The following is a 468,476-nucleotide window of genomic DNA, read 5'->3' as shown; positions in this document are numbered from 1 at the left end:
CCTAACCCTCCCCAATAGATCCTGGCTCTAGTTCCTCGCTTTGGTGTGTCTGGGACTGTTGGACCCTGTTACCAGCCCCTGGCTCTGCCCTCCATGCTCAGACCCTGTGGGACCCCACCTTGCTGGTGAGGACGCTGCCTGTGCTGGGGTCATCCTCAGCTCCTGGCTCGTCCCCTCTCGCTCCTCCCTGTGGCCTGGACCTGGCAGTGAGACACCTCTGCCATTGTCTTCTCCAAGCCCTGACTTCTCTCCAGGGTGATGTGTGAGGGGCATGGTTATTCCTGTGAAGCAGAGACCCTGCAGTCTCCATCCTCTCTGGTTTGAGACTTGGATTGTGACTTATGAAATGTCTGTCCCTGCTCAGTGTGGTGGTTTTTCTATGAAATGTTGCGTAAGCGCACTTGTGCTTAGGGCAGCCTCTGGTCAAGCCAACGTACCACCACTTTAATAATGCTGGCTTAGCGGAACGCAGGATGTCCTCTTCACTGCTTTGGCTCTCTGGTTGCACAGCTGCAGTTCTGCTGTGTGGCTGTGGTTCTCCCATGCTTTGCGCTTGCTTAATCTCCGCTTCTATGAGGATTGTGTCCCTGTTCGCATTGCTGCAAGGGCTGCTCCTGTAGCTGAAGTCCCCCTTGGGTAAACAAAGAGATTGTCAGGACTCTCCAGGGTCATACCTCATCATTGACCATCTCTGGTGATGAAGGAAGCCTCATTTCTGAAGCATGCTTGAATTCTGCCAGGTGAGCTACAAGGCCACAAAGCAAACAATTAAAAAAAAATAATAGAAAGAAGTGAGGAGCCTTCCAAGGAGGGATGTGATGTCAGCTTGACGACTCAGACCATAGTTGGCACAAATACTTTTTTATTACAATATCTAGGGACCTTAATGTATCTTTCTCATCACGTTCTTTGAACTGAATTTAGTTTTCTGATTACTGGGTTTTCTCCTAATCAAAAACTAAGGAACAAGTTAATTCATAACTTGTTCTACTGCCTCCTTGGAGTTATCAGGACTAATTCTGTTCAGAATTAAATCACTAAAAATGGCTGAAATTGCTTCCATGTCCTATTCTTTTTCTGTTATCACAGCTTTGCTTTAAAAGCTGAGCTGAAGCAGCGTTCCACTGCTGTGTTTAACTCCAGGAGCTCAAAAAAGGTAAGGGTTGAAAAAAGGAGGGTGAAGTCCTCACCAAGCATCATTTCCCCTGATTGCTACCTGACACAGAAGCCTCTCCAGCGCAGAATCTCCCTTGGGAGCAGCAGCTCCTCCTGACACCCCACATCCGTCCTTCACTTAACCTCGAGGCAGCTAATCAACCTCACTGGAGAAAAATGGGGAAATGTCTCCTTTTCAGTGCATTTGAGAAAACGGGCATCACATACTTTTTTTCTCTTCCTTAGCGAAGCAGCCACTTCCAGTTTCTGGTCCAGGTGCATCCACCCCTGCCTCTCCGCTTGGGCATCGTGGTGAGGGTTCCTTGCTCGGCTGTGGTGAGTTTCTGCTCCGTCCCCTGCACTAGTGGGTAAGCTTGCCCAGTGACTCAGTGCAGATAATCCTCTGGGAATGGGCTCCTGGACACATCCTTCCTGCAGCCTCTGCGTCTCATGACGCTGGGCAGGACTTACCCTACAGGATGCGGCTTGGATCACCAGTTTCCAGTACTTGCTGGTCCCCAGTGTCCAGCTGTAGGAAGCAGGCTTTGGAAAAGACTCTCGTTTTCCTCTTTTTAAAGTGTCTTTCCAGGCTGTAGGACCTGGCACGGTCATACCTGGAGTCGCAGGGTGAGTACTGACTCTGGGAAGAAACAAGAGCATCGCCTTTGGTTTGTGATTGTATCATGAGTCAACCAGAGCTTCAAAACGGAGCTGGGGAGACCCTTGAGTGAGCATCCAGGGAAATGTGGAGGGCTTTACACTCAGAAAGCTGAGATTTTAATAGAAGAAAAACTAGAATGTTTCATATTGTAAATGGAGAAGACTCAAAGTGACTGGCTGGAACAGAAGATAATAGGGAAAAGCTTATTTCTAACCCTCCCGCCACCTCCTTGGGGACAGGTTTCAGGCACTTGGTGATCCTCAGCCATGTCTCTCCTGCCTTGGCAGCCCAGCTGCTTTTGCAGTGCAGAGCCTGTGCTTTCCTGAGCAGCATGATGACCATGTGGCTGTGTTTTCCAGCACAGCTGGATGTGCTCAGTTATCTGCTGAGACCCTGTTTCCAAGAGTGGGGCTTGTTCTGCCCAGCTCTGGGCACCAGCCACACTGGCACCATGGCTGGCAAAGCTGTCCCCCAAGTTTCCGTCCTCCTCCTCCTCCTCTTGTAGAATCAAGAATCAATTTTTTTTTATGTAAACAAGCAAATTCTCCAGAGCCCATTCAAATGAAAAGGGAACTTGGGCCAGCAGTGGGGCTTTCCAGCACTCATCAGTTAACAACTGCACATCAGCCTTTTCCTTCCCAAAAAGTAAAGTAAAAGAATAAACATCAAAGGGTCTCCAGGGTGTGATAGTGATGGTTTGAAAACCTGAGAAAGGGAAAGCAGAACATCCCAGGCCAGATCTTCTGCCAGATAGGCAAGCACAGCTCAGCAGAAGCAGGTCTCCACTAGTATTTTTACTTCTCAAGGTCTTCTCCATCCAGAGCTGTCTCTTCTCTCTTCCCTGACCCTGGTTGCTGGGTGCCCTTGTACTTGTTCAGCCACCAGCACTATGTGCTGCCCTGGCTGCCCACCCAAAGCATGCCCCATAGCTGAGGAGTGGTTGCGTGAAGCCCCAGGCCACAGGGAGACGTGCCATGGACTTGCAGCAAGACCATGCCTACCCATCCCCAAAATCCTCCTGCGTTGATAACGGTCCAGCCCTTGGATGGTGGCTTTGCCCCAGGTGTGGTTAGGGCAGGCTGTGCGCTCCCTTGGTCCATGGCTGCAGGGGCACCTGCCTTCCCCCAGCTTGAGGATATCTGCCATGGGTATGACAGCATCATGCCACCTGCACTTGGTGGCCCTGCTCCTGTGCACACTACAGGCAAGACAAAAATGCATCAGGAGCAGCAATATGGCCCATGTCCCCAGCTCGGCGTTGCCAGTTTGGCTGCAGCTCGAAGAGTGTCACGGTCTCCAAAAGGCTGCCTGCTGGGATGGTCTCTATGGGATGGGAGGCTACTCTGGTCCCAGCAACCATGGCCCAGGTTTGGGGAGAGGCTCTTGGAGAGGCACGCGAGTCTGCAAGAAGGGAGCCTGGGGCAGAGCAGAGGTGGGAAGGTGGACAAGAAAGGAAGGGAGCACCCACAAAGCTGTGGGGGAAAGGAAAGGTGCTAAGATGCCTTCGGGGATCAGCAGGAGGGCACGAGGAGTTTATGACAGCCCAGGGAGACACTGAGTCACTGGGTTGAACACTCGTGGGAAGGAACGGCACTTTGGGACCTGTTTAGAAATGCTTTATTTTTAGTCCTCTGGTGGCTATGCATTATGGGTGGCCTCATGCCAGCTCCTCCTGGGCCAAGTCATGCTTTTGAGATGTAGGGACTCCATCTCTCCACAGGAGCTGAGCCAAAGCACAGCAGCTGCAGGGGTCTGAGTATGTATTTTAATCATTTCTACTAGGTTGGGAAGAGCCTTGGCATACCATGCCTGGGCTCCTTGAGCCTTCAGCAGCAGGAGATGTGTCTCCTCCTGCAGCTGGGGTTGAGGAGACCTGGGCATGACCAGAGCAGTTCTCAACACTGGGTGGTTTTCTCCCAAGTTTTTTAAAAGGCACCCAGGGATGACACAGTCCCAGGCATAATGTCCTGCTCCAAAGGGGCAGAGAGTGGCTGGGGGATGCACTGTGAAGAAGGGCTTGAGGTGGCCCCTTGGGTAGCTCACAGTGGATGAGGGGGGACCATGGTGCCCCAGGCATCTGCATGGGACCCTGCTGCTCCATGCATCCACCTACAGCCTGGAAAAAAAGAGGGAATGGGGAAATAAGCTTCTGAGCAGGGGCTGTGCATGACTGGCAAGGACCTGCAGAAGGGTCTGGTGGTCTGAGTGGCCGGGTGAGGAAGGGGGAGTCAAGCACAGTGGGGAGAAGCTGTCCCCAGGTTAACTCTGCAGGTCTCTTCAGGGTCTGGAAGGCTTCAAGGCAAGGATGATGTTGGAAAAACACCCAAGAACTTTGAACACCAACTTTTCCTTCCACTTCCCTCAGACTGATTCAGCCTCCTGCCCTGCCCTGAAGCCAAGGGGCTAAGCCAGCCTCATCTGCAAAGGGAGGGCTCGGCTGCACCCCCCTTCTCCTTTCACCCCACACTTCCTGGCTATAAACAGGGACTTTTGGTGGAAAACTTGTGTTCCTCTCCATAGGAACAGCATCAAACGTGATGCAATTTCTGGCAGTATTTGACATCTTGCAGCTTTCGAGCAGCGGAAGGCTGGTGGCAGCAGCAGTCGCCATGTTTCTGCTTTAATGCTCCCCAGGGAGTTCACAAGCCGTCCAACTGTCCTCAGCATGTTTAAATTGGCTCTGGGGCTGAAAAGCGACTTTGCATGGAAAGCCGGACTTTGCGTTTCCTATGGCCATGAATCCCCTCTCTGTGGGTTTGGGAGCCCTCCAGTTTATGCCTCCATGGAGGAGGATTTCACTTCCCTTGTGGACCCTATGGCTTTCCCACAGACCCGTCTCGGTGAACGCAGAAGTTGCTGAGATCTGTTCAGTCTTTCTAGGTATCATCTCGGTCAGTAACCCTGAAGATCCCACATGACATGGAAATCCCCTTGGCCAAAGAAAACATACAGGGCTTTCACTTGAATTTGGTTGAAATTCTTTGGAAAAGGGTAATGTGGGGAAGGGGTGGAGAGGATAAATTGCAGCACCTCCTTGCCTGAGCTTACAGTTGAGCTCCTCCAGAGGCAGAGCAGCATCCTGCGAGGAAGAGCCCTCACGCAGCCACCATGCTTGGTGCAAGGACAGTCCTGGTGCTCGTGATGCTACTCACCCTCTCCCCACGCTGTGATGCAGGTAAGGCATCTCACGGGCCACTGCTGTGGGTTGGGGCTCGGGGTCATCCTGTTGGGGAGGTCAGGCAAGAAACCCTGGTGTGGAGCAGGGACGGTGCTGGTGGCAGAAGGAGCAACCCCCTGGTCGGGGCAGGGCTGCATGTCCCAGGGTGCGGGGAAAGGATCGAGACCATTGCCAGGGCCAGGTGGCTTTGGCAAGGCCAGCTGCAGGGCTGTTGGTGCTGGACGATAAGCTGGAGCATCCTTCTGCCCCAGGAGGGAAGGAGGGCACCTGGGGCTCCTCATGGCAGCATCTGCAGAACTTTGGGGATGTTGTATGCATCAGCCTTGTCACAGGGGAAGGTCTTAAAAACTGCTTTTCCATCTCTCTTTGTCTTCTCCAGCCCCTTACACACCGTCTGAGTGCTGCTTCAATTACATAAAGTCCCCTCTCCGGCTGGCTAACCTGAAGGGTTTCTACACAACTCCCAAGGAGTGTTTTTCCCCAGCAATTGTGTAAGTCCTGGTAATTTCCCCACCACTGTGCTGTCTCCTGGCCCACCATGGGTTCAGTTCATCCATCCCATCTGGGGACAGGACTGGGCCAGGTCTGTATGGCCTCCATGAGTGGCTGTCTTCCAGCGTGAAGAGGGGAGGACATGACTGGTCACTTCTACAGGACAGAGTTAAGGACACAAGTCCGCTGCAGCTCCTGAAGGCTCTGCCCACACTCTAGAGGCATTGGGCTGCAGGATGAGCTGCTTGTAGGACAGCAAGTACCCAGGAGCAGTGTGCAGGGCCAAAGGGAGGGGAGAAGGAGTGCAGGGAAGGGAGGATGGTGTGGACCCGAGAGCTGTCATTTCTCACCAAGCTTCGCCTTTCATCTCGGCAGGTTTGAGACCAAGAACGGGACCAAGGTCTGCACAAACCCAGAGATGACTTGGGTGGAGAAAGCGGTTGAGAGGCTTCAGAAAAGGAAAAGACTTCATGCCCCGTGATGTAGAGTGGGTACCCTGGTTCAGGCTACCCAACATCCTGGAAGGAAGGTTTATAGTCATCCTCCTGGAAAGGCCTGTGGAGCTCCCTGATGCTGAGGGATGGCACTGACTCCCCAGAGCCCTGCACCGCATCGACCAGCTGGGCACCAGATCCTGGGCTGCTGCCAGCCCTGCCAGCACCTGCCCGCTGAGCACAGCCACAAAATAAAGGTTTACTTCATGTGGTATTGGAAAGTGGTGTCCTTTCTTCTCCCAGCCCCAGCAACCGTGCTGCTGCTGTCTGGTTGAGGCATGGAGCCAGCCAAGGGGCTGGGATAGGATGGGGGCTCTTCCCACTGCCTCCCGAAACCTCATGGGTCTTGCTGGGGCAGACAGGGAGGGGGATGGGAGGGTGCTGCATGGGTGCCCTGGGCATTTGGGTACTCACTTCAAGGGGGGCCAAAAGGGGCTGAAGAATCCTCTGAGGGCTTTTAGGTTGTATTGGCTTTGTGTGGCAAGGTTTTGGTAGCAGGGGGGGTTACAGGGGTGTCTTCTGTAAGAAGCTGCTGGAAGCTTCCCCTGTGTTCGAGAGAGCCCATACCAGCCGGCTCTAAGATGGACCTGCCGCCAGCCAAGGCCGAGCCAATCAGTGATAGTGGTAACGCCTCTGTGATAACATTTTTAAGAAGGAAAAAAGTTGGGACGGAGGTATTCGGCAGCCGGAGAGAGGAGTGAGAACATGTAAGAGAAACAACCCTGCGGACACCAAGGTCAGTGAAGAAGGAGGGGGAGGAGATGCTCCAGGTGCCAGAGCAGAGATTCCCCTGCGGCCCGTGGTAAAGACCATGGTGAGGCAGGCTGTCCCCCTGCAGTCCATGGAGGTCCACGGCAGAGCAGATATCCACCTGCAGCCCGTGGAGGACCCCACGCCGGAGCAGGTGGGTTCCCGAAGGAGGATGTGACCCCGTGGGAACCCCGCGCTGGAGCAGGCTCCTGGCAGGACCTGCGGATCTGTGGAGAGAGGAGCCCACGGAGCAGGTTTTCTGGCAGGACTTGTGACCCCATGGGGGACCCACGCTGGAGCAGTCTGTGCCTGAAGGACTGCACACCGTGGAAAGGACCCATGCTGGAGCAGTTTGTGAAGAACTGCAGCCCGTGGGAAGGACCCACGTTGGAGAAGTTCGTGGAGGACTGTCTCCCATGGGTGGGACCCCACGCTGGAGCAGGGGAAGAGTGTGATGAGTCCTCCCCCTGAGGAGGATGAAGCGGCAGAAAATAACGTGTGATGAACTGACCGTAAACCCCATCCCCGTCCCCCTGTGCCGCTGGGGGGTTGGTAGAGAATCCGGGAGTGAAGTTGTGCCCGGGAAGAAGGGAGGGGTGGAGGGAAGGTGTTCTGAGATTTGGTTTTATTTCTCATTACCCTACTCTGGTTGATTTGTAATAAATTGAGTTAATTTTCCCCAAGCTGAGTCTGTTTTGCCTGTGATGGTAATTGGTGAGTGATCTTTCCTGTCCTTATCTCGACCCACAAGCTCTTTGTTATATTTTCTCTCCCCTGTCCAACTGAGGAGGAGGGGGAGTGATAGAATGGCTTTGGTGGGCACCTGGTGTCCAGCCAGGGTTAACCCATCACATAGGTGCAAAACTGCCATTGGTTTTGGGCTTAGAGCTTTCAGCTTGTCCCTTGCCTTGTCCCGTGTATGCCATGTGTGAGCACAGCCCAGCTGCCACATGTTCCCCAGGACTTTAGTGTATCTGAGCTGTGCTGCAGAGGAAGGATTTCTCTGCAGAGCTCCCTGGGCAGGTAGAACAGGGAGGGGATCCTGAAGCAGACAAGGGATTCACGCACCTACAGCTGTGGAAATCCCCCCCCTGCGCCAGGGGCCACAGGGAGCTCACCAGCGATCCCTGCCAGGGTTTTGCAATGGCGATGAGAACTGGAAGAGCAAAAGTGAGAAAACTTGTGGGTTGAGATAAAGACAGTTTTATAGGTAGCAAAAGCTACACGCACAAGCAAAGCAAAATAAGGGATTCATTCACTCCTTCCCACCAGCGGGCAGGTGTTCATCCATCACCAGCAGAGCAGGACTCCATCACGCATAACAGTGATTTGGGAAGACAAATGCTGTACCTCTGAATGTCTCCCCACTTCCTCCTTCCTTCACTGAGATAGTTTAATAAGGGGAAATAGAAAAAAACCAACCAACCAAAAAAAAGAAAACCACCAAAAAAAAACCCCCCCACCAAGTGATGCAAAAGCCATCATTCACCACTAGCTGGATGATGGACAGCCAGTCCATGAGCAACAGCCACCCTGGCAACACCTCTGCCTATGCTCCCAGCTCTTGGGGAACAACATTTTGGCTGCAGCACCTCCAGGGATGCTTTCACAGCAGAGGCAAAACCCATCCAGTGCTGGGGGATGACCCTGACATCCAGAACCAGAGGTCTCATGGGCACGAAGAAGCAGGTGGAGATCAGGAGGTGCTTTGGTCTGAGGAAGCCTTCTAAACTGTTGCTTTTCCTCTTCAGGAGCCTTCAGACCATGGAGACACCCTGTTTGCTTGGTCTTGGTGCCCTCTCCTGACAGCTGTGGCGTGGATGCAGCCCAGACCCCAGGGCTCCAGCTGGATGGGGAGGTCCAGCTCAGCGCCATGCAGGGGGTGACTGCAGCGTGCGTGAGAGCCCAGAGCCGAGCAAGGCGAAGCATTCCATCACCTGGAGGAGCCAGCGCCAGGGCTGAGCGGGGCCTCACCTGCATCCTGGTCCTTCATTCGCCTTCCCCAGCGTCGGCTCCTGGCAGAGACCGGCTGGCACAGAAGCAGCATCACTGTGGCCTCGGCCCGAGCTGAGCCCATTGAGAGACCTTGTGCCTTGGCTCACAGTGTACATGGGTCCCACCAACCCCTGCCCCATGGTGCATGTGGGTCCCGCCAAGCCCTGCCCCATGGTGCACATGGGTGCTGCCAGCCCCCTGGCCAGGGGCCATCCTGCTGAACAGGAGCAGGTCCCAGCAGGGTCCTGCCTGCCAAGCTCCCCGGGAAGGGCTGGCCCGGAGCATCCCTCCTACCCATTGGCATGGGCTGGCGGTGCAGCGCCAAGCAGTGCGGGGCTGCCCAGGCCACTGGGAGCTGGAGGAAGCTGGGGCCGAGGAAGAGGGGGCAGCTGGTGTCCCTGAGCAGGGGGAGCCAGCTGTGGGGCACCAGCCCCATGGCATCCAGCATGGTAGGGCAGGGGCCAAGGACTTGGGCCATCCTTTGGAGCTGCAGTCTCCAACCAGCACAGTCCTCTGTGGCTGCTGTTGCCTGGGGACGGGGACAGGACCAGGGCTGTGACGCAACTGCCAGGGCTGTGATGCCATCATGTGCATCAGAAACCCCTGGCAGAGGGTCCTGCACAGCTGTCAGGAAAGGGCAAGCTGAAGCACCTCCTGGTGCACCCCAGAGATCTCCACCTGCCTCTTGGTACCCATGAGACCTCTGGTTCCCAGACCTACAGGGAACAGACTCGCCCCACAGACACTCTACCTCTGATCTCCTCCAAACAGGGTCCGTGGGACCAGAGAATGGCCATGGCATGGATGCTTGGGACCTCAGGGCAGCCTTTATACTTGTATATTAAAGAATTGGTTTTCTTCTGCTCTAATTTCTTTTTCTTTCCATGCATTTGCATTGCCATCAACTTTATCTCTTGCTGAGCAATTGCTGCTGCTTAGACACATAACCTTAGCACAACCAATTATTAATTGAACAGGCATATAGGTTACTATTATAGCCATTAGTCCTCTACATATAGATTTGAACAACGTTTTAAGTACCTTTCCAAACCATCCGCCAATGTCTGCTGTCCAACCCCACCCGTCAAAAGGGTTTGTTTGTTTGTTTTTTCATTTTATGAAAAAAACTTTAGGTGGCTTTGGATTGTCATCACATCTGTTTCTATTCTTTTGTCTTGGTCTACACAGAAACAGCCACTGGTGTTTATGAGAGCACAAACCCCTCCTTTGGCTTCTAATAGATCATCTAATGCTAATTGGTTTTGTACCACCATTTGAGATCTAGATTTCACCTCTATTTGTAAGGTCTTTTTGGTATCTACCAGAGCATTTGTAATGTGACTTCCCTTGACACACTTGCTATCATCGCCTTTTCCAATTCTATTATTCCTAGCCATGGCAGAAGGCTCTGGTGAACTTATGAAATTTGGTTATTGCTATAGTTTCATCTTTGCCTTTCCGGCTGTGGCTGATGGTGATGAAGACTTACTCCAGAGAGGGTTTTGGTGGCATCATTGTCAGAGAGCAGCATCCCCAGTGTGCGAGTGCCTTGTGTTCTTCCATTTTCTTTGGCATTTATTATATGCAGAGGGTTCACATATTCTGTTAAACTATTATGATTACCCACTCAAAAAAACCCCATTGTATGAGTCAGAAAATATTTCCCATCTCTACATTAATTTTTTTTGTCTGTGCCTACCCATTTTAATTTCTAAAGTAGGGCTTTCCCTCAGTCAGATAGTTTGTATTCAGTTATAAATTATAGTGAGGTTGCAGTTGGTCTGGACATCAATAAAATCATGTGCGCAGCCCGTCCCTCCTCTTCTCTCTACACAGATGCTGCTTGTCTTTGCATTTGCCTAACCAGGCAAATCTGGGGAAGGCCCTGGAGCTCCATACCTGGAGAAGAGGCTGTGCTGCCAGTGGGGATGGCCCAGGAGGCTGCCGGGAGCACCCCAGGCATGGCAGTTTTGAAGGGGCTGGAGAAGACTAAAGCCAAGCCCAAAGGTCCTCTGCTGGGGCAGGGACACAGAGGAAAGCCTGGTCCTCCAGAGACCCTCTTGGGTCCTCTCCGGGCCTTCAAATACTTCAAATACATGCACTGATTTGCTTTATGAAGAGCAGATAGTGGAGGCATCTACTAACACTTCTGATGGGACTGGGAACAGGATTAATTAGCTAAGGGAAAGGAGGAGCGACTGTGTGCCTCAGACAAGCCTGAAAAGGGAGCTCAGAGTTTGGCACGGCAGGAGACGTCAGCTGGAAAAAGCCATTAGCTCAGTTCTCCCTTAATTACAGCCTTTCGCTTTTAACCAATGTCTAGGAGGTGGTGTGACCCTGGTGGCTTGTTGGGCTCAAGGGTCTGTACATTGGGGACATGGCAGGAGTTGCAAAAGGGAAGCTGGGAGAGCTGGGGGGATGCAGAGACTGTAGAAAGGGGCTCAGGGGCTGCATATCGGGTATTTTCTTCTTGCAGAGCCCTTTCCTGGGGAAAGAGGCATTAGAAACCAGCAGTGCCATGCCCAGCTCTCCACATAGCCACCCTGCCGCTGTGCCAGGCCACCAGACATGATGGCTGGCAGACCACAGCTTCCAAACCAGATTCATCAGCACATTTGGTTTGTTTCCTTCTCCTTTCTTCTTCCAGAGAAGTGGCGCAAACATGAGATAATCTTCAAGGAAGTCCATTTCCACCTTTTGTCTTCTCTGAGAAGCCCCCCCCCCCCCTTGCCTCATCCCCAAGCCACAGCCAGATCCCCTCCGTGCTCCCACTCACCATCATCCCACTTGGCTTCCCACTGGGTCATCACCCCCTCCTCGCACGCAGACTGCAGCTGCATCTTGCCTTCCTGAGGAGCAGATCTCTGCATGGAAGCTGGGCTGATGTCCACCAGTACTCCATGGTGCTGCCAGTGGGGTCTGTGCCACACGCCCCCCCCCCCCCCCCCGCCCTTGGGGTCCTCTCTGGGGTCTGGGATGGCTCTCTCGGGGTTGTGGTAGGGTTTGTCCCATCTTCCTGCAGAAATGACCTGGCTGTGCACTGATGACCACAAAGCTCCATCCCTCTGACCCTCATTTCGATGCCGTCAGAGGTGTGGGAGGCAGAGGCAATGCCTGGGCTCAGACTTGGGCTCAGACCCAGACTTTCCTCAGCCACCCTGCTGCCATTGCCCCATTTCTTCCCCTTCTATAAAGTCTCCTGAACCCACTAAAAACATCTCTGCTCTGGGGTCCCTCCTAGTTTGGTCCAGTGTGGCTTTTTCTGCCTGACGTCCCATCCCATCCCATCCCGAGTGCTTCACTGCCTAAGCCAATGCTTTTGCTATGGCCAGGGGGGGTTGGGGAGGCTGGTTTGGAGGGGACTCATTAGTCACTTGCCTTTGATGACTCAGCAAACCCGTCAATGACCTGCTCCTGCTCAGAGATTTTGTTTGGGTTGTCTGTCCTGTTAGAAATAAGCAGGCAAACATTAGACTTGATGTCTTGCCTTCACAGAAAGTTGCTTCTAATCTGGTTTCGTGGGTAAATTTCAGTTCCCCCAAAGCCTCCTGGAAGCCCCTTGCAGCCTTATGGCTTTTCCACAGAAAGCAGAAGTGGCTGCCCCGCTCCTCAACCTCTTCCACCCACTGCTGAATGTGCCCCCAAAATAAACGACAGAAATCCCATTTTCCCTGGGAAGAGACTTCTGAGAACACGTCTGAAATTTTTGGAAAAGTGGTTAAAGTGGATGACATGCAGAGGATAAATTACGGTGCAGTGAGAGCCAAAGCCACAGACACCGGGCAGGGTGGCACGAAGCAGGACAGAAGAAGAGCCCTCATGCAGCCACCATGCTCGCTGCAAGGACAGTCCTGCTGCTCGTGCTGCTCCTCACCTTCTCCCTGCACCGTGCTGCAGGTAAGGCACCTCATGGGTCACTGCTGCAGGTCAGGGCTCGGGGTCCCCACTGGGGATGTCCCGTTGGGGTTGTTGGGCAAGAAACCCCAGCAGGAAGCAGGGACAGTGCTGCTGGCAGGAGGAGCAACCCCCTGGTCGAGGCAGGGCGGCACATCCCGGGGTGCGGGGAAGGACGGAGAGGGTGCTGGGTGGCCTCAGCAAAGCCAGCCCTGGGGAGATGCTCCAGGAGCTTGGAGGAGATGCTGGCAGCCATTCCCCAGGTCTCAGCTGGATGAGCAAGTGCTTGGAGGGGGGGAGCATGTGCAGCTGTTTGGAGCCTCCCAAAACACCTTGCAAGTTGTGCTCCTGCCTTGAAAACCCCCAAAACCTCGTCCCCAGACCGAACACCCCAACCTCACTGTGCACTTTGGCAGCTGCAGCAATGTGGGCTGTGGGGTGCCAGGTCCCACGCCATTCCCCTCCCCACTGCTGACCACATTTCCCAGTCCTGTGCTTGCTGCCATGAAGGGAAATGAATCCCTGCCATGGGATGCTGTGGGAGCTGCTGAGAAGCTCCACCGCCTCCATCCTGTGTTCGACATCCTGCGGTGTCATTGTCTGGCGATGCAATTAGTTGCAAAATGCTGCCAAGGGTGTTCACAACGTCTCTCCCTTCCCTTCACAGCCTACAACACGCCCACCGAATGCTGCTTCAAGCATGCGCAGAAACCCATCCGACACATACAGAATTTCTATGAGACGCCCAGCGACTGTTCCTTGCCTGCAGTTGTGTGAGTACCCCTGGGGTTTGCCTCCCACCTCCAGCATGGCATCACGGTTGGGTCCCAGCTGGGAGCACGTGCCTGGCAGGGGGAGCTATGGTAGGAAAGTAGCTCCATGGGGTGGGCAGAGGGGAAAAAAAATTAGGTTTTGGTGCTTTCTGCTAATGCCAGTGGTCTGGGAAGACTCAGGCATGCACCGTCAGCCTGAGGAGGGCATGGGCTGCTGGAGATGGCTCCAAGCCTTCATCCAGGATGAGCCTGCACAGAGGGAGGGGAGAAGTCATGCGTGGGAAGGGAATGGCTTGTGGTTCATGTTTTCACCCTCTTTCCTCACTTTCTCACTGCAGGATTGTAGCTGCCAGCGGTGCCAAGGTCTGTGCTGACCCCAAGAAGCCCTGGGTGAAGAGAGCCATGAAAAAGCTTCGAAGGAAAAAATGAAATTCTCCTTCTGCCATCCACCAGCTGACCTGCCTGTCCAGTCCTCCCATCTCTGGAGGGAGCAGACGGCGCTCAGGGCACATCTCCAAAGGGTCCCAAGGCGGTGGGCACTGTCACTGCAGGTGGAGCCAGCCCGTACCCCGGCAGGACCAGGTGTCACAGCAGCATGGACCGACCAGCCAGCCACCAAGTCCCTCCCGTTGTCACTGCCCTACCGGTATGTGCCCAGTGGAGCAAATATTTATAATAAAGACTCATTGCCACAAGTTGCTCTTTGAATTTTTCCTGATTCTTCAGCCCAAGGAGCAGATCCTACAAGCCCAGGGCATTGTGCAACCAAAAAACTCCTTTGCCACGGGCAGTGTTTCTCCAGGCTTGGAGCAAACTATGCCTGGTTATGGCATGCTTCACTGGGAATGTGATAGTGGGGCCAGATCCTGACCCACAGGTCAAGGACCCATAGGGGAGGTTACCCTTGCCCATAGTTAAGGCTATATGTCCTTACAGCATGCTCTCAGCCCCACGGGCTTTGCAGGTGCTCCAAAATGAGGTGGTTGGGAGTGGAGGGTTCAGGGAGAAGATACTGATCTGCCAAGCCCTTAATGCCTTGTCAGCTTCCAAATACACTGGTGGTCACTGCAAAATAAGTAAGGGAGATGAAAAACAATGTCCGCATTGCAAGGAGGGGGAGGACACAACCCCTTCAGCTGGGCAGGAGAAGAGATGTCCTGGCTGCTGACCTTCTGCAGGGCCGGGGAGGGCTGGGAGCAGCACGGGACCCTCCTGTTAACACCAGGCTGCTGGTCCATCATTTTGTGTGAGAGGTGCAAAGCCAGGAAAACCTCAGGAAGGTGAAGCCAAGAGTTGCGGTTAAGTGCCATGGACTGATCCTCAGCATAAAGCTTCATCAGTGTTTCATGCCCATGATTAGAAACCAGGGCTGGGCTGTATTTTCTAGGATATTGAGTGGAGGCAGGGGACAGGAAAAAACATCCCAAATGACATTTTTGCCCACAAATCATTAAGCACCATGGGATGAAGCAGTGGTGGAAAGGAAAGCTGAAGCAGAATCAGATTTTGGGAGACACAACTCATGGATTGTGCTTGGCTGTTTATAGACACAAAGCTTCAGGGTTACACCTTCACAGCACATAACACTGAGGGCTACAATGGCCACGTTGTCTTCTGAAAGAAAAAATGGGTGTGCAAGTAGCCATGCAAGGTGGTAAGCTTGTGTATAGACACCCCCAGTCTGTATTTCATAAACTCTTTAAACACTTCACTTATGAAACTGAGCAGCCTTCCCCAATCACTTGAATCTGAGGGTTACAAAGATTATTTCCCCCATTATTTTTTTTTTAAACACCACTGAAAATCACAATTATGTAGGCCCAAACCCAGATTATTACAGGTGGACAACACAATGTTCAAGGGGAAAAAGCAATTCTTGCCATAGCACACAGCTAATCTGGAAATTTTTGACCTGCAGAAAGAGTGGTGGTGAACAAGATGTGAAAGGTGTTACAAGATGCCATTGCCAACAAGAGGTGAGGAAGGCCAGCAGATCATCTAGGAATATTATGGGGATGACACATCGCACCCTCTGTGACAAAGGTGGTGATGGAAAGGTGGGAGAAACACCATCTGCCCATATTACAGAGCAGGCCCTGATGAAAAAAAAATCATTATTACAATTTTACTAGACTCTATCCCTTTGTTAACAAAGTAAAACGATACTCCACTGGGCACACCGACGTTATTCCTGAGGATTTCATTCCCTGTTGCCCAAAACAGCCTGTCAGGGTGGTAGAGTTGCAGTGACGTTCAGGACTCATCCAGACCCCAAGGACCTCCTGCTCGGGAACCACTCACGTGAACTGACGAGTGAGATGCTGCCGGGTGGGAATGTGACCGATTGCGTGGCATCAGGATCCAAGATGCAGGAGGTGGTCCACAACAAAAGGGCACCAATTAATAATTTCCAGGGTCTGCCCTAGGGGTTTGGCCATAAGCAGGTGCTGGACACGCTCCTTGTCCACTATTTCTGGCAGAGCTTAGCAACTGTGGGAGAAGCAATTCTGTAGAAAGTTTTGAAGAACAGCCATCACGTGCTTTCTGTTATGCCAAGAAAATCTTACAGCAGAAATATATATAGGTGTCAGCAGCTGCTGCATCATGAACTGCCCCATAAATACCCATTATAGAAGCTGCGTAGGGCCTACCTGAAAGTCTTAGTGATAATTGCTTGTTTCTCTCCAATAATTGTACGTGAGGAAGCAATACCCAAGCCAAGAGCCTGCCCTGACCCATGTAATGACAGGGACATGCTCCTGCTGGTGTCTGCTTGCCCCTGGGCGGGAAATACCCATAGTGGAGCCCGCTCACTCTTGTTGGGCAGACCCCAGCTCCTTCCACCGAGTGCTCGGTCCCAGGGCTGATGCCTCCCGAGCTGTGGGGCATCACTGCACTCACCGCCCCACCGTCCTGCCCGACGACTGCCCGCGGGCAGGCAGCCCTGCTCCGGCAGGGCCGGACCCCATCCTGTGTCAGAGGGGACACAAGGTGCCGCTGGCGCCAGCTCCGCCACTCGCCTTCCCCAGCGAGCAGAGACTGACAAAGCACACAGCTCCATGCTAGCTCTTGCACATGGATTTGTATTTTAATAAAAATAATTCTGTCAATATACAGCAGAACGTCGATTTCTTTACCATATTTCCAGTATATTTTCATAGGCTTTTTCTCAGTTAAAATCCCCCCCTCCCCTTTTTGAAGTTTTCATGCGAAGCGTCAGATAACTTAATTCACAAATACTAAGCTTAGACTGAACCAATGTGCACAATTTGTGTAATGTCCATCATTTGTGTAATGTCCATTTAGCCAATGTTGTACCAAAGAGGAGGAAACCCCCCCTCCAAAGGCGATGAGAAGTCTGGAGCGGCAGAGGGAGATCTGCTCTGTCGCAGCCCAGTGGTGGCCATTCCTCCAGGGCTGGTTGGAAACCTGCAAAGACCTCGCAGCCCATGCTCCAGCTGAGCGTTTCATACCTGAGTTTTGAGCAACCAGCAGAAGAGAGTTAACTGCATGGTGGGCAGGTCCTGGGGCTTGCACCACCAAACAGGTTGCGTGCAAGAGCTTCAGGTGCCGGCAGCCTCCTCCTGCCTTCCCTGGCTGGAGAGCCGTGAAGAGCATGCACAGGTAGGACCGAGAGAGACAATCCCAATCAAATGCCTGTGCAGAGTCCTTGGTCTGGAAGAGTCACCATACTTGTATTTTTAAAATTTTCTTTAAAATCCTGATTATCCCCAGAGTCGCTGCTGCTTCTCCTTTCTCCAACTTTGAGCCTGTGAGAAGCCCAGCCTGCAAAAAATCCCCTGTGCTCCCTCCCGGAGGAAGGATGCAGCTAAAGCCCTCCCGAGCAAAGGGGTCAGAGCACGTGCCTGGACCCAAGTGGAGTGACCAGAGAAAAGGTGTCTGCCTGGCCAGAGAAAGTTCAACAAGGAGCAGAGGCCTGCATGGCCTCCAGGAATGTTTCTGTGGCAATGTGAGTGAAAATCCCACATGGGACTCGGCTTCCTGTGAGCAGGAGAGAGTTAAGCCTCCCTCTTGGAAATAAAACAGCTGGCAGGACGTGTGCTCCTCCAGCCCGGATGAACCCTCGGCTTGCTGGGCACTGCAGGCTCAGAGCTCTGGTGTGGGGCGCAGGGAAAGGGACAGACATGCCACGTTCACTCATCCATCACCTGCCACCTCTTGTTGCAGGGAAGGATGGTGGAGAGGAGCTAGGCCTCCAGGCTCTCAACAGCTCCCCTTTCCTCCCCAAATTTGCTGTAGCTCCCCCAACACTCACCCCACCAACACTTCCTCCAGCTCTCTGACCTACGCAGCAGACGGGACATGGCTCACAGCCAGTTTTTGGCTCTGGGAGAGCTGCTGGACTGCAGTTCCCTCCATTGGTCATTCTTCTGGGGCAGAAGGGTGCCAGCAGCACATAGCACATGTGCTGTGTTTTCTGCCCCCCCCCCCCCACTTTTGCAGAAACACTTTGGGACAGAGATGTACAGCTCCAGTCCCAACACCAGCTCTCTACAAGTAACCTCCAGATACACCACTCAGGCTGCTCTAACATGGGCAAGGTTTGAAGGAAGTTGCTCCTTCTGCAAAGATGACTCCCATGTGGACCTGGATCACCTTTTCAAGGAACGTGTTCCTTCTCTCATGCTGTGACCAGCTCCATGGGGCCCCACTGCGCCCAGGACCTCTCCGCCTGCCACCCTGTGGGGCAGGTGAAGTCTGCACACTGCTTCTTCACAGAAAGAACATCCCCATACTGTGTTGTGCACCATGCAGCTTCGTGGCATTTACATGCTGCTATATAGCCTGGCTACCATGGTTCACCTTCTCAATCAACCCCATGACGCCAGAAGGAACTCTGAAACTTGCATCTAAGCAACACATGCTATGTGAGTATTAAGAAAGACAGGTACCAAAGCACAGCAGCATCACAGCAATCCAACAAGGTTTGCTTTGCTGGAGAAGGAGATGGTTCACCATCCCTGATGCCTAAGGAGGAAAATGTTAAATTCAATCCCCAGAGCTAGTTACACCAGCTCTGGTTGTTCCAGTTGTTCAAGGGAGCCTCAAGAACAAAGCTATTTAAAGAATGGTAAAGATGCCTTAATAAGACTATGAGAAAAATAAGGACACAGCTTGAGGACAGGTTGAGATGTCACTGTAAAAAAACAGACAGAATAAGGAAGCAGATGGGAAAATTCTAGGTGTATGCAACCATGAGGTACTATACTGAAGGGGCCCATTCTCCACGGCAGCCACAGCTGCATCTCCTGGTGTCCACATCAGGTCGGCAGCAGCTCAGTGAGTACCACCAGGATGTTGGAAATAAAAACAGGCTATAGCACTGATAACCACACAGATTCCACGTGTCCCAAAGCAATGAGCTAGTTCTGGTACACATCGGGGGCTGGAGGGGAGGGAGAGCAGCCACTGGACAACCTCCCCGCAACAGCTGGATGCCACGTACCCGGTGCTTCACTTTGGAGGTCCCTCTCTATTCTGCTAGCCACACGCAAAGGCTCAATTTCTAACCAGACTCCAAAAGAACGGCAGAAGTGCTACAGCCAGCCCAGCTGCAGGCTGATGGGATCCTGTACGGTGACAAAAAGGGATCGTCGCATGCCCCCTTTAGGCCAGCGCAGCAGAAGCAAGCCCAGGAAAAGCAGCTGGAGTTGCCATGTCTAGGCTTGACAAACATGTTGTTGGCCGAGCCACAGAGCTGACCCTGGTCTCAAAGCAGCTCCTGCAGCACCAACCACTGCAGATACCACTTCTGGTAGTCACACAGGTGGGAGAATACCGGGATTGTGGGAGGCAAAGGAGCAAAAAGGGAGACCTGGTAGCAGTAAGAAGTTTTCCCAAAACAAGCTGGCCCTGAGAGCACTTTTAAGGATGCACGGGAAATAGACTGTTGCCCTCCCTGCTCACAGGAGAGATGACTGAGAGCTCACTCAACCCTGTACATCTTGTATCAGCTTTTGTTAAACACCTGCTAGGATAGGATCACAGAGGAATCAAGAAGAATTAAGAGGAATCATCTCCAACAAGATGGTTCCAAGAGGAACAATAGGAACCAAAAGGAACAAGATTTGGCTCCCCGGGTACAGGAGAGATGTCCACAAACTGGAATGCACTCAGCAGCGGCCACTAAGATGGTCAGAGGCTGGAGTACAAGGTGTATGAGGTGGATACACCTCCCAGAAACACTTATCCCAGCAACTCCAATGCCTGCGACTCTCAAATTGATCCTTCATCTTGTCTCACTCTGAAGTTCTCCCATGTTACTGTTGATGTGACTGCTCTCACTCACTGCTTGTGGGGACAGCAGAAACCCTTGACCGTGGGGAGAAAAGCCTGGTGATGTAATTCAGCTCCATGAAGCTCTCCCCACAGAACCCCTGAAGGACGCTTTAACCAAGGCTCCAGGTCTGGAGTTCCCAAAATGTTGTTTTCAAACGGCCACTTAACAGGCAGGGCATTAGGCTCAAAACCAAAGCCCATGATGTGCAGGGCTGCAGTTCACCACCCTTGAAAACAGGTTTTCACCAGGTCCCTGGGAAATGTTATCCTTCTGAGAGGCCCTTGCTGCAATGCTGAGTTTGAGGAAGGCAGGTGGAGTGGTTGGTATCCAGAGTACATAGCTGGAGTATGCTTGCCACTCTGTAGATTACAACTCTTTGGTGGTGACTCTGGACTGATCAGTGGAGAGCTGAGACCCTCTGAGTGTGCAGACATGGCAGAGCTGGAAGAGGTTTAGTTGTTACAGCTGCAGCATTTCACGTGTCTGGGGAAGGATGCCACAGCTAGAAAGCCTCTCTTGGGGCTGCATGGTGAGAAATGTTGCCTGTGAGCAGTGTCTGGCTGTGGTTTGGAAAACCTTCTTCTAGGATCTAAAGTCAGCCCAGCAGAGAGCAACCTACGTGTCAATCTCATGTGATGGAAGCCGTATATCCAATGCCATCAGCATTGTAACACAGGGACATAGCTGAGACCTTGTCACCCTCACCAAGAAATGGGAAGCCAGCAGTTTCTACTACAGGCTACACAATCATTTACACGGCTTTACTGAAGGACTCTTGGGAGAAGTGACACTGTGAGGGACTGCCCAGATGAAGCAGAGTCTCAGCTGGGGTGTTCTTAGTTCATCTGTTTCTGAGCAAAGCATGAGGCACTTAGAATAACAAATCCCAAATCACTTTTATAAAAGTAATTTTTAAACTGCACGTAGCCTCTGGTGGTGTACAACCACACTCAAAGTTAAAGACCTCAATTCAGTTTAGTTCTGTTCACTTTTTAAAAAGACTGCAACAATTCAAACCAAGTCTCAGCTGACATGAACCATCAAGGAGCAGCCAAGGACACTCAAACACCAAGAGGCTTTGAAAAATTACCCGGGAAAACCAAGTCAGAAATCTCATCTAGCAATCCGTGGTAGGTTGAAGCCTACACCTATGCCCCACCACACACCGCAAACACACTCACCTTCCCCACACTGAGTCATGGCCATGTTAGTCAGGACTGAGCACAACAAGCAGAAACCCCTAGTGAAACCGCAAGAACACTTGAAACAAAAAAACCCCCAAGTAACAGGTATGGGACAGATACGTCACAGCAGAAAAGCCTTTGCACTCCTCAAAAAACAGAATCAGGACACCAGGTACAAGAGCTGGCAAGAAGCTGGAAGCAGCGATGGGTGTCAGTTACAGCTGTGAGGCCAGTTAGGAACTGGAACAAGTGCAAAGAGAAAAACAACTCAAGCTAGTACTATTGGTTTGAGTGCAAGAAGTGGACAGCATCACTGCTGTCTAGTCTACTGGGATCTACTGCCACTATGTGATGCACATCGTCAGTGTCAGAGAGTGACTCACAATTAATCATCAAGAGTGTGGCCTCTCAGCACTAACAACGTACAGAACAGCAAGATGATTTCTACCACAGGTCTCTCTCCATGAGAAGCCAGAGAGACCATCCCATCACACATTTCTTGGCACCAGAATAACCAGGTATCTAGGAGCACTGCATGGGCTTTTTTATAGTGAAAGGGAAACCAAAACAAAAAAAATGCTCTAGGATAGTCAGCACAGCTTTGCTGAGACTCCAAGTTGGGCATTAATATGACACATGACAAAGAGACTTGGCTTAAAAGAACCACAAAGAGAACGAACAAAAAAAACCTCAGAGATAAAGATGGTGTTGCTACAAAGATGAGAGAGAGGTCCAACTGCAGTCAGACAGCAGCAAGCTAAATGGTGACCAACAGCAGAGAAAGTTGCCAAATGTGAAAGGCAAAGCCAGGTACTAGGGTATTTCCAACCTAAGCACCCACAATCAGCCCATCAGTGTGCCATAAGCCTGGGTCTAAGAAACAGAGAGCCTGCAGAAGAATCTCTCACCAGGCCAAGTTCACATGCTGCCTCAGGTTCAGCAACAGCACTGGGGCACGATGGGTTAGGCTGGGCAGCCTGGCAGGTCCGGCATCAAGAGGCTTCAGAAAGCAAGCCTGCCCACCGAGTTAAAGCGTCTCTGGAATTGCAGCGAGGTAAGGACTGCAGCCTGAGGTAATATCCATTGCTAGGACAACAAGCAGAGTTCCCTCTGCTTTTTTCAACTATACGAGTTGATCTAATAAAAATATCTCCTCCATCTCTAAACCTCGTGTTGCCTGTTTTCTTAGGCCACCATGGCTCTAGGACTGCCTCTACACATTGTGTACCTTCACCAAAAGGTAGCGATAGGTGTTCCCAACCACCTCCAACACCATCTGTGCCTTCACTGCCACAGTCGTCTTCTGCAGTCCGGGGGACACATGCCCCCCTACTCTGCCCTGATTTCAGACATCATGTTCCAGCTGCAAATCAAGCCTGCAAATGCAGAAAATCCTTAAGGCTCTGGGCTACTGCACAGAGGTCACACAACACCTTCCTTTCTTCAGTGGCACACAAGCTCTCTTGCTCCTCGAAGCCCTGGCACAGGCTAACCTCCATTTTAAGGGCAAACTTCAATACAATCTGTTCTTCTTTCATTGACCCTTCCAAAAAAAAAAATTATTCATGAACAGCAGTAAAATACATGTTGGGTCTGAGCTCCCCTGGGCCCTCCTCAGAGCTACTGACCTAAAATTCATTTGGTGCAGAATTACAATTCCTCCCATGCAGCCAGACTGAACCTGAAGTCTCCTAATGGTACACCAGAGGATGCAAAGCATGTGGTCCTGCTACACAGCCTCACCAGTTAAGAGTACACACTCAGAAACACTTACAGGCAGATGGTTTGAATGCCAAAAGCTTAGCAGCACTTGAGTCCCTGGGCCTGATACACATTGTAGCAGGGACACATTAGTCCATCTTACTTGGAGGTTACTCACCCACAGATCCTTGCTGGTCACTTTTGGGCCTGAAACTAAAATAATTTTCTTAGTAATCCTTAAAGAAACATTGCTGCACCCTTCTGACTGGCTCAGACCTTACAAAGCTAGTACTGACCTTAACCTGCAACTTGATCTTGGCATGTGCCACCTGCAGGGGTGAGCACAGTTCACACTAGTGTTCTCAAGACACTTCCAAAATTTAGAAGTGCTCATTTAGATCAGTGTTACCTGGAGGGGGTCAGTAAATATTACTATTTTTGAGTCTTAGTGACAGAGCCCTCTTATATGGAGAAAAAGGGGCATTTGTGATTTAACACAAAAACTGACAGCCCAACCGGGCAGCACCCACGGATATTTCTTGCAGGCTAACATCACCTGCTTCTACCAATACAGTGGTAGATGACTTCATATTTGTCAGTCCTGTCCCTCTAGCTCCTGTGAGAGCTGGATTTACCTATTTCTCAGGGCTGCTAGATGCTTCTACAGTGCAGCCACTAACATAGGCAATGTCAAGTCTTCTTCTCTTCGCACTCACAAAGACAAGCATTTGAGAGCCTTGTACTCTGAAGAGAGGCATGCACCATGAAGGACCAAGCTCCTCTAACTCCCATCATTAGTGCGTGACAGGACCTACCTCACCAGGTCTCCTGCAGGGTTGTATGATGTGCATGGCTGGGACCGAGTCTGTGGGCAATAAATACATCAATGACTTTGTGGAGGTGGAAGAGACCTTTTTAATAAACAGGATTCAAATAAAATAAAAAAAAAATCCCTCTGAACTGCCACTGCAAGAAGAGTTCAGATAACTAGCACAGAAGATGATGCTGTATGTGCATGATGGAGGGAGAAGGGAAGAAAAGAACAAGCTGTCACCAACTTGATGAGCTTCCTCAGTAAATCAGCATAAACCAGCTCAGCAAAACTCTCCAGATAAAATATTGGTGGATCCATGAGAAACAACTCAAATCAAAATAAAGAGAAATCCCTACATCGGAAGGCGCTACATTAGAATAACCAGCGAAATACTGAGTGCCGCTGGAGCTGCAGCAATGGCAGGGAGACAGGTAAGATCTGCCAGTCGTTCCTGGGGTCAGGAATAGCCACACAGTGAGGGACTCACTCAATCCTTTCACAGGCGCTGTGTGTGTGTGTGCTAGAGGGGGTGTTGGTGGCAAGAAGGTCAGGCTATCGAATGAGGTGGTGGTGTAGAGTGGCAGCAACAGAGGGTGAAGGGCAGCACTCAACGATGTCAACTCCATCTTGCTCTGGTGGCTAGTGCAAATAGTCGTCTACTCTGGCAAAGGAGCAGGAGCCCAAGCCCACGCGAGCCATGAGCCGCAAACACTCCGAGGCCTGGCCCAGGGCAAGCATCAGCGGGGGCTGCTTTGGCAGGTTCTGAGATTCTGTGGGGGCAAAAAAAGAAATGTTTAGAAGAGGCGTCCTGGCTGCGTGCCAGCTCACCTGCACTCGGGTCCCTCTCAGTCCCACCTGGGCACCAAGCCCAGCATCCCTGACAGAAGGCGCTGGCTCTGGAAGGAAGCTACTCCTGAGTACTGCTGGCTCTGCATCGCTGCTCTTCCGCACACCTCACCACCCACGACACATCCCACGTGGGGCCACAGCTCAACAGGGCCTTTGAGAAAGTGCTGCTGTGGTGGCCAGAGCAAGAAAAAGGCAGTGGAGCTCCTGCTGCCTCAGTGTCTGCCAGAAAACCCTCAAAGAATGAGAAATCAAAGCATGGAAGAATAAGGAAAGGCAGGAGAAATTGGCACCAAGTGAAGGGTAACCTCTCCATCTCTCCCACTTGTGCAAGTCTACACAGTAGTCCAAGCCCTAGACAAACTCGCTCACTGGTCACTTCTCCTTTTCAACTTCATGTTTGCTATGTATGCAAGAGGGAATCCTCAGCTGAGCTAGACGAGGTGTCTTGCGACCTGTGTGATGAAGCATGTCCAGACACCGACTTTTGCATCTCCCTGGTAACATCCCTCAGCAACTCGTCGATGCTCCTCACACACTGGACAAACAATAGCTAGAACTGAGCCACCCGGTTGGACACCTGCCCATGCTGACTGTCAAGGGAAGGGACTCTCCTTCCCAAACCATATAATTTCTGTTCCTTTACTCAGACAGAACAGGAGCCTTCACAGGTTTGTCCATCAAGCTGTTCCTTCCCCAGAAGATAATCTCTAAATCTCCTTCTGGCACACTCAACGTGAGCTGCACAGAGCCACTAGGAAATACATCTGGGCACAGTGAGCTAGACTGTGCACACGAGTCAAGCATGAGTTTCCCAGACAAAGCAGCTGTCCAGCGGACAGTGTTTGGCCGGCTGTGGATGGACTGAGCTAACCCAGGAGTGTCCTGTGAAGTTACCTGAGCATGGTCTGGTGACAGGATCAAGGACCCTGCCTAGAATGAATCAATCCCTTTCTTGCAGACTGCTGGCAGGCCATAACCTCATTATCACTATACCCATTTCTCCACCATGGGATTTTCTGTAGCTGAAGATGCCAGGAGGGTCAGCAATGACATGGCAACTCATTGACTGCAAGCACAAGACTTCCATCAGGGAAAGCTACTGCATATACTACACCAGGTTCAAGACAGAAGGGTAAACGACAACAAGCTGTTGGGCCAAGGAACGTGCTTGTCTAAGGAAAATGGAAGAGCAGGCATAAACATTCAGCTCTGAGGAAACAGAGGAGGGCAAGAGACTGCTCATACCTGGATCCAACCGTGATCCATCCTGCTGACACAAATAGCAAAGCTCATCAGAAAAAGGGGAGCTGTCTTGCTAGCTGAAGAAAAACAACCTATAACCAGATCTCTGCACAGAGCAGGGTCCTCTCAGCACAGTTAAGACCAGAAGGGAAAGAGCAACAGGGCTGGACCATTCGCACAGCCCTGATTCTAACAGTGGACCGCAGGCAGCCAGGCTCTCTGGGCTCTAGCAGGCATAGCACATGATGGGAACGTGCAGAGGCAATGCTCGAAGGGAAGAAAACCCCTGCCTGCATTTAACTCTGCATGTTCAGCATGAGCTCAAAGGTAACTGGAATTACAGCTCCCCTCTGTTTTAAAGCCAACATCATGGAAACCTGCTTCACTTACGAGCTGCTGCATCAGAGGAACCGCATTCCGTACCAGAAAGTAGGATGATGTCAGGACAAAACTCTGCCAACCCAAACAGCATGGAAAAGAGCCCTGGTAATGCCAGCAAAATGATTCAGGTGGGTTCAGAGCAAGAAGGAAGAGGGGCAGGAAATATATCAAAGAGATCTTGGCTTCTTCAGTAAGCAAGGGAGGAAAATCCTAAGGAGCATCCTTGGAAGCAGCGTTGAGGAAGACTCAAGGAAGGGAGCCAAAAGAAGATTAGATCAGGAGGATCCGTTCTCTGCAGGCTTCCCTCCCACTTCCCTTCCTGCATCACTGCCCTGTCAATCCCCAGCAACAGAAAGAGAGGAAAAAGCTAAACACAAGTTATTTCTGAACTTTTCCTAACACTCACAGGCTTGCCTGCCACAGGACAGGCCTTGAGCGCAGGAATGTCCAGTGGGTAGCACTCACGTAGGAACCAGGCCTTACCCAATATAGCACTATTAAGAGCAGCACACACAGGTTCCCTCTGGATCGGGTCCAGCTGTTGACCAACGGGGCAGTTCCAAGGGTCTGAGTAAGCTAACAAGCTAAATGCATCCTGTGTGAGAGAACAGAAAGGCACAGTAAGGTCATGCATGGCTACAAACACACAGGAAAACCGCCAAGTCCATCAGCTGGGGCACCTCCTGCCATCGCCAAGGTGACAGGTGCCTACCTCCTGAAAAGAAATGGCCCTTTTCTTCTTGGCAGCAAGGGACCACACTGGGCCATCAAGACAGTGGATTAAAGAGGGTGCCCCCTCCACCTGACAGGGGAGCCAGCACAGGAAGGCAGGTAGAGTGTCACCTGGAGAGAAGAAGAGCGAAGGCAGGCAGGAGCTGTATGTCTTCTCTCCTGTGCCAAGAACTGGGTCTAGATGCTCTACATTCACTGAGTTTCGACCTCTGATCCCCATGCAGTCCCCCTCTTCCTCACCAGGTGCAGAAGTGGGGGCCACCCAGAGCTCTGCAAGAGAACCCACAACCCCAGTCCTGGCCCAAAGAACTGCTGTGATGCAGCACAAGGTCCAGGCTTACCTGAAGCATCTTTTTGTGCACTGTGTTCTTCCCATATTCTCTGCAAAGCTGCTCGCTCAGCATCTGCAGCTCCCGTCCAAATTGGATCATTCGCTCTGTGGCAGCATGGTTCCCTCCACAGAGCTGCCTCTGAGGGCAGCTGTCTTCTAGAGGAAAGGCAGTGAAGAAGTAACAATTGTCTCTCATTCCTCACCACTGCCCACTCTGTGTCATGCTACCCATAAACTCCTTCCCCTTCTGGAGCAGGTAGCTGCTCCCTGCTCTAAGTTTAGCCCAGTGGAAGCTTTTTCTGATCCCTGCACTACAACAGCCAGTAGTGTTTTTTTCATAACACCTGTTAGGTACAGGGAAAACTTGAGCTCAGTTTGTTTAATGCCTACCTAGGACTACCTACAAATCAAGTATTCTGATAAAATCATGGGAGCTTGCAACTCCAGCTGTGTTACCCTTTCATGTGTATGTTACAGTGTACACAACATGGAAACCCCTGGTCTAACACACCCTGGACTGAGAAAACTTTCAGTCAGAGATGCCAACACCACCAACTTCCCAATATTAGGTGGCCACAACACTCATTATAACTCAGTTTCAGAGGTAGTGTAGCTAATTCATCCTCACCCTCCGGGCTAAATCACCCACAAACAAGACAGTTGTAGCTGACCACACTGTGCTGAGGACACTTTGTGGCTGGGCACCAGCCAGCCTTTCACAGCTCGGTTCAGTTCCTCAGCTGGAAGAAGTGCCAGGACTGCTCTGAGCTGGAATTCATGACCAGTGCTGAACAAACCTTTGACTCCTATTGCTTTCTCTGCTCCACAACATCAGCAGCACTGCTGCAAGACTATGAAAAGCCAGAGCTGGTTTTAATTCCAGGACAGATTCATTTTCCCCGTGAAATGGGCATCTTGAGAACTTCATTCACTGGGGTGGGGAAAGAAACCCAAAGTACATGTTTTTTCCCCACAATCCAATCACAATTTTAACTCTCCTACCAGCTCCTTCTATTTCCCTTTACCCCTCCTGCCTCTGAGGCCCTACCCATGCTGGATTCATCTGTCTGCAGGATCTCTTCATGTTTGTAGGTGCCATTCATTATCCTGGTGGATGAATTTTCCAGGACTCCGTTGGGGTAATGCTCAGCTTCCATTTCCATCTCGCTGTCACTGAGGTGAAAGGAGGAAAGAAAGGCCAGATGTCTAAATTAGAAAGGGAAGAAATTAAGATGTCACATGCCAAATGATGCCCAGCAATGGCCAGTAAACCAGGAAAGGTGCCAGCTGCACCACAGGGAGCCAGATGGTCTAATTCAGTGGAGTAAAAAACGTTGCAGGCTTCTGAAGGCAACTTATGAAACAGGTTTCTGTTCTGAAAGTGCCTGTCATAATTACAGGTGCAGAATGCTTATCATTTTCCCTTCAGGAAGCGAAGGCAGCGAACAGCAGCCAGACAACATAGTAGCATACTAAACAGGAGGGAAATCTTGGCTGCGGTAAGCCATCAACCCTTGCAAAAAGTGCAATACAGAACACAAGGGCTCTAGGCTTAAATGTTCAAGACAGCAGTATAAATGAGATTGCTGAGTAAGTGCTGATTAACTGAAATGATGAGAAAATCTTGCTGGGACTTGGGCTTTACATTTAAAAAAAGAATCATAAATCCAGCACTATCAAATGATTCTGGTAAATTGAGTCTGAACAAGTGTTTTTCACTCAGTTACGTGCTGTATGGCTCTCAAAAGGTCATGATAGGGACTACAAACTGTCCTGCAAACTGTGCTCAGCACAGTACTCAAGAAGATGAGTGCCAGTAGCAATTAGCAAGAGATTCTACAAATCACAAGGATATCCTCTGCTCCAGCAAGGCCTCAGACAGCCCTGCAACATCAACCTGGAAAGCAAGCCCAAACGAGGCTCAGTTCTCACCACAGCTCAATACGCTCCACACTCCAGTAAATGCAGAAGTAACTATACCACTCTCCTGGACCACCTATGGCTTCTTGGAGAAGGGAGGCTTTCTAAAAGTCTGACCTGCTGTCACAAGCATGAAACAAATTCTGAAACAAGCATGAACAAATACTGCTGATTCAGAGGCTCATTTGGAAGAAACTGGGCAACAGGTGGAGGTAGCCCAAGAAAATCACTCAAGAGGGCAACGCACCAACCCCGTAATCACTTGAGCTGCTGCCTCACCCACTAAAGGGCAGGCAAGCTGCTTAGCAGGAGTAATCGACTGGCTGAGGCAGCAGTAACAAAAACAGGCTCAATGGGAGAGCTTCTATGCAAACTATCATGTTGGGCTCTGATGACATCAGTTTAATGGGACAGCTTGGTGTTTGAAACAAGAGCATCATCATAATTCCTTATGAGATGAGCCTCCAAGCCTGAGCCAGAGCAGGGGAACTGGAACAGGCTTGTGACTGTGAGGAATAGTAAGGACCTTGTAGATACATAGAGTTACGTTGTTGTTCAAAAGAGCAGGACAGATGCCCTTCTGGCTCCTCAGAAAGCAGACTGAGCCCTCTCCCACCATCTCAACCTCCTCAGGCAAAAAAAAAAAAGGAAAAAATACCTGGTTTCTTGGTTACTCGTACTACTGTGCTGCTGAGATTTGGTAGAATCTGTAGAATTGGACTCAGAGTAGTTCACAGATGAGGGGGAGGAGGAGGAGGAAGATGAAGATGATGAACTCAGTGTTGGATATTTACTGTGACTCTGTTTGCTTTTTGTGGACATGACTCCATTGCTACAGGTTGGACTATCTGCTCCTGAAAGTCAAGAAGAAAGGGAAAATGAGACCAGACTAACAATATCACTCTACTGTGAAGTCAACAATTTAGCAAGAGAGCAGGCCCCAAAGTAAGAAAGCAAAATAAGACTGCAGATCTTAAATTATGATTCATTGTTCTTAAATTCAATGGGGTTTAGAGAAAACACAACTGTATATGGAAGGAACCCCACTACTCATCAGCAACCTCTGAGCTTAAGGAAGTTCTAAAAATGGGCTGTAAATAAGAGATTGGCAGAAACAGCTCACACAAGTACAGAAATTATTGTTGAAATACAAAGCATGGGTGGTTTGTAAAGAAGTTTACAAACTCTCTCCTCACAAACCCAAATACTTCTCATAAACCCTCTATCCAGGAAAACTGTGAAAGCACAGGTGAAAACTGGGCCACAAGGAGAACTCTTTGCAAGCAGAACTTCCCAGGCTTTCCACAACCTATCTTACATTAGGGATATACTTGATTCACACAACACTCAGCAAATAACAACAATCCTCTTAAAAATCACAAGCTAACCTTCCTCATTCAGAAGAACAAACATCACTGAAAGGAGAGTCAGGCTTGAAATCTCATCCGCTCCCCCACAAAAGGTGCCCATCAAGCTGTGGAACTCACTGACACAGGGCACAAACCTTTGGTCATTACCACAAGTTTTATATGGATTCAAAAATGACTGGCTAAACTTACAGAGCCTATTTAAAACCAAGACAACTGCAAATCATTAGGGGCTCAAATAATATTTTGGAAAAACCTCACTGTGGGCTTGCCTTCTTCATATATTCTTCCCTAGCCAAACAATACTGACCACAGGATCTCGGCTAGATGATGTGACCTGGCATGGCTGTTCCTCCAGATGTGATGGTGATATATCCAAATTCATCAGCTGATCCCACAATTATATTTATAGCTACAGAATTCACTTATCTTTTTATCACAACAATACAAAGATTCAAACAACGGGCCGTTTTGTGCATTTTAATGACAAAGACGCAGTAGACTGTGCACAACAGTTCTGCTTAATCTTTGAAACATGCACTGATGAAATTATCACTATTTTGAAAGCACAAGGTCTGACCGAGACAACTGTGGAAGGTGATGTCCCATGTATGAAGATAAATACATATGAATGCTGCATTGCGTTGCAGGGGCTTTTTTTATGTAGGCACCTCCTGGTTGAAAACAGGTATTATTACCAAGAGCTTTTATGGATTAATGGGATCATTCTGACTATCTAGTCAAAGAAACATATCCAGGGTTTCTGGCAACACAATATAGGAAAACAAAGATATTGGCTTGAGAAGGAGAGTGACAGCTTGGAAGCATTCAAGCAATTGTCTTCCTTTCCCTTAAATGTTTGCTTGTCCACAGTTTGTCACATGCAGCAGCACGAATACCAAAACAAAATACACTCGGATGGCTGTGAGCAGCTCAAGGCTCAGTGAAGCAGCTCAGACTGTTTTCAGGGGCTCTGCAGGTCATATTCCCAGGCCCACTCCATCTTCAAAGCTGTAGTCAATAATTACCTAGGGAAGATATCTTGGGTGTCCTGCTTTATCTTGTTCTTTCCGCGTCAAATCCTAAAGTTTAATTTCCCAAACTGCAAAGAGTTGATGCTCCAGAGATGGGTTTTGCAGGTACAGAACTGCCCACTTTTTACATGTTTAGAGCTTGCAAGGTAAAGTCCATGGGGGAGGGAGAAGCTGTCATGCAAGGCATTCCCGTAACCTTTCGCTCTGTTGGCCAGAACAGTGCATCCTCTGCTTGGTTCTTACCAGAAAGCAATTCTTATGCAGACTCCAAGGTACAGGAAACAGGCTTTGTTTTCCAGACCTCCTCTTACAGCTCGATCAGTGAAACACTGAGTCGCTAGTGGCTGCACTAGAAGGCCACCTTCAAAAGCTTCTTTATTCTGAAAAAAACCTGCTCTGCAGACAATTGTCTGTGGAAAATAACTAACGCAAAGCCAATTCTGTAACAGTATAGAGACACCCATGATAACAGCATGTCCTCTCAGCTGAGTGTCAGAAAGGAAAGGAGCATTTCATAGAATAATGCACAGAAAGTAGCAGGTAGTGTAATACACGACCATGTCCACTTTTGACATTTGCTCTTCTCACTAGGAGACACAGAAAACCCACTTACCGGTACTATGAACGTGTGAGTTGCTTGATCCATGTCTAGGACTTAAGCTGGGGGACCCGGGGTAACTGTCCTGGGATCTGGGGCTGCGGGCGCTGAAACAACGTACTTCACTGTCTGTCCCATTCACCATCTCCACAAACTGCCGACACCTGATTTCATAGGAGGGAAGAAGGAGAAAAGGGTGTGTGACAGCCAGGATGCTCTGCATTGAGATTTCCTTAGTTACTGAGAGGAGAAGTCCTAGCAACTGCATAGGAGTTATATTTCTTGGCTTTCAAAAAGACATTTCAGACTCCGGGTACTTTTGTATTGTGAAAGCTCTGATAATCCTATGGGAAGAAAGAGTTCAGAAACTGCAACTTTGATGCTAATGAATGTTGAGACAGTCCCAAAAAGCAAGTTTATTTCCATTGTGCTAAGAAGAAACCGTTCCTTTACAGCATGCTTTCATCTCCACCACATATGCAGGTACTCTAAAATTCAATTGTGGGTTTTTTTTTTCAGGGAGAAGATACTAAATCTGCCAAACATCATAGTTCCCCCACTACTCCATCAACCTAGAAATACTGGTGGCCAATGGGAAATAGAGAAGGAATGATAAAAAATGCAATACCCACAGGGACAGTGAGGACAGCTCCTCATTTAGCTTTACTGGGAATTGTCCTTATATGTCTCAGGAGGCTGGGGAGAGCCACTCTGTATGGCTGGGAGAACTGGGACACATAAGCACTTCTTTCCTTTATTCCCTACCCCAGACAGCCTTTTCCGTACATCTGCCCTTCTAGGAACCCTCACAGTGACTGCCACATCTCCAGTGTTGCAAGATCTCCACAAGACAAGTAAAGGCCATCTGTGAAGGAGTTTCTGGCAGTCAGCAGAGCTAAAATTTCACCCACCTGTGCCTGACCTCATGAGGCAAAGCCATACTGGGTCTGAGCAGCAACAAAAGAACTATGTCTACATTGCTGCAAGCACTGTGGAAGAACTGAACCTGTGTCCTCTCCCACCTGCTCCCAAAGGGATCTCAAACAGTTTGAATTCAGACCAAGGTGTGCAGCCAGACTGGATGGCTGGACAGCCTCTTTCTTCTCTCCTTCACCTACACGTTTCAGCATTAGGGAGTATAAAGCTATTCATACTTACTTTAACATGAAGAGCAGGTTGGGGTTATGTTCTAGGAGGCCAGGATAGAGCTGCTGGGTGGCTTCTATAGCCTCTCCCACTCTGCCTGCTAATACTAGCTTCTGTATTCCTGAAAGCAAAAGGAGACCTATTGACACACAGGACTGGCCAACAAGAACAGGCAGAAGAGTTGTCTCACATATGCCACACAGCTCCCCACTAGGGAGGCTAGGGACAACTGGGGACCACAGTTTCTTTATTATGGATTAGGGTGAGGAAAAGCCTATGAAAATGAGGGAGAATCTGTTAGTAGCTCAGAAACACCAAGAGTGAAAGGATCTGAAGGATGAAGCAGGTGCGCTTGGGTGGGGTGCTCTTGACTTTAGTCCTTTAGTCACAGAGCTATGCAGCAATAGAAAAGAAAGCAGGACACAACTGGTTGGGAGCAAGGAGGCTGCTGGGGAAATGACAATTTCAGAGGGGAATCCCCTAGGTCACCCCCACATTACATCCTCTGGCTGGTTCACACTTGGAGGTGTATGTATGGCTGAGCATCAGATAAGCAGAGTATTCTTAGAGGGTCTGTGGGCTTAAACCACAGCACAGTACTGTTTCCCCAATATCTCTACCTCTAAGTAGAAGTAATTATACCAACAAAACTGGGTTCATGCAAGTCCCACCTCAATGTATTCCCAGAGAAGTAACCTGAGCTTGGCCTGCAATGAGGATGTGGCACCTGTAAGCTAGCTCCAAGAATCAACTACTGACTAAGCCAGAAACAGCTCAACAAGTTGTACACTTGTAGGAGGTGCAAAGATACAAGGCAGAAGTCATCTACCATCCTGGGTGTTCATGTCCCACCTATGTTCCTTCAGTGAGTCAAGAAGACACAAGTGCAAGACTTAACTTGAGATTCCATCCCTGAACTCTCAAGAGAAGCTGCTGATCTACAGAGGTTCACATTTTATTTTCTTTCTAAGTGTACTTAAAACTAAGAACTAAATGTACTTAAAACTAAAATGCATTGCACTTCCCTCTCTGTTTTTCCAGGACTCCTTACAAACAACAGAGAGAAGGTTTTAGATTGCCTCTGAGGTGCATTGCAAGCAGAGGCTCTAGTAACAACAGGCTGTGACTTTCGTAAGTCATGAGCAGTTGAAAGCCCAGCCTGGTGATCCTCATTAGCAATCCCCAGTAACAATCTGCAATGACTTGTCTTGGCTCCCACTTTCAGTGTCTGTTTGCTTGTTATCGTAGCTGAAAGCTAAAAACAAAGACATGGCTCTCACACCAATGTGTGTTGCACAGTCTCCTTCATTTCACTGTTTCTTCTACTTACTTGCATGTCCGTTTTCATGTCTCGCTGCTTTTGACAGCTCTCTTCTTTGCCTTGTTTGACAACTCTCACAGACGTCATTGCCTTTTATATTTTCCCCTCTTTTTGTTTTCCCATCTGTGTTTTCCTCACACCTTTTACTTAAGCTGCAACTTCAGAGCTCTATATTCCTTCCCTCCATCTGCCTTGTCACCTGTCCTCTGACAAATGAGACTGCACTGTCTCGCGAGCCTCCCGTAAAGTTTTACCAATTAAACCCACACCATCAAGAACACTGGCTGGGGTCAGGGTTGCATAATGCATGACCTGGAAAGCACAAAGCCCATCAGCGCTAACAGGCAGCAACTACAAGTTATTTTGGGTACTAAGCAGAGTCCCCAAATGAACCTGAATGCTGGCTAAGCGTATGTAATGTATGGAGAGTGAGCTACAAAGGGGCACGATGCTCCTGATATGTAACAGTCACATGAGAAACGGTTCACAAAGGGAAGGGAAATGTACAGAGCGGGTTGTAGCCTGTATTCAACAGCCAGGAGAATGCAGAAAACACACCAGTGTTCTGTGACTCTGCAGTCTGAGCCTGTGAATAGAAAAGCTAAAAAAAAAAGTACAGCAGGAGAAAGCTGCAAGCCTTATTTTGCAGGAACCAAAAGCACTTACAGCCTTACCAACTGAGAGATAAGCCACTTCGGAGGAAACAGCAGTAACCAAAACAGACACAGAATACAAATTCTTCACCTACTGTGAGCTAAACATGTTGGCTATGAATTTGCAAAACCCTTAGTATGCAAAAAATTTACCTAAAGACAAAATTTGCCAACGAACTGGAAGACTCATTAACTCTGGGAGCTGTAGTCAAAATAGATTGATGTGTCTGGGTCCTTATGACCAGGCTAATGAAACTGCCCCTGCTGCAACAGACTGCATCGAAGAACCCAAATCCAAAGGGATCCTGATACGCAGTGACCTCAGTTCAGCTAAAGTCCAAGGTAACCATTTTGTTCTCCACCAATTTGGCACTACCTCCAAGAAAGCACCTTCTGCCCTAGGTATCACGTTTAGCCTGATGTGTGAAACTGCTGGTCTCAAAGCTGAGAGTCACCTCATCTCTTCCAGGATTCAGCTATTCATTTTCAACAAGACTGAGGAAAATTAACCAAGCTGATCAGAAAACTTAGCATATTCAACACTGCCAGGCATGCAGGTCATTTCTCAGAGCAGCCAGGCAAAGGAAAGAATAAGGCAGTTCTTCAGCCAAAGATGGCAGAGTGTGGATGACACACAGTGGTGATGGGAAAAGTGCTCCCAGCGGTGGTCCCCAAGTTCTACTGACCCACAGGCAGCAACACTAAGTCAGCAGTGTGCTGTGGACAGCTTTGTACTGTTGTGGAATAACTTTTCTACTTCCACAGCACTTCAATCCTCTGCAGAGTCCTGAAGGTAACACGTGGCCAGCATGCTACACTTTGGGAATGACTACTCAAGAGACTTACTTTGTCTATTCTTTATTGAGGTCTGTTCTTCCTGGATTGTGGTGTCTGTGACTCTGGCAAAGGCAGTTGCTGTTGAACAGTACCCATGATGAACCAAATACGACGAAACCATACTAGAAAACAAGAAAATACAAACAGATGAAAAGACATTGGTAAAAACAGGGTAATCACACTGGAGGAAAAAAATCCAACACAACAGAAGTTGCAATTTCAGTGACCAAACACAGCTTGCTTAAGACATAACTAGGGTCCTACTTCTGGGTGCAGACAGTGTAAATTTACAAGATGGGCACCTGGTCCTCAGGAAACAGGACAGCAGCTCTAAATTTACCTTACAGGGTGGGGGGGTGAGGGGGTAATAATTAAAACTCCCAAGGCATACATGGTATTTATTTATTTAATGACTGCTGTCCAAGGGTCACTTGTAAGAGCTCAGTACTGTGTTACTACCAGTGACATCCTATATAGACATAAAATCTGAACCTCAGAGAGGTTCATGGCTTTAAAGCAGATCTCACAAAAAAGGTTCCGGTCCTGAATTTTTTCCATTGCTTATTTTGCCAGCAATTGTATCTTTGGTAGTTGAATGTCCTTATGAATTCTACACATTCACAGATACTTTTATCTCCTGATTTACAAAGAGTAGACTGTCAGCATTGATTTTACAAACATTAACACATTTTAAAGCTGTATTTTCAAAAAACGTTAGGGAGGGAGGTAGTACCACTGTCAGAAAACAAACACAACAAAACCATCTTTCTGAACAGACCATTTCTAAAGCACTTGTGCCTTCGCAGGATATGGTGGGTAAATGTTAATGCTCACTGGATTTTAACAAAAACTAAAAGCCAGCACAGGATTTCAAAGCTTCTAGTGATGAATTTCAAAATAGGCTTCTCATGATGTAGCTGGCACTGATCCGATCAAGTCACAGCTCAAAACACACGCTCAACTTGGCTATTTTCAGTACAAGAAAGAAGTATTTTATGAGTCAGCAATAATTTTCATTGTAAGCAGGTGCGTAATTTTTAAAACCTGTTTTAAAACCACGTGCTTCTGACCACTGTTGGTACAAGACATGCCCTTTGCCCTTGACATGGTACAGACAGGCATAATGAAGTGTATCCCTCTCACTGTCAAGCATAGCAGCCAGGTCACCCTTGCCCAGCCAGGCTGGAACACTGAACAGAGCAATCCAGGCTGGCAGGAAGGGAGGGGAAAACCCAACTCTTGCTTCAGTGTAATTCAGTAGCCAGAGTCAGAGGCTGCAAAGATTTAAATGCTCTACAAAGCTGCACAAAAACTGAGTTCCTCCCTATGCCACTTCTGCCCGTGGCATCACAGGAAGCGTCCCTGCATGGGTACACAGCACTATTACACGCTGATCACTATGCCAGGCTAATTTTCAGCAATGACTTATTAGTTCTGTGTCTCAGCTACTTACTACAGCAGTGCTGCACACTCTCAAACATTCAGCAACATGTTTGCATCCAGGGGTACGTCTCCTGAAGTTCTGGGGGAACATCGTTGCACTCCACTGTGATCTGTGTGACGTGTTCATGCAGACAACAAAAACTTTTCAGAATCCCAGGTTCTCCAAAGGAAAAGCTTTTACCGCTTGGGAGCCACGGTTGAAACTTGTTGAGAGCAGAGGTGCTCAAATCACAGGAGCAGCTATCTCTGTGCTTCATCTAGGGGTGCTTCTCTCACCTAGAGTGGTCATGGTGGTGGTAGAGAGGCTTGTACTGTCTGTGGCTCTTCTTCTTCAAAACAGAACTCGACTGCATGCTTCTCTGTACAAATTACATAAAATTCTCCTCCTTCTGCATGGTACCACTTCTCAAACGAACACGCCAAGTCCTCCTGCTTTATCAGAAATAGGGACCTACACCGTTCCTCCTCCCATAATCAACCACACCAGCTGATCTCAAGTCTCAGATGACTCCTACTCAGATCCTTCATGGCAAGAGCTAAAAAGATTAGAGATCCTATAAGACTGTAACAACACACAAAGAAGAACAGTTTCAAGCACTTGAAAACCTTGTCAGATCAGCCTTTCTGGTGACAGCATATCCAGGAGTGCAATGTGGATGAAAAATTCTGCCAGGGTAATTCTTCCTCTGCAATCCAGGGAGGCATTCCCTACAGCAAACCTTCTCCAGTGACAGCCTCTCTAGGACTGCGCTTCTCAGGATCTGTCAGGGAGGAGAGTCTTTGAAGGGAAGGAAATGCTTAGCTGCATGGTTAGAGATCAAATAAGATACTACGAATCCTAACAAAGCCACAGGACAAGAAAACATTGGCCCAAGAGCTTGGAGCTCCAGTCTGAAACAGCTGGACTACTAACATGAGGTACAAGCCCTGATTTAAACCTGCCTACACAGAGGAGGTAGATGGGAAACATGATGCTGATTCTTAAAAAGAAGTCCAAAGGAGATATGAGGAACTCCAGAAAGGTGACACTGACACCACCACTGTGCACATCAGAAGAAACAATTCTGGAGAACACAAGGAACAAACGTAGGGATAAACTGGTCCAACTGGAGAAGAATCAACAGCTTTTGTAAAGGGAAGTCATGGCTCTCTCATTTGGTGACATTTTTGGAGAGAGTCTGGAAGCAGGCAGAAAAGAGATAACCGTTGCAGTCCACTTGGTTGTCCAAAGATATTTCAGAGTCTTTCAGCAAAGCCTCTCAAAGAAACTGTGTTACCATGTGATAAAAGGAAAGGTCCAACATGGTTAAATATTCAGTTAAATAATGGGATGGCAAAAAATGGTCGGTTTTACCAGGGAGAGGAAAAAACACTCTAGTGCTGCAGGAACCTGTGCTATTAACATATTGATAAAACCAAGCTTGACAGACCAGTGCTCTCACCCAATGCAGGTGCTTTTATGTTCAAAGATGCAGGGCACACACTTTTTTCTGAACAAGTTGGCTTTTGAGCACTAGGAGCTAAGTATTTCCATTTAAATATCAGTGAACCTCTTTGTTCTCTTTGGCTGCTAAGAAAGCTTTCCAAAAGCAGATCCTGTCTTTCCACAGCCTGACAAGATGCATTGCAGAGAGTGAAATGACCCCATAAATTCAACAATCCAGTACATCAGAATGAAAACTAACGTTAAAGTCAATGCCAGTTGTTACATCTCCTCCATGTTGGGTCAGACCAAACACCCAGTTAGCCCAGTACTTCTACCTGCCAACTGGCAAAAGCAAATACCTAGAAAAAAATAAAGGATCAAGGCACACATGAAATGATACTTTTCCCCATAACCCTTCCAGCTTCCAATGATCAGTCAGATACTTCCTGTCCTAGAGGTGGTATCTGTCTACATCATAGCTCCAATAGATTTTTCTTTCTAATAATGTCTCCAGCCAGTTTTTGAATTCATGCTGTTTTCATGGTATCTTATGGCAGAGTGTGTGAAAAAAACCCCTCCTTTATTTTTTCTAAATGTGCCATCTTCTGGTTAACTTCACTTAGAATTGTAGAATCATAGAATTGTTTAGGTTGGAAAAGACCTGTAAGATCATCGAGCCCAACCACTAACCTAGCACTGCCAAGGCCACCACTAAACCATGTCCCTAAGTGCCACATCTACACATCTTCTAAATACCTCCAGGGATGGCGACTCCACCACTTCCCTGGGCAGCCTGTTCCAGTGCTTGACAACCCTTTTGGTGAAGAAATTTTTCCTAATATCCAATCTAAACCTCCTCGGCACAACTTGAGGCTATTTCCTCTTGTCCTATCACTTGTTAATTGGGAGAAGACACCGACCCCCACCTCGCTACAACCTCCTTTCAGGTAGTTGTAGAGAGCGATAAGGTCTCCCCTCAGCCTCCTTTTCTCCAGGCTAAACAATCCCAGTTCCCTCAGCCACTCCTCATAAGACTTGTGCTCCAGGCCCCTCACCAACTTGGTTGCCCTTCTCTGGACGCGCTCCAGCACCTCAATGTCTTTCCTGTAGTGAGGGGCCCAAAACTGAACACAGTATTTGAGGGGCAGCCTCACCAGTGCCAAGTACAGGGGGACAATCCCTGTCCTAGTCCTGCTGGCCACACTATTTCTGATACAAGCCAGGATGCCATTGGCCTTCTTGGCTACATGGACACACTGCCAGCTCATATTCAGCCGGCTGTCAGCCGACAGCCCCAGGTCCTTTTTCTCTGGGCAGCTTTCCAGCCACTCTTCCCCAAGCCCGCAGCGTTTCATGGGGTTGTTGTGATCCAAGTGCAGGACCCGGCACTTGGCCTTGTTGAACATCATACAATTGGCCTCGGCCCATCGATCCAGCCTGTCCAGATCCCTCTGTAGACCCTTCCTACCCTTGAGCAGATCAACCCTCCCTCCCAACTTGGTGTCATCTGCAAACTTACTGAGGGTGCACTCGATCCCCTCGTCCAGACTATTGATAAAGATATTACACAGAACTGTCCCCAATACTGAGCCCTGGGGAACACCACTTGTGACTGGCTGCCAACTGGATTTAACTCCATTCACCACCACTCTTTGGGCTTGGCCATCCAGACAGTTTTTTACCCAATGAAGAGTACACCCATCCGAGCCATGAGCAGCCAGTTTCTCCAGGAGAATGCTGTGGGAAACGGTGTGAAAGGCTTTACTGAAGTCTAGGTAGACAACATCCACAGCCTCTCCCTCATCCACTAAGCAGGTCACCTTGTCATAGAAGGTCCTCGATGCCCTTTAATTCTTGCAGTACAATTGTAGTACAATTCAAGATTTTTTTTCACACTTCTGCCTTACCCCTCAAAACCATATTCTTCAGTGCTGTGGGTCTGTGTATTTGTTCCCTGCTTTATACCCACCCCATACCTTTGCACATCCTGCCTTTTTTTTTTCCAATGCTTTTCTCACTTCTACTACATACTTTTGGAAAGAAAGAACTGAAACTTCACATGGTATTCACATTAAGGGTGCATCACATATTCACGCAGTGACAGAATTATTTCTGTCCTCTGTTTTTCGCCTAACAAATCCTAGCTTTTTTTTTTTTTCCTGCTTGCTACCAAAAAAATGAGCTGACATTTCTGTGCAATGATTCACCATAACCCAAAGATCTCATTCCTTCCTGGAAGATCCCTTCTTCCCAGCCATTTCTGAACACCCTCAACACTACAGGCACTACCAGCACACATTCAAGTCTCTCTACAGTCTCCTCCTCCCAACGTGACAATCCCTTACCCACTCATTCCCTCTCTTGTCTCCCTTTTAAACAACTCATAATGCACATTGGATGTGCCCTCAGCCTCTGGCTGCATAGTCCCCCCTTAGTTTGCAGCAAGGGAACTTCTCAAAAGCCTTCTGGACTTCCAAGTCAAAGACAGCAGCCCAAGAACCATATCCGCCTGTCTGCTGGCTCCTCTTTGCAAAACCCACGTCCTATTTCTCCATGTGCCCAATGTATCTACCCTTCAGTAGTGCTTCTATGGATTTGTCCAAGCCAGACATTAAGGTTCTCTCCACCCATCGCTGCCTGACTCTCTTCTGAAACCCTTCATGAAACATGGCACCATACACACCATCCTCTCTTTCTCTTGACCCAAGGCAGTTCAGACAGAAACTTTGTTCCACAGCCACAAGCTCACCTGTTTTCTCCTTGAGTCCCATTCGGACTCTGTGTAAATATCTGATCCCAGAGACTTTCTCCACTTCCCCTCACCTATTTCTTCCACTGCTCCTTTGACAGACACTTCAATCCCAGACACAGCCTCTGCCAAGTCCCTCACAAAGATGCATCCCAGCATGGCAATTTACCTGATTTCTGGACACACAGGCAAAGAATTCAATTGGATATGGTCTTGTCTTCCCCAAGGTCTCTTTTTATACTGCTATCCTCTACAGGCCCTACAAACTCCCTGGCAGGCCCCCTTGTCCTTATTTTCTTGAAAAAAGATATTACTATTATTTTCAATAGCTTCTGCTAGTTGCTTTTCAAAGGCTTTGCTGGTTGCCCTGAATTATCTGCGAATAAGTAAATACAAGACTAGTAGAAAACAAGAACCATCACATGGATGTGATCATCGCTGCATCAAAGTCATCTGGATGATAGTGACCAGTGTCAGGTATTTAGGGAAAGAATGTAATAAAAAGGCAAAACACAGAGCTATCTGTCACCAGAGATATAAGCAATCAGAGATAGAAACAACAGCCACAGACTCGAGGGTTTAAAATATAACTATGGAATTGGCCTCCATGAATTACTGTGAATATTTAAATGTGTAGCTTTTAAAATCCACTTGTACTTAAACCACCACAACTTCTTGCAGCAGCAAGTCCCACAGTTTCATACACTTAGTGAAAAAAAAAATGTTTTGTTTTTAAGCCAGAAGGTGCTTTTTCTCTAATTCTTGTGTTTTGAGAAACAGTGAATAATCACTTTCTAGTCATGCTCTTCATTGTGTAAACAACTGACAGACAACTACAGTCCACCTCCCTCAATTACCTGTTTCCAAGCGGTAGAGCCTTAGTCAACTCTGTCTTTCTTCAGGCAGAAGATACTCCTGACCTCTGACAACCCTTGTCAATTGTTCTCATCAAGTTCCACTTAATCCTTTTTGCAATGGGAAATGCATTCAATATTCATAAAGTGCCATAATCGTGTTTTCAGTTAGGTTGGGTTTGGAAGCCTTTGGTTTACGCTATTTTTTGCTCTTTCACTTCTGAATTCAGCTGACTTACATACTGGCTTTTCTCCTATGTTAGAGTTTTTATGGTGTCCTCTCCACTCCCCTTCCCCCAGTGCATCACCTCAAAGTGTATGTTCTTCCATTCCTACAAGCTTTCATGCAGTCTTTGGCTGAAAACTTCTCCCATATCTTTTACATTTGAAACAGCAGCAATCTACACAGGAAAGACTATTAAACAACAAAACAGAGGGTAAAACAATTTGAGCAAAATGCACTGACCGGCAATTTTTGCCATAAGAAAGCATAAATTAGCATTAAAAAGGTATTTAAAGCCTAACAGAACGGAAGAAGCTGAACACCAGAACAGTGACTTACTTCTGCAGCATGGCTTGCCACTCGCCTAGTCTGTCTCCTATGGGAAACCGCTTAATGGTGCTCTGAATCTTCGCTCGCCACTCCCTCATGTAGTCCTCAATGTCGAACACAAATGGCTGCTGCCCAAAGTTGGCATCGACTATCTCTCCTGGAGTCTGGAGACCCACTGTAGGGTAGAGATTGGACTGGGAAGGAAGAAAAAGAAACCTGTATTAAACCCAGTTTTCTCTTTCTGGTTCCAGTTACATGGTTTGGTAAGAAAAAAGAGCTGCTCTTTAAATTGAAAAATGTAATGGAATAGGAAGGGGCAACAGTCCTTTTAGGTACATCTCAAGGAACCCCATGACTTATTGTGCAGTTATTAAAAGTTTTTGCATAAAACCGTAACAATGGGTTCAATCCCTCAGCAGTCTGTGATCGATGCCATGACTGCTGTCTATGGTGTGTCCACTTTCTGCCTTAGTTTTCTGCAATTTCTACCAAAGTTCAAGAGCCAACAAATAACAGTAATAAAAAAATGAAAGGGGCATCATCTCAATCAACAGATCTATGTGTTCTCCACTGTTTCAACTGAACTCTCTTATTCCTTGGAAGCTGCTGTATGAATATTTTACATCTCTGATGAAAATGGAACGGATGGTGGTGGAGCTCTGAAGTTAGGTTGTTGATTATCCCATGACAGTAAGCCATCCACACAAGAAATTCCACTACTGATAGACTAATTTCATTTTAAGAACAAGTATATAGATCCAAATGGAAGCTTTGACCCTCCACCAGAACATGGGGAAAAGAAAAAGGTTACCACCATGAAAATACCTCTAAAACTCAGCCAATAAATTCAGCTTCGAAAGATGATCTAATTGAAAATTGGTGGTCAAAGTCTATCTAGAAGTTCTCTGAATTCAGGCTATTTTAAGAATAAGCTTATGGATATGAATTGAATCCTTGAGCCCACTCAAATGTGGGGAAAAGAGAAATGGCATCAGAAAAGGTACAGGGGTGCCAAGTCCTCATCACTCTGGATCATATTTTTTAAGAGCATGTTCCATTCACTGTCATGTTACTTTTCTGCAGCACAAATTACTATTCTGTTTGCAACACAAACTTTACTAATCCTTTGCTTCAGAGCATCTGCTGATAGCCTGCAGGGTTTAGGAAGAAATCTCTCTCATGCCACTCATGAACTGTTTGGTGTTAGCTTTTTCACTTTGTTCTAACACACTGGAGACTGACAGAGACAGAAATCAGACACTGGACAAGGCACACGGATGCATATAGTGAAACTGAAGTCTTGAAGGTGCCTGGTTGCGGTGCCTTGCTCATGGCTGAACCCATGTCAGATGTTAGAAAGCTAGGATGATTCTCTCCTCCTCTATAGCAAGGAGCATGGGCTCTCCTACAATTATCTGGAAAATCTATTCAACTAATTCTTCACTCTTGCAGAGACCTGAGACATTGGCAATGTCATTGATCTCCCCTTGAGACCTAATGTACTTGTGTATTTTACTTTTTACTAAAAGTACTAAGACTGTTACGAGGCAGAACTCAGCAGAATCCTAATCACGTTGGCAAAAATGGAGCCAGCATGTCGTGGGAAGCGATTACTTCTCTCTGCCTTCACTGGCATGGCTACATCTGCAGTACTGTACTTGGTTCTCCGCCTCCACATCCACATCCCCAGGACAAGAAAGACATTCATAAATGGGGTCCATCAGAGTTCTGCTAAGATGGTCAGAGGGCTGGAGTGCATGGCATACAAGCAGAGGCTGAGAGAATTAGCTTGGAGAAGAGAAGGCAAAAGGGAAAATCTAACTGTGAGTCTTCCACTCCCAAAAGGGAGGTGATAAAAAGATGGAGACAGATTTTTCTCAAGGGTGTTCAGTGAAAGGACAACAGGCACAAGCTGCAGCCAGGGAAATTTTCATGGGACATAAGGAAGAAATTCTTCCTTGTGAAGATGATTAAGGACTAGAACAGGATCACAGAGAGACTGCAGCATCTCTGTCCTCAGAGATTTTCAAAACTCAACTGGATAAGGTCCTGACCAACCTGCTCTACCTTTGAAATTATCAAATCTCAAAAAAACAAAGGAAAAAAATGAATCTATAGAATACAGGCTGGAAGCTGAAATCAGAAATCAGGATGACTGCATCATTGCTGACTCAGCACACTTTCTCCTTTCCTATTCTCACACCAAGGAAGTCACTGGGTTAGAGAGGTGTGCAAAGAAAATACAGCATGATACAGGAAGAGCTACCAGAAGAAAACACCATATTTAAAGTCAGTCTCTCCTTTCTTTCAAACCTAGCTGACAAGGAAATACCTCTAAGGAGGGATCAGATCTTTTCCACAGTTTATACTTTAGAATTTTTTATTAACTTAGCTTTTTTTTTTGGTTTTATGAACCCAAGGACTTCCAAAGCCAGGAATCAGACACCCAAAATACTTGAAAGTTAGAAGTAAAAAACCCCAAGTTACAACATATCACATATTTTTCAGCCACTTCTGGGTATGTTCATCTCTGAGGGGAAGCTGCCTACCCCCAACTTCTCTCAAATCATCTCTGAGTTAAAATTCCATTTTTCACACGTGGGATGTGCCCTCTCTGTTTAGCAACTGTTAGGAACTACATGTATCTCCACCACCCTGCCAGATGCAGGGAGACATCATCTCAGAGCCCACTGACCAGGCAGATGCTTCTCCTGCCAAGTTCTTCAGGCACACCTTTCCCGTGACAATTGAACCACCTCTTGCCTCTGATGTTGGTGGCCAGTTGCTCACAACCCCCTAGCTCATCTTGACTTGTTTTTTAACCCCCTTGTGCCTTTGCACCCCTGCAATCCCACCCTGGGCTTTTCCACATTCTGCTTTTTTACATTTCCTATTGTTTCAGCAAACCGCCAGGCAGGATAAACCTGATATGGGCTTGTGTAAATAAGAGAGTTAGGCCTAAGATTGACTTGAATTGGTAAAAAAGGGGGAACCTCCCTCTGTGGGATAGTCACTTCTATTTGCAAGCAGTTATTTTTATATTAACTTCAGCCTGTGCTAAGCCAAAATGCAATTTTTTCCCTCACTGTATTTTCGTACAAATGCAAACACACTTTAGAAGGAACTGAAACAAGCTAAAGCAAATGTGCTTCACCATGTGTGAGACTTACCACAACAAAATGTGGTTTCCAACTGAAAATATCCATTTGAACTTCCTAATATTGTGCAAATTATTGTCTTCATCATTTGCTTCTGAAAGGGGAATTTTGCAATAAGCACTTCAAGGAAACAATTTCTAGACTGGTAACGTTTTGAAGGGTCAAATTAATTCACTGTCTAATCTCACTGACCTGCCAATCCTAAAAGTTATTTAAGCTTGAAAGGTGTAAAAGTAATGGGGCTTACTGGCCAAGCTTCTCACTGATGTGTGCTACCAGTCAGCTTCAACATCACATGGGCTGTAATGCAAGAAAAAGCTTTCAACCTGCAGCCTCTCCCTGGGGGATTTCAGTAATGAGGTATGGAACAAAGCCAGAGCCAAAAAATGCATGTCAAGCTGTTCAAACCAGAGAACCTCAAGGGTCACTCAGGTAAGACTGCTGTTTCCATTCCCGTTTGCACAGTTAAATTTTTAGACTGCAGCTTTAGCAGGTGAAGAACACAGATTACATTCTATGTCTTTCATATGATGGATGTTTTCTCTTCTTTACCTTATAATGAATGGACATAGTGTTCAAGCCTGGATCACAATGCTGTAATAAATGAAAAATACCACTTGCAAGTTATATCAACTTAAAATTCCCTACTACCTCAAGACTTCTACAATCTTTGATGATAGTCATTATATTTAAACCAAAAGTCTATCTTGGGTTTGGCATCCCCTTCTTCAGGAAAGGGCAGTAACCTCAAATGTTTGGAAGAACAACCAAGAAGCCATGGACCGAGGGAGCAAAGAGGGCCAGAAACGGACATGGAATACATAAGTGTCTGCAAGGGTGAGGGAAGAAGGCAGTAATTAAGGGAAGGATATTGGAAAAGGAGGATGGGAGTGATGGAAGTTGGGTGCAGGCATCCTCAGGATGAAGCTGCAACAGAGCAGCTGAGCCATTTAGCACATGGAGAGAAAGGTCCAAAATCCACATGGAGGCAGAAGTCTCCTGTCGTTGCTCACACCCACAGTTAGGGGGTGAAATGACCCAGGCAAGCTTCTCTCGCCCTCTTTTTAAAGAGAAATTATCTCATGGAGGATAATTCTCAATAGTAGGAGGCCTATAGGGCATCCACTGTTCTCCTTCCTGGTCCAGAGAAATAGTGTTATGGATTAGTTGCTGCTGTAAAAGCCAGAAGGAGATTTCCACAGAAAACAGCTCAGCAAACTGGCTGGTAAAAGGCACAGAGATACCATTTAACTATTGGAGACTCTGTCACAAAGCATTTGAATACCTGATCGCAAAAACCCACCTGACCAGGTCTTCTTCCAGTTTAACACTAAAATGACATCTCCTCTGCACAGGACACACAAACAAGCATGAGATCCTGCAAGGATGATCTGGTGAGATCAAGGAACAACAGGATGGGGGGATGCCCTGGGCTCAGAAGGGCTTTGAATTCAATCTCAACTGCACTGCAAGACCTCACTGCTGCACGAGCCCTTCTGTCTCGTCTGCTTCCCCAACCGTTCATCCCCTATTTGTAACAGAGACTGAACACCAGGGTGAACAGCCTACAAGTTCACATTAAATGTATATACACCAGCATATTGTGCACTCCTGGATCAAAAGGATGCAAGTTAAGCTAAGCAGGACAGGTGACTTCAGCCTGCCAAATCTGTGCTGCGAAGCCCTATGGCAACACTTTAGCTGTAAATGACAAAACAACGGTATGTGTGTTGGATAGCTATTCCTGATTGATAAGAGCCTAAATAGTAATCATCTATCTAACCCAACATGAAGACTACTCTAATGTCAGAAAGAGAAGCAGTCTAGCCAAATGAGAAGACAAAGCGGTGAAAAAATTAGAAGGAATATGGTAAAACTGTGACTCCTAATGTAATCTATATCCAGAGGGAAAATAAAGAGCACCTAAAACTAAGGGGTATATCATAGAAGCGTCTTGCTGCTATGGATGCAAGGTTGTCACAAAACCTCACTCCAGAAGGTTAATATTCATGGACAGGTAAAATATTCTTTTACTTTCATAAACTGTACTTGGACCAAGTGAATAAATTACTGAAACAACCCACATAAAGAGGGTGTCTGGTTTAGAATACACTGCAATGTTACCAAGTTCAAAGAGCCTAGGAACCCAAAAAAAAGCTGTGTTGACAGCTAATGTGAAAAGGCAAATTAAATAACTGGAACATCCTCCAGACAGACACTGGCTGGGATATGGGAGAGATCTGTAAAGCCATAAATCCCATTCGGAAGCAGACCAATCTCAAATTGGGAAGGTGAACAGGGAGTGCTGGTCATTATTTCTCACAACACAAAAATTACAGGAATGAAATAATTTTTTTTGGCAGGAGGTGCAAAACAAAGAAAAGGAAGCCTTCTTCCACACAACGTGGAAGTCAGTCAAGAAAACGGATCACTTTGAAGGCCCAAACAAGCTATGGAAAATAAGAAATTCCTCAGAGGAAATTAATTTGGGGTTATTAAGAACAAAGACAGGAGTGCAACCTCAGGGACAAGAAGCTCTATGTATGAGAGAAATGGATGCAGTGGATGTATTGGTGTACACCTGACCTGGTTTCATCTTCTTTTCCTAAACAACTGCTCCTTGTCCAGGAACACTTGGGTCTGAAAAAGAGCAACCACTTTTTTGTTCATGACCCACGGTGAAAGTCATGCTTTTGCAAGACCCAGCTAGATGTTATTGCCTGGTGTAACTCAGCTGGTGTCACTGCACTCAAGAGTAACTCAGTATCAGGGCTGGTGAATCAGAAGAGTAACTATAAACCCCAAATGGATGCCAAATACATTCCTCCAGTAATTCCATGAGCTGGTTACTTATCATGGGCGGAGGCTTGTCAAAAACCCGTGCAATGAGGACACACACTACAGCCAGCTAAGCCTGACCTTCATTCTCAGAAATACCCTTCCCTAACCACACTGTGGTAAAGGAACAACTTCACCATGGCTGCAAAACTTGAACGTGAGAGGAAGAAGCTGAGAATAATACTAACATTAGGCATTTTGGGGCTCTCTGATGATGGGACATGAGAGGCTGCTCAATGACTTTGCACATATACTCCCCACAGTCAAAGCTGCATTTGGAAGACAGTGACCTGTAATGAAGTTTGAATCCTTGCTTTAATTCCAGGAGAAGGAGCAACAAATTCTTAGAGGTGATGAGGGATGAGAAGGGGCATGTGAGTAGCCCACGAACCCAGCCACAGGATTACGAAGTTTCAGAAAAAGGAGCTTTCACACCATTCAGTAATGTGCATTACCATTTTTTTTTAACAGGGCATCAAACAGGAAAAAAAAAAAATCACACCCCACACTCTTCCCCCTCCCTTCTGTTTGCACCCTTAGTTAAAATACTGAAAATAGGTGTACTTACAGGGAGGTCTGTAAAGGCTATACCTGTGGGGGGAAAAATATTAGAATTAAAAAGACAAAGGATTTTTTTTCCCTGCTTGACTACATCCTTAACATGCTACAAAACGTTACTGCATTTCAATAAATCCCAGGTCTGACCCTGCATTTCACCACCTGTCGTATTCAGAAGTATCCTCCCTCCCCTGTCCCCTCCTCTGCAGTGTTTTGCATCTGGAGAAAGGTTCAGGGAAAAGCCTAAATGTTTCAGACATCTCTCCCAAAAAATTGATTTTCTAAAAAGCAGCTCCTCTTTTCTTTGCTTCTCCCTCTGTTACTATGGAGTTAGTTTTCAAGACTCACTTTGGCTTTAGAAACAGAGTTTTACTATAATGTTGCTTCAGATTAGGCTATAACTAGTTCTTCTTACCAGCCAGAGAGACAGGAATGAACATTCAACACTTTGCATTACAGATGGGGAACAGCCTTGCAACCGGACCAAGCTGCAGCCAGGAGCACCTGTGAAATACTGTGCAAAGAACAGCTTCATCCTCAACTATGCTGCTACAGTTCCAAATACAAGAGATGGAAAAAAAGTGTATGGTTTCCCTTTTTATTTACATTTGGCATGCCAGAAAAGAGATATTTAAGCAGAGGCAGCCACTGCCTAGGATGACTAACAGAGTTGTGGCCAGACACAATGCTCAGCTACCGAGTCAGGCTACCCCCAGGCACAGCTCTGCAATGCTCTGCATCTGATTTAGATGCAAGCTACCACTCAGAAGGAGGGTGCCTCTCCTCCCTTGCCCGTGGTGTGTGTGCCTCCATCTGCCATGGGTGAGATCCAGCAGCAAGGCAGGAGCATGGTGAGATGGATTGGCCAGCTACAGCAGCTCTAACCCATGGGTGTTGGGTCACCCTCACCAACAGCAGAGGGGAAACTGCTGCCATGCCCTGTTCACCTTATCAGGCTGAGCTTAATTCGTGTTTTAAGCTAACATTTCAGGAGTCAATCTGGAAGCTGCGGTCTTGCCCCATGCGTGCTCCCAGCAATGCTTTCTGTCCCCAGCCAGAGGAAGGCTGGTACCCACACCAGTATGTCCAGTTCTTCCACACATCCCACCTCTCAGCCACACAAGCAGTCCCTTCTGGGTGGCAGTGAAACAGCTGCACAGAAGCAAGAGCACATCGTTCTCTGTTTTTAATGTTAGGACTATTTTAATCAAAAGCTGCAATGTAATGTTACCAGATCAGCCTGAAATGGTAATTTGAATCAATTTTAGGAGTCAACATAGGAAACAAATAATTACTATTTGAAACAGCACAGATACAAAATCAAATGCTTGGAAAAAATCCTGAATATTTTACTAAATAAATAGCCAGTAAGGTTTAATGAACAGCCTGGCAGATAGTCAATAGGTTTAATTAGCATCATGGCAGTTTGCTCCTTGTCTGTTGAGTACCCTTTCTACAACCCAACCAAAAATTGTGTACACAAGCAATGTTGAATACCTGGCTGAGAAAAATGTTCAGTAAGCATTTCTCTCACCCCAGCACTTTGCCCAAATATTGTTCCTCACTCAAACCTGTTTTCACTTTGCACTTGTTTTGCTCAGCTGGATAAAAGCTTGTTTCTACACTTACACCGCAGAGAGGCCAACCTCCTTCAGTCTGCAGCCCGGTGGAGTCCTCCTCTGCCACCCAGGATCACTCAGAGCCAAAGGTGGCCCGGCTTTCCCATGACAACTCATGTAGCCGTACGTCTGGGAGCTACATCGAGCACATGGACAAGCATACAATTTTTGAGTGGACTATAAGGTGGGTGGAAAATTGGCTGGCCTGTCAGGACCGAAGGGTTGTGATCAGCAGCTCAAAGTCCAAGTGTTGTTGCTCAGGGATTGACAGTAGGGCCAATACAGTTTAATGTCTTTACTAATGACCTGGACAATGGGACGGCGTGCACTCTCAGCAGGCTCACAGATGTCACCAAAAGGAGAGTGGACAAAACACTGAAGGGCATACTGCTATTCAGAAGGACCTCAACAGGCTGGAGAAATGATCCAGCACAAACCTCACAAAGCTGAACAAAAGCAACTGAAGAGCCCTTCCACCAGGTTGTAATATTCCCAGAAAACAGGACAGGCTGGGGCTGAGTGGAGAGAAAGCAGATCTACAGAAAAGGATGCAGGGGGTCCTGCTGGGCAACAAGTAGAGCAGGAGTCAGCAGTGAAGCAGGTCAACCACATCCTGGCCTGTATTAGTAAGAGTGTAGCTTGAGCTGTATTAGCAAGCTGGGCTGTATTCCTAAGACTGTAGGTCAAAGGAAGGGATTGCTCCCTTCTCTTCGACACTTTTGAGTCTAAACTTGGAGTATGATGTTCACTTTTGGGCTCTCCAATACAAGACAGACAGCAAAACTGGAGTGAGTCCAGCAGAGGCCAACAAGATGAAGAGAGGCTACAGGAAATCGGGTTGCTCAGTCTTACTCAGGGGTTGTTCAGACACTTATTGCTGCCTACAGCTGCCTAATGGGAGGGGGTACTGAAAAGACAGAGCCACACTTTTCCTAGAGATGCATGGTGACTGGAGACATGAGGCAAGAGACAAGTTGCAACATGGGAAATTCTGATTAGATATTAGGGGGAGAAAATTCAGTATGAATGTGGTCAAACACTGAATCAGGGGACCAGAAAAGCTCCCTGGGGGATCTTCATTCTTGGAGACAGTAAAAACTTGATGAGTTTCTGAGTAATGTGATCTAGTTGGTCCTGCTTTCAGCAGGGCATTGGATGCATGACCTCCAGAGATCCCTTCCAATGAAAATAACTCTACGATTCTATAAATAAACTTATTACATTGCCTTTAAATTAAAGCATTTGTATGTTTTGCACCCTCTGTTATGTTACTAAGACCAGTGAAATGCTTTATGCATACAGAACTAGGTCTGTTGCACAAAATATGTCTGCTTAGAGACTTCATTCTGAATTGGTACTGCTACACACCTGCATTCAACAAAGTCAACAAAAGAAAGCAAAAGAATCACAGCTCTAACTAGGCAGCTGAATTTCAAAGAGCACTCTTTCTCTGCAGCACCTCCAAAGCCTGGATCCAATTTAAAATAACAAACTTCATAAATTTAAAGACATAAGAACTGGACAGCTCAAGAGGTCAGGAAGCAAGAGCGAGTGTGTGAAGAGCCTCTCCTGTAAGTCCACGATGTTAACCTGATCATCAAGGCAGTGATGGAAGGAGATTAAATGAAGGCTCGGCGCTGGGGAACAGTGTAATCGACACCTTCACCTGCCATCTTATCAAAGGACTTTCACCTTTCCATGGCTAACACACACTTATACGCATCCCCATGCATACAACATGCTTGTGGACCTTCTAGCCCAACTCTACCCTCCACCCAGCAACAATCATCGTCTGCCACACAGCTGGCCATTTTCTTCACAATACATTTCAGAATTCAATTTGCACAAGACAACATACATTTGGGTGATCAGCCACAACACTCCATTTCCTATATGGCAGGATACTCCTCCAGCATCTGTTTAAGTAATCATAATTCAGAGAATGCATAAGCAGTGCTGATGGACTGCAATAAGCAACAACACACTCAGCAAGATGGGCATCTTAAAAAGTAGACTAGGAAATGTCAGCCCATGAAATACTTGAATACTTTTACAATTTGCTGCTGAGGAGAAGCACTATTAAACCCACATAGCTCTACATGCTCCTGGAAACAGTTATCATCCAATCAAGCCACTTGGGTAAAACTGTTCTTACAGAGAAACCAGGCTGAGCCAAGTTTGATATTTTCCATTCATTTTAAATCTGGTTCATCTTTAAAGCCTTGTTTTAAACCTCTCAATGCTCTTGCTCTCTGCAAACTTGGTTTGAGAACAAACCTGTTAAACCTGGGCAAAGCTGGGACGGACATCTGTGGATCTCTCTGACAAGCAGATTTCTTCATGATCTCTAATGTTCCTGTTAATCTCTAAACTAGTTGAGAATGGGTATATTAATTTACAGGTTAACTTGGTCTTTCCAAGTGCCTGCACTAGAACTCAGACTACGGAAGTTTTCTATGCCAAGACTTCAGAGGGTTGCATGCTCTTTTTATAGCCTTCCTGCTCCATTTACCTTGGTCTGCTGTCAAAGTCTGAGATCTGAAACACTCCTACATTAGTCCCTGAGCAAACTCATCCACTTAATCCCAGAGACCTATAGCAGTCACATTCCCTCATCATGTCCTGTGTCCAAGACTCTCTGCATAATGACTGGAGCCCCAACATCTCTCACATTTCTCCCTCTTTCTCTCCTAATTCACTCTCACCACACTTCTAGCCGCATCTCATCATGTTTTTTATCGCCAGGACTCTGCTCAGAACTTGTCAAAAGCACTTCATCAGCAGCCAGAAGACATTCAAGACATTTTCCAGAACAGAGAATTAAGGCTACATACGATGTCAAACAGTTTTCATGTGACGTCTCAAGACTTAACTCCAACCAGAACATCCAGAATTTGTGATGGCCAAGAAAACAGTTCTTACACAGTGCTCCTGATGGATCTGATGAAATGGAAAAGTATGGAGACAATGGAAGATCACAGTTAAGCAACAGGAGAAACTTCAGGGAAAACAAAAGGGGGTGTCTAATTAATGGATGAAAAGGAGAGGATGAAATGGTGAAGAGAGAATATCATCTTTAGGGAAAGACAAAGCTACAGTAATTCCATTAAAAGCAAGATGAATTCAAATGCCCAGACACAGGGCCCTGAAACCCTGCTGTTAAGCTCGCTGGTGTCACAAAGCGGCTGATTAGTCTCATAATTATTTTTTTTATATGTGCAGCAGGATTACTTAATGACCTGATTTCCTAAGAGGAGAGATATACAGCTTCAGTGGCTTTGTGTCAGGGAACATCAAGAAAAAGCACATTCATCCTCTTCCTGGTAAATCTCGGGTTTACACAACACAGAAATGAGATTCTCGGGTTAGTATTAAGAATCATGAAATGTTCAAGATCTTCACAGAGATGCTTCCACTAAGGCAGAAAGTGTTCTGACTTTCAAATAAATCATTGCTCCTGCCTCCACCTGTTCTTGGTTCCTCTGCTGAGACCTGCCTCACTCCCTCTCTCACATCTACCTCTTCAGTGCTCATGAGAAGCTGCGTAACAGCCAGATGACTGGGATTTGTGGTCTTATGGGGCTCAGACACGCTCTCCTCAACATTCAACGGGAAGCACTTCTCTTGAATGCTGTGTTTCTTTATCAACAGCACGAACAGACACTACTGGCCCTTAACAAGAGTCTTCCCAGCTGAGGTTTTAATTCTGCTTTTGTAAAAAGACAGTAAAATGTTCCAGCAGATTTGGGGGGGGTCAGCCCAGCAATGACAGATGGTCTGTGACTCCATAGTACTTCCATCACTGTCTCTTCTAACCACATCATCTCTCCTCTCTGAGTACAACCATTATGCCACTACAGCTAAAAGAGGAGCTGGTACATGAATGAGCCAATTGTGAATGCTCAGGAGAGTCTCCTACCTATAATTTTCTCATACATCTCATGTCTTGTATCATACATCTGAAGAGCCCAAGAGGAGGATATCCAGGAGAAAGCAATGCTTATAATCTACTTTGTTCTCTAAGCATGGTATAATTTAATTCCCTTCCTTTCCTGTTTCTTCCCACTGGCATTGTTCACTGCTGGGGTAGGCTGCTCCCCAAGGGATCATTCAGTGTCAGATTAGAAAGCACAAGCTTTCCACCCAAAAAAACCATCTTTGAAGGAAAAGGAGCACTAAAAATCAAGAAAGGAAGACCAGGCGACTTATTGCTGTAAAGACCTCCAAATGTCCCAAACAAAACAAATCTCTGAGCAGGACACAAGGCAAAGAATCAGAGGATGGTAATGATGAATGCAATACAGAAGTTACTGAACTGTGCTCTTTGTTTGGCTTCATCTGTCCAGACACTCAGGCACAACACAGCCCTGGGAACAGAACAGAGGACAGAGCAAGGGACAACTTTTCAACTGACACCCCTTCTACTCTGCAGACTCCTGGTCACTAAAAAGAAATTAAATTTCAAATGAACAAATTTGTATTCATTAAATAGAAGACCTGGCCTCTTCCTGACCGTTACGCTTTTCTTGTGACAAAAAGCAACAGCACCATCAGGCTAAAAAACAGTAAAGCTGGAAAACCACCCACTCAAACAAAGGAAAACAGCCAGAGGAGCACAGCACAAACCACTATACTACTTCTGTGTAAATACACACTCAAAATCAAGGACAGCAACTAAAAAGAGAGATTTTGTGAAATCTTTTTAACTATTTCAGCACCTTAGTTGCTACTGTATGGTGAACTTGTCTTATTCCTAAGCAACAGCTCTTGCTCTACACCATCAGCTGTTGGTTTCACACCTCTGCTTGTCTTCCCAGTACTGGACTAACAAGGGCAATGTCCACAAATCTGAGCTAAATTTCAAATAACCCAGCTATTAGAAATCTGGGCAATTAACTAATACTTATGGACTACAAATGACTGCTAGTGTCTCCACTAGTGACTGATCTCACTAGGTGGTAAGCAGCAAGACTTCACTAGGAGTCCCCCAGTATCACACATGGTCTGGCTGATAAATAGTTATAATTTCAAAAAAGAAGCCATATAAGACACTCAACTCTGAGCACCTCTCCACTGGGCTTCTGATCGAGGCTCCATTTATAAAACTAGAATGTTAAAAACAAGTCTCAAAGGATGCTCAAAGAATTTTTTTTTTTCCATTCAGGGCTGAAGACCTCTTGACGCGTTGCAAAGCATCAGGACTAGTTGCTGAATGCACAGTCACAGACTCAATCTAGAAAGTTTCTCAGAAGGCACGTGCCTCATTTCTCAGCAACCATCCCTTCACAAATCAACAAACAGTGGGTATGAAATTAGAGGAAAACTGAAATTTCCAAAAGAAGTTGTCTGCATGAGCACCAGGCCTTTCTGCATCTGCCGCGCAGGAAGGAGCTTTCTTGAGATTTGAGGGGAAAAGCCCGCATCTCAGATCCATATCTCTGCTATAGCTGTAGCACAGCTTGCTACTTTCACAGAATCAAACTGGCTGAGGTTGGAGGCACCTCTGGAGGTCATCTAGTCCAACCCCTCTACTCAAGCATGGCCACCCAGAGCTGGTTGCCCAGAACTGTGTCCAGGTGACTTCTGAATACCTCCATGGATGGAGACTCCACAACCTCTCTGGGCAACCTGCGCCAGTGCTCAGGCAACCTCACAGTGAAAAAGCGTTTCCTCATGTTCAGAGGGAACCTCTTGTGTTCCAGTTTGTGCCTATTGCCTCTGGTCCTGGCACTGGGCACCACTGAGAAGAGTCTAGCTCCATCCTCTTTGCAGCCTCCCTTCAGGTATTTATATACATGGATGAGATCCCCCCTGAGCCTTCTCTTCTCCAGGCTGAACAGTACCAGCTCTCTCAGCCTTCTCTCCTAGGAGAGATGCTCCAGTGCCTTAACCATCCTAACGACCCTTCTCTGGACTCTCTCCAGTATGTCCATCTCTTTCTTGTACAGGAGAGCCCAGTACTTTTCCCCAAGAGCTCATCAGAAATTATGCACTCTCCAGACATACACTGCACTCCAATCCCACTCCTTCCTTCAGCCCAGCCAGTAACTCAAAACAACTTTTGTTCAGATAAATGTTTTGAGTGGGGTATTTTTCTACCAGCTTCTTCATCTTGAATTCAACAAAGACGAATTAACACAGCAATGTCAGGAGAAGCAAAGGAAAGGAGTGCCTGTCCCTACAAAACCAAATGAATTCCAGCGCAAAAAGTGAGATGAACTTATCAAAATTTACTGCAAGTCTTATGTGACAAAAAAACCCCAAAACAATAAGAATTTATCTTGGGTGGAGAATATGTCATCCAAGGGAAAGACATTTTAGGTGACAATGGCCACAACTTTCTATTTTAGACAAATCAGATACGATGAATGCCAGGAAAACATCTGTGAGAGATTCATTTGGGCAAAATTTTGAAGCCTTTAACTTTAGAGGAACTACTGAAACAACTGTGGAATGAACCAAATTACAGGTCAGTGCTTAAGTAAGACTTCTTATGCTGAATTAATGTCTAGCTTTGGGAATGCTTGGACCAACGTGTTCAGGCTTACAGATAGACAAGACCCTTTAAGAAGTGAAAAGGCACTGATATAGTGGCTTTGTAGTCAGTTGAATAATACACTAGCTAAACTTCCCACTTCTTTATTTCCCTGCTGCCCAGCCATTTAGCCATCTTGTCCTCCCTCAGGCTGTGCAGTAGCAGAAGAAAGGAGCAAAAGCTGGGGGTGCAATCCTAACCTACTTAAAACAAATGGAACAGCATAGAAACCATTTTATGTGCCGGAAGTATTTATGTCTTGGAGCCAGTTTACATCTCCTGACTGCTGCTTAGTGCCCTTTTTCTCTCCCATTTCTTAAATCTTACCCACAAATGTGGGACACGAGTTACAACACATGCAAAGTATTAAACTGCAGCAGTGAGAGCAGGGCAGGAGCATCCCTCTCCTGAGAACACCTTGCTTCACTTACCTAAACTGTGGCCATTTTTTGTGTAAAAGCACGTATTGTTGATAAGGTTAACACAGCAGCCGATCACATCTCCAGTGGTGAATGTAGGCCCATAGGGCTGTCCTGTCCCTGAAGAACAGAAGGAGTGCCCGTCATCACCGTGGTACCCATAAGAATGTTTATCCCATCCTGCAAAAGACAAAACAGAAGAACAGGTCAGCAATGAAGCCAGTTTAGCAGAACGACATGGCAACTACAGCTCTCAGGACACAATTTTCTGGTAGGAAATTCAAAATTTTGATTCCCACTCCTGATTCATCCCAATATTAATTCTCACACACCAGTAACTGAAAAGAAATTAATGGTTATCAATCATAACACATCATTTGGGTTTCAACCTCATTTGTCACTTATGAGAAATGAAAAGAACAGATTGCCAAAAGTCATTCTGACAAATATTTTTTTTGTTTTAAAAAAAAAAATTAAAACCCTGTTTCTGTTTTATCTTGCCTGCGGTGAAACAAGCTCCTCTTTGTAAAACATTTGTGTTTCGCGCTAACACAATCTTCCAGCAAAACCATTTAATAAAATAATTCTCGTCCAATTGCAGCTTTGTCCATAAGTGCTGCTCACAGGCATAACTGAATGGCTTGAGGCAATTTTTGCACTCTCACATTTACATTTCCCTTCTAACAGTTTATAAGGATTTCTGTGCTCCCCTTGGGCAACAACATTTCCCATTCTGTGGACAGTTTAAAACACAACCCTTAAACGTCAATGGGCAATTTTCAAAGTGGTCAATTCTAACATTAGTATCTTTTATTTCTTCTGTCAGTAACACTGTGCCTAGGGTTAAAGCTGGGCTCAGGGACTGCACCCTGCCCACTTGCTCTTTTCTACATCTCACAGTAATTCCATCATTCTGAGTTCCTGATTTTTTTCTGTTCTATCCCAACTCTGTTGTAAATTCTTTTGTAAATTTCTTACATGTAGGAATGCCAGATATAACTGCAAACTACCGCAAAGAAGAGAGATTAATGCATCCTTTAAAAGCTAAAATGTTCTTCAGGCAGCACACTGGTCTTCTCTTTTCAGGACTCTCATCTCCCTCTTGCAGAGGACAGGACAGTGCTCCCATGGTTGTGGCCACAGAGTGATTCAGCGAATGCCACCTGAATCTGCTAACCCATGCTGGCCAACTTCATTTGCTACTACTGCTCAAGATGGCTTATCCTTTCTTCTCTTAAGAGACCAGCTACAACAGGTAGGGAGACATGAGGAACAGTCCTCTTACTGAAGAGTTTAAAGAAAGCATGACACACTCTGTCTTATTATAAGACTTCCAGAAGAACCAGGATTTTCTCCAGCTCTTTAGAGTGTTCCTATGAATTACACAATCAAAACCACATCTCACAGAGAGATGTACTTCTGTCAAAAAGCCTGAGATAGACACAACAACCCCCTGTGTTTTAAGCAGATATGGTTGGATCCTTAGACAGACCATGCCCACTGAAGCAGAAGCAAAAGAAGGTGCTTTGACCATCTACTGACCTTATACAACCTAAGGGTAGTGCAGAATCTGTTAAATGTGGAGCAATGATTTTGGCAAAAGGACTGCAGAAGAAATGCAAAGACCTTGAGAGGAGAAGGGTTAAAAAGTAGAAAGCACACATCCTGCAATAAGGCAAAAAATGACTGCAAACCACAGAGAGGAGCCCCATGAAGGTGGGCTGGAGCACTTCTGCAAGCCATGATTCTACAAAAACAACAACAACAACATCATGAGGGCACTAGAAATTTAATCCTGTAAAATGGTGCCCAGCTACATGTACTCAGGTATCTTATCATCAATGGACCCACATGCTCAGGGTTTCTCAGAAAAGCATGAAACATTTGGTGCATGCCCAAGGCCCTCCGTTTATTGCACCACACCACATGAATGCCAAGGGGAAAGTCAGGGAATGGAGCAAGACTGAAACATGCCACGGTCCAAGATTTTGGACCTCAGGGCAAAGTTTGGGAGTGAAAGGTGTGAAGGACTTCTAGCAAATCCTAGTCTAGAAATGGTGAATAATTTCCTCTGTTAAGTCCCACACATCCACAGGAACAGACTGAGATGTCCCAAGAGTCAGCTCCATCTTCCCTCGGACCAGCTCCAAACAAGCTGTTGACAGTAGCACCAGTCCTGTTTAATATCTCCATGAAAGAAAGAGACAACAGCACAGACAGCACCCTCAGCAAGCTCAAAAATGATGCCAAATCAGGTTGCCAAAAACAAAGGAGGGAGTGATAGGGGCTCTAGAGTCTGTTGTCAAACTTCCACTGCTAAGACTCCATCCAGTAAAAATATTGAAATACTGGGTTTTTAACACTGTGGCTCCTTTCCACTATCCCTTTTATTTTCTCTGCTGCTGGCCTGTGAAAGGCTGCCGTCGCTGACCTATTATTTTAGTCTCCCCCAAACCAGACCTGTTACATGTGTGTCGGTTCAGAACTTCTCTAATGAAGCTGTTGGTAACTTCAGATGCTAACTCTCATCAATTTATCTCTTAAGCTACTTAATAATACAATCAAAATACAAACTTCTAGCTCTTCTGCATACAAAAATTCCTGGCATTACAAAGCATTTAGTAAGAATTTGTTATCAGTTATGCCTAAGTATTCAGATGCTTACATGTCATGCACCAGGTAAGGCTACCATGAGAAATGCAACAGCATGCCCAAACATGAGGACAACTTCACAAAATACTTGTGCCGATGCAGACACTACAGGTTCTGTAGTGTAAGAAAAAAAATGTTTTGTTACCTACAGATCACGACTGATCATACTGGAAAAAACTTCCTCCTGCTCCTGTAAGACATTTTGCTTCACAATATCAGTACTTGCTGTACCACCAAAGGTGGTTATGAACGCATTGATGAGATGAACTCCAATAAGAAGTGACTGAATAAAGGCTTTGAGGGCAGTGTCAAATTTCATATGTATTGCAACAGTACCTGCAAAAAAGCTTGATCTGAATCTTATTCTCCACAGACAACCACTATTATCACCAGTTAAGGAAATCTCGCTCACCCAGCACTTTGCTAATGATATACAGAGTTAACATTTTCAACTCAAATGTTGTGTAGTGCTGAATCTGGTCCTGAGACAACACTAAGTGTTTTAAATCTAGACTGTCAGCCTTATCAAATCACCAGGGTCATCTTAAAAAAAACAAGCCAGATTTGTATTGAGAGAACTTACTGTACTCACCATAAACATAAGCTGAGTGGCGTTAATTATATGCCTAACCTCTAGTTATTTATTAATCAAATAATGTATCGGTATTTCTAAAATTCTGCCCAGAATAAACATGAGGGCAACGGCATACAGGTCATTCCAGCACTGGCCAAATTCAGCCAGTCTTCTGAAATTTCCTAATAATCTGAATTAAAAATAACAGCCAGCATTTCTAATACTTCTAGGTCAAAGTTATCTGGGCCTATTGATTTAAATAGTGTATCCCTATTGAAAGTGTTTGGCATTATCTTGGATTACCAGCAGAGTGGGGAGTAACTCATCACATGTATTTTGCAAATACATTCTCCAACTTCCCTCCAAATACAAAAACACTTGCTGAAAACTTGGGACTTTTCTGCATCATTAACAATTTACTATCGCCACCTAGTAATAGGTCTATGATATTACAACCTTTTCTTTGACTCCCACAACACTATTCACACCTCCAGTTACTCAATAGCTTCTTCCTTTACAAAATCTAGCACTGCTTTAATAAGGGCTGAATCAGACTTCCCATATGCCTTCCCCACACTTACACCTGCAAATTTGCTGGACATTTTAACCTGTGGACCACTTGTACTCAAGTACTTCCAGAAGCCACTATTGTGACCCAGAAGGCAGAGATGAGATTTTATCTGCATGTTCTTAAAAAGGCTGGCCATACAGGATACTGGGGTCAACCCACATAAAGATCCTCTTTTAGAAGTGAGACAGCATAAGCATAGGCCATGCATGTATCATGCTCTTACTGAACAGCATTACCACTTTCCAACCACCCACAGCATAGAGACATACTGAGCCAGATGGAGATTCTGTTCACTCAGTACTCCTCAAAGGACTTTCTTTCCATTAAACTGTCCAATCCTCCTTTAAGCACATGTAAACATTCATACCACCCACTCTATCCTGCAACAAGGAGTTTCACAGTATAACTGCAAGCTGCATGAAAATATGTCTCCTAAACATAATCATCCCTTTTCCAGACTGATGACTCCTGGCTTATTTAGCTATTCCCTGCATTTCTGACCATCATCATCTGAACCTTTTCTGGATTTATAGTGTTGCTTTTGAGAATGGAGATGAAGGTGCAGCATGGAGAAGGGAAGCAGGCTGTAGCTGTTCTCTGTACTGTTCCCTAGCCCTCTGCCAGTTAATCCTAGCATTTTCCCCTTTATTATCCTTTTTACCACTGAACTGATGTTTCCATGAAGCTATTGTAATCACTCCAAAACACATCATCACTCTTGTGACAATGCTCTCTCTGCACGGATCCTCATCTGCCATCTCACCGCCAGTGCCTTCAGCCTCACTTCGCTCCCACAGCTCCTCTCCAGCACCTTTCACCTTACCACCCTCAGTGGCTCACAATCCTCAACAGCTAGAGCAGTCCATCCTGGGCTGGTGAGGCGGAGGCAGCTGCTTCTAAGAAAACCCTGGGAGCACCCATGCATGAACAGTTTCTGACCAGTAACTCATTCCAACAAGGCTGTGGGGTTTAAATAACATCCCATTTCTGGTGATAGCTGATGTCTAGAGCAATGGACACTTCACACATAAGTACAGTTGACCAAGTCTAAAAATTCTCAAATACAAGTGCAGATTCCTTACAAAACTTCAGAAATCTGGACAACAAGATTGGAGAATGTGCTTTTCTTTTCCTCAGAAAAAGCAGATCATGGACCTCTGAAGGACCATACTCTTACTGACTGAAATCTAGTCAGCTAGAGTGGCTGGAGGGTCCAGTTAGCACAGTTCTCTCATTCCTTCCTTTTCCTTCTCCATCCTCTCTTCAAAGGCACAAAGTCATTTTAAAGAGGGGAGACAGGCAGAGAACAGAAAGGATTTGGCCACCTGTCCCATGGCAGTGGTCAAAGCAGAACCTAAAAACCCTGCCTAAGGCTCCCGTTTTCACTACAGCTCATTTTGAAGACAAGTGCACTTTGAACATGCAAATATACAGGCAGAACCACTCTGCAGGTAGGACCTCAGCAGCTAGTCAACAAAAAGAGGTTACAATGACGTACCTTTAAATTGAACACTTCAACCACCAAACCCAAAATATATGTATAGTATTTATTAACAGCCAGACAGATGCAGAATAGCTCAGACTGTGCAATCAATAAGAGAATGGGAAGAAAGAAAACCAGAAACCATGACTAGGGCTTGGGAGGACATTTTTTATATGTTCAGCACCAAACTGAAGTTCTGTTTGGCCTGCTAACAAGAAAAAGCAGATACGTTGATCTTCTCGGCAGACTGTCCTGATCCCAACACACAGTGAAAAAAAATGAACAGCAAGTTCCATTGCCAATGCTTGATGAACAGGCCTAATTATGCAATGCCAGACCACGTGGCAGAAAAGACTTGAGTTACTTCAGGACACAGTTACAGGATCAAATCATAAATGTTCGCTCTGAAGAGAGCATTGGAGATAGATGAAGTGTGCTACTAGTACCCCTAATTATCCTACATCCATGCCTGTTCAATCCCACCTTGCGCATTCAATGTCAGCCCTGCTTTACTCTTGACTTTTTAGGCAGATCCTGTGGTGGGCCTATATTCTGTTTTTGAGATCAGGCTCTGCCTCACAAAGCAGCAGCAGCTGGGAAGTGGTACTATGGGGCTGGGACATCATTTACCTCTTAGCACTGTGGAAATAACACATCATTTTAGCTTTCCATTTAAAGAGTGTCAGCAATGTGCACAGAACCTCTTCTGGTAGGCACTGGATAAAACTGGCATCACACATGTGGGAACACTAGGACCTGGATACACTGCTCAACTTTGAAAGCACGTAACATCAGGCCATATACAACAGAGGCAATGCAGCACAGGATGCCCTGATGGAAATTACCAAGAGCAAGAGGTCTTTGCTGGCCTGCTGCTCCTTCCGCAGAGTATGGAGAAGAAAGCAAACTGATGACATCCCCCCACGCATCAAGTTTCAAACATGCCAGACCTGCCAGTGGACACAGGATTACGGGGAAGGCAACATTCACCGGGATCTGTACTGAGTTCTCCTCTGATAGCATGCCAGAGGACAGACATGCAAGGCCCAGTGATCATGGAAAAGATGGTTGATTCAGTAAGTTACAGCCTGTCACCTCGGACTCTTCTACTCTGCCACTTGCTGGGCTTAAAATGATGGCAGACAGATGGACTTTATGATTGACACATGGACCATTCCCTGCCCATGCACATTCGAGGGGAGAAATATGTTCCACTGAGCTCAGCCCATACATTCAAGGTAATCGGTACGTGGTGAAAAAGCTGCTGCAAAGGGCAGGGCCTTGCTCACAACAAATTCAGTGATAACCTGAGCTGCAACCAGGTATTGGTGAAGTATGCATTTGGCCATATGAAGAAGAGATGGAATTTCCTCAGAAAGAATCTGAAGATTTGTAAATAGGGTTTGTGGCTGTTGTATCCTGTGTAATGTGAGAGCTTGGAGGCTTATACTTCAGGACAGACCCCAGTGACTGCTCAACAGTCTTTGCAGTGTCTGCATCTTTCCAAATTTTATCTGTACCTACTTTCTCTCTTTTGTACTTTGAAACACTTCTCATTTTTCTCCCCTCCCTGTTCTTTTCCAGTATTTTGCCTGTGGCATTCCTCTTCCCACTCCTCTGGCCAGGAATTCTAGCTTCCCACAGCTGCCCATGCCAGGGCAAGTAGTGTGCCAACTCTAGCTGCAGACGGACAAGAACTTGTGTCAACACATTGAAATAAACCAAACAAAATAATTTTAATAAGATTTATTGAATCCAAAGTCCAGCAGAAACAGATGTACAAACTTTGCCTGTACAGTGCTTGGGGGCTGGGATGTTGAGGGTGGAGCCAGCTACAGAGCCCAGAGTCGATGCTGGACCAGACCACGTTCTGGCTGGAGACAGGACCATTTCCCAAGTACTGCACCGTGCGGGCTGCTGTTGCCCAGCCAGCTATGGGTCTTTGGCAGCAGCAGAGCATGATGTCAGTGGAGGGGAAGGTACATTAGACAGAGGCTGAACAGACGAATATGGTGCAGGGAGAAGTAGGATGTTGCTGTTCAGAGTTGCTTCTACAATGTCCTGGGCAGAGCAGTCCCAGGAAGGGACTGGTGTCTGAGGGGACAGGACAAAAATAAATATGGGAAAGAAGCTGTTATCACAGCAGAAGCAGAACCACCTTCTTTTGACTGCTCTACCATCTTCCAGTGGACTTGGCTCTCCCAGTGGATGTGTCTTTGGTGTACGTTAGCCCAGAGCAGTGAAAGCATGCCTTTGCCCTAGCAAAGGGAAGGCTGAGCAAGCACCTGTGCTCCTACAGCCTTAGAAGCTAAATGCCTGGTCAAGAAAAGCCTGTTGCCCCAAGAAGCATCTGCCCCAAGCTGCAGCATCTCAGCTGTAGTTCAGTTTTATCGCATTTATGCCAAACCATATGAAGTTGCACCAACATCAGATGCTTGGGCGAGAGCAAGGAGGTAACTTTGTTCTTCTTCATTCAACCATGCTCCAGAATCAAATCAACTATTACTGTTGCAACACATCCTTCTATTTCTATAACCAGCCTACAAAAATAGCTGCTGCTCAGTGGCCACAGCAACTTATGCTATAGATTTCGGGTGGTGGAAATAGGGGAGGTACAGTCCACGCATGGAACAACTTTCTAGGTACAGTCACAACACCAGCTGCAGGACAGGAATAGGACCGGGGAACAGTGCGCTTAGCATATTACAGCATCTTCCTGGCAGAACTTCAAGGGCCTGGACATCTGCCTAGAACGTGTCAAGGGGGGAAAAAAAAAAAAAAAAAAGTCCCTAAAACCCACTTACCTAGGGACACCAGGAAATTAAGAAGCCCTACCTAGTAATACCCCAACTTCTTTCTCATAAGAGCTTCTACTTCTTCTGCAAGGTGGCAAAATGACTTTGAATGCAGTAGAAGCCCAAACACTGCACTACAGGACCAATGCGTATACAGAAAATAAAACCATTTCACCCCATGGAGGACAAACTTCCTAAAGTAGGGCTTGGACGTACTCAGCTCCCATAGTCTTAGTAGTATCACGCTGAGTCACGTACAAGGTAATGGTGCAGTGCACCACATCACTGCATGCATCCCAATGAGGGACTGCTTACAGTGGCCTCCCTCTCACCCCAGTTCCCAGCAGATCAAGCGGATTCATCCAAGGCCGGTTTGGCCCCCTAAAGAGCAACATCAGATGATGCTAATCAAAAAGTGCAGGACTCTTGGCAGGCCTGGCTGTAGGTTTGGCTCAGAGGCTATTCCATGTTTTTGAATAAAGTACTTGCAACTGTAAAAGAGACAAAGCTCAGATCAAATCTCATGGCAGAAGGACTTAAATGTGGCAAGCATCCAAAGGAGAGGGAAAAAAAGAAAAAAAAAGGAATCACAGGCATCTCTCATATTAACAGAGAGCAGGAACAAAAGGTCACAGTGACCCCAAGATCAAAAAGACTCCAAGAAAGACAGCTAAAAAGGCCTGTGAGAGTTTGGGAGATCCAGCAGAACGTGGGTGCTAACAAGCATTGCCTGATCCACCACAGAGACTATAAGCAGAAAGTAACACTGTAAAATTTCCTTTTAACAATATTGATCTGGCATGGCAATTTTTAGACCAGATCAGCAACTCCTACCATTTGACAGCTACTGCATGTTAACCAGCCTTCAAAACAACATCAAACCACAGCCTGCACTTAATTATATAAAAGTGACACTACCCATTGACTCATAAAGAGAAAAAACAAAACCAGAAGGCTCTGGATGGCTGCAACACAGGCAATACCTTGTCAACAGGAATGGTCTGTTCCACCTGCCCCAGAGATTTTTAATGAATCCATTTCACTGTTACTTAGCATGCACCTCACCACAGAATACAGTAATCAAGATAAAAATTCTACTTCCTTGAATGAATAAAGATGGCAAGCCCTCCTAACTTACAAGCTTGATGGGTCATCTTCTGCCAGAGTCAGAACATGATCTGGTCTTCCCTATACCAGAGAGGTCAAGATGTGCTACAAGCCATTTATAGCCCTGTAAAGAGCACAACATGGTTAAAGCACAACTACAAAACAGGTTGGTTCTATCTACAAAGGCAAGGCTCAAAAAGCTCTCTAGCATGATCAGGTCACCACTGTACTATTATACCTATTATATTCCTTGACACACTACACTGGAGGGGGTGGGGAGAAGAGCGGAGGTGCAAAACAATGTAGGACTGGGATGAAAAAAAAGTCCAATGAGGAGTTTTGCCATTTATCTATTAAGCGGCAGGGGCAAAGAACAAGTTGGATACAAAAGCTTATCACATAGACAGGCTTCTAATCTCAACATACTAAATAATTCACATGTTCATTCACAGGCCAACTTTTCAACTTTTGGCTGATGGACAAGAACATCTTTATAAAATATTAAGACACCTTGAGAAAAATCTTTCAAGGTAATGGGCAAGAATCATTTTACAGAGACACTGAGGCAGGGCAGTTAAATGACTCAGCCGAAAGCAATGTTAGAGCTCACTACAGAATGCAAGGGGCTAGCATCTAGCAACTATTAAAAACAATCCCTAAAATGGTATTTAATGAGGTAAGAAAATTATGAACAAAAAAATATTTATACAAACACAAGACCTTATGGAGAGAGAAGTCTTCCAGAAGAAGCGCATCTCATGATGTTAAGGGGTTGCAAAAAGGCCTTCTAGATTCTAAACTGAGGCTCCTTAAATACTTTCCACATTAATTAAGGTAAAGCAACAGGGTTTTCTGAAGAGGATCATATTTATCCATCAGTAAAAATAGCTGCTATCTATCAGTTTGAGTTGTAGGGAAATTTAGCTTTGTGTTGATATTACCTTTTATCTGAAAGGCTCAAATAATAGGTACAGCCACTCTAAAGAAATTTTTTTTAACCTGAAAAACAAGGAGTGCTGATTACAACTCTTGTTGACAGTTAGACTGCTGTCTCTAAATCGCTAGTCAACTCTTAACTGTCACTATGATTACCTGGATTGTCCACAATCTGTGTACAGCTGGAGATGCAACCTGTGGTATTGGTGAAGGCCAAATCACAAACCCCACTATGCAATGCCATCTCCACTCCGCTTTGGAAGCTCTGTTTTCACATGGCACAAAACCAACACAACCTGTTGGATGACAGAAAGCTCCATGCAAAGGCAGGCTCCAGCATACCTGTATCATACATTTCTGGGAACATGTTGCATGAGAAAAGAGTGCAGGACCTCTACAAGGAGCCAATCCACCTCCAGAAGAGTTATGGCACAGAAATCAGGGCATGGAAAAGCACAGGACAGCCATACCCTCTGAGTAAGAATAACTTACTCACCCACACTGATGCCTGAGCACTTAATAGCCAAATGGAAAGGCTTTCTTTGATTAATCTTACAAGGTCAGGGTTACTGCCCTGAAATACTGATTCATGATTTTGTTCAGCTTGAATGATGTGGCTAAGCACTTTCCCAAATATTCCAGGGTGAAGCATAGTTACTGAAAGCTCAGTTTTCAATCTGCCTCCTCCATTCAAACGTCAAGTCTGTGTGCCCAAAAGCTAGTCTAATTGAAAAGACCAAAAGAAAAAGAAAAAGAAAGAACGAAAGAAAATAAAAACAATGCCTCCCTAAAAACCTGACCAAATGGCTGACAGCAGTTTTCTGGCTGCAGACAGGGCAATCAATGCAATCAATACAAGCAAACACATGAACTGAAGTGGGTCTGAAGGGGAAAAAGGCAGTAACTTTTACTTTATACAATCCTAATGTTCACATAAATAGCCATAAATAAAACATGAGATTAAATTTAACCTAAATTCAGAAGGTTATTCACTCCAATTCTGTGGTTCGGGAGCTGGTTTTGTTACTCTTCAGCTCTGAACACACCTGATAGAGAGTGTCAGGTCTGACCTCATTTGAGGACTCGATCATCACCACTCTGTTGTCACTCTTCAGCGCGTGTCATGCAGTGTACTTAAGATATCTAACTCCTCCATGCCATGCCAACTTGCCCAGTATCAGCTCTTAGCAGAAGGCTCATGTTTTAAAACATGCCGCACCTAAACGAGTTGTATCCAGCTATGTGCAAGATAACCTAATTAGGGGAGGCACACCTAATGAGCAGAGCACAGAAGTGCATGGGGACGGAGGCTTTGGCTGCTGTGAGGGTAAAGAAAGAAATTGCATGTGCTTCCAGGTACAAATACAACTGCCAGTTCAGCATTTCTCATTTTGCTGATTATTGACAGCTTATAAAAGCTGTGCGAGTCCATCCACTATAAACTACAGATCCTACACACCACACTTCAGCACGACGACTCCAAAAAACAAGACCAGTTGGGAAGAAGGAGGAAATGGTACATAAACTAACATACAAATTTGTGCATTTCTTGCAATTCCTGCTGAGTGTGTTTGTAGTGAAAGTTGGTTAAGGATCTGCCCAACAGGACAGCTCAAGCTTCTTAAGCTGGACTCCTCCATGCCCCTACAATTTCCCTTCTGCAGGTGTTGTGGACATCATGCTTTTTTTCTAGTGCTGATTATGGGTAAACAAGACATGAGCTGACCACTTTTGCAAGGGTCCATAAAAGCTTTTTCCCTAGACAAGGCCAGCCGCATGCAAGACACCACGCCCAGACAAAGGAGTGACATGGAAGATAAACACTACTATGCTCCTCAAAACCAAAAATCTTGCAAACTACTGATTTCAAGAGAATATACACATTTTAAAAGAATGGCTGATCTGAATTCAGGTTATTCAAATGCCCTAACAACACAATCTGATCTAAAATATCCATTCACGTAACTCAACGCGTATAACAAAACCATCACAGCCATCCTTGTACACAAATCCAGTCCACAACCTTCCCCTCCCGTACCACAATGCACCCACACACAGTACACCCAGTTAATTCTTTTAATCGTATACCAGCAAGTTTTAACTTTGGATGTCTCCAAATTAGATCTTGCAAATCCAAACTTTGTCAGAAAGCCCACTATTGATATGTGAAAAATTGAAGAATGTGGAAGAATGAACTTCCAGTTCTTCTAGGAGCTGAAGATGGGATATGAATGAATTCATAACAAACGCATCAAATCCGTTTCAATATTCAAGCTGGAATTTTCATACAAGTTCAGGTGACCTCAGCATGCAAACTAGGATCTTAGAAAACTGACTGGAAAGTGAGAAAGCTTACGCAGGATGAGAAGATGACTGAGCAATTAACTGGAGCTTGGCAGACCTTGATTGGTAGCGGACAGGTCAATCACAAAACACAAGATTCACAAAGATATGTAGAACTTTTTTTTTTTTTTTTAATAAAGATCATACAATTTTGAGAAAGAACAACCTTTTTAAAGGGTGTTACTGATCTGCAGAGAGTGGAAGCAGGAAGAGAAAACAAGATGAAGGTGAGTTAAGTAATGCCAGAGGAACTCAGAGATCATGATTCTTCAACAGAGATGCAGCAAGGCACCCATGGTACATTTAAAATTTGGTCAGGTACCATATACACATAGAATTGAGAGTGAAGATGAAAAAAGCAGCAATATAAATAAACCAGGTATGCCCAGAATAAACAGAAAATGAGCATTTCTCAGATTAGTTTCCTATGATGAAATTTTACATACACTGAACACAGGAAATTGGTTCCATATGGGATAAATTCTTACACTAAAAATATGTGAAAGCTTAAGTTCAAAGGAAATCCTTTTGTTTTGTTATAAGAAGCCCAAATTTCTTATCCATTTCTTCAGTATGACCTTCATTTGGACTTTAATTAAAAAGAAAAATCAAAAGCTACTTTGAAAATAGCACATGGTGCAGCACAGCAAGAGCAGATTCAAGAATGAAACAACCAGTTTCAACCAGTCTCAGGGCAATTTCTCCAGTATGAGATTTTTTAATTTTTTTTTTTAAATAGGGATGGGTACCTTGTATTACTTAGCCTTGTCCTGTGGACTGAATAGTTATTAGTGGCCAGAGTGCACTAACTGTGATCCTGGAGCGCACCTTTCAGTTTAGTTTAGAAGAAACAAGGGTAGCACAACTGAAGATGTAAATAAAAGTACACCAAGTGGTGACAACCAGGAGATTCACTTAAAAAAAATACACCCCACTTCCAAAAATAAGACACTCATGTACACAAATCCAAAAGGCTGTGACTTACAAAGGCCAGAAATCTTAAATCTATCGTATCTTTTTCTTGGCAGTGTATGTTTATTACCCATCACTGTTCTAAGCTCCACAATAATCTTCACCCATCCAGAGGAGCTCTCAAGTGGTGAGGAATTCCTCTAAAAATCCATTCTGCACAAATGGATCACTAACTCCAGAGCTGAACCAACACACAGACCCACTCTGCTCTCATTTCTTCCATTACGCAGCACTAAAACCTGCAATTTCTAAACATACTGATAACCTCTTAGGGTGTTGAAGACAGATACAAATTACATTTTCAGGTCAAAACCTAGTTAAGTTGGCAACAACAAGGCTACCCAAGTGAAGGTTTTGGAGCAGTTCTCAGGCTGCTTTATCCCCTCAGCTCCTATTGAACCTCAGAGTTTTGGCATTGCTAACTGCTCCCAAGTAACCTGCATTTAAGCAACAGGACACTTTCCTAGATGCTCCAGCGTGTCTTACTCAAAATACATCTAGGGTTTGCTCAGCCTGGGGAGGCAGAGACAGCAGTGGTAGGATTGCAGCCCTCCTCCTACAGCCACCGCAGGTCAGAGGCTCTCTCTGCTTCAATCTTTCACGTCCCTTTGTATTTTGGAGTTATTAACAGCATCCCCCTCAATTTATTGTGAATGACCTTCTGGTGGCCTCTACTTCAGACTACCACTGGACTCCTCTACAATACATTTTCTTTGCAAGAAGTCACTGTCCTTTGATTTCAGGTAACTTCCACCACTACCACCAAGAGGGTTCTGTAGATGCTCTCATCCCATCGTACTCTAGGGCGTTAATAACCATGGCACACACATCACAGCCTCTTTAAGGTATTACCAGCAACAAACCAGACACAGCTAGAAGGCATTTGGCCCAGAAACTTCCCAAGATAAGATTCTCCTCCATCACCCACGTTTGAGTTTTCCCTCATGACACCATTCCATAGCCTGGGCATTGCTACTACTAGCACACAGCACTTCTAATAATAGCTAATAGCCCTTCTGAGCTCAGTAGCTTCACAAACCTTCAGTCCCTTGATCATTTGGACTATAAGGTATCAGATGGGTAACAGCAAAACAAGCATATGCTTTCATTGACATTTGTTTTCAATGCTTCCCTATGTGACTGAATGAAACAAAGCTCAGTGCAAAAAAAAATCCAATGGAGTTCAAATATCATCTGACTAATCACCAAAATAAAAGGTATCCAGCCATCACCTTCAAACAACTTGAAAAAAGGCAGAGACAGATAAAAAATTAGAGAGATACAGCCAGCGAAGCTAGCTTCAGCCCAGTATGCCCTAGCAAGATGCTCCTTCATAAAAAAGTCTCCATGATCAGCTGGATAACTGTTAATTGGAAGGAACGCTCAGTCTTTAATTAAGGTTTTCAGCATGTATCTTAGGTGTGAGTAATATTTGTTTGTATCAAAAATAATCTCAGACCACTGTTACCCACATGTTTCTGTAGAATAAAGTTTCACAGAGGAGTTGTTTCAACCTGCACTACCTGTCTGATGAACTGGGCAACAAAACAGATCCAAGTTAATAACAACCCCAAAATCAAGCAGTGCCCCCCGCCCATTATTATTAACCCAATTACATGACCCAGTTCACGTGCAGCCCCACAAACTGGTTTGCTAGGATAAATGAGAGGGTACCAGAATTGTAAGCAAGTTCGTGGATAGGAACTGGCACAGCCAGCTGAAGGACTGCATGTGTAACTAAGTCCTGGAGGTGTTTCCATAAGTGGTTTTGGGGAATGCACATTTATTTATTCAAAAAAAAAAATCAGTATCAACCCTGTATTTTCCTTAACGTGACATACAAAAATTAATCACCATACTCTATAATTTATGCAGGTACTAAATAAGTGATGTCTTTATGTCCTTACGGGTACTACAGTTATCTATATGCAGATCACACACCAAAATGAAGAATTAGGTCCTATTCAATCTGGGTTATACTTACTGCACAAACAAAATAAAATAAAATTCCTGACAAGTTAAATCTCCTCCTGGCTAGCAAGGGGAAAGGTTTAAATATGGAGTGGCAAGCAGAGTTGGGTTATATGCTAATTCTTCACTGAGTAACTCCAGCAGGACACAGTATAGATGGTATTGCCATTACCAATCTAGCAGAATTAGCATTAACAGATCCAAATTTCCATAAAAAGTATTAAATGTTGAACCAAGTATACATTTTGGTACCACTTTGATTAAATTACTTAAGTAACCACTTTTATCCCAAAACTCTTATCAAACAGTACTCAAAGGTTTCCATGGTGTTCACTCCTGAAGAGGACCCAACAAAGTGCAAGTACAAAATACAAGGAAAACAGGCAAGAAAAAGAGGACTATAAGCAATGATCATGTAAAAGCAAGTACTCAGACCCCTTCTAAGAAATCACAAGTCTTCCTTCAGCCATTCTTGAATAATTTGAGTGGTTTAACTAGAAACCTCAATGGTCTCAAGTTCTCCATGAAGAGCCACAGCAACACTAAGAACAAAACAGGGGTCAAGGGGGAGGCAAATTGAATGTCTCCATGCTTCTTTACGGCATTAAGCCTTCCTTATGGATAATAACAGAGGGAAGGAACAGAATTCAGGTTTCTCCATGGTGCTCCAAGGTTCCCTACACACTCCACACGCATTGACCATGAGTAGCTTTACTTCAACCTGACGTGCACTGAGCACAACAGGTAGCCTGCCCATAGCCTGATGTCTGCTCACTCAGCCTTGACACATGGAGTCTACACTGTCAGCAGCTTGGACTGCCACTGCTTTCTCGTCCTTTTTTCTACCCATCTACCTTCCTAAAACGTCCACAAGTTGCAATAAGGATAGACTACATAATTAAAATTACATCTAAACTAAAAGCAAAACTTTTATTTGCTCTATTTCCTCAACACAGCAAATAGAGTAGAAGAAAAGTTACTTCTGAGGTATTTACTAAAGAGACAAGGAAGTGTGAGTACCATTATATAAGACTTCACTAAGACAATGTATGGAAATCCCATGTGCCATTTTGGTCAACTATTTTTAAGGACAGTTCTGGAAGAGCTCTGCAGCAGGACATATACCATAAGGTATTTTAAGACAGAGCTTGATCAGCTGCATAAATAGTTAAACAAACTGAACAGAAATTACTTCTAAAGATAGAAAATCAAGCTGGGTGTCCAAAATGCTGATTTAGCCAGGAGGATTTGAAAGCAGACTGAATCACTATTTGTTTGCTACATACTTTTCATATATTTAATCCCATACTTCAGGGCTTTTGCTGGTTGCTCTAGAAGCCAAGGGGAAAGGCCCTTCTTCTCCCAGTTAACCATCTAGCTTCTTCCTTTCCCCTCCGCTCATCTTTCTGCTTAAGCCTTAGAAATTGTGAAAGCTTGGCAAGGATTTTCCTTTGCCGTTGTTTGCAGCATGGGATAAGAGCCACTTCCTGGACTTGCTCTGAATTTTAATGTTTTCTTTTACTATAGGGAGCAAGACACTGGTGCTTGTGATGCATCCAGTGCATCCACAAATCAAGAAAACTTAAGAACAGGGTGAAGAGCCAGGGACGTTTGGTTTAGAAAGAAGACCACAAAGCAGTAATAGAGGTCTTCATGTATACAGCTACAAAGAGGAAAGAAATTCACTATTCTCCACCTCCACATGATCCAAGAGTAATGGCCTTGGACTACATGGGATATTCAGCTTAGTCATCAGGAAATGTTTCCAACATAAGGATGCTGTTGGAAGAAGTTGCCAGAAAGATAATGAAAGACTGGTTTAGGCACACACCTGTCAGGCAGGACTGATGCATAATTGAATTAGCTTCAGATCAGATGATTTGGTGAGGTCTCATCTTCTATAATTATTGTATTTACCACTTGGACTAAGTCCTTTAGCACAGGTCCTTCATTTGTCATTGGAGTCAAAGAAAAGTAACAACCCAAAGCACACTCTGATACATGGAAATGAAGTTCTTTAAACACATTTAAAGTAGAAAGATCCCCTGGCAATCACAGAAACAAAAAACAAAAACAAAACAAAACTGGCTAGAAGAAACATCTGGAGGTCTCTAGGCAAACTTCCCACTCATAGCAGGGTTAACTTAAGAGTTAGATCAGGCTGCCTACAGCCTCGTCCAATTGAGGTTTGAAAATCTCCGAGGATAGAGCCTCTGCAGTAACCCATCCCCAGCTCTGATGAGGAGTAACACTTAATTTCCCATGAGAATTTTATTTGTTGCGACTAGTGCCCATTGCCTCTCTTCCTTGTACTGTGCACCTCTGAGAAGAGTCTGGGTCCATGTTCTCTGCAAGGTCCTTTAGACAGTGAAAGGCTGCTGACTAGATCCCTTCTCTGCCTCTTCTCCAGGCTGAACAAGCCCAGTTCCTTTAGTTTCTCACTGGTTCCTACAATACAACATCTATCCAGCCTCCCTTCTCCGGTCCCTCTTTGAAGGGAGCACACTTGCCTGAAAAACCCTTGTGAGCATCCCTAGGGGAGAAACCAGTATCTTCTTCCTCTCAAAGGAAGGAACAGGAAGACAGATTCCTCAGTAGCCTTGCTCCTCTGCTTGCACCTCCTCTGATAACATGCAAGATAAGCTAAGAAGAAAAAGTCCTATCTATAAATGTCAACAGAAACCTATCAGCAACAGGAGAATGCAAAGGAAAAGGGAGGGATCTCCTAACAAAATGGAAAGCCCGTTCATCATGTTGGTGGCTTATGGAGAAGGACGGATGGCGTTCACAGAGGAGGGGAGCATGGGTAAGTCTTAACTCCCAGTGCTCATTTTATCTACATGTCTACAGAAACAGATCACTCACAAGGACCCTTTGCTGAACAAAGACACAGGACAGTTGGACAAACTGTTCCTGGTTTTGCTGACCTGGCTTAAGGCATTACAGTCCCAGAGGCCAAATCCCAATATGGAGCAGGTTTCTGTACACCAAATTCTGCTGGTTTATCTGGCTGCACTCTAATTCAAGTCTATAAAACATTCTTGAATTTGAAAGCTTGTTCTTTTAATAAGGAGTTTGAAGCAGGTAGATAGTGAATAAGTCAAGCAGTATCTTTTCATTTGAAAAGTAAGGTGAAAAAATAATTGAAGTTTCATAAAACAAAACAATGGTGAATGAAAGCTGGCAGTCCCTTTAACATGTGCAATGCCACATAGCAGGGCAAGTCAGTTATTAACCAGAGGGTGTTTAAAGTCTCTAAAAGCGATTGGTCAGATCCTATCTATGCTGTTTCAGAAACTGAAGCAGGGTATGCCTAAGGTTATGGTTTCACAACATTTTAGGCTGAATTAAGACCTTACTGCTACCATAGAGAATCATCCCTCCTTCCCTCTCTGCCTGGCTTTATGTTCCTGCTGGGTTACCCTCAAAGAGCTAGAACAAATGAAACATTATCTCTCAACAGCATGAAGGACTTGAACCAGTGCAGAACACCACGTGCAGGGGAGAATCATCTCCAGTGTGCACATCTCATCCATATGAAAGACAGGAACACCTATCTTCTCCATTTTATGGAGGTTAGGTGAAAACTGTAGCAAACCACAAAGGCATTTTCAGCTGGGCTTAGAAAAACTTACTGGATTGAGGGCTAAATGATAACAATAAAAAAAAAAAAAAAAAAAAAAAAGGACGTTTCAGATGTTACATTCAGGATGCAAAGGTAAGTGCATTGCTCCATGAATTCTGAAGGAACCAGCCTGCCACAATCCCAACACAGGAGAAAAGCAGGCAGGTTCCTACCAGGCCTGAAAGCTGGCCTGGCCTGGCAAAGGAGGTGACAAGTGCCAGAGCCAGGGGCTTGCACAAGGGAAGAAGAGGGACTGTGCAGCTGTAGGTGGGGGGCGGGGTGGAAGGGTTGGGTTTCTCTTCTTTGATGACAGTGAGTTAGATCAGTTCAGCTGTAACATGTAATTTCATACTCAGATACCAAAAAGCTGAGCGCACGTGAAAAAAAAGTTGTATGCGGGGAAAATAGCAAGCAGACATTTCAATAAAAGCCACTAGTTTAAAGCAGAATGTTTATTAGTAAGTGTTCTAAATGTCTTTTCAAAATCTAAAAAATAATAATAAAATCATCAAGATATGTCAGGGCCACAAAAGTTGGCACTTCAATAAAAATCCCACAATAATTTCAGACCTGCTTATTGAATTTCAAAGCACAGCCCACAGAAACCTTGAGTCGAACAGGGACAGGGCACTCTCCTTTTAAAAGCAGTCTCTGTTTGCAACACAGAGAGGGGTAGTTTAAGGAAACGCTCAGGTTGCTCCAACCACACTTCCAACCTTCAGAGAAAGCTCAGCACTACCCCCACCCCCACCGAGCTGGGCTGAAGCCAAAATAAATTTGGCATAAAGCACAAATGCCCTGACTTGGAACTGGATATGGCCAGTGTTTGTTCTCGGGGGGGGGGGGGGGAGTTTGAGACAGAACCCAGCAGCAAGATTGTTCTTCGAATTAGGACTGACAGGGTGCCAAGGATCCCCACTGAAAGTAGGAACAAGAAACGGACCAACTGGCTCCCATACCAGGCTTTGGGCTCCCAAACCACTATTTGTAGTGGGTCACATACTGCCCTGCCAGCACGCCGAGCAAAAATTGATCTGTTAAAGCAGAAGTGACTTAGAAAGGGTCTAAGGAGACAAACGTGGCAGGGTTTCAGGTCACAAAAAGTTAAAATTACACTTTGATGTGAAGCCAAGTCAAGACTCCAAAGTCTATCACTCTGTGCTGTGAAGGACCTGATAACAGTTAAGCCTGACACATGTTTCTCACTTCAGTTACCTGAGCAATATACTATAAAAAATAAATCAGACTCATTCTCCAAAAGCCAGGAAGATAATTATCAAGCTGTAATACAGAGCCATGCAGTTCATTTTATACAGATGATGGGAGATTGACCTAACTATGCCCACAGAACCACTCTTGGCAGCATAATCTACATGTGATCAAACAAACAACAGGTTCATAGGATCAAATTTGTACAATTCATTGCTAAATAAACACTATGTGTAGTCTCAAGTTCACTTCATGTTTTATTTCACTCAGAGAAAAGAATTCCACATTTGCCACATACACTTTAGAAATAATAGTAGTATACAGGCACTTTGATTCAAACTGGCCACAAAACACTGCCTATGTAGCTCTTGGGCTTTAAAGACATCCATCAGAAGTGATTTGGCTAATTTTTAGTCTCTAAAAGGGGAAAAAAAAAAAAAGAAAAGAAATTATGTTGGCTGTTCAATTTCAGGACAGCACACCTAATATGTACCTATTCAGTACATACCATCTCAGGTTAGTATTCAACCATGAGGTTTCTTATATATATATATGTGTGTGTGTGGTTTTTATATATATATGTGTGTGTGTGTGTGTCCTGGTTTCAGCTGGGATAGAGTTAATTTTCTTCCTAGTAGCTGGTACAGTGTTATGTTTTGGATTTAGTATGAGAAGAACGTTGATAACACACTGATGTTTTCAATTGTTGCTAAGTAGTGTTTATACTCAGTCAAGGATCTTTCAGCTTCTCATGCCCAGCCAGCAAGAAGCCTGGAAGGGCACAAGAGGTTGGGAGGGGACACAGCCAGGGCAGCTGACCCAAACTGGCCAAAGGGATATTCCATACCATATGATATCGTGCCCAGTATATAAACTGGGGGGAGTGGGGCTGGGGGGACTTGGGAACTAACTGGGCACCTGTCGGTGGGTGGTGAGCAATTGCGTTGTGCATCACTTGTTTCGTATATTCCAATCCTTTTATTATTGTCATTTTATTATTATCATTATTATTTTGTTCCTTTCTGTTCTGTTAAACTGTTCTTACCTCAACCCACAAGTTTTACTATTTTTTCCTCAACTCTCTCCCCCATCCCACTGGGTGAGGGGGAAGTGAGCAAGCGGCTGCGTGGTGCTTAGTTGCTGGCTGGGGTTAAACCATGACACTGTGTTATAATGCCAGGAGAATCCTAGGTTAAGCATAATCCAACCAGCAGTCTACAGGCCAAGTCTACAAGACAATCCCACCCATCTTTCCATTGCACAAGCCAGAGAACCGTTTCTTGAACAGAACATGCTCCCTTAATAGCCAAACAACTCCTCTTCCAAGCAGCCAAGCACTTCAACCCTAGGAAGAGATGATGGGACTAGACTCATGCTTCATCTTGCACATGCACACAACCCACTTGGGTCAGGAGGATTGAGGGGAGAGGGACTGCAGAGAGAGGAGTCATCTGAAAACTGAGACTTCCATACCTGTTGACACCAGATCATCTTGATCTGGACATTCCCTACTGTTTTGCAACCAAGTATCACTTGAGAAAACTGGCAATGTCCTGCCTTCCTCCTTCCCTGGCCTAGTTCTGAGTGGATAAAGACCTGTGACCTTAATTCTCCCTCCAATGTGTATATGCTGTAGTTGTCATAACAATTATTAACAAATCTAGTTTGCAGTAAGATGCGAATTCTTTAAAACATGGGTGTCACTGAAACCATTATCCCCAAAACAGAGTTATCATAGAAGTGTAGAATAACTAAGGAGGGAAGGGACCTGCAGAAGTCACGTAGTCCAATCCCAGCTCAAGGGAGGTCTAATTAGATCAGGTTGGTCAATGCCATGTCCAGCTGAGTCCTAAATATCTCCAAAGTTAGAGGTTCCACAAGATCTCTGGGCAGGTCTGAAATTACCAGAGAAAAACATGCAAAAAAGGTTGTGCCCCAGTCAAACCACCAGGTCTTAGGACTTGCCTCTGACAGTGGCCAAAAGAAGACTCTCAAGGTCGATCAAATGTTATCAAAGCAGTACCTGGAAAAGGAAAGTCTGCCTGCAACTGTTAACCATGGTTGTGATTTATGAACGGCCCACACGCTGCACTGACATTTGTCACTAAACAACGCTTGTTTCACTGGTGAAATTTTAATTGAACTGATTAACTAGTGCAATTAGCCTACAATTCAAAATTTCTTCTTTATCAATGTAAAAGGTCCCAAACACTCAGTCGTGTATGCCAAGATCTCCATGCTTCTCTTCAGTAACAAGACAAGGCAGCCATTGCAAAACTCAGCAATTAAAAGAATGGCCACCAGAAAGTTGGCTATTTTCTGAAATCATCCAAGGACCCTGGCTGTCTTAAGTCTCCTTTTTGTCTTCTTGCTAAGACTCCATCTGCAGTCTTAGCAGAATTTCAGAAACATAGCTATAGAAATACACATTTCAGAAATTTATAACAGAGCTAGAGAATCACATATTTTGCCAACAGAGTAGGCAGGGATTTTGCTCCAATGCTGCAACATTTTCAATTGGAGGTTATAAGGAAAAAAACCCAGCATGTTCCACTCTCTGAATATGCAAGCTGCCAGTGAAGATGAAAGCGAAATCCCCACTGAGAAGTGAATTCACAAGGGTCTTAGTGCAAACCCTATGGAAGCTCTTCATTTTGTTAGGACATTCATAAAACATTCTCCTTTGGAGATATCAAGATGCGTAATAAGGGTTGAACACACATTTCAGCTTTAAAACAACTCCATCAGAAGAAAATCACACCCAAGACCAAAAAAAGCCCCCACCACTGGGAACCAGCTGTCATTCATTCTGGCACTTGAAGAACATTTACTTTCTACCAAACGCAGACAACTTCTAGTTTCATACCCAGCTGAAAGAATTCCTGCTACAGAAGTCACTACGTTGATCCAAATCTAGAAATTATAATTTTACCGAATAAACTGGATATTGTTAAAGAAATATTACCAATTATTTATTTTTAAAAAGAAGCTACTTAACCAACTTAGAGGCTATCCTAAAAACAAACATTTCAAACAAAGGAAGCAATAATATTAACTGGAAATACCACTCTATCACATTTTTCTAGTTTTTCAGTGGGAAGAGGGAAAGAAGAGAGGAGATACAATATGACAGGCCAATTTTCCTGTCATTTTCAGCTTCTTTCATGTAAATTTGTCAAGTGGGATATACAGATTAAATGTCAAATTATTTTGCTACTTATTTTTCAGATGCAAAAAGCTTGCATGTCTGAAAGCTCATCATCTTACCCATTACTCATTAGTTTAATATTAATTTCTATTATCTGCTAAAATCATCATGGCTACATTAACAGTACTAGTCACTCAGTTTAGGATAACACTCAATAGTTTGAAACTTCCAGACATAAGACACTTATAGTCATGACATTTTATTAATAGAAACACACATTCACTAATTCATACATATAAAAATTAAAATCTTTATTTCAAATGCACATTTAACATGGACTGTAAGCCAAAACAAACCTTAACAGTGACTTACCAGGAAGCCTGTTCATGTTGACCCCTTGAGCAGAAAGTCCTATTCCCATGTACCTTCAAAAAAAAAAGCAGCAAAATATCAGTCAAGCACAGAATGGCCAAGCCACAAGATTTCCTGCAGCACAAATACAGTAGCAAAAAAACCCCAATCCACAAATCATTTAAGGTAAGAATATTGAAATTGCTAAAGATTTTCCATTACTTTTTTAGTCTTTTCTTGAATCCAAGATAAAACGTCAGTCTGCTTTAGTGACTGACAGCTTTCCGATATACAACTACAGCTACTCTTTAGCTCTTAATTGGTAGGAAAAAGGACTGGAAAACAAGCAACAATTAAATTTCTGGGGTTTTGTTGGTGGGGTTTTTTTCATATATCAGAAAAAAACACTTATTTATATAGGTGATTAACAAGAGAGTAAAAAATACGTAAGGGCAGATATAGTATGTGACAACAAATGTCTATCTAGCCTAACGTAGACAGAGCAAACAGCTGTACCTTCTAACAACACTCTTTCATTGTCCAACATGTATTTTACACAGTTTCCTAAGCAAAAGGTGGTCTTTCTGTATTTCACACCCCAGTAGATTCCCCCCATTAATCTGATTGCTTTCTGAACCTTTGTAAGCTCTTTGAAAAGGCAACATCCTGCAGCTCCACTATTCAATTACTAGCCAAGCTAGTTTTGCTTGGTACTTGCATTTTTAGAATTGGAAGAGAGAGGAATATCGTTTCTCTTAACTTTCTCAAGGATTTTAAAGTCCTCATTCATACCCCACTCCCCAATGGTCTCTTCTCAAGGCTAGCTACTTGCAGTCTACTCAGCTGTTCCTCTTACGGAAGCTCATCTATACCTCTTAATATTGTCACTATGCTTCCAGTTCTGTATCTTTTGAGAAGCAGGGGAAAACCAGAACCACAAGCATCATTGACAACACAAACACATGGTGATTATTACAGACAACAGTGTAATGATGTTCTCCATTTTGGTTTCTATTCCTCCCCCACCTGGTCTCTATTATTCCATTTATTTTTTGAGTGCAGATGAGAACTAAGCTAATTTTTCCATGGAACCAGGACACAAAGAACTTGTCCCTGCACTGTAAGAGGCAGCTCAGAGACCGTTTTTTGTGTCAGGTTTGGATTGTTTATTCTCCCCTCATGAGAACCATTTTACATCTATCCAGCCTGAACTGCATCTTTCATTTTATCATCCATAGTCAGCCCTTGATTTTACAGCCAGTTGATTTTACAACTCTAGTTAGCTTCATATCATCAGCAAAAAATATCGTCTTACTATTAATCTCACTTCCAGGTCATTTATTAAGATAGTGAACATCAGAGGTGTTGTACACACCCCCACAGAAATCCACTGGTGAACATCCTCAGTTGCAGGGAGGAGAGGGGGCATGACACGCACACATGGGCCATTCATTCCTCTGCCCTTCTTCCTACCTGTTAGCTAATCATCTAACTGATCATTCAACCACACAAGCTCGTTCACTTTATCCCACGTTTCCTTTACATTTCTCAAGAATTTTTGAGACTCGACCTTGCCAAATGGCTTCTGCAAGTCCAGGCAGACTGATCTTCATCTACTTCTGCGTTCAACAGGACTGTAACGCATAGCCAGCCTTCCCAAAGGCTCTTCTTCCTCACTGCAATATTTATGCACGTACCTATTTTGTTTGTTCTATTTCTGTTTATTTGCATGGTCTGTAATTCTCTTAATAGCCTCTGGAACCACAGAAACAGCTGCCCTGCTCAGTTGGTTTTTAACAAGCTTCCATATTTTCAGGTTACTGCGCTTTGAAATTAACAGTTACTGTTGGGCTTTTGTTCATGTAAAAATGTATAAATCCAAACAGGCTACAGCCAGTGTCCTCCTATTCTTTCACATTCTCAGTTTCTTCCTATGGCTTCCTCGACCACCTGCTCCATAGAACATTAACCGTGTCTAAAAATATTATTTCAGAATTTGACCCCAAAGTTACATTTCTTCAAGCTATGTGGGTTAAGTCTCCTGCAACAACTGTTCCCTGCCCCGACTTCTCCATCTCAATCATTGTCACCACACCCATCCAATAGGATGGAAATGGTAATAACTGATTTTTTTTCTTGTTTACACAGAAATTTTAATCCTTAGAGATCTGTAAGTTTATCAGATCTTAGTCTATGACCGCTTTAATGAACAGCACTGCATCTTCACAAACATGGCCAACTTTGTCTTTCTTGTACGCTTCACATCTGGGTAGCATGACCCTCCAGATTTTAAACACCTGAAACCCAGTTTTACAATGCTTTAAATTAAGCCAATCCCTTCTTTAAAAAACAAGCTCTATTTCAGAAGTGCCCCAGCTTCTGGAGGATCCAGAGCCCTTCCTCAGCAACATACCAGAACTGTTCCTACTCGCTTCTCTTTCTGGTACTGGGCAAAGTACAGTACTGTGCAAAAGTGGGGAAAAGCATTTTAGAGGCTGCTACAGCAGAGGTCCTGGGTTTTCAGCTTCCTATGTAATAGTTAAAAAGTTTTACATACAGAACCTTTTCTGTTCTTCCCTGTGCCTTCAGCATTACAGGGACCACAACTCTATCAATTCATGCTCAGCAACTGGTACAATATTCAGATGCCTTGGAAGAGCTGTGTACTTTGTGTCTAACAGACAAGTCATAATGCCATTCTCCCTGGCGTCACAAACCCAGTTATCTATATACCTGATCACTGAATTGCTAACCATTACATGGTCCACCTTCTCCTTTTAGCTGGCCCCTGGCCTCTTAGGGTTATCTTCAAAGGAAAATGATACGTGATCATGATACGGAGAACCTATTGCTGGACTTGTTATTTCCCTTCATCCAGCTCAGTGTTTTCCTGCCACAAGACTAGGGCCCTTCAAGTTCAAAGTTTCTTGGGGTGAACGCTGATAAATAGGGCTATGCCAATGGAATGGCGACCTACAACCAACAAAGGTCAGCCCAGGTCCCTCAGCTCTCACCAGGTATAAATTATGTAACTACAAAAGCACCAGGAAAGTGTTAGCATTTGATAACAGAAATAGTAAAAAAATCGCTGAACTTAGAAAAATACCCAAAAGAGGCTTTGGCAGTGGCCAGTTCAGGAGCAGGAGATTTGAACCTCCTGATGGCATTTAGGGCAAACAAGTTTACCTCAGAAGCTCTCCAGTCACAGAGGACAGACTCCAGGACATTTGGCTGGATTTCCTATTTCTCATTTAGAAGGATAAAGACAGATTTGTGAGGGTTTCCAAAATACCTAGGATGTACATTATTACATAGCAAATCTGATATTCTCTGCAGAAATGCCAAAAGCTTGCAGCCTGTCTACAAAAAGAAGAGCTCAAGGCTCTCTCTTTGTTGAGACAGGACAGTGGACAGTCCAGTACAATACAGCTTGGACACAACTCATGCAGAAATGCAAAGAAACACCTATTTTGCACTGCTCCAAGTCCCAGGACACAGATGAAATGACTACATCCTGCAGATAGTAGACCTAAGCTTTGAGATCTGACTGGCCCTACCCTGGAAATAATCCTCCTCACCTTGCTTGGTCATGATGGAAGGAGCTCCTCCAGCACAAACAGGGATTGTTTCACCTGCACTCAGCGAACTGTCAGCCAAAGGTCAGCTAGCATCTGCCTGGGCATGTACTCCCTTCCAATGAGGGATTAGAGGCTGCCAAGACACAGCCTAACAAAAGATATCCCAAAGGTTTCTGCTGCCACATGCCGCAGAATAGCCAGGCAAGATATAACGGAAGAGTGGCATGGGGAGGATTCATACAAAATTAAGACCTGCATAATCTGCAGTATGTCCTGAAGTATAAAGCTCAATGCTAAAGACCAGCATTGCCTCAAAAGATGCATGAACTGGGCAGAGACAAGGCAAGACTTTTGGGCATTCATTCCAAAACGTAAACTTGCAAAGGACTATAAGGATGACAGAACCTATTCTCTAGACTATCTACTCCTCAGTAACTCAGTATAAACAGAAAAAAAACCCTGTTTCATCTGAGGAGGGATACCATAACTGCTAGTATGTTCATTGCACAGAGTCCAGAGGGGAAGATTTTGTTTCATCTTTGGCCTCGGAACTCCTCTGAAATGCACCTGAGCAGAGATGCTAAGGACAGCATCGTGGCCATTATCAGCTAACACAACAGCAGCCAGTCACTATTCTGATCTTAGATATCAATGAAAGTGTTCAGCATTTTATGAACAGAGATAATTGCTGGTCTCCACTTCCCTATTATGATAGAAAACACGGCCTGTGAAACACCCCTACGCAAGGACCCTCCAGCATCAACAACTGCCCTGAAAAGGACAAGGAAAGACTTTGGAGCACCATAAGCAAATTACCACTGCTGGAACACAGAGAGGTTTTGATAAGGTCCTTCACCAGAAGATCTTAAAGTTATCTTGGTATAAAAAGAAGAAAGTTACCTCACATAGTAGTAACCGGTTTAAATGATGAAAGACCAAGGGTAAGAGAAATGCTTGCAGGAACACAAACATGACATAAAGACATCATATTACAGGCTCAGGACAAATACCTGTGACTTGAAGAGGAGATTTGGGAAAGCCAAGAAACAGAAGGGGGGAAAGAAAGAGTGGGGGGGAAGACCACCATGATTAAACAATACAATAAAAGGAGAACTATTCCCACCACCCACATCCTATAAGTGCAGCCAGCAGGTCAAGGGAAGGGATTTGCTCCTCTGTTTGGCACCTGTGAGTATCATGTTCGGGTTTGGGATCTCCAGTAGAATGAAGAGTAACAAACTGGAGTGAGTGCAGCAAAAGACAGTTAGGGGGCTCAAATCACATGGTGTATGAGGAGACACTGAGGGAAATGTGTTTGTTCAGTCTTAAGAACAAAAGTCTAAGCAGGGATCTCACTGCTGTCTACAGCTACCTAATGGGAGAGTACAGGGAAGGTGGAGTCAGACTTCAGACACACACACACACCCCAAAATCATAAGAAACAACAGACAACTTTGTAACAAAGAAGATTCCGATTAGATATTACTGAAAATATTTTAACCATGAGGGTGATCAAACACTGGAAGAGGGGCCCAGAGATGCTACTCCATCTCCACTCTTCGAGATAGTCAAACACTTGACTGCACATTGTCCTGAGGAACCTGATCTAACTTTGAAGTTGGCCCTGCTTTAAGCTGAACTGGGTGACCTACAGAGACCCTTTCCAACCTGAATTATTCAACAATATCTTGACTTCAGGACAGTTTTGCTGACAGGCAGCAAACTCTCGGCTAGCAGTGCATACAGCAGGATATCGACCAAGTTGAGAAAAGACAGAACTTCCTGAGGCACACACATACACCACAAGCTAAGTCCTGATCTGATCATACCAGCTGAACCCAGCTTTCTTCCTAGACCTCAAGGAGAATAGATCATCCAGGAAAGACTGGTTCCTGATCTACAGACCAACCCTGAACTCACAAACAAAACATGCCCTGATGACTGCTACCTGGCACACCGCCATGAGCCCTTTAGCTCTTTGGCTGAAGGGCTCCTGAACCTAGTGTCCACTTGAAGAAAAACAACAAGGAAGGTTCTGCTCCGATGTAGAGATCTCAAGGACAGAAGAGACTTTAAGAGAAAGCACTATGTGATCTCATTCCTTTGGATCCCTCAAAAAAAAAAAAAAAAAAAAAAGCCACACACACACACATCTCTCTTCCTCTGTAATCAAGACTTTTAAACATCACACTCCACAGTTAATGGCTCAGCTATTTCATTCTTTCCTGTGTTTTATGGATAAATAACACTGTTGTTGTATTAACTCTTCAATAGGAGCCAGATAATCATTTAAAAACAAAGACTGGCATCTGTTTTATTGACAAATGACATTGTTGTATTAACTCTTTGACTCGAGCCAGATAATCCTTTAAAAGCCAAGAATGGCATTTGGGAGCTTCTAAACATTCCTACTTTTTCAGAGCCCTTCATAAAAAGTTCTCCTGAATCATCTCCTGGTTTTACAGGCTCTCTAACTTGCTTCCCATCCCTGATGTTTTGGGAGGGAAAAATACTCCTTTAACATTTCAGACCTTGAGACAGACGTCCCTCAAGTCATTTTGGTCAACCTTATTGGTTTTTTTAAACTTAGAAGTTTGTTCTTTCAATTTTTCTCATCTAACAAAATTTCAACTTTTGGAGGGTGTATCTCTATCCTCTCTCACCCTCGCATGTAATTATGCCAACTGTCAGGTCATTTTGAGTCTCTCCAATAGTTCACACACTTGTACTCTGATCCTCCAATACAATGTCTCCTTAAACAGTCTCCATACCATCTGAAAGCAAGTTACTTTTCTGATTGCACCTTTTCATTAACTCTTCTTAAACAAGCTTCTTCAATTTATATAGGTTTGTTTTCTGGCTTTTTTGTTGTTGGATGGTGGGGTTTTTTTGATGAACACTGAAGTGGTAGGGTTTGGGGGCCTTTTTATAGTGCTTCTCAAAGGACACTAAACAGGAGTACTTACGATAAGTGCTGCAGAGCAACTTATAAAAATGCATTTTTTGTAAACATGTTCTGCACTGCTCAGAGCATGAGTCAGAAGTTATATCCTTTCTCATGAGTTCCCTGACTAGCCTCTCCGAAGCAGTCATTTACAGCATCTAAAAATTTACTCTCACAGTCATGTGACAAACACATCTATAAAGAATAATCTGAATTTTAAGGATATGTTTACAGCCTTCCAGGCACAATATAGAAGATTTCTCCCTATAGCTGCAGGGACCGCTCTAGCTCTTCCTTGCTGCCTTCTTAGCGCATTGGCTGATAAGGTAGCATGCTCGTTAGCATTTCAATTTTCTTATTCCTACTGAGTCTGGAACCCCCTGCTGCTACAGAGGTTTCCTTGCTACATGGTGGGGTTTGCTGCTTTGATTTTTTTTTCCAACTACATCTGTGAACAGTTGTGGACACAGCTAGAACTACATTCCAGGTCTATATTGCTGCAGAGAGCAGTGAAAAGTGCCACCTCTGCCAATTGTTCAAGCCTCAGGGGAGCTGTGATTCAAGGTTCCAGATTGTTTGAACACACAATAAAGGCACCATCTAAGCCTTGTGCAATAATACCAGAGTGCTTGGTCCTGACAGACCCAAAAACACTTAGCAAAAATCTGTAGAGGAGCAGACCACTCAATTACTCTGGCAGAAACAATCCCCACCACCTTCACCTGTTCACATTAGCAAGCCCAAGACCTGCTGGATTTGCTGGCAGCAGTTGTTCAATGAGCAGGACATGCCTCTTGGCATAGAGAATGTTTCTTATGCCCTGATCTATTTGGCTGAGCTGAAGGTGAAACAGCATAAAACTGTGGCCACTTTGTGTCCTCTAGCGCAGCCTTGTCATGTGGTGGTGTCAAGCCTCCTTAGTTTCAGTATCACACAGCACAGCTCCACTGGCACAGGGCCATTGGCCAACTCCGTCCCTCCTTACTGCCTGAGGGTGCTTGCCTGTTTCTGTGCTTCTGCTGCTGCTGTTGACATTAGCACACCTGGAATTTAACAGAGAGAGCAGACACCACTTCTGCACACCACCTTGGTGCACAGCTTCATCAGAATCACAGCTGCAGCATTTTGATGGCTTCCCATCTGTCCCCATCCCTTGTTAGGTCATTGCACTGTATTGTGACAATACTGAGCAAACTGTTGGAAATTACAAGAAATAACATAATTGTTGAACTCGGATAAAATAGGTCATCTCCCACTTCAGCTTATCCTGCTTAACTTTATTATTTTCTATGCAGATTCATCCTCCCTCTTTTGTGTACTGCAGCAAATCCCATGCACATAATCAAGGGCAAAAAAGAAAAAATCATACAATAGTATCTTTCCATTTTCAGACAACACAGCTTTAAATTAGGGCTAGAAGCTTGTATTTTTATAAAAAGCAAGTACTACAAATCCAGAAATTTTAAATTTAAGATTACACTTTAAACTAGATACACATGACCATAGAAATGTGTCGCTGGAGGGGAAAAAAAAAAGAAAAAAAAAGAAAAAAAACATGACCACAAGCCTGCCCAGTTCACAAAATTTTGCTCTTCAACTTATGCTCCCATTTAAAGCTTAAGACAAACTTTAAAAATAAGACCGTAATGACTGTAGAACTGTACACAGAATCTGCAGACAACCTAAAATAAAATAAGGCGCTCTCACCATGCTGGGTTTCAACTCCACAGCCTACAGCTTATATCCAGAACTTCAAATTGTCACATACTTGATTGCTGGTTATTGTTTTAGAAGATGCTAGCTACTTTGCTTTTCCCCCCATCTACTGCCGATTAACATATCAGAAGCGATGGATGAAATGAGCTTTGAGACCTACAAAGCCTTAGATTAAAAATCACTCTATTCTCTTGAAAATTGAGGAAAAAAAAAAATTCACCTTCAACTCCACCATCACCAAAACCATCAGCTGCTTTCTGAACTTCTTGGTGCAGAACAGCTTCTCACTTCCTCGATTCTAAATGCTCCAAACCAGTTTTGTGTATACAACAAACTCAAAACTAGTTAAACAGTACTTATGGGCATCATCAAGCACAGCCTACTGCTTGTTTTTTTTAAATGAACAAATTATAACATTCAGTATCATTCAACATAAATCTCTATAGAGTCTGCCTGCCTGTATCATCCCTAGTTTTGGACTTTTTAGGTGTGGGCAGACTCCATATGGGGTATCCATTAACTGGGGTCCCTTTTTGAGGGATTCAAAGAGCCTCTTACAAGAGAATGCACAGAAATGTTAGCACCCACTTTAAAACCGGGGGGGGGGGGGGGGGGGAATCTTTTTTTAGGGTTTTGGGTAATGATACATTTAAATCCATTATCCACCATACATAAGATACATACTTTAACTAAAGCCAAGCAAAAGTGACCTCCTAAAACCATCTTCTCAGCAGTGAACATTGAATACTTGGAACTGCCCCCCACACCCAATCAGAAGCTTCAAAAATGCTGCATCAGTAGATCAATTCCAAATAGAGCAGACAGACAAAAATAAACGCAGACACATGCTAGTGATTCAATCAGAAGAACAGTCTTGTTTCCACTTACCAGCAGCCTCGGCAGTTACCATAGCACCAAATTCTTCCAGACTTCTACTGCACCTCAGCCCTGCCCTGTCAATACTGGGTGCTTTTTAAAATTTGAATAGACTGAATCAGCCACACTTACCATCAGCCACAACATCAGCTCTGCCTCTTTTATCCGTGCACTGGCTGTCCTTGGCCATAGCAGATGAATGAAGGACCTTGGTAGCAAGTCCTCATGCCAAAAGATGCTGGCTCCACACATGCCTCTGCACAGCACACAGCCAGCAGGATTGCCAATATTTTTCCCCTCTAGATCTCACAGCACCATGACCGTGGTAAGATTAAGTTCAAAGAGACAAAGCTTTTTGGTTCCCTCCCCCACTTCCCAAGTACTTCAGCAGTAAACATCAGCATATATGCTACTCCAGCACAGTGATGTTGAAATACGACAGCATTCACTTCTGGCTCCTAAGAGAACTTGTGTGGTGGATTCTGCAGTGCAGATATTTTCAATGTTGCAATTTAAATTTGTATATTTAAAAATATATATTTTACTTTTTTGCTTCTGCCAATAAAAGACTTTCCCTGGAACAGAAATGGAAAGAGCCAAAATGCTAACTGTACTTCTAAATTAAAACCTAACTTTTAAAGATACAAAAGATCTCAGAAGCACTGACTCTAGCCAGGAGGCATTATATATTGTCACTGGGCAGAAGTTACCCAAAAAGCTACAAGAAAAGTTATTTCACAGGAGTGACAATATTTGACTAACCTAAATTCAAACAAAGGGATCTCTTCAAGTGTCTGTTCTAAGTGTTACACAGTCATACCAGTAGAGGAGTACACTGATAGCTGCATTTGGTTTGTCCCCAGAAGGGGAATCCACCCATGTGACAAGCAATTCTTCAACTCAAAAGACATTTCTTCAGAACAAACACGATACCTAGAGAGCCTGCCAAAAAGCCAATGTAAGAAAAGTGTTTTGGTAGTCTGAAGCTACTTTGTATGAGCAACCCACAAAAATCCTCATGAACCCAGCAGAAAAGAACAGACCTGCCCTTTGACAGCAAGTAGCTAATGCTGAAATTGCAGCACTTGCATCTATTTGGCTTTTGAGTGCAAGAATGAAGAACTCATTGGGTAGAACAGAGGAGAACACAGCAACAGAACTCATGTATACCCATACTTTATATTCGTCAGTTTTAAGAATCTCAGGAGCAAAGAACATCTCCCTTTGAATGCCTGGAAAGCAACCAGCACTTGGGAGGCATTGCTATATGCGAAATAAATAAGGGTGGGGCAGAAGGAGGGAGAAAGCAATTAGTCCAGGGTCATAACTGGACCAGGGCAGTATACTTTAAACAAAGGAGGCATTTCTTTACCCAAAAAGCTACAAGACCTTCTCCAAGAAACTCAGAAAGACTACTCTTCTCAAATGCTAGTTCTGAAAATTAGCAGAGCAGATTTATTAAGGCTCTGCCATGAAAAGAAAGATATTATGCCTTCCCTTTATTTATTTCTTAACCTGGTGAAAGGTACCAAGTCAGGATGGTGAAACGATCCATGCCACTCCTCTTCCAAGTGCCTGTGAAGTTTACCTAGAAGGCTAACAAAATTCATGCCATCTGAAAGCTGGGGAAACGAAGGAGGAAAAATACATTGGTTTAGCACTGGTTGGCTATCTAATGACGACAAGCCTAGAACTCTTCTTTACTGTGCTGGTAACACCCTGACACAGTAGTCTCTCCTTAGAGCATGCTTTACTATATATGCCGAGGTACACTGAGGCTCAAACTTAAAGAGTTAAAAACAGAGATGTTAAATAATTTGTTTTGTAGGCCATGACTTCCAGTAAAGCAGTCATTCCCTGCTCAGTTAGTGAACTAACAATATCACTAACACATGGTAGAAATTCCTGGGATTGGCATTTTATTACGTGGCTCAGCCAAGACCAAGCGACCCAGCTGAGCCACGAGTTAAACAAGGGATGTTCCCCTCTTCCAGAGGCGAGTTCGTGACTCAAAGTCTTACTGCATCCTGCAATTTTTTCTAATAACTGCACCTATCTGGTAGGAAACCTGTCCTCCCAGCTATAATGCACCCCACTCTTTCAACACACACAGTTAAGTCTAAAATAATCAAGCTAAATTATTAACTTAGAGTTTAATAACATTCCCCATCACACTGGTGGCATTTCAGGGACTTTCATAGTCTCTTGTACAAAGCTCTGAATTATCATTCTTGTTGTCTGAGGTGGGCCCTGACTTCATGCCAGCTTTAAAGAGTGGTGAGAAATGATAACCCATATCAATTTACCACCTAAAACCTCATTGTTGCAGTTAAGGTGGGGGAAGGAGCGTGTTATTTTAAGGCAGTGAAAAAGCAAGTGACATCAGTTTAAAAAAATTACCTATGGTACATAAAATACTGGATTCCAACTGTCTCTGACTCCTCAGTCTAACAATAAGTATTTTGGGACTACTTCATAATGGAATAGAATGAATCTCCGAAGTGGAAGTGGTGCTAGTTTTATTCGTGGATGTTGACCTGTTCTGTAACAGTGCTTCAGAAATAGCACTGACGGGCTCCAGAAAGAATCCCAATTCTCCAAGCAGAGGTCAGTAAAGACAAATAATGCAAGGCTGAAAAGAAGTACATAAAGACAAGAAAATAAAATTCTTAAGAGCTCATTAAAAACAACTACAAGTATCCTGAGGCATGGAGGATTCCACTGCACATCAGCCTTTAGAAAGGCAGAGAAGCTCTAAAAGCCAAAGAGGGTGGAAGAGAAGGTGAGTGAGCAGAACAAAATTAAGAGGCAGCAATCTGGTAACATAGCACATCTTCTCAGTCTGTTTATGAGTAAATACTGACAAAACTACAGGAATAATAAAAAACTATTTTTGCTAGACCACGGTATCAGATTCCCAGCTCCCTTCCAATTTTAGGATCACGTTCAACTGGTAACTGTCAGCTGTAGGACAGGTCAAATCTGTCCCTTTTCTCTGTTACCTTCAGGAAGGGAAAGACTGATGATGTAGATTAGCAATATATGTAGGAATACTGAAAGGCAGAAAATACAGATCAGAGATAAGACTTGACTTGAGCACCATTTAAGAAAGAAAAGGCATGACACAAGCCTCACCAGGCTAAAATCACTGCTAGGATCTGGCCAGAATAACCAACTTCTCCATCTGCCACCCCAAGCACCATCACATCCAACAGGACCCCAAACCCTGCAATATACTGTGGTTGAAACCAACTGTGTCTGAAGCTAAGGTGTCCCACCAACTTAGTTTTCCAACTTTAGATTTTTCACTCTTGACAGCTGACTTGTTCTCTAAGTCAGCTGGTATTCAACAAAATTCACATAAACCATGTCAGTGGCAAATAGTGCATTCAGTCTGGGAACAGCACGAAGCATTACTGATACCAATTCTCTGATTATTTATTCTGGTTACACCCAATTGAGGAAGTAGAATTTTTGTTCACTTTGTCCTGCTGATTAACAAACCTCACTTCCAAATGCACCATTCAGAGCTGCTGAAAATTTTAATCCAATATATTAGGGAAGTTAAACAGTTTCCACAACTGAATGGACTTGAGATTGTTTGACTGCCAGTCTAAGCAACAGGCCTCTTCTCCTGGCATGAACAAAGCTTAGAAAACAGTAAAGAAAGATACCAGAGGTACCGCAAATATCTAACAGAAAGGCGTCCAAAAGATGGCAAGTCATATAAAGACTACAAGTTTCACGCTGAAGACTAATCTTGCATTTCAGTCCATCATAACAGACAGTCAGCTTCAAACAGCAGCTTGAGTTCCTGTTTTCTCCACTAAAAAACAGGGTGAGCAGTATAAATGCAATACCCAAATCAGAAGAAAACACTCTGCTGCCAGGTAGCTGGTTCTCTTAAGAGGTATTCTCCCATCCTTATAGGCTAATTTGCTCTCTTTTAGGCTTCAATCAGGAAATGGATGGTACCAATTCTTATGAAAGGAGGATTTACCTGCTAATAGAAGTTTTCATGAAATTACAGTAAGAACTGTAATATTTACATAAGATTTTTTTTTTTAATTATGTGGAAAACATATTACAGAAAAAGTAACACATAGGAAGTTTTGGTAGATGTATTTATGAAATAAGAATACTTTCTCTTTAAAACAGTGACAGATAGTCAGATGTAGGGTGAGCACCGGGAGAGCAACACACACTGAATTCACAGATCTTTACATGCTGACATCTCCACAACAAGGAACAAAGGCTAGATGTGGAGAGCATCAATACAACGAACTTGTAAACAAGAAGAAAGATTGTATCTCTAGGATTGAAACTGTAGTGTGGAAACAGGAGATCCAGTCTTACACCACAGGTACAATGTAAAACCCATTCCTAGAAAAACAGTTAAGAAAACGAATCTGGTAGTGCAGTCAATGTAATACAGTTAACACAATTCAGCTTTACAGGGCCAGCGGCAGAGCTGAAGAAAGAGTTAGGCTTCACAGCAGATGATAAATTCTTCAGCAGTTCATCATCTCAGAGCTTCGTAAACAAAGGAAAAAAAAGTTTCGCCTCTATAAAAGTTATGCAGCTTGTAGAATTTAATTATTAAACAGAGAATTGCTTAGATCTATAAGCCTAGAACATTTAAATAAGTTCCCATTATTCTATGATTTGATTTATTAACTGTAAACATATTCTGAAGAACGGAAGCATAATAATGTTTTACACATATTCTAAAGATGTTCAGTTGATTTTGCTAGAGTTTACTTTTGCCATATTCCTGCTTTTTCTATAAGAGATATTCAGAAATAGCAGGGGGAGGAGGGAGAAGAAAGAAAAAAAAAAAAACAACAAAACCTTTTCCTGAAATTATTCTTCTTTACTGTGCAAAAATCTCACAACTCTAACTGGACGAAAGAAAAGAAAAATTAACAGAAAGAAAGAAAGAAAGAAAGAAAGAAAGAAAGAAAGAAAGAAAGAAAGAAAGAAAGAAAGAAGCTATCACAGCCTGAAATCTAGCAGATCTCAGATTTCAGACATACCTAAATGCACACAAGTAAAAAAAAAGAAAAAAAAAAAAAATCACACATCACCATCACTACTTCCATTTTGTTTCCTAATTTCACAAATTATTTTAATAAGAAATTTATATTCTACCAGTACAATGGATGGGCCCGTGATATTGCTATAAAGCACTGAGTTTCACTTTCCATTTCATTGATTTTAAAAAAAAAAGGAATTAAAAAAAGTTATCAGCTGCAAATCAGATATTCCAATCTCATAATGTGCTTTACACTGAAAAAGCTATTCTCAATACTACTCCCTTTTGCAAGAGTTTAGCAGAATGACAACAAAAAAATAACAACTCATATCAGATGTCATCAATAGACATGAAACCTCCACAGAAAATGAGAGTGTCTCTACACTTCAGAGCACCAAAGCTCAGTCAGTCAGTAGCTGAGCAAGCAAGACTTGCTCGGGCAAGACTGTTTGCAAACAGAAACAAGGTGAGAACTGTTTACTGAATCTACTTGGGGGGATTTATTTATGTGTTGGTTTGTTTAAATGAATGTCTGCGGAGCAGCATAAATTCAAGCAAGCAGACATACCTGCAAACAGAAGAACAACCCCCTCTCTGTGCTGGTTTTGGATTCTTGGAAACCAGGATGGAAAAAATAAAAAGGGGGAGGAAATCAATTATTTACAGGCTTATCAGATACAAATCAGGGATCACACAGCATGCACTGACACTAGAAATCATCAGTTCCCACAGAATATCCCTACAGCCACATCCAGACACACATGACATTATAAAGTGTCTGCAGTATAACCAGCCAATGGATGCACACAGACAACCATGCCATTAAAGCCACCGACGTCAGAGCGCTTCATGGACAGGTTTTCTATCAGCATCTGGAAACCATTAAAGCACACGAGTGAAAGGCTTTTCAAAGAGCAATCACACTCACCATATGCTGAAGAGAAATGGAAAGTTGGCAAGGAGAAACATAAGCAAGGAAGAGAGGGGCACATTACTTGTTACTAATGTAAAGACTGCTAAACAACCAATACATCTGACCATTACTTTTCTTTTTCAGTCAGAGAGAAACTAAGCTATTTTTAAGTCTGGGATATGATGCACTTGTGTATAAAAGCTAAAGATTTTAAATAAACTATGGTATGAACTAAGCTAGATTAGCTCTTCGGCCACTCTGCTCAAAGTACTCTTTCCTCCCTCTCTCAGAAAAATGCCTGCAACCTAAGCGAGTGATGACCAACATCTCTGGACAACAGGCTTCACATCTCAAAGCAACTGTGAAACAGTGCTGGAAGAAGGATACCAACACACACATGTCTTCCCACCGTCCCTCTTCTGCCCTTTGGGCCTCTTCTTCCCCACTTAATGCACAGAAAGCACTGTATCAAGGACTGATCGAGCAAAAAGACAGTTAACATGATCCAACTCATTACACAGTCAGTAGTGCCGGCACAAACGAAAGGGTTTAAAAAAAAATAAAAATCATGGCAAGAAGAAAAGCTAGACTGGCTCTTTTGGCAGCCTTCCTGACACGACTCAAAGTCCTTGTGAAACCGCCCCGCGCCCCTGGCACAGAGGGCTGTGCCACTTGGCACCTCCTCTGCCCACAGACCACGCTTGCTCTGTTTGCACAGAGCACACAGAGCCACCGTGGACAGGCTGCAGGCACTGCCACCACCGGAGAGGTCAGACTTGCTGCAGAATGCCAGCATGCCAAAGTATCCATCAGTAAGCCACTATCCAAAACCAAATAGAATCACAGAATCATTACGGTTGGAAAAGACCTTCAAGATCATCAAGTCCAACCATTAACCATGCCCCCTAAACCATGCCCTGGAGTACCTTGTCCACTCGCTTTTTTAGTACCTCCAGGGATGGTGACTCAACCACTTCCCTGGGCAGCCTGTTCCAATGTTTGACAACCCTCTCAGTAAAAAAATTTTTCCTAATATCTAACCTAAATCTCCCTTGCCTCAACTTGAGGCCATTTCCTCTTGTCCTATCTCCAGACACCTGACAGAAGAGACCAACACCCACCTCACTACAACCCCCTTTCAGGTACTTGTAGAGTGCGATAAGGTCTCCCCTCAGCCTCCTCTTTTCTAGACTGAACAACCCCAGATCCCTCAGCCGCTCCTCATAAGACTTGTGCTCAAGGCCCCTCACCAACTTGGTTGCCCTTCTCTGGACACGCTCAAGCAGCTCAATGTCTTTCCTGTAGTGAGGAGCCCAAAACTGAACACAGTACTCGAGGTGCAGCCTCACCAGTGCCGAGTACAGGGGAACAACCACCTCCCTGCTCCTGCTGGCCACACTATTTCTGATACAGGCTAGGATGCGATTGGTGGCCAAGAAGGCCACCTGGGCACACTGCTGGCTCATATTCAGCCGGCTGTCAACCAGCACGCCCAGGTCTTTCTCTGCCGGGCAGCTTTCTAGCCACTCTTCCCCAAGCCTGTAGTGCTGCATGGGGTTGCCATGACCGAAGTGCAGGACCTGGCACTTGGCCATGTTAAACTTCATACAATTGGCCTCAGCCCATCGATCCAGCCTGTCCAGATCTCTTTGTAGAGCCTCCCTACCCTCAAGCAGATCGACCCTGCCTCCCAACTTGGTGTCATCTGCAAACTTGCTGAGGGTGCACTCAATCCCCTCATCCAAATCATCAATAAAGATATTAAACAGAAATAATTACCAGAAAAGACAGCTGTCAACAGCAAACTGCCATTGCAAAGGCAGTCCATAGGCTGCTGGACTATCTTTCCCAGGAGCAGCTCAGAAATGGAGAAGATGCTGCAGGACAGGTGACTTTTGCTGGAATCAGGAACCCATGCACAATCAGGGTCAGCCTCCAGGACGTCCTCCCCAGTAACACTCCATCACAACCCAGCGCGTGGCTGGGGGAGGTAAAACAGGTCAAGAAACCGAAATGGTGGTCAGGAACAAGCACTGCCACCCATGAGACAACTCACCTTCCCCCAGCATAAAGTGGACAACAAAGATGGATTGTCCTCCTGAGTCACAACAGCCTGTAAGTTGTGGGTTGACTGCCCTACCCTGATGAGTCTTACACTGTTCCTGTTTACCAAGCAGAGATCATGTAATGGGGAAACAGAAGCTGTGAGATGTGCTGACATATCAACAGTGAACAGAAACATTTATTTGAGAGAGAGAAAGAGAGAGAGGATAAGAGTCCAGTGCTTCAAATATAGTTAAGGTTGAACTGTTATAAACACCACTGTGATAAAAGCATGAGTTATTTGTGGCAGCTCAGGAACAGAAGAGTCACATACATTTCTGCCAGTCTGCTCATCTGAGGAATGCTGGAAGCAAGCCACCCACAGAACCACGAAGAGGTCTGGACTGGAAGGGACCTTGGGACCCTCCTTCTTCATCCTCCTGCCCAAAGCATAAGTAACTCTGAAAGTTTTATCAGGTAGTCTGGGGCCTTGCCTGGGCAAATTTGAAGATGGAGATGTCACAGCCTCTCCAGGCATCCTGTTCTGGTGCTTAACCATTCTCACAAGCAAAATTCTTTCCAGCTGGCATTTCCCTTGCCACAACTTGTGACCCATTGCCTCTTGTCCTTTTTTTCCGGTTGACAACACTCAGGAGACACGCACACTATATGGCTCAGGAATTAAGTACACAGCAAGCCTTAAGACAAAACCATTCAATAACACTTGGAATAGAACTAAATGAGGGTTGCTGCAATCCTACCCTTCCCTCTCCCAGCTCAGTCCATCCCTTTATTGACTTGCCTTCAATCCACATCAGGGAGCAGAACCCTGAAAAGTAGTCCTCAATTTAAAAAAAAAAAAAAAAAAAAAAAAAAAGAAAAGAAAGAGAGCAGCAATTTCTGACAGTGATGTCAATAGATTAAATCATCATAATTATTTTGATGTGGCCAGCTTTCAACCAGTCATCTCCTTGAACCAGTTCACCATAGGACCAGGTAACAGACTGTCAACGTGAGGGAAGGCACAGAAACATACGGCAAATGGAAGGGCAGAATCCCACAGTCCTGACTTGTATCATCTTAAAGTGTTGTGGAACCACTCCCTGCGTGTTCAGCACAGACAAGGAGGTGAGAAGAGGGCTGGAACTAGAGACTGTAAACTAAATCCTCCTCTACTCTCTGAGGATAAGAGCCATCTCCCCAAACAAAGAGTAGCACAAACAATAGATCAATCTACTGACAGATCTGATTTGTTATGTGTTACCTAACCTCCTTGTCAAGACAATTTTTTCAACAGTAGCCTGGCAGCCTCTGCCTCCCCAGAAAAAGAAACAATCAAAACAAAACAAACACAAAAAAACCCAACCACACAAAAAACAAACCCAGTAAATAAACATGACCTCTTATCAATACAGACTAAAATCACCATTCAGCTAAAAGTAAGTCTCAATCACCTTTCTTTAACTCAAAGGACTGTGGTTATATCTCAGTGCATGAGCAGTGGGAGACCCAAAGCTAAGAAAAGCTGATAAAAGTTTCTTAAGTGCACCAAATGGACTTTTTGCATGCTGTACTTGCTTTGAAATATCCGCCAGTAAACTAAGCTATATTTTACTGATGCCAAGGCAGAAAAGTCTAGTGATGGTAAAAGAAGAGTTTTCATAAATCACTTCATCTGCTTAACAAAAGCACCTTTATGGAGCAGGTGCATTAAAGGGCAGGGGAGAAAGACAACGCAAAAGAGGAAGTTTTTCTGCCAGCTACTGGTGCAGTGCCGTGGCAGTCTAAAGCAACTTGTGTCTGTACTGCTGCAGTCCCTCCCTCTTCCCTTGCGCTGGCACTGGAGTTTGCAAAACTGAGCAGAGAGATAATCTGCCTGAAAAATGGGGGGAGGTGAGGGTGCATTGTTTTTACTGCTAGGATACAATGTGGTGGGTAAAAACAAAGGAGAGAACCACAGCATACCAGATTTAAATCACCTTAGCCCCATGAAAGTAACAGAAGGGAGAAGTTAAAAAGGTGGTACTGATACCTCAGTTGACTCTATAGCTCAGGTTTCTCTACCACAGTGACACCACCAAATCCAGAACTGGCACTGCGTGATGCCAATTCAAGAACTCTCTCATAACAGCATATCATAGACAGGCAACATCTCTTGTCAGGCTGCAAAAAGTCATCATGTGAGCTTCAGGATTCTCACAGCTCCAGTAAAAGCCACTGGGAACTTCTATCCCATTTCTTACCTGCAACCTTAGTTTCTGTTGTTTATTAGCAACTGTCAGCATCTAACCAGAGCATAGAGCGCTAGACTAACAATTATTAGCACAGAAAGATGATAGCTTTGAGCTATGGAACAAAAATCAATCAGAACTCCTCAAAGCACACTTCCTGAAATTCATTCCACCAAAGTATTTTTTGAGTAAACCTTGTTTCGAAATCCAATCAGTCACATTTTAAACCTAAATGTGAAAAGCCATTACAAACTCCAGCAAGACAGACACAGTGAATAACATCACGCAGTCCTTACCTCACTACTCCGTACAGCATAAATAAAATAACAAGCTACAGAGCAGAGACTTTACACCTGAAGTATCCATTCTGGAAACGAGCTTAGAAAGATACCTCTTCCTCTCCCCTTGCTAAAGGGCTTCCAGCTGAGTTCCTAGAGACATGCTTTACCACTTATGCCACTTGAAAACTTCCTTCCATTCCCTCCAATCCCTTCTTTAGATTTCTGAACTTGTATTCCTTTAAACTGAAGCCACCATGGTGTAGTAAACCCTGGAGAGCTTCCTAAGAAGAGATGTCTCTGTCACAGTTCACTATTATAACGTACCAAGCCTCCAATGGGCAGACTTCAAACTATTAAAGATGAGACGCACAAGCCTACCTTCTTAAGTGACAGACAGCCAGCAGCTACAATATAAATTCACAATTACAAATCCCCAGCACTACAGTGTGCAAGATAAAAATTGGAGTGCTCTCTACCAGCAAAAGACAAACAAGGCACAGCAATGGCTGAGACATCAGACCAGCTCTCAAAAGCTCACCACTGCCCTGACTTCAGATCATAGCTATCAACATCTCATGTGCATATTGCTATAGCGTTAATACACATGGTTCTGTATCTTTCAAAGTACTCCTGGACATTAATTGTAATTACAGAATACAGTAAAAACAACAATGGACTATTAATATAGAAAACTCTGATCTTGGGAAACAAGTAGCAAATTCCATTATCTCCCTGTAAGATTGGTCCAGAATGCAGTAAGGATTAAGTGCTGTTCAGTGACCTTTCGTAATGTGATTTCTTTGGAAAATTGTCTTGAAGTTCACTGTAAATTATTTCAATTTTAGCAGTTACATAAACTAATCAAAGCAGGGTTTCAAAACAGACAAGCAGTTAATCGCCAAGTCAGTGAAGTGAAAGAATAAAGATGGTCTTTTCCCTGCATTTGTAAAGTGTTCAGCCCAGTATCCACCTCTGCACAGATAACCTAATAATTATTAAAGGCCTAAATGCAGCACAATTCAAGATGCTTTGCAAGCCTCTTTACAAATAGGCCATGTCTCAATTCAACGACAGCAAAAAATTTCAACGGTAAGAAGTTATGACTTTAAATTGGTTTTCAGTAGGAATGTTTGCTGCCCTTCCCTAAGACCCCTAAACCAGTCAGAGTTCAAATGTCTTCTCCTGTGTGGCTTTCACTTCTGGATAGTTATATCTGCAACATTCATCCTTTAGCAATGAAAAACACCAAATACATACACACACAGCAGGCCGATACCTTTATAATGATTAAAAATTAAACCTACACTAGCAGTAAAAACCCAGACCTTGTTAGAAATGCCCCTTTATTGCTTCCCCATGTTTCCCAACATCCTGAATACTGCTTAAAAGGAACTCCACATACATCCTGGTTCAGTTACATCTTGGATCAAAATACTGCCCAATACAGTGACCGTAAGACTGGATGAGAGCCAAAATCCACTGCCAGTTCAGTTCACTGAGGTACCGCCTAGTAAGGGATGGCTGCTTCTAATGCTACCGAAAGGATTTGCTGCTTTTGCAGTTCTTCCACTTGCTACTGTTCAAAGTAGTACAGACCGATAGGGCAAACGCAGTCTCAACAACAGCCTACGATATTAAATATTACCACAAACATGATTTGGTGGGGAAAAACATTCTCATATTTAGCATTCTGGTTCCAGCACAGTCTCCCAAGCTTCCACAGTTGTTATCTGACATGATACTCTGTGGTGCAATCTATCCTGAGATAATGACTTGAGTCCAAATTCAGGTCCTAGACTAGAGATGACAGAATTAGCGCAGATTCCAGTCTATATTCACAATCTCATTTCCCTCTCTTTGAACATCTTTTCCTTGATCATGCATACGGGGTTTCTAAGAAACAGTCTCCGAAGTTCTCCTTCCAGTGTTCAAGTACTGCTATGACTACTCTTCACCATGCAAACAGCTCTCTAACAGTCCAAAATTAAGTTCAAGGTCCCTCCCTTCTACTTCACTCCACTTCTGAGGCATCATAATTTCAGAAATCTGAGCGACCAGACCCAACTAGCATGAGGAAAAACTATTTTAATGAAAACTGCACCGGAGACCCAAAGTTTCCTAAATTTTTAAAGCTGCCCACACCAAACAGCACAGAAAGCAGCTATGTAAGTGCCTCTGCTTCCAGTGCATTCTACCACATTTACATCTCTTAACCAAGAGAATATAACCTCCCCATGATGTACCTGCCTGTTACACCCAGCAGCCATGGGACCTCTAAACCTTCCAGAAAGGAGGTCAGAGTACAGCAGAACTGCTAAATACGCATCACCAACCACTGAACTGGAATAAGACACTTACCCATCTCTACCTTTACTGACGATCTTCACTTCAAAGTAATAAATGCCACAGGCTGCAGGTATAGGGTGCGTAGCCCTGACCGAGGCAGCATCTTTGTGATTTTTACCGTGACCTAGGAAAAAACAGAAACGTAAATACTGATGGGATTTGAACTGTCCCACGCTTTGATCTAAAACGCCGCTGTCTGAACACAGCAGGGATCCGTTTCTACATATATCCAACAATTTAAAGCACACTTTTCAGAGAACTAGAATACACAATCCTGCACTGCCACCATGAACAATCCCTACACTAAGAGCACTGTAGCTTCTCCTTTGTTTTCACTGTGAAGCTGCTGAGAAGGACTCACTATCCCCCTCCCCACATACATAATTTGAACACCAATGTACACAAACAGAAGACAAAAATGATTACACAAGAGGGGAATGACATCAATGTTTACTAACCAGGCAAGAAAAGGAATAATCAGCTCTCCGCTGGGTGGGTAGGGAGAACAGCCTCCAATAACGAGCAAGAAAAACATCAGTGCGATTCCCCAAGTCCTACAAGTCTGCGAGCATCTAGTTTGTGTAAACTCAAGGAGCCAAAGCCCCAGTTATGCAGCGTGCCAACGCCATCCGACCCCTCGGCCGGGTTTTAAGCGGGATGACAGAATAGACGATCCGGCTACACAGACGCGCTGAGGCCCGGCCCGGTGACACCGCAAAGCGTTATATAAAAGGCAGCCACGCCGCCGGGGAAAGAGCCCCCGGCTCCAGACCACCGCCGCTTCCCGAGCCCAGGAAAACCCCGCGCCGGGCTGGAGGCCGGCCACGGCACCCGGGACGAGCAGCCCGCCCCGCCGCTCCCCGCGCTGCTCCCCGGCCGAGGCCCCCCTTCCCCCGGGGCTGCCACAGCGGAGGCCCGGGCTGCCGGCCCAGTCCGCCGCCCGGCTGGCCCCGCGGAGCGGCCGGGCCAAGGGCCGTCCCGCTCCAGGCCGAGGCCGAAGCCGAACCCGGCGCCGCCGCCGCCCCAGCCCGGCACCTTTGTAGTGGACGCGCAGGTTGCCCTGCGAGAGGCCGATGTAGTTGTACTTGTCCTTGGGGCTCCAGGACCGCGGCAGCGGCGTCTCCTCCTGGTTGACGGCGGGGTACAGGCGGCGGAGGCGCTGGCTCAGCTCCTGCTCCTCGGGCGGGCACGGCAGCGCCGCGTCCCCCCCGTGCAGGCTCCCCGCGCCCGCATCCGCCATCTTGGATTCGCTTTGTGTCAGCGGGCGGGGAGCGAGGCCCGGCTCCGGCCGCCAGCCAATGGGGTGCGAGCGTAGCCACAATGGGGCCGCGCGGCCCGACGGGAAGCGGAGTCTGCGCCGCTCCCGCCCGCCCGCCTCTCGCCCTCGCTGGGACTGCAGATCCCGAAAGGCTCCGCGCTCGAAGCCCCGCCCCTCCCCTCCGCGCGCTGCACGCCGGGAAACGTGTCCCCCCCTCTGCCCGGCTCCGGTGAGCGCTGCCGGCCGTGGGACTCCCGTTCCCAGCGCGCTCCGCGGCAGCGCGGCACCCAGGGTCCGCCTCGCGCCTGCCGGCGTCCGCCGGCCGCCTCCGCTCAGGGGCCGGTTTCAGCCGCCCCGCCGAGGGCGGCGGTCAGCGCCGTTCCGGCGGCCTCGCCCCGGGCCCGGCCGCTCCGCAGAGCCCGCCTCCCGCCGGGGCGGGGCTGGGCCGGGGCGGGGCTGCCGCGGCTGGGGAGCGGCACCAGCGCGTCAGGCACTGCAGGGGCAGCTATGGCGGCACGCGATGAGGTCCGGGGGGGGCGTCTCCATGCCGACGGGTGTAAACATCGCGGGCGGTGCGGGCCATGGCGGCGCGCCGCGCTCCGCCGGGCGGGTAAGGGCCGGGCCGGAGGGAGGGAGGGAGGGAGGTACCGGCGTGCGGACCCGGCAGGGAGAGCCGAGCAGAGCCCAGCCCTTCCCTTCCCGCGGGGCTGCGGTGCCTCCCCAGCCCTGCCACACGTACCGGCTGGGAGGCCGCGGGCGCTGTCACCCCGCCCCGCCCGCCGAGAGCCGGCGTCAGCAGAGCGAGGGCGGCGGGACACGGCTCAGCACACCAGCCTGTCTGGAAGTGTAAATAAACAGCGGGGAAGGCTTTCAAGAACTGCTCGTGGGGCTTCAGGACGCAGCGTTTCGGTTGCAAGGGCCACACACTCACGGCAGAGCGAGGAATTCATTGAGTGACTCCTGTAGCATTTACTTTGCCATTGTTACTGTTTATAGTTAGCTATAGTTAGTTTATCGTTTGGAAAGCAGTGCTTCTCCTTACTAGTTGTTTTCTATACCATTCCTTTATCAAAGCATCCGCCTCTACCATCGATACCTTGTTCTAGTTAGTCTGAGTTAGTCTGAATAGTTCAGAATAGTTATAAAAGCAGAGATGTCTCCGTTCTTTTCCTTTCCTGGAAGGAGACGGTGTCTTCTAGCACATGGGTCTTTGTTCTGCTGGCCGTCCTTTCCTCGCCTTCTGAGAGCACAGGGCTGCTCCCAGAGGGAGGGTGAGATGGCTGCCAAAGGTGACTGCAGCCCAAGCAAGGCCCTCCCCAACAGCCCTTACCTCTAGTCCTAGACGAGGACAAGTGATGAATTGGGTCCCAAGTGAGCAGCTCAGAGACAGGACTGGAGACAAGGCTACAGCATAGGTCCAAGGCACATCCAGGAGGGTTGAAGACAGTTACAACTACAGAGTAGCTCAGGCAGGGGGTGAAGGCCCAGGCCTGAGCTTAAATGGAGCTCCTGGACCAACTGGCAAGAGGGTGCATGGGTGAGGGTCTTGGCTGAGGCTGGTCTGGGTAATTAAGGCCTGGCGGAGGCACTGACGTCTGCCTGGGCTGCCTCAAAAGGAAAATTCTGGACTGTTCGTGGCCAAGCCTGCTTTTCTCTGTATGTCTTGAGCCTCCCTCTGGCACAATGAAGGCCTAATTTATACCCACAGATAGGTTTTTGTCTTCAGATCTCAGAGTTGTATGATGCAGGTAGTCTCAAAGCATGCTATCACTGCCTTTTTTGCTTGAGAGCTCCCATATGCACAGCAATGTCTACATCCATTCAAGAAAATTTACATATAGGAAAAGCAACTTTGATTATATTGAAGTTGCATGTTTTACACTCATAGGAAGTACCTTTCATCAAACAAGCAAGTTTTCCTTGCTTCAATTTTGCTAGCTTTTGCAATGCTGAAAAAGCCATCAGTTCCAAATCCAGGCCGTCTGTACCACAGTCCTAGTAACAATCATTTTTGCTCATGGGAAAAGTCACAGGTGCTTCTTTTTTTCACTTAATGTGGTCACCATGGAACAGACACCTTTCAGTTTCCAGATGTGGGATCTTGTAGTTGGAGACCCTGCTTTTGTCAGGTAAGTGAAAAGCTGTCATGACTGGTAGCATACTGACTGCCTAGCTGACTAATGTGGCTGTAAAGATTGCCATTATCTTAAGATCCTACCCTGCAAGAAAAAAAAGAGACATATACTCCTGAGTGGTAAGTGCACTCAGCTTTTATGAAAGCAAAAGGAAACAGAGAGTTCTCAGTACTTTGAGTATCAAAGTACTGGTTGCAAGTTTAGCTGCGGATAAGAAGATGCATTTCTGCATAGCTAGGAACCTTATTTTGTTTAAATGCATGAAAAGTGCCCTTCAGATGCTAAACCATGAGTTACTATATGTTTAATGGTCTGTTATATATTGGAGACTTTCAAAACACTCTGCAATTCTGACCATAGGCCACTTCATCCCACTCCTTGGTCCTGGAGTGTCCCTGGCCAGCAGAGTTTGATCTTCTCGGGCATGGCTCCCAGTTGCTGCCGCTTTTCCATACCTCCCTGTAGCCAGGCACACAGCACAAACTTCCACGGCTTCCTCATGCCGGTGGAACTGTGCCATGAAGGCACGTTGTGCCAGCTACGATCTTCTCATAAGAATGAAGTGTCTTCCGTGTGTCTACGATCACTAAGGAAAATTAAAAGATGACACTGGGTTAGTTTTCTGCTGAGGTGATTCCTTAAAGCAGCTTATAAAGAGGTCTGATGAGCCGTGGCAGCAGCACAAGGTAAACAGCTGGAAGATATGGCTAGGAGGAGGAGATGGTATGGCATTTCAAGAGCAGTAAGCTGCTAGATCAACTCATGGTATCTCAAGGAATCTTACCCAAAGGTATGGTTTCTTGGGCAAGCTGACCCACCTGCTTGCAGTTTCCAGCTCCAGCCTCACTGCCAGCTGCAGAATCACTCCCCCCACTGAGGGGTGAACTTGCATGTTATGTTTTTAGTCAGCCTAAACTGGGTAACTGCAGGTTTTCCCTGGATTGGCAAACTAAAACAGCTCAGAGAGTTGTCCAGCATACAGTAGAACTAATGCTACCTAGGCATCAGGAGCCTGTTGTGGTGGGGGAGAAACAGGACCTCCCCTTTCAGCAGTGCTGAGCTGTTGCCACATTTCATAGAGCTGCAGCCGTTTTATACGCTAGGGTGGGAGATCCAACAGCCCACCAGATACGATCTCCCACCCCAGCGCTGTGCTGGCCCTTGGTGGACTCCTCCGAGAGCTAGTCCAGCTCACCCTATGCACACCTCTCCTGGAAAGCGGATGGTTAGAGACTTCGATCTGCTTAAGGTATAACAGCTACCTGCCACCCGAGTGTGAAACCATGCTGGCAGTTGAAGGCAATGCTCAGATATCAAGCAGAGTCCGTGGTTATGTTGTGCCACTGCAGCGCCTGCAAATTCACTGTGATCTCTGGATTGCTTTATCATATCACGGCCACCCTAATTTTCCCTAAAAAACACATGCAACTCTATGTTTACTTCCTGAAAGGCCTTTCACCTATACATGCCAGCTTCTCATCTAGGAAAGAGAGTTCCTGGTTCTATTTGTTCCATGGTTTTCTGGTTCTACTGGCTGTCACGCCATCTGTGCCGTGGCACTACTGGCTTTGCAGGCACTTTTGGGACCCCAAATCCCAGTTCTTGACCCATGGGTAACAGGTTTTCTAGTGCTGTTTCGAATCTCTCCTCTTCAGAAGACAATTCATTCAGGCTCAGCCAGCTGCAGGGTTCAGCCTGGTTGCTCTCATTGGGACAGTGAGGAAAATATCAAATGTTGTGCCAGTTATCAAATCTCTCCATCAGTCCCTCCCTGTACGTTATCCTATTGGATGTTTCATGCATCAGGCACAAAATTAGCTGCTTACCTTAGGTACACATGGGTCAGACTCTCAATCTCCACTGCACATTTAATTAATTCTGTATATTTTGATAAGTTACTTTCTTGCCATTGCACAGGACTGCTCCTGAATCTTCCTCTGAGATTCCAGGTTGCCAAACACGTATCAACAGTCTGAAATACATCCTGTCCAAGAAACAGAAGACTCCGGTGAGTTGAATTCCAGGGCAACATCCAAACTTTAGCTAACTTGGTCAACTTTGAATCTTGCTGGAAGCCCATGGGCCATCCCAAACTATTAGGAAGTCAAGCAAGTTCTAATCATTTTAATCTTTCTTTAATATATAGATAGAGAAAATCTATATGTTGCTGCTAACTCTTGAGTTTCAGATTCAGGTGTCATCTTTGTGAATTAATTACTGCATTTTTAAGGGTGGAAGAAAGAGGAGAGGAATATAAATGTTGTTCTTGGCTGCAACTTTATGAGTGGACATACATGCCAAATACTGAAGCCAGAATTTGACCAGTGTAGTTTAAAAAAAAACAAAAAGAAACCACATGCTTTTTAATCGTAGGCTAAGAGCATCCTGCAGGAACATCTGCTCCCTAGTATGTATCAGTCTTAAAAATAAACTAGCATGGGAAAAATCTAAATTATGAGAAAATAAATTTCAGGAACATGTATACCAACAAACTAATGGGAGGTTAAGGTCTATAAACTCATATGTTATTTATTTTTGGAGGTTTTTTTCATTAGCATTTTGGTTGTATTTCAGGAATGTGCCACTTCTGACAAGCTGTATGCACTACATTAGCACAAGAACTTAAAGTATTATTTTGTCCCTAGAGCTGGGACATTCTGTAAGCACTTTCCTCATTGTACAAAAGATTTTCAGCTCTCAGTAAATTGAATCTTACTGTTTCTCCAATGTAATCTTCCTGCTTCTTCCACTGAAATTAGGACATTTAAACTTCTGAGGCTTTACATTTAGCTGTTTCAAGGCTTGGTGAGTCTGAAGTTTGGGTGTTGAAAGTCAAACTCTGCTGTTTGCCCATGATTAACTTTTTGTAAATTTTACAGAGTAGGGAGGGATTTGTATTGGACAATCACATACTAATTATTTGGTTGTAATAATGAAGATAAAGTAGAGCAATCCAGCATAGCTGGCTTTTTTTCCCCCAAAGAAACACCAAGAAAGTTCCAAGATAGAGATGAACAGACTCTTAACAAGATTTTGCTTTCAGAAGAGCTTGCAGCTTCTGAAGGAAAATTAATTCATCGCATTCTTTTTACTGTTCCTCAGACCTTACCTTCACTACATTCTACGCTGATGCAAATTCAGCTGTTTTGTGTAGGGTCACCAGCCTGCATTTAAAACTCATAACCTATATGAGTTACCCTAGCTCAGTGTGCCTTTACTGTGAGGGACACACCCCAGTACAAAACTCCCTAGTGGAAACAAGACCTAAATGAAACCTGTTATTTTGGGTTTCATCTGGATTAATGCAAAATTCTGATTGTTTGTATGATGCTTTATTTTCCAGTGGTCCTAGTATAGACCAAGAAACCATTTTTCACCCAAAGATGTGAACACTTTCCCACAATCATGTAATCTAGGCAGCATGAACAGTAGCTACCAGGAGATTGTTCAAAGGTGTTTAACAAATGGTACTAGTCTGGGAAGATGATTTCTTCAAAGAACAAAAAAAAGTTTACCTGGTTTTTAAGTGTGGTCAGTCCTGGCTGAGAAGAATTTCAGGGTATGGCCCTTGTCTTTCATAGGCAGTTGTATCAGTTCTGGATTTTGGCTCTTTGTTGTGAGTTTGCAGTGCTCAGATACAGCAAAGGGATTCTCTCCTTTCAATCTTTTCAGCTTTCTGCTAGAGGCCATTGGTCCACATGGCCTGCATTTGCATCCGGACAGACAGTCTTAAAGAATCACAAACCCTGCTGCGCCCCAGAGGAGAGACAGTCTAGGTAAGCTCGGCCTGTACTACTGGCTAAGTCACCAGGATTGCTGGAAGCGGTTTTTGAAAACTAAGACTTTACAGAGCAGAACCTCTTCCAGTGTTAGTGAGAACAATGATGTTGGGTTACCCCACAGCAGTTCAGCATAACAGAGAAGACATTGTTGGTTCTGACTAGTAGCTCTATAGGAGATGTTAAGTATTTACATAATAGTGAGTCATGCTTAGTATAAACATCATCCTAAAATGCTATCATTTAATGATTCATTGACTGCCATTATATAGGATCCTGCCAGGGCTCCGAGTGCACCAACAGGCTCTGCAAGCTCTTCTCCAGTCCTAGGCACTTGGGTGCCTGGGCTCAAGACCGGTTTTGATACGGCACAGCTGGACAGCATGGGACCAGGTGCTGTGAAGAGAGCTGTGTGAGAAAGAGATGTGAGAAGCCTTCACTCAGGCTCACTCACCTTTGGTTCTTGCTGGAGCTATGGTGTAGCCCTGTGTGTTGTACCTCGCTGACCCTAGCCTGCTGACTTAACATTGGACCTTCCTCATCACTGCAGACTTGCCTGACATCACTGAACTATGGATGACCCTGGCTGCCATCAAGGGACCCGCTCTGCTATTCTTGTTCAAGTTCTGTGGTTTCCTGGCTGTCACCCTGTGGGGTCCCAGCTCCCCTTGAGCACAGGCACCCAAACCCCCAGGTGTGGGGGAAGAGGTTGCAGAGCCTGTTGGTGCACTCAGGGCTCTGGCAGACTGCAGGACGCAGTTGTGGATGATATAACAAAGGTAGTTGGGCTTTTAGTTCTAGCTGGTTTTAATATGAAATGTGCATGATAACATCCAGCAAAGGGACACTTAGCCTAGAACCTCCTGAAACATAGTATATTATCGGTTCTCTTTTCAAACAGCTGTTTTCCTTGATCCATTTTGAATAACGTAATTAGTATTTATTCTCTTCTGATACAGAAAACCCACTCACCTGGCTTTTTATACTAAAAGCCATTATGAAGTTCTTAAACTGAGGAGTGGTAATAGCATGGTGTCTTGAATAGCCTCCTGCTCCATCAGGGAATTTTAAATTGTCCATTGTATGCTATACAATTTTCCCTTACCTGAGAGAATATATATGTACGACATTAAAAAAAAAAAAAAAAAAGTCCTGCTGTGAAGCAATGGGCAGTAGGAAGAAAACCAAGTTCCTTGAGCTGATTTATTATGAGTTCATTCTTATGTATATGACACACCTAAGTCCATGCGTCCATTCTTTTCCTGTGTCTCTGCAGCAATAAACAGGCCCTTCTCACTGTTCCAAAGCCACGGTACTTGGAACAACTAGAGTCCTACTTAAGGAAAGAGCTGCAGTCTCTTGATCTGACTAAAAAGAACTCCCAGGAACTGAAGTTACAGGTCTGATACAAGGGTCTCTTGACTTGCAACTAAATGCTGAGATGGATTACTTAAATTTGCCATCCAAAGGAAAAAGTAGATGAGAAGAGTAGGCACCTATGGTGGTATTGGGTAAGTGGGTTTGCAGCTCATGTTAGAGAACTTGCGCAGAAAGCAGTTCATTTATATGTTGGGTTGTTGTTTGCATGTTGGGTTTATATGTTGTTGGGTTGTTCACATCTTCTTGTGTACTCCGTGTCTCCTATAACTGTTCCCATTTTCAAATCAAAGCCCAAGTCTTCAAAAAGACATGGTAATCTAAAATGGATGTGAAACAGAATTTAGTCACTAAACTCCTGAACATTCCTATGTAAACCCATAAAGCAGCAAGTATGTAGGTTCCCAAATTTTCACTGCAAAACCTCTCATTTCTCAAGTTAGGTTTCTGCATGTGACAAGGAGGGGCTTCCTCATCTAGCTCTTGTCTGAGCCAGGTCAGGATCCCCCAAATTTGCAGTTTCTAATGGGTCTGATCCTGGGGGCTTTGTTGTGAGTGTTTGAGGACACACCTCATGGAGACATTGAGAACCACCACTTTAATTCAAAACACAGATAGAGTGAGAGTGGGTACTCCTATTTTTGTAATATCCTGCAATTAGAGCATTTATGCAGACTGTGGGAAGTTTGGATTCAATTTTCTCTGCACAAATTAATGCAAATTCTCATTCCCAAGGGAATCCTGTAGTGATGGGGAAAGTGGTAGATGGAAGAGACTCGAGGGAAACAAAGAGTGTCTAATGGCAAGAGAAAACAGAGGTTTCATAAATGTGTTTCTGCTTTGAAAATATTTTTACTATCTTACCTAACATGTTTAATTGTATTTAATAGTGAGGTACTCTCAGTGAGAACATTCCTTATTGCTACTGAAGTCTTCCCATGGCCCAGATACACCATGGGAGTTTGACTGTCCTCTCTGAACAAGTTTTATTCTGCTGAGAAGGCCATCTGCAGAGAGACTCTCTCTGCTCTGCCAAGAGTGCCATTTAACTTAGCAAAATAGGCAACAAAAGCAGCAATACGATCTTGTTACATATCTTTAACATCCGTATTGTTACATCCTTGAGTTCTAGGCAGCTCCATCTGAACAGTATCATATTTTGGAGCTGTGCCCTGACAGACTTGATCAAAGCTTCTCTTTGGCTGCTAAAATCTTTGTTTGCTCTCCATCATGCTGTGGTGCCTATCAACAGGGGAGAGAACTCCACCTTCATATGATGTATTTGGGATGGTGAACCAAAGATGGAGAGACAAAATAAAATGTGGTAGCAGTATTTTTATACTTATTCTCACTGTCATTAGATGCCATTTGTGTTGGACAAAACAGCTATCTCTGAATTCTGAAAAATGTGTCACTGAATGTTTTCTCAAGCTCTTTTTCTTCTTACAGCCCTACAGAGAGATTTTTGAATTCTTCATAGACAACTTCAAGACCTACAAGCCCTTGCTGTCAGCTATAAAGAATGAATATGAAGTTACTTTGGGGAAGCTTTTGGACTTTGACCTGTGGGGAGAAAACACTAATGGAGACATGTTCTTACAGAGCTTAGTTGTGTTAGATACATACACAGGATGAACAGCCTAAATAGATGTCAACTGGTAAAACCATCTTTCTGGTCCGTTAGGTCTATTTCCTTCATACATAAGAAGAAGTTGCTGGAGGGTTTTTTCGTATAATATTTTAGATTTTTAGATTTAGATTTAAGATTGTTAGATTTTTTAAATCTTATCACATACACAGTTCAGGCAACAGCAGAGTCTCAAGGTTTTTCTGGGACAATCACATTTATAGTGGAGAGTATCGTACTAATATATCTGGATGCACTTGCTCTGGTAACTTGAAGCTTAAATTACTCCTGAAGCAAGGCAGGGCAGAGAACTGAACTGACTGTTCCCTGGCCATTCTTAGTGTGCTTTAAACCTTGCTTGGCATTCAGATGCCACAGTGATACCAGTACTTTCTAAACAATCACAGTGGGCTAGAAATAGACTGTAACCAGGAGCTCATTTCATGCTGGGCACTGAGCAGCTATCAAAAGTCAACAGTTTTTTACCAGGACAGTGTCTTAAAGGATGTATGTTGTCTATCCCAGTACCTGTTACATCTAATCATAATCCCTCATTATAGACAAAAATCTTTCTTTGCACAGTATCTTTCAACCAGGTGAATAAGTAAATTTTAATCACATATAAAAACATTTTTTTTTAAATCACGTTCTTTCTAGAACTCTTTAGTAGACATTTCTTTGCTTCAGCTCCCAGAGAGATTACTGGTGTCCATGCTGTAGCTGATATTGTACTGCTTTCTGAAGCTTTTTTTTTAAGCATTTATTTACTGACCTCTCCATATTGCTTGGATGTGATATTTCCCTTTTTTTCTTTGAAGTCTCTGGAGACTTCAGAGCAAAACGTATCTTTTATGATAGCCTTATTTTTGAAAATCAGCTGAATGCCAGTGAACCAATATGCCATGGTAGCAAGCATACTTGAAGCTCTAAGAATAAAGCAAATGATTATTTTTTTTTAAATTGGGATTGGGATCCTCCCACCTTTCTGTATATTGAGGACTCATTGTCCTAATTACAGATTTTACCTTGCTAATGAGGCCTGCATGACATCCATCCCCTTTTAGCTAAGGGTATTGGATAGGGTTATCAGAAAGTGATTGCCAGGCCTCTTTCTCCCTGCCTAGCACAGACAACAGCTTACCTGCCTGGCCAAGGAAGCAGTGATCTAATCTAACCCAACAACTCATGGCCACAGAAACAAGACGGTCCCACATCCCAAGTCCTGATGGTGCACTCCCACTGCTTAGAACAAACCAGCTCTGCCACTCACTGGACATATCCATGACCTCCGTCAGCTCACCCAGCAGGAAAAACGAAGACCAAGAGCTGCAAAGTTTCCTATGGGTTTAGAGAGTTGAATTGCTCAAGAAAGTGTCTGTGCTAAGCAACAGACAAAAGCAAGTGTCTGAGAGCAGAGAGAGTACAAAAGAAAGTGAAAAGGAAGGAAATTTACTGATTTGTAGAACTGCACTCCTAAATATTTATCTTTATTCTTAAATTATGTCTGTCCTTAACAAAACCAACTTCTTTAAAATTTGTGAGAGGTGGCCATTCTGAGGGCTCCTAACATCAGAATTTTATATTCTGTTTATAGTCCCTCACTACAGTGCTTGGAGTCTTAAGGTGTGGCTTTGGAGCTTATAAATGGGACAGTTTGCTGTCGTGGTTTAACCCCAGCCAGCAACTAAACACCACGCAGCCGCTCACTCACTCCCCCCCACCCAGTGGGATGGGGGAGAAAATCGGGAAAAGAAGCAAAACCCGTGGGTTGAGATAAGAACGGTTTAATAGAACAGAAAAGAAGAAACTAATAATGATAATGATAACACTCATAAAATGACAACAGCAATAATGAAAGGATTGGAATGTACAAATGATACGCAGTGCAATTGCTCACCACCTGCCGACCGACACCCAGCCAGTCCCTGAGCGGCGAATCCCTGCCCCCCACTTCCCCGTTCCTATACTGGATGGGACGTCACATGGTATGGAATACACCGTTGGCCAGTTTGGGTCAGGTGCCCTGGCTGTGTCCTGTGCCAACTTCTTGTGCCCCTCCAGCTTTCTCACTGGCTGGGCATGAGAAGCTGAAAAATCCTTGACATTAGTCTAAACACTACTGAGCAACAACTGAAAACATCAGTGTTATCAACATTCTTCGCTCTGAACTCAAAACATAGCACTGTACCAGCTACTAGGAAGACAGTTAACTCTATCCCAGCTGAAACCAGGACATTTGCTTAGAGAGATCTCATCACTCCACCTAACACGCATGCTCTATCTGTAGCATTTCAGCTCCCTTTGAAACTGAAACTAAACCTCCTTTACACCACAGCATTGTATTTCTCAGCCAGCTGGCTCTTATCTTTGTATTTAGCAGCTTTTCTTACTCTTTTTTTCTGCCTTAGTCATACATCCTGTACTAGCTTAGCCTATATGAACATTTAAGGCGCTCACCACTGCACCCACTGCTGGTTCTCCCCTTAAATCTGCTAGCATTACAACATATTCCCAGTTCAGTCAGAATAATCTGGTTTAAAACAACAACAACAACAACAAATATATTATTAAATGTTTTCCTAAAACTGTTCTGCTTACACTATATATTTCGCTGCATCGTTTTGGCAGCACCATGTTTGAAGTAGCTAGCACATGCCTAGCTGAGCACGCGGACCAGAGAAGGCAGCTGCCTCTGATGGGTACAGGGGCATGCAGCCCGTACTGGCTGCTTGCAACTATTTGTCTTCTGCCAGAACTGGACATACAACTGTAGCTGTAGCTCCTTCAGGTGTTAAGGTTGTGCTGAGCCAGCACTGAGGTGTCATGGCATTGTTTCTGGAGTAAATCCATATGAATGTGAAGGTACTAAGCAGAATTTGGAAAATATCATCATGGAGGAGAGAGCCATCAAATCCCTACAGTTGTTAGCTTGGTCCAAGATAAAGGTTGTGTTGCTGGGAGCTCCTCTAAGACAAAGCTGAATGACAGGGTAGGTCTTCATGGTGATGTTATCCACAGCTGAATCCATTTCTTGATTAAAATAATACTCAGGTTGCTATGTCCACAGGGCCTTCACATTCACTCCTTTGTGACGCTGAGACTTCTGGGTCCATCCAGCGATTCTGTATGTGCAATGATCTGCACCACAGCCTGAATTCTTTCCAAGTGGGAAAATGTCTGTCCTTTCTTGGCATGGGGAGAGTTATGAGAGGTCATCAGAGAGCTGATGTTCTCAGATGGCGCTGGCCAGTGTCCACACTACAAAATAATCACTTTGGCAGCCAACGAGTTGTGCTCTAACTTCTGACATACTAGGCAGCTACAATTAAAAATACTGTTGCGCTTAATTTAAAGGGGTTTGCTTGTGGTCAGGAGTCAGTTGCAAAACACTCAAACTACGCCTCGAAGCAGGTTTGCTGAAGTTTTAACGTGGTCTTCTTAGCTCACACTGAACAACCAAACAGCACAGTGGCAGAATCCCTGTGCTAATGCTCTAATTTTTGCCATCTCTTGTCCTGATACAAAGACCATAGTGAAAGAGTTTTGCAAACCCTTTGGTACAGTTACAGCGTGGGAAGGAAATTCACACCCAAGTATAATGAGAAAAGTAGTTCCTGTTCTTAGAATTATGTATGCATTTTAACTTTTAAAATGCAAAATCTGTTGCATAGTATTTGTACATAAATACTAATACCAGGTTTTATTGAGGAGGAAAAAAACCTCCAAGTCAGATTATTCATCATCCATCAGCATTTCTATCCTTCTGTTCAGGAGAGGGAGTGAACAGTTTTGATTGCTGAATAATGCAGTTATTCACAAACAAAATGAAGCTTGCTCACAGCCTCATTTGAATCACACCATATCCTGTCTTTGATCACTTTATTCTCCTGGTGGAATTCCATCTAGTCATAAAAACAAGCCTCCACACCAAGGAGGTGGCATCAGATGAAATTCTACCCTGTAACTGTAACTAGGATGTGGGAGCCAAGTCAAGTACTGTCACTAGGTTCCTCAGGTAAATCTCTTTAAGAAAAATTTTCAAGTCAAAGGGGAAATAGCTGAAAGTGAAAAGCACACTTTACAGCAGAGAAAGCCAAGAAGAGCACAAGTTCTTTACTAGATGTAGTGAAGAGAAAAGCAAAAGAAGAGAGGTCAAGGCATACCTAAAAAGAGGGGAGAGTGGGTAGACAACAAATTTGTATGCAAAAGGTTGCATGAGACCATGCATTTGAAGACGAGAAAGCAGATCAAAGTTCATGAAGAATGTGCCTTCACAAAAGAGGGTATATTGCTAATTTCCAGCTGTCTTTAGCCCCATATGCTGCCTGTGCTTAAATGGTGACACCTTCCTACCTAGTGAAATATGACAAAGCCATCAGTGCTCATTCTATCTTATCAAAACCTTAAGTACTCAAGAAAACAAAATAAAATCCTGTTCATCCTTTGTTTTCCAAACCAGGATAAATAGCATGAGCTGAAATCAGAAATCCTTATGAAGTTCATACGCACAGCTGCATAAACAATGGGATATAATCCCAAAAGATACTACTCCCAGTCCTTAGGCACTCACCAGGCCAAGCAGTAAAAGCTCCATGTTCAGTCCCCTTTCCCACCAGCACTGTTTTGGCGTTGAATATCCAACAGCTCAGGTGAGTAAAATTCAGGCTTTGTTGCTCATTGTGAGACTCCACCTCTGCTTTCTTTAGCTCATCAGAAGAAGACAATTCGTGCCCTAGAGCCCCTGAAGGCTATGGTCACAACTGTCTCCGAGGAGTGCACCCGGCAGATACTGGCACTGCAGGAAAAGGAGAAAGATGAAATAAATATGTTAAAGCAAGAGAAACAACGTTTGTTAAAGTTCATTGACAACATGAAGGAAGAAAAGAATTCTCTTCAGACTCAGGTAGATTATAGAATGATGAGTCCGACATTTCCCAACTGCAGTTGGATGCATTTTATACATCTGATCTCTTACCTCCCAGCCTCTCATCCTTTGGTGCAAGTAGAAGTTCTGGAGCAGGCACTGAACGTCTGGTACAGTAGTGATGCTGGATCTTGGCCAACTCCAGAGAATATCCTGTTCCCTTGGGACAGGCTGTGCTGCCACTGTCAGAAGTCTTCACTTGTATCTCTTGTCCCATCTGGCTCTTCCAGTGTTGCATTTGAAAGGGGGAGGAAATATCTTCTGGTACTAATGTTTTAAGTTCTTATGTAAAAGTACATGCATTCTTTTACAACACTGTACCCTTAGTATCTTTAAATATGTATCATTCATCTTAAATGGTGTAACTCAGATCATAAAATCTATATAATTCACTCTCTAGAAGGCTAAAACTCAGATGGAGTACCCTTTTGCACACTACTTCCAAGTTTGAACCCATTGTATTTCTATATGGCCCATCCCCTTCTACAGCATTATCACTTGCCCACTCTCCTGCTCCAGTTTTTCCCCACTTTGCTTCCCTTATCCCACTCTCTGCTCCCCTTATCCCACTCTCTGCTCCTTAGTTTCTGCTCTAGACCCACCAAACCCGTCCAAGAGTTCCCACTGATGCCATGCTCCTGATCAATTCAAGCCTCTGTTTCCTGCAGGTGGAGCATCTGCAGACGAGCGTGGCTGAGGAGTATGCTCGCTATCTCAATGAGTACAGTGCCCACAAACTGCTTCTAGCAAAACTGAATGATAGGCATAATGAACGGCTGGACATGACATGTCACCAAGTCCAAGGTAGAGCGAGCAGATCTCTGTAAGAACCTGTCCTGCATAGACGCCCAAATGCACACCCATGGGTGCAGCATTGCAGTAAAAATTCAGAGTATCTCTGAAATATCTTCAGATATGCTTTGATTCTTAAAAGAAGTTAGACAAATTCATGGCCAAAAAGTCCATAAACAGGTAGGAAAGGGAATAGGCAGGGATGTACCTACTAGTCTGATCTGATTCCATAAGTCATTGCTTGTATTCTTGTACGCTCTTGCTTAGCACAACAGGTAATTTGAAGGCAGGAGCTGACCAATGCAAAGGTTCCTTATGTTTCTGACTCCAGTGCCAACTGGCAGCTGGCAGCGTTTTGCCTGTTCACAAGGATGGACAAAACTGCTGAAATTCAGGTGTCGCAAATACCTGGCACAGAGGTTACTCATGGTGGTAGGGACTTTTTCAGTACATGATCTCTGTTGATCCACAGCTGGGTTACGGGCACCCACAGTGCTACTGCTTCTCACTTGCTGGCTGTAGCCATTGCATCTGCATAAGCCTCCCCTCATCTGTGATCCTTTCTGTTAATTGAAACCAAGCCTGAGCCTTTGAATATGTATGCGTGCACGGGAGAGGAGGCAAGACAAGGGGTGGGAGTGTGAACACTGCAATATACTCCTGGATGTGCAGTTCTTTACAGTCTATGCCCATTCAGCTTTTGCTGACACTTTGTAGGGTTATGCGGTCTAAGCACTCAATAGACAATTTGGAAAACTACAACTACAATTTTGCTGTCACGAGCTTTCATCAATGGCTGTTGTTTAAAGACATCAAGGGTGAAGATGTGGTGAAGTTAACTTTGGCATTAAAGGTAGCTTGGCAGGACCTCACAAAAGCCCAGGTGAAGCTGAACACCATGATAGCAGACTATGAAGATGTTGTGCCCAGGAAAGATTTTGAATCACTGGAGAAAAAATACTCTGATTTACTTCAGGAGGTGAGCATAAGCTCCTAATTTTCAAGCTATACCACATAAATACAAACATAACATGATGCTTCAGTATTCGGGTTGGGATAGGGACTCAGTAAACCTAGAGCTCACATAAGGGCATTTCTTTGTTCTTTGTACATGAAATACATGAAAAGCCACTGTCTTCTAATCCCCAAAGCTCCCTATCTATTGGAATCACAGACTGCCTGAACAGTATACCACCACAAACCCTTAACATCAGGTTTAACTGAGTTAACACCATAAAAGCAATAATGGCCCACAGACCACAGCTTGGGAACTACTGTCTGAAGTCATCATATATATAAATAAATGAACTAGGTTCACCTCACATACATTGCACAGTTTTGTCCAAACCACAGCTGAGACTACTGGTGGCCTACAAATGCTTATCCATCTAGCTGGGTTTTTGCCTTTTCCAGTAGTATTAAATGGCTTCTTTAGCCTACTGGAACTCCAAGGTCATCAACCCAGCTATGGGGCTGATCAAGGCATTTTCCAGCTGTGAAAGAACTGGACTAGGTTCCTCATGTTGCATCCGTTTGCTGCCTTTTCAGAATAAATGTTTGACTGCTTAGCTTGCACTGGAGATGCGCAGGAGCAATGCCATGTCACATGCAGGACAGCAAAGGGACAACACAGACCAGTGGCTACGATGGGGTCTGCCTCCAACCCCGCAGTGGCACAGGGGCAGTGACTTGATCTCTAGGAGGAGGATGAAAAAGAGAACGCGTTGAATCCCACCACATAGTGCACAGCTGTCAAGAGGGATGGATGAAAACCTCCATTAAGGCAAAAAAGCACTACCTGTCTTTGTGCTTCAGAAAAGCAATCCTGGGCTGTTTGAGCTACATTTGGGCCATTGGCAGCTCTGTTAGCAGCTCCATTGGCAGCTCCATTCCAGCCCTGACCATCAGCACAGCTTGATCCACTGTTCATGTCCCTATATCATGGCATAATAAATACAGACGTGGCCCTCAAAACCCAGACTAGAGCTCTGAATCACAATGTACCTTTGTACCAGTAGAACAAAGATAAATTATATAAAAAAGAAACACTTTCTAAATAAAGTATAGTGGATCTGAAGGGAATGCATGTAAAAATTTCTAGAACAGAAGCCTATGTTTCTCCTGCTCTCTCCTAGCAGATTAAGATCTATTTTTAAACACAAACACAGGTATAAAAGGGTCATTGACATGTTTTGTCAGAAGTTTTTGTAAATGGTAACAATAAAATTTAATAAATTATTTATTTTTCTTCTGATCTAGAAGCAATTAACCAGGGACACCTCTCCAGTAAGCCTATGGACTACACTGCTCACCTGAGCTGTCTGACAACAACAGAAAATTTCTGTTACTCTGGTTATTTTGTTACAATCCTCCTTTCTATATCCTTTAGATGAAGACTCTGCAGAAGGATTTTGATCAGCTCCATAAGGAATATGAAACACTGCTGGAAATCCACAGAGAGACTGCAGAAGAGCAAGACAACTTCTGCACTGAACTCTAGCGAGTTCAGCACAACTACACGCCCCAGCCAAACTGGCCAAAGTGTTCAGGTGCCAAATGTATTCAGTAGTGGTTTGCTTAAGGCAGCTCATCTTTAAACACTTTGCTATGGTGCATTTCTTACCTGCAATGCCCTGTTTTCTCCTAGGCTTTTAGGAGTGGCCTGAGAGGAGCTTGCAGGGTATATTCCATTTTGCCTTAGACGTCTTAGGAGACAAACTAGACGTCTAGAGATCTGTATCGATTGTAAGGCTCCTAGTGGGAATCACACAAAACCAGTATGTTTGGGCACATTCTCCTCTTCTAGGAGCTCAGCATCTTTTTGCTTTTGCAGAGGTGATTCCTGGCGGAACTGACCGGTGGGGCTGTCTGGCTGAGGGGAAGAGCAGCAGTCAGCTAGTGGATGTGCTTCTGGAAGAAATAGGAACAGGAGCGCTAAAAGAGATAAATGTCTTCCCTGGATGGGTATGTGCAAGCTTTCTTCTCTGCTTGTTTCTACTGAGATTAACTGGTAATAAATATCCATTAGGAAGGTGGGAGAATTGGTTTTGTGGCTGGTGCCTTCAATATTCACCTTCCCATTAGTGTAACCACCAAAAAGTTTAAAGCTAAGAAAATTCAGGTGCAATAGAAAAACTGAGAGTAAGCATGCTGAAGTAGCTACACTTTACAAAGATGCCACATGAATCATCAGACATGTAGGTGTTACTAGTGGGCTAGAGCCCCTTACTAATGCTGCACTATAGGGCTGAGACAAATTAACAGTTTCCTGCTGCTGAAAAGCGTTGTCCTTCTCCCCCTGTCCCTACCCCCTGCTACTGGCTGCAACAACAGGGAAGTATCCAGCACAGTAGTGCTTTTTTCCCCAGATTAGTTCTCTGCTGATGAGATGAACTCACACAAAGCACTAGAACGACTAAGAGTAAGTAGCAAGACTACATAGTAGGGAATGACTCCTTTTTGTGCCATCAGGAAGTTAATTCAACTCACACTGCCCCATTGCACAGCACCCCAGCACGTGGGAGAATCAGGAAATGATACAGGGACAAGGAAATGTTACAAGGATTCTTCACATCATACCAAGCATAACTGCATCCAAAGGTTTTCTCAGGGACAAAGTAACATTTCTTTGGTCCTTCAACATCTTTGCCTCAGCCTTTCCAGAAGTTTGAACTGTCTGCCCTGCCATTCCTGGAAGCCATTTCCAAGGAAGATCTTTCCTCTTCTATTCTTGCTGGGCAGAACCTCTCAACACAGTCCCGTTTTGTCTAAGGACAGGTTTGTCAGCTCACTGCTGCTGAGAGAAGGTCCCACACCCTCCGCTGCAGCTATAGTTCCAGCTGAAAGCCCCAAGGTGACCACAGAGTTTCTAGTACAACACAAAGGGCTTTAACATCGCTCTGCTGTAATAACTTATTGACTGCAAATATATTACACTAGTCATCAGGTACGCTCACAGCTGCCTGGACACAGCAGGGAGGGCATCAGCGAACATCACTCATGAACTAAGTTTTAAGTAGTGTAACTGTAGGGAACAGGCAATGTGGCTAACATGGGCCCCAACTTAAGCAGGTCCATGCTGGAGCAGTTGAGGCACACTGCAGAGGTGCTGACAGATGTGTTTTACAGTACTGGGAATGAGACTTGCACAAATGACTCATTAAAATGGCTTTAGATGCTGACAACATGGCTTTGGTGCTGCATCACTGCCAGTGAGGCGAAGGCCTTACCTAGATCTGTTTCTTTTCCATTACCTAGGGCAAAGGTGACAAAGTTCCTGTGTACCTGAGGCATGAAGGTGAAGTCAAGAACAAAAAGCTGACTAAGAAGGATGTGGTGAACATTCTAAAGGATGTCTGGAAGGAGAAAATTGCACTAGAACAGCAGGTTTGTCCCATTTTCCTTCTCCACAAACAGCTTTTGCTATGACAGTCAGTCCAGTTTGGGAAGCCAGGGTCTCACCCATGTCCTGCCTAGTGCTTCATCTGTATCGAGCTGCATAAAACATTGTAAGAACAAACCGCCTCAGCTGGCAGTAACCCTGTGCCTGGCAGGGCTCCCCAGAGATCTGACTCATGAATTAGGACAGTGTCATGTGGATAACTGGGGTAGCTCCATCCCAGGCCTAAGAGGCTTCTTCTGCAGCTCCTGCTCCCAGGACGCTGCGAATTCAGAGACATTCAGGAAACCAGAAGTCAGCACTGGTTGCTTTGATGTCCAGGGCCGTAAACTGCAGTGGTCCAGCAGCTGTTGCAAGAGCAGCTGAGCTGTCAGTGAAAACTCCTCCACAAGGCAGGGTGCCCAAGGGAGGAACCACTGCAGTCACCCTGAGCTAAATCAGCCACACTCATGAGTCCGAGACCTCAGCTACATTGACTGCTGCTATTCTGGGGTGTGATGGTCTCTGTAGACCACCATGCCATCATGAGTACGCAACGTCTGTTCTTAGGTGGTGGAAACCTTGGCAACATCTGTGCGGCCAAAACATGGCCAGGGTTTTTTGCTGGGGTTGATTTTAACCCATGCCAGTCCATTATTAAGCTCCATAGTGTTTGTGCCCATGCAAGACAGGAACAAGTGGCACTGCAGGAAAAATGAGGAGCAGGGGCAAAAAATATAATACACGTTAATTAATTTATCAATATAAAAGTAGTTTGGATTTGTTACACAAAACCCAAAGAATTTCCCCTTCTTTGTGGGCAAAGAAGGGTGGTTTCGGAGTGACAACTGGAGGCCAAAGGGGTGAGGTATAAGTCCTTTGCCGAGGCAGATATGGGTTTCCTGCCTGGGGCAATACAAGACTCAAAAAGAGAATAAAAGTGGCTGTTTAATTCTTCCCATGATAGGGACAAGTATGACACCATCTCCCCAGATACTGGACAAGCCCTGTTACTGTGCCTCAGTCATATGAGAACAACCTTGGGAGAGACAGAGTCACTTTGCAGGTTTCTTCTTTTGAGCTAGAAGCCTAGAAACATCTTTGAGACTGGCCCTAAACAGCTTACTGTTTTCTATGCCAGCTGCCTTTTACTTTCAGCTTGGTTTCCTGGGGAAATAGGGTCGCTGCAATCACTGCCTGGCTCTACTTTTCTCCAATAACTGCTTCCATTTCTCAACCTGTGAGCCAAACTCATCTAAATCTGACAGATTGCCTCACAGGTAGCAAGTCTGAACTTACCCACATTTAGAGAACAAACCTGGGAGAAACATTTTGAATGACCTAATAACGGGGAAGACTCCAGCCAGCCCTACCACTGTGTTAGCACCGTGTGAGATGCCCAAAAGACAGACATCTAGATGTACACAAACACCTAGAATCAAATGGGCAGATTTGATTTAGTTCTGCTGCTTATGGGAGATACTCACTTGTTATCCCTCAGACAGGGAAGCGATCCAGTCTTCCCGAGTTCTTTCTCAGCTACCTCCAGAAGAAGTACGGAGATGCCGCTGCCATGGAATGGTCTTACACCCTCTACGAGAACATGCGACTCTGTCGATCAAACCACGTCCTGAGCTCATTCTACAACATACTCACCGGGAAGGTAGGCAACCTGCAACCCAATACCACCCTCTGCCCAGACATCCCTGTGTGACAGGCCGCAGGCAAGGGAAGCGTTCCTCTGCAAAGCAGCTTCATCTCCCATTCCTCGCCCTGGGAAGCTGCACCTTCTCAGGAGAATAAAAGTAAACACTGACACGCACTAAAGAAGGGAATCCTGTCCATGCAAGACATGGCAGCCTCTTACTGCTCCCAGCAGAGCTTCTAGAAGAACCCATTTCTTTCAAACACATTAGTCACATTGTATCTGTTCTCTCTGATAAGAGGCTTCTGTTTGCAAGACTTACAGGCCTTTTTGTCTCAGTAGGTCTTTCCTGAAACAGCTCATGGTCTGTCCCTGTGCAGTGTTTGTGAAGATCAGGACACAATCTCTGAACTGCAGGACCATGCAGGCCCTGGCAGCTTTGCTCCCCGCTCCCCAGCACTGTGTCAGAGCTGGAGAGCTCTAGCTACATAGCCACGTCTTTCCATCTCCCACAACAAAAACGCATATAACTCCCCACCCCCCCCCCCCAAGTCCTCTTATACTTGCCCTACTTATGTCTTGCTTGGAAGTGGAAAAGTGGCTGGGACTAAGTGCCACCATCTGGGCAGGGAGGCGGCCGCCATTTGGGGGGATCCAGGGTGTGCGTCTGCAACTGAGGGTTTAACAGTTTAAGGAAGTTGTTCAACAAGAAGCCACTGTGTTGCTTGCTTAATTATTTGTAAATTGCTAAAAGCTGCTCAGGTAAAAGTTGCTTTAGAAGCAAGCACAATCCTTTTGCAGTTTTGCTTCCCTCTTGAAGATAGTCCAAGGGACAGATGGGATGGTTACTGACCTGTGAACCTTCCCTGTTTCACAGGTGGGTGAACAACAGTACCACAGCCAGAATCAGCTGATTTCCAACCTGCAAAAGGAGCTGGCTGCCTGTGACAGCTCAAACAGCGGATCCCTGACCAGCGAGCAGTTCAGGCAAGAGGCCGACTGTTGCCCACTGAGCTCTGCCCATGTCTGGCTCACATGAGATGTTGTGATATGCTGAGTCTGTCTGCTTTGCTTATCTGCCAGTGCAGCCAGGGGAGGAGGTTTTTCTCTCTTTTAAATTCCTATGCGGACAGCTCTAGCAAGTATATGCTCATTAACATCTACATTAGGTTTAGAATAATGTGAATACTGCAAGTTTTGAGTAGTGCAACTGAAGAGGCCTGAGAGCAGACATGGGGTGCTTCACACACGCAGTGGGACAGGCTGGCAGACCCTGCACCCTGCCATGCTCCCTGAGGGGACACGGGACCCTACACAGTGCTCCCACAAGCTCCTATGATAGGTCACAAAGCACTTCTGTGAATTTTGCTACAGGTGCAAGGTTTGTTAATCTTCTCCCAGTTCATCAATCAGCTGTGCCTTCTTAACTGAAACCCTAAATACAGCATTGCTTTGGGCCATGGCAGAGAAGAGAAGCAGCAGCCATGTCCAGCACTTAGCTGGGAACATGGCTCTGGTACAGACATGCTAACCAATTTGGTCTGGGCTACCAGCTAACCCATGCTCATGGTTGCATTCAGCGTTTCCCACATGGCTCAGCATCCAACATTCACCTGAGTCCTAAGCTCTGCTGAAAGCTTTGCCCTTGTTTTGGTGTCTGAAGGTGCACATGCTTCTCAAAAAATGAAAGCAATGAATTTTTGAAGATCTGGCCCATGGAATATGTGCACACACTGGTAGCCTAAAAAGACAGCCAGCCATGCTGGCAGTCGTTAAGTGCTTGTACTGTAACAGCATACACACTTCTGCCCCTATTGCCTGTCTCCATACAGCATGGCTCTGAGGGAAGCTTTTCCCCTGAAAAGGAAAGAGTCAATCCAAGAACTAGTTGATGCAGGCAGGTACAAGCTGGACAGCACTGAAGACCTCATTGACTACATTTCCTTATTCAAAGAAGTAAGCTGATGTTACTTAAGTTTTCCTTTTGATTCAGATTAAGACTAATTTGGGGATTAAGTTAGTTTTATCAGACTAACAAAGTTGCAGTGCCTGCCACAAGCTCTAACACCTGAAGGCCATCTGCAGACAATGGCAATGCAAGCTTGTGCCTTTTCTGTGATAGGAGTTTTTCCATATTCTTGCTCTTTATTTCCACTTTTCACATGGAAATTCCATTTCTAGGAGAGCTGAGTTATTTTAATACATATCAGAGGGCAGCTCCTATCCAGACTGGAACACATATTCAGTGCTAACACGCCTGTAATTTCTTTCAGGATGAGGAAGGGAACGCTGAACCTTTCGTCACAAAGCTGAGGAGCCAGTATGTCAGGGAGAAGCAGGAATATCTGAAACAGCTGAAGAGCAAGCTGGGAGATGTAATGTAAGTCTGGACGGAAGGGGCTGATGGGGACAGTAGATCAGGACAGCGCGTGCAGAGGGAACCCGCTGTGGACACAGGAGTGTGTGGCCAGCGCAGTGTCCCCCTGCACTACAGAGGGCCCCTGCTGTGAATATTGCAGTAAATAGCAAAACCTGGCTGAGCCCTGCTCTGCAAAACACTGAACATTGTCAGTTCCTGACACAAAGGACTTGGATACGGCAGACAGTGAGTAGAGAAGATTGGTTGTACCAATAATCCCCTTCAGTACCTGAAGTCTCATGTCTCAACATTCCTCAGCTCTCCAAATATAGCAGTAAAATTCTGTTCATCCTCAGAGATTGGTTCTGAGGAGTGGGAAGAGCAAACAGGACTGACAGCTGCAGATTTAAAGGTGCAAACCTGAGAAATAATTCCACCTCAAAACAAGAGGCGGTCACTGCATAGAGAAAAAGCCTAGTGCTATGCACCGAGCACTGAGGAGAACACCGAAGGTGGGTATATGCCCATGAAGTTAAGTACTGTCCAACGTGGGCACTGAATTAGCAAAGGAAAATGTAGTTCTGTAACAAAGGATATCACAGTGCACAACAGAGTGAATTTAAGGTCTTCCCAGGTTATCACAAGTCTAACATTTCCTCACTTCTGTTCAGTTTGAAATTTAGTACTTATCAGCCTTTATTACATGTATATTTAAAAAACAAAGGGATACTAGTAGAGGCAGAGATAACAATATCAAAAGACATCTCTGCTCTGTATTTCAAGCAACATGGATTCTCACTGTGGCACAAATAAGTAAATATTCTTTTCACATACTACAGCATAGCAGTGACTGAGTTGTTTTTGAACAGAGAGGTGAAGGCAGATGACCTGAAGGGCGCCTTCTGCACAGTCGATCCTGATATTGATGATCAGATGCTAGATACCTACATTGGCCTGGCTTACCAGGTCCGAAGAGAACAGTCAGGCCAGGAAGTTGTGCCCGTGGAAACCGCACTTGAGAGACTGCTTGCTGGAGATGTGAGACGAGTTGGGCCCTCACCCAGGGAGGGAAGCACAGCAGACTTTGAAGGAGAGTAAGCAGACTTCCACTATTAAGAATAAATGAACTGTTTGATCTGCAGGTTTTGATACAAGCTGGCAGTCAGAGTTACTGCACTAAATACTTCCTCCCATGCATACAGAGATACACCTAGTAACTAACAGCTGAGAGGATAGGCTAGCTTGAACTATCAGAAGCACTTTCAACTTAAGCAGCAAAGCACTCCAATACAATTTTGCAACCTCCACAGAATCATTTCAGCTCAGCGAGACTTGCAGTGGGAGGTTGCCTGATCCCCAAACAGAGGCTTCACACACCCACAGCACTGGGGCCACCGCAGGGTGTTGGGCTCTCTGCGTGGTAACAAAACAACTACACTCCAGCAGCCATTGCTAGAACCTGAGAAGCCATCATCAAACTCCAGGCTGTGACATGGCTGCTTTAGCCCTTGGGCCTTACGGTTCTTTGGCTCAAAGGCAAGGTTTCAAAGACACATTTGCAAAATAAAGTGCCATCAGCACAGTGAGTGTGCACATGAGAGGCAAGTTCAGCCTACGCCAGGTTAGCTATCGTGTCTGTCCCCAAGACTTTTATCTTGGTGTAGCTGCTGTTGTCCGCTATGAAGTCACTTCAAAAGAAATTCAAGTGCTGCCCCACGAGTAGGTTTAACCAAACTCTGAGCTGGAGAAGTAATCCAAGCACAGAAACACTGAAATCTGTTCCTTACTTCAAAGAAGACACCACATGCATTTTGGTAACTGCCTTGCCAACCACTGGCATCAATTAATCTTTCCTATTCATTGGTGTGCTCTCTATCCAGCATATAGCTCTCTCCAGGGAGGGGAATAAGGGTTCTTGAAACAAAAACCCCATAGGAAAACAGCTCTGTTATGGTTGTGCCTCAATTGCCGAGTAAGCGGAGCAAACCCGAGAAGCAAAACCCGTTCTTCTCACAACATAGTTTGAAAAGTAGAAAGGAGAAAGCTGAAATCAGAAATCGTCTTCCTAAAAAAACCCACAATTTTTGCGAGCATTTGCAAAAACTGACTGCATTTGTAAACTGGAAAGGCATCACAGCCTGCGCGACAGAGGAAGTACCACCCAGAGGTAGGAGGCCCCTGGGATTTCTGCTTTGAATACTGAATTTGGTGCCGGGCACTTCCAACACAAATCACAAAATACCAGGAAAGGAACTGTATTTTAGTGAACAGGGAGACACATCATCTAGCTAGAAACCAAATGTCCTAACTGCAGGTATCTCTAGGAGTATTCTGACAGGAACTATGGCAAAATTCAGTATATCTAAAGAGGACAGGGAACTTAAACACCAAGAAAGTGTTTAGTAGATGAACATCAAATTTGCAAAGCTTTTCAAAAAAGCCCCTAATGGTGATGTAAGAGAAAGCAGTGGGCTACAGAAAGCAGGAATCGTTCATTTTGCTTCACTGCAAGGACTTCAGATCCCTATGAGTTAATGGCTGTTTACAGGGCGAGGTGTCTCATTCTTTCGCCCTTCCAGTTACATTGTTAGGACTTGAACAAGGTGTCCCTAAAAGTCTTGAATTTAGTTAACCCTGACTTTATTGCAACTAGATGGTGAACATGTCTCAACAGAAGAGAAAGACCAGATGGGGAGTCTTACCTCTCCCTCTCACAAAATTCCCAACCGTCAAAGCCCCATCATCTCCTGCCTTCAGCTGGAAGCTGTTCAGGTCAGGAACCTGGCAGCTGAGGAAGCTGGTTGCAGATGTGTGTCCTCCCAGCATGGCTGCAGGAGGAGGCAATACAATGGAAGGAAAGAAGAACCAGCAGCTTCTTCCTGGGAAATTCTCTCCATTCTCTCCTTAGGAAAAGAGGGTTCTCACGGTGGTTTAGCAACAGAGAGAAAAGGAGTTAGAAACTTCATTACTACTTCAGATCAAAATTTTCAAACTCTGGCATGCAAAGCCTCAAGGACACACTTGAACAGTCCCATAATGACAGAAAATATATTTTTAAAAGTACAAGTTTTGCATTATGTTTGTTCAAACAACAAAGCTGCTTCCTTTTGAATATTGCAAAAAAATCCCCTTTGTTGTATTAATGGAATTACTTTTAAAAAAAAAACACAAACCACAACTTGAAAAATGACTGACCTTTGTATTGGTATTGCCTGCCAAAGAGATTTTAACTAAATTGGTCATCATTTCCTTCAGTTTTGTGCAAAACCTGTTTAACTTGCAAGCGTTGCTGCCAAGAGCTAGGTTGGATTTCCAGGAGTCCTTATTAACTGCACCATTTGGCTGTAGTTTTAGGAAACTCTGCTGTGCGCACAGCTTAATCCAGAGACAAGGATTCATACTTGGCAGTGGGATTTAGGACAGGCTTAGGATGGGGAGAAACTAGAGGGTGGCAGGCATCCTGTGTGACCACCAAGCTGGCTGCACCGGTGCAATTAGAGCCTGCACAGACCGCCCCGCCCCGGGAGCATCGGAAGAGCCAGCAGTGAGATGATATTTGTGCTGAGCTTTGACTTACCCCAACTGGACGTGCTGACCATACTCAGCCTCTCTCTATCCTGTTTGAGACTGCAAAGCAGCAGCCTTGAGCCATCCCGTCTTCACAGACATCTGGAAATTTAATTAATCAATTTAAAGGCTCAAGGTTTTCAAGTTCAAGACAGAGATGCTAAGAATTAGGGGGGAAAAATAAAATTATTAATTTTTCTTAGAAATTAAATAAGCATCATGTCTTACCTTGGGAATTACAGACTAGCTATATAAAAGGAAACTGCACTAGACTAGTGTGTCAGACTGACCCCCTGGAAAGACACTGAAGAGCACACTGATGAAAAACATGCAAAGTTTGATATCCATATCCATCCCTCCAAAACTGGTGTGACAGGTGTCATTCTTTCCCAGCTTCTGAGTTGTTTTACAAAATCACGGTCCTTTGCACCTGAAGTCCTTTGCTGTGGCTGACCTCATTCTTGGTGTGCTTTAGGTTCACTGTAAGCAGTAAAATCATCTACAAGAATTTTGCTTTTATCATCTCCCTACTTGAGGAACACAAGGGAGAGCAATGCAGACCAGCTCTGTGCAGCAACCGCCTGTACGAAACCGCACGTGGAAAGCCAAGTGGCACCGTGCACCATGGCTCACACCAGGAGCAGAACAGTAGAAACTGCATGGGTGTGTTGAACATGCAGAGGATTTATTTGCACTTTTACTTACAGTGTCACTGCTTGGATCTTGCAGCTTTGGATCGTGACGTGGGATGCCAGCACACAACAGTAGCAGGCTGACCTCTGCAGAGCAAACTGCAGTTCATGGAGCTGGACCCTGCTTCATAGAGCAGCTTCTGGCATGGCCTGCCTCCTTGGTGACACTGCCAGCCAGGAGCGGTGACTTTCCAGATACATTTCTGTGTGTAGACAGGGGACAGCACTGGGGCTGGCAGAAAACAGCTGAGGAAGCGCAGCCTTCAGCTGTGGGGTTACACCACCTGCAATGGGGGGGGGGGGGGTTTAGCCATAGCTGGCTGCCAGTCACCCACCCAGCTGCTCTCACTCGCCCTCCTCAACAAGATAGCAGGAAGAAATTAGACGGCAAAAGCTCATGGATTGAGATAAAGACAGGGAGATCATCCACCAATTACTGTCACAGTCAAAACAGACTTGACTTGGGGAGGATTAATTTAATTTATTGCTAATTAGAGAAGGATAGTGAGAAACAAAGATAAAACTAAAAAAAATCTTCCCGCCACGCCGCCTTCTTCCTAGGCTCAACTAGCTCCTTACTGCCAAGCAGTGCAGAGGGGATGCGGAACTGGGGGTTTCAGTCAGTCCATAACACTGTGTCTCTGGTCCCTCCAATGGGATACACTCCTTCAAGAACTGCTCCAGCATAGGTCCCCCACAGGTCCCTGCCAGCAAACCTGCTCCTGCATGGGCTCCTCTCCATGGTCTGCAGCTTCCTGCAAGGCATGTCCACCTACCGTGGCATGGGGTCCTCCCCAGGCTGCAGGTGGATATCTGCTCCACCGTGGTCCTCCATGGGCTGCAGGGGGACAGCCTGGCTCACCATGGTCTTCTCCACAGGCTGCAGGGGAGTCTTGGCTCCAGCACCTCCTTCTTCACCGACCTCAGTGTCTGCAGGGTTATTTCTCTCACACTTTTCTCCTTACTCCTCCCACCCACAGCTGCTGCGCAGCGTTTTTACCCTTTCTCAAACATATTATCACTGAGATGCCACCAGCATTGCTGATGGGCTGAGCTTTGGCCAGCGGTGGGTCCACCATTTTGGAGCTGGCTGGAACAGGCTCTGTCCAACACAGGGGCCAAAGGCCACTCCTGCAGCCTTCCCCCCACTACCAAAACCTTGCCACGTAAACCCAGTACACACAATTAACTCCACCTGAATCAATCTCTCCCAGTCTACCTACCATGTGTGCACCAGAAAATTTCATGTCTGAAATGGTCTTAAAATTATCGCTTGCTAATTCCCCGTGAGATTTGGTTATATATAAAGTAAGTATAAAGTCTATTTTCCCATTTCAATTTACATCAGTAACCAGCTGTGGTCACAGATGGACAACGATCTACTCTTGACACAGTAGACTAGGTTTGCAAAGGGGAACAAACCCCAAGTTTGAAAGCCCCTGCTTTAGAAGAATACACAGCTGTAACAAGGATCTGCTGCTTTTTGGAAGGCAGTGCACAACTTTTCTCCTTTGAGCAAACAACTAGTTAGTATGACGAGCATCAACCCAGCTCAATGTCTATTAGGAACATTTTGAACACCACAATGCAGTAGCCTTTCAGCTCACTGGAATAAAGTAGCATTTGCATCACGCAGAATACATATTTTATTTATCAGAGCTGTACAAGTATTCAAAGGTAATGTAAAAAAATTCAGGTTCGTCAAATGACTTGTAACAATAGTTGGTGAGATCCAGCAGGCTGGCCTGATAGCCACAGCACAGCCTGCATCAGTTCAAGAGAATGTCAACTATTTATTGCCCCACTAGTTCCTTGTGGGAAACCCTCACACGGAGCAGTTCCACAGAACAGCATCCAGCCAGCCTCTGCAAGCAGGCCGTCTTCCCACCCACAGGGGCCATTGCTGCCAGAGGGGCACATTCATTTGCAGGGGAACACTTTATTTCCACTCACAGCAACCGGAATCAGGAGCTTCCTGTACTCCAGAGGGAGGTAACGCTCTATCAGCACATGCAACGGCATCTTGTCTGTCACCAGCCCTTGTCTTTGTTCAAAAAGAGGAGAGCAGAGAAGAAACAGAGTTGTACTTTACCCAAGTATAAGCTCATTGCTTTTTAAACTCACAGTCCACCTGCCATAGGATAAATTTTACCATTTAAAGACATACACAGAATGATGTAACAGAAGCAAATAGCTCGTTACCCAGGAGTTTTTTACATTCCCAATTCAGACGTGGTTGGCATTTTCCAACTGTGTAGGGCATGTAGTTTTCTAGTACACCATTTAGCTGATTAGCCTGAAAAATCAGCATCTCCTAGTCTTGTAGAAAGGAAAAAAACCAGCATTTATTTATGCTTTCCTTGTGAAAGGAACAGAAATACTGTTCTTATTCATGAACCAGCAACAACTCCTGATCCCTTTATGAGGCAGTGGAAAGGCATAAAGACATCTAGAAAAAGGTAAAACAACAAGAGTACGGAATCCTCAAATCTGGCCAACTAAACTGTCACACCTCTCAGCCTCTTCATACTGATTTTAGCACAAACCTGTCAGGCAGGAAAATGAAAATCTCTGGACCAGGACAACAACAGATTATTTTTTTAAGCAACAGCACCAGCTCCATCTACAGAGGCCCATGCAAAGCCTTTAATCAGACATGCCCTGCAAAATCCCTCAGATGACTTCAGCATCACATCTGAAACTCTTCCAGTGGAGATGAGGAATAACAACTTGGCATAGTGATAATGACTTTAAATGAGGAGCAATGGATTTGTTTCAGGCCCCACAGAGTTTTACAGAGGGCTCCCAAGCCAAGAACAAACCCCTTGTGTTTTGGTCACAGGACAAAATAAATTCAGGCATGAGATGGGGGAGCTGAAGGACCCCACAGGAAAGAGCAGCAGTGGAGAGGCTCCAAGAACAGTTCATCCAGGCTGCTGGCCAGCCTGACCCTCTTCGGGGTATCCAACTGGCAGCATGAAGGGGAACACAGTTGTTAGGAGAGGCCAGCCCTGGCCTGCCAGGCTGGAGACTCATTTTCCTGCTCTTGAGAGGAATTGTCAGTTTGAATCCAAAGTATCAGCTTTTGCAGGAGCAGGAACTACCTGAAAGAAGGTTGTGGCAAGGTGGGGGTCAGTCTCTCCTCCCAAGTAAGAAGTGATAGGGTGAGAGAATATGGCCTCAAGTTGTGCCGGGGAGGTTTAGATTGGTTATTAGAAAAAATTTCTTCACCAAAAGGGTTATCAACCTTTGGAACAGGCTGCCCAGGGAAGTGGTTGAGTCACCATCCCTGGAGGTATTTAAAAGACGTGTAGATGTGGTGCTTAGGGACACAGTTTAGTGGTGGACTCGATGATCTTACAGATCTTTTCCAACCTAAATGGTTCTATGATTCTATGATTTTGTTTGGAAGAGTAAGTCATCAAAACAGAGAGCAGGGCAGGTGAAAATGCTCACACTATTTCAGTTGCAAGCACTTCTAGTAAAGAGATCACTCAGGGACACAAACAGTGCAGCCCATCCTCGCACTTACTGTTACTCTGCTTTTTCTACTGACACCATTTCCCAGCCATAACCGCTTCACCCTTGCACACATCCCCCTCCTCTTGCTGCTCGTTCCTCAGATGACTCCTTGCACCCCCAACCCCTCACTGCTTGCTTTTGGCCCTCCACCACCATCATCATGGAGTATAAAAACCCACATCCACGAATGCCCACCTGGGACAGAAGACCAAGTGGCATCATGCAGAGTAAATCACAAGATACCACACTTCCTGTGGAAATACTTACTGCTAGTGCACGCCCTGGCAACGACAGTCTTACCAGGCTATCAAAGCACTACCGAACACTACTACAGGTTAGTAATAACTCTCCCTTTACCTTCTCATGAGGACTTCCAGGTCAGCCATCTCCACTGTCTTCCTCCCTGCATGGTTGGTGTAAGCTTCCAGATCGCTGCTTAGCTGCTTGAAGTATCTCTCACAGCTAAAGGAGGATTGAGGAGGGAAATAAAATCAGGCTGTGGAGTGTGTGAACTTCTGTAGGGCAAGCTGCACTAGAACTGCTTGCCGTGTTGGTCACAGCCTACCAGAGAAAACTGCAGGAGAAGAAACACTCTGCAGCCACCCGGCTCATGGAGAGTGCTAATGATATTAGTGTGCTGTTAGCTAGAGAAGATTGTGAATGGTGCAATTTGCACTGGCTGGGACAAAACCCAGAAGCTCCTGCAAGGCAGCGTTGGTCATGGATACCCTCACAGCAGCCAAAAGCACCTAGCACATTTCTGTCCTTGTTTTAACCAGACCTCCAGTGACTCTCCCCACAGCTGAATAGGGAGGGCTGTCAGCTTCCCAGCAGCACTCCTGACAGGTTTGTTATTTCAGGAGAGAAAAGAAAGGGGGGAAAAAAAAAAAAAAAAAAAAAAGACTAGAAAGAGTGGGAGGAGGAGGAACAGTTTGCTGTCACTTACCATTTTTCAACAATTTTGTATGCATCTCTGGCCACTGGCATTTTCACGTAATGGCTAAATATCTTCTTTATCAAACTACTTGCTACTTCAGGCTTACTCGTTTTCCTCCGTGTTGCTCCCGAGCTCTTTGGAATTGGCTTGGCCTGCAGCGGCTGCAGGGGAGACCTTTGGGGAAATTGAAAATTCGCGCATCAAATGAACAAACATAGGGGAGAGGCAGAGAACACAGGCTGAGTTTGGGCAAACCTTATGCTGAATTCAAAGGGGTACAAACTACCTCGAGCTCTTAATTCTTTCTCCCTCCCAATTCTTCAAAACCCTCATGCGCATGAAGTACAGTTTGCAAACAGTTCACATAGCATTGTAACCTTGGGAGAAGCAATCCAGACTCAAGTTTCCCCAAGATAAACATGCTAGTATAACAGATAGTCAGCAAACTATAGTTCCCTCCAATACATAAATGCAGTTTTCACTGTATCCCTGTAGTATTCACTCTCCAGGAGCGCACAAAGTTTGATGCATCCACAGGTCACCTCTGTATCCGCAGACAGGAGTCCAGTCTGCAGGGTATACTTTTACACTATTACAAACATTTTGTTTAGTGGGGTTTTTTGTAGGTTTTGGGGTTTTTTTGTTTGGTTGGTTTTTTTGGTGGGTTGGTTTTTGTTTTGTTTTTTTCTTAAACATGACTAAGTCCCAAAGGAAATTACGACTGTTTTCCGTTCTAAAAAGGAAAAATTGTAACATGAAAAAGGGAAGGGAAATCTCTAGATTCACTCAGTAGACAAGTGGAAAACAACAAAAAACCCCCCTGAAATCTCAGACTAACACATGCAAAACCCACAGAGGGAGTGCATGTATCATTTGATTCGCTCACCAGCCCACCTGCATGTTTTTCTGTCAGAACCTCAGAGGCAGGTGGAAGAGATCAGCCCCAGAGATGAAGTATGGGTAGCAGTGAGACAAAAACCAGTCATTATTTAAGTCATCTTGGTTACTGTTTCTGTGCGTCAGCTTAACCATTTGTGAATGATTATATATGAACGTTTGGTTCACAGGATCAGGGCAAAATTCAAGTTTAGTGACTGCATTAGACATCGGTGTTTCTAAATGAAAAGTACTATGGCTCTAATCTGGTATAGTTGATCACAGTAGAATTGTACCAGTATAAAGAGATTATTTTATAGCAGAATGTCTTAACCGTGGCTCTCACATGGTTATTGCTCCACTACGTAACCTAGAGTATTCCTCGGGCTTTTAACCTGAGCATCGCTATCTCAGGAAACAAGCAGGCCCACTCAGGGTCAGACTGCATTATGTAAAGTGCGAAAAAACCATGCATTTTCTGTGCAACAACTTCCTGTAATCGAGGCTCTGAACCTGTAATTATGATCAGCTGTTATCTCAGCACAGCTTGAAAGCAAATCTGCGTTCATTCAGTTCCACTTCAGCAGAGTATCAGACTCCTTTTTCTATTTTATAAATATATTTTACTATTCATGATTAGAGCGATCATCCAGCACCTTCTGTAAGCATCACTCACCTTTGTTCACAGCAGGAAAGGGCACAAGAACTTGGTTTGATTGTTTATTGCTTCAATAAACAAAAATCTAGAGTCATGGGCTAGAAAATTCCTCCTGTTCCCTAGGACCCACTGTTACTGGTTCTGATGAAGCATATGGCTTCACCAAATTTCTAGTTAAGAGGGTGACAAATGTTAATTTATTTGGAGTAATGCAGAGGACAGGTTCACTTTCTGCCTCTAGGCAAGCTTTATTTTACACTCAGCATGTGGCAACTGCATACAGCTTTAGGCTTCTAAAGTCAATACAAATACATCATTTTATGCAATCAATGTAACATAATCTGCAATTCCCCCTCTTCTGCAAGGGCCTCTGCATCCCATACTGAAGTCTATGGCTCCAGGGTAGCTTATCAGTTGAAAAACTCCTAGGAAAAGGTTTTGGCCTTCAGCACAAGAAAATATTACAAGAACATTCATTGGAAAGACTTGAGGCATTGGACCTGTTCTGGGAGAGTGCTGACATTCACTTGATAGAACTCTATTCAATTACTAAAGCAGTGAATGAACTAGAGACTTCAGGACTCCTCCCTCCCTGCTACAGCTGATAAAACACAAAACAATTGACAAAGCTGGGCTCGGCGCTCTCCCCCTGGCACTAACACCCCCCAGACACAGTTCTACCAGGCCACTGCTGAAGGTGGCTTATACTTACTTGGGAGAAGCAGGTTTTACAGGACGTGGAGTTGACAGCAGTGGCTTGTAGGCTGCAGCACGGACAAACGTGGGTGTCTTCATGGAAACCTCTAGGGGAAAAAAAAGTACTTGAGGAACTGAACTCTATTTTCAGAGCTCCCGCAGCAAGCAGTGCTGCAGCAGCAGACAGAAGCCCAGCCAGCTTTCCACACATCTGGTCCAGTGCCACACTGCCTGCGCTCAGGCTGTGGCTCCATGGCACCCTGAACCAGCACGACTGCTGGCTGCTGCAGTTCCACCCCCCCCACCTCCTGCCACACAGGCTGGCGGCTTCCCTCCCACCCAGGTCCAGCCCATCAGCCCCTGTGCTGGACCAGCACACTGGGCAGGGCGTAGGAACACACATCAGGGCCATGCTGCAGGAGCTGATGGCTGGGTCGACTTAAGCTGCCAAGAAGCTGCAGCCCCTTTTCCCAGAGAGAACTTCAAAGTCTGCAAGCTACCTCACTGCCACCCTGCTAAATCAGTGGGAAATTGTCCTGAACACAGGGACGAGCAGAGCAACAAAATCACATTACAAGGGTCAGTTTGTAGGCATCTCCCATATTTACAGGTTTTCATAAATTCCCTCCAACTAAGGCTCAGGTTATAGTCAGTACCTCACCTCTTCTTTGCTGTGAACCACCCATATCAGTTTCCTCCAAGTCTAATCTGCATCCTCTCACTTCACTCTTAAACTTCTTTACTTCTTAACAAGTGAGAGCAGGAAAGAAAACAATGTTAACAGAAATGAAATACTGAGTAGCTTCCTGTCTAGAAGAGGAGCGAGTGGTCTTGGAGGTCTTGCCTGACAGTTTCCCTTGAAAGCTGAGTGCAGCCCAAGAATCCAGCATATCTGGCAATGTTGTCAACTTCACAACACTCCCTAAAAGCTAGGACACGTGCCCTGTTATAGAAGACAAGCCCAGCTACTAGAGGGCTGAGGGCTCAGGTACTACTGAGAGTAGTACAACTCAGAGGGTCAGGAGTATCTCAGAGAAAGCAGGACCAGGTAAACTACCATCGTTCCTTGCATTAGCTTCTTCTGAAGAAATATTTCTGTGTGCTGGAGGGACAGGGAGCAGGTTGCAGGAGAAGAGACTAGTTATGCTGAGGTTTCCGAGGTCAGTTTTATGACAAGTGTGCATAATTTCTCATCTTTTCTTCCTCTCCTTGTCCAATGAGACCTGTAAGATGCCACTCTTACTGTTCCACCCTATCAGCAGAGATCTCTTCATCAAGATCTCTCCATCTCTTCATACAGCTGTGTTAAAGATAAGCATGTTGACACACAATTGTAGATGTGCTAAGAACACCTACAGCTTCTCTTGTGGCAAAAGTGTACCACTTCAACTGTCGTCTTCGTGCCTTCCACGCTGCACAAATACATACAGGCATTGATACTCTCATTAGAGCTGTATTTCCCCACAATGCCTCAAATCCTGGCAATGAGATTCTTTTAGTTCAGTTTTTTATTTCAGGGTGTATTGTACTTTTAAAGACTTTAAGACCAGTGCCAAAAGACACCACTAAAACACACTCTGGGCATTCTCAAATGTGGCCTTGATCAAAGAGAACTCAGTCTGATGTGTATGTTCTTCCAAAGGGCACAAGCACTCTTGAGGCAACAGAGCAGACTGATGCAGTGTCTGAAGAACTGTTCAGAAACAGACACTTCCTCTCAGCTTTCTGGAAAGCCAGCCTACTCTTTTGGTTAACTGGAAAGGAAATCTGTAACTACATGTACAAAATATGGGGTTCTAAATCAGGTTTCAAGCCTGGAGTCACATAAATGGCTGTGGAAACAGCAGTTCAGTGCTAAAACATTAAAAAGTCAGCATGAAGTTAGGAGTCAGGAAGGAAGGAAGAATGAAATGGAGGATATCCCTATGTCACTATATAAAACCACTCTGCACTCAGTTTTGTCTATTTGTGCACTTCCATTACCTTCACCTCAAAAAGTACCAGAAGATCTAGGTCCCTGAAGCACCTGACAAGCCAGTAACAATCTGGCCCTAGGAATAGCAGCCAACAGCTTCCCCTGGACTATCCAATGGACTAAACAGTTAATCACATTATTAACCTACGTTGTTCCTCAATCTATCGAGAGGTAACAGGAAAAAATTTCTCCAACTGCCTTCTGCTATTGCTGCAACAGTACCTTCACCTTTTCTTACCTTCACTCTCAGGGTCTTCAGTTTCATTCACAGTAGGCTCTTCTTCCGGACCATCCAATTCTACCGTGATAACCTGGTCTTCTAGTTCATCTGCTTGTTCAACAGCTTCCTTTAATGGCTCCATCCCAGATTTTTCAGAGGAGGAAAAAGCATGAGAATGCCTGCCCAGACTTCCAGCTCTGACACCTTTGGCAATCTCATGTTCTAGATTTCCAAAGCAGGAAAAATACATCATTGAAACAAGTATCATAGCCAAAATTTCAAAGCACTCATAAGAATGAAACCCAGCTTTCCATTCCTAATGATGTTGCCACCTATTATATTCCTATCTTCAAGGATTAGGGTGTCAATACACTAAGTTAGATAAGCTAAAGCACTGATGAATCCTCAACTTTTCCCTCTGCTTCCTCTAGGTCTGCAGAGGTCAAACAGAAAAAATAGCACCTGGTACTGTGGAGAAGCCCATGAGATTTGAGTGAAATTTTTATCTGAGCTCCTTTTAAATGAACTTCCTTTAATAACAACTTTTATCTCAAAAGAAGTCTAACCAAAGCCTTAGCGCAGCATGTTGAACACAGAAGACCCAGCAATTCAGGAAAAGTAACTTAGAACATCCTGATTTGCCAACACACTCAGAAGGTCTCCAAGTTTTATCAATCTTTGCCTGATTCTAGAACTCCCACTAGTAAATTTTAACTAAGCTTTCCACAATTATATATTTCTAAGCAGTATTGCCAATATAATTTTGTTTTCCATTTGAACAGAATGCAGTCTTTCAGCTTAAAATGCCAAAATTAGTTTGATATTTTCCCAGCATTTAGCCCAGATTCCAGAATGCAAAGAGAGTTAACAAGTCTCTCGCCCAGCACTGATGCCAATAATGCAGCTTGAGAGGCCTCTGGCATTAGAGATAGTTGTCAATATTAGAGGTTGTCCTCACCAGCTTCGGGAGAGCCTTGGTGTTCAACACTGCCTTCTGCTATTCCCTCTTCTTCCGAAGGGGCCATTTCTGTTTCAACTCTGGCATCCTCTATGGTAGTTATCTGCGATTCTGCTTTTTTGGTCAGTTTCTTCTCCAAATGTTCAGAATATCCAGCACTTGCACGATGCTCTGCAGCTAAAATAGGAAATTCTATCAACAATTTTACCTACAAAAAAACCCCAATCAACCACCAGCATACAGTTTAACAACCACTAAAATTTACTCATAAGTAAACTCAGCAATAGCCATAAGCTATAAATAAGGGAAGCAGATGCAGCTCCCATCCAAAAGTTTACAGCTAAGAAATGCACAACTTTTCCTGTGTTTGCTCTACAGCCACCTAATTAGGGTGCACATCAGATCCTGATGAAGGAATTTTACCTATCAGTAAGCAGAGCTCCTCAAGATCTGCCATCTCTACGTCTGTTCTCACTTTTGGTGATTGTGTGAAAGAAAAATTTCTTTTCCTTTAAGTCTAACAACACATGGAGTTTGTGCTCAGCTTCTCCTCCCCATTTTCTCAGTTTTTCTGAAGAAACAATTTTGCAAGAGATACATTGCATTATAAAGAGGAGAGCACCTAGCAGTGGTTTTAACCATCCCGGACAAGCCTCTAGCAGGCAGGATGAGGAGAAATAAATGGACACATGATTTGCATGCCTTTAAAAACTTCAGCTACTTAAGTAGCTACTGAAGTACCAAAGAGTACTTAAGTACTCCTTTTCCCTATATACTACACTTATAGTCCACATGCCTGTTACCCCATGGCTCAATTCCAGTAGAAACCCACACAGGTAATTATTTGGAGAAATCTTACTGGGAACTCTCATAGTATCATCACTTGCTGAAGGGTTTCGAAATCTTGGCTGAGCGCAGAACCAGAAGCTGTAAAAGTGGATTTTCACCATCCTCTCCAGTGACTGGGAGTTTTCACACTCAAAAGTACAAGTGTCAAGGCCTTGGGAGCCCTAAGCCCCAGTGAAGGGGACAAGGAAATTTGGCCAAAGGTGGTGCAAAAATCAGTAATACCAATCCCACTAACCAGAACATTGGATTCCCTACACCAATGCAGGGCAAAATCTTGCCTAGAGTTAAGTGAAATATTAACTAGCTTTGTGGGGAGAAGACAAAAGCTCAGCTCTACACTAAGACTGCATAAGGCAGACAGGCACCAGTGAGTCTCCCCCACTATTGGATCCCTGCTGGGATACAGTACTTTAACAGTGGAGTATCAGATGCTATTGACACATTCAAGTCTTAATTTTTACTGAATTCTTCACCTCTTGCTAGTAGCAATACCTCCTGTAGTTTGGTATAACCTGCTAGCTGTTAGTGCAAGTTGCTCCTCTCTAGTTGCTGCACTGACAGATCAGGGAGCTGTTTGTTTCAATTTGTTTGCTGAATCATCCCCTCCATGCTGCTCAAGGCCTTCCTTTTTAAACTCCTTACATTTCACTCCCATTGTCTTTTCTCCAGGCCGAGCAGTCCTTATCTTCAGTCATTCAATGCACAGAAACGGTTCCATATATTTGATTATCGTTAACAGTAAACCTGGTTTTCTCTGCACCTTCTCTAGTTCTATTAAATCTATTTAGAGACGGAGAGGTTAGAACTGCACGCAGTATTCAAAAAGTGAGCATGACAATCATTTCCATAGTGACACAGTGACATTTTGTCATCTCTTCCTTTCATAATAACTTTTATGTGTTATTTGCTTTTCTGACCATCCCCCAAGCTTTGAGCTGTTATTCACAGAACTGTAACAATTCTGAGCTGACTTTCATCAGTCTCAAGAGAAACATCCCATTTAAATTTCACACTCCACAGGCGCGCCCAAGTAAAACTGTAACAGGACAAAAGAATCACGGAAGATTACAGGATGCCAACCTTACACAACTGTAAATTTAGAGGTGCAGAATATCTGCTACCTTAATGAACTACTCTAAAAGAACTGTTTAAAACAAAAGGCTATATTATCATGATAAAAAGGCAACATAACTAATTTTGGTGATACGTCTGGTATGTGCAAGCAATTACTTATGGGCACTGCAAGTATTCAGTTTAAAATTCTAGTAACAAAACTGTTGGTGCTATAGACTGTGCAGTTTCCATACCGCCAAAAGGTAATTCATATGAAACTTCAGACGTAATTAAGCCTAGGGAAAGCTCAACCTGCATGGCAATGGTATTCTCTCATTTCCAGACACTGTCAAAGGAACAATGGGAAAGACTTTAAAAGGATCCTAAACTGGAGTCTGAAAAATGAAATTCAAGAAAACACAGGAATTTGTGTCCACACATACCCAAAGCTTTATGTAATGACTGGATAACACCTGCCACCCCCAGCATCGGCACAGAGTTTTTATTTTTACTGTCTTATTCTAAGGCAAAAGGATTTCAGAGATAACTGAGAATGTGCTTGTGAAAGCAGGCAACTTGCATGACTTGCTCTCTTCCAGGAACAAGGAGGTATGAAAGCCCAACCTACTAGTGACAATCTTTATTACTTAAGGGAGGGCAACCTTCAAGCCCTTGTCTTAAAGAGAAAAAGATGCTGGTTGGTACTGGAGAAAGATAACGGCCAACATGGCTTAAATAAATGTAGTAAAGCATTAAAAGAGTGATTAGCCAGATATATTCCTTGCCAAGAGGGAGCTATTCATCTTTCCTATGGGAAGATGAGCAGTACTATGGACGTACCAAAAAATATGAACCTTTATTCCATTTGCAGTCACCGTGAACAAAGCAAATACTGACAAGAAAGCACATGAGCAAGTCACAGCTTACTTTTAGAAAGCTTGTCTGGAAATGCTCACAGTATCTCCTATAAGACTTGAATTAAATTATCTCTAGCATCTACGGCAAAATAAAGTCTTATTTTACTCTGCAAGTCGCCTGAAAAACTCTTGGTTTTAATCAAAGTACTCCATTCCCTTGCAACACTGCAAGCACTTCTTACCCTCTCTGAAAATCTCTTCCTGTTCCACTTTGTTCACGGTATCAGCCATCTGCTTTTTCTGTATCACATACATCTGGGTCTTCAACTACATGGGACACAACTTCTCTCAAAGACATGCTGAAATATCTCTTAGGCTTTAGATTGACTGGGGATCCCAAACATTTACTTGGACTTCTGGATGGCAAAGAGGAGCTCCATCTATTAACAGCTAGAAATTGAGAGCATTAACGTGCTCCCATTATCTTTATAAATTTCCTTTTAGCTTTCCTGGTAAGTAAAATACCAACCAAGCAGAGAGAGGAATACACACAAGAAAATGCTCTTCCTTTACTTGAAACAGTTTGGGAAGTTCACATTGTATCTTAGGAACCAGTTGGAAAAGTCCTTTCAATTATTTTTCGGTTCACACTGAGGAGCAACATTGACATCAGCTACCTTTGGCAAAAGAGCAGAACTACATAACCATTAACTTTTGACATCAATGCCTTACAAACTCCAGCATCTCTAAGATATGCTCTCACTTCCCCCCCCCTTCCTCTCATTTGATCCAGTCCTCTATTCCATGTCCTCCACACTTTTCTCCACGTTATCTATCCATTTGTCCTAACAGTGCCTACCATTGGACTCTTCAGAGCAACTAACCTTTTTCTGTTGATCTCTTCCCTTGTCCTTTCAAAACAACTTTTCCCAGCAAGCTTGCCACAGACAACCCTTCAGAAGCAGAGTATGGTGCAAGAGCCCACCCCGCGTTAATTAATTTCTAAACTTTCCAGGGCAAGAACTCTTCCTGGCCTGAGCAGTACTGAATACAACAATCATTCTTTAAATACTGTCTCTGTGGCCTTTTTGACAATGGATCTTAAAAACAACTAAATGAAAAAAAACAATAGCTGTCTGTACTTCATGAAAAGCATAGGGTGTTTTGATTGAAGAACTGCACAAAGCCATTTACTGCAGCAGATCCTGTCCTGGCTAGCTGCCTCAGGGTCACTAAGCAGAAAATTTTAGGGTTACAACTGTGCCTTGGGGCCTCGTCAACACAGTATGAGGAAAATGTGCTCCCATTTACACAGCCAGGACAAAGTATTTACAGGGAAATTGCAGAAGAGAGATACTGGACACCAGGGAAAAACTGGCAAGTTCATAGGATTGGCAAAGCATTGGTACAGAGCGACCAGGGAGGTGACTACCTCTGTCCAAGGGATTTTTAAGGCCCTGGAGACAGCAAAGCGTTTGGCTGTGACATATAAATGACCTTACCAGGGTAAAGATCTAGACTAGTAACCTCCTGACACTCCTCCTAACTCTGTCTACCGCTCCTACACATTATCTCCTTAGCTCCCCATATTTGTGACCAATTTACAGTGTCCACTTCTGGGCTCCCCAGTACAAGAGAGAGATGGACATACTGGAGACAGTCCAGCAAATGGCCACCAGGACAGTTAAGGGACTGCAGCATCCCTCCTAGGAGGAAAGGCTGAAAGAGCTGGGACTGTTCAGCCTGGAGAAGAGAAGGCTCAAGGGGATCTCATCAATATACGCAAGTATCTGAAGGGAGTGTGTAAAGCAGATGGAGCCAGCCTCTTTCTAGTGGTGCCCACTGCCAGGACAGGAGGCTCTGCCTGAACACCAGGAAACACTTTTTCACTGTGAGGGTGACTCAGCACTGGAACAGGTTGCTCTCTATCCTTGGAAAAACGTAAAAACCGCCTGGACATGGTCCTGGGCAACCTGCTCTAGGTGGCCCTGCTTGAGCAGGGGGGCTGGAGAAGATGGCCTCCAGAGGTCCCTTCCTACTTCAGCCATTCTGTGATTTCAGGTAATACCTGCTAAGCCCCAAGTCCTAACCCAAGAGTACTCACTGCCAACCACCACCTCTTCCAAAACAGAAAGCTGTTCCATTGGGTTACTCTGCTGGGAATGATCTTGCTTATCTTCTTGCTGGTTTGCAGGTGTTTTTGGAGATACATGAGTCATTCTGTCAACATGCTCATGATCAAGGATTAAGTCCGCAGAGGATCTTTGGGTCCCTCCCTCATTTGTGCCCACACTGGATACCAGGCCCACCAGCCTTGCTTCCTCTTGAGCTGCATCAGAAATCTTGCTTGTCTGTGCTGAAGTTTTTGAATCTGATAGCTGTGGTTCAAGAGCAGAAAGCTTATTGTGGCTCTGTTCATCAAACTGAGGCTGAACAAAGAGCTCTGTGTTACTCAGCATGATTTCCGCATCGCTTGCCAGCATGGCTGTTGGAATCCCAGATGCTGTTTCTGAGTCCACAAGATAGTTCTGTGCTGTTTAGAAAGTTTTAAAACAAGTTTTATGTGAAAAACTGTTCAAGGTCATAGGGACACCCATTTATTACCAGGACTCGCATAATTCAAAATTTAAGTCATTCAACCAAATTTTATTTATCCTCCACAGATCAAACACTGAAACTGCATCACCATGCTTCGGTGTCCCTAACTTTCTCTACCAAACCATCTCCAGTACCCACAGTTATGAACACGATCCCAAACGATTCCTGTGGTATAAATCACCAAACTGGGTGGAGCACATATTTAAGTGCATAGAATCAAAGCAACTACAGATGCAGAGTCTCATTCTAATCTTGCCTCCCAAATTGCACTGGATTTCTGTGAACGTGCTGGTAGCCTTTAAATTGTAAAATACAGACCACACTTCAGTAACTGCTTCTAAAAGCCACCTTATATAAGGCCCTCCCTCCCAAAACAGAAGTAACAACGCAAAAGAAACCTTTTCTTTTCAGCATGTTCTGTTCCACTCCGCCTTCAAAAGCTTCCATGTCAATAGCTTTGCGATTTTTTGGCCTCCGGAGCAAGCCTCTCTTTTCAACAGTGTCTGGTGGGATCAAGGAACCAAGAGACAGGCGAAGAGATCTGTAAAAAGAGAAGGGAAGAAACAATTTTCCGAAGTTACACACTCCCCTTTTACCCTCAGATTACAGACATGGTGCCACTAGCCATGAGACATTTCACGAATCCCTTAGCTAGGAGGAATTTCCCCCAAAAAACCCTTGAAGATTACATGCCAGTCTACTTTAAACAAATAGTTTAATTTTATGGTATCACCTAACATCGGGATATGTATCAGAGAGATCAGGAAACAGACTGTTTTACAGCCTCCTACCTCACAAGGGCTGCAACAATGTATCTGACAGAAGGTTCTGGCATTTTAAAAATTTTAAATAAAAAAAAAAAGGGGGAAAACAAATGTTTGAGTGTAAAGATGTCCTCTAGATGACAGCAGGATGGTAGGAGGACTTCAAGTCTAAGAAGCTGCTCAGTATCAGTATTCACAGCAAAGTACAGCTACCAACACACTGTAACTTTTTTGAGATGGGAACTAAGATAGCAACATGCAAAGCATGGGAAAAGATGTATCTCACTGCACATATTTTGCATCCTAAAGAGACTGGCCATGCTCAGCTACCTCCTGTCCCTCTCTCTAGGCAGCACAATCAAAAACGTTCAGAGGATTCAAAGATAGGAAGTACAGAATGCAGCCCTATGAATCACCTTGCATGGGACCACAGGCAAGGGCTGCAGCGAGAAGGGTGAAATAAATTGCTAACCATGGCTAGGATCATTAGCAAAGTACAGGGGCAACACAGGAAAATGAGTTCTTTGACTTGCTAAAAAGCTTTTAAAGTCCAGGAGAGCTGGACTATAGACTGCATAGATGCAACTGATGCGATGAGTCAATTAACAGGCAGTCATAATATTCTAAGGTATATTGTGTACTGATTTATTGTTGGAAACATGAGAATGAAAGGAAAAAAGGAATGATCCTAATAAGTAAAAAGAGGAACAATAGTAGCAATACAAGCTAGACCAACCTGGGCATACAGTGCGGAGCCACAATTTCTGAAAATCACAAGGTATGTACTAGAACACCTTCAAATTCTGTCACCAGAGTGGGGAGATGATTGTGTTAGTACTAACATAGGTCTTTATCATGAATCCAGGTATCTATACTGTTCATCACAACTACAGAGGTGATGAATCAAGGCAGCTATAGTTAGGAGAGCCAGAAGTTAAGACATTTTAATTTAAACTCACCGAGCCAAAGCAGTGCTGTCCAACGTTGACTGAGCTAGAAAAAGTTGGTGACACATTAGTTAAGAAATTGCGCTAGCTGAGAAATTACTGCCTACACAACAGGCTACAGGAACACCCCAATGGATCTTCCTCTTTCTAGAGCCAGTTATGCTACAATCCTCAAAAGTTACATTTTGGTGAGAACAGAATTAGATGACAGGTTCATTTTACAATTTCTTGTCTGCGTTTCAGAACTGCATATTAGAATTCTAATAAGCAATTTCTGAAAGGGTAATAAAACAATTATTTCAAAGAAAATTTAACATGGCACACGCCCTCATACTCATTATTAATCTTACCACATTAATAGCAAGATACTAGGCTAGTGCCTCAGTCACAACCCTTCAGCAACCTAAACTAAACATTAAAGCATCTGGAAGCTTTAGAAGTACAGATAACTACTCCACAGATTGTTGGTGAAAGTATAACTCAAACCTGTTCTACTCGCAAAGCCCCCAAAATCCAAAAGCAGATCTGGAGAGCAGTGACATAATCATGCCCATACTAGAAAATACTAGAGCATGCCCCCTCTGCTTTTACAGAGCTGCCCACGTCTTATCAGAACATGTTCAGACCAGGCATCAGGCTAAAGAAAGACAAGTCGATTTTTTTGACCACAGGGTGGTCAAAACAGGTTTTGAGTCAGGGTGGGATTCAGCTCCAGATTAAAATATCCAAACACAGGTGTCTGTTCCCATTATAGTCAAGCACAATTAATCAAATGCAGGTGTCTACTTTAGGGTAAGCTCAATACCCTCCATACTCCACTGACTAGATCTCCCCTAAACTTTAGGAGGATTTCAGTTACCTAGTGTGTATGCAGACACAGAGTGTCTGTAATTCAGAGCTGAGGTACTGTTGTCTGTAATTCAGAGCTGAATCTCACCCTTGAATTCTACTCCAGTTGCTACTGCCAATAGGATACGTAAACCAAGGTGAAGTGTTTTATCTGCCTCTGTTAAACTGCAAATAAAATGGAAGTTATATTTACCAAATTTACAAATTTATGTTTAAAGGGAAGACTTACTCCAATATAAAACATTATTTCTTTTATAAAACTATAAGACCCTTTTTTCTCAAACAAGAACTTTATAACCTACTTGATGTAATTGCAACGAAAAACATGCAGCTTGTTGTATTTTCAAGTTTCTGGAATTGAGGGGAAGACAGGGATTGCTTCCTTCAGAGGCACTTCAAAACTCAAAGAGCACCAAGTTGGAAAATAGTCAAGTTATATACAGTCAGGGCAGAGCCCATAACTTGGCTCTAAAAAGCTTATTGTAAATTTGATAGGAGGGGCTTTTACCTTCTCCCCTATCCCCTTTGTGCAAGATACTGCAATCTTGCTTCCAAACGTACAACTGCCCAGCTGAGAAGTCACTAAGAACAAAACTGCAGCAGATGATGATCAGCTGACAGCAAACACAGTGCTGAACAACGTAATTTTCAACTGCGGCCTTACCTTGGTTCTGGGGAAGTCGTTTATCTGCTGCTCTCTCAAATTCAGAAATGCTGAGTTTCTTTCTCTTCTTAGTCATACGGAATGTGGCGATAGATGTCTCCTCAGGAACAAGGTCTGGCAGTTGCATTTCCACCCTATCAATACAAACCAAGCCTTTAACAAAGGATAACATTATCACTTGGCTACCCTAGAAAGGTCCCTGTAACATCACTGAAAAACAAATTAAAATTATTTGTCCTTGCTGCAGCAGGAGTAAGGAACTAATGGGCGATTAGCTCAGCAAATGAGGGAACATGTCATTCCCTCCTACTAAATCAAAGTAAACTTCACAAAGAGAATCAAAACTTGAGTATATATTCAAAACGACAGGGCTGAGAAAGGTCAGACTAGAGTAAAAACTTGGACTTCCAACAAGCTCCATAGCTCTCTCCTAACAGCACACAGGAGCAATTAGGTTTGTCAACCATTACAGCATAAATGAAAAAGCCATCATCATGAAACAACATTAGGTATCACAAAGCTCACTGGTGCGTGGAATTGACACATAACGTCCCAGTCAAGCACTGGATCAGGATCAGAAAGTATGTTTCTGAGTTGTTTTCCCCCTGTACTGGGAAGTTCCAAGAATCCCCTCTCATGAAGGTCACATTCAGGCAGTGAGTTGCTGTCAGCACTCCACACCATGTCCTGCAGTACTAGAGCAGAGCATCCCTCCTGCAGCCAAGGGCCCACATTCAGCAGATGTATCCTTCTGTATCCTTTGCTGCAACAAACATGGCTTCAATATAGCAAGAAAGGTAAGGTGATCATGTTTACAGGTCTTTTCCCCCTACAAAATACATTCTCTACCACCCAGAAATGTAGCTAAGTTTCGTTTCTTATTATGAGCCTAACATAAGCCTAAGCATTAGAATTAACCGACTTGTAACAGGGAAAAAAAGATTTCTCATTTTTTTGCATCTATCCTGGAATGTGCTATTACAACTAGGGAAAGCAGTGCCTTCCCAAATTCAGGAAAGTTCACGTCAACTAAAGGAAGGTTGTGAGGAAGGATTTAAAACAAAAAGTCTATACCTGTTTCAGTTCAAGAACTAACTAACATGGAACATAAAACCCTGCAAATGTCCAATCACCTTGTCTTTTTGCTTAAGAAAGGCTGATGAGAAGCACATTCAAAGACGTTCAAGAGCTACAACAAGCAAAATCAAGAAGGAACTAAAATAATATTGCTCATCTTTCTTGAATTTAAAAAAAACAACAAGTGGTTACACTTACAGAAAACTCAGATGTTTCCTCCTCTATTAAAAAATCGGAAAGATGGAAGTTTGCTTAATATTTTACATGACCTGTTTAAGGTTGCTTATGGTCAATGCAAAAAGTTTAGCTATAAAGACAAAAATAATCACATTATTTAGAACAGTCTATTTTGCAGTAAGCAAAAACATGCACAAGCATTGTGACAAAACTGGCTAAAGCAAATTAAGACCTACCACCACTACTGGTTTTCTTCTATTTCATAACAAAGTGGAAGTAAATGATTCACACTTCAGCCTCTCCAATTCAGTCAGGCCTATTAACTTAAAATATTAATGGAAGCTAAACATATATAAAAGTGGCTGAGCCTCAGGCAAACCTCACCTCCAAACCACTCTACAGGAAGGAAGTTACCCGTAGCAGCCCAAAACGAGGGCAACCAAGGAGCAGTAACACCGTAAAAAGCTACAGCAGCCTGCATTCTGAATACAAGACACAGCAGTAACTCATTACGCCCCAGCATCGTCAGCACACAGCCTGTAGCCTTGGGGAGATCCAAGAACTTCTATTTTAGTGTCTGTCAGACAACTACGAAAAGTAGGCTTCCATCACGAGCCTTATTGTAACCAGCACTTCCACTGCAAAAAGATACTAAAAATCTGCATTTAAGCAGCAGGACTAAGCACAAACATGCAGCATTTACTATTCAGTCCCTCAGTCCCAGTGACTCCTATGCGACTTTTGAAGCTGGAGAGGTATTTCTGAAAATCCAACCTGACAGAATGCAATTATGATCACTGAAACAGAAGTAAGAGAAATCCTACTCCCCAATGCCATCACAGGAACTGCAGCTATACCTGGTAGTGTAAAAACTAAAAGTAAAAATTAAAATATCACTCACATGCTGGACACCCTCTTAGATGGGAGTTCTGGTGGAGCTGCTTCTGTTTCTTCATGTTTAGATATCTGAGGTGCTAGAGGTGAAACTTGTGGTTCTGCCAAAAAACCCAAAACATTTCCTTTCCAACATTCAATCCAGCAAGAATGCCAAAATGCAGCAGAGCATCGAATCTATACTACATTCTGTAAATGACATATATTAGCGGTTTAAAATAAAGACCTGGTGAAAAATATTTGGGTTCTACTCCTGGGAAGGCTGCCATGGACAGCGACAAAGCCAACAGTGACAAATGGCAGCATGGGGGTTCCACGTACTGCAGCAGAGCTGAGCTGAAGTCTGCAACAGCGCATGCCTCTATAATTAACACACAATGCTACAGCTAAAGGCAGCACAAAGATGACACGCTTGCTCACCAGCATAAGAACACCGAGTGAAGAGAATATGATATCATCAATCCAAGACCTGGTCTTTGAGACAGAGTTGTATCACATGACCTTGTTCAGCTGTCACAGCAGTGATTCCTCTTTTACATAAATCAGTCAATACAATGGTCTGGATTTCTGTTCCGCATAACAGGGTAAGAATAATAGACTACAAAAGAACACCTCCTGTTCTCAACTCCACCAAAGCACTGTCCTTCTGTTCTCCGTTTTTCTGAAAAAAGATACTTACGGGTCTGGATGATTCTCTTGAGCATAATCCGTGGTGTGTCATTGTCAAGATCAGGGAACATAGTCGGTCTCTGCTTCACCAAGGTGCTTCTGCCAGAATTTGTCCCTGAATCGGATACAGTCTACAGAGAGAAATCAGAGCCATGCAATTCAAAAACCGTATTTTCATCATTAAAGATGAACCTTAGCATCAAAAGCATTCATCATCTGTCTTCTAATAAAAAGCTAAGCTAGCCAACGTGAAACATTTTCCAAATTCCCAAAAAGAAATCATGCGCATTTGCTTTTCAACAACGGTGGCGCTTCATTTTTGAGCGGAAGACAATTCGCAATGCCAGATCAAGGCAGGTTTCAATGCACAGCTCTCATCGTGGGCAACAGCCTGAGGAACTTGAAAGCACGGCCCGCAGCCCTTCGTCCCTCACAGCCCTCACCTAAAACAACCCAAAAAGGGGAAACAGAAGAAAAACATAGAGGTGGAAAGCTGTGCCGGCCCCGGCTATTCGGTGAGCACGAAATTCATAAGTTTCGGCCCATTTTTCCCCTTTAAAGGCGGGCAAAGGAGCGTGCTTTGCCCCCCGGTCCCTGGTCCAAGGGCCTCGCTTCTCCCTCACACCGAGCAGGTACGGGCGGGCAGCGCCCGGCGACCCCCGCGGGACGGCTGGTCCCGACAGCGACGCGATCTTCCCCTTCCCCCCCCCCCCGCACGCCCCGCGGCGGGGCCGGCCGGACCCCATTCCGCCACCTTCACAGCGGCCCGCGTTGGGTAGAGGCCGCTATGCCTGGCCCCGCGGCGGACCCGCGGCCAGCTGTCGGCCATGACGGAGTAACGGCCCCGCCGCCTTCCCGCCCAGCCGCCTCTCGCGAGACCGCCGCGCGGCGCCCCACGGGAGCGGGGGCGGAGCCTGCCGGGGGCGGAGCCTGCCGAGAGCGAGGCGCGGAGGGTGGTGGCCGCAGTCGGCGGGGGCGGGGGCGCAGCGCAGTGTGGGGCGGGTAGTTCCGGCGCGGCGCCGCTGCCGCGGTGCATTGTGGTCCGCGTAGTTCCGGTGCGGCCGCGACGGGCGGCGTTGGCGGGTGGCGAGAGGCCGCCGTTGGCCTTGTGGGATCTGTAGTTCGGCGGGACTCCCCCGCGCCCGCTCTCCCCGCCGCCGGGGCCGCCCAGGGGTACCCCCCCCCCCTCCCCGGGAGGTCGCCCCGCCATGCCGGGCTTCACCTGCTGCGTGCCGGGCTGCTACAACAACTCGCACCGCGACAAGGCGCTGCACTTCTACACCTTCCCCAAGGACGAGGAGCTGCGGCGCCTCTGGCTGAAGAACGTCTCCCGGGCGGGCGTCAGCGGCTGCTTCAGCACCTTCCAGCCCACCACGGGCCACCGCGTCTGCAGCGAGCACTTCCAGGGCGGTCGCAAGTCCTACCTGGTGCGGGTCCCTACCATCTTCCCGCTCCGCGGCGTCAACGAGCGCAAGGCGCAGCGGGCCGCCCGCCGCCCCCGCCCCGCCGCCGCCGCCGCCTCCTCCTCCGCCGCCGCCTCCGCCGCCGCGCAGGGCCCCGGTGCCGCCGCCGCCGAGGCCCCGGCAGGGGGCGCGGCCGAGGACGTGAAGCCCATCGACCTGACGGTGCAGGTGGAGCTCGGGGCCGGGGCGCCCGCTGGGCCCGGCCCCGGCAGGCTACCGGCGGCGGCAGGGGAGGAGGGCCCGGTGGAGGGCGGCCCCCCGGACCACTCGTACTCGCTGTCGTCGGGCACCACGTCGGAGGAGCTGCTGAGGAAGCTGAACGAGCAGCGCGACATCATTGCGCTGCTGGAGGTGAAGATGAAGGAGATGAAGGGCAGCATCCGCCGCCTGCGCCTGGCCGAGGCCCAGCTCCGTGAGGAGATCCGCGAGAAGGACCGGCTGCTCCACGCCGCCAGCGCCGGGACCCGCAAGCGTCACGGCCTCTGAGGCCGGGGCCCGGCCTGGGGCGGGGGGGTGTCCGGCCCGGGGCGGGGGGGTGTCCGGCCCGGCCCGGCCCGGCCCGGGGCTCTCCACCCTGGTGCCTCCGCCACCCTCGGTGAGGTTCCCGGACAGAGCGGAGACAGGACAGGCTGCAGCCCCACAGCCCCTCCTCGGCTCTCGCTGCCCAGTCCCTCCCGCCCCCGCCAAAGCAGCCCCCAGCCCCGGGCAAGCCCACGCCATCAGATTCCCCTGCCTAGACGGGGCGGCCGCTCTCAACCCACTGCCGAGCCCCGTTATCGATCCAGCGTTACCCCAGAGCTAGCACTGCGGGCGCCTGCTGGCGTCCCGTCTATGCCAGGCCCATCGGCACCCTCCCTATGCCGGCAGCGGCGGAAAGCACTTCTTGCAGTGTAGATGGGACCCGTGTCACCACGAAGTGGACGTAGGGTATCAGTTTTCAGCAAATAAACTCGCCGTGTGTTAAGTGAGGTAGCAGCAACACTACCCCCTGGAGAAGGCGTGCCTGAAAGTGTGGGTGGCACTGTACCCTTCATAAGAACGAACAACGATGTCGCGTGTGGCCTTGCTTAGCAGAGGCACAAGGAAAGCTTTAGAAACCCTCTCAGGGTGATGTGTTTCTTCAGTAAATTACTGATGCCATAAAAGACTGCTGTTTCTAGCGTGAAAGAATCCCCAGATTAAAGAGTGCTCTTGTACTATGTAGTTTCTGCTTTCTCTGCAGTACATATGTACTTGTTACAGATGTCTTGATGCTCTCAACACTAGTAAGGATTACAATCTGGTACAAAGAACCCGGTGGCATTTGACGGCTGTAGTTTATCTCATTGGCTTAAGAACTCCCTCTAATGAAACGGAGCCTTTGTAACACATCGGCATTTAAATCCTTGGCTTTCGTTCAGAGAACTGGGATGAGACAGAAGCGAAGTGAGTTTATCTATCTGCAGTGGTTGCAAACCCTTGCTGTCTAATCCTAAACTAGTTGGCATGACTAATAATCTGTACATTAGGCAAGACCTTACTGAAACGTGCTCGCGTGTTCTAAACCGAGATTTAAGAGTATTGTAACAAAACTATGTGGAATGATTGTGTAGTTTCTGTTTCTAGCCAGCATTAGTCCCCTCGCTTTCAGCAACAGGAAACCAAATCAACGTTGGCTAGAAGGAGGGTGGAGTGAGGGTAGCAAGGCTCGAATGTGTACTTCTAGGTTAGCCGGTGGAATAGATACCTCAGCGCTGAGGAGGATGAGGAGGGTATCTGGTGCACCTGCATAGCTCTATGGCGATGCGTACTTAGGGGGTACGGCTTCGATAGCGATGGATGTTGGAAACAAAAGGCAGTTCACCACAGTGTGCCCATAATTACATCTGAGGGAGGAATGCCCACGTATTTCCTGGGTCTGTGAGATCTTCCTCCTGTAATCAGAGTGCGTTACACTCAGTAGATCGGGATGTCAGTTTTACTAAGTTTTATAGAAGTATTTTCTAAATGTAAAAAGTATCTTTAGTTTGAAAACATTGTAATCTTTGTAACACTGGCTAACTTAGCTTTACAACTGTCGGTTTCAATACTCTGTATGACCAAACAAAGGGGCACAGTGGGATTTGGTAGCTGGAGGTTTATCTATTGATCATGTAGCCCGTTCAGCTAAAGGCATTGGTTGTCACAGCCTGCTATGTGATGCATGGGTCATTTTTCTAATAATGTGTGTACTGAGTTGGATGGTCGACCATAAGGATACTACAGGTCTATTCATGTACTAAGTATTTCCCATTATTTCATTTTAATTTATTTTCTCCAATCTGATATGTAGCTCTTAACTTCAGCTCCGTGGTATGCTGATTTTCCTGCGAGTCAAGTAAGCAGCGATTTTTTTAGTTGGTTGGTTTGGTTTTGTTTTTTTTCTTTTTTTTTTTTGTAGGGAAAGCAGACACCTGCTACACCATCTGATTTAACATATGTAATTGGTCCAGCAGATCTATATGCTCCCATCAAGACAATAGGCAGCACAATGTCTCTCCTTACAAACAAGACCGGTTGTGCGTCCTAGCTTCTTGAGAACGTGCGTGTCCTAACAGTCGTGGTATTTTTTCTACCGTTGGAATGCACTTCAGGATGTTCAGCCATTTGGCCTGCTGGACTGGTTAACTGCTGGACTCTTTGACTTCTCCAGGTTACACTGAGGTGCTAACATGCTTAATTTTAATAAAGTATATTTTGTTTTGTTATGTTTCCTGTTTCCATGCCGTGTATATATATATTTCTGAAAGGTTGGTGGCTGTAGTGCGTCTTCTCTTTTGCAACATTTTTTTATTCTTAGGAACTCCATGGCTGCAACAGCATGAATATCTTGACACTTGTGTAGGGTGAGGAAGAGGAGTTTGAGGTCTGTTCAGTCTATTACATGCCTGCCTACACAGAGGTTAGAGCTGTTTTGATGAGTAAACGGCTGTTAGGACAGGGGTGCTCTTTAAATAGCCAGGAGCGATTTGAGCAGGGAGAGTCAGACTTCCCACACAGGGCTTCTGCTGGAGGGACAGCACAGGTCTCCTGTGTTATGCATGGTGGAGGAAGGAGAAAGCATGGCCTCCTGTGAACCAGCCTAGTGCAGGGAAAGAGCTAGCCTATAGTATCTTTGAATTTGTAATCCCACTTCCCAAAGTTCCTAATTTCAGATTGTTTTAGAGCTATTAGTCTCAAACAACTGTAAGCGGCAAAAAACTCCAGCTGTGCCTCAAACATCACATTTTTGGGTTGAACTGGGAATGTTAAATGAAGCTGCATGACAAAAGCGAATGCTTTTCCTCATGCACGCTTTCCCCCGTTTGCTGCTAAATTAAGGTAAGTGAGCAATGGTACTGGCAGTGAATTAAGAGGCTAATTCCGTAGGGAGGTACCTTAATATGTTAACAAATAAATTGTGTTATTGCTCAATGCAAATGCTTTTTTCTTCCATTTCAACTCCTCACCTTTCTGCATGCTGTATTCTAACCTAGCCTGTACCCTTGCTGTATTTTTCTTATACCAGCATTGACTCTCTGTGGTTGCCACATTCCTGTGTATATTATCAAACATTATCCTTAGAAGGGGACTTGAACAATGTTTATTTAAAATGGCTTTTATTGTTCTAAGGGAAAATCTTAATTTCATCTTCATAACAATCACCCCTAGAGATTAAGGGTAACTCCCTTTCTGGGTTCTGTACCCATTTTTAAGTTTTTCTGTAGTAATATGATAGTCTTTAACCCAGAGGGTTAATGATTTGATGATAGTGTTCTTGCTCAGCATCCTCAAGCTGCAGAGCTTGAGCACTAAACTAGTCATGTATTCCCTGAGTAGCCTATATCCAGCGTTGTGGTACAAGTTCACCTACCAGTTCAGCCTTCCAGTTACACAAGAAATCTAGAAATTTAAGTCCATCTATGGCACATTTGGCCATGTAATCCTAAAATCCTGGCAACGTGGATGAGGGTAACACAGCCTGCCTGTAACAGGGAGAGCTGCTAGTCAGGCCATCAGCTGGCTGATGGGGTTTTTGGTATCTGTAGAGTTTCTGGTTGGTCCTTCCCCGGTTTCCCAAACTAGCTGGAAAATCACACCGTGACTGGTTGAAGCTCAGGCTAGACTGAGTGAAAACAGCATTCTAACATATGTAGCCTTTACCTAATGGTTCTATGCATCTGTACAAGCCACACAATTCACACCTCTGGATTAAATGAAAAAGGTGTTCTTCTGAAGGTGGCATGCCTAATCACTTGGCTCTACCCGAAGTGTTTGCATTTCCAAGGACTAAGGTTTTTCAATGTTAATGAAGTAAAATCAGCCTTTGTGAGAAGGGAGTTTAAAAAGAGCTTTGGCAGGAGCCCCTGTGAGTGCAAGGTGGTGACCTGTAGCCTGAGCTCTATGTTGAGTTCTTCATGATCAGATAAAGATGGGAAGGGACACAGGGGCTCCGATGTGACAAGGAAAGTTAACAAGCAGAACTAAACAGGAGAGAGACAGAGAAGCTTCTCTCCAATGCAAAGCCCTCTCTCCTGTAGATGAAACCCTAACCGATTTTTCTGCACATGCACAAGGCTTGCTCAGTTCACTGTTATTTTAGAGATCAGTATTGCTCCCATTAAATTATTGGGCAGATGACTGTTTTCATGACCTCTAACAGAGCAGCTTTCACAGGGTGGGTTCTTCCACAAGGAATATTCTCCAGTGTTCTGCCCAAACTCTTTATCTGAAGTGCTCTTCCATCGTTGGAAGCCGTTATGTTGGAAGTCAGTGTGTTCCCATGCCAACTCCCACCTGTTTCCTTGTCTCGTGTCCTGCCTCCAGCTTCAGAAACTGCCTCCTGACAGGGCAGAAGTTACTATGCCAGTGAGTGTCATTATGCAGCGGCTAGAGACTCCTCTGGGAACTGGTGTGCTAGAAAGCACAGACCGATATAGGCTGGATGGTGGATATCTCTGATACAGTCTCAGACTTCCCTGCTCTCTATACAGACAGCAGAAATGCTGAAATTCTGGGCTAGATCAGGGATAAATTGAGAGATGGTGCCAACAACCCCAACCTTCTGCTCCTTGCCCTTCTCTTCCTTCTCTGCATCTCACCACATGCCCTCTTTTTACTCTCATGATGAGGGGTGTTGAGGCCCATTCTTGGGCCTGGCTTCCCTTGCTATTCTCTGTCAGAGCCCAGGTAGTCTGACAGGCTGCTCGTATCATTCCCAGATCCAGAAAGCCGCAGCAGCCTCCCAGGACCAATGGCAAGGAGGAAGCATCCAAAGCTTTCACTTTCCTCCTGAGCAGAACACAGGAGCACTCCCAGGGTCCCAGCATCGCAAACTGGCTGGGTGAGAAGCAGCCAAGGAAAATTTGCTCACCTCTGGTCAGGATGGATGCTACCAAGCCAAGTGTGCACTTTTGTCATGCGCTTCATAGCACAGTCCCGTCTTCAATGCCTTGATTATTCTATGGTCTTAAGATTGCACTTTTTCTAGGGTAAAAATGGCCTCTCCTGTCCACCTGCACATAATGCCCAGCAAAGCAGGCCTTTGATGCTGCCTAGGCTGATACCCTTCTTAACCTCTGCTAAGAAATAAAGAATCAGCATCATTCAGCTTCTGCCCAGTCAGTTGTCACTTCAAAGGGTTGATTGCTTCCCTGCAGAAATATTACAGTTCAGACAGGCATGCTGGGACAGCCCCAGAGACTAGACTGGCAACTGCAAGGCACTGGCCACACCTGTGCTGGTCCCACAACTCATGTGGGAATCACTTACGCAGGCAAAGAACAAAAATGGTGTGCTCTTGTGGGTGGTGAGGTTACCATCTGCTGACAGACCTTCACTTCTCTCTGGGTATGTCCTTTCTGATGGAATATGATTTAGGAATGGCTCTCACACAAGCAAAACATCCCTAAAAACCAGCTACGTCCTTCTCAGGATGCTCCATTCAGCCCTCACCATCTCATTTCTACTTTTCCCCCCAACTCACGTAGCAATTCTCCCTCACAAAATCTAAAAACTACACTGCACAGAGCAGAAAGGGGCTACTATAGCTGGGTAGTCACATCCTGAAAGATACTTATCCCACTATAGTGGCTACTACGGGAACAGCAGAAGGAAAACCAACAGCATTTTATCCTAAAGCCTGCAAGTTCCAGGCTTGGATCCTATGTTTGGAACCAACTCCACAACACATCAGCTAGAACAAGGGACCCCAGGTGGGCCATATCATGCAAATCCTTCTCCTTTGTCTTTCCATACAAAGAGCAAAGGAGAAGTAGCTTTTTCTGTATATTCACAGCTTTGCATTGGTGTGTAAACAACCCAGTTCCTAGATCTTCCCAGATAAATCTGATGGGTCAGGGTTGCTGTGCACAAACTGTTTAACCATGTAAGAGTGTCACAGGCTTCACGATTTAAAAGATAGGTTTTGTTCATGACACAAATCCTTAACTTGAGTCCACAAAGAACTGTGGTCAGGATGGTGCCAGTTGTTCCACTGACATCTTTCCCCTGGGGGGAGAGACATCAGTAGGGACCTCAAGGCGCAGAGCACATAAACATATCTCAGGCTGCCAGCTGGACATCTGAGAACGTCATGATAAAGGCAACGAAAAAGCTGGTCATTTTCTCCCAGGCATGAACCAGCACCCAGTCAGAAAACAAGGAGGGGGGGGGAATAATCACCTATTTATTGTTCAGTTACTCTTCACCTGGACTCAGTGGAGTATCGGCTGTCTGCAGTCTCCATTTCCAGGCCACGCAGGGTAAGAAGCCACGAGACAGTGACCGACACAGTGTTGGCACTCAGGTTTGCCCTTTTCAAATAGAAGCAGCCTGTTGGAAGATATTGTTAGTGCAACATTAGGGTCTAGGAAAGAGGCTCAATGTCACCCACCTCTGTCTCCTTTCCTAGTACTGCCTTCAGCAGCAAGCCCAGATGAACACTTTCTGGACTCACCTCTTCCCAGGGTTGTGCAATGCCATGTCTCTCTAAGAAGCAGACAGGTAATGCTCAGGTTTGCCAGCAAAGACCTGGAACCTTCAGAGCTGGGCCAAAATGCCATACTTGCTACGGGACAATCGCTGAGCTGTCTTTCAGGCTCAGTTCTATGATCTAAACTAGCCAGTAACAAAGGCTTCTGAACTTTTTAAGCCCTCCCTGCTGCTGCTTGAGTGAACGTGGTGCGGCCCTCCAGCAAGACCAAATCCATGCTTTTTAGACGACTTATCTGTTTGCAAGTATTTATTTGAAGGGGTTTTTCTACCACCCCACACCTTCAGTGCTAACTTCTTTCGCTGCAAGCAAGCCGAGCAATTCCTTTTTTTTTTTTTTAAGAAGATTTTTCATTGTATAGCTCTTGTTAAGGGAGTTAAAAATGAATTCCAGGATCTGCAGTTCTGGCTGCGGCTCATTGCCCACTTCCTTGCTCGGGGTCCATCCCCCTCTGAGGGTGGAAACCCTTCTCGCCCCCCTCTTTGGGGTGAAAATCCTGTCACCGTTACAACCCAGGGACAACTGTAGCGAGAGCCCAGGCCCGGAGCGGCCTGAGGGTCCCCTCACCCACCAGTTCCATTTCACAGGGCCGCGACCGCTCTCCTGCCGCCGGCCCGCGGGGGTGACAGGGCCCGGCGGAGCCTCCCCGTCAGACGACGCCTCCCGCCCGGGGACGGCTTGGGTAGCGCTAGGACAGGCGGGGACACTGGGGTTGTTAGGGAGGGGCCGCGGGGCCCTGACTGGGAACACCGAGCGGCGGCCTCGGGGCGAGAGAGCCGCGCTGAGGCGGGAGAGGGTGCTCGGCTTCCCCTCCCCCGCCACTCCACGCTCCGCCACTATCCCACAGTGCTCCGGGGCACCGCCTGCGGGGTCGGTGATGCGCGGTCCTCTTCCCTTCATTCAAATGAGCCACCGCGGACAGCGGCGCGGTGCACGTCGGGAGTTGTAGTCCTCCACGACCCTCCCAGTGCGCGCTCCAGCGGCCAGCGGGACTCGCTGTCCCGGCGTGCCGCGGGGCGGGGCCGGCGGGGCGAGGCGGGGTGGGGCGGGGCGGGGAGCGCGAGCGACAGAGGCTGAGGGGGTTCGCGCCGCGTACGGTGCCGTCGCCGCCATAGTGGGAGCTGCGGGGTGAGTGCGGGGGGGCGGGGCGGTGGCGGCGGGTCCCCGGCGGGGCGGCGGGAGCGGGCCCGGGCCCGGGTCGCCTGCGGGCCGGCCTATGGCGCCGCCCCCACCCCCCCCACCCCCGCTCCCGCGTTCGCCGGCTGCGGCCCCGTGGTCCGGCCCCGGCCCTGCCGCGGGGCGCTGCCGGCAGCCGCGGGCCGGGCCGGGCCGGGCCGGGCTGGGCGGGAGCCGGCGGCCGGAGCCGCCCTGACCTTCCCCGTCTTTGAGGCGCCGGCAGCGCGGTCCCCGAGGGGCGGCGGCCGGGGCCCGGCGCCCGCGGTTACCGGCTGAGGGAGCCGAGCCGCCGCTGCTGCCGGCGGCTCTGCCCGGGGCTGGGGGGGGGTGGGGGGTGGAGGCCGGGCGCGGCTCGGCGGGGCCCCGCGTGTGGGCGGAGGGGGAATGGAAGGCCCCCGGCCCAGCTCCTCCGGGCGGCTGGGGGGAGCGAGGGGCCTCGGCCGGGGTGAGCCCGGGCCACAGGCTTAGGGAGCAGATCCCTTGGCCGGTAGGTAGTCGGGAGGTGAAGGCAGCTGCTCCTCAGCCTCGCCGGAGCACCGGCGTAGCCAGCCTGCGGCAGCAGCCGGCTCTTCCCGGGAGTGCTGTCCCTGCTGACTGCTCCCGGGTGCTCAAGGCTTTGCCGCCGTCACGGTCTGAGGCACCGGGACTTCTCGGCACCGAGCCCGGCGCCCCGCCGTGCCTCTGCCTTGCTTTGCAATGGTTTGGTATCGCAGGCAGGAGAGGTAGAGGGGGTGAACTCTTGGAGCCGCAAGGAGATGGTTTGTGCAGCGTGAAAGGTGCCCTGAGTATGCTTTCTGCCTCGAGTGATTTTGATGTTCTTACTGTATTACTGCCTTGCCAGAAGGTTGTGCGAGGGCTGAAGTTAATCTGACCTGGTTGAATCACTTTGTCACATAGAGCTTCCTTGGAGTAAAACTAGCAAAAGTGCATGTGCTCGGCAGTCTGCTGTAGCCGTCTAGTTTTTTCCTTTGAGTTGCCGGTTTCCAGTGTAATTCTACAAGGAATGATTTTTTTCCATCCGCCTCCATAGCTGTTGTCACATTTAGCTTTAAAACCAATCAAAACCTGCACAAATTTACAGTAGCAAGGAGCGTATGTTGCATTTTGTTAATATGAGATGGCTCTCTGAAGATATTAAGTCCCAAAGATGCTGTTCTTGCAATTTAAATTTAACTACCTGTCTAAGGCAGGCTGTAATAATACTTTAACTGTTCGTTCTCATTTGAGGTCCATCATTTCCAGTGTAAATGTGTCTTTTAGAGTTGGATTTGTGGCATACGCATTGTATTGCAGTCGAACTGGAACAAAGCCCAGGTAAATGCTTGAATAGGAATCGGTTGCAGAACTGTTGCTTGTAAGTTAAATCTGATTCCTTAATCAGCCGCCTTCTCAAGTTGATACTCTTTTGATTTCTCTTTTTCTGGGGGAAATTGTCTTCAAGCAGTGCTTTCTGTGTTTGTGTGTAGTGACTTTTAAGTTTTCTTTTAGCGGCAACAAAAAAAAAAGGCATTTCACAGATCTCCACATAGAAGTAGAGAAATTACTGTATTTAGTATCATTATCAGTGAAACACATAATCTGATTTAAAGTGCAGTGATATTTTGGCTCACTTTTGGACTATTTAACTATTTTCCCATTGGGGTCCTAATTATTATTTCATGTTCTTCTCTAAAAGATTGCAAGTTATTTGGTAGATGATTTGAAATATATTTGCTTTAACATCTGTATTTGTTCAGTTCTTTAGAAAAATGCAAATGGTAACAACTTTCTGCAGTTCTCTGCTGGGATTTCTTTTGTCTCTGTTACTAATAATAGGGTTGTCTAGTTAGTGATGGCATGGAGTATGTTTTGTGTAAGGATTGCAATATATACAAATAGCTGGTAACATTGTAAGTATGATTTCTTTCAGTTGTTTTAAAACTAGTAGATATTGTGGCTTCACAGACAGTTTTGATATTCATATTTGCATATGACCAATTTGTGTGCTTACATACCATGTTTCTGGAAGAAGGACTATTGTGTGTTGCAAGTGGGGAAAAAAGGAAGTAGCAGGAGGGAAAATGTGCGGTTTTGGAAGTGTAAGATAGGTAGATACTGTAGGAAAAGTTTCAGTGGTTTTGTTTTTTCCAGGTGTATCTTGGATATGTGGAGCTTAACCAAAGACTTAATACCAATTGTGTGGAGGTGAGGTATAACAAGCCTTGCTTACACACATGAAAAGCTTGCAGATTGTGGAGCATGTCGGAGAAAATTTTCCATATTTTGAATGCCGCCAGTTAATAATAGAGGAATGCTGTGGCTAAACCTAAAATTATGGGGTAATATATTGCAAAATAGCAATGTTATCTTGGCCCTCTTGCATTTAGCACTGCACCAAGGTACCTAGAGTTACGTTTTTAGGGGTGACTACCTTTGTGCTAATTCAGGGCTGTTACTTACACAACTGGCCACTTTGACAAACATGCTACAGTGATTGTTTTCGAATGTGCCAAACTTCAGTTGTGAACCACAGGAAAACTTGCAATGGTCAAATTGCAGTTGTTGGTAGAAGTTCTATTTAGAATAAAAATTAATACTGAATATTATTTTGCTACTGAGTTTGTGAATGAACCTGGTTAAGTTTTAAGTAATGATTTGATAGAGAAGAACAGATTATAACTGAAGTATGGTGTCTTTGCTTCCGTAACTTAAAAATCAGCTCCTAATTTTCTCTTAACCTGAAACAGTTGTCGTGATAGTCAGAGACAGATGGGTAGAAATATCTTATATTCTGCTGTTTCTTGGAGATTAAATGTTACTATAAGGTAAAGAAAAATGGGTTGCAGTAGTTCTCCCCTCCAGTTCCCCAGTGCCTCCTCTGTTACTTTAAAACTGAGCTGTCTTGGGTTCATCCTGGGGAAAAGAAATGTGACTTCAGCCTTGTAAACTTGAATTCAGTTTTTGGCTTGCATAAAGAATACTGTGGAAAAAATGGCAGATGTGTAGCATTGTGGCTATTGCTTAACAACAAAACATTATGTCTTCCTCTCCAATTATATGTACTATAATATATGTCTGTATATTTGAAAGTCATCTTGACTGACACTTTGTGACTCTGTTGGGTTGGCAGGTTGCAGATAGGATAAGCATCAAGCTGTAGGCACAGTGAAAGCTTTTCCAGAGTCCTCCCCATATGTTTTGTTTATTAGTGGCCTTGTACTTGCTGACATCTGTAACCAAAAAAATATACTTCAGGTTGGCATAATCCCTGCATTAATTTGAAATTAATTTCATTCATGAATGAAAAGACTGAGAAGGGGAAAGTCAATTTATTTTCCATATTTTTCAGAAAGAAACAGTCTGTACCTTGTCACTCTTCCCCTTTCTCCCTTTCCATCCTTCCACTGTTCACATACCTAGACTTAATTATTTTTAGATCTGAAAGCGTATTTAGAATAATGTAATTTCTGGCACAGCACAGCCCATAGCAATTACTAGGTGAAGGTCTCTGTTGAAATCAATAATTTCTGATTGGCCTGGAGCAGTAATTTTCAGATTGTTAACCTCCATGGATCAGTCAGCTACTGTGGAGATACCTGAGAGAAGCACTTCTTTCTTTCGGTCTTTGAATGCATAAATTTGCTCCTCAACTGGAAATTTAATAGGTTTTCAAATGGAGAAAGATGGACCACTAAATTGGAATTTATCAGAAGGAGGTACAGTGTGTTTAAGATAAATGACTGATGATGTATGATCCCCAAGTAAGTTCTAGTATTTCATCGTCCCTGTGTTCATGTGCGTTCTGCCTGGCCTGGGCTTGTTTAGCCTAGAGAAGAGAAGGCTTGAGTGGGGCTTAATTGTAGCCTCCGATATCTGTCAGGCCATTATCAGGAAAATGGAGCCAGGCTTTTTCACAGGGGTACTTGGTGGGAGGACAGGAGACAAGGAGCATAAACTGGAACAGAAGGGATTCTGGTTGGATGCGGGAGACCTGCCCTCTGCGTGAGGATGGTCAAGCATTGGAACGGTTTGCTCACAGAGGTTATGTAGCCTCCATTATCAGAGCTTTTTGGGGTCGAAGTGGATAAAGGCGTGGGCAACCTGGTCTGATCTCCTAGATGACCCTGCTTTGAGCTGGAGGGAGGTCCCTTACAACCTGAATTATTCTGTGATAATTTGCATATTTTCTTCTGTTGAGAGTGTATGCCTTTGCTAAAGGAAGATGATGACCTGTTATCAAGTGATTCTTGTAGTTGAATAGATCTGTTTGAGAGAAGATTAACTGGTCTGGCGATGCTGGTTCCATTGTATTCCTAGAAAGCGTGCACAGGAGACGCTCCTATCTTCGTAAGTTTTAGTGGCAATAGAAAAGAGATTAAAGGAAAAACAGTCTAAAAATGGTTTGCTGCTTTACTTTGTGGGTTTTTTTACTGCAGTCTAAAGTGCTCACTCTTTAATCTGAGCTATCAAAAATACATGCATGGTAGAAATTGCATGAATAACAGGAACTGAAACAACTGAGAGCTCTTTCGTTGTCCTTATTTACTCTTGTTAATCAGTAGTGAAGGGTGCAGCAACTGTTGGTCTAAATCATGTTTGCCATGGATTCACATGTACCCCTGGACCAATAGCACCAATTTAAAAGGAGCATTGGTGCTCTCTTGTTACACTGATTTTTCAAGCCTTCCAGAAAACAAGCTTGAATGCGATCTTAACAGAGTTTAACTTTGGTGCTGTGGTGTGTGGGGCCAGCTCTAATATCCAGAGAGCATGGTTTATTTATGGTCTGATTACTTTCGGAATAAGCGTAGTCGTAACTTGATAATAGATGGCATTCTTTTTCTCCACCAGCATGTTAGAATGTATTGGTTGGAGGTTTTTCCTCTTAAATTCTGTGTTTTCTTTCTTGATGTTCTGCAGAAAGTCTTTACTGAGTTTATTTGCCTGTGATGGTTGTTCATTGATTCTTTGAATACAGCTTGCTTTTTAAATGTGGCAATCCCTGGGAGACCACCTTCTTTAGCAATTTATGTTATACTTTACTATTGCTCATACTAGTTTTTATTGACATTTTCAGAAAACGTAGGATTCTTATAGAAGTGCAGGTCTGCCATGCATGAATTCAAAAAGATTTAATTTTTTAAATTGATAGCAGTAAACTTACATATGTCTATGTCTGATAATGCAGTAAACATAACTGCTAGTTGAAACAATTATTTGGTCTTTCTCCATACTGCAGAGATGTGACACCACCTCACCTGTTCCAAATGTCACTGGTGCTTATTTGTCTGTCAGCAGGTGACTCTGCTTCTGCCAAGTAAAAAGGTGGCTTTTCCTCAAGTTACAACTCTGAGTAGCTCTGGTGATGCCACTTGAGCAGAAGGATGGACTTTGTGCTGCAACATGCTGACAGAGAATTGTCTCCAGGTTGTTTCGTGGTTTCTTCTTTGTCGAAGGAAGCAATAGGAAGAGGTTTCACCCAGACCTTCTGCAGAAATGGGTCTCTTAAGGACTGTGTTCCCCTTGGGAGTTATAGGCAGTCTTGGTGTGTTTGTGCTGATCCTCATGCCCAGAGTTAAGGCAGAGAAGGAAGAGGGATGAGTGTAGATAGGAACACCTAAGCAGTGACAGGCAATGGGAAAGATTCTGTGTTTCTGGATTTTGTGGACAGAAAACCTGTTGCCTGAGGCCAGTGTAAGCCTAGTCTAATTCAGGGTTGCTCGTGGCCAATGTGAAGGCTCTGTTCCCTTCCAGTTCTCCTCTGTCTCGTAGCTTGATGCATCTTCCTTTTTGGTGCTACTGCTCCCTGGGTCATGCAGCTTCATGTGATACTGGTGCCATGCGCCATGTGCCAAAGCAGATGAGGGGGGAGCTTAATTCAGGCAGCTGTCTCCCTCCTGGGCTAGCGTGGCTGGTGGCACAGGACACAACAAGCTGGAGGAACCTGTGGGGAACGGGGGAGAGAGGCTTTGGGGTGTAGTGTACCCTTGGATGATTTTGCAAGGTTGAGGAGCAACAGAAGCACTGGGCAGTATAGACTGTGCAGGCTAGGCTGCTGGGATTGTGGGGCCCTGTGGAAGTCCTGCTGATGTTGGGAGTCTGTGACTGCATGTAGGAAAGCCTGGTGATGTGGGGAACTGGGAAGTTCTGCATGGTTTGGGGTATGAACTCCCTTTCCTGTGCTGTGGGATGTTGAACACGGGAGCTTTGCTGTGCATTCAGGGACACTGTGTACCCCAAGGTGTTGTGCAGCAGTGGCAGTGCCAGGCCAAGGGATGAACATGGGATGAAGATACTGGGGATACCATGGTACCTTGTAGGATGAGGTTTGTAGGAAGTGTGGTGAGACGTGTAGAGGGCCGGAGTTTACACTTCAGGATGTGTCGGTGTGCGGCCTGGCAAAGGCATTGGAAAATTTGATTTAGATGTCACTGGAAAAGTCCCATGTGGAGCCATGATCCCAGTTCTGCAGTGTCAGCATATACCTGTTGAAGAGAGAGTTGCTGGCAGCTGCAGCTTTTGTGCACTGTATTGGGTTTCAGCTTGAGCACTGGCTGCTGGGTGGTATTTGAGGTGGGGATAAATTCTCTAATATGAGCAGATTCCAAGAAATTGAGTGAGTAATGTGAGTAAAAGTATTATACTCTGTGTTGGTAGCTCAGCTTTGTTGCTGTGCTTCTGCAAAGAAGCTGTTAATCAAATGGACTGTGATGTTTTTAAGTGCATGTGATGAGGTAGGTTTGGTTTGAAGTGACAAAGGAAAGAAAATTAATTAGCTAAAGGAAACTATCTCCTTTTCCACGGGGAATTAAGGTGGAATATCCAGTATTACACTTACACGGTGGTAATTTTCAGCAGGTTCCTTTAAAAGGACAGGTGTGCCACATCTTACGTGCTTTCTAGCTTATTGAAACTTCTTTTATCTGGCTTAATATTAACTGAATATTCTTGCCTCTGTAACCCCAACTTTGAGTGAACCATGGATAGATTTGGCTGGATGGCTCTGAGGTACATCTGTGTTGTCCTAGTGTTTGACGACATCAGAACATGTGCATTGTTCTTAGCTTTGGAATAGATCTTAAAAGCCTTTTATATTACATTTACCTCGTTAAAACAGCCTGATAAATGTATCAATACAATCTTATATGGGTTATATCTCATTGAATGGGACTGGGCTTCATGACACAGAAGATCATTCCTATCTTGTTCTTTCTTTAGGTACATCTCTAAGCTTCTTACATCTGTGATGACAAGCAGAAAACATAAGACAGCATGGAGGAAAAGGTGCCAAATCAGAAAAGGAAAATAAAAAACCTTTCCAGGGAGGGTGAGAGTGTTCAGCAAAACCATATATGAATGGCACAGGAAAAAGAGCAAGGTTGTGACAAAAAAAAAAAAATCAAGGATCATTAATTTCAGCAGCTTTTTTTTTTATTTTTTAGTTTGATTCTCACTTCGGGCAAAATCAACATTGTAACTGGTCAAATTTATACTGATTTTTTTAAATTATTATTTAATGGTTTTTTACCTGCCAAAATACAAATTCTTTTTTTTTAGAAGGAAATAGTAAGCTAGCATACTAATTTTTAGTTTTAGAAACCATAATACTGCTTTCTGTGTTTAAAATAAGAATTCCTTAATTTCTTGCAGTCTCAAAGGCTTTCTCACGGTGTCAGGATTGACCAGAAGGCATCTGGTGCTTGAGTGAGGCTGTTGTGCCTTGAGGAGCTGAAAGCCTCTGGGTCTGAACAAGGTGCAGTGCTAGCATACAGCTTGATCTTGGATAGGTATGATGGTACAGTGAGCTGCTAAGGGTAAATACACATTGTGTGTGTGGGGGGGGAAGATTTCATTTAGCAGTAGCTAACATACTTTAGCTTCAGGAGAATAAGCTGGTGGGTTTTTGCTGTTCACTGCTACATCTCAATGTTAGATGTGTGGCTGTTTAACATTGATACTGTCAACTAGATTTGCACTTGAATGTTTAGGAAGGATATCTGATAGTGATGTGAGTTCATGGGTTGGGGTTGAAGCTATGACAATCCATAAAAAGTGAATGGAAGTGATTTTCACTTGGACTGATTGTTAGCTCCACCACAGCTATACCAAACCACACACCTCTAGGTACCTGCAGGTCTGGAATGGAAACAGCAGACTTCAAAACTAAATACTGGTACTTCTGGGTTTCCAAACAAGACATGAGAGTCCTCCTGAACAGCAGGGTGGGCAGCCCTCAGTAAAGTTTCCAGGGAGTTGGTGTGATGGTTTTAGGGTGGTTTTCCTTCAACATAAAATCATTTAATACAGTCTGAAGTTGTTTGATTTCTACATCTGCTCCAGGTTAGGCTGGTATGTGGCAATTGTGGATGTGCAATCAATACAACTTTTGTGAAGAAGTAGGTTTAAGTTGTTCGAGGTGTGCATGTGTTTTGTTTTTTTAAACCTGTTGTACTTGGATGGGTTTTTGTTTTGTGATCTGTTTTCCCAGAGGAGTGACCACACTGGGTAAAACTCCTTCAGACTTGGTCCTGTATTGCAAGTATTAGTAGAGCACACATGATGGTGACCGATGCCAGATTTTAGATCTTTTTGGAGCAGTTCAAATATTAGTTATGTGGCAACAAGTCTTTGAATTGTTAGTCTGTGTTAGTGTGCAGGGTTACTGAGTTTGATGTTGACCGTATTGCCTAGGTGGTTGATATTGAAATAAGGATGTTTAAAAACGGGATAGATATGTTTCTATCTTAAGTTCATTTTTTACCTCATCCTTGACTAAAATAAATTTCTAATGTGCACTTAAGAACTAGCATGCAGCCAGCATCAGTTGGGTGTCAAAAACCGTGGAGTCTGTGGCATACTTTTGTGGCACGTTGTCACAACCAAAGCTCCTCCTACTGAACCTCTCCTCTTTTCATAGGCTACAAAATGTCCTTTTCTCAGCAGGGAGAACCACCTTGCCAGCTCTTCATGCTGCCACATTCTCTGCGCCAGGGATGCCAAAAATTTTTTCCCTCAAGTAGTTTTGGTGTCTAAGCTTAGCAGTTGTTCTTGGTTTGTATTTTACTTTGGTAGTTTAATTTACTGCCCTGAAAACTTGTATGCTACTTCCTGTTATGCCATTGATCTAATAAAAGATATTTGCTGTTCTGTAAGTCTGGCCATATTTGTGTAACCTTAAAACTTCGGGCCTAGGGTTTGAACCTATTTCAATTCCTATTTGTATGCGTAAAGCTCAAACAGCCAAAAGCCTAAAATATGAAAAGAGCTTTCTTGTCATACTGCGCACAGAAAGCTAGGCCTAGTAATACTTGCTGTGGAGATCTTAGGAGTATGTTTCTTGCTTCTCTTAGAAATTTGTCAAACCTTAAACAGGTGTGTGAGTAATTGACCTCTAAAGGAAGCCAAAATAACTGTCACATCCTGTGTCCTAAAACAGAATTTCGCGCCTTTCCAGACTCGCAGTGCAATACAGACCTGTAGCTCAAGGGTTCTTGATCAGAGATTGCAAAGAGGGACTAGTGGCTGTCAGATCTTGACGTTTAGCAAGTATAATTTAGTTTGCTTGAAGTAAACTCAGATCTTAAAATGCAGCATAGTGGGTTTTGAGTGCAGCATTGTTGTGTTTTGACTTTTAGCATAATTCTTCAGTCTTTCAGAGAGAGATCAAGATAAAGAAAAAATGAATGTGCTTTCTTGAAAAGCTTAATGGCATGGTAAAGTGATCATCTGTACTGATAGTGCATGATAGTTTCTAGACTGGGCCTGAGCTGCTGCACATGCTGTATGTTTAATCCCTCTACAATAGAGGGACTCATGTTCAGAAGTGTGTGATGCTTCTGAGCTTCCAGTACCTTCACTGGGAACTGCAGATTCTCACCACTCTAAAAAATCATGGTTTGTATCCTGAAATTACTACAAGTTCCAAGATAAATGTCGAGTATACGTCAGCCTTAGTGACAGGGTAGAAGAGGAAAGTAAGCTTGCGTTAAGCAGAGAACTAGTGAATTAACTCCTGTTGTGTAGCATTGAAAGGACGCTCTTCCTTAAAATGCCCTGTGGGAGGTGACATACCTGAGGAGCTGAATAGATAAATCAGTTGGGGGAAGCCACTTGCAGACAATCCATATTAACATGTCATTTGTTTACAGTAAATGAGATCAAGTCGAAATAGCAAGTGCTTGCCAACTTTTTCAGATGGTATAATTTTTGAAATATGTGAATATAAGGTGGTAACACTTACTCATTTTTGCTCTCGTTCTCCACTTTTGTACGCGAGTTGTGACCTCACACTGAAATAGCTCTAGAAATCACCAAATGCTATAATAAGAAATTAAACCACTTGGTATCCAAGATTTTTATTTCACAAAAGTCTAGGATACAGAGGTGAGATTTGTCCTACTTCTTCCAAAGAAAAATTTTGGCCAGCTGAGAGGATCTGTGTTTACTGGTGCTTAATACACAAACCAAGTGCTATGCTTATTTATGTGATTGTTCTTTGATTTTGGGGGGGGGGGTTTGTTTGTTTTACAGCTTTAGGTGAGGATTCAGAATGGGAGACAAGCCTATCTGGGAGCAGATTGGGTCCAGCTTCGTACAGCATTACTACCAGCTTTTTGATGCAGACAGGACTCAGTTAGGAGCAATATATGTAAGTATCTACAAAAAGGGGGCCGGGGTTCTCTCCCATTATCTGTCTAGGTTTCTCTATTTTGATGTGTGGGAATACACAGAGTGGGACAGTGGGTTTTATCCCGACTCCAGAATGTCAGTCAGTGCAATCACACTTACTCAACTTTTATTTATTGCATTTCTTCTACATTTCACTTCTATTTTGAGCTTTGTTTGCCTTATCTATAGGCAGACTCATAAAAGCCCCGGTTGACTGTAGACAGTAGCTTGTAGTGGAGAAGGCTGATGATAATCCTGTGATGAAATTCTCCGTAAAAACAAATACGCTAGCCTTAGTTTGCCATTAATGTACAGGCGTGGACTTGCTTGGATCTCTCCTGAAGTGGGATGTCATTAAGTCCTACTCTGTGTTTAGCAGTTCTTGCAGGTGTTTCTTGGATCTCACACTGTATTAATCCTTAGAACACTAAAATAGATTTAAAATTTTGAATCCAGTTTAAATATTTAGACTTTGTTAAAGAAATGTAAATTCAGTTTAAATTTCTTCAAAAATTATGTTTTTATTTTTGCTCCTTATTTGGGGCAAAATAGATTTGGTTTCTAAAATTAAAGACTGTAACTAACAAACTCAAGGAACTCAACTTTGAGTTTTGGGGGAAGACTCCTCCAGAACATGCAAAGTGCTCTGCCTGTGGAGTTGATTACTGGTGGTGAGGAATCCTGCTGGGTGGCTGAGGCGTTTCAGCAAGACACTCAAGTCTTACAAGCTGTCTAGCAGCATATCCTGTTTTTCATCTGCTGGGTGAGTTGTATGAAGCTTCATCAAGCTCTTGAGGATTGAAACTGTTGCATGAACACCATCTGACACCCCACACCCCTCCTTATACCTCAGCAGTATCCTCCAGCACTGGTAGCATTTACTCTTTGAATTGTTGTGTATTTGCTATCTGCTAGGTTTTTGCCTTATTTTGGCAAAGAAGCTGTGTACAGAGAGCCTATAAAGCAAGAAAAACAAGTAGCCTGTGTTCAGTCCACAGCTCTAAATAGGAAGGCTCTTAGCAGTTTCTGTCATGTAATTACCAAAACACATTCAGTCCTCAGAAGACTGATAAGTACAGGCTAATTTAAATTCCTGGAACCATGGCCTTCCACACAATCAACTCCTGGGATTTTTTCCACCCTTAGGGTCTTTCTGCCTTTCATCATTCAATGGAGATACCTATGCAAATGCAGTCAGGAGAAGTGTTAGGCAGGTCACCGATGTGTATTGTTTTGTGGAGTTCCTAAACTATGGAGGAAGGGACCCTGTTTTTTGTGGCTAAAATGCACCAAGGTCACAACTTGTCTAAATTAGAGGAGGTTCTGCAGAAATGCGCTTTTACTGATGAGCTTTTTGCCTTCCGAGACCCCATGGGAGCAAACAAATTTTACAGCATGCGGGAACGCAGCAGGGAGCTCTTGGATTTGTTTTGCATTCCTGTATGGCTACTTCCACCACAAGGTTCAGTTTCCTCCTTTAGTGCTGTAATCCGAGTCAATTGAGCTTTTGTCACCTATTCCAGGTAGGGATCTGGGCCAGTCACTTTTGCTATGAATTGCTTGAGTTACATGAGTTGGAGCACTAAGTCAAAGACTTGTTTTACGGTTGTCCTCCTGCGGTTGTTTTGCAGGAAAATGCTGTAGCTACTTCTTTACTCTGCTTTGGGTGTGTGACTACTTATAATGAAATATTTTCTTATTTTTATGCCGTTTTCTCATCTGTAGGGCTTTTGAGATAGAGAAGGGGTTGCTTTTTGTTCTTGAAGCAGTTGCTCCCAGATTGTTGTTACAGCAAATGGCTATGGAGGTAACCTATAGCAGAGAGTCAGGCGGACACTAATCGGGTACAATGGGAAGTTGTGGTGTGTTTCAGGAAGAGCATATTTCCTCACCAACTTAATTTATGTCCTGTGCTGCTCTTTGAAACATCAGGATGGTCCTGCACCACTGTGCTCACCTGCTGATTGCTGAAGTGGATTTGGTAAGGAAGGTTCTGGGTCCCCTCTGCTTTTGTGGCTTTCGGTATTTGAAGGCTGTAATTTGATTGGCTGACAGGATAGCCTCATTCCCTGGTACCATCACCTGGCTTCTCAAATTATCAGTGTTAGGGGCTGCTGTCATGTATGATGCAAGTGGTGTTGGCCAGATGACTTGCTATGTGACTTTAGATTACACAATCTAAGTCTATTTCATCCTAAAAGGATGTCTGAACTCAGGAGACTGTATTCAGAGGCTTTTCATACTGCTTTCAGTTGCATCTGTGACCCTGCAATGCTTTGTGCTGTTGGCCCTGGTCCCCTTCTTTGTTCTTTTGGCTCTTGCTGCACTATAGTTCCTTCTGATGATATATGGAGGACCAGAAGCTTTTTTAGAGTGGCTGTGACCGTTGTACAGTCACAGGTTCAGCACAGCATGCATGGCTGAAAGAAGTGGCTTTTTGATGTGGTGTGGGTCAAAAACAGCCTGGAAAATCTACCAGAGAGCATACAAATGGAGTTCTTTGGAATCTGCCATTTTCTGCTGAGACATTCAGAGCTTCAGTGAGAGTTGAAGACTGGATGGGAAAGAGCTGGGAATCATGTTCCTGGAAGTATTTAAACTCAAAAAGGTGGAAGGAATAGCCATCTGTGATAGGATGCACAAGAACTTGAGCTATTAGGTATAGGGCAAGGGTACTATTTGGAGGTGGCAGCAGGCAGAATTTGAGCTTGGTGGGAACCAACTTAAATAAATTTGCCAAGGTTTAAAACTGGATTTGAAAAGGCAGAGCTATGTCAACAATAGGATATTGTGACTGGTTTAAACAGAGTATCCTAAGTTGAATAGACAGTTTCTTGCTTGTTGCTGTTGCACCTGACACAGCATGGTAAGAATGTCCTCCCTTGTATACTGGAAGTACTTGTAGGCTGAAGGGCCTCAATCATTTCATGCCACACAGGGCAGTCTGTTAGAAAACCTTTAGAGGCACATTCTGTTTTTCTGGGTGTGAGTAGGATATGCAAATCAGTACCTGAGAGGAAAAAAAAACTGGTGGTGCAACTCATTTTGTCAGATTTCTTCATATACTTTTGTCTCTCTCCATGCTTGACTTTGAGTCCCTAGGATTTTTTTTTTTGTATCCTTTAGATTCACTTGTGAAAGCAATCTTTGATCCAAAGGCAGGAACTTTTTTTGCTGGTAGAATCATGATAATGAAATTTAGTCTAATTTCTAGTTGATTATTCCCAACTTTTTCAGTTGCTCTTTGTTTTGTGTTTTTTTTCCATCTCCCTTTAAGGTAGTTTCTAAATAGCTGGATTCTGAGGATATATACCAAGTAAACAAAGTCTCTTACCAGGGTTGCTTAAGGGTTACCTAAGCAGGTTGATGATTTTTTTTTCTTTTCCCCTCAGATTGATGCCTCATGCCTTACGTGGGAAGGACAGCAGTTCCAGGGCAAAGCAGCTATTGTTGAAAAACTATCTGTAAGTCTGTAATACTTACTGAATGTTTTGGGAAACAGTTCTGAAGACTATAAATCAGTTGCTTCTGAAAATTTGAGTTAGACTTCAGTAGTTTAAAACTCTTGGACATGGGACTTGTGCTTCCAACTTTTCGTCATCAGAAAAATGTTACTTGGGATTTAATTCTATGTAGTGGAGTGTGCCATTAGTGGCTCTAATGGTGGAATGTTAATTGACTCTGTTAGTTTGCAAGGTTATTTTGTGACTGCAATTGCGTTTGACATTATTGATTTATTTTTTTTAAAGTATAGTTCATAAGCTGATCCCATGATGTAGAGGAGTGAAAGGTGTATTTTTGTTCTTTTAAAGCAAGCCAAGGAAGTAGCAATAGCAAACCAGTTACTTGGATCTGCCTGTCACAGAGGCTAAACATGTTATTGCAAGGAACAATTTGTTTTCTGGTACATAAACTGCAAATAAGTTCTACAGTGGAGAACCTGACTTATCCTCAATGCAACATTTGTTAGCTGTTCAGATATCAGCGGTTATGGTTCAGGACTTTGAAACCAGTGTTTCCTCTTCAGCAGTGAGAGGAAAGCATTTCTTACCACATAGAGACTGAAACTCCGTGTTCATTTAGTTAAACTTGGAAAAGTTTTATCTTTTTCTTAGTAAATCCATGCTTCTGTTATAAAACTGGGTGTACTTACAAGCTGTCATCAGACTAGAAAGTTTGTTTCATTTGCAAGATATGTGGAAGGTGTGCTTTAGGTCCTTGGGCATTCTGCTCAGAGCATGGTATATCAGGCAGATAGACCATTTTTATTACACATCGAGGAGAAAAATCTTTGTAACTTGGATGCTTGTCTTGTTGCACAGCTACTGTTCCTGTGTTTTGGAATCACTGCTTTCATCCAGGACATCTTTAATTGTGAAGGCTGAGGTTTGCCCTTGGATCTGTGTTTTAGGTGCCTGCGTTGCCTTCGAGAAGGCCAAATGCCTCAGAAATAGCACAGCTTGCAACTGCTCGCTTCTAGATGAGGAGATACTCAAGCTCCAGAGTTGCTTGTTTGTGTACTCAGTGTTCTTTAGACTTCTGGGCTAGCAGCCATTTAGATACCCAACCAGCTAAGCATTTGCTTGGCCACAGTGTCTCAGACTGCTGCCTTGGATCTGGCCCAGTGCAGATCGGCCCCTTTCCCACCAGAGCATTACTCATCTTTACCTTCCCTGTCTGTGGTGCAAGTTGGACTTTCTGGATTCATGTGTCTGCTGCACAGTCTTGCTTGGTGAGTGAAGGCATGCTATATTGCCTCAGGGGTAACTCCTTCTGACTTGTATCCATCCATCTGCTTAAAGTAAGGAAGAAATGCAGTAAAATTATTCCATGCCCTTCCACTGCCATGGCTTATTACGGGGTTGTATCAACTTACTGTGACTCTAATGTCTTTCAGCATACCTCTGTCAGCACTGAGCTACTTGGGCTCTGTTTGCTGTTTCAACTTAATGTGCTCACCTACTCTGTGCTTCTGGAGCTTCTTAGTCAGTTGAGCAGATCACTGAAAGTTTGACACTGAAATTCTTTTGCACTTCTATAGTCTTGTGTTCTTCAATGCCTGGCTAATTAATCAATGTAAGCACCAAGAGGGAGGATTTTCTTTTACAGCGAGTTCTCTGGTGTGTTGCAGCAACACTATGGCACCTTTTCAACCTATTCTGTCAGATGATGCTAATACAGTAGGGTAAGGTTGTAAAGACATTGCTTTGCCAGCACTGGTGCGCCTGTACCTTGTTACAGAGTGGGACTTGACACTTGTTCCTTCTGTCTTGATTGGTGCTGGACTTAGGAGTTGTTTCAGATAGAGTGCCTGCCCTAATCAAGGGGGCAGTGTGATTTACCTTGAGCATTTGAGATAATCCTGTAGTTCTACAAATCTCCTGGATCAAGGAGGAGGCTGGGACAGGTGGTGTTGTTGCCAGAAGTGAGTTTAAGCTACTCAACTATATTCTTACAGAATTTCACTCACCTGACTTCAGGGAGGATTCCACGGTTTTGGTAGTGAAAGTCCAGAGAAGTTTTAGTGTCAGAGGACACTAAAAGCCTTGGTTGTTGTGCGACTTCTCAATTGTTAGTCACTTTTATTGTGCTCTTCATAGCAAGAAATGCTTCTCTCCAGTACAGATGGATGTCCATAAGCAACCATCCTTTTGAGGTAGCTTCTGTCCATCTTAAAAATCAGTGATCGTTCCTATCGGCTGACCCTAATCTTTCCAGAGGGATTTCCCCCACTGCATCACATGAGTAGCTCATTTGGCTGGCCAACCATTGTGGTCCTTTTCTCTGACGGGGACAAGCAGGTGCTTGAAACAGGCACTGTCTTACCCAGCCTTGTCTTTGGTTCCTTCTCACCATTTTGCAGAGCTCTTGACTCTGAAGCCTTTCCTTCCTCCCTGTCTTCTTTCCCCAGTCTCACCTCTCATTGGTATCTTGTCACTCTGAAAACTGAGTTCTGGATACAACCACACTCATTTCCCTTTGTCCCTCTGCCTTTTCAAGAGACTCTTCTTGCAGGACTTGTTCAACAAGAAGTTGTTGTGCTGAGGTGGGACCAGGCTTCATAGTACTCTTCTGTCAAAGGAAGGGTGTGTAATGTCCCAGCCTATGCTTGTGCAGGCTGTGCAGGCACTTCACACATTCAAGTTTGGGATGGTGACCCTGAAGAATACTCTGCTGGTAGTTCAGAAGAGACTGCTCTGGATTTTTTTTTTTTTTGTTACTACACGTCTATTCCATATTACAAACCAGTTGGCTCACTTCGCAGTTCATAGTAGGTTGGGATTGTTCTCCCAGCCAAGAGGAAACACTGCAAGCTTTATTAGAGAGTGTTCTTGAATAGCATCCCTCTGATTAGAGGGCTGTTCCATACACTTCCTTTGCTTCCCCAAGTCCTGATCCTTCCACAGTTTCTGTGTTCTCTATTATTTAAGGATTTAGCTTCCTGGTATTCTTCCTAGAGCCTTATGCTTGTGGAGCCAAGACTGTACTTCACATCCTTGACAGTAGGACTCTGGTCTCCTGTTCTTGTACTTAGGCCTTCCAGGAAGTTGTTCAGGCTCCTTCCACTAGAGTGAAATGCAGAACTTGTCAAATTACATGTTTGGGTCTGCCTCAACCTCTTAACAAACCAGGGAAATGAAGCAAAGGCATCAAAGTACAACCTGAGGTTTAAATGACCACATGCTGCTGTCCGTGCTGTGCGTGGACTCTGGCTATCAGCCATGTGGTCACTCAGAGCTCCATCCGTGCTGAACCGCCACTTCTAAAGCATCTAGCATTAATGCAGCTTTTGATAGAACAGTGCCAAAATTGTATTTCTGTGACAGGACTCTGAGATCCCCTAGATATTTGATGTTTACCACTTGGAGTCATCCATGGTTGGAATGTGAATGTGGTTTAAGTTGAAAGAGAAATTACTCCCCAATGTCTGGTGTTTCTCAAAATGTGTTCCTTGCACACTTAACTCCAGACATACTTGCATCTGCTACATGTGCATGGAAAGCTTTTTTCTTTTCAATATGTGTGCTTTTGATCTCTACCTCCTTCCTCCTCCTTTTCCCCTGCTCCGGCCTGGTACATGGCAAAGATGGTGCCTGTTGCTGTGTTGTTCCCCTCAGGTGCTGTTACCAAGGAAGGAAAAAAGAGGAAATGTGGGTATGTGGATTTCGAGTCCTGAACACTGGTTCTTGGTCAACCACCTTTCCTTTGTATTCATAGCCCCTATAACAAAGAAGCAAATTTGGAGTTGTCTGGTAAACAATCTTTTAACACTGTTAGGAGCAGAGAAGCTTTGTGCCTTCATCATATGAACTTGCAGCTTGTAGATGAACTGAAGCTCTTCAGGCAGTGTCGTTAGACTAGGAAAAGGTACTGCTTAATGTATATGGTGACATATTTAATGTCTCGGTGCTTGAGAAACAACTGCTATGATCAACCCAGCCCGAGTAGTGTCATTGCAAAAACTCTCCGTGCAGTACTACCAAAATAGTCTGATGCCTCATAATGTTGGATTTGCTCAATCTTCGTTTTCCAAGTTAAATGCAATGACTGTACATTTCCTTATTTTGCTTTCTTTCCATTGCAGAGCCTCCCTTTCCAAAAAATACAACACAGCATCACAGCACAAGACCACCAACCTACACCTGACAGCTGTATACTCAGTATGGTAGTGGGACAGCTTAAGGTAAACTCTTTCCATTACAGGTTAACAAATGCTTATGTCTTAGATTTTTGCAGGATTCTAAATCACCCAATATCTGAAAACATTAAAATGCTCTCTTGGGTGGGGAAGGAACGCTGGTAAGCTTGCATTGGGATGTCATCCTTCTACTGTTCAAGACTGTCAAGAAACTGCTCATCCCTTCAGATATTTAGCAGTAGGTAAAATACCTTTAATTTGACAATCGTATGTTCCTGCCAAGCAAAGTACCATGGTTTTTACTGTGTGTACAAATATGATATGGGCTCTAGAAGCATCAATACTTCCTTTCCTATGTTGCACTTAAAAGCATCGTTACAGCGTTCTTGGGCAACATAAGCACATCTAGTTTAATGTGCTTTTTGATGTCATGTATGCATTGAGCTATGATTTAGCAGGCTTTTTTGTTAGCGACAACCCTTCAGTAAGACCATGTTTTTTCTTTGCTGTCACAGGACACAAGAATACAGTCCTGGTGTTAATGCAGTCCAGTACCTCTGTAGTCAAAACTGGTTCAGCAATGGGAGTATTGCCTCTGAGCTCAAACACTGTTGAAACAGCTCATTCTTATGAAGAAGTCAGATTATTTTTCAGCTGTACTATGATTACATTGCTGTTTAAGTTATACTACTGAACTGTGTAAACTTACCTAGTCTCCTGTTCCTTTGAGGAAATGTTGCATCTAAATATACTAGGGCCACAGACTTGTAAATTAATGAGACTACTTATTAATGAAAGAAGTTGTCCTGGAATCTGCAGAAAATATCCTGTATTTAAAGTCAGCTGTAGGCAGAACTTGCTCACAGTGGGCAGTGTTTCTTTAAAAAGTGTGAAATTACATAGCAACAGTTAGTTTTGTCAGGGATTGGTCCAACTATACAGTCAACTCAGGACTCTAAAGCCATCCAGTCTTTAGAGTTACTTGAACCCAGTTTCCTTTACAAAAGCTGTTTAGGTTTCCTTTTCCTGTTAACTCTCAATGGCACCTCTGGTATCAAAACATTCAAACTTCCACTGACTGTACTGTTAACTAAGCAAACATAGGACTGAATGTTTGAATCTGCTTGCTTAGCTATTCTCCTTAATTGTTTTGGGCTGAGCAGTTAAGAGCAGTTCCCAGTGTATTGCATCCATTTCTAAGTCTAACATAGATGGCTTTGGCTCTCATCAAAGTTGCTCCTGCTTCCTAGCTGCAAGTTGGTTTCCAGCTTTCTTGTTGCTCAATCCCACCTGCACACACTCTGTTGAGGAAAGAGGAAAGACAGCCACATGTGGCCATGGAAAGCACTGAATTGCAGGACAGGTATGAAGTCAGACATGCTGATCTCATCTGTCTTACTCTTGGGCGTGCACAGAACTCAATGATGTCACCGGGACTTCTTGACTCAATGTCTTGGGCCAGTCACATCGGCACCTAGTTTTGCACAGTCATGTTTTTAAGGTTATTGCACAATCGTTAAGTGGATCACAGCTTGCAACAGTGATTGTGTTGAATCCTGTGGCAAGATAAAAAGTTCTTAAAGATTCTGTAAACCTTTTGGGTTTTCTCCTTCTTTAGTATGGTCATTAGGATTGTAGATGCATTCTGGGAGCTTTCTATAAATACTGTGGCTTGGAGTAGTATTTCTTACTGTGCTGTTTTTATGCTCTGAATATTCAGCAAGCTGGAATTACTCAGAGTAATTCAGGGATCACATGCTAGTGCATCTAGGTACTTGGAACTAGCATATTGGATTAAAGTATGCCTGTTGGCATGATAAAATCCAACTTGTTTCTGAATTTTTAGTAGGAGAGACAACATTTTTCCACTCTTCACGTGTATGCATCTCCAATCTTAGCTTTAAAAATCACATTTTAATGCCTGGGAATGCTGCTCCTCACTGAGAAAGTGTCCAGAAAGTCAAAGTCGGCTTGGAACTTGACTTCTTGCTTCTGCCTGGTGTGATACTTACACAGGTGGACAAATGAAATAATCAGTAACAGTCTGTAGCATGACACATACAGTAACCATTTCTGCCAGTACATGAACCTGGTTGACGTATGTAGAGAATACTTCTTGTGCTAATACATACATGTTGACAGCCATTTTAATGCATCTCAATGCTGTTCTTGGTACAGTACAGTAACTGAGAACAACTGGGTTCAGTTAGTGCATTTTAACAAGTGGCTCATCTATAGCTCCAATTGAATGGGGTACACTTTAACACGCAAACATGGAGTTGCATACTTAGCTTTATTTAAAGGTTGCCTTAATGGTGTGGCTGTTCAGCTCGTATCTGTTGGTCTTGAGGAAAACTGTAGAGAAATTTGCAAAAGGAAGGGCACTTTCGAGACCATCAGTAGCAGGGTTTGAAGGGAAAAGCCATCCTTTTTATGGGACTGTGAGCCAAATTCTTCAAAGCCCAGTGCAATTAATGCATATGCTTTTGAATCCTCTGCAGTTTTTCAAAACTTGTGTTGTTTTATGTAATGAAGGAGCATGCATAATGCTTTCAATAGAGTAATCCAAGAAAATAATACTAAAATACCTGTAACGTGCCCTTTCTAAGAAGTCATTCTTGCAATGATATTTAAATGGATTTCCTGAGGCCTTAGTTGCTTGAATTGCTGGTCTCAAAAGTTCAGTGGAAACTCATTTTAAGTGAGCTGGGCACATCTTGTATTTCTAACTTAATTATATTTTGATATTGTTTGATTTTAGGGGAAAAAAACAAACCAAAGCAGAAAAACCTTCTATTCTCCCTGCATATACTGAGGGGTGAACTGTTACCAAATTGTCACAAAGCCTCAGCTCTCTTCTTAACTGTATAAGAGTAGTTCTGAAGAAGTAATGGGGCCAAGGACTATTACTGTCAAACTCTGTATTTCCTTTACCAGAGTATTATGCCTTCAGTGAACCTGCAGGTTTGGGTTGTTTTAAGCCTTTGGCCTGTCCTGCTGGAGGGGGATTTAACTGGGGTCAGTTGAAATCATTACTGCCCTGTGACAAGGTCAGGATGTGTATCTGCCTCTGTGCTGCTCCAGTCTACAGCCTGGCATGCTAGTACTGATATGGTAAATAAATAAAAAAAGCAACATCTTTTTGCAGCAGAATAATCACCTGCACTGAGGGGACCAGACACAACAGCTTCTTGGAGAAGATGTTAGAGAGTAATAGAGCATCTAAGTAGGGTGAATGTCACTAGTGAGGATCTAACTTGCTGGCAGAAGCAGTACAGTAATCGCTTTCATTGAAAAGCATATTTACAAGTAAACGTATGAAAGATCCTCTTTAATGGATGTTGGGATAGGTAGTAATGTTTTTTGGTTTTGTTTTTTAATCCTTTTGCAGAGGTATAATAAATATACCTCCAGTTATTCTAATTCTGTTATCAGTTTTTATTGCTATTCACTGTCTGGGTACATGCTTGCTTGCTTCATCTAGGAAGAGTAAGCATCAGTTTAAGCCTTTAGAACTGAGTTTCATTTGGTGTGACGCTACTTTGTCAATGTTCATCCAGAATGTCACCCAGTATTTTCAGTGCACTTCACCTAGTAACGTATTTCTCCTGTCATGCTTAGGCAGATGATGACCAGGTTCTAGGCTTCCACCAAACCTTTTTGTTGAAAAGTTTTCAAGGTGCCTGGGTGTGCACCAACGAAGTCTTCAGGCTAGCCCTCCACAACGTTTAACCCTCTACCTTACCTCTCTTCCATGCAGTCCTCGCTGTCCTGGTTGAGTAAGGAGTGCTTTCTTCTCGCTCTTCTGTCAGTTGAGCTCTGCGGAGAAGCATGGCTGTGGCTTGTGTGTTCTCAGAGCAATGTGGCAGATCTGTGGCTCTCCTGGAGAGTGTGAATTTTGAAGTGATTGTTGCAGAATTAATTGTGAATAACTAATAATTGTTATGCAGTGTTGCCTAGTCTTAAAAGGGAAAGGAAATTTGCAATTAAAATCACTGGATGTTTTTGTAATGCATGCTGAACACTTAAAGCATAGCTTAAAGCCTGTTAAATGAGGCTTAACATCTGAAAGAACCTGCTATCTTAAGTAATTAGCCTTTCCTTTGAGATAAGGATAGCTGCAAGCCTGCAGTTCAATTAACAGTTGCTGGGGGGGGCTGATGAAAGAGCAAAACCGTCTCTCACCAGACAAGATGAGAAGAGTCATGTTTTCCTACTAAGTTTTGCAGCTAAACTTCGATTACAGAGTAGTGTTGCATCTAATACTCTGACATGACCCATGGTTCTGTGAGCTGAGGAGTTTCTACAGTTATGAGCCTTGCGGTCAGAAGGGATGTAGAAAAACTGGAAAGGTCAAAAAACTGCCAAGTTTGCCAGTGTTTGAGCTTATTGAGCTGGGAGAGGAGGTGGATGAGGGCAATCTGCCTGAAGTGGAGGTGGAAAGTAGTTGACTACTTCCAACAACCTGAAAGCAAACTCTTCTTGGTGGTGCTAGACAGTGTTCACAAGGGACAGTGGTTGCAAACCATAACTTGGGAGGTTCAGATTGGACACAAGGGAAAGTTTGGTTGGTTTTGGGGGGTTGTTTGTGTTGTTCCCCCCCGCTGCCCCCCCAAGAAGGTTGAAGCCCTGGGAAATGTTGCCTGGACACATTGTGAAACCTCCATTCTTGGAGTCCTGGAAGACCATAAAGCTGTGGCTGATGCAATGCTGCTGGTAGTCCTGCTATGAGCATGAGGCTGGACTGGAAACCAGAGGATCCTTCCAATCTGATTCTGTGACTTTTTAAATTTTTATTTTAATTCAGGGATGTCATGAAACAATTTGAACTGCATAAAGGAAAGCTTTGCACAAAAAATAAAGCCCCTGTGTTTCAAGCCTGGGCTCACATCTGGAATGCAAATTTTGAGTTGGACATAGGTAAATTGGGAGTGGAAAGAGTAAAGATTTTCAGTGAGGTTACCTGAGCTGTGATGAAGATCCAAATTAAAATGGGATAGCATTAGTCTATGCCTTCTAGAGCGTCTCAAGTCACTCAACTGTGGGGTTTTGCTATATATTAATAGGACATATTCAGAATTTCGTGAATGGTCTATAAATTATTTCATTTGCCTTAAATATAGTCTAGGATTTTCCTTGGTTTTAAGGTATACTGTTCCTCTATGCTGTGAAGACATAACATGAAAGGAATAAAGAAAGCAATAATGTGTGACTTCATTGTGGGAATTTGCCATATGTACAACAGCAAGTGTTTGGGGAAGAATCCCCTTTTATTTTTTTTTCATGTGTCCAGTCCTGAATTGCATAAGAAAGGAGGAAATTCTCTTCAAGCCAAAGGATTAAGAGCTGCAGTGCAGCTAGGCTTATCAGAAATTGAGGAAACCTACAGTAAAACTAGTCTGGTGGTGATTCCTTTTTTTACCAGAGTTATGTTTTTAAAGTGTACTCATGTCAGTAATGACATGCTCAAATTTGGTGTGAAAACTACTTATGCAACTTGCAATAGATGCCTCAGTGACCTAAGAAGAGGAGACCATAGGGCAACTGAGAGTATACTAAACGCTTATTACTGGTTGTGATTAGAAGTGATTCATGCTGAAATGAGTCTGCCTGGCTGGTTTAAACTGAGCCAATAGAAAGGAGCTGACACAAATATGAATTCATTCCAACTTAGTCAAAAGGGATAACATTAATAAGATGCTTTACAAAGTCGTGTGTCAAACTTTAATGTACAGCTCTCTGATGCTACTCCATTTTCTTAAAGATTCGTTCATGCCCAGGAACCTGCCAACTATCAAGCAGTAGTAGACTATACTAGGATGTAAGTGTTATGTTTGATACCTAGGAAAAGCTAGAAGAGGCATAAACCCATGGGTTTCAGCTCACAGGCCACCTCTTCAGGGTGGATATGCAAGCATCTTTTCTGGACAGATCTAATAATGATAATGCTTCCCCTGAAATAATTGGCATGACCGCTGTCATATGTGCTAATGAACTAGATGGGTGGCTGGTCTAATCAGCATAATTCCTTGTGTTCACATTGTGCCGATTGTTAAGGAGCCTCTGCCTAATGCAAAAGAAGGTGTATATCAATGTGACAAAAAAGCTGCCCGGTTCATCAGCCTGTTGAACAGTGACTTTATCGGCACTTGCCTTGCTTGAGGATTTTTCTTTCATTCATTTGTCCACTGAACACTTGGACGTGCTCATAATTCTGGACTTGTTGCCTTCTTAATTTCTGGCTGTAGTAGTTTCCTCATTCACTTTGTCCTTCATGGTTTTATAGTAATTTATCTCACCTGTTCTCCCCACCCTGATCACACTTTTGCAAGCTAGAGAGTCATACTCAATTTACTTTCTTGAGTAGGAAACTGCCCTGTAGCTGGATCATCTTTCTTGTCCTTCTCTGGCCTTTCCTTGCTGTATCATTTTAATTTCTTTAAATAAGAAATGCATGCAGGATTTGATGTGTGGGTGCTCTCTGTGCATTTATGCAGTTGCTTACTTACAGGTTTTGGTTCTGTGTTCCTTTCCCAATAACTGCTAACACTGTGCTTGCCTTGACATCTTTTGAGCTCTCAGCTGGTTTTAAAAAAATAAATAAAAAATTGTCCATCATGATTTCAGTATCACTTTCCTGAGAGGCCCTAGCTAATCTAGGGCCCTTTTTGCTTTTCCTCTGTGGATTAGCATATACTTACTGAAACTGCACTTCGTCTATACCATTTCATTTAGTAGACAGTTGTCACTGTGAAATCCTTGTAGTGGTTTTAGATTTGAATGCTGCTTTTACATGCACTCGATCCTACCAGTGCTCTGGCAGACTTGCTGTTTTCTGATAAAACTGATGTCCTTAGCAAGTTGCTCCTTCAAGCTGACTTGTTTCACAGTCAACTTACCACTTATGTGAATGTTACTTTTTTTAAGTAAAGATTTTTTTTTTTGTTATTTTGTAGTCTGCTTTGCTCTTCATCTTTTCATTTGCTGTTCTTGGTGGACAGCAGCAGAACATTGCGAATAAACATTCAGCACTTGGACAGTCTGTTTCATGTGCTACTCTGGCTGCTGCTTTTCAGTGTGGTTTTTCTTTTTACGTATTTCCCCCCATTTCAGAAGCTGAATAATCATGTGCTGAAAGAATAGAGCTTAAAATCCTGCAAAAATGCTGAATTGAATACACTGTGGTCAGTAATCAGAAGACTGTTTTGTAGCTTGGTCCTGTGTGCTGCTCAGATTAAATCCTGTTGTGTGATTTTTTTTTTTTTTTTTTTTCAGCTGATTTGGGAATCATTTATGTTACTTTGAGGCTTTAATTCCTGCATGATGTCTCTGAGGAGACTGGTAAACATTAGGTGGGAGAACTAGTCTCCCTCTAATACTATTTTCTACTTTTGTAGTAATACAGTAAATACAGCGCAGGCACTATACTAGTGCACCTAGATGAATTGTCAAAGGCAGGAGTTGAGACACTACTGCAAAGATTCCCTGTGCTGAGAACATCTCATTGCAGCTATAGCGAACATTTTGCTCCCTTTGAGCTGTTCCTAGACAGTGGAAACGGGAAGTACTATGTTGCTGGCCAGCTGTACCTGCTTTGGGAAAGCTTTCAAAAGCCTAGATCATTACCTAGATCATTCAGGCAATATTGTGATACCAACTTCTACAGAAACTCCCTTCTGTCATCAATCCAAAGTACAGCAGCTAAAACCTAATTTTGAAACACCTTGTTTTATGCTTCATTCCTGAGCAAGGCCCAAAGAAAATATGTGATTCAACACTGAGGCAGGCATGCTCTTATCAGTGTTGTGAAGCTGCTGGAATGAGATGTCTGCAAGTCTTCCAGAAAATGCCAGCTTCAGATGCTGTTGCAGGATTTCTGTGTCATTGGGCCCTAGGTGTTTGCAAAGCACCTTGGAACCGGACTTCTGGTTGTATTAGTGTCTCTTGAGGTACTATGCTGCATGTGACATCACTGTTAACGTTAGCTTTTTTAGTTAACGTTGTCTTATCATGAGGTTTGGGAATACATTTCTCAAGAAAGAGCTTTTTGAACTTTTTTCCTCTCTTCCTACAGGCTGATGAAGATCCTATCATGGGATTCCACCAGATATTTCTATTAAAGAACATCAATGATGCCTGGGTTTGCACCAATGACATGTTCAGGCTAGCATTGCACAACTTTGGCTGAGCTGGCAACCCCGAGGCACCTGTGCTTTTTTTTTTTTTTTTCCCCTCCTCTCCTCTTACTGGTATTATTCACACTCACGGAACATTCCAAATATCATACACAAACCTGCAGCACTGCAGAGCGTGAGCAAGCAAGACCTGTGACCTGCCCTTCTGCTGAGTTTACATTGTCACTAGACGAGTTTCTTGTGCATGATGTTTGGAAGTTAGACTTAGCTGCATTTGACAAGAGAAATTTGTGTTGTACCAGCATGCCTCGGAAAGAATTTATAATGCAAAAGGTTGTTGTTTATGTACTGACAAGATGCTCTATAACCCAAAGAAATGAAAGAACAGCAGCCTGTACAGCCCAGATATTGATTTGTTCAGATGTTTCAATGCTACATTACACAATAAAACCATGAGATTTTCTTAACAGTTTAAATTGTTTTAATGGGTTGGATATGGAGTATATGATAGTGCTTGCTTTGGATATCTCATGTTTGCCTGGTGGGGAAATGCTTACAAACCTAAACTTCAAACTGAAGAGCACTTGATAGTTTTACCAATGAAGGCAGTTCAGGTACACCCTTGGCCATGCAACTTCTTTTTCCCTCCCTCTCAGTAGTTTTTGTAACAGAGACTTGTAGTTCAGATTTTAACATCGACAGGTTAGTTCTCAGCTGTTGTGTTTTACCAAGGCAAATGCCTCAAATAATACACAAGGATGACAACAATCACGGTAGCCTGTGGTTAATCTTTGTAATGTCTATTAAGTTAACCTTCAGAGCTAAACAGGATGGCTGTATTGTCTTCATAGGCAGACACACAGGACGTCAGTCTGGCACTGCCCTACTGGAGTGTGTGTCCAGCTCTAAACCCCTGGCCAGATTGGTGCTCTGTGCTGTCTTTCTAGTATCCCTTCATTATAATTTGAGTAGTATTGTGTTTGCTGTGCAGTTTTTTACAACATGTTTGGCTGTCATGTGTCTTCCACCCTGGAGGTGGTGGTATTCCAGCAGTGAAGGGATTTAGTAAATTAATCTTTCCAGCATATGAGATGGCACAGGAGCAGAATCACATTCGCTTTACCTTCAGACATCACTAAGCTATTAGGCCCCAGTTTTCAGGGGATTAGCATGCCTTGCTGAGCTTGCTTTTAAAAAGTATGTGAACTTGGCATTTGCCTTTTTGAGACTTGTCAAGAAAGCCTGGGATGGGGTGTGCTCAGGCTGGGTCATTTCTCAAATCTGGCTGCTTTGGCCTCTGAATTGGAACAGAGCTTTTTTGGAAGCTGGTGTTAGGGCCCTCCTGTTCACTATTGCAGCGTTCTCATATATTCCCTGTTTCAAATGCAGGACTGTTCTCCTGTCGCTGCTGCTGTGCTATGAAAGTCATGTTCAAGATTAATCACTTGAAGAGATTAGCTCTTTCAGTAGAAAGAGGCATTTTGTATGGTCACTGCTCAGCAAGGGTCCTTATGTTGTAGCTCCAGATCTAAATGAAGCCTGGCAGGGGAGGGAGGATCTAAGAATAGGTCTGGCTTATGAACCTTGCTCTGCAGAAGGAACTGGTCTGCGAGGTCAGTGAGCCAGGAGAGAGCTTGGTTTAAAGTCAGGTTCAAGGAACGATCCATGTGGTAGGTGTCAGTTTAAAAACTATATAAAATTAGATTATTTTAGACTATTAGAAGTTCAAAGCAGTTTTGCCCTGAAATTGGTCATGTAGATTTTTCGGGGGCTCTTTTTCCTGCCTTTCTCCACACAGTCATTCACTCCTGGCTCCTTACTGGGAAGAGACCAACACCAGTGTTTTGGTGTTGGTAAATCAAAATCAGTATTGCTTAGTGTTTGTGACACCTGCAGGTCACTTTTGAGGCCCAATACGTTTGCTGTCTCTTAACTCTCGTTTCTCGTACCTGTGTTTAGCGCAAGTATTAGGCTGAACCCCAACAGCCTCCTCCCGAGTCAGGAGGCCTGTGTGGAGAGATGGCCAAAGCTGCCTGTGGGATTACTTCTACCCCCTAAACAACCTGCCTCAACCCTTTATGAGCGAGACTTTAGGTATCCCCTCATGCTATTGCACGTAGCAGGAAATCACACTGGCCCTAACACCCGCGGCACCGACGACGTGCTCCGACGGGGCCTGAGCTGCTGTAGGCCTTTGAGGCGGGCGGCAACCAGCTCCCCCTCAGCGCCCGGCGGCCAGCCCGGCTGCCCCGGCGGGGCCAGCGGAGACCCGGCCCCGCGGGCAGGAGGAAGGGGGGAGGCGGGGGATTGCTCCCGCTGAGGGAGGGGGCCGGAGCCGCTGGCTGGTTCTGCCGCCCGCCCCCCTACCCCGGGGCCGGGCTGGCTCCGCCCCCCGCCGCGCCCGGAACCCTCCGTCCCGGCGACGGTTTCCGCCCGGCGCACCAGGGCCCGGACCGGAGGCGGAAGCGTGGGCGGCGGGCCGGGCCGGGCCGGGGCAGCGCGGTGGCGGTTGTGCGGGCGGCGGTGGGAAGCGGGCCGGGCCCCATGGCCTCCTCCTCCAGCATTGACATTGAGGACGCGACCCAGCACCTGCGGGACATCCTCAAGCTGGACCGGCCGGGAGGTGAGGGGCCGGGACCGAGGGGGCGCGGGAGGCCGCCGCCGGCGGGCCTGGCCGGGGTGGGGCCGTCGCCCAGGGCCGGCGGCCGCGCTGCCCTGGCCGGGGCCGGGGCTGCGGGACTCTCCTCAGCCGGCGTGCCGGTGCTCCGCCGTCCGTTAGGTGGCCCCGTCTGCCCTCGGGGCGCCGGCGGCATCGCTCTCCGCCGACTCCGTCCCGCCCAGGGCGAGAGGGGTTCCCGCTCGCCCCTGCCTCTCTCCCCGAGGAGCCCGGGAGCCAGCGGGGAGGCGTGTACCAGCTGGGTAAGGAGAAGAGCCAGCGACCCAGCTTGAGCACCCTCGCTTATGGGAGAGGATTCTGGTAGCTGGGCAGAGCGGGAGCGGTTCAGACCCAAAGCTCGCTGCTGCTGCGGGTCTCTGGGCTCTTGGTGTCTGAGAGGTGTTGCTGCTGAGAACTGAACAGCACTGACCTCCTCCACCCAAGTCTCCCTCCTTTATCAAGAATCCTTTGAGTTTTTCCCAGGTGTCTCACTGGGTTCCGTGGAAAGGGCTATCAGGCCTCTCTGCGATCAGTGCCGTTTTCGCGCTTTCCACAAACTTTTTGCTCTCCTTCTTGTCTGAATGTGAAATGGGATCACAAATATCTCTCTTAAAGCAGTTGTGAGTCTTCTGCCTTTGCTTTGAGCCTTTATACTTCTGTGCTCAGAGTTCAGTGGAATCCCTTCTGCCTGTAAAAATATCAGTGGCGAACAGCAGCAGGCTTAGGAGTCAGCTGTGCAAAACATCTTCCCACTCCCACTGTAGCCTAGCATCTCTCTCAACCACCCTCATAGCTTTTTGAACCTACTGCAGTGTTTCAGTCAAACCTGGTGAGGTAAAGGTCTGAAAGAGGCAGAGACTGTGAATGTTTTGCAAAAAAACCTTAGCTTCTGGGAATTTATGCCCGTGTTATGCTCCTCTTGAGGGAAAGGCAGGAATAACCTAGCTTTTAAGTGTCCTGAGAGTGCAGAATGTGCACGGCCACGTGTGCTGCCTTTTGCTTGGCCAAAAGGATGAGAGGTTGAATGCAGGATTGTTGTGGGAGGGGTGTAGAGGCACATGGGGTGATGGAGCAAACCTACAGGAAGCCAACTTTGTTAGTTTTACTACCGATAGAGAAACTTCTCATTACATGAAGTAGTTTCTCTTGTTTCTGGAGCACTTCGGTGCTCCCAGATTATAAATCTTAGAAGAAAATACATTTTTCCTTCACAGTGCAGCACTCTCTACTTGAAAGACTGAAAGGAGAACTCAGTGTGGGGATGGGGAACACTTGTTTCACAAGCAATTTCTGAACTGAAAGGATGTGTCATGGTTGGGAAACGGTTGGAGTTGTTTCTATTCTCTCAAGGTGACTTGACTTTCCCGCTGAAGCAGCTTCTCTTGCTGGTTGAAGCAAAGGAGTTATTTACTGAGTATGGCTTATTTCTTTTCATTTTTCTTCTTTCCTGTTCATTCTCTTTATACCTTCTCTGTCAACTCTAGTGCACAAGAAGGAGTTGAGAGGAAAAAGAGCAAATGGACAGTAAGTCAAGCAGTAAGGAACCTGTGGTTCTCAGCAGAAATCACTGCCTCGGTAATAGCAAATAGACTTGAAAGAACTGGACATAGTAAAGTGAAGAGCAAGAGTACATGTTTGTTAAGTGAAAGCCTCTGAAAGTCCTCTTAGGATGTCAGAGGAAAGGGAAACTGGGGGATCCTTCAAGGCTTTTGAAAGGGAACAGAAGCAGCCTCATGAATTGCATGTGTAGGACTAGTGTTGTCTGGCATAAAGCTGCTGTGGTCAAGGCCCTCTCTAGTTGTAGTTTCTTTTATACCCTGGGTTTCACTTAAAGATTTTAATACCCAGGAGAGACTAGTGTAGCTGCTTTCCAAGGTTATTGCCACGAAGAAAGTTTTTCAGTACTAGGTGCGCTTAGCTGTGAGCAGCATTATGTTATTCTGGGTGCTGTCCAGGCAGGTGACAAGAAACATTCCCCACTCTTTAGAGTTTACAACTGTCACAATACTTTATTAGCTCTGCTGGGTTTGGTGATTGTGAAAACGCGATCCACCACTGAAGTCTCTCTTGACACAGTTTTCTCCCAGTTTTGGCAGACTTCATCCATTGCTTCAGTAGCCCTTGCCATTTTTTGATGCCGTGCACTCAGCACAGGGGAGCTGCATATCAAACCATGGACCCCCCAGGTGGGGCATGTAGACAGGCCATCAATGCCAGCGTGCTATGGAGGAGAGTCCCAGCTGGGGTGGTGGGCAGGATCCTTTAGTCCGTGCTGAAATCACTGCTGATAACCAGCTGTTACGTGGGCTCACCCTACCCGCGTGGCGTTGATCAGGGAAGTCGCTGTTTAGTACAGAGTCCCAGATGCAGGGGTGGGGAGGTGGGAGCAGGAAGACTTCAGTATTACAGCTCTGATTGCTCCTGCTTTCCTGCTCTTTGAAAAGGTAATGAATACAACTGCAGTTCTTTCCCATTGAAGGCCTAGATCTACTAGTCTAGGTTAACGTTTTGGTTTTGTTCATGTACCTACTAAACACTGAGCCTCTTCCCTTCTTTTATGCCTTCAGGACTGTGTGCAGGCAGCACCTGTGCTTGTCTGGCTCCCATTAAGACAGAGTGATGGCCTAAGCCTGTTTCTGAACTTCGGTGTACTGCTGTTGTGCCTGTCAGCCTCTGGGGAGTGTTTCCTCCTTCCCTTTCCCGTGGAGCAAATGTCACTGTGCTGCTGTCCATAAAAGAGCAGAGATACTTACGTGAGGCATTCCTGTTGCTGCAAATAGAGCAAAGAACGTATTTTCTTTCTCTGGCAGCCTCAATGCTTTTTCTGTAGTGAATATCTTCCTGCTTTTGATCGCAAAGGATAAATTGCAGTTGATGCAAGTAGCTGCAACTGGCCGAGCACCCACTATATGCTGTAGGAATAAGGGCTGCATCTTAATCTTGCACCAGCAAGCACAGCACAAATGGGTTAGGTGGTTACAGGATTGTATTCCCTGGCCTGCAATTTCCTTGTGCTGTGTGAGTGCCGCTGCTGTTTTCTTCATGCAGTGCAGGTAAACTGAGGTGAGTGCCCAAATGGTCTCTGCATTGGGATACCCTGTTGCTGCACAGGGTTTTTGTGTCTATAGCATAGTTGCTGATTTAATTACTCTGTTCATAAACAGGCAAGTTTTAAATAGTCTTCTGGCAAATGAATAATATTTGCATTTATTTCTGTAGGCAGAAGCACTCATCCTGATATGTTAGCCTATTTGGTAACTGAAAGCTTGCCTTACTTTCAGAGGACATGCCTCTCACCCACAGTTATGTTTAGGTTTGTTACGTGTGCCAGTAACAGTGGAGCTTCTGGTCCTGTGAGCAGCCATTTTGCAAGAGCTCAGCAGCAGTTGTTACCTGGCAACAGTATACGAAATTTCAGTTTTCAAAACCAGTGAAAATTTCAAGTGAGGATTTTGCTGAGACAGGAGGCTTTGACTTTGGTGTACTGATGTGTAAGTGCAGATGGAGTGGGCTTGCTCTCCAGTGGGGGTCGTCAACTATTTACCTTGCTAGTGAAATAGAAGACTCTCCTTCACCCCCTGTTACATCTGTCCCCTTCTAAAAGCCTTCAGAAGGCATGGAAGCCACCAGGCAACTTGTGTGAGGCCAAATATATGAAGTCTGGGCAAATGCACTCTTCAAAGCACATCTGAAGCTCTGAACAATTGGTTGCTTTATGCAAAACTTGGGTGCTGGAAACTTCTGTTTGATTAGTCGACCAAGGGAAAAGTATGGGAATCCCGTAGGCACAGCTGCACAGTTTCATAGCTCAGTTACTCAAACACCTGGACTTTGAGGTCAGGTCTCAGTTAGAAGCTGTTTTTGGAAAGTAACAAATGTATTACTTCCACCCAACCCCAAATGTTGCAGCTAACCACTGTATTGGTAGACTTCAGAGATCTCTCTGCAGGCATGAGGGTTGGAAATGACCCTTCAAGAACCCTTTGGTCTGGCACTTGATTCAGTAAATCTGAGTTACCAGCTTAGTCTTTCTGATCCAGGACTATTTGCTCCTTGAACCTGGTAAGTTCCTTGTACCTGTTCTTTGGTGTTTTTTCTGGTCTGCTGGGATTGCTTGTTTAAGAAAAGAGCTATGGCTTCACTCGTTTGTGTGGAGATAAATTTCTTACACAGGAGGTCTCTTACACATCCTTTTTGGAAAAGAAAACTTTTCCTAACCAATTCATCATATTCTACCTGATAGACCAGTAGAACTTGACAGAAAACTTCTGGAGGTAGTGTATTTTACATATTGCTATTTCTTTTAAATGGATATTGCGCACAGTTGGTCATGCTTTTCCCTAGGTTCAGTGAATGAGAACCAGAGACCAGCAAATTCATATAACGGAGACCTGAATGGACTCCTGGTGCCTGATCCCATCGTGGCCGGAGATGGACCTTCTTTGGCTAAGCCAGTGCATCGCAACATTTCTTTGGGAGCCCTGCAGGAGAAGCAAGTCATGTAAGTTTTGTCAAAAAAAGGCTGAGAGTAAATAGAAAACTGTTAAAAATTAGTTCTGCTGAGCCTGAACAAGCATGCTGGGAATCTGACAATGAGTTTTACATTGAGTTCAGGTGACAGTTGTGAGTCCATGCTGTTGGTCAGAGGTTTTGTAGCTTTTGTGAGGCTGATGCATGGAGCCTGCCATCCTTGCTGCTCAGGAACTGAAGAATATTAGAGCTGTTTAGAGAGAAGGGGAACAGGACTGGGCGTGTGATGGACATTGCAAGTCAGGATGGAGGTAAATTAGCAGGGCTCTGGGTGAAACTTAGTGTTCTCATGTAGACATCCATCTGGACTCCTTCAGGGACCCAGGTTACGTGAGGGGTAACTTATACCAGTTTGCAGTATGGTAGACCTTGCACTTGTCAAAGTATTTGTCTCCACAGAACTTAAAACAGGACAAATGATCCTGAGCTAGATTTCTACCTAACTCCTTGCTGAGTTGTACGTGTACATCGGAGTGTTTTGGACAGTACATGTGCTTTTACTGCTTATATGCAAGAGAACGCATGCATATAGAATACTTTGGATTTGTCACGGGAGTAATAATGTAAATCCACAACTACAAATTCACATCAGTCTATTTAGCGTAATGCTTGGCTTCATGTGCTGACTCTTAACATTAGAGCTTGTGTAAATAGCTTTTGTTAGGGTTCTCTGGTCATAGTTTTGAGAGAGGATGCTGTGAGAACCGTGAGCAGCATGCACTGTTGTTGATGAGGTTCAGGTGGTTGGCTTTGGTCTCTTTGCACTTTCCAATGTTGGACAGTAGTCAAGGCTACTTTAACCAAATGTAGGTCTGTGCTCAAGTCAAATAGACTGGAGGTTCTTAAGCTGAACAAACCAGCTGTTTGGTGCTGTCAAACCTGTAACACGTGAGGAAGGGAGACTTAACTGAAAGTAGTTTCTGCTTTCAGTGGTTCAGCTCAAACCTCATAGATGCTCAGATACTCCTTCTGCAGTGCTGTTAAAATTATGAATAGCAAATATCTGACCTCTGTTCTTTTCCCGTGAATCCTGTCTGATTTTTTTTTTCCCCTTTGTTTTTCTTAAAAGCTGCCTTTCTGGTGATGACAGCTCCACTTGCGTGGTGATATCGGCAAAAGATGTGGAGATAGTGGCCAGCAGCGATTCCAGCATCACCAGTAAGGCCAGAGGTAGTAACAAGGTAAGGAGCAAGAGAAAGCATAGTTCTGTCTCTCTTTTTTTTTTTTTTTTTTTTAGTCACATCAGCTCATGCTTGACTATTTTAAACAGAAATTATGATCTCCTTTCCTGTGTTATAGGAGCTTTTAATTAGATAGAAGTTTGTCAAAAAGCTTAACAAGGGGGAGGAAAATTGGAGCGATATCTTGTAGCTGATTGTTACTGTTATTGCAGAGTCTGGCCAAGTTATCCTCCAATTTTTGGGAATGAGTCCATGATCTAAGTTGTAGGTTCCTGGGAAAGTGGCCTTCCTTCACAAACAAGCTTTTTCTGCTGAATGTTTCTTCACTGGAAGGTCTTCCACTATGGAGGGAGAGTAGCTCTTGATAGTTCACTAGCCTCAGTCCTGCTGAGGGCTCTACCCAGCAGATCAGAGCTGCAGAAGAACCAAGATGCTGAGATTCGAACTAGTGCTGTAGCAGAGTACTAAGACATGCTCAGAGCAAATGCTAGTAATAGGACAGAGAACTCTGGTCTTGATCCTCTCGGCCCTTTTCCGTATTATATAACTTTGTTTCTTAATGTGCAGTGAATTAAGGGACTGCAGAGATAGTAAATGAATACTGTGCCATGTTATCATTGTTTTTCATAGATAATACTGAAGATAAAAATGAAAGGGAGGATCACTGCCATAATTTCCGTATTCTTTGCTCACAGAGGTAATGCTTATCAAATAAGACCAGGACTCACTTTCTTGGAAAGCAGTATTAAAACTAAAAAGCAAGTGCCCATGCAGCAAATGTGTTTTCTATATTTCAAAGAAGTTTCCAAGAACTGGGAAAACAGACACAGTGCTAATAAAGAGATAAAGGCTGCTTTGCTGCAGTTGCAGGGTCAAGTGTTGTTCTGCAGCATGACAGATTCAGTGAGTTGCATTCCTTCTTGCAATGCAAGGAAATATTCCTCAACCTCCAGAACTCTGAATGTTCAGGGCTCTGCTACTTGGCATTCAATGTGCAATTCTTCTTAACAACTGCTACTTCTAAAAGTTTCCTATCAAGCATTACAGATCTCCCTAGAGGAAATTGTATATTTGGCAGGTTTGTTCCAGGAAGAAGTTAATTCCAGACATTTCTCATGTTTTGTTTTTTCTCCTGAGCAGGTGAAAATACAGCCTGTTGCTAGGTATGACTGGGAGCAGAAATACTATTATGGCAATCTGATAGCTGTTTCAAACTCTTACCTGGCTTATGCCATTAGAGGTGAGATACCTTCTTGTCTTGCATGTGATTTGTATTCTTTTGCTCTATGTATCTCTAAAAGAGGCAAAGTTTGCATCAGAAGAAGCTAACTGGCAATAATTGAAACACATCTTGTAATACCCGCATCAGGCTGGTGTTGTAGTGGGAATGTAGGTGAAGCTGGAGCTATGGGGGGGAGAAGAGTTGGTTGTGTAGGAGAGTTTCCACTGAGAAAGAAAGCTTTTCTGAAGTTAGAAATAAAAGAAAGAGAAGGACTCAGTGAGGATGGAGGAAAAGTTGAAGGACTGCATTGGTTTCACTGGACAGTAAGCTGATGTTCAGATTAGTCTTCTAATTAAATATTTCTACAGCAGACAAGCTTCTGCGTAGCTAAGCACAGAAACAGCCCTGTGGTAATTTCAGCAGATAAATGTTTGTGATGGATTTGCTTGCATAAATTTAGAGTTGTGTTTAAGGCTTGATTTAGAGGAGCCAAAGAGCAATGCAGATGCAGTGTATTTTGCAGTAGGAAGGAAGAGAAAAGCAGAACAGTGCAGGGAAAGATTGTTTCACAACATATATGAAACAAATGAACACTTGATCATCTGCAGTGTCTCTTTCTGCTCTCATACAAGCATGCAGTGTCTGGGGCTCCATCAGCTCTTCCCTTTCTTCTTAGTTCTAGCACCTGTCAGTTTGTCTGGCCTTTTATGAAATCTACTACTCTGCTTCTGTGTGTTTTCCTAGCTGAGGTTCTTTTAGGGCAGCTTTAGGGTGTTTCACCCTTTTTTAAAATATTAAAGCTTGGGTGAGTAACACTATGGAAAGCTGAGTGGTCTGCTAGGGCTGGCTTGGGCATTAAGAAGTGGAAGCAAGATGGTCTCCATAAGACTGCCTGCATTATGTTTGTCTGAAGTGGGGAAGCTGGAAACTTTGCTTGGTATGTGCATGCTCTAAAGCATGTCCTTTTCAGTCATACAATCCAAAAAGCAGTGCTTTTTGCCAGGTGAGTGTTTATGCTTTTTACATTCCCCTTATAGAACATACATTTGAGCTACCTGCCTCTCAGTGAAATTGCAATTAAAATTAATTCACTATCACTGGAGGTCATTGTTGGAAGTTTGGTAGCTTTATCATGAGCTCAGGATAAAGATTTAGGCCTTGCATTTAATGAAGGCATCTTCATGAGAATAATCCTGGGAATTACGAGAAGTCAGCTTCTGTTGCCTTCTTTTTAAGTAGAACAACTTAGAATTTGCGGTATTCAAAAACAAGATACAGGGAATTAAGCTTGCCCCAGGCAAAGTCCTTCTTGATGCTGCCGTTCCAATCTTCTGTGCCAAAGCTGAAAAGTGCAGTGAATATTTGTGCATGTACCCTGGGTCTTGCAAGGGCTTGTTAACATGGTTATCTATTGATATGAGTTTTCAGTGTGCTGCCAGTGACAGCTGATGGCAGGATGGGTGCTGGAAATGACAAGCCGATGACTGGAAACAAAGGCAGTCCTGTGGAAAAACTGCACAGATAAATGGTGACTTCTCCCTCTGTCTTTCCTGCAGCTGCTAGTAATGGCTCCGCTATGGTGCGAGTGTTGAGCGTCAGTACTGCTGAGCGGACCTTGCTGAAGGGATTCACAGGCGGTGTGGCAGACCTGGCTTTTGCTCATCTCAACTCCAACCAGCTGGCATGCCTAGATGAGGCTGGCAACCTTTTTGTCTGGCGCCTGGCCATGGATAAAGAAAAAATCCAGTATCTTGTCAAAATATGCCTCGTATCAGTCTTTGTGTAGTGGTTAGATGTGAATGCAACCTCAAAATTGCAACTTATTTTGTAGCCTTTCCAGGACAGCAGCTTGCAGGGGGAAGGTCGATAGTTCTACCCCTTCCAGAGTATCAAATCAGTCAACCTGTGCCTGTATTCAGCACAATCATTACTTTAAATTGCATGTAACTTTAAATTCTAGGAGTGACGCCTCAGTGCTCCTTCTGGTTCAGGCAAAAGTAGTCAGTGAGAAGTGTCAGTCTGTACTAGCTGGCCTTACACATGGACAGTGTCACCTTGACCATGTGACGGAGTTTTCTACTCATGGTTGTCTAGTTCTAGCTTTTTCCTCTGTTACTTTTCTGGGAAGGAGGATGTAATACATCCCTCCCGCTCGCTATCTTCCTTCCAAACCTGTCATCCTTCTTTTGGTAGTCCTGAAATTTAATTCCAATGTTTGACTCATTGCCCTAAATATTTTCCTTTTAGTTGCTAGGAGTGACTGCTTAGTGCTTTTGGGAAGCACGTTAGTCTGTGGGATATGTCTTCTTAGGTTGTGGCATCTTCATTTTAATTGTATACCATCATTTCAAAGCAACTGGAGCAAAGGTGGTTGTAGTTCTTTAAGATCTGATTTGTAGGGGTGGACTAGAGCACTCAGCCTGGGGCAATGTGGTAGCTTTTTTGTCCTTCCGTGGTAGCGTTGCAATGCTAGCTGAAATCATTTAATCTGTCCATCAGCAGTCACATGGATTGCACATTCAGATGTGGCTGTGTGCCCCTCTTGTGCTTATCCTGTCCCTGTCTGCAGCCTGCAAGAGAAAATTCTGAGAATCTATTAACTTTTGTAAGCTTAATCTCTTCTGCTAGTGAAGAAACACTAGCTTGTGTGCTTTCTTAGCAGAATCCTTTTACCTGATTTCTTTTTGAATCACAGTGATTCAGAAAATCTTGAGGTTTAATAGTATTTAACAGAGGACCAAGCCTGAATAGGTTATTGCTAAGCATTAGTAACACAGCCAGAATGTTACATTTCTTAACCATGGTGATCAGAGAGGAGATCTTGGTTAACATCAAGAGACCTGACAATACCCCGTTGAACACCTCTCGAAGAATCATCTGGTGCCCTTTCATCCCAGATGATAATGAGGAGAGTGGTGAAGAGGGAAGTCAAACGTTGGCATTGTTACATGAGGACAGGGTAAGGAAACCCTACTTTTGAAACATTGTCCCTTGTTATCATTAGAGGGGGAGAATCTAATGAAGGAAAGAGCTGATATGGTTAGAGTTGTAAAGGCTCCTGTCTAGTCTATGTTGGGGATCCTCCTGTAATATGAGATGTGGGATTCCTCTCTTCTGAGGAGAGGCCATACTGATCCTTCTCTGGGCCTCAGGAGGATGGAAAGTGGTAACTTCTGCTCGCCGTCAAATAGCAAGGATCACTAGAAATAGTGTGGAGGGCCAGAGGCATCACTTGTCTGTTCACGCTGAGCCAGTACCTAGGGGAGGGGGCTTGGTGAGCAGCAACTACAACTGCCAAGAGCAGTTCCGCATACTTTTGTACGGCTGGGTGCCAGAAAAGCATCTAATGGCCATATTGGGTGGAAATGGGAAGCTTTATGTCACATGCTGGCCATTGGGCTGGCATGTCAGGATATACAATAAGGATATAAGAAATTCTCTACTGCATCAGACCAGTAGTTGTAGATATAAACCTGTGTGCCTACATGTTTGTTTTCCAGGCAGAGGTGTGGGATTTGGACATTATCCGAACGAACCACAGCTCCTGGCCAGTGGAAGTGCCTAGCATCAAAGAAGGCTTCATAGTAGTGAAAGGCCACAGCACGGTATAAACCTATTTTGTTTTCTTTACTGCCATCGCATAGGTGATTGCTACAGATCGCGTAGGTTTTCTTTGGGTTATAGTGTCTCAGGAGCTGCAGTTCTTAGGACAGTGGGCTGTAAAAAAGAAAAACAGTTTTTTACTCGTCCATATTATCACCCACAAGCTGCTGGCTACGTACACACACTGTGGGTAAATAATCTTTGCTTAAAGAGCCAAGGTGAATGTGGAGTCATTTGCTTTGAAAATGGCTCTTGAAAAAACTCACCTGTATTTCCAAGGGCCTGTTCGACAACCTGGGCTGTACTTCTGTCAGAAATTACTCTGACCTCCTGTACTATCAGACTGTTAGTCAAATTCCCGTTTGAAGAGAGTACTCTTTCTTCCTGTGAAATAAAAAAGCTATAAAATGACTTCTGTGTCTCTTTTTCCCCCCCCTATGTAGTACCTGAGTGAGGGAGCACTTTCTCCAGATGGAACTGTGTTGGCCACAGCAAGCCATGATGGTTTTGTCAAATTCTGGCAGATCTATATTGAGGGGCAAGACGAGCCAAGGTAACTGGAGAATTAGAAAATGAAGGATCTTGGAACAGAGACCAGCATTTTCTCTGTGAGAATTTCCTTGTTACAGAATTACCTGTGATGGTCAGGACGTTACAAAGAAATAGAGTGTATGTTTGTAAAGTAATTTGTTGCTGAAGAGTTATATCACTGAATATCACATATGCTCAAGATTTGGTAACCTTAGGAAAAAAAGCAGAGAGCTGTGTCTGGAAGCAGAAGTTCTGTGCTTTGCGCAGGCTGTAGTCAAACTTTTGCACTGTCCCTGTAAATGCAGAAAGCTTCTCTGAGCTGTTCCTGGGTGTCACAATCTATGGCTGCATGGGCTGTGATCTCCTTATTTTATATAAGTCTGTAAACAGCTACAAGCTGATAACACTTGGTGGCTGCTGGCTTAATGCTGTCTTTGGACAAGGGGTAATATGTTCAGCACCCACCTTATATATTCCTTATTTACTACTCACTGCACACTTAGTCTTTTCTGATTCTTTCCTAGGTGTCTTCATGAGTGGAAACCCCATGATGGTAGGCCTCTTTCCTGCCTGCTCTTCTGTGACAACCATAAAAAACAAGACCCAGAGTAAGTCCCTAATCCTGTACTTAGAGTATCAAAGTTTAGTAGTGTCTTCTAACTCTACCTTTGGAGGGTTCCTTGTAACTGCATTGTACTTGTAAAAATTTAGTGTTGTGGCAGGAGCAAGTCCTGTCCTCTTTGTAGTCAGTTTTCTAGTGATGGAGAAATAAATAAGGCTCTGGAGCACAGCCTAAAGTGACCTCAATCCTAGTGTCAATTCCATGAAAGCAATGAAAATTCTAAATTGATGAGTCCTTTCTGGTTTGTGGTATGGTCAGTTTTGACTGGTCTGTTAGCTTTCAAATTTTTACTGCAGCCGATTAAAAAGTAACTGTTTTGTTTTGGTTTGTGTTTTCTTTTGGGTTTTGTTTTCGTTTTTTTTTAATTTTTATTCTTTCTTCAGTCAGTTGTGGCCTTAAGGTTCTTGAGAGCTACAGTGGTTTCTAATCTGCCTCAAAAGCAGAGATTTTCTAGGAACTTAAGACATGGTTGGGCAAAATCAGCTATGGGCAGCTTTTGAGGAACTTTCCTGTGAAATGTTTTTATGGGAAGAACCAGATCTTACTTTAAGACAACTTAATTCTGTTGTGCCTGCAGGGTTCCATTCTGGAGATTTCTCATCACAGGAGCAGATCAGAATAGAGAACTGAAGATGTGGTGCACTGTGTCTTGGACCTGTCTGCAAACTGTCCGGTAGGTGTTGATACGCCGACTCCCCTGAAGGGTTGGATTTACTTTGAGCAGTGGATTGTAACAGAGCTCTCAATTTCCAGGTATATTTACTTTGCAAAGGTAATCCTTGATCTCCGATGGAGTCTACTCTAGCCCCAGCTAGAGCCTCCTCCTTTGCCAGTCTGACCTATCTGTTGAAAACTATCAGGGTTGTGGCCTGTCGGGTGACTGCCAGGTCAAGCTTTGGCAAAGGCGGGGAGGTTGATCCTTTTACACAGTCTCCTTGGTGTTACCAAGACCTGTTGTCTTTGCTTTGGTCTATAAGAGCATAGACATACCTGTAGCATGAGGAGAGGCATTCCAAAATTGCACTCCTTGAGTGCTTTCTTCTGTAAAAATACTAGATATTCAATAACCAATCTAAGATCTTTTCCTATTACTGCTTTTTGTGATATAAATAATGAGAAGCTGCTATGTTGACAGAGCATAAGCAATTATACAAGGCTTAAATTCTGCTTTAGTCCATCCCTTCACTCGGCTTATGTTCCCTGATTTTACTTTTCTGCTGGTGAATTGTGGCCTCTCTGATCACATGCACATGTAAGGCCACTTCTGAATTGCCCTCTTAAAGTGAGAAGAATATGGCATACAGCCAAGTGCTGCTTTTTCTACCTCATACTACAGAAGGTCCAAAACCTATAGAAGGGTTATTGGTTTGGTGGATTTTTGTTTTTAAATCTGTAGCATTGGCTCTTGTCCTCCTATGAATGTGGACCGTGTTAAGTAACGACAAACTGTCATCTTTCCTTTAAAGGTTCCGAATCTAGATCCTATTGTGTGATGTCCCTGATGAAGTCTCTTAGCTGAAGTCAGCACTGATTTCTGCAGTGATGTTTTTGTTCTAGTGGGTGGTTGCGCTGTAATATGCCTGTAAACTCCTTAAGGTGGCGGGTTTTTCTGGTTTTGGTTTGTTTTTTTTTTTAAACTTATGCAGTTTCATAGCAGTCGTTCTGGTTGTGCTAATTTACCTTGCTTTCTGCATCCCCTCCTCCCCCACCTCTTATTTGTGGATCCAGCTTTTCTCCTGACATCTTCAGCTCCATGAGTATTCTTCCCAGCCTGAAAGTCTGCCTGGACCTCTCTGCTGAATATCTGATACTGAGCGATGTGCAGAGAAAAGTAGGTGGTTCATTTTATTGCTGGCTGTGTGGGTAATGGTGACAGAAGAAGTGGCCATCTGTGTGACTGATTCTGCTGCCTAGGTCTAGGATTTGCACGTTAATAGCTAAAAATGCAGAGGTGGGCCTCAGCTACTTCACCATAAGATGACGAATGGTAACAATTCAGCTGATTAATCTTGAGGAGCCTTAAGTATTACTTCTCACCCTAAAGTAAAGCTCTCATTTGGAGGAACCTGTGTCTGACACAGTAGGATTGAGTTCCTGATCAACATTGACTCAGATAGGAGTGTGCTTATTGTGGTTCCCTAGGGTGTTTGGTTTCAAATTTAAAAGCCCCAGGCTTTATTCTTCATGTTATTCCCATTGTTCCAAATCTCTTTCAGGAGCTAGGCTTTGTAGTCCACACACACGTATGCGTGGTCTGCTCTGAAAGCCCAGTGACTTACTGTTTCTGATTCTTCCAGGTCTTGTATGTGATGGAGCTGATGCAGAACCAAGAGGAGGGTAAAGCTTACTTCAGCTCCATCTCAGAGTTCCTCCTTACCCACCCAGTCCTAAGCTTTGGTATCCAGGCAGTGAGCCGCTGTCGGTTAAGGCACACTGAAGTGCTCCCAGCAGAAGAAGAAAATGACAACTTGAGTGTAGGTAGGTGACGAAGAGAATTTGCCTGCTGTGAGATCAGGATGCCTTTATTGACTGGCTTTCTCATGAAAGGCTGGCTCTCTTCTTCTCTTAGTCTGTATGAAATACATCCTGTGCAGCTAGAGTGCTTCAGAGAGGCACAGTGGAGTTGGATACAAGGGACGTCTGGAAGTCTCTGGTCCAACCTGCTGCTTGAAGCAGGACTATTGCTGGTGGTATATTGGGTTACCTATGGCTTCATCTAGTTGTGAGTTGAAGGCCCCTAAACATGACATTTCTGGCTCTGCTCTGGTGCCCTATCCCAGGACTGCATCCTGGACCTCCCAACCCAGATTGTAGCCATTACCCCTTACCACACAGAAACTCTGCTGAGATGTTTCTGTTATTAAAAAGCATTCCAGGGCCGTGCAGGCTGAAGTGACTGCCAGTGACACTTTGGTTGAAGGTACGAGATTAGCTGCTTGGTATCTGAGCCATGATGCTTTTGCGATCACATAGCGTCATTGCCCCCAGCAGAACACAGGGGACAACTTCTTCCTCTGGCAGCGTAGGCCTGAGTCCCTCTCCAGCACAGTTTGATGCAAGTTCACAGGAGCAAAAGAGCTCCTGGAAGAACTGGCAGGATATATTTCTGTGACTGCTTGTCTGAGTAAACTCTATGTAGTTTAACATCAGAGATGTGAGCATATGGTCTGAGAAACCAATTGGTTGCTTCTGAATTGTGCTGCCTGAGCCTGACAGATGTGAGGACAGTACATAGCCTGAGTTGAAGGAAAAGGTGTGGTGGTTCTCCATCGTGTCTGGAAGGCATAGTGCCAAGCCACAAAGCTTCTTGTAAAAGAAATTAACAAGTAACTCTCTTACAGAGGAGAGACACCTGAGATGTCTTCTCTGGCTGTTACTACAATGAGTATGATAGTGAATCCTGTGGAGAACTGTTCCATGCAAGCATTCCTTGATCACTGCCTCTCTTCAGCTGTTGGCTTGCTCCTGACCTCCCACCTTTCTGTTAGTAAAATTTGGAAAGATGCTGTGAATAATATCAGCATGTTTACTGTTAGAAAGATTCCTGGGCTTATCAGTACAGCTGTGTGGTGTGCTTCCCTATGCCTATTATTGTACGTAATAATAGTTAATTCATGTTGTCAATATTTGTGGCATATTGCTCTGAAATGCAGACGTAGAAATGACTGATACATGTAGCAAGTCAGGAGCAGACCGGGACTGAAACTTTAGGTCCCTGATTGGTGCTCAGATAATTAGGACAATTTGCATAGGAATGCCTAATACTTTTTTTTTCAATGGGGAGTTAGGTTTATCTTTTCTACTCAGCCTCCTTAGCTTTGTTAGCAGTGAGACTGATGCAGGTGTTGGGTGAATGTTGTCAGCACTGGCTGATGGGAAGTTATTGCAGAGCTCTTCATAACTGTAGTTATTTACAGCCAGGAAGGATGGTTGAGCCCTGGTCTGAACATCTGTACAACATAAGCTAGTGTGTGTCTCTTAAAATACATCCAACCAGTCATTTCAACAGCAAGAACAAATCGCTGGCAGCTCCAGACCTCAGCTTCCTCCTCTTTACCTTTTTTTCTTTTTATCTTTTTTTTCTCTTCCTTGAGGTATATTTGGCTGGATTAGAGCAAATTTGATTGCTCTCACTTTGAAAAGTAAAGGGAGTGTAGGATATACTTTCCCTTAACAGGGTGAATCCACCTCCGAAGTGGAGAGGTGATGAAGCTGTATCGTGCTGGTTCTCTGCTGCTGGTTCATCTGCTATGGTGATTTTTTAGTACTTTGTTTGCAGTTTCCATCCAACTTCATGTTTTACTTTTGTCTTACTTCCAGAAGGTGCTCAGGGAGCTGGGGCTGTTGAATCAGCAGCAGGCGTGCTGATAAAACTCTTCTGTGTGCACACCAAGTGAGTATGTGTAGCAGCTGCCATGGGCAGCTGTCTGTGGTTGTCCTAATCCTGCACTGACCTGTAGAAATTTGATTTACCAATTCCTTTTGCTCATAACAAAAACCGCTTGAACCCATAGAAACTTGTAGCTGTGCTGTGTTCAGTATGGCCTTACCAGGAAGTAGCCCTGCATGGTGCTGTGGCAAGCTAGTATTTTTGTCACCGTGCATACGCAGTGACTTAAGAGTTGTGCTCATGTGTAAGTGCTGGGAAGCATCTCTTGAATGCTCTGGGTGCCAGAACTGGGTGACACAGCTGAGTGAGGATCAGCTTTTGCTGCTTCTGTCACAGAAGACACTGAAGCATATTCCAAGGGAATCAGTTCTATGAAGAGGAATCTTCTAAGCATTAGATTTTTCCTGGTGATTCATAAACTAATCAGAGATGCCCTTTTTCTTTTTTCAGGGCCCTACAGGATGTGCAGATTAGATTCCAGCCTCTTCATAGTCCTGACATGAGTGCATCCATGCCTTCCCATGGCTCTCATGAAGAATTTGGTGAGCATTTGTATTCAGACTATCTTCAGCATTGCTGAGCCTTTAAAGGTTGTTGATGGGGGGACAGCAGGAGGGCAGCTTTGGGTGTGTCTTTGTAATAGAATGGTGTCATTGCGTAAAGGATTCTGAATATGGACTAGCTGTGAAGCAGGCCACTTGATTAGACACTGGTGTGAGTATGGAGCAGGGGGACATGTTAGGCTAGGAGCGCTAATGCTTTGTGCATGCTTGAGTTCACCTTGTTAGGTGATTTAGCACTTGTGCCAGAAACTTGACATTTTTCTCTTGTCAGGCAGAAGAGATTAGAGTGACACCAGAGCTTTGGGAGTAGAGGGGACTGGGCTGTGAGTAGTGTGTTCTTTCAGTTCATTCACCATTCTGGGATGTGGCTGTTAAACTGGCCTTAAATTTAGGGAAGAAAGGAAGCTTGGATCTCTTATTATCAAAGCCTGATAACATCCACTCTTTAGCATATGAAGAGTAAGCATAACACAGGATTTGCCTTGCCCTAAGCTTTGACTACGGTGTTGCAGGCTTTTTGCTTGTTCTTTTTGGAATCAAGTATGGCTAGCAATGGCATAAGTTCATACTTTGTGGAATTAAAGCTTTAGCTTTTGGGGGAATTTCCTGCAAATTGATTTGTATTTCTCCCTTGGAAGCCTTTCCGGACCACATGGCTGATCTAAGTACAGAAGGGCTGGGATCTAGAAAAGGATCGGTGCATGGCTCTCAACCAGACCTGCGGCGTATTGCTGATCTGCCTGTACCAGCAGACTTCCTTTCTCTCTCAAATGATGCCAAACCTAAGCTGATGACTCCAGATGCATTCATGACACCAAGTACATCTCTTCAACAGGTAACCAGAGAGCAGCACTGTTTTGGGGTACAAGGGGTGGGTTTGGATTTTGATACTTTTGGGAACTTTTTCTAGGCAGTAATGACTCTGATAGGCTAAAGTAGCTGACTGCAGAGCACACAGGAAACTCTGTGCAGGTAACCAAGCTGAGTAAAGACATGTTGGCACATCTAAAATGCTAAGCTGGCCTAAGCTTGTGTTGCGAGTGCTGTGTTTAGCTGCAAAACTGCTGATTTGGCTGTGTTGTGTAGGAATACGGGTTTGCTAAATAACTGTACCTAAGCTGGAAGACTGCTCTTGCTGGTTTACACATGTTGTTTGGGGTTGTGATATAACTATAATGGAAGAAAATATGCCATCTCTGCACATCCTGTCTTGTGGGATCCTATGGGATGCATGTCTGAAATGATCAGGTAGGTAGATGGGACCATAACATCTTCTGCATGAGATCTGCAAATCAACGATCCAGTAGCTTGGTGGGGTTTTTTTAATCTAATACAACAGGCCTTAACTTGTACAGAAGGCAAGTCATCTGTGCTTGCACCAGGGATTTTCGGTATCAGGAAGCATGTGAAGCATTCATTGGGATTTGGTGATGTCTGCAAAGGATAGCAAAGTGTCTTGGTGAAGAGCCATAAGCAAGCATTTACTCCTCAGTGGAGCTCTAATGGAGCAGTCAGAAAATACAGAATTCCTCTTGATGTTCTGTCACATGTGCATGGCCAGCAGTGCTGTGGCACCCACCATTGGGTCCTGCTGGGCATTTCTAGACGCTGTCAGGCACTGACAGTGTGCATCTGTCTGACTCAGCGCAGGTTTCTGCTGCCCCTTGTTGTTCATGCCAACAAGCAGAAGCGCAGGAGCTTACTGTTGCTTGGCCACTCTGCATCCAAGTGTCATGTTAGTTTGTCTTAAACCCACTCAGATATTCTTGCTTTATAGCCTGCCTCTGTACTGAATTTGTACTGAATCTCTGTACTGAATTTGTGGCTGTGTAGTTTTCTCTATGTGCTTTTAGAATGGGAGTACACGTAAATTAAAAAGTATTTTTTAAAGTGCATCCTTTAAGGAGAGTGATCTGCAACTTAATTACAAGGTGTGGATTCCACTGGTGAGAAGCTGTGCTGTTTGTGTCTGCCTTCCCATGAGAAATTAACAGTCAGCAGTTATTTGCCGTGATGATACAGTTCTTACAGGCAAGAAGGAGAGTGCTTGTGAGCAGCGCTCCACATACACATCCTAAGGCAGGGCTTCTCCCTCTAAGGGAGGAACGCATGGTTGTCACCACAGCTTGAACGTGTACTGGAGGAGCCTGGATGAGGATGGACAGCAGATGGAGATGATCAGAAATGGAGATTGTGCTGAGTTAACTAATGAGAGAGAGCCACCCTGGCGACAACCTGGGGAGCAAAGAATACATTAAACTCCTCCTAAAGGTTTTTATGTTGCTGGCAAAGTTGCTGAGTGCAGAAATTAATTTTGTGCCTGAGGGTGGGTAGCCTTCCCAATGCAAAGATGTCCTAAGGGAGCAGAGAGAAGTTGTTGATGAGGTGATGGTTGCACATACTGTTTGCTGCAAGGAGCAGCTCACTCTTCAGTTTAAACAGTGTAACTGTTCAGTTTAAACCTGGCTTTTCACTGCAACCTATTTTATGGCAGGCTTTTTCCTGCTGGCACCAGCACTTAGGAGTACTGTAGGGTGGACAGAGCCTTGAGTTTAGCTCAATCTATGCTCTCTGCCATAAGCACTGTCAAGCATAAGAAGCTTGGCCACACCAGCTTTCCCAGCTGAGTACTTGTGTGTTTATGTTGGTGTTCTGTGTAGGTGTTTCTTGGTAGCCAGAAGCAGCAGTGGGGGCCAGCATATCCCCCTGTGCTCTTCACTGCTAGCCAGCTAGCTAGATGAGCAATACCTCTTCTTGTGCATTGGAGCATTCTACTTCTGCATATCAGCAGTGCAGGACCTAAAATCCGTACAGACTCTGGCCTCACTAGCGGCAACAGACCTTTACAAGAGCAGTCTAGCTCAAAGAAGAAAACGGGGATCTGGTGCGGACCCCTGCAGAATGCCACTTTATTTTGGGAGAACATATTGGGGCTTGCCTTTGACCAGCACCTGAGCACCCTAGCAGTACAACTCAACCTATTTATTTTTTTTTCTATTCCCTCTCTGCCAAAAACTCTAGGAGTTCTGAAGCCAGAGTTCTCAGGTCAAGCTCTGCTGTTGGACTCTTCTGTCACATCCTGACTGCTGTATGTTTTTCTTACAGATCGCTGTATCTCCAGGCAGCAGTGTCAGTTCCCTGACTGCAGTCACAGCCATGAGTAGCACTTCTGTCACAGATGCCTCTATGCCCAGGTAAATAGCGCATGTATTAAATAATATATCTGCAGCTGAACTGATACGGTCCTTCAGGGTGGCGCAGAGCTGTAGTGTATCTTGTAGGAGAGGAGATTGTAACCAGAGTTAGAAACTGGCCTGAGTCCCAGTGTCCCTATATGGGCAACTGTTTGCATCTCTAATGCAGCTTGGAGCATGCCTGTTGTCATCCAAGGGGCCAACAATAGTGTTTCATTTGTGCCTCCTAGGGATTCTCTTACTGCATCTCAGTTTTGTTGCTTTACATGCTTCTCCCAAAGGGCTGTCATTGTTTACAGGTAAGAGAACACTGCAGCCACCAAGGACAGGGAGATAATTGGGACTGTTAGGAAAACTTTACTAGTGTTGCAGTGGGTTGGGCTGCATAACAGGCAAAAACTTCATTTCTGTGGGCTGGGAAAAGGACAAAGACCTACCCTGTAGTGTCCTGTTTCTCCCTAAACTCTGTACAGTGTGAACAGAGTTGACCCCTCAAATTCTAAGAGATTGCAATGCCCCTCTTTTTTGTTTGTTTGGGGGTTTTTTTGTTTTGTTTTGCTTCCACCTGGTATCTCTTTGGGCTGTATGGGGACTAGGAGGTGCAGGTGCTAGTTGACAGGGGGTAGCTGACCACGGTGGAAAGACCAAGGACTTGGAGAATACTAGTGAAGTTTGGGTTGGGCTTCTTCATTGACCTGTGGAGCCCGTCGCCTCACCCCGAGTGTTTGATGCAGATCTGTATCATTAGGTTGGCCTGCTTGATTTGTTTGTGTCTCTGTTTTCTGCAGGCCGTCAGAAGACTTGACTGTGAGCCCCAAGATGCAGCTGGACACCAGCCTCACACTAAGTAGCAGTAGCAGCAGTCTCCAGACTAGTCCTAGGAGCCATTCAGTTCTTATCCCAGGCCTGCCTGACAAGCTAACAGCAAAGGCACCTGTTCCAGTAAGGCTCCAAATGCTGCTCCCTTCCTTCTCCTCATGGGCCAAGGGACCTCTCTCTACAGGCCTATACAAGCTGAAATTAGACTTACTTGAATATTAACAGGGCCAGCCTCTGCCCTTTGGAAAACACAGCTGCTGGCACAGATCTGCAGCCAGGTTTACCCGTGTTAGTGGTACTTGGCCTCATGTGAAACAGCATGTCTCTGAAAACTAGACACAGCTCTAGCTTGTGCTGTCACTATCGCAATGGTTAGACATGGTCAGCCTTTGTGTTAGGAGACAGTGCTACCTGGAAAGGTTTCTTCCTCCTTGTTGGTCTGACAGGTCTGAAACAATCATATCCTATTCCTAAATTTTTCTTTCCGGGCGTGATGTAAAATAGATTATGACCAAAGCTTGCAGTTGAAATAAGCTTTCTGTCCAGGAGATATTCAATGTTAGAACTAACTTTTTCCCTCAAAGAGAAGGGATCCTGGAGCAGAGCAGGGAGGTAGAACTGGTGTTAGATTTTCTTTTGAAAGTGTGTTCAAATTAGCATTGGCTTAAGTGTGTTGTTAGCCCACTTGAGAGTCCATTAGAAGTTTTGGGGCCCTTCTCCATCTGCTGAAGAGTGGGAGCATAGGGATCACATGAGGAAAAGATACAGTTGGCTGTTTCCAGAGGTGGTTGGTGTAAAGTACCAGGGGTTCTTGGGGTGTCTCCACTTTACCCTGAAGGCTCTTATTTGATTTTTTTTTTAATTCAGGTCACACCAGGAACCCCCTCTCTAGCACTGGAACTGCAGGAGGTGGAGCCCTTGGTGGTGCCCCAGGCTTCTCCCACCCGCGAGCGCTCGCCAGACGTCATTTCCTCTGCTTCCACAGCCATGTCTCAAGATATCCCAGAGATTGCTTCTGAAACCTTGCAACGCAGCTTTGCGGGAGCTCCGTCTGGGCTCCCTGCGGAGGTGCTGGAGCCTAGTCATCACGCAGACAGTATGGCATCCGCTGCCTCAGCCTTGCATTTGCTGTCTCCGAGGAACCGGCACAATTCAGAGCACAGCCACCACTCTTTGGACATGCCTCCAGTGGAGGTGGACAGACTGAATGCTCCATCATTGCTGGAGACTGCTTTAACTCAGGAAAATGCATCTTCTGACAGTGTTGTGAGTCAGCCATGGCCAGCAGCTCCTGACATAACCAGAGAAACCAGGAACAGCATGGCAGACAGGTAGTCACTTGGGTTTGTCTTGCTTAGGGCAGTTTTTTTGCACTTGCTAAATTGCTAGCTTGGTGAAAAGCTCTTATGTTGTGATTAAACCGGAGCCGTTCACCATCCCTCCTTTTCTTAAAGGATCTTATGATTCAACCTTCTTGTGTGCTCGGTCTGTGTATCTGTGTCCTGAAATTCCTAGGCCAGCTCTAACAACCTGTGCTCTCTAATACCCCTTGCAGCATAAAGGATCTCTGTTAAGAAGGTGAAAAGTCTACTTTATTGGCCTTCATGTTCACCTGGGAGTGGAGACTTGAGATGGGATATTTTTTTGTGTGCTCTAGAAATAAAACCAGTACAAGCTAAATTCTGCCCCAGGTGATGCATTCCTGCATGCTTTTATTGAAAGGAATCAATTAGCACATAATTGACAGATTTGATTATAGGTTAATTGTATATCTCTCTTCTAGGAGTGGCTCTGCAGCCGGCATTATAAATAAAGTACTTTAAAAGTCAGAAAATTAATGGCAATGTCTCTGTGGAGCAGGCATGCAGAATGGGGCAACATCACATACGCCTGCTTACCAGGAGCAAACTATTATACTGGAGCAGTGCTAGGATTCATCACAGAATTAGTATCTCTGTCTTGTAGTGGAACAGGAACAGTGAGATGCATCTGGCACCTCCAGAGTCTGTCTAGGCCAGGGCTGCATGCACCATGAGAGCCTGCAAACACCTTCCTTTTCAACAGAACTAGGAGGCTGAGAGTGTCAGTGTTGTCCCCCAAACTATCGAGGGCTGTTCCCTCCCATCAGAATTGCAAGAGAAAGGCTGCACCTTGTGCCTCCACACGTGAGGATGCTGCTTCAGGAAATGGTCTCAATTCTGATGGCTTTGGGAAGGGCACTGAGGCTGTGTCTCTATGTAGTGTTTTTGCTTTTGCTCATAATTTGCTATAGGAATTTGCAACTCCCCTCAATCCCACTCTGTCTTTGAATTCTTCAGGATTTCTCATATCAGAATATCAGATCAGATATCTCTGGATCCAAGAGATTTTTTTTTTTTTTTTTCACATTGCAGCTCAGTCAAGCCATCAGCCCATGTGAAAGTAACAAGTGCTCACTTCTGTCTAAAGATCTTCTTGCAAGCTGAATTCAGATAGACATAGTTTACAGCTTAGAAGCACGTGCAATTTGCTTTCAAAATCTTTGTGAAACTCAGACTGGATTCACTGTTACAATTCTGTTCTGGCTGGTAGAGCTACCCCATCAAATTCACACACTTCCTCAGACACCTGAAAGAACTGAGAAGCACTGATGGGTTTTGCCCCAGTGATCAGTATTACTTGGGGAAAAACAAACCCAAGATAATGCTATTCACTGAAGTACTCTATACTGCCCATTTTGAGTAGTGGCTTACCTGTCTTGCATGAATGTCTGTTGGGAGATTGTTCTTGGTTAGTGCCTGAAGCATAGCTGAGTTGCTTCTCCCTTCTTAAGGCTTGCAGAAAAACACATAGAGAAGTTTGAGTGTTTAGTGCCTCTAAAATACACCTGCCACTTTCTGGATCTGTGCAGATAGGTGTGGGGTTTTTGTTTGTTTTAGACGTTCTATCAGGATCTCTCATGAGAAGTAGAGTGAGCAAATATCCAAGCTGAAAGAGATTTCCATAATGGTATTTTCTTTTTTTTCCTCCCCCAGCCCAAGGGATGAGGTTGAAGAAAAGCACAAGAGCTCTTCCTATCATCGACACAGCTACCATCTGCTGCAGCATGACAGCCAGGATGCTAGTGCAGAACAAAGGTACCAGAGTGCTCAGCCCCCTCTCTCGCCCCGCATGGACTCAGTTCAGGCTGCATTCATGCTTCTGTCCCCAGCAAGCCTTCACGTGTGGGGTGAATGTCTTTGCTTTGTCTCCTGACTTAATGTGTGTATGCAGTCCAGCTTCCACAATGTTCTGATGACTTCAGCTGATCACGAGATTGGCCTCTGGGCATTGTCCAATTTATTCTCTGTAGGAAAAGGTTTGACTGGACTGCTCCTAAGAGCATGGTCCAAGCTTGGTTTAATTACCAGTGAAAACCTATTAAGGGATCAGTTTCCAGATACTGTGCCTTAGATAAGGTAGCAAGGGTATCTCAGGAGTTAGTTTCTTGCTTTTGACATATTTGCTCCCTCAGGAGCCACTCTAAAGCTCCATGGGCACATTCTGTGCACCTGGCAAGCTCAGCCCTGTTTGACAGCTGAGGGTTCATTCATAATCCACACTTAAATTCAGACTGAAACGTGCAGCCTGTATTGGATGGCTGGTCAGTAATGGAAACACTCCAAAGTACTGAGGATCACATACTTCCTGAGCTCAACCTGATTCTCCTCTGTTCCCGCAATACTTGCTGCGTTAAGTGCTTTCTGTCTGTAAAGCTGTTAAGGACATGCTGTGCTTGGGTTCCCTGCTGGGTCAGTGTCACATTTGAGGGCTTATATGCTAGTGTGTATATGCAGCAAGAACAGGCATCATTCTGCCACACTGCCTGAACCACAGTTGTCCCTAATGCAGAGACCCTTCAAGTCTTGTTACGCAGCGCTCGAGCTCAACCTGAGCATACCTGGATCAAAATGGAGCAGCATGTGCTGAGCTCTGTAGAGGTCTCTCTGTTAAAGATCGACGTGGCAGGTGTCCTTAGCTGCATGACTCTGGCCATGTGTGGATGAAAAGCAGAGTGTGAATCCCCTCCCCTTAGTGAAGGCTAATGCTGTCCAGTATTGCAAGTGATGTCCTCTCCCCTGCTGTTCCTTCATAGTGACCATGATGATGAAGTTGCAAGCTTGGCTTCTACATCAGGTGGATTTGGTGCCAAAGCGTCTACGCAGAGGCTGCCTGTGAAGGACTGGAAAGCCAAGGCATCCCCCCGGGCTTCCCCAAAGCTAAAGCGGAAGGGCAAGAAAGATGACGGGTACGCTGGGCTTGCCAGAATGCAGGTGGCTGTGGGGCCAGCTGGGCAGGGCCACAGTCTGGTATAGCCATTCACAGTGAGACTAGGGTCTGAGGCTGGGCAGTGGCCAAGTGCTCCCAGCCCTCACCCCATTTTGCAAATGGCAGTAACCCCGCAGAAAGTGTTGCTGGTTACTCAAGACACTGACTGCCACTGAGGGGTGTGGGAGTAGGTTCTGCACTACCTTTCCAGCTGGGACTCAAAATCCAGAATATAGCCTGGGCTTCAGAAGAATGTGTGGGAGGTAAATTGCATGTTGTGGGGGGACACTGGATCCATTTACTGGTTTCAGTGAAGGCTTGATTGGAACTGTGACACTGTGAGTGTAGCTTAATGTGGCCTCCACTTCTGGTTGGCTTTTGAATGCTGGCACAGTGCCCTTGTTCAACAATATCTTTCATTTGTTACCTGCTTGCTGCTTTTGTGTGTTTCTAAACATGCCCATATGAATGTCTTGTAAGTGAAAATTGATGACTGGAAAGGTCTGCCCATGGCAAATTAGATCAGCCTATCTGCATTAACGTGAGGAGAGCAGCACAGCTTCTGCACGGGGCGCTCTCCTTTTCTTGTGTTCCCATAGCTCTGTGATTTGGATCTCTGGCTGTGCAGATTACAACAAAGATGGGCTATGGCATTACGTTTCTGGCTGTGGTCCTGTACTGTGACACCCAGAAGCTCTTAGCCTCAGAAATGCCTTTCTTTTTTCCTGCCTTAGTCCTTTTAAAGTTGCTGAATGGATGCTGTCTGGGAATAACAAATGCTTACTTTCCTTCTGGTAGTGTTTGAATATTCATAGATTTGTGACTTTGATGGAGACATGCAATACTAGTGCATCAGTTTGGTGTTATTTTCTATTCTGCTGTATGTGCTGGAGTGCCTCACTAGTTTCTTCACCTTGAGAGCTGGAATCGTTCCAGATGATTTGAAGCTCATTAATTCTATATTTAACAAATGGCTACTTGGTTTTTCTTTGTAAAATATCAAGAGACCTTCAAAAGCTGTTTGGCAAAGCCTTCCCTGTCTTTGAATTTGGACAAAACTGAACAATCAGTGTGCATTGTTCTTTGTAACAGTCCTCATTAAGACTTGGTTCAAATTTCCTCCCTGCAAAGGGATCAGTCTGTAAGGACCTTCAGGGCCTGTGGATGGTGCAAATGATGGAGTCAGTGCTGTAAGGACTGGGATTTCATCACCTTCCCATTGCTCTTTGTGTTATACTAGGCAAAACAGAAGTATGAGCTGGAGTGTAAAATCTAAAGCAACTGTAAAATGTGTCATCTGTTTTGGCAGAAGGCTTGGATAATAAGAGTAGTTAATGGACATAACTGGATTACTACTTTTTCTCTTTTCATTTCCAGGGATGTGAACCAGTCGCCAAGATCATCTAATAACCAGGTGAGTCAGAGTTGCTCTGCAGTCCGTCCCAAGGGCATGATGCTTCAGCTCTATTTGCTGTCTTACTAAAGACCTGAGAGAAGGTTCATCCCAGTTCCTTGAAGTACTGTAGGCCCCTGCTGTGCCTGAGCAGGCTGAGATGGGGCTGCGCTTGGACTTGGCATTGCGCTGTTCTCTGACTTGCACAGCAGAGAAGGAGCTACTCCAGACTGATGGCTTCCTTCTCACCTTTGCATATCAATGTGCATTTCTGTGTTCTCACAAACTCTATATCATCTAAGATGCTACCACTCATTTCCTCTTCCCTGCTGAGCCGACTCACATGCTTCAGCAGCAGGATAAGCTGTTCCCAGCAAAGAGTCACAGTGGGACTGGCCTGTTGGAATTTCTTATCCCTGTTGATAGTACCTTCATATCTGGCAGAAAATGCTCTCAGCTGAGTTGTGTACACTTTTTAAACTGCCCATAATGTGTATTCCTCCTTTAGATATTTTGAGCAGGTCAAGAGACAATGAACTATAGATGTATATTTCTCCAGTTGTTCGGTTATTCGTAAGTGAAAGAGCTGAAAAAGTGCTCTGGGAAACCTCCTTCTTACTCTACTGATTGCACAGCTCTTTTCATAAGCGTTTGAGGTCATTATTTACATTCAGAGGCGTAAACACTCTGAGTAACCAAAAGTGAATAGGATCTGTTTTCTTCTGTTTTCTTTTAGATGCCAGAGCTTTGAAGAGAGTCTTGAATCTAAACAGTTGAGGATATTTTAAGCAACCATTTATGAATTCCATGTGGGAACTTCATATACTTTTATCAGTTTATTTCTTGGGACAAAAGTCTTAGAAATAGGCATTGAGCTGGCCCTGTTTTTCTGCTTTGCATGTTATACTTCAGTCCTAGGCACAGGGGCTGACATAATACCTAGCAGCAAGCTTGACTGACCTCTGGTCCTGTTAGAAATGAATGTTTGTCCTCTCCATGCATAGGTGACACCAGAGTTCCAGGATGAGCTGATGTGCATATTGAGGAGCCAACAGCGGGAGCTCTCTGAGCTGCGTCAGAACCAGATGGAGCTGCTACAGAGACTCACAGATCACCTTGATGCCATTCAGAGTTCCCTTATGGGTCACATGGAGAGGGTGATTGACTCCCAGCAGGAGCAGGAGCGTATCCTTGTTTGCAAATGCTGTGTGGCAGTTAGGGAGGGGAAGGCTGCAAGGCAGACTAGAGACATGAGGAAGGCTAAGAAAGTTCAAGGATCTTGGTAGTGTGGGCCGTAGGTGCAGTAGAATTGCCTGGCTGCAGTATAACTAGTTTAGTTCCTCTCAGTCCCTTTCTAAGGGCAAGAAACTCAGAAATAGGATGGAGAAGAACTGATGCTTTCTCTGTGCCACTGAATCTTCTAGTTACCCGTTAAGACCGTAAGTGCTGCAATGCTGGAGTAGACTAGAGGTGCACCTAATGCATTATCCTATGTCAGGCAGTGGCCAGTTGCACAGGAGTAATTATAGGATGATCCTTTCCTCCTTAAGGCAAGTCAGTACTTGCACCAGAAATCATATCTGACTGCCATACTGCATAGCTGAATATAGAATTATCTTGTCTCTACCCATATATACATCTGGTGGTCCACAGGTCCCTTATGCGTTGTCTGAAAAGTACTTTCCTTTGGTATTTTCAAACCTGGTATCCAATTATTTTTATTGTAGTGTGAGTAGTCAGTTCCTGCACATCTTTTGTTGCACTGAATTTGGTCATGTTCCCCAAACTGAGCAGCTCTAGCCTGTTTTCATGTCTGAAACCACTCTTAACTTCTATGATATGACAAGGATTTCTGTTTTCTCTATTAATTAGTCTTGGATTTTCCTTTTTGACCGTCAGACTGATATTTTCAAAGGTAATTCAGATAACTTTCTACTGAAGTTCACAGTCTAGAGCTATACTGTAATATTAGAATATTTTTTACCTATCTGCACAACTTCATATCTGCACTGAATTTTGTTAGCAGCTGAATTGTCCTTTCACTGTTTGTTTTGTTGGGTGTTTTTTGTTTGTTTCTGGTTTTGTTTTTTAAGATGCACATGCATCTCAGTGTGTTGGTTTCTTCAGAGAACTTGGTTGCTTCATGAGGTATGACTAGCTTTTATTAAGCCTGGGTTTGCTCCCATGCACTATATCACTTATGTCCACCAATTCCATCCTGTAGAAACTACCATTCTGCTTTTTATGGATATTGGGCTTCTTGGTTTCTGTAGTGGTTTTGGCTGGGATGGAGTTAATTTTCTTCATAGCAGCTGGTATGGTGGTATGTTTTGGATTTGTGACCAAAACAATGTTGATAACACACTGATGTTTTTGCTACTGCTAAACCCTGTCAAGGCTGCCTCGTAGCAGCTGCTTGCTGAAATAAACTGCTTCTTGTGCTGCTCCACCAGTGAGCAGGCTGGGGGTGGACAAGAAGTAGGGAGGGGACACAGCTGGGACAGCTGACCCCAACTGACCAAAGGGATGTCCCATACCGTATGACGTTGTGCTCAGAGGAAAAGCTGGGGGAAAGGAGGAGGAAGAGGGGATGTTCAGAATGATGATGTTCATCTTCCCAAGTCCTTGTTACGCGTGACGGAGCCCTGCTTTCCTGAGGATTGCTGAACACCTGCCTGCCAATGGGAAGCAGTAAATTAATTCCTTGTTTTGCTTGGCTCGCATGTGCAGCTTTTGCTTTACCTGTCAAACTGTCTTTATCTCAACCTGTGAGCTTTCTCACTTCTACCTTTCCTGTTCTCTCCCCCATCCCGATGCAGAGGAGTGAGCGAGCAGCTGTGTGGGGCTGAGCTGCCTATGGGGGCAGCCAAGTTAACCCACAATATATAGGGAATGGTGGTGTTGAGCTTCTTTTAGCTGTTTGGCTTTTCTACCACACCTTCCAGAGCTCTTCTCTCATGCTGATCCTTTGTTTAAGAGCATCCTGTTGTTTACAGGAACACATCAGCCATGTTATTAGACCCCTCTTTCACCAGAGCTGCAAATTTGCTCTCACTGAGTCTCTGAAAGCAAGAGTAATGTCCATCTTTGTGGACAGGAGTGTTGAGGGTAATGAGGAAATCTGTTGTTCGTGCTCCTTAACATGCATTCTCATTAGAGAGAAGACTAGACCGAGCGCTGACGGAAGGACAGCAGCGCAATGGGCAGCTCCAGGAGCATCTGACTCAGCAGCTCTCTCAGTCCCTTTCTACTGCTGTGTGTAACCGTCTGGAGAGGACCATTCGTGAGGAGATGAAGAAGACCGTACCCCAGTGTGAGTGTTGCTGCCTAGGTTTTGAAGGTGGATCCCTGCGGTTAGCCCCATAGGGATTGAAAGTATGCTGCGTAAAAGTGCTGGCACTATATGAAGTAGGAGTTATGTTATGTGAAGACTAGTCATTGCACTTTAAACTGGTGCAGGCCCCACTGTAATCTGAGAAGAGGAGTTGTGGTTTGGAAGGAGTATGAGGCTCCCAGAGGGGATGCCTTTCCAGAGAGCGTGGTCAGACCTTCCATTATAATTCATAAAGTTTCTGGAGTCTGTTTGGTGGAGGAAGGCAAAAGAGGCTAGTGAGTTTGGAAATGCTGAGACTTGACTAGAGCAAACTTAAACTTGTCTTTGCCCTTCCTTGATGCACTTACACCATCCATGTAAGGAAATGTTCAAAGAAATGCTGGCGGGAAACCCTTCTGCAGCCATTAGTGTCCACTACTCTGCTTGAAGCAGGGCTACCCACTATTCTAGATCTGCTGTGACTTTGTCGGGGGAAGTCTTGAAAACCTTCAAGGCTGGAGATGCAACAGCCTCTCTGCTGACTTCCAGAGCTGTGCCACCTTCCTAGCAAAAAGTTTCTCCTAATGTCCAACCCCATCATTGCCAGGGCTTGTTATCATTGCCTCTCACTGTGTCGTATCCAAGAAGAGTTTGACTCCGTTTTCTTTTTCGAGTTTTGAAGTATGACTCTAGGCTTAAAGCTGCAACTTTGATGTGTTTGTGTTATGCCTAGGCGTTTCCAAGAGCATGGACCCTATCACTGGCCAGCTAAGTAACACTATTGCCACTAAGCTCACTGCTGTTGAGGGGACACTGAAAGAGAGTATCACCAAGCTAGTGAAATCAAAGGTAAGGAAAACCAGACTGTAGCTTCTTTTGGGGACATTGAGTTGTCACCTGCCTGGGTAGTGATTCCTCATACCTCTTCCCCTCACCGTTATCTCCAGGTAAGGTCAGTTTAGCTGCCAGTGGTCAAAGCTCTTTCCTGGTCTCATCCGGAGAGTGAGCTTGTTGTGTACTCCCCTGCCCACTTTGCCTCATTAGCCCTTTCTTTCATTTACCAAGTTGTTCATTTTCTATTAAAGCAGAGAATTCTCACTACAGCAGTGTTTTTAGGCCCATCTCAATCAGCCAGGTGGTGAAAGCCAGTCAAAACTGGCTCTTCTGCTCTCTGCTCTGTTCTCCATTTCTACATTATTTAGGGAGCAGAAGCTTGCTACTTACCTTGGCAGGGAGTGGTAGATTGTGGGAGGGAAGCAGGGGAAGGGGAAAGGAGCCATGCCTGACTGTGCCACCTTCCCTTGCTCTACAGCTGCACTACAGGGAAATCATGATGTTCTTGGGCAGCCCCTCAGCAAGTGGATGCTTTGCCTGCTGTAGTCATGGTGCAGCCTGGTCAGTAGAAAGAGCTGAGGGAATACACGCTTCTGACACTGGGCTGTCCTTATCTCGTGTGGGTGTGTTGCAGGGACCTACAGGGTTTGTTCATGTCTTTGTTCTGCAGCAGGCTGTTTTTAATTTTCTGGAATCTCTTCCGTGTGTGCTTGTAAGAACCTTACAGATACCGTCGTGAGGGCAACGGCCGATACTTTGCAGGGGCCAATTCAGTCAGCTTACAGGGAAGCATTTCAGAGTGTTGTGTTGCCAGCCTTCGAGAAAAGCTGCCAGTCCATGTTCCAGCAAATCAATGACACCTTCAAGCAGGGCACACAGGAATGTGAGTAGGTTTTCTTCTCTGAGTTTTCTCTGCACAGCGTATTTGCATTAGTGGCTGACAACAAGTTGGCCTTATGTCTTTGCCTTTCAGAGTGTCACTGGTAACTGTTTAACCTCTTACCCCATCTGCGTGCTCCACTTCACACTTGGGAAATGGAAGGAGAAGTGAGGAGGTTTTTGTGGGTGGTGCTATAAGAAGAGAGATTCACCTCTGGTCTTTGTAGCCCATGCTGCGAAACACTTGGCCTCATTCTGTGAATCTGTGACTTCATCTATCGAGTACTAAAACCCAGCTGTAGGATTACCCTATCCTGACATCAGGAAGATGACAGATGGAGAGAGTTGCAGGTCTGCAGCTAGGTCCTCATCTCAGAGGCATAATAGATTGGGGAAGATTTAGAGAAGGGTATGGGGATGATCAGAAGTTAAAAAGTGGCTGAACAGAGTGTAGGCATGGTCAGGCTGGAAAAAAGAAAAGTATGCCCTTAAGTAAGGAAAATTGTACACTGACGCACTGGAGATCTTTCCTGTTTGCAAGCTTGGGATCCAGTTCCTTGGCCTTCTGGGAGGCCAGGCAGCTATTATGCTGTAGAGCTGGTTCCTGAGGGGGCCTGAAGTTGGCTAGTGCTAGCACAGCAACTTCTGTCATCCATAGATCTGCAGAGTGTCTCCAGCTACTGTTTAGTCTGCACCCATCCTCTTCCTCACAAGTCTCCCACAAGTACATAGAGCTTACATTCTTCTCCCTTTTGATCAGACCAGTTCATAAAATATTTTAAAATACAGCTTTTTGATCTCTGCAGACGTGATTTTTTTTTTTTTTTGTCAGAAATGTTCCTCCTCTTTCTTCATTGGCATTGAACTCCACCACTAATGCAGATCACAACTCATGCTCTGTATGAAATAAAATACCCTCACTCCCACCTTTATCTTACCCTGAACAAACAGTGCCTGTAAAGGTCTATTGCAAGAGAACTCATGGCTTTGTTGCTGTATCATGTAATCCTGCATGGTGGGGAGTCTGGAAGCAGGGTTTCTGGGTTAGTGTAACGCAGCCCAAAACAAGGCTTGTGCGTTCTCTCCTCTCTCCTGTGCTTGTGCACTCGCTCAGTAATTGTTTCTGCTGGGGAATGTTTAGAGTCTGGCAGCTGGTTTTCTGCCCTGACCGTCACCACAGGTACCAATGGCACAAACATTCTTCCTCTCTGCTTGTTGCAGATATCCAGCAGCTTGAGACTCACTTGAAGAACAAGAAGGTACGAGAACAGGAGGCCCGGGACCCGCTGCTGAATCAGCTTCGACAGCTCATCAGCACCTTCCAGAGCACCACCGAGCAGCTGGCTTCCACTGTCACAGCCAGCATCCATGCTGAGGTGCAGCATCAGCTGCATATTATCGTGGGCAAGTAAGTTGGCAGCTGGGCTTGTGGAGAGAGATGTCAGTGAGAGGTACACATGCGCATAACAAAAACCTCTCCCTGCTAGCTGTGGAACAAGCCATTTGCTACTGTAGGGCTGCTGGTTGGCTCTGTGCACAGTATGACAAAGCATGTGGGCTGGTGTAACTGTTGCCCTATAGGGCACAAAACGAAGACCACAGGTTTCTAACGACTAACTGTATCACTGCTGCATCTGGGAGCCCAGGGCCTGCTTTTCACAGGGTCCCGTGTGCATGCTGGAGGACAGGAGGACCTAAGGCAGCCCAAAAGTACACTCAATTCTGACTAGCCTTCCTGTTCTGAAATGTTCTTCTGGTCTTTTGAAGGATTTTCATCTTAACTCTGTGTCCTCAGGCATACCAACAGTTTCTGCACGCTACTCTGTCCTCCCAGCTGCTCTGCAGCAATTTGTGCTTGGCCATCCTAGTTGCAATATGTGATCCTGGTGGTGCCTTTAGCACATTCATGCCTTGAAGCTGGGGGCAGGTTGCCAGACATTAAGACTGGCCAGTGGTCACCTGCAGGGCAGAATGCCCCTGTCTATGTTAAGCCACTAGAACATATGTCAGAGCGCATTCGGGTCTTTGCAGACCAGACTTGCCAGGAAGGCTACCAGACTAAATTCTGATTTTGTTATATGGGCTGTTCTTGCTCCCAGGGAAGTCCTGCTATTCTACCTGTGGCAGAGCAGATTTGATGCTTTTGTACCCTTTGTAAGAGGGGAGAATCCAGCCCTTGGGGGTAAAGGTGTAACACACAGCAGCAGAGCCTGCGCTGTGAACTGGTCTTCTGTGGACAAGTCCCAGGCTCAGTGAAGGTGTGTTCCCATTCTAAAGGTGTCATCTGCAGGCTGGGAAACTGCATCTAACAGATCAGATGTAGAAAGCTGGGCCCATTCGGGGATGAACCTACAGCTTAGCAGCCTTGCTTGTAAGCCAGAGACATTAAAGATTTAAAACGCTATATAATGAGAGACTTAGTTCCCTGAAACATCACTTTCCCGCACAGAATCCCAGCATCTTCTGCATGCACCTTGGGACATTGTGTTGTTGGCCACAGAGCTACCTTGCGCAGCATGTTTCCAATGCCTGTGCCTCAGAGCAACTTGTATTAACCCTTTGGGAGTCATGCTACAATAAGCAAGCAAGGCTCTGCTTTCTCTCTAGCACAAGCTTTGTGCAATGGAGTCCCTCAGCTCTTCATTTTCAGAGATGCCTGTTTGGTTTTTGTTTTGGGGTTTTTTTTTTTTAGCATGCAGGAGTCTATTTTGGCCCAGGTGCAGAGAGTCATTAAAGGCGAAGTGAGCCTGGCTATGAAGGAGCAGCAAGCAGCTGTCACCTCGAGTATTGTCCAGGCAATGCGCTCGGCGGCTGGGACTCCAATCCCCTCTGCTCACTTGGATTTCCAGTCTCAGCAAACTCACATCCTTCAGCTACTCCAGCAGGGACACCTCAACCAAGCTTTCCAGCAGGTACCTAGGCTTCCTGGCAGTGGGCATCGCTGCTTGTTGGGGGATGCATTGGGGGGAAAAAGGGCTCCCTGAGGTCAGGACATAATCCCACAACAACTTATACAGGAGTTGACTGAAAAGACCTGTGGCAGCAGACTGCTTGAGGGGTGGAGCTGTGCTGTCAAGCAGGTTTAGCCAGAGCAGTGCAAGTTCCATGGTTTGATGGCAGTTAAGTTCCTTCTTCCGTGCCCATGCCCTGTCAGGACAGTGACAGCGCTCCAGTAAGCCAGAGTGTTTTGCCATCAGTGGTGGCACGTGGTGCACCCCTGAAGAGCAACAGCTTCATAAGCCTCTCCAGGCAGATCTACCAGGTGGGGCCTGACCTTGCCTTTGCCTTTGAATATGTAGGCAGATCCGTTTGAGCTGCTGCAGGCTAACTGCTCTGGGAATAATAGCAATGCTGCGCTGGCGGGCTGGCAGGGGATGCAAACATGGTCCTGCTACATGCTGCTAACTGTAACTTTGCTCCCCTCTGTCTGGTTGTGGTCTGTTTTGCTTAGAACAGACACAGATGTCCTCTGAGTACAGACTGAAAGCCTGAACATGGTCCTCCTTACATGTACATCAGGGTTTGCAGAGTATTCTACTCCCAGAGGAGGCTGGCAAGCCATTGAGCTGCTCCAAGGCAGAGGGCTGCCTTGTGCTCTGTCCTGTGTCCCTCACCTGCCCGTTGTTTCCTCTGGATTTCTAGCTGTGTCTTCTTTGCAGGCTCTTACAGCAGCTGATCTCAACCTGGTTCTCTATGTCTGTGAGACTGTGGATACTCAGCAAGTATTTGGACAGCATCCGTGCCCGCTGTCCCAGCCGGTGCTGCTCTCTCTCATTCAGCAGCTCTCCTCGGATTTGGGTACTCGTACAGAACTGAAGTTGAAGTGAGTAAGATCAGAGCACCAGATCTGAACCTATGCAGACCTGTTCCTGGCTCTGGCTTTAAATTCACTTCCTGGAAGGTGGTGCTTTGACGAAGGTTGGAGCTTCTGTAGCCTGTTCCTGGCATGTGAACAACTGGTAGTGACTTGGAAAAAGATGTAGGCATTGCCATGGAAAGCTTTGCTCCCCAGAGGTAGTAGCAGGAGGGATACCAAGCTGTAGGTGCTGTTACCTCCTGGATTGTAGTCTGTAAATATTTGCTGTCTGTGCAGTGATCTCCTTTAACCAAGGAGCAATTCCCATGTGGAGGGAAAAGGAGGGATAGTGCTATGTTTCCTGGACAGCTCAATATCCAGAGCAGCTTTGCTCTGTCCTCAATTCTTAACCCATCGCTGGACTTTCTGTTGGCAGTTTCTCATCATGACTGCCAGACAGGTTCAGTGGGAGGTAGCAGCAGGAGCTACTGGAAGTAATGTCTGTTAGATGTTCTAAGCAAAGCTCGTGTGACAAAATAGTGACTGTGCTGATACTTGCCACGAACATTTTGAGTGAGTCAAAACCCTGTTGCCTGCCCTAAAAAACTAACTCGATAAGGTACCAGCAGGTTTTGGCCATGGCTTGTATGGAAAATGGCTTAAATGGAGTTTTTAACTCAAGTTAACAATAGGGATAAAGCAAGCTAGGAAAACTGAAAAAGAGCTTCAAGTTACAGATGAGCTGGTAATCAGAGTTAAAGTTGCTGCTGTTAAGTTCAGGCTGGTCTGTTAATGAAAACCTTTTCCAGTGACCACATTGCCTTACTCTCAGGCTACGGTTTGAAAGTTTATGGCTCATCTGAATTTCGGAATGGCTTGTTGGTAAAATTCTTGCTCTTCCCTCAACCCTTCCTGGATAGACATATTGAAAGAAGACCTTAAATATATCCCTACATGAAATCAGCCTCACTGCTGAGGATTTTTACTGTCTAGTAAGTGACTAATTCTGCTTATGCTAAAAAGGCATCAAAGAAAATATCTACAGAGCTGTGACCAGGCATGGCCTGTGGCCAAGTGCCACCTGCACCACTGCAGGGAGTTCTAGCTTGCTGTTGTGCCTGCTTTGGTTCAGGCAGCCAGGTTGTGTTGCACGTACTGCGGGCTGGAAGCTGTAGGCTGCCCTTACATGTTGAAGAAGGGATAGGTGGACTCTGCTGTGAGTCAGTAACATTTATGTTCTGACGGCTGAACATACCGCACTGAATTTGGTGGGTGGGGGGAGCAGCATTGCTCATCTTCAGTGCTAAAATGAACTGAATCGGATTGGAATTGCATGTCGAGTTTGGTTCTAACCCTGGTCTCTCCCCTTCAGTTACTTGGAGGAAGCGGTGATGCACCTGGACCACAGTGACCCCATCACCCGAGACCACATGGGGTCAGTCATGAACCAGGTGCGGCAGAAGCTCTTCCAGTTCCTCCAGGTGGAACCCCACAACACACTGAGCAAGCCTGCTCGTCGCCTCATGATCATGCTCCAGGGCCTGGTCACCCCTGGCATGACCTAGGAGGACCTGGCTACCTTGTGGGCTGCTCCATGGAAGCCCACCCAGCAGATCCAGTAGTTACTAACCACGTATGGCTTGTGTTAAGAGCTCTTGCCAGGAAGTCTATCAACATGTGTGTGATGTCTCTAAGGCAAACGCCTTCTGTGTATAGTCCCAAATAGTCACTGAACGCTCACTTGGCTTATTTTTCCTAAATAGGAAATTTTCCTAGCCTCTTTTTGAGAGAGTTAAGTCTCTTCTTCACCTGCCCATCCGTCCCTGAGGCCTGGCTGGCAGACCAAGTTGCATTCAGCAGAAGCCAGTGGATTTCTTACCCCTTTAGTTTGGAGTCTGGTGCTGTGAGCAGAGGAGAAGGGAGGTTTGCGCTGAGCCCCAAGCAAGGGGGCTGCAGCGCACATGTGCTCCTCATTGACTAGAAACTAGTACTGATATCTTAGTCAAGGACTCAAACTCCTCCTCCCTGCTGGGGTGAGTAGCTGGGAGGATATGAGCTGAGCAGGAAGGGGGGTTTATTTAACTCCAGATGCCCACTGCCCCTGTAGTGGGGTGCCCAGCCCATCCTAGGTGGTGCAGGCAGATTTGGGCAGGGGGACTGTGCGTGCATGCCTCTGGAGTGACCCGAGGAGGTGCTCTGGGTCAGGATGGTCAGGCAGTGGCAAGCTGCGCGTGAGCCCTTGGGGGCCATCACTTCTGTTGTGTATCAGAGCATGTTCATGGTTCAGACATTAGTTTTGATTTTACACCAGGGTTTTTCTTTTTATCTAAATTTTGATTTCTTTTTTTTTTTTTTGAAATAACATTAAGAACAATTCAATAAACAACTTTTTGAGAAAAAAAAAAAAAGTGGGGACCTGCTTCTCTTATGCTGTGGAGGGAAGGCTGCATGGCCTTTGGACCCAGTCCTGAGCCATGTGAAATGATCTCCAGGTGGGAGCCCAGGTGAGGGGGTGGGAGCCCAGGTAAGGGGGTGGGAGCCCAGGTGAGGGGCTGGGATCCCCTTTCTTTTCCCAGATCTCCCCTCCAGCTTCTGCTTGAGTTTTCCCGGGCAAGTCCAGCTGGTGCCATCTGTCTTTCCTTCCCGGGAGAGAGCCGGGAGGTTGTTATGGCCGGTGGTGCTCAGCTGGCCGCGGGAAGGAGACGCTAATTCCCCTTTTCACAGCAAAAACGTCTCCTGCTCCTCTTCCCTCCCGGGATTACATTCTCTGGGTTCCAGCTCCGGGGGGCTCCTCCGCTCAGCTGCGGGGGCTGGCGGGGAGGGCTCAGCCCGGGGCCGGGCGAGGAGGAGCGGGGGGGGGGCCGGGGGCGGGGCGGTGGGGCCGGGGCTGCCGGTGGCGGCGGAGCGCGGAGCACACGGTGGCGGCGGCGGCGGGGTCCCCACCATGGGCTGCGGCTGCTGGCGGGTGCTGGGGGTCGTGTGCCCGCTGCTCCTCCAGCTCGGTGAGTGCCGCCGGGATGGGGAGGGGCCGAGAACCGGGAGCTGCTCCGTGCCCCGGGCTGCGGAGCTCGCCGGTGGCTGCAGATGGGACATCCCCAGGGTCTCCCTCGGGGGAGGCTGGCGGGTGGGAGCGGGGACCCCCGGCCGTCTCCGGCTTCGTTGCCCCTGCGCCGCCCGTACCGTCTCTAGCTGCGGGGAGCGAGATGCCCTGTTGCCCCGAGGCTCAGCGAGCCACAGTGGCTCCATCTCCTGCCGGGCAAGGAGGAAAGCGGCTTCGTGGCACTGCCCGGGGGTCCCTCTGCTCAGGCAGGGACAGTCCCCAGGCTCCGGCTCTCCAGCCTGGAGCAGTGCCCTAAGCCAGCCCTGTCGGCCAACCCCATGCTCCTGCTGGCTTTCCCTGCCTGCCCTCCTACACCCGGGGCTTGGAGGTCATTCTGCCCACTGGGGAACGGTCATCCGGCAGATCCTGCACCTCATCCTGCCTCCATGCTCTCCCACTCCTCCCAGAACCGAGGGAAGACACCATCTGGCTCCAGGCACAGCAGTACCCAGCAGCATCCCTGCCCTGGTCTAGTGCTGCGCAGAGCGGGGAGGATGGGGACTACCGAGCCTGGGGTGGTTTTTGGGCTCAGGGGGTGGATGATTCAGGCCCTTCCCTAGAAGCATTACAGCTGTGTCCGCACATCGCTTGGGAGCCAGCGATGCTCCGCAGCACCCTGGGAAACTCCCTCCGTGCGATTCCCTTGGGGGTCTCTCCCTGCTGGAGCCGGGGGGGCAGGTTTTTCCCCCATGGTTTTGCAGCGGAATAGGAGAGATTTGCCCTCCTGATTTCTCCTTCCTCGCCTGCCCTGCTGAGGGAGCTGGGTGGAGGAGAGGGCTTGTGCCAGGCATTAGAGGAGCCCAGGAGGACAAAACCCAGCCTGCAACAGGGACCAGCCGGCCGAGGGAAGGCATCTGCTGGCCCTACCAGCCCTTGTGTCCCTGGGCTGGTGGGAGACACGCTTGTTGCCCGGCTGGGTTGAAAAAGGAGCAATGGATCCCACTTTCTCTATTGATACCTGCAATATTTGTGACCCTCATGGCTGGCGTCAATCTGAGACTTTCCTCGGTGATGTGCTTGGGGCGTTTCTCATCACGAACACCCGCCGTGCTCCATGACGGGCTGGGCTGAGGTTTCAGGCTCGCCTGCTGTTAGTCTTGGTCACAGACACTTTGCCCGGGGCATTGTTCCAGGGGCACAGGCATGGGGTGCCAGCAGCACGGCACACAGCTCCCTGGAAACATAGACATTGTGGCTGTTTTGGCAGCTGCCGGGCAATTTTCAGCAGCTTCTGGGGTCACTTTCCCTCAGGGGAGCCCTCCGGGACTGTCCTCATGCCTTTTTAGCACCCTCAGCTTAGAAACCTCCCAGGTGGACACCCATGGCACTTCAAAAGTACCGCGCCTCCCATGACTTGGCCTGGGGAACCCACATCTATCTGGCCCTGCCAGACCCCCAGGGCAGAGCCAAGCCGACCATGCAGCATTTCCCTGTGACCCAGCCACACACTGGCTCTTTTGGGGCTTCCCCCCGGCTGTGGATGGCACTCGTGGTCAACCCCAACACACACTGTCACCCATCATCCTGTGGCTGGCACTGGGGCTTGGCCAGTCCCGGTGGTTCATCCCTTGCAGAGCAGAACAAGGAATTGGGGCTTCCCAGGGTGAAGCAGCCAGAGTTGTACTTGTGCCTCTTCCTTTTGTGCTTTTCCTTCCCCTTCCCCTTTTCCTTCCTCTTTCCCCTTCCCCCTTCATCTTCCCCCTTTTCCTTCCCTCTTCCCCTTCCCCCTTCATCTTTCCCCTTTCCTCTTCCCCTTTTCCTTTCCCTTTTCCCCTTTCCCCTTCCCCCTTCCCTTTCCGCCTTCCCTTTCCCCTTCATCTTCCCCCTTTCCTCTTCCCCTTTTCCTTCCTCTTTCCCCTTCCCCTTCCCCCTTCATCTTCCCCCTTCCCCCTATCATCTCCCCCTTTTCCCCTTCACCCATTCCCTTTCCCTCCCACTGCAGTAAAAGCAGGCACTCCAGCTTGCTGAGCCTTTGCTTTTGTTTGGCTTTTTTTTTTTTTTCTGTTGTAGTCACAAATTAATCTTTGCTGTTAGGGGATAAAAGCTGGGACAGATGGCTCCGGGAAGAGCCCGGGAGGCCCGAGGTGAAGTTGCCGGCACGCTGCTCTTCCCCTGCAGCTAATGGCAGCATTGCTTGCGGGGTCATTACATTGTGCCACGTCGGGCTCCTGGGCCAGGAGCGCAGGTTCACTCTGAGCGCCTGGGGAGAGGATGCTGGGGATCTGGCGGGGTGAGGAAGGGGGGTGCCAGCCCCTCGCCACGTTTCGGAGCCTGGTGTCACCCCCACCTGGTGACACCCTCACGCCATGCGCCCCTGAGCCAGGCGGGTGACGGCCATCAGGGGGTTCTGCGGGGGCTCAGCTCCATCTTCCTCTCCTCCGCAGCCACGAGCCAGGAGCCTGTCAGCATGGTGGGGAAGTGTGACACCATCTACAAGGGCTTCGCTGGCTGCCTCCTCAGCCTGGGGGACAGCATGGCCCAGAGCGTCCGGCGGCAGAGAGAGGAGGGCAGCGAGGAGGCGCAGGAGCTTGACACCATTTGCAAGTGAGTGTCCCCATCCCTGTGGGAGCTGCTGGGACGGCCGAGTGACCTGCCACCTGCGCTGCCCCTGACTCCCGCCCATCTCCCCAGGTCCTGGGACGACTTCCACGCCTGTGCCACCGAGGTGCTGTCAAGCTGCCCCGAGGAAGCGGCCGCCATCTGGGAATCGCTGCGCCAGGAGTCCCGCAAGATCCAGTTCCAGGGGAACCTGCAGGAGCTGTGCAGCGCCCAGGGACGCCTGGCCAGTGCCCGTGGCTCGCCGGCCGCCGAGACCAACCAGGCCACACTGCGGGGCTCAGCCACCCCCCCGCACCCCCATCTCCTGGCCCTGCTGGCCCTGCCGCTGCTGATGCCCCGGCTCTAGCCCTGCCCGCCCGTGGGGGGTCCGGCCAATGCCCCACGTCGGTCCCCCAGCACTGGCGGGGCACAGGCATCCGCGGTCCCCGCCGAGCCCACCTCCCCATCCCCAGGCATCCCTCAGGGGGCACGGTCCTCTCCTGCAGCCCTTCAGATGGATTTATATTTATATTAAAAGACACTTTTACATTTCTCTCGTCTCTCTGCCATGGGATGCCCCTCATGCCCTTCCTAAGCTCTGGGTTTGCTCTGGGGATTGGAGAGGAGATGGTCCCTGCACCAGCCCCCAGGGAGGGTCCCCGGGGGGATCTGTGGTTCTGTCCCCCCGGTGCATCACCCGCAGCCACAGTGGGCAGCCCACGGGACCACGATGGCCCGGGGAGGGCTGTACTGGGGATTCCCACCGCCCTGCTGTTCCCTGATAGCTGCTTTTCAGGGCTAGGCATAAAGGATATTCCCTTTAGTGATGGGTCAAATGGTTTCTTTATTTTAAGGGGCATCTTAGGAAAACACCCATAGCTTGTCCTCTGATAGGGAACTCCAGTGGCATCAGACAATTTGCTGAAAGAAATCCCATTTTCCGTCCCTTTTATTTTGGTCCTGCTATATTTGGTCCTATTAACGGTCATCAAGGAAATTGGGGTTTGCAGGGAGGAGAGGAGGGGTTTTTTAGCCGAGATGATATAGGTGAAGAAAACCAGGGAACTGAAGCTCTCATCCAGGTCCAAGTGGGACTTGTTGAAGTTAAGCCAAGATGATGTGCTGGAGTTTAACTTGGTTAAACTTGTGTCTATCAGTGGAAGACGCTGTTATTCCCATCGCTGTTGCTGTTATGCTGCAAACTTCAGATTTTTTTTTCCTAGCATACTAAACCCCATCATGGCAAACTAGTTCCCCTAGATGTGGGTTGGCAAAGCAACCTCCCTGCTCTCCAGGGAACAGCCATCTCCCCCCACCCGTCACCAAAAGGGACATTAAAATTGCAAATGGGCCACCCCATCGATTGCACAGATCAATGGCTCCTGGCTGGCCCAGCAGGTAGATCTGGCCAGCACGTGGGAAACCATCCCACTTGGTAAAGGCAACAGCACTCTGACTGTCAAAATCCTCCAGCCGACACGAGTGCCACCACGCCATGGACTATGTGAGGCTCAGTGGCAAGCAGGAGCAATGAGAAAAGCAGCTACATGCTGTGAGTAGCAAGTTGCTGCAGTTTCTTTGATTCCCAGGGTGACTTCAAGGCTGTCCCAAAAACATTCCTGTGGCCAGTCATGGGGCATGGTCATGGTTTTGGTCTGGGGAAACCTTTGCACGCTGGCCTGTGTCTGAAAGCCTTTAGCGTGTGAGCGAGAAGCTCAACTATCACTGTCCTCATTGAGCCAGGGAAAATTATTGCTTGTTTCATTGCAATACCTCTTCCTGCGAGGCCCAGTCACTTAAACGTGTGATCCCTGAATTCTGGGATATCACCCCAGCTGCCTCGGTACCCTGCCAGGATCCAGGGCCAGGAAATGCCACCTGGATTGTTGTGCCGTGGTGCATCCCGGGGGGCTAAGAAGTCACTGCCAATCCCTCAGCTTTATGGAGGGACCCCATATTTATTTCATGCTATTTATTTTATTAACCAACCCGGAGCTGGCTTGTGGGGACACACAAAACATCACATGGGGAGGAGCGGGGATGGGCTTCCAGCAGCCTTTGCCAGGATACGGCACCGACCCCAGGGGCCGGTGCCCCACGGGACACGGGGCAAAATGCCGTCCTGGCTCTCCTTGGCCAGCAGCTGCCACTCCCCATGTTTAACGCTGGCGCCGGGGGGATAATCTGACGATTCTTTCCTTTCCAGTTCCTGACAATCCTGTGTTTAAGGGTGAATTAGTGCCGGATCCCTGCAGGGTGGCTAAGAGGATAAACGCCGGACGGGTGCCGGTGATGCACCGCGCAGCGCCTGTCACCCCGCCGGCACCTCCGCGGGACCAGGAGTGGTGGGCTTGCCGCCGCCGGCTTCTCCCCATCATCCTGCAGTGGGGTGGTGGGAGGTGGCCGGGGAGCTGGAGGGCCACTGAAGCGGTGCTCTGCCAGGCCGTCACTGCGGTGGTGACACTGGCATACGCCAAACCGCGCCACTTCGATCCAGCCGGGAGCTTGTGGGTGTTTAGGAAGATCTACAAACAGCCACCAAATGTGTTGGGTGTTTGATCCTGCACGCAGAAAGATGAGCCGCACACATCTCATGCCCCGGAAGATGTGTCCCACACCCTTGGTTATGTCACCACATGTCCTGCACACCAGCACATCACCACGCGTGGCCCACACCCTTGGCTATGCTACCACGCATGTCCTACAGCTGGAAGGCGTCCCCATACGTGACACCAGAGTATGTCACCGCACAGCCTGCAGGCACTGATGGCTCCAGGGAGCTGGGGCTGGGATTTGGGGATGCTGGGCTAGTATGGGCCTCTGGGTCATCGGGGGTTGGTGACACACCACAGTGTGATGGTCCATAGCAGACCACTGCCCTAAACCTGCTGTCACCATGTCACCCCTAGTCCTCCTTCAAGGAAGCATCCTCAAGGCCAAGAGTGGCAGTGTAACAGCAAGGATGGGCATGCCGACCCCTGGGAAAGCTTGCCGGGTGCTCTGAAATTGGGACAAGCAGCCACTGTCCATCCTCCCATTGGGTTCAAGGGTTTGGGACAGTCCTGTGGCTGTGTCCTGCCATGGGAAGGGACAACGTCCTCGTTTCTGCCCCAAAACTAAACAGCTGGTTCCCTGCACGCTGGCCAGCATCTTAAAGCAACTGCCCAGGCTGAAACCCGCGGTTGCTGGACGGGGGGGACGGGGACTGGTGGCCCCTGGCACTGGGCACCTCTGAGCACCCAGCGTGCTGTGAAAACCCATCGCTGTGGTTATGAAACTCCAGCGACCTACTTTACACTCCCCGCTTTTGTTCTTAATTCCCAGATATGGCTGCTCTCCAGATTTTGCCCATCAAGGCAAATTAATTGGAGTAGATCCTAATTTGCTCTCTGCTATTCTTTGGGCAGAAGATTAAATGCTCTGCAGACATTATCTCCCTCTCTCTTTTCTAAGAGACAAACCTGAATTATTAAAAAAAAGGGGGGGGGGGATAAAGGAAGGCCGAGTTAGGTTGAGTTGATGTTTGAATTCACTTTTTGTAAACACAGAAGGGGCTGGGGAGGCCCCCGTGTCCCCGGGCAGCTGAAACCAGATGGTGACACTATTCTGGGCAGCTGTGTGAGCGGGACGGCACACATGGCATGGCAACACGAGGGCCAACTTCCCAGCCGTGCCGCCCGCCACCTCTGCCTTGCAATGGTTGAATCCTTCATTCCTTTGCCCAGGGAAATTCCTCCTGGCAAAGGTGCTGGTCAGGGAACGACTCCTCGTCTGCAGGGACACACTTAGGTTTCTCCAACAGGATGGGGTGAAGCTGTTCCGGGGCCACCAGCGAAGGTGGGATGGCTCCTTGCCCTCCAACGTTCCCCAGTGCCACCATCCCGGTCCGGTGTCCCTATGCAGGAGCACACCCAGGCGCCAGCCTTGCCGGGCAGAGCTGTCTCCAGCAACACCAGCACCCCAGCGTGCTGGGGGGAGAGGGAGCGTCGAGAGCCGTGCGTACCCTGGAGGACACTATGTCGCAGGGCTGGCTGCCGTCCGAGCTCGCGCGGGGATTTCTGCCAAGCCAAATGTCCAACTTTCCATAAAGAAATGCCAAAATGCAACCTCAATCCCCGCAGATCGGACGCAGTGGGAACGGCTGAGCCGGCGTCACCTCTGCTGCTGGGGCCATGCTCAGCCCCCAGCCTGCGCTCAGCTTTGGGGCTTTTTTTTCTCCAGAGAGGCATATGGAAAGTTGGATTTCTTTTTTAAGCAGCTTTAATTGAACATCCTCCCTCTCCGACCTCTGCTCAGCCTTGCTGGGACAACCTTGAGCTCTGGCCTGGCATGGCCGCTGAGGCATGGGCTCACTGCCGTGTGGGGCTGGGATGCGGCTCAGAGGAAATCCAGTTTTCCCGCTTCACTGCATGTCCATTCAGTGGCAGATGAGGGACCCCATTCTCCTCTTCTGGCTTCCTATGGCCTGGCACAGCAGGGAGCCCCGGGCTCCCAGAACTGCCCTGTGCCCTGGATGTGCAGCGGTGTCCCAGGCAGCTTGGGGGTGCTGGGGGATGCTGGAGGTGGCGCTGGCCATTTCCATCACTCTGCACCCCCGTGAGACTCTGGATTCAGACAGCAGTGGTGCAGGTGGGGGTTGGATGCAAAGGGAGCTCCAGAGGTCTATTGTCTGAGCTCCTGCTCCAAGCAGGGTTTACCCTGGAGCTGGAGCAGGCTGCTCAAGGCTGTCTCCGGGGGAGCTGTGCATCTCCAAGGAGGGAAGATTCTCCACCTCTCTGGGTACCTGGCATCACCCCCGTGGTCCCAGCTTGCCTTTAGCAGCTTCCACAGGAGAAGTTGTGAGGAAGCCGCTGACAGAAGATGCAAAACCCTAAGGGGAACGCATCCTTGCAGAGGGATGGTTGTTCCCAGGAGGGAGCAGCCAGGCTGCGGGGTCACCTCTGCTGCTGCTTCTTCATAGAGATCCCTGCCTCGATGGGCTGAATCCCTCCCACAGTGCCGGAGGCAGGCTGTGGGTCTTGGGAGGGTAAGAGGTGGCAGGGGATTTCTGAAGGGGCAAGCAAGGAGGAGCAGGGTGAGGCTCCTTTCTTTGGAGAGCAACATCTTAGAAGGGAGGAGGCAGAACCAGGTGAAAGTCAATCAAGAAACAAGAAGATGACAGCCCGTGGACAGCGGGGCGAGAGGCTGCAGACCCTCTGCAGTGGTCGGGGCTTTGCAGCCTGCAGCCAGTGCCCTCTGTGGCAAGATGCTTACCCTGGTCATAAAACTTCTTGCTGTAGCTGCAGAAATGCCTCTAGATTGAGTAACAAGTTTCAGAGCCCAACTGACACTGGCCCCAAACTCAAAATGGGTGCCCAAACCAGCAGGCAGTGGATCATGTAGATGAGAGGACAGTTCCCCAAGATCCCTGCCTGCTCTCAAGCTCCATCACAGGTTTCACACTTCCCCCAGACCTTCTGCAGTGAGCTACGGGTCCTTCTGGCCTCGTCCCTGGGTAGTCTGCAGAGTGGGTATGTTGGCTTCACACGGATGTCTGGTGTGACATTCTCTTGGCTCCAGTGGGTCTTGGAGTACTACCATGGCATAAATAATACAAGTAAAAGCCGCTCTGATTGAAGTTCTCAGAAGTCCATGCTTCTGGACCAAGAGTTTGATTCATATTGGCTCTTTGACAGTTTTGTCCTGACAATTAGCGGTGGTGATGGACCTGTAACTGCCTCATTTGATGTTCTCATGAACCGTCTGGGAAACAAAGCTGTGAGGAAGTAACTAACAGAAGATGCAAAACCCTGAGGGAGAGCCATCCTTGCAGAGCGGTTATCCCTGTCCGAGCAGCTGTGGCCAAGGTGAGGCAGCCCGGTGCTGTGCGCCCATCTGTAGCAGCCAGGCTGACAAGGAGAGGCGCACGCTTTTTAATTTGCTGGTGGCACCAAGCTGGGATGACCTTGAGAAACAGCCTAAAATAAGGGTATCAGCTTTAATAGGGACACGTGCAAGGTTTTACACTGGGCACAGGCTAAGCCACCTCCCAGGGACAGTGTGGGGGACATGTGGCTGTGGAAACATCTCCAGAAAGAAAATTGGGAGGTTATAGAGCTGAAAAAGTACCAGCAGCACCATTACTGTGTGGGACAACAAGAACCAGCTAATTTCCCTTGCAGGAAACTGTACAACTCACCAGATCTGCCGAGCACAGCCCAAGCAGCCCCTTCTCAGACCTGTGACGCATTTCCGTACCTTCTCTGGACTGACATGGGAAAGAAGCTGATGACAATAGCGTGCATCAGCGGGTATAACTTTTATTACGGTATGACTTACGAAGCATTTTAAACACCCAGAGCCCAGGAGCGTTAAAATAAAACCAGCTATTTTTAAAAGCATGGTAGGAGTGTGAAAATAGCCCTTCTCCACCCAAACTGTGTCGGGAATGACGCGACAGGCAGCCTGGAAAACAAGCCCAATGGTACCTTCCCTGGAGCAAGAAGTGCCATCAGCATCTCTGCAAGAAGGTGCCATCCCTCGCCCCACTACTTTCAGGTCATCTAGGGCTGAAACGTGGAGTGTTTGGTTTAAGGAAGGGGAAAGGGTATGAGGAAGAAAGTCCACCAGCAGTTACCAAGCAAGCTTTGCGGGTTTTGTGGCACTTAGTAGCTGGGCAAGAGAAAGGAGGAAGGAATGTGCGTCGTTATTCTGTTGTGCACAAGGGCTAACCCACAGGGACCTGGTTTTCCCTGCCAAGGAAAAGGGACCAACGCTTCCGGGCCGTTTTCTTGCAAAGGGAGTGTTTTTCCAGAGCTCCGCAGCCCAGCGGGGAGCCCTCGGTGGGAGCAGCTCTCCCAGGCGCTGCTGGGGATCCCTTTGGGCTGGGTTTGGCTCCCAAAAGGAGGTGAGGAGCCATCGTTCCTCAGGCAGCGGGTCACCGTGGCCACCCCTCAGAGGCAGGAGTGTGGGGAGCAGGAACACCATGCCTGTCCAGGGGGCCTCCTGCTTTGCCCGTGGGGCTGAGGGGAGCCTGGGACCCACGGGGCTGAGAGGGGGGTCCCAGGCCTTGTGGGGCCAAGCGGGGTGCTGCAGCTCATGGGGCTGGGGGGGGTGGTCCTTGGGACCCGTGGGGCTGAGAGGGGTGCCAGGGCCCTGTGGGGTGAGGGTGGGTCCTGGAGTCCGTGGGGCTGAGGGGGTCCCAGGGCCCTGTGGGGCCGAAGAGGGTCCCGGGGCCTGTGGGGCTGCTGGGGCCCATAGAGCTGAGGGGGGTCCCGGGCCCCGTGGGACTGAGGGGGGTCCCGGGCCCCGTGGGACTGAGGGGGGTCCGGAGGCGGCGGGGCGGGGGGCGGGAGGCGGGAGGGGGTGTGTGTTCCCGGCGGCCCCGGCAGGGGGCGGTAGAGCGCGGGACGGCGGAACAGCGCTCCTTCCCCCCCTCCCCGCCGGGGCCCCGCCCGCCGCCGCCTCCTCCGCCAATCGACGGGCGCCGTGTCCCCGCCCCTTCGGGCGTCCCCGGCGCTCGGGGATGACGTCAGGAGGCGGCGCCGAATCGCGGGCCGGAGCGGGCCGAGGTGAGTGTGGGAGCGGCCGCCGCTCGGGGCCGCCCGCTCCGCTTCGCTCCGCCCGGCCCGGGTGGGCAGCTCTGGCTCCGGCCGCCCCTCCCTTCTGCTCCCTGCCGGGAAGCTGGCGGCTCGGCGCCGCGGTGCGGCAGCGGTGCGGCCCGGGAGGCGCGGGCGCGGCGGGCCCCGGCCCTTCAGCCCTGCCCCTGCCCGGGGCGCTGGGCCGCGGGTACGGGCGGGCCGGGGAGGGAGCCCTGACCGCCTCCCGGAGCGTCCCCTCACCGGGACGGGCGCGGTGCTTCCCAGGCCTGGAGCCGAGCCTGCCGCGGGACCAGCTACCGGCACCAGCCCGGCCCCGCCCTGGGTCCCCTCCCCGGAGAGGATGGGGGAAAAACGGCCTAGTTGGGGCTGAGCGATGAAAAACGACCCGAGTTTTGGAAACGCCGGTTGGTTCGACCGATTCTGGCCTGCCACCAGCTCTGGCACAGCTGCCTGCAGTTCTGCCGCAGCCCAGCCCCGGGGTTTCCCCTCAGAAACCCACTAAAGGCTTACACTGCCAGCTGGGTGACTGGTAATACCAGATTTGTGTCAGGCAGTAAGAGGCACGTTTGAGAGTTATTAGTAAAACTAAAGGTAAGGTGCTTTCAGACATGCTGTGTTGGCATAGGTGTGATTTGAAGGTTGCTGTGTGTGAGCATTTCTTAACGCAGTTAACAGCTGGTATCTTCAAATTTCCTTACTGGCATCTCATAGAAGAATGAAATTAAATAGCTTCAAGTTGTGAGATATTTAATTGGTGGTGGAAGGCCTGCTAGGCCTCAGGTGGGTTATTTGGGTGGCTGACACCCCTTATCCACAGGGAAACCCTCAGGTATTAAACCATTCAGGCCCTGATTATTTTTGGAGAGGTGGAGGAGCTTCTGAATCAGCAAGAGCTGAGGTGTTGCCCTGCTGAGCTGCGGGATGTAACATGTGGGTTGTCCAAGGAGAAAAGCGGGTAGATACTGAAGCATAAACCCCACGTTCCTCCTCGTTACTTATAACCCCAGCTCAGGTGTGCTGTCCTCTCTCAAATAGTTTGGCACCCGCAGCGTGTGTGATTTCCTGCTCAGAGGGGCCTTGTAATGCCTTGTTTCTGTAACATGTTAGTTCCTTCTCCCAAACTCTTGGTGATTATTACACAGGAGCGTTGCCACCTGCTCTGACGTGGGGCTAAGCATTTTGTTGCTGGCTGTGGCATGCAGCTCTGGGGTTCTGTAGGCTTCATTGAGACCCTTACATGTACGGGGAAGAGCCGCTGACATACTGGTAGTTCATGCCTGATCTCAGTTAATAGTGGATTTATATATGATGTTTTCAAGTGTTTGATCCTTCTCATTGGTTTTGTTTATGGGTGGGACATTTTACACAAGTGTTTCTCTATGTGTGGAATTACTCTGTTTGCAGGTTCTCTCATGCCATTTCTCTGTGAACTTAATATGTGTTAAGGTAGAATAATGCTGGGAAAAACTCTCCGTGAGAGGCATTATTCAGGTCTAGCTATAGTATTTTACTTGCTTCTTGTCACGGTGCTTTAATCTGAATGAACATCCAGTTACAAGATAGCCCTTGGTGAAAGTCAGTTAAGGTTTCTATGAAGTTGTTTTTATTTCTACTGCTTGCACCTTAGTATAGTCATGTTTGTGCATGGTTGGTGTGCTTAACTTTGCGCTACTGCCAGGAGGTATTCCATGAGAAGTTACTTTGATGATGTCTCATTTAAAATTGAGTCTTAACTAAAGCCTTGTTTTCTTTCCAGATTGGATGTAGAGTCTAAACTTCTTCTGGGTGTCCCTCTAAAATCTGTCTTGTTTCTCCACGTAATTTTCCTGATGGAAGACCAGCTGGGGTTCCCTTTCTGCTGTTCGTGCTGAATGGTTGCTTGGAGAGGTGGTGAATGAGTGAAGATACGCTTGGTGATGGTAAGGCGTACGATTACATTTCAAGGCTAACGGCTTTTCTGTAGCTGCCTGTGAAGGCTCAGGCACTGTATTGATGGGCTCCGAGCCAACGAGTAGAAATGTAAAACTGTTGGCTAACTGCCAGAGTGCATATAGGCAGTTTCTCCATCTCCTAGCCAGTCATGCTGTTTTAATCAGCCCCTAAAGGCTTGCTGAACTGCCGCTGATTTGGTTCTGTTGGTGTACAGTGTGATGAGCAAGACCTCCTTTTGCTCTAGTCTGGAAAAGCTGGTAGAAATACCACTTCCACTGCCTACACCCAGCTCCATATGGAAAACCAGAAGTGCCACTTGGTACCTGAAGATGCAAGAGAAAGCAAAGCTGAGTGAGGATGTTAAAATACGCCAAAGCCCACCTTGATTTCTTAGGGTTTGGAGAGTGAGGGAATTGCTAGCTAGAAGCTGCTCTGGTTGAGTAAGGCCTGTCTTTTTGCAGGGGATGCAGTGAGTTAATTGGTAAAATGCATCTTAAAACCAGTGTGCCTCTGTATTCCCTGCCTCCTGCGCAGTTTAACTGATCCCCAGGAGCAAAGTAGTGAGAGGTTTAAGACACTGGTACAACTTCAATATAAAGAAAATCTTAGGAGGATTTGTTAAGTGAACAAGTTGCTGAGATACTTTGTGGAGTTTCTAGTGAGAAATTTCAAAACTATGAGATTTGGAGTGGCTGTTGCCTTACAAAGTTGAGCAGATTAAACAAAATTAAGGAAAGTGCTCATCTCTTTCCTTAATTTGATTTTTATTAAACAGTTGGGGCTGGACGAGATGACCTCCAGAGGTTCCTTCCAACCTCAGCCATTCTGCAACTCTGTGATTCAGTGCTCAGCTGGGAGCATTAAACAAACTATGTTCAATAAAGAGATACTGTGTGATTTTCACAGACAACTGTTCTGACCATGACTGTGTTTTTATAGGCACTATCGTCAGTAGCTTGTGATGAAAGCAACGAAACACTGTGCATGCTCTGTAGTATAGTACAGTGAAGATCCCACACTCTTAGTTTGTGGTAGCATGGCTCCATTGAGACGTGAACCACTTGCATTTTTTTCCTGTTTGAAACTTTGCTATGCTGATTCCTGTCTCTCTGTTTCTTCTCATTATTTCCTAAGGTTCAAATGTGGGCATTGCCCTGGATGTGGTTGCTGCTGATGCTGCCCCGGGAAAATGCCTTGATAGGGAATTAACACCATTCAGTGATGGGCTGTGGGACAAGCAAAGTGCTTCCCGAGCCCCCCAAAGATGTGCAGCTAGACCTGGTTAAAAAAGTCGAACCTTACACAGGCCACAGTGACATATACAAGCATTTCATCAAAGATGACTGTGGGACTGTCATCAAAGCTGGCTCTCCCTCACCTCCACGTCACACTAGTCCATATCCTGGGAACCACCTGCCTGCCCACGTGGACCAGCCCGAACCCCGCAAGAACAAAGTGGCTAAATACCGTGCCAAATTTGACCCCAGAGTGACAGCCAAATATGACATTAAAGCTCTGATCGGGAGAGGGAGTTTTAGCCGTGTTGTACGGGTGGAACACAAGGCTACCAAGCAGCCCTACGCAATCAAGATGATAGAGACCAAATACCGGGAGGGGAGGGAAGTGTGTGAGTCGGAGCTTAGTGTGCTACGGCGGGTTCGGCACACCAATATCATCCAGCTTATTGAGGTGTTTGAGACCCAGGACCGTGTGTACATGGTGATGGAATTGGCAACCGGAGGAGAGCTGTTTGATCGAATCATTGCTAAAGGTTCCTTCACCGAGAGAGATGCTACGCGTGTGCTGCAGATGGTGTTAGATGGTGTGAAGTACTTGCATACGCTGGGTATCACGCACCGGGACTTAAAACCAGAGAATCTGCTGTACTACCATCCAGGAACAGATTCCAAAATCATGATAACAGACTTTGGACTGGCAAGTGCTCGGAAGAAGGGAGATGACTGCTTGATGAAAACCACATGTGGGACCCCAGAGTACATTGCTCCCGAGATCCTGGTCAGGAAGCCATACACGAACTCTGTGGACATGTGGGCACTGGGTGTTATCTCGTACATTCTCCTGAGCGGCACGATGCCCTTTGAAGATGACAACCGCACGCGCTTATATCGGCAGATCCTGAAAGGAAAATACAGTTACTCAGGCGAGGTGAGTGTGCTGAGGTTATGGTGAGGGGAAGTCAAACAAGAAGCTCTCCGTAGGTGGCTCTTTGTGATGACCAGAAGCTGGCTGTCGTGTGCAGGGTGATAACATGACCAGGGTTAAAAAAAATCTGTGATTCTAGCTTTTAAAATCCTTTCCTGTTTTCTGTCTGCTTTCCAAAACTGCTCCCAGTGCAGCATAGTGAGCTCCTTTAAAAAACTGTGTATCTAGAGAAAGAGGAGATCTCTTCCTGTAGAGCAGAACTGGAGGGATTGACAGAACTGGGATGCTTGTGGGTTTCTAGCTGGGGAGACCTTAGCTATGGTAAGCTGCTGTTTGATGCTTCACTGTTGAAACTTGTGCCAGGGTGAGTGTTTGAAATGTACATACCTAGTCTGATCTCTGATACAAATCCAACTGTAGTCTGAAAAATACCTTTGCTGAAAGGCAAGGTTATGGCAGACAAAGGGGCACTTGCTTCTTAAATCTGGAGATGTGAGCATTTCTGAAATTGGTCTGCATTGTCTCCTGAGCTTAGTATGTGACAAAGTAGAGGATTAACGGGTAGTTTTCTTAGATAACTACGAAAAGAGGAAGCTTGGGGTTAGATTTTAGGCAGAAGATGGGTGCCCTGACCCTCCCAGAGTCCCATCACTCTGCAGAATGGCTGGGTGCCAGGCTGACACAGCTCCTGCTGACTTGCTTCTGGTCATGGTGGGAGATCTGTTTCCAGCCAGCTCCCTTACCAGCACAATTGCCAAGTGTAGGCATACTCTCACTAAGAAACACACTTACAGAAAGTGGGGGTATCCAAATTTGCAAGTTGCATTTCTGCCTATGTCCCTCACTGAACGCCATGACTTTGTGAGATAAAGCCCACTCGGAAAGTGTTAATGAGCAGCTAAGTTTATGATTCTGAACTGATGGTGAAGTAACTGTCAAAAAACCTGAATAAATTAATGATTGTTCTCAAATTTTTAGGTGTGGCAGGTGTGTTGGCATTTTAATGATGGATGGAAGGACTCTAACATGTTAAGTTTTTAAATACATTAAGCTGCTTCAGGATTGTGTTTAAAAATAATAAATCACTCTCTGAAGGATTTTCAGAGGTGTCAGTAAGTCTTTTATACTTTAAAGCTGTCAGGCCAGCTATTGTTAAAAGTTGGAATATCCAAGTTAAATGAAACTGAGGAATATTGGCATTTGCATAGGAAGCCACTGAGGAGAGCCCAGATTTGACACCTTTGTGAATCTTGTGAAATCTTCCTGTGAGTGCTCCTCAAAGTCCCTGATATGCAGAGGAGGCACAAAAGTGGGGAATCATAAACCCCCAGATTTGGCACCTTCTGGACCAAGTGTGTTACTTCCTTCAGAAACTGATTAGTTTCTTGTCAAAAGTATTCTATCAACTGCTTCCTTGAACTCCAAGCTTCAGCTGACTTTGGCAGCCTTTGTTTCTTTTGTTAATTTGCCATGTTAATATGATTTGTTAACCAGCTGTAGAGTTTTAAGAATGCAGTCTGGTTATCCTAATGCAGAAATAGATTAATTACCAGCTGCATGTTAACGTCTGCAGAGTCACACTGAAAGGGAGAGTCCTCGTTAACTTATAACCGGTGGTAGTAGATATGTTAGAAATGGTTTTTCTCATGTCAAAAGGCCAGTTCACTGATGTTTGTTGCATAGCCAGAAGGCTGTCATGTCCCAATTTCTCAGGATGATGACTCAGGTTTGCTGATTCCCAGGTCACAATTAAGGTGAAACGACACCAGGGATCCTTTAACTCACAATACTCCACTTTTATTCGCTCACAACAAGAATTGGCATGCTCACCACAAAAATCGGTATGCTCACAACAAAAATTGGCATGAAACTATGTCAGTAAACTGTGTAACGTGCTAACCATGCATCACCAAGCATGTACTACAGGCCTTGCTTACCTGGGAATCACTTCAGGGAAGACAAAAAGGAGAGCCCTCCCGTTGAGTCATGAGGTTCAGAACAGACCCCCTTCCTTTCTCAACTCCTTCTCAGAGAGGAGCCTAGGGGCAGCTGGAATGGCTCTTAGTCCCAGACTTGGTCATCAGTTTATGTCTAAAGGGATGAGGTGTAGGGATTATGGAAAAGGAAAAGGGAAAGAGAGAGAGAGACAGAAGAGAAAGATTTCCCTGGTCCTGGGTCCAGCATTGGTCCAGTCAGCTGAGGGGTCCAGTCAGCTGAGGGGTCCGGTTCCAGTGGGCTTGCGCATGTGGGGCTTCAGTTTGTTAGTCGTTAAGCAGAACTTGCCCCACCACAATGTTTGAGACATTAACTCTTTCAGTCTCTCACAAAGGCATTTCAAGTGCATGCACCTCCCATTCAAGCAGTCAGTAGGTGCTGGTTTGGTTCAGCCTGGATGTTGGCCTTTAGACAGCAGAGTTCAAAGCTTTCTAGATTACTTGGCCAAACACAGGTTTGGTCCTTTTTAGCTCACTCCATTGTGTTCATCTTGGCCATTATTTTTTCTTCTCTCCTTCCAGTTCTTTTATTCTGAAGCAGCAGCATGGTGGGTTTGGGGTTTTTTTGTGTGTGTGTAAGTTCTCCCTTTTATTTTGCTTCCCTAGTTCTGTGTTGGCCCTGTGCCTCAAGGTGTCAGAAGGTCAGTGAGGCCATTGACTCTGAATTTGCTTTTTCCCTTTGGGGATCTGCTTTTTTTTTTTTTTTAACCTCCGTAACATTCTGTGATAATGAGTTCCATAGTTTATTTAAAAAACACATGGAAAAGGTGTTCCCTTCTCTTAGTTTTCAATTTGCCTCTGCTCGTTTAACAGGTATTTTTCTACATACATCTCCTTAATCCCCATTACTTGAGAAACTAGTGAGTAACTTTTCCATGTCCACTTGTCAGTTATATTTATACTGCTTTAGATTCCTGCTTTTTTTGAGGCTGAAGTCCCATCTGTGTTTAGTGCCTCCTATGGAATATATTCCATACATATCTGGTTTTTTGCTGTTACCCTCCTCTAGGCTACTTGTAATCTTTAGGATGGGGCGATACGTGAGCACCGTGGCTTTGTGTCGTGACATAGAAAGGTCTCTTTGGATGTTCGCTACTTCTTCCCATAGGGTTTCTGATACTGTATCTTTGACACCTCTGAGTATTTGGCTGATGATGTAAAGAGTGGTCTGCGGTGACTCCCAAGAGGTTTCCTGAGTGTTAATGGCTGATTCAGGGAGGTCATGGTGTCTACATAATTTGGTGCATTCCCTCTAATGTCTCCACCCCTCAGTGTGAGGGCTTGTGTTTAGTGATGTTGAATTTTGTGACTGTCATTCAACTTTGTCACTTGCTGGTTTTACCTTTTTGCAGATTTTTTAATTAAGTTTAGCATGCTATCCACAACAGGTTCTGCCCGTTATTGTGAAATGTGGTAATTCTGGAGTCTTAGAAGCAAGTGGTGGGATACAGGTTTGACATCCAATAAGCGGTGCTGTTGAGATTAAAAACAAAGCTGAGGAAGTAGTGGGAGACTGCATGAAATTGGCTGATGTTCGGTGTAGACAAACTTGAACTGGTCCTATGGGAAGATGGGCAGTTTGACTTTTCTGTAAATGATGGTAGGCCCTGAAGGTGCTTCTTGCTCTTCAGAAGAAACAATTTGAGGTTAAACACTTCTAAATATCATCTTGATACTCATGATCAAAAGCCAATTGATCTTAGGAATTAGTGTTACTATTGCAGGTGTCCTTGCTATGCCATGTCTGTCATGCACCTGCACTTGAATATTGAGTGCAGTTCTGCTTCTGCTGGAAAAAAGTATAGAATTGAAAAGCATATGAAGAAGGGCACCGTGAATAATCAAAGGTATGGGCTGGCTTCCATTTGAAGAACAAGTAAACAGACTAGGGCCCTTCCTCCAGAAAAATAAATGTTTGAGAGGGACCTCTGACCAAACTTGGTACAGCCATAGGCAGAATAGGGAGAGTGAATAGAGAGTAACTGTTTTGGGCATTCCCTGGGGTAATTTAATTTGATGTCCTTTGGTCCTTGTGCCAGAAATGAATTATTTTGAGAAATTTCATGAATTCATTGCAACTAGGGCTGCTGGATGCTTGTAGGTTGCATACACAAAGGTAGCACATGCCACAGAGAAAGCATTAGACTATATATTTTGAAAGTGTCAGTGCACAAGCCTGAAGCATTTTACTTGTCATCCCAGTGCAAATTGCATACTTTAGGAGGCTGTTATGGATACTATGTGTGACATGAGTGGTTATTTTGGAAAGCTGTAGATGTTTTACTGCTCGCAAAGCAAATATGTGTCAGCCAGTAGCCTGTATCTTTTGCCCAGATGCTTTCTGTTCTTCTAGAGCCAGGGAAAATGGATGCTTTAATTTACTGGTGTAATTAAGCCTATGCCCCTAAATTGCAGGCATGTTTGACTGTAGCCAGGTATTGGCAGGAGATGCAGTAACAGTCTGTCCACGTTGTGAATAAATTCTAGGTGAAAACAAAGTGAACCAGAGATTTAGAGGTGCCTGGCATGTTTCCCACAACCTTGCCAGCTTTCTTAAGGCCATCTTCTGGACTTTTAAATGCTTCCAAATTTCTGATGTTCACAAAAAATTGCTCTCCCTTTTTTGTGTTACACTGGAAGAAGTGGGAAGATGTCAGATTGATAAGTTTGTCAGACTAATGGAAATGGCAGGAGCCATAAATTCTGATTTATTTGGAACAAGAATGGGCAGAATACTTGACTGTTGCAGAAAGTGTCTATCATGGATAGATGCAGAAGCGGAGTTTTCATGGGAATGACTGCTTTTATTCTCTAATATGAACTTTGATGATGTGAAATGGAAGACGAAATGTTAAAAGAAGCCTGCGAAGTAAAGTGCCCAGAGCTGTGCAGCTCAGACAAGTTTCAGTAGAGGAGGAGGGAGCCATCTTCCGAACTGTATTGCATACCATGTCACACAGCAGCAGTACCCATGAGTTTGCTGAAAATCAGTGCCAAGTCCCACTTTTTGAAAGGTCTGCCCTCAAAACCTGGTCAGAGAGGACAAAGCTGTATTGAGAGAGGAACAAAAGCCAAGATGCATGCTGACCTGAGAAGTAGCTCCATCTTCTTGAAAAACAAGTGAGCTCATGTCCAGCTAATGTAATTGCTTTCTGACTGGGACCCTCTTACCACAGCTCTCCTGTTCCTGGAGTGTGAGGTCTGTTTGAAGAGGCTATTAGCAGATCAATAGGAGAGGTCTCCCATAATAGCTTATTCAGGTACTGCTGACATCACTGCTCTGATTATCTCTTGTATCTCCTTCTGTACTTTCTGAGCTGCTTGGAGTAATGGGTAGGGTGAGGAATGAAGAAAAGCTGGCTTTGTAACTTAGCATGCTTTTTTTCTGAGGATCTCTGAGTAAGGGTTAGGTGGGCTACATGGGCTATTGAGACTGCATTTGATGTAGCCTGCTACAAAGTCATTCTCTTTCACTTGTTTTGTTAGAACTCACTAAAAAGATTTGGCAATATTTTAATTGAAATCTTGGGGATAAAACTGATTTCTGGGGATCTCTTTGTAGCTTAAAAATTTGTCTGAGGAATAAAGCTGGAATTCCATTCACAGTTTCCTTTGAATTTGAAAGTGCAGAAATGAACATTGGACCATCGTTATCTTGCTAGGACAGGCTTGCCCTGGTTCTATTTCAAAGCTTGTCCCTCTGTTGAATGCTGATACTTTTATGTTGCTTTACACATCTGGAGAACTTGCTGGAAGAAGTGGAAGATAATATATGTTATGATTAAATTGGGAAACTGAGCTAGGGTGTATGGATTGTTCTGGTTTTGATATCTGATCTGGGCAAATCATTTCCCCATGTGGTCTGTTTTCCTATTCATAAAACAGAATCAGCTTTTTGTGGTATGTTCACCATGGGTGAGATTGGTGTGTGCTGGTGTGGGAACATTTCTTAATCAGTTTAAAATCAAAAAGCTTGTTCTAAATAATGGTGCTAGTGGATACATTGATAAATGTGATGTAAGGAGAGACATGTTTGACATATGAAGGAAGCTGCGCATGCAAGTCTGTAGGAGCTCTGCAAGGGACTTAGCAGCCATGCGGAGAGATGATCTGGTTTTGTGTGGCTTGCTTAGATTTGCCAGTGGTGTTTAATAAAAGTTCCTCGCCAAAGGCTCTTGAGGGAACTTTGCAGCTGTAATGCGATAGCGGCCTTTGCATGGATCAGCAATCCGCTGAAGATGAGCATAAAGTTAAAATATGTGGTCAGTTCCACGGGGAAGGAAAAAAACAGTGAAGTTTGAAGGATCTGTTTCTTTCTGCCCAGAAGTGATCAGGACAAAGTTTGCTAACGAAGCTGCACGGTCAATGATGATACCAAGTTCTTCAGATGGTGAAAACAAGGGCTGTGGACCTTAGAAGTTTGCCTGAGTTCAAAGAGCAACTGGACAAATTCATGGAAGACAAATCAATGGAGAGAGTGACACTAAAAAGTCTCAAGTATGGACAAAGAGGTCCCTAAGACACAAATTTTTGAGGGTTGAGAGCATGGCGGGGGGTGTTAATTGCAACGGAGGGACTGTTTTCTTGGGCTCTCCCTCTGTATCTGCTGTTGGTTGATGTTGGAGGCACCATACTGGACTGGCTAGATCTTTGATCCCATAACCTTCAGTCCTGTTAGAGGTGCTAGTCTTTCCTTCTCTCATTTCATTCCTCAGTTGGGGGCTTCATCCACTCCCAAGAGTTACTGAGCCAAGTAATAGGCAGCCTGCAGAGCAGATAGTGCTCTGAGGTTGTGCGTGCAGCATTTGGGACACCTGCCTATGTGCTGGGGGTGTTCAGCGGTCCCATTGGACATTGATGGAGCAGGTACTGCATGTCTCATGTGGTTTTGACTTGTGGTTTGGAGGCAGCATTATTTCAGCTGAGTTTGAGAATTGAAAATCAATCCCAAGGCTTATCAACTCCCACGGGCTAATTTTGCTTGCTGTATAATACTCCTTTGGAAAGGTTAGACATGTAAAAAGTGAGGAGGGTAAACATTTCCTTTTAAATGGAAATGTTCTTGAACTCTTTAATTACGACCCGGTGCTGGAGTTCCTCTGTAGGTAGGTGAAAAAGCAGGCAACATATACAGACGAAGTGGTAATAAAAAGTGCATTTTGCAGATGAGAAAATTAGTTTAACTCCCCCTTCTCCTGCAGAAATGTTTGGGTTTTTTTTCCCTTGGGAGAAATGAGTCTGTCTTGACATTATACATCTATAAAGGAAAATGTGGCGTGAATTGCATTCTGCTTGTGACTCATTCAGATTTGAAGCATGAACACAGAACCTATCTAGTCGTCCTGCCTGGCTGGCTTGCTCCCTGGTGCCCTTAATACGATCACTTCATTCTTTGATAGCTCCCCTTGCTAGTGTTGCTGTTTAGAGTTCTGCTTACTTAATTTCTTTGCACTCCCAACAACGTCCTAAGATGCTGTCTTCCCTGTTGCTTCTACTGTCAGATGTGCAAGGGTGACGGCAATTTGGGGGATGGCTGCTATAGCCCTGTGTCTAAGTATTTAAGCAGTTCTTTTTGGTCCCGTGAGTGTGTGGTGCCTTTCCCCACTGACTTCACATGGAATATAAACCCTTCTGTAGTTTCAGGAACATGAGTGCCTTTCACGTGAAGGCATATTTAGAAACATGTCCCCTTCAAACTGAGGATTCTTGTGGGTCTTCACCAAAGTCTAATTTTTAAGGCTTGCTCATTCTTCATTTAAAAAATGGCCTTTTCTCTCTATCTAAACAGCAAACCCTTCAGCCAGGCTCTCATTTTAAGTCTGAACCTTTGCAGCATCCCTTTCTCCTGACTTGACAAGTACGCTCTTGCTCTGTTCTCACACACACAGATCTCTGCTGCGCATTTCTTGCATAGCATGTTTCCTTGGCCGCATCCACCCAGATTTCTTCTCCATCTCTTTATTTGGGTTACCTGTGCTTTCTACCTAGGCTCCTTTGCAACCTAGGTTCACCTGGTCTGTGGCTGTTTGTTAGCAAAGATTGTAATGCTGAAAGGGAGTGCTGTGGTCTGTATGCCAGACTGTCCCTGGCATAGATAGCAGCTTCCTAGGATAACCAGCAAGACTGGAGACTTGTTCATATACATGGGTTACATGGGTCGTAATATGGAAAAATAACTAAGATGCACATAAAAATAATGTAAGTAGCAATTTTATAATACTTTTTGTAGCAATGGCACCTACTGAGGTTATGTCAAATAAAGCACCTATTTCTAAATCTATATGCCATTATTTGTGATAACTTTTATGAAGAAATTGGTGGCATTCATGAATTGGTTCTGCTTTTTATTTTGCAGCAGGCTGGCAAGCGCCAGTCCAGACTGCATCAACAAACAGTTGCTCTGGCTTGCTGCAGTACAGTGTTGCAATGCATACCACTGAACTTAAAATTATGGGAAGATTTAGGCACAAAGTGACCTCAGCAAGACTCTGGTCCAAAACCCTGTTCAGAGCAGGGCTAAATGTAAAGCTAGATGAGGTTGCTTAGCACCTTGTTCACTCAAGCCTTGAAAGTTTACAAGGATATAGATGGACCACCTCTCTGGGCTCTGTCCTGGGGCTGCCCTGACCTCGTGGGAAATGTGCTTTTCCTTACCATCCAGTGAGAATTTATCTGGTTGCAGGTTGACAGTCACTGCTTGCTTTTCCACTGAGCATCTCTGAGACATCTGGTGTGGTGTCATCCTCTCTAACTGCCCTGACAGTACTGGCAGATGCAGTTAGATCCCAGCTAGTTGAGATTCTCCTGGATGGCAGTTCTGCCTTCCTGCATATCAACAACTCCTCCAAATCTTGGTCAAAGGCAACCAAGAAGCAAGTACTAAAAGTTTTAATGCTAAAGAGAAATTTGCAGCACAGATGGCCTCAGAGCAAACCAAAGGAGAGGCTTAATGTGCGGTATTTGTATGTGCATAGCGTTTCCTATTTCTGTTCTTGAGCATTCAGTACCTTAACTATCATCTATCCTAGCTTGGAGTTGGAAGCTGGGAGTTAAATGCAGGTATTGAGTAAACTCTGCAGGTACTGCTATAGATAGATTCAGGCTGGAAGAATGCACTTAATTACATGAAAAACAAGGTACCCTAGTAGGAGATGAGTGGAGTAGCGTGAATGGTGTTCCCATAACAACTAACTCGGTCCACATAAGTAAAGAAACAAAACGCTTTCTCCCCAAACAGTTTTCCCTGCCTGCAGGTGATACCAGAAGCAGGAAGAATGAAGAGTGGTGGCAGTGCATTAGCAAACAAACTGTGTGCCTGCCCTGTTAGGTGCTACCTGGCAGAGAGCAAGATAAAAATATGAAAAGCAATTTCAAACCAGCTGATGAATGCTTACAGGATGAGTTCTTACCCCAAGTACGTTGGTTGGTATGTCTACAGAGCATTTCCAAAGTATTCTTGTAATTATTCTCATTGAGGAGGCTGGTTAAAAGACTGCAGAGGACTTGTGACCCCTCAAATCCCTCATGACACGTAATGGAGTAGACAGATGACAGTCTTGTCAACTTTTACTATTAAATTTCATGCATTTATTCGGCTTTCTGAGGGAGAGTGGGTTAGAGCTTGAACCCAGGCTTCTTCTGACTTGGTTGGGAACCGGTTACTGAATCGTCTGTCCTTCTCCAAAGGGACACATCAGTGATTGTATTATGAGGACTGTGGTCGGATTTTCTATCAAATGACAAACTTGTTCTAAAAAAAGGCACAAGCAATAAAAAGAAACAGCAATTATTCTTGGTAAACTCCTTCCCCTAAAAGTTGCAGATGGAAATGTGTAGTGGGAGAGATCCACAGGAAAGAAAAACAACCCAACTTTCTATCTTGCATACTTGTATTTTAGTGTAGAAACTAATTTCCTGTAGGAGAGGAAAAAATTATACTTGCATATCACAGAAAACATCTCTCCACAATCCCTATCACTTTGCAGGAGAGTTCAGTCAGCATAGGACAAACATTCTCAAATTTTGGGTGTGGCTTTTTAAAGAACAGTAAGTTTTGCATTGATGCTGCAGCCGATGTGATCCTTGACTGTCTGCCAGTCCTGGAATGGCTCCTGTCTGTTTGCACTTCTGGTACTTAGAATTAATTACATATGCCTATGTAATTTAAAAAAATAAATCCACCTTTTGTTGTTTTGATGACAAAAAGTAAACCACTTCAGGAAAAAAAAAATTTAGAAAAACATCAAGTGTTTTATAATGTATTAGCTTTATTTTCTATTTTGTGCTTTGTTTGCCCTAGAAATTTGTCCAGGTTTTTTCCTGCAGTTCATAACCATAGCTTTGTTATGTGTCATAAAGCTTTGTGTAATATGTTATATGCTAATTAAATTGGTTATAGGGTAGCAACTGCCTTGAAAGGGGGAAAACTCTCCTGGTTATTTCCTCCTAGTACATCTCCTGTTTAAGATGGGCAGCCTGGCTGCCCCGAGTTTGGACTAGAGTATGTCTTCTGGAAAACATTCAAAGCAGATTTAAAAAATTGCCAGGAGCAGAGAAGCACCACTGCCCTCTAACGTTCCCATTGGTCCTAAATTTTTTTTTTTTAATACAGGAGATGAAGTCATGTATCTACAAGAGGCCAGGAAAGGTAGTATGTGTTTCCCATTTATTGAAGAATTACCTTTGCAGGGTGTCTTGTGCTGCCCTTTGCTCTAAGAGGAGGTCTTTGCAAAGCCACCTTAATTCTTCTGGAAGTTCTCCATTGGCTCAGTGCCTGGGAGGGTCCATATGCAGGGGGACCCCTCGCTCGTAGGGACTCCAGCCCCCTGCCAGTGTTTAGACCCATTAGAGGCTTTTGCAAGACACTGTTGTCACCTTGGCCTCTGATCTTTATGCCAGAAGAGAGGAGAGGTTTCAAACCAGCAGGGTGGATGATTTTTCAGTCTTCTCCATGGAGTTTGAGTGTCCCAAGCTGTTGAAATATAGCATAACAAGGAAAACAGGGACAGGGCAGCTGAAGGCAACGTTTTAAACCACAATTGCTATACTTATTTGCATGATCATACAAGTCTCTGGGACCATATTTTAGCCTTCTTGGGGGAAGGAAGAGTTTTTTACTTACAGTAGCTGCTCTGTTTTTTTCCTGTGAGCCACATTAGATGGTAGAAGTGTTTTACAATAGTCCTATAGTTAAATGCATGCATTTTTTTCTAAAAAATCAGAGAATTTTTTTTCCATGTAAGGAAGAATTGTTTTTTATATAAATTGCTGAGCCCTTTGTCTGGAAAAAGAAAAAAAAAATCAATTTACAGAGGAATGTGCTTTTGCATTTCATATGGCTGTGAGAACATGGTGATTTTTAAGTAGAGCAACAAGAGTGTTGGCGAGATGCACATGGCGCTCTGTTGAAAAGGGCACTATGCTCTGCTTTGAAGAGCTGACACACTTGAACAGGATGAAAGTGTGCCTCTCCTAGCCTGCCACAAAACACGGAGGCCAGATATATAAATGTACTTCTCTTAGCTTTTGCTCTTTCTTTTCTTTTAATGTACTGGCTTAGTGGGTGCAAGTATAGGTGGACTTGTGTTGCTCTGTAGGCATCTGAGAGCTGAAGTGTTTGTCCAGATCTCTCCTGCTGCAGGAGTGGACATCTTAGGCTCTCTGAAACATGATAAGCTTAATTAAAACCTGGAAAATCCTCCAACTTCCTGCATGTGTCAGTGACCATGCTTCTGCAAAACTTTAGGCATGCTGTATTGGAAAACACTTTATTTACAGGTGAAGAAACACCTTTTCTGGTAAAAGGTCTTTGAAACCAATGTATGCATTTAAAAATCAATTCCCCTTCACTTTGGCTGCTTCTTGAGGTTTTATTGAAGGTTGTTTCCTCTGGTGGAATTATCGTGTCACATGGACCATTCTCAAAATCATTCCTTTTGCCTTTTTACTATGTACTTCAGCTCATGTTGCAACTCAGCTGTGAAGATAACTCCAAGCTCTAGGGCAGGGTAAGCGAGGAGAGGGGGTGATCTTTCTCTGCATACATCTTTCATTTCCATACAGCTACAGTCTGCAACACCCTGTTAAGAGTTTATATTTCACAGAATCGTGCATGTCATCAGTCAGTGAATTTTCTGAGTCGGTGCCTTGTGGCAGGTGAGTTGGCTGGGCTTTCCCTTAGTTTGGGTTTGCAGTTTTTGCAGCTGGAAGCATTCATTGAAACAATGAGGTGGAGACACCATGTGCTTTACTGTGGTGGCTTGTTTGCACTGTAATGCTTGGATTTATTCTGGTGTGTCAAGCAGAGGAGCCCAGGGTGGAAACTCTGTCTAAGCCTCAAAGACACTAGAAACAAAGCAAGCAAGGAGTAAATCTTTGTGGAGGAGAGGAATGTGGGTTTTCCCGGTAATTTCATTGACAGCCCTTTGTCCCTAGGGCTGCTCTCCATACCAGTAGCACCTGTGGGTTCAAGGCAGGGTGAAAGGCAGCAGCTGAGCATTTTGGTTAAGATTTTTCGGTGAATGACTGGGTTTGGGAAAGTGGTGCACAGTGTATGGCACATAATTATTGTAAGGATGGAGGAAGGCAGGAGCCACATCTGAGGGAAAAGGACTTGCAATAATGCTGTGATTTGACATATTATATTTTCATTTCTGCATCTCTGGGCCCTATAAAATCCTGTTAATGGTGGAACAGTATTTCTGCAGAATTAGGGTTGTAGGGATAAAGAGACATTTGTAGGGTAGAAGAAGAATATTAAGCTGCCTCTGTGCAGAATATATGTTATTAACCAAAAAGATTTGAACTATCAGCTGCTTTTGGTGTCTTTGACTCCTTCACAGTTCCCTAAAAATAGACTAGGTGGTTTCTTCCTTTACCTTTGGCTGATTTAATCCTTTGCTTTCTACCTGTGGCTCAGATATGTTGTTTTTCCAATACCTTAGTGGAGGTATATTTTGAGTGGCAAGACATGCTGCTACATGCCCATTTGCTTAGGGCCAAGGTTCAGCTGTTAATTCTTCAGTGGAAAGAGCTGTGATCTGCAAGAAACTACTCTTGGTCATTGAGAGGATGGTTTATGCTTGACCGTGCTAGCTCATCTGCATGCAGTGTTGAAACACTGGCTTGTAAATGGGCTACGTTGCATTGAGGATGCAGGAGGACGGATAACACTTTGCTGCTACCTTGGATTTCCATCCCTGAATGTGGTAGAAGAGTTGTTTCCTACAAGACCGTGGGAGGGAGAAAGAGTAATCGCTTACTGCAGCTGTATGGGCTTTGCGAGGTGATCTCTGCAAACCTGGCCTGTTCTAAATACAACAGCTGTCCTCTCCTCCCCTTTGCTGGAGGTGATCACCACGGGGTGGGAGTCTGTGCTTCTGAGCAAAGCTGTGTTTGAAGTTCAGCTGCTCCTGGAGTAAAGCTTAAGGTGCAAGCACTCATCTTGTTCTGTCCTTGCTGGACAGAGTGCCAGACTTGAGGTTTTGAAGAGCTGGCACCTGGCCGTAGTTCCAGCTGCTGTCTCTGCTGCAGGTTAAAAGCTAGTTTTAATTAATCAGAACTGAGTTCTGCAAAGAAGGGCTGTAAGCATGCACCTTGTTGCAAATAATTTTGTGGCCTGTAATTCACCCTGCTTTACAGAGAGGCAGGTGGACCTGATATATTGGAACAATCTGCTGTTGAAAGATGTCTCGGATTTCCTCTGACCAAAATTTGGGACTTCCTTAGCAGTTGCAGTGTGCTCCTGCCCTGGGATGAGACAAAGGAGGAGTTAACCAGCATACATGGCACAGATTGGAATTCAAGATTTTGATTTCAGGTAGTTAAGATCTCTTTTAAGCTGCAAAAACTGTTTTGAGGAGCTTCTGTTGGTGCTGAGCTGGAGGGCTAAAAAGGTGCTTCCTAAGCCTGGAGTTTTTCTTGGTAGTCTCTTTACCTAATCCCTGAAATCCCTAAATCTGACAAGAATGCAGTTGAAGCTTTCAGGCTGCTAGACACAAGGGAACTGGGTTAGTTGTTTTGAGCTGGAAGGGGTGGCTCAAGCCAACAGCGGTGCATCCGAGTTCCCTGTTTCGGAGTGTGAGTTTCAGGGCTGGCTCTTCTGCTCTCTTGGTTCTCACCAACCTGCTGCTTCACCCTCCTGCTGCCCCGACTGAGTGCTAAGATATAAATCCCAGGCGTGTTTTCCAATACGTTTGTTATTTTAAGTGGATGCTTTTATGGATTTTCCTGAAAACTGAGCTTTTACTAATACACCAGATTAGTGTTGATTGGTGAAATGGGAGCCACACAGACAAGTTGAGGAGAGGCAGAACGTTCTGGTGGTGGCTATTAAGAGACACCCACTGTTAATGCAGCGTACGCCTAACTGCTGGTGCGGATGTATGCCTAGCTGTGTGTCTATCGCTCATGAACTTCCATCAGCACAATACACCCTACGCTTCAAATGCACCCAGCCTTTCAGGCACTTTTGAGTGACTAACTGAAGAGTTTGATTTCGTATCTAACAAAAGGTAGAATTGAGCTGTCTGAAAAGGAAAATATTTGCATGTTTCCTATCTTTGTCCATGTCTGAAGAATAATTTCTAAGGGATTCTTTCACAGTCTGATCATTTTGAGAATGGTTATGTAGCTCAGACATAAGAAAGGTTTCTTGTTATAGCTGGGATGACTCAAAAGACTTTATATACTGTTATATCAGATGCTGATAGGAATACGTGAGTTACAGTTTCTTATCTCTTTCCACTTAGTCCTTCATATTTTTTTCATTTGCTTTTAGCTTTACAAGCTTCAGGAATTCTTGGTGACATTTTTAAGATACCGTTTTGGTCAAGAGGCTGGTAGTGCAAAATTAAGGAAAACTAGCTCAGCTCTTGGATGAGAATGTAAAATCATTTCATGGAATACTCATTTTCCAAAATTTGTAGGAGTTCTCGTACCTCCAGTGTTTGGCACAGGGGCTTGGCAAGGATGGATCTGACATTGGAGGGATCTTTTGCTATTTCATGAAAGTGTTCCATGGTCTCTGAAAAATCCCTGTTTGGAAATGCACTGTAGCACTTGATAGCCTTGCTTTGGAAAACTTCTGTGTGTGCTGAATGTGTGGCAGGCACAGGGAGCTCCCGAATAGTCAATATGGGTAAATCCAATGAGTAAGTGCAATAACCGTTCTTAACAAACAGAGATGGTGAATTACCTATGTCTGCAGGCAAAGGAGAGGCAGGATTTGAAGTGTTCCCCTTCTGAAAGTGGGGAGCCTTCTCCTCTCCCTGGCTTTGGGCAAGCAGTGTTGCCTCACATGTCCTCTGCATCAGCTGGTATCTTCTGTGTCAATGGGCGAGCAGTAAGTGGGAGAGGGGGTTTGGCACTAGGAAAAACTGTGCTTCTCCACTTACTGCTACAAATCATTTTGTCCTCATCTGCCCTTCAAGCTGAGCAAAACTCCTTTGCCTACAGGCTAGGAAAATAATGTTCTCCAGTCTTTCTGGGGACAGAAGCTAGCAGGCAGATTCTGCTGTACGGCGCTTTCAAAATCTGTCACAGGTGAAGCAGGGAGAGCGTGGGGACCAAATCTTTTATTTCCCCAAACCTATTTTGTTAACTTGGCATTTACTTACCAGTGGCTCATCAACAAAGTAGAATATGTAGTGACTGTGGTTCTCTAGAAATTGCCAAAGGTCCAGTGGTATTTGGGGGTTTATTGGCCAACCCAGCTGAGGGAAGGAAGGGTATTTCATTATATTTGCAGATGACATTGAATTGGAAGGGCTGCAAAGTGCATTGAATTCCAGATGGCCCTAACAAATTTGAGCAATTCAATAGCAGGTGCAAATTTTTTAAAAATAAGAGTAAGTTAGTGCACAAAAATAGGTGAAGAACAGAAGATTAGGAGGTGTTGGCTTCTCAGAAAAGGATCTGTCTATGAATCACAAACTATTATGTGAGACAGTAATATCACGCTTGTGGAAAAAGACGAACGTACTGAGGCGTATGAACAGAAAGAGAGGCTGCGTGTGGTATAATGCTGCTGCATTTAGTGGCTGATGCAGCATGCCAAGCTGAAGCTCTGACACTTCTGGGCAGCGGACTTCAAAAACACCGCAAGGCCAGCGGAGAGACTTGACAGAAGATCAACAAAACCAATCATGAGTCAAAAAACCACAGTCTCCAGAAGATTGAAACATTTTGGCTGTTTGGCCTAAAGAAGGTGTTGTCCTGGCAGTTTGCAAATATGCTGCTTCAAAGAGGAAAAAGAATAATCTCTTTTCCAGATTATGTCAAACAGGAGCCTTAAATTGCATTTAGAAAGATTCACGTTAGACCTTTTACAACACTAGTGTCTCCTGCTCCTTAAAAAAATTTACCCGGAGGATTGCTGAAGCTGTCTTGAAGAACAAGTTAGGCAGTCATCTGTCAGGAATGATGCATCTGCAGTGGGTCCTTTGGGGACCATGGGATGGATTGGATGGTCCCGGAATGTCCATTGCAGCCCTGGTTTTACCCTGATTTCCCAAGGAAGCAAAGTTTGTGGAACTATGCTCTCTGTCTTTCAGTCTCCCACAATTAACTTTTAACTTCTAAGGTCAGTTTCAGCCTAATTTGAGCAATGTGGAGAATTCAAAGGCCTGAAGTTTCTGTGAATTTTATGAAAGTCAGTGGCTCTGTAGGAGAGAGAACTAAATTCACATCATTGCTGCAGGAAAGGTAATTAAATATCAGTCCGAATTTATCCAGAGAGCTGATCAGCACATGTTTATTTCTGAACCATTTGTGGCACACTTGACCCTCTTAAGCATGTGGGATGGAGCCTGGGCAGTGGTGTGTGTAGGAAGGAGGGATGTGCTGCTGCCATGGAGGGGAGATGACAGTACTGGCTGGGGACAGGGAGGAGAAGCACTAGAATCATAGAAACCTTGGTTACAAGAGAGCTTTGGAGGTCTCTAATCCCATGCAGTTTGAGATGGGACTGTTGCCAATACTAGATCATGTTGGCTGTGACTTTGGCTCCCTGAGTCTTGAAAGGCTTCAAGGATGGAGATCCCCCACCTCCCTGGTGACCTTTTCCAGGGCTGCACCACCCTTCCCCTGGTATTTCCTGATAGGAACCTTCCAAGGTGCAGCTTCTTCCTGTTGTCCCTTGTACTGTTTGGACCTGCTGTGTGGCTCTGTAATCCTTGTAACTATTTTCAAATAAGTGTAATCTGCTATTAGAGTGCTCTTAGACTTCTCTTTGCCAGACTGAACAAGCCCAGCTCCTTCCACCACTTCTTGGAGGCCATGTACCACAGACTCCTGGCCATCTTGGCAGCCCTCACCTGGATCTTCTCCACATCCTTCTTGAACTGGGGGATGGCCAGGCTCGACAGTAGTTAGTATGATTCCACATAGCAAACTGAAAACTTCTGGTCTTATTTTTGAAAACAAAAACAAAAGCAAAAAACCAGTGTGGGAAAGAACAGCGTAGGATATAACAAGAAAAAAACCCAAACACATTGCTGTAAGATTATAGCTGCAGAATTAGGTATGTGTAAGCTAGGGATGTTTGAGTTGTCCTTGCTACTTTAATTTTTCCTTCTTGTGGATATGCAGTTTGGTGTGGTTTCAATGACATACTTTGTCGTTCAGCAGTTTGGATGTTGAATAGAATAGTTTGGATGTTGAAAGAGACTGAGAAGATAATAAGGAGAAACGTGGCAGAGTGGGATCCAGAACAATTGTCTTGCTCTGGATTCTAACAAAAATGTCCCAAGTAGTTCCAGGAAAGACAACTGTAAACCAGTGATCCAGGACTGAACTGTGATAAACCAAGCAAACCTACTTTAGTGTCTCCTGATGTTCTGTGCACTTTAAAATTTTCAAAGTGGCAATAATTTATATCCACCTTGCCTACCCAAAACTGCTTTCTGGGAGAGAAACAGGAGTGTCATTAGATTGGGCCATACTGGCCTAACTTGGGAAGCACTTAGATACCTCAACCTGGGCTTTCAGGAAATGCTTGAACAGAAGAAGGGGCATTTCACCTCCATGCCTGGGTTAGATTCTGATTAAAATGGAAAGAGTGACTCTATGGAAGAAAGGAAAGCCAAGCTAGGCAGCGGGGCAGGTGCTGCTCTTCTGCTGGAGCCTGGGCACTGCTGATGTTTTCAGCACAGCTTCTCATCTGCATGCTGCATTTGGTGCTTGGACTTGAGGAGGTTAAAGGAGCCTCCATGCTCTCCCAACAGCCGGGGAGCAGGGCATGGTTGGACTAGCAGCTAAGACTGTCTTAGGATTTACTCCCCCTTGTTCGTTCTCTTGTAAGCACCCAGGGCTTGTGCATCAACAGCTTGAAGCCTGCAGGAGGGCGGTGTGTGTGGAAAGTTATCTTTGGCTTATCTGTTCACCCTCCCTCCCTGCTGCACTAATCGGCATGATAAAAGATCTTCTTTTTCCCTGGGGAAGATTTTTCCTCCCTATCAGGGACCACCATTTCTTAGTTAAACTGTTACTCTGAATTTGTACGTAGAAATGTGTATTAGCTTCAGTTCCAGTTCTAACCTGATACATCTCTTAAGATAGTAATTCAGAATGAGAGAACATCATTCAGATCAAATTTGAGTTTTCTTTTTGAGAATAAAAGCACTGAAGATGTCAGGATACCCAGGTGTTACGAACAGATTGGAAAAGGTATTTCCCAGTTTAGTTACTGCAAATACTGTTGTGAACTGGTGCTATAGCAATACCTTTGGAAATTTCTGACTCTTTCCCCTGGTTGGCTTTTTGATGGCAGTCTCCAACAGTCTGTACTTGATGATCTCATCTTTTCACCTGTATTCTTCTGAGTCCAGGTCTCTTGACCTTGAGATTTTTCAATATACAATTCCTCACTCAAGGTAGTGGTTAAAGTCCCCTATGTCTAACTGTAACTTGCTGACACATTTTTAAGAGATGGATGTGAAGCAATCCAAGCTAAAATGTGGTATTACCCCATTTTAACATACCAGTTATTTCCCTGGGCGTTACAGTTAGCAGCACTATCCCTGGCTGTAGAGAAAAGCTTTGTGTTTATTTTTTTTTTTGTAGCTGCTGTAACTTTGTGATTCTAGCTGAATACTCAGTGCTTGTACAGGGAAAATCGGCTGGCTATTTCCATTTGAAAAGCTGGGTTATAGAAGTTCACAGCACCAGATGGCTGTGCATACTTATAATGCTGTGGATTATTAAAGGGCTGTTGTATTTTCCTCTTTCATCCTTCCTTTATTCCTCATCCCCACATCAACAAATTAATGCTGAATGCTTGGGAATCTGTCCTGCACAGACTTTAGCACATTACATCTTTTCATTGGAAACTTTTTGTTCCAGCCCTTTTGAACTGGTTGGTTTTCATCACCTCCTCTTTGCAACTGCTTGTGGGCTGAATGATGCCCGGGGCTGTGCAAGCCTTGGGACTGGAGCCTTGGCGCAGTCCTAGGCTGGTTCAGCACGTTACGTCTCATAGTTGCTGTCCCCAACCTGCTCCTTTGGAGTTGACACTTTCTGTTCTCTGAAATCAAGCGGGAACCTCCTAAAGTAGACAAAACAACTATGTTAATGTGAAGACTCCTAAAACCATCAGCCTGTGGTGTTGTCCGAATCAGGTCCTTGCCCAATACCACATTAATACCTATTTTGCCAAGACTTCTACAGCAATGTCCGGTGCCTCATGAAATGGACACTGCTCTTGTATGAAAGATGTAGTGCAAAGGAGGACCTTCGATTAATTTATTTTTAAAAGCTAACAGCATATCACTTGTCTACCACAACAGACATCTGAATTTTAAAATACAGCTACTCCAAAAAATGATAGAAGATGGAGGGATGTGCCCTGCCTCCAGTACCATACATATGTGTTAGATTGAGTCATTTTTGAGGGGGGTGGGGGGGAAGGCATTGTTGTTCATATTTGTGATACCTGGGTGCCATCTGTGTCCAGATTGACTTTCTTGTTCATGGTTTTTAATGGTCCAGATGTCTTCAATGGGATTGCAAACAGCAGCAGTCGGTGAACACAGAGTGGAGACATATACAGAGACACGTACGCAATTCTGAGAAGTGGTATGGCCAAGTGCATTTATAGGATGGAAAGCAGCTGTTGTGAGCCTTGCTTCCCGCATAGGTTCTGCAGGGCAAGAAGGGCTTGTCCTGATGCATGTAATTAACATCCTGAACAAACTCCTTTATATTAAAAATTCTGCCTGCCCAGGTCAGGGGTGGTCTTTGCAACTTCTTCAAGAATGGTATCTGCATGGCCTGTCCTCATAGGGGTACGAGTGTGTATCTTGGGGAAGATGCACTGCTAAAATCTAGAGACTTCGGAAATCTGATTTTAAAAAAATACTTAGGGGGAAAAAAAACTAACTTTGAAACTTGAATATAATAGAAATATTTCAAAGAACTAGTGTCTGACAGGAAAATGGATCAGAAACATCTTCCCCATGTATTTTAAGGTAAAAACAAGTCAGAAGCCAGCATGAAGCAGTTGTCTTGTTAGCTTGTTTGCAGTGCAGGTTTTGGTGACCACTTGACAGCAGCGTGTGCTCCCATTACAGGCAGAGTAAAATTCAGGGACTCTGCTCTGGTATCTAAAATCAGCCCTGAAAGCTGCTCTGCCTATGGAGTGCTGGCTCCCACCCCCAGTTAGATTTAGTTTAGTTAGATGAGAAGGCTCACGTTGGTAACAGAGGTCAGTGTTTTATTTCAGACACACATGTTGGGAGGTCTTGGTGGTGTATGCCAGGTTCGTGCTCGCTTCAGCAGTAAGTGAAAGAGGTGGGTTGGTTGTTCAAACCAGAGAACAACGTGTTGTTTGTTCCCCTCATGCCGGCATGGACAGCTTCTCAATAGCTTTTATGCTGATGTGAATAACAAGCAGGGGTGGTGATGGGATTTAATCACAGAGGGCCTAGCACTACATGCAATCACCTAGCCTAAGTGACACTCAGAGGAGGATCTCTTGCTTTTCCTCCTCCTCCTCTAAACTCGGAGCCTGAGTCTGAATAAAACATAGCATACTTGAGAGCTCTTTAAGGCATTGTAAAAGAGGCTGCTTTCCCCCGAGTTTATTACCTAGCAGGGCTGAAGTTGCAGATTAGCGATGTGCCCCATGTTTTATGCAGCTTAGAAGTTCAGGAGATGCTTTTGTAGGAAGTGCTGGCACACCTTGGAAGCAGCAGCTGTTGTTCCTGAGGGGCCAGAGCTACAAATCTCCACTGCAGGAGTTTCTCCCTTTGTCGTTAAGGCTCTAAGACAGACTGTGGCACGGGTTTTGTACTTCGTTGAAGTGCTGCTAATTCTGGACTCCGTGCCAGTCGCTCACTTGGGCTGATGTAGCTGCTTCTGCAGCCATCCAGTGAATCATGCCAAGGAACAGTGGCTGAAAACCCCAGCAGAAAAATTAATAGAAGCTCCCTGATTTGGCTCAATTTGGTTGCACAAACCAAACCATCTGTGCTGGTGTGATGAAGAGTGCAGCATCAAAATGGGAATGAACAACACAAATGGCGTGCTCATCTTCTGTGACATGGAGTGTTGCTGTTAACAGCGATAAGGGCACCATATGAAGGCAGTTCCACTGACCAAGTGGACATGTTCAACCCAGTCTGTGTGTTGGGGCAGGCTCATTCCCAATAAATCTTTTTTGTCTTGTAAAACTTCAAAGTAGCTGTCTGATGGTTTTCTCTAGGTGAACCTGGCAGGAACCCGTGTGCTGCTGTAGGGTTTCTCAGCCTCCCTGGTGCTTTGAGGCTTCTCCAGTGCTTGATCAGACTCATCCTAGGAATCGGTGGGACTGGGATACAGTATTTTTGACCTAAGAGTGATCTTTTGCAGCTGTGATAACATGCTTTGTGCTTCATGTTTTTGTAAAGATTGACTGGCAAGGGAGATATAGGCCTTTGCAGTTCTGGATGTCCGTCACCTTCTCCATAACATCATCTTTATAGCTCATGTCCGTTCTCCTGAAAACAACATGTAACTTGGGTAGGAATCAGAAAATCGATATATATTTCTCCTTCAGTGGGTACTGTCAAGACTAAAAGCAAAGCTTGGAAGTCAGATGACTGTTTCTTCTTTTATTTGCACAGGACTAACCAGAAGATCCCTCTGCAGCTTTATGTCTCTAGGAGAAATGTCAAGGAGCTTCAGTGTGTGTGTGTAGGCCTGTGCAGCGAGTGCTGTGCCTGTGGAGTCAAGGAGACCTCTTGGATGGCCAGGGAGGAGTTGCTGTTACCTTGGAGAACGCTGTAGTTGGGCTCAAGCATGTCACCTGTAAGAAATGGGTCTGTCTGAAGTTCGCCTGGTTGCCATTTCAGACTTCATTCATGGTTTCACCAGGCAATGAAAGCACGATGAAACTTTGGAGTTGGAGCATCAAAGTGACCCTGTGCCACCTAAGTGACCCTGTGGTCCTCCTCTAGGTTATCTGTGAAGGTGCAGGGTGCTGAAGGGTGTCATCTGAGCCTGGAGCAATGCAAGGGGACAGGCACTATGGCAAGGAGGGAATTTTGCCAATAACTGCAGTTCTTAAATATATGATGCCCATATACATCTTTACAGCCCATCATCCTTCTCTTCCTGAGAGGCCTCTTAACCTCTTGGATTTGGTTGTTGAATAGGATAAGTCTGCATGAAAGATAGAAGTGAGGAATGGGTGACTGCACAGCTCATCTCAAAGGTTGTGAGTTACTAATTGCAGTTTTTCTGTTTCAAAGATCCTCACAGTCACTAGAGAAAGTTCAGCAGTCTTTCCTGCCTCCTAAGGATCTCCGCATACCCGAAGGTTTGTGCTAGTTAGTAGGTAGGATGTAGTTTTGGTGGGGTTTTTTTGTTTTGTTTTAATTTAAGGAACCTTTACAGCTTACAGTAGTACTAAGCGTTACTGCATCTCACCTCTTCTCATCTCAGAAGCCTGGCAGTCCTGCTCCTGCCTGGTGAACAGAGGGGAGAGCACCTTAGAGCTGTTGTCCTGTAAGCACGACCTGGTAAGCCTTCACCGGTGCTTCTTGATGATTAGATAAAGGAGAGCAAATTGATGGCAAGACATCCTCCTTCACGTTCTGCTGAGCCTGTAAATATGTACAAGAGTAAAGATGTGCTGTTGTTTCCTTTGGTTGTTGCAGGGACCCTTGTTATTTCTGCATTAGGTTGAGCTATTCAGATTTACTTACTGCAGCTCTTCTGCTCCCTCCCACTTTTTTTTTAATTCTGCTGGGTCATGTTTTTAGCCACTCTGCTAAATTCTGGAGTTACAGACATTACTTTCCAGAGGATATTCAGTCCTCCAACATAAGGGCCAATAGTCTCCAGTGTTAAAATAGTCTGTATCCAATGTTTGTCTTGTGAAAAATGAGATCTGTGAAATGGATGCTGCACCAGCTATCCCAGACAGAGGACTTGATTGCAGCTGTTTGAAAAGCTGGTCAGCTGTAGGAGGTCTCTGCTGGCATTCAGCAAGTACTGCTGAGGGCTGAGATTCTGCTCAGAATATGGCTATTCTACCTTTTTTTACAATATGTAGAAAGACACCAGAACTACTGTAGTACCTTTCCCTTCTGGAGGAATGCAGTCTAACAGAGGGAGTGGCACAGAAAGTATACTCAAACTGCAGTACGTTTGAAATCAGTTCATAGAGGAACAGCGGTGCAAGGTGAACAAGTATCAGTGGCTTCTCTTCATTTTTGTGGCATTTTTGTGCCACAAAAGAGAGAAATTTGTCACTGCAGTAGTGAGATTAAAGGCAAGGCTATCTGATGGGATTTAGCTGATGCAATGTTTCATGGCCACTGGATGGGAGCATTTTTCTTCCAAGCCATTCTCGGTTTCTCCTCAGAGAAGCAGAAGGGCAGAATCTCCTCTAGATTGCTTCAGTCTTGTTTTGTGAGTGCACCTCGTGTCCTGCACTCATGTCCTTCTTGGTGTTCCCTAAACACACCATTGTTGACCTTCCTCAGCTCTTACACAAACTCCTGCTGCTGCCTTGCAGTGTTAATCGGGAGGGTTCCTTGGGTTTTGCTAAGTTAAAACTGCTGTTTTGCCAACTGATGCAAGGATTCTGGAGAGTGGATACACTTCTCCAGGGACTGGGGTTGAAAACTAAGCTAAATTCATTCCACTTGGTGCTTCAGTAGAATGTAGCCTTACCTATTTTTAAAGAAAAGGCTTCAGTGAAATAAAACCAGAGGTGTATGGTACAGCAAATGAAACCTCTGGCTGCATAAACAGATCAATAAACTGATTTGTGTTGGCTGACCAGAAGAAAAATTTAATTGCAAGTACTCCATATTCACCATTTGTGGTGAAACTAGGGTAATTGGAATAATAAGAAATCCAATTTGCTTTTGTTTGGAGTTAATTCTTCTTCAGGTTTCACTAAACTGGACTGGTGCAATGCACAGGCCTCTCAAGGCTTAGGCTGGTTATGTATTCACAGTTTCTAGGTCTTCAGACTGGTATGTTCTTCATGGATTTCTTCAAATTCTAAATTATCACATTTGCCATCTTTTAGTATGACTTGAAATGATTTAAGTAATATTGTTCCTGGTGTTTAGAGGCTTGTTTCACCCGCCAGAATCTCCTGCTCTGTGTTGGGCAGCCATTGGTTCACTGAAGTTTGAATGCGTCTGAATGGCAAAATAGCTCTCAGGTTGCCTCAGGTTCCAGATCTGTGCAGTCACTAACATCTGCAAGAGGAAATAATGCTTTCCTGCGTGGCCTGAAGATGTATTTCCAAGAAAAGTATTGTTATGTCAGTCCTCAAGTATTTTTCATTTGAGTGCATCTCTTGCATCTGTTTGGATTTAGGTAAAAAAGAGAGGATGGACATCCTGGCATGATTGTATCTCTGTGAGGGACAATATTGAGAAAGGTAAAAGATTTTAGGTAGACGGGAAGAAATACCCCAGGAAGAACAATAAGGTTGGAGTTGTGTGAATGTGTTTTCTCCATTTGAGTGGGACAAAAGCTGTTTCAAGGTATGTAAGTCATCTCAATTGCTTGTAACAGTAATGAAGATGGTAGTAAAGAGTTCTTAAAAAGTTATTGTTGCAAGCAGAGTAGAATTGTCACCAGCATTTAATATTGAGTTAAAGTTGGTAAATTGGATAGACATATTGTTAGCTTAGACCTCTCGTTAGCATTATTTGGAGAGTGGAAGATGACTCCTCTATGAAGGAACGGGATGAGCTCTCTGTCTGGTAGGAGGAGGAGGACAAGGAAAGAAGTGATTGGAGGCTAATGGGTTATAGACAGGTAATGATGAATTTGTGATTTTAACTGTATGAATAGCTGATAACTTAAAAGCGTCTGAAAAAAGCTACGGAAAATAGTTTTGATAAAAGTGGAGGCAAAACCTCTTGTTGCTGGGTTTCATTTGGATCTGTCTGTCTATGGAAGAGAGAACCCAAAGGTCATCTGTAACTGGAGGTCTGGAGTTTAAAAGGAAGGGGATGTGTTGACCTGCCAATTCACGTACGGTGTGACCCTGGTATTACCGAAGATTATGCCAATAAAGATTAAACCCTGCAAGTTGATTCCCTTTGCTGTTTTTTAACAAAGGAAGCACATTATCCAAAAGTCTGGTAGCAAATCTATGGGCTTGAAATGCAATTTATATCTCCCTGTGGCAGAGGCAGATTTGGCTTTTTGGTTCTGTTGTTATAAACAGCATAAAGACTGAGCTCTTCGAAGGATCCATAGTTCTGCGAAACAGACCAGTGTGTTTGATTGCAGTTGTAACCTTTATGGTGGTTTTTGCTACATTTGAAATGGTTTTTTGCTATTTTATTTATCCTCTTTATAAACGAACACCTTAAGTCTTTGATCAAAGATTGTCCCTATTCTGTTCTAACAAGCGCCTGTTATTTTCTTACCATTAATTGTCAAGATGCATTTCATCAGCTAAGAAAAAGTGATTTAAGGCAGGTCATGACAAACTAATTATATTTGAAAGCGGTAGACAGAAAAGCTTGAATTTTAAGAAATTTTTGTAACTGATTTTGTTCTTGAAACGTGGAGGGGAGTGGATTTTGGACATAGTTTCAAAGCACAGAATTGGTGTCTGATCCACAGGTGAAGGCTGTGCTTCCTTCCTGAGCACTCTGGCTCTAAGTATTTCCACTTCTATCCTGAATATGTTCAGGAATGTTTTTAGTTTTTTATTCATGTACCGGTATTTTCTTTACATCAGGTAGTTCATATAATTTTCAATCTCTTCTCTTGCATAGTTAGTGACAGTGATCATATATCTAACTGTAGCTAAGCTGAGTAAGCCAGACCATTTTAGTCATTGCTTGTGAAATAAGACTTTCTGTACCCTGATCATCCTAGCAGCCGGTTCCTTTGCTAGACCGTGAGTTCATCTTTCCCGGCCATGCCGATGACTGTCCCTGCTCCGGGGCCAGGATCAGTGCAGTAACTCTCAGAGCATCCTGGCTTTCATTATAAAATCCTCCTGTGGATTAGCTCTCTTGCCGGTGCCTTTGAGTCTTTTGAAAGACAAAATTGCTTTCAGTAGCAATAAATTGCAGACCTCAAAAAAAATCAGGACATACCTTTTTTAGTCCTTTTACACAAGAAAAGGGCATTGTATCTGACTGTACAGTTGGTGGACCCCGGATTTTGAAATAGCTGGGTTCTTTTCTTCCTCATCAAACGAAGACAGGAATGAAAGACACAAAATAGCAGCCTTTTTCTTTTTTAACCACACATGCTGTTTCCACTCAGTTACACGTATGTGTTTGTACCTGACCTTAATTATTGTGTTGAAATCTTCACTTCATTGCATGAATCTGCTCAGGCTTTTTTTAATGCCGCTTGGGATGTGTTCTCCATGTACTTGAAAAATTCAGTATTGGTGGTTTCAGGAGGGGTGAGACCCACACAACACCCAGTGATTGCAGAAACCTGCTCTTGCCTGGGTCCATTTGACACTTGGGTTTTTTATGCTAGCCATATGGCCTTCTCCATTCTTACAGTGGATTTTGCCACAGTTTTCTTCCTAGCTTTGTCCACAGCCCAACCTTCACGTCATGCTAAAGGAAGTGTTCTCACTTCTCACGTTAGTGCAAATATGGTATTTTGTCAGAAATGAAACAGCTCCAGCATGCATGGCTGTAGGTATTTGTCTCATAAGTTGTTATGGCTATGCTTTGGTGTACTGGGGGATATAGGAGGCATTTATTATAGGACTAATTAATTATTTTGGACTTGGTAAAACTAGTATTTTGTAAAAAATTTCCTTCCTCTTTCCTTGGTAAGCATTCCTGAAATTCCTTATATCTGACACTTATATATTGTTAGAATGTTTTATGGGCTTGTTTCCAGCCAGGCTGAGTTGGCTGTTCCAGGGTTGACCAGTAGCAACATCTCCTAGGTTTCCATGTGGGACTGAGACTGAGTACCATGGCAGAAAAATCTCCTTAGTCTTGGTTTCAGGATTGATGCAGAGGTCAGTGCTTGCTCACTAGATGTGCACCTTAAGATGAAGGCTTAGAAGAGAACCAGGGGTCTGGTGTCAGGATCTGTGCTCTCTGAGCAATACGGCTTGCATTCAAGCAGTAATGGCTTCATCGGATACAAAGGACTTGGATCGAGGAGGGTGTTCAGTGGGATACAGTTACTGTTCTTTTTGTAATAGTTGTATGATTTTGGAAGATGACGTGAGGAGATGAAGTGGGAGGCCTCAGGGCCAGCAGCTGGAGTGGGACGTAGGTCTGGGAGCCCGTGTCTGTCTGTGGTGCAGCAACTGGAGCAAGTGCAGGACCAGAGGGACCAGGGAAGTCCCAGCCAGCTGCTGGAGAGACAGTTGAGGCTGGGGGTTGACCGAGACCACTTGTGCGTGTGCACACGTGTGTGTAGGTGTCTGCAGGGGTGAGGCACCTGGAAGGAGTGAAGATCCAGGGCCAGTTGCCGAACTGACTGCATGTGCAAGGGGTCCATGGGGGTCTGTGCCACAACTGGCATAGGGTCTGCAGCCTTGGGGCTTGCTGTGCCTAGGTGCTAGCAGCTGGGAAGACTGGCATCCAGGGTCAGCTACTGGGCAGGCTGAGTGTCTGAGCCCAGCTGCTGGAGGGATCCATGCCACACTTATGTACGTATAGACGTTTCCCACTGATTCAGCCTCTCCCCCTAACAGTCTCTTGAAGTAATTGTGCCTCATTCTCCTCAGGCAGATACTGTTGGTTACAACTCGGAAGATTTGAGGATGAAAGAGAGAATGGAAGCAGCAGAATGCCCTGAAGCACCTTTTGGGGATGGGAGGAATTAATCAGCAAAGCTATGCCAGGATGTTTCATTCTAATCATCTCTTTTGTATTTCAGCCCTGGCCCAGTGTGTCCAACCTGGCCAAGGATTTCATCGATCGTCTACTCACGGTGGACCCCAGTGACAGGATGACAGCCCTTCAGGCCCTGAAGCACCCGTGGGTGGTCAGCATGGCAGCCTCTTCCTCCATGAAGAACCTGCACCGTTCCATCTCGCAAAACCTTCTCAAGAGGGCGTCTTCCCGCTGCCAGAGCACCAAGTCCGCACAGTCCACCCGTTCCAGCCGCTCCACCAAATCCAACAAATCACGGCGGGTTCGGGAACGGGAGCTGCGAGAGCTCAACCTGCGCTACCAGCAGCAGTACACTGGCTGAGCGCTGGGCTGGGACCTGCCAGGCGTCTTTCCAGATGTCTTCTCTGCGGTGTAGCTGTGCAGTACCCTTTGCTGTGCACTCAGTGAGAAACATCCAGGTTCCTCCCTCCCTCCCTCCAGGTGTCCCCCTCATCCATGAGGAGGTGTCCCCCGCCCTGTGCGGAGGAAAGGGAACCTCGTGGTGGCCATTGCACCCTGCAAGCTGTGCCACGGGGACTCATTCAGGAAATGGGGGAGCCCTTGTGGGCTCAGAGCACAGCTCAGAGCCTCAAGTAATACACACATTAAGGAGCCACGTGGGGAGAAAAGCTCTTTCTGTAGCCCAGGAGCTTGGTTGTTCATAGTTATTTATTAATACCAAAGTGTTAAGTTTCTGTCATTTGCATATGAAAAAAAAATCACTTTATATGTATGTACATGCATGTATGTGTATGCACATACATGAGTGGGTGTGTATATGTATTTAAAATTATGTATACACAAATTTTGAGCTGGTTTAGTCACTCTGTGGTGCCTTTGCAGTGAAGCTGGTATGAGTCACATGCAGATGGAAGTAGGAGAGCTCTGACTCACTGGCGTGCTGCCCACCAGTTCCTCGCCAAAGAGATGCCAGACAGCAGTTTTCCGTGACGGCTGGGAAGCTGCGAGGTTTCCCCCAAGGGCTGCCATCTGCCTGATGATGACAAGGGTTTACTCAAGCTGTATGAGAGCTGCCATGCAAATTGGCAACCAGGTTGAAGTGTTGCGAGCCCAGAGCTGGAGTCCGAGTTCCTTTGATCCGGACGGGGTGGGCACTCCTGATGGAGGGGTGGGAAGAGGATCATTGTCCTGCAGGAACTTCACAGTATGCAAGAGATATCTTTAGTAAGGCAGGTTTTTTTGGGAGGTTCCTTGCTGTCCCCCTTGAATTATCCTTCCCCTGTTTGCAGCAAGACCAGTGCCTACCATGCAGGGTTTGTTGTTCTTGCTGTGAAATGGCCATATCATGTCTGTGACCTGTTACATGTCTTGCACCCTTCAGAGTAGTGTTACTGACCATTTCACTTTACCAAAACTTTGGTGGTTCCAGGTATTGCTCCCTGTCTGCAGATTTTTCGGGGCTTCCCTGCTTTGCATGCCTGTTCTGCCCCAGTACTGCCATCCCTTCTCTGGGACAGTGAAGTGGTGGTGGGAGCTGTTGGGATGGCCACAAATGGCTCCATAGCATAAGGGTAGGGGCTTGAGTAGTGGAGGTCTGATCCTGGAGTGTCAGCAGTGATTATCACTGGAGATGTTGCACAAACACCTTAGAGCTGTTAGGTGTGACTTAAATCCAACAGGAAAAAGCTGCCTTTCAGGTTTCCTTGTACTGGATGTGATGTGGGTAATATGGGGGCCTCTTGTGAGGGGACGTCTTGGGGAAGATGGGTGCTGTAGAACTGAGCTTTGTGCAAGCCTGCTGAGATATGTTCCAAACTAGTCAGAACAGCAGAGCGGGGCTGTTGGTACAGTCTCGGGGTGAATTCGGCTTCTTGTGATAGCAGAGACAAGATCTGCAGTGAAGGTGAATGCTGGTTTTTGAAGTTTTTCATACAAAGCCATACAGTTTGCTTCATGCTGTATGCTTGGGAAGTGCTTGCTTAGCTCTGGGCTGGAGGTGCAGGCTGTGCAAGTTCAAGGGACTGGCGAGCATGGCCTTTCTGCCCAAGATTGATGTCTGTGCTGCTGTGTTTTAGCGTCAGCAAGGTTTTAAGTGGTTGTTCACATCTCCAGGGAGCTCTAACTCCACTGGCTGCAGCCCCTCTTAGTCAGCAAACAGCAAAGCAGCACAGCTTTGGTGGGAGAAGACTGAGTTTTCTGTGTTAAGGAAAAAAAAAAGGGAATTTCTAGGGATGTGCTTCCCACCCCAAAGCTGGGATGGGCCATAACCACTGAGCACAGCTCTGTGTGCCCAAGCGTGCGATGGGGAATAGGCTGGAGGAAGCCTGAGGACAGCCAGTATGTGTAGCAGGGGTGAATTCTAAATCCTTTGCATGGTTTTGCATATCATTTTGAAAACTCTGGATCCTTTGCAGGCTGCCCTTTCTCTGAGTGGCCATCCTACCATATCACACAGTCTTTCTTCCATCAGCATTAACGGATACCACAGGATTACCAAAAATTTGAGTTTTTTTCAACTCTGTGGACTGCAAAAAAAAAAAAGTTTCTTCAGCTTCCTTTACCTTCTCATGTAGTTTTCCCTGGTTCGTTACCATGAACTATAAACTAGATGTAATTTCTGATTTCTGACACAACAGGCAGGTTGCCACATTTTGCTTCATAAAGAATTCAGTGCCCCTCATATTACTGCAAACAGCTCTCCAAAAGCAGCAACCACGCTAAGACAAGTATCAACTGGAAAATTGTTCTTACCCTGTACAGTAAGAGATGGCAGGATGCTCTCTCAGAGGGCTTCTGATTTTGAGCTGTTACTCATAAGAGTATTCTGCATGTTCGGAGCATCACACACAGGCACTGCGATTTCTTTTACCTCCTGGGTGCTTTCGTGGCCCTCCCCAGATTACCTTGCATGTTTATTCTTAAAATAGGTATTTTGCCTATGCAAGGAGGTCAAACTGATGAACTGAGCCAAGACCTCTAGAACCTGAGACCCTTCCCTTTAACCACTCGACCATCAAAATGCACAGGCGTTGTGCAGATGTCTACCTGTGCTGTTCCTTCATGCTTTCCCTCATGGGAGATAAATGGAAGTGGAGAGGAGGTCAAGATGTTGAGCTCTGGTCTGACCAGGCTGTTTCTTCACCTTCACAAAGCAGAACAAGAATCTTCTCGTGACAATTTTTGCTTTGTTGCTCTTTTCAGCAATTGGGTTTTCACCAGGAAAAGTTCAGAGCGATGTCGGTCATAGTGAGTTTAGGGTGGAATATGTTTTGGGAAGCAAGATGTTGCTGTATAGGTTCCTGACAGTTATCGGTTTTCTGTGATGATACACTACGACTGGGAGGTGAATTGGCAGAAGGGAAGATCCTTCACATACATGAGCAATACTGGATAGCTGCAACCTGCCTCTTTGTATGGAGATGCTCGTGGTCCTCAGGCATCCCGCTACTAGGGAATTGCGCCAAAGAGGACCAAGTCCATCCCATAAGGGGCTTTGGCTTTTCCAGAAAAAGAACTCTAATTCTCTTCACAAATGCAATGTTTTCTTGTTTGCATGGAAAAATCAATGTAAACATGGAGAAAATCTTTACGGGCTTTCCTTCCATCATTTGAGTAGAACACTCTTGGCTCAATCTCTCTTCTTTTTCTAAATTCAGTATTTGCAGGAACTCTTATACCCAGACAATAACATGTGTGGGCAGAGGGGAGAGGAGTGGAGCTGTGTCCAGGTGTCCCTTGAAGTCCTTGGTGATCTTTCTGTTTTCACTCTGGAAAACTGTGATGGTCCAAATGCTATGTTGCAAGGTCCATCTTAGGAACAATTCCTTGGGTGCTTTTATCCTTGCAATTGTGGCATGTTTTCAGCTGGGTCTGGTGTGGGGGTGGGGCGTGGACAGGCAAAGTGCTGTGATTTTGAGCTGTAGTTCAGGTGCCTTCAATCAGTCCTCTAAGAAGCTCTTCACTGTGAATTATCTTGATCGTCTGTCTTCTGGTGCATCTCAGTTTATCTTAAGTCTCAGGAGTTTACACTTTTCAGGAGTGTCTTATTTGGGGATTTTAGAAGCTAAAATCTCTGAAATGTTTTTTTTGCTCTTCCATTTCAATTTTTAAATCTTCTGCTTTGGCTTTTAATGGTGATTCTTAATTTGGCTCACAGGGTTTTTTGGAAGACTTCCTCTGGTACCGAATTAGCTGGGAGAACGCAGGTAACAAATACATGTTCCAGACCATTGCTGAGTTGCAGTCTCTATATTAGCTGGGGTGCAAATCGCAGAGTGCTTTTGTTTTCCGTACTTTTGTTCATGCAATGAAAATGAAGTTGGAATGACACCTAGTGGCAAACTGTAGTGTGTCCTCGCCCAAGTACAGCCCTCTTCTAGTTGCATTCCCACTGTTTCAGGGTGACATGCTCTTACAAAGAGGAATCTGGGTTTGGTGTGCTGAATGATGGTCTTGGACCGCAACCTGCAGTCCTAGGTGTTCAGCAACCTTCTCAGTGTGGCACCGTTTTCTCCTATACTGATGCCGAAGAACAGCATTTTAGCCCACACAGGGATGAGCATGAGTCCACATGCAGCCGCTGGAAAGGGTGCTGAATGCTGGGGAAAAGACGTGTGCAGTAAACCCTGCAGTGTCTCAAGGAGATGGTCACCAGCACCCTGCCTTGGGGAGACATCTTAGGGGACACTAGGAGAAAACAAAGCCTAAAGATGCTGAGGTTGGACTTGGTAGGTTTGGGACTTTCTCCCATCATGAGACACGATGGAGCAGCTCAGGGTGTTGCTTCCCAGAGTATTCTGTTTCAGGGAAATGCAGTTTTATGGAGTAAAGGGAATTATGGTTGTTTGTCTTTTGGAACTTAGCAGTACTGTGTAAAACAATCCCATCATTTTGTCCTGGGAGTTTGGCTGTTCTCCTGGGGGAGAGAATTGCGGCTTTAAAGAATATGGCCTGTTGATTGCTTGATTTTTTTTTTTTTTTGAGGGTTATGGGAAATGAATGTGAAAAGGTCTTCCAGAAACAACTTTAGATGGTCTACAGACTTGCATCCAGATTTTTGAGTATGTAATGTATTCTTCTATGCATTTTGCTAAAACAGCAATTACATGTCCCTCTTTGATTTACTTCTCACACTTCTCAAGCTTCTAAAGACCAACATGTCAACCCAGTGGTGGTAGAACCCCCCCTTCCTTCAGTCCAGAACAAGCCTGTGCTGTTTAACACTGAGACTGTAATAGCATCCAGATGCTCCTGCCAGTTCCTGGACCATGTTGTTCTTGGAAACATGCAACCATACGTGAGGGACAGCTTTATAGCCTTGTGACGAGACTAAGTCCGGACAAAAGGGCTCTGACCTGCTGGCTTTGGTAGTGATGTGGAAACCAGCTGCAGTGTAGGGCCTGCATTACGTATTTGTTTTGGAAATGATAAGCCCTCAAACTCTTAACTTCTTTGGAATTTGGATATTTTCTTCTTTGAGGTCTGCTCTGGTAATTTACAGTCTTTCTTATACCCTGCTCCATTTCTCAATCCTGTTTTCTACCTGGGTGTTTGGCCGAAGTACTAATATAGTCAACTTTTATGTAATGCACAAACTGGAATAGGAATTGTGGTTAACTCAGCTACTGGGCAGCAACTCTGGATTTGGCTCTGCTGGAGCCACAGTGAGTCCTGGAGCAAGGTAAAAGCATCTGTATGGTGTCTTGCGCGTGGGAGAAGGCTCCCTTTGAGGACCCTGCAGTGCAGGCTCAGCTCAAGATGATCTTGTACAACATAGGACAGCTAGGGCATGGCTGTTACAGGCCTCTTATTAGACCGCACGGGTCCATATTCCTATTTTAAGTGATGATACTAAAGATTTGGAGGGTTTGAAGCGGGGTAGATTAAAATCTCAATTGTTCGACTTAATTTAGTTTTCTAAATGACGCAAAGCAACACAGAGATAGGCTTGGGGGGGGGGATCACACCCTCTGGAGGAGTTGCAAACTGTTCTCTGGTGGCAGTGTATTCCAGATGAGCCCTTGGATTTGCAGGGAGGGTGGTTGTGTCCCAGCCTCTCACCAGCTCAGCTTCGTCCCAGAAAATATCACAAAGTGCCTGTACCACTCGGTGCTGGATACCCAGTCCCAAGTTACTTACACCACTCTTGGGAGGTTTTTGGTGCTTTTTTTGACCACTCAGTCTCCTCTTTCAGCCTGGATTAAGAACACAGCTCTTGGCTGCTCTGGAGGCAGGTGCCTGCATGTCAGCTGTGCCTTACTGTGCAGGAAATTTGCCAAAAAAAAAAAAAAAAATGTGAAGCAGCAGGGATGCGCAGTAGCAACAGCATCATGGAGCTTGGTACCTTCCACCCTCGGTGTCCCTGTGGTGGAGGGAGCTCTGCCTGCCTGATGACAGTTTTTCCTTCTCCCGCTGTCCTCCCCTGCATGGTAATACTGTAGATCCCTTGTGTGTGACGGGCAAGCTACTTGCTGCTGTTGCAAATATCATTGCACTGTGTTTGCTGAATGTGGAAGAGATCTGTGGCCCCAGTGAGGTGTGTTAGAAATGAGCGGCTCCTGCGTGGACGCCCAGATGCCGTGAATTTTCCTGTTGCCTTTCGCTACGGAAAGACGCCTCCTGGGAAGCTCTCGGGACCGGAGGTCTTCTGGCAGTTGCTGTTATTTTTGGTCGCCAAATTTCCGGTGCTTGGTTGGAGCGGTTTGGAAGTAACTCCGGTCGCGTCCCATTAGTCTCCTAACGGGGCTGTTTTGGGAAGCATCCAGTTCTGTGACTTGCCTTTTGAGTCCTGTCTTTACACTAAGGACTGTCCTGTAGGATGAGGTCTGAACCATTGTAATTAGTCTGTAATGTTACGATTAGAGTGTACAGAATTATTTATTTTGTGTATTCAGTCTGCTAAACATGTAAATGTATTCTGTGTACCCCATTGCTCTGCTGTCGTTACTTCTGGCTCTTGGATCATCCACGGGATGACCAGCTTTCCAGGCTGTGAATGATGCATCAAAAGCCAGGAGCTGCTCACCCCTCTAACATGTTCTTGGAGCACAGCAAGAAGGTACCGAAGTGCCTGTAAAAGAGTTTGCTGGTTTCTTTAACACAGCTGCCAGGCCAGGAGCTGCCTGAGGGAGACCTCGTGCAGGGCTGGGATGTCCACAGGGATGAGTCAGGCACTCAGCCTCTTGCTGGAAGGCAGGGTTTGGAGGCTGAACAGGCACTTTGGGACACTTTGTTCACTTTTCTTTGGCTGCGAGGCGGCAAACAGGGCCAGAGAAATACCCTGGTTTGCCCACAGCAACTCGTCACCTCTCGGTTTCACTCTGAGCAGCTTTTATGGGTGCACAGGAAAACGTGTAATATCCAGTGAAAAGTGCATACCCCTTCTGAACCACCTTCTCCTGGAAGGGAGGTGATTTTTAGGGGCAAGGGACCCTGTCCCAGGAGTGGCAGGGATGACAGTGACCTGAACACACAGAGCAAGTGACCTATAGTGCTGCAGTTGATCAATTCCTGTTTGAAGCTCTGCGTGGCCACCAGTTTCTTCTGCCCATATGGCCCATTCCCACATCTCTGATGTTCAGCTATTTTTAAGGTCATTTAGGAGCTAACCAAAGCCAAAACCAGAGTGTTCTGCTTTAATGGGATGGGTCTTATTTCAGGTACCATGGAGTGAAAGCACACTCTAAATGTCATGGCAGACCGGTGGGACCAGTGTGTCCTGAGTGCAGCTGCTACTGCTGGCCTTAGGGGAGGTTTGCAAGGAGCTCAGCCCCGGTGCCCTTCTTTCCTATGTCCCAGGTGAGGCTTTGCAAGGCAAAAGAGTCTGAGCCAGCAGCTTCGCAGGTTTCTCTGCAAGCCCCAGTTCCCTGCTGTAAGTTTGCTCCAGTTGCTCTTGTTCTCTGCAGAGCAGACCACTAAATGAAGCTAAATTTTATCCAACCAAACTAAAACTTATCAGCCCTGGGCTGTATTCAAGCAGCTTTTTTTTTTTTTTTTTTTTTTAAACTCAAGCATATGGGCCAGACTATTTGTCTTTACCCTCCACTCATTATCTACAACCCTTCCCATGGGTACATCTCTGTGTAGCATCGCACTTTCTCTGTGACTACTTGATAGAGAGTGATTACAACATTTTGGGGGCTGTGATTCACACAGCAAAGGTTTTATATCACATTCACATCACGGGTAATGAAAAAAAACCCCACACCTCATGTTGGGACAGTCTGATCCTGCTTCTTTCCATGGTGTCCTTATGAGCAACTCTATTTGGAGCTGCCAGGAGGCAGGTTTTAATTCATTGACCATGTGTGAACACAAGCCTTTTTTTTTTTTTTTTTTGCACCTGCCATTGTCTCAAGAACCTGTTTGGGTGAAAACACTGCTTTCTTCTGAAAACCTGTTGCCTGGCCTTGAATTTTTTCAGCTTCAGATTTTCCTTTGGTATGGCCTTGAGTTTCCCACTCTGTTACCTGGCAAATCTGCATGTGTGAAGCAGCGTGATGTTCTCCAGCTGCCCCCTTCCCCAAGAGCTGGAGCTGCCGTTGGCATTTCTCCCTTTCAGCTCTGTGTTCCCAGGCTGTTACACAAGTTAAAGCTTTAAATTGCAGGCAGTGATCTTTTAAGATCCTGTGCACCCACGAGCACCCACCTTCCCATCACAAGCCAAGAAGCGCTTGCTTGTGCTGAGCCTGGTGAGCCCCACAACCCCTTTCCTGGAGGAGCCGATGCTGGTGGGACCAGCTGGTGCTGGAGACCTCACCCCTGGGTTGGTGGCAAGGCCATGTTGGTGGGTAACATCACCCACCCTCAACGCTGCGGTGGTCCCTGGGCTGGTGCCAGGGTGTAGATCTATGTGCTTGAAGACCCCCTGAAGCAGTCCTTGAGCTGCAGCCCAGCTCTCTGCTCTGCCTGAGCATCATGTGCTGCCTTCTGCACCTCCCCAGCGGGTCCCAGCTGGGCACCGAGCTCCAGCTCTGGGAGGTGCTGGGATTCAGCAGAGGAGTACCCAACCACAGGGTGCCCCAGGCTTCCCCCGTGCGCCTTCCACCCTGGTCTGCATGGCGAGAGGAAAGGAGCCAGAGGCAGCGCTTGGCACAAGCAAATGCTGACACTTTATTATGAGGTGGGGTGCCTTGCTTCCAGCTCAGCCCCTTGCCAGCTCTACCAAGCTCCCCATGCTGGCAGCAGCACCCAGCGAAGGGATCCTTCCGGCACTGGCTTTATCCCTGAGCAACAACATAGTCGATCCAATTTCGGAACTGGCTTACGCGGGTGTAGATGGCCGGCATGCGGATGTTGCAGTTGCTGTTTCCCCAGGAGACAATGCCGATCAAGGTCCAGACGTTCCCGTTCTGGTATACCAGAGGTCCACCAGAGTCACCCTGCGGAGAAGATGCCTCCTGCTTAGTGGTCCTGGCATGTGCTCCAAACTGGTCCCTGCCATGCCAGCCAGCTGATCCCCTGGACACGGCCAGGGCCTATAGCTTAAATCTCTGGCTCCATAGATGCAAGACCCCTATATGTCCTCCTCCTCCACCCTCCCTGTGGTGCAGTGGAGCTCGGCTCCTTACCTGGCAGGAGGAGGCACCGACCCCGCCAGCACAGAGCATGGAGCTGCTAATCCGGTTGCCCCAGTACTGCATGCACTGGTTCCGCGAGATCAAGGGCACGGTTACCTGCTGCAGGCGCACTGCCAAGGCTTGGGCTAGGGGAAAGAAGCATCATTACATCGCCCTGGTGCCAGCTGGTCTCCTGGGACCTTTGGGAGTGCACAGGCACCCTGGGCAAGCTCCTGCTGGTGCTCCCAAATATGGGTGCTGCCATGCAAAGCACCTTCCCCCTCCATGCCAAAGTACCCCTTCTTCCCTGGGGTGAGATTGTCTCGTGCAAGCAGCCCTGAGCAAGTGCAAGCTTGTGCCTGTGCACAGTTATCCCCAGGGTTTGCACCCATCCACCTCCTGAGCACACGCTTGCACCCATGCTTGCACCAACACGTGTGTGCACACTTGTACGTGCCCAGACAGGGTGACTCAACTGCCCAACCCTCCCCATGTGCACATGAGGTGTCACCCCCCCCCCGCCCCCTGGGACCCTGCAGAGCTCCCAGGAAGGACGGTGGCTGCCCACATCCCTCCCTGAGGCTGCGGCGTACGTACAGTTGGTGTTGGTGCGTCCCCAGCCAGTGGTGACACACTGGAGGTTGGTGGGCAGAGCCAGGTTGGCAGGGGGGAGGCAGACAGGGGTCACACGGTGTCCCAGCTGGGCGGGTGAGGAGAGCTTCAGCAGGGTGATATCATTGTTGAGCGTGTAGGGGTCCCAGTTGGGGTTCGTGATGGCCTGCCAAGAAATAGTGTAGCGTTTCATCCCTGCCCTCCTTGAGCAGCTGCAGTGCAGAGCTGCAGCCCTGTTGCAGGACTATGGCCACGTCAGCCCGGCTTACCCTGACCACGGTCTTCACTTGAGTGGACTCTGTGTTGGAGTTGCGGTCATACTGCCCGAGGATGACAACATGGGAGTATGGGCTGTGAGAGGTAAGGGAGTCAGGGGGATGCGTGGCAGCCAGCACCCGGGGTGGGAGCAGCACTGGGGGCTGTTGTGGGCATGATGCAGTGTGTCCCCAAGGGAAGTCACCATGGGGACAGCCAGGGAGGGAGCCCAGGACTGCTCAGCTCCTCGGGTACTGGCCTTTGGGGCTGTCTCAAGTGCCGCTCGGCAACGCCCAGTGTGCCCCGACCCCCTGCTCTTGCTGGGTGGTGCCAGTGTGGGCTGGCGGGGCATCGCTCCTCACTTGAATTCGCAGTGGGCAGCTGTGATGACCCAGTTCTCGTTGATCAAGGAGCCGCCGCAGAAGTGGGATCCGGAGCGGGTCTGAGGAGGAAAAAGGGAGGAAAAGCTGGGGCTGGGCAGGCTGAGCCCACACCGAAGCTGGGGATAGGCAGCGGGTGTCACGGGTCCCCTTGGTGCCTGCCCGATTCCCAACCCCAGTGCCCAGCTTGCCATGCCGTGCCACCGCGGTGCTTAGGGTACCGTCGCTGCCGCTAGCCAGGGAGCGGGATTGTGCCATACCTGCAGGGACACCTGCCAGGGCCATGAGCCGGGCACCGCGTTCTGCCCGTTGATGATCCTCTCACTGTAGTGCACTGAGGGGCTGATGGCAGGCACTCCGCAGCCTGCGGGAGAGGCAGAGGGGCACAAGGGTGACCCCAAAAGCTCGAGGCTCACACCCAGGGGCTGCCGGTGCAGGTGGCTCTGTGTCACCGTCCCCAGGGTGCCCCAGTCCTGCTGCACCCCAAGGACCTCCCTGCACTCACGGGTAGCACTTACCTGAGACAGTGCTGGCAAGGGCCAGGCAGGCAACTGCCCACAGAAGCGCCATCCTGGGAGGACATGGCTCTGCCCCCAGAGCTACAAGCTTTATAGCAGCCAGGAGCTGCACGGCTTGTAGCTAGGCAGGGCAAGGTCCCCCTGCTGCCTTCTGCCAGCTGCAGGCAGCGGTGACAGGCCAAACCTGGCACCTACCTTGCCCCATGCAAGCAGGTACGTGGGAATGTGCTGCCAAAAGGCACCCTGGGGTGCTTGGGCTATTGCTGTAATGAGTTGTGTCAGCTCTCGCTGCAGCCTGTGGAGCCGGAGGGTACCACAGGGCTGTGATGGGGGGCACAGGGGGCTGCTTGTGGGCACACAGCTGGGGTAGCAGTGGGGCTGGACGTGCTGGGATGGGTGCCAGTGCCTGGAGTGCGGGAGGTCACCCTGCCCCCAGGCCTGTTTCAGAGCTGTTGGCACCAGAGCTGTTTTCGTGTGTGGCCGTGAAGCCCTGGCCTGGGACGATGCTGGTCCCAGCTGGACATTCCCAGGGCCCAGGGCCACCCCTTGAACCATGGTCCTGGTGCAGGTGACTGTGTCCCAGAGCCAGCTGGAGCAGATGGGGAGGGCAGACACCTTCCCAGGCAGTCAGGAGCCGTGGCCAGTGTGGTGAGCACACCATGAGCCCCAGGGAGGACAGTGGGCACCTTCGTGAGCTGAGGCTGAGCCCTCCACCTGAGCATCCCCCCATTCCACTGCAGCCGCCTGACCCCTCACCCCAGGGGTACATGCTGGGGAATAGTATGGTTCTCTCCATCCTGGACACACGGGGTACGTAGCGTGTCCATCATCCCCCATGTCCCTGGGTGATGCCGGGAGCCATTCCTGGGGTGGTGCTGAGCACAGGGATGGATCCCCCCCTCTCTGTGCCACCCACATGCCCTGATCCCTGCCCTGACCCACTGGGGAACAGAGCCTGGACACTGGTGAGTGATTGCAGAGCTCAGGCCTTTATTTCTGGCAGTAGTGCCAGGCAAGGACAGCAGGATCCAGCCAGCCAGAAGGCAGGAAGCATGGCAGAGCATGGAGGTCTCCCAGGGTGCTGCAGGGGCTGGGCACAAGGATGCAGGCAGAGTGACAGGCTTTGCTCCTGATCTTCGCATGGCACCTGGGGAGGAGACAACCAAGGGCTGGACAGCAGCAAAGGATGCATGGAGGAAAAGCCAGTGCCCAGGGTGGTGCTGCCCATCATGGAGGAACCTTGGGACAGGAGGATGCTTGATACACCAGATGCAACCATGCTCTCCAAGATGCTGGAGACTCTTGGACTCTAATCCTGTCTTGGATGCTGGCAAAAGAGCCGGGGCCAGGAGTTGGGCAGGTCAGCAGGAACTCAGAGCTGTCCCTTCATGCTGGCAGGGATAGGGTTGATGGCAGTACCCAGGGTGGTAAGACCCCCTTGTGCCCTTCTCCTCTGCGGCCGTGAGCCATGATGAACTGGGTGAGCTGCTCTCCACCATCCATGTGGGGCCCAGGCTGGTGGAGCAGCACCAGACCTCTGGGCTGAGCCAAAACAGAGGAAGACCTCCCATGGCTAAAACCCTCCTGCAAGCGTGGGTCTAGCAAGGCTCCAGTCTGCCTTGGAACTGGGTTGGTAACAGACTCCATGACCAGGACACACTGGCTCAGAGGGCTGTCTGGAGACTTGGGGAAACCCAAATTGGCAGTCCCATGGAGACATGGACTCAGCCCAGCTGCAGACTCCTGTCCTTTGCTCTGCGGCTCCTCTTTCTCCTGCACGCAATAGGCCAGACCTGAGCAGCCCTCAATTACTGCCTCAGCAGGCCAGCAAAATAGCTATGGGTTGATCTTCTCCTGACCCAGGTCTCCCAGGACTGATGCTTGCAGGGGACAGTTGGCTCAGCGAGGCAAGACCAGAGGAGGATGGCACGTATCCAGACTGTCCCCAACACAGGCCAAGGTGCTGTGCATAGGGGATGCCATGTGTCATCTCCATTCTCCCCACACACAGCCTCAGAGATGTCCTGCCTGGTCCGTACGTCCGTGGGGGCAGTGGGGAGCAGGCTGTGGGGCACAGTGTCAGGCACACTTGCCCTTGCGAAGGCAGAAGGGCAGCTCTGGCGCGGGGACCAGGATGGTGCTGAAGATGGGCCGGTAGCGCTCGGGCAGGACCTGGGGGTGCTGCGCCATCATTTCCAGCACCATGTGCCGCACCTCCTTGGAGACATCACCCCGGAGATCCAGCAAGGTGGAGATGTGCTCATCGCTGGGCAGAGAGCAAGAGGTGAGTCCGGGCGCTGCTGGCCCATGGCACCATCCACAGTGCTCGTGTCCCACAAACCTCCCGTGATCTGGAGAAGCTGAGCTGAGGCCAGGGGAGAGCTGCTACTTTGCACCAGCTAAACTTTAAAATTTGCTCGAAAAGAACTCCACAAACCTTGTGAATTGATTTTGACATTTCATGGGTTTTGGCCAATTCTGACATTTCAAATTTGGTGTTTTGTGATTTCTCACAGTTGGTTTGGCCACCAAATACAGATGGGTGAATGCCACAGCAGGACTGCTTTTTCCTTTACATCTTTGCCCTTGGGAATTTTCAAGAACCCCTCAAATCTGGGGCATGGGAAAGGAAACCTCAGGTAGGAGGGAGAAAAAGCCCAGGTTTCTGCCTGCTCTGCAGTATAACCTCATGAGTCCGGCCCAAGCCTGGCCTCCCTGGGCAGACTCACGCCTACCCCATCTCGTGGGAGAGCCGAGCTGGGCTTCTTACCTGACGTCAGGGTACTTGGTGATGAAGCCCAGCACTTCCAGGCTGAGTAGTGCTGGGTCTTTGAGACAGATCAGCTCCCGCAGGGCAAACACGGCCTCCAGGCTCTGCTGGCTCTGGTCCAGACCCTGGCAGGGAGAGCGGCCACGTGAGAGACCAGGAGGAGGCCACTGCGGTGGCTAGTGAGCTGCAGCCTGGTCCTCAGTGCCCTTGTGGGGACCTGGCTGCTTGCAGCTGGTATGTCCCCACTCAGCGTGTCCTACTGATGGGGCCGGCTTACCCCCAGGCAATACGAGGCTGTGCAGCCTCACTGACCTCCGCTGGGCAGGGCGGGCGATCCCCCAAGTCCCTAATCCAGCCAGTTCCTCCTATCTTGGCCTCACAACTGCGCAACTGTAACAGCCCCATCTTGTTCATGGGCTGATGTACCCGCCCCATCTGCTGTGGGCTGGAGCGGAGCAGGAGGGTGACCGAGGTGAGCTATAAGCTCCTTGCACCGCCCTCGCTGTGTGATGTTCCCCTCCTGTGGTCCATCCACGACTCCCCACCACACCCGGGCATCTCTCACCAGGCCACAGAAGAGCTCCCGGAGCTGCGTGGCATCCTGCAGCAGACGGTCGCAGAGCTGGCCCCGCTCCTCCTCGCTCTTGCACACCATCTTCTTCTGCATGAGTGCCCGCAGGTACTGGCTCGTCACCAGGAGCTCGCTCTCTGTCAGCAGAAGCTGGGCAGGGGAGAGCTGTTTAGCGCTGGGCATCATCTGGGTGTCAGACCCCAACTGCCCGGAGAAAGGCAGAGGGGAAGGGGGCTGGATGCAACACCAAGCTGTGGGGACAACCTGCTGGGAAGCTCCCTGGCTGGAGGGACAGAGAAGGGAGCTGAATTTGGGGGAAACCCTGAACATCTCTGTGGTGGTGCCCTCTGGGCTGTTCTGGAGGATATGGGTTCTCTGGCAAACCCAGCAGCGACTGCAGCCCCTACATCTTGCACCCCAGCATGGCACCCAACTGCCCAACCTCCTTGCCCTACAGACAAGCAGCCATTTGAAGGATGCCCTGCAGCAACCGTACCATGAAGACGGGTTTCCTGACGCGGGAGAAGTCCTTTGCATACTTGTCAATCACTTCGCACATGCTGCTGACGAGCTGGGACCCCGACAGCCACTTGCAGGAAGGCAGCTGCAGGCAGAGGGGCTGAAAGAAGCAGAGGAGCAGCATACAGCACCCTGCATCGCATCGCTCTTGCAGTAGCTGCCCGCTGCAGGGCAGCACGACATCCCACAGCTGCTGCTCGCCTGCTGTCTGGCAAGCATGTCCAATTTGCCTTGCAAAACCCCCAAGCCCCCACTGCCAGCCAAAAGTCAACATAGAAATAGAAGAGTGGCCTAAATTAGGAAATTATGGAAATACACTCGGGCTTCCCCTCCCTGACACCCAGAGATCCACGTTTTTGGGCTTTATCTGGGTCATGACGCCCCATCGTGGGCAGCACCTGAGGTCTGGGCAGCAAGCTGCTCCTCACACACTTGCTTTTGGCCAGTCCTGCTGTGATTTTATTTTTAATTTCCACTCATTCCCACTTCCCTTGTGCAGACATAACACATTTTTTTGCCGAGGGCTTTGATCTCCTACTCCTGCCCTGCTGTCCTTGCCTGTCTTCCTGCCTGCAGGCAGACATTCCCTCTATGTCTCTGCTGGGGCCACAGCAATCTCCACACTGCCTGCGAGCATTTCACCCTTTAGCTGCTCCTTTGTTTTCATGGCATTCAAGCCCTAAATAGCAATGCCATTAATTATTCCAGATTTTTGGTCCAGACTCCAGGAAAGCTAAATTTGACTACGCTGGCAGGAAATGACTTGGGCAGCTGCACATGGGCTTGTATCCTCTGCACGGACATTGCCTCTCTCCTGTTGGTTTTCTGCCATGAAACAGCCATAAAAAGGAGTGTGAGGCAGCCTGGGGGGGCTGTGGCTCCTGGTCTCTGTCAGTTAGTGGTTTGGGGGCCACAAGCCATCTGCCCCAGCGATACAGGGTGGTGCTGGCTGGCAACAGACATCGGCTGAGCTGTGGGCGGTTTATCAAGGTCTGGGAGCCAGGCTGGCAGAGATGTCTGCAGGATGATAGCAGGCCACGGGGTATGTGGCGGGGATCCTGAGCAGGAATAAACCCCTGCCTGGGGGTGTAGCAGTAGGGCTGTTCTTGCTGGGGCCAGGTTTGTTGCAGCCCTGCCAGCCTCAGGGGCTGTGGACAAACATACCTGCAGGTCCAGGAGCAGCTCCTCCAGCAGCAGCTGGCAGGCTTTCTTCTGCATCCTATCTAGAGCAGCCCGGAGGGACATGGGGACTTCTCTGCGGGCAGTGTCAGGGTGCAGGAAGGAGACAGAGGAGCTAGGAGAGAGAGAAGAAGGGAGGGGACAGGTAGCCTGGGAAGCATGGTGGGAACACTGGTCCTGCAGGAGGATAGGGAGGATGTGGCATCCTTGTGGGTGGTGGGGTTGCTACAAGAGCTACAAGGTGCTGGTGCAAGTTACCTAAGAGCCAGGTTGTTGTTGAGCATGGCCAGTAGGTAGGAGACATAGTACTTGGGTATGGTACGGTCCTTCTGGTGCTCCTTCCCGCATTGCACTAGGGCTTCCCGCAGACTGCAACACAGTGAGTCAATCATGATGGGTGGGCAGAGCCCCAGACATCTCGCCACAGGACCTGGAGCTGGGATGCTCCTGGGGGCACGTGGACATCCCACAACCCTCCCAGCTCACTTGTCTCTTTCCAGGTCCTGCCACCAGTTTGGAGAGTGACAGGTTGCTGGGCAGGGGGGGATAGTGGGACCCATTGCAGACCCCTTGGGAGAGCAGGGCTCGGCGTGACTGGAGAGGCACTTGGGGCAGCAAGCCCTGGGAGCTGATGGCCCCAAGGGCTGAGACAGTAGCCGCATAGATAGACAGGGTGCTGAGCCTTCTGGGACCTGGATGAGCACAGGGTTCCCTATGGCAGATCTCCACCATCAGCCTACGGTGCTTGGCCATGAGACCCAGGGTCTGTGAGGATGGGCAGGGTGGCGAGGGGCTCCACTGACCGGCCCAGAAATGCCTCAAGCTCCTCCAAGGCCATGTTGTAGACCTTCTGCTGCAGAGAGTCCGTGATCAAGGAGGCTACCCGGATATTCTCATTCAGCATCTGCACAGGGAAAGGAAAGTGGAGGTGAGTCAGTGGGAGGCTGCAGGCCATGGCCCCCCTTTTTGGGGGCTCTCAGCATGGCCGTGCCACATGGTGCTGGGGACCCACCTGCATGACAATGACAGGCAGGGCTGACTGGAAGAAGCCCTGATGGTCTGTCTCAGGTTCCTCTTCCCTGAACCACTCCTTGAACTCCACCTCCAGGGTCCTCTGCATCCACTCGAGCACGCTAGCCTGTGGGATGGATGCCCACCATGGTCAGCCCAAGAATTCAGGAACCAAATCCCCTGAGGCCCAACACGTAGCACAGCAGTGAGTCCTGGGCCTTGTCTCACAGGCTGATGGCCTCCTGCTGCTGTCAGAGCAGATGCCGGCACAGTGGTGGTGGTTGGGTCCCCGCGCCCATTGCACATGTGCTGTCCCACTCACTCACCTTGACTTTCACCACGTATTTCCTCTCTGTCTGATCCACGAGCTCAGGGGACATCAAGGGACCCAGAGCAGAAACATCCACTTCTGGGAGAAGGTCAGGGTGACCCATCATCTCTGGGCTGGAAGGCAGAAGTGGGACAGGGCTGGGAAGACCTGTGTTTTCCAGTTCCTACCTCTCCCTCTGCCCTCCTGATGGGTCATCCCCAGGCACCTGGAGCCACTCTCCCAACCCACCCATGTGCTGGTGGACAACCCAGCTCTCCACAACCTCCCCTGCTTGGTTGGTACTAGCATTGGTGCTGACCTGTGGTACACACAAAGCGCCCACTCAAGGAGGAGAAAGAGTGCCTGTTTGTCCAGGTCCTCTCGGAGGATGTCCTGGAGGTGGCTGGTGAGGGCCTGGTGGTAGGTGACAGTGCAGACACTGAGGATGTTGTAGTGAGCCGGGACGCACTGGACCATCAGGTCCTTCACCACACGCAGCTCAGACACGATGTCCTTCTGCAGTGCTGCCAGGTGCCTGGCCAGCTCTGGCCCCTCAGTGTCCATGCAGACTGCATGAAAGTGGGCTCCTGTGATGGTCTCCTGGAGAACGTGGTAAAACTTCTGCCTCCAGCCCTTTGGGCGGCCAGGGGGCAGGAAGGTGGCCTCCAGGAGCAGAGTATCATCTATTTTCTCCTCCCGCTCGATGATCCTTACAGCAGTGACGAAGAGAACTGGGTCCTCACGCACCAGCCGCAGGCTGCTGCCCACGATGTCCCACAGCTGCTTGGCCAGGCTCTCGTTGAGCTCCTGTAGGCCACCGAAGTAGGACAGCACAGTTGCCTGGGCACTGGAGAGCCCGCGGAGGTGCAGCTGGGAGAGGATGTCGTCCCGGAGATGCTCCATCATCATGAGCTCCGCATGGGCCTCCAAGAGTTGCTGCCCACTGAGCAGCTGCAGGGTATGGGAAAAAACCTCGTGGACTGTGGGGGAGGGAGGAGAGATGCCGGGATTGAGTGCAGGGGGCGAAGGGGGTTGGCACCAGGGTCATGGGTGCAGGTTAGCAGGGAGACAGTGAGGGAAAGGGTCTGAGATCTGGGACTCTGGGAACACTGTGCTGGATCAGGCCCTGGGGAGACAGTGGCATCTCCATCCACGGAGACTTTTCAAACCCAACCGGCAAAGCCAGAGCAATCTGCTCTAGCTTTGCTGCCAGCCCTGTGTGGAGCCTAGGGTTGGACTGAAGTTCTCCCCAGTGCCTTCCAGCCAAAATCCACAAGGACTGGGCCAATGCCTTACCTGAGAAGAGCTGGGGCAGCACCTGGACCACCGAGGCCAGCTGCACGTGCTCTGCCATCAGTGCCCGCATCTGCTGGAGGCCCTGGAAGCGGTCTGCACTGTCGAGCAGGGCCCACCGCGCAGCCCCCAGGTCCTGGCACACGCTCTGCACCTCCTGGGCCGCTGACCGCAGCTGCTCCAGCCCCGCACTTACCCCCTCCAGGTAGGATTGGATGGTTGACTGGGGAGCAGAAGAGGATGGAGAGGCAGTGGAGAAGCTCTCAAAGGCTGGAAGACTCATGCACCATTTCTCCCAGCCTTGCCAGGTCTCTCTTGCATGCACTCTCCCAGCCCCACAAGGTCACAACTGTCATGATGCCATCATATCTCCCAGCCCTTCTGTGATGACCCCATGCCATCAGACCCAAGCACACCCAGTTTCAGGAAACCTGCTCCAGCAGCAAGAATGGCTCATTTCACCCTCTCTGGGTAAACTCAGTCACAGTGACTGTTTATGGGATGGGGGGCAATGGCTGCTGTGCATGAGGTGGGAGAAGGGCATTGCTTTGGGGTGACCAGGACAGCAGGGTGAGCAGTAACCAGATGTCTCCTTTCGGTTTTAAAAGATTACTTTGCTTCTGCAAAACAGTAACATGCCACAGGGTCCCTGTGTGCCCCCCAAGGCGTATTAATGGCATGAAGCACCTCAGTGGCCCTATGAACCCTCCTCCCAAATGGACTTCCATCTTTTCCAGCCCTGCAGTGGCTCTGGTGCATCTCCATGCCCTGTCCATCCACTTAACTCCCGGCTCCTGGTGCCAAGAAGCACTTTTACCCAGCGTCACCAGAAGCAAGTTGTTTTCTCTGAGGCTGCATCACTTAAAACAAGTTGCCGCCTGGACAATTCACCCACATTCAGGCTAGGAGAAACTATCTCCAAAATAATCAGGAGAAGGTTGGTGTGCTCAGACTGACTGGGTCCTGAGGTTAATTGTTCCTCAGGTTATGCAAAAAGGGTCGCCCTGAGCAGGGAGGTGTGCACAGGGAGTGGGGACAGCCCTTACTGATGGATGTAGAGATGGAGTTTCTTCTGTGGGGATCTGCATGTGGGGGCAGGTTGGAGCTCTTGGCCTCCTCCCAGGAGGGGAGAATTTGGTGCTGGGATGGGACAGTGATGGGGAGCGCTGGCTCCTGCACATGGGATGTGCCAAACACCCTTGGTGTTCTGTTTTGAAGGATGGTCAGAGACATAGGAGACTCATTTTAACACTTCAGAAAATACCCAGGGGGAGGGCAGGGCGTGGTGGTGGAGTTTACCAGATCTTTTCCCCCAGACAATTGCATTTCTCCCACCAAGCACCAGCCAAAGGACAAGATTTTGCCAGAAGCGGACACAAAGATGATTCAACGCAGAAGAGGGGACCCTAGGTGGGATCCCTGCTGGGGGAGGCGGTGAGGCTGCGGGCGTCCATGGGGTGGGCTGTGGCAAACACCCACCTTCAGCCGGGACTGGATGGAGCTGTTCCTCTGCGTCTCTCGGCTCCGGTACTGCTCGAGCCCCTCCAGTTTGTCAGGGCGGTAAAACACCCCTGAAGCCCATTTCAGAGCGGCTCCTCTCGCCAACTTCTCAGCCTTCTCCGCTTCTGGCCACTCCTCATCTGGGGATGAAGCCAGGGGTTAATGAGCGCAATGAAGCCTCTCCTGGCAGGGCAGGAAGGGCTCCCGAGGCCAGAGGCAGGAAGCTGGCTGCCAGTGGACTTCCAAGCACACCCAGATCTGGGAAAGCCGGACAGCACGGTAGCAAGCAGGTCCTTCTGCTAGGGTCCCCCCCTTCCCTGAGATGCCACCGCTGCAGACTGGGGCTGTCACAGTGGCTGTGGCAGCAAGAAGGCTGCCCTGAGGAGCTGTCACCCAGCCTGCCAGCTTGGGCTGTCACCCAGGCTGAGCACATGTCCCCATCGCTCCCCGCAAACAGAATGCTGGGTTGTCTGAGGGGGTCTGATGCCACCCAGGGAAGCCCTCAGCAGAGCTGAGGATTCGGCAGTGAGTCAGCAGGAGGGATAGAGAGATGTCACCTCTAGCATGGAGGAGAGTCAGCCCGAGGTGAGAATGAGGGGCTCCTGGTCTCCCAAAGGTACCCATGCAGCTGTGGGGGGCCACGGCGTCCCCCTCTGCACAGGGTCCGAAGCCAAGCCCAAGGCCTTCTGGCCAGAGCGGAGGGCTGAGAACCAGCTCAGTCATCACATGCCAGTCCCCATGCCCAGTGCCTGGTTTCATCATTTCCCCCTGCTCCATCCCCAGCAACTTCACAGCTTGTGGCTCTCCACAGCCCCACTGGGATGTCACCCAGTGCCAAGCCGGACTCCTGCTCTGCTGGGGAGGCTGCCCGTATGGGCACCCTCGGGGACCAGGGGGCTTTGGAGGCAGTCAGCAGCTTTGAGGACGAGCTGTGCAGTGATCAGCACTGCTATCACCGTCAGTAAGCAGAGTCAGACTTCCAACCCCACCCGAGAGCACAAGGCACTGGCCGCGGCACAGAGAAAAGGTCCAGGGGGTGGTTAGGCAGAAGGCAGGGGAACCCCCAAAATGTGCTGCATGCAGTAGCATCCCTCCCCTGCCCAGCACCGCCAGCTCCCCAGGGGGATGGCCGCATCGTCCTCGTTACCTCTGGGGCTCACGGTGCGCTCGTCCTCCGCAGACATGCCCATGGTCTCCAGGCTGCTGGAACTGCGGGGGCCAGGGCAGGGCTGCGCGGAGGAAGCCGGCAGCCGTTTCCTCAGCCGGAGCAGCCGCGTTCCTCAGGGCCTCATTGTGTTCCCACAGCCACGCTCAGGACGTCAGGAACGGGGGGCGGAGGGGAGGGGGGACACAGGGGAAGGCACCATGGCTGTTGCAGGCCTTGGGAGTAGAAATCATGCCCTGCGTGCCCTCACCGGCACCCCTAGACCCGCCCTGGGCACACAGCCTCTCTTCGTGACCCCCCCAGCGCCTCCCTGCTCGAAGCCAGCCTGGCCCAGGGAGGACAGCAGAGTGCCCGGGGTGCCCCTGACCTGACACCGGCCCAGGCCGGCGCTTTCACCGCACTGTCCGCACCCAGAGTGGGAGCAGCCAGGCGAGGGTCTGCCTGCGACAGGCCAACACGAAGGGGAAGTGGGGACCAACCTCTTCCCAGATGGGGACAGACCTGGAGACGTGTGTGTGTGTCCCAACCCACCTTCCCCGGGGCACAGGTCGGGGGATTCGCCCCCGCACTGGATGTTTTAAAGCAGACAAGCGTGATGGGCAGCCGCGAACTGCTCCGTTCCGCCCAGAGGGCTCAGGGATGCAATGCTCAGACCTCGTATGTCAGTTTGGCTTCGGTACCACAGTGACGGGGAGGGGAAGGACGCGCACCCCGGTTTTACCCTGGGGCTCCCCCCCCCCGGTGGGACGGGGCCTGAGGGGGTGCCCGCAGCGGGAGGCCCCCCCGGGAGGCGCCGGGTCGCCGTCCCCTCACGGAAGGCGGTGGGTCCCGCCATGGGGGGGGGGGGAGACCAGGCCCCGATCCCGATCCTGAGCCTGATCCCGGCGGGACCCCTCAGGGAACGGCCGTCGAGCCGCCCCCACCCAGGCCCCGGCCCCGGAAGTTCCCATCGTGCCCCGCGGCCCCGGAAGCGGAAGCGTGGAGGGGCCGGAGCCGGCGGCGGGCAGATGGCGGAGTGCGGGCCCCAGCCCCCCGGGGGTGGGAGCGGGGCTGCGGGGGCGCCGAGCCGGCATGAGAAGAGCCTGGGGCTGCTGACCACCAAGTTCGTGTCGCTGCTGCAGGAGGCCAAGGACGGCGTGCTCGACCTTAAGCTGGTGAGGGCCCCGCCGCCCCCGGGTAGGGGGCTCTGCGGGAGCTCCCGCCTCGGGCCGCGGTCCTGCTGCTGGGGGAGCCGAGCTCCTGCGGGCCAGGTTCTCCGGGGGCCGAGGCAGGTTTTGAGTGGGGGGAGGAGTCGGGACACGGCAGCGCCCGGTGCAGCAGGTGCAGGGAAAGGGGGGGTCCCCCGGGGGAACGGCAGAGCTGCCAGCCACGCTGAGGGCATGCAGAGGGGGCTCTGCACCTGCCGCCCTAATATTCCCTCCCGCCGTTTCCTTCCGAGCAGTTCTCCCCACCCAGCCCCTCCGCTTTCCCCAGGAAAGAGGAGGCAGCGGACCCTGCCTGACGTTGCAGGCAGTTGTGTGATTCAGTTGGAGCCCCACTTCGCCGTCGTCTTCTCTTCTGCATTCTTGCCCCGCAGCAAGGTGCTACTTGATCACCAGCACCAAAATGATCCAGCCCTGTAGAGCCTCTGAGACATATAGAAAGAGAGACCTCTAGAAACTGTTCCTCACCGCTGCGGTTTGTCCCGCCCTGGCATAGAGCAGGAAGGGGAGTGTGGTCAGATTCATCTCTGCCAAAGGTTGTCCCTGATGCCTTTAGGCTGTGGAGAAGTGGCCTGTGAACATGCCTTGCTTTTGCATTTTGAAGATCTTCACCTAGAGGAAGTAACTCTGTCTTTGTGGCATGTAGGGTACTTAAACCTTGGCCTTTTCTATAGGTGAAGTTCCTTTGCTGTGGTTTATACAAATACCTCTTAGGTGGATATGCGTGCGAGTGCGCTCTGACCCTTCACAAGCAGCAGATGAGTGTCAGAAAGCTCTGAAGATGCATGGTCTGGAGGAGTCTCCTGGCTGTAGGCTTCTTTCCTCTCCTGTGCCAAATTGTTCTCTTTGGATTTGGGCAATATTTTCTTGCTTAAAATGGCTGTTAAGTGCATTCGTATTTGTTAGTGTGGTTTGATCAGTTGTGCTGTGTAGGGTCTCTGAAGTCCCGGTCTGTTACTGGTAGGTGAGAGGGAACTGACATTGTTGGTCCTGGCTGTGCTAGTACAGCACATGTTAACTCTTGCCGGTGCTTGGTTGCCATGTGGTAGCAGAAACAGGTGTATCGGTGCAGTCCAGTGTGTCCCGAAAACCGAGGGGAGGAGAGTTGTGTGAGCAAGGCAGGGAAGTCCCAGGCCTGCTCAGGAGCTCCTGCCTTACAGCCATGCTTACTCTCCTCCCAGCACTGCATCTTTCAAACAGAGGAATCTGCCTCTTGAGAAGGTGTTGATTCTCTATCAAGCGGTATCAGATCAGATTTAGAAAAGACCTTTTGAATGTTGACTTCACTGAACTGTTGTCAGTCATGCAGACAATTCTCTGTGTTCCTCTTCCCATGCCCATCTCTTTTACCCTCAAGGAGCACTGAATTTTTAGGCTGCCAGACTAGTGTCTTCTAGCGCTGCTGAGGAACGGTGATTTTTGGATCCACCGTGAGCAAGGTGGCTGGAATTTGATTTGTGCTTAGTGGGGAGGTGGCTGGGTAAGAAAGGGAATGAAGGGGCAGTGGCTTCTCATGGTTGTAATGACATTGAGAATGTGGCTTTGTAATTTGAGGCGCTGGGACACGAGAGGTATGAGATGGTGAGCAGACTGCTTGGCTAGGAATTAATCTGATAGGCAGGAAGGATTGAAACATGACTGAGAGGTTGGAGTTCAGTGTCTAACCTTTTTGCAGGCTGCAGATACCTTGGCTGTGCGACAGAAGCGACGGATCTACGATATCACAAATGTCCTGGAAGGCATCGGGTTGATCGAGAAGAAATCCAAGAACAGCATCCAGTGGAAGTGAGTGACAGAGAAGGTCTAAATCGTTCACAGGTCCTTCCTAGTCCTGGATCCTGTCGTACGGGTGCCTTGCTCCTCTTCAGGCAAGCAGGGCTTCATGAGGCTGTTATCTAAGTGACACTGGGGTTAAAATGCCTTGCTTGGAGCAAGGTTCCTCAGTGGTCTGTGCACGCTTGTAATTCCCCCAGCTGGGCTATGCTGATGGTAGTAATGAGGAAAGCTGAAGTACATACTGTGTGTCTCTTACAGCAGAACTCTTATTTTGGTACAAACTAAGTATTTGCAGCACCTTGGGCTAGAAAAGATGCCTGTCATGGCACTGGAGATGGGGGAAAGCCCTGCCAGTCTGCAGGATGTAGGAAGATGTACCAGACCTTGCTGTGCTGGAAGGAAGGTGGAGATCTAGAGTGGGTACAGATGAGGGTTTCCGAGCGATCCAGCCTTGACGTATGACAGGGGTGGCAGTAAGGAAGGTGGCAACTACTCTGAGAGGTTGGGGCTGGTCTGAGTGCCTCCAGAGGCTGATGCCTGTCACTCCTTTTTACTTTACCCAGAGGGGTGGGTCCTGGCTGCAACACACGTGAAATAGCTCACAAACTTATCGAGCTGAAGGCAGACATAGAGGACCTGGAGCAGCGGGAACAGGAGCTGGAGCAGCAGAAGATGTGGGTTCAGCAGAGCATCAAAAACGTTACAGAAGATGTGCAGAACAGTCGATATCCTTTGTGTGAACTGATTACTCTGTCTCCGTGTTCACTTGCTGGGCTGGAAGGCAGGGACCTGAGGGCTGGGTTGGTGCTGCCCTGCTGAGGGCAGAGGGGTGGTGGTGACCTGTTGCTGCTGGAGGATCTGCACTGAAAGGCTCCAGAGGCAGCACCTGGCTTTGAAATTAGGGTAACTCTGTCCAGCCTGGGAACCAGCTTTCTTTGTGGCATGTGGTTTCTCGTCTGGCTTTGTGAAGTAAAAAACACTAACATTTACCATGATGAGAAAAGTGCTTCTCTCCGAGTCACAGGTGCTGCTTTCTTGAGTGCAGAGCTGCTCTTGTGGCTTGCCTGTCTTAGGGTGTCAGCTCTGACGAGTATGTAGCTTGCAGACCTTGCCTGCAGACCACTTCAGAGTGTGGCATGGAGAGCCTTCTGGGAATGGCATTTCTTGTGCTCAGGAAGGAAATGCCAGGTGCCCTTTGAGTTCTCTGTCTGCGCAGGAAGCTGCAGCCTTTCTCCTTAACCTTGGAAACATTAGCGTACGTGACACATGAAGATATCTGCAAGTGCTTCACAGGTGAGGAAATGGTGCTGCATCGTAAAGATGTAACATTGCAGTCCTATCAGTCTGTCCCAGCTGTTCTCCTTTCTTCAGGAAAGAGGAAGCAGCAGACCACGGGCTGCCCAACAGCATTAAGTTAAATGTAGTGCGAGCTCTGATGCCATCCTGGGTTTGTGTACTACTGAGTTGTATCTTTCTTGTCACCCTCAGAGGGGGCAGGCTGTTTCTTTTACTTGTGTTTAAAGGAACATTGCTGCTATTCCTAAGGAAGTCTTTTTGCTGGGTGTCACTATGCATGTGTATGTGTGTTATGTTAGAAGCCCTTGATGTTAAGGGCTTGGGTGGACAATGTTCTAATAATAGGAAGCAAATTTTACTGCATGGTAGGAATCTGGGTGTAAGCAAGGAAATAGTATAAAAAGTGGTCCCTCAGTTGCATCATGCCCTCTACCAACAAGAATGCAAGAGGGAGGTAGTGAAGAGCAGGGCAGAAGGGAATACACCGCTTGCTGTGACCTCACTCCCTTGTGTACTGCCTTCCTAAAGCTGTGAGGTGCCTCTATGAAAAGCCATATGTCCTGTCTCTGTGGGGCAAAAGTGAAGAAAACCCACAGGAGTCTCTGTTTCTTCTCTATTGCCAATTTTGATGGTAGCTGTAGAACCCCCCCAAAAAAATCCCCGGTGGCCAGCGTGCAATACAGCAGCCTGCAGTACATAAACTGTTCTCAGCTGTAGTGGTGTGGAGTCGCAGCTCCTTTCTGCTTCGGTGGACACCTGACCTCTCCTGACCCCAGGCAACCTGCATCTGCTTGCTTGCAGCAGAGATTGAAGCTATTTACCCTAACGTCCCCCAGCCATGCATAATCTCACCCTTGTCTGACTCTCTCCTTGTCTCTTCCAAGCACCCTTCTCACCCTACACTTCATCAGCTCTTCTATTTTTCATTTTTGCCTTTGTGTGCTGTCCTTGTTCACCAGACTTTATACTGCTCAAGTTCCTGCTGGTAACTTATGCATCATCACCCCCTTCGCTTACTGTTTCTTCTTATTTAAGCTAGCCCTTTTTGGGGGCAGGGGTTGTGTTTTCAGTTTGACAGTGCCTGGGGCCAGATAACTTGTAATAGTCTGGAAGAGTTTACTGGAGACCAGCAGACAGCTTATTGCTTGGTTGATTGAGTGTTTTGCATTTTATTGCACCTGTTTTTTGTAAACCAGTTTGCGTCTGAAGTCAGACCTCACCAAAATGCGCAGAGATTAGATCTTACTTAGGGCAGATCTGAATTCCTTCTAGAACAAAGGCTTGATCCGTGTTTTTCCATTGTCTGTTCAGTTTGCCTGTATGAATATGCCTTACATCACTTTTTTTTTCCTCTCCTGAGCATCTGAGCCTTGCAGAGGTTCTTTTTTGGACCTCTTGTGTTCTTGAACTGTGGTGCAGGCTGAATTTCAGCTCCTGGATTTTCTGATTGACTGCTGTTGAACTTGCTTTCTCAAAGTGAGTTAGGGCTTGAAGATTTCCATGCTTGGACTCTTGTCAAATATGGATTCATTATTTGGATTAATTAAAAAAAAAAAAAAGTAAGAATATGTTAGTTTTTAGCGACTGGGAAACATAATTTTCCTGTTGCTGTGATGCATTTTCCACTTGCAGAATGAAAAAGGAAGTGGAAACACACTGTACACTGTTTTGTAGAAGTATTTGGGATATAGCTATCAAGGGAGATAGAAATGCAGCACCTGTATTTGAAACTAACAGGTCTTAAAGCTCGAGCTTGTGTCTTTAAGCTTTATTGTGCTTTTTTTGTCTCTTAACAATATTTTTCTTAAATGCAGATTTGTTAAAGGAATCGCATCTTATTGACAAATCCTGTGGTATTTTTAATCCCTGTACCTTTTGCTGATCTGACCTTTGATTGCTTGCCTGAAATTAAAGGATGTGCTCTTCTGCTGTCCACTCCCTCTCATTGCTCTGGGGATCTTCTGTGTTAATTATCAAGTGAAGCTTAATGCAAAATACCGGTGAAGTGTGAATACTAACCACACTAAACCTTAAACATTCAAAGTGAAAGCTGCTAGCTGCTCGGTCTGAATATGTCTTAATGTTCACAGCGCTGCTATTTCTCTGTTCACGTTTCTCTAAACCCGGATACGGACTGGAAGCTGCTTGCCTGTGACTGTTGTGTTATTGGGGGCACAGGTCTTAAGGAGCTGCAGAACTTGAAAAGGAAGGATGCTGTCAGTCTGGCTCCCAGCCCTGCATGTGCTGGGCTCTGTGCAGGGTCCAATACAGCTAACACCAGGCAGCTCTCTCGCCGGTAGAGACTGGGCAGTGTTGGTTTTGGGTATTGGTACTCCAGCATGAGGTTGCCATGCTGTTGGCAGCCTCACTCCTGAGCCTAGTTCGACACCATCTCTTTGCTGGCAGTGCAGGTCTTTGAGTTGTGCGCTCTTTTGTTTATAATTCACATCTAAAAGCTTGTGACAACAGGATGAAGGATCCTTCCCTTAGGATTCAAATGTTCTTAAGAGTGAATTTAAGCCAGCCCTTCTGAGAGAAAGAAAAGTTAGTCCTGTTAAGGATGCTGCTAAAAAACTTTAGGATTGCTTTGGGAGAAACTTCACAGGTTCTTTGTGCCCTGGGCAGCTGGCACATTGGGAGCTGTATGATATGCTTAGCAGCTCATGTGGGTGTAAATGGCAGTCCTCCATGGAAGAGAGGGCAGGAGATATGGGGCTTTGAGGAGGGGCCCTTTGTCAGTGCTTAATTATTGTCAGAACAGTTTGTGCCTGCTGAATGCTGACCAGTCTGTTTTCACAGGAGACACCCTCCTTGCTATTCGAGCCCCATCAGGCACCCGTTTGGAGGTTCCCATCCCTGAGGTGAGTGATAAATGGGCAGAGTGCGGGGGGGTGGGGGGGGGGTGGGGGGTGACCAAGCTGGAAATTGGCAGTCAGGGGTCTGATGGGAGTTGGAGGAACTGCCAACCCAAGGAAGGCTCCAGATACTAAATAATTGCCAGGAAGCTCTGTTGTTTGGAAGTATGTAATTGGAGGAGCACCAGGGGAGAGGATAGTCCTGGGAGTCAGTGGAATTGTGTGTGGAACCATGCTGAACTGTCTGGACAGCATGTCTTGCCTCTGGGAAATTCCTGTTCTGTTTGAAAAGGGCATTTAATGTATGGTTGTGTTTTGCTTTTGACTTTTCTCAGGGCCTAAATGGACAGAAGAAGTATCAGATCCATCTGAAGAGCACAAGTGGTCCCATTGATGTTCTCTTAGTAAACAAAGATGCTTGGAGCTCTCCTCCTGTTGTACTACCTGTCCCTCCCCCTGAAGACCTCATTCAGTGCCAGGCAGTTGCACCCTCAAAACCACAGATACCACCGCTCACACACTTCCAGGAGGCATCCGTTCCCAGCAGCACCCAGCCCTCTACACCGACACCTACCAGCACTCAGGACCATAGCCCTCCCGCGCAAAAAGCCACAAGCACAGGTGAGAGGGAGGCTACGGGAGGCAGAAACAGGATGGTGGCTGACAAAGGAGAGTATGTTCCCTGGCCTGGCTGGGGCTGGCCCTGCTGGTCCTGCGGCATTGTCAGCTCCTGGCAAGGGAGGCACCCCTGCCTTTGCTGCAGCGAGCCTTTTCTTTTGTCTTGATTAGTGGGACTGGCTGTGTTAACAGAAATAAGACACTTGGCTTATTGGGTAGTGGCAGCCTGTAGGAGCAGTGGTGAGGGAGAGACTAATCACACAGATTCATTGATTAGCAGAAGTTTGTAAAAGGGTCTTTTCAAGTCTCGAGTTCAACTTTCAGTTTGAAAAAAGACTGTCAGAAATTCTAGATTAGGTTGCTTGTGGCTTTGTCCAGCTAAATTTTGAAAGCCTCCAGCAGTGGAGATCCCCAGCTTCCTTGGTGAGCTCTTCCAGGGCTGCAGCACCCTCTCAGTGAATTCCTTTTTCCTGATGTCTGGATCCTTTGAGCTGCATCTCATGCCTGTTCTGCACATTACATCCTTTGGCACCACTGAGAAGTTCTTAATTTTTGTAGCTGCCTTTCAGGTAGCTGCAAGCTGCTGTTAGATTGCCCTTAGACTTCTCTTTGCCTTACTGAACAAGTCCAGCGCCCTCCACCCCATCTTGTAGACCATGTGCCCTAGCCCCCTGGCCATCTTGGTAGCCCTCAGCTGGTTCTTCTCCATATCTTTCTTGAACTGGAGGATGGCCAAGCTGGACACCATACCCCAAGTGCAGCCTCAGGCCCAAGCAGGCAGATAGTAACTTCCCTCAGTGGGCTGGCCACGCTTCTCCTGGTGTAACTTACTACCCGGCTTGTGTTAATTGCTGTGAGAGTGTGCTCTTGGCTTACGTGCAGCCTGGCACCACCAAGACTGCTCTCCAGCAGAACTGCAGCTGGACCTGGGAGTTTTTGCTGGGTGAAAGCAAGAAGCCGCCTTCCTATGCAGCTGTTTGTGCTTGGCCAGCATTGCCAGTGAGGGTTTGGTCTGTGCTGCAGCTGCTTGCTTTGGGGCTGGTGGGAGATGACATTCTTGTGTGTGTCTGTGGCTCTTTCCAGAATGCGGTGTCGCAGCGGCAGAGTCCAAGAGCAGTGGCAACTTTGAGCCCCTCGGCAATGCATCCGCATCGGCCAGCCAGCCAGCTGGGTTAGATACACAGCCACTGCAGTCCTCTGCCTCGCTGGACAGCATCTCCGTCCTACCCAGCCCCTCTACCTCCTTTGAGCCCATCAAGCCTGACCCCACAGGAAGTGAGTATGCACCCTCGTTTCATGCGTTGCTCCAAAAGCATGCTGCTTGGAGCGAGGGAAAGGCTGCTAGGCCTGGAGGAAGGAGCTGAACTCCGTTCTGCCTTTGCTGTCAGCCAGACTCTGCAAGGGATGAGTAGGCATTTCCCTGTGAGGGTGCTGGGGAACCTGGTGAGAAGGTGACTCTATCATGTCTAGGGTCCTGCCACTTTCTGTGATGTCGATACTAGAAAATCTGTGAGGGACACTTGCATGACACGCGTCTTTGCTGTTACATGTAGGATTATTCCCTTTCAGTCCCTTCTGTAGTGCAAGGTCCAATTTTGAGACTGCATGAAGCTATAGAATTTCCAGCCATCGCTGAGAGCACCTTTGTAACTCATGGGGAGTTTTCCTGTATTAGGAGAGCTCTTGTCTCTGTTTTCCTCCTTTACTTAGGAATACTTCATCTATTTTTAGTCATCTTGCGGTCTTAATGATCTCGCAGTGTATATTTGGGGAGCTCCTTGATGTGCTTGGCGAGGTGAAATGGGCTTCAAAAAAGGGACATTTGAGCTCTATGCCAGGAAATGGCAGGCTGGCCCAAGGAGAGAAAAGTGTCCTCTAGGTAAGACACACTGCTTTAACGTTTTGAAGCATACCTTCACTGCAGAAACACTCTAGGTTAGAGGGTTATGGTTAGAAGAGGAGATCTTCCTCAAATGTAGCTCACACAGTGCTTTTGTCATACTTCTGCTGCTAGCGTGTCTGAGAGAAGTGTGAACTGTCTGTCTTCATCTTGGAGTAGTCTTGATTGTGGAATTAGGCCTGTGACATGTGTATAGCTTACCATTTCCCAGTGGGCCTGTGCTGACTCTAAAGGCACGCCCTCATCCTATACAAGATAAATTGAGGTGGTATATGGAAGCTGACACTGTATGAGGCTTACATACAGGGAATTATTCTAGAGCTGCTGACTGTGATAACGTGTTCATGTCCCAGGGCTCCTACAGATTTATTTTAAAGTAGTCGAGTTTAAGTATTTTATTGCTTATCATTTTAGCAGAAGTATGTGACATGGGGTGTGGGAGCAGAATTTCTGGATGGTGTAGGATGATTTGGGTGCATAAGGAGTACAGTAGGACAGTAAGTGATTGTGCTGTAAAGCATTTCAGACTCTTCGTGTAACGATGCAAACCATTTGGTTTGTTGTATTTGCAGTACTGGAACTTCCCAAAGAGCTGTCAGAGATGTTTGATCCAACGAGAGGTATGTTCACTCCCTGACCATGGCTTTGTTCTGTGCCCATCTACCCACAGAAGTGGGACAGCTCGTTTTATTCACTCCTTTTTGGGTTCTTTTGGGGTTGTGGTTTTCTATGGTGCTTGTGGTTGTTGGTGGCCGCTGGCTCTCTACTTGTAGTTAGGCACTCTTAAAATTACTGGTTTCTGTATGTATTTTTCTGTCTTCATGTTGCCAGCAACCTCTGTTAGAGTTTGCCCTACAGTGTGCGGACGAGGGCTTTCCTGTCCCCATGCCAACGCTAATCTGTGCTCTGGCTTCCCATGCTCCTTCTCCAACTTGTCTGCACCAAGTGAAAGAAAAATCCCTGTTAGTCTTGTTTCAGCTGTAGCCTGCCTGAGGCTAATCCAAGCAAATAATCTAGGGAGAGTCTTCTCTCTTCAAAATATCCCTCTGTGGTTTTGGTGGTGCTAGTAATTTTGGAGCAGTAGGGGAGGGGATGCTGTTAACTTGTGTTAGGAGTTCTGCCTCTGCCCAAGGAATGTCTGGGTGTCACTGCCTAATGGTGGGACGGACTCTGGGCTAAGGGCAGGAGAGGTGAAGGAATTTGATTTAACATAAGCCTAAACTGGGAAACTCTTCTTATCTGCACATTCATTTCCCTTCAGTGCTGTCAGAATACTTTCTAGCCCCACAGCTAGGCAGAGCTGAGTACACACAAGCACTTCTGTGGTGACAGGATATGTACAACAACAGTCCCTAGTTCTGTGTTCTAGCAGGTGCTTTGTGAAAGTGCTGCCTTTGTGTAAAAACCCCACAGTCCCAAATGTGCACGTCCGACCCTCCGATCTGTGTGCTAGGAGCCCTGGCCTCCCCAGTTGGCCTGGAGTGCACCTTTCCTCCTTGCCCAGTGCCCATTGCTGGAGATGGTGGATGAGGTCTTGGTAATGACTGAGTACATCTGCAGAATAAATGTGACTTCGCAATGTGAGACATAAACTGCTGCAAGGCCCCAGCCTGTGCAGATCTAGCTTAACTTAAACTAACTGTACTGTGTGACTATGTGGGCACTATTAAAAAGGAGGTGTTTGCCGTCTATGGTAACGTATGTTGTTTTATGGAGTATTCTTCCCAATTTGGAGGGGGAAGGTGGCGATCCAGGAGTGAAGGACAAAAGAGAGTCAACAGCTACAGAGGCAAAACTCAGGACTGGAAAAAAGGAACACTACAGAGCTCAGAGAAATGGGACTTGCAGCATGGTCCATGCAGCCTCTTTCATCCCTGTGTGATCCCAGTAATGTTGCCCTGGCACTGGTGGCTGCTTTCAGGCTATGCAGTTTAAGCTGCAAGAGCCTGCAGTTCTTCCTTAGTGTTTTGTATTGGAATTACTTTTTCTGCGTGGTTTTCTCTCTCTTTTAAATGGGTACTTAATAACTGCTTGTTTTAAACTCGTATCCTGGAAGAAACCTGGATTTCAACACACACATATACACACCCTGCTATATTACCAGCCCTGATCTAAGAATGCAGGTTCTGCATTTAATTGCTATTTATTGAAGCTCGTATTAGTCCTGTCTAGTTGCTCAGTGTTGGAATTCTCTCATCTCATGGCACTGAATTAGACAGGTAGGTTCCTGTCCTCTGGGAAATAGCCTGCTGTGGATAAGTGTCTTGAAAATGGGCTCATCTGAGTTTCTTTGGGAAAGCTTATTTCAAGTGTGGGTAGTATCTCATCAGCCCAGTTAGACTGAGTTAGATATTCACTATCTTAACTTGGTAAAGTGAGAGAAGTATTCAGAAAGTTGTTTTCAAATGCTTAGTTTCTTCAAGAAAAGAGATTGACTTGCACATGCTTCGTTTGGCTGCTTGTCTACCGTTCAAGTGCCTCGTGAACCTACTAGCCAAGAGTAACAATACTGGAGGAAGGAATGACATTTCAGAGAGAATTTTTTTACAGTTTTGTGTGGGCAGTAGAGGAGAACAGAGTTAATGGCCCATTAAGGAAGGATGTGCAGAGCTCAGATGCTCATTCTGTTTGGCAGCAGGCAGCCAGTGAATCTGCCAGGGCCTATGGCTGGATTAGCCACAGCGCAGCCGTGGGGCAAGGGGAGCAAATTAAGGGGGCAAAGGACACAACTCTGGAGGAAGCTGGAGGCTCGTTAGTTCTACTGCTTCTGGAACAGCTCATTTGTTTGTTTTTTTTTTTTCCCCCACTGTTAGCAAAGTTGGTGGGTAGTTGAGGACTGTGAATATGTCAGGCTTTACCAGCTCAACTTCAGATGCACGTTGAGGAGTTTCCTCTGGAGGAGTTTGGGGCACCAGCTAGCATGCCAGTGCAGGGGTAAGGCACAGCCTGTCATATGAAGGAGACTGGCGTGTGGTTGAGCTAAAGCAAGCAGAAACCTCCTGCAGAATTTTTTTGATGTAGCTTTAATTGTCTGACACAGATTTCCCTTTGCCTGTGGCAGGAGGACCAAGCCTCCTTTCGCCACTGCCTGCTGCACACACTGTGCCTTAGCCAGAGGAGGGATAACAAGGGCGAGGACCACCCTGGGAAGGGTGGGAAACTACAGACGAGCAGACCAGGAAAGCAGAGTGTGTTGCTTAACCATGCTTGTCTCTTTCCCAGAATGTATGAACTCCGAACTGCTGGAAGAGCTGATGTCATCTGAAGGTGAGTCTTTGAGTCTCCTCCTCATGGTGTGGCCTCTCCAGGGAAGGAAGCCCACATTGTGTGACTTTACCCAGCTGACAGTCTTGCGACTGCAGACTCACCCTCATCTCTTCTGGGCTCTGGACACAGACTCTGTTCTCACTGTCCTGCCAGTCCCTGCGAGGGGTGTGAGGACCAGAAGAGCCTGTCTCTTCCGTATCGCAAGGCTGACTTGAAGCAAGCTCAAAGACTGTTACTGTGAGGTGGCCTCCTCGTGGCTCCGCAGCTCAGCGCCCGTTGGCAGCTCTTGGCTCAGTGTGGGAGTGCTGAGTTTAGTAACCAACCGTGGGCTTCTCTTTCCCCAGTGTTTGCTCCCTTGCTCCGCCTCTCCCCTCCACCTGGAGATCACGACTACATCTATAACCTGGATGAGAGTGAAGGCGTCTGTGACCTCTTTGACGTGCCTGTCCTCAACCTCTGACTTCTCAGTGCGGCTGTGAGCCTCGCAAACACAGACCGTTTTGTAACTCTTTGGAAAGTGTCTATTTTTGGATTCCTTTTGTGCTAGAGCTCAATGAGTGAGCGATTCAGAGATGCTCTCATATGGACTCAGAACCAAGAGATGTGGACTTGCAGGCCGGGAGCCTCCCCGTAGCTGCTTCCTCTTCCTCTGTTGCACGTGCAAGGTGCATGTGCAACTCGCTCCACCGTATCTCTCTCTCCACTGGATCCTGGGTCTCACTTCAAAGGGTCTGTGTTTTGAGTGTTCCCAGTTCACCTGTAGAGTTTGCCCATGTGCCTCTCTGAGCTTTCTCAAATCTGCATGCCTTGGTTTTTCCTGCACTCCTAGAGGCACTTTGCACCTCCTAGGTACCAGCTGCTACAAGGAGCCCTAATATTGTGGTCAGTTCACAAGCCCGGAGGTAGTTAGCTAGATTTCTCAATGTGAGCAGTTCAGATTGGGGTGGTTATATTTCTGAATGACAACGACGGGGGAGGAGGGTGGAAAGGTACCAAAGTGTCCATTTCTTCCAGTGACTCAAGACCAAGCTAGTATGTTTTGCAAGAAAAAGCACTTTTTTTAGCCAGCTGTGCCTCCTAGTGGGACTCAGGAGTTGAGCATTCCTAGTAGGACCCAGGAGCTGAGTCTTTCCCTGCTTGTGCATCAGCAGGAATGCTGGTTGTGCGTTCACCAGTCTGCTGATGCATGAGCCCAGGGGCTCTGGCTCTTTGTACAGCAGCTGTGCTGTTTCTACAGGGCTAAAGAAGAGGTGCCAGTATGTTGGGGTTTTTTATTTTATTTTTTTATTTGTTTTTGCCTGAGTGAAGAGATGTTTGAAAGGGTAAGACTGCTCCAGCTGGTGCCTGTAAGGTACTCCAGGTACATCAGAGCCTGCTCATATTTGCAAATAGCTGTCTTCTCCAACCATTGCACTTGAGCCTTCAACTGTCTGAAAGGCGACCAAGCAGTAACAATTCAGTAGTACTGTGCTGTGACAAGTTATGTAGGTGTTGTCAAAATAGTGCTCCCCCCCCCTTTTTTTCTCTTGGCATCTGCTCAGGATCAGCCTTTCTGTATATTTGAATTTGCTCCTCTATTATCCATACCCACACTCCCAATTCCTGATCCTGTGGCAGGTTGCTACCTAGTGTGATGCTTTCTCTGCATCATTTTTCTGCAAGATTTTCTTCATTGCTTTCTTCATACCTTCTTCCATTGTAATGGAAGGTCTGCTGTTGGGTTCGTTACGATGATCAGGTGGTACCAGTCTTGGACCTTGTGCAGTTTAGTTGGAGTAAAATGCCCTGATGGATCTGTGTTGTATTTTGCAAGCCCTGACTTTGGTTTTCAGTCAGATCCTGTATTTGAGTGTCCAGTTTTGCACATCTTCCTGCTGATGTGGTAGCAGCTGTCCTGCCTTTCCTGCTCTGCAAACTACTGAAGAGAGCACCAGGCCAGGAGTGTGGCTGGCCATTGCAGACAGGTAGCTTGCAGCCAGTGTAACCAGTTGATGTTTAACTTCTCCGCTTAGCTGCTCACCGCCTGTGAACCACACAGCCAGCTGGAGCACCAGGAATATGGGATGTAAAGTCTTCAATTGTTGGAGCCCACAGAAGTGAGAAGAGTATATGCTTGGGATGTGCACCCCTGAGGTGGCTCCTCGGACCATCCTGTTCTGTGTGGGACTCCTCCAGAAGAGCCATCCCTCTCTGCAGCCCTGAAGCACCGGTGTCCTCTTTGGGAAAAGCCTGAAGAATTCAGGAGGAACAACGGGATGGTCTCTAGTGTGGCAGCGGGCAGCTGCTGCCGGCAAGACAGCCGTGGCGTGGGACCCTGCAGGGGAGTGAACTTCCAGCCTGCGTGCAGCTAGTCCCCGAACCTTCCCTCCTCAGCATGGAAGCTGACCGACATCCCTCGGTCCTGTGCGTGCGTTAGCTAGGCTCTGTGGCTTTGGTGTAGCTCGAGCTCTCTGTGTACTGCCTGGCCCTTGCCCTCCTCCTGAGTGTTCATGTTTGCCACCACCAGTTAGACAACCTTTGGAAAAGGATACCTAGAGAAAAATTTACAGTCGCAAATGAACTTTTGATTCATATATAAAGATTATTTTTATACTTTTTTTGCAAGGAAAGAAAAAAATTGCCTGTAATATTTGTACAGTGTTCTCTGACGTGAATAAACAAAAAACTTTCCAGAGTTTCCCACCTCGCCCCAGCCGGTGCCTCCCCTCAGCCGAGCCCGGACGGAGGGGGTGCCCCCGAAAAGCGGGGTGCTGGCCGTCCCCCTCGGGGCCGGGCCCTTTCCCGGCGGGAGGTGGGTCCCGCCGAACCCGCGTCAGCTCAGGTGAGGGGGCTGGGCCTGCTCGGGGCTGCGTCCGGCACCGCCATCGAGGCCGGCGGCGGGGGCCCTCCGGGAGGCGGGGAGGCGGCGGCGGCGGCGACCCGGAACTGCGGCGCGGCGGGGCGGGGAGCTGTGTCGAGCGGTGACGGTGCTGCCGCGGGAGCCATGCCGCCGCCCAAGGACGTGGTGAAGATCGCCATCCAGATGGTGGGAGCCATCCCGCAGCTCATCGAGCTCCAGCAGGTACCGCCCGGCACCCCCCAAACCTTCCCCGGACGCCGCAGTCCAGCTCATGGCCGCCCTCTCGCTTGCAGACCAAGCCCCTCGCCTCGGTGCTCAAGGACGTCTGCGACGCGTGAGTACCGCCACCCGCCACCGGGCTGCTGCCTGGCCCGGCGGCCACCGGCGCTAGCCACACGGCGCTGTGACCGGCCACCCATTGCCGCAGGTGGAGCCTGCCCAACGCCGAGCGCTACGCCCTGCAGTACGTGGACGGGCGGCAGACCTACATCACCGAGTCGGTGAGGTGCCCCCCGACCTCCCCCTGGACCTGCCGGTGTGGCGCTCACCTGCTCACTGGTTCCTTTCTCCTTGCAGAACCGCGGGGAGATTAAGAACGGGAGCATTTTACGGCTGACCACCTCCCCGGTACATCCCTCCGTCCCCCTGTCTCCTTCTCCACCGCTTGCTCTGGTGGGATGTCCCCTTGCAATGGGGCGATGCGGTGCTCCAAGCCCTTTGCCGCCGCCTCGCTCCGTGACTTCTGGCTCATGACGGCTCCTCTCAGTGCCTCAGACCCAGCAGAAATAACGTGGGGAGGAGACCTGTCTCAACCTTCATTCTCCCTCGGCAGGGCTCGGGGGAGTTTGAAGAGAAACTAAGTCATCTCGAGATGCTTTGGACGCGTGGGCCAACTCTTCAAGCGTTCTTAGCGTCACACCAGCTTGACCTCCTTCCTCAGCTCCTCCTGGTCTCTGCTCTGGTGGCTTTGTCTCTCGGTCCAGCTCCTCACCGGGGCTGCTCTAGCCTGAGCCTCCTTCCAAAACTTGTGCTTAAGCGCTTCCAGCCTTCTCCAAGCTTCTCGCTGTCTTTCGATGAGCCCCTTTGGCTTGATTCTTTCCTTCCTGGTAGGACCAAGAAGCAGAGCGGTTGTACAGCGGGATCCAGAGCAACAACTCAGATGTGAAGACTGACTCACTGAAGAAGCTTGCAAGCCTCTCCCAAGACGTTACCTTTGCTCAGGAGTTCATCAGCAGGAATGGCTTGAAACAAATCTTCTATATTGTGGAAGAAGGGAATGAGTGAGTATCAGGAGAGGACTTCCTTTGCAGTTCTTGACTTTTCTTCTCCCTTGCTAATGCTGCGTGAGCTCTCAGCTGGGCGTTGGCATGGACTCTGTTCGTGTTCCTGGCTTGTTGATCCCTGTGCTGCGGCATGAAGGGCAGCGCTGGTGGCGGGGCACTTGGCTCTGCAGGCGCCTTACCTGAAGGTACGTGGCTCTGTCCCCCCACACTGGCAGCCAGGGGAAGGTCCCCATGGGTCTGTGGTCTTGACTCCTCATGAATGTGCCCAGACTTGAACCTCCCATCCCTTCGCTGGCTGGGTCACCTGCAGCCTCATGGGTTTTGCTATCAGGAAACCTCCTGTGATGGGCCTAGCTTCCACTGCTGCTCATTCCTGCCACCCCAAATAATCCCTCTGCCCTGAGGTTTTAGTTGCGAGAGATCTGCAGGCAGCTCGAGAAAACCCCGGTTGCCAAATACTAGTGCCTACTCAACTTTTTCAGGATGTGATGGTGCATCTCCTCTGAGCTCCTATCTCACAGAGAATGTGGAGCCTAAAACCACACAGCATGTGTTTCTTGGAAGTAGAGGGAGGGATTTGGGGTGGCTTGGCTTTCCTGAGGGCTTGTCTGCAGTGATCTTTGTACCGTGGTAATGCAGCTTTCCACAAGCTGTTGAACTTCCCTGCCTCAACTTCCTGGGATGACTAAGTGAGGGTCTGATTTCTTACCCAACAGTCTCTTTTTCCTTTCTTCTTCTGCTCACTGCTCTCTGCTTCTTTAGCTGTTTCTAACGTACCCACCAATGTGCAACTGTACTCCTGTCTTACGGTGGGGGGTATCTGGAGCCATTCTCACTGCGTTTGCTTATCTGTCCCTCCAGTACAGGGGAGATGCTAGCTCACACCCTGAAGGCCTTCATGGAGCTGATGGAGCATGATTTTGTTTCCTGGGAGACTCTTAGTGCAGCCTTCATCAAGAAGGTAAGCGCCTTCTGCAGTCTCCACAGCCTGTGCCCTTGGAATTCCTTGTTGCCCTCGTCACCCAGGCTCAGCTTGCTGTCAACGGATGGTTTTGTGTCTCGTAGATAGTGAGTTATGTCAATATGAACGCGGTGGATGCATCTGTGCAGCAGCTCTCCTTGTCTATCTTGGAGAACATGGTGCCTACCAGTCGCCTCCTCTTTGAGCTAGTTAAAAAAGAAGTGACGCTGGATCGTCTTCTCACCCACTTGCAGGTGTAAGTGGAGAGGCCGGTGCACTGTTCGCCCACATCCCAAGGCTGGTGGGGATGAGGCGATGGGGGGGATTTCTCTGGGTCTTGCTGACTATCCCTGGCACAAGATTGTATTGTGCCTTCCTAAACAACTTGTGGGAGATCAGCCTGTCCTGTCCCTGATGCTGGGGGAAGGGTGGACTATCCTGGAAACCATCCTGTTTCCAGGTCAGATTCCTTCATGTGTTCATTCATGGCCTGTTTCATTCCAATATCTTGGTTCTTTAGCTGACTGGCATTTTTTCTGGTGTTGGCTCTTCCTTCCCTTTCCCCAGTGTATTTAGGAGCAATAGTATGTTCCTTACAACTTGGGGTGGTGGTACTGTAATGAACAAATGGAGTTTGTTAAATCCCTCAGCTAAGGCGGGTTCTTCGTTCCCTCATCTTCCTCATACCACTGCATGTCTTCAGTTTGGAGGTTTTTCTTTCTTGAAAATGGAGAGGCTCATGCCCAGGGCTCCTGCCAGACAGGAGTCTGCTCTTCACCCTGGGTTCTCCTGCAGCTCCAAAATGCTGCACCCGTGGGTGTGTGCAGAGCAATATCTGATCCATCCATGGGTGCCCTGCAGTCACAGCTGTGGGGACCATCTCACCCCTGGCCCTGCGGTCAGCAGCTGCTCACTCATGGCTCTGGCCTCTCTGGGTCCTCCAGCTCCATGCAGTGGGGTCCAGCAGTGAAGTGGGGAGAGGACTCTGCCTTGGGGAAGGCAAGACCATCCTCAAAGCTGGTGTCTCTCCCCATCCTCCTCCTCCTCCTGCAGGACAAATGCCCAGCTGCAGCTGAAGGCGATGGCCCTGCTCATTGCGCTGCTGCTGGCTGCGACTGATGCTGAGCGGCGGGTAAGGGGCTGTTCTCTGCCTGCGGGCAGTAGGCAGGACCGGCTGATGGCAGGGTGGTGGGCATTGCAGATCCAAGCACCACAGTGCCGCTGTCATGGGGGTGCTCTGCCAAGAGGTCTCTGCTGTCTCGCACCCCTTGGAATAGTTTTTGGGGGGGATGCAAGATCTCAAATGACAGGAGAAGTAGCACGGCTGGTGGCGGCGCAGTGACCATGATGGCCCAGACCCAGCACCTGGCACGTCTGGGCCATCATGGCTGGGCCCCCCGTGACGGGATCTTGGGCAGCTGGGTCCTCCACTGCAGTGTTTGTGTTCTCTGGGATGCCGGGGCTGTGACAGGTGCCTGGAGATGTTTAAAGTCAGCCTCCTCACTCTGCTTCTTCTTGACTGACACAACCTGTCCTGGCAGCCTGTTGGGGCAGGATCTGTTTGAGCTCCCCTGGGCTGGGCTAGGGCAGCGGAAGCTGGGGGCAGGTCTCCTGCTCACTGGTGTCACTCCTGAGACTGCCCGTTCCTTTCTGTCCCCACCCTGCCTGTGGCCCCAAGCCAAGCTTAGCAGGGGTGGCGGGCTGCAAAGGGAACACAGGCTTTTTTGGGTGAGTGGTGTGTGGAGCTGGAGAATGTCTCACAACCACTTCCCTTCCTAGGACATGATGGACTACCTGAGGGAGAAGAACATCAGGCAGTTTATCCACAAGGTGAGGAGCTGGGTTCGTCAAGGGTCTGCTCTGTGCTTTGTCCTCTGTCGTTCCTCCCCAGCTCCCGTCCCCTCAGCCCCAGCCTTTGGTGACGGTGCCTGGCTGGGTTGCCTGCGTGCCCCACATCCCTTCCTTGATGCCTCCTGTGGCTGCTGCCTCACTGGCACCCACATGCCCGGGGTTGCACCCCCAGCTGCCTGCAGTTCAGTGCACCCAGCTCTCGCCCAACCCTGAGGGGAACTGCCTGCTTCCTAATGCCTCTTTGAGCAGCAGGACCTGTTGGGCTTTGGCTGCCGTTGGGCCCTGGGTTTGGAGGAACTGGGAGCAGCAGCCTGGGGGAACCTTCTCACTCGCAGTCTCCTGTAGAACATCATCCACAGCTCCGAGCCGCTGGGGGATGAGATGGCCCATTATCTGTATGTGCTGCAGTCTGTCAGCCTCAACCTGTGTGAGCGTCGCATGAGGACCTCCATGGATCCCTACTCACAGGTCTGGGAGTGCTCTCCTTGCGAGTCTGGTCTGGTCTCTTCCACCTGTACAAGTAGAGACAGGTGAAGGTTCACCTTTGGGTGAACCCAGCACATTTGATTTCAAAATTTCAGTTTGTCCTGGGAGAACCTGCTTGCGTGGGGCTCACCAGCATCCCCTCCTCTCCACTCTCCTTCCAGGAACAGCGGGAGCTCCTCCAGTCGCTGCGCCAAACTGCCTTTGAGTCAGAGAGTGAGGCACCTGGCAGCAACTTCAGCACCGAGCGCCGGCGATCCCTGTGCGCCAAGGAGTTCCGCAAGCTGGGCTTCATGGTGTGTCCCCCGCTGCAAGGCCCACGCTTGCTCCGCCAGCCGGCCTTGGCAGCACCTTCTGATGGCTCCCCTAAGCCTGGTGTCCCTGTTGATGCTGCTGGGCCACCACGCAGTACCTCTCTTCTGCTCCCTCGGTACTCCCAAACAGCAAGTGCTGCGGAGCTGCTGGGACTCAAAAGGCAAACTCCATGGCTGCTTTGGGAGGACTCTGCTGCTTGGACAAGAAAGCAGCAGCTGCAAAATTGCATCCTTTTGTGTCCTCCTAGAACAACAGCAACCCAGCGGAGGACCTCCGCCGTGCCCCACCAGGACTGCTCGCCCTCGACAACATGGTGTATTTCTCCAGGCACACCCCCAACGCCTATAGCAGGGTGCGTGCACTCTCCCAGAGAACTCCCTGGCAGAGAGGTGCTGGTGGATCTCCATCTTCTTTTCCTTTCCCTGTGACCTGTCCTCAGCCAAACCCAGGCGAGGATGTCCCTTTGGGGCAGGTGTCCTACTAGTGCGCCTTTTCAGATGGAGCCGAGTCCTCCCTGTTGGTAGAAGCAGCCATTTGAGGCTGGTGACACTGAAGGGTCCCCATAATTTTTAGTGTTTTGCTCACAGCTTGATTTTCAGGCCTCGTTCACATCTGAGCAGACCAGGGCAACTTGGGCAAAACCAGCCAGTGGCTGCAGGGCATTAGCCACGTTCCCACCTGCTTTGCCTGTGATCAGCTCCCACACTGCAGCAGGGGAAGGAAGAGGCTGGGGCTGGTTTTTGGGGAGAGCTAACTACTTCTGTTGGGGATGGCTTAACCTGGGGGGACAGCTTGACTAGGAAGTTCAGGAGGAGTGTGGGATGTCTGAGCCCCACCGTTTGGGCAGCCTTCCAACTCCACGGCCTGCGTAACACGAGGCAATGGCCCTCTCCTCCAGTTTGTCCTCGAGAACAGCAGCCGGGAAGACAAACATGAATGCCCTTTCGCTCGAAGCAGCATCCAGCTCACCCTGATCCTCTGCGAGATCCTGCACGTTGGAGAGCCATGTATGTGTGTGCTCCAGCTTGTCCATCTCCCTGCCCTGCTGCCTGCCAGCTGGCAGGGCGCTGCGTACATGGGGCCTCCAGGCTCTGGCGTGGCCGACAACAGGGGAAGGGGAGGGAGGGCTGGGAAATGTCCTGGTTCTCCTGGACACTGAAATCCCCTGGAAAAACTGGGGAGTCTGGCATCATTTGTCCTTCTCACTGCAGGCTCGGAGACGGCTCAGGCCTTTTACCCTATGTTCTTCGGGCAGGATCATTTCTTTGAAGAGCTCTTCTGCATCTGCATCCAGCTGGTGAACAAGACCTGGAAGGAGATGCGCGCTACCCAGGAGGACTTTGACAAGGTGCGAAGAGACGCTGGGGCCACAGGCTGTGCACAAATTCAGAGGCTCTGGGGAGCACCACCAGACTAGGGGTGATGTCCTGGGCCCCACAGGTGCTGCAGGTGGTGCGGGAGCAGATCACCAGGACCCTGTCCCTCAAGCCCACCTCCCTGGAGCTATTCAAGACTAGAGTGAACGCGTTGAACTACAGCGAGATCCTGAAGCTGCGGCAGACGGAGCGGCTGCACCAGGAGGAGACGCTGGCTGTGCCCGTGCTGTGAGTGGGCTGTGGGCAGCGAGCCGGAGCTGTGATGGGGGGCTGTGTGGGGGGGGAAACACTGTGGGGCTGGGGAGGTCAGCGAGCACCAGTTGAAGTGGCTGTGCTCCTCTTCTGCTGGCTTTCGCCCCAGGGAGCTGCGTGAGAGGCTGAAGCCGGAGCTCCTGGAGCTGATCCGACAGCAGCGCCTGCTGCACCTCTGTGAGGGTACCCTCTTCCGCAAGATCAGCAGCCGCCGCAGGCAGGGTGAGTGCCAGCCCTCTGCTCCTGGGTGGGGGTCCTGGGAGGGGGGCAGAGGCTTGTCCCCATGTCCCCTGCCACTGGGAAGAAGTCGCAATTGATCTGTGGGGAGTAGCGTGCCCGGCTCCCTGGACGGCTGGTGTGGGCTGACCCACGGGGTGGGACGAAAAGTGGGGTGTGCTGATGAGGGAACAGCTCTGTCTACCTGGGGATGGGGACCTCAGCGGGGGGGAGGCTGAGCATTTCCCAACAGCCCTTCTGCCACAGACAAGCTCTGGTACTGCCGCCTGTCACCCAACCACAAGGTGCTGCACTATGGGGACGTGGAGGAGGGGGTGGACTCTCCCCCCATCGAAAGCCTGCCAGAGAAGAGTAGGTGATGGAGAAAAAGAAGGTGGGAAGGAGGGAGGGGAGCCCTCTGCCCACTCCCACTGTGATGTGCTGGGGATGTCTTAAGGTTGGAATTGCCTGTGTGCCTGGCCCAGTGCCCGCTGGCAGTGTGGGACTGGGAGCTGTGGAAATTCAGGCTGGGGCGGGCTGGCTCTCCAAAGGGTGCTGCAGAGCAGCTTGAGCCCCCCAGCCCCCGAGTTGCAGATGGTTGTGAGCCCCCATGCTTGGGCTCTGTTGGCCTCTGAGTGCCGGGGACCTGGGGGAGAGGAGAGGAGAGCGGGCACTCACAGCTCCTCCGCTTGCCCCAGTTCCTGTGGCAGACATGAAGATGCTGCTCATGGGGAAGGAGTGTCCGCACACAAAGGAGAAGAGCTCCGGGAAGCAGAACAAGGTCAGCATCTCCCACCCTGCCTCACACAGGGGGCCCAGCACGCTCCCTTCCCCAACTGCTGATGGTTTTCAGTGGTGGATAGATGGTGGCAGGTTGGGTGGTTTCATGGATGGCAGCAGGTTTTTCAAGTGGCTTGAGACCTTTTGGGTCTTCCGGGGCGCAGAGGAGGAGACTGGGAGGCAGCTCCTGCTCTGAACCCCACCGGGGCTGGGAAGAGTCCAGCTGAGAAGCTGGCTAATCCCTGCGCCGTCCCCGCAGGACGTCCTGGAGCTGGCCTTCTCCATCGTGTATGACGTGGAGGAATACTGCCTCAACTTCATTGCCCCCACCCGGTACGAGGTGAGCTCCGAGGGCCCGCTGGGGAGGCACACTGCGGCCAGATGTCCTTGCCAGGGGACAGCAGGCGGGGAAGGGAGTCGTGTGTGCCCTCCAAGCTCCCCCCCAGCCCAGCCTCCTGGGCTTCCCTGTGGTGGGAGCTGCAGTGGGGGGAGAGGTGGGCTCTCCAGCTGCCCCGGGCTGGTGCCAGAGTCACTCATGCTCTGTTTCCCCAGTTCTGCCTCTGGACGGATGGGCTGAATGTGCTCCTGGGCAAGGAGATGACGAGCGAGCGAATGCAGACGGACCTCGACGTCCTGCTGTCCATGGAGCTCAAGCTGCGGCTCCTGGACCTGGAGAACATCAGCATTCCTGACACACCCCCTCCTGTCCCAAAGCCCCCCAGCAACTTAAACTTCTGCTACGACTTCAGCCACGCAGAGCAGTGAGTTGCTCCCTGTGCCCCGTCCTCCCCCGACACCCCCCAAAATCAAACCCCTTCCTCCAGGCTCTGTCCTCCATCTCCTGCCCCCAGGTGCTGGCTGGGGGCTCGGGCTTGCGCTGCCTGCACCTTGCCCATCCCGGGGCAAACCGCCCACCCTTCCTTGCCTGTGTCCTGCCCTCCTGTGAGAGCACGGGGCTGAGCCACCGAGCGTCAGGCTCCTGTTCGAGGGGGGGTGACCCAGTTGCTTTGCTCCCCTGCCATGGGCAGGCAAGACAAACTACTTTCCAGACAGCCAAACCCCTCTGTGGTGGGGCTGACCCCCCTGCACCGCAGCCAGGCTTTGGGCAGAGAGGGCAAGGATACGGGTAGGAATAAAGGTACAAGCAGCCCTTGGACAGCTGGAGAGGAGGGGCAGCACTACAAAGGTACGAATCCGCACTGCCTGGCTCTCCCTGTCAGCATAGGGGCTCCTTTCTCAACAAGAAAGTGGTTAAAAAAAGGATAAAACACCCCTTTCCACACGGTTTGGCGAGCAGACAGTATCTCCAGAGCACGGTGTGCCTGCCCAGCCCGTGCCGCACTGAAACATTTTTTTGCAGAGCCCTCTGTGCTCCCACTCCTGGAAGGGGGGGGGGGGGGGGTGTTTAGGGTCCAAGCCCCCGCTCTCTCAGCACCATTTCTGCTGGGCAGGGGCTTGCTGCTGCCTTGCCTGGTGTGAGGAGGAGACCCCCAGTCTGCCCTTGCTGCCCAACGCTCCTGCCAATCCTGGTGCCTTCCCCCGCCCCAGGCGGGTACTTGCACACTTCAGCCATGTTGCTGCACTACTGCACGACGACAAGCTACCTCCTCCCCGGCCCCCACGGCTCCCACCCCAGTGCCCCCACCTCCTCGTGCCTACAGCTTCTCCCAGGGGTGTTGCGGTAACAACTGCAGCCGCAGGTCGCCAGGGCTCTGACTGTGCCTCTGCCTCCCATGTACTGGGACAATAAACCACTTGTGGAGAACTCAGTGCTGTGTCCTTTCCAAAAGCTTGGGGAAGGTATCAGGCTGACTGCAGGGCAAAAAAGGGCCAAAGCAGGCAAAAACTGGGACGGTGCTGTGGCACTGTGGGAGCTGCGGCACAGAGCGTGAAGAAGCCTGGAGGATGGCCAGCAGGAAGATTTTGTTCCTGCTCTTGAGGAGCAGGCACGGAGTCTAGTCACCTCTGAGGAGGGCAGCCATGGGGCTACAGCTAAGGCTGTTTCCAGCCTAGGAAGGCTTAGGAGCACTGCAGGTGGTCCTGGTAACAGGTTGGATGGGCTCAGCTCCTGCAAGCGGACCCGTACTTTAGCCTTGAAGCTCGGAGAGCAGTGTCTCGGCTGTAAAGAGGCTGTCACAAGGAAAGATGAGGCTGGGGAAGGCAGGCTCTGTCTGCAGCCCCAGCTCTCGCCCCATGCCCCGAACCACCTCCCAGGAGCCGGCGGAGCTACCGAAGCGAGAGCAACACGGCTCACTCGGGTTCAGGTCAGGCTTTTGATGGCTGTGCAGGACCCTGCCACGGCCGGGGTGCTGCAGGTAACCTTCTCCTAAGAGCCAAGGGGAGGTGATGGGCACAGGCGGGCCAAGGGGCTGTAGGGCGGGGGAGGACAGGCACGGGCACCCCAAACCCACGGGCTGCACTGTGGGGCCAGGGAAAAGGCCTCAGGGTCCCCTGGGGCCGGGAACCGCGGGAACCCCTCCCGCAGGAGAGGAGAGGGGAGGGGAAGGGAGACCTGCGGGCACTGAGACCTTCTTTCCCCCCCCCCCCCCCCCCCCGAGGTAGACCCAGGCTGCCAGGTACCAGGCGCGGCCCCGCCACTTCCGGGGGAGGGCGACTTCCGGTGTGGGCCGGAAGCGGAGCGTGGAGCCGGCGCGGCCATGGCGGTGAGTGGCGGGGCCGGGGACCCGGTGGGGCCGGGGGCTCGGGGCTGGGCGGGCGAGGCCGCTGACCGCCTCTCTTGGCTCCGCAGCCCAAGGGGAAGGCGGGTACCAAGGGCAAGAAGCAGATCTTTGAGGAGAACCGGGAGACGCTGCGCTTCTACTTCCGCATCATCCTGGGGGCCTCCGTGAGTGCGGCCGGGGAGGGCCCCGGCGGGGCATGGGGCCGGTGGGGAGGGCCGAGCCCCGGGCCGACAGCCGTGCCGTGCTCTCTCCGCAGGCCCTTTACGCCGTGGTGAACCTGGTGATCTTCTACCCCGCCGCCTCCGCCTGGACGTGGGTGAGCGCCCGGCCGGCTGCCGCTGCGGGCAGGGCCCCGGCGAGGGGGGCCTGGGGCTGGGGCTGGCCCGGTGGAAAGCCGGCTCCTTTCCTGATTGCCGCGACGGGCGAGGCCACCAGGCCCCTGTCGCCCTGCCCTGGGGGTCGTGGCTTTTGTGGCTGACAGCCGTTTTCTTGTTGCAGCTAGCATTCGTCTTCAGCTCGGTGGTCTACGGCACCAGCTACCGCTCCATGAACTCCATGGCAAAGCCGTCTTTCGCAGAAGATGGCAGCCTTGCTGACGGGGGAATTGACCTGAATATGGAGCAGGGGATGGCAGAGTGAGTGTCCACACCCGCACGAGTCCAGGTGAGCAGGACCTGCTGCCTGAGCGTGCACGCAGAGCCAGGAGAGGCCCCGAGGGAGAAGGCCAGGCTTCAGCTCCCACCTCTGCTTGCCCACTGGCACAGGCATGAGGGGAGCTGGAAGCCTGTAGCCATTTTTTCCGAGAATGTACCTAAACTGTCCTCGTTACCTGAATGCTTGGCCTGGCGTGCACTAGTTGCGAGCTGCTGCGTGGGTACGTCAGCCTGGGGCGGTCACTCCTTAGGGCTGAAGTACACAGGTAGGAGATCCCAAACAGTTTCGCTGGAGCAGCTTACAGCTGTCTTTCAGCGAAGAGACAGCGCTGACCCTGTGTGTGCTTCTGCCACACGCAGAGAGATGTATTTTCTTTTTAAACCAGCACTGCAGGTAGTGCTTGACAGAGCAGAAGGGTGTGCACTGCCACTTAACCCATCCTGGCTGCAGACTGGCCACGTCTTGAACTGTTCTACGCACTAAAAACATCCCCTCTGTCTTAGGCAGCTCCTCTCACCTCCTCAGCCTTTTCTGCTCCTTGTGCTTGTGCATTCCTCATGTCTGTCTGTCTGCAGACAGCGCCAAGTGTTTGCCTGTCCAGTGTTCTTGGTGCTGCTGTAACTCTCTTTTCCTCGGTCAAGGAGCACACAACAATAATTCCTACAAAACACTGTTAAGTAAAATAAGGTGACAACAGTACCAAAACAGCAGAAATATCTTCTAGGTTTATGTCTTTTCCAACAGCGAGCCTCAAACTAGTTACAGAAAACTGCTGGGCAGTCGTGGACAGGTCACGCTTTGCTCTCTGTCCTCCCTGCCCTCAGCCTCCGTCTGTTGGTCCAGCTTTTGCTGGGGTTCTTCAGCGTGCGCTCGGCGAGGTACCTGGGGTAGTTGGCCCTTTCCTTCCGATGCCCTTGGCCAACAATTTAAGGTTTATCACCATCTTTCGCTTGCTGCCAGGCTTTTGAAGAAACACAGTGGGGCTTTGTTTCCGGCAGAGCCCTCTGCATTGTGTCAGGCACTCTTGTGTGGGAAGGGCCATGTATTGATTTATATATTTTTATTTTTTGTTACAAATTTTATTTCTGTAGCCAGCAGATGCCCGGGGATGTTATCAGCCAGTAGACTGACTTGTGCAGCACAGAACCTGCTGTCTGCACAGGATGAGCTCTCATCTTGTGTGTTTGTTAGTGGAGTAGTGAATTTGCTACCTGCAGCCAGAGTGACTCAGGTGTGCAGCGTAAGAGACTCAGCCGAGGGACGAGGTAGCTGGGAAGAGAGGAAATTATTTCTAGCGTGATTTGTGAGCCAGGTGCTTTACACCCTGTTCATCCTATAGCAACTTCTTTTTCCTGCTGGTCAGCCGAGGGTTTTTCTCCCGTTTTACACTGTTTTGGCTCTCCTGAGTAGAAGCATAAAATATTTTGGAAACCTTTTTTGTGAAACACAACATGGGACAGTTCAGTAAGGAAAATACAGAAGTTTGATGTCATCTGAGGTATCATCCTAGTTGTGGGAGATGCCTCTGGGAGATGTGTAAGGCACCAAGGCAGAGCGGGTGCCCCAATAACTGCCCCATGCACGTGTGTGATGGTGCTCTCGGGGGAAATGACTGACAGGAGTTAGCAGAAGGATCCCGTTACCTGCTGTGAAAAGGTGTCAGGCGCAGTTGTAGTGCCGCTGCAGCCCACTTGCAGACATAGTACTTCCCTTGGTACTGGGCCTCCGAGGTTTTTTTGCCTCAGCAATACACCCTTGGGGTGAGTTTTATGACACATCAAAATTAACTGATGCTTGTCTGAGGCACAGGCTGTGCAAAACACAACGCAGCTTGAAGGCAGAGCTGTAAAAGCAAAACCTGCACAGCTGAAGTTCCCATCCTTACCCTGTACTTTACAAGGTACTCAGGTACCTTTGTACCTGAGTCTGTGCAGAGCCCTCAGCCGTGAGAGTGCAAGTTTCATTAGTGTAGCCCCATTGATACGTGAACACAAAGTGTTAACAAACTCTTCGTGCTCCTCCATTTCTTGGGTGAAGTGCTCTAAATTACCTCTCTGGGGATCAGGGAACCACTCTAGGCTAACGGTTACTTTCAGAAAGCAGTGGATGTTTTCCTGCCTCTCAGCTGAGCATGCCACAGCTGATTAACACGTGCTCTTCTGGAGCTGCTTCTGGAACACTGCAGATTTGATGGTGTTTCCCTTGTGCTGTCTGTAACTGAAACAGATGCTGTGTGTTGCTTTGGGGTTGAGGAAAGCTGAGCTTGCTGGTCCCTGGGAGAGCTGGGTTTGGTGGGAGCACTGCTGTGACCCCTCTGGGGCCGCTGGTGATGCACGAGATTTCTGAACCTCAGCATCCCATCATAGAGCCTTTGCTGGATTCTCCAGCATCTCGAGTTGATGACAGTGTCCCAGCCTGAACTAGTTGTTTCTGTGATGAATACCTAACATCACCTTGCTTTGTGCTGTGCTGCCGAGAACCAGACGAGCTATTTCATTACCTTTGCCTTTGTTTTCTTGACTTCATTCTTGGATGTGACTCGAGGGTTTCTTACTCCAGCAGATGATGATTTAATGGGAGCGAAGGAGCTGGCATTTTTCTAACCATCATGGCACTCCCTGTGGCTTGTGTTGAAAAACTAATACCTGTTTACCTCTCTTGGGTGTCAGGTCCCCCCCCAGGGTGGTGGTGGAGGTGTGGGCAGCTCGTTCCCCTCTGTAGCTGCTCTCAGCTCTGCCTCAGGCTGGCGTGGAAGAAGGAGTCGGATAAGCAGGAGGGGGGGGGAGCCAAAGCTGTCTGTTGCTGTAGCTCAGCTTGCGGGTGATGGTGTGCTTGTCCTTGTAGCACCCCAGCCCTTTGGTGACCCCGAGTGTGTCTGTCAGGCTGTGAAATGGCACAGAGAAGATTCATGCTTCCCTTTAGTGCAGCCAGCCGTGAGCAGCTATACTTTATGCCACAGTATGTATCAAATCAGGGGGTGCTGGCTGCTGTTGCGGGCTGTGGGGGTGGTGGTTTTGCTGCCGATTTCCACCCCCCTGCATTCCTCAGCTTTCTCAATGTCCCTTTTCAGAGGGAGCCTAGCTCTTTAACTCATCAGATTTATTTATTTTTTCTGTTTACTGCTCCGATGCTTCTAGATTACTGCGTGTGGCAAAACATAGCTGCAGGGACAGTCCTTCAGTCAGGCCGGGCAGGGTCGCTCCCAGGAGGTGGTGCAGATGGGCTGTGGTGGCAGAGGAGCTGGTGTGTTCAGGGGCTAGAATGGAAGGTTAATGTTTTGCTTTTCTTCCCTCAGGCACCTCAAGGATGTGATCCTGCTGACAGCTATAGTCCAAGTGCTGAGCTGCTTCTCGCTCTATGTATGGTACTTCTGGCTCTTGGTAAGCTCCTGCGGTTTTCTTCATTGCTCTACGTTGTCCTTGTCTTTCCCTGTCTTCAGAGCTGAGAACTTTATCTATTTCATTTCATGGCGTCCTGTTTCAGCCCAAAACTGTTTGCTGATAAATTTTTTAATCTCCCTGTCAAATCTTGTTAATAATGAGGCTGTACAAGGGAAAGAAGTCCTGATCCCTGTGAGTCAACCATGCAAAAACCAGGCCGGCCTTGGCCTTTTTCTCTGGTCCTGTGAAAGGGCAACAAGAAACATGAGGCAGATCAAAGCCATCTTTGTACATAGAGCCTTTTTGTGATGGGCAAACAGACTGTGCTGCTTCTTGTTTGGTTTTCTCAGTCATTCACTGGCACAAACTGAGGCTAGGAACTGCTGGATACTGTGGTGCTTGGTAGATCAAACGCTGTAGGCTTTGATTTCCCCTTAACACACCAGACTCTTTCTACTCCAGAGACATTTGTCATGTGTCTCCAGCTAAAACTGCTTTTGCAGAAGGACAAAAAATCTCCAGTTAAAAAAAATCCCACAGTTGCTTTGAGTATATCCCACAAAGGTATATAAGGCAATCTTGGGAGCATAGAAAGTTACCTTGTTTCAGTCCTTACTCACAAGTTCCTTTCTAGCTGGCCTGGCAGAGGGCAGCCTGAACTCTTGACTATCCCCTGGAGATAATTCAGATCACATTTGTTTTCATTTAGAGAAATGTGGGTGTGTTTTCTGAAGGAGGGAGAGGCAGAACGTCTGGGCAGTTGGATCTTTCTGGGTAATTCAGACCTGATGCTGAGATTTCCATATGTGAAGCCGAAGTGCTGTATACAGATGCAAGTTCCTAAACCATACGAAATCAGGCCATTTATTTTGGACACCTGCCACTGCCTTTGATTTCCGTGCATCCTGTGATGCCCCTGATCCAGCCTGTAAACATATTCCAGCTCCTTAGGCTTCCTCGGTAGGACCAGCCCTCCAGACCGTTGCACCACCCCTGCCAGAGCTGTCCCAAAAGTGACTGAGTTTGTGCCACACGTGTTTTGCAGGCTCCAGGGCGCGCTCTCTACCTCCTGTGGGTGAACATCCTGGGGCCCTGGTTTACAGCTGACTCTTCACCTGCCAGTCAGGAACCAAATGAGAAGAAGCAACGCCGACAAGAACGCCGCCAGATGAAGCGCTTCTAGCCCTGGCTGGGGAGACAGATTAATGCCATCTCTCATCTCCATGCTGTTATTTCATCAGAGATGCGACTGAAATCACCGCAGTAGCTGTGTTACCCTCTGTCATTGCTGCCATTCCGCTAGAAAGGCCGCAAGAGGCTTCCCTTGGTTGGTTCTTGGCGCCAGTCGAGGCCTTGCTCATTGGGATGACAAGGGGGGTGATGCTGGGATGTGTGTAAATACCTTTTTAAAGCAGTGCTGTATCATGTTCAAGGTTGGGGATTGCAACGTTGGAGGAAGTAGTATATTAAAGAGCAGAGTCTAATTGACCATGCTAGCAGTGTCTTCACACAGGGTTGCTCGCAGAGCGGAGCTGTTAAAAACACCAGCGTGTTGTGGAGACCTGGCCCAGAGGGAAGCAAAATCCCCAAAGACAAGTGGTCTTATCCCTTCCCAAGCTTGCTCTGTGCTGCCCTGCCTGCCGGAGCATCTGCACACTGCAAAGGGGCTGCAGCTGCCCTGTGAGAACCGGAGCATGGGCAGCTGGGGGTGCTGTGAACTGGGCTTGCAGCCAGCCTTGGAGCTTTTGGGATTGAGCCTGGGCTCTCTGGAGCCACCAGTTGGCCTGTGCTACCTTTGGGGGAGAGCTCAGTGGCATGACAGGCGACAAGAATACAAAACCAAGTCTGTGGGGTTTGTGTTTTGTTTTTGGTTTTTTTTGTTTGTTTGTTTTTTAAAAAAAGGGCTCTCCTAGGCATGACACAGCTGGAGGAATGCTGCAACTGTGTTAGAGACCAGGAACAGCTCAGGGCAGCTTCTGCTTTTACCAACTTTGATTTATTAATGTTGTCCCTGCCCAGTATGTTGTTTTACACACTCCGGTGACCCCATCCTGCTCCTGACGCACCAGCTCGGAGCCATGCAGCTTTGCCTGCACAAGTGAGACACACAGCATTCACAGTGGTACCAGCCTGGCTGTTGATGCTGTCCACAACATTTTGCCCACACATTGTTTCCATTACATCATTTTTATTACACGTTTTCTCCTTACATCAAGCCCAGTCCCCACCTGGAGTTCTCCTGTGCCTCAGAGCCAGGCAGAGTGGCTGTAGTTGGGGTACAGAGCAATGGTTAATTGTGGGCAAATATCTATAAGGAGGGGGGAGAGCAGAGAGGGGTAGTTGGGGGATTAAAGTCCTTTCTGCTGCTGGGGGGGGAACATGAGGGAAGGGGTGGGGGGTGGGAAATGCATACACAGGGGGATTATTCCCTGCCAGGGCTGCCAGGCAGAGCCCAGAGCCCCCAGCCCCATCTGCTGGCCCTGAGTAGGTGCCCCCGCTCTGCTGGGAACACCCGCTGGTACCCTAAGGGTCCCCCTATTGCAACCACCCCAGCACAGCCTCCTGCACCTCTGGGGAACCCATGCATCACCCCAGCTCTGTCCTCACTCCCTCTGAACCCTCTTCTCCAGCTCCCCAAAGCCACGCAGCCGTCCCCAAAATGCACAGGGGACAGTGGGGGGGACACACATCAACACTAACCACACCGGCCCTCTTGGCCACGCTACCCTACATAGCCAGTACATGCACAGCAGCTGCCTGGGCACAGGGGAGGAGGCCCAGGCTCTGCCGTCTCCTCCAGGCTCCAGCCCCAATAAATATCCAATAAATGGCACCAGTTTTACACCCTTGGGGCACTGGTTTGGGGGGGGGGGAATGCCCCTCAGTCAGGCAGCAGCTGCTCCAGCTCCTCCTCGTTCAGGCCATTGGTGGTGACAATGTGGTCCAGCTGCTTCATGTACTGCTCCAGGTCCTGCATGAAATGGGGGATGCGAGCCTTCTCCAGGACCCCAAATTTCTTCAGCCGATTCACATCTTCGTAGGAGACCTGATGGGAAGAAGGGTCAGTCCCTGCCATCCAAGGAGGAGGTCTGGCCCCCACCTGCAGCCCACCCCTGTCACTGCCTCAACACCTTTCCTGCCTGCGGAGAAGCATTGGTAAAGCCACCTGGAGAGGGATTTGTGGTTTTGATAATTTTCTGTCACTGTGGGGACAGGTGGCGGTGGGGCCAGCCTGTGGCCAAGGCAGAGGGGCTGGCAGAACTTAACCCCCTGCCTGGGTTAAGCTTCCCCCAAAGGTCTCCCATGGAGGAGTATGGATTGTCCTGTCCTTCCTTGCATCCTACCCAGCACAGCCTTTCCCTGCTCCACCGAAACCCATACGTGCAGGGACAGGCAAAGAGCTGAAGGGCTTCCAGCCAAGGGCTTGTTTTTGGGAAGCCCATATGAGCTTTGGGATGGGATGGGTACTCTGTGATTAGCTCCCTGTGCCCCCCGCCCACCCCCAGCTGTTACCTTTCCAAGTGCAGCCAGCAGCGGGAAGTCGATGGTCTGCCTATGGCGCAGGATGCGGAGAATCCCATCCAGGTAGACCTGGTCCTTACTGAAACAGCCTGGAAGAGTGGGAGAGGCCGGGGAGCGAAAGCCTGGCTTCCCCACTGCCCTCCGCTTGCCTGAACTTCTGCCAAACACAATAACCGGAGCAATGGCACTGGACCAGGGTGACACGAGCATGCCAGGGCTCAGGCATTGCTGGTGCCATAGCCAGGTCCCAAAGGATAAGCATCAGGGAGCAGCACCAGGGACCGTGGAAGCAGCCAGATGCAGTGAGAGCCCCAAACTTCTCACTGGAATGCATTCACCTTTCCTCCCAGTGGATTTTTTTTTTTTTAATGGTAAACCACTGCAAGAATCTAAGTGCATCCCCAGAATGCTCATTTTTTTCCTCTCCTTTGGCTGCTGCCTCCCCGCGAGCTTGTGCAAGTTGCTCCCATCAGACCACAACCACCTTATGGGGCTCCCCAGGGTACCCCACCCATCCCCACCTCACCCCAAGCAGCCGAAGAGCTGATGTGCCGGCACTGCATGTAAAAAAATCACTGCCATAAAGTGTAAACCCCTAAGAGAGCGGTGCTGGGGATAGGGAGGGATGTGGGGACAGGCAGAGCCACCATTTCAAAGGCTGCCATGGCCACAGGAGCAGTGATGCTCAACCCACCCAGCAGCAAAACATGTCCGTCTACCTCTTTTTTTTTTTTAAAAAAAAAATATGCCTTCCAAAACCTGAAGACTTTTCACCCCCTGAGCAGTACCTGGCTGTGAGGTGTCGGTCTGGCCCCGCTTTGCCCGCACGCAGTATTCCCACCGGACACCGGCATCCTGGACATACTGCTCCAGGTCCTGGAAGAGGGCGGAGAAGGAGAGGCGGCTGGCCCGCTCGATGGTGTAGTAGAGCAGGGCTGCCCGCCACAGGAAGGGCTGCTTGCGGAAGAGGACGCTGTGCAGGCTGGCCAAGCCTTCCTCCGTGGGGTTGGCAGGCTTCAGGCTGTACTGCTTGCGACCCTCAGAGCTGTGCCAGGGCTGGCGGGTGTTGTTCACCCCCCGGATGTAGTGGGTGCCTGGGGAGGGGGGATGGGAGCGAGCGCCGTCAGCCGCAGCCTCCAAAAAGCTTGGCCCCCGGCCCCCCCCCCCACTCCGCCCCTGAATTGCTGGGGTTGGGACTGAGACCCAGCACCCATGGGTGCCAGCTCCAGTCTTGGCTGCCATGGGACATCTGCTTGCTCCGCTGCCCAGGGTGGGGGGGCAAGCACATGGGTAGGTGCTCAACACCCCCAGCCCCACACGCAGAGAGGGACCCAGTTGGCCTCAGCCCCTTCCAAAACCCACCCAGGGGCACCCCTCCAGGATGCCTCCTTGCAGGACCCAGCGGGTATCACCTTGCCCGGTGGTCCCCACAGCCCCCAGGCCATTATGCCAACAGCCAGAGGATGCTCACAGCATCCCACCCCCCCAGCTGTGCCCATCACCCACAGCCACCCCCCCCCCCGCTGACCTATCTCGTGGCGCAGCATCCCTTCCAGCCAGTGCTGCCGGGCTCCGGCCAGGTTGATGGCCAGCGTCGGCCGGCTGTCCTCCACCATCATCACTGCCTGGGACAGGAGGTCATCAGTGAGCTGCACCACCACCTGCGGAGGAAGGAGGCAAATAGTGTCAGCACGCCCATGGGAGGAGATGCTCAGCAGGGTCTTGGCTCTAAGCAGAGGCTGAGATGGTGGCAGATGGTCAGAAAAAGCCACCAATGCCGCGGGCGGCACCATCCGGCACTGCTGCACCATCACCAGCTCGTGCTGCAGCTCCCCAAAGAAACCACAGAGAGCAGGAGCAGGCAGGGAGGGCACTGCCAGTGCTGAGAGGATGCTGAGAGGAAATGGATGATCCCATGGGAGGGTTGAAATAACTCTTTTAATCTCTTTACAGCCAGCAAACCTGAGCAGGCACTGTGGGGGGAGCAAGCAGCTCCTGGGCAGCCTCCTCGGGCATCCCTCTGGCTCCAGCATCCCCCCTTCCTCCCTGGCTCATTCCCATGGGGTCCTCACAATTTTATGGCCACACACAATGGGCATCCTCCGGAGACCTGCCTGGTTCCACTCCTGCATCCCCACTAGCAGTGGGACGGCACAGTAAATTTGGTCACCAAAACAAGCCTGCTCTAAACAACCAGCAGCACCCGCTTTGGTATGGGCCCAACCTCTAGACCCCCCCAGATAAACATCCCGTGCGGGAACCAAGGCTCTTGCTCCATTTTCACAGACTCTCCTGCCGATTCTCCCTTTCAAGGCTCCAAGACATGAGCAGTGAGGATGGATCCATGCCAGCCTACCCTTGCAGCAGGAACCGTGTGTGCCAGCCACGATTCACAGCAGGGACGGGCAATGCATGCGCAGGACTAGGGAACATCTTTATAGAGAAAAAAAACCAGCTATGTTGGGAAACCTGGCCACCGCAAGTGCTGGAGCCAAGACAGCTGCTCTACGTTAATAGGATTTAACATGCCAGCCAAGCAGCATTTTCTGACCATCTGACTTCAGACCTGCAGTGACTCAAGGCTGCAGCATTGCCAGAAGAGACAGCCCTGGAAGCTCTTGTATCTGAGGTTTGGCCGCGGGAATGCTTGGGACCTTCGGGCACATACCAATTTCATCTCAAAACCCTTCTGCCACGTCCATGTTAACTCTAAAAAACATCTATTATTTCACAGCTGACACTTTCCAGGATGAAAATGTGCACACACATTACTACATGACAATTCTTCTCTTATTTAAAAAAAAGCAGAGGAGACTGAATGGGTTTGCTTTAACCCAGATTTATTATTGTGCAAAGCTGCTCACAAAAGCCAAAAGTGCCATGTAACAGAGCAGAGTCTACCACTGGGCCAACAAACAGCATAAAAATACTTACAGTGCAATTGCTTACCTGGATTAAAATATACCAGCATGAAAGAGAATCCCTCCAACTCCAAGAAAAGACTTGCCAGTTAATTTCTGACTTGTGTATATCTCCTTGAGCTTTATGTCTGCTCCAGTAAGCAAGTCAAAATAAATATGGGTTGCAGTTTTGCTGCCCTCTCCCACATCCAGCCACGGACCTCGGTGACCTGGGACAAACTGAGGTAGGGAACTGATCCGGACTAAAACTGGATTATGCTCTAGGTTAGTTTCCAGCAAGATCACCATCCCCGGCCACAAGAGCTCTTGTGGGAGGCTCTTGGCAGGGACAAGACTTCTGGCAGCAGCACCAGCTTCTGCTAACAGCCCTGTCCGAGGCAGGGAAGGTTACAGCTTCACCGCAAGCAGAAATAAGGAGGCACGCATGAGCCAGGTTTTGGTATGATTGTAACCAATTCCCACCTCTTAGGTCAGCTCTGTCTGATGGGAATACAGCCTGGACATCCGACATGGCAATCCCAAATGCGACTAGTGGAGGCTGAAACCCTGGGACACGGGAGGGGAAGGGGAGAGCCAGGAGACAGAGTTTAAACCAAAAGAAAGAAGGGGAGGAATACATTTCATCGTTGCAGCACTTTTCCTGCTCCCTTGAAGACACTGCAGCACAGAACTGCTGCCCAGACCCTGTGACAGCCCCTGGTCCTCAGGTCTTTGCTGCCCAACCTGCAGCTCTTAGAGGGAGCGCTGGAGACGATGCACTGTGTCAGCTGGAGCTCTGCTACCAGGATACAGGATGCTTGGCTGACTGGGAGTGGTCCGCAAGGCCAGGTCCACATCTTGCTGTCTTGTCACACTTCATTGCCCCTATACAGGGAAAAAATAAGCCCCAAGGAGGCTGGAATTTAGGAAACTAGATGCAGAAAAACTAACTTCTTCCCTAGGATAAACACTCTTATTCTTACACCTGCTTTCCCCCAGCCTATTAAAAAAATACCAACCCCCAGAGCTCCTCTTCTCTGCTTTTCTCCATTTTCCAGTTGCTCATCCTTGGCCACGTTACACTGGATTCCTCCAGAAGCCATCCCCAGGCGAGAGGGATTCAGCAGCTCCAGGTCCCCCGTACCAGCAGGACCTGCTGCAGAGGGCTCAGCTCAGCCGGCGTGTTTGGGGAGGCTGGTGCTTTCTTGGCATCCCACCAACAGTTCAAGTTTCCCTTGTGCAATTTCAAAAGCTATCTTTGAAAACAACACTCAAGAGCACCCGCACAAGTGAAATATTGCATAAAGCCAGGATTTTAATTATATTGAGTGTTGCATGGATAAACGCTCCACGCAGCTCATCCCTGCCGTTCTGGTGATCTCCAGCTCTCCCTTCCCATCTGCACTGGCACCTTAAATCCCACCCCTGAAGAAAACTCTTTTATTATAACCCAAATATCTATCCATCACCTGTGCATGGCTTCTTCCTCTGCTGTACTGGGAATGCCGTGTCCCAAGTCCTATGCTGCATCTTCCCTGCTGTTACCCACTTGAGCATCCTACCAGGGCTGAGCTTCCCTACAGCAGAGATACACCCCGCTTTAATAAGCATTAAGCAACATTTGCAAGAGAGTGCTCTGGCTTTAAAAAAGCTAATTTTTATATTGTTTTGGGGGGGCCTTTATGCTACAGGACAAGTCAATGGTCACCAGGCCAGGCATTTCCATCTTGTGATGGCACAGAACTTCAGTGTTAAAGCCAGAGCATCAATAGCTGCTCACACAATTCAATGTAGGCACCAAATGAGCCCAGCCAAATTGTGGAAAGGCAACTGCTGTCCTTCAGTCTTCACTACCATGCCTGAAGACAAGGTAGGCTGAACAGTCCAAACCCCAATTTTTTTCTTTTTCTTTTCCTATCTGGTACCACTATGCACAGGGTGAGCAAAGAGAAACGCAGCAAACAGCTGGAAAATAAGAGGTGGCCGAGGATGCTGAGGACACGATACTCGGCATCCTCGAGGGTGCGATGCTCAGTGCTGAAACCAGGTCTTGCACGAGCCCTTTTTAGGCAAGGCAGCAAGAGCTGAAATGAAGACCAAAGCATTCCCTGGGATACAGCATCTGGAGAAAGATCCAAGAGCACAGAAAAATCGGTTTGCAATAAGCTGGGACACTGCTGGTGGCTGAGCACAGAGGGAAGGGTGTAGTTGAAGCAACCGTTCTGTGTTTTTGGGAATCAAGGAAAACTCCATGCAAAAACATCCCAGAGCCTTTAAAGGAAGAATTCAAGTCAGAGGGAGAACTGTTGATTTTGTTTTTTCCTCTCTAATGGTGAAGAAAAAGTAAAGGCAACACAGAAACAGCAATGCTCAACTCAATTATATAGAGCGAAAACTACCTTTCCCTGTACAAGAGCTCGATGGCATCAAGTGAAGTGGTTAGGAAGCAGTTTCAGGACAAAGAAGCATCAGCAAACAGTGCAACCCACTGCATGAGGTTTGCAACAGTTCACGATCAGGTAGGCGAATTCTCAGCAGGGGTTTTGCAGGCAGAAACAGCCCCCGACTCGGGAAGACACCAGGCTGCCATGGCCTGGGGAAAAATTCCCCATCCCTGTCCTAAGGACGGAGAGACCCCAGGACAGAGCTGGGCAGGGGAATGAGGGACGGAAATGGACTGATCCAGGAGTTGGGAAACAGGATTAGACACCGCTCGGAGAGGATGAGAGCAGCTGCAGCCGCGGGTACAGCCGCAGGTCGCAGTCCCCCTGCGAGAGCTGACAATACGGATGCACCCGGGGGCCACCACGATGAGAAGCTGATGGGCAAAACCCCATGATGTCATTCTTTGGATGTCAGTCTGATGATGTTTTAGAGGAATTGACTTGGGTTATTTTTTTTTTTCCCCTTATTTGATAATGTGAGGATACAGCATTGCTTTGTCATATTAAACAGAGGTGCCAGGAACCACCCCATGCAGAGCCAGCCATCTGGGAGCAATGGGAAGGGACCCTCAGCATCATCACAGACTGCAGATATGCACGCTCCCGTTACACTGCCCGCAGCCCTTCTCCGGCTGCAGCAGCCCATCTGCCCGCTGAGCAGCACCGCTTGCCTTATTTCGGGAAACCCTCCAGCTTTGCAGGTGCTGTTAAAACAGGGGCTGCGACTTCAGCCACACTTATTCCTGGAGCAGCAATGCCAGCTCTCCAGCTTTGTGACCTCTGTTATTCTGAGCGGGATCCCCAGAGTATCCTCACAGTCCTCAAAACTTCTACTCAGCTTTTGTGGATGCAATGATGGAGAAAGAGCTCGTCCCCAGGAACCGAGGGAAGACTGCTGACAGCCCCTGCGGCATGGGCTCCTGCCTCTCCCCCAGCTCCCTAGTGCTGCTCAGGACCTCATGTGCCAAGAAAGTGCCAGTATCGAGCAGCTCAGAGGTGGAGGGGCACCACCGATGGGATCCCAGGAGATACTAGCTAGCGCTATTTAGGCTAACAATGTTTCACAACCCCAGGGGTTGGCATGCAGAACTTACCAACGGGGTCAGGGGGTTCTTTGCTGCAAGCTGGGAACTCGCTGAAATCTGTATGGAGACCTCCGAGCTCCAGCAGCGTCACCTCGGTCCTGAGCCAGAAGAAAAGCAGAAGAGCTTCAGGATCTGCAGCTCTGACCCCGACAAAGAAGCTTTTGAAGACACAAAGTTAATTATAGCGTAAATACTCACCCACGAGCATGCGGCCTGTGGTGCCGGAAAGTGGGATCCTGCCTTTGCTGATCAGCGCCGGGGACAAAGGGCAGCTGCCTGCAGCGACTGCCACCAGCCTGGCTCGCGCTGCCTGCCAGGACTGCCTGCAGGCAGCACAGGCAGCTGATGCATCAGTGGGTCGGTCTCTGGGCTAACGCAACCCCCCCACACTAGTTTCTTCTTGGGTTTTGGGGGTTTTTTAAGAAAGCCATCACAATTAGTACATATCAGGGAAGGAAACAGCATGGCAGAACAGACAGGGCACAGCAGGTGAAAGTCAGGAATTATAGATACAGGTGCGGGGAGGGAGATACATGTCTGAAACCACCTAGTTCCCCAACAGGGTGTTAAATTATCAGCAACACAGAAGTTTCAGCAAGTTTTGGTTCTGTATGGGGAGCAAGCTTTGCCAACATTGCTGTATCAAGAGCAGATGAAACCCTTCCCTCTTCCCTGCCTCAGAGAAATTCAGCAAAATTTTTAATGGGTAGGAATGAGCAAACCAATGCTTTAATCGTTTTAAAAGCACTTATCAAAAGTTTTGGATAAAAGGGCCACTTATCTCACACGCCGATGTGCAAACATAATTACTGAACCCTGCGTTCCCTGGAGCAAAGGGAAAATTACACAGGGCTGGAAGGAAGCCAGTTGTACACCAATATGTAAGAAAAAAAGGTGGCTTTCTGCCCAGCCAGAGCTCAATTTGGGTTAGATTAACAGAGAAAAGCAAAATAGCTGAATTTAATCAATTGATAAAAATCAAGAGATGGACCACAACTAGCAGGTCATAAGTGTAGGTCTGTAAGTAAGACTGGCCAGCTGCTAGGTTGGGTATTGGGACTGGTTCTGGGTACTAAAAGGCAGCTGAATTATAGGAAGAGATTTGCAGAAATTCCTTCTGTCCTAAGCAAAGGCTTAGGAGGATCAAGGTGCCAAATCTACATCCCAGGGACAACCCAAGGAGGCTGGAGGAGGAAGGTCCCCTGGTCAGGTGGGACCTTGAGGAACCGCTCACTCCTGCTTTTGCAGGCGTGAAATGGCCTGGGTACCCCTGAGCAAGTTGATGCTTCAGGGAAATGCTCATGAATAACCCTGTTTGGAGATGGAGGTGAAAAATCAGAGCTAGGAAAAATAGTCTGGCCAAGAGGCAGCAGCGAGGAAGCCCCCCGCGCCAGCCAGCACTGCAGGGACTTCTGCCCTGCAGCCAACAGCCGGAGGCAGCCCTGCAAACCAAAAAAAGCAAAGTCAGCTCCAGAAATCCTTCTCAGCATTTGAACCCAGGATGGTGGAAGCATTTTGCCCACACCTTGCTAGCAGAAGGAGGAAAAAAAAAAGCCCCTTAACTGAAGCTGTGGGACATCCCACGCTGGATGCTGCTCAGAGAAACCAGATTAAGAGATGCTGAACTTCCCCCTGCCTTCATCCCGCACGGCTACCATCGTATCTTAACCACGTATTTCCCAGCTTTAAAACCCAAGCTTGGGGTTTCAAAGTGCTGTAACCCAGCACATCCCATGGGACAGCAGGAAATCTCTCCCCCCAGCTTTGCTTTTGGACATGTGAGTGAAAGCAGCTGTCGGAGATGTCTGCCATACCACAGAGAGATGACTTCCCGATGGTAATTGATGCCTCATGCACACAGCAAAAGGCCACGCAGACAAGCAGCAGCTCCTCTCTCTCTCTCGGGAGATATACACTGAAAAAATCACGGGAAATCGGTGGGGAACCAGCACCCATGTCCTAACGCCAGGGTACAGCGAACGCAGCCAAGCCGGAGCTGAAAGGACACCACAGCTCAGAGGAGAAAAGTTTCTTCTCTCTACCCAAAACACTTCCTAATCTAAGTCCTTTTTATCAGAAAATAAGTATTTTGCAGCTGTAGTTTACAAGCGATAATACAGGGACATGGATTACCTCTCCCACGCAGCCTTCCTTCTGCATGTACTTTCGGATAACGGACCAGATCTGGCACTTGCTCAGCAGCCTCCCACCCGTGGCAACTTCGAAGCTCTCATAGGTCCCGTACTTTTCCAGGACGGCACGAATGATCCTGATCGCCTGTTGCACGCAGAAACGAAACATGAGTGCAAACACCTTCCCCGCTTATAAACACATCTTAAAATCCCACGAGCAGTAAAACCCAGCAGAGATAATCCCTCATAAACGCCCACAAAGTGAGACGTGGTTTTGCAATCTCTAAAAAGCCAAGGAGACTGAGCGAGCTGGAAGTGGCCACCAGGACAGACGGACACTTAATGCAATCAGCACGACCCACAGTATATTCTTTCTGGTTTTTATCACCCTTGCAAGCATCTGTTGTAGGAACCGGGCAAAGCAGAAGCGCAAGAGCATCATCACAGCATGCTGCCCCTGGAGGTTAAAGCCATGATTATTTTCATCTTCTCTGCTTTCAGTTCTCCTTTCAAACTCTAGTGCTTGGGTCTAGCTTATCAGCTTGCTTTTTATGCTGAGAGTTTCTTATTGCAGCGCTGGATTCCAAGCCCAGCAGGAAAGCTGGGCATCACCAGCATCACCCTTTGCAGCGCTGCTGCTTCCTCTTCTTCGGCCGAGGTCTCAGCGCAACCAGCCTACTGCACACCAACAGCCTTCTAATAAAAGCAGCATGTGCTATTTTATTAGCATTAACATTTACGGAGCATCTACAAAATACAAGCATTTATTAGCACATTTCCTTCCCCAAAAGTGAGCTTGTATTTTCAAGCAATGACTTTCTCCAACCTATTAATATATACCCCAAACCAGATGACGACAACTTTGCACGAGTTCTGGAGTTTTTCCAGCAGTTTTATTGCATCTGTAAATCTGGCTGAGCTGCTGCCGAGCTTCCCAGCCCCGGGCCAAGCGCTGCTCCTGACTGGTGTATGTTTTACCTTCTCCTGCTGAGCAAACCCCCTTTGCTCTCGTACGGGCTCCAGGCAGCAGCTGGAGCCCTGCAGAGGAGGTCCCATCCCCGCCCTCATCCCTAAGGTCACCCAGGATCAGGAGATGGGTGCTCACCAGCAGTACCAGTACTCAAGCCATCCAATACCCCGTAGGGGGACTTCGTGGTCTGCGTCTGGTGAGCAGCCTCCCCTATCCCAGCAGAAGGTCCTGATTTTCCTTCCCTGAACAGTTTTCTCTGCACTGCTGGTTTTTATTCTCGAGTCACTTATTGTGTCTTTCCAGAAGAAGTTGCGCAGGTTTTTTCTGTGTTGTTGGTTTGGGTTTTTTTTTTTTGTTGTTGGTGGGGTTTTTTTTGTTTGGGTTTTTTGGTTCTTTTGCTGAACAATCAGGATTGTTTTTGCAGCGCCGCAAGGTACCTCCTGCTGACAGTGGCAGAAAAAGGACCATTTCTTCCTCCCACCTCTGTTCAGCCACTTGTTCTCTCCTACCAGGGGACCTAACATGCCAAGCCAAGAGAAACCCAGCACAGCTGGTGCCCAGGAGCAAGACGACCAAAGAGCACGCTCCTCACCGACCTCCAGCGCACGTCCCGGCAAGCAAAATTCCTAAGATACCAAATTTAGTGTTCTGAGAGGCTGCTGAGCATCTCCGGGAAGCCCGAATTCATGCACCCATCATATGCAGTGGGATAACAAATCCTCCAGCCCCAGCTCCGTGCTGGTGCTGCTCACGTTCCCATTCCTGTAACAAACCAGGGATGTGATCTCCGGAGTGATGAGCCTCCATGGGGCTAGAAGAATCCTTCTAGCTTATTTGAATTTTCAATTAAAAAAATAAAATAACCCCCCCAAGCATGTGCAGAGCAGCTGGTGGAGCAGCAAGCTGGAAGCAGGGAGGTGATGTTGGTTTGTCTGCTCTTGTCCAAGGATCTTGGCTTAGCAAAATGTTTCATTTATTTAAGCTCCATGATTAATGCAGGTTTTTAAAATAAAAGCAGTTTGTAGCTAATAGTTGGCTGGCAAGGGAAAAGGTTTCCCAAAAGAAAAGAGACTGGAAGGAGGTTACTGCAGGGTACGAACAAAGGAACCATGAATACCGTCCCATCACACCGTCACTGGAAAACTTGGAGAAACACCGGTAGAAACACTCAACACTTAATATCTCTTGCAAAGGGTTTTAGGATCCAGGATGACACCATTCACACTGGTTACGAACACTTAGTTCCATTCATTCAAAGTAATGCGCAGAGAAAAATAATCTCAATTATTTATCTTTTACTATATTGTAAGTCAACTGTACCAAAAGAGAAAGCAAGGGGGAAAATAGCGCCGAAGAACTCATTTTACCGCATTACGTGGAGAACAAAATGCACTTAAATGCAGGAAGAAAACACTGAAAAGCCAGCGAGGTCTTTATAGGAGTCAGACTGTCTCCCCTGCAACAGCATCGCTGGCACCAGTTTATCTGGGGCAGAGGTACGGCAGGCACTGGAAATGACTAACTGCTTAGAAAGCTGTTTACAGAAAGAGCCTGAATCGTCAGATAATAATTCAGGCAGAGATATGGGAAGTAATGCAAGAATAAGTAAACATTCAAAAAGCAATAAATAAATTGGTGAAGAAGTTGTTATTGAAACACCAGATGTAAGCTCCCAGCTAGGAGGTGGAAAGAGACGCCTCTGGCGTGCAAGTCTGGAGTCAAGAGAAGAGTTGTTTTTTATCTGCTCCCTCGGAAGCAGCTGAAAGGGGCCCGTGGGGCAGAACGGATGCTCTTGCCAGAGGCGGGATGCCCAGCCCGAAGAGCAAGCTGGTTTTGGGGCATCGCCAGGCTCCCGGCTCCAAACCCAGAGCAAACGGATGGAGCCGCTCCATTGCCTGCCTCGCTCTGCCTGCATCCAGGAGAGGCTCGTTTGCAGGCAGAGCATCAAGCAAGCATGCTCCTGCCTGTTTGCTCCCTGCTACCCACCCACCGTTATTACCCGCGGCAGAGAGCAAGCCGGGAATCTTTCAGTAGCCTACGAGCAATGGGAAACAGTTAAGCAAAATAATGCAGACTCCTTAAGCGGAGCCTGCACCAACAATTATAATTCCTAACTGCGTTTACTGATGCGTTAAGGGTGCCGCCACGCCAGACGGCCTTTAGGCCTTCCAGAAAACAAGCCGGACTTAACCCACCAGGTCATTCCGGCTAAGGACCACTTCCCATGCAGTCACCCATGCGCTCCGGCTCCTTGTCTGTTATTTCTACAATAACAAGCGTAAAAAAAAAATAACAGCGAGGTGTCCCTGAGGGAGCATCAAGCTCCTAACCACCACCAAGAACCAGTTTGATGCTGGTAGCATCACCCAGCCACCGGTATGACCATTGCCCACATCAACCGCGGAGCGCGTGCTATTCCTGCGGGTAGGCTGGGTAACTAAAAAACTTTTTAAGAACAGGGCGAGCGTGCTGAAGGCAGGATACAAAAAGCAGGGGGCCAGATCGGGCAGCAGAAGCTGGGAAGGAAAGCGGGCCGCGAGGCTCCACGCGGACCATGGACCAGCTCCCGGCCGGCTCCACCGCAGAGCGCTCCCACGCCGGTACGTCCCGTTAGCATCGCGGGGGTGACACTGCCCTAGGCGAGGTCACCCACACCTTCGCGCCCGCCGCGTTACCGCCCTGACGGGGCGGGAGGAAGGCGGCGAGGGCGCGATCCGGGGTCCCTCCTCCTCCTCCTCTTCCTCCCAGGCCGAGCATCCCTCCCCAGCCCCGCCGTGACGCTCTCCCCGCCCCCCGCTCGCAGCAGCTCAGCAGGCAGCAGTACCGGCAGGGGAACGAAGGCACCGGGGGCTCTGGCAGCTGCCGGCAGCTGCCCGCAGCGATGCCCGCCCGCCCGCCCCCGCCCCGCGCAGGCAGCGCGTGACCCGCCGGCCCCGCCTCACCTGAGCGACGAAGCGATCGGAGGCGGCTCCGTATTTATCCAGCACGGCGGCGGGGACCGGCTCGGCGTACTCGAACTGCGGGTCGTAGGCGAAGCTGGCGCGGAAGAACCGCTCCCGTTCCGCCTCCACGTTGCGGGGCCGCAGCGCCACGAGCAGGCAGGGGCTCCGCCGCCCGCCGCCTTCCTCCCCCCGCCCCCGCGCGATGTGGGGCAGGGAAGCGGCGGCGCGCATCCCCCCCCCGCGCCTCCCCGCGCTTTCGCTCCGCCGCATCCCGGCGCCGGTTTCCGACAAACGCCGGGTTCCCCGAGGGCAACGGGGCGCGGGGCCCGGGGCCGGTGGCGGGGGGGACGGCCAGGAGCAGAGCGGTGGGTCATGGCGGTCGGGAAGGCGCGGGGCGGCGCCGGTCCCCAGCCCTCCGCCCGCCGCCGACCCCGGGTCCAGCACCATGGCCTCCAGCGCGGCGGCGGCGGGGGCGGCACGTGGGCTGCGGCGGGCCGACCCCCGCGCTCCCGCCCCGAGCACGCGCCGCGCCCCGCCAATCGGCGCCGCGCCCGGCGCGCCGGAGCCAATGGGAGCGGAGCGTTGCGGGAGAGCCCCGCCCCTCCCCGCCGCTCCGTTCCCCGCCCCGCCCCGCGCGGAGCCTCCCCTGCCCTGTCCTGCCCTGCCCGCGGCCGCGGAGCGGAGCGGCGGCGGAACCGGGGCGGGCGGAGCGTCGCGCTCCCGAACGGGGGGCTCGGGGCGTCCCCGGTTGCATCCCCAGCCCCGGTTGCATCCATCACTGCCCCGGTTGCATCCCCAACCTTGGTTGCATCCCCAGCCCCGCTTGCATCCCCAACCCCAGCCGTGCCACTAAGCGCATTTGCATTGCCAGCCCCGGCTCCATCGCCAGCCTGTTTGCATCGCCAGCCTCAGCTGCGTCGCCAACCCCAGTTGCATCGCCATCCCCAGGTGTGTCACCAACCCCGGTTGCATCGCCAGTCCCAGTTGCATTGTCATCCTGGCTGCTTTGCCAGCCCCAGTTGCATCGCCAAGGTGGTTGCATCGCCAAGCCAGCTGCATCACTGGTCCCGGCTGCATCAGTAGTCCCAGCTGCATCACCAGCCCCAGTGGCATCGCCGGGCCTGGTTGTCTCACCAACCCTGGTTGTGTCACCAGCCCCAATCAACATTGTCACCCTTGTCATGTCACCAACCCCAATCACACTGTCACCCCAATGGTGTTGCCAGCCCCGGCTGCAGCACCAGCCCCAGCTGCATCACCAACCCCAGTTGCATCACCAAACCAAGTTGCATCACCGGGCATGTGGCTTTTCACAAAGCCCCAGCTGCTGGGGCGCCGCAAGGCAGTGAGCGCCTCCATTTTCAGTTACGGCTGGCTTTACTAACCCGCTGTGCAAGGACAAGGCAGGCTCAGCACTGAGAAGCAAAGTGTGTTTATTATTTTGTACATCTGCAGATTTCGAGTCGGTCTTGCCCGAGGAGCCTAGTGTGCTGCCTGCATGCTGGCGGCTGGCAGAGGTGCTCTTGCAAGTCATACCTGCCGTGCCACCCTCGTGCCACCCCCGCGACCGCCCCGGTAAATCAGAGCCTGCACTCGTTATGTGACTTGCTCTGTCCCAAGTGAGCAAAGGCTACGGCACCGTGGGCTCCACAGCCTCTAAAGTGCCTAAACGCGGCTTGCTAGCGACAAGGGCTTGTGCGTACACCGTAATTCACAAGTGTGATGTTAATGAGCTGACAGCGTGGCTAATTATCCACCCGCTAGTGGGAAGTGACAAGCCTCTGAAGTATAATTAATCGCCATTCCCAAAAGAAAAACCAATCAGTGTGGAAGTGGGTGCCAGCCCATCTACCTGAGCTGTTGGTCTTGCTCCTTTTCCTTCCAAACTCAGCTCCGAGTCCTTTGCTCCCCTGCATGGCAGCTTGCGGTGGCTACCAGCATGGAGGGAAGCTGGCCCTCATTTCTTTCAGTTCTTTTTGGGCTCCTTAAGGACTGTGTGCCCAGGTAGGATCTTCCCCCCCTTCCCTGCCTCTGGGCTGGATCTCTCCTGCCCTGGGTCCCCCTGTTCCTGTGGGCTCCCCAGCAGGATTTCATTGATGGAACTGAGCGTCAGGTTACTGAAGACCATGTTAAGGTGGTCGACGCCTCGCAGCTCCTGGACGTGCACCTTCTGCTTTTGCTGGTCACGCCATCGCTTGCACAACTCCAAACTGCGTGTGTTGACTGTGTCATCCCCGTCACCATAAATCATGTCCACAGGGTCCTCATAAGGAAAATGCTCGTCATATATGTAAGTCTCCACGGTGGGGTAGCCTGTGCCATAGAGGCAATACGTGTCCACCCCGGGAGGGGGTAAGCCCTTCAGCAAATCCTTCATGTCCTCCCACATGTACCAGCCATCCTCCAAGTTGACATCAGTGAAGAAGCGTTGGTAGTCCCGGTAGGTGTAATTGTAGGAGGGCGTGGAGATGAAAACATGGGTCTCAGGCCAGGCCAGGCTCGTTGGGAACATCCAGGGGCTGGTGGTGGTCATGCGCTGCTCTTCACGCAGCTTGATGTTGGACATGAGTGGGATGCCCTGATTGTCACCTGTGGGACACACAGGGGCTTATCAGAAACAGTACCAAGATGTACCGTCGCAAATGGTGCCCCTTGGGCAGCTGTGCTGGGATCAGCCCATCCACCTGTGACTCACAGCGGTCTCCTGGCTGGGGTATGGTTCCACCTCAGATCTTCCCCTCCTTACCCCTGTGCTGCCCATGACCGTACGCCCTCTCCTCACCCCTCTGGCTGCAGATATCCAGAGCAACCTTCCAAACTCCCCTCTCTGGCATCACATCTCTAGCTGCTAGGTGGGGCTGAGTGTAGACAAACCTGGACGTGTGATGGCCCTGACCAACCCAGCCCCGGACTTTCCCTGCAACCCCAGCACCTCCATGCCTGCCTGCAGGGACAGGAGTGAGCTGAGTCCGATGAAGGTGCTGATAGTGGGTGGCCAATCTATATGTCTCCTGCAAGCCTTGGCATTTTTGGTATGTCTGGAGTCCTAAGACCACACAATGATCTCAGATTACCTTAAAAATGTCTCTGGCCCTTGTGGCAACAGAGAAAAATATGAGGAGGTGACTTAAGGGTGATGCAAGGGGCCAGATGTTAAAATCTTCAGGCACATGATTTTTAATTCCATGCATTTTTGGAGGCTCAGCTTGTGACTTGTAGTTATTCTGGGCTGTCAGCATTAGGCAAGTGATTGTGGCTTTCTGGGCTGCAAAGAGACTAAAGAGGAACTTGGTGAAGGGAGATTAAAGCCTGAAGACAGCAAAGCTTATGGGGGATGGGCTTTGAGATGTGGGGAGATCCAAGCAAGTGGTGCAGGAGAACATGAGTGTCCCTTGGGTGGCCTCCATGTCCTCTGCTGCAGAAGAGATGTATTGTTTGCAGCAAAGGTCCAGCAACCTCACTGTCCTGCATGGATGGAGGCGGTGCAGATGTCAGGGGAGGCGATGAGAAGGGGGTGAGCATGCCCTGGGTGGCTTCTCTGGCCCCAAGATTTGTGGATGGGTGTTTTGGCTTTCCAGGAGCAGCCCTAGCCCAGGAGTTGACGCTGTGCATGGTGCAGGCTGTGCTGCAGGCTGTCTGCCAAGAGCTGGTGTGGAGGAAGGGGGATGGCCAGGCTGCAGGTGGACCCTTCTGACAGCAGTTTTACATACACACAAACCCAGCAACCCCAATCATGGAAACCAGAGCAAGCTCCAGAGCATGCCCTGAGCCACTCTCCTGCTGCCGGGGCTGTGGCAGGAACCTCCACAGTGCTTTCTGCGCCACAGGATGCAGCGGGATGCAGAGGCATCAGCACCAGAGTATGAGTGCTGCCTCCACAGACACCTCGGCCATCTGTCCCCCACCTCTTCCACCACCACGTCCTTTCCTTGCCCACCAACCCCCTTCCGTTTCCGCAGGAAGGAAAGAAAGCAAAGAGGTGGCTGCACACAAGGAGTCACCCACCGGATGCCAGGACACGCAGGGGCTTGACGGACCCTCCCCAGGGGGCACCCAGGGAGATGAAACCCCCAATGTACTGATCTTTCCAGGCTTGCGTCTGCTGTAGCAGGAAGTAGAGGACGTTCAGGTTGCCCATGCTGTGCGCGATGAGGAAGACGCGTCGCTGGTACTCATCGTGCATCTCCTCAATCAGGGCCTTCAGGTTCTGGAAGTATTCGGGCTGTTCCTCTGTGGACAAAAGGGGCACCAGCTCTTGGCCACCTCACTCATGGCCACAGGGCTGCAGGGCTGACCCGACCAGAGAGAGGTGTGGGTGCAGAGGCCACAAGTGCCACCATGCATTCACACGAGCGCACTGTGAATGGCCGAGCACCCACCATCATGAGCAGTCATCCCTGTGCAGGGGTTCCTCCACACCAGCCAGCTCACCCAGCCCGTGTGAGCCATCCTGCTTCCCCCCCTGCATGGGTGGCCTGGCCACAAACCCCAGACTTACGGGGCCCAACCCTCCAGTCGTAGGGGGCTGCCCGAACTGTCTGGTCCCTCACGTAGCCGTTATTCACCAGGTTCTGCACCAGGGTGTGCAGGTAACCTATGGGCAGAGAGAACAGGTGGGAATTAGGTCTGTGGTCTTCTCCTGTCAACCTTTTTCTGCCCTGGTCCTGGTCCTGGTCCTGGTCACAATGTTCTCTGGTAAGCCCTGTATCTTGGTAGCTCCAGCCAGAGGTAGTGGCTCCATGCATCCCACGCGCACTGGGGTCCAGGGTGGGGTGGTCCCTGCCAGTGTTCAAAGGAAGCGTGTCCCCGAGTCCAATGTCCCTCACTCCCAGGTCACCTGGGCTCTCTGCAGAACCGGTCCCTGCTTGAGACACGGGGACACCTTTCCACTTGCAGGGAGCATGTGGGATCCCCAGACATCCCACGCCTCTCCTCCTCTCACCTGCCAGCTTGCTCTGATCCAGGTATTCCACGGAGTAGGTCTTGCCGAAGCCAGGCACCCGGATGTGCACTCCTGGAGCATTGGACATTTTCCGAGAGGTTCGGTTGTACACCACCCTGCGGGGACAGGACAGAAAGTAGCAGAAGAGCTGTGTCCCCATGGGGGACACGGGGCTAGGGTGGAGATCACTGGCTGGCAGCTTGGACCTGGGCAGCTGTTTCCAAGTCTGGTGTGGATGGGGAGGTGGACCGGTGCCAAGTCAGCGTCCACACCAATCGGCCGGCAGCTTGGGGCAGGAGGCTCTGATAGAGTGGGCTGTGGCAGCCCCCTCACCCTGTGGCCCCGGGCAGGGTGGCAGCATCTCCAGTGGGTGCTGAGGATGGTCTGGCATGAGCACATGGCAGGGATGTGGGAAAGGGATGGGCGCTTGGAGCGGGAACCGGTCAGCTGTGTTCCCAAACAGTCCTGAGGTGCTCCTGTGGTTTTCCATGTGTGCTAGGTCGTGGCCGGCGGGGGAGGAGAGGGGAGGGAGATCCCTGGTAGGTCATTTACCCGGGGAGCTCCTGAGGTGGGGGTGAGCAGTACCTGGTGTTATCGATCCAGCAGTCAACTCCCACTGGCAGGAAGGTGTTGAGGTTGAGCCAGATGGTGAAATAGTCCTCTGTTTTGCGGTAGCACATCCAGTTTACCACATCTGGCTTGTCTAGCTTCGCTTCCAGCTGATTCCCGAGACACCCAGGCACTGGAGGCACCACAGAGGGAGAGCAGAGCCATCTACAGACCCCATCCCACTGACTCACAGCTTCCCCCAGCCCCCCAAGCAGGCGTCCCCTGGGGCTGCCCGGCTGGGGGCACCTGGGGACCCGCTGGAGCAGCATCCCTGGAGAACAGTCTGCTCTGTGCAGGAATGAGAGTGCTCGGAGCCGAGATGTGGGGTGAGCACAGAAGCAGCACTAAAAACATCCTCAGGGACTCCTTCAAGCTGCCTTTCCCATGGGGTGACCCCCAGAGCTGCCACCCTCGGCCCAAACCTGCCAATCCCCACCAGCACATAGCATCCCAGATTATTCCCCCCTGCCTGGCTGGGTTTCCATCCTCTTCTTGCCGCCCAGCCTGGGGGAAGGAGTTGGTGCTGCTTGGGCCTGCCCAGCCCTACTGCACCCCTGGCACCTTGTCCTGGGGCAGCAGGACAGCTCGAGGATGCACAGAGTCCCCAAGGAGGTGAAAGTCATGCCGGTGCTGGCTCCCGAGGCCCACAAACTGTTTTCCTGAACTTTAAACCCTACACACAAGCTGAGCAAGCTCTCTGAAATGGTTCTGCACTGAGCAGAACTGTACCTTGTGGGTGTTCGGTGCAAATAAACACGGCATGGTTTTAAGCAAGTTCACAGTCTGACCTGGGCTCCCTCGATGGAGGGTGACCATCACTGGGGCATTTGGTCTGCCTCTGGGAGCTTCAGTGTGGTTCCCAGCAGGGATGGGACACCCATTCTGGTGCCACCCTGGTATATGTGCCTGTGCCGGGGGCAGATACCATGGAGAGCTGGTGTGCAGAAGCCAAGAGCCAGCTCCTAGTGCCAGCGCTGACCCCGAGGGCAAGGACAAGAGGTGAAGGGTCTGCAGGGGACAGTGGCTGTGAGCTGCTGTGGGACGCGAGCGCTGGGTGACAAACCCCATGGCCCCAGCAGGTCTGAGGACAGGCCCAAGACACACGGCTGGAGGTGGTGTGGACCTTCAATGCCACTGCAGGCACTGTCTGCTACGTGGCTCGCTACATGTTCCACATAGGGCCCTTACCCCAAGGACATCATGAGCTGCTTTGTAGCCTAAAGTCCCTATAGACGCCTGCCCTGTGCTTCTCTGGGGCCCAGACCTGAGCTCTCCTGTGGTTGCGGGACCTCACAAGCACAGCAGGGTGGGAGCCATGCTGCCTGGTGCGGGGGCTGAAGGATGCAGGTGAGGAGCATCTTTGACCTGAGAAAGATGTGCCCCATTTCCCCTGGCCCCCACCAGCCTCAGGTGTCCCTGCATCCCGGGGTCCATGGGCACAAGTATTTCGGGGAACCGCAGTGCTGTCCCTGTCACGGGGTTTGAGGGCAGCCTGGCCTGGAGATGCTCTACACCCATCCCACCCACCACGGCCCTGGCACCCGCAGTGCAGCAGGGGCAGGGCCAAGGGGTGCAGGGGCATGGCTGCAGCCTCCAAAAGCCCTGTCCCATGCAAGAGGGGAAGGAGATGTAGCAGTTGCCTCCCTCAATCTGCTTCATAGCTCCCTCACCTCCGTAGCATCTCCCCAGTCATACAGGGAGGGTCTAATCCTGCATTCAAAGCACCTGGTTGGGGATCAGGCCATCCAGTGGACGCTGGCATAGGAGAGCCCAGGCAGGGAGCAGACAGAGAGGACCTCCTAGGCCAGTGAGAAAAGCAACACCACAAGCTGCTCTGATGGGTCCCGAGGGTGCCCAGCCAACACCTCCGCCCCCGGCATGCAGCCCTGAGCTCTGCCTCCCCTTCCAGAGGACATTAGGTAATTATTAAGGGAGTTCCTGTGGGGGCAGAGGGGTTATCGGCGGTCCCAAGGGCACTGGGGGTTTCTAGGACGCCTGATCCAGGGGGATGGGCTATGCCGAGCGGCATGTGGGGCAGCTGGACCCGGCCGGGCACGGGACAGGGGCCGAGGCCGGTACCGGGGGCACGGGGAGATGCTCCAACCATCACAGGTCATCCTGAGAAGAGGCACCTGGTGATGGCCACCCAGGTTTCCTGGCCACCAGCATGGCCAAGCAGGACCAGCTGCAGGACACCGAGGCTCCAGACACCGTCCCCTGCTCTCTGATGCCTCTGTGAAGGGAGTTTGTGGGGTCAGCCCTCAGCATTGCAGCAGGGATGTTCTGCTTTTTCTCTTCTCTTTTTAAAGGGGAAACTTGGCTTGATTCAAGAAAAAGGAGAAAAAACCCCAACTCTGCTCAGCAGAGGTTTCATGGCAAAACCCTAGCTCGAGTCCCCAGTGATGGCACAGAGGTCAAAGGAAGGCAGAGCTGTGCAGGATGGAGGTACCAGCTGGTGGCTGCTGCTCCACCTCCCCGAGGTGATGCCCCAAACTCTCCTTGCACCTCCCTGAGCACCTCTGCGAAAGGCTCACTCTCCTCTGCGACATCCCCCAGGCAGGCTGGACGTTGGGTGGGATGCGAGATGGATGCCCTTCTGCAGCAGCAGAAGATGACTTAACCATTGCCAGGGAGCAGCAGAAGACACAGGATGGGGTGGCTGTTGGGGGAGCAAGGGGTGGTGGATGCTGGCCCACGGCACTGGCAGCTGCAGACGTGGGAAGCGGCAGATGAAGATGTGCTGCAGCCCCCATGCCTCTGCCAGGAGAGCCCCCCCTGAACCAAGCAAGCCCTAAAACAGCCTCTGGGCCAGCTGTGAGATTTTAGAGCCCCATTTGCTTTCTGGGGTACCCAACCTACACCCCCAGCTCCGGGCAGCTGCGGCTGGGCGTGGCCAGCCCTGCATCCCTAGCCCGGCGGATGGGACGGAACCTGGAAGCCATGTGTCACCCCCCCCCTTGGTGGCTCCAGCTCCAGATTGCAAAGGGCCACTGCAGCCAAGAGCCACCGAGCTGGCACCCCAACCTCACCGCCAGCTCTGGGGGGCTGTGCGGCACCCGGGGTGCCCACCCGTACCCTGCATGGTGCCTGTGCTGGCATGACCTTACCGAGTACCACGGGCGGCGTGCTGTTGGTCGGGGGAGCTTCTGGGGTGGTGGTGGGTGGAAAGAGGACGTTGAAGAGCCAGAACTGAGATGTGGGCTGTAGGAACAGCGACAGCGTCAGCAATGCAACCCTGGCGCCGCTGGTCCCCATGGCAAGCTCGGCTGGGATCCTCCGGACGTCTCCAAGCAAAACAGCCTTTTATATTTTTTACGCAGGTCCAGCCAAGAGGCACCCGGGCTGCAGGGGAGGGGAGAGCTGCAAGGGGCTGGCCGTGATGGGGAGGAGGGACGGGGAGGGCCAAAGGACTGGCCTTACGGACATGCCATGCCCTGCCAAGGCAGGCCAGCGGTGCCCAGGGGCTCTCCATGCCCCGAGAGCCCTGCCCAGGGGTGCCAGCAGAGCGGGCATGTAAATTTAGCAGCTTCCCGGTGCCTCAGCACCCCTCTGCTGTGTGCTGGGGTTGTGGCTGCCACACACTTCCCCCTGCATGGTGCTCCCGGGGTAACCCCATGGGGCTGCCCAGGGCTGCCTGCTCCCTGCCCGCTCCCTGCCTGGCGGAATACAGCACGTCTCATTCCTCCTGCCCTTGGTGGGGGGGCTGGTGCTGCTGACTTAGCCAGGCAGACCCCAAACCTCTGGGGGAATACATCGAGGCTGGGACAGTCAAAGACACATCTGGGCAGCACCTTGTGCCACACGGCAGCAATACATCCCCCAGTGCCACCCCGGGCACTGCTGCTGCCCTGTGACCCCCTGCCCAGGCTGCCCCACGCAGTATCCCCTCTGCAGGTGCTCGGCCCCAGGGGGATGCAGCATCCCCCCCAGCATTCCCTGGGCAGGTGCTTGACCCTGGGACCCTGGGTCCCTGTGGGTGCCCCCTTGGCACCAGCCACAGCTGGGGGGAGCCCCTTCAGACCCCATCCTGCATGGGCAGGGCTCCAGGTAGCCCTGCCTGCACCAGGGACTGGGAACCCTTGGGGACTGGGAGGCACCCAGGGGAAGGCAGGGTGACCCAGGCTGGCAGCGCATGGAGGGGCACGGGATGGAAGGGGCTAGGGTGCAGGGGGGTGAAGAAGAGGTGAATGGTGCTGAGCCACGGCGGTGGAGCAGAACCCAACTGCTCATGGGCTTGCTCCAGCCTTCCCAGTTTGCTCCGATGGGGCAAAGGGCCAGTGCACAGCAGTGCTGAGCAGAGGATGCTGTGGAGGGAGTTCGAGCTCACCTGGAGCGTGGCCTTGTGATCTTCCGGGTGCAAATCCTTCCTACCCAGCATCTTCTCTGGAGCTGAGCTCTGGGGCATAAAGCTGCTGCCTCCCACCTCCTCTCACTCTGTGGGGAAGGGAGAAAGGCACGCAGCCTGTCCAGGGACACTTTCCTTCCAGCTTGGCCAGGACAGGAACAAAGAGCTCCAGCAAAGTGGGTTGGCTTCAGAAAAGTCATACTCTCCCGCTGAAGGGAAGATGTCTTCCTCCCGAGGAAGAGCGAGGTGGGTTGTGTCTGCGTGGGGGTGGAGGGCACTGGTGGGTGGGCTGGGCTGGCAGGGTGGGTTCCCCGTGGAGTGGAACCGGGAGGGATGGCAAGAGAAAAGGGAGGGTGGCCTTCAGGAGCCCCTCCGAGGGCACGGCGTCTTCGCAAACCATCCCCCCTGCCGCCGCCTCCCCGGCGCCTTCAGCCCGGCCTTCGCGAGCACCGGGCCGTTGGCAAAAGCCTTGCTGTGACTCGGATTCGAACCGAGGTTGCTGCGGCCACAACGCAGAGTACTGACCACTATACGATCACAGCCGTCGAGCGGGGGGCCCCGCGCCGCTGCTCCTCTCCTCCGGCCGCATCCCCCCGGCCTCCCTCGGGGAGCGGTGGGGAGGCGGCGGAGGTCTTGCGGCCGCCCCCGCGGCACCCTGCTCGCCCTCCCCGCGGGCGCACCCCTACGGCCCCGGCGCCGGCGCCGGCCCCGGCCCCGGCCCCGGCGCCGGCCCCGGCCCCGCGTCGGGATCGGCGCCCCGGTGCGAGGCCGGCCCGGGCCGCGGCCAGAAGCCGGGTGCTGAGCCCGGCGTGCGCAGGCGGCCCCCCCGGGGCGCTGCGGGGGTGGACGAGGTCGAAGCGAGTCCCCGCGTTGTCCCGCCGGCGCCACAGGGAAGTGGGGTCCCGGGTGCCCGTCTCGGACATCCCCCGAAGGCATGGGCAGGAGCCTGGATAGCTCAGCTGGGAGAGCATCAGACTTTTAATCTGAGGGTCCAGGGTTCAAGCCCCTGTTCAGGCGAAGGCCTTATCCTTTAGGAGCCTGCGAGCAGCACCTCTTGCTACCGGGATGGAACAGTCCCTCCTGGGACAGCTGAGATGGGGGTAAAGCAAGAGACCTGTGTCTCCCCTGCTCCCTTCCTCACACAAGGCTGTTCAGGTGCCCAAACCAAGCAGCTTCCTCAAAGGTTGGGTTCCTGCTGGCACCTGCTTTTTCTACATGAAGATGATGAAGGGGCTGGAGTATCTCTCTTAGGCGGGAAGCCAGGCTCTTCTCAGTGGTGCCCAGTGCCAGGACCAGAGGCAATGGGCACAAACTGGAACACAGGAGGCTCCATCTGAACATCAGGAAATGCTTTTTCACCGTGTGGGTGACCGAGCCTTCGCACAGGTTGCCCAGGGAAGTTGTGGAGTTTCCATCCTTGGAGGTATTCAAAAGCTGACTGGATATGGTCCTGGGCAACCAGCTCTGGGTGGCCCTGCTTGAGCACGGGGTTGGACCAGATGACCTTCAGAGGTCCCTTCCAACCTCAACCATCCTGTGATCCTGTTGCCCGTCATCCCAAACCCACTCCAACCAAAGCAGAGCCCTGTGCTGTTTTAAGGGAAGATGGTTCATGTGAGAGCAAAGGCTGCAGTGATCTGTGGGGCCACCGCACTGCTTCAGCCAAGCCCTGAATTGCACTGAATATGTGTATATACTCTTCAGGTTATTTTTGCAAAATAGAAACTCTGTTAACAGAAAATTGAGTAATTTTGGATGAAAAACATCCCCTTTGGGATTTTGACATTTTTCAACCTGAACATACATCAGTTATTCAAGCACAGTACATTGTTCTTCAGATAAGCTCAATGGCCTTGTACCCAAAAACTGACTTTCTGGAGGGAAAAAAAAGGGGGGGGATGGAGAAATGTATTTCCTTGTGTTTCTGCTCCTCAGCCGTGTAGGAGTGGGACCGGTACTGCTGCTGCTAAAGGACAACTTCTCTAGATGGTTGTCTTCTCTTCCTTCTGTATTATCTTTAGAAGGGAAAATGCTTTTTGAGCTTTCTCTGAGTAAAGAAATATGTGTTTTCAGTGAAAGAATAAATGAAGATTGGAGGAGTGTGAAGTTGTGCTAGTGGCCTATAAAGTGCAACTCCTAAAGGTAAATGCGTAATGAATTTTGCTCTCTATTTCTTCCTATGGATAAGGTATGAAAGAAAAATAATTTATTTTGTGCAATAAAAAAGCCTCCCTCTCCCCTTCCCATGCACAAGCCCTGCGGACACCTGAACCAATCTGCCTGAGTGCTGGCAGCCCTCTGCTACTTTCAGTTACCCCCGCAATGGTGAATAAATTGAGACCCGCCACTTGGGTAGTGTCGTTTTCACCAGCTGAGCCCCGAGTGCGACCTGTGCAATACCTTATGGAGCTCATAATTTCTTTTTTGAAAACTGCTGTCCGGAGTGAGTTCTGCACAGCTGTCAGGAGAGGGCACCAAGACCAAACAAACAGAGTGTCTCCGTGATCTGAAGGCTCCTGAGGAGGAAAGGCAAGAGTTTAAAAGGCTTCCTCAACCTGAAGCACCTCCTGGCGCACCCCAGAGATCTCTACCTGCCTCTCGGTGCCCTTGAGACCTCTGGTTCCCAGACCCACAGTGTGTCAGGGCCATCTCCCAGCACTGGATGGGTTTTGCCTCGGCTGTGAAAGCATCCCCGGAGGTGCTGCAGCCAAAATCCTGTTCCCCAGGAGCTGGGAGTGCTGGCAGTGGGGCTTTCATCAGGTTGATATTCCTTCTTCTTCAGGTGGTCGTTGTGGCAGATCCTTCCTACCCTGGAGGGCAGGAGGGGGGACCTGAGCCCTGGGGCAGCAAGTTGCTCCCTCCCACCTCCTCTCACTCTGCAGGGTGCCTACAGCATCTTCTGGTCCTCTTTTTCCAAAACTGGGAGGAAGGGTGAGGGAAAGGTGGAAAGCTGGGTGATTTCTTCTGAATTCTCAAGCTTTGCGTGGAAAATGGAGAAGCTGGAGTGCTTTCCCAGAAGCTTCACTGAAGCCTCACTGGTGAGACCCCACACAGTGACTACAGGTCAGGAAATCATTGTAGGTGTGAGTCCGGTCACCCTTCGGAGCAGAGAGCCCATCAGAGCTTGTGGCTCTCTCTGAGGGCATGACATCTTTGCAAACCAACCTCCTTGCAAATGCCTCCCTTGCATCTTCAACCCAGCCTTTTTGTACACCAGGTGATTGGCAAAAGTGTTGCTGTGACTCGGATTCGAACCGAGGTTGCTGCGGCCACAACGCAGAGTACTGACCACTATACGATCACAGCAGAAGAAGCCCTGCCACACGCCAGGTCCATGGGGAGGAGAGCGCCTGCACCGTCCCCTACCCTGGCACAGGGCACCTAGCACAGCCTGGCGAACAAACCCACACTATTTTATTCAGGCAGCTACGAGCGGACCTGGATGCTGCTGCTTGAAGCCTCAGCAGTCTGGAACAGGGCCCTAAATTGTGCAAAACCCTGGCAATGCTGGGATGGCATGCAGGGACTGAGGCTGCTGTAAAGGACAGCACTGTCAAGGGGATATCATGCCATGGGGGCATCATGCTATAATACAGCAAATTTAGAGCTATATTTTTAGTAGTTTCAACTAAGCCTGAGTTATACAAGAGGTGCGTAATTAAGTAATTTTATGGCACTGTAAATGCATGATACAAGAAGTTTGTGGCAATTCAGTTTAAAATACGGCAAATGGCACGAGGAGCTCCATGGGAAGCTGAGTGATGCTGTGAGAAGGACCTGGTCCGGGAGGTCCAGGTAACCCAGGATGTCCCCAGGGCACCTCATCCAACATCCCTGGGGTCCCACTGCCATCTCCCTGCCTGGCTGTGGTCCCTGCAGAGAAATTGTTCCCTGGCAGCATCGCTCAGGGAAGCCCAGGGCAGGCAGCATGGTTGGGCTGAGCCTCCTGGCTGGGCTCAGCCTTGTGGGGCTCCTTGGTTTGGGGTCTCATCCTCCAAGCTCGTGTCTCCAGCATTTGTGCTGACACTGAGGTCTGCCTCTGAACCCTTAGTTTTCACCCCAAACCACCCCTCCAACTGCTTCTGTGACACTTTTAATCCTCCCCCCATTCTATTTTTGCCCTCTGATAGCCCAGTTGATGGGGTGTGTTGGTCAGTGCTGCCTACCCTTTCCACCTCTAGGCTTTTTGCTCCTGCCTGGTTTGGAAAGGAAACTTAATTTTCTGTCCTTTTAGCCTCTTTATGACTGGGTCTGCATCGCAGAGCTGTGACTGGGTGGTACAAGATGGCCCAGGGTTGAAATTGGCCAAGAGAGATGGATCCAATGCCAGTCTGATCCCCTCTTCCTTTGCTCCTCACTGGGGCTTTCTCCTCCCTTGGAGAAGAAATGGCCTCACCTCTGGTAAGGATGGGAGGGCCAGGACTTTGTTCTCCCAGAGCCATCCTGTCCCTGATTTTCTCTCCCTGCTGATGCTTGCAGGCCCCTGAAACACCCCAGATGCCCAAACAGGGACATCAAAATGGTCCTGTGTGCCCTGTGTTGGGGCTATCCTGTGTACATCCCACTCGGCCAAGGTGGGAGGGATGGTTGAGGGTCCCATGTTCTTCATCCCTATGTTAAAACACAACCTTTGTATTCATTATTCATGAAAGAAACACCTCTACATCACTCCCAATTTTACACCTTTGAGAAAGTGCTTTGGTGACTCCAGAGCTGCTTTTGCTGGTTTTGGCCCCAGCACAGGTTGGGCTCAGTGCTAGTGGAGAGGGAAGGACTTGGTGAGGGCAAGAGCTCCCTGCTCCATGTCCTGGGTAGCCCACGGACCCCTGGGTACCATCCCACCACCTTCTTCCTCCCCATCCCTCCACACACCACAGGATATGCAGTGGGTGAGGCTTGGTGCCCCAAGCTCTGCATGGACCCCAGGGCCCCCATGTGCCCATCGGGTCCCTCACCCTGCTCCATCAGCCCCTGTGGGCATCTCTGCTCAGCCTGGAGCCCCCAGAGCCACATGTGCCCCATGGAAACGTACATGGCACTGAGACCCCATCCTGGCTCTGCACACCAGCTCGGAAGAGGGAGCGGAGCCACCCGGAAGAGAGGTGGAGACTGGATTTAATAGGAATATAGAAGAGACAGAGATGGGGGGGCCTCCCATCCCTGGGAGGGCTCAGGACCATGTTTACAGACTTTCCCATCATATTCACATGTCCTCTGTTCTGCCAGAAGTCCAGATACCTTTCCCTTGGATCCCAGAGAGTCATCTGCTGCCCAATGCTGTGGCATTAAGGAGGAACGGTTTGGTTTTATTGCACGGGAAGGAAGGCACAGAAATGCTATGGGCTTAGTTCAGGCTGGATATTATGGGATCTGCTTCCTCTGACGTTTCCATACTTTCTATGATGGGACACAGGACCTCGCGTCTGAGGCAATGACAAGGTCCCATGTGCAGGCAGTCAGCCTGGCGATGGGTCGGGCAAAAGAAAAGACTTTGGACCAAATAAGCATTGACCCACAGGGCAAGGTGTCTCGGTGTCTAGTTAGAAAGCACCAGAGGAATCCTTCACTCTTTGGCCACCCACAACTTTCTGGTCTTATCCAGAAATCCTACAGGGTCCAACAGCTGGCCCATGGATGGCAGGGTGCCTCATCCCAGATGCCAACCTCCCAAGCCTGCTGCCCTTCCACGAGGGTGCCAGCACCCTTCCTCTGGGTGCTCCTGGTTGTGGAGGGAAGGGCACTGCAGGGGATGGGGAGACACCATCCATAGCTGGAGAGTTTTACCAGAATAACTGAGTCTCTTTGTAATTCCTCTGCTGATTCAGCTCTGCTCTCCTGCTCCACTCTTCCCAATGCCTGTGGTAAGTCTCCAAGAGTTGCAGGGTGTAGTTTGCTCGCACAGAAAGCTGGCTGCAACAGCAAGAGAAAAGTTTCTCTCACCTTTTGGCTGAGACCCTCCTGCCTTCCCACTGCCTTCCACTTGGAGGCAGCTTGGGGCTGCCTGGCATGAGGGTCTAAGCCAGGTCATGGGAAAGGGGAGGATGCCGTACCCAGCCCCAGAGCTCTGGAGCTGGAGTCCTTCATGCCTCGGACAGCTGCTTCTGCTCAAGTTTCCTGGGCTGAGGTTGGTGAACATGTTCAGTTTGTGTAGCCCCTGCAGACTCTCCAGCTTCTTCTTCACCATGGCTCTGTGTAGGAAGGGAGCAGTCCTCTCCTCTTTCCCAATCGATGGCAGTGGGGAGCATGGCCAAATCTCTGTCAATGTTTCATGAGACCACCTAGCCTGCATTGGTGCCTGAGGATGATTTTTAGGAGGCTTCTCACCTCCCTCAGGTGCTCTGAACATTCAGCAGTGGAGATGCCAGTGGCTACAGGGTCTGTGCAGCCCTCCAGCATGTTCTGCTCCACCCTCAGAAACTCCTATGAGACAAACTGCCCTGGGCAGGGACCTGCAGCTGTAGCAGAGGAACCAGGAGAATCACCCCAGCACAGCCCTCAGGGTTGGGGGGGACATCTGTTCCCTACTGGCCCCACACTCTTATGCTGACCTCACTCATGACGAGGTAAATGAGGGGAGGGAATGGCAGTTTTTCAGAGCAGGAACTGTGAGATTAAATCCTCCAGCAGGTCAGAGCACATGAACCACGAAGATGGCTTGGTTGGAGGAGTTGGAGGCCCTGAGGGCACCAAGAGCCCTCAATGACCCTGTCCAGCATCCCCTGGGACCTCCACCCATATCCCATTTCAGCCCCTGCCGGAGCTGATCCAAACCCTAACCTGAGGACTGGTTTCCTGGTGTGATGGAGACATCCTCTTTTCATTTCTGAAAACAGGAAGTGCGGTTTGAGGTCTGACACTGAGAGTTTGCTTGTGCTTGCCGTCCTTTTCCACCACCAAGAAGCTCTCCTGAATTCTTGGCAGAAAGCTGAAAATAGCCAAGAGGGTGAGCTGATATGGGTACGGGATGAGGCTGTTCTTCACCTTGTGCTCACGAGTAGCTCAGTGCCAGCCTCTGCAGCAGACGTCGGTTCTGAGGGAGGTTTGGGTGTATTTGGCTACTTGGTTTCGTGTCAACAGTGGAGGAAGAAAACCTTGAGTTGTAGCACTCACATGAGCTGTAACACCCACACGTGGTCCCCATCTTGAGGGAACGATGAGAACAGCAGTGACTTTTGCAATAACCACAGCCTGGAGGGACCATGACCCTCCTCCTGCGAACTGCACTGTGGTGGTCACACACTAAAGGCTGTGTTTTGGGGGCAGCCAGTGCAGGAGAAGGAGGAAGTGTTTGAGGGAGAAAAGCAAAGCTGGCGATTAGCTCTCTCTGGCACTCCTCCTGTGCCAGACAATCTGCCCTGACCGCCAGATTTGGAATTAAATCAGAGTCCTCCAGCTGACTGAATGCAAGGTAGAAAACAGTGAACACAGACACTGCTCTGTCTTGCTGGGGGAAGATGTTCTGAATTTCATTTTTCTTTGAAAAGCGGCATCTTTTACACTGAAATGAGAGGAGGTTCATAGACATCAAAAAGGAAGGAGAAACATTTCCTCAGTTCCTGGAGTAATTCTTCACACAAATATCAGTCACCATGACAAACCTGAACAATCCTTCAGAGACAATACCAACACTGCATACAAAGGGAACAACTCATTCAAGAAATCAAAGAACACAGGGTCACCCTCCTCCATTTGTCCATGAGGCTCACCTGCCAGGTGACCTTCTTCCTTTGCCTTCCGGCCCCTTTCCCTTCTTCAGGCCAGATAGCATGGACGGAGAACAAGACTGCCTTCCTCGAGAAAGGAGACGTTCAGTAGGAGGACTCTCTGGAACTATCCAAGAGGAAGACTCTTCAGAGCACATCTTTGGGGCTATTTAACAAGAATGACATGCAGATCAGCTCCAGCATCTGATAAAACAATCCAATTCCCTTGACACCATCATCTCAAAGAGGTCTCGCTCTCTAGGAGGACTTTGGCACAGCATATCAGCCTCTTAAAACTCATCTCCAGGCAATTTTTCTCCTCACATTCAAGTGCACAGGTCTGTGGGAGAGGTAAACCCCTCTACCCTTGGCAGCTCAAGGCAGAACTTCCTAAAATGAAGGAGCTACTCGCAATATATACCAGGGCACAGAGCCCTGGGGGAAAGTGCGTTGCCATGAGGTCTTCTTCCATAGTGAGTAACTTGAGCTTGTGTACAGCGAGACACAAGAGATGCAGTCTTCCCTCCCAGAGCACCATGTTTTGGCCTTGGCTTCAACCACCTACTGCTGATGACTAAAGGAACACCCACATACAAGCACTCGTGCCCACACACACACACACACGGCTCGCTCACAAGTCAAATGTGACATTACAATCAGTCTTAATTTGCTTATCACCTTCTTCCTCCTTCTCCTTCTTCTCTTCCTCCTCCTCCTCCTCCCTGTCTTCTGTGGCCTTCAGAGGTCCTACAGAGGGACATTCCAGGGCTTCTTTCTCAAAGGGAAGTGTAAAATCAAACCTCGAAATGAGAAGATGCCAGATTGAAGAAGGGGCTACCACATTCCCTTTGCATCTTCCATTAACAATGCAGTCATGGAGACACTTGAGAAGGTCTCTCAAGCTGCTGCTTTCCAAAGCAGAATATGCAATGTCCTTGAGAGCTGTGTTAGGAAACAGTCACACAATCAAGATGTCCATGGCTTGGGAGCACATGAGAGGTCCCATCAGTCTGCTCCAGGGCTTCCCAATCCAAACTCTGAAAAACTTGACTCCCTCACTGAAGGCCATCTCATCTCCTCTTCCTGTTCATGCACATGGAGAACAGACTACTCTCTCTTTAACCAACTGGCCAATGTTAGTTTGAATTCTAACCCTTCCCTGCAGCTCTCTTGCAGACCTTCTCAGGCTCATGTCAGGGCATAACGACCATCCCCACGGCCATTAAGCACACTAATGAGCAGCCCCAGGCTCAGGTCAGAACTCTGAAGAATCCCACTCAAGTACAGGAGGGGGAATCACTCCTCCTGTCCCCCAGGGACTCGGGAAGCAGGCATTTAGGGGCACTTGGGGCCCTCAAGTCTCACCAAAGGCATGGCTCTGTGGCAAACGCAGGACTTGTATGAATCTGGTACCCACTCAAGGACACTTTTCCTGTACAATCCATGTTTAGGAAATTCTGGGATCTTTCCATTTTGAAATTGCACCCAGAAGAAAGAGATGAATCAGGGGAAACCTTATGGAAGATGTTGCCTCAGTTCCTCAGCCAATGAGAAGCAAACGTACTGTGGCAACAAGAAGACACCGTCAGGACCCATGTGAAAATCAAGACTTTGATACCACCAGATGTCTCCTCCCTGGGGTCTGAAACAGAGACAGATATGTGAGAGCATTCAAGGGACATTTTTACCTTGCTTATAAAGTTGTCTTCTTCTCAGAGAAGACATGGCCACTCAGACATACTATAACAAAGTTTTCTTTGGCTAATATGAGCCCCTCAGCTTTTCAGGAAGAAGCTGCACAGCTCAGAGTTGACAAGGAGCAATAACACTGCCACATGTTGCCCCATGCAAGCTGCCATCTCTCGGGTTCACAACAGGAATATGGGGAACTGAAGCTGCTGCGCCTGCTGCGCCAGCATCCCAAATGTGGTCCAAGAAGTTGATTCAAAAGCAGTAAGATCACCCCAGGGCTGTTAACATGCAGGGGAACTAAACCTTATCTTTCTGTGAGGGGTGAAGTAGGATGGGATATGTAATGGGCATGTCCCCATGTCTTGGCACTCTTTCCCTAGACAGTTTCTACTTTTATACCCATCAAAGCCCCACCATTATTGTTTCTATGACAGATAGTGGGATGCTGGGCTAGGTAGAGCCTTGATCTAACTCTAGGTGACTCTTCCTGGATTCTCTATGTCAACTATACCACTGCGTAGGAGAGCAGGACACTACAGAGTTGGCACTGCTGTAGACCATGACCGCCCCAGTGGCCAGGAGGGTCCTGACAGGCCACCAGAAATCAGGTCAGTCATCCTTTGACAGGTGTCCGGAAGGATGAGGTATAGCACAGGGAAGGGATCAACTCACACTGAGAAGGGCTTCCAGCAGCTTTCCAGTGCCATCCACAGTGAGGAGAAAGTCATCAAAAAATCTCATAGTGACTTCCCTGTTTCGTATGGAAAGAAAGCCGATGGACTTGAAGACAAAGTCTGTGTCCTGTCTTTTAGAGGTGGCCCGAAAGAATGATGTCACAGTCTCATATACACAACATTGCACCGTTGTAAAAGGTAGTTGGGCACACACGGAGAGCTCCTCACACCTCAGAGGGACAACTGTTACATCAGCTAGAGAACAGAAAAAGAGGAACAAAATCATCTCTGCAGCAGGACAGCATAGGCTCCAAGAAGGTGTCAGCAGCTTCAGGCAGGACACTGCTACAGAGCAGTCTGTTGAATCCCATGCCAGCAGCTCCTAAGAGTGCCTGGGGGATGAACACTGTGTGGGAGGGCAGGGGAGACGGGTGCAGATCCCACGACAAAGTCCATGGTGCTCGGCCACAAGCGTGCCCACACCCAGTGCACTCCCACTAAGTCTGTGCCAGACTCATGGAGAAGCCATGGAGGAGCAAAATGCAAGGACTGCACAGCAGCATACTTCTGTCCCCCTGCCCCTCATACCCAGGCACCCGATGTTTCAATCACATGGAAGATGGGGTCACGTGAAAAAGAAGAACCCCTCCAAACACAGACCCAAGCTCTTCCTACCCCACAGCATCATCCATGTCACACTGCAGCTGCACTGAGCAGAAGCCATGGCAGATCTGGCCATCCATGAGTCCTTCCACAAACTCTTGTCCTCATCTTTGGTTCTGGTGTGTCTACAAGTGACTTGTACCCACTTTGCTCTAGAAGGAGCCTGTAAGAGCCAGTAGGAACTCCGGCTGTTGCCCTTACAAGTAGATGGGCAGCACCATAAAGGCAGAGCATGAGCTTTATCTCAGTTTCATCAGAAATATCAGATCCAATAAATTAGTCTGAAAGCAGTAGTCCTAACATTCCTAACCATGAATGATATGGAGCCAAGCGTGAAAGCAATTAAAGAAGACATCCTCCAGCTGAAGGCATATCATCAAAAAAGGACACCCAATGGGTCTTTCTAAGAAATTGCTCTTTGGTGGCCTATTCAGCTTGAACAAGCTGAGGCTGCTCTCAGGACATCTTTAGGCATTCAGTCATGCCTTAACAGTGGTTAGCATACGCCTCAAGGGTGGTGCAAGGGCAGGCAAATGTTCTAATCCATCTTCTTACCAGGAGCATCTTCTTCAGCGTAGCTGAGGTTGCATTCATCTGCAACCACCTTGGACATATGAAACATGGGTCTCTGAACAATCAAAACCTCGCTGTTCACAGTGTGCATGTAGTCTTTAAGAACATAGAATGTCCCGATTCCTAACAGTCGGACACCCTGAGAACAGTGGAGGTAAAAAGAAGGAACAATCATAAGTATCCAATGACTTGCCAGAGCATGGGGATGCCGCCTTGTGCATTGCCCACCCCGAGTCTACAAAGGCCAAGATGGGACACTGAGGAAGCTTTGGAGAGAAAGCATGTACTCCAGGTCTTTTTTGCTCTTTCTCCTCTGCTCTGCACAAGAAAGCTTTTGGGAAAAGTGACAACAGAGCTGACATCCCTCCCCTAGATAAAATGGGAAGGGTTTCCAACAAACCCTTAAAGAGGCACCAGGGTATGGTCTTCCCATTCTGGCACTGGAGATGAGAGAAGATCCAGAAAGTGCTTAACACTTTCTTCTACTTCATCCGGACTTTCATTTTTATCACAGGTGCCAGAGAAGCTGGTCTGTGCCACGTTTGTTGACAGCAGTGTCCTGCCAGGTGACTGCTTCTGCTTTCAGAGTGGGGAAGTGATGGCACTTGGTGGCACAGCATTGTCCGGACAAGGCAAGCCCTCAGGGTTTCACAAGGGGAGGAAGAGGATGCAAGACCAACCCTATCCTGTGCCAAGTGCTGTCTAATGCATTCCGACACGCTGTCCCAAATCATAAGGATCTCTGGAAAGCAAACAAAAGATGTGTCATGCTCCAAGTCAGCAAGCTCACAACCCTTGAGCACACTCTTACCCAAGGAGATGATGAGTGAGATTAAATGTATTGCCATCCCAATTAAAAACATGTAAGGTTCTCCACAAGACAGGAGATGTAGAATAGATGTACACACCAGCGAGAGGATGGTGTAGTGTCCACAGAGGGCTCGGAGGCTCAGGGGACCCCCATGTATCTCCCCTGCAGGGACCACTGTCAGCCCTCTGTGCTCATCGACTCTGCATGGTCACTGTGGCTGGGAGCTCCGTGTGGGCAATCCCCTTTGCAAGGCAAGAAGCAACCCTTGGTGCCAGGGGCTTTGACCTGGGGAGTGAGCAGCAAGGCAAGGGCAGAGGAAGGTCCTCAGGAAGAGGACCTGGGAATCCTGGCTGCCAAAATGATCCCTAAGCCAGGGAGGGATGATCAGACAGGGCTCTTGTACCCATCAGCCCTGTCCAGTCCTCCCCCAAAAGCCCCCGTGTTTCTACAGCTACTTTCATAGTTAATATTGTCTACAACGTTTAGAAAATAACTTCTGCAAGCCTCACCACCGGAGGTGAGATTCTTGAGTGTTGGAAATGCATCTGGCCACAGGTTTTCCATCTTTGTCCCCTCGTCCCTCTGGGTTAACTCCTGTAGCAGGAGGGTGAGAAGGAAATGTCTCCTCCACGATCTCCACCTCCTTCTTTGGCTTCACCAAAGGGTCTCCAGCACCATCCTGGCATGGAATGTCACACTGTGACCCCAGATCATGTCACAGAGGGGCTGCAAGACCTCTCTGACTCCTCCTTAACCCCCTCAGATTCTGCCAGATTTTGCCCTACGAGAGGGAAGGGTGGTGTGGAGTGCTATCCCCACCTCACAGCCCCCTCCCCAAGGAGAATGGGGGGGCATTGAGAGCCATGGGGGGGGTGGTCCCAGACAGGGGCTCAGCTTGTGCACTCCAGATGTGCTGTTCAGCTCATTGGTCCCAACTGGAGAGGCTGTGCCACCATTGCTGGCATGGGGGCTGTGCACACAGCGGTGTTCTGGCTCCTGGGATACGGACAAGGCCCAGAGATGGATGCACACAGCAGCATCCTCAGTCCTGGGATACCGGTGGGGGTCTTTATAGGTTTTCCCTTTATGTGAGAGAGCAGCGGGAATGCATGTAGCTCTGCCTGGGGATGAGTGATGAGCCAACTGGGAGCTTATGGGTCAGGATTAAGGAAAAGACTGGGATGGGTATCATTGTAGTGGGTGTCTGCTGTAGGCTGCCTGATCAGGAGGAACAAGTGCATGAGGCCTTCTACAGACAGCTAGAAGTAGCCTCATGTTTGCAGGTCCTGGTCTTCATGGGGTATTGTAACCACCCTGATATCTGCTGGAGGGACAACGCAGCAGGACATAAGCAACCCAGGAGGTTCCCAGAGGGCATTGGTGATAACTTCCTGACATATGTGATAGAGGAGCCAAGGAGGAGCCGTGCTCTGCTGGCCCTTGTTCTTACAAACAAGGAAGGGTTCACTGGGAGCAGTGACTGATGCATCAGAAGGTTGTGCTGCCATTCAAAGGGAGAGCTGTGGGATGAGCCCCTCTGTGCCCAGGGACAAAGCCCTACCAGGATGATGGCCAGACCCCCAGTCAAAGGAGATCAGACATTCAGACCAGCTTAGCTCAATTATATTGAGAAATAATTCTGAGAAGTTGACTCAAAGCACTAGTAAAGACTCTCACAGTGATAGTTAAAGGGAGACCAAGAGAAAGGCTCAAACTGTGCTACTTATTGTTTACACACAAATTTATTAAGACATAGGCACAACTTGGTGCAGCAGCAAAGGGACCTGCTGTCAGGATCCTGGGCTGACATCTCACCAGGGCACAACCTTCCCCTCCCAGTCCAGGAAGGTCCCAGTCTCCTTCTCGGAGAGGGAGGAGAGCACCTTCAGCATCCCTCGCACGCTCTCATCCACTCTCATAGGGGGCTGCAGGGGCACAAGGAGAAACACAGCCACGTGTCAAAGACCTGGCTAAGGTCTGCCCCGGAGTAGATCATTGCTCAGGGCTTGGGGGTCTCTGGAGTGAGTGAGGAGAGGCCAGCACAGGGCAAGAAGAGTTCCCTGTCTCTCCTTCCCTCATGCGCCTCCAGCTCAGGGTATCTGCCAAAGAGTTCCCCCAGAGCCCAGCATGTCTGGGACTGTTCAATCCACAGCAAGCTCTGCATTCGCAAATAAAAAGGTTCTTCCAGACCCTGGCCAAAAGCTCTCTTACCTTTTGTGATCCTGAGCCCCCCATGTTGGTTTGCACCCAGCCAGGGTGGAGAGCAGCGCAGAGGACACCATGGTCCCGGTACCCCAGGGACTGGCACTTGGTCAGCATGTTCAGAGCAGCCTGTGGGGAAATGCAGCAGGGATGGTGGTGGGAGGGAAAGGGCGGCTGCAAGTGGACATGTCCGGACCCCGCGGCTGGGGAAGGGAAGGGCGGGTGGAGCCAGCTCCCCAGGGCACATAGTGCTGCTGCACTATCCCCATGCAGACGCCCAGCCCAGCCGAGGGCCCATCCCAGCACATCCCTCTGAGGTGGGACCCAGGGCCAGGCAGAGGAATGTTCCTGGGAGGGACCAGTGACTGACAGGAGCACAGTCACAGTGCAGAGAGGTGCAGGGACTGAGGGGGAGGTTGGAAGGCATGCGAGATCATTTGGAGAGGAAAGTGTCTGGGCTTACACCCGGTGCAGTGTGGCAATACCTTGCTGCAGCGGTATGAGACAACTTGTCCATAATTCCATAAAAAGACTTCCTCAATGGAGCCTGCAGAGCTGGACATGTTGATGATGGCTGCCTTGCTGCAGTTCAGTGCTGAGCCTGGGCTCCCCTGGGCAGCCTTCTTCAGCAAGGGCAGGAACGCCTGCGAGGAGAAGAGAGGAGATAGGGCCATGCACAGAGGTGGCACAGGGACAAGGGCCAGCTCCTTCCCCAGCAGGCAACTTTGGCACCAGCACCAGAGCATCTTCCCTCCTCTTCCCACTGCCCCAGCCCGCCAGGCTCCAGGTCCTGAGCTCCAGCTCACAGCTCCATGAGCTTCTTGTTGAGTGAGAATCCATCAGCACTGGAGCAGAGCCAGGACCCTCTCCCACCAGGCCTTCATGCCCCCCAGGACAACCCAGCTCAGGGAGTCAGGGCCACGGGAAGGGATGCTCCCCGGAGCTGCGCTGCAGTTCCAGGGTTGAGGGTCTCACCTGGCCCAGCAACAGGGGCCCAACTGTGTTGGTGGTGTAAATCTGGGTCATGTTCTCCAGCGTCTCGTTATCAAGTGAGCTCGCCTTTGCAATTCCAGCGTTGTTGATGAGGAGGTTCAGCCCCGAGCCTGCCAGGTGCTCCCCAACTCTGGCTGCAGCTGCCTTGATGCTGGCAGGGTCAGTGACTTCTGCAGAGCCGACAAAGGGCAGGTCAGTGCCCGCACCCTTGTGGTGACTTGGAGGCCCCTGTGTCCCCCCAGGGACGTGCCCTTGGGGCTGGCCATGGGCAGGAGAGATGGCAGTGCCCAGTGTCCCGTCGGCACAGCTCCCTCATGGCACAGGGCTCCCTGGGTGTGCGCAGCGCCTGGGCACTCTCCAGGCAAACCAGGGCGAGGGACCCCCACCTCAGGGCACCTACCAAGTGGGATGATGACCAGGTTGGGGTGCTTGGAGGCCAAATTCAGTAACTCCTGCAAGAGAGGGGACCATGTGGGCACGGCGAGGCTGGACTGGCTGCACAGAGGCTCAGCCTTTCCCAGGCAAAGCCTGTGTCACTCTGGCTCTGTCCCTGCACCACCTCATGCCCAGCACCCTGCTCCGGCTGCCCTGCTCCCGATGGATGGGGCTTGGTGCCTCCCACATGCACCATGTGCCACTGCTTCGCGTCCCACCCTGCTGTGGCAGACACAAGCCCTTTGCCTCAAGCCCTTGAGGAGATGGGAAGCAGCAAGTTGCCACTTTTGTCCCAGAGGAACCCTGTGCCCTCTACACATCCCACGAACAGCTCGTCTCAGAGGTGTCCCAACCTGGCTGCCCTGTCCTGCAGCACTTGGGGTGCCCGGCTGCAGCCCCCTGTGCTCCAACCTGCTGTCCTGTCCCTTTGTCCCCCAGCACAACCCACCACGTCCCAGCCCAGCCTCACCTGCGCTCGCTGTCCCTTGGGGTCCCGACAAGCTGCAAACACCCACGTGGGTGGGCTTGGCATCCCCAGGAACTGCTGCACAAGCTCCAGGCCAATTCCCCGGTTGGCCCCAGTCACCAGAAGGGAGCGGACATGAAGCTCTCCCATATTGCTTCTCCTTCCTCTGCTTCAGCTTGCATTGTTTGTTCAGCTCCTTAATGCTTCTTTATAGCATGTTCCACGGCCACCCCACCCACTCAGGGCTCACACAAAGGCTTGGCTCCAGGTACAACCTCTCCATCTCTTCAAAGTCTAGGACATAGGTCCTGGCTGGGAGCCAGCCCTTGTTACCAAAGGGCAAAAGTCAGTTGGATTTTTCAGGCAAACTCTGCTGACCTTAGGAAATCTGGCCCCATAATCCAGGAGGTACTAGCCAGCCTGGCCAGGAGAGGCTGTTGTGGGTGAGGAGGGAGCAGCATGTGGGAGGGATGCAGGATGCCCCATGGCTTAGGTGGGCTTTACAGCTTCACAAGCATCCTGTGGGCTAGACGGGCTTTCCACGTCGTACCAGGTTGTGCCTCAGATGTCCATGAGCAGATGTTCTCCGCCTTGCTCTTGCCTCTTCCAAGCCAATGCCCATTCACTGATTGTCCTGTGAGAGACCCGTGGACTGGAGCAAGCCCAGCATGGTCTACTGGCAGAATGAATTGGACCCTACACTGCTTGCACATCACATCTCTGTTGGTCATGAACTCCATCCCTTGGGGTGCAGTCTGAAGTTGAGTGGTCTCTCTGCCCAGAGCCATGGATGACTCGGGTGCCCAGGATGTTCTTCTGCAAAGAGAAATGCTTTGGTCAAAGCCCCATTCTCCACATAGGCCATAGGCATGGGGCACTGACAGTTCTGTGCTATCACCACTGAAGCCTGGTGCTGCCCAGTACCTCAAGTGAGGCATTACAGGTTTGCAGGGCTGGGACTGGTGTGCATGCACATCATGTGTTCCCACTCCACTGCAAGTGAAAACACATCCCCAGAAATCTCTTGCCAACCCCTCGCTTTCAAGCGCTGAGTCCCAGAGCCATTGCACGGGCTCCTTGGCAGTAATGGAGACACTGATGCTGCTGACGTGTCACCTTCTCCCCCGGGATGCCTTGGCAGTAGTGTTAACCAGAGCTGCTTCCTCCCAGCTGCAGTGCCAAATGAGCCCTCATGCTCCAGCAGCAGCTAGTTTCCTCCTCTTCGCTCCTGTCTGTTTTCTGAGGCTCAGCTGGCATATGCCGTGAGACAGGAAGGTCCTCCCCACAGACCTGGGATGAGCCTGCCCAGGGCACCCTCCCCATCCCAGTTGAGGGGTGCAGCTTGGGGCTGCAGTAAGAATGCCCATTTGATGGTCCAGTTCTGCCATCCCCTCATTCCTACACTTGCTTCTGACTTGGTCCTGCTCTGAGACTGCAGCACCCTCACCCTCATATCGCCACTGCATTCACCTTCTCCCTCCAAAAAAACTACTTTAAAGTACGGACGTGCCAAAGTTTGGTCCCAGGGATCCATCTGCACCTCAGGCCAGTCGCATGGTCACCACAGTGCCACCAAAACAGGCAGTCCTGCCCTGCCTCACTCACCTCCCCATCTCATATTTGGGCAGCTGACTCAAGGGCTCAATCACAGACCTGACCTATGCTCTGGCTGCCTCTAGTTGCAACGGAGGGGAGGATGCTGCCACCAGCCCCACTCAAAGAAGGGACGAAGCCCCATTACAGTGGCAGCATCCACTGTCTCTTCTGCATCTCCACGTGGCATGGTCCAGCTGCACGAGGGATTGAGCCTTCCATCCCTACCTGCCTTCACCAGGCTCTCCCCCAGGCCATGGCTCTGGCAACCACAGTACATATGAATCCCGCACGGGACAGGTGAGTGGTTTTTGTCAAATCAGCACAGACCACACCTAGATCTGGACATCATGTCTTTGAGAAATATTCTCATTGATAGCAATCAGTTCTTTCCCAGATATGTTAAAAATGCATTGAATATATATAAAGCATGTTCCTTTTCCAAAAGGTGTATTTACCAAATAGCAGTGTTTTAAGGACATTTTCTGCAAGTAGAGGCATGCCACAAATCACAGGGGAAAACTTCTCTGATTTGTTTTTGCTAGGCTCTTAACACAGAAATTTGCAGTTTCTGCTGTGGTGGTGTTGAAATATCATCACCATGTACCCGTCGGAGACAGAACTGAATTTTGCACATCCCATCACAGCATCTCAGCGTGAGATACTAAATCCCTTTGATACTCCTGCTCTGCTAGCAGTATCTGGCACACACGTCTCTCTCCAGCTCTAAGGGACTTTGTGATTCCCCCTGTACCCTGGAACATGCAGGTTGGTGACAGCCCCAGCCTTCCTCTGCTCCCATAGCAAGCAGATATTCATTTGCTTTCACATCCTCAGAGTAAAATGTACCATTTTGTTTGCTCGGTGTAAATCCTGAGATAAAGCCCAGAGCACGTGACAGAAATGCACACAAACACACTGCGCTTTCTGGCATGGCAAACGAAAAATCATCTTTGTTGTCAGGCCATAGCCAATGTTTCCCCTTCCGGACCCTGTGGAAAATGTTCCCTGCTAACATATTTGTTTAGTTCCTCTGCTGTTACTCAAGACTTTGCATACAGGTACAATATCAGCACATTAAGCACGCACACATTTCATTCACTTGGACAACCTCATGACAACCAAGGCTGGGGTTTTACCCTTCTCCCTTCTACTGCCTGTAGCTTTTCTTTTGTGGCAATGGCCCTTTTTGTGGTCCCATGGTACTTTCTGCACCAGCATCCCATGAACTGCTGTTGCTTCCATGGCCATTTAGTACTGTGCTGTCCAGCTTCTAGGTGAAATATTCCTCTGCAGGAACACAATAGCAGCAATCTGCTCCTTCTCTCCCATGCATTTGCAGCTTGTATTTGGGAGCTGATCACAGATCTTCCCCCTTCCTGGACCCTGCCAAGTCTCAGCCTCTCCTTAAGCTCTACCCATTTCTTTTTACTTTCCATTTTCTTTCCTGAGGCCAGTCAGACCTCCTTCTGCTTTTCTGATTCTCCACATTGGGTTGAGAGACTTCTTTTGCCTTGCAAATTCCTACCACTTATCAACTGTACAAAGCTTTGGGTCTTCCAGCTGTCTGTCTCAGACTGAGGACCCTGACAATTGTCCCCATGTCAACACAGCTCCCAGATCACAGGACTGGCTTTCTGGCTCCGATGGATCATTTCAATAGCCTTTTCTATTTTCTTACTTTTTAATGACCACAGACCACAACTATACTTGCCGATATATGCCATTTGCACGCGAGCTCTGCTCCTCCAGACTTCCATGGTTTTCTTCTTCTAGGCAGAGGATGAGGCTGTCACCCACAGTCTGTTAGAAACCTCCACAGTGCCTCAGAACCAGAGAGCATCAGAAACAGAAAAATTAACCTTTTAAATCTCCTATTTTTGCTGTGTCACCACATTTTTGTAGCCTTCCTCTGTTTCGGAGTCGTAACTTTATAATGTTGACTTTGCTCTGGGGCCCCATGCTGCACTGTTGATCATTACAGTTTAACCAAGTGCTGTTTCTCCAGGAGTCAGAGTCCAACCTGGTGCAAAGAGGCAGAGGAAAAAGCAACCAGCCTTGCCTGGCTTGCAACCCAGCTTCTTCACAAGTGCTGCTGCTGTCCCCAAGCCTCTGGAAGGGACCTCAAACCAGCTCCTAAGAAGGGATTCCTTTGCTCTGAAACGTTCTTGCACAGTCTACACTTTAAGCTGAGCACTCCTCTCCCATAACCCCTCAGATAGCTGTATTTCATGTATGGATGCTTTCCATCTCGCCACACTAAGAAGACTCAGAGCCAGTGTTCTAAGAGGCGGTCATACCTCCTCTGCTATCAGTTGCTGAAAGCTCAGGTGTGCTCATGCTCACCTAGATGTTTGCACAAAGAGCAATGACAGTGCTGCTTACAGAAGTATTGAGAAACATGCTTTTCTTTGCTAGCCAAGGGAGTGGGTGCGTGGCACAATTATCTTCAGTACATTTGAACTACCATGTAAGTAAGAATAAACTCGTTACTATTTATCAAGCCTACTTGCTTGTGATGTATTCAGGGCTGTTTTGGGCCATGTCATCTTGCTGAAGAATCAATAGATAGTGATGAATGAACCGCTAATCAAGGGGTGGGGTGAGACCTACCAAGCCCTGTAACTGTTTGAAGCTGGGCAGGTCATATTCACCCTCTGTGACTCATTTTCTTTTTTGCTGAAGAGGAGTAGTGACACCCCCTTGTGAAGGGGATCTTGCAGACACTGAGGGTGAGAGCCTGAGCTTAAATGCAGCTCCCAAGCGAGGTGAGGAGGTCCCAAGTAAGGCTTCTCATGGCCCTTTTTCATAGCTTTGCTGTTTTCCCAGCAGACCGATCCATGTTACACCTGCATTATATCAGAGCTGGCTTTGAGCCCAGGAACCCAAATGTCTGGCAGCAGGGAAAGCAGATGCAAAGCACTCGGGACTCTGGCATAGCAAACTGTGTCTTAACATGAGAAGAAACCAAGGCTGAGGCAGGTTTCCAAGCAGCGCCTGCCCAGTGCAGAGGACAGCTACAGGAACTGCTGGGTTTCTTAAGATCCAGATGAATCTGTGGGGAACCATATGCCACTTGTGGCTACTTCAGGCAGGGAATAAAGACTTTCCTCCTTTTCCAAGCTCATGGTGGGTTCTCTGGTCCAGTAGCTCCAGAGAATCCCACCAAAGCCCCTGAGTCAGGGGTTTCCTCTAAGCAAAGCATTTCTGAAGAGCTCAAACCAGCTCATTGGAAATAGCAGGCAGAGAGGCTTAGATGGAAGGTGGGGGCTGGATGATTAGTGCTGACGGGAGTCAAACACAATGCTGAGGAGGCACAAAGTACAGAAAACACCTTCACTCCCCACATTCCTGCACCAGACCCAGGCACAAGTGGGTAGAGCAGGATGGGGGGACCCTCTACTTGTGGCAGAGAGCACAGAGGCGCCACTTTTCCTTCAATGCTGCTGGACTCGAGCAGGGTGGAGGGGCACAGCCACCTCCTGCCCAGAAAAGCCATCCCCATCACAGCTGAGCTGGTGGTGGAAGCCTGCTCAAGCCCCACCGCACTGCTGATCAGGCAGTGGGATGAGAGGAGAAGGAGAAACAACCAAGCCTTTTGCTTCCCCTTCTGACCTGGCAGTTTAAAAAATGTTGACCAATGTACTTTTCATAGTCCGAGTATAGATGGAGCACAATCGATTTGGATTGAGTTTCAGAGCCCATGAGCTTGATTCAGTTGCCCAAAGACAGGCAGTGGCTCAATGACCATGAAATTCTTGTAAAGTACTGGACTGTACTGGTCCCATTTTAGGACTGTCAGGAAAGGTACATGGAGAAAGTACAGAGAGAGAGGCTTCCCTGCAAAGTCTCTGTCTATTAGCATCTCTCTAATGCTCTCTAATGACTCGATGATCTTGAAGGTCTTTTCCAACCAAAATGATTCTATGATTCTATGATTCTAAGCTCCGGCTAGGTCACTGCACACTGGTTTCACAGGAACTGACTTCTCATTGCAAGGAAGGAGAAACAAAACCAAAGGTGGTTTGGGTCCTGTCAACTCTGCCCTAGGCTTGCAGAGGCCACACCACCATGTTCCTTGCAGGAGTCCCCCCATGCAGCCTGAGAAGTCTCCTGGACACAACTGCCATCAGGTCCAGAGACGAGTGGTATCAAGGATAATGGGTGAGCCCACTGCAACTGCAGAGCCTTGAACCTCTGCAGAGACCTCAGCAAAGGGGATTTTTTTCCAAGTAAATCTCCCAGAAGAGGATTTAAAACACCTAGACTCTCCACACAACCTCACTTGGGCCACAGTATTTGGACCCAGTGTCAGCTAGGGGCCTCGGACTGGGTTCAGAAGCACTTTTCTGGAGATATTCCTCTCCTGAGAGCAGTCAAGATAGCTCAGCTACCTGTGTGCAGCAGTGCTGGCAGCACTGGCAGTTGACCTCAGGGACAGAGCCACATTGTCGGGACACATGGGGACACCACAGATCCCCACTGGTCTCACTTCTGAAACCCTCTGGGGGCAGTGGGATGGGTTATCCTTCCTTCTTCAGCACGATGCCCTGAAGAGGGACCTCAGAACCACCAAGCAGCACAGATTTGCACTCCCACTATTATATTTGCTAACAACGATGTCTGAGAATGGGCTGTCATACATGATGTGGAGATATGCCCCATCTCAGAAACACTAAGGTACAGGCTAAATGACCAGCTTGCGAGTGGCTTGGTTTGACATCCATGTGTTGAAGTGAGAGAAGGAGGCAGGGCTAAAAAGAGCACTATATCACCTGATGGGTGGAAACAGTGCTGGGGAAAAAAAAACCCAACAAGTTCTTTCCAGCCCCTCTTCTTTGTTAAAGCCAAAATATACAACCTTCCTCCTAAAACTGTGTTACCTACAAGCCCCCACCAGCTGCTCTGTGATGAAGGCCCAGCCTCTCAACTGGTAAAACCTGGACATTTGACTAACACCCTAAGAAACACACCAGTATAAGACACACGAAAAATTCTTAAGCCTGCAGTGGGACTTGTTCCTCCATAGGGAACATCTCAGCTTCATGTCCTGTTTCTGAGGGATGCAGCAGGACAGGACATTAGTTGGGAGGGTCAGGTGGACCATGCTGCTGCATGGAGAGGTTTTAGAGACACTGAAGCTGCGTCTGCAGGACACCAGTGCCCACCAAGGTTAGGTGGGGGCTGAGGGCAGGTGGAACATGCTCATATTTATATACTCAAGTGCTCCAAAATTCCGTAAGATCAGGTCAGACTTTACCAGGCAGCAGGAAGTTACCAAGGCCTGTTGTAGAGAAACTAAAGCATTTGGGTAAGCTTTTTGTTGTTGTTGCATTTCTCTTTATTACCTTCTGGAAGCCTCACAATATTTAACTAACAAGGTTTTCCAAAAAATCGATAACCCCCTGTTTTGGACATGGGGAACTGAAGTCTAAAAGTGGGTCAAGCAACGTCCGTGTTGGGAACTATCCAACTACAGATGCTTAGAGCTTGTCTTTTTAGACGGTTCACATTTGTATTCAGAATAGGCTCCTACTGACCTCAGCTGTGGCTGCACATTAATTGTTTCTACACAGCAGATCACAAGGGATCCCCGTTTCCAGGGCTTTTTGAAGTGAGCACCTAGGAAGAGTTGGTTAATGTAGTTTGCCTGCAGTGTGCAGGATCTGTGTGGAATAGGTGGCCAAACCCCCCATTCCTCAGTGTGGTTGACCATGACTGTTTGTTTGTACCCCTCTGTCCTCATTTGTTACCACTCACTCATTGCCCCCCGCAGTGGGATGGGGGAGAGAGTCAGGAAAAAAAGTAAAACTCGTGGGCTGAGATAAGAACAGTTTAAGAAAGGAATAAAATAATAATAATGATACTACTACAATAATAATAATAATAATAATTAGAATATACAAAGCAAGTGATGCACGATGCAATTGCTCACCACTTGCCGACCAATGCCCAGTTAGTTCCCAAGCAGCAATCCACCCCCCCAGGCCAACTCCCCCCGGTTTATATACTGGGCATTACATCACATGGTATGGAATACCGCTTTGGCCAGTTTGGGTCAGCTGTCCTGGCTGTGTCCCCTCCCAACTTCTTGTGCCCCTCCAGCCTTCTTGCTGGCTGGGCATGAGAAGCTAAATCCAAAACACAACACTGTACCAGCTACTAGGAGGAAAATTAACTCTATCCCAGCCAAAACCAGGACAGCTATGTATCCGCCAATCTTTGCAACAGATGGAGCAGTACTTCTGGTGACAAGTCACCTAACTGGTGGCCTGAACACAGAACAAGGCAGGAAAAGGAGAATGGGTCCTTTAATTCAAATATATGCTATAAAGAGGGTTTCTGCTTCTTAGCATTTATTGGCATAATCAAAGATTTATTCCTAGTAAATTCCATTTTCTGTATCACTGTTCAACACCAAAAGGTTCTCAAAGCATTTTTATATCCCAAGGCAAATTGGGGAGCAGAGGCTCAGCTGTGTAGTTGAGCTACGGCACAGCAAGATAAAGGTAGCACAAATCACCTGATGATATCACCAGATTGAAATCATTATTTATTTTCTGATGTATTTATTAGTATCAGAGGTGTTTTGTCTAGTGTTTGTCAAACAAGGATGAAAATAAGCAACAAAAATAATGATGCTTATATAAATCAGAGTTGCTCAGTCATTACTTCACAGTTGAGCTCCTGGTTATACGCTCACCATAATGGGATTTTAATGTCATTTGTGCATCTGGTTTTCCAGGTAACAGCTGAAAATAAAACATTGACACCCACCTCCAGGCTGGCAGCAGAGCTGGTACTTGCAGGTCCCCTCCAGACACAGTCCTCCAGCTGACACTGATGGTCTCTCTTCTGTTTTCCCTTTCCCCTCATGCCCCATTTTCCCATCCTTAGATGCCACCAAACCTTTTCCTTGCTTTACTCCTGTCCACACCTTTGGTCCATCTTTGAACCAGGTACCTGACACCCATCAACAAAAACAAGAAAACTCCCTCCCCACACCACAGCCTACTTACCCAATTTATTGCATCTGGTCATCACAGAAAGAGCCAAATCAGGTGCATTTCTGGGCAGGCAATAAAAACAGCTGTGAAGGATTTGGTACCTCCCTGATAAATTGGGTCAATGCTGGGATTTATGGTTGTATCCCCCCTCCTGCCCCCATCCCAGCCCCTATCTAGCGGAAAAATAGCATTGCTGTGCTAAAGGTGCTGAAGAGACCACCCCAGAAATGCTGTAAGCCTTCTCCCCTGCATCCCAGCCTTGGGAAGAGATGGGGGTCCCCTTTAGGCCTCCCCCTCCCTCCCAAAGCATCGCTCCGGGAGCCGACCCTCCTCCCCGCGGGGCAGGCGGGGACCCCGGCATGGGGATACCCTTGGTGTCTTTGTGCTGAATATTAGATGGGAAAGAAAAAAAATAAAAATACACACCCCCCCTCCGCTGGTTGGCGCAACCCCCTCCAGGCCAGCCGGGGAGGCGGGACCGGCCCGGGCCCGCCCCGCTCCGGCGGTCACCGGGGTGGGCAGCGATGGCGGCGGTGCGGGCGCGTACGGTGCTGCTGACCGGCTCCAACCGCGGCATCGGGCTGGAGCTGGTCAAGCAGCTGCTTGGGGCATCGCGACCTCCCGCTTGGATCTTTGCCACCTGCCGGGACCCCGAGGGGCCGCGGGCCCAGGTCAGTCGGGGGGGGGGGGGGGCTCGGGAGCACCCATGGGTGCAGGCAGATGCCATGAGTTACGCGCTCGGTTTGCTTCACCGATGTGAAAATAGCATTGCGGTCGCAGATCTCGTGTTCGCACCGTGCCCTGCCCGGCATGAAAGTCCTCTGAAGGTCCCGCGGTGCTTCGGGCCATGAATAAAGCCGTGCCGCCCTTAAAACCGTGCTGCCGGGCTATTTGAGGCCGCATTGGCTGTGCCCCAGCCAGCCTTCCCCTGCCAAACCTTCACCCATATGCTGCGGGCATAGCGTCAGCTCCCAGGGAGTTGGGTCTGAGCGGGGTTGGACTCGGTGGTTGCCGCCGGCTGATGCTGGTGTGAATTGCAGCGATGCTGCTCTGGCCAGTTCTGCGACGTGTTACCGGTCTCTGCAAAAGCTGGGCGTTCGTTAACTGGTGGGATCCTCCCACCCCCGCTTTCTGCTTCACTAAAATGGGAGAGACTCGCACGTGTTGCTTCAGCTGGAGATCACAGGAGCAGAGCATTGCCGTACTCCCAGTTTTCCTTAGGTCCAGCTTTGGTTTTCCTCTGCTTACTGTGACCCACGGAAGTACCAGTGAGGTGACATTTGCTCTCTGGTAGATCCTAGCTCTGGCAGATTTGCTTGCTGCATCTTCTCGCAGCTTGGTTGTGCGCAGGGGTCAGCACGGCGTGTGCAGGGATGACATGTTAGGAAGTCCTTGAGACGCATTCCGTGTGCTCGCTGCCAGCGTTATTCTGGCTCAGGAGTGATGCCGGTGCAGTGAGAATCCACCCTGCCGCCAGCCCAGGGGTGCCCAGCTCCTGCTGCTCCTGGTGCCCAAGCTGGCTGAGTCAAAGCTAGCTCAGGTCTCTTATTTTTGCCCTGTTCTTCCCCCCCCAACTTTGCTGGGTTCGGGCAATGATGAGATCAGAGGACTTTTTGTGGGGCTGGACTGGAGCCAGTTTCTACCCAAGATGGTCCACACGCATCGCTCTCAGCTGTGGGATGCTTCTCTAAACCTTGTCCAGCTGTGGTAGGGTGAGGGCAGTGGCTTCAGGTTATTGCTGCTGAAGTCCATGACCACAGGAGACTGAGGGCAGAGTGATCCTCTGTCAGGCTCGTGCCACCCCAGGAGCCACATTGCTCCTCCTGCCCCTTTGTGCCCAGATCAGACGCTGGGCTGGGTGAGGCTGGACTCGCACCAGGACGGTGCGAGGCTGTTGAGGCCAGCAGCTGGGCAAAACGGGAGGAGAAATGTCTGTTAGTTATTGCAAACCATTTAGATGGATTTTTTCCATCCTTTCCTGTGCCCAGGGGGAACGTGGAAACAGGGGGAAGCCCAGAGATAACTGAAGGTGGACCACAACCAGCACCAGCAGCTCTCCTGCTCCATGTTGGTAGGACGGGTCCTCTCACAAGAAGCCACCAATTTGCATTTCTCCTGTAGCATTCTCTGTGGGCTTGTTTGTAAGAGGTTTTTAGTTCTAAAAGCAATCATTTTGGATACATTGAATGTGGTGTTTTGGTTTCTGTTGTCTAAAACCTGCTACACTGAAGAAGGCTCAGAGCAAAGAGCTGCTAGGAACCTTGAAGTTGAAAGTTTCCTTTTTGGAAAGGGCTTCTGAATCCTCTGTGTTTGGTGAAAATAATCAATAAAAATGTGCAAAGTGGTTCATTTCACTTGAGTGGGTGAGTGTCGTGGTTTAACCCCAGCCAGCAACTAAACACCACGCAGCCGCTCACTCACTCCCCCCCACCCAGTGGGATGGGGGAGAAAATCGGGAGAAGAAGCAAAACCCGTGGGTTGAGATAAGAACGGTTTAATAGAACAGAAAAGAAGAAACTAATAATGATAATGATAACACTAATAAAATGACAACAGCAATAATGAAAGGATTGGAATGTACAAATGATACGCAGTGCAATTGCTCACCACCCGCCGACCGACACCCAGCCAGTCCCCCGAGCGGCGAATCCCTGCCCCCCACTTCCCCGTTTCTGTACTGGATGGGACGTCACATGGTATGGAATACACCGTTGGCCAGTTTGGGTCAGGTGCCCTGGCTGTGTCCTGTGCCAACTTCTTGTGCCCCTCCAGCTTTCTCACTGGCTGGGCATGAGAAGCTGAAAAATCCTTGACATTAGTCTAAACACTACTGAGCAACAACTGAAAACATCAGTGTTATCAACATTCTTCGCTCTGAACTCAAAACATAGCACTGTACCAGCTACTAGGAAGACAGTTAACTCTATCCCAGCTGAAACCAGGACAGTGAGACGTTAGTGTCCAGAGCAGAGTGGATCCTGGGATTGGGCTATTTGGATCCAGACGTGACTTCCCCAAATGTCAAGTCTGATGTTGGCACTCACAGCCATTCCTCCTCCACCTCGCTTCCAGCAGCCTCTGGGAGACACTTCTGGCTGTATCCTCGGCCAGTTTGCATCATTTGTTGGGGGAGTTGGTCCTTAATAGTTTGCTCTCATCCTTTGCTGTGGCTCTGGCTGGGTTGTACACGTAGACCCTTTGGGAGAGTGGCCATAGTATCTTGCAGTCGTGGCCTTGTCATGCTCTGAGCACATGCACATTGCTTTGTGGAGCCCAGAAGAAGCCTGAGAACCGAGGCAGGTCTCCAGTCCAGCCATTCACAAGCGCTGAGTAATATCTGCAAATGTTTCCCTCAGGGTGGACCATCGCTGGTGCCCTAGGATGATGCTTGGTATCGCCTCTGCCTCGTGCTGATTGTTTCCCTATCTCTTTTTGTAGGAGCTGAGAGATCTGGCATCCAAACACCCAAACCTGGTTCTTGTGAAGCTGGGTAGGTGTGCTCTGCCTCTGAGCTGGTAAATATGTGGCTGCTGGCCACAGTTACCCCGTTTCTCCTTCCCTCCCTTCAGGCTCTACATGGGGATCCAGTTCTTCAGAGCTGCTTCAAGTCCTGCTGCCAAAAGCCCAGCTTCTCCAGACCTGTATCAGCCCCAGTAGCCCATGCCCTGCACCTCCTTGCCCCGTGGCCACAGAACCAGGAGGTTCTTGAGATCCATCCTGTGTGGTCCCCAGCTCCCCCAGCCAAGTGGCTGCATCCTTGCTCTGCCATGCAGCTGATCCCAAGTCCCAGGCGAGACCAGGAGGGCTCCAGGAGGAAGACAGCTCCTGTGGAAACACTGTGTGATCGGCCCAGAGCTTGAGCAGGACCTGTAGGACCTTGCAGAGCCATCCCACAGCAGGTCCCAGCACAGCCCCTGTGGGCACTGTCCCCCCCCACCCCTCCCAAGACTCCCCTGAGGTTCTGGGTTCTCTGGGGTTCTCCAGAGCTTGCTCAGGCTGGGACTTTGTCAACAGACAGGAGGCTGTGGCTGCTGGTGCCTGACAGAGCATGGGGCTGTCCCCAGGGTGGCTTTGCCCGGTGGGCTGCCCCAGGGCAGGATCCTTCAGCTGCCGGTAGTGGGGCACCCTGTGCATGGCAGAGGAGGCAGTTTTGGGATGAGCTGGGACTGGTGGGTGCTGGGGTGCTCTGAGCTGGTTGCACAGCACCATCTGGTGCCCACAGATGGAAGGAAGGCCACACAGGTCGGGTTGCATAGCTGTTCCTCAGCATCTTAACCTCTTTCTCCTCCCCTGGTCGCCCAGGTGGACCTCATGGCTCTCAAACCCTGTTCTCTTCTACTGCAGATGTTGCAAATCCCTCCGCTATTACTGATGCAGTGAAGATCGTGGAGGGGAAGCTGAATGGCACGGGCTTGAACCTGCTAATAAACAATGCTGGCATCTACACCCCGACAGCATCACTGGAGACAGTAGATGCTGAAGAGATGATAAGGACATACAAGACCAATGCAGTGGGTCCAATGCTGATGGCCCAGGTATGGATGAAGCTCTGGGGATGGAGCTCACCGTGGAGGGGGAATTTGGCCCAGCTTGAGGCTATCCCAGGCTGTCCATGGTCACAATGGAGATCTCGGAGTTTCTTGGGGATGCGCGAGGGAGGGGGCAGTGCTAGGGCTGCGCTCCCAGCCCAAGCCCTCTGTAGCCTCCCTGTGTTGTGCTGGGCGAACTGGGAGCAGGCAGGGCCACTGCAGCAAAACAGCTGGGCTCTCTTGGCTTCCTGCTGTTCTTCCTCATCCTCCCTGCCATAGGCAGCCTGGGTTGCAGTTGCCATAAGTGGGGCTGGCTCGAGGCACAGGCATTCCACAAGGTTCCTTCTCCCCAGGCATTCCTGCCCCTGTTGAAGAAGGCTGCCCGGGAGAGCACAGAAAAGGGACTGAGTTGCAGCAAGGCAGCCATCATCAACATCTCCACCATCATGGGGTCCATTGAGAAAACTCCCGAGTCCTTCTTCAAGCCTGTGATCTCCTACCGCTGCAGCAAGGTATGGAGACTGGGGACCTGCCTGTGCTCATGAGCTCGGTGGGAGTCAGAGCTGCCCCTTACCAGGCCTGATTTCAGAGAAGCACCTGAGATCACGAAATGGAGGGACTGATCCATGCTGATCACTGTCCAAGTTCCCTGGGCATCTCCATGCCCAGCTGCTGCCCACCTAGAGGAGATACGCACTATCTCTTGAAGACTTGGCATTGCTTTTTCTCCCTTGCCACAAGGCAGTGATGGGTGGGGAGCCTAATACATGGAGCTTTCTACTGCCCATGGCTGATGCTTTCTTCCTCCCCCAGGCTGCCCTCAACATGCTCACCAAGTGCCAGGCTCTGACCTACGGGGAAGCCGGAATCCTCTGTGTGGCACTTCACCCCGGCTGGGTGAAAACCGATATGGGCAGCCAGGAGGTGAGTTCTGGCTGAGCAGGTTGAGGGGGGAACCCATGGGTGGGACCCAAGCCTACAAATTTGCACAGGGGGTGCCTCAGGTGGCTGAGATGGCTCTCAGGAGGAGGGATCCATGCGAGAATGAGCTGCCTTTTGGGCTACAAGTTGCCTGTGTCTGTGCTGGGCCACTCCAGAACGTGGTTGCTGCCTGGGAAATAGTATCAGCACATATCCGGGGTGAGCAAGAGGCCTGTTCAGGGGGAAAGGGCTTTGGGCAGCCTGGAGATGTGCAGGGAACCTGAATTCGACAGAGCAGGGAGGAGAGGAGCAGCAGCACTACCCCATCCTGTGCCCTGTTCCTTGAAGAGCTGCGGGTCCATGAGGTCTCTACTCATCCTGCAGGGTCCTTGTTTTGGGGTGGGGCTGGTCGCTGCAACCCTGGAGTTCTGAGAAGGCTGCACGTAGCATCCCGCTTGCAGCAGCAATCTCTTATGTGTCCTATTGAGTTAAACCTGTAGCTGGCTTCCCAGCCCAAGCCACCTCCATCCAAGCCATCAGTGAGCATGCAGATACCCAACCATCCTCCCACGTAACGGGCTTATCCCACCTCCTGTGGCTCTCTACTCAGTCTGGGTGGAAGGAGCCTTGCTACCAATGTGCATGAGCTGCGTGGGTGCTGGTGGATGGCTGAGAAGGACAGTGGTGTCTCAGTCCTGCTCCTCATACCTGTTGCAGGCTGACCTGACGGTGGACACGAGTGTGCGGGGGCTGCTGTCTGTACTGCCGATCCTCTCCGAGAAACACAGCGGGACTCTGCTCAACTGGGAAGGTAAAGCTATTCCTTGGTGACCACTCTCTGTCCCTGTGAGGGACCCTACAGTGCCAGGGGACTCTCCAGGTGCCCTGGAGCACCAGGATGCTCAGCATTCTGTGGTCTGCAAGGGACCTACTTAGGACTCCACTGGGCATGCAGGGCAGCCTGTGATCCCTACCTTCATGTTGTTAATAAATAAAGTCAATTAGTACCTGTGCCTTCTCCCAGCTGCAATGCCCCCACTGAGACTGTCTCTGCCCTGGCCTGGAGCTGGTCCCTGCAAAAAATAACCCAGCATTATAGCAGTCTGCTTGCCTTGCCTTTGGCTGCTCTGAGCTGAAGGAAGGTCCCAGGGGACACGTAACCAGCCCAAAGCCCTGCTGTTCTCCCTGGCCGCTGAATGTGCCCAAGTCTGCCCGCTCTCTGCCATGTTTCCACCCAAAGCATGGTGTCTTTGCTACAGATTTTGAGGAGGACTTTGTGCTGTACACAGTGCCTTTGGGAGCAGCCGTGGGGCTGGAATGGGAGGATCAGTAGCACCACAGTCCAATTCTGCAATTCCAGGGCAGCCCTTCCCAGTGGAGCTCCAACTGGGCATGGTACCCCTGGGTGGGGGAACCCCAGTCCCATGGGGGAACACAGCATGGGAATGGCACTTCTGCAGGATGGAGAGGCTGAGAACCTCTGGGCTTCTGCATCAGTCAGGCAGCCCTGGGCTGCATAAATTTGCCAGGAGGTGGTAACACTCCCAAAGAAAAGGACTTTGGGGTGCTACTGGATTTTCCAAGGAGGGTTCTGCCATCTCTGGAAAGAGCTTCTCCTTGGGGGATATGGGGAAAAGGAGCCAAGGCTCCTTCAAAACCCTGCCTAGTCTCAGGTGGGCAGAGCAGCCTGGCTTGCAGGAGAGGCAAACCCAATGTTCCTTCCCTCAGAGGCCACCACCTCCTCTTTCTCATCTGGAGGATCAGCTTGAGCACCTCTGTCCCTCTGCTTCTGGGCTTTTCTGGGGTCGTACCTCTCCTCTGGAGTTGGGGCTTGCCTGGCAGCACCAGCTTTGCTGGGAATCTTGAGGCCATGCACTGCTCTGCACAGGAGTCCTCCCATTTCCCACCCAGGAGCACAAATGCTGCAGTCCCCATACCCAGGCTTCACCCTCTGAGGCAGACAGAACATGGCGGCAGCCTACTGGGCTGGGACCATGTCTCTGCCCCACTGAGGCGAGCTGTGCCCCAACAAGCTCTAACAAGCCTTGGCACCCACAACCCAGTGAGTCACAGGCTCCAGTGAGTTTTTCTTCCTCACTGGCTCCAGTTCCTCCCAAGCCAGTGGCATTTTGGTAGCTGAGACTTTTGAGAGGCTGGGAAAGGGGACAGCAGGGAGCGTCTGCAACCTTGGTGCCAGCCTGGGCTTGGGGACAGGGTGCCCATGGCTGGAGGTAGCATTGCTGCCAGAGCTTGTGAGCTTGGACTCCTGGCTCCTCGTACCCCCCTTCTTGGGGTCCCGAGCAGGCCAGGTGCCCAGCCAGGGATAGGAGGAGAGGCAAGATGCCCCTGTGAAGTTCAGAGGTGCTGGGAGCATCCCCAGATGGAGAGGGGATCCCTCACTCCGCAGACCCTTTCCATAATGGATGGGCAGATCCATTCTGGAGCAATTGCTGGAACACCTGGGTCGAAGCTGAGTCCCACTTCTCTCCTGGAGCTGGGGCTCCACTGCCCCATCCCTGGCATGGGGCTAATGCCAACCCCCACCTGGCTGTGCCAAAGGAAGCCAAGCCCCCGGGCTGTTTGGAGCTCTCTGTCTTCCCCATGCCCAGGCTGACGTGCACTTTTCCAAGCCCATGCTGTGCTTTCCAAGGCCCTCGGGTGACGGCGCTGCCAGCACTGCTGCAGGGAGCTGTACTAGTGCGAGGCACCCACTGCTGCGTGGGTGCTCCCCGGTGTGGAGACGCTGGCCTTGGCTTTCTCCTCCTGTGCTCAGCATCTGCCCAAACAAACTGAGCCACGCTGGGGATGGGGAGCAATACTGCTGCCCCAGCTGAGGGCTGCTTCATCCATGGGGAAGCTCCAAACCATCTGTGCTCTTCCCAGCCACCTGATTTCCCATGCAAATGCTCACTCCTTTTTGCTCTTTTCTTTCCCAGCTCCTGTCTGTGGCCAGAGGAGTCAGTGCCCACCTGGGCACCTCCCCAGGTATTTGTGAGCACTGCAATGGCAGAAGGAGGAGAGAAATCCCTGGTGAGGAATGGCTGAGGGACAGGAGAATGGGTGAAGGGCCTGCTCCTGCAGCCATATGGCTGTGCTCAGCCCAGCGCTGGCTCAGAGACATGGCCAAGCCTCCACTGAGCACCCTTCCTGCCCCTCAGCAGAGGTTCTCCTGACCCAGTTGCTCCGCACAAGCCAGCTGGAGCCCGGCCAGTCACTGCGTGCTGGCTCCATGCTCATCTCTCTCCATGTTTCTCCCTTCTGCCCCATGCCATGTGCTGGATCCTGGGAGATAAGCTATGCCAGGGATCCCACCACTGCTTGCAGACAGCTTATAGCCCCCCGCCATGATCATTGCCAGCCCCATGAGATGGATGCAGCTGCTCCCCTGGGAACATGGGGAGAAATGGGACTGCTGAAAACTGGGACAAGCTCCATCAGCTTGGCTGATGGCCTGCAGTGCTGGTGACACAGGATGGTTGCCCACCTGCTGTGGCAGCAGGGTTTTGGCTGAGCTTGGGAGGCTGATAAATCTGTGAGCATCTCTCTCCGGTCCCCTGGGAACTGGGACATCACAGCGTGGGCAGGTCACCCGGGACGTGGGTAGCCCTGTGTCCCAAAGGTGGTGGGAGGAGGAATGGGAAGCTCTGCAGGTGTTTGGTCTGCTCTGGCATTACTAGAAGCCCACCTGCTGGGGATGAGAACAAACCTCAAGGGGCTGCTGGATGTTGAAGCACCATGAGCATCAGCCAGTAGGAAGCCCAGTGCACTGGTCTTTCCTTCAGGTGCCGGGACAGCAGGCTAATTGCCACACAGAGCCAAGTGGCAGCAGGTCAGTCGATCTCATTTTTCAAGCCAATGGGAGACTGGGCAATATGACCCAGCTTGGGCCTCTGCAACTGGGAATCACCCTTGGTGAGTGCTTTGCCATCACAAGCGAGGCCAGCAGCTCCCCAGGAGCCCATCCTTCCACCCTCCAAGACAAGGCTTATCCCAGGGAACACATGCTGGAGCTGAGCTGCCAGGGACCATGCTGGCCATGGTAACTCGGAGGCCAGGGATGCCCAGCACCTTAAGGTGCTCCAGGATGTGTGTTCCTCAAGAAGCCTCAGTAGAGGGGCCAGACGGGCAGATCTCCCTGCTCAAATGCTTGCCAAGAGGTGTCAGCTTTTGCTTTGCACAAGTTCCGGGCGTTTGTGCTCATGCAGTTGATTATCTCCCCGTTTCCTCTCCTGCCTGATGTTTCCTGCCTCGCTCACTCCCTTTTGGCGACTTTGCCCTTTGTGTTAGGCTTATCTCCTGGCTCTGGGCAGTATCAGACCTCAGCGTCCCCCCAGCCCACCACGATGGCAACACGCAGCCCTGAGCACCATGCCCTGTGCCCTTTCACCGGGCTGCATGCCGCACAGTGGCCCGGGAGACACTTGAAATGCCAGCTGCACCTGGCCATCCAGCAGTTCCTTGGGACAGAGCAAGGATGATTTGGGATCTATCTGCTTTTAGCAGCTGATCCATCTCTATTTTGAAGCTGGGGAACAGGTGCCAACTGGACAAGTGCATTGCCACAGGGGGCTGCTGGATCCAGCAGTAGAGAAATCTCGACAACCCCTTGGCGACCCTTCATGCAGGGGCTGCACAAGGGCACGGGAACATGTCTGGGGACTTCCAGGAACCGTGGGTGGGGATGTTGTCACCCAGAGCAGCTCAGACTGCCTCCACCAGCCCCTGTGGAGCCATAGTAGCATCTGGGGGCAAACATAGCTCTGCTCTGGGGAGCCCAGCAGCTCGCCATGCTCCTTGGATTGACTTCAGTCAAGGAAAGGGAAAGGCCCATATTTTCTAGGGTCTTCCACCAGCTGCCTTCTTTCAGCCCAATAGCCACTGGCAAAGACTTGTTGCACCAGGAGCTGGCGTCAGGCAGGTCCGTGGGTCAGAACAGGAGTGGGGAGGACATGGGGAGTCCTGGCAGGACTTGCCAGGATCAGGGCAAGACCCATTTTGAGAGGCAACCTCCCATGCCCAAGTGGGGCAAATAGCAGCAGGCAGAGCCCCTTGAAAGGCAAAGACCGCTCCAGGAGGAGAGGGCCAAAAGAGGAGACTGGGAACGGAAAAGGGCTGCTCCTATGACACAGATGTGGCTGCGGAGGTGGAGCAGCAGGCAGGAGGCAGGTCACAAACAGCCAGCACACGAGGAAGTGCTGGGACACAAGCCAGTGTGGCCAGGGCAGCCGGCCGCAGCAGCTCCAGGTGCAGCAGACCTTTGCTGGTCAGGGAAGGACCGGGAGCAGAGGCAACCAGAACTGCAGGGACCTCAGCCAGGACCTGGAGATCCCCTCAGCAGGAGTCTTCTTCCAGCCAAAACAGCTCTTTGTTCTGCCAAGGTGCGGGCACTGTCCATGGCATGGGGGGACGGGGCAGCAGGATGGTCATGGTGGGGACATCTCCATGCTGGGTGGCACTACGGTCCTGTGGCTTAGAGCCCCAGGTGACTGTTCCCAGAGACACGAACAGTCGGGTAGACTGGTGCTGGGAAGGCTGGATCGTCTGGGGACCTGCAGGTCTCAGGGGGGTGCAGTGCTGGGAGGGTGCTGGGGCGCAGGGCTGCCATCAAAGTACTGGGAGGCAGCCTGGGTGCATGAGAAATGTGGCTCAGGAGGAAGCGCATCTTGGTCCCTGCAGCCCAAGGGCTGCCAAGGAAGCCAAGTGGGGCCAGCAGATAATGTGGCGAGGCTTCCTCTGGCATCGCCACAGCTGCGGGGCCGGGGTTGCTCCATCGCTATCTGGCCCTGCAGAGCCCCATGCATCCCTTCTCCCTCTGCTTTATTATTGTTAGCAGGGAGAAAGCAGCTCACCAGGTCCCACCTCAAGCTTTTAACCCGCTGCTGCCTGGCCTGCTGCTCTCTGCTCCTGTCAGCCAGAGCTGGGAAGGCTCCACGGCTGCCCTGGGAAGATGGTTTGGTGCCAGGAGCTTGCTGCAGGCTTCACCACCCTGGGGAGCAGCAGCACCCCCCGGCACATCTCACCCGAGCCATGGTATCTCCCACAGCCACTCTTGCAAAGGGTGGATGCTGGCATTGTCATCTCTCAGTGTGGAGAGAAGTCCTGAGGGCTTTAGGTGCCGCTGATTCCTTCCTTGCTCTCTCTTCCCCCTTTTAGCTGGTTGGATCCTGCCTGGTGCTTCCTCTGGAAGCCCCCCTGGTCTCCCCGGTAGGCACCATGGAGGCAGCAGCTTTGCCAGCTTTGCACAGATTTAACCCAAATACCGAATGAATGATTTGGAGGAAATCCATCCTGGGGAAGAGAATTGCAGCGCTTCACCAGCTTCGTTTGACGAGCCGGGGTTTAATTGAACCCCAGGGTCTCCAGAGGTGCTACCTGCTGCTCCTTGGGTAAGTGGAAATCAGACAAACATCTCAGCAACCTTCTCCAGATCTGCCAAATTGCTCCCCCCACTTCTGATCTGGCAGGGAGGGGACCTTAGTGTCCTGTCAGCACAGGCTGGGGCTGTGTCCTCCCTGGTGATGACCACCACGGGACACCTTTCCTGAGCATTGCTGTCCATGCAGGAGCAGAGGTAAGTCACCCAGCTGCTGAGCCTGCTGGAGTGATGCAGAGGTGCTCCACGTCTCCTGCAAATGCACAACATATGTTGACGTGCCCATCGTATGCCCCAGTGCCCCATGTGCACTCCCAGCATAAACCAGCAGTTCACCTGGGCCAGCCTGCTCCATGCCCTGGGGCTCTGGCACAGCCATACATGTGGATCTTCAAAAAAAAACCCGGTTGGGAGCTGTGCAAGCTGTGCTGTCACCTGAACTCGGCACAGGAGCGTGCATGGGGGGGGTTGCATTGAGGTGCTTGCCCTTCCTCCCACAGCTGGGCTTCTGCCCATGCCTTTTCCCCCAGCAGTGCCTGCAAAATGGGTGACGCTGTCAGAGCAAGCCCTTGGCCGTAGGACCCGGGTCCTGCTTTGAAGGGTCCTGCTGGGGGTTTGGGGCAGGTCAGCCTCTCCCTGCCCGTCCCCCTCCCCGGGCACTGGCTGGGCCTGAATTTCCAGCTCCTGCAGAACAAGTTCCCGGGAGGCTGCGCCCAGGGCTGGCACAGTGCTGAGCTGCCAGCGTGCCTGTCCAGTGCCATGAGCATGCATGGGGGGGGCTGTGGGGATGTCGGATGGGGTTAAGCTGCCCAGAGTATGCCATGGGCTGGGGCAGCATTCCTGCTGCTTGCCTGCAGGACAGGGCTCACTAGGGGGGTCGTCCCCTTGGTCCCCAGCACATCAGCACCCAAATGCGTCTGTGCAAACGCAGTGAGTGGCACAGGGACTTCAGGGATGTCCCTGGAGACCAGCAGGTACCCCTCCCATCCTCTCTGGCCACATGGCTTGTGTCCCAGCCTTTGCCGGGGACGCAGAGTGACATGGCCAGGATGCCCACTTGGGTCCCAGCCCTGCTCCTCTGGGGCATCTTGCCCCCCTTGTTGGCTCTAGGGAGTGGACTGAGACTCAGTGATGGCAAGAACAAGGATCCAAGCTCATTTCAATGAGCTCTCTCCCCCGTGTCCCTCTCCTCGGAGCCAGGGAAGTGACGCTGGGGAGGAACTTGGCTCCTCTTGTTTGTTATTACAGGATAAAGTTACCCTTTAAAGCAGAGCCAGTGCTGTCAGGGCTGCATACCATCCAGGAACATCCCTCCTTCCCAACGGCTCCAACACACTTCTTGTTATTGTGCTTGCACAGAGCCAGCCCACTCCCAGCCCTGCGCACAGTGAGGGGGACACAGATGGGGGGGGATCAAAAAAGAGCCTCAAGGCTCTTTTCCCACCCTGGGAAAGTTGGAAGCAAAGGGAAAAGGCCTCTCTCCGGAGAGGGAGAGGTCTTCTGGCTCTGGGATATGTGGGGAAGAAGGAGCAGAAAGCAAGCAAGGGCTGGGAGCAGTGGAAGTGCAGGGGGAGCTGGATGTGGCCACGGTACGCTGGGGATGTCTGTTGTCCCCCCAGAGAAAGGTCAGGGATGCTGCCCTCACTGCAGCTCAGTTGGGGACCATTTCAACGGGACTGACCGCTGGTTCCCACTGGGGAAACTGCTGTGCACAGGCAGGGTGGTGGCGTGCAGCTGGCACCCATCTCGCCACGCCACAAGTCCAGCTCCAGCTCAGCATCTCCAGCCAATGCGCAGCCAGAAAGAGGGCTGGCTTCTCCTTTGAGCTTCAGCCTCTGTCCCTGGTGGTCCCAAACCCAGGGCACCCACCCATCTCCTGTGAGCTGACACCCCAGGAGACACCCCAGCACCCCAAGACTTTGCAGACATGGGGGGTCCTCAGCAGCACCCTGGCCATCCCACCCATGCTAGACCCTCTGGAGGGGGCTGGGGGCTTGCTTAGGGCTTGACCCACCCCCCCGCCGCTGAGCCATGACGTGCCTGTGGGGTGGAGAGGAAGGAAGCCAGCCCGGTGGAGCCGAGCCAGGGAGAGCTTCCTGGCAGCAAGCTCCAGCCTCCAGCACCTTCTGTGCTGCTGCAGATGGCTCCGAGCAGGATGGAAAGCAAAGGGCTGTGCGAGCCCTTTCCAGCCATTCCCCAGCCTGGCATCCACCCGCTTTGTGCCCGTCAGGAGGCAAATGCCAGCCGGTGAGGCAGCACTGGGGCCCTGACACTGCCGCCCCGGCGAGGTGTCGGAGGGAAGCCTGACTCATCCCTGGCAGGAGAATTTGAGACTTGTCCATGTAAACAGAGCTGGTCCTGGCACACCAGGGCATGTGACAGGTACGGGAGAGACCGGCTGAAGCCATAGCCTGGGGCTGGTGGCATTGACACATGTGCTAGAGGCATGTGAGAGGCAGCTTGGCCTGTGGAGAGCTGGAATCGGTCCGCTCCCGCCTCATCCTAAGGCTCAGGGGAGCATCATTTGGGTGAGGAGGGTGCGGCAGGATCTGTGCTATCGGCATGTCCCCCCTCTGCTACCCCTGCCCCATGGGTAGCTTTTTAGCAACCAGTTTTACCCCTGGTCCAGCTGTTTGGCTGCCACTGCTTTCCTACAGGGACATCCTTCCCAGCAGGGACTAATTTGGACCAGTAGCTCAGGACAGGCAGAAGAGGGGCAGGATGAGGGCAAAGCTCCTGAGATGCCATCTCACGGTGCCAGCTTCAGGAACAGAGTGCAGCTTGTGGTGTCAGGTCTCCCTGCATCTTCTCTTCCACAGGGATGGAGTGAGCATGGAAGTGCCACGCTTGGGTGCACAGAGGGTCACCGGGTGCTTGTTCCCTTTCTGGGACCAGGGATCACTTGGAAACCTCCCGGTTGTCCAACGCGCTCTCCAGCACATGATTTCCCCTTGGGTATCTACGTGCCTTGCTGCGGGATCCGGGCTGGGAGAGCTGCAGGCCAGTGGGGAGAGGAGATGATTACAGCCACTTCCTATCCTTGCTTACCCTGCACAGACGGTTTCATTTCCTTAATCCCCATCCCAGCATTTTCTTTGTTGTTTTCTTTGGAGGGGATGGATCATTTGCTGAAGGCTGGTGCTTGCTGCAAGGAGCGCTTTCACGCTCTGGGAGACCAATGTGGGTGCCCGCTGGCTGCCCCTACATGGAGTTGCTCTCTGCTTTTGGGTGCAGTGGGTGCTGCTCACGAGGGGACGGGGACCCCACCTCTCGGCGGTGCCCAGGACCACCGTGGAGTGGATCAGGGTATGCATGGGTCCCCTGCGCCGCTCAGGGAGGACCATATTTGCATGCATTTGCAAACAGCCCTGCCAAACTTGCAAATTCAGCCCTGCCAAAGGAGCTTGTGCTCCCAGTTGCCTTTTCCTCTTGCATCCCCTACGGCACTGGCATGCCTGGCCTGGGCCAGCTTTGGGGCAAGGCATTCCTGCTGGACTGAGCTTTACCGGGTGCGATGCCGAATCCCCAGGCTGCTGATGCTGCACCGCGGTCCAGCTGTGCCAGCCTCCCTGCTGCCGGCCGTGTGTGCTGAGCTGGGCTGGTTGCTAGGCTTGTCCATGACCTCAGCTTTCCCGCTCGGTGTTGGACAGTCCCTGAGGGGCTGCAGGAATCTTGTGAATCATGAATAGTTTTGGAGTGATTCCTCCGGGGTGTGTGTGAGCTGGTTTCTACTGTGCTGAGGTGGGAACGGCTGCCTGGTTGCAGGAGGTGATGTGGCCCCAGGGGACGTTCAGACCCCCCAAGCTGAGCTGGGGTAGGGGTTGGAGATGCTGCCGGTCACATTCCCGGGATCGAGAAGGGAGTTAGGAGAAAGGACAGCTGGCTGGTGGCTGGAGAGTCTGGACTAGCCCATGGTGCCCTTCAGCAGCTCCTTGCCCTCCTTGGCCCATGCTAGGGTTCAATCTGATGCAGTCACGATCTGGATGTTCTGGCTTTGCTGCAAAGCCTTGGCTTGGGTGCCTGCTTGCTGGCCAGAGAGCCTGGGCAAGCTGACTGTCACCCAGTGCTGGCCAACACCGAGCAGGTTTGTGGCTACTCAGGGGATGTCCTTGCCTCCCTTCTCCCAGCCCCGTGGGCAGGCAAAGTGCTGGGACAGGCAGCTCTGCCCCACAGAAAGGCACGGGCTGGGTCAGGGCTGCGCCCCAGACTGCTGCTCCTGCGAGCTGGCCCCAAGCACGCTGGGGAAGGGTTTCCAGCAGAGCTCAGAGGACCTGCTGGCACAGCCTTTCCCCACTGCCGGCCAGTTCAGGGCCCTGGTGAGTCAGCTGGAGCTGCGGCTCGCATTGCTCACGCTGCACCAGCACTGCCCTGGCTCCCTTAGCTTTTTCCCAGGTTGCGTTCCCCAAAAACGCACAGCCAGAGGGATGAGGAGCCCAGTGCCAGGATGCCGGATGCTCAGCTCCAAGCTTGTGGAAGGCTCTGCCGAGCCGAGGCACCCCGGCTGCTCTCGGGGATGACAGCCGGGCTCCGACTGTGCTCAGTACACGTGGCTGTCCCGGCGCAAGGCTTGAAGCTCTGGCCTGCGCTTACTGCCTTGCTCCAACGCTGAGCAGGAATGCTGAGCACGCGGCTGTGGAGGGAGGCAGGCCTGGAGCCAAGGGCTGGCCTCCTGCCCTCCGGAGAGTGGGGAGTGGAAGACGTGGCTCCAGGCCCAGCCTGCAGTGAGAAGAGCAACTTGGGCAGAGACCCACGGTGTGGGGGTCTGCTGATGGCTCAAACCTTACTCTGCATCATGGCAGGCAGATGCAGGCAGCTGGCACAGCAGGTTGCTGAAGCTGCCAGGGAGAGGGGAATGTGCTTATGGTGGTCCCAGCCAATCAGGCTCTGGCAAGGTGCAGTCCTGTGCTGGGAGGTGCTGGGTGATGCCAGCCAGTGCTCAGACAGGGTCTCTTTGCACTCAGGGACTCTTGCCTGCACCAGCACCCAGCTTCTCAGCGTGGGCAGGGTCTGCCGGGAAGCCTCCTCCAATGGCCAGGATCCAGGAATATCCATACCCATGCCGGGAAGGTTAACCCTTGCTTGCCGGTGGGCATCATCCCTCCTTAAAACCAGGAGGGGGTTTTTTGGGGAGCAGGCAGGCAGGGGGGTTCTGCAGAGACTCAGGCAGCGAGCCTGCCCTTGCTTTTGTTTGCAAAGTTGGTCTGTGCCGAGCAAACTCCCGGTGACCTAGAATAGCCAGTGTGGTGCGCCAGCCCAAGCCTTGGCAGAAGGAGTGTTTAGCTCAACATCCCCAGTCTGGCAGGGCAGGCAGGCTTGTGGCCGAGGGGAGGAGTGCTGCAGGCAGTTCTGTTGGCCCCAGCCTCGGTGCAGTCCCCTCTCCTGATGTCTGCAGTGTGAGACAGCTGCTCCCCATCCCGGCAGCGGCCGGGAATAGTGTTTTACCTTGCAATGGTGATGCATGGGTAAGCAAAACGTGGTGGTGTGGGTAATTCCGCCTCCAGGCACCCCAAATCTTTACCAGGAGGGTGGTCAAACCCTGGAACAGGCTTCCTGGAGAGGTGGTCGATGCCCCAAGCCTGTCAGTGTTTAAGAGGCATTTGGCCAATGCCCTTAATAACATGCTTTAGCTTTTGGTCAGCCCTGAAGTGGTCAGGCAGTTGGACCAGATGATCACTGTAGGTCCCTTCCAGCTGAAATATTCTATTCTATTCTATTCTATTCTATTCTATTCTATTCTATTCTATTCTATTCTATTCTATTCTATTCTATTCTATAATGCTTATTATCTGAAGACCCACCTTGCTGCGAGGGAGCAGGTAGGACCAGCTCAGTGGTCTTCAGCTGGGGTGGGTGAGCCCAGGCAAGCTGTGGTGGGCACTAGGCAGCCCACCAAGCCAGCCACTCACCTGCAGGCTGGGGACATGAGGAGGATCATATGCATGCATGCAGAGCAGGGGTGGGTGGGTGCTTCCAAGTGCCTGTTTTGCCATGCTGTGCCAGTTGCGGTTGCAGACCTGCCTTCCCCCAGCTAACCTCACCGCCCTGACCATGCAGCAATATCTGGCTGCCCTTGGAGAGCTTTTGGGAGTAAGCAAGGTGGTGACACCATCCACAGGGTGTGGGGGAGACCCAGCCCCCCACTTGATCCACAGGGATGCTGGATCAAGCAATGACAGCATGGCACGGTGCTGCTGACCACGCCAGGCACGTGGCGGGCCATCCTGCTGGGAGAGGGACTGCGTGGCGCTGCGACCTGATTGATCAACCAGCTGGCTTGATGGATCCACACACCCTGTCTGCCTGTCCGTGTTGGCCCTTTGGTTTGGCTTTTCGCTGGTGGCCGCAGGACCTGCTCTCCTCTCTCCCATCTTTGCATCGCTTCTCCTTCCCTGTAACCAGGCCAGTCTGGAGGGATGGGCTGGGAGCTGGGATGCCCCGGTTGTCGCTGAGCGTCCTTGGCAGCAGTGCTCCTCTCCTCACTGTGGTCCCAGGAGAGCGACAGTGGTGCAATGATTGCCTTGTCACTGATATTGCCCTACTCCGCTGAGCTCCAAGACCTGGTGATGGTCTAATTAGTGCTTTTGCATTCCAGGCTGGCTGGAGCACTGTGTTGTCTCATCCTTGCATGGAGGATGTCTCACTGGGGCCACAAAGGCATCAGTCCCATTTAAAACTGGGTCGATTCAATATGATCTAGGACAGATAGGAGAACAATGGGCTTGGGAGCAAGGAGAGGAGCAGGGTGCATCCCTCCAGTAGGCATGGTGCTGGGGAAGCGTGGCTTCCTGCCTTCCCTCCACCCAGAGCTCCAGAGATGCTCAGAGGTGTCAGGGTTTAGGACCTGGACTGGCAGGGCAGGGTCCAATCCAGGGCAGCCGTGATGCTCCATGAGGATGCCAGCACCATGTAACTGTGGCATCTGTCGGCGTGGCAGCCTGCATTCACACCAGGGCTGCCTGTCCTGTAGCTGGGGACACTGGGAGCACTGCTCTGCTCCTTCCCTGTGGAGGTTGGAGGCTGCTGGGGATGGGAATGTGGGGCAGTGCCTATGTTTTGCTCTCCCAGGGTGGACTTGCTGTTCAGCAGAGGTCTGAGCACAGCTCCTGCTTTCTGCAGTCGGGGTCCGGCAGTGGGAGGAAAGGCAGCGTGGGGCGCTGGGTACAGCTGGGAGCAAGGGTGCTTGGGTGCTGGTTCTGCCTCTGCCACCGACTGACTGCACAGCCTTGGTCATGTCACTTCACCGCCTGGAGATACCATCCCCACTGTCAGCGGGCTGTGCAACATGCTCAGGGTCTTTCGGGGCGAGCTGTAGCCTGGGAGGCTGTGGTGGCCCTTGTTGGGGGGACCGGGGGGACTCCGGCCACCACCTTCCTGGCAGGGACTGGCTGTGGGCGCAGCAGCCAGGGTCTGAGCAAGCCTCAGGGCAGGGCTGGGAACGGAGCTCAGGCGTTCCGCTCCAGCTCTCGGTGGGGTTGGCAGCCAGCCCCCAGGGAATGGCCATGCCCCGGCAGGCTGGGCCGATGACCCCGGCGAGGCCGTGGCGGCGGCGGCGGCCGTCTCCTCGGGGAGGGGGGGGAGGTGCTCCCGGCCATGCAGCCGCCATTGGAGCTGGCTCTGCCGTGGTTTCCTGCCGAAATCACATGGCTCCCGCGTTTCCATGGAGAGAGCCGGGGTGGGCGCTGCCAAGAGCCTGCACGAACTCCCCGCTTGCTCCCCGTCCATGGGAGTGGAACAAAGGGGATGCACCGAGCCAGGCCCGCTCTCGCCCCGCGCGTCGTCCCTCGCCTCTCCTGGGACATGTGAGTGTCACCGGCACCTCCGCACCCCGGGCAGCACCGCCTGCCCCGGGGGGAGACGCCGGTCACGGAGCGGGGGGGATAAGGGGGGAGCGGGGTCGGCGGCTTTAGCAGGGCTACACCCTGGCGGGGGGGGCGGCCCATGTCGCCCCAGTGCCACCGCCTGCAGCCACCGCGTCCGCCACCCGCCGCCCAGCCCCGAGGTGGGCAACCGAGGCGTGCGGGGGGCTGCTCCGTCCCGGCGGGGAGGGTGACTCGGCTTCTCCGCCCCATGGCCCTGCGGTTCGAGGGCTGCTCCGCACCCCGCGACAGGGCCGGGACCGCGGCCGGAGGCGCCCGGAGAAGGAACCAACCGCCTGACCGTGGGATATTGGGGCCAGCAACCCCGCAATGTCCCCCCGGCCGGGATGCGTTGGCCTCCTCCGGCCCCCGCTTCGCTCCCGGCTTTGGGATGGTGCCGCTCGTTGTACTCTGCGGAGGAGCCGTACTCTGCCCCGTGCTCTGCCCCGTGTCTCCCGGGGCCGGCTGGGCAGCGGGACGGCGGGCAAAGGACAAGCCGCCGGTGTCCACATAGGGCCCTGCCCGAGCGGCTGTGGGACGCCAGAGCCATCGGTCCCGGAGGAGAGGCTGCACCCATCTTCCCCCCCCCGCCCCATCACACCCCTTGCAGGACCCCGGCGGGGCTCCTGAGGGGCCTGGGTGCACCGTGTCAGCTGGGTGCTGCCTCCTCCTCTTGGGTGAAGGAGGGAGGAATGCTCGGAGGAATTAATGAGACAGATCTCGCTTTGTTGCTGGCCCGATCCTCCTATCTCCCAGCCCTCCCCAGCCTGCCAAGAAGTGCTCGGGAAGGCCTCACACCATTAACTCTTTCCCTGCCGCACCTCCGGCTGTCCCAGGGCTTGCAAACAGCCTCAGCGGGTTTTACCCTTGCCAGATTCCCAGAGGAGACTACCGAGGCCACCGGGAAGTCCTGGCCTTCCTATAAACCCCGTGTTGGCTGAGGACCTGTCTCCAGGCTGGTGGCTAAGGAGCAGCCTTGCTGCGTCCCCCTGGGCAGGGCTGGGGTGTGAGGCTATGACATCGTGCAAAATCAGGCAACGGGGGGTCGCCGCTACCGGCATTGCCTGCTTTCGGCTGGTGGAGGTCCCCAATGCATCGCCGGGGTCTCCCGGGTGGAGAGGAGCCGTGGTGGGAGCTGGCATGGTGGTGGACGAGCCCCTGTGGAGGACACAACATAATGGGGTTGAGCCTGGGAATGTGGGCGGTGATGGGCAGGGCAGGGATGGGAGATGCTGGGATGGGCAGCTGATGAGGTGGGTGTCAGGGTGCAACCAGGGGATAACTGTTGATCTGCAGCGGGGACGGTGGTGGGTACTGGGGCATCTCTTCCCAAACCCTACCTGAGGCTCCTGGCCAGCACTCCGCTTTGCCCAGGAATCTGTGGCCTGGGTTGCTGCGGGGTGCCTGGGACAGGCATTGTCCATTGCCTGCTGCTACTTCGAGAGGAGCTGGGTAGGGGCGTGGGGACATCCCCCAGGGATGCCATTGTGCTGGGCTCCAGCCTGCACCAGCGGCTGAGGCTTGGCGGGCACGTTGGAGCTCCTGCCGTGGCTCTGACTTAAAGGACGGGACCTGGGAGACCCATGGTGGGCAGGGAGCTGGCATTTGGGGTCCCCAGGGGACGGCGAAGGCAGACCAAGCCCTGGCTTTGCGTGGGTTGAGGCCATTGCTGGGCTGGGACGAGCTCCCCGCCTCGTGCTTTGGGGTTATTTATAGGGCTGCCATTTATATCGCTTCTATTTCTGCTGCCGTGTGGGGACGATGCAAGGAAGCAAGGGGGGAGGGCTTGAGTCTGCCGCGGCCCTGGTGCCCGGATGCGGGGTGTCCGGCCCCTCTGGCAAGGGATGCTGCCGGCTGCGGCAGTGTAGGTGCCAGTCTGGCTGCGGTAGCCCTCGGGGCATCAACCCTGCAGAAAAAACTCCACATACGATCCGTGGTGTTGGGCTGCCAGGATTTTTTGGAGCTGGCTTTGCTGGTTTCTGCAAAAAAATAAAGTCAGAGAGGTTGGCTTTAGCACCGTGGTAGGGGTGACCATCTGCAGCTCTAGGACCGGGCTTTCCCAGACCAGGACTGGCTCTTGCCTGGCCACAAGTCACTTGGTCACTCACTGTGGTTCTCCTTCAAGCCATGACGGTGGGTCTTCTTGCCAGAATTGCCACCTCCTGCCCCCTCCTAAGTCTCCCCCATGGCCAGGAGCTCTTTGGCCCCTCAACAGGCTGGTGCCTACGTGCTGGCACTCATCTTCCCAGCCTCTTTTGGCTAGCAGTGACTTCTGCCCGCTGTGCACCCACTGAGGCTGGCCTGCGCCTTTTCGTGCCACATTTCCAGCTGTGCTGACGTTCCCAGCCATGGAAGGGTGTCCATGTCCAGGGAGCGCTTGTCCAGGAACAGCCTGAAACAGGTTGTTCATCACCTTGGTCTTTGGTGCTGGTGCCACCAGGGCAGCATGCTCCTGGGGCTGGTGGCTTCTCCAGGGGCTGGGTGATGTTGGGTGGGCACAGCTTCAGTGCTGGTGGTCCCAAGGCCAATAGGGAGCAGCCGGGAAACCTCACCAGGACTCAGTGCTGGCAGGATGTGGGGTCTCTGGGAAGCCAGTCCTGTACCCCACCCAGGGCAGGGAAGTAGGAATGTCCTCCTGGGTTGTCTGGATTTTTCTTCTGCCTGTCCGCAGCCTGGCCATAGCTGCACATGCACGTCCAAGCATGGCTGCCCACGGAGGGTTTTGTTTGCACGTTTAGCTATTGTGGTTGGGGTGGGGATGCTTGGGGCAGCTGCCCAGGCCTGGTGAGAGGAGGCCATGACAGGGACACCCCCAAAAAGGGTGTGCTTGGGGCATTACACCCACATCCCTGCCACATACAAGGGATGGAGGCAGCTGCCCTGGCTGGTGACTGGTGATGAGCGTTCAGGGAAGTCCCCTGAGCTGGGGGAGGTGATCAGCACCCTGCAGGGCCATGGGGCTGTCCCCTTCCCTGCGCCCACTCCCTGTCCCCGGCCAGGCCAGGGACAGACATTAATTTAACTCAATTACCACCCAGGCCCTGGCGGTGTTGGCACGGCTCGTGCCCTTCCTCTGCCCTCCGTTGGCAAGGTGTCCCTGAGCTGGCAAGCCCTGCTGGAGTGCCGTGCAGGGTGCCACGAGGCACTCAGAGGAGATGTCTGATGCCATGTGCCCATGTCCTCCTCCGGCGTCCTCTGCCACCTTTTGAGTGCACGACCCCAGCTCCTGCCTGCTACTGATGTCTCCCTGTGGGTGATGCCCAGGATGGTGCTGTGCCATGGAGCTTGCCTGCACTGCCCACATATCGGCTGCCCCACAGCCCTTTACAAGGCTGCAGGCAGGGCTATGGAGAGGCAGAGTCCCTGCAAGTGGCACAGCCTGGCTGCCACCCCTCTGGTAGGAAAGCCTGGATGTCCTTTCACTCCATGTGGCACTGAGGAACGCCTCTCCTGCAGCTCCCGGCAGCTTTAGCGTGGCTTTCTTGTTAACCTTTAATGAGAACAAACGAGCTGGCATGGGCCGTCGCTGCGGGCGCATTGCCTGGCTGTGTGCTGGGCACTGGCTCCGCATGGCTGCCAGTGCGGCGGAAGCTTTGCAGAAGGCTGGTCAGTCCTGGGGTGGTGCTGGGAGCGATGATTTCCCCCGGGGAGAAGCGGCAAGGGGTGAAAAGCCAGGCAGTGGCCCCCTGCCCATGGCAGCCACCGGGTCAGGACTCTGCCCGTCGGTGGGGAGAGCTGGGGGGATGCATCCCGACCAGGCGAGGTAGGAGAGCTGGTCTTCATGCAGGGTGGAGGTGGGTCCCCTGACACCATGCTTTGGGTGTGCTGGGCTGCTGGGTGCCCTCCATGCCCATGGGGGCTGCGGGCAGGTGGGCAACAAGATGCCTCTGTTTGCCAGGCCTGGGATCATTTCTCCTCGGATGCTGCTTGCAGCCAGCCCAGACTCACCAGCTCTTCCTCCAGCTGCTCTCCCAATGGGGCTGGCACTGGGCACCCACCCAGGCACCCACCCAGGCACCCACCCAGGAACCCACCCAGGTACCAGGACGAGAGCGTGCCCTGGGATGCAGTGCTCTTTGGTGGCACCGCTGCAAGCCCCAGCTTACCAAGCCTGGCTATGGCTGGCTCCGGAGCCATGTGCATGGGTGCCCACAGTCGGGGAGCCATGCCACCCTACAAGGGAGCCTCAGACACTTCTCCCCTGCCATGTGCTGGTCCCATTCTGCACAGGGACCAGCAAGGAGGGGACCAGCTGCGGAAGCAGCTCACCCTCTAGGGAGGGGGTTAACTGTGTCCAAGAGCACCCCATCTCTGCGAGCACACCCCCAAGACTCTGCCGCAATGCTTTTCCTCCCAAACCTGGCCTGACCTCGCTCTAAAAGCAGCAGCAAACAGGAAAGGAGCCTGGGAGGGAGGTGTCTCTTCCTGCCCCGGTGATGTCAGCTGGTCCCAGCCTTGGATGGAGCTGGCTGCTTCAGCCTCCTTTGTTGGAGCTGGAGGGGGGTGCCAGGCCTGGGTACCCCAGGACCAGGACCCCTGCAGGGACTTACAGTGCTAGAGGGAGGTGATGTCTGTGCCACAGAGTCCCCTGGTTGTTTAGGGCATCCCTGTTCTTTCTGCCAGGGAGTTGTGGGCCTGGGAGGTGCTGCTGGCCTTGGCACGGAGGGCAGGTGGGTCTGCCACGCTGCCCTGTGGGAGCTGGACCCCCGTGGGAAGCGGGACAACCTTGGTTCCTGCATGGGAACGGCACCCAGCATCTTCGAAGAGCCCTGCGAGGAAGCCCTGGCTGAAACCAGCCCCTCCGAGGCTTTGGAGACCCGGATGACACAAACTGGGGACATTTGAGGCCTTTTCCCAGCAGCTCCTGGGTGTTGCAGGGTGCCCACGGGCATGCCGCAGGGATGCATGCTGTGGGAAGCCCACAGCAAAGCCATGACTGTTTTATATATATGCATATACATATATTTAAAAAAAAAAGCAATGCAGAAGCGAGCAACAGGGCTGCTGGGACTGCTCCCCATAGCGGTGTGAGCATCGGCTGCCCGCTCTGCCTGCAGCTTTGTGCCTGCCTGCAGCAGAGCCGGCAGGGATGGGGGTGAGCGGCTGTGCCCAGAGCATCCCCTCCGGAGCAGGGACCGGCAGCAGCCCAGGGCCAGCGGTGTGTTCAGCAGGGTGGTGTTTGCACCCTGGCTCATGGCCTGCCCTGGGTGACGGAGGGAAGGGGGTCTCTGAGAGGAGCAGCGTCATGGGGGGCTGGCTGGCATGAGGCCAGGGTGGCACGGGTGGGTGGCGGGGGACACTGCGGTGCCTGGCGCAGGCTGCAGCCCTGCTCTTCCCCCTGCTTTAAAGCAACCCAGAGAGGGGCTGGGGGTGAGTTTGAACCGCATTGGCCTGTGGTGTTGTCCCCTCCCCTGCGCCTGTGCCTCAGTTTCCCCAGGGGGGCAGTGGGGAGGGAAGGATGGGGACCGAACCGTGCTGTCCCTGTTCCTGGAGCAGCTGGTGCTGGTGGGGTCCCCTCCTTCTAAGGGGGATGGGGGTCCTTCTGTCCTCCCCTCCTCTGTCCTCTTGTCCCCAGCCCTTGAGTCGTGGCCGGGGCTGCAGTGCTGGGCAGTGATGTCAGCCCTCGGGCAGGGGAAGCGTGGGAGGAGACTGCTGCCCGGGGGGAGCCCTCCCGGCCCCGGCCCCCACACATGGGCGGACAGACGGAGGGAAGGACAGACGGCATGAGAGAGCAACAGCTGCCCGGGACACTGATCCCAGCCCGAGGGGGACGTGCTGCTGCAGCCCGCCATGAACAGCAAACCGAAAGGTACTGAGCACTGGCGGCACCGGGGCCCCCCGGCAAATGCCATTAATTTGGGGACCCCCAGCTGTCTGAGGCTCCCAGGGTGATGTGGCCGGGCTCATGGGGGGCTTTTTTGGGTGAGCGATTTCCCCAGGGAGGAGAACTCTTCTTTCCCAGGGATCAGTATCCACCACCTGCAAGGGACATGGTAGTCACCGCGGCATGCAGCGATGGGGTGTCGGGATCGGGTGCCCATGGCAGGATAGGACCCGCCAGCTGCCCAGCCTTGCCATTGCCCACGCTGAGACCCAGGCTCTGCATCTCAAGGCAGGAGAGGGGCCATGGCTGCCCCCCGCTGCCGGGCGATGAACCCCCAGTGCCACGGCAGCAGGGCTTTCCTCGGCAAATTGGTTTTCTCCCCCTTGTGCCCCCCACATCTTGTCTGCGGTCATGCTAATGAGGACAAACAGAGCCTGGCTTCGTGTCGAGAATCCCTGGCACCACAGCCCCAGAGGATCTGGGCAGAACAGGGGATCCTGGGGCTACTCTCACGCACAGGGACCATGTTGTCTGGGCAGGATTTTGGGGGGGGAAGCTTCTGGTACCCAACAGAGCATCCTGGAGATGAGCAGGTGCGGGTGAAGGTGGCATGTGGGACCTTTGCAAGGTTATGTCAACCCCAGCCAGAGCCCTGTCTTCTGCTCAGCACCTCTAAGAGGGGTCACAGCCCACTCAGGAGCAAGATCTGGTGCCCCTGGCCAGGCTGCAGTCCCATCTAGCAGGGCATGGAGGTGATCCCTTAGGCCTCCAAAGCCATGGGGATCCTGGCTGGGTGCTTGGTCTGTGCCTTTGGTGGTGGGTGACCCACTTCACTAGGACCGTAGTGGTCCTGGGCTGGTTCTCAGGAGCCGTCCTAGAAAACAGGATGGGCTTGAGCTCAGCCAGGCACTGGGGAACCCCCTGGGTCCCAGTTTGGGGCTTGCATCCCTCTCTGGCTGCGAACTGGGAACCCATGGTATGGGTGGTGGGGTGGGAGGCTGTGAGCCCCCAGCCTCTGGGGAGCTGGCCGTGAGTGTCTGCCTGCGCCGTGCCCTGCCCTTCCTCGGGGATACTCCACGGCGTAAATAAGCGCTTCCTCCAATTCTTCCCATTTGCAGCTCCTTCCCTTTCCTGCCGCCCTCCCACTTGGCCTAAGGAGCCAGCTGGCCTCCTGCGGCCGCGAGGGTGGATACCGCTGCTGTGCCCCCAGCATGGGAGCACCCAGCACCCATCCAGCCCCCTGCCTGCAGCACCCAAACCGCCATCCCCAGTTCTGGTGGGGGCTGCGACCTTATGGCTGGGAGTTTCTCTCCTGGGTGAGTCACAGGGAGCCGGGATGCCATTCACTGACTCATCCGACTCCCAAAAAACCCCAATCCCCCTCCTCGCCCCGCACGGGGGGCAGGCAGCGGGGGTCCTGCCTGCCTGGAGGAGAGGCAGAGCGTAGAGGACGTCAGGGAAGAGGTGGCTCCCAGGCTCCCTGTGACCAAGGCGGCATGGCGTCAGTCCCCGGATGCTCCTGTCCTCTATGCCGGGGAGGGACGAGGGGTGATGGGAGGGAAGAGCTGCTCCAGCCCACGCCGGGAGCTGGCCAAGGGCTGTCCCGGGGCCGGAAGGGGCTGGCGGGGGGCCGGGGTACGTGCCTGGGTTAGGGCAGCGGGGACGCAGCTGTGCAAACAAGGATGCAGCGGCTGGGCTGGAGGGAGCCATGCCAAGGGCCTGAGTTCGCAGGCTCCCAAGGTCGTCCCCGCCGTGCGCCCAAGGGACGCTTACCCAAGGGTGCTGGGGTGGGGGGGGTCATGCCACTGGTGTGGGGTGGCAGGACCACCCACTTGCCACAGACGCCTTGGGTGACCAAGCTGCGGGCAGGACGGACCATCCCATGGCTGCCCTGCCGTGCCCTCATTGGGGGACACTGCTGTGCCCGGGGAGGTGGCCGCAGTGCCATCAGTGTGGGGACCACAGCCCAGCCCTGCCAGCCCCTCCTGGGGAAGCCCCTTGGGTGGCTGCGGGTGCTGCTGGCTGGTTGTGGGTGCTGCTCCCCAGGGTCAGGGGTGTGGGAGGGTGCTGTGTCGGCCACCTCAGGTGTTGCTGGCCTCCAGTGAGTGACATTACTGGAGATGCTGGTCAGAGCACCCCCAGCTCCCAGGGCTGTGGGGCTGGCGATTCGGGGGGAGCCACTTCGGGGCGTCTCCGACCAGGGCAGTGTTGATAAACCCGCCGGAGCGACCTGAGGCTGGTGTGTCTGAGTGTTGGAAACAGAAACCAGCTGGGACCAACCCAGCCGGTCGGACTGCCCCCTCCGCCGCTCAGACCAGCATTCTTGGGATCCCAATCATCTCCAGAGCACCAGGCATTGAGAAAGGAGCTGGCAGCCGGGCTGGAGAGCCCCGGGGTGGGCTCCAGCACCCCCCCCCCCGCCACGCCACCCACCCAGCTGCTCACACCTGGCTGCTCTGCACCCTCAGCCGTTGAAGGCAGCACTGGCCGAGGACGGACAGAAGGACCGACTCACAGGATTTTGTTTCCTACGCCAGGAGAGCTGCAGGCGGTCTGCTGCGCAGGCACAGCAAGGTGAAAAGCTTGGTCGGGAGGCAACTTCGTTAGCACTGAAGCCCTAATTAAGAGCAGGGGGCAGTGGGGCTGGCAGGGGCTGGACCTTTGGGGCAGGACCTCTGCAGCTCCTTCTCAGGAGAGGGAGGGATGTGCTTGGGGCTCAGCGCGTGGCAGGGACATGAGTGTGCTAGTGCTCTGCCCACTGCCAGCCTCCCAGTAAGCCTGGCATGGGGCTCACTAGCCTGGGCAAGATGTGGCAGCCAGTGGCCCCTTCCAAGCGTGCCCTGGGCTCTGCTCCCTGCCGGGGCTGGCCGTGCCGCCATGGTACCAGGTACCTCTTATCTCGGTAATGTCAGGAATGCACCACGCCGGGGTTTTTTCCGCTGCTGTGAGCCAAGCGTGCCAGGAGCGGAGACCCCACATGCTGCCTGCCCTGCCTCATGCAGGCAGTGCTGCCCTTTGGCACCCGGCTGGCTGCCTGCATGTGCCAAGCTCGAGCATCCCTGGGGCTCCCGGGGCATCACTCCTGCAGAGTGGGGCACAGTGTTCCCCTCCTCAAAGGGGGTTTGGGGTCCTGGCACGGACGCTGGGCTGCAGGGTGCCAGGCCTGGGGACACAGGGTGTCATGGCAGAAAGGCTGGTGCCAGCAGGACCTGGCAGTGCCCGGGGCCAGGTGCTGGGCTGGCTAGCAGCAAGTGTTGGGGCTGCACCATCCCTTGCTATTGACACAGGTCTGCACCCATCCTGCCAGCTATCTGGCCTCGTAGTGCGGTGCATCGTGGAGGGTGTTTGGGGGACAGTCGGATCCCTGGGCTGGAGGGCAGGGTTGTGGTCCTGTCAGCAGCCACTGCTCATGGCACTGCTCCCTGTGCTAGTGCAGGAGCTTCAAATGCCTTGGAGCATGACACAGCAGCGTGCAGGTGGCTGCTGGAGCCTCTCAGGGGTCTGGGTGAGTGGCTGGGGATCGCTCTGACTCTTCTGGAGAGTTGTACTGGGGCATTGGTCCCCCACAGCACCCCCAGCATCCTTCTCCCCTCTGACACCCCCAGCATCCTTCTCCCCTCCAACACCCTTGGCATCCTTTTCCCTAGTGTGGGCTCCTGCCTGGGTGACCCTCTTTAGAGCCCCCCCGTGCCCCCAGATGGCAATGTGGGCTGGAAAAGGATGGGCTGGCAGAGTTGTGCTCACCCTGTAGGAGCTGTGACCTGGCCCGCATGTGGAGAGCCCCGTCTTAGGGGTGGTGGGTGCTCTTCCTATAGATAAGCTGCTGTAACACCCAGCTGGGGCAGCAAGCACCAGTGCCACGGGCCTTGCTCGCTCAGTGGGGAGCAGATTAAAGAGCCCTGCAGAGGGTAATCTGCCCAGGCCCAGCCAGGGATTACAGCTTCTCCTAATGAGCTTAATTGGGACAGCGTTGTCCTGGAAACTGGAGGGACTGGCACCAAGATAACGCTGAGGCAGTGGGACCCACAGAGCGGCTCCGTGGTCCTGGGCTGGGACCTGAGTGCCAAGGAGGGACCGGATGGACCTGCTGCATCCTGGCTCCGATGGGATGGAGGTTATTGGTGGTGGCTGCCTTTGACTCCAAATGGCCCTGGCTCATCCCAGGAGCTGTGAATGCCTGGCCCCAGCCTGGCATGTGGGAGGTGACAGCATGGCTGCGGGGCGGCGGGGAGCACAGCGCTGGGGGGATGCTCGCCAGTGGCTGAGCAGATGTGTGCCGCACGGGGCTGGTTCGAGCTGGGCTCCCAGGCTCCGTTGTGCCGGGGGAAGGAGTGGGAATGGCGGCGGGAGCCCTGGCAGCACTGCGTCCCTGTGCCATCCCTGGTGCTGCTGGGGCTGGGGGCTCGCTGCCCACCGTGCTGGGGGCAGGAGGAAAGGCAGAGTAAGCCCGTTAAAGCGTGGGGAGGTGGCTCTGGCCCCAACTGCCGGCTGGGGAAGCTATGCATTCCTAGGGCCCTGCCTGGCCTTCTCTGGCAGGGTGCGTGACTGCTGGGCACCGTGTGGGCTCGTCCCTGGCAGCTCCTGTCTCCCCATTCCACAGCTCGGCTCTGGGGGCTGGCAGCGACGGAGGGACCGAGTTGGTGTCAGCAGTGGCCGGGATGAAGTGGAGCATCCAGAAGCCTCTGCCCTGCTCCGGTGGCTGCCCTGTGGGCTGGGCTCTTCCCTGTGCCCAGCTGGCACTGATGGGGGTGGCAGGGCCAGGAGGAGCCCTGGAGTCCCCTGCTCTTGCCTTGTGCTTTGGGCTCCCCTCCCCAACCCCAGCCAGGGCTGCAGTGATGCTCCCTGCAATATGGGGTGGCAGCTGGGTCTGGGCCCCGAGACTCAGAAATCTGCTCCGTCCTGGCTGGCATCAACTGCACTGGCCACTGCGGGGACAGGCAGGTACAGGCAGTAGTTTCAGGGCTCCTGGCACTGCCAGAAGCAGAGGGCAGGGCTGCGACAGCTGTGGGGCTGGACACGTGCTGCCTGCACGGACTTTCCAGGGTCCGACAGGGAGTGGCTTGGCCTTTCCTTCCCCAACGCAGAGCTCCTGGCAAAGCCGGGGACTTTCCAAAGCACTTTGTTGCCTGTGGGTTTCCCTCCTGGTTGCTGGAGCGAGCGGAAGCGAGTGTGGAGACATCGAAGGGCTGGGTGGCCAGGTCTGGCCCTGCGCCCTTCCTGCCCCTGCAGTGGGGTGGCACGGATGACAGCGGGACATGGGACAAGGTGGGGTTCAGGAGGAGGTGGCCGGGCTGGGGCACAGCGGAGGGTTTACCATGGTTGTGTCCAGGAAGGGCCATGGTAGGCGTTGGGCATCAGCCCTTTCCTGTGGCTCCCATGGGGCCAAGCTGGGACGTATCTGTCACCGCCGAGTGCTCATGGTATCCAGAGCCCTGCTTCATCCAGGGCAGGGCACCAACAGCATTACTGGGGACAGCATGGGACCTGCGTCCCCAGTGCCACCGGGAGTGTCCCTGGGCTGAGAGGGAGGGAAGGCTCCCAGCCCATGAGTGCTACGTCTGCCCCAGCCCATGGGTGCCATAGCCACCCTGGTCCATGGGTGCCATTCCTGTCCTGGTCTCAGTGGCAGCCCTGCCTGCATGTGTTTCCCCACCCTGCTGCTGGTGACCCCGCTCTCTCGTGCCCCGCAGGGAGGCCCTCCAGGTCACACTCAACGATGTCACTGTCTGTGCGCCCGCAGCGCCGAGTCCTCGTCACCAAGATCAATAGGAGCCAGTCCTTTGCAGGAGTGAACTCGACGGCCGACCGGCCCTTCAGGTAGGAGATGGGTGCTCATGCTGCATGCCGTGAGGGATGGGGATGGGGACAGGCTTGGGCGCGGTGGTGGGACCTGCTGCACATCCCGAGGCACCTTCCTGACCCGCTGCCTGGCATCTCCCTCAGGGATCTTTGTGGTACCCAGGGGATGTTGTACGGGGGGCTGCATGGAGCATCAAGGCCAGATGGGAGACAGAGCCCACCACCACTGTGCCGGGTCCCAGCCTGGGTGAGGACCCTGCAGCCCTGTGGCTGCTGCCACCAGAGCATGGATGAGGCAGGTGTAGCTTACCCTCGTTCCTCAACCAGCTCTTAAGAGCTTCCCTGTGACCATCTCATCATGTTTAATGGGTGTGGTGAAGGAGCTGGGGTGGCTTTGAAGCATTGTGTCTCGACGGCCTTGACATCCTGCGGCGGCCGGTTTTGGGATTTGAGTGCTGGCGTGAATCAGGGTTTCCTCCGGGTCATTTCAAACGTGTTGCTGAAAGGTTTTATTGGCTGCCTGTCAGCTGCGTTGCGAGGAGCAGCCGTTCCCTACTCATCCTCTCCAGCCGCTGGCGATGTTATGGTCCCATCATACCCTTCCTCCTCCTCTCTGCTGAACCTCACATCGGTGAGAACTACCCCACGCACTGCTCATCCCTGCCACCCTCCTCCGCACCACCCCTAGCTCCTGGCTACCCTCTCACAGGTGGTTCTCGGGACATGGGCATGCCATGGGTTTGGGCTGGACTATGGCATTTTAATACTTTTAATCCCTTTTCCTAGCACCCAGTCAGCCTCCTTACCTCCCAGTGCTCCCACCGGTGCCTGGGGAGAGACATGTCTTAGTCAAAGGGCTGGCCAAGCTGCCTTGCCAGGATATGGGCACCTTCACTGGGTGGGCACAAGCGCAGGTAGAGCCTCCCCATGTCTGGGAGCAGACCTCCAGCCCTGCTCGGCTCTTGTCCCTGGGTCCTGTCCAGCCTCTGGGCCAAGTGACACTTCCCAGGCCATGGGCACGTTGCTGGACCTGGGGGTGCCAGAGGGGCTTGCTTGGGGACAGAGAAGCGGGATGACTTTTGGATGCCTGCAGCCAAGTGGCTGGTGGGGAGATGCTTGTGGGAGATGCCTTCAGGGGCCCTGGAGGGCGGGAATGAGGAGGGATGGTGGAAATCAAGCGTTTTACCCATCGCTCTGGCTTGGGAGGAGGCCAAGACATTCATTCCCCCCCCCCCCCCCCAATGATTTGGGGAAGTCTTTTGGCCACTCCTGCAAAGAGCAGCACAGGATGGGAGGTCCGGCCCGGGGCTGGGAACGAAGGAGCCCAGGGTGTCTCCTAGGCACCAGTGGCACGTGAGCTGGAAGGAGGAAGGGAAGAGCTGGTCTGAGCGGGGCGTTGCTCGCTAGGCTGGGGAGCGACTCCATTGCACAAGGCAGGAAGGGTGGTGTTTGGGTCCCGGGCGGTGGGTTGGTATCCCTTCAGGTTGGCTGGGGAAGGTCCTTGAGGCAGCAGTGGGGCAGGTGGAGGCAATAGGCAGCCAGCAGCTCCATACGGCTGGTTTGGTGTCATCTGGAGAGGCATAGCATCAGTGAGGATGTCCCTGCCCCAAGTTGCTGCACTGTATGATGGGGTGACAGGGCTGCTTGTCCCTAGGATGCTACCATGCTGCCACCCACTGGGATCTCTGCCTCTCCCTGGAAGCGCACGGTGGCAGGGCAGCAAGCCGATGGTGGCATGTGTCACCCTGCCACAGTGTCCAGACCACAGGGAGCATCTCCATGCCCCTGGCAACCTGGGGTGCTGGCAATGGAGCAGAGCATGGCTCCTTCGGAGTGTGGCCAGGGCCGGAGATGCCCCCACAGGCACTCCAGGAGCGCGGCTTAGCTCTGGCTGGTGCCAGCCCCTCTTACCTTTGCTCCCTCCAACTGGTGCCTGGGACACCCACACCTCTGCAGAGGCTATCCCACAGCCAGCCTGTCTGACCCCGCTTGGACAGGGTTAATTATCTGCTCTTCTCCACTGCCAGCTTCATGGGTTTCTCCTTGTCCTTCCTATGGCTTCGGGGCAGTGAAATGCATTGGGGGGACTGTGGGCAAGTGGTGCAGGCAACGCTGCCCAGCTTTATGGCCCCGTCTCGCCCAGCCCTGCTGGCTGGTTAGACTGGCTGCTGGGGAGTCCTGGGAGAGGCAGGCAGGTCTGGGCAGACCTGGCCTCCATCCCAGAGCTCCTTCTTGTCTCGAGACAGGGTGCCTGGCAGGCTGGGGCACCCAGGCAGACCCCAGTGCTGTGTGCTGATGCCGGCTGCCCCGGGTTTGCCTGCCTCTCTCCCCAGGAACCTCTCGCCCTTCACCCCCACCGTCTCCCGCAAGACTGGCTCCAGGGTCAGTAGGATGTTCTCAATGTCCCACAAATCCCCACCACCCAAGGTGCCTCAGCCCAACCGCCTGGACGAGGTGTACGAAGCTCTCAAGAAGGGCCTGACGTAAGTGCTGGGGCTCCCCATGGCTGGGTGGTTGGAGGCAGGGAGCCCCTGAGGGGCACAGGGACAGCTTGCCATGGGTCGGGGTTGGCAGCTCTCCACTCCCACCAGGTAGGGAAATGCCAGGTCTCCTGGGCGCAGTGCCTGGGGGTCCTGGAGCTGCGTGGGGTCCCGCATCCCACCACGTCCCATGGTGAGGCAGAAGTGGGCTTCCTCACCTGGGTGCTGGAGCGGGGAGTGGGGATGAAGGGCCAGATGTGCTGGGTTGGTGTGGTCTGTGGGTGGCAGGAGCCCTGGACATGGTGTTCCAGCCTGACCCCCATGGTGTGGTTGCCCCCAGAGCCTACCTGGAGGTGCACCAGATGGAACTGGAGAAGCTCAGCACCCAGATCCGCGAGTCCAAGAGGAATTCACGCCTGGTGAGTGTTGCTGGGAAGAGCCTTACAGGGAGTAGTGCTTTGGGTAGATGCCCAGGGTGGTGGGCACGGCTGGGGCAGCCCATGGTCCATCTGTGTACCAGGGCAAAGCCTGCTTCTGTGGGGATGTCAGGGGCCAACCCAGGTTCTGGTGTTGGGCTGCATGGGGCTCCTGTCCTACTGTCCTGCACTCTCCAGCCCTGGCTGGGTGCTGCATGTCCCTGCTGACGTGCTATGGGTGGTAGGTGCGATGTGCTGGGTCTCCTTGGGTGGGCAGAGCTGGCTTTGTGCTGCATCTTATCCCTCTCCTCTCTCCTCCAGGGCTTTCTCTACGATCTGGATAAGGTAAGTGGGATCAGTGCCCCGTCCTCCTTGTGTCCTTCTTCCTAGCGCCTGGGATGTGCTACTGCCAGCCCCTCTCTGCTTGCTCTGCCCTGCTGCCTGCCCCCCATCCCCTGCACGGCAGAGTGCCTGTGGGCTGGGATCGGGGCTCTGCAGGCAGGGTGGGTCTGGGCAGGGGAGGTAGCAGTGACAGGCAGCTTGTAACCCACTTCTTGCAATCAAAAGCTGTTGTTGGTGAGTGCTGAGCTTGGGTTAGCTCTGAGGCTGACAGAAGAGCACCCTGGAGCCTGGCCTGTCTCCTGCAGGGCCCTCCGGGGCAGGGGAGGCTGGAGGATGCTGCAGCACATGGGTGCAAGCGCAGCCTCTGCTCCACTCACCGCCAGCTGCCACCCTGTACCTCCCAGGCAGGGCTGGTGACCAGGACCTGTCCCAGCTGCAGTGCGGGCATGCAGCAGGGCACATCCTGACCTGCGGCTCCTCTGCGGAGGGGTTGGGCTGCCGCTTACGCCATGTCCTCTGCTTTTCCAGCAAGTGAAGTCAATTGAGCGCTTCCTGCGTCGCCTGGAGTTTCATGCTAGCAAGGTGAGATCTGGGGACTGGCGTCACCTCGCGGCAACCTCGGTGCAACCTTGGTGCAGCACTGGGACAGCCGTGCTGTCCCCTGCCCTGCCCCTCACCGCAGCTTGGGTCTGTCCTTGCAGATAGATGAGCTCTACGAGGCTTATTGCATCCAGCGGCGGCTCCGTGATGGAGCCCACAACATGGTCAAGGCTTATAGCACGGGCTCGCCGGGCAGCCGGGAGGCACGCGAGAGCCTGGCTGAGGCCAGCAAGGGCTACAAGGAGTACACGGAGGTGAGGCAGCTGGCTGGGGTGGGCTGGCAGGATGCTGGGTCCCATGGGTGGCTGCTCATGGGTTGCTGTCTGTCTGTCTGTCCCCAGAACATGTGTTTGTTGGAGAACGAGCTGGAGAGCCAGCTGGGCGAGTTCCACATCCGGATGAAAGGTAACACATCCTGCTCCATCCCTGGCTTGCTGCCTGCCTGCCTGCTGCCTGCTGATGCCCCTCTGCCTTCTCTTGCAGGACTGGCAGGCTTTGCCCGGCTTTGTGCTGGTGACCAGTATGAGGTTGGTGGGACCATATGGGTTGGGATCTGCTCTTCTCCTGCCCTGTGGTCCTTGGGGTGCCTGGGGGGCATAGGTGGGCGCTGGTGTGGAGGGCATGTTGCAGGGCAGTGGTGGGTGGAATGGGTCCCTGACCGTGCCCATGGACATACAGAGAGCTCCCACCGCCCCGGTGTTGTATCATCTCCCTCATACCCATGCCTCTGCATCGCCAGATCTTCATGAAGTATGGACGGCAGCGGTGGAAGCTGCGGGGGCGCATTGAGGTGAACAGCAAGCAGGTGTGGGACAGCGAGGAAATGGTTTTCTTGCCCCTCGTCACTGAGTTCCTCTCCATCAAGGTACAGTGCAGAAGGAGGCAGGGATGGTGTGGACCAGCTACCACCCTGCATCCTGGCAGGGCTTCTCTCCAGGACCTCACCTAAATTTCACCCTCGTTGGGGTGGGAGGAGGCTGTCTGGTGGTGGTGGCATCCTGGCACACAGCATGGATGCAAACAGCATGGATAAGATGAAGCCCATGGCTTCATCTCCTCCTCTCCTCCCTCTCCTTCTCCAGGTGACGGAGCTAAAGAGCCTGGCCAACCATGTTGTGGTGGGCAACGTGTCCTGTGAGACCAAGGACCTCTTTGCGGCTCTACCCCAGGTAGTGGCTGTGGATATCAATGACTTGGGCACCCTCAAACTCAGCCTGGAGGTGACCTGGAAGTGAGTATCTCAGCAGGCATTGCTGGTAGCACATGGCAGGGCTGGGGATGCCCAGTGTGGCGTGGCAAGAGGTGGCCTGCCCTGGGCTCTCTCCCATCCCAAAACTGGGCTGCAGTTGTGGAAAACCAGAACTGGACTGGATGGGGTCCTGGTGTCCTGCTTGCTGCAGAGCAGGGTCGAGACCCCCCCAGGCTGGCACACACTTCTCACCTCCCTGCTCTTCTCCCCAGCCCCTTCGACAAGGATGACCAGCCCTCAGCAGCCAGCACTGTCAACAAGGCTTCCACAGTGAACAAGAGGTTCTCCACCTACAACCAGAGCCCACCTGACACGCCGTCCCTGCGGGAACAGGCTTTCTACGTAAGTATGACGCCAGTCAGGGCTGCTCAGGAGAGGTGGCCTGTGGAGGGGTCTGCACAGGGATGTGCCCAGGCTGCGTCCCAGAGGGTGGCACGGCTCAGGCACAGGGGTGGGCAGCTCCTCTCCAGCCATCCAACCACGGCTCCCCGGTACTGCTGCCTGCTCCTCCCGCGCTCACAGCTCCTCTTCTCTCTGCCCAAGAGCCCGGGGCGGGCGGCCAACAAGCATGGTTGGTCCTTGCTGGACATCTTTCGGGAGACACTCTTCGAGAAGCTATCTCAAAGCTGCTCCTGCGGCGACGTCTCCTCGGCCGAGCTCGGGAGATGGCCGCAGCAGGGCCGCGTAAGTGTGAGGGCTGGAGCCGGCCAGTAGCTTAGCCCAGCAGTGTGGCTGTCCTGCAGTAGCTGTAGCCGCTCCTTGTCTCCTACTCACTAGCCCTTGCTGATGCCCAGAGGCCTGATCCTGCCAGGCTGGGGTCTGGCTGGCCCTGGGGATACAGTCCCCAAGCTAGGGGAGCCTGGGCTGCACAGGCTGGCCCCGCTCCTCTGTCTGCACGCCCTTGTGTGAGAGCTGGGCACTAGTGAGTAGAAGGTTCATCCATGTCCCTGCGCTGGTGGCGTTGGTGTGCTGTGCCATGGCATTGGCATGGTCCTGGTGTGGTGGTGCTGGTGTGATGGTGCTGGTGTGATGGCGCTGGTGTGGTGGTACTGGCGTGGCACTGGCGTGATGCTGTCATGGCACTGGTGTGACACCAACATGGCGTTGGCGTGGCACTGGTTCAGTGTTGGTGAACCACTGGCATGATGTTCGCGTGATGGCCGGTGCTGCCCCTCCATGAGCTGGTGCTGGAGCTGTTGCCGTCCTTGCAGCCACGGTGGGTGGTGTCCTCAGCTCCACATGTCACACCCTGTCATGGCTCACTGGAGCTGCCCGCCATGCTGGGGAGCCACTGGCACCCCAGGGCTCCGGGGTGTGTGTGGCCGGGCCTGGGTAGCTGGACTCCCCACTGGCGTGGGGTGAGATGCAGGGCTGGAAGAGGCAGCCGTGGTCTGCCAGGTGCTTGCTGCCCAACCTGCTGTGCTGGCAGAGTCAGGGCGGTGCGGCAGCCTGTGCCGGTGATCACCACGGCCTCGGTGCCCTCCTGCTTGGCCGGATCCTGCCCCCGGTTGAAGGGAAGGCAGCCAGACAAGCAGGGGCGGCAGGAGGGTCTTGTCTGACACCATTTTCCCCCTCCCCAGAACATGCTGCGGCGCCAGGAGGAGCTGGAGAACGGCACGGCCTGGTCCATCTCCTCCGAGTCCTCGGACGACTCCTCCAGTCCCCAGCTGTCTGGCAGCGCCCGCCATGCTGCGCACAAGCCTGTCGTGCAGCCCGAGGTGCAGGCCTCCGCCCCCGCCATCGAGATCTCCTTCTCCCAGCAGCCGGAGGAGGCCAGGGCTGGGCCCGGGGCTGGCGGCGTTGGCGTCCCCCCTGCCGGCAGCCAGCCGGAGGAGCCGGGCAGCTGTAAGAAGGTGACGGTGGCCAACGGGCACATGCCCTACTCCCGGACTCTGAGCCACATCAGCGAGGCCAGTGTGGATGCCACGATGGAGGCCAAGGCTGTGGAGAGCCCCTGGGAGCCTGCGCCCAGCCCGGAGGAGGACGCAGGGACCGGGGAGCAGGACGTGGACCCCCTCCCCGGCGCCTCGGTGGCAGCCGCCATGGCAGGGCAGGACAGGGGTGCTGAGGCCAAGCCCCGCGCCTCTGTGGCGTGGGCCGTCACCTGTGAGGCGGAGGCTGGTGGGGCCGAGCCAACGCAGAGCCGGGTGCCAGCACAGGGCGGCTGCGGCACTGGGGACCCCACAGTGCTGGCACAAGCCTCCGTGGAGGAGAGGCCCGTCCCCGCCCCGCCGCTGCCTGCTGACATCCCCGAGGTGCCGCGGGGGAAGGCAGTGGATTCGGGTCTGGAGGAGGCCATTGGCCTCCTGGGCTCAGCCCTGGATGACTACCGGGGGCAGTTCCCAGAGCTGCAGCCCCTTGAACGGGAGCTCAAGCGCCTGGAGGAGATGCTGCTGGTGAGGGGCTGCCAGCAGTGCCTGGGGGTGAGGGGGACGGCGGCGACCCTGCTGGCAGTGCCCTGGGACGATGGGGATGGGGCCATCCCTGATGGCAGTGCCTGGGGACAAGGGGGATGGGGCCATCCCTGATGGCATTGCCTGGGGACAAGGGCAACGGGACCATCCCTGATGGCAGTGCCCAGGGATGCAGGTGGCAGGGCTGTCTTGGCTGGCAAGCCAGGATCCAACCCCTCCATGCCTTCCTCTGCAGCAGAAGCAGGGCATCTTCCTCAGCCGGGCCTCCAGCATCAGCCTGACAGTGGAGCATGCGCTGGAGAGCTTCAGCTTCCTCAACACCTCCGACATGGAGGACTCGGAGGGCTCCGAGGAGGAGCCTCTCCAAGACGAAAGGTGCACAGTGGGGCTCATGGGATGGGGCGTGGGGCAGGATGCGGCCCTGGGGCAGTTGGGATGGGGGATGCCCAGCTCTGCCAGGGTGCCCAAGCACATTTAGACTGGCCCATCACAGCTCAGGGCAGGTCTAGGTCGAGAAGCAGCAGGATCTGGCCCTTCTGGTGGCACAATGCTACCCCACATCTCTCCATGGGGGCAGGGCTGGGAGGCCGCCCCCGTGCCCTGTGCACCTGGGACCTGCTCCTTCACCCAGCCCTGATGCTGTGATACTGTATGTCCTACAGAAACTCTGTCCAGCATTGCACCTATGGGGGGGGGAAGGGCTGGGTCCAGGTTTTCCATGCTGACCCACTGCCTCGGTCTCTCCCTGGCTTACAGGAGGGCTGGAAGACCCCGGCGCAGCAGCAGGGCCACCAGCGCTGGCGAGACGGGGGCAGACGACACCGGCATGTGCAGCGGCTCTGAGGCCAGCACCGACCCCATGACCACCGGCAACGAGTTCCTGGATAAGGCCCTGGTGCTTCACCTCAACAACTGCAACCGCCTGCTGCTGGTGAGGACGGGCCAGGGCACCGTGGCAGGAGACATCCTGGGGAGGGAAGCCCTGGGGTGGGCTGTAGGTCCCCCCTCGAGGGGTATCTTGCCGCAGCATGGAGGCTGTGGTATGGGTGATGAGCTCTGTCCCTGAGGTTCCCTGGTTTGGCCATGCCTTGCAGAAGCTGGGCACCTTCGGTCCCCTGCGATGCCGGGAGATGTATGCGCTGGACAGGCTGATGCAGGAGGCACAGGTGCTGGAGATCGTGTGCCAGCTGACGGAGGAGCGAGCGGGAGCAGCCAGCTCTGCTGCTGAAGGTAAAGACACACGGCTGAGGGGACCGTCTGTGCCGCCTCGGGGGCTGCACGGGGCCCAGTCTCCCCTCGTGGCCATGGCTGGGCAGTGAGGGGCCGTGCCAGCTGGAGGGCAGGAGTCACCTGCCCGCTGCTGTGGCCCAGGGAAGCTTGACAACACCTGTCCCCGCAGTGGTGCAGTTCTCGACACGGAAGGAGGGCGTGCTGCCCCTTTGGGACCGCTGCGTGGAGGTGCCCAATGTCTACACCTGTCCCGCGGAGCGGTTCCTGCAGGTGCTCAGCGCCCAGTATGCAGCACCCATCAGCGAGCGGCACCCTGGCCTGGCTGATGCCGGTGAGCGGGTGCCCAGGGGTGTTTGGGGAGAGAGTTGCCAGCACCACTCAGTGACCATGAGTGGGTGCCTGTGGGTGCCAGGAGCCCTGCAGAGGGGTGACCACGGCTGCTGCACACCCTGACCTGTCCCCTTCCCTCAGTGTGTGTGAAGCTGGTGGAGGATGTGATGAATCGGCGGCTGCCCCGGCGGCCTGGCAGTGCCCAGGGCGAGGAGATCACCATCTTCCAGTACTGGAGCCATTTTGAGTCGCTCAGCACCCTGGTACTCGACATCTACATGATGGAGCTGGCAGAGGAAGGTGAGTGCCCTCCCATTCTCCCTAGACCCTGGCATGGGGTGCTGGAGCATCACCGTAGGGGATCACCCTGCAGCACCACCATGACTGCCCTGCTCAGCCATCCCTGGGGTGGGCAAGTAGGTCTGATCTGGTGCACAGCCCACTCCCACACTGCCTTCCTGAGCACCCTGAGTCCTTGCTGTAGGTCCCTAGCATCTTGGCTTGGGTACCATGTGTTGGCACCCTGCGTGGGGCTACCTCTGCCTGGCATGGGTGCAGGGTGCCCAGAGATGGGTTCCCTGTGGTGGCAGGGGCGCGCAGGCAGTGCCGCTAGGCTCCCCACACCTCAGCTCAGCCGGTGGTTCCCTGCAGCACTGCTGGCGCAGAACCTCAACTCAGATGACCAGGATGTGGTGCTGCGTGCCCTGAAGCGCGTGCCCGAGGGCCGCCTGAAGAAGGAGGGACTGAAGGCCCTGAGCCTGCTCCTCGTTGAGGGCAACAGCAAGGTGGTGAGCGCCGTGTCGGCCCAGCTCCGCAGCCTGGCGGAAAACCCCCGCTTCCGCCAACGGGTACGTGCCAGGCAAGCCAGGGATGAGGTGGGCTGGTGCCACAGCCCCCAGGGTGGTGCCCCCTGGCTCTGCCACGGGCGGTGGCACTGACCCCCCATCTCCGCCAGGCCCTCGTGTGCTACCTGGAGCAGCTGGAGGATGAGGAGGTGCAGACGCGTGTGGCAGGGTGTGCGGCGCTGGGCTGCCTGAAGGTGAGAGGGACACGGGGAGGAGGCAGCAGAGCTGCATCTTCTGGAGGAAGAGGAATCGCATGTGGCTGGCGACTCCAGACACAGCTGCACAGTCTCCCGCTCCCAGGAGAGAGGGAGTGGGCTTGCCCCAAATGTGCCAGCAAAGCAGGCAGGGGCAGGGCAGGAAGGGAAATGGGGAGGGAAGGGACAGGACGAGGGACTTTCTTGCACCATGAGGCTGCAACGCCCTGTGTTGTCTTCCCCTCCGGGCTGTGTTCCTGCTGCCAGCCCTGCGAGCCACACTCAGCCCCTTGTCCCTTCTCCTGCAGGCCAAGGAGAGCATTGAGCAGCTGGTTTACCTGTGCCAAACCGACAAGGAGCCTGTGCGGGAGGCAGCCAAGCAGAGCCTGATGCTGTGCGGTGAGTGTCCCGCTGCTCCTCTCTGCTCCCTCCCCACCCACGGCATCCTGAGTGGCATCTCCTGGTGCCAGCAGCGCCCGCGGGAGAAGAGGGTCCCGGGCTGGTCCCTGCCTACCCCACACACTCTGGCTCATGGTGCCCCAAGCTCTGCCAGGCAAGAGCAAGCTGGCAGTGGGCAGTGAGGGCCAGGTGTCCTGTGGCCACAGAGCACTAAGCCTGGTTGTTATTTATTATTTGCTAGATGGCACTGAGAGAACCATCTGAGTGGGTTTCTAGGCCTCCAGATCGCGGCAGCTGCTGCACAGGTTGGGACACGTGAGCTGTCCTCGTTCCCCATCCCCACTCCTGCCGCTTTGCTCACGAATGTCTCCGTCTTAGAGCCTGTCAGCCATGTCACGTTTTGGAGTCTGTGTGTCTTGGTTGTTCATAGACCCCATCCCCGTGGCATCCCAGCACATGTAGATGCCTTGTGTCCCATGTCCCAGCAGACTGTCCATGTCACCATCTCTTGCTGGGGATGGCCACTGCGGGCAGATTTGCGTGTGGGGGTGCCGGGTCAAGATCTCAGAGCCAGCTTGTAGCATAGATGTGTGCATCTCTGTGTGTGCCTGGGGGTCCTGGGGAAGCCCTCGGGATCCCCATGCCAGTGCATGCAGATGTGCGACGCTGGAGCTGGCACAGCCCCAAGCCCTGGCCCCTTGGCCCCAAGCTAGGCTCTCCACAAGCCAGCACTCCTGCAGCCCAAATGCAAGTGATCCCTGCCCCGTGTGGGCATGGGTACAGCACGCAGCTGAAGAACAGGATTTGCAACATCTGAATCAGGAGCTCTGGGGGCTTTTTTAGCTGGATCCTGGCTGGGACCTGCCCAAGGGTGTGCTAAGGAGGACAAGAGAGGTCTCCACTCTGTGGCCATAGCACACCAGCTCAGATCTGCCAGGCATTAGCCACGTTTCCCCAGAAAGGCTGGGGAAGGTGGCTGGGGATGGGCAGGGGACAGAGCTTCTGCAGTTCAGTTCACTGACCACGGCATGTACTTGCAGGGGAAGATGGTAAATCAGCTCACCGGCGGCTGGAGGAGACCCTGGACAGCCTCCCAAGGATCTTTGCACCAGCCAGCATGGCCAGTACAGCTTTCTGAGACACCACGCAAACCCACCTGCCATCCCTTGAGGGCAAAGGCACCGCTGGGCTGCCCCGGGCTTGCACAGACTGGGGCCAGCCGGGACCCGGCAGCTCCCGCTCTAGGCAGCACACCGCAGTATTATCCCCGCTGGCAGCTCACCACGGCTGCACACTGCCTTACGGAGCACCGCTTCCCTGCCACTGACCACTGGCCCCACGGGGTGCCATGTACACACCCCTTGGCAGGGCGGACTCGCTGCACATCCCACCCTCTGATGGCTATTTAAAATACACGGGGAGCCCACCCTTCCTGCCCCCCTCGTCGGCTACAGCTGCTGGGACCGGAGCGGTAGGGAGATGTACTGGATTTCTCTGCCTCCTCTTGCCTTCCTCTTGCTTGAGGGCACGTGCCCTGTCCTAGAAGGACCTGCACTTTGGAAACCACACTGTTTCTTTCCAGGAGTTGCCTGGGCCGTGGGGACTGCTGCCCTTTGCCACCTGGAGTCCCCAGGACTTAAATAAAATGAAATATATTAATATATTCTGCTGGCGTTTCTTCTTTCCAGCTCCACGTGCTCCTGTCCCTCCCCAGCTGTGGCTGTAGGGAGTGTAGTGAGATGTGGCCCCAGCCCAGAGCCTTTCCTGGTCTGTTGGGAAGCGCCGTGGAGGGCAGGGGCAGGAGGAGCAACAGAGGGACGGACAGATGGACGGACAGAAGCTGCCACCTTTTTTTTGTTTATTTTATTTTTTGTTTACAGATTTTTGCAGAAAAACAAAAGCAAAAAATTCTTTTCTATAATGTCTCTATAAATCTATATATAATGTAAGTACAGAGAACGACTAATTTTGATTTTAAACCAGCAATAAAACCAAACCTTTAATGAGTGCCGGTGTCACTGTGCAGGTGTTTCTTTGGCCCTGCTGCCCAGGGGCAGGGTAAGCTGGGGGTCAACATAGCAGGCTGGAGGGTGGTGGTGGTGGGGGGTTTCACGGGGTGTCATTGTGATTTCTGGCATTGTCTGGGTGCAGCCCTGCCCCACATCTCAGCCACCAGCATGCTCGAGCCTGAGCCAGCACGTGGGACTGCTGGGTGCCTTTCATGGCCAGGTGTGCAGGGGAGCAGGCACCTGTCACCTAGCACAGGGCACAGAAGTCTTGGGCCTCCTGGCTTGGCACAACCGGGGCAGAGAGGATTGCCCTGGCCGTGTGTGGCACTGCCCGGTCCCACAGCATGCCTCGCTGTCCCACCTTCCAGGGATGCTGTTGCTGGAGGGATTTAAATGCCATTTCTAATGTTGTCTTTATAAATGTGTGGACAAATGCTTCTGGACTGAGGGACAAAGCTGGGCTCAGCTGGGTGTTTCTCAGGTGCTTGGAAAGCTGAGGATCAATACTACTCCCATGGTGGCCTTTGGTTTCACCAAAAGGCGAGCAGGTCTCTCCTTTTCAGCAGTGGAAGGAGTTTCCAACTTCCCTGAGCTTTGCAAGAGTTGCTGAGATGTTACCAGACTTTGGCTGCTGGGTATGGGAAGCAGCACCCAAGGTGGCACGAGGTGGCTTTACGGTGGGAGTGCCCAGCTCAGGAAGCCACTGAAACCAGGGCTGCCCTGGGAACAGCGACAGCGTTGCACGCTGTCGCTGTTCCCGGGGCAGCCCTGGTTTCTACCGTCTTCTGTACCTGTGGCGGGAACACACCATGGTGCCCGAACCCAAGCAGGGGTCCAGGGAGCCAGGGACAGAGCTCACCCAGCTGAACTGGTTTTTCAAACCTATTCCCATAAAGATTTGGCACCTCTTGGTGCAGGTGTCATCACTGAGCCACAACAGATCAAAGACTCACAGAATAGTTGAGGTGGGAAGGGACCTTTGGAAATGCTCATCCATTCCCCGATGCTCAGAGAAGGGTCAGCTAGAGCTCAGGACCACATCTGGTTGGGTTTTGAGTACCTCCAAGGATGGAGATGCCAAAACCTCTCTGGCCAATCTGTGCCAGTGCTTGACCATCCTCACAGAAAAAACTTTTCTGAAGTTTAACTTGAATCCCTGTACTTCAGTTTCAGTTTGGTGCTTGGTCTTTCACTGGGTGTCACTCAGGAGCATCTGCCTCCGTCTTCTTTACCCCCCGCCAGGTATTAATAGACACGGATAAGAATCCCCCCCAGCCTTCATTTTTCCAAGCTAAACAGTCCCAGCTCTCTCAGCCTCTTCTTATATGACAGCTGCTCCAATCCCTTAATCATCTTAGTGGCCCTTATGGTCCTGGGAGGGGAGTAGGTTAGAGCAGCAAAGATGCCCCAAAAGGCAGCAGAGGCAGGGACTGCCACGGCACTGTCCTGTGGTGCTGCCAGCCACCCGTGCTGGAGCAGGCAGCAATTGCATGAGCACCGCCAGCGCTGGCAGAGCTGGGGCTTTATGGCCTCCAGGCCAAGCAGTATCTGTCCATCAGTGCTTCCCGGCGTTTCTAAGCAAGTCCCAGCAGGTTACAGCCTCCATGTCCTTTTTCCTCACTGGAGCAGAGCTTTTTGGGCTGGCTCAGGCAGAATGCCACGCATGGCATAGCATGTCGTGGTGCATGGGGAGTCCCAGATGGGACACTGCCTTAGCGTAACCACTTTTGGATGCGGTTTTATCTGCAGATGGGATTGCGGGAAGGGGGTAACCAAGGGACACTTTGCTGCATCCCTGCTCGCTTAGCCTTCCTCCACCTGCTTTGAGGGTTGGACAAGCCCCAGGAGGGACACAGTGTTTCTCCTGAAGCACCGCATCACACCGTCAGCTGTTGGCAGCAAGAGATGTGGGATGTGGGTCCCAGCTAGCACATACAACTGTGGACAAGAGCACGTGAGAGGTGGAAAGTGGCCCAGACATCTTAGATGTTTGTTTTGGTTTCTTTTTCCCCCCTGAATAACTCCTGGAAGTAAAACCAGCCCAGTGCCCCAGTGGCCAAAGCCACAAATTCAATTCACTCACCTTCGTGGGTGTTCTCCTTACCCTGCCGAAACCTAGCCCCATCCCTGCAGCACAATACCACCTTCCAAGATAAGCTACACCTTGGCTGTAGAGAGATCAGAGCAGGAAAGCAGCCTTCTGTCAGGGCAGGCAGGGAGCTGCAGGTCAGGACAAAATGGCTCTGCTCTTGGAACTGCAAGGAATAATCTCATTACTTATGTGGCTTTAAGAACATTTGAGGAAAAAACCCCAAACAGATTAATTTAGGAATCTACTGCCCAGCCCCTTGCTCTGAATGGGTCTATGCCAGCATCGCCAAGGACCTCTGCCCCACAAACACTGCCAGGTCACCTGGAATTGCAGGATTGCCATTTTAACTGGAATAAACTTAAAAAAAAAAAAAAAGTCTTGTTTTTTGGACAGCGCTCACTTAAAACATTCACTGCAGTTTGCATCCTGCTTGGGTTTTTTTATTTGAGGGCTGGGGCGGAGTAGGACAACCATCACAAGACGCAGCTGTTTGAAAGGAGGCAGGGGACTCAACTTTTCCCTCTGGGACTTAACATCTCCTCCAGCCCTTGCGCAGGAACTGCACTGCTTCACGGAGTGAAATCCCTGGGAGCCACTCTCACAGCACACAGGGATGGACACAGCACCACAGAGCACGTTTTGCGGCAGCATGTTTGCTAATTCAAAGGAGACAGTGTGCCAGCACCACATTTGTCAGCCAAATCTGTGTCAGCGCTTAAAACATCTCCCTCTCATATGGACGTGCTTGTGCTCAGCAGCACCGACAACTGTTGCAGCTACTTGCTTTTCTTGTAGGAGCTGCAGCCCATGGGAGGGTGTCTGTGTCACGGTTACATTACCCATGTGCTCTGGCTTTGGAATGATATTCCTTTTCCCCCATTTACTGCTGTTTTCCTTTTAATTAAAGAGGTGCATATAGATTCTGGAGCACTTTGCAGTATCGTTTTTTACCTGCTGGTCTCAGGGTAGCGTCCTGAGGAGCCCCTGCAGATCATCAGCACAAAATAACTGATCAGCCAACGTACCCTCCTCTTGGACGGCATTGGAGCTGGTCGAGCTGCGCAGGATATGGGTTGTGGTCCTCACCAAAAGCACCCACGAGCCAGAATGACCCCAAGCAGACACTGCCACTTTGGAGTGCCACAAGCTCTGATCAGCCCTTGTATAAGATATGACTTAAATCTTGATGCCAAGTCATTTTTAGGGGGTTGTAGTTTGGCAGTCTCCAAACTCTGAGCAGCCTCAGAGTTGGACCTCTCACCTTATGCCAGGCTTGCATGAAATCATGTTTCCAAGGCATTCACTAGGGCACTTAGAAATGATTCGAACAGCTAAGTGGTCTGCATTGAACCACAGCAAGGCAACAACCTCCTCATGATCATTGACGTGTTCCTCGCAGGGCTGTCAGGCACATACATACAGGCTTGTTCTCCAAGGACCACTCCTAGGGTGACAGCTGGGGCCTCATTTCATCCAGAGACCAAAGTGTGCTCCAGGCAGTCTCCAGAACTTAATTTAATGCTGGCTCTCAAACTCAACTACTGTCTTCCTTAGAGCTGAGTGAGGAGAGGGGTGGTGACTCCTGAGGGCTTGTACAGCGTGAGGGTGGTGGAAGCACGGAGCTAGGAAGAGCAGGGAACAAGAGGGGTGAGCTCACCCGGGGCCTCGGCAAGGCGGTCAGGAGCTCCGCAGCTTCAGTTCTTGCCGTTCTGCTCATGGGCAAGGTGTCTCTGGGAAAGGCCTTGCTCAGGCAACTTTTCTAGAAGGAGCATCTGCCTCTGGCTGTCTAATTTGGACAGGCTTGGAGGCTGCTTTTCAGGAGCACCCACAATCAGGACTGAAGCTGGGGGCTTGAATCCTCTGCAAATCAGCTCAAAAGCGCCTCCAAGTGAGAAGCACAAGATCAATAGGTCAGACCCCCAGCACATGCTGGTAGATGGTCTGGGACACTTCTGGCAGAAGTCCAGGAATAGGTGATTGCCAGAACAACTTCTGTTTCCTAAGCAGCAACATTCCTACTACAAAAGACAAGCGACCATTTGTCATAGGATGGCTACAAACAAAAGGCAGAGGGATCATTAGCACTCAATTACTCCCAGCCCTGGGTGAGTATTTAAAGGAGCATAAGAAGCAATTTTACATATAGCCAGTGCTCCTCTCCATTTTGATTCGTGCCTGAATGAATTTTTGAGCTTAAAGCAGGATTCATGGCTACACATGAAAGATACGCCACTCTCCCAAAAATTACAGCATGGGAACTGATGGCTTGACAGCTTAGAATAAATGTAAATGATTTTTTAAAAATTCACACTACAGAATCTCACTTCCCCAGAAATGTTCTTAGCAGACTCTTCGTGCCGTATTGACTTCATTTCCTTTTACACCAACCTGTCTAGTGGATGAAGGGAAGGCAATGGATGTGGGGTTTTTTGGATTTTAACAAAGATTCTGATAGTCCAAGAGGAGTTGGACTCGAAGATCCTCATGGGTTCCTTCCAACTCAGGATATCCTATTTCTATGATTCAAATTTCTCATGCAGTGAAGACCCCAGAGGTCATGGTTGTGGGCTACACCCTGTCACCTCTCATAATTAATGGTCACTTTTCGCCATTGCTTTGTAACTAATTTTTTTCTCCTTCAGCCAAGGCTGAAGAAACAGAGCTACATCCTCATGACTCAACACAGCTCGTCCCCTCCGGCCACTTGGTAAGCTACAGTTCCCCCGCTGTAACGAATTAATGGACTCAGCCTGGTGTCATAATCCTCAGAAGGGAACTTGGTCTCCGTTGTCAACAGCCCCAGAAAGAGTATCAGTGCTCACAACGCAGCCCACGGCACTGCCACCAGTGCCCTGCTTCTTTGCAAGGACTGGGAGAGCTTAGGCAGGAGAAACCGGTGAAGCAGGGTCAGGAGCTGATCTTCTCACTCACCACCGCCTCTCAGTGCAACTCCCTCCTCACAGAGCAGCAGCCTGGCAGACCCTTCTTCACGACACAGCTTAACAAGACCTAAGCATTATTAAGACTAGGATTTAAGGCACAGTTTACACATGTTAATGTATGCTATGTTTGTCTGATGGTGTTGTCACTTGCTAAGCAGGTTGGGGTAAAGCCTAGGCTGTCGAACAGCTTTTACTCTGCCCTGCAGTGACATCTCAAGAGGCAAAAATTTGGGGCAAGATTTTAGTATCAGTTTCAACTGTGACAGCTTTATAACTCTTTAGTCCTACTCGCAGAGGTTTGGGTTGAGGTTCCTTTACATTTAGTCTTCCCTCTGAATTCCTGGCCTTATTGTCCTCCAGGGATTGGTAGGTGAGTACAAGGAGCAAAAAATGCAGCTTCCTTCCAATGCATCTTGTTTTTGAACTATTAATATTTTAACCCATTACTCTAGCTCCATTTCACCTGTTTTTATGGTAAGAAAATACAAAGAGGATGCAGCGTGAGCTCATAGAATTCTCCCCTCCTCTCAGCTTGCCTGTTAATCAGCTACGGGTCTGCAACAGTGCTACTAGAGATGAGCAAATATGTTAAGCCCAGAAGATTCAGCAACACAGGAAACTGCAGAAAATGAAAGACAGGCGAGCCCCCGTGCTTTCTCATATAAATTCATGCATCTCACTATGGATGCCGTGGCTGTTTCCACCTTTCGAGGGTGGAGGGAGAAAGTTGTGGACAGGAAACAGTGTGGCATCTAACTCCTGATGGGCAGGACCCAACCTTGTTAACTTCCCTAGAAGCTCCCTACGAAACACCTGGCACCACATGCACCATTCTTGCAGTGCTGAAGCAAACTTGAGCAGCGTGTCCCAGTTGATTATGAGCTTGGCAAGCCCAAGGTCCTTTAAAACCACCAGGCAAATACCACCTCATTCCAGTAACTTGTTGGTATTTGTAAAATTGCCCTACAACTTTCCTAGTGATTAATTCACAACAGTATTGACTCCACTTCCAGCTTAAGAAAAGCTTCGGTCTTTTGACCAGTGAACACCTCCTCAGCATGGAGGAAGGCACAAGTTTCAGCATGGCCTTCTCCTCCTCACAAGCTCCTTCCCCTGGAGCTGAGGCACAGCCTCCTGCTCTGGCAGGCGTGAAAGTTTTGCTTAGGTGAAAGTGGGAAGTTTTAGCTTTGTGAAGCTTAGGAGAGGCATGCAGAGCCACGGGCGGGGGTGTTTGAGGGTGCCTGGGGCTCGGGGTGCCAGTGACAGGGCAACACTCCCTCAGAGCCCAGGCGGCTGGGACACCAGGCGCTGGGGAGGCAGAGCGGCGGCAGCCCCGCGGGGTTCCCGCCGGCCCCCGCCGGCCCAGCCTGGAACTCTCCCAGGCGGGGCAGCCACCGGGCTGCCTCCCACGCCGGGAGAGCCAGCGGCAGGGCCCGGGCAGGCTCCCCTGAGGGACGCGGCGCTGCTGCTGCTGCTGCCGCCGCCGCCCGCCCTCCACAACGCGTGACGCACCGACGCACGCACAGGCACGCACCGACTGACGCTACAGCCCCGCATTTGAAGTTGGCGCGCGATTCGCGCCCCCGTCCCTCCCACCCCGCCCGCCGCTCCCAGCCTGCCCCGCGCGGCCGCTTCCCCGCGCGCCGTCCCTCCCTCCTCCCTCACCCCTCCCCGCTCCGGCCGGCGGCCGCGGCAGCCGCGCTGGCGCAGGCGCACTCCGCCCGCCCGCCGCCATTTTGTGTCCGAAGCGACTGTGGAGCGATTAAACCGCGAGCTGGTGCTGGGCGCTAGCGGCGGCCGCGGCGGGGCGTGCGGGGCGCGGCGGCTCCGCGGGGCCCGTGGGCGGCGCGGGGCGGCGGCGGGGCCCGGCGGCTGGAGCGAGCTCGGCGGGGTTGCGGGCGCAGGTAAGCGGTGGCGGGGGGTTTGCAGTCGCTTTCTCCGGCCTCTAGGTGTCACGATGGGGCTCCGGTTCGGCTGGGGCCCCGCAGCGGCCGCCGCCGGGGAAGCAGGGGGCTTTGTCTCCCTCTATCGTCCCCAGCGCGGCCGGCGCCTGCCTGCCACCGCCGCCATTCCCCACAGCGCGGCGCTGGGCTGCGGGCCCGCCCGGGCCTTTCCTTCCCGCCGTCCCCACCCGGCCGAGCCGCCGCCGAGCCGCCGGCCCCGACTCCATTTTCTTTCCTTTGTCTCCTCCGCCGCGCCACCGGGGCTGATTACCGCCCCCTCCCCGCCACGCGAGCTCGCCGGGCCGCCCCCCCCCCCCTTTCCCTTCCCCTCCCGTCCCTTCCTCCTCCCCTCCCCCGCCTTCCCCGCCCCGCCGAGCCGGGCCGGGCCCGCTCCCCACCCGCCCCGGCGCCGCCGCCACTTCCCCCCCCCCCCCCCCCGCCCCCCCCTTCCCCCCGCCGTCTTCGCGCGAACCTCTGCGGGGCTCGCCCCGGTTCACTCTGCCCGCTGCCCGTGGCCTCCCTCGGGTGTCCGGCCGGCTCCTGACCGCAGGGCGGTGGCGGCGGCGGCGGCTGCGTGTCCCGCTCCTGCCGGCCGCCGCCTCGCTGCGCTGGCGTGTGCTGCGGAGTGAGAGGCGCTGCGAGGCGCAGAGCGGGACTCGAGCTCCCTCTGCAAGGCAGGCTGAGCAGCGCCATGCAGCACCGGGACGCGGGCACGGCTGGGGGGCGCCCGCTCTCGCCGCGCTGCCCGGCCGCCAACACCCCCCCCCCCCCCGCCTCAGCTCCCCGCTCCGTTCCCGGAGAGCGGCTGCCCCCCCCCCCCCCCCCCCCAACCTCCGCGAAGCGCCTGGGCCCGGGACCCCCGTGGGGCTTCAAGGCCGCCGCGGCGTGGTCGGGAGCAGGCGGGAGTAAGGGCGCAGCTGGGTTGCCACCGACCCTGCGACAAGTTGTGTCACTTGCTTTGACTTGGCCCGGGCTGCGGGCCTTCCGAGGCACGCTTCGGGGCGGCCACCCTTCGCAGCCGGCCTCTTGCTTGGGGATGGAGCCCGACAGCCCATCACAAAACGCGGTTTTATTCCCCCTCTTGCATGGGTTTGTTCTGCGAGGGGGGGGGGGGGGGGAAGCACAAAACCCGATTCTTTTTGTGATGTAGAAGAGGAAATCGCACATGCTCTGTGTCCAGTTTGCTTTTTGTTCTCTACATCAACTTTAAATCTCTTCCGTAAATGTATTTATATGGTATCAGATTTGGCCTTGCCTTAGCTTTGTGAAATGACTTTGATACAGTCGTTTTGTCATGTTGTAGGCATCCTTTTCTGTTCAGTGTAATCCTTAGGACTTGCCTGCTGGTGAGAATGAGCTTGCTTTCCTGTTTGTGACTTCCTATTTTTTACCCAGTCTTCTCCCCCCTCCCCCCCCCCCCCCCCCCGTAAATGCATGGCTGTTCCTCACCTCCTGCCAGTTATTGAATTCTGGTAATAAACTCCAGAGGTATTATTAGAAGCATCTGAAATACTGTTTACCACTTCAGTATATGTGTTTTTTGTTTCGGTGCAAGAAGTGTGTAAATATTTTCTCAAGTTCTCCAGTTTATTCTGCTTCTGCAGAGCCTGTTGAATTTGCAGGAGTCCGTTGGGTATAAGAAATAGCTCCATATTGTATTCAAGCTGTTCTTACTTAAGCTTACTTTAGTGCGGAAGGCATCATTAGAACTGAAGGAAGGAGCAGTTTTAGCATAAAGGCAAAGCAATGCTTTCTTTTTTTTAGGCTGATAGATTTTTTTACTTCCATTTTGCTTTTCTTCTGGATGTATAGGGCTAGCTCAATTTTAATGTCCTCTCTACTTATACTATACATGAGAGGTTATTAGAATCCACAGAATGGCTTCGTTAACACTCTTGAAACTTTGCGGGATATTTTTGAGCAGTAATGCCCAAGAAAAAGGTGTGAAACTTGAGTTCCTAGAGCCTCAAGTGGCCCTGCAACTGAAATAATACAGCGAGTCTCGTTCAGTTCGGACAGAGCTTGGGAAACTGTCACTACAGTGTTAAGTTTGCTGGCAACTTGTGGCTGCAGCGCTATTGAGGGAAAGAGCTATTTCAAGAACTGCTTTTCGTATTAGCAGGCTGTATCTTGAATGTGAACTGTAGCTAATTTGTGTGTATCGTTACCAGCTCTTGTGGCTGCAGGTTGATACCTGCCTGATGCGGTACCATTGCTGTTGTCTTGAAAATGCCAGAAGCCGACCTGTGTTATTCTTGTGTTTATTCAGCATTTACCTGAAAAATCCAATTATATGTGATTACTAACTTGCTTAGGAATTTCTGTATAGAGCCTACTCTGGAACTTAATTTCTTCTCTTCCCCGTAGTACTTCATGTCCAAGAACTCCTGCTTTTCTAATGAAGATTTTTGGAAGTCAGGTGTGTGTTTATTATTAGACTTAACTGCTCTCTGAGAAGAGCCAGCCAGCTTATTCCTTGCCCTTATCCCTCACACTTTGGCAGATTCTTCACCACTTTTAACAGCAAGCTGTGTTGAGCTCTGACCTCTGGATAGCTCTTCCTGCTCTGTCTGAACAGATTTTTGTACCTTAGCTGTTTCAGATATATATCTATATTGACTATACTTGCATAAAAACTCCCTGATTCACCCATTCTGGCAGCTCTTGCTTCTCTTACCCCTTCTTTACCAGAGAGAGAATACTTGAGGGAGTAATAGAGCATTAGGATCACAAATGCTGCTTCCTCCTTTGCTTGCACGTGCTCTAGAAATAAGTGTAATAAGGAACAGTCACCGCTGCTACCTGCACACCGGAAGGCACACACTGACTGAACTGCTAGTCTTCAGCTTCCACGCTGAAGCTGAGAGAAACCAAAGCTTTGACTCAGTGGTTGTTTTGTTTGTGTTAACTTACTGAACTGTACTGATTTGTTTGCTTAACTTTAAACCTCTGTTCATCCATTTGGCTCTAGTTCAGATGCCCAGTTCAGTCTTTGTTGGACTAAACCTTGAAATTTCAATACAGTATCAAGCTCTACTGCTCTGCAATGCTACATGGTCTTAGAGATGCACACAGATCCAGGAAATTTTGGGGTTTTGTTCAAAGGTTATATTTATTTACTGCTGATAAAAATGGTTCAGAACATGGCTTTTGTTTTTTCAGATTTTTTTGCTGAAACTTAGAAAGAATCTTTGTCCTGTCCAGACTGTAAATGAAGATGCTGCTTTTTTTGTACTGAAGGATATTTGAATTTCATTTAAAACACCCTGTTCTGCTGCTCCTTCCACTTCTCTCCAATAATCCATCATTCTTCAGGAATTGATATGGTTATTCTTGACATATTTAATATGAAAAGTAAATAGTAGCTGCTCAGCTGAGTGATCTCAGTATTTTCTGATTGACAAAAATAACCTTGAAGAGTAGAATAAACATGAGGTGGGTAGGGAGTTTTATGATTCAGGTCATATTAACATTCAGGTAACTACACTGAACAACTTGGTTTTGGTGTCTAATATAAATTAAAGCTAAAGTAAAGTTTCCCTTATTCAGTATTATAAAAACTTGGAAACTATCAAGTCGTAATATCTTTCCAATGTGGTTCTTAACAGGTTAAAGTACAGAAGTAGTAGAGAGGCAGCTCTCAAGAACAATGCAGTTAACATGCATTACCTAGGGGAGATCTGTTATAGGATGGATTCCTGAAGAATTATTCTTTAACTATCCCTGCAGATGAAGTTGTGAGTCATAAGATGTTTACAGTTCCATTTCTTATGTAAAGGTTTGTATTTAGAGACACTTCACTTCCAGCCCTCCCACTTTTTGCTGTCAGCTACCTGAGGATTTCAGTGTGCTGTATGGAGTTGATGTTAAGAGGTGAGGCCAGGTATGTTTAAAGGCATTTAAAAGCACAAGAAGGGCAGTGATCAGTTGGGATATGCTGACCAGGTAACACAGGGGAGGGCTACTGTACTGGTAGCAGTGCAGCAAGCTGTACTGCAGGGTATTTTCTTTATGCCCCGTAGTTCAGGTAGTATGCCCAAATACATACTGTTTTGTCAGTCAGCTATCAGCATTGTCTTATTTTTCTGCCATAGCAACAAACTCATGACATTTCTAAAGCTTCATGGCTTTCACTGTAAAGCTTCACTCAAATGTAAAGAGACTGTGAACTAAGTTCAGCTTATATGAAAATCTTATTTTACCTCTCTTCTTTTTTTCCCTAGAATCTAAAAATTTCTGTTGACTTCATTGAAATTGTCAAATTCTAACAAAACAGAAGCCAAATCACAGATTGTTTGGAATGTGAAATATACCTTTGTATTAATACGCATCATGATTAGAAGCTTGTATGTGTCTCAAACATCAGCAGGTAAAGTAGCTATCTGTAAAGTAGAGGAGAAAGTAGCTTGGTCCAATTATATAAAGAATATTACTTGCCTTAATTGGGATGTCAAAGTAATCCTTACTCCCTCTTTCAGGTATTTAGAATTAGGTTGCTGTTCTGAAGGGTTCTGAAATTCCTCTGTTGTGTTTTCTTTTTTAAAAAAAACAACAAAAAACCAAAAAAATCCCAAACACAAGACAAAACATAAAACAAAAAAAAACCTGCCCAGACACCCCACCACCAAAGTACATTGGGAGGTGAGAGGGATGTTTGCCTCGGCCAGTGTATTTTTTTTCCACTTTTAACACTGGAATATCCCTAGCTATAGTATTGGAAGGAATATTATGTAGCTGATGCACTTTGGAACACTGGGGAAATTCCAGGAAGTCAGAGAAGTGCTGATGTATCAGTATTAAAAGGAGATGGAGTGGATGAACATGGCAGCTAGTAATGTGCTGTGCAGAGACACCTGAGCTACCTCCTGTATTTGACTAGCACTGCATGATGTTAATACATACATAGTTTACATTATTACCAGCTCTCCCACTTACTCTTAGTGCAGAATTTAGTTAGGAGAGAAGAGTATGTAATTAATTCTAGTAAATAAGGCTTTAAGGAAAAAAGAGCATGTTAAATTTGTTGTTTGACTTTGTTAAAGGTGTCTCTCTTGATGTTGAGGAATATAAAAATTAGTATTGAATATCAGTAAATGCCATTCAGTTCAGGATAGTTCAAGAATAGTCCGGGGGTGTACGAGACTGAATAGTTTCCATGGATGTTCAGCAAAAACTGGTAATTGCTTGTCATAATTTGTTTGCATTACTGATTTTGTTGGTGCAAAATGTCTGTTGATTTAAAACTTCTGCATGATAAAACTGTGGGTCATGGAAAGGCAAATAGCACTTATGCAGCCATCATGATTGTCAGGTGAAGTAGATCCATTCAGATGTGTGTGCTAAGGCTGCTGTATGTAAAGCTATACACGTGGGAACAAGGCAATTCAGCTGAATTTAAATCAAGGCACATGGTAACCTAGAAAGGAGTGCCTGAACTGCATTTTGGAATCATAGTGGATAAATAGCTTAAACATGAGTTTCCAAGGTGATGCTGTGACAAGGTAATGTAGTTCTCAAATGCATTAATGGAATGCATAGAGATACATTCTTGCCTGTGTGGGGTGGGTTGAAGTAGTTATCAAAATACTATGTACGGTTCTGACATCAGCACTTAAAAAGCAAACAAAAAAATTACTGTCTGCAAGGGGGATTAATCTCTAATTTGGTGGAGAGCTAAGAAGCGCAGTAAAGCATTAAAAGTTTACTGTACAGCTTCTTGGCAAAACTGAGAGGTGACTTGATTAGAGTCCTCATATCTCCTTGGCAAGATGATACTGGCTAGTAGTGAGCTTTTTTAGTCTTGCTGATAACAAGAATTTGTAGCCAGGTATGTTCCAATTAAAAGACTAAATTTTTCACAGTGAAGGTGATTAACCATTGGATTATGATATGAAGAGCAGTCATGTATTTCTTAATTTCTTAACACCTTTGAATCAAGATTGTGGAAAAAATTCTGAAAATTGCTTCAGCCGGCTGCAAGGTACTGAACTTTTGTTTCATATACATTTAGAGAACTGTAATTCATAAGAGGTCAGACCTGGTGATCAAATGGTAGGTCATCATGCTAAAGAAAAAAGATGGGGAGCAGCTCCTCTTCTCTTTCACCAGCTTTCCTCTTTTTGAACAGAGCTGGGTTTAGGTCTTTTCCTTAGAAATCTAGAACATGATCAAGCCAGTAAAATGTTCTGAACAGGAGAAAGTAAGCAGATAGTGATATATATTGGAGGTGCATCAAAATAGTGTCCCATATATTTAATCCAAACTCATGACTGAAAAATCCTTATCTGTGGTTATAGTACTAGTGAGCTCTTGGTAGGATACATGTTACTACTTTGCTGCCAGGGCACACTGCTGGCTCGTGTTCAGCTTGCTGTCTACCAAGTAGCCCTAGGACCTTGTCAGCAATGCTGCTGTCCAGCCAGTCCCAAGTCTGTATCACTAAAGGAGTTCTTCCTTCCCAGTTCATAGCATGAAGATGCTCAGTGAGGGTGAAGCAGGGTGATTTTTATTGAATCCACTTCAGAAAATACAGCTTTGTAAAATTATTTGTTTTATGTGTTATATAAAATTATTTATTGCATCATATTTTATATATTGCATTTATATGTATTGTGTGAAATTATTTTGTATGCACTGATGCTCGTTTTAAAGTGGATGCTGAATAAAATACTGAATTAATCAGGAATGAAACGAGGGAGAGTAAACCTGTGGAAGAAGGAATAAACAAGACAATGATTTTGATCTATGATAATGCATCACGTGTGGAGACTTGACGCCAGTGTTTGACACTTTCCGAGCTCTCCAGATTGTTACAGTGGACTCATGGTGGACTAAACATCTTAGGGTGGAGATAGCTGAAAGCTAAAGTACTTTTCGTGTATTACACATGTTAAAGGTGGGAAGGGGGAAATGTGAGCTTGAGAACTCTCTCAGCTACAGAGCTAACTTGCATACAATCTACATGCTCCTCTGGATGGTAATTTCAACAGAAGCATCTGGTGCTCAAGTTTGGCAATTCTGGTTTCTCCTGGCTGTTTGTAAGAAGGCAAATAGGGTAGCTCTGCTGCTACCACTTGTGTTCTTTGCAGAAATTCAGTCCGTGTCCAGTCTGATTGCTATTCTGTGGTGTGGTTCCTAGCACTTGCACAAAGCCAACTCTTTAGGTAGATGCAGTGAGTTTTGTGGTGAGCCTGTACCTTGTAGGAGGAAGAAATGGGGAAAATACACCACAATTGATGGAAAACCTGTTTTGGTAAGAGACTGTGGAGACACTGTAGGTGCGGAAAGGTATTAGCAGGTCCAAAGGCTAAGATTCCTAATCCCGTGGTGGGGTGTTGGGATGAGGGTGGTAAACCACAGATATGACTGATTGCTCTCCCTACACAGTGTTTCCTGCTTGATCTTTTGGAGACAGACTGCTGGACTAAAAGGACAGTGATCTGTCCTTGCAGGGCATTTTTTTTTTTAACATTCCATGTTGGAGAAGGGGATTTTTTTTTCCTTTTTTCCCCAACCTATTGATAAAAGCTGTACAAGTGAATTTACAGCTCTTGCTATGTTGGGAATAACACCAAAGGATTTAGGGAAGTAAAAGTCATGGCTTCCCTGGAAAATTAAGTTGGCTTGCATTGGGCTGTTGTGACCCCATCTCCTTCCACTCGTGTGCTGGATATTGCATCACCAGGCGATGAGTTGGTCAGCTGAATTTGCTTCCTGTATGTCTCCATCTGTTCCACCCCCTGCCAAAAAAAAAAAAGAGGTGGGGGGCACTAGATGTAAGTGGATGTGGAAGAACTGCAGCTCTGAGTTTGTTTTAAGCCTTTGTGGTACCATGTCCCAAAATATTTTGGGGTAAGTAGAGGCTTTCTGAAGATGTAGCTGAGCCCACAAGTAGCAATGGCAGCATTTGGATATTTGTAAACATTTTTTACTCTTTTGAAATAGAGCAGTAAACTTTGCTGTATGTTTAAAATCACTGTCAGGGGAATTGAATTCTCCCATTGTTCAGTGATGAAAGAGACATCGTTGCTCTGGACTGGCTCCTGGAAGAGCTTTTCACTGCTGTAGAACCAGTAGTGATTTTTGGCCAATTACTTCAGCTTCTTGTGTAGTTTCTCTGTCTTTGTGTATTAGATTTGCAAAGCTGTTGCCTTGAAACCACCTCTAACATCCAGAGATTTAAAATGAAAGCAGGAAATGCTACTGAATTAAAAATGCCCGTTTTGGGTTGTATGTACTTGACATAAGTGTAACAATACTACATTTTAAAACAGTAGCTTTCTCCTACGTGCTAAACTGTTTGCAGTGGAGATGCAATATAAACTTTAGTTTTGCTTTCTCAGTATGTGCTGCAAAAGCGCCCTGTAGAGGCACTTCAGGAGTTTTCAGATTACAGGTTGGAAAAAAATCAAATTTTTGAAGGCTAGTAGTTTCAGTCAAAGCTTATCAGATTATTAAAACCTTTTTTCTTTTCTTTTCTTTTTGGAGGATTGAAGAAGTTAGTGTTATCCAGCATTCCTGCTGAGTATATAACTTACTGCCACTTCTGATCTTTGAAGAGAGATTTATCGCTTCCTGTGGCAATACTGAATACTGAAAAGGTACTCATTGATTACTTGATCCTTGCCTACCTTCCATATTAATGCACTCCTCTCCTTCCTGCTCAGGAATGACCACTGTTGACTCCTACCTACTCTGAGCTACTAGAGCATTATATGAGCCCAGCGTAGTTTATACTTGGCTCCTGTAGTGTGTGTGGAAATAGTTTTGTCCTGTTGAAGCAGCTGCATCCTCTCCCTGTTCTACCAGCATTTTGACCTACATGAAGAAGAATTTGGCAGCTTCCATGACAGTATGATGGAGCAGACTATCAAATATTCAGGTGTCTGACTTGCCTGACATGACATCTGTAATGTTTTTGGAGACATCTGCTTCAAGCGGCTTGTGCAAACAAATCTTTAGGGATGTTTTTTCCATCTCCACCAAATTCAAAGAGCATCGAGTGTTTTTCCTGCTCTGTTATCAGTCCAGTTCTCCCTGGTTAGAAGTACTTGATCCAGTGCAGTTGTTGGTCGGTATGATGTGTCACCATTTGCTCTTGTCCCAGAGCTGCCTCTTCAAACAGGCTGTCATGTGCTGGGAGCCAGGGAGCCTTTTCAACCACCTTCTGGCACTCAAGATATAACCTTTTGTTAAGATTCTGGAGAAAAGAGCACACAGTAGTCCTTATTTCTTCAAAGACACATTTTTCTTTTTTATTAGTTTAGATTTACTCCCTGTGGGCCTGGGTTTTCTCCTGCAAATGAAAAAAAGTAGTGAGGTCCCTTGGTAGTACTGCTTCCACCTTTTCTATCTGAAGTTCATATAGGAGCGTTGTCTGATGTTGGTCTTTGTACAGCCCTTCTTTGACTTCATATCACATGTGGTTTTGTGTTTCCTAAACAATGATACACTAAGCCTGTGCTCTTGTAATGCTCTTCTCTTAAATACTAGACGGCTTTGTATATTCACTGCTCTGAAAGTGCAGGTCACTAGTAGATTGCCAAGAATGACTGTGCTTCTGCACATTAACAAAAGAACTGGTTGGTGTTTGAGATCTTGCAAAAGTGTTCCGGTCCTCTAGAACTTGTGTGGAAGCTAATGCTGAGACCTCTAAATCTCTCTGTCCTAAGAGCATTGTAGTTATAACTGTATAGATGAAAAAACCTTCACTGTTTTGTGTTTGAAGTTTAATTATATCCTTCATTTTATATAGTGCAAAGAATGGTAAAATAATTTGGGTTGGAAGGGACTTCTTATGGTACCCTAGTTCAACCCTTGGCTCAATGCAGCGCCAGCTTTGAAGTTAGATGAGGTTATTTAGGGCTATATTTAGCAAATATTTTCAATAGCTGAAAGATCAGAGTTTCCACAACATCTCTGAGCAACCTGCTCTAATATTTGACCACTATTCTTGCTGCAGCTTGCCTGTTGCATCTTGTCCTTTTACTGTGTACCTCCAAGAGTGTGGTTTCATCTTCTCTTTGCTCTCCCCTTAGGTAGTTGAAGGTAGCAGGAAGATCTCCACTTAGCCTTCTCACAGCTGACTCTGTCAGCCCGCTCTTGTAGGTCTTGTGCTCTAGCCACCTTGCTGTTTTGGCAGCCCTCTAATGGGCTCTTTCCCATGTATGTCAGTGTACTAAGCTCAAAAATGGACTTGTGGAGCACTTAAATTTCCAGCTTATCCCTGTTTTCCTTCAAGCTTATGAAATCTTGCTCATATGTCAAAGATCTGATTGGAATGTAAATCATGCAAGGTATTTTATGCCAGAAAATACACTGGATACTATAAGGGATGTAGGCTGTCTTTCTAGTAGAGGAGGTTAGGAGTGGCTTTCCTTCCCTCTGGGACATTCAATTAAGTGTGCTCTATTGAAGAGTCCTGGTGTGTTTTGTCCAGTGATGAAACTTCTGAGATGATACGTTTTCACGTGGGAGGTGTTCGCTTTGCATCAAGTGTCTTCTGAATGGAGAAGTCCTTCAGTCTTAAGGCTCTTCTGTGTTAATTTACAATTTTTTAAGTTTTAGAAAATGGTAGTCTTCTCCAGGTTACAAGTCAGGAATAAAAACTTAGCTACCAACAGTAACTGGTTTATATGCTTACCACCATTGTGCGCAAGCTTTCACCAGCACAGAACCTGGCAAGGATGCAGCTAGCGTCAGCAGTCTTAATGTGCCCTTAGCAGTGGTGCACACCCCATGTATCCTCTGAGCCTCCCCTTTTCTGGTCAGTGAATGTATATAGCATATGTGATTTTTACAGAGTAAGTGTTAAATAAAGAGATCAATTCCAAATGCTTTTTTAAAAGCTCACTGTCACTGAGCATCCACAGCTCCTACAAACTTCTTATCAGTAGTGCTCTTTGAAGCTGATAAAGAAATTAAAAACATACTTGCCAAGGAAAAAATGCAGCCAGAATCCAGATTTGAATGCCTTGTACTAAATAAATGACAGAACAACTTGGGCGAAAAGTACTTGAATTCAAAGGGCGTAGAACTAGTGTGAAATTCAACACTGCTTGGCCTGCATCACTGAGTGCAGCAAGAATATGTGCCTCGCTTGAGAATTACTCCTGTGGAGTTGCTTGCTGTTCCCAGGGTTTTTAGCATGTATGTACACAGAGGACAGAAAAGGATTACAGATGAGAAATAATGTGCTGTCTTGTAAATATTTTAGTTCTCTAAATGTGAATATTTTAAGCTCTTAATTGATAAGAGTAACGAAGCTCGCTTTGCAACTCTTCAACGAGCTGAGGCTGTTCTTCCTCAGGGTAACAAGGTTAGAATTGTGTTAGAGCTGATTTTGTTACTTTATTGATAGTGTTACTTGCTGCATTGACAGTATGTAAGGGGTTATACTTGCTCTAATTTACACTCCTTTAACAATAAAAGCTGCTTTGCTCTTGTGACTTGGTATTCCACAGCACAGGAGAAGGCGGCCATCTGAAGTAGGCATAACCAGCTCTAAAATGTCACATTGCACTCTTAATTTGACATGAGGCATACAGAGTTTTAGGCTGTAAGAACTGTAAATGCTAAAGAGTTTGAGAAGAGGTCGAGAGAGGAGTTTGTAAAATGAGTTCATTCTTCTGGTGAAAAGTATTAAAGCTGATTAAAATACTCTTGGTTTTGTTTAAGGCTTTTTTGACAAGTGAAGGGGTCCTCAAGTAATTCTCAGTGCTATTCTTCTTAGAGGTGTGGGACTACACATTTTCTGTTAAACAAGCATTAAACATTCAAATGGTGCTTTTTTTTTTACACCCCCCCCCCTTTCTCTTTTATGTAGTTTCACTAGTACGACTCATCTGTTCTGTTCCAGAGTGTGTTCTGACATCAAGAGCTGCATGAAGAATAGCCAGCATGAAGAGAACAAATCAGTCCAGGCAGAAGTGCAGAAGCGTCAAGAACATAAATGTAAATTAAGGGGTTTTAAAGTGTGGTATGCATTCCATGCCGAGGCAGTAGTTTCCTGAACACTTAAAGCTTACACTGTGCTGGAAGAAACCCTCTTGCCGTGCTTCTCTTTTGGCTGGCCTGAGTGTTTGGGCACATCAGAGGCCTGGTCTGGATGGAAATAAGTATCTTTTTGGCTGGGTGAGTTCTGGCCTGGATTAGTTTCCTGACCAGTTAGCTGCAGTCTTAGAAATGCTTGTGCTAACATGAGGAATAGTTGGGGTGATGTGGGCGGGAATGAGTGGGCAGTTTAAAGGCAGGGATGGCTTCTCTGACAGAGTTAGTGTGTTTGAAAATGAGGCCTTGCTCCTGGTGGAAAGGTTTTTTCCTCCAAGGTTGAGTGCATTTGTGGGTTTGGGTTTTTTTGCTTCATCTGCTTTGAAGGTTGATTGTAACGGCACTTTCAGGGCTCAGTGTATGAGAATATTTGGAACACAAGTCCAAATTAATTAGATGTGTGTATAAAATGGATTAAACTACTTAAAGCTTTAGCATGAGGGCCACTGTCTAGGGTTCACCTGGGTTTAATTCTGCTTACATCTGTCCCAACACTTACTAATTCAGATGAACTTTTCTGTGATTGAAAAGCAAGGATAACTTAATTTAGGGTCCAGGAGTTTGTCTTGTCCACCACCTTTCTGCCGTAGGTGTTTCCAAAACTCTCCTGGAATTTCCTGTCCCTCCTGCAACAACAGTAAACTCCACGTCTACATTTGACAGCCTGACATTAAGTTAACTAGCACCGACTTTAGTTTTCCTTATATGCATCAGGGTGTAATTTGTGAGGTGACTAATAGTTACTGCATGGACAGCTGTTGTTCATGGGGTAGGACCCATGTTACCATCCCAGGGATGAGCACTTCCTTCTCTGATTTGAAGCCTGAATTCCCTTGTCCAGGCAGAGTATCACAACTTAATGAGTACTCATGCAAAGATAAAAGGAATAGCTGTTCCTCAAAAGTTTCTTCTTGGATACTTGTTCATCTAGATACGAAGCCTTAGAGAAAAACAAAATCCAAATACTTGTAGCTTATTATGAAGTCTCCAGAATGCCAGGAAGCTTGTTGCACTGGTCTCTTTTCAGGTGTGGTAGTGTCTGGTATTGCCATTTTGATATCATGCAACACTGCGTCAGATGGCCGAAGAATCCTTCTCTGGTCAGGCTGATTTTGAAGAAACACCGTTTTTGCTGTTAGCAGTTGGCTAATAGACTAAATGAAAGCCTAAATTAATATGTGAGGGGGGGGAAAATGACCACAAATACTTGTTGATAAAACTATTAACCTTTTCCAGTATCTACCTACAGTACTAGACTACTTTTTGTGGCAGTGGATTTTATAGGCTGTTTTAACCTGAAATAGTTTTCCGTTGTTCTCAGTTTATTACCTTCAAGTATTCCAGTGGTCTTTAGTGAGCTTCTTCATCACTTACATTATGAAGAACTGAAAAGGAGGGACTGATAAGTTTTATGATCTAGCATCAGCTGAAAATGAATTCCTCTGTGACTGCTACTTTTAAGGTGTAAATCTTTCTGTATTTTACACCTGATAAAATTGCATGTTTGTCCTTCTGAAATGAACCATCAGGCTAGCAAAACAGAATACCTTTTAATATATTAAGAAAAGAGAAACACTTCCAAAAAAAAGGTTGATATGGAAATGTTTAATTCACATTTCCCTACTTTCAGTAGAGAATTCTGTGTGTGACTAAAGAACTAGTGTCATCTAATGAGACTGCACTAGCAGTTATTGGAAGAAATAGGGAAAACTTAAAACTAAAATTTAAAAGAATGTTAGATAGGAGTGGAAGGAGAAATTAAGGAAGAATAGAACAAGGTTTAAGAACAAGAATATTTACTAAAATTGTCCCTACTACCTTCTCAATAGAACTTTAATTCTCCAAATCTAAAGGAAAAACAAGGAAAAAATTGTTCTTCCAGAAATATAGCTGAAATGCTTCCAGCAGACTGCTTGCTTCATTAAGGCTTACCATGTCAAGTTAAAAGTTATAGCCCAAGTGACTTGAATGTGTGTGGGGTTTGTTGTCAGTAACTGCAGTGATTTATTTTTTTTAATTATTATTATTTGTCTTGACAATGCAAGTTTCAAGCAGTTGACATCATTGTATTACGCTTTCCTCTCCATTGTAGGCTACAGCTTATTACGGCAGAATTAGCAGTGTTAGTTCTGGTAGAGCCTTGATTCTGGGGCCTTTTGCCACTGTCAGGTGCAAGGATTAAGAGGGAGCTTGTTCTGCAAACAGCTGAGGAAAGATACAGAATTGAGTTTCCTTCTGTCTTGCTGGGGGACCCTGTATTTATACTCTGTTTTCATGTCTTGCTCATGTCTTCCCCTGAGTTCTTGATCCAAAGTAACAGGTTAACATTATTGTGAGTAATTGCAGAAAATCACAGGTGTGTGCTACTTGCTGACTGAAAAATAGGGGTCAGTACTGACTGAAGTTTCTCATCACTTTGAATTATTTCATGAGACATGATGAATGTTTGAAAAAGCTCTGCTAAGATCCCTGGGCAGGAGCAGCAACTAGGAAGATTACTTTTGTAGGTTACAGAAGGAGAGGAAAAAAAGAAAAGGGGGTGGGGAGAGGCTGGAGGTAGTTGTAGAAATGTCATGGGATGCATTTTGGTACTAATTCTACACCAAGGTAGCTGTGAGTAATGAATGTCCTGTAGCCAGGGAGATGGCTTGGCTGTGCTCTGGGGAGTCCATAAGGGTAAAAGGTAAAGATTACTTTTGATAACATCTGGCCCAAAGTGTGCTACCTTCACATAAGCTTAAGTAAAAGGTAACTTTGGTTTGCAATTAACTATTTGAATAAAATAGTAGTGTGGGGGTTTGATCACAGTTAAATGTTATTGAATTTAGACAGGAAACACCCACAAACTGGCTGTGACGCAGAGGGTTGCAGGCTGCTTGAGAGAAAGCAATTTCACTGTAGTGTATACTTGGTGGATGGCAGGATGGCACAAAGTGGAGGGACACAGCTCAGTGTAGACACGTAGCTTCTGGGATACAAGGTTCTTGGTGCTGTGGTTTGCTTAAAGCTTTAAGCTGGCACTGCTGCTTGAGGTGGCCCTGGCACTCTTAGCCTGCTCCCTTACCTCTGTCTGCCCAAGCATTTGTGTAGGGAATTGGATCAGGAACTGAACATGTTCTGACATAATTAACTGTTTTTCCCTGCACTAGTTTTCAGCTGGAATTAGTTCTTGATCAAGTTCGTTATGGTGAGTGAATTATTCTATCAATGCAAAGGAAGGGAAAAGGTGAGAGCAGCTCTTTCAGCAGCAAGTTCGTTATGGTGAGTGAATTATTCTATCAATGCGAAGGAAGGGAAAAGGTGAGAGCAGCTCTTTCAGCAGCAAGTTCGTTATGGTGAGTGAATTATTCTATCAATGCGAAGGAAGGGAAAAGGTGAGAGCAGCTCTTCCAGCAACAGCGCTGTGTTTTCCTGTCTTACAGGGATTATGAAACCATTATGCAAGTTAAGAATGTGGTCTCCTGTCTGGTTAATGGGGAGAAAGGTGGGTTCCTCTAGATGGTAATCTAGTGTAGAGATCCACTTAAAAACTTTGAATCACTCTCTGGAAGAATGTACTCTTCTCCCTGCCCTATTTAGGGAGGCCAGCCTTCCAGCACAGACACCTCGGTTAGGTAATGGCCAACAGGACTCCAGACACTACCAAAGCTGTCTGTCTGCATCTGATCCCTTTGCAGGGTCAGTACTTAAGGAAACCATTCTTCTACAACTATGTTTGCAATTGCAGCTGTCATTTCTGTAGCTTTTTTACATATTTCTTGGGGCGTCTTCACATTGACAGGCCCCTTTTCGTACACAGAAAAAGCACAAGTATTTATTAACCCATTATGAAGTTTGTTCTTCTGTTCTAGGTTTCTTGCTCTTCCTTTTCCTTATTCTCTCCAAGATGCTAAAATATTTCTCAAAGTAGTTGCTTAATAGTGGATTAATGAACTGCCTTTTTTTTATTTAAAGCTGTAATAGATTTTTTGAAGGTAGTATATTTGATAATTTTTTTTGTTTTCAGTACCAGTATTGTAAGTGGCAAGGAGGAAATGAGAAAACAGCTGGAGATGGGTGTAGCAGTCATAACCATTGGATGTGGAATTTAATGCAGTAGGCAAATGAAAGCTTTAAGTTTCCAGCATGAGAAAATTACTTAATAAAAGAAACTTATCCCAGCTTTCTAGTTGCTGCTTTTGGTAGTAAATCTTTCATGTTTTGCATCTGATAGCACTGTAAAAATATCCTATCACAAGTTGTTCCTTAAAGCTTTGTGAGGTTTGTTGAGTAGTTTCACATTCCTAGGCGTATCTTTAAAATAAAAAAGAGGAAAAAGGTGGTTCCCTCTTTCACCTGTTCCTAAAGAAAAGAACACAAGATTCTTAAGCTTTTGTACAACTTTTATTTATAATTGGATGCTTAAGTAACTCTAGCCCTGGTAATCTTCTGTATTTCTGTGGGCAGTTAGCAACAGAAATGGATGAGAGTCTAGTATGAAATTTCAGTCTCTATGTATATAATCTGAGTTCTGGATAACCTGTGGGTCTTTGGCTTTATGCACAGCTAGCCTGTTTGGATCCAGCTGAGCGTCTTAAGTGTAGTACTGTGGCTGAACGACTCCTAGAACCACCTTGAGTTCAAAAGCTTTACAGTGGTGTTTGTGGAGTGCTGAGACCAAGCTAGCAAACTCTGCTTGGGGGTGCATGGCCCTACACAGAGCTCTTCAAGTATCTTCCTACCACTTTCCAAATTGTGTCAGGATTTTTTTGATTCTAGTACCACACTGTGTGGAGAACAAGAATTGGTGTGCTTTTAAACTGAGAGAGGGGAGCTTTGAGAAGAGATTGCACGTACACCTAGTTCATATTCTGGATTTGTTGCCTATCTAGGGGTACTACTGATATGCCCAGGAGATCGGGAGCAGTGAGTAGTGCATAAGAGCAGCACTAGGAAAGGCTATGCTTAATGCTTTGTGGTTTATATATGTCTGTTTGCTTTAGAAAAAGTTACATTCATGCCATGTTCATCTCTTATCAGGGAAGCCCTGCTGGAGGAAATGCCAAGGCTGCCTACCTGCTAAACTCCCTTATCTTTGACTATGCTTAGTTGGGAGGCTTTTCGGAAGAAAGATACGGCTATTTCACGATGGGGAGGGAGAATGACCAAGCACTGCAGTTACTTTGCATCTGCTAATGTCCTTAAATACTTACATAGACATAAATATTGACTGCAAGCAGGAAAAAAAAAAAAAGAAAAAAAATTGCCTGTTTGTCATAAACCCTGTTGGACTTTTTTGTTTTAAATCTTCCTCTTGCTTTAAGTGGCAGAAATACTGCGTAACTGTAGACTCTTGGGTGAAGTTTTTGCTTATTCCTCTCTTCAGCTTTCAGAGGTTCCCAGGGTATGCAGGAGAAACCTAAGTCTTCCATGTTTTAACATAGTGCTTTATTTCCACTCAATATCAATTTTAATAAGTGGCTAATCCATAAGTGTCAAAGCCATGACAATTTTGGAGTGGGATGTGTATGTGGATTGACTGGAGTTCAAAGTCTGAATGTGTTGCAGGGGTTCAGCTTTTTTTTTTTTTGCTTGCACTAATGTAGCTGCTGATATTTTCATTATTTTATGAATGCCAAAAACTTATTGACAGCTAGCATTTGGTTTCATTGTTTCTATTGATATTATTATTATTATCATTATCTTGCTCAAGTGAACTGTATATTACAGCACTAAATCTACTTTTCAATTGCTTTGAATGTCCTGCAGTTTTTAATGAGACTGTGCTTTGTTTGGCAAAAAAAAATATTTTGCTGTTATTTGGTCCATGAAGCTTGATGCAGTTCAGGGATTGTTTTTTTAACATTGGCTGAGAGGCAGGCAAATGCCTCTTTGTGACAGTAGCTTTATTATAAATAACCCAGCTAGAAGAACATGCACTGGCACTAGCTATCCTAATATATAAACATCTGTCACTGGGTTTGTACTGTCTGCATTGACATCTACAGCAAGTTGTCTTTAATGTTCCTACAATTAAGATTAATGCTGTTGTAGGACTGCATTAATTGAATGCTGTCTTTTTGTGTTGATGTGTTGAGTTTTATCTGCATTGCTGTACTGGAAGTTTTCTTAAATCATCTTCCTGAATGTTAAGAGTTTATACGTTCAAGCTGAATGCTATGCTGGTTAAGCGTGAGGCTTTTGGAAGGGACCCAGAATGGCAAAAAGTTGTATTGTAGTTGGGCTGAGACTTTTTCCTGTGCTGCAGTTAGTAGGTCTGTTGGCATTAAATTACTTTCAAGCAATCTCTTGATTCCTTTCATTGGAGTAAGGTGTCAGTTGTATCAAATGCATACCCCATCTTATTTCTGCTTGTTTCAGTATTTTAGATGAGCTGCCCGTCAGTTATTTGAGAAAGCTTAGGTCTGTTGTTTGGATGTCACAACTTTTTACCTGGCTAATTGGATTGTGATAGTGCATTGAGCTGTTTAGTGATCCAGTGTCTCTCATTTGAATTGGTAGAGCCTGTTGAACAAGCATGTGTGTAAAGACTAGGTTGAGCTATTGCATGGGAATTGTGGTGTTGATTTCAAATGTTCTTTGGTCTTTCCTTGGTCACTCTCCTTATTCTGGAAGCTCTTCTCTTTCATTTTTTTTTCAGTCTTGATTTACCAAATCATCTTCTGTTTATCTGCTGCTTTGTTTTGCTTTTTAGAGTCAGTCATTGTGGAACTAAGCTATTGGTATAAGGTACAGTAACTGGTAGGAAGAGAGCTGAAGATAAAAGCCAGAAATAAAAAGTTGGGAGAACGGTAAGGCAAAATATATTGAGCAGTTTTTATTCCTAGTGTTCTGCTATAATGGTCTTGGTTGTAGCAAGCGACACATGTTCTCTGAAATATCGGAAACTTTGTCTCAGAACTTGGCTGGGTAATTTCTAGGAGCATAAATCTGTAAAAAGTTGAGGAAGATCCAATTCTGTTAAAATTAGTGGAAATGGAAAATCCTCAGCAAGCTGCAGGATCACATTCAGTGAGTTGATGGTATCTTCTGGTGACTCCTCCAATAAATATAAAACCTTCCTCTAAAACCCACTTTGTGAAAAAGGACATTTAAGTTTAAAAAAAAAAAAGAAATAGAGGAAGGACAAAAACTGGCTAATACTTTAAGACAGAGTGATTGAGAAGTGACATGGACAGGCAGTGCAAAGCTCACCGCAGCAGAGATGGAGAGTCTGTCCAGAGAGCTGATTTAATAGGAAAGAAAGAGGCCATACATCTTGCCTGGCCCCCTTTCCTCTCAAGTTTAGAGGCCATCCTGTGTCCCCCCAGTTGTAGAAGTATTTTAATTTGAAAATCCACACTTTCTTGGGAAGAAATCTTGGTAACTTGGCAAGATTTTTGAGCTGGCCAAGACATCAATCGAGATTCCTTCTGTATATTTCTGTATTTTCATGGTACCTTGTTAGTTTAACCTGGAGTGTTTGTAGTTTTCTTTAAAATACTGTAACATTTCCTCTGCTGGCAAGAGCCTGCTTTAAAAACAGTCATTTTCAGATTAATTTACTGAAAGGAACAGACTGTAGTGCATAGCATGGAACAGGCAGGAGTAAATGCTTATCCGTGTGCTGAGTTTTGGAGTACAGGAGTCAGGATGAACTAGATGGCAGTGAAAGAGGAGGTGGCAGGAGACCATCCCAGCTGCGCCGCTGCAGTGTGTGTCGCTCGCCGCTGGAGGACAGCCGTGCTTCGCTGGGCCTGCTGCTTTGGGGTCTGGCTTTCGCAGGAGGATGTGGAGAGTAGTGACAGGTAACTCTAGGGTAAGAGATAATCATCTCTAAAATAAGAGAGGGAGCTGGAAAAAATAGGGGTGTCTTGGTTTCTTTGCTGAATGGTTGTGAGAGGCCTTCCACTTATTTCACACACATGTGCACCCTTCATTGTGAGCATTCTTTAAGCTAAGTCTTGCCTGCAGGCATTTATTTGGTCTCAGTGTAAGCCTGCATTCCTAGGCTGGCAAACTTTCCTGACAATGTGAGCCATATGCAAAAGTCTTCATTTATGTGAGTGACCTGTTCCTTGGTGGACACAGGATTTTCTGGTGTGCAAGTCTGAGATGATGCCTTCCAACCGCTCCACTGGAGGACCTGCTTCTGCAGGATCCTAGAGGACACTGGCAAATCTTGGCCTGTTGGCTTGCTTTCAGGTGACTTAGCAGGCTTGTTACCAACTTTGATATTGGCAATTAATGTGGAGGTCCTTATGAGAGCCTGACCTGAACTGCTCAGAGCTGCATGTGTTTGTGTCAAGGTTGCTGACCTCTGCTCTGTTCCTCCACAAGGCACCAAAGTGGAATTGCATTAGCTCTGCAGATGGGCTTTTGCCATTTTTTCCCTCTGTCTTAAATCTTTTGTTATTATTGCCTCCCCCACCCTCCCAGCCATTTACCACATTCTTATCTTTTGTTTAGCTCTGTCCATCCTTTTCTTGTTCAGAGACGACTGGTCACCTGAAGAGGCTTCTCCTTCTGTCTCTCTGCAACTACTTGAGATAATTGAAAAACAATTTGTTCCAATTGTTTTGCAGTTGCTGTAGACCAAAGACCAGTTCTGATCGCCTGCTGGCCAGTGTTAAGTACTTACATCATCTTGTATACTTCAGCTGTTTATCCATATGGATTTGCTTTGACTGGAAAAGCTGATGGGTGGTAAAGGAAAGGAGAGGCTGGATCCCTGCAGGGAGTGCACATGAAGCCATATGTCAGTATTTCTGGGTATTTGGTGCCCCCTGGAGACTGCTGCTGCCCACGACATAATGAATATCATGACAGGACATTAATAGATGTCCCTAGTCTGAGCAGGCTGAAGAACAATATGAACTATATTGCTCTCACAACAGAAGTGGATGATACTAGAAAAGGCAGTAGAGTAAAAGCAAGGACTCTCTAAAAATAATAACAATTACATGTCCTGTAATTCTTAAAGCTGGTGAAGACTGACAGCTGTTTCATGTTTATGTATGTAAGCCTGTGTATTTCAAAAATGCATATGCAAGATTAAGTGTAGATATTTGAAAGTAGTGTGGTGTGAGATTTAAGTGTTGAGTTCACAAGACAGATTAAATTGGTTCCGTTAGTTGGTCTGAGAGGCCAGTCAATCCAATAGGAAAATGTGGAAGTCTCTTACCAAATCTGGAATTGGAATCAGAGCTTTGTCACAAGCTTTGTAAGGAAACTGGCATTTTGTTACTTGTTTCAGCAGTAAAATTGACCTTGGTACCTTTTTAACACTTAAGTGAGGGGTATAATAAATTATATCCTGATGCAGGGAACGTATTTGACATGGTTGTGGAATCTGCTTTCATTTTTCCCAAAGCAACCACCTGAAACAGAGGTAACTTACAAAATACTGCTTTATTATGATTTTTGTTATTTTCATTTGCGGAAAAAGACAGCTGAAAAATGATAATTTCTTTCAGGTATTATTAGTCTGGAAGCAATCTTCCTGCAGAATGAGAATACAGGAATTTCATATTTTACCCTGACTGCAGAGAAGAATCCTGGATGGTCTGAGAAGGAAGAAAATCTCAGTGTTATGCTTGAATGCAACTATTTTCAGAATTACAGTTAAGGCCCACCAAAATGCTGAGCTTCAATATTGTTGTTTGTTTATGACTATGTGGATAGATTTAACCCAGGTATTGTGAGAAATCATTAGAGTCCACCAGCTCTGAGTCCCCATCATTTACATTGAAGTAAAGTTGTACCTAAGCCTTGTCTGCCTGCTGCAGCTTGTTCGGCCCGAAGAGGGCACCATGCATCATCTTTTCCTCTGCTCTGCTCAGGGGCCAGGCGGTGCCCAGAAGTGGGAGCAGGAATTGAACTCCATGCTGCTTACAAGAAATACACCTGACTAACTCGATTATGTCCTTTTTACTTTTGTTGTTCAGAGAAGTTTAAACATACTGGAAATAGTAGTTGTTTGACATAAGACAAGTGAGACGTAAGTTCTTGTGCTCAATTCTTAGTGCTTTTTCTTCCTGGAAAAGTTCTGCGGTTCTCAAATGCAAGACTTTCTTTAAGGTTGGCTTTTTACTTTTAACAGTATGTTATTTTTGTATCTTTAAAATTTATAGCCAAAGACTGCCTCTGATATTGCTAAACTGTGTGAAGTGACTAAACAAGCTCAGTAAAGAATGATACTGCTGTACATCTTGCCTGTGGGATTTGTGGTCTTTGAGAAACGGGAACATGCATATCACTTAATTTCTCTCCTTGCTTTCTGTCCTTTCCAACAAACTGGTACAGTTGTCTCACTTCAGGCAGCATTCTGTGATTGCCTTGGTTTATGGTGGCAATACGCTAGGAGAGACCTACAGTTACCAAATCCCGTTTTCTGAATATGATTGCAATATGTTGCTGCTCTTGAGCTGGTTGTTTTCAGTTAGGCCACTTGTCCCTCTGTGGGGTTTGTGCAGTTGCTAAAATACATTGAATGGTGTGCAGCATTCATTCTCTTGTTTTTACAGCAGGAAGGTGAAATGGAAGGTGAGGCAGTTGAAGCTATTGTGGAGGAATCAGAAACTTTTATTAAAGGGAAAGAGAGAAAAACCTATCAAAGGCGCCGTGAAGGTGGGCAGGAGGACGATGCTTGTCATATACCACCAAACCAAGCAGATGGAGGTGAAGTAGTGCAAGATGTCAACAGTGGTGTGCAGATGGTGATGATGGAACAGCTGGATCCAACTCTTCTTCAGATGAAGACTGAAGTAATGGAAGGTGCAGTGCCTCAAGAAACGGAGGCTACGGTGGATGACACGCAGATCATAACACTTCAGGTTGTTAATATGGAAGAGCAGCCTATAAACCTTGGTGAGCTTCAGCTGGTCCAAGTACCTGTACCAGTGACTGTACCTGTTGCCACCACGTCTGTGGAAGAACTTCAGGGAGCTTATGAAAATGAGGTTTCCAAAGGAGGCCTGCAAGAGGGAGAGCCCATGATCTGTCACACCCTCCCTTTACCGGAAGGCTTCCAAGTAGTGAAAGTGGGTGCAAATGGTGAGGTGGAGACACTGGAACAAGGTGAACTTCAGCCACAGGAAGATCCCAATTGGCAAAAAGATCCAGACTATCAGCCACCAGCCAAAAAAACAAAGAAAAACAAAAAGAGTAAGCTTCGCTACACTGAGGAAGGCAAAGATGTGGATGTCTCTGTGTATGACTTTGAAGAAGAGCAGCAGGAGGGTTTGTTGTCTGAGGTCAATGCAGAAAAGGTGGTGGGCAATATGAAGCCACCTAAACCAACAAAAATTAAAAAGAAAGGTAAGCTCCCCATCTGCAAGTGGATTTTAAGAATGTATTTGTTATGGTGGGACCTTGCAATATCATTGAAGTGTGAGTAGATGCAAGTGGGAGGAAAGCAGACATGCCCAATGTCACGTACTCTTTATATAATAGCACTCAGCTCTATTGTTTCTTGGGCAAACCTCTCATCTTGTCCATCTAGGCTATAAAGGAGCTCATTTTCCTCGAGTGTGATGCTGTGGCATTAATATTCCCATATAACTACAGTTGAAAAGATTCTTCTCTTTGCTGTAATACATATGTAAGAGTTTGTGTACATGTGGTTTACATCAGGAACCAACAGTATAATTAGTTCTGCGGGTTTTTTCCTAACCAGTTGCTGGGTAAGGTAGGTGGTGCAAAATACAGCAATATATATGTTTGACTTTTCTTAAAACTGTAAGTTAAGCAACCCTTTTTAGAGTGGAGAAGGACCATTGAGTGCTGGCATACTAATGAAAATTGAAACCAAGTCAGCCATAGTCAGCAATGACTGTTCGTAAGGGTATGCAGTTGGATTTAATGGTACGTGATGTTTCCTTGTAGTAGTTACATCTTCAAGAAGCTTTCCTTTTCCCTGCTGATCTCTTATGTTATGCAGTAGACCACAGTCAAGAGTAAAGATTATTTCCTTCATGGCTAGGTGTAAAGAAGACATTCCAGTGCGAACTGTGCAGTTACACTTGTCCGCGTCGTTCCAACTTGGACCGCCACATGAAAAGCCACACTGATGAAAGACCACATAAGTGCCATCTCTGTGGCAGAGCTTTCCGGACAGTCACATTGCTGAGGAACCACCTCAACACTCACACAGGTACTCTTGCTTTTGTGTACGTTGTTTTTGCAGGATCTGCTCTGTCATTAGAACAGATATAAAACCAGGATGGATCTATCTTGAATCTAATTTCTCTTATGGAACAAGCTAAAAAGGAAGAAACCATGCAGTGCTGTCATTTGTTTCTCATATGAATGCAGTTTTCTGCCTGGCCAGGTCAGGTACAGAGCTTGTCCTGTACACAGGGATAAAACTGATCCTGGGCTTGATCTGAAATTACCTGAGGTTACAGAAATGTTCCATTTGTCTTCGGCATTAGTACTTGTGTCTAAGCTTTGCGTTGCTGCTGTTGTTTGCAGAAAAGTAAGATGAGAATGAGGCTGGAGCTTAAACATAAGGGAACTGAAAATAACAACAACAACAAAAAAACCTAACCCCAAGGAGTAGGTTATAAACTGGACCAATAAAACTTATGGCTAGGAACTGTAGCACATTTCTGTTGCTCCTTACTAAAGTTTCTGGTATAAAACTACAGGTAATTGAACTGTAATTAAACTTAAGCTTGTTGTGACCTTTCTGTAAAAAAAATGTAATTTCATATCCCTTGTTTTCTCTGCGTACTTATGTCTAACTGGGTGGTTTGAAATTTGTAAATAACCAAGTGATACAAAAATAAGGGAGTCTGTTTCCTCACTGAAAGGATATTAAGTCTCTAAGATCTTCAATCTACTAGTTAGTTATACAAAAGTTGACTCTTGTGTATTATTTGCTTCTCTAATTTAATCTTTCAGAATGTGAAAGCAATGTTGCTAATTCACTTTAAAAACAAAAAAATAACCCCAAAACAGTTCCATATTCTCTTTTGTCACTATATCTGAATGTCATCATCTTCCTGTTTTGCTGCAAACTATTAGGTACTCGCCCTCACAAGTGCCCAGACTGCGACATGGCCTTTGTGACCAGTGGAGAGTTGGTTCGGCATCGCCGCTACAAACATACCCATGAGAAACCATTCAAATGTTCAATGTGTGATTATGCTAGTGTGGAGGTATGTTGGTTAATTGTTACAGCACTGAATACTTCCTTGTACGCTTCAAAGCTTGTTCACCATCTGTTACAAACTGTTCTTAGGCATTTCCTCTTTGGCCATTTGCTTAAAAGGCTCTGAGAAGAAAAAGTTATAAATCAGGTCTGCTCTTGGAAGCAAATGGTGGGGTTTCCTCAGTTAATGAGAAAACAGTTAGAGAGCATTTATGCACAGAAATCCTAGGTGATGTCCACTTCCTCTTTGGAGACAATAGTTGTTGTCATTGTTTCTTAAATTATTTGGCCTTTAAGATGATTGCAGGAATCATAGCATGCTCCGTCTTGAAGAAGGCAGCCATCTCCTGCTGCAGTAAGGATGTACTTTCAGACTAGAGGTACCCTCCCATTTTAGAAATGTGCATTCTGCATATGATTGGTTTATGCCACTAAGGTGACTGTAGCAAAAACTAATGAGCCTTTGCCTCTATATTGGTGAAAAGCAGCTTTGCTAATACTGGGTGATTGTCTAATTTGCTCAAGTAAATTAAGCTTCCTTGAATGCTCTCCCCTATGCAGTATTGTTACTTATGCTACAGGACAGCCTTTATATTGGGATGGGAAATTTGAGCAAGATTATGAGCACCATAATTTAAAAAAAAAAAAACAAAACAAAAAAGGGATGTCTGCAGTGGAAGAAGGCTACAGTGGGGAGAGGTTGAGTAGGGGCTTTGGGCTTTTTTTCCTATCCACACTGTGGCTGCAGTGCTGTAATTCCATGCCCTGTAGTTTTAGTGCTGAATAAATTGTGTTGCAGTAGTTTTCATAGTATGAATTAGGAACAAATAACCAAGTTGATCTATATGTGAGCTCGTGCTGCGTTTTGTAGACATAGGTTGGTGATTAAGCAGGGTGGTCACGTTTGAGCAAAAAATGCCTTAACGTTTGTGTTCATGCTGACCTTTAAGCTGGGTTCGTGCCTTCTAGATAAAAGCAGGAGAGGAAGGGAATTAAGTCACCTTGTTGATTGTAGGACTAGATTATTTTGTTGTTCTTAGCAAGAAATTGATTTATCTTATCCTTCTCAAAGTAACTGGAGAGGACCCAAGAAAGCACCCTGTGGAGAAGAATATACTGTACAGGGGACACTCACCTCCCGCAATGTTCCTTGGGTGCATGCTTTCCCAGAACACTTTCTTGTGCCTCTCCAGGACACTTTCAAATTTTAGAGTGTCTTCAGATGCTGAGATGGTTGATAACAGTAAGGTGAGCACAAGACTCTAAACCAGGCTGCGCTGAACGTGGGAACAAGCATGAAGCAAGACTGGGAATGAGGTTGGGAGGTGAAGTAGAGTGGGCAGGAGTGAGTGGCTATGTGCAGTGTAAAAATGGCATTGGAACATGCTTGTTTGGGTTAGTGGTAAGATAAAAATAGACTGCCTTAAACTTAATCTTGACTGATTTCTTGTACTTTTGGCAAACTGACCTGCTCATCTATGCTAATTTCAGTCTTGCTTTTGACTTCCAGGTTAGCAAATTGAAACGCCACATTCGTTCTCACACTGGAGAGCGTCCGTTCCAGTGCAGCTTGTGCAGCTATGCCAGCAGGGATACATACAAACTGAAGAGGCACATGAGGACCCACTCTGGTATTGATGCCATGTTTTTTTAGTGTGTTGTTTAGTGTCAAGAGTGCTGAGGCTGTGTACAATGGGTGCTAACACTTAAACAGCAAAAGAAATATTATTTTGTAGTTTAATAAAAAACCTTTATAAAATCTGTAAATGAAGAGAGTGCACCATGATTCTAAGCACTTGTAAATTCATAACCTGGTAGTAACTGCTGCATTGACAAATGAGCTTGGAGGATTCTGATTTCCAGTCTGACTTTGAGGTGATAAAGTACAGGCACTTCCAGTGTGAACAGAAGAAACTCCTATTACCAGTTTTCCACTTCTGGTTGAAGATTATAGCCATTTACAGTTTCATGCTTGAGTGTAGTTGCAAAAGCGTCTCACGCATGTTAGTTTGTAAAGATCCTAAATTTTTTCTTCAATAGAAATAGGGATGGTTTTAGCACAGAACGTTACTGGCATGCCAAATTAATCGTATCGCTAAAATTGAAGGGGAAAAAATGCCCTTGCATGTATACATGAGCATTCAGAACCCACAAGCCCCCAAAAAATCTGATGCCACTTCCTGTCTTCTGGCAGCCTGTGTGTAGGTCTTCCATACATTTCTCAGAGTAAGGATAACAATTTAACTCATTTGCTTAAAGATTGGACTCGAGTCTCTTTGTAGAAAGATGCATGCTGAAGCTAAAACTTATAGAGAAAGAGACGTTATTGAGCTCTTTCTAGGGTTACCATTTTCTATCAACTAGCTGCATGTTGCAAGTTTTTGGGAGGTTGTTTTGTTTGGGGCTTCTTGAGATTTCTTTTTAATAAAAGTGCTTGTGCTATTTTTTTTCCTTCTGCTACTGAAGGAGAGAAGCCATATGAATGTTACATTTGCCATGCTCGCTTCACTCAGAGTGGTACCATGAAGATGCACATTTTGCAGAAGCATACGGAGAATGTGGCCAAATTTCACTGTCCTCACTGTGATACTGTTATAGCGAGAAAGAGTGACTTGGGTATGTATCTCACAAAAGTGGCCATTTGGTGAAGATTCTACGAAACGCTTCCCAGAAATAGAGTTCACATAACCCAACTGCTGACTTTTTTTTTTTTTTTTAACCTAATACTTCTGGTAACTGTACAACATGAAGCACAGGATTAGATGTGTGGCTGGTAATAGACACTTTTACCTTACAATAGCTGCTGCAAACTGTAAGAATTTTAAGGTTTTTTTCATTATTTGAAAATGTAGTATGTTTTCCAAGCATACAAGGCAAGTTACTGTTTTCAGGCCTATAGATGGAAGGTATTTATTGAACTTGGACTGAGATTACAACTGCATGTGGATTGAGGTTTGAAAAACCCAGAGGTCACTTGGCTTGACCTCCTGCACATTGGAGGCTATTAAGTTTCATGCAGAGGTATTGTCATCAAGCTAAAAGGTTTGCATTAGACCAAATAGTTTAATTTTCCAGGGTGTGGAGCTGTGTGCCACAGACATGGTAGGAAAGACTTGAGTTGTCACAAAAGCCCTGAGTCCTTGCAGTAGGAGAGTCTTACTCTAGCAAGCAGTACCCAGTGTGATTCCAGCAGACAAGCTCTCTTTTTATGTTCTACAAGAAGGTGAAAAATAATATCACGCCCAGAGCAGCTGAGGAGAAGGAAGAAGCCATGATTTGGCAGAACTTTCTGTCTATAAACAGAATATCACCCAAGTAATGGGGAGGCGGGCTCCCTTCCAGTAAAGACAAGTGTAAAGTGCTACAGCAAGAGGCAGTTTGAGAGTATGGCAGTCGGTTGATGTCAGGAGCAAACAAGCTGATTTACAACAGAGGAAAACTGATGTTAGCTATGAAGAATTTTTCTTCTCATAATGCTTTAGTCTACCGTAAGCTACCTTATGCAGCTGTGGTATGCTCCTAGTTGGAGGATTTTAAAGAAGTGACTAAAACCTCTGTTGGGGATTATCTGCTGGTATCCCTGTTGCCTTCTACCCTGTCACTCTGACTTCTAATCCTGCAGAAAATCCTGTTTCCCCCAGTGTATTACCTGGCATAACAGTCCACGAGGCACTTTAGTGTGACAAACATATGTTAATCAAATGCAAGTGTACTGTATCAGCACAGACTGACTAATAACCAAATCTAGAATCCTGTGGAAAAACTCGATGGAGTTTTTCTGCAAGACCTTTCTGTCTAGAAATTGTTCTGGGTGCTTTTAATTGAGAGTCTTTTAGGTTTTTGGTAGAATCCTAAGTTAACTATTTCACTTTTTTGGCTTGAGCTTGAGACTGCATGCAGGGAGATTGCTAAGGGAACTGTAGGCTAGTCTTTCATGCTTAGAAAGGCATGGTGATTAAAGCCTCTCATTCTTTTGCTCCTAGGTGTCCATTTGCGAAAGCAGCATTCCTACATCGAACAGGGCAAGAAGTGTCGCTACTGTGACGCTGTGTTTCATGAGCGGTATGCCCTCATACAGCATCAAAAGTCTCACAAGAATGAGAAGCGCTTCAAGTGTGACCAGTGCGATTATGCATGCAGACAGGTAAGCTTTGGGGGACTGGCACCCCTTATGAGCATTAGAACAGGAGCTAAAAATATAAGGTGGAAATCTTAGCTGTTAAGTTTGACCAGCTGTCAAGATCACATTAGCTCTCTAAATCTTTTGAAGCGTGTGAAGGAAGGTTCAGTGGCCTTTGCTTCTTCATGGTGTAGCGTTCCCCTGTAGAGAAGTACTTTCTAAGTCACAACCTTGATGTATCTGTTGACAAAGGGATAAGAGTCTATCTAGGATGGAAGTAGCTAGGACTGATTATGCCATCAGTCAAGATGTTCTCACATTCCTGCAGAATCATCCTTTCCTTGATATTAAGGATAAAGTTTTGGCCTCCCTTTAGCTGCAAATTCACTCTTCTGTATCCATATATCTGAGTTCTCAAGTTACTTTTCCTGTCTTGTCCCTGTCAGGAGCGACACATGGTCATGCATAAACGGACCCATACTGGAGAAAAGCCTTATGCCTGTAGCCATTGTGATAAAACCTTCCGTCAGAAACAGCTCCTCGATATGCACTTCAAACGATACCACGATCCTAACTTTGTCCCTGCTGCCTTTGTCTGTTCCAAGTGTGGCAAAACATTCACTCGCAGGGTAAGGGAACATACTGCTTTGAATTGTGGTGTTTTGTGGTGGAATGAGGCTTTTAGCCAAGGGGAGGGGAACATGTTTACCCAAAAGGAAAGGTGCATGAGGTACACAGCACAATACTGATCTCTGAAATAGAGCACTTCTTTCTGAGAGGAAAAGAGAGGGGGGGGAGACCTGGTATAATTCAGAATTAGTACTAGCATGTATTAGGGTTGACATCATGAGCAATGTGAAAATGCAATTTTTAATCATAAAGTTGATGGAAATTTACCAGTTTCCCCTAAATAGTCTTTCTAAAAAAAAAAAGAAAAAATGCAAGTTACCAGAAATGTGTTTGAAAATACAGAGCCAGAATATCTGATCTTGGATTCAATGCATGTTGTATTTTTTTTGTTGTGTTTTTTCTCTTTGACTGAGTAGAACACAATGGCCAGACATGCTGATAACTGCTCTGGCCTAGATGGTGGGGAAGGAGAGAATGGAGGAGAGACAAAGAAGGGCAAACGTGGCCGAAAGAGAAAGATGCGGTCTAAGAAAGAAGATTCCTCTGACAGCGGTAAGAAATGGCTCAGTACATTCTGAGAACTACAGGCCTGTGATTTGCTGTGTGTGTTAGCTGTTAGTTTGCCCATTCTGCAGGTTTGTTCTGGCACTTGAAAAGCTTTTATCTAGTTGGCAAGCAAAAAATGATGGTATGTGGCCAAGTACAGAGGTGACTGCCTGTGAGGGATAGTATAGATTCTGCTGTCCCGGGCCTCTTCCAAGACAGAGTAGTTGAAAAAACAGTCTGACACCCTTTGCCTAGGCTGCACAGTTCCTGTCCTGCCTGCTCTTCTGTGTGTGAAATTCTCTGGCAATGCTTTCAGTGTCCCAAAAGAACCTGTGTGTTTCTGTGGTGCACTGCTATGAAATGGTACATGTTCCTGCTTCACCGCTATTGGGTGGCATGTCCAGACGACCCCACTGCTGAACAGCTTGGCTGCTTCTGGAGGAAGGCTGGCAGCATCCAAGAGAATGGTGGAGACAGTGCTGGCAATCTATGGACTGTCGTGGAGGGCCTGCTGAGACAATTGAAGGGTCAAGGAGCTGGTGGTGTCTTCCGCTTCATGCGTATGTTTGCATGTATGCTGGTATTGAGAAGATGGCTTTTGAAGGGCTCTGACTTCCTGGATAATGTGCCAGAAGATGGGTTAGGTGCAATTTGTAATAGGGTGGCTACTGTCTGTAAGCTTCTCCAGAACAGGGAGACGGCAGAAGCAGTTGCAGCAGATAGTAATCACCTTCACTGCGGTCTTATTTGTGAAGGAAAAACTCAGTCATAGCTTTCCCTCCTGGTAGAGGGAAAACTTAGTCATGTCTTCAGCAGGAAAGTCGAAGTAGTGTCTCAAGACCAACCAGTTCAAAGATGATTCTGCAAAAGCAGTGTTGCTGATTAGTCTTTTATCTGGAGTGCTTTATGTAATTAATCAAGGGGTGTAGGGATCTTTCTGGCTAGAGAATGTGTATCTGAAATGCTTATGTGGCAAACAGGTTTTATAGGATGAGTATGGTCAAATGGCTTGTGCAAACCTTGATTGCAAAAACTGTAGAAATAAGTGCTTAATCTCATGTTTGTATAGATATTTGAAAAAAAGTGTTACAATCAGTTGAATAAAAGCACGTGTAACTGTTCATTTAAAATATGAAAAGATCATGGAGGTAAAGAGAGTAAAATAACTGCCTTGATGGAAGGTAATTAAAAATATGGGATTCTGGAGTATCTAATTTTTATCTGATTTGTAGGCTTCCTGGGAGTTTAGCCTATTCTAAAACCCCAAATTTTATTTAGTTGATATAGTCCGAGTGCAAAACAATTTTTTGGGGAAGCTGGTCAGAAGTCATGCTTGCTAGGCGGACTGATGATGACCTCTGTATGGCTGTGGCTCAGACTCTGTAACTGAGGGAATCCCTTCAGCCTCAGATGAGTTGACAAGTCTGGGTCGACTTCTCAGGAATCATTTGATAGATGTGAAGAATTGACTAGTGTGAGCTGAGTAGCGTTAAGAAAGAGGCCCTAACCACATTCTCAGGAGAATTGCATTATTCAGTGTTGTTTTTATCTCTAGATCTGCAGTTTCATGAGTTTTGGCAGCTGCTAAATATGTAAAAATGGTGAGCAAAGCTGTGACGAAACAGACCCGTCTTGTGCTAATGGGAAAAATACCAGATAGCAAATGATAGTTTTGTCTCCCATCTGGCCTGTCTGCCCAATGTTAGACAGACTTCTAGTTGATAGACACTGAGTTGAGGGGGGGATATAAAGAAGCTCTAAAAAGCTGGCACCTGAGAAATCCAATAAATGAAAGAAATATGGCTTGGGGAATATTCCTTGAGTGACTGTGTAAAGTAATGCAGCATATATGTGCCTCAGTGTATGTAAGGGACAGTTTGTTTGGGTTGTTTTTTCCCCTTTAGGTGGATAAACAGAAGTATGCCTTATGCAATGGCCCTTTTGTTCATGAGTGAAGCCACTCTTCTATGCAGTTGACACCCTTACAAATTTAAGGGCAATCATTTTGCTGTCCAAACAATACTATCCTATTTGACATCTCTTACTGCTTTTTGTCTGCTTTGGTTTCGACCAGGGCATTCTGATCATGCGGATGGTGCTAACCTAGTAATTTTAAGGAGTGTTCTGAAGAATAAAGTGTAGAGTAATAAGCTCAGTTAACAACATAAAAGTTGCAAAAAACCCCACAGCTTGCCATGAGGACTGTTGGATTGGAATCAACTCCAAAATGCAATGAGGTGCAAAGAGTTGATGTGAATAGGAGGTGCCATCTTAAATTCTTTGAGTAGACAGGGCCTCATAAAATATGCTGCATTAGACCTGTCCTGCCTCTGAAGAGAGGTCTTGGGGAAGATCCTTTTAGTGACTGGTTGGTAAACTGTATGTCAATGGCCCTGGAAAGCATGGTGAGCAATCTGCAGACATGTGCTCACCCTTAATGCTTAAGAACTCCCCAGTTTTGTGTGGTTCTGCCATATTCAGCTTGAGACTTTGAGGTCTTGGACATAAGTCCCAGTGTCTGGGAGCTGCTACCCTGGTTTCCTATCTACTTAACAGAGAAGGCCTGAAGTATGGTGTTGCTGTTTCTTCAGGGCTAGGAGACTTGCTCTTGGATCCCTCTTGAGTTCTAGTGTTTCGTAGAGATACTGTAGTGGCTGCTACCACTATTTATGTGTGACTGGCCCCTTTTATCCTCTTGCCCCTCTATTTCCCACACTTACTCCTCTCCACATCAACTTAGCCCTGCCCCTAAGCATCCCATAAGTAGTCCCGTGTGATCCAAAACTGCCTTTCCCCTGCATCCCATTATGTGTCCCACCCCCAGCCAGCAATTCATAGAATCACAGAATCATGGAATGGTTTGGGTTGGAAGGGACCTTAAAGATAATTTAGTTCCAACACCCCTGCCATGGGCAGGGACACCTTCCACTAGACCAGGTTGCTCAAAGCCCCATCCAACCTCACCTCAAACACTTCCAGGGATGGGGCATCCACAACCTTTCCGGGTAACCTGTTCCAGTGCTTCACCACCCTTGCAGTAAAGAATTTCTTCCTTATATCTGATCTAAATCTAACCTCTTTCAGTTTAAAGCCATTACCCCTTGTCTTATCACTACATGTCCTTGTAAAAAGTCCCTCTCCAGCTTTCTTGTAGCCCCCCTTTAGGTACTGGCAGGCTGCTGTAAGGTCTCCCCAGAGCCTTCTCTTCTCCAGGCTGAACATCCCCAACTCTCTCAGCCTGTCTTCATAGGAGAGGTGCTCCAGCCATCTGATTGTCTTCGTGGCCCTCCTCTGGACTCGCTCCAACAGGTTCATGTCCTTCTTATGTTGAGGGCCCCAGAGCTGAACACAGTACTCCAGGTGGGGTCTCATGAGAACAGAGTAGAGGGGCAGAATCATCTCCCTCGACCTGCTGGCCACGCTTCTTTTGATGCAGCCCAGGATTTCTGGGCTGCAAACACACATTGTCAGGTCATGTTGAGCTTCTTGCCAACCAGCACTCCCAAGTCCGTCTCTGCAGGGCTACTCTCAATCCACTCATCGCCCAGCCTGTGTTTGTGCTTGGGATTGCCCCAACCCATGTGCAGGACCTTGCACTTGGCCTTGTTGAGCTTCATGAGATTTGCACGGGTGCACTCCTCCAGGCTGTCAGGGTCCCTCTGGATGGCATCCCTTCCCTCCAGCGTGTTGACCGCACCACACAGCTTGGTGGCATCGGCAAACTTGCTGAGGGTGCTCTCGATCCTGCTGTCTATGCTGCTGACAAAGATGTTAAACAGTGCCGGTCCCAAGAGCAACCCCTGAGGAACGCCACTCGTCACTGGTCTCCACTTGAACATCACGCTGTTGACCACAACTCTTGAGTGTGACCATCCAGCCAATTCGTTATCCACTGAGTGGTCTGTCCATCAAATCCATGTCTCTCAATTCCCCCATACCCCTTAGGGTAAAAGGTGATCAGGAGAGCTGCTCCTGATGACTCATCATGGTGGGGTTTGCACCTGGATGCTGGGGCTGGTGGCTCTCCTGGGAGTGGCCTGGACAAGATGTTTGTTCCTCAGAAGTTGATTTGGGTTCCCACCTTCCATTGTGCACCCCTGTGTACCTCCTCTGAGTTGTGCAGGTGGGACTTTGATGGGCTGATGGCTCCTGTGATGGGCCTGGGAGTAGCCCAGCAGTGTATTATTTGGTCTCCCTCCTGCCATTGTCTTTCTGAGCTCCTTTGTGGATGTGCAGAGGAGCTTTTATCGCATAACCTAACATAATTATGTTTCCTTCTGCTTTCTGAAGGACAACTTGTTCCATCTAATGTGAGGGTAACAGACTAACAGTCTGTGGCACCAGCTTCTCGACAAAGGACTTGTTTGTCGTCTTTCTCATCCGAGTTGACTGCTTTTGGATGAGGATTTGGTGGTGGTTCTCTGTAGATGAATGTGTTTGTTTCTTGTTTAAACTGAAGACTTACCTAATACAATGTTTCTTGCAGAGGAAAATGCTGAACCAGATTTGGATGACAATGAAGATGAGGAGGAGACAGCAGTAGAAATTGAGGCTGAACCAGAAGTTGAGCAAGAGGCTCCTGCACCACCTCCCAGTAAGAAGCGAAGAGGAAGACCACCAGGCAAAGCTGCCACCCAACCAAAACAATCCCAGCGTAAGTCACTAATTGAAGCTTGTTACACTGCTTGCTTGAGCGGCTTTTTCCTTGGATTTGGCAGTTCTTGTAGGATAACTGCTCCCCTCAAGTGAGCTTATTTTAAAAACTAGATAACTGTACTTGTCTCTATTTTAACAAGAACTCACCTTTTGCTTGAAATTTGTTGCAAGGGTTTCCTGGTCACAAGAGAACATGGCCACTTCAGACCACATTAAAAGGAGAGGACATTATTTTTTCTTTAGTATTATTCCATTTCATAGATGTGCAAACAGCTCGCTGCTTCTTGCACCAGTTACAGCATCTCTACTAATGAACAGTTCCTGGTAAAACACCTGTTAGTACAACCGCTGTGGTATTCTTACCTATGTAGACTTTTGTAGGTATTGCCACAAGCAAACATGCTTCAGGCCTGTAGTTCTGAGCATAGCATCAATGCAGCTGTCATTTCAACTCTACAGAGTTTTCTCCACAAGAATAGACATTGGTGACTGTGCAAAGTCTTGAGTAAATAAATTCTAGGAATAAAGCAGGAAGGGCACATTTGTTCCTTCAAGGGGTAATGGCTTCCCCAGTGGCTTGCCTGTCTGCTCAGTGCTACAAGTGTGGCTTGTGTCCTTCCTAGAATAACAGCCTGTGGAAACATTTTATGCTGAATTCATCACTAATATCACTGGATTCCCCTGAATTTGAAGTTTTGTTTTATGCCCATACGCTGATATGATCTTGTTTGTTGATTACTCTACAATATCTGTTGTTTGAGTAATGTCTTAATATCAGAAGGCATACTGGAACTGTTGCAGTGGTAGCACATCTTCACAGAGGGGCAAGGAAATAGATGCTTGATACTTGGATGAATGAGGCAGGTTGAATCACTCCCTGCTAATGTGGGAATGTGAGTTGTGGGCCCCACCTTCCCTTTCTATGGAAGAGTCTTAAGTATCTACTGAAAAGTTATCTGCTGAGGTGTGCAGGCCAGCTCTGGAACCAGTAAAAAAAAAAATTGTTGTTTCCCCCTCCCCCTTTTGTTTTTTGCCCTTGTAGCTGCAGCAATCATTCAGGTTGAAGACCAGAACACTGGTGAAATTGAAAATATTATAGTTGAAGTAAAGAAAGAACCTGATGCGGAAACAGTAGAGGAAGAGGAGGAAGCTCAGCCTGCTGTAGTGGAAGCTCCCAATGGAGACCTCACTCCTGAGATGATTCTCAGCATGATGGACCGGTGATGGAGGAAGACCACGCTGGCTGACTGAACTGGCCTGGGCTGTGTTTAAGCGGCTCAAATCTATTTTTCCTTTTACCTTTTTTCTTGGCTTTGGGAAATGCATCATTTTAGACCATTTTACCAAACATACTGGGAAATAAAACTTCAAAATGATGTTAGAATGTGATTTAACTAGAACTTGCTGTTTTATGTTAGCATTACAGGATCATGGAACATTAGGAAATATTTTTGAGTCCTTGAGGGTTTCCTGTGAGATGCTTGATTTAGTTTTGCTCTGAACTGCATTGTAAAGCTGGTCCAAGGGCCGTGTTTACATGCACCAAGTTTTAATATACAAAAGTGGAAGCCTTGACTAGAGTATGTGGTAAACCACTCCGGACTTGCCCTTCCAGTTCCCAGAGTCCTTGAGCCTCCTTCTCTCAGTAGTGTTTTTAACTGTAAATGCAGACTTGGGAGGGTTCTAGACTTTTAAAATGTTTTTTGCTTTTCCCACTGACTAGCTCCGGTTCTCCAAGTCGGCTGCACACGGTAGTTTTGGCATGCTCCAACTGGTTTCTGTCCTTAATATGCTTTGCTTTCTGCAAAGCATTTCTGTAATGGTCAAGCTTGTAAATAACTTTTTTTTACATTTTAATCTTTTTCCATTAATTAAGAGGTATGCAAAAATGCAGTTTAAATAAACCCCAGTATTTTAATTCCTTTCAAACTAAGCGATAAGAGAATTGATAGAGTGTAAATGTTGGAAAAGCTGTTGATAACCAATCACGTAGAAAAGAGATGTACCCAGACTATTGCTTGCAGAACAAGAGAAACCCACACATGAAATCTGGTTTTGAAGCACACAAAACTTTGGCATTTGAAACATGTATAATTAACCTTCTTTTTGAGTTATAATTTCACGACTACATTTTCTTTGCTCTATCTTGTAGTTGTATTTTGTGTTTATGAATCCTGTGTTAAGGAAGAAGTGGTGATTTATAAGTGGGTCACTGCAGCCCTCAAAACCTGGGCCAGGAAATTTTAATAGGTCAGTAATTATACAATTTTGGATCTCTGATAAAGACAAAAAAGGAATAATGTGAAATACAAATGATGCCTGTATATGAACTGTCACATGTTAAAATATGTAAGCTTTTTATAGAGCCTCAGTCTTGCTGATTTCAAACAAATTTTTCTTCTATGTATCGCTTTTAAGAGAGCTATCAGTTTAGCTATCAGACTCTAGGTTGATGCATTTTTGTACTTAGCTGTACTGTGTGATATTTTTCATTATTTTAGGAAGCCAACATGGGAAAAAAAATACTGTTATAAAATATGTAATGGGGTTTGAAAGCTGGGAAGGAGAATATACTGCTGTACAGCTAATAAATAATAACGGATTAACATGTGTGCTCACTGGCTGCTTTCTTTGTATATATATTAATGGTATGACCTGGCAGTGATCTCCAGACTGTAAAGCCATCACTCCTCCTAGAAAGATGCTGCAGGCCTGTAAACAGGAACCAGCTCTTCTCTCGCCGTGGGTGTTTCCTCTGCCCTGTGCTGAATGCGAGGTAGCTATCTGTGACATTAAATCACAGCTGCAGGTGAATGTACATGTAAGCAAGTGGTGTTACTGCGGTGAAGCCAGCGCACGGTCCCTGTTTCCTTACAGCAGCTCCGTCATGTAGTAGGGGTCTAAGCTGCTTGCTCAGCTGGGGCTGTGTGGAGGAGCATGCAGCGGAGAAGTCATGCAAGATGTGCTGGGCTGGCCACTTGCAAATGTCAGCATTTACAGCTTGAGCTAGAAGTAATGCGGGAGTGGTGGTTGTTGCTTTTGTTCATTTTGGCTGTGGGTTTAAATGATTGTAGCTGATGGTTTAGATAGTGGGAGTATTATTTCCATTTCATTCTGGAAAATGGGACTGGTACTTGGGTGGAGTTTCCGTGGTGTATCTTCTTAGTTACCTGTGAAAGCAGCTTAGAGAAGCCAGCTGAGAGTAAGCAGTCAGGTAGCTGCACGCTGTGTAAGTTCAGGATAGTGCCTCTTGTACTGCTGGCTTCAGAACAGGAGTTGCTGAAAATCGCACAATACTGCTCACTGAAAAGGAAATCTTAAAAATCACAAGAGTTGCTAGACTTAATTTTAATTTAACTCTAGATGTTTGGTGACTAGTTATCTCTGGTCCTGAGAGATGGTCCTTCTTAAACTTGCCAAGAAAAGCTGTCTGGAGGTTGATGCCTGAGCAGGATTGGAGGCTTGTTTCAGCAGGTGGGGGAGGTAAATGCAGGGGCTGCTTCTGCAAGAAGGAGCCAGGTCTGGCTGCAGAAGTGGATAAATCCTCAAGCACTTTCTCAGTTGGACAAGAACCTTGGGTACTCAGAAGCCCAAAGATGTTTCAGATGGAGGCAGTGCTCTGAAGGAGATGTGATTTTTCCATAAGCCTAGAGCTAGGGAGGCTTTATGGTGAGCTGGAAAACTGAAGGTGTCCTTGGGATCTGTAAGGAGTACCACCATCATCTCTTAAACCCTCTGGCTCAACCCACTGTTTACAAGTAGGGCATGAAGGATGTTGCAGTGGCTTGGTTTTAACTGGTGACCCGTGATGGTGCCCCAAGGAGGTGTTGTGCGTGCTCTAGCAGAGGCCTCCCTTGGTCTGTGGGAGCACTGCTGCACGACCTCCCTGCGCAGCAGCTTGTGCTGTTGTACCCAGGTCTGAGTGATGCCAAGATATGTGTTGCCAGCTCTCTTGGAGTTCAGAGGAGCTGGAGGAAATGGCTGCGTGTGAACAGCTTGATGGTGGGCTGGAAGGAAGAGAGCCTGAGAGGTAGATTTGTCCAAAGACTACAGGTGTGGTTGCTCCTGAGTAGTCTTCGATCTACTGGTGGTGTGTTGTATTCCTTGGCAGCTCCTGCCCTGCTAGGCACAGCCCACTGCCGCAGCAGGCCTGGGAAAATGAGGCTGGTCTCCAAAGGGGACTGCTGGTGGCTTCTGCTGTGCTTAGCTGAGGAAAAGATTTCTAAGCAGCATTTTATTGTGAACTGCTTTTTGAACTTTCTCCAGAGACCCAAGTAAGGGTTTAGTGGGGATGGGAGCAGTCACCCTGTGGCCATCCTCCTTTTTTCCTCAGCCTGGTGTGTTACTATGCAGTCTGCTCAATTGACCTGGTTTCTTCATGCTTGCTCACGTCAATAGTCCTGTTGCACAGCCTGGTTTTTGATTTGAGCTGGGGCTCCTGCCTTGGGCAGGTATCTCTGCATGCCTGCCTCTCTTGCAGGCTTCTGGTTTGCCCTTGGTGGAGCTGCTCTGGAGAGATGCAGAGCAACATCCCAGCCTGTTCCTGAGGACACGCATCCAGGGCAGCATCTCAAGCCTGAATGTGGACAGAACATCTCTGCTCAGCTCCAGTGCTGTTGCCAGTGCTGGAAAAGCTGTGCCCTGTGTCCTGGACTGTGAGTGAAAAGCCAGGGCTAGTATGGATCCCAGGAGCATCACTGTCTCAGCCAATTGCTTGGCCTGGCTGCTGTCTCCGGTGCTTGGGCTGCTGTCCTGAGGGCATGCTGGAGAATGGCATCAGGATTAAGAGGGGCCGAGACTGGCTCTATGTGACTGCTGCAGCCTGCCAAAGGCTCATTTGTCTTCCAGAGCTTGAGAGCTCCCCTAGGTTAGAGGGATTAACTCCTCTGACGTTACTAAGCGGAGGTCCAAGCCCACTTCTTTAGCCAAGGGTGTCAGACTGAGGTTTTGTGGGTGCAAACCATGGCATGCTTTCTTCTGCCTCGTTGGAGGAAAAACTAATGACCTCTTCTACTCTTTTGTCTTCACATCATTGTAGCAGATGATTCTCCAGGTGAGATGATGACAAATGTAGATCAGGGGACAGCTCAGGGAGGCTAGGCCAGGGAGGCAGCTGTTGGCAGAGCCTCTAAGAGTTAGAGGACATGGGGACACCCTTGCAGAGCAGTTAGTGTTTTCCAAGCTGCCTGACTCATGGAAGGTGGGCAGAATCCAAACTGGTGCTGACATGACCAGGCTTGTGGACTAAACTGTCCTATGCTATCCTAAACTGTGTTGGTGGGAGCAGGGCAAGAGCTGTGGTGGATTTGCAGGTCTGAGCGTGCATTTAAGAACAGACTGAAATGTGGGCCAGAGCTATGCAAAATCCAAGGATGTCTTCGGCAGGAAGTCAGGCATGCGTGGTAGACAGCCAGCGTGGACGAGCAGGAAGGGAAAAAGGAAGTGCACAAGGTAGAAGGGGGGACAGGCTGCCCTGAAGGAGCAGACCCTGCCTGAGTGTGCAGGGATGGAGTTGGGAGAGCCAAAGCTCGGCTGGAGTTGGACTTGGAGAAGCATGTGAAGGACAAAAAGAACAGCTTCTGTATTAAGAAGGGCTTCAGCAGCAGCAGGAAGGCTTTGGAAAAATGCAGGCCTGCTCCTTAATGGAGCAGAGTACTTAGTGGCAAAGGACATGGAAAAGACCAAGGTATTCAGTGCTGCTCTTGCCTTGATTTTGGCTGTTGAAGTCTGTCTTCAGACCTCACAGGGCCCAAGTCTAATGGTAGAGTCTGAGGGAAACATCTGAAGGTGCTGAGGAAACCAGCCAATGTCATTGCACTCTCTCATCTTTGAAAAATCCCGATGATCTGGGGAGGTTCATGACACCTGGAAAAAGGCAAATGTCCCACCTGTCTTCAAGAAGGGTGAAAAGGAAGATCTGGGGAACTACCCCATTGCATTCTCCAAGGAGGTGGCTGGCTGTGTGGACAAGGGGAGAGCAGTGAACGTTCATCTGGACCTTAGCAAGGCTTTTGACATGGTCTTCTGTAGCCTCCTTATAGCAGAATTGAAGACATGGGGACTGGAGAAGAGGATTATTGGGTGCGTGGAAAATTGGCTGGGCCACCATCTTCAGCATGGTCAGCAGTACAATGTCTAACTGATGCTGGGTGTTCATGTTCCTCAGGGATCACTTGTAGGGCTAACTGGTCCCATCTTGGCTTCCCAGTGCAAGAAGCAAGTGAGAGGCTGGTGTGAGCCTGTCAGACCCCCAGGACAGTTCCCACTGCAGCACAGGGTGGGCGAGGAGAGGCCATGGGAGACTGGTGTGACCAGCCTGAAGGAGAGAAAGCAAGGGGGGACCTTACTGCTGTCTGCAAATAGCTGATGGGAGATTGCAGAGAAGATTGAGCCAAACCCCTTTGGGAGGTGTCACAGTGAGAGGGCAAGAGGCAACCGAGACAAACGGGAGCAGAGGAAACTCTGACTCGAATCAAGGAAAACCTTTCCCACTGTAAGTGTAGTCAAACATTGGAAAAGCTGCCCAGAGAGGCTGTGGGGTCTCCATCCTTGGAGATGTTCTGAGCTCAGCTGAGCGTAGCCCTGAGCAGCTGAACTGGCCCAGTCTAGAGCAGAGGGTTGGATCCAGAGGTGACCAGCAGCCAACACCACTCAAGGAGTCTGTAGTGGTCAAGAGCCATGGCAGAAGCTGTCACTGTGAGAGCACACAGAACATGGTCGCTGGGAGAATGCCTGAGTGCCCATGTCAGCACAGCACAGGAGCATCTGGGCTGGGAGGGGAGTTGGCAGAGGAAAGGATGAAGTGTTCTGGAGCCAGGGGTAAAGAGCTCCTACTATTACCCACAGAGCATGGTTAAGTGCTTCAACTCCCCAAGGGTGATCTAGGGATGGAGAGGAGCACCAGGACCTCTTTCTGGGAAGGTCCTGGTACTCTAAGATAGAGCTGAAAATGCCCAGCTTGCGTCCTCTGCGGGGGAAGACAGAAGAGGTGGTTTGCTCTGGACATCCTGACGTGCCTGGGCTTGCACAACAGGCAGGGAACGTTTGTGCATGTGGATGTCTTCCTTTGCCCTGCTCCTGGTGTAGATGTTCTGCTGCACTGATGCTCAGCATGTTCCAGCATGTGGGACCCAGTATTTTGGGGAATGAGCTTGGGATGCAGCTTGCCTGCAGCTCCTTTGTGTTTCTAAGCTTCAGTAGAAGCCATCTTCTGATGGGTGCAATGTGACAGCTGCTCTCTTTCTATGTCCTGAATATCCTTGCATGGCAAAGCTGGGACCTAGTGCCCTTTCTGAGAAGTTCAGCCACCAGTAGCCTGGTCTCCTGTCATCCTGAAAAA

At 48.7% G+C, this 468,476-nt stretch overlaps 22 protein-coding genes, 2 long non-coding RNA genes and 3 other non-coding genes across 66 annotated transcripts; 15 read left to right on the top strand and 12 right to left on the bottom strand.

Moving 5' to 3' along the window:
• Positions 1-4,570: 4,570 nt before the first annotated feature.
• On the top strand, positions 4,571-6,156 carry LOC128146456 (C-C motif chemokine 5-like). Its single transcript, XM_052797859.1, has 3 exons — positions 4,571-4,991; positions 5,374-5,485; positions 5,862-6,156. Exons 1-3 carry the CDS (start codon positions 4,925-4,927, stop codon positions 5,965-5,967), a joined length of 285 nt encoding a protein of 94 aa, XP_052653819.1. The 5' UTR covers positions 4,571-4,924; the 3' UTR covers positions 5,968-6,156.
• A 5,986-nt stretch (positions 6,157-12,142) lies between these two features.
• LOC128146036 (C-C motif chemokine 3-like) lies at positions 12,143-14,087 on the top strand. The gene is made up of 3 exons (XM_052797060.1): positions 12,143-12,622; positions 13,287-13,392; positions 13,731-14,087. Exons 1-3 carry the CDS (start codon positions 12,556-12,558, stop codon positions 13,819-13,821), a joined length of 264 nt encoding a protein of 87 aa, XP_052653020.1. The 5' UTR covers positions 12,143-12,555; the 3' UTR covers positions 13,822-14,087.
• A 2,372-nt stretch (positions 14,088-16,459) lies between these two features.
• Positions 16,460-105,064, bottom strand: RANBP10 (RAN binding protein 10). 5 transcript variants are annotated; one of them, XM_052795801.1, is made up of 14 exons: positions 104,691-105,064; positions 103,668-103,779; positions 81,714-81,766; positions 57,968-58,135; positions 49,393-49,415; positions 42,838-43,022; positions 35,813-35,925; positions 33,005-33,113; positions 31,862-32,010; positions 29,506-29,701; positions 27,976-28,100; positions 26,938-27,083; positions 26,348-26,459; positions 16,460-24,162 (listed from the first exon to the last, which is right to left on the bottom strand). In XM_052795801.1, the coding sequence occupies exons 1-14, from the start codon at positions 104,893-104,895 to the stop codon at positions 24,032-24,034; spliced, it is 1,827 nt and encodes a 608-aa protein (XP_052651761.1). In that variant the 5' UTR covers positions 104,896-105,064; the 3' UTR covers positions 16,460-24,031. The 5 variants fall into 5 exon arrangements, with proteins under 5 accessions (XP_052651761.1, XP_052651758.1, XP_052651760.1 ...); XM_052795798.1 differs by having other exon boundaries at positions 26,938-27,080; XM_052795800.1 differs by lacking the exon at positions 104,691-105,064 and adding an exon at positions 104,114-104,134.
• A 1,874-nt stretch (positions 105,065-106,938) lies between these two features.
• Positions 106,939-130,995, top strand: TSNAXIP1 (translin associated factor X interacting protein 1). Its single transcript, XM_052795805.1, is given in 16 exon segments — positions 106,939-107,042; positions 108,966-109,056; positions 110,721-110,824; positions 112,104-112,227; positions 113,654-113,747; positions 118,538-118,734; positions 119,424-119,559; positions 120,357-120,526; positions 121,937-122,096; positions 122,381-122,511; positions 123,805-123,933; positions 125,427-125,588; positions 126,448-126,557; positions 127,403-127,526; positions 127,844-127,950; positions 128,799-130,995. Coding segments are annotated over 16 exon segments (2,133 nt in total). The 5' UTR covers positions 106,939-106,977; the 3' UTR covers positions 129,028-130,995.
• On the bottom strand, positions 107,338-132,537 carry LOC128145545 (uncharacterized). 2 transcript variants are annotated; one of them, XR_008236509.1, is made up of 6 exons: positions 132,202-132,537; positions 131,507-131,598; positions 118,807-118,978; positions 118,402-118,626; positions 108,875-109,032; positions 107,338-107,634 (listed from the first exon to the last, which is right to left on the bottom strand). It is a non-coding gene; the product is annotated as an uncharacterized LOC128145545 (long non-coding RNA). The 2 variants fall into 2 exon arrangements; XR_008236508.1 differs by having other exon boundaries at positions 131,507-132,537.
• Positions 132,538-133,816: 1,279 nt separating this feature from the next.
• Positions 133,817-154,638, bottom strand: CENPT (centromere protein T). Its single transcript, XM_052795797.1, has 13 exons — positions 154,183-154,638; positions 153,439-153,559; positions 152,767-152,860; positions 150,612-150,745; positions 149,111-149,144; positions 147,786-147,928; positions 146,894-147,322; positions 142,031-142,207; positions 141,091-141,294; positions 138,894-138,984; positions 136,657-136,821; positions 136,068-136,172; positions 133,817-134,232 (listed from the first exon to the last, which is right to left on the bottom strand). The coding sequence occupies exons 1-13, from the start codon at positions 154,636-154,638 to the stop codon at positions 134,109-134,111; spliced, it is 2,277 nt and encodes a 758-aa protein (XP_052651757.1). The 3' UTR covers positions 133,817-134,108.
• On the top strand, positions 154,637-155,416 carry THAP11 (THAP domain containing 11). Its single transcript, XM_052795803.1, has one exon. It carries the CDS (start codon positions 154,637-154,639, stop codon positions 155,375-155,377), a length of 741 nt encoding a protein of 246 aa, XP_052651763.1. The 3' UTR covers positions 155,378-155,416.
• Positions 155,417-162,915: 7,499 nt separating this feature from the next.
• Positions 162,916-189,955, top strand: NUTF2 (nuclear transport factor 2). The gene is made up of 5 exons (XM_052795804.1): positions 162,916-163,010; positions 173,568-173,685; positions 177,098-177,169; positions 181,291-181,389; positions 189,419-189,955. The coding sequence occupies exons 2-5, from the start codon at positions 173,587-173,589 to the stop codon at positions 189,530-189,532; spliced, it is 384 nt and encodes a 127-aa protein (XP_052651764.1). The 5' UTR covers positions 162,916-163,010; positions 173,568-173,586; the 3' UTR covers positions 189,533-189,955.
• A 1,986-nt stretch (positions 189,956-191,941) lies between these two features.
• EDC4 (enhancer of mRNA decapping 4) lies at positions 191,942-229,639 on the top strand. 5 transcript variants are annotated; one of them, XM_052796180.1, is made up of 30 exons: positions 191,943-192,102; positions 196,480-196,636; positions 197,735-197,846; positions 198,987-199,086; positions 200,625-200,814; positions 201,880-202,027; positions 202,569-202,673; positions 203,115-203,224; positions 203,727-203,810; positions 204,402-204,497; positions 205,553-205,655; positions 206,122-206,302; positions 208,145-208,217; positions 208,665-208,756; positions 209,416-209,612; positions 211,883-211,971; positions 212,202-212,270; positions 212,760-212,913; positions 213,658-214,121; positions 215,805-215,906; positions 216,905-217,057; positions 218,455-218,491; positions 219,475-219,655; positions 221,628-221,783; positions 222,517-222,632; positions 223,335-223,500; positions 224,718-224,904; positions 226,189-226,408; positions 227,156-227,319; positions 228,665-229,639. In XM_052796180.1, exons 1-30 carry the CDS (start codon positions 192,024-192,026, stop codon positions 228,855-228,857), a joined length of 4,278 nt encoding a protein of 1,425 aa, XP_052652140.1. In that variant the 5' UTR covers positions 191,943-192,023; the 3' UTR covers positions 228,858-229,639. The 5 variants fall into 5 exon arrangements, 4 of the variants coding, with proteins under 4 accessions (XP_052652140.1, XP_052652142.1, XP_052652141.1 ...); XM_052796182.1 differs by lacking the exon at positions 216,905-217,057; XM_052796181.1 differs by lacking the exon at positions 212,202-212,270 and having other exon boundaries at positions 191,944-192,102.
• Positions 229,640-230,167: 528 nt separating this feature from the next.
• Positions 230,168-233,487, top strand: NRN1L (neuritin 1 like). Its single transcript, XM_052797990.1, has 3 exons — positions 230,168-230,294; positions 232,777-232,936; positions 233,024-233,487. Exons 1-3 carry the CDS (start codon positions 230,237-230,239, stop codon positions 233,295-233,297), a joined length of 492 nt encoding a protein of 163 aa, XP_052653950.1. The 5' UTR covers positions 230,168-230,236; the 3' UTR covers positions 233,298-233,487.
• A 6,940-nt stretch (positions 233,488-240,427) lies between these two features.
• On the top strand, positions 240,428-279,810 carry PSKH1 (protein serine kinase H1). 3 transcript variants are annotated; one of them, XM_052796111.1, is made up of 4 exons: positions 240,428-240,480; positions 242,267-242,429; positions 243,577-244,608; positions 272,931-279,810. In XM_052796111.1, the coding sequence occupies exons 3-4, from the start codon at positions 243,664-243,666 to the stop codon at positions 273,246-273,248; spliced, it is 1,263 nt and encodes a 420-aa protein (XP_052652071.1). In that variant the 5' UTR covers positions 240,428-240,480; positions 242,267-242,429; positions 243,577-243,663; the 3' UTR covers positions 273,249-279,810. The 3 variants fall into 3 exon arrangements, with proteins under 3 accessions (XP_052652071.1, XP_052652069.1, XP_052652070.1); XM_052796109.1 differs by lacking the exon at positions 240,428-240,480 and adding an exon at positions 240,606-241,101; XM_052796110.1 differs by lacking the exon at positions 240,428-240,480 and adding an exon at positions 241,406-241,956.
• Positions 279,811-281,611: 1,801 nt separating this feature from the next.
• CTRL (chymotrypsin like) lies at positions 281,612-285,074 on the bottom strand. The gene is made up of 7 exons (XM_052796112.1): positions 284,210-285,074; positions 283,952-284,055; positions 283,674-283,753; positions 283,326-283,407; positions 283,042-283,222; positions 282,457-282,590; positions 281,612-282,267 (listed from the first exon to the last, which is right to left on the bottom strand). Exons 1-7 carry the CDS (start codon positions 284,259-284,261, stop codon positions 282,106-282,108), a joined length of 795 nt encoding a protein of 264 aa, XP_052652072.1. The 5' UTR covers positions 284,262-285,074; the 3' UTR covers positions 281,612-282,105.
• Positions 285,075-285,179: 105 nt separating this feature from the next.
• Positions 285,180-295,354, bottom strand: EXOC3L1 (exocyst complex component 3 like 1). Of its 2 annotated transcripts, none has more exons than XM_052796107.1 (13): positions 294,510-295,354; positions 293,342-293,502; positions 291,866-292,085; positions 290,889-291,549; positions 290,586-290,703; positions 290,261-290,386; positions 290,052-290,152; positions 289,507-289,617; positions 289,234-289,363; positions 288,047-288,169; positions 287,545-287,700; positions 286,980-287,104; positions 285,180-286,475 (listed from the first exon to the last, which is right to left on the bottom strand). In XM_052796107.1, the coding sequence occupies exons 1-13, from the start codon at positions 294,550-294,552 to the stop codon at positions 286,289-286,291; spliced, it is 2,262 nt and encodes a 753-aa protein (XP_052652067.1). In that variant the 5' UTR covers positions 294,553-295,354; the 3' UTR covers positions 285,180-286,288. The 2 variants fall into 2 exon arrangements, with proteins under 2 accessions (XP_052652067.1, XP_052652068.1); XM_052796108.1 differs by having other exon boundaries at positions 285,180-285,356.
• A 145-nt stretch (positions 295,355-295,499) lies between these two features.
• E2F4 (E2F transcription factor 4) lies at positions 295,500-310,115 on the top strand. Its single transcript, XM_052798159.1, has 10 exons — positions 295,500-295,681; positions 297,405-297,514; positions 298,069-298,232; positions 298,757-298,798; positions 301,601-301,662; positions 301,992-302,277; positions 303,358-303,549; positions 304,747-304,794; positions 307,397-307,441; positions 307,786-310,115. Exons 1-10 carry the CDS (start codon positions 295,535-295,537, stop codon positions 307,899-307,901), a joined length of 1,212 nt encoding a protein of 403 aa, XP_052654119.1. The 5' UTR covers positions 295,500-295,534; the 3' UTR covers positions 307,902-310,115.
• A 214-nt stretch (positions 310,116-310,329) lies between these two features.
• Positions 310,330-319,562, top strand: ELMO3 (engulfment and cell motility 3). 2 transcript variants are annotated; one of them, XR_008236804.1, is made up of 20 exons: positions 310,330-310,502; positions 310,574-310,614; positions 310,708-310,780; positions 310,857-310,907; positions 311,391-311,560; positions 312,425-312,524; positions 312,629-312,780; positions 313,578-313,656; positions 314,304-314,354; positions 314,721-314,843; positions 315,023-315,154; positions 315,421-315,525; positions 316,072-316,180; positions 316,385-316,521; positions 316,614-316,777; positions 316,911-317,023; positions 317,271-317,389; positions 317,716-317,798; positions 318,057-318,137; positions 318,350-318,498. XR_008236804.1 is itself a non-coding variant. In XM_052798157.1 (20 exons), exons 1-20 carry the CDS (start codon positions 310,425-310,427, stop codon positions 318,560-318,562), a joined length of 2,160 nt encoding a protein of 719 aa, XP_052654117.1. In that variant the 5' UTR covers positions 310,333-310,424; the 3' UTR covers positions 318,563-319,562. The 2 variants fall into 2 exon arrangements, 1 of the variants encoding a protein (XP_052654117.1); XM_052798157.1 differs by having other exon boundaries at positions 310,333-310,502; positions 317,285-317,389; positions 318,350-319,562.
• Positions 319,563-320,372: 810 nt separating this feature from the next.
• On the top strand, positions 320,373-326,001 carry TMEM208 (transmembrane protein 208). 2 transcript variants are annotated; one of them, XM_052798161.1, is made up of 6 exons: positions 320,373-320,460; positions 320,547-320,642; positions 320,735-320,794; positions 320,977-321,113; positions 324,428-324,512; positions 325,558-326,001. In XM_052798161.1, the coding sequence occupies exons 1-6, from the start codon at positions 320,455-320,457 to the stop codon at positions 325,693-325,695; spliced, it is 522 nt and encodes a 173-aa protein (XP_052654121.1). In that variant the 5' UTR covers positions 320,373-320,454; the 3' UTR covers positions 325,696-326,001. The 2 variants fall into 2 exon arrangements, with proteins under 2 accessions (XP_052654121.1, XP_052654120.1); XM_052798160.1 differs by having other exon boundaries at positions 320,735-320,833.
• A 679-nt stretch (positions 326,002-326,680) lies between these two features.
• On the bottom strand, positions 326,681-341,023 carry MATCAP1 (microtubule associated tyrosine carboxypeptidase 1). The gene is made up of 6 exons (XM_052798158.1): positions 340,508-341,023; positions 336,597-336,740; positions 329,563-329,695; positions 328,823-329,128; positions 328,026-328,123; positions 326,681-327,558 (listed from the first exon to the last, which is right to left on the bottom strand). Exons 1-6 carry the CDS (start codon positions 340,952-340,954, stop codon positions 327,394-327,396), a joined length of 1,293 nt encoding a protein of 430 aa, XP_052654118.1. The 5' UTR covers positions 340,955-341,023; the 3' UTR covers positions 326,681-327,393.
• A 900-nt stretch (positions 341,024-341,923) lies between these two features.
• On the bottom strand, positions 341,924-349,407 carry LCAT (lecithin-cholesterol acyltransferase). Its single transcript, XM_052797552.1, has 6 exons — positions 349,166-349,407; positions 346,035-346,191; positions 345,450-345,565; positions 345,006-345,101; positions 344,513-344,737; positions 341,924-343,096 (listed from the first exon to the last, which is right to left on the bottom strand). The coding sequence occupies exons 1-6, from the start codon at positions 349,311-349,313 to the stop codon at positions 342,474-342,476; spliced, it is 1,365 nt and encodes a 454-aa protein (XP_052653512.1). The 5' UTR covers positions 349,314-349,407; the 3' UTR covers positions 341,924-342,473.
• Positions 349,408-350,873: 1,466 nt separating this feature from the next.
• On the bottom strand, positions 350,874-350,945 carry TRNAH-GUG (transfer RNA histidin (anticodon GUG)). The gene has a single exon. It is a non-coding gene; the product is annotated as a tRNA-His (tRNA).
• Positions 350,946-351,347: 402 nt separating this feature from the next.
• Positions 351,348-351,420, top strand: TRNAK-UUU (transfer RNA lysine (anticodon UUU)). Its single transcript has one exon. It is a non-coding gene; the product is annotated as a tRNA-Lys (tRNA).
• A 2,217-nt stretch (positions 351,421-353,637) lies between these two features.
• On the bottom strand, positions 353,638-353,709 carry TRNAH-GUG (transfer RNA histidin (anticodon GUG)). The gene has a single exon. It is a non-coding gene; the product is annotated as a tRNA-His (tRNA).
• Positions 353,710-355,502: 1,793 nt separating this feature from the next.
• On the bottom strand, positions 355,503-359,172 carry LOC128146626 (uncharacterized). Of its 2 annotated transcripts, XR_008236803.1 has the most exons (4): positions 358,761-359,172; positions 357,181-358,272; positions 356,454-356,686; positions 355,503-356,313 (listed from the first exon to the last, which is right to left on the bottom strand). It is a non-coding gene; the product is annotated as an uncharacterized LOC128146626 (long non-coding RNA). The 2 variants fall into 2 exon arrangements; XR_008236802.1 differs by having other exon boundaries at positions 356,454-358,272.
• Positions 359,173-360,288: 1,116 nt separating this feature from the next.
• On the bottom strand, positions 360,289-362,428 carry LOC128146192 (coiled-coil domain-containing protein 81-like). The gene is made up of 3 exons (XM_052797370.1): positions 362,389-362,428; positions 361,691-361,847; positions 360,289-360,727 (listed from the first exon to the last, which is right to left on the bottom strand). Exons 2-3 carry the CDS (start codon positions 361,797-361,799, stop codon positions 360,462-360,464), a joined length of 375 nt encoding a protein of 124 aa, XP_052653330.1. The 5' UTR covers positions 361,800-361,847; positions 362,389-362,428; the 3' UTR covers positions 360,289-360,461.
• A 1,814-nt stretch (positions 362,429-364,242) lies between these two features.
• Positions 364,243-375,579, bottom strand: LOC128146354 (C-factor-like). 3 transcript variants are annotated; one of them, XM_052797642.1, is made up of 7 exons: positions 375,228-375,577; positions 366,619-367,431; positions 366,115-366,166; positions 365,697-365,884; positions 365,207-365,365; positions 364,731-364,850; positions 364,243-364,444 (listed from the first exon to the last, which is right to left on the bottom strand). In XM_052797642.1, the coding sequence occupies exons 2-7, from the start codon at positions 366,763-366,765 to the stop codon at positions 364,331-364,333; spliced, it is 780 nt and encodes a 259-aa protein (XP_052653602.1). In that variant the 5' UTR covers positions 366,766-367,431; positions 375,228-375,577; the 3' UTR covers positions 364,243-364,330. The 3 variants fall into 3 exon arrangements, with proteins under 3 accessions (XP_052653602.1, XP_052653600.1, XP_052653601.1); XM_052797640.1 differs by having other exon boundaries at positions 364,348-364,850; positions 375,228-375,579; XM_052797641.1 differs by lacking the exon at positions 375,228-375,577 and adding an exon at positions 374,986-375,149 and having other exon boundaries at positions 364,348-364,850.
• Positions 375,580-375,706: 127 nt separating this feature from the next.
• LOC128146035 (C-factor-like) lies at positions 375,707-381,672 on the top strand. The gene is made up of 6 exons (XM_052797059.1): positions 375,707-375,886; positions 378,654-378,705; positions 379,560-379,750; positions 380,098-380,256; positions 380,558-380,668; positions 381,383-381,672. The coding sequence occupies exons 1-6, from the start codon at positions 375,740-375,742 to the stop codon at positions 381,494-381,496; spliced, it is 774 nt and encodes a 257-aa protein (XP_052653019.1). The 5' UTR covers positions 375,707-375,739; the 3' UTR covers positions 381,497-381,672.
• Positions 381,673-385,617: 3,945 nt separating this feature from the next.
• On the top strand, positions 385,618-419,023 carry RIPOR1 (RHO family interacting cell polarization regulator 1). 12 transcript variants are annotated; one of them, XM_052797038.1, is made up of 23 exons: positions 385,618-386,043; positions 386,819-387,051; positions 406,409-406,535; positions 408,851-409,000; positions 409,338-409,416; positions 409,735-409,758; positions 410,284-410,337; positions 410,457-410,609; positions 410,697-410,882; positions 411,095-411,220; positions 411,438-411,586; positions 411,817-411,946; positions 412,148-412,288; positions 413,185-414,000; positions 414,254-414,393; positions 414,775-414,949; positions 415,113-415,248; positions 415,418-415,579; positions 415,720-415,878; positions 416,230-416,426; positions 416,534-416,617; positions 416,926-417,016; positions 418,057-419,023. In XM_052797038.1, the coding sequence occupies exons 3-23, from the start codon at positions 406,435-406,437 to the stop codon at positions 418,152-418,154; spliced, it is 3,351 nt and encodes a 1,116-aa protein (XP_052652998.1). In that variant the 5' UTR covers positions 385,618-386,043; positions 386,819-387,051; positions 406,409-406,434; the 3' UTR covers positions 418,155-419,023. The 12 variants fall into 12 exon arrangements, with proteins under 12 accessions (XP_052652998.1, XP_052652992.1, XP_052652991.1 ...); XM_052797032.1 differs by lacking the exons at positions 385,618-386,043; positions 386,819-387,051 and adding exons at positions 394,634-394,837; positions 417,258-417,321 and having other exon boundaries at positions 418,057-418,177; XM_052797033.1 differs by lacking the exons at positions 385,618-386,043; positions 386,819-387,051 and adding an exon at positions 394,636-394,837 and having other exon boundaries at positions 410,697-410,760; positions 410,839-410,882.
• A 6,813-nt stretch (positions 419,024-425,836) lies between these two features.
• CTCF (CCCTC-binding factor) lies at positions 425,837-463,743 on the top strand. 12 transcript variants are annotated; one of them, XM_052797045.1, is made up of 14 exons: positions 425,848-425,963; positions 430,226-430,371; positions 434,490-434,602; positions 437,860-437,954; positions 448,556-449,348; positions 450,013-450,183; positions 451,059-451,192; positions 452,696-452,816; positions 453,652-453,801; positions 455,169-455,329; positions 455,752-455,934; positions 456,352-456,487; positions 460,968-461,135; positions 462,180-463,743. In XM_052797045.1, the coding sequence occupies exons 4-14, from the start codon at positions 437,901-437,903 to the stop codon at positions 462,359-462,361; spliced, it is 2,253 nt and encodes a 750-aa protein (XP_052653005.1). In that variant the 5' UTR covers positions 425,848-425,963; positions 430,226-430,371; positions 434,490-434,602; positions 437,860-437,900; the 3' UTR covers positions 462,362-463,743. The 12 variants fall into 12 exon arrangements, with proteins under 12 accessions (XP_052653010.1, XP_052653006.1, XP_052653009.1 ...); XM_052797048.1 differs by having other exon boundaries at positions 437,827-437,954; XM_052797050.1 differs by lacking the exon at positions 430,226-430,371 and having other exon boundaries at positions 425,837-425,963; positions 448,559-449,348.
• The last annotated feature ends 4,733 nt before the right edge of the window (positions 463,744-468,476 follow it).

This window comes from Harpia harpyja, chromosome 9, assembly GCF_026419915.1.
Source record: "Harpia harpyja isolate bHarHar1 chromosome 9, bHarHar1 primary haplotype, whole genome shotgun sequence".
Lineage (NCBI taxonomy): Eukaryota > Metazoa > Chordata > Aves > Accipitriformes > Accipitridae > Harpia > Harpia harpyja.
This window is presented reverse-complemented; position numbering and strand designations above follow the sequence as displayed.

Bases quoted from the DNA above. Each gene is read 5' to 3' on its own strand.
- LOC128146456 (XM_052797859.1), top strand. From the start codon at position 4,925: ATGCTTGGTGCAAGGACAGTCCTGGTGCTCGTGATGCTACTCACCCTC. The intron at 4,992-5,373 runs GTAAGGCATCTC...TGTCTTCTCCAG, and splicing joins CTCCCCACGCTGTGATGCAG to CCCCTTACACACCGTCTGAG. The intron at 5,486-5,861 runs GTAAGTCCTGGT...TCATCTCGGCAG, and splicing joins TGTTTTTCCCCAGCAATTGT to GTTTGAGACCAAGAACGGGA.
- LOC128146036 (XM_052797060.1), top strand. From the start codon at position 12,556: ATGCTCGCTGCAAGGACAGTCCTGCTGCTCGTGCTGCTCCTCACCTTC. The intron at 12,623-13,286 runs GTAAGGCACCTC...TTCCCTTCACAG, and splicing joins CTCCCTGCACCGTGCTGCAG to CCTACAACACGCCCACCGAA. The intron at 13,393-13,730 runs GTGAGTACCCCT...TTCTCACTGCAG, and splicing joins TGTTCCTTGCCTGCAGTTGT to GATTGTAGCTGCCAGCGGTG.
- RANBP10 (XM_052795801.1), bottom strand. From the start codon at position 104,895: ATGGCGGATGCGGGCGCGGGGAGCCTGCACGGGGGGGACGCGGCGCTG. The intron at 26,460-26,937 runs GTAAGCCTGGAC...TCTCTCACACAG, and splicing joins TGCACAAAAAGATGCTTCAG to GATGCATTTAGCTTGTTAGC. The intron at 24,163-26,347 runs GTAAGGCCTGGT...TTGCCCCCACAG, and splicing joins TCTTAATAGTGCTATATTGG to AATCTCAGAACCTGCCAAAG.
- THAP11 (XM_052795803.1), top strand. From the start codon at position 154,637: ATGCCGGGCTTCACCTGCTGCGTGCCGGGCTGCTACAACAACTCGCAC.
- CENPT (XM_052795797.1), bottom strand. From the start codon at position 154,638: ATGGCGGGGCGACCTCCCGGGGAGGGGGGGGGGGTACCCCTGGGCGGC. The intron at 147,323-147,785 runs GTTTCTTTTGCG...CTTTCTAAACAG, and splicing joins GAACATGCTGAAAAGAAAAG to CACAGAACTATCTTGTGGAC. The intron at 134,233-136,067 runs GTAAAGGGAGAG...TTTTGAACAAAG, and splicing joins CTGGAAGTCCTCATGAGAAG to ACAAGGGCTGGTGACAGACA.
- NUTF2 (XM_052795804.1), top strand. From the start codon at position 173,587: ATGGGAGACAAGCCTATCTGGGAGCAGATTGGGTCCAGCTTCGTACAG. The intron at 173,686-177,097 runs GTAAGTATCTAC...TTTTCCCCTCAG, and splicing joins CTCAGTTAGGAGCAATATAT to ATTGATGCCTCATGCCTTAC. The intron at 181,390-189,418 runs GTAAACTCTTTC...CTCTTCCTACAG, and splicing joins TGGTAGTGGGACAGCTTAAG to GCTGATGAAGATCCTATCAT.
- EDC4 (XM_052796180.1), top strand. From the start codon at position 192,024: ATGGCCTCCTCCTCCAGCATTGACATTGAGGACGCGACCCAGCACCTG. The intron at 197,847-198,986 runs GTAAGGAGCAAG...TCTCCTGAGCAG, and splicing joins AGGCCAGAGGTAGTAACAAG to GTGAAAATACAGCCTGTTGC. The intron at 205,656-206,121 runs GTAGGTGGTTCA...TGATTCTTCCAG, and splicing joins TGAGCGATGTGCAGAGAAAA to GTCTTGTATGTGATGGAGCT.
- NRN1L (XM_052797990.1), top strand. From the start codon at position 230,237: ATGGGCTGCGGCTGCTGGCGGGTGCTGGGGGTCGTGTGCCCGCTGCTC. The intron at 230,295-232,776 runs GTGAGTGCCGCC...TCTCCTCCGCAG, and splicing joins CCCGCTGCTCCTCCAGCTCG to CCACGAGCCAGGAGCCTGTC. The intron at 232,937-233,023 runs GTGAGTGTCCCC...CCATCTCCCCAG, and splicing joins GAGCTTGACACCATTTGCAA to GTCCTGGGACGACTTCCACG.
- PSKH1 (XM_052796111.1), top strand. From the start codon at position 243,664: ATGGGCTGTGGGACAAGCAAAGTGCTTCCCGAGCCCCCCAAAGATGTG. The intron at 244,609-272,930 runs GTGAGTGTGCTG...TTTGTATTTCAG, and splicing joins AATACAGTTACTCAGGCGAG to CCCTGGCCCAGTGTGTCCAA.
- CTRL (XM_052796112.1), bottom strand. From the start codon at position 284,261: ATGGCGCTTCTGTGGGCAGTTGCCTGCCTGGCCCTTGCCAGCACTGTC. The intron at 282,591-283,041 runs GTACGTACGCCG...TCTTTCCCCTAG, and splicing joins GGGACGCACCAACACCAACT to CCCAAGCCTTGGCAGTGCGC. The intron at 282,268-282,456 runs GTAAGGAGCCGA...TCTTCTCCGCAG, and splicing joins TCGGTGCCTCCTCCTGCCAG to GGTGACTCTGGTGGACCTCT.
- EXOC3L1 (XM_052796107.1), bottom strand. From the start codon at position 294,552: ATGGGCATGTCTGCGGAGGACGAGCGCACCGTGAGCCCCAGAG. The intron at 292,086-293,341 runs GTGGGTGTTTGC...TCTGCTCCCCAG, and splicing joins CCATCCAGTCCCGGCTGAAG to TCAACCATCCAATCCTACCT. The intron at 287,701-288,046 runs GTACGGTTGCTG...TCCCCTGCCCAG, and splicing joins TCAGGAAACCCGTCTTCATG to CTTCTGCTGACAGAGAGCGA.
- E2F4 (XM_052798159.1), top strand. From the start codon at position 295,535: ATGGCGGAGTGCGGGCCCCAGCCCCCCGGGGGTGGGAGCGGGGCTGCG. The intron at 298,799-301,600 runs GTGAGGAAATGG...CTGTTTTCACAG, and splicing joins TATCTGCAAGTGCTTCACAG to GAGACACCCTCCTTGCTATT. The intron at 302,278-303,357 runs GTGAGAGGGAGG...GGCTCTTTCCAG, and splicing joins GCAAAAAGCCACAAGCACAG to AATGCGGTGTCGCAGCGGCA.
- ELMO3 (XM_052798157.1), top strand. From the start codon at position 310,425: ATGCCGCCGCCCAAGGACGTGGTGAAGATCGCCATCCAGATGGTGGGA. The intron at 313,657-314,303 runs GTAAGGGGCTGT...TTCCCTTCCTAG, and splicing joins CGACTGATGCTGAGCGGCGG to GACATGATGGACTACCTGAG. The intron at 316,181-316,384 runs GTATGTGTGTGC...TTCTCACTGCAG, and splicing joins CCTGCACGTTGGAGAGCCAT to GCTCGGAGACGGCTCAGGCC.
- TMEM208 (XM_052798160.1), top strand. The intron at 320,834-320,976 runs GCGAGGGGGGCC...TTCTTGTTGCAG, and splicing joins CCGCTGCGGGCAGGGCCCCG to CTAGCATTCGTCTTCAGCTC. The intron at 321,114-324,427 runs GTGAGTGTCCAC...TTCTTCCCTCAG, and splicing joins ATGGAGCAGGGGATGGCAGA to GCACCTCAAGGATGTGATCC.
- MATCAP1 (XM_052798158.1), bottom strand. From the start codon at position 340,954: ATGGTGCTGGACCCGGGGTCGGCGGCGGGCGGAGGGCTGGGGACCGGC. The intron at 336,741-340,507 runs GTGAGGCGGGGC...TGCGTGCAACAG, and splicing joins CCGATCGCTTCGTCGCTCAG to GCGATCAGGATCATTCGTGC. The intron at 328,124-328,822 runs GTACTGCTCAGG...CCACTCTTCCAG, and splicing joins GACCGACACCTCACAGCCAG to GCTGTTTCAGTAAGGACCAG.
- LCAT (XM_052797552.1), bottom strand. From the start codon at position 349,313: ATGGGGACCAGCGGCGCCAGGGTTGCATTGCTGACGCTGTCGCTGTTC. The intron at 345,102-345,449 runs GTGAGAGGAGGA...CTCTGCCCATAG, and splicing joins GGATCAGAGCAAGCTGGCAG to GTTACCTGCACACCCTGGTG. The intron at 344,738-345,005 runs GTAAGTCTGGGG...TTTTGTCCACAG, and splicing joins CGACTGGAGGGTTGGGCCCC to AGGAACAGCCCGAATACTTC.
- LOC128146192 (XM_052797370.1), bottom strand. From the start codon at position 361,799: ATGCACACTGTGAACAGCGAGGTTTTGATTGTTCAGAGACCCATGTTT. The intron at 360,728-361,690 runs GTAAGAAGATGG...TCTGTTCTCTAG, and splicing joins CGCTGAAGAAGATGCTCCTG to CTGATGTAACAGTTGTCCCT.
- LOC128146354 (XM_052797640.1), bottom strand. From the start codon at position 366,765: ATGGGAGAGCTTCATGTCCGCTCCCTTCTGGTGACTGGGGCCAACCGG. The intron at 366,167-366,618 runs GTGAGGCTGGGC...CCTCTCTTGCAG, and splicing joins CCAAGGGACAGCGAGCGCAG to GAGTTACTGAATTTGGCCTC. The intron at 365,885-366,114 runs GTAGGTGCCCTG...TCGGCTCTGCAG, and splicing joins CCTGGTCATCATCCCACTTG to AAGTCACTGACCCTGCCAGC.
- LOC128146035 (XM_052797059.1), top strand. From the start codon at position 375,740: ATGGCGGCGGTGCGGGCGCGTACGGTGCTGCTGACCGGCTCCAACCGC. The intron at 379,751-380,097 runs GTATGGATGAAG...CCTTCTCCCCAG, and splicing joins GTCCAATGCTGATGGCCCAG to GCATTCCTGCCCCTGTTGAA. The intron at 380,257-380,557 runs GTATGGAGACTG...TTCCTCCCCCAG, and splicing joins TCTCCTACCGCTGCAGCAAG to GCTGCCCTCAACATGCTCAC.
- RIPOR1 (XM_052797031.1), top strand. From the start codon at position 394,696: ATGGAGAGAGCCGGGGTGGGCGCTGCCAAGAGCCTGCACGAACTCCCC. The intron at 414,001-414,253 runs GTGAGGGGCTGC...CTTCCTCTGCAG, and splicing joins GCCTGGAGGAGATGCTGCTG to CAGAAGCAGGGCATCTTCCT. The intron at 414,950-415,112 runs GTGAGGACGGGC...CATGCCTTGCAG, and splicing joins ACTGCAACCGCCTGCTGCTG to AAGCTGGGCACCTTCGGTCC.
- CTCF (XM_052797046.1), top strand. From the start codon at position 437,901: ATGAAGAGAACAAATCAGTCCAGGCAGAAGTGCAGAAGCGTCAAGAAC. The intron at 453,802-455,168 runs GTATGTATCTCA...TTTTGCTCCTAG, and splicing joins AGCGAGAAAGAGTGACTTGG to GTGTCCATTTGCGAAAGCAG. The intron at 455,330-455,751 runs GTAAGCTTTGGG...TGTCCCTGTCAG, and splicing joins GCGATTATGCATGCAGACAG to GAGCGACACATGGTCATGCA.